This window comes from Molossus molossus, unplaced genomic scaffold (assembly GCF_014108415.1).
Source record: "Molossus molossus isolate mMolMol1 unplaced genomic scaffold, mMolMol1.p scaffold_m16_p_14, whole genome shotgun sequence".
Classification (NCBI taxonomy): domain Eukaryota; kingdom Metazoa; phylum Chordata; class Mammalia; order Chiroptera; family Molossidae; genus Molossus; species Molossus molossus.
Genome location: NW_023425349.1, coordinates 29,174,981 through 29,637,906, shown reverse-complemented (window position 1 = coordinate 29,637,906; position 462,926 = coordinate 29,174,981). Strand labels below are relative to the sequence as shown.

The 462,926-nt window shown below is 39.2% G+C and overlaps 5 protein-coding genes and 3 pseudogenes across 29 annotated transcripts; 4 read left to right on the top strand and 4 right to left on the bottom strand.

The window, feature by feature from the left end:
* The first annotated feature begins 32,215 nt into the window (after positions 1–32,215).
* On the top strand, positions 32,216–105,397 carry STX17 (syntaxin 17). Of its 16 annotated transcripts, XM_036260550.1 has the most exons (12): positions 32,221–32,244; positions 40,609–40,810; positions 42,745–42,824; positions 46,263–46,284; positions 53,295–53,360; positions 73,545–73,770; positions 81,532–81,647; positions 81,725–81,775; positions 95,770–95,856; positions 96,582–96,816; positions 99,643–99,704; positions 105,377–105,397. In XM_036260550.1, the coding sequence occupies exons 2-12, from the start codon at positions 40,688–40,690 to the stop codon at positions 105,380–105,382; spliced, it is 1,074 nt and encodes a 357-aa protein (XP_036116443.1). In that variant the 5' UTR covers positions 32,221–32,244; positions 40,609–40,687; the 3' UTR covers positions 105,383–105,397. The 16 variants fall into 16 exon arrangements, with proteins under 16 accessions (XP_036116445.1, XP_036116443.1, XP_036116444.1 ...); XM_036260553.1 differs by lacking the exon at positions 32,221–32,244 and having other exon boundaries at positions 40,697–40,810; positions 42,767–42,824; XM_036260561.1 differs by lacking the exons at positions 32,221–32,244; positions 42,745–42,824 and adding an exon at positions 48,669–48,789 and having other exon boundaries at positions 40,702–40,810.
* On the bottom strand, positions 77,345–77,638 carry LOC118629431 (annotated as a pseudogene).
* ERP44 (endoplasmic reticulum protein 44) lies at positions 101,497–194,425 on the bottom strand. 8 transcript variants are annotated; one of them, XM_036260542.1, is made up of 14 exons: positions 194,164–194,386; positions 160,456–160,528; positions 158,591–158,630; positions 154,289–154,404; positions 142,394–142,578; positions 141,011–141,126; positions 140,496–140,553; positions 139,059–139,175; positions 135,410–135,521; positions 134,372–134,513; positions 113,902–114,004; positions 111,994–112,061; positions 107,933–108,037; positions 101,497–101,617 (listed from the first exon to the last, which is right to left on the bottom strand). In XM_036260542.1, exons 1-14 carry the CDS (start codon positions 194,218–194,220, stop codon positions 101,512–101,514), a joined length of 1,398 nt encoding a protein of 465 aa, XP_036116435.1. In that variant the 5' UTR covers positions 194,221–194,386; the 3' UTR covers positions 101,497–101,511. The 8 variants fall into 8 exon arrangements, with proteins under 8 accessions (XP_036116435.1, XP_036116436.1, XP_036116437.1 ...); XM_036260545.1 differs by lacking the exons at positions 101,497–101,617; positions 107,933–108,037; positions 194,164–194,386 and adding exons at positions 110,733–110,985; positions 155,532–155,640; positions 163,099–163,254; XM_036260543.1 differs by lacking the exon at positions 107,933–108,037 and having other exon boundaries at positions 194,164–194,384.
* Positions 194,426–194,611: 186 nt separating this feature from the next.
* Positions 194,612–341,752, top strand: INVS (inversin). Its single transcript, XM_036260536.1, has 18 exons — positions 194,612–194,793; positions 197,392–197,521; positions 216,017–216,183; positions 269,519–269,692; positions 273,999–274,166; positions 277,519–277,699; positions 280,437–280,546; positions 282,411–282,582; positions 289,022–289,177; positions 289,558–289,787; positions 292,136–292,242; positions 298,765–298,977; positions 311,623–311,894; positions 319,807–320,509; positions 325,022–325,251; positions 326,182–326,256; positions 329,462–329,596; positions 341,627–341,752. The coding sequence occupies exons 2-18, from the start codon at positions 197,416–197,418 to the stop codon at positions 341,653–341,655; spliced, it is 3,228 nt and encodes a 1,075-aa protein (XP_036116429.1). The 5' UTR covers positions 194,612–194,793; positions 197,392–197,415; the 3' UTR covers positions 341,656–341,752.
* On the top strand, positions 205,427–205,775 carry LOC118629430 (annotated as a pseudogene).
* Positions 331,186–383,009, bottom strand: TEX10 (testis expressed 10). Of its 3 annotated transcripts, XM_036260538.1 has the most exons (16): positions 382,839–382,973; positions 378,970–379,158; positions 376,596–376,835; positions 376,123–376,307; positions 375,491–375,734; positions 368,783–368,895; positions 358,375–358,613; positions 357,545–357,680; positions 355,939–356,114; positions 354,220–354,397; positions 349,518–349,606; positions 347,629–347,762; positions 340,980–341,060; positions 338,859–339,040; positions 332,655–332,865; positions 331,186–331,403 (listed from the first exon to the last, which is right to left on the bottom strand). In XM_036260538.1, the coding sequence occupies exons 2-16, from the start codon at positions 379,147–379,149 to the stop codon at positions 331,263–331,265; spliced, it is 2,529 nt and encodes an 842-aa protein (XP_036116431.1). In that variant the 5' UTR covers positions 379,150–379,158; positions 382,839–382,973; the 3' UTR covers positions 331,186–331,262. The 3 variants fall into 3 exon arrangements, with proteins under 3 accessions (XP_036116431.1, XP_036116430.1, XP_036116433.1); XM_036260537.1 differs by having other exon boundaries at positions 376,123–376,835; positions 382,839–383,009; XM_036260540.1 differs by lacking the exons at positions 331,186–331,403; positions 332,655–332,865 and having other exon boundaries at positions 338,875–338,915; positions 340,991–341,060; positions 376,123–376,835; positions 382,839–382,972.
* A 27,145-nt stretch (positions 383,010–410,154) lies between these two features.
* LOC118629840 lies at positions 410,155–410,768 on the bottom strand (annotated as a pseudogene).
* A 14,065-nt stretch (positions 410,769–424,833) lies between these two features.
* Positions 424,834–441,906, top strand: MSANTD3 (Myb/SANT DNA binding domain containing 3). Its single transcript, XM_036261976.1, has 3 exons — positions 424,834–424,900; positions 432,474–432,924; positions 441,232–441,906. Exons 2-3 carry the CDS (start codon positions 432,507–432,509, stop codon positions 441,639–441,641), a joined length of 828 nt encoding a protein of 275 aa, XP_036117869.1. The 5' UTR covers positions 424,834–424,900; positions 432,474–432,506; the 3' UTR covers positions 441,642–441,906.
* The last annotated feature ends 21,020 nt before the right edge of the window (positions 441,907–462,926 follow it).

Sequence of the window (462,926 nt, the reverse complement as noted above, 5' to 3'; positions counted from 1 at the left end):
AAAGGCTGAAAATCACTGGCCAAGCTAAACTATTGTGAGTCTCAGAACAGGAAGGTACTCATTTATTCTCCATGGTTCTCAAAATTGAATGTTCATCTTTAATGTTCATTGGAATCCTCTGGAAAGCTATTTAAATGGTTTTCTGAGACTCATACCCAGAAATTCTGAGTCAGCAGTCTGGAGTTGGATCTATGAATTTTCATTTCTAACAAGCCTGTGAGTGACACCAATGCTGTTGGGCCAGGGATCACATTTTGAGGACAATTGCCCTAAAGAATAAAAAGAACTCAGGCACATTTCTATGACCCACCAGATCATTACTATGTGAATCATCATTGGCAAAGAGGGAAAGCCCAGGGAACAGACCTCGTCTGCATCAGCCACAGGCTGTATGAATTAATGAAACAGCATGTGATTTAAAAAGTTGTTCATCCAGCAACTGGGTATGGAGGGCCTACTCTCTGCTAGGCACAGTGCAAGGCACTGAGCTAGGCGCTGAGATACACTGCTCAGTAAAACCATGACATAATCCACGTTTCAATAGGTCAACTTGAGCAACTCACTGAAATTTAGATGTCTCATCTGTAATATGGGGATACTGGCACTATGTTAACTTAATGAGATACCAGAGAACCATATTAAGTGCCTAGTTCAGCTCCTTGCACAGTGATTCTCAATAAGGGAACTTAAGAAATAATAATTAGCTCTTATTTTTATGTTAGAATTAGCCACTCTAAACTGCTATCAAGCCCAAGTGTCCATCAATAGATGAGTAGATTTTTTTTAAAAAGCTGTGGTACATATACACAATGGAATACTATGCAGCTATAAGAAAGAAAGATCTCTTATCCCTTGAGACAACATGAAGGGACCTGAAAAATATTATCCTAAGTGAAACAAGCCAAGCAGAGAAGGACAGATATTACATGATCTCACTTATTTGTGGAATACAATGAACAAAACAAGCTGATGAACAAAATAGACTCAAAGACATAGAAGTAGGGTACAGACTGACAAACCTCAGTAGAGGGGATTGTGAGGGGAGGGAAGAGATAAGTCACAGAACTTATGTGCATATATGCATAACCACTGACATAGACAACAACGCTGGGGGTGGGGCAGGGTGGGGCTTGGGAGAAGGGGGTCAATGGGGGAAAAAGAAGAAACATCTGTAACAAAAATAAATTAATAAAAAAATTAAAAATTAAAAAAAACTATCAAATATTAGTTGTCACAAAAAAATATTACTTGTCATTATTTTTAGCACTATTTCATAGACTCCCTCAATGAGCCTGCCCAGGTAGTTGGCTAGGATTGAACAATATGAGAAAAGACCCCAAACAACTGCAGACAGTGAAACTTTCTGGTTGGAGAGCCCAGAGTTTCTTTCTTTAAGATTACTGGTGCTTAAATGTTAATAATAGTTTCCAGATTTCCCCCCAAAAAGACTCTTCCACATTGGCATACTGTTTGAATAACTGTAATTCTTCCAGATAAATTGGAGTTGTTCAGAAGCCAACAGAAACCACAAAATCTGATCGTTCTTACTACATTCTAGGATTTCAGGTGTCACCTTGCCTGAAAGGAAGTGGATATGGAGATAAAAAGAAAATTCCTATTTGTTATTAAAGACTAAATGAGAGCCCTGGCCAGTTTGGCTCAGTGGTTGGAGCGTCGGACTGTGGTCTGGAGAGACCCGGGTTCGGTTCCCGCCAAGGGCACGTACCTTGGTTGCAGTTTGTCCCCGGCCCTAGTTAGGTCATGTGGATGGCAACCACTCGATGTGTCCCTTTCACGTTGATGCTTTTCTCTCTCTCTCTCCCTCCCACTCTATCTGAACAAAAAATAAAAATTGTCCTCATGTGAGGTTAAAAAAAAAAAAAAAAAAGACTAAATGAGGTATAGCCAAACAATGAAATACTACAGATCTTTGGAAGTGATATTGATTTGAATTTATTGATATAGAAAAAATGGCAAAGACTGCAGTACGTGTCATTGTGATTTTTAAAAAGATTATAGGCTTGCCCTGCTTCGGTGGCTCAGTTGGTTGGAGTGTCATCCTGTACAGCAAAAAGGTTGAGGGTTCAATCCCCAGTCAGGGCACATATGGGAGGCAACCAATCGATGTTTCACACTTAGATCTTTCTCTCTCTCTCCCTTCCTCTCTCTAAAATCAATAAACATATCCTCAGGTGAGGATTTAAAAAAAAGATTATAGGCTTATGTGTCTCAACATAGAAAAAAGAAGTCTGGAAAACTATACTCTTATTTCTCTGTGAAATAATCATGATTAACCTACAAAGATACATCTATATTTTCTAGATTGATTCAATGACCATATGTGGTGTAACAAGCATTTAGAAAAGAGAGAAGAGGAGTCCACAGAACCTACACGGAACAAATAAATAAAAATATCTGGAACTAGCCCTGGCCAGTTAGGCTCAGCGGTTAGAGTGTCGGCCTGCGGTCCAGAGGGACCCAGGTTCGGTTCTCGCTAAGGGCACGTACCTCGGTTGCAGTTTGTCCCTGACCCTGGCTGGGTTGTGCTGGTGGTGGCCACTCGATGTGTCCCTTTCATGTTGATGTTTCTCTCTCTCTTTCTTCCTTTCTTTCCCTCCCACTCTATCTGAACAAAAAAAAGGGAAAATTGTCCTCGGATGAGGATTAAAAAATATATATATATCTGGGACTAGAAGCCAGGCTTTAATGGTGTTTGAAGCTCCCAGGTGTTACTAAGAACCACTCACTGTCTCAGGAGACCTTCTACATGTCCTTGCCCTTGTTAGGCCTTGGGTCCCTACAATCAAGCCAGACCCTGAGAGAAACATCAGTGCTCCTTGGCCCCCATATCAGCATGCTTTTATTTACATTTCAGAATAATTTAGAAATGGATCACACATAGAAATTACTTTGGCCACTGGACTGATTTATGGAGAAATGGTGGACCTAGAATATGAGTTAGAACAGCTGGGTTTTGTGATGCCTGTCACCTGATACCTGGGTGACCTTGGAGAAGTTCCTATTCCCTGAGCCTCAGGTTCCTCATAGCTCTTGCCTCTCTGGGTTGTTATTAGAATTAAATTAACTAAAATCCATGAAAAGAGTTTTGTAAAATGTAAAATACTATATAAGTATTGTCATTTTTAGAATTTTGTAACCAATGGTATGAAGAATGTGCTCAGGGAAAGATGATATCTGAGGAAGATCAGGGGAAAGTTGACTCACTCCCCAAGAAGAGAACCAGGCCTCAGAATGGCCAGGGAGACCAAAGTTTAAAAAGAACTATATAAGGGACAAACCCAGGGGCTGATATTAAAAGCAACCTGATAGGCCAAACATGAAACACTTCTTTCTCAGAAATCCAGACAAGAGACTCTAAGAAAAGATCTTCCCTTTTCTTTTCTTATGGCTTCCAGGAATTTATACCAAAGTCGTGATGTCCCAGAATAAATAAGTTTTCTTCTCATAATTAAGCCAGAGGTTCTGGGAATGGGCTGAGCACAAGGCTGAATTCATTACTGAGATTGCTTGCAATTTAATTCAGGTCCCAAAGAGGTGGTCCCTATGTGTCATCGAAAAAAATTTTTTTGTATCTAGACAACAGTCTACATATGTTTCTAGATTGACTTTTTCTTTTTCTCTGCATTTAATTTATTCTCTGAAAATCATGGGCCCTGGAAAGAATTTCAGTGCAATACTGTCTGTGGGAGGAGCTCAGTATCTGATGGGGCCATCTGAGATATCATTCAACACGGGTAGTCACTGAAGAAAGTTGAGAGCCCCTTAAGAACAGGGACCGTGACTTTTATCTTTGTATGAAAAGTCATGTCACTTAATGTTGGACCCAAAAAAGCATACAATGAATCAATGCCTTAGTAGTGCCTCCTGCAGGCACAGCCCTTAGCTCATGGAAGGAAATTAGTAAATATTTGTGGAATGAATATCACTGTAACCAGGTCTAACACACTAAAAATCCCCACTGTTGTGCAAGTGTGTTTCCCTTTGTTCACTTTAGCCCATTATCAGCTGCAACGTCTCACATACCATAGATTTATTGTCCCATATTCTCAGGGTTAATATGGGTCTACACTGAAGATAAACCACAGCATTTTTATTGTGCATCCCAGTTGTATTATTTAACTGAATCTTCACAACTTCAGGAAGTATGACTGTTGCAGTAATCCAGGCAAGAGATAAAGGAAAGCTAAACCAGGAGAGTGGCACTGGGAGGAAGAAAAGTGAGAACCTGCCCTGGCTGGTTTGGCTCAGCGGTTAGAGCGTCAGCCTATGGTCCCGAGAGACCCAGGTTCGGTTCCCGCTAAGGGCACGTACCTCAATTGCAGTTTGTCCCCGGCCCTGGTTGGGTTATGCGGGTGGCATCTACTCGATGTGTCCCTTTCATGTCGATGTTTCTCTCTCTCTCTCTCCCTCCCACTCTATCTGAACAAAATATCAAAAAATGTCCTCAGGTGAGGATAAAAAAAAAAAAGAAAGAAAAGTGAGAACCTTTCCAACCAGGTTTCTGGCTTGGACGCCTAAGTGGAGGATGATGCTATTCACTGAGATATGCAGGAGGTGTAGTTTCGAGGGGAAATACGATGTAGTAGTGAACGTGTCGGGTTGCAGGTGCCTATCTATCATCCAGGTGGCAGTGTTGAGCAGACCATCAGATACACCGGTATGAAACTCAGAGAAGATATCTGGAGAGAGATTCTTGAACACCATCAGCATATAACAGTGATAGAAATCCAGAAAGAATGAGTATCAGGAGAACAGTTTCAGGGAGAAGGATGTGAGAGAAACCAGCAGCAGAAGATGGAGGAGAAGGTGAAAATGGACACAGTGTAAAAGAAGAAAAAGGTAGTATGAAAGGAGGCATGAGGTCCAGTGAGAGATTTTTTTTTTTAAATATTTTTATTGATTTTTTTTTTTTTTTTTAATCCTCACCTGAGGACATTTTTCCATTTTTTGTTCAGGTAGAGGGTGGGGGGGGGGGAGAAAGAGGAACAGAGAGAGAGAGAGAAACATCGATGTGAAAGGGACACATCGAGTGGCTGCCACCCGCACAACCGACCAGGGCCGGGGACAAACTGCAATCGAGGCACATGCCCTTAGCGGGAACCGAACCCGGGTCTCTCAGGACCGCAGGCCGACGCTCTAACCGCTGAGCCAAACCGGCCAGGGCCCAGTGAGAGATTTTTAAAGACAGGAAAGATATGTTTAAATGCTAATAGGAAAGGAAAAGATGAACCTGCTAGGCAGTTTGGTATCTGTCCACAGCCATATCTGGCCATTACTTTTATTTCTGTCTTTCAAATGTAGAAGTTTCTCCCTTGGCCAAGTCTAACTCAGAAACGTACAAAAATGAAATTCTAGTAAATGTAGTTCTCAGTTTATCCAAGTTCACATAACACAATCTAGCACAGTCCACCTCTTGTGAACTTTGTACCTACACACACTTCGTCAGATATATTTAACTTCCAAATAAAAACGCCAACAAGACCATGCTTTTGTATAACAAAATTAAACTATCCATACACTGAAAACACGTAAACTTCTCCTAATATAAGGATATACAAAGGCCAATTCATCCATTTTGAAAGGCAAAATTTTGCCATCCATCTGACACTAAACTGAATCTTCAAAAGGCTATTACATAATCCAATCAGGTCAGCTACTTCCAGGTAATGGGAAGACCAATTATCTGTAAAATGAATTCTCTGGTAAAACAAACAAACAAACAAAACACACACACACACACTGTATGAAATACCATGATGATGAATAAATCATTCTGTAAGTCAACAGATGGGGTTTGTGGGTGTATTTTTAAAGAAACACCATGGGCCCTGGCCGGTTTGGCTCAGCGGTTAGAGCATCGGCCCACAGATCAGAGAGACCCGGGTTTGGTTCCCGCTAAGGGCATGTATCTCGGTTGCAGTTTGTCCCCAGCCCCAGTTGAGGCCATGTGGGTAGCAACCAGTCGATGTGTCTCTCACACGTCGATGTTTCTCTCTCTCTCTTCCTCCTTCTCTCCCTCCCGCTCTATCTGCAGAGAAATGCAAAAAAAAAAAAAAAAAATGTCCTCCGGTAAAGATAAAAATAAATAAAAAATAAAGAAACACCATGGGAAGGAAAGGCAAATCTGTATTCAAAATAAGTATTTATTCTAGTAAGAATAATACACTTTTGCTTTTATGGTGGAAATGGCCCTATATAATCAGTCTGATGCCAGGTGACCTGAAAAGTAGTGTCATATCCCCAGTGGTGTTGGTCTTTCCTGTTAGCAATTGGACACTCAGTGGAAGTAAACAGACTGGTTTTCATAGAGGAAGTCCATGTTGCCAAGATGATCTGTTTTGTGGATATCAGTCAGCTTTTTCTCTAGTCACTCCTGTCCTTGCCCAATCCACTCGTCTATAAAGTGGTCATGGTCATCTCGTCTACCTGATTACTAAGATCATTCTCTGGTAAAATTTTTCTTTGTTGAGCATTCACCTGGGACACAAATATTATCATATTCTGTGCTTATTCAGAGGGATCTATCCTTACATCTCTTCACCATATTTCATTTTCAATTCTCCAATCGCCTTCTTTCCAAGTCCATAACCAATCAACAAAACCATTAGTCATTGCTCATAAATTAATTGGATCCATACATTTGGTAATCTCTTCTTTCAGGTGAATGAACTAACCAGGTGCACTGGTTGCAGTTTGGCCCACTGCAAAGATTTTCCTTTCATGTTGTCATTCATGGCCACACTTGAGTGGGGGTGTAATGCTATAGTATCCAATTTCAGCTCTGCCAACATTTTGGTAGAAATACCTGTAAATCTGACCCATTTTTTCTTCCTTAGTCAAATGATCCTAAAGATTGCTCCATGAGGCCACAGGTGCAGATTGAGAAAAGAGACACAATGTAGCAGAAAAGCATTTATGATCATCTGAACCATATACTAATGAGATTTACTTGTGTCTTCAGGACCTGTTTGAGCCCGATCTCTTACATATCACTCCCACTTGATGTTGAATTGCGGCTGTGCACAACCAAGATTGTTGGGTCAGACATCACTCACTTCGTGATGGCCATCGAGGTTCCATGGTAACTTGGTGGCCCACAGTCAAGTGTTTAGACTCTAATAGGTCCTAGAAACAAGCCAGAAGCTATTTCTCAAAAGAATAGTAATCGGGAAAGGATGATATAATTCTGCTTCAAAATCTCAAAAGGTCTCTGCTATGAGTCACCTACAAAGGCTTGTCCAGTGGTATATAATGCATCTTTGCTGAGACACTCTAAGAACCACTAGATCTGCTGAGTCAGACAACTGCTTCTAGTGGTCTTTACCAATGGGCATTGAGAAAAAAGCATTTGCCATATCAGTAGCTGCCAGAGAATATGTTGTTTTACTTCAGTAAAGAAACCGCATCTGGAACAGTTGGGAAGAAAAGTTATTGGCAAAGTGGAAGAGAACAAGAACAAGCTGGAAATTGCTGGGCACCTCTGCATCTGTGCATCACCACATCTGACAATGATAACCTTCAGAAAATAATGGCTGCTGCTGCACCTCTACCTTCCATTTTGGTGCAAATTCTTCCAACTCTAATTCTAAGTCACAGAGAGAAGGAAATACTGGGAAACGCAGCTCCCTCCTTCACCAAGCTGACCCAGCATAAAGCAGTATACTAGATTTTGTGTATTTTTATTTTTTATTCTTTAATGGGTACATAATACAGTATGTTTATTCTTTTGCATGTATGATTTAGTTCATAATTTAAAAAGAAGATTTTGGATCAGGAGGAGGGTGTCAATGGGGGGAAAAGAGAAACACCTGTAACAAAAATAAATTAATAAAAAAATAAAATAAAAAGATTTTAACACCGATTTAAAAGTTGATGCATGGAAGCTCTTGGAACAGAGATATTTGTAAAAAGGTATCTGTGACTGGGAAAAATTACATTTTCTATATACCATATCGTCCCTCTTCTAAAAAGGGGATTCCTTTTCTGAGTGCTGAGATGGGTCTAGGGATGCAAACTGGAGAGGGAACTATGAGATGGAGGTGCGGTGACAACTTGGGATGAGAGGCTGAAAAGGACTGTGGGTTTGGAGAACAATACTGGAGGGAGAGGTAAGATTTGGGGAGGGGAAAGATTTGTTAAAAGAAAAGGAAGCTGCTGTTCACAGTAAAAAATTGGGGAAAGAACAGAGACATTTAAAGGGGATTTTATTAAGGTTTAAAATATGAGTTTGTGCCTGGCCAGTGTGGCTCAGTGGATTGAGCATCGCCCCATGGACTGAGAGATTCCGGTTCAGGGCACACGCCCAGGTTTCAGGCTCGATCCCCAGTGGGGGGGCATGCAGGAGGCAGCCAAATGATGTTTCTGTCACATAGATGTTTCTATCTCTCTCTCCCTTCCTCTCTCTCAAAAAAAAGTCTATAAAAACATATTTAAAAATAAATATGATTTTGCAATATAAAATCTCTTCCCCTAATCCCATGAAATTCTCAGTAAAATATCCATGTCTCATTCATGCACGAAAGAGGTGAACCTATATTGGGAGTATGTCAAAGTGCTGAGTGCAATATCAATAATAAGCCGGGAGCAAGAAACCTGCTGTATCTGTTATATTGGAGGGGGGGGGGGAAGGCAAAACACTGTTATTAATTTGCTGTGAGCAGTTTCTACCCTGCAAGAAGACACCCTAAGGTAGATTATCTGTTCTTTCAAGGGGATAAAGCCCTGAATTGGCCCTTGAGTTAAACAAACATAAAACAAGCTTCCATCTATTGTTCTCAGGAAGAGCTATATTGTTACCTGAATGCAGACATTTTAGCCTAAAAAATTAAATGACTGTGGTGTAATATATAAATGGTCCCAGCTAGGTTTTAGCTGCCAGAATCATGCATCTATAGACTTTGTTGTTTCTTTGGGAGAAATGTGTATTTTCTTTGTATAAAATGCAGCTGGATATTCTTCACCTAGAATCAATTGCTTATTCCTGTGAAGATGTAAGTGTCCTATGTGCAGAAATAGAAAGCTGTGAGGGAGAGAAAGGAAGGGATACGTAAGCAAGGTCTTCTTCTAGCCTTGGAATAGTCTTTTTAAAAACTGGGCTGGGTTTGATGCATGCCAGCTGTTTCGTGTCCTGTACAAGGGACATGTTGTTAAGAACATGGGCTCTGGAGTTAGACCACCTTCATCTGAATCCCCCTCTCCCTGTTGCCTTGAGAAAATTATAATTTCTCTGTTCTTCATTTTCCTTAGTTTAAAATGGAAGGGATGCTAGTTGTTACTCTCAGGTTGCTAAGAAGCTTGAAAGAGATATCTAGAGAACTTAGCATGAGCTTCGCACATAGTAATATTTCAATAATTTTTAGCCATTGTTATTATCTTAGTGTTAAGGCTGAATAATCTAGAAAAGACTGATATTGGGCCATCAATGATATAACTGTCTTATAGAACCAGCAGGTGAGGCCACACTCTCTTCAAAAGTAGTACAATTCCCACTGCACTCATCTCAAGATGTGGATCCCAGGAGCAGATGATGGAATGAGAATTCAAAGATAGATAATGTGAGAAATGGACCATAGATGAGTGAGACAATTATTTACAATGAAGTCCCAGATCTCCTGGGAGAAATGGAGAACCAGTCTCTGAACTTAATGATGGGGCTCTGGGATGCAGAAATAGACTCTCGAACATGATGAAGGCTATTTAAGCTCTGGTTAAGGGAGATATCTCAGAGTGACAAGCATATGCAGAAGGTAGAGGGGAGTTGGGATCTGCACCCGCCAATTGTGAGGAACACACTGAATAGGATACTGTTTCTGTCAGTATTGCTATGTAAGAAACCACCCCAAAAATTAGGGACATAAAACAACAATTTTATTATACTCATGGTTTCTATGGGTCATGAATTTGAACAGAGCATAGCAAGGATGGCTTGTTTTTGTTCTCTGATGTCTGGGGCCTCAGCTAGGAAGGCTTGAATGTTGGGAGTGACTTGATGGCTGGGGTTTGGAATCATCGGGGGTGTCTTTGCAGTTGTTACTGGCTGTGGAACCTCAGTTGGGCTGACAGCTAGAAAAATACAAGTGACCTTCCCAAGAGCTGTCTCTGCATTACATAGTTTGGGCTTCCTCAGCTTGGTGGCTGGGTTCCAAAAGTGAGCACCCCAAAAGATCTGGTCACTTATAATCTTACCTTGGAAGTCACATACAGCATGGGGCAAAAGTAGGTTTATAGTTGTGAGTATATGAAACACAGAGTTTATTTTTGTATTATTACTTATTATCATATTATTTTGCATATGAACAACTGTAAACATACTTTTTTTTTTTAATCCTCACCGGAGGATATTTTCCCATTGATTTTCAGATAGAGTGGGAGGGAGGGAGACAGAGAAACATCGATGTGAGACAGACACATCTATTGGTTGCCTCCTGCATGACCCTGACCAGGGCCAGGGACCGAACCGCAACCCAGGTATGTGCCCTTGACCGGAATTGAATCCGTGACTCTTTGGGCTGCAGGCTGTCGCTCTAACTGCTGAGTCAAACCAGCCAGGGCTATAAACCTACTTTTGCCCCACCCTCTAGTGTTACTTCTTCTTAAGTCACAAACTCCCCAGCTTCTAGGGAAGGGGACATAGATTCCACTTCTCCATGGGAGGAGTGTCAAAGTCACATTGTAAAGAAGAGCATGTGGGTGGGAATTATTCTTTTGGTCAACTTCGGATTTATGTATTCTGCCACAGAGGACGGCACTGCTCATTGCTCTCTGGCCTGGGTTTTGGGAATCCCTTTTATGTCTCTCCACACCTGGGACTCAAACGCTAAGTGAGTCAAGTATTGCTCTATGTGGGAGTCCAATGGGGCAGCATTCCTTTAAAAGTTGGATTAGGAAAAGTTTGGCTGCATGTATTATCACCTGGACAAAACAGCCTCTTTCAACACAGTGAGTGAAAAAATAGGGACAAAATATAACTGTGGGAAAGTCGGAACAATGAAGGCAGATCCTGCCCGGAGAAGCGATGGTGAGCGGCGGTGGCAGGATAAGCGGTGCGGAGAAAGGCAGACCAGTGAAGACCAGAGGAAAAACCGTTTCTGTGAACTGTATACGTAAACCTGGGGCAAAACTGGCCCCTCCTAACTCATAAGGTTTAGGCAGCAAACTGTTTTGAACTAGCAGGGTCACTAACTGAGGGAAATTATTTGTTGTTAACGTGTATTGTGTCATATTCAGGAGTGAAAGCTCAAATGGGGACCATACTTCTAAGAGATGGTGATAGCTCAGAAGTACATAGGAATTTACTACTATTACTTCATATAAACTTATCACGTTCATTTCTTATTATGTTAAGTCAGTTTTTTTTTTAAATCCTCACCCGAGGATATTTTTCCATTTATCTTCAGGCAGAGTGGGAGGGAGGGAGAGAGAGAGAAACATCAACCTGAGAGGGACACATCGACTGGTTGCTTCTCGCACAACCCTGACCAGGGCCAGGACCAAACCACAACCAAGGCACATGCCCTTGACCAGGATTGAACCCTCAACTCATTGGTCCGCAGGCCGACACTCCTACCGCTGAGCCAAACTGGCCAGGGCTATTAAGTCAGTTTTATTTTTTAATGTTATATCTTTTATTTACTACATTAAGTATCCAGTAAACTAATTGGTGTTATTTCTGCATTTAGGTCATACTTTCTGGAGCTTGTCAAACTATTTAGTCAGCATTACCTGGAACATTTTAGCACCAGGTGGCAGCAAAATCTGAGAGCTGAGATGAAATTCTTGGCAGGAAAGTAAACACCTAATTAAAAATTTACCTCAAGCCTCAGAATGGTTAATAAGGAGTAGCAAATGCATTGCTTCCCCACCCCCCTTGTTTCTATTTAGATATCTCTACCCGTCTCATCTTAGTGCGTGATTATCCGAATTGTGCACATACCCTCTCCCTGGCTCCCATACACTCACATATACTCTAGCAAACACAGAGAATACCCGCCAGCCAGCCAAATGGATTGTGCTGGAACTTAGCTTCGGAAGGGCAACAACTAGCATAGCCCAGAGCATAAAAAGCCAACAGAATAAAACAAATTGGAATCTGTTAGGAAAATCCAGGGTTCAAAAGAACGGAGACAAAGTTCAAACACCAATCCCAAAAGGCCAGAAGCAGAATCAAAGTCAGGTAACTTAATGAGACAAAGTGGAGATGTGAAGCAAGAATAAGTAAGAAACATAACAGTAACTAACCTTTAGAGGTCAGCGAGGGTAGGTTGTTGCTTGGTCATTTTGAGCTAGCCTAAAGAGGCAGAGAAGAAACTCACTCTTCTGAAATATATCTGGCTGTTGACTACATCACCCCTACACAATTCTCCATTCTATATGTGCTGGCTAAAGAACAGAGTTCTGGGATCCTTCTCTGATTTTACCCTGTACTTGCTGGGTGATCCAAACTGGCTGTTTCCAAGCTTGAGGTGACTCCCTCATCAGATGAGAGTTAGTGCTAATCTAGTCTTGTCAGAAGAGATGGTGGTGATTTGGAATAGCAGTTTCAAGGTGCTCTTATTCAAGAAGCACTGCTTTAGTCACTACAGATTTTATCTTGCTAGGGCCTGGTGCTTAAGCTGTCAAACTGGACAGAGATGCATACTTTTTGAACACAAATACAAAATCATTTTAAAGTCCACCGAACAGAGTTTTTAGCTGGAAAGTAACTCAAAATTGCCAAGCAAATTTACTTTCAGATGCTTCCTTCATCATGATATACTTCCAAATAGTATTTTTTCAATAATTATATTTTATAAGCATTTTTTTAAAAATAGGGGTTAGAGCTTTTAAGCACTTTCAATCCTTTTTCCTACTTGTTATAAAGACCCACACTTCAGTCCTTGGAACATGTATCAAATTCTCAAATTAGATACCATCATTTGAAGAATCTCTAAAAGGTTTGAAAGAGGATTTGTTGTAATCTTTCTTTATTCCTGAAGCTTTCCACAAAACTGCATATTTCAATGGATGGCTGTAAAGATGAATGTTCACGCCATATGTCTAAAGAAAAACAACGGTCTTTGTTCCATGGAGCATTTCAGAAGATTCGCAAATGTTAACAGGTGGGAGATTTCCAGCTTTTGCTCTTAGGAAGAAAGAACCTATTGTGGTAACAGAACCTACTGTGCCTACAGTAATTGCCTCTTGAGAAGAAGCAGTGTTTATTTCTGGCCTTGAAAACCAAGAGGTGGACTGTCTTCACAGAGTGGATGTTTATGGACAACTAGCAACAAGATGGAATCAAAATACTCTATGCCAAAGATTTGCTAGGTGCCCAGACAAGCCTCAAAGTATCCTGGTATGATTTCCATGATCCTGAGGCTACACCTCTGGAACCTGATTAAGCAGCATGGTCGGAGCAGATCTCTCTCTCTCTCTCTCTCTCTCTCTCTCTCAGATGGATACCCACTAATATGCTCCGATGCATAAACCAGGGACCTTGTTTATTAACTTATAACTAGGGACTTGGATCCTCTGATAAGTATATTATTTTATAGACAATTCTACATAGAAAGCCTAATTATTATCAAAAGTCTGTTGCACATAAGCACAGACATAGAACAAGGAGAATTAACACATAAGTCCAGTGTTTTTTAAATTGATTTTTTGAGAGAGTGAGAAAGAAACATCAATGGGATAGAAAAACATTGATCTGCCGTCTCCCGCATGTACCACCACTAAGGATTAAACCACAACCTCATTTAATTTGAGCCCAGGAATCAGAGTTGCCACCTTTTGGGGCATGGAACAATGCTCCAACCAACTGAGTCAGGGCTCAAGTCCATATTTAATAACATTAGCTTCAAAATATAGCCCGATACACTTGTCTCCACAAGGAACAAGACAGATTAAATCCCTCACAGTTTCTTTCTTTTTTTTTTTTTTATCCTCACCTGAGGACATTTTTCCATTTTTTGTTCAGGTAGAGTGAGAGAGAGAGTGAGAAACATCGACGTGAAAGGGACACATCGAGTGACTGCCACCTGCACAACCAACCAGGGCCAGGGACAAACTGCAACCGAGGTACGTGCCCTTAGCGGGAACCAAACCCAGGTCTCTCAGGACCGCAGGCCAACGTCCTAACCGCTGAACCAAACTGGCCAGGGCCCTCACAGTTTCTTTATCTGGACTTGATCGAATAGCTTTTCTAGTTTCTGATACTTTATATTCAATTTCAACTTGATTTTCGTTTTCTTCTGGTGCAAATGGAAGCATACTAGGAACTCAAAAGGCCAGACAAACCACAACTGTAGAGAATTGTGGCTCAAGATATATGGGGAGGAAGAAAGAGTACCCTTAATAACTCTGCATAACTTTACATCTCTGGACCCAGATGTATCCTTTCCCATAACATACAAGAAACACAGACACTGCTTATTGTTTTCTGAGGCATTTTGAGACATCACAGAGTTGAGAAGAGGTGCTTGAACTCTATAAAGAAGCCGATTTTCTAAATAGGGAAATAATTTGAGCCTGAAAAAACAACAACAACAACAAAAAAAACCCAGAAAATATAAGTCTAACATAAACGTCTGGAAAAATTTAAGCAGATTGTTGAGCATAAAAAAGAAGTCAGTGATCCCGAGGAAGCAACATGAGTTCACTACAAATGCATCAGCCATTCAACCAGTTCATCATTTACTTCTAGGCTGGGTTATTAGCAGATACAGTTACTTATTGGTTTACCAGGTTTAAGATCAAACCCAAATAAAAAACATAAAATCAACTAGATGGTATTTGATTTTCTTTCTATGTTCCAAATCAGTTAATGCAGCAGCAGTTACTTGTTCTTCAGAAGTCTGGATAAAACTACAGTAAGGCCATCTTGACCATGTGCCTACTCTACCTCCTGCAGTCCCCCTGAAGGCAACTTTTTAGTTCTAATAACATTGCCTTTATTTGGAACATCTCTAAATTCCTCTTTTAGAATTCCCTTCTGAAGTTTACTTTCTGTCTTCACAGGTTGAAAGCCATTGCCCTTTGAAGAATAGATTTAAAATTTTTTTAGAAATAGTCAAGTCTATTAATAACATAAAAAGATAAACTTTGTCCCTGGCTGGTTTGGCTCAGCAGTTAGAGCATCGGCCCACAGACCAATGAGTCAGGGTTCGATTCCAGCCAGGGGCATGTACCTCGGTTGCAGTTCATCCCCAGCCCTAGTCAACTCATGCAGGAGGCAACCATTCAATGTGTCCCTCTCACGTCGATGTTCTTCTCTCTCTCTCTCTCCCTCTCCTCCCTCCCCCCTGTCTCTCTCCCTCTTTCTGAAGATAAATAGAAAAATATACTCGGGTGAGAATTAAGAGGGAAAAAAAAGATAAACTTTGATCACTTAGTCAATTGGATGAGGGGGAGGGGAAGTGAGGAAGGCAAAGATTAAGGGTGTACACATAAACCAAAGAAACAGATTTACTTGGGGGCTCTTATACATTGGCCGTAAGAGCAATCTCTAAACAGGGTGTTTGCTTTGTTTTGTTTTTGTTTTTATCACCATAGCCATGCAAAATCATGCAATAAACATCACAAATCTTTTTTATTGTTGTCTTACAGATGTCTTCATTTTTACCCCATTGACCCCCCTCCTTCCTGTTCCCATCCCCCTCCTGCCTTCCCCAGCCTGGTGTCCATGTAGATTGGTTGTGCATATATGCATATAAGTTCTTTGGTTTATCTCTTTCCACCCCTCCCACCCCTTATCCCTCTGAGGTTTGTTCCCTACTTCCATGATTCTGGATCTCTTTTGGTTGACAGCTTATTTTTTTCATTATAAATGTCACAAGTCTTAAGCAAAAAAATGGGACTGGAGCAAAACATTCAAATACTTTGTCAGTGACACATAAAAATAAATAGAAGCCTAATAAAAACAGTAGTGCAGTTTTATGCATGTTAGGTGATTAAGAAGTTCTTAAATGCTATAATAAATATGGAACTTTATCTTGAAAAAGACCTGAAGTTTGCTTGTGGAAGTGGGTATCAGAAGGGTTTTAGTTTGTGAGTTGTTGTGAAGTACAGGAAGGAGGGTTATCTTTGTGGTGGAGCAGGGTCAGGGAGTCCTTAGGGTGAGGCCCGCAGAGTTTATCAGGCCCAAACAGGCCAAGATTTGGCCATGTGAAGAGAGGGCTATGCGTTGGCTGTTGTGTGCAAGGGAAAAATGGCCCTATCCTAGAGCCACACAACTCAGACTGTCCCAGATTCTGCCCAGACCTCCTGGAGAGCTCGGGCTGGACAGGGTGGGCCGCTGAGAGTTTGAGTCAGGCTAAACAGGGCTTTTTTAATGAAGAAAAATATCCTTAATACTTTTGAATTTTTAAAGATTATTTTGCTTTCAGATGTTTAAAAATGCAAGTTAAAAATGATAAGGGAGATTGAAAATAGAATGACATACAGACTTTTCTATATCTTCCTTTCTTCTGATCTAGCAATGTAATCCAAGCATTACCAATATCTTTTAGTAACAGAACAAGTTTCACTCCATTTCAAGCACAATTTTATATGTATGATTTTTAAAAATTGGGATAACAGACTTCACCTTCTAGTGTTTTGATAGGCTATGAACCTTAGCTCTTTTATTTAAACTTAAATAGAAGTTTTAAAACACATAGGAATAAAGATTTAGGTAGTTTTAAGTTTGAATTTTTTCTTAAATTCTTTTGAAAATAAAATTCAAACTTTAACTCTAAATGCAAAAATATTCAGTTACCAATAGATTTATTTTATGTGTGTGTTTGTTATACCTGACTTTAACCAAATTTTAAAAATTAGAAGATCAGCAATAGTACCAGAAAGAAATAGCATGTAAATGTTACTTTTCCAATATACCTCATCCATGCAAATTTCCCCAGGGGACCCATCAGATACTCTTCACCAGCCATTAATTGAATAAGAAATAATAATAAGAAATAAGAAATGGTGTTTATTTATAAGTTAACCTTATTCCAGAGGATTAAAGATGATTGACAAAACTACATATAATTCAACAAGATATTTTAAAAGCAAGGGAAAGATTAGCAAGAAATTGAATGTGGAAAAAGTAAGCCAGGGCTGAAGTGACTATTCACATTCATATTTTGATGTCCTGTGTACTTGCTAAAATTGACTTAGGCATTCTGACAACCATTGCAGAGAAGGACTCAATCAGTTCCGTGATTCATAACGTTTTAAAAATAAAGCTTATTTAGAGGGGGCAACATTCTAGGTTCTGAAGTCCAAGGATGGAGAAGCTCAATCACCTACTAACCTAAAATATTTCCTGGTGGTAAACTGAGCTGCTTGAAGGTGGAACTATGCATTTGTCAGGAGTACCTGAAGTGCAGTTCAGACCACTTCACTCCTCTGCTCTAAAAAGTTCAGGATCTTTTGCCCTAGCCAGTTTGGCTCAGCAGTCGGAATGTCAGCCTGCAGTCCAGAGGGACCCGGGTTCGGTTCCCGCTAAGGGCATGTACCTCGGTTGCAGTTTGTCCCCGGCCCTGGTTGGTCGTGTGGGTGGCAGCCACTCGATGTGTCCCTTTCACGTCGATGTTTCTCTCTCTCTCTCTGTTCCTCTCTCTCCCTCCCACTCTACCTGAACAAAAAATGGAAAAATGTCCTCGGGTGAGGAAAAAAAAAAAAAAAGTTCAGGATCTTTCTACTGGTTATAAATTAATTGTAAACTTCTTGGTCTCATATTTGAGGCCATCCTTAAAACCAAATCAAGATGAGCTCGTTGAAGGCAGACAGCGTTTCTTATTCAATAACAGCACTGTCACAAGCCTTTGTGACAAAGGTGTCAACTGATGCTCACTGATGCTCAAAGATGTCATATAGAGGAACTCTGGATCAGATAAGAAATTCCATGGAAACCTCTTCAGTCCTCATCTCTCTACCTATAAGGCCTTCCCTTAAAGCTCTACCTGTTGAATGGGGACAAGCATCTTCAAAGTCGATAATAATAGTAATAATATTTCCATCACCAGTAATTGCTATAATAACATCACTTTACATTTGTATAGTGCTCTATCGTTGACATAAACATTTTAATCTGTTCTCAAAACCAGCTTGCTTTGTGCCTCAAGTAGAGATCATGGTTATGCTCTACAATGCAGAAGTCTATTAACTGGTAGATGTCATTTCCTCCTGATGTCCACAGTAGGGTGTGGTATCTTCCTCTCCTTCAACCTGTGTGGCATTTGGTTTATACATTTCTTATGACACTTACTAATAACTCTATACATTTTATATAGTGTGTTACAGTTTATAGAACACTTTCTCATAAGTTCCTATTTCTTTTTCATTCTCACAACTTCTTTTAGAGAAAAAAAAAGTAATCCTCTCTTCACCTCAAGGATGCTGCTGCTCTCTCCACACTCACTAAAAATATAAAAAGTGAAAGCTATTCAGCAGATTACACCACCCACAACCACTACCACAGTCATTTTATCATCCTCCAAAAACAACAGAAACTTAACAGTTTTTTAGATCCCTACTCTCTGCAGGTGCTGAGATAATGTTTTTATAGATAATACTGCTTCAATTTACCTCTTCTTTGCTCTTAGAGTGTTAAACTAGATTCTCCCTCAAAAAAAAAAAAAAAAAAACCCAGCCAAATTCTAGAAATAAAATATGTACTTCCCTTCTCAGTGGATACTTTGCTAATGAAGAAAAAGGTAGTGATACTGAAAAGGAACTAGCACCCTTTCTGAAACTCTGCTGCGGTGACTCCGCTAAAGTTCTGGTGGCGGGCAGCAGGATGGTGTAACGCCCTGGGTGGATCAAGAATGTGTTGATGAGAGCTGTCAGTGGGGGGAATTTCTGATGAAGACCTCACCAGGTAGGAAAAGATACCAGCAGAGGTAGGGCTGGAGAACAGAACCAAGATGGAGGCCCTACCAGGAATCTCCTAGGTCTAAGGACAGGAAAACCCCTGTGCCATGATGTGGCATTGCACAATTCCGGGGGACACTCTTCACATGGAATTCAATGAGCATGGTGCCCTTGGAGTTGACAACATGGAGTCCTCCCCTCAGTGTCTGGCTCTGTCCCTCCATTCCACCGGCTGAGTTCCATAGGGGATATCCATGTTGGAGACCCTCAAGAGAACTGGGAACTCTCAGGCTTTCATAATTCATTGGGTGATTTAGTGCTTGGTGGTTTTTTTTGTTTTTTTTTTTTATCCTCACCCGAGGACATTTTTCCATTTTTTGTATAGATAGAGTGGGAGGGAGAGAGAGGAAGGGAGAGAGAGAGAGAAACATCGACGTGAAGGGACACATCGAGTGGCTGCCACCCGCACGACCAACCAGGGCCGGGGACAAACTGCAACCGAAGTACGTGCCCTTAGCGGGATCTGAACCCGGGTCTCTCTGGACCGCAGGCCGACGCTCTAACCGTTGAGCCAAACTGGCCAGGGCAGTGCTTGGTGTTTTTATTTCAGCTCATTTAATCACTGTCCGTTAAAGATGTCTGTGTAAATGTGGGGCACAATGGGATTCTCTAGACATAGTGAGTGGGAACATGAAGTCCAATACCTCGTCCACTGTGTGATTCCTCCCACTGTATGACTCAGACTGTGGCAGATTCACCCGGGAAAAGGTCAGGTTACCCAGACTGTGTGGCCTCCATCCTTTTAGCTATGTTTTCCTAGGGAAAGTATCACCTTTTGAGAAAAGTGAATTAGAAATTATTCTGGGGCCTGGTGACTATTTCCCACCTGCCCTGTAGGACTGTGGTTCTCAAAACTGACTGCACTTTAGAATTATCTAGAGAACTAGGTAGATAGATAGATAGATAGATCGATAGATAGATAGATAGATAAATAGATAGATGCCTGATTCTGATTTCAGAACAATTAAACCATGATCTCTGAAGGTGGGTCCCAAGCAACTACATTTTCTAAAAGGTCCCCAAGTGGCTTTGTTGTGCCATCAGGTTGTGAATCTACGCCTCAGGTGGTTTTCTTATTCTTCCCCTGATCTCACACTCAGTAACAAACTGAGCTTCAGAAGATTTGCCCAGTTGGAAGCACTCAGTTGTGAAACTGAAAAAGAACCGATGAGTCCACAAAGGCAATGAGATATGTCATTTAGAACAAATATTTAGTCTGGCCGGTGTGGGTCAGTGGTTGAGCGTCAACCCATGCACCAAAAGGTCGCCAGTTTGATTCCCGCCCAGGTTGTGGGCCCGATCCCCAGTGAGGGGCATGCAGGAGGCAGCCAATCGATGTTCTCTCTCATCGATGTTTCTATCTCTCCCTCCCTCTCACTTCCTCTTTCACTAACATCAATAAAGAAAAAAATAAAATAAAATAAAAATAAACAAATATTTATCAAGTGCCACATTCCAGGTCATGCGCTGGGAACACACAATACATGACGCAAGGTGCCTAACCTCAGTAAGTTTCTGCGCTTTTTGGAAAGACAGATATATGAATGACTGTACTGCTGACAAAAACTAAACTGAGGGATAGGGACATTAGGAAAGGCCTGTGGGGAGAGAAGAGATTTACAGTGGATCTTTAGAAGTCAAGTGTCGATCCATGGAAAGGAGACAAAAAGTATTCCAAAGAGAGGAATAGCTTGAGCAAAGGCATAGAAGCAAGGAAGTGGATAGGATTTTAGGAAATTATAGGAACCTGGTAGAACTTCAGAAAATGGTGAGCTATGAGGCTGGACATTTAAATGAAAAGTTGGAAGGCCTCAGAAGCCCCCACAAGGAATCAGTAGGTGTTGTGTGAATCTAAATAACGTGCATCTCCAATGGAGGGGGTCACAGCGAAGGTTTAAAATGAAACAGTGCCATGACCAGATCTGAAACAAATAGGACATGATCAACGTGAACTTTGACAAACCCATCGGAGGTACTTACTCAGCCTGCCCTCTGGCAACCTTCTCTCTGCTTATCCGCCTCCACTACTCCAGGGACCTGAACACACTTCTGTTGCATTCTTTGTGCCTTTTACATAAATTCTCTGTTCAGAATGCTCTTTTCTCCCTTCTTTGATAACTTCTACGTATGGAAGTATCTTCTCTGTGTTTCTTATAGCACTTTTGCAGGGATAGCTAGTAATATTGCTTGTTGATTGTACTCTATTTATTAAAATGTCTGTCTTTCCCTCCAGACTGTGAGTCCCTAGAGGACAGGAATGGGATTAATTTTTACTTTCAATCACCAGGACTCAGCACAGTGGCTGGCATGTTGGTCTTGTAGGCTTACTGACTGAATAAATGGGAAAGCACTTACCAGATGTTGGAAAAATTGAAACTTAGCAATTATGTCCTTTAATGTTTGAGTACAAAGATTCAGAAAACTTTTCCATATTTAAAACCATTTGCTCAGGCTTGAAACCTTTCTATTCTGTAGTGTCCACTTATATAAGCAAAGTTACAGTTGCTGAGTCTATCCATTTATTTCCATATAGCAAGCAATATTTCTTTCTTTAATAAGTAATCTGCAAAAGAAATATTAAAGTTAATGTGTTTTTGACTAGTGGAAATACAAAGTATCACTCAAAAAGCCCCTGCAATATATTGAGGACTACAGAAGAGGAAAAAATCCCGTAGGGGGTGTGACAATGGGATTTTGGGGCTTTGCTGGGCTGAGAAGAGGAAAGGTGGGGCTCTGTGTGAATTTTGTTGATTTCTAATTCTTCAAATGTATTTCACTAGTTGGGGGATTAAAAGGTTTACTGGTGAGAGTGTCAATTGTCAAAGGATTGAGGGTAGATTCTATAATCCTGTAAAAGAGAGCTCCGGCAGCTTTTCCAACAGGAATCTAGAAATATTCGGTATCTTGGAAATCATTCTGCCCTACCGTTTTCCTCTCTTAGTTCTTCCATAACAATCTTGCTGTCCCTGGAAGAAATGGCAACTTTCGTGAACTTGATTTTTGCGCGGTTACTTTCCTATCCCCATTGGCAAAGCACTTTGTTTCTCCTTGAGATTCGATTGGTTTTTGCCACACTTATTTCGATGTTCTGTTGTTAGGCTCATACCCATTAAAAACTGTTATGTCTTCTTGGAGAACTAACCCCTTTATCAACATGTAATGTGCCCCTCTTTATCCCTGATAATTCCTTGTCCTGAAGTCTTCTTTGTCTGAAATTAATACACCTATTCCCATCTTCTCTTGATTAGTATTAGTATGGTATCCCTTTCTCCATCCTTTTACTTTTTTTTTTTTATCCTTACCCGAGGACATTTTCCCATTTTTTGTTCAGATAGAGTGGGAGGGAAAGAGAGGAAGAGAGAGAGAGAGAGAGAGAGAGAGAGAGAGAGAGAGAGAGAAACATCAACGCGAGAGAGACACATCAAGTGGTTGCCACCCACACGACTCCAACTGGGGCCGGGGACAAACTGCAACCGAGGTACATGCCCTTAGCGGGAACTGAACCCGGGTCTTTCAGGACCGCAGGCCAATGCTCTAACTGCTGAGCCAAACAGGCCAGGGCTCCATCCTTTTACTTTTAAGCTTTCTGTTTAAAGGGGGTTCCTTGCAGAAAATATAGTTGGGTCATGTTTTTTGTTTACTCTAACAGTCATGCTGACAAAAAATTGGTGTATTCAGAGTATTCATATTTAAAGTGGCTATTGATATAGTTGGCCTAATATTTACCTTGTTTGTAACTGTTTTCTGTTTTTTGTACTTGTGCTATATTTCTCCTCTGCCCCTTTTTTGCCTTCTCTGGTACATCAATTATACTTCTTTTTAAACTTTTCTTAGTAATTACTCTAGCGTTTATATACAGATTTACAACTAATCTGAATCCATTTTCAAATGACACCATCCCACTTTACAGGTGGTACAAGTACCTTATACCAGAGTGTTCCCATTTCTGCCCTCCTCTTCCTTAAAACATCGCTACTATTTATTTTATCCAGTACACTGTTACTATTACTACATTGAACAATTAACTGTTAGATCAATTAAGAATAAAAAATAAAATATTTTAACTTTATTCCTTCTTGGCTCTTTCTTTTTTTTTTTTTTTTGTTCAGGTAGAGTAGGAGGGGGAGAGAGGAACAGAGAGAGAGAGAAACATCGACGTGAAGGGACACATCGAGTGGCTGCCACCCGCACGACTGACCAGAGCCGGGGACAAACTGCAACCGAGGTACATGCCCTTAGCGGGAACCGAACCCGGGTCTCTCGGGACCGCAGGCCAACGCTCTAACCGCTGAGCCAAACCGGCCAGGGCGGCTCTTTCTTTCTTTACATAAATCTAACTTTATTATCTATATATTTTCCTTCTCTCTGAAAAACTTCTTTTAACATTTCTGGCAAAGCAGGTCTGCTGGAAATAAACTACCTCTTTTTTCTTTCTTTATTGTTTCTTGACTTTTAATGGATAATTTCGCTAGATAGCAGATTTCAAGTTTGTGGGGTTTTTTTCTTGTTTTTTTGTTTATCCTCACTCGAGGACTTTTTTTTCCCCATTTTTGTTCAGATAGAGTGGGAGGGTGAGAGAGGAAGAAAGAGAGAGGGAGAGGGAGAGGGAGCTGGAGAGGGAGAGGGAGGAAGAGAGAGAGAGAGAGAGAGAGAGAGGGAGAGGGAGCTGGAGAGGGAGAGGGAGGAAGAGAGAGAGAGAGAGAGAGAGAGAGAGAAACATCAACATGAAAGGGACACATTGAGTGGCTGCCTCCCGCACAACCCCAAACAGGGCCGGGGACAAATCGCAACCAAGGTATGTGCCCCTGGCTGGAATCAAACACGTGACTCATTGGTCTGCGGGCTGACACTCTAACCACTGAGCCAAACAGGCCAGGGCTTGTTTTGTTTTTTAATTCTTACCCAACAACATGTTTAGAGAGAGAAAGGGATAGAGAGAAAAACATTAATTGGTTGCCTTCTACATGTACCCTGACCAAGGATCAAAAACATCCAGGTGGGGAATCGACAGGCAACCTTTTGGTGCACAGGATGACATTCAACCAACTGAGCCACTCCAGCTGGGTTCAGGTTTGTGTTTGGTTGGCTTTTGTTTTTTCCAACACTTCAAATATTTCACTCCACTCTCTTCTTGTTTACATGGTCTTTGATGAGAATTCTGATGTAATTCTTATTTTTCTTCCTCTATAGATAAGGTGTTTTTTCTCTCTGACCTCTTTCAAGATTTTCTAATTATCTTTGGGTTTTTTAGTTTGAATACAATACACATAGGTGTAGATTTGGAGGCATATATCTTGCTTGGTTTTCTCTGAGCTTCCTGCATCTGTGGTTTGGTGTCTGTCATTAATGTTGGAAAATTCTCAGGCATTATTTTCTTGAAATATTTCTTGTGCTCCTTTCTCTTTCTCCTCTTTTTCTGGTACTCCAATTACATATATGTTACATTTTTTCAAACTGTCCTACACTTCCTATATATTATGGGGTTTTTTTTCTTTGAATTTCAATTTGGGAACTTTCTATTGATATATCTCAAACTCACTGATTCTTTCCTTGGGACCATGTCAAGTCTCCTAACAAGTCCATGAAAGGCATCCTTCATCTTCATTACTGTGTTTTTTGTTCTTGATATTTCCTTTTGACTTAGAACTTCCACCTCTCTGCTTACATTACCCGTTTGTTCTTGTATGTTGTCAACTTTTTCCATTAGACCCCTTGCCATATATATCATAGTGATCTAAAATTCCCTGTCTGATAATTACAAAATCTATTTCATATCCAAGTCTGATTCTAATCCTTGCTTTGTCTCTTTACACTATGCTTTTTCTTGCATGTTAATAGCATTACCAGTGGGGAGCTCTCCATGTCCCTACCTGTTGCTGGTGGAAATGGGTTTCTAGCAATGTCACAAGACAAGGAATTTTCTGAGACTCTCACAGGAGAATGAGTGATATTTATATTTATCTGTGTGGAATTAAATCCCTGAGTTTCCAAGGTCCCTTTTCCGTCCATCCACCATGGAAGAAGTGCACCTGTGTCTTCAGCAGAGCTAAGATTAAAGCCTTTGCCCAGAGTTTCTGTTCCATACTTGCACAGTCCAGTTCAGTCTCAGGCTAGCTTAACTTGTGTTCCCAGCTGTAGTCCATTAAGTGTGGGACCACTTGGCTATGGAAAGAACATGGAAGAATGCAAGGAAACAGGAGCAAAGTCAGAGGAACAAGAGAGAGACAGTCCCTTTGTCTGGGGATTTTAACCTTCTAAGATTTCGTGCATTTGCAGTGGCTCGACCCCCCTCTTGTCAATTACCTTTGTTCCAGGTTAGACTGACAGGCACCTTCTCTACTTCACTCGGACTTTACTGCCCATGCACACATCTTTCCCTTTGTCCAATCCTTTCCTCAGTGATCTTCAGGGAATGGACCAGTGGTTCCCTGGGGAGTATGAAATTGCAGCTTCCTGGTGAAGCTGCCCAAATGGCCATGCTTATAATATCTGGCCTTCTCTTTGCTCCTTCCTATTATTAATAATTAGTTAATTACAACAGTAACAATAGGTCTTGTAATTTTTGGTTAAAAACCAGATATAATATATCTGGTAATGGGACCTGAGGTGAATAGGCTTTTAAGGTCAGGTTTTATGTTAATCTGTTTAGAAACTGGGTTTAATGTTTGACATACTGGTACATATCAGATGCTTCAATTTCCTCCAGAGTCCTTGTTATCTTTGGATTTTCCTTAAAAACTTATATTGAGACTGCAGCTTGCAGCTCTTTCAACTGTAATCCAGTTATATTGCTGGAGCCCCATGGATGTGGTGGTCAGGTGAAGCGGGGGCAGCATTCTATAATCTTATGATTAAGTTTCAGTCTTTAGTAGGCCTGTGACCTTGGGCTGTGAGCTTCATAAGTGTTTCTTATCCTTTTCCCCATTAGGAGAGACAGAAAGGCTAAGAGGAGCTGGAGCTGCATAATGCCTGCCCCCCAACTCTCAGTCTTTTCCCCTGCTGAGTAGGCCTTCCAGATGGAAGAAGACTCTGGGTATATTTCAATAATGGTTTCTTTTCTCCTCCTTTGCCAGAAACATGAAGGTTTTTTCATTGTCTTTTCACTTTGGGGACCTGATGAGGTTTCTGGAGGTAAATCTATGGACGTGTGGGGTCCCCCTAAGACTGCATCCCCTAGGAGTTTCTCACTCACACACTAGTCCACACTCTGCCTCCAATAATTTGTCAACGTTACTGTTTAAATGTCCTTAGCAGCTTAAGGCTCCAGAGGCTCTGTTTCAGGTAGGCTGATCTTCACTTTAATTCTCTGTATTTACCTGCCTCTCAGATTCTGGGGGGCTGTTTGCCCTACAATCTGAATTCTCTGATGAGTTCAGGAAAAGTAATTGATATTCAGTTTGTTCAGCTTTTTTTGTAAGGATATGAGTGACAGCTTTCAAGTTGAGCTGAAACTGGAAGCCCTCAGAACCCTGTAAAACCAAACTTAAATAGCATTTTGTCATTTATTCAATTAGATTTGGCTCTCATACGTATCCATGGGTTCTGCATCTGTGGATTCAACTAACTGCGGAACAAAAATATTCAGAAAAATATGTGTACTATATAGTTAGGCCTATGAAGTTGTATCTTACTAAACATGCACAGACTTTTTTTCTTGTTCTTATTCCCTAACAGTACCATATAATAAATATTTACAAGCATTTACATTGTATTAGATATTATAAGTAATCTAGGGATGATTTAAAGCACATGAAAGAATGTGCATAGGTTATATGCAAATACTATGCCATTTTACATGAGGGACTTAAGCATCCTCAGATTTTGGTATCTGTGGGGGGGGGGAGGGGACGGGGGTTGGTTCTGGAACCAGCCCCTGCCCCACCGATACCAAAGGACAACTTACTCCCCTTCACACCACCTCTGCTCTAACAAAACTGAACTCCTTAGTATTCTTCATCCCGATCTTTTTCCCAGTCCTACCCTGTGCCTTTCACCTGGAATATTCTCCACCAATTGCTCCCCCTTCTCCATAAGTCCAAATCAAACTAATATTTCCATGTCCTCCCCAAACGTGAACTCTCCTACTATTTCTAGAATTTCTACATTAAATGCCTCCCTTCTGCATCTACTTTATAATCTGATCTTTTTTTTTTTTGACACATCACTCTCTACATTTTATTACAGTGATTTGTTATATGTCTTATTGCCACCTCCAGTGCTTTTTAACCTTTTTCCTGTCATGGCATAAATAGAAAATGATATTCATGAAGCAAAACTAAGAGAGAAAGCTGCTCAGATTCTGCCACTGGGAGCTGGGAAAGTTAATGTCTCCACACAACTGTAACACATTCAAGTACAGGGCTGAGAAAGTGTCTTGTATCCATAGACACAGGGGGCCAACTGTAGTGGGAAATAAAGTTTGAAAGCAAAGTAGAGCCCATGTGGAACATCTATCAATTTTCACGTCTGTCTACTGACATGTGATATTTGCATTTGTGATAATAATAACTAAGGTTCTACAAAATTCAAGGTGCCTTATGATTACCAATGGTTAAATAGCATTTAATATGACTGTAATGCTAACTATATTTACTATGTTTTAACTTCAAGCATAGTGCAAAGTAAAGTTGCATCTTTTGAGGGTGATTTGGATGATGAGAGGTGTGGGTATGAAGAATTAAAGTCAATGAATAAAGCAGAAAATATTTTAGTCAAAATTACCCTTAAAAATTGTTTAAACTGCCCATAAGGCCCATTAAGCACAATTTTATAAATACTACCTTACGCAATAATTCTTGGGCACACTAAATTATGAGAATAATTAAGGTAATTAAAAGAACAAAAGGGTCTATAGGCAGGTGTCTGGGCATTTAAGCTATTCTACATGTAAAATTGATATAGTGGGCAGACATGAGCAGAGTTGGAATAGGCCAGGTCACCAGGTGGAAAGCCCCCTCCCCAAAACTAGGAAAACAAGTACTGTAGGGTGGGACCTTGTCCCCAGGGTGACCTTTCCTCCCATGTTTATAATTATGTGGTAGACCCCCTTAGAGGAGGAACAAAGGGGCCTCATTTGACTCCCATACAAGCCCTGGAATGACCACTCCCTTAAGCATTAAGCCTCCAGGACAGTGAGATTCTGGCCAGCATCAAACAATCTTAGGAACAAAGCCTAGGATCTGTTGACAACAGAGACAGAATTTTGGTCAAACTATAGAGATAACATTTAGGCCTCAGTGTGTTTTAGTTCCAGGACCAGAAAAGCAGCAAAGCCAGACAAAGCAATGTCATGGCTGATATCAGGACCTGTTGCAATGACTAATGAACCCCTATCCTAGCACCAACCAGTCAGTAGAAACAGAGACCCTGAAACTACACACCTGAAAAATTGATGAATATTTTGAGATCCTTCCCAGGGACCTCCACTAAAATTCCTGCCTTTGGAAAAAAGATAAAACCCCTTAAGACGAAGGACCTCTCCCTCTTGAGCGTTCCCCCTCTCTACTCCCCCTCTCCCTCTGGAACACACCGGAATCTTCCCCCTTTCTTCCCTAGATTACCTTTGCTTTCTCTCTCCTAAGCTCCAAGGGCCCTTCTTTTGCCTCTGTAGTTTGTTTCTTGAATCCATGAAGCCCAGCTGGCTTACTTCTTCTATGGCTCATTTATGCTATCTTCTTCCTCTGTGACTTTCTAAATAAATGTTCACTTGTATTTCAGTTCTTGGCTTTGAATTCTTTCTTAATCAAACACAAGGACTGAGGTGTAACTTCACAGTAACATTTGGTGCCATTTGCCATTAACAAAATGATTATTAAATACCTAAGTGGTGAATGGTTGATGAGTGGAGAATTCTAGTGTTACTGATTGTCTACAGAGTTTATTCTTTTGGGTTTGATAGAAAGTCTCTATAACCTTATATGAACAGATTGTTTGGTGGTGATGATGATGATGATGATGATGATGATGAGTGTGTGTGTGTGTGTGTGTATGTGTTGGCAGCAGGGGACAGAAAAGCAGAAAGTGGAGAGGATTAAGTACTAAAGTCAGTGAACATATAAAGTTGAAGATATTGTAAGATAGTAGAGTTTTGTCTACAACAGAACTCTCTTAATTGAAAGTGTTAGAAGTTCACCTGGGCTAGTTTAAGCACTATTTTAAAAAGCAGGGTTGAGGCTGGGAAGGTTTTAGAAGGTTTTCAGGTATACCAGACCTGAAGTGTTGGGATGCAGTTAAGCCTCAAGAATGAAATGGAACCAGGGATTTGACTGTGCAGCAAACAATTTCCTTTCTGTGCAACTAATCATTCTCACTTCCCTCCTGTCTCTTTCTGTCTCTTGCATGACTTTTTATTATATTTTCAAAGGGGTGATGGGCTTTAACAAGGGTAAGAATTATTGCTGTGATTTCACTGCTATTTCGGAGAAAGAGGTAATTAAGAGAAATAATATTAAGGAAGTATCTATTCCTTGTTTACTAACATATTTTGTTTTAAGTAAAAAATCGCTAGTTCTTTATTTATGTCCTTTATTGCGGTATTACTTACACAAAGTACACAAATTCTAGGTGTACAGCTTGATTAATTTTCACATGTGAAATTATACCATATCAACATATAAAACATTTCCAGCACACCAGAAAACTACTTCATGCCCTTTCCCAGTTAATCCTAACCCAAAGTTTACCACGATCATCACTTTACTTTAAATCTTTCTTCATCTCAGCTCACAAGATGGTTGGGATAGTAGAATGCACAAAGAAATAGAATGCATTCAGAACTACAGCAGATATTTCTATAATTCACGGCTAGAGAAAGAATCTAGTGAAGGTAGTGGCATTTGAATGTTTTTAAATATGTAGCAATAAACAACTTTTTAAAAAACACCATTACTAGGGCATACATACTTATCTCTCCACGCGTATAAATAGGATGTATGAGCAGCATGGCTTTTTCTGATTCACCAGTCTTGAGTGAAAAGCACAACACCCAAGAGTTCTGTTGGGAGCATCTTTTCCACTCAAGAAACCAGCCAGACTAAAGCTAGAATCCTAGTCCCAACCCACATTCCTGGAAAGGTATCTTATTGTTCCAGCTTGAGTCAGATGTCTGCTCCTGGACCAATTCACTATGGTCTGGAGTGTGGTTCATGCCTGTGCAAAATGGCTGCCAGAAGCTCATTAATTAATAGTATGCAGATCTGGAGGGGGTAAGCAGTTCTCAGAAAATACATTGGCTGGGAAGATAACCTAGGAGATCTATATTAATGTGCCAAATCTGAACTTTATTCTCAGGTTCTCCATATTCTCAGGCTGCTCTATGATACTAGAAAAATTATTTCTTAATTTATATAGTTAATATATATTGTTCTGTTAGTCTGTTCCAAGAACTATGCTAGATTCTAAGTAAATCATAAAATAGGGTGAGACAAAAGTAGGTTTACAGTTGTGAGTATGTGAAGCACAAGAGTTTATTCTTGTATTAGTATTTATTATTGTATTATTTTCCATATGAACAAATTTCCATTTTTAAATTGGCAATTGCTTAGGAAAGTTATTTCTCTAGACACTTTATTGAACTTGTTTCAATTTATTCCCTTGGGTTTTCCAAGTAAGCAATCATAATACCTGAAAAGATTTTTTTCTATATTTACATATATACTTCCTGGTTCAGTTAGGACCTCGGGTAAATGTTGGCTAGTAGCAGCAGATCTACTCCTAACAACTTCAGGGTCCATAGCAAGAGTACAAAAAGATGGCCACACGCCATCTGTTTAAATATTTAAAGATTACAAATCAAGCTAACAAACTGTTAGATTAAAAAGTTCTATCCTATTACCTCAACACACCTCATTTATCGCAAACATACATATAATAACCTGGAAGGTTTAGTTCAAATTTAGAATCCTTGAGTGCCATGCCTTCTATTGTACTTGAGATAGCTTTTTCAGAACTTAACTCGCATGACCTTTACTTCAAAACATCTTGTTTAACTGACCTTTGCTTAAAAAACATTTTCCCATGATATTGCCTAACACTTTAATTTTTCTCCTTAGAATTAAAATTTTATAAACATCTCATTCCTAGAGTAAAACAAATATCAGCATTTATCATACCCACAAAGAAAATCCAAATTGCTTAGATTTTTGTATTTATTTTAGAAATTGGCCCTGGCCGGTTTGGCTCAGCAGTTAGAGCGTCGTCCCACAGACCAGAGAGGCCCCAGTTCAGTTCCCGCTAAGAGCACATATCTGGGTTACAGTTTATCCCCGGCCCTGGTTGGGGTTGTGTGGGTGGCAGCGAGTCGATGTGTCTCTCTTATATAGATGTTTCTTTCTCTCTCTTCCCCCCTTTCTCCCTCCAGCTCTATCTGAAGATAAATGCAAAAATGTCCTCAAGTGAGGATAAAAAAAAATGTTAGAAATTGCCCTTTCTTACAGGCCCTTAATCTTCCTTGGTCCACAATTTCTACCTCTATACCCACTTTATTGGAGGATCCTACCAACTGAGTTTCCTTAGGCTTGAACATCCTTATGGCTTCTGAGGACAATACCATTAGTGGATAGGTTCTAAGTTAGTCATCTGAATACTCACAAACACATATAAAAAAAGGCTGGGTCTGGAAGTTAGGTCATCACTTGTGACCTGAACAGGGCTTCATAGAGCCATCTGCTTGTTCATTGATGGCAGCTGGTATAACAGGAAGAACTTGGAAAGGAAATGAGCAAACTCAATTGGAGTTCAAATTGTCACTAACTGGCTGAACTGGTGTGAGTCACTTAACACTCTTTGTTGAGCCTCAGTGTCATTAACTATAAAATTGGAATAAGGACACTGGCATTAAAGCCTCTACCAATTTTGGGGGGAAATCACAACTTGTCTCTTCTGCGCTTGTTATAATTAAGAAACGTGCCCTCTTCACCTCACAGTTTTAAGGGAGGGGGCGAGAGGGAGAAGGCACAACCTTTCTGAGCTTCAATGTCTAAGAACACACGACCAGCCCGCCAATAAAATTCCTAGAACAGAGAAAAATGAAAAGAAACATTTTGCAAAATGCAGAGGGCTATACGAAATGTGAATTGTCGCATACTTAAAACACAACAAACTGACCAAAAAAATCGTTTATGCGTCTCTTTCCTCCTGGCTCCAGTATTACAACACTGTATAAACTAAGACCACTTTTTAAAAAAATTCTCGCCCGCGTTTGTTGTCACCTGCGCGCTGGCCACACCCCCCGAGGCTGGGACTAACCCGCCCGCCCACTGCGACGCCCCGCCCCGTCGCTCCCGCGCCTGCGCCTTGCGCACCGACCGCCCTCGAGCGCCCCGGCGGGAGGTAAGGGGCTCGCGGGAGGCCGCCTTAGGGGCGTCTGGCCCTGGTCTTCTCCGTGGGCCAGGCGCGCGGGAGAGGGGTCCCACGGAAAGCGGGGCTTCAGGTCGGACATGCGAGCGCCGTGGGGACTCCTCCCGGCTCCAGGCAGTGGCACTTTCGCTTTGGGAAGCACTGTTCGAAGCGGGTATTGGGAGGCGGCTGACGGGACGAGTGTGATGGCTTCCCGAGGTCGCGGGGTGGAAAAGTTCCCGGCGCCTGCCCTGCCCGTGACGCACTGTGGGGCCCACGTCCTCGGGTCCCCGGCGTCTCTGTCCCGAAACCAGCCCGCGCATCGTCGCCGGTGGGGGGCGTGTGGTGTGTGTGGCCCAGGTGCGCCGTGGGTGACACTGCGAGGGGTGACGCGAGGCTCGGGGGTCGTGAGGGGAGGGCCGGGTGCAGGGGGTCGGAGCCCCCGGTCAGCCAGACCAGGGGGTGGTGCACAGGCGGTCCCGCGTCTTACTCCCTCCTTCTGTAAATTCGGAATCTGAGGCTCAGAGAGACCATATGATAGGACCAAGGCCTTGACTTTCCAAATTAATTCCCCCGGCCCCCAGTCAGAAAAGGGGGACGTGCCTGTGCAGTCAGTGCCACCAATGTGGGGGTCTCTAGGCTGATGGAAAGTGTTCGTCATTCTTGGGTGTTCCGGAGATTTTGGATTTTTTCTGAGAAATGGAGCTTTTCAGCTATAAAGAATCTCTTAAGTAATTTAGTTACCCCTCCCCCCAGTACTTTTTTCTTGTGGGAAACACGAGTATTATGGTACCACGCTGATGATAGTTGTAAGTACTAAATGATAAAGTGTGTAGCACCTCGAATCCCCTCCCCTCTAGTGTTAGTGCGGTATATGATTGCAGTTCTTTGACTTCTAAATGTTTGCCCTGTTTATGTAAAACATCACTTTACACATTAAAAAAACAACAACTTTATTTTAAAATAGTTTTACAAATACAGAAAAGCTACAAAAGTACTACAGGGTCCTCTACAGCCTCCTTTAATGTTAACACCTGATATATCTGATACAGTGATCAAAGGTGAGAAACTAACATAGGCTCATTATTATACAAGTTTTCTTCAGAGTTCATCATTTTTTATGCGAATGACCTTTTTCTGTTCCAGGAGCCAGTCTAAGATCCCACATTGCATGTAGTTGGCATCCCTCCTTAGTCTCCTCCAATCTGTGACAGCTCAGTCATTTTCTGTCTTTCATGATTTATTTGCTTTAGAAGAGACCTGGTCAGTTATTTTGTAGAATGCCCCTCAGTTGGGTTTTATCTGAATTTTTCTGCTGATTTGATTAACGTTGTGCATTTTTGTTGATACCACAGAAGCTTGTGTGCCCTTCTCAGTTAATCATTTGAGGAAGTGCATGATATGACATGCTGCGTTTGATACTGCTTTTGATCAGTTTAGTGTCTGCTGGGATTCTCTAATGTAGTTAGTATATTCCCCTTTGGGAGGGAACTTGTAAACTGTGCAAACATCTTGTTTCTCCTCAAACTTTCACTTTCCGATTTTAGCATTCATCGGTGGATCTTGCTTTCAGTAATTATTACTGTAATGTTATGATGGTGACTTTCTGTGTCCCTCATTTCCTTATTTATTAATTTAAGTTCTTCTGTAAGGAAAAGCTACCCTTTCTTCCCGTGTATTTATGTATTCAGTTATTTATATGTACCAATATGGACTCACTTATTTTTCTATTGGTTATTATCCTACACTTCTGTTATTTTAGGCTCAAATTGTTCCAGCTTTGGCCATTGAGAGTTTTGTAGTTGCTTCAGATGCCCTTTTGATAAACCTCTATCCTTTTCTGAGAACTTCCTTACTTTCTGGCTCCATAGATGCTCCAGGTTTATCTTGTGTTTTCCCTGCCCTAGCCCTGGAATCAGCCACTTCTCCAAGGATCCCTGATTTCTTGTTTTGGAGAGTGTTATTTAAACATCAAGATCTAGGCAGTAGGTATGCTCATTGCTACTGGGGCATCATTACTTCCAGTGTGCATGCCACACACACATATACACATATACATATACACACATATAAACACACACACACACATATCCATGCATAGAGAAAGATTTATGTTTATTTTTCATCTATCTATCTATCTATATATAGACATATATCTGTATATATGTCTGTATATATTCTGATCGTTTCTAATTTTTAAAAACCAAAGTTTAGTCCAGCCAGTGTGGTTCAGTAGATTGAGCATCATTCCACAGAGAGGCCTTGGTTTGATTCCTAGTCAGGACATATACCCAGGTTGCAGGCTTGATGCCCATGTTGCAGGCTCTATCTGCATTAAGGGCGTGCAGGAGGCAGCTGATCGATGTTCTCTCTCACATTGATGTTTCTATCTCTTTTCCTCTCTCTCTCTCTCTAAAAAAAAAAAAAAAGTTTATTCTGATTCTGATAACTCTCATTCTAATCTAACACTACAGGTTCATTCTATTCTTGCCCCTTATTTGTCATTTATTTCTTTGACAGCAAGAAATCTGGTTTTCATGTTACACAAAGTATTTTCTTATTTGTTCAATCCTAGTAAAACATAATTCCAGTATTTCTTACCCATATTCCTAGGAGAAACAAATTTACTAACTAGAGTCCAGTATAGTTGTGTATAGTTGTTTTTGTCTTTAACTTTGTAGTATCCAGTTAAAATACTGTTTTGTAAACTTACCTAGATTAGTTATTTTCTTCCTTCACTTCTTTCAGTGGGGTTATGCTCTGCTATTCATTTGTAATAAACAATTAGTTTTGTTCCACATAGTCTGTATTCCATTTGGGCTCCCCCACATACCACAGTCTGTATTCCATTTGGGTTCCCCCACATACTGTTGTTTTTGTTTTTTAATTTATAAAAATTTACTTTGTGGTATACAGTTCAATGAATTTGGACAAATGCATATAATTGTGTATCCATCACCACTGTCATGATACAGAACAATTCTATTACCCCAAATATTCCATTATATATATATATTAAAATGTTAAAAGTAACACAACAACTCTACACAAGTTTGGAAAATTAGGCTTTTTTTTGTGTGTGCGTTTTTTTTCTTGTCTTTTTCATGGGCATATTTTACATAGTTTCATGTTAATGTATTTTTTATTTTTGTGTTTTAATTATATCAGAAATATGTTCCAATTTTCTGACTGAAAAATCTAGAAATGCTGAAAGACACTCTCATTTATTCAATCATACTTTTAAATCACATTAAAAAATTGTTTTTTCTTTTTTTTTAATTGATTTTTAGAGAGAGAGGAAGGGAGAGGGAGAGAGAGATAGAAACATCGATGAGAGAGACCATCGACTGGCTGCCTCCTGCATGCCCCCCACTGGGGATTTGGCCCACAACCTGGGCAGTGCCCTGACCGGGAATCGAACTGGCGATCTCTTGGTACATGGGTTGACACTCAACCACTGAGCCACACCAGCTGGGCTAAATCACATTTTGTATATGGAATTAAGATCTTTCCTTAACAGCTTACAACTATTTGAGCTATTTTATGATTAGAGCCACTGCTGGACAACTTTGTGTTTCAGTAACATCATGATTTATGAAATTGTTTGAATATTAAGTTAGCATTCTATAAAAATAGAAATGGTAGAGAGTAGAAAAAAAAATACTGGCTAGAAGGAGACCTAAGAGTTGGAAAACAAGTTGGGAGGCTCTTGGGGCAATTGTCTTCCCTGAGAGATGGCCCTTATGAAGAGCAGGTTTTCCTTGGTCATGGAAAGCTGAGGAACGGAGTCATGCATAACTCATCTGGAAATATCACTTTGGAACTCAAAAAGGAAAACTATCATCATGGCATAGGACAAATATTCAGTAATTGGAGTTTGTTTAGTACTATAAACTGATTAATGGAAGAGAAGGCAGAATCAAATGATGCATAAAGTTTAGAAGCAGATGGGATGGATTATAAAATAACTTATGTATATATGCATTGCCCATGGACACAGTGAAGGCTTAGGGTAGGGTGGGAATTGGTGGAAGGGGGCAATGGGGGAAAAAGAGGAGGACATCTTTAATACTCAACAATAAAGATAAATAAAAACATTAAACATTTTTTTATAAAGAACAACAAAATAAGAGCTTCTAGACAGGTGGAACACCATTGCAAAGGCCAAAATAGAGATTGGATGATAATAGAAGGGTAGATCTACTTATGAACATTGTCTTTTCTTGTTCAAATGCTAGGGAACTCTTGCAAGCTTTTGTTTAGAGGAGGAGCATGTTGCAGTTGGTGTTTTAGATATATAGTAATTATAATCGGGGGGTGGGGGGCAGAATTGGAGAGGAGAAAGAGTCTAAAGGTAGGCCAAATAAGACACTTGTAGTGTGCTATGCATATTATGCTGTTTGACTGTAGTGATAGGATTAGACATGGTGAACAAGGGGAAGGGAAAGAAATATTTTAGTTTTATCAGCATCTGTTGAGCACCAGATATGTTTATAAACACTTTGATAGGAACGGTGGTAAGTATAAAGATATATTCCTATTGTATATACTCTGCATAGTAGAAGAAAACACAAGAGGCAGTGTGATAAACTGGGAGACATTAATGTTAGACAAAGTTGATAATTTATAAGACTCTATTATGTTAAATGTAATAAGAAAAAAATATTCCTTGTAGTGAAATAGACATTTTGCATGAGATGGCAATTCATGAAAGAAGAAATGCAAATGTCTAATAAATCAATCCCATTAGTAATTTAAGAATTGAAAAATGAAACATTGATGAGGTATCATTTTTGTCACCAGTCAAATGTCTAAGAAGAATGATAATACTAAGTATTGGTTGGAGTATGGATAAATGGACATTTTGATGTGTTGCTAGTGGGAATGTAAATAGGCCCAACCTTTTTTTGGAAATTTGGTGTCAAAAGTCCTAAAAAAATATGTATACCTACTAATTCTATTTCCAGGTATTTAATTTAAAGAAATAGTTATAGATGGTATTTTGGTTTATGTGTAAGGAGGGTAACTAGACTGTGGCATAGTTTATAATGGTGGAAAATTAGAAACAACCTAAATAGCCAACAATAGATGATTAGTTAAATTATGGAACATCTATGCAAAGTAATACTATGTGTTAAAAGATGCACTGTAGCCCTGGCTCGTGTGGCTCAGTTGGTTGGAGCTTCAACCCATACAGTGAAAGGTGGTGGGTTTTATTCCCAGTCAGGGTGCTTTCAGGAGGCAACCATTCCATGTCTGTCTGTCTGTCTACCCTCCCCCCCCAGCTCTGCCCTCTCTCTCCCTCCCTCCTCCCTCTGCCCCTTCCTCCCTCCCTCACTCAATTCAGTTTTTTAAAAAACATATTCTCCAGTGAAGATTAAAAAAATGCATTGTAGAAAAATAATAATTTAAATGGAAACACTTTTATTATACATAATCAGGTTATTCAAAATACATCCTTTTTTTGTTTATTTGTTCACTTATTCACCCAGTAACAGTATACTTTATTACATTGATTACTCTTTGCCATTCCACTTCGTTGGGTTTATTCTCTTTATTGTTAAAGTATGCATTTTAGTAGTTCTTTTAATGATGGGCTTGGTAATAAACTCAGTCTTTGTATGTCTGGTAATTATTATTTTGCCTTCACTTCTAAATAATATTTTCCCTGGGTATATACCAACTCTCTCAGCACTTTGAAGATATTCCTGTCTTTTGATATCTTGCTTTGATGAAAAGTTTGCTGCTTTTATAGGTTTAGTTTATCTGTCTTTTATCTTTGGTTTGCTTTTTAAGATTTTCTCTTTGTCCTTGATGTTCTGCAATTTCTCTTCCACATGTTCAGGTAATTTGTTGTTTTCTGTTTATGCTTCTTGAGGCTTATGTCCATTTTCAATTTGAGGTCCTATATCTTAATTCTCAGCATATTCTTTTTGAATAATGAATGCCTTTTCATCACTTCATTCTTTCCTTATGGGACTCCTATTTGTTATTGAGCATCTCATTTTATCCTTTATGTCCCTAATTTTCTTTTCATATTTTGTACCTCTTTATTCCTCTGTGTTCTGACTAATATCTTCCAAACAATAATTCTCTCTTTAGCTACGGAGTTTACTTTTTAACCCATCTTTTGAGGTTTTTGAGTAAAAATTTTTAAGTAGACTATTTACTTGGTTTAGTTTTAGATTGGCCTGTTACTGTTTCATAAAATTTTCTAATTTTTAAAAAGATTCTATCCTTTTTTTATATCTTTGAATATTTTCCACTTCCTACTGTAGGACTCACTTTTGGTGTCTGGAGATTTTCCTTTTTTTTTTTTTTGCTTTTGAGCTTAGATCAAACATAAAATTCAAATTACAAGTAAATAAGATAGTCTGTATAACCAACACTTCAAAATTTTCAACTGTGAAAGAAAGAGAAACAGAACATTATTTAGAATAATAGTTCTAATGTTTCTGGAGTGATAGATTTCTTTGATAATCTCATGAAAGCTATGGACCCTGTCCTCCAAAATAATTCAAAATACATTCACACTTTTTTATAAAGATAAAGTGATTCCACAAAGTCTTTTTGTGAACTCTAATCTCTATGAACCCTGGTCTAAGTCATAATAACCCACCAGCATTAACATGGTCAATTAAATTTTTTTCTAAATAGGAAGAGATTGTGGCTAATGAGATGGCATGAAACCGTGGTGCACAACAGAGGTTTTCAAGCTTAGTTAAGCAGTGGAACCCTTTATTTATATAAAATCTAATAAACTCAAATTTATGAAATAGATATAAGTAAATTTTCTCCAGTTGAAGCAGGCGTGGGGTCCTAGAGCCTGCTCATTTACCAGTCCCTACTCTCTCCCACCCTGGCCTCAAAGGCATACCTTTGGACTTTCTGGAACATTGGTAGAAGAATACTGGTGAATTAGAAAGGACATTTGATTATACACTAAGGAATCCTGGGTTCTTGTTCCAGCTGTGTCACTAATTATTTGTATTGGTTGTAGACAATGCTAATCACTTTGTAAAAAAGGGAAGAGGCAATTTAAAGGATGTCAATGAGAAGAGTTGCATACTATGTTGTTTAAAGTATATAATTACATAGATACGTTATGATATTAGAAATATTATACAAGCAGAAATGTTAAGAATGAAATTTTTTCTTCCAATTTTACCATTTGACACCTTTTTCAAAAAGGTTATTCAATGTCCAGTATATACTAGGAAATGAAAACTTGGACAGTATACTCCTAGTTTTTTTTAAAAAGTTGCCTGACTGATGTGGCTCAGTGGATTGAGCATCATCCCATGGACTGAGAAGTCCTAGTTCGTGGATTCCCTGGTCAGAGCACATGCTTGGTTTGCTGGTTCGATCCCCAGTAGGGGGTGTGCAGGAGGCAATGCAGCCGATCTATGTTTCTCTCCCTACCTCTCTCAAAAATCTTTTTTTTTTTGTTTGTTTTGTTTTCTTTTTTAAATTTAATTTAATTTTATTTTTCATGTATTTATTTTTTTAATTTTATTTTTGTTACAGATGGTTCTCCTTTTTTACCCCATTGACACCCTCCTCCCCATCCCCCCCGCTCTGTCCCTGACTTTGTTGTCCATATCCATTGGTTATGCATACATGTATATAAGTTCTGTGGTTTATCTCTTCCCTCCCCGCACCACCCCTTCTTTTGAGGGTTGTCAGTCTGTACCCTGCTTCCATGTTTCTGGGTCTGCCCTATTCCTCAGACTTATGTTCATTATATTCCATAAATAAGTGAGATCATGTGGTGTTTGTCTTTTCCTGCTTGGCTTGTTTCACTTAGGATAATACTTTCCAGGTCCCTCCATGTTGTCTCAAAGGATAAGAGATCTTTCTTTCTTACAGCTGCATGGTACTCCATTGTGTATATGTACCACAGCTTTTTTATCCATTCATCTACAGAAAATTCTACCCAGTAAGGCTGTCATTCAAAAATCAATTTTAAAAAACATTTTTAAAAACTTACTTACACACACACTCATATATATGTGTATATCAATATATATATTTAAGACCTTGTAAAGGCATAAATCAAAATGGAAGGAGTAGGGGATGGGAGAAAAAATGGAAAGAATAGTTAACTTTGGGTGAGCAGATGATTGTTGATTTTATTTTATTCTTTTTTTATATTTTCTAAACATTCTAAAGGGAATGTACATTATTTTTGAACAGAGAAAAAGGTTTTAAAATAAAAGGTTTCTTAAACAAGTCACTGAAGTTCAGCATTAAGTTGAATATGTATTTAGAATAAATTATAAAATTGCCTAATCGTTGGTTTGCAAAAATAATAGGAACTCATTTAAAAACAATCTTAAATAAATATTTCCCTTTTAGGTTTTTCTATATGACTAGAGAAGACAGTTGTTGCAAGTAGAAGTGATACAACATTTTTTAGGATACAACATTTTTTAGGATGTCTGAAGATGAAGAAAAAGTGAAATTGCGCCGTCTTGAACCAGCTATCCAGAAATTCATTAAAATAGTAATCCCGACAGACCTGGAGAGGTTAAGAAAGCACCAGATAAATATTGAGAAGGTAAATTTTTTCATTTTCTACCACAAAAAAATGTTACATATTCTGATTTGTATTTGTTGTACATTTTCGCTAAATTCAGAATATTAAATAAGAGGCTTTGCTAAAATATCTAGCTTCTATTCATTTAGGAACATTATTCTTTCATCTGTTTGTTGTTGTTCTGCAAATACATTTCTCATTCCTTTACTAGGAATGGATATAAGAATAGGATCTGCATCTTTTTAGTTGTACATACTGACGTATTAAGCAGTTAATAATTACAATACAAACAGTTTGATAGTGCATTAAAATGTGAAGGTGACAAACCTTGGTTATGGGGCTTACCTTAGTTTCATTCACCCCATGGCAAGTTTTTTGAACTTGAGTGTGTGTCTTTCAGTAACTTCTGATCTCTTCAGGTGCATGTAGATTAAAGAGGCAAATCATTATGTGATATGAGGGAATTTTCTAACTTCACTGCTTTGAGGAAAGCCCCAAATTCAGAAATATTACCTAGAGGCCAGTTTAGGAGATAGGCAGAGGGAAGGACTAGTCTCAGGGACCGGTGGAAGTTGCATAGAACCTGGACCGGCCAGGGTCTGGTAGAAGGATTGTGGCATTTATGGAGAATATCAGGTTTCAGGAGAATTGAGCATTGAATTTTTTTTCTTTTACTCCTCACCTGAGGATATTTTTCTATTTATCTTCAGATAGAGTGGGAGTGAGGGAGAGAGAGGGAAACATTGACATGAGAGGAACACATTGACTGGTTGCCTCCCGCATGACCCTGACCACGGTGGGGAACAAACTGCACCTGAGGTACATGCCCTTGGCCGGAATTGAACCCGAGACTCATTGGTCCATGGGTCAGTGCTCTAACCGCTGAGCCAAACTGGCCATGGCTGAGCATTGATTTTAATAAGTTATATTGTCTTATTTGCTATGGGTTGGGTCAGTGCTAATTGCTCCTTCTAAAGAACCTCCCCCAGTATAAATTTTAAGTTGTGTGTCCCTGGTTGATTTGGGGGGCAGGGGAGTGGAAATGGTCATTTAGCCTTTTTTTATAAACAATATTTATCAACTGACTACCTTATACAAGTTATAAGGGTGTCAACTTTTTCTTCCATAAATATCATCTGTCTTCCTAGTATTTAAGTATTTTTTAAAAGTATAGAAAATAAGTGCCAAGAGTATTATGATGAAAATTTCCATACAAATATGAAGGTATATAATAAGGTGAAGGCCTGGTGGGGTCAGGGGCTGGGTGGAGGGGGGGAAGGGGGAGAACATGGGGGACTTCTGTAATACTGTCAACAATAAAAAAACAAAAAGCAAATATGAAAGTATCTAAAATTCAAGATTAATATTTTGTTATCCCTTAATTTCTTTCTTTTTTATCCATAAGCAATAAGTCCTATGACTTTATAATCTTCACCTGAGGGTATGTTTATTGATTTTAGAGCAAGAGGGAGGGAGGGAGGGGGGAGAGAGAGAGAAACATCAGTGTGAAAGGATAACATCAGTCGGTTGCATTCAGTATGTGTCTCAATCAGGAATCAAACTTGCAACCTAAGTATGTGACCTGACCTGGAATGGAACGCAAACATTCCTGGTGTACAGGACAACACTCCAACCAACAGAGCCACCCAGCTGAGGCAGTACTATGAGTTTTTATTCTGGTCAATCTATGCTTTGATGAATGAGGAAAGCTCATTCTTTTAGTACTATAACAGCAAAGAAATAGAGTTGTTTATTTTGATTGATCATATTGGGTGGGAGATTTGATAAAGTCCTGAGCTCATTTTGAAGTGCTGGGTTACTTGGAAGAATTGATTATGAGAGGCAGAAATAAGTAGACTGTGGTCTAGTAAGACCATTTTTTCTCTTTATTGTCCTATTTTACATTTGAGGTTTGGAATGTTTTATATTTCTTTTTTATATATTCTATTTGAAAGTGCCTATTGTCATTACCCTCAGAACTTAACCCATGTACCATCCAGTCATCAATGGAAAAAGGCAGAACCCTGAGAGCAAGGTGGGTAGTAATAGGAATGGGTCTATTACTGACTTCAGTAGTTGTGCCAGACTTCGTAAGAAAGTTATTCTAGAGTTATATTGATTTTTATTTTCCAGAACAGTTTTCCTTTAGCTTTTGTATAATTTTACTTACTATGAAAATGTTAGACAGTATCAGAGTGATTATAATTTACAAGATAGGTGATGTTATCTGAAGCTAAGCACTTAAACTCATACTGATCTATGCTTTATTCCATATTCTTGATCATTCTTCTGTCTCTAGGATTTCTAGTTTAGTTATGAAAGTGATTTTGTATCTATATAAGATGGAATAGCATATTTTAATAGATAGTTTATGGCAATGTAAAAATATTTAAAAGCAGCAGTGTTCACTGTGGACAAAAGAGTAAAGAACTAATTTTGGACTTCAGGTATCTAATGGTACCTCCCTTTCAAAAAGGCATATTCTTCCTGGGGGGAAGAGTGTAGAAAGATAAAATATTTATTATGTTAGCCATCAGTCATCCAATATGAATTTAAAAGAAGAAAGTCAGACTGAAGGGAAATTGAAGGTAGGCCTTAGTGGAGTGATTCTGCAATAACTGAAAACAATGAGAGCAGTGTGCCATGGACACCTGGGACTACATGTTATTATTATACCTGATAGCCTTGATTAGAATGTACATGTTATTATGATTAGAATGTAGTCCTGAAGTTTGGGTTAGCATTCAGCTTTTTTGGCTAATGTTAGATAGACTTAAGCATAGTTAATAGGAACAAAAAGATAGTAAGCTTTTTTGTTTCATATTGCAGGTGTTTGAGGGGAAACTTACTGTGTAGCATGTACTGAATTAATTAGTGTATGGTTAGAGTGCGAGTGGCAGGAAACTCCAAAATAGTGTGTGAAATAAGACAGAAGTGGTTTTTTGCTTTTATTTTTAATCTCATAGTTATTGAGACAGTCTAGAGCTATAGTGGCAGCTCAAAAGTCATTGAAGACCCAGGCTCTTTTTAACTTGCCGTTGGATCCTCAACTTGTTTCTATCATTTTTTAAAAATATGTTTTCATAGATTTTTTTTAGAGAGAGAGGAAGAGGGCAGAGAGCGAAACATCAATGTGAGAGAAAAACATCGATCAGCTGTCTCCTGCACGCCTCCTATTGGGGATCGGGGGCATATGCCCTGACCAGGGATTGAACCAATCCTCTCAGTCCATGGGACAATGCTCAATTCACTGAGCCACACTGGCCAGGCTATCATTTTTTATTTATTATTATTTTTTTTTTTGTTTGAGAGAGAGAAACATTGATGTGAGAGAAAAACACCAATTGGTTACCTCCTGCATGTGCCCGACCATTGATTGAACACAAAACCTTGGTATGTGCCCTGACCAAGAATCAAACCTGCCAGCCACCCTTTGATGTACTGGACGACACTCCAACCAACTGAGCCACACCAGCCAGGGCAACTTGTTTCTGTCTTGCACGTGAAATGGCAGCTCCAGCTCCAGCTCCAGCTCTCACGTCCATATTCCAGTGAAGATGAAATAACGAGAATCATATTTTTTTCTGTTTTTCTTTTTTCTCTCAATTCCCTCTCTGTTTCTTTTTTCTTTTCTCTCTCTTTTTTTAATTCTCGCCCAAGGATACATTTTTCCATTTATCTTCAGACAGATTGGGAGGAGGGAAGGAGAGAGAAACAGACAGACAGACGTCAATGTGAGAGAGGCACATTGATTAGTTGCCTCCCACATGACCCCGACCAGGGCTCGGGAACAAACTGCAACTGAGGTACGTGCCCTTGAATGGAATCGAGCCCAAGACTCCTTGGTCTGCGGGCTGATGCTCCAACTACTGAGCCAAGATGGCCAGGGCCTCTCTGTTTCTTTTAGAGAGACTCCTCCTGGCCCTGGCCAGTTTGGTTCAGCGGTTAGAGTGTCGGCCTGCAGACCAGAGAGTCCCAGGTTCAGTTCCTGCTAAGGGCATGTAACTCGGTTGCAGTTTGTCCCCAGTCCCGGTTGGGGTCGTGTGGGTGGCAACCAGTCAATGTGTCTCCCTCACATTGATGTTTCTCTCTCTCTCTTCCTCCCTCTCTCCCTCCTGCTCTTTCTGAAGATAAATGCAAAAATGTCCTCAGGTGAGAAAAGGAAGGAAGGAAGGAAGGAAGGAAGGAAGGAAGGAAGGAAGGAAGGAAGGAAGGAAGGAAGGAAGGAAGGACTCCTCCTGTTCTTGTTTTATGAATGCAGTATCATATCATCTCTCTATGGTGGTATTATTATTATTTTTTTAAGTGTTCTTCTGTTTCTTTGTTTTCTGTATTTCCCTTTTTTCATTCTTCCCATTTATTTTACTCTTTTACCCTCCCTCCCTCCCTCTCTTTTCTTTCCCTTTCTTCCTTTTTTTTACTTTTTTTTTGTGTGTGGTAATCTGCAGAATATGGGCTTTCCTTGACTAGCTATTGATATTTAAGAATGCTAATCGAAAGGTGTGTGTAGCAGGGTAGTGGTAGGGGCCTTGTTACCTGGAGGGGTGAACAGGTGAGGATCTATTTTAATGGGGAACCACTAGATACTATTCTGGAGTGTGGTCTTCTGTGGTAATAGGGGCAGTGTAGTTGGTTGCACCTGTGGAGCGGGTCTCTGGTGGACTACCTACCTGTTCCTTGCATAAACTTTCAACCAATTCTTCTGCTTTTAGCTCTACTGTGTACACCATCTGGTTACCTGGTAGGTGGTACCTGTGGTTACTGAGTCTTTCTGGAGTAGTGCTATGCTTGCTGGCTTGTTTCTCACTGCCTCTCTCTGCCACCATCACCCCTTTTGTAGCCTTAAGTTTCAGTTTTCTCTAGTCAGGTAAGTTAGTTGCAACATGTTTTGTTAAAATATGTTGTCAACTGCTATCTTCCATTGTAGTCTCATTATTCTTGTGAATTTATACCTTTGGAAGTTCTTTACTGTCTTTATAGTTGGGTTTTGGAAAAGAGCGGAGATGAGTGTGTTCATTCTGCCAGGTTTAATGAAAAGGGAAATTATTATAGGAAATAAATGTATGTTGACTTTTCATAAGTGTTTATCTGTGTTGTTTTCTTGTATTGTTAGCACTGAAAATGACAAAAAAAATTAGATTTCTAATCCTCAAGAAATTTACAGTCCAATTAAGGAAATAAGATAGGAAATATTTAGAGAATGATAAGAGGCAACATATAATTAGATATGAAAATGAGTGGCATGGACTATCCAGGAAGTATGAAGCTTGAACTGTATAGTACAAAACAGACATAATCAGTCTTACTGATTTGCTTTTATTTATTTGTTTTATAACTTTTGATTACAACAAAAACCTTTTCTATTTTTCTCTTTAGTCTGAGAATGTTTATTTCAGTATTTTATCACATTTCTCCCCCTCTTCCTTTTTTTCTGACAGAATCCTGATTCATTTTGCTTTTCTCTGTGTTTCAGGTTAGGAAAAGACTCAGCACAGGTGATGAATGATAAATGGTCTAAGTGGGGGTAATTTCATTCTTATCAGTATTTGGTGAGCAGTGAACAATAGATGGATCCTGTACTCTGGCTAATGAGACTTGAGGGGAAAAAGCCTATCTGGGATATGGAAATCTCCGAATAAGATTTTTCTACTGTTATAAAGATATATATGGGAGGAAACAGTCCCTGCTTCTACTGGTCTTGTGTCTTCCTGTTGTGTCCAGAACGATAGCCGGTAGAAGACAAGTGTGAAGACAGAACTCTCTGTTGAAGATAGTGAATCAGAAAGAATCTGGATGCTTGATGAATTTCTAAACTTCTGAACTAAACTACCATAGAATTATCATACTACTTCTAGGCTCCTTCTTATGTGAGATAATAAATGTCCTTATTATTAAAACCATTTTTAAATTTTGAGTTTTCCTTTATATGCAGTCAAAAGCATCCTAATGGCTTCAAGTTATAGCACTGATTTAAACCATCTGTAGTGCCTCTGTGCAAATAGACAATACAGAATGACATTTTGTAAAAGCAACGCAGTTTAGAAATGCTTGTCAGTGGTCCCAACTTAACTAAATTTTTAAGGAGTTATTTCTTGTAATTTTTTCATACACATTAAATCATTAAGTTCTTTCTCTTCTCCAAAGATTTAGAATGCTAGCCTTTAATAATGTAACCTAATTTGGGTATAACATTGTTTAGCAAATAGTAAGAAGTCTGAACTATTTTATTCCTTATTTCTCTTAGAATTTTGTTGTTATAAAAGATAAGGTAATGTAGTTCAACCTCCACTGAAGACAATAATCTCTGCTACAGTTGACTTGACAAGTGAGCAAATAATAATAACAAAGATAGTAGCTGTTGTTTTTATTTGTTGATTGTTACATTGGGGTTTTTTATATATATCATATCATTTAATCCTCACAACATCCTTTTAGGTTACCTTATTTTTGTCTTCCCTTTTTAGGTCAGGAAGCAGACTTAGACTAGTTAAATTACGTTTTTGAGATCACTGTGTTGGTAAATGTGTTAAACTTCTAATGTGCTTGAAACATAGTATGTTCCTAATGAAAATGTATTGAATGAATGAATGTATGTATGCATGTATACAGCCTAAGATTACATTAGTTGTTTTAGAAGCCACTTTATATTTCTGGCTTTTTAAAATTGGATTTGTAATCAACTAAATAAAATCCATAGGTCTTTTTTATTTTATTTTTTAAAATATTTTTTCTTTTCTTTTCTTTCTTTCTTTCTTTCTTTCTTTCTTTCTTTCTTTCTTTCTTTCTTTCTTTCTTTCTTTCTTTATTTTTATTCTTTATTGATTTGAGAGAAAGAGAGGAAGGGAGAGGGAGCGAGAGATAGAAACATCGATGAGAGAGAACATTGATTGGCTGCCTCCTGTATCCCCCCCCACTGGGGATTTGGCTCACAACCTGGGCATGTGCCCTGATCACTGATTTCTTGGTGCATGGGTCAGTGGTCAACCAGTGAGGCACAATGGCCAGGGTAGTTTTTTAATCCTTACCTGAGGATATGTTTATTGATTTTAGAGTGAGGCAGGGGGAGATAAACATACAGACAGACATTGATGTGATAGCAAAACATCGACTGGTTGCTTCTCCCATGTGCCCCAACCAGGTACCAAACCCACAACCCAGGTATGTGTCCTGACCAGGAATGAACCTGTGACCTTTCATTGTACCATTCAACACTCCAACCAACTGAGCCACACTGGCCAGGGCCCATAGTACTTTTTTATATGAACTTCAGCTGTTGAACAAGACTGTACCTATTTCTTATAGTTGTACAATTGCCCCTTTTAATTAATTAATTAATTTTTATTTTTTTAAAACTTGATTTTATTGATTTTTAGAGAGAGATGAAAGGTGAGGGAGAGAGAGAGAAACATTGATGTGAGAGCAAAACATTGACCTCCTGCCTCCTGTACACCCTCTACCTGGGATTGAGCCTACAAACCAGGCGTGTCCTTACCAGGAATTGAACCAGCAACCTTTTGGTGCATGGGACAATGCCCAGCCAACTGAACCACTCCAGCCAGGACACCCTTTTTAATTTAAATGCTAGTCTTTAAATTTGTCATTGTTACATTTCTTCTTATGTGGAATTGTAATCTTTCATCTCTGTAATTATTCCTAGTAGTTTATTTTATCTGCAAACTTGGTAATTATACATTCTTTGTTTTCAAGGCACTGATGAAAGATGTTGGACAGGAAAGGGATAGAACCCTGATATACTGTTACCGTTTCTTTAAATTCTTACAAGTCATCTCTCTGATAATCTGGTATAGAATTTTCTCAGAGATTTACAGTCTGCAGTGTTTTATTTTATTTTATTTTTATTTATTTATTTTTTATGTAGGATCAGAATTTTATTGAGGACATCTGTAACATAATTGGACTGAATCCAAAATGGTGTCAACCTACAGCCTGCAGTGTTTTAAAGAAGCTTTCTCTTGAGAAAATTGGGTTAATATTTTCTGGTCTGTAGGAGCGTTTTCAATTCTTTACAGTTCCTCATAGATAAGCAAAAGTGTTTCTGTGATCACATTTGCAAGGTCTTCTTTTGGTTCACTCAGATGTAATTTCTCTGGGCTGTTGATTTGGACTGTAGGTTTGTTCTTACTCATTCTTGGTTTTCATTTTCCTCTTAATCATGTTTATTATAGACTATCTCATTCTGAAGATTATTTTCCTCAATGAAGAAGGAAAATGAAAAAATACAGAGTTGAATAGTTTTGCTTTCCTCCTATGTTTGTTAGCAATACCCACCCCATTTGTCTACCTTTCAAACATTGTTTTCGTTCAAATCCTAACTTAGTTATTTACTGTGGAATATGCCAGTTAGATATAAACACACCATCTTCACACAGCACTGTGTAATGAGTGGACCTTGAGGTTCACAGATTTAATGTTCACCAACTTAATCATTCAGAGAAAAGCTGCAAATGCCCATGATCTTTAGAGAGTTGTAAAGATAAAATTAAAATCTTCTTCATAGGTAGTTATGAGGATTAATACTTGAAAGACTTCTGACTGCAATTGATACTTGGAAATGGGTTACTTAAGTAAATTAGCCTCCCCAGGTACTCAGCATTGGCACTGTACAGTTAATAGTTTCTAATGCATTAGGAGATTCATAATAATTCTTGGATATATCCTTTATGTTTGTTTTGGTTTTTATATTTTTTTATATTTGGTAGGCACTGTTAGGTGAATCCCTTTAACCTACACCATGGGGTAGGTATTAATTTTCAGTACTTGAGTAATCCTCAGCTTATGGCTTGCAATTATTGGGCCATCTGTTAATATTATGCAGCTTTTCTGTTAGAGTGTTTGATATTTTCTATGTAGACAATTATGTCATCTGTAAAGACAAACTTTCCTTCCTTCCTTCTCTTTCCCTCTCTTTCCCCCTTTTTCTCTCCCCTGTTCCTTTCCCTTACCTTATTGCACTGGCTAGGACCTCCAATGTGATGTTTAATAGGAGTGGTGAGATCAGACATCCTTACCTTGTTCCTAAGACTAGGGAATGGTCTTTTACCACTAAGCATGATGTCAACTATAGGATTTTCATTGCTGCCTCTATCATGTTGAGGATGTTAACTTCTACTTTTAGTTTGCTGAGAATGTTTATAGTGAATAGACATGTGTCAAATGGTTGTCTTTAAATCTACCATTTTCATGTTTTTGTCTATTTGTCCCATCTATTCTTTGTCCCCCTTTTCATCTTTTACTCCCTTCTTTTGGATTGATTGCATATTTTTTTTAGAATTCATTTTTTTTCTCTTTTGCTGGCTTATTAGTTTTACCTCTTTGTTTTTTTATTCTTTTTTGTTGCTCTACAATTCAGAGCATTCATCTTATACTTACCATACTACACCATCCAGTAATGTTTTATATATAACTTCGTGTATATTATAAGATCCTTATAACAGAATACTCTTTTTCCTCTTTCTTGGAGTCTTTGTAGTGTTATTTTCATATATTTTACTTCTATGTATGTTATTAACCCCACAAGACCCTGTTGTTATTTTTGTTTTAAACAGTGTTATCTCTCAAAGAGATTTTAAAAATAAGAAAAAACACACTTTATATTTACCTGTGTCTTTACCATTTTTAGTGCTCCTTTCATTCCTCTATGTAGAATAAGTTTCTATCTGGTATCATTTTTTTCTATCAGCCTGAAGGACTTCCGTTAACACTTCTGCTAGTGATAAATTCTGTGAGTTTTTTTATGTTTACAAAAAAATATTTGCCATTAAAATTTTTTCTTTTGGTGTTGAATTCTAGGTTGAGTTTTAGATTTGTTTTTTTTAGTACTTTCAACATGTTGCTCCACTGACTTCTGGTTTGCATTGTTTTTCATGAGAAGTTCTCTGTCATTCTTGTTTTGTTCCTCTGTACTTCATGTGTCTTTCTTTCCTCTGGCTGCTTTTAAGATTTTTCTCTCCATCACTTATTTTAAGTAATGTTATGATGATGTGCATTAATATAGTATTCTTCATTTTTCTCTTTTATGGTATTTCTTGAATTTCTTGGATCTGTGGGTTTATCGTTTTGTTTTGTTTTTTTAAATCAGATTTGGAAAAGCTTTGGCCATTAACTTTTCAAATATTTTTTCTGTCCTCTTTTCTTCAGGGATTCCAATTACATATTTATTATGTTGCTTTCAGTTGGCCCATGACTGAGCAACAGCAAGATTCTCTTTTCATTTATTGTCCATCTTTTTTCTCTGTGTGTTTCATTTTGGATTATTTCTATTGCTGTGACTTTAATCTTTTCTTTCATGTCTCGATATGCTCATGTTTTATTCTACTTTCTTGACTACATGGAATGCATCATAATAACTTTTAACATCCTTGTCTTTTAATTCCATATTTCTATCATATCTAAGTCTATTTTTGTTGATTGTTTTTTCTCATTTCAGATGATATTTTCCTGTGGTTTTATTTTTTTTCCATGCATGGTAATTGTTTATTGGATGACAAACATTGTGTACTTTATCTCGATGGATACTGAATATTTTTAAATACCCTTTGTATTTTCGAGTTTTATTCTGAGATACATTTAAGTTCTTTGGGAACAGTTTGATGTTTTTGAGGTTTTCTTTTAAACTTTCTTTTATAGGATCAGAACAGCCTTTATTATTGGGCTAATTTTTCACCATAAAGGGCAATACTTTGGAATATTCTGCCTGATGTCCAGTGTACTGCAAAGTTTTTCTATTCTGAGTTATAGTCACATGAACTTTTTCTGGCCTTGTGTGATCTTTGGGGATGAATTCACCTATTCCTTCTCAGTGGTTCTTTTTCTGACCTCAGGTAGTTTCCTTGTGTGTGGGTGCTGATCTGTACTCTGCTGGGACTTGAAAGGAAACCATACAGATGTCTAGAGTGCTCTCTCAGCATAGTCCTCTCCTCTCATTGCAGCTAACTCCTCACATGCAGCCCTCTCCTCTCTGATGTCTGCGTCGTGAATTCTAGCAGCTCTGGCCTCCCTGAATTCTCAACTGTTTCCTTAAACTAATTTTTCTTAAAATATTATGACAGATTAGTATTAATACATTTAAAAGTGGTTTATTTTTAAACATGTATCTTTGGCTTCCATTCTCATCTTTTCATTAATATCATAACATTATTTAATAGATAATTATCTGCTGATAATTTAATTTTTCTTGTAAAGTAGTTTGAACCCTGGCCAGGTGGCTCAGTTGGTTGGATTGTAGTATTGTGCACCAAAAGTTTGTGGGTTTGATTCCTGGTCAGATCACATAACTAGGTTGTGGGTTCCATCCCCAGCAGGGTGTGTATGGGAGGGAGGCAACTGATGGATATTTTCTCTCACATCAATCAATGTCTGTCTGTCTGTCTCTTTCTCTTTCTCTCCATCAAGCTCAATTAAAAATTTTTTGAGTAAGGATTTAAAAAAATTAATTGAAGTAGTTTGATAGTGGTTTTAAATTTATGTTTTGTAAGTATATATTCAATATAGTTAAATTATTTTTAAGCTTAATGGTTACTTTTTGTTATTAAGTGATGTAAAAAAAATTGGAAGTATCAATAAGATGGTTTCTTTTTGCTGCATCATTCATTACCAAATTTAAAGAATATGTAGATTAAGGAATATAAAAATTCCATAGAAATTTTTTAGAGCTCTGTTATGCCTTTCATTCGTATATGGTGCATTTTCATGTTTCTGTTCTTTCTAATATTTCTAGTTTATTTTATTTTTGTGTGTGTTGTATACCAAAAATGTACTTAATGTTATTATTCACATCTGCTGACATGTTAATTATTTGGATTTTTTATGTCAACCAAAAATAGTATGTGATGTTTGGTATTCATATTTCTATTCTGTATAGTATTCTGCTGTACTGTTATCTATCACATTTTGCTATAGTTCCTGTCAAATGAAACATTTTTCATTATCATGCTCATAAAGTTTTTTGGATGAACTTCTGAAAGGTAAACATTGCCTTAGTAAGAACTGAAACATATGTATTAAATGTTCACTCTCATTTTTATATGCTTTCTATTTGTAGTATCAATGTTACTTTTTTTCAAAATCAGATTTTAATTTTCAATACTTGACACTATCATTGACAAAATTTTCACATGAAGTAAGAGTATCTGATGAATGCTATTAATCTTATTTTTTACATTCTTCTGCATTCTCATTCTTTATATTGCAAACTCTGGAGTTTTAAAAAAAATAGACAAAGTTTATATTCTCTTTCACTAAAATAAATAGTACATAGTGATTTTTGTTTGTTTTACTGTTTACCATCTGCCAGAATTTTGTATGTAATGTTTTTGAAAACTTCCTACTTGTTTGGTTTTGGACAGTTAATTGCCATTACTAAGTCAATAATATTTTTATCTGGTATGTTTAAGTTTGGGTAGGTGACGGGATTTTTGTGGTAACTAGAAACAATCATTTTAGTGATAAAAAAAACATAAGTACTTTTGCCCTCTCTTTTCTGTAGTATCAGAGATGCAGACTCTGGGACAAGTTGCATGAAGAGCATATCAACGCGGGACGTACAGTTCAGGTGAGGCTCTGTGTCTAGTAAATCAGCGTGAATAAGACAGACTTGAGAAAATTTTGCTAAAATGAATACCCCTGTAGCTGAATCCTTTTATACATATTTATAACTATTTCCTTAAGGATATATTTTTACCAGGAATTACTGAATGAAATATCATACCTATTTTTAAGATTTTGGTTCATAGTACCAAAATTTTCTCCAGAAATGACATATCAGCTTACATTCTCACAATCATGGCATTTTCCAAAACCTTTACCAACATTAATATTACCCATTTCTCAAATTTTTGACTCCTTGGATGGTAATGTTTCTTTTGTAAATTGCATATATTATATTATGTTGTCTTTTTAAGAATTTCTTATAATTTGAGGATATTGATCTTCTCTCTGTAATATTGTTGAATTAATATAGCTTTGTAATTATTCTTTGCTAGTTATTGGCTTTTTAATAAATTTAATTATTTTAAATTACTTTTATAAAACAATATATTTATATAGTTAAAAGTCAAATAAAATTAAAAGGCTTATAAAATCCTACCTTTATCCATCTCCAAGTCCCACTTGGAAGAAACCACTTTTAATTCTTTGAGTCATTTTCCCTGTTTTTTTTAACTATTCCTAAATACCATGTGTAGGCTAGTATTTCTTAATCAGGTTTAGAAATGATCTCTTCTTGCCATAATAGGTGGAGATCTAGCTTTCCACCTTGTTCTTTACTTCCCTTCCCCTTATATAATTACATATAACTTTTGGTTAAATTAGTTATTGGTATCTCATTATTTGATTATAAAGATATAATTTTTTGCTAAGCCAAATTAGTAAAATATAATACAGCCTTTTTTATTCTTTTGAAGTTAATAATTGCCTCATTTTTTTTAATTGCTTCGCTTTCTGTATTTTTGTTGTTTTTTTCTAAATGCTGCACATCTCTGCCACATGCTATCAGTAATATTTTTCATTTGTTCAAATACATCACTTCTGTTCTTTATCCTAAAGACTCTCTTCTGAAGTCCTTCTTCCCCCAGTTTCAATCTGGAGTCACTTTCTAGGCTTATTGGAACTTTCCGAGCTGCTCCTCTGTGTTAGGTCCCTGTTTTCCTTGATATCATGTCTTCTTCATTTTTTATTTACTCCAGTGTTTTGTTGGAGTGCGTCTTTTATTATGTGACTGAAAATACCTTTATTCTCCCCTCATATGTAATTGCTAATTTCAATAGATATAGAATTCTAGTTGGCATTCTCTTTCAATTATGAAAGCGTTCTAGGCTTTCTAGTTTAATGTTGCTTTATAAAATGTTTATATAAAAATATTTATATTACCAGGCTGTAGTAATCAAAACAGTATGGTACTGGCATGAAAACAGATATATAAATCAAAGGAACAGAATAGAGAGCCCAGAAATAAACCCACACCTATATGGTCAATATTTGACAAATGGGGCAAAGACATTCTTTTCAATTAGTGGTGTTGGGAAAATTTGACAAATTGCATACAAAAAAATTAAACTAGACAACCTTCTTACATTATATAAAAAAATAAACTCAAAATAGATTAAAGACTGAAATGTAAGACTCAAAACCATGGAACTTCTAGAAGCAAGCACAGGCAGTAAAACCTCTGGCATTACTCGTAGCAATATTTTTTCTGATGTATCTCCTAGGACAAAGGAAACAAAAGAAAAAATAAACAAATGGAACTATATCAAACTGAAAAGTTTTTGCACAGCAAAGAAAACAAAAAGACAACCTGCTGAATGGGAGAAGATATTTGCCAGTGATACATCTGATAAGGAGTTAATATCGAAAATTTATAAAGAACTCATACAACTCAACACCAAAAAACACAGTCCAATTAAAAATGGGCAGAGGACCTGAATAGATACTTTTCCAAAGAGGACATACAGATGGCCAATAGACATGAAAAGATGCTCAGCATCACTAATCATCAGAGAAGTGCAATTTAAAAGCACAATGGCATATAATCTCTACCTGTCAGAATGGCCATCATCAATAAATCAATAAACAAGTGTTGGCAAGGATGTGGAGAAAAAGGAACCCTCATGCACTGTTGGTGGGAATGCAGATTGGTGCTGCCACTATGGAAACCAGTATGGAGGGTCCTCAAAAAATTAAAAATGGTATTGCCTCATGACCCAGTGATTTCACTTTTTGGAATAGACCCAAAACACTAATTCAAAAGAATATATGCACCCCTACATTCACTGCAGCATTATTTACAATAGCTAAAATATGGAAGCAGGTGCCCATCAATAAACAAGTGGATAAAAAAGAAGTGGTACATATATACAATGGAATATTGCTTGGTCATAAAAAAGAATGAAATCTTACCATTTGTGATAGTGTGGATAGACCGAGAGGGTATTATACTAAGAAAATGTCAGTCAGAGAAAGACAAATACCATGTGATTTTACTTAATGTGGAATCTAAAAAACAAAATAAATGAACAAACAAAACTGAAACAGAATTTATACAGAGGGAAAGGGGGCTGGGGGTTAGAAGAGGATAAAGGAAATAAATGGTGATGGAAGGAGACTTACTTGGGTTAGTGAACACACAGTACAATGTATGGATGATGTATTACAGAACTGTACACCTGAAACATATTTTATTAACCAATGTCACCCCAATGAATTAAAATTTAAAAAAAAGGAAGAAACAGACATACATATAGAGAACAGATTGATGATTGCCAGAAGAGAGGGGGGTTGGGGGACTGGGTGAAAAAGGTAAAGGAATTAAGAAGTACAGATTGGTAGTTACAAAATAGTCACGGGGATGTAAAGTACAGCATAGGGAATATAGTCATTAATATTGAAATAACAATGTATGCTGCCAGGTGGGTACTGGAAATACTGGGGAAACACTTTATAAAGTATATGATTGTGGTGTTTTTTTAAAGTATATGATTGTTGATTGTTTAACCACTATGTGGTATACCCGAAACTAATACAAAATAATATTGAATGTAAACTGTAATTGAAAAATAAAATTTTTAAAAATGTTGATATCATCTGATTTCCCCAGTCTTTGTTTAGGATCCACCCCCTGACCCCCACCCCAGTCTGTTTATCCCTGATATTTGAAATTGGATGATTATGTTCTTTTTGTGTTGGACCCTTTCACTCTAAAAACTCATGTTGTTTAGTTCTGGGAAATTTTCTTAAGATATTTATTTGATAGTTTATTCCTCTGTGTTTTCTCTTTGCTCACAGGCCAGATCTGGCCTTCTATCTGCCCCATTTGTTTACACGTTACCTTTGGCTGCTTTCACACCAGCAGAGTTGAGTGGTTGTAACAGAGACCGTATGCCCTGCAAAGCCTAAACTATTTACCCTCTGGCCCTTTGCTGCAAAAGTTTGCTGAGTCCCGTTCTATTTTACATTGGGACTCTTGGATTGAATGTTTAATCTTCTTCTACTTTCTGGGAGATTTCCTCAACTTTATCTTAAATTCTTTCTACCGAATTCTCTATTTCTGCTATTCAATTTCCAAGAGCTTTTTCTTGTTTTCTTATTTTTTTGTTTTTTGTTTTTTTTCATAGCATTTTGTCTTTGGATATAATAACTTCTGCTTTTCTTAGACATTAAAGAGCCAACTGCTTGTCTGCTGGTGGTTTTTACTTAAAGGTGCTTTGGCAGGTTGGCATTTTCCTTGGAGGAACTTCCAAATATCAGTATCCGGAGGTGGTTCTAGTTTAGTTTTCTAAAGAAGAATCCTCATTATCCCAGTAAGGCAAGTAAGTACTTCTTTTTCAGTTATAGAGGCAGGTTAGGTAAAGGTTGCTGGGCTTCATTGTTCATTACAGGCTTACACGTAAATCCCTATGCCTGGTGTTTCTAAATCTAGAGTCTTTTTCTCCAAAGAATTCATCTCTGGTCCTCTTGCATTTCAGAAGGTTTCTGTAGCTGCAGTATAGTGAATAGATTGGCATAGAATTAGGTAAATGCAAGAGATCATTTAGGAGGGGTTACAGAGATGGTGAAGGTGGAGAAAAACAGGTTGATTTGAGATCTAGATAGAAATTTGACTTCTCTCTTTATAGATATCTGTATTTTACTGCTTGCTAACTAGTTTATAGGCCTAAAGATCAAAGACTATGTCTTCACTATTTGTGTATTCCACAGTACCTGGTGCTCTGCAAGATTCAGTGTTTATTGAATGGTCCTAAGCACATTAATGTCAATGAAATTATTATCACTTGTATTTCTTACCATTTTCACAGTTTAATGTGTCATTAAAAATCACATGATTTTCTTAAGATAATTGTTATTGTCAAAGTGTTTGTTTACTGATTTAAAAAATATATTTACATTATTTATCTCCATCTGGCACAAAAGATTTATGTATGTCATTAAAATAGTGTGATTGAAACTGCTGTTAGATGTGGGTATTTGCTTAGTTTTTATTCATATCTGCCCTGAATTTTGTGTATAGGTTCTTTGCTGGTTTATATAAAACTTATTTTTAGACAATTTATTGAACGGTTATTATAGATTTCCTAGATTTATCATTATTAAATTTATAAAGCAAGAGCTATCTTTTGTTTCTCCTCACTCAAGGATATTTTTCCATTTTGTTCCGATAGAGTGGGAGGGAGAGAGAGGGAGAGAGGAAGAGAGAGAGACACAACAGCATGAGAGGGACACATCCACTGGTTGCATCCCACACAACGCCTACCCAGGGCCAGGGATGAACCACAACCCAGGTACGTGCCCTTGACCGGAGTCCAATCTGCGACTCATTGATCCGCGGGCTGACGCTCTAACCACTGAGTAAAACTGGCCAAGGCAGTAAGAGCTGTCTTTTCACTTTCATTATAGTGTCTCCATTGGAAAGGAGTTCTTAATTTTAACATAGTCTAATTTATCAATCTTTTTCTTATGGTTCATGCTCTTGTTCAAGGAATGTTCTCTATCCTAAGATCAAGAAAATATTTTCCTGTATTTTCTATTGAATGTTTTAAATATTTTGCTCTTAACATTTAAATCTTTAATCCATCAAGAATTAATGGTATTAGGTAGGTATAAATAAAGTTTTGTTTTATTCCATTTGTTTTTATCCTCCTGAGGACATTTTTCTATTTATCTTTAGACAGATTAGGAGTAAGAGAGGGAAAAATATCGATGCAACAGAGACACATCGACTGGTTGCCTCCCGCGTGACCCCAACCAGGGCTGGGGACAAACTGCAACCGAGGTACATACCCTTGGCCAGAATAGAACCTGGGTCTCATTGGTCCATGGGCCGACGCTCTAGCCACTGAGCAAAACTGTCCAGGGCCATTTTATTCCATTTGGAAAACCAGTTGTCTTTCACTATTAACTGATTTCTGGAATGCTTATTCCATATGTGTGGGTCTGTTTCTAGTACTTCCATATAGGCATGAGTCTTTCTCTGATATTTCTGTTCCCTTCCATTGGACAATTTGTCTATTTCTCCATCAAGTTCCACACTATGTTAAGATAGTCTTATGATAAGGCTTGATATCTTATAAGACAATACTTCCATATTACTCTTCAGGAGTGTTTTGACTATATTTGGCTCTTTAGTCTTCCATATAAAATTTCGAATCTGCTTTTCAAAGTCCATATACAATCTTATTGGAAATTTGGGAATTGCATTGGATTTATTCATCTATTTAGAGAAAATGGACACAATTACCATGTCTAGTTTTCCTACCTGTGAATATGGGATATTCTTGCACTTGTCTATGTCTTCTTTAACATTTGTATATCTTTATAGTTTTCTGCATACAAGTTGTGGTAAATTGTACTTTTTTTATCCTCACCCAAGGACATTTTTGCATTTATCTTCAGATAGAGCGGGAGGGGGAGAGGGAGGAACAGAGAGAGAGAAACATCGATCTGAGAGAGACACATCGACTGGTTGCCACCCACACGACCCCAACCGAGGCCGGGGACAAATCGTAGCTGAGGCACGTGCCCTTAGCGGGAACCAAATCCGGGTCTCTCCACTCTACAGGCCAATGCTCTAACTGCTGGGCCAAACCGGCCAGGGCAGATTGTACTTTTTTAGAAATATATGTAACATGTCTTCCATCCTACATGGTCTTCTACAGTATGACTTTCCTATTCCTCCACCAACAGGTGGAATCTAATTCCCCTCCCTCTGAAACTGGGCTGAGGCCAAAGTAATACCACTTGACTTCTGAGATTAGGTCAGAAAAGACCAGATAGCTTCCACAGGTTCTCTCAGGATGCTTGCTCTGGGGGAACTTAGCCATCATGTGAAATGTTCAAGTATCCAGAGGCCCCTATGTGGGAGATAACCACAGCTGAGCTCTTAGGAATTTCCAGCCTCAAGTGCCAGCTACTTGAGTGAGCCATCTTGAACATCCATTGCAGTTGAGCATTCAGATGATGGTAGCATGAGAAACCCCAAGTGGGAACTGCTTAGCTGAGGACTTCCTAAATGTCTGGTCTGCAAAATCAGAGGGTGGTTTTCGGCCCTTATGTTTTAGAGGAACTCATTATGCTGCAACAGATGACTAGACTACATACAGGGTTTACATTTATTTTGTTTATCTATTTCAATTTATTTCATTAATCTGTTTAAATATTTACAATTTTAGGGGGGGTGCGTGTTTGGGGGAGATGTTAAATGATCTTTTAAATTATGCTTTCTAACTTTTGCTATATAGAAATATAATTAATTTTCATGTATAGAGCTTATGACCAATTATCTTTAAACTTTATTATTTCTAATTGGTCTAAATCACATTGGACTTTCTATTTATAGTTGTTTTTGGAGTAGTATTTTTCTTCTCTTGTAATATCACCCATTTTTCCTGATTTCTTTCTTGTTTTGATTCCTCGTGGGGTTTGTTTGTTTTTACAATCTAGTTCACTGCTTATTAGGAGAAAAAGTTGATTAGTTATAAACAAGATTGTTCAAATTTATCTTTTTAAAAAAGACCTTAAAATGACAATAGCTCCCTCTGCAAAATAATTCTTAATACTAATTGTCCATGTTTTTTTTCTGAAAGTAAAATCTCATTCTACTGTATTCCAGGATAATTGTAAGGATTTTTGATCATGTGTGCAAAATGCCTACACAGCTTCTCTCTTACAGTAGGTATTTAGTAAATGAGAGGAATTGCCAATAAGTTTGATTTGATACTCCCACTTTTAACTGCTAGATCTAGCTTTAAAAAAATTAGTTTAGTTTAAAACACATGTAATTACATCACTTTACCCCATTTTGGTTGGCTTGTTATACAAAAGTATTAAATGTATATTTTAAAAAGCTTAGTCTTCCTTATCCACTGCCCCAAATACTTAACATATAGTAATAATGCTGGCTGATAAGAGGATTCTGAAAAAATATAACACATTTTTTGCTTTGAAGGAATTTAGCTAAGAATTCACAAAAAGTTAAACAATGCATTTAAATAATAGTTTAAAGCTTTAGTAAAAGAGTTAATATAAGTTAGTATATGATTGTTTAATATATTATAGAGGCCATAAGTGATAGAGTGCCAGCTATCTGAATGCTGGATAAAGGTGTATTATCCTCATTTTTTTCAGACGAAGGCCGAAAAACAGAGAAATTTAGTGTTTATTTAAAGTAACTATTTTCAACTGGTGTACCACAGATTTTTTTAAAAACATGTAATACCTGGCCCTGGCTAAGTAGTTCAGTTGGTTAGAGCATCATCCCGATACACCAAAGTTGTGGATTCAATCCCTGTCAGGGCACATACAAGAATCAACCAATGAATATATGAATAAGTGGAAAAACAAATCAATCTCTCCCCTCCCCCCCCAAAGAAACAAAAACAAACAAAGAAAAAACATGCAATACCTGACTATTTAGTTAGGGGCACTGACCTCTTTTCCCTTAGATTGTCAAATAAAAAAAAAAATGACAACAGCCAACACATCAATAGCCATCTGGTGTGAATAAATCAAAATGATACCTTTTTTGGTCAGGTCAGCAAAAAATATTTTTTTTGGTGTGTTGCAGAATTTTAGTAATTAGTTTGTATGCCTTGAGATGAAAAATGTTGAAACTCGGACTTCCGGTCAAGATGGCGGGTAGGTAAACACGGTATCGCGTCCTCCCACAACCACATCAAAGTTACAACTAAACTTCAGAAAAACCATCATTCAAATCCAGCTGAATGGAAGTCCTACAACTATGAAATTAAAGCAGCAGCCACATCCAGACTGGTAGGACGGGTGGAGGCGCATCGGGCTGGTCCCACACCCATGTGTGGCGGATAAAAATCAGGAGGACACCTCGGCTGGGAAGGTCCTTCCTGAGGACTGAGGGGTCCCTGTCCCACACCAGGTGCCCCGCTCAGGGTTCCAGTGCCAGGAAGAGAATCCCCATAACTTCTGGCTGGAAAAACCAGCGGGAACTGAGGCTCAGGGAAGCTGAAGCGGCTGGAGCCCCAGGCAGCTCCTTAAAGGGCCCACACACGGACTTATCGGACTCTCTCCCTCTAAGCTTGGAGGGGAGGCAGCTTGAGGGGCACCAGAGACATACAGGGAAGAACTGAGCTGTTTGGCACTGGAGCGAGGGCTGGAGAGGGGGCTTTCTCCGGGACAAACGTGCTGTCAGAGGCCTTTGTTCCTTTGGTGAGCCCTTCCCTAGGGCGGCACACAGCCACCATATCTGGGACTCCAGCAACCTGGCTCACATTGGTTGCCCTGCCCTGGTGACTCCCTGAGGCCCCGCCCCACCCAACTTTCAGGCCCACCCAAACTGTTGCCAGTTGCTTAACCATAGGATTGGCCTGTCTTGGATCCAGCTTCAGGTTTTCCTAAATTCTTTCAAACAAGCAGCATCTGGTCTCAGCTAGCCCCGTACCGCTCTTTAAGTAATACACAGAAACAAACACAGGGAGGCAGCCAAAATGAGGAGACAAAGAAACAGGTCCCAAATGAAAGAATAGAACAAAACCCCAGGAAAAAAACTAAGCGAAATGGAGATAAGCAACCTAACAGATGCTGAGTTCAAAATACTGCTTATAAGGATGCTCAATGAACTTAGTGAGAACCTCAGTGAACTTAGTGAGGGCCTCAAGAGCATAAAAAAGGACCAGTCAGAAATGAAGGAGGCATTAACTGAAATAAAGAATAATTTACACAGATTCAATAGTAGAGTACATATATTCAAGAAGCAAATCATCGATGTGGAATATAAGGAAGCAAAAAATGCCCAATCAGAACAGCAAAAAGAAAAAAGAATCCAAAAAAATGAGGATAGTGTAAGGAGCCTCTGGGACAACTTCAAGCGTGCCAACATTCGCATTTTGGGGGTGCCAGAAGGAGAAGAGCGAGAACAAGAAATTGAAAACCTGTTTTAAACAATAATGGCAGAAAACTTTCCTAACTTGGTGAAGGAAACAGACAAGTCCAGGAAGCACAGAGAGTCCCAAATAAGATGAACCTCAAGAGGCCCACACCAAGACACATCATCATCAAAATGCAAAAGGTTCAAGATAAAGAGAGAATCTTAAAAGCAGCAAGAGAAAGGCAGCTAGTTACCTACAAGGGAGTTCCCATAAGGCTGTCAGGTGATTTCTCAAAAGAAACTTTGTAGGCCAGAAGGGAGTGGCAAGAAATATTCAGAGTGTTGAAAAGCAAGAACCTGCAACCAAGATTACTCTATCCTGCAAAGCTGTCATTTGGAATCGATGGCCATATAAAGACTTTCCCAGACAAGAAGAAGCTAAAGGAGTTCATCACCACCAAATCATTATTATATGAAATGATGAAGGGGCTTTTTGAAGAAAAAGATAAAATATATGAACAAACAAAATGGCAATGAATACATATCTATCGACAATGGAATCTACAAACAAAATGAACAGGTAAAACAGAAACATTCTCATAGATACATAGAACATTTTGTTGGTTGCCAGATGGGAGGGGGGTGGGAGGAATGGGTGAAAAAGGTGAAGGGATTAAGAAGTACAAATTCATTGCTAGACTGACAAACGTCAAAGGGAAAGGGGTTGGGGGTGGGAAGAAATAAACCAAAGAACTTATATGCATAACCAATGGACACAGACAATAGTGTGGGAAAAGGCGGGAACGGGGCAGGAGTGGGGAAGAAGGGGTCAATGGGGGAAAAATGTGGAACATCTGTAATATATCCTACATTCAACAATAAAGATTTTTTTTAAAAATGTTGAAACTCGCTTGTCTAAAGGACAAGGCCGTAATAAGTGTTAGTGCAGGAATCCAATCTGGAATTATTATGATTATTATTTTTTTAATCCTCACCCGAGGATATTTTTCCATTTATCTTCAGATTGGGGGGGGGGGGGGAGAGAAAGAGAGAAACATCAGTGTGAGAGAGACACATCGATTGGTTGCATCCCGCACGACCCTGACCAGATCCAGGGACTGAACCACAACCCAGGTACATGCCCTTGACTTGACTCAAACCCGTGACTCTTTGGTCCATGAGCCGATGCTCTAACCACTGTGCGAAACTGGCCAGGACTGGAATTATTAACTCAGGTGGATAGAAAGTGGAGTACTGAACTTAATATCTATATAAGTAGGTCCTCATTAGATATTTGTTCAGTAAATGAATGGAGGCCCTTTTCTCCTTTGATTTTTACTCCTTTTTGTGGCTGAGTTATTATTTTTAAAGATATATATATTCTTGTAGTTGCCTTTTAATGTTGAAATAAGACTGAAATCATTACACTGCTGTCATTACACTACTACCTCTTTAGGGGAGTAGTTAGGTAGTACAAGAATAGTCCAGATTTATTTTAATTAAATAGTATGACTCTAGAGTGCTTAATAAATTATATGACATCTAGAATGTGTTTAAATTGTTTAAACGTTTACCAGTGGATTTGTATTCTGTGTTTGTAAAGAAATCAGATTAATTGTTAGGCTACCAGATGTTTTTTGCTATATACACTTTGCGCTCAAAATTACATGTTGTAAAAACATGTTAGGGGACTTTAAATCAGTATTTAACAAAGGCAAATATATGCATAGCCACTCTTTTTTAATTATTAAATACATAATTAGCCATTTTTCAGAATTTTAATTAACTCAGAAGAATTTTTTTAAACTATTAGTATAGATAAGTATATATTTAAATATATCTTTTAATCTTTAGATAGAAAGTTCAGGATATTTCTGAAAGAAGGGGGGGGGAAGCCATAACTAGTTATTAAACTTAATTATAAAACTGAAAAGAGAGAGAGAGAGATGTCACCTTTATTTTACTGAAAGTTTGGTCATAGTTGCAGTTTACTATTTGCTTACTGCAGCAAAGCTTGTTAATTACTGAGTTGGTATGCTCTCTTTTTTAAAAAATGTACTTCATTGATTATAGATCCATTTGTCTAACTTGTGACTATTTCCAAATATTCAGAACTTGGCATACTACCTGCCTTTCTGACCTTATTAGAAGCGCAGAAACATTTGAACATTTACTATGTTCTAGATACTATGCTAGACAGTGGGCATATAGCTGTGAGAAAAACAGAAAATAATTCTTGTTCTCATTGAACTTATATTCTGGGCTGGTAAGTGGAGAAAGAAAAGACAGATAATTTTTTTTTTTTTATCCTCATCCAAGGACATTTTTGCATTCATCATCAGATAGAGCGGGAGAGAGAGAGGAGGGAAGAGAGAAAGAGAAACATCAACATGAGAGGGACACATCGACTGGTTGCCCACCCACAAAGACCCCAACTGGGGCCGAGGACAAACTGCAACCAAGGTACATGCGGGAACCGACCCTGGGACTCTCTGGCCCGCAGGCTGATGCTCTAACCACTGAATCAAACCAGCCAGGGTGAGACAGATAATTTTTTAAGTAAATAAATATATATTTAGATGGTTATAATTGCCATAAAGTAACAGTAGAGCAGATTAATGGGAACAAAGAATCATGGAAGGTGATGACTGTGTTTTGTTTTGTTTTTTTAGAGAAAGAGTGGTTATGGAAGGTTTCTGAAGGAAGTGAAGGCATCAGCATTGAGGAATAGACTTTTCTAGGCAGAGGGGAAATCACTCTGAAGTGAGAAGGATGCATGACATATTCAGGGAGCAGTAAGGAGGTCACTGTGGCTGGTGTGAGCAAGGACAGTATAGGAGATGAGTCAGAGAGATCAGCTGGGTCTGATTATGGAAGGTATTGCAGGATGTGGTAACTTGAAGTTGGGTAGAAAGTCTTTGGAAGGTTCTGAGCAGAAGATGACCTGATATGGCTTTATAAAATCACCTTGACTCTTATGAAATGGGTAGATTCTAAGAAGGCAAGGATGAAAGCAAGAATACCAGTTCGGCCCTGGCCAGTTTGGCTCAGTGGTTAGAGCGTCAGCCTGCGGTCCAGAGTGACCCGGGTTCGGTTCCTGCTAAGGGTACTTAACCTCGGTTGCAGTTTGTCCCCAGCCCTGGTTGGGTCGTGCGTGCAGGAGACAGCCACTCAATGTGTCCCTTTCACATCGATGTTTCTCTCTGTCTCTCTTCCTCTCTTTCCCTCCCACTCTATCTAAACAAAAAATCGAAAAATGTCCTTGGGTGAGGATAAAAAAAAAAAAAGAATACCCGTTCGGTGTCTAATTAATCAGCATACTATGTATAGAAAAATACACAGATACACACATGCACAGACAATTTTGTGTAGAATGTAATGGGGCTAATATGTTATATTTTTAACTACTCTCCTTGTAGCCATGGTAAACAATGAACTCTCACAAGTTTGACAAAGGAATAGGGAACTATTCTGACATCAACCTTAATGCTGAAATACCTTTTTGAAAAATCACATACACACGCACTTCAAACATACAAAAATGTAGAAAATAATATAACACTTAAGTACTCATTACCCAAATTTGTCAAATCTTAACATTTTGCCACAATTCTTTAGTTTTGAGAAACATTTTAGAAACACCATTGAAGTCCCTTGTGTTCCCTTCCTTGATTTCATTACCTTGTTTTTATCTTTGTTTGAAGGAAGTCTTTTTCCTTGATTTAAGTAGTATTCATCATTTCTCTGTATGTATGTAATTATATATAAATAATATGTGATACTATTTTGCATTTTTCTTTCTGTTTTTTCCCAAACAGCTTTCTTGAGGTGTAACTGATATACAATAAAGTGTCACTGTTTTCAAAGGTAGCATAAAAACAAAAAAATAAAATCAGCCATGGAACTTTAGAAGTAAAATATGACATTCATGATTTTACTACGAGAAATATAGAATACTTAAACTATCTAATTTTTAATTAATAAAAAACAGTTTAAAAAGGAAAATTAGCCTGGCCAGTGTGGCTCAGTGGTTGAGTGTTGACCCGTGCACCAAGAGGTCGCCAGTTCGATTCCCGGTCAGGGCACATGTCCAGGTTGTGGGCCCAGTCCCCAGTGGGGAGCATGCAGGAGGCGGCCAGTCAATGTTCTCTCTCATCGATGTTTCTCTCTCTCTCCCTCTACCTTCCTCTCTCTTTCAAATCAATAATGAAAAAAATTAAAAATAAAAAGACACATTGATGTGACATCCCTTTAAAAAAACAAAAAGGAGAAGCAGTACAAAAGAGAGGGAATGAGGAAGGAAGAAAGAAGGAGAAGAGAGGACAGTAGACAGGAGAAAAGAAAAGGTTAGAGAGAAGCAAGCCCAGGTAGAGAATGAAAGAGTAAATTCCAAAATGAATGCCATTAGAAGGTAACTTGTTTTAAGTTATTATAAGCTTCAGAAAAATTTAAAGTTCAGTTGTCTTTAAATATTCATGAGCTGATTAATTAGGTCTTAGGATCCTTGACCTTTACTCTGTGACTATAGAACCTTAGGTAGGAAATAAAATCTAAGGTATCATCAATGATAAGATTTCTTATCATTGATTTCTTAGAGTACCTCTAAGAAAGAAAAAGTGATATCAGAATGACACAGTGCTTTTTTACCATCTATTTTAAGATACATTCCAATTTCAGAGATGTTAAAATGTAGAAAAGATATTGTGTCTTCAAATTGATTTCTAGATACTATTTCTAAATAATAGTATTTAGAAAGCTTCTACCCTTCTACTTCACTTCTGTCTTTTCCCAATCTGTTCTATTTAGTATGTTCTGTTTTCCCAATATTATTCTTCAGGAACAGCTCTGATCTTACCTCCTTCATGAAGCCTGTGAAGATACAGTAAGATGTTTCAAGTGTCCTTTGAGCATGTTTCCTATGCCCCTTTCAATTTTGAACATTTCTCCTTAATAGAGAATCAAAAGCAAAATAGTAGTTAAGTAGTTCTGCTTTCTCTGCATCATCTGTTAACATTATACCATCTGCCCCAAGCAGTAGGCCTAAATCTTCTTTCCTGTTCTTCTTGCTCTACATGTATTTTTTAAATCCTTTTTATTGTTCTTAACATTTTTCACCAGCCTCCGCTCATTCTGGGTTCTTACTTTACTTACACAATTCTCCTCATTTCACACCACTCTTTTGTATTCATCCTTGTTCACGTGCCTTTCTTTTCATTCCTTTTTTAAAAAGAAGTCACTTAAAATTCTGAACTTATAGCATGCCTTACACAACTACATTGGATTCCTAAGATGCCACTTTCTTTTCTTTCTTATCAGATTAACTTTTTTTTTGTAGTGTCAGAATTTCACTTAAAAAAAAAACCTCTCTTAGAAAAGATCCTATCACAATATAATTTCTGCTATAGCCTAATACAACTATTTTCTCTCAACTTGATTCACTCCCCTAAAGTATCCCTATTTCCAATATTCCTTTTTGTAACTTATGAATTCCAAGATGCGTGATTGCTTCTTCTCATTGGTTTCATTCCCGCTTCACCATTTTATGCTTGTATGTCAGAATTAATTCCAAAAAAGTAATTTCTTTTTTTAAACTAATGTTAGGTGAATTGTTTCATATGCTAGGGACTTACATTATGCTTTCCTAGGGAAGAATTCTAGCTAGTTTCTTGATAGTTGGAGATCTCTGTTGTTGGACCACTGCTTTACCACTTTGTGGAAAATAATAAGAAAACATTCAACATTAATTGAATCGAACTGTATATCAGGGATCAAACACAGCCTTGAGGATACAATGGTGAAGATAATAGGCATAGTCCCTATACCTACAAACTTTACAGTCTAATTGAATGAATGAATTAATATATTTTGTCCAGCAAGGTGTCACCTAATATACTTCCACAATGAGATTGCTACTCAATTTATTCCTACCCAAATGCTTTCAAACTTAGATTAATCGACCATACAAGTTAGTATAACACTGTTTTCTAAAAATATTATTAAAATGTTTTACTGTGAACTGTAACATGTCTATAAAATGCATAAAACATAAATATACACCTAAACAAATGATACTGTGAACTCTCATGTAACCACTACTCAGATCAAGAAATAGACAATTACCAGCATTCTAAAAGTCCCTTTTAGCCTCTGATAGTGATTTTCTTTTTGTACTTTGAATATATCATTCTACTGGTTTCTGGCTTTCATTGCTTTAAGAAATCATATAAGATAGTGCTGGTATTTTTGTCTGGTCTTTATTTTGGTCTTGGGGTTGCACTACCTTTTCTTTTTACTGTTCAAGGTTTATTTGGGGGTTTTCAGTATAACATTTAAATAGTTGGTTGCATTATTGTTGCTGCTGTTCCTTTATGTTGTTTAAAAGTAGGTTTACAGTTGTGAGTACATGAAACAATTTATTCTTGTATTATTATTTATTAATTCTTTTATTACTTTCCATACAAAAAACTGTAAACCTATTTTTGCCCCACCACTTTATATGTCCTCATGTACTGAATTATCTTGGATTAGTGGATATAATGCTTGAGAAATTATTTATAGAAATTATTTGAAACTAGGGATAATAGCTTCCTTCAGAGATGATTTTCATTTGTTTCTTCTAAGCCCCTGGGATGCTAACTTTCCAAAATTATCTTTATACAATTTCAGGGGTTAAGATTTTTATGAGGTACACAAAAAAACTGGAAGCCCAACTGAAGTTTACATGAGGACTGATTTATTTCAGGATCACCTGTGTTCCTAGTATGCCGCTCTTTATAATTCCAGCCCAAAGCGCCATAGTTCTTATACTTAGCAGGCCCTAATATCGAATGTTTTACCCTGAGATTTTTGAGGCTGTCAAACACTCTGGTAAGCAAATACCCCTAAGCAAATGTGGCCCTGAGTTCAGGACTCACCTCTTTGGATTTCCATGTTTGCCCAATTCTTGATACAAATTTCTTACTATCATATCTTTTTGATGCTTTTGAATTTTTTTGTTTGTTTTGTGATTTGATTTGCTTTCAGCTTTTTAAGTAGTCATTAGTTTGAATTATCTAGTCTGCTATACTCAGAAGTAGAAACCCCTACTTTATAGTCTTCACTTATAGTTTTACCATCTTGTTCCGTTTATTTGGCCTTAAAGAGACTCGATAGTTGTGCCATCCAATATGGTAGCCACATATAATTGTTGATCACTTAAATTGAGGCTAGTTTGAATCAAAATGTGCTGTGAATATAAAATATATGCCAGATTTCTAATTCTATGAATAAAAAAATGTAAAATATTTTATTAATAATTTTTATATTATTTACATGTTGAAATGATAATATTTTTGATGTATTGGGTTAAATAAAACATATTATTAAAATTAATCTTATCTGTATTTTCTTTTTACCTTTTTTTTCCTCCTTTTTTTTTTTTTTTTTTTTTTTATTATCCTCATCCGAGGACATTTTTCCATTTTTTGTTCAGGTAGAGTAGGAGGGGGAGAGAGAGGAACAGAGAGAGAGAGAAACATCGATGTGAAAGGAACACATCGAGTGGCTGCCACCCGCACGACTGACCAGAGCCGGGGACAAACTGCAACCGAGGTACATGCCCTTAGCGGGAACCGAACCCGGGTCTCTCAGGACCGCAGGCCAACGCTCTAACCGCTGAGCCAAACCGGCCAGGGCTCTTTTTACCTTTTTAATATGACTATTAGAAAATTTAAAATTACATACATGGTTTACATTTGAGGTTTTCTTTTTCTTTTTTTCTGTTGGGTAGTGTACCTGTATAGTAAAGTTGTTGAGAACAGATGTTCTGTAGCCTGTATTTGATTCTTGGCTTTCCTTTTTACTAGAAATGTAACTATGGGCTATTTCCTTAAATTTTTGCTTTAATTTTCTTTTTTGTAAAATGAGAATAATAGTAATATCTACTTCAAAAATAAATTGTGAGGGTAAAATATAACAAAAAAAGATAAAGCACTTAGTACAATATACAGCTTACAGTAAGTACTGATAAAAATTTAGCCATTCTTGTGTTTTTGTTAGTATAGTATCAGATTTTATAGTTTAGTGGGTACTTTCTTTCTCTCCATTAACATTTTCCCCTTTATCCATAGTAATAAAGTTTTTCACTGGACACTATAATTTAACTAGGGACATAACGTGTAAAAATTTTATAAGAAAGGAAGAATAGCCCTGGCCAGTTTGACTCAGTGGTTGGAGCATTGGCCTGTGGACCAGAGAGTCCCGGGTTCGGTTCCCGCTAGGGGCACGTATCAAAAAAAAAAAGAAAGGAAGAATATGTCACAGGCAAATGCTCATTAGCTACAGAGATTTTTTAATGCTTCTCCAAGACAGGGTTGCCTATAATATCTCTCTGGATTATGTGGGAACTATATAACCAAACTTTACAACTGTACTCCTGAATGGAATCACACAGCCAAGATACAGTGGTGTGTTGGAAATAGTATTGTTTCAGGGTTTGAGAACTGGGCTGTAGTTCTAATTCTGCCACTAGGTTCATCTGGACTCCAGTTTCCTTATTGTAAAATATGGAATTGGATTAGGTGAGCACATAGGCTTCTTAAGGTTCTATGATTTTTACATATTAATGCTTGCATTAGTCTACAGTCCGGTTATCTTTAGATTTTCCAGCTCACATTGGAATAGTATGAGTGGGCATAAGGTTAAAGGAAGTAAACAGTATACTAATATATACTGTTATAGTATATTAGAATTTATATTCAAGAATATTTGTTTCATAGTTTGTAGTAACTAAAAACTGGAAACAACATGAAGGACAGTTGATCACTGGAGTGTTTGAATAAATTATATTCCATCCATATTATGGAATATGTTACAACCATTGACCAGGATAGAGGCACAAGTTTTTTTCTTATCTTTATTGTTGAATGTATTATAGGCACAAGTTTTTGATTCACCCAGAAAATCTTGCAAGATGCTTTAGGTTATAGATAAACTATTATTTCTAGAATTAGTTTTAATTTTACTAGAATAAAATGGAGATTTTAGATTGTATTAAGGTACCATATAGATAGGGATTATGTTTATAGTTTAATAGAAAGATGGCTGGATTTATAAGAATAATTGGATTTTAATCCCAGCTTTGCATCACATAATTAAGTAAATTCTGAACTACTTTAAAATTTTTCTCTATATGTAATAATGTGGAATGTAATAATATGGAATGTAACACCTCACTCAGAGTATGTACTTGAGAAATTAAAGAAATTAACACTTTTTTTTCTGTCTACTATATAGAATTTGCATTAGTATCTTTGAAAATGCATTAGGGGAAAATAATTTAAAATATTATATGAATAGAGATCTATAGTTTTTAAATCATCATACTGAGATCATTCTTGCAAGTTAATTCTATTTATCAAAGAATAGTTGGTTTTTATGTTTTTCAAAGTATAGACCATTGAAAAAAATGGAAAGCTCCCCATTTTATGAAGTTAGCACACCTTAAACCTGTTAAAGTGAGTTGAAACCTAGTAAAGATACTATAGACAGACACTGTTCACATGTGCATATGTATATATACATTTACTAAAATTTCAAATAAAAGATTAGCAAATTGAATTTAACAGTGTATTAAAAGAGTACACACACCCACACACATACACACACACACACACATACACACGAGGACGCATTTATTTCAGAAATATAAAGATGGCTCTATTCATAAAACTTGCTCATAATTCATTATATTAGCACATTAGAGGAAAATTTATGATTATACCGATATATGTTTTTTAAAAGAAGGGAAAATGATGTGGAAAAAAAATCCAGGAACTTCACTCAGTGAGAAATGCAAAGTGAAAAAACAATGAGATGATGTAGTGCTGTCATATGTGGGAAAATGGGTACTCATATTTTGGTGGTGGTATGAATTGTTACAGCTGTTTGGGGGAAAAGTTGATAATAGCTATTGACATAAAAATGCACATTATCCCTTGAGTGGTACTCTCACTTTTGGGAATAATTTCTATAAAATATAGTATAATATTACTTACTATAATACTAATATATACTGTTATAGTATATTAGGATTTATATTCAATAATATTTTTTCATAGTTTGTAATAACTAAAAACTGGAAACAACATGAAGGACAGTTGATCACTGGAGTGTTTGAATAAATTATATTCCACCCATATTATGGAATATGGTACAACCATTGACCAGGAGGGATATCCGTGATGATATTTAGTTGAGGTGGGGAATGACAAAGTATAGATTATTGTGTATAATGTAATCAATTTTTTGTTTAAAAAATGGCCGTGTATGTCAGTGTTTGCTTGAGCAATGAGAAATAGGGAAACCAATAAATTTTCCTTGATATGTTTCTGCCGTATTTGATATATTATAAAGAACATTTGTTACCTTTGTAACAATCATATTTAATGAAGGAAAAATGCTAAATAAATTTAAAGTATGAGGATGTTAATTTCTAAAGAAGCTGGTTTTAGCCAGAGACAAGAAACATAGAAAAATAGAAAAGTATTATGCATACCTTCTGTTGTAATAATCTTCATTCATAGCACTGCTGAAGAGAATGATAGATCCTGTTAAAGAAGAAGCATCAGCACACATTACCTCTGAAAATAAAGATATTTTATACTGAGATATATGGTGGTTTTAATGATTTTTTTTTCTTTATTGATTTTTAGAGAGGAAGGGAGAAGGAGAGAGAGAGAGAGAGAAACATCGATGAAAGAGAACATCAGTTTGCCGCCTCCTGCATGCCCCCCACTTGGGATTGAGCCCACAATTTGGGCATGTGCCTTGACCAGGAATCGAACCAGTGACCTCTTGGTGCATGGGTTGATGCTCAACCACCGAGCCACACTGGCTGGGCTTTAATGATTTTTTTTTCTTTTATAGCAACTCCGCTCCAATATTCGAGAAATGGAGAAGCTTTGTTTGAAAGTCCAGAAGAGTGACCTAGCACTGCTGAAGAGAATGATAGATCCTGTTAAAGAAGCAGCATCAGCAGCAACAGCAGAATTTCTTCAACTCCATCTGAAATCTGTAGAAGAACTTGAGAAACAATTTAATGATGAAGAAACTTTATTACATCCTTCTTTGACCAGATCTATGACTGTTGGTGGTAATGTATAGTCTTATTCTTGATCATAGTATTGCAGTTAATTAAACTTCACCATATGTCTTCAGGGATTGCCTCCTATTGCAGTATATTGAGTGTGCCTGGAAATGCATATCCGAGAAGTTTTGCAGGATAAAAATTTTGAGGCTATGTGCATAAAGTGGAATTTCAGGGCTTTAAGTACCTATTTGTCTACATGTTGAAAATTAATTTTACAGTATTTCCTACAAACAGTCTCATTTTTGTCTACAGAGTACTCTTCCCTCATCACCAACTGCAAGGGTGGCCTAGTCAGTCATGTTTCTTTCTTAGGCATTCTGATTTTCACAGGGGATGTTAGAGCTATCTCCAAGCTCAGTTTTCTGAATTTAACTGACAGCATAAAAAAAAAAATCTGCATTGGAGGTTATGCTATCAACTTCTATGAAGTGAGACTTCAAGAAACAACCCAGTGAAACTTCTCATTATATCTCTATTAAGGATGTAATTGATAATTATTGATTGTATTTTAGTAATGTCTTTATAAAGAATCCTGAAAAAAATTCATAGTAGTATTTCAAAGCAAATGGTCTTTTTTTTTTTCTTTTTTGGTTATTAAATGGCAACATTGATAAAGTTTCTCTACTAAAAGCCAATTTTTTAAACTATCCTGGTTTTATTTTATAATTGCTGCCCTCTTTTTGTGTTTGAGTTTCTTTTTAATTTTTAATTTAAGCCATCTTGTTACATTTTATGTATGTTCTAAGCTGCCCTAAATCTTTATGGAAAAAGAGGGGTATACATAAATTACAAGAGATACTACCCTGCCCAGTTTTCCTCTTTTCATTTATGTAGGAGACTCCTAATTATTTTTAGCCTTTTATTTTCAGTGCTAATGATCTAGTAATTTACAGAGAAATAGGAACATTTAGTTCATCATCCTGAGCTTCTGGGTAATCTTGCTTTTATTGTATCCTTAGTACCTAACACATAGTAAGTATATAGCACATAGTACATAGTGCTTGGCACATAGTAGACCATTAATAAATGTTTTATAAATATGAATGAGTAAGTATCTTTTTAGAGACAGTTTTATAATTTCATATATGCTATAATCATGTCACTCAGTGTATAACCAGTATCTAAAAGTATTGTTTTGCAGAGAAGGGTATTTGGGAAGAATGCTTTTTGATAGTTGGTGGTTACTGTTTGCATTATTCTGTTCATATATCATTATCAATACCATATTGATAGGGCTTTATGCTATTCCTATCATTTATTATGAACTGATACTTTATGTGCATGTGTAGAGAAACTGGGCTTTATAGTTCTGTGTGATTAAGGGGCCATCTTATTCACCCAGACATTTTGACAGGTGTGATGGCAGTAATAACAGTGAAAATATGCTGGTTTTTCTGGAAAGCATTGCTGGCATCAATCTCTTTTGCTGTTTAGCTTTAAATTGCCCATCACCAGCACCCAAAATATTTCAATTCTATCTGAGAGTTTTCTTACAATACAATACAATACTATTCTAATATTTGCTTTTATTTTTACTTTATTGCATTATTTGTGTCTCTAATAGTAGGGCTGTTTGGACTCAACAAGCGTGGGTTTATATATCATCAGAGGAATGGGGTGATTATTAGAAGGCAGTTTACCCTGTTTGTTAGCAATAAACTTTCTCTGGAGGAAGCTGACTAGTATAAAAAGAAATGTTGGCAAAATTTGAGAATCGTGTATACAGAGGAAGTAAAAAAGACTGGCGCAGAACCAGAGGATGAGGGAGAAGAAATAACAGATACAATTTATTTTCCAACTCTATTGATTCTCAAACTTCTCCGTTCATGAAACACTAAATCGTCCTAAGATGTAATCACTTTAACACTGGGAGAAACTACAGAATTAAATCAACACAATCAATTCTGGTTTGAATAAGATAATCTATTCCATTTATAACATCAAATGTCTAAGTTATACCTTAAACAATGTTAGAATTTCAGATTCTTAATGGTCTGCAAGTCATATTGCACTTTGAATCCATTGCCATCATTAAACAGTGCAAAGTAACTGTCTCACCAAGTATCAGAGTTTCTTCTAGGTTGCCTTAAATCCAGAAATATTAGTATTATTGTTTTTATTTATTTATTTAGTTAGTTAGTTAGTTAGTCCTCACCAGAGGATTTTTTTCCATTGCTCTTTGGAGTGGAAAGGAGAGAGAGAGAGAAACAAACATCCATGTGAGAGAGACACATCAATTGGTTGCCTCCCGCATGACCCTGAACAGGGCCAGGGATCAAACCTGCAACCCAGGCACATGCCCTTGACTGAAATTGAACCCAGACCCTTAGGTCTGTGGGCCAGTGCTGTAACTGCTGAACCAAACCGGCCAGGGCCAGAAATATTATTTAAAAAATAATTGAGAATGGGAGAAGAATATGAAAATAAAACACTAATTTATGTAAAACGCTAGTAGTGGGTTAGGAATTGGATTTGTTCCATATGTGGTCTTCTCTAACTGTAGAATCTTTTCTGTCATTCTACATGTTTTTATCCAGTGTTCTTTGGTTTTTCTTTATTTTTACTGTAGATACTCATTACAGTAGTGACAGGCTATACAGAAAAAAATGTGTTTGATTTGCATAGAAGTTAAGTGCCTTAAAATACATTTTCCTTTAAAAGTTCAATCTGATTCTAAGTAAATTGGCTGGAAACATCAGCAGAGATTCAGGAGCAATGTTGCCACATTTCCATGAGTGAGATCAAAATACAAAAATAGTTTTTCATTTACAGATAGAAATAACAAGTAAAATAGGGCATTTTATGTTCTCTGGAGAATGAAAGAAGCTTATTAAGTTTAGGGAAAATGTGTGAAGATTTTTCTGTTCTTTTGTCCAGCTTCTGAGAATTCCTAAAGCAAATCTCTGCCAGTCTTACTTGATTTGAGAAACTCCCTTCTGTCTCACTTGTGTGTCTAGTTTCATTTTTAGCATATTGCTCCCACCAAGAGAAGTGATGAGCCTACAGATTTGAATTGTATTTAGAAAGGTGTACCAAGTTCTACAGAGTGAATCATCATTTCTCTCCATCTTTGTCTTTCTTACTCCCATCCAGCACACAACGTCACCAGCACAATAGGGACAGAATCTTAATACATTTTAAACAAATATTCACAAAAGAGAAGAATTCAATCTTAAAATTTGTGGGAAATTCAGACCAGCATATTGAATTTGATGAAATATTAGATTTTATCACAGGTATATGCATGCACTGCTTAACCATTTTGTAAAACATGTAAATGGTATTTGTATATTATTCAGAAGATGTGTTTTTGATTGGTTTTAATTTTTTTTAAATCCTTCTTTGCAGCTAAGTTAATCCATGACTTAGAAGTCATTTTATTTTGATAGATAGGTTTATGTAAGATGATCAGTAAATTAATTTCACAATTTTTAAGCTGTCAGAACATGAAAAAATTCAGGAAATGTTTTTCAATTAATTTAGATTCATAATGACACTTTTTCTAATATAGTAAAGTTCAGTGGAAAAAAAATTTTTTTAACCAGAACATTTATTACATAACTAATCATTGGATTTCTTAAGATGAACTGACTGCTGCAGCAGCTGCCTGCTTAGGTTTCGGGGTTGTTCCTTCATGGAATCCATGCCTGAATCTGGGGTATACACTTTTAGGTTGTCTCATGTGACCCATTCTGCTGGTGGTGTTTGGTCGTTTAGCCAGGTCACTTCCAGTTATACTTCCTCTTCCGCTTGGCAGGGTATCTGCACTTGTTCCAGGTGGACTTGTGAAGGGAGGAGGCAGTTCGAACCACAGCGTGGCACAGCGTGTGCATCTTGTGCACTTGCTGAATGATGACATTCCCTTCCTCATCTCGCTTCTGTGACTGAGACCAAAGAGCTAGCGGAAACTTTTATATATTGTTTTATAATTCTTAGAGTCACTGTCCTTCATGAAGCATGAAGAAAGAAAGAAGAGGAGCATTGTGGGGAGAAGGGGAGAATGAATATGAATAAATTAGTGAATGAATGGGTGTATAGACAGAGAGAGAGAAGGGAAAAGCCTTATGTCTATGTTATTAAGCTCACTTCTCACTTCAACGAAGTATGTCTTAATGTTTATTTGAGTTTATAGTCAATAATAAGATTTAAAACTGGAGCTTGAAAAACAGTTGGTGAGTGATATATTTTATGCCCTTTACACTTGTCTGTGCATGTAAATAGAACTAGCTGAGATTATTATATCACATAAAGCAATAGCAATTTTGACTTCTATGGACAGAATAAGAGTTCTTTAGCCTTCTTTCCTGCAGTTAGAATCTGTCTCCTTGTTTTGCTTCCTCATATCTATAGCAATTTGTAAAAGTTCAAAGTCAGCAGGTGACCAGTGAGGTATAGATTTTTAATACAAGCTAGAATAAATGAGTTATGGAAGTTGTAGAAATTAAAGGGTTTCCTTTCTTAATTATTAGTCATGCCTTTTATTGATTAGTGATGTTCAGCTTTGTAAGTTTACAGCAGGAAGAGAACAGATTTCTTTGTTCTAAGACTTCATTTTAACTAAGATGCATATATACTTTGGTTTCAAGTGAGATGTAAAAGATTTAAACATTTCTTAAATTTTAGTGAGGGACATCTTTAATATTTGTCTAAAATGTCCACCATTTCCCATCCCTTCATTTTTAGATCAAGAATTTACGTATGATAATTTCTCCTTATTTCATAATTTATTTGAATCCTCTCTAATAATATAAAGATTATGCCTTAAAAATATTTAGAATGCGTGTTGTGTTTATGAAGTTATGTTTTACATTTGGTTTGTTAATAATAAAGTTATCATTATTCATCAACTAAAGAAGTTGGAGTTCTTACAATAGGAATATTAAGTGGAAGAAAGGTCTTAAAGTGTTTTATTTATCTTGATTGAAGTTAACATGAAAGTGTCTCTGTGTGATGTTAGGTCATGGGATAAATAACTCTTAAGCATTTGTAAAGATCATAGAGAGCTTTTAAAATATTGGATACTTGCCATAATGTTGTAATATAAAATTTACTCTGTATCTCATGTTTTTGCTCTTCCTTTAAGATAAGGAAATATATTCAAATAAGATTCATAATTAAAAGAACATAGTTCTGATAAACCTACAAATTACTTTTTAGTTGACTGACTACACCTTTCCTAAACAATTTGAACAGGTTTATTTTTCTTGAGAGGTAAAACATTCATAAATTATGAAAGTAAACTAGTAGTGAGTGCAGTTTTATAAAATGCCATTGTTATAGGCTAGTATGGAAAGGAAATTGAGAGAGAAGTTGGACTTAGTGTTATAATGACTTACTTTTAGAATTAGATCAGGTGTCACATGTCACTGTCATTTCCCTGCTTAAAACCCTTCTGTAGCTCTCCACTGTCTACCAATTAAAGTCCAAAGTCTTTAACTAGACTGCAAGGCCCCTTCTGACCATCTATAATGTCTTATACTTGTAACTTTATGGCTTTTACATTATGCTTTGGCAAGACCAAACTGCTGGTTTTATGTTAAGCTATATTCTGTCTTCATTGAGGGCCTTTTTCTTGCTGGTCTCGCTACCTAGATTTCTATTATCTTCTTTGCCTAGTACGATCATCTTTTTTAGGAAGCTGTCCCATAAACTGCATACCACATCAAGCTGGGTCAGATGCCACCCCAGCTTGGAATGCCCACAAAGTACTATGTGTATCTGTATTTATTTACTTAGATATTAATGAACTCTCTTACTGTTTCAGGATTGTTTCTTTGTATGTCTAAGTCTTCTAGAATATATGTTTCTTGAGAGCAACTACTTTGTATTACTTTTTCATCCCGGGTACCCAAAACAATACTTAATGAATATTCAGAAAATATTGAAGTGATAGAGGTTGTTTTAAGCTTGAAATAAGGTGGACCAAAGGAAAGTAGACCTTCAGATGTCTTCTTTACATTTCCACTGCCACTATTCTAGAGCAGATCATCATCATTTTGCACCGGACATATTCAAAAGACTTCCAACTGGTATTTTACTTCTAATTTTTTATACCTTTTGACTCCATCTTTAGTCTATTCTTCGCACCACAGCTATGGTTTCCTTTATAAATTTGAAATCTGGTATGGTACCCTCCAACATTTCAATAGTCTCCTATTCCTTTTCATAGTTTCCTATTGATCTTATGAGAATGACAAAAGTCTTGAACATAGTTTACAATGCACAAATAATGTTACCCTTGATTTCCAACCTCAACCTTTGCTTTATTTATTTATTTGTTTTATCCTCACCCGAGGACATTTTTCCATTTTTTGTTCAGATAGAGTGGGAGGGAGAGAGAGGAAGAGAGAGAGAGAGAAACATCGACATGAAAGGGACACATCAAGTGGCTGTCACCCACGAGACCAACCAGGGCTGGGATAAACTGCAACCGAGGCTCTCCCCGCTAGCGGGAACCGAACCTGGGTCTCTCTGGACCGCAGGCCAATACTCTAACCGCTGAGCCAAACCGGCCAGGGCACCTTTTGCTTTTTTTAGCGTATACTTGAGCTATACTGACTCCTTTCTGTTCCCAAACCTATGCACATACTATTCTCCCTGACCTGATTACCTTCTACGTCTCTCTTCACTCTTGTCCCATTTCAATTATGTAATTTCTGTTCACCCTCAGGCTTTAGCTTCAGAACTTTCTCGGACCACTCTCTCCTCCACAAATCTAGGTTAACTATCTCTCTTCTCTGCTCACATAGCATTCTATACTTACCTATATCACAGTTATTATCAGGCTATACTGAACTTGCCTGTTAACATGTCTGTATCACATATTATATGGTAAGCTCCATTAGGGGACATCTGTAATACTCTCAACAATAAAGACAAAATAATAATAATAATAATAATAATAATAGCAGCAATGGCAGTAGTAGTAACTATTAACCACTTATACTTGATATATAAGTCAGGCACAGTGCAAAGTATCATTTTATAAATGAGGAAAATAAGTCAGAGAATGAAATATCTTCCCCAAGTAAAAGAGCTAGTAAATAGCCAAACTAGGATTCTTATCCAGGTCTTTTTGACAAAACCCATACTCTTTTTTTTTTTCTTTATTGATTTTAGAGAGAGAGGAAGGAAGAAAGAGGGAGAGATAGAAACATTGATGAGAGAGAACAATAGTTGGCCACCTTCTGCATGCCTCACACTAGGGATTTGGCCCACGACCTGGGCATGTGCCCGGCCCGGGAGTCAAACCAGCGACCTCTTGGGGCATTGGTCGACACTCAACCACTGAGCCATACCAGCTGGGTGATGATGACACATTTGTTACCAAAAATGACTGATTTTCATTGTTAAAATCCTATCACTTTCCTACTTTTAACAGCTTCAGAATCTGATATTTATTACTAGAATAGCCAAAGAAAAAAGTTAATGATTTAGCAAGGAAAAGTGTAAACCTGGGTACTTCTTCATGGAGCATTGACCAAATAGAATAGTTTTTCTTTGGTGTGTCTTCCACATCTACCCCTACTCATTCAGAGTGGGTAGATAGTATTTGTAGCCTTTTTTTCTTGACTTTGTAAAATAATTAAAAAAATATAAGGGAACAATCTACCTATAGATAAATCTGTTTTTATAATCAATTTACTTTCAGCCTGAATTTAATTAGTAAACATTTTACATGACAGTTGTTTTATGGAGTTGCTTCATGCTATCACCGTTCTAACAAGGCAGATAAACTCTAAACATGAGACTTTGTTCATCCAGGAGCATTTCATCCTACTGAAGATGAAGCTGTTCCTCAGAGTATGACTCAGATATATGCATTGCCTGAAATTCCTCAAGATCAAGATGCTGCAGAATCATGGGAAATCTTAGAAGCGGTATGTTAATTTTATTCCTTTTGGTAACTGTGAGGCATAAAAATAAGTAACTTCCTCTTTCTCTCTCTCTTTTTAAGGACTTAATTCAACTTAGCCAACTGGTCACAGAATTCTCTCTCCTAGTGAATGTAAGTATTCATCTGTTTTTGGTTCAGATATGTTAGATTAATAGCTAAAAGGCTTTTATCAATCACTAGACTTTTTTTTAGAATTTTAATAGAAGTTATAATTTTTAAGACTGCTGTTTGGTCATGGATAGAAGTCTAACTGTTCTCAAATTCCAGATCAGCTCAATGAACATTTATTAAGCACTTGTTGTATAAAAGGTACTGTATTAGATCCTTGGCATTGGGGTCTGACAAGGTTGATATAGAAATAAATGAAGCCTGCTCTCTGCCGTCAAGGATTTGCAAAGGGTAGAGATAAACTTCCCCCAAAACTGAAATTTCAAGCATAACTGTTAAATGCAAAAATAAGGTATGCTAAGAATTACTATAAGCTCCAAGAATGGTAAGTTCCAAGAAGAAGTATTTAATTCTAGGGGAGAGAGGCAGGAGTTAAGAGGTAGAAGCATTTAGGATAGTGTCACAAAATAGGTAGCATTTGCTTGAGCCTTGAAAAATTGAGTAAAGTGTCCACAGGTGGAGTGAGGGGGTGCATTTGAAAACAGTTGAACAAAGACATAGAGTACATTACATTTCAGGAAAGAAAAGTCCTTCAGTGTAATCAAAGCATAAGGTACCATGGACAAACAAAGCAAGGAGGGTTAGGGTGAGATTCAGATAGCATTGAAGGCCATACCAAAGAATTTGAACTTTACTTTGTAGGAGCCAATACAGATTTTTTTTAGCATATCAGAGTGGTATGATTCATCCAGTCTGTGCTTCAGAAAGATCACTGTTAGCAGTGTGAATAATGGCCTTGGAGAGGGGGTGATTATAGGCAGAATGACTAGTTAGGAATCAGTTGCAAGAGTTTCACCAAGAGCAATGGCAATACAAGTATAGTAGTCCCTGTCTGCAGTTTGGCTTTCCACACTTTTGCTTTCTACGTGCATAGTCTGAAAATATGAAATGGAAAATTCCAGAAATAATTCTTAACTTTTAAGTTGCACATCATTCTGTAGCATGGTGAAATCTGACACTGGCCTGCTCTGTCTAGCCCAAGACATGAATCATCCCTTTGACCATATAGCATCCATGCTGTAAACGCTCCTGCCCTTAGTCACTAAACATCCATCTTAGTTTATCAGATAGAATGTCACAGTACTGCAATGCTTATGTTCAAGTAACCCTTATTTTACTTAATAATGGCCACAAAGTGCAAGAGTAGTGATTCTGGCAGTTCGAATATGCCAAAGGAAAGCTGTAAAGTGTGTGCATGTATAGGAAAAAACACAGTATATATAGGGTTCAGTACTATCTGCACTTTCATATATCCACCGGGGGTCTTGCAACATATTTGCCATGGACAAGGGAGGACTACTGTATAAAAGTAAATGACAATTAAGAGGTATTTCTGGGGCCAGAGGTAGAAATTGGAGGAAGATGGAAAAGTCAAAGAAGAAACATTAAGGCTTTATTCTGTATAATCAGGTAGCCAGTGATAGTAATAACATAGATTAGGGAATGTAAAGTAAAATTGGATGGAAAAGATAGGATAGATTTTCTATTACTATTTTTCCAACTTATTTTTCCCCAGGAATTATGGGAAGGTTGGATGTAAGAGTGGGGTGTGTGTGTGTGTGTGTGTTGTATATGCAGGAGCAATCCTGTTTCTGCTTATGGTTCGGCTAGGGTTGGTCCTTTGTTCTTTATCAAACTATAATTTGGGGGTTGTACATTTTTGAATTATGGTTTCCTTGACACCTGGCTTTAAATTATAAGAGGTTCCTAGATCACAGAATCTCAGAATTGGAACTGAAAAAGACTTAAGAGGTCAACTAATCTCCTCTTGCCCCAACTTCTCAAATAGATGATCTTTGCTTCTTTTCGAACAATTACAGTGCAGGGATGCTTCATACTTCAACCATGGCATTTGGGGCTCTAATTCTTAGAAGTTCTTCCTCATGTAAAGTAAATTCTGCCCTCTAATAATTTCATTCTGATACTTGTGCTCCCTGGAGCCATTTGCTAAACAAGTTGTATCTCTTTTCCATGTAAAAGTTTTTCAGCCTTTGAGACCAACTTATCCTTCCTCACTCTACCCACTTCACCATATTTTCTTCTCATAAAATTCCTTGATTCTCTAATGTATTCCTAGAATATGATTTCTAGGCTTTTCATTTCTAGACCCTTACTCTACTTGTTTTCTAGCTTGTAGATTTTTCTTGAAATGTAATGCTTAAAATTGAATATAGTAAACTGTTTAAAGTATTTTCCATTTTTGATGCCTCTAAGTCAGAAGAAGCAAAATATTTTAAGTTTCTGAATTGGGTATCTGTACAGTCTATTGATATATTTGTATATAAAAGAGAATGATATAAGAATCCCAAAACACATGTTGTTTTTAGAATCAAGATTTATTTAATTGTAACACATAATCTCTGATCTAATGCAGCTTGTAAAATCTGTACATGTCTGATTATACAGATACATATATTTGTCAAAAGTCACTGGTATGTACACACGAAATGTGTGAGGTATAATGTATGTAAATTATACTCAAAGTTGATTTCATAAACAAGCAACACATGTAAAAAGTTCTCATTCAAGACAAACACATTTCCCTTCTAATGAGATGGCACACGAAAGGAAAATTAAGGGTTTGTGGCCATTTTACAGTTATATATACTATTAGGTTATATAAGCAGTTTCTAACCCCTAATCTAAGGAAGATTTGTGCAGAAAGAGTTTTGCTATAGTCATAGCTATATACAAATGTCCTATTTATAATAATCTATATAAGGACAGATTGTTATTAGGCAATAGCTCAAAAGAGAACCCCTGATTACTATTCCCAGGGTGACTGAGTTCTCATGACCACATGGTCAAGGACTCACAGAAGCTCCATTTAGGTACCAAATGACTTGGGAACATAACCAGAGAGACCACATCCTCTCATTATCGTCACATGGACATGATAGTATCTAGGCAAGTTAACCATGTATTTATGGAGCTTTTTCTATGTGCATAGTACTGAGCTAAGCTCAACGAAGGTTGGAGAATAGTATAAAAAAGAACCTATGTGATAGTCACAATAGTTGCACAACATTGGGAATGTACTTAATGCCACTGAATTGTATACTTAAAAATGGTCAAAATTGTAAATTTTATGTTATGTTAATTTTGACCACAATAAAAAGAGAACCTATAAAGCCATTGAGAGATCCAGGGTGGTCCAATAGATATTAATAAATTAATATGTACTGGGCACCATTTTCATTTTTCTTCAGCCTTTTTTGCTCAAGTGCCCTCTCTCCTGTAATTGTGGAACCAACCCTATTTCTAGTCAAGGGGAATTTAAAGAATGCTGAGCCAGTTGCTCAACAGCAGGTTACTTTGGCTGCAGGTCCAGTTTTGTCTCTACACTTTGCTTTATTCCCTATGGCTTTTTAGGAAAAAACACAGTATATACAGGGTTCTAATTTTAAAGCTAATTTTACTCTGGATGCATAAAATCTGGGTTGTAATGAATTAGATCATATTCCTCCATTTATTACCTATGTGACCTTCAGAATATTATTTGATAACAATGAGCTTTGTAAAATTGCAGGGAGGACTAAATGAAATGTCTGTTACTTCTCACCCCCTTCCCTTTTATTGCCCCAACTACACTCCTGCTTTTGTTTCTCCCTTATTTGATTCCCTTAAGCTCCTTGCTTAGAATTCTACTTTTGCTACCAACATTACCTTTAGACATTTTACTATAGTTTTTAGAGTCCTTTTCCTGTTGTTAAATCCCCTGATGTCAATGTCCTACTCACCTACTTTATTGTCTGTTCTAGGTGAATATAATTCTGTATTCTGCCTGTTTATCATAGCATTTGTATGCTTGTTTCTGAGCTTTTCTGTGTATGTGATTGCATATGAATCAGAATAGAGATTACATACCTTTGGAGTTCAGAACCAGAATAGCTCAATCTTATTTGGATTGGTCAAGATCTAAGAGTAGAGCTGGCCTTGAGAGCTGGCTGAAATTTGGAGTTATTAATAAAGAAAAATATCTGGAGTTTTGGCATTAACTTCTTAAAGAAACTCATAGCTTTTCAAACACAATAATAAAACTGCACACCTATTAGCAAGACTATTCAAGGAAGAGCATTTTTATTGATATAAATGGAGTTTGGAATGGATGTTTTGAATGTAGTACTATTATTTGATATAGAGGATGATGGGCTTATAACGGTCCAAAAGTACATTCAAGAGAAAAACAAGTCCCCCTGGCCAGTGTGGCTCAGTTGGGTGTTGTCCTGTGCACCTAAAGGTTGCTGGTTCAATTCCTGGTCAGGGCACATGATCAGGTTGTGGGCAGTGGATCAGTGTTTTACTCTCATATTGATGTTTCTCTCTCTCTAAAAATCAATTTTAAAAAATCATTTTTTAAAAGAGAAAAACAATTCTTCATGAGTTTTGAAGTTTTACTTCAAATGCATAAATTGCATTCTTCGTGACAAATATTAACTTAATAAGTCACATTTCTTCACTGCTAATTATGATTTAGTTGTCTTTTTAGGCAGATATGGGACCTAATTCATTATTTCTTAACACAAAATCCATAGACATATTCTTGGTCTTCTGAAAAAGTTTTTCCTTTAAAAAGGGAAAAGTCCACCTGGCCAGTTTGGCTTAGGGGTTAGAGCGTCGGCCCGTGGTCCAGAGAGTCCCAGCTAAGGGCACATACCTCAGTTGCAGTTTGTTCTCGGCCCCACCAGGGCCATGTGGGTGGCAACCAGTCGATATGTCTCATATCGATGTGTCTCTCTCTTCCCCCTTCTCCCTCCTGCTCTATCTGAAGATAAATGTAAAAATGTCCTCGAATGAGGATTACAAAAAAAAAAAGGGAAAAGTCCATACATTACTCTAGCTTGAGAAACACTGCAGTGACCCTCATAAGTGATTTGATTCATTGTTAAAGAGATACTGAAAACATATATGAATTGCCAAAGTATACAATATCAGGAAGAGAGTTTGAAGATTGTCAGATGTGGCCAGTACAGGCAGATGAAAGCAAACATAAGCAAATCAGAAGCAAAAAGGGGAGAGGTTAGTAGATGGAGGTGAGGAGGCTCCTGAGCCACTGTTGTTGCTGGAGCTTGGTTTCCTATACTGAGATAAGGTTGTATAAATGTGGTTTGGCCCAACATAAAGAGCCAAGGGCACAGTGGACAAGTGGTGACCAGATTTGGCTCTGAATGGAGTCTGGCTGGTCATTCTGTGGACAGTGATCAACAACTCTGACACTAGCTGCCTAACTCTAATTGTTCTGTCAGTTGAGTCTTTGTTACTCAAGAAGCAGAAATTAAAGATATGGGCAAAGTTTTGGGATTCAAACCAAGCAAAATAGGGGAAGAAGGAGGCAGATCTGTACAACTAAGGGATGACGATTGATCCCAGGATAGGGATCTGCCCTCTGCCTCATTTCCATGCTTCCTTATGTCAGTGAATAAGTACTTAGAGGTGTAAGCTCCTCCTCAGGGTGAGACAGGCCTCATTAAGTCCTGGTGATTGTAGTGATGGGGAGCATTACAGTTCAAATAATCACTAATCTCAATCTTTATTTTGTCTTGTGGTTCCTTCTCCAATGATTCCAAAATATTTTTGTGAAAAAATATTAAAATAAAATTATTTTAGAATTCTATTTTATTAAAAACAAGTCATATCCAACCTTTTAGAAAGAAGCATTAAAAGATAATTTTCTAATCCTTTTACAGTGGAGGGATTTTTTTTTTTCATTCAGTTGAGGGCTACCAATTGAGGCTCATCAAGTAACTGAGACTAATAGCCTCCAGGCAAAAAGCTAGAGGATAACTGAACCTTTCCTTGGTTTGCAAATCTACCCAGGAAAGGAAGATGTGACAGTGGTGTTTAATGTGGGTCCTCCCACACTCATCCAAACCCAGTAGAGGGAGCCACAACCAGTGGAACACCAACAACCACAGGGAATATTTGGCAGGCTCCAAAACCCACTGAGACAGCCAAAATAGTGAAACAAAGAAACAAATTCCAAATGAAATAATAAGTAATTTAGTAGGAGAAGAAATAAATGACATAGAATTAAGCAAGATATCAGAGGGAGAGTTCAGAATAATAATCATGAGGAAGCTCAACAGCATGAATAAAGATATAGAAACATTGAAAACCAACCAATTGGAAATGAAGAATGACATAGCAGAAATAAGGAACACATTGGAAGGAATAACCAGCAGAGTAGAGGAAGCCGAAGACCAGATCAGTGAATTGGAAGACAGTGTAGAAAAAAATCACCCAATCAGAAAATCAAAAAGAAAAAACAGTTAAAAAGCAGGAAGACAGCCTGAGAACTGTGGGACAATATGAAACGTAACAACATCCACATCATAGGAGTGCCAGAAGAAGAAGAAAATGAGCAAGGGTTAGATAATATATTTGAAGAAATACTGAGAGAAAACTTCCCTAGCTTGGTAAAGGAAAAAAGCATACAAGTTCAAGAAGCACAGAGAGCCCCAAGTAAGAAGAAACCAAAGAGGCCCACACTAAGACACATAATAATTAAAATGCCCAAAATTAAAGACAAAGAATCCTAAAGGCAGCAAGAGATAAGGAACAGGTTACTTACAGAGGAATACCATAAAGCTATCAGCTGACTTCTCAATAGAAACACTACAGGCTAGAAAGGGAATGGCATGAAGTAATCAAGATCATGAAAAACAGGGATCTGAATCCAAAACTACTCTATCTAACAAAGCTATCTTTCAAAATAGAAGGTGAAATGAAGAGCTTCTCAGACAAAAAGAAGGGGGGCGGGACTAAGGGAATATATTAGCACTAAACAAGCACTTCAAGAAATGTTAAAAGGACTGCTATAATAAGCAGAAGAAATAGGAAAAGAAACATAACCATAATGAATAAAAATAGCAATAAATAAGTACATATCAATAAAAATATAATTATTAATAATTAAATATTATTTAATTATTAATAATTAATAACAATTATTATTTAATAATTAATGAATAATATAATTAATAATAATTAAACATGAATGGGTTAAACGATCCGATCAAAAGATACAGAGTAGTTGAATGGATAAGAAAGCATGACCCATATATATATTGTTTACAAGAGACCCGCATCACAGCAAAAAAAAAAAGTGAAGGGATGGAAAAAAATTTTCCAAGGAAACGGAAAGGCAAAAACTGGGGTAGCAATACTTACATCTGATAATAATAGACTTCAGAATGAAGGCCATAACTAGAGACAAAGAAGGTCACTACATAATATTGAAAGGATCTATCCAACAGGAGGATACAACCTTCGTAAACATATATACATGCAACATAGGAACACCAAAATACATTTAAAATCTTCTGGAGGACTTCAAAGGAGAACTCAACAACAGTACAATCATATCAGGGTACTTCAACACCCCACTGACATCGCTGGATAGATCCTCTAGACAAAAAATTAACAAGGAAACAGAGACTCTAAATTAGTGGTTCTCAACCTTCCTAATGCTGCGACCCTTGAATACAGTTTCTCATGTTGTGGTGACCCTGAGCCATAAAATTATTTTTGTTGCTACTTCATAACTGTAATTTTGCTACTGTTATGTCTTAGGTGACCCCTGTGAAAGGGTCATTTGACCCCCAAAGGGGTCACAACCCACAGGTGGAAAACCACTGCTCTAAATGATGCACTAGATCAAGTGGATTTAATAGATATCTACAGAGAATTACATCCCCAAACTGCAGAATTCACATTCTTAAGTTCACATGGGACAATCTCAAAGATAGATCACATGTTAAGATGCAAACTAAGTCTCTGCAATTCAAGGAGGTTGAAATCATACCAAGCACTTTCTCAGATCATAATGGCATAAAACTAGAAATCAATTACAACAAAAACATTCAAACACATGAGGCTAAATAGCATGTTATTAAACAGTGAATGGGTTTCCAAGGAGATCAAGGGAGAAATTAAAAACTTCCTGGAAACCAATGAAAATGAACACACAACAACACAAAATCTGTGGGACGCAGTGAAAGCAGTACTGAGAGCGAAGTTCATAGCACTACAAGCCTACCTCAAGAAACAAGAAAAAGTTCTAATGGACTTTCTAACCCTTAACTTAAAGAGCTAGAAAGGAAACAAAAAGAAAAACCCAGAGCAAGTAGAAAGAAAGAAATAGTAAGGATCAGAGCAGAAATAAATGACATAGAAACTAAAAAAAAAAATTCAAAAGATCAATGAAGCAAAGAGCTAGTTCTTTGAAAAGATAAACAAGATTGATGGACCCTTAGCCAGATTCACCAAAAAACAAAAAGAGAGGACCCAAATAAAATCAGAAATGAAAGGGAGAAGTAACAACTGACACCACAGAAGTGCAAAGGATCATCAAAACATACTATGAACAATTATATGCCAACAAATTGGACAATCTAGGTGAATTGGACAAGTTTCTAGAAACACAGTTTCCCAAAACTAAACCGGGAAGAGAGAGAAAACTTGAATAGGCCAATAACAACTAAGGAAATTGAAGATGTAATCAAGAAACTCCCAGCAAACAAAAGCCCAGGCCTGGACGACTTCACAGGGGAGTTTTACTGAACATTCAAAGAAGATCTGACACCCATTCTCCTCAAACTATTCAAAAAAATTAAAAAAAAAACGAAAGAGTTCCAAACTCATTTTATGAGGCCAGCATAATTCTAAGTCCAAAACCATATAAAGACACTACAAAGAGAGGAAACTACAGACCAATATTCCTGATGAACATAGAAGCCAAAATCCTTAACACAATATTAGCAAATCAGATCCAGCAATACATCAAAAAAAATTATTCACCATGACCAAGAGGGAGACATTCCAGGGATGTAAGGCTGGTACAATACTCGCAAATCAATAAATATGATAGACCACATAAACAAAAGAAAAGATAAAAACCATATAATCATATCAATAGATGCTGAAAAAGCATTTGACAAAATTCATCACCCATTTCTGATAAAAATGCTCAGCAATGTGAGAATAGAGAGATCATATCTCAACATAATAAAGGTCATATATGAAAAACCTACAGCCAACATCATACTCAGTGGGCAAAAACTAAAAGCATTTCCCTTAAGAACAGAAACAAGACAAGGATGTGCACTTTCTCCACTCTTATTTAACATAGAACTGGAAGTCTTACCCACTGCAATTAGACAAGAAGTAAAAATAAAAGGAGGATCCAAATTGAAAAGGAGGAAGTGAAACTGTCATTGTTTGCAGATGACATGATATTGTACACAGAAAACTCTAAAGGCTCCATCAAAAATCTACTAGAGCTAATAAATGAATTTGGCAAAATAGCAGGATACAAAATTAACACCAAGAAATCAACGGCATTCTTGTACACCAATAATGAACTCAGAGAAAGAGAAACTAAAAAAAAAAATCCCATTTACCATTGCAGCAAAAAAACTAAGATACCTAGGAGTAAACTTAACCAAAGAAGTAAAGGACCTGTTCTCAGAAAACTACAGGTTATTGAAAAAAGAAATAGAGGAAGATATGAAAAAGTAGAAGCATATACCTTGTTCATGGATTGGAAGAATTAACATAATTAAAATGTCCATACTACCCAAAGCAATCTATAGATTCAATACAATCACCATTAAAATATCAACAACATATTTCATGGGACTAGAACAAATACTCCAAAAGTTTATATGGAACCAAAAAAGACCCCAAATAGCCACAGCAATCTTGAACAAGAACAAAGGAGAGGGATCACAATACCAGATATCAGGTTATACTACAAAGTGATAATAATTAAAACAACCTAATACTGGCACAAGAACAGGCATTTAGATCAATGGAACAGAACAGAGAACCCAGAAATTGACACAAGACACTATGCTCAATTAATATTTGACAGAAGTGGCAAGAACATACAGTGGAATAAAGACAGCCTCTTTAATAAATGGAGTTGGGAAAATTGGACGCTAGATGCAAAAAAATGACACTAGACCACCAACTTACACCGTACACAAGAATAAACTCAAAATGGATAAAAGTCTTAAGTGTGACTCATGAATCCATAAAAATCCTAGAAGAAAATGTAGGCAACAAAATTTCAGACATCACAGGAAGCAGAATTTTCACTGATACAATGCCTAAGGCAACAGAACAAAGGAAAAAATGAACACATGGGACTACATCAAACTAAAAAGCTTCTGCACAGCAAAAGAACAATCATCAAAATGGAAAGGGAACCCACTATATGGGAGAGCATAATTGCCAATGATACATCAGATAAGGGGTTGATTTCCAAAATATGTAGAGTACTCATACAACTCAACAAAAGGAAGACAAATAATCCAATTAAAAAATGAGCAGAGATGCGTCAGCCCACGGACCAGAGAGACCCAAGTTTGGTTCCCACTAAGGGCACGTACCTTGATTGCAGTTTTTCCCTGGCCCTGGTTAGGGTCATGTGGGTGGCAACCAGTCAATGTGTCTCTCTCACATCGATGTTTCTCTCTCTTTCTCCCCCTCTCCCTCCTGCTCTATCTGAAGATAAATGAAAAAAAAAAAAAAAGTTTTTGGGTGAGGATAAAAAAACTTAAAAAATAGGCAGAGTACCTAAATAGACACCTCTCCAAACAGGACATACGAATAGCCAAGAGACATATGAAGAAATGCTCAGCATCACTAATAATCAGAGAGATGGAAATTAAAACGATTATGAAGTATTACCTTATACCTGCCAGAATGGCTGCCATCAACAAATCATCAAGCAACAAGTGCTGATGACGGTGTGGAGAAAAGGGGACTCTACTACACTGCTGGTGGGAATGCAGACTGGTGCAGCCAATATGGAAAATAATACAGTGCTTCCTCAAAAAATTAAAAATGGAACTGCTATTTGACCCAGTGATCCCACTTTTAGGAATATATCCTAAGAAGCCTGAAACACCCTATGTTCAAACAGCACTATTTATAATCACTAAGATCTGAAAACAGCTCAAGTGTCCATCAATAGATGAGTGGATAAAAAAGCTGTGGTACATATACTCAATGGAATACTCTGGTGCTATAAGAAGGAAAGATCTCTTATTCTTTGAGACAACACAGAGGGTCCTGGAGAGTATAATGCTAAGGGGAATGAGCCAATCAGAAAAAGACAAATATCACATGATCTCACTTATTTGTGGAGTGTAATGAACAATACAGGCTGATGAACAAGATAGACCCAGAGACATGGAGGTGGGGTACAAACTGACAGACCTCAGAGGAGGGGATTGGGAGGGAGGAAAGAGATGAACGACAGACCTTATATGCATGTGTGAGTAATCAATGGACATAGACAACAATTTGGGGTGAGGGTGGATAGGGAGGAGGGTGTCAGTGGGGGGAAAAAGAGAAACGTGTAGCAAAAATAAATAAATGAAAATGTATTTCCCTGAGGTCTTGAGATCACACTTGGGGTTTTAGAAATGATGATAATTCTGGTAGACTTCATCATCTTGATGTAATTCTTTTGGGACTGATAGAAAGGAGACATTGGCTATTTGCCTTTATCCTTCAGCTCATCAAGATATGGAGGTTGACAATAGAGTTTTACACCTATGATTTATCTTGTGGCGCAGACTTTCAAGCAAGAATGGAAAGTGTTGACAATATCCCAAAGAGAAACAATAATAGGGTGTCAGAAATCCAGACAAGTGCTGGCACTTATGCTCCTATGGGTTGGGGGGGGTGGGGAAGCTATCATTAAAGAAGTTTTATTGTCTGAGGAAAATAAACATTGAATGAATGAATGCTAGGAGCAATCTAATATTAGTGCTGTAGAATTTTCAAGCATCATGGGGAAAAGTTTAATATATTTTTTGATAGAAAAGAAAGATGGGAGTTGAGCCTTCTTGGAAAGATCAGGGTGACTTTCTGTTTTTCCCCTTCATAATCTACAGTTACTATCTCATTTTATCCTCACTTCAACTCTATGAGAATTAAGTATCATTATCCTCACTTGACAGATGATATACTGACACTTAGAGCTCTTGAGTAATTTATCCACAGGTACACAATGATAGTTGTAGGATTTGAACAGAAGATGATGGGCCAAAGGTTGTGCCCTTAATTCTATCATGAATGTACACTAGTGGTTTTTTAGTGCATGCAAATCATGGATTCGTCACGCAGCATTAGCATCACCTGGGAACTCATTGGAAATGCAAGTCCTCAGCCTACCAAATCAGAAATTCTGGGGGTGGGACCCAGCAATCTGCACTTTGAGAAGTCCTCCTGGTGATTCTGGTGTACACTGCAGAGTGAGGAGCACTATTGTATTTGTCTCTGACTGAGATGTTAGAAGGGAAACTGTTAAAGGATGTTTTTAGGGATTGTGTAAGAAATGTCAAGATGGTGGTGGAGAATAGAAGGATAAAGGGATATCATGAAAGGTCTAACAGTGAAAATTACATACTTGTTGTATGAGAGAGAGAGGAGTCAGTATTGCTGATAGGAAGCAATTGTGTATGGAGGGGATTAGTTGTTTGGGTTTCATGTTCTCAAATGAAATGACTACAATTGGAAGAGTATTGTATCTGTTTCAGGGTAAGTGAAGAAGTCAGGTACATAGGGGCAATCAAATACTTCAGGATTAAAGTTGAATGATTTCACAGTCATTGTAGAAGTTGGCATTTAGCTGGGATCAAAAAGGGATTCTCTTCTTTTTTTCTGTGAATAAAAAAAAACACTAAATAGTCTATATATTGATGTGATGGTTGTTACATGGGTTTGTACATTTATCAGAACTCACATTATACCCTTAAAATGGGTGCATATATGTAAGTTCTGTGTAAATGAAATTGATTTAAAAATGGGAATGTGTTGTGGTGGCATGTAATGAGTTCCTGTCACGGGACGTATATGAGCAGAGGTTCAGTAACCACCTGTAAGACATGTTGTAGTGGAGCGTCACACCTGTGAAGAGAAACTCACTCAGTGACCTAAACATTCCTCTCCCCAGAGCTTCCATGAGTCTCAATTTCTGTTGTGTCAGTGCAGGTGTTGTTACTTTATATAGAATGATTTATTAATATATTTGATCAGAAACATTTTAACTTGTCATGATTTTTTTTTTTTTTTTATCCTCACCCGAGGACATTTTTCCATTTTTTGTTCAGATAGAGCAGGAGGGAGAGAGAGGAAGAGAGAGAGAGAGAAATATCGATGTGAAGGGACACATCGAGTGGCTGCCACCCGCAAGACCAACCAGGGCCAGGGACAAACTGCAACCGAGGTACGTGCCCTTAGCGGGAATTGAACCCAGGTCTCTCTGTACCGCAGGCTGACGCTCTAACCGCTGAGCCAAACCGGCCAGGGCTTGTCATGATTTTTTAATGTATTGTACAGGTGTGAAACACAGGACAGTAAATTCATTCTCTGCTCCTTCTTGCATATCGGAAGTAGAACAATCGATTTCATGGCAGATCAAACCATGTCATATTCTTATTTCTAAAACATAATAATTTGTATTTATTGGATCAAGAGTGTTTTATTCCTAAGTCAAATTTGCCTGTTTTAAACGGATTCTTCAAAGAGATAAATTAGGGAGGTTTTTTTGTTTGATTTTGTTTTTGTTTTTTTCCCCCATCAAACCCAACATTACATGCAAATACTTATTTGGATTTCTTTTCTCCTGGAAAATAGATTCATTTGAAGAATATTTGTATGTTTGAATGAATTTTAGTGTGAAATGCTTTTTCCTATAAAGGTGTCACTCTTTTATTACCTAATAATTAAGTCACCCTCTTTTTTTTTTATACAAGTAAATTTGTACTTTGGATATAGTTTATCAGATGCTATTAATGAACCACTATTAAGACTACAAGGATGCAGTACACAGGGTCCTGATTACAGGAATTAAAATAGTGTGTATTGGCTCTCTGCTGCTCCCCAGCAGGAATGCTCACTCATAATTCCTTTGCATCTAGTCTCAGCAGGAGAAGATTGACAGCATTGAAGACCATGTCAACAGTGCTGCTGTGAATGTTGAAGAGGGAACCAAATACTTGGGGAAGGTAAGATTCTGCTCCTGCTGACAAATCAATGTTACTCTGGCTCCCAGGAATTTGTAGTATTAACCCAATTGATCTGCTCTCTTTAATCTTGAGGGAACCAGCAATTAAGGAAATAAGGAAGAAATGACACATAGGTAGTGCAAGAAATCAATGGCTGTAGTAATATTCTACTCTAAGATTCATTCTGTAGGGAGAGAAATTTTTTCAGAGAGAATAAACTGCAGCCCCATCACAATAAGGCATTTGGTGTTAGAAGGGAATATTGCAGAAGTTCAAGGGAGGAGAAAGGCTTGCCAGAACCCAGTAGGGGCAAAAATCTAAGGATGTGGCAGCATGTGTGAAGTGGGCCCATCTGTTTTCTATAGACTATTGCTTTTAACCCCAGGTACAGAGCAGGGAATAATCTGTGCAACATAAAAGCTTTGGGGGCGTCAGTGACTGCTAAAACTTAAACCAGCTAGGTAGTTAGTGGTTTGATTGTTTTGCAAGTAAAATTTATTTGTAGCAGTCCATTTTTTTGTAGCCCATTTCTCTAAATTCTGAAATCTGGAGCAATTGTAGTACCTGTGGAATCCTTTCTCTGCCCCCTCCCCACAGTGCATTCTCTAAGGTTAATTATGTACCAGGAGTTAAAGAGGCATTGCCAGGAGTAATGAGAGGAAAATGCACATCACCACAGGCAGATACTCTCAACTCAGTTTCTAAATTGAATTTTTTTTTTACAGGCTGCAAAATACAAGCTGGCAGTTCTGCCTGTGGCAGGTGCACTCATCGGAGGAGCGGTGGGGGGTCCGATTGGCCTCCTTGCAGGCTTCAAAGTGGCAGGAATTGCAGCTGCACTTGGTGGTGGGGTGTTGGGCTTCACAGGTGGAAAATTGATACAAAGAAGGAAACAGAAAATGATGGAGAAGCTCACTTCCAGCTGTCCAGATCTTCACAGCCAAACTGACAAAAAATGCAGTTAAGAACCAAACTTCAGTATTATTGGTGCCAACATGTCTATCCTAATGGACCTTTGCTGCTGTTGGACACTCAGCTTTTGAAACCTGATTATATCAAGATAGTGGCTGTAGATGCTCAAGTGGGATTGAGCTCAGATTAGTGGGTGTGTTTCTGTTTGCTGGGATGTTAGTGGAGTGAAGGGGTCTGGGCTGAGGGTGTATAATGCTTGTCAGGTAAAATGTGAAGACTGCCAGGGAGCAGATTCTCTTCCTGGAGATGTAAGAACTGAACCCATAACTCTGATAAGGACACGCGATGTGTGGACATGTTGGGTTTTTTCATAACCCTGATTTAGACCCTAAGGCTAAGCATATTATAAATATGCTTTTTATCTTCTAAACATAGGAGATTATTTAGGCCTGTTAGTAAAGAAACGGATGGGCATGCAGGAGCTTTTCTTTTCAAATAGCAAACTCTGGGTCTGGCAAGGGCACAGGGGCAGTACACGGCAGAGTCCACTGGGTGAGCATATTGCAGTTTGGTCCAGCTATATTTTCTGATGAAGGAAACTAATCGTGAAAGAAAGGCCCAGCTTCTCTTTCAAATATCTTAATTTGTGACATGCTCCTTTGAACTCTTCCCTCTGCCTCTTTTTAAATAAAGACGAAATCTCAAGTGGCAGGAGACAGTATTAATTACTAAGCCAGCACTAAGCTTGCTTTGTCAGCTTGTCCCTTCACCTGAGAGCTAGTGCCCTCTGCCTGCCTTCCCTGTACTCTTCAGAACTTCTTTAACTTGTGGGGTGAATTCTACCCATTGTAATGAGGGCTTTTCTCATAATCTGCTTTTTTATTGTCTGCCATCTGTATTCATCCTTTCCTATAATCTCTAGGTAAGAGGGAGAGGGAAAAAGAGAGAGGTCTCCAAATATTTCCAACATTGTTAGAGTTTGAGCTAAAAAATAAGCAGGCGGGGAATATGCCACATCACTTCTTAGGGCATCATCCGATTTCAAGGGGCTGACGTCCCTGCCACACAGGGAGTTTCTAATACTAGGTCTTCCCAGCCAGCCCTTGGTGACGCAAGGAACCAGCTTTCTACCTCACATCTTACTACCACCCTTTCCCCAGGCTTTGCTCTCTCTGTGCTTTACTTCACTTTTCACAGCTGCCATTTCTTCACAAGAATGGCATCCTGCTTGCCTTTTCTCACATCCAAGGTGATGCTGGACAGAGCCTGGTGCCAACATTCAGTCCTGATGAAGGATTTGTGGTGCTAATCTCAACACTTGGCATTGACTGCAAGCATGGCCCAGCCCAACCCAGTGTCTGTATCAAAAAGCAAAAAGCTTTCAAATTTAGAAAGAAAGAATTGAAGATTATAGGCAGCCTCATCATTTGAAATAAGAAAGAACCACCTTTTGCCTTATTCTTTACTCGTCTCTGAGGACAGAGGAATGGGTACCAACACCACAAGATGGGAGCTTTCTCTGCTCAGAAGCCAGAGTCATCAGGCAGTTGAATGGTTTATCACTTCTCTCCTACTGGGCTTACTCTTAATAACTTTTATTGATTGCTACCTTTTATTTCTTTGTCTAATCTAAAGAGACCTTTCTCCTTCATACTTTCTGACTCTCACCAATAAATTCCAAAGACAGAAAGCACCATTTCTTATTGTCATTAAATAACTAGAAAATATCAAGTACTGTATTGTTACCTGTTGACTTGTATCTTTAATATAATACCAAGAAGAAAGTACTTTGAATAAGTGTCAGATTCTGATCCAGTATTTAATATCTATACCTGTAAGGCTGGGATAATTACTTTTGAACTCCACCTTTTAAAATTTTCTGATCCTTGTTGCTTTAACAGAGGGTGTTCAAACCAGAACAAGGATCAGAATTACTTGGACAAAATCAGAATATTAAGACAAAAGTCTTAAACTTTAATCCCACAGGTGATTCTAAATTAGGTCAATCTGGCCTGGGCAGCTAAAATTATAAATTTAAGATATAGTTACATCAAAATTTAACTGTATCATTGAATTCTGTAATTTCTAATATTCTGCCCTTCAACATTGCCCAATCTTCATCACTGCATATTATTCCCATTCTGCCAACCCAAAATTGTCTATGCTTTTAAGGACAGCTAGGGACTCATTATACTGTCAGGCTGATTTTATATCAGGACCCAAAGGAGAGAGGAGGCCCATAATTGGAGCTCACATTTTGTTTTGGGCTCTCTGATTTTCACCGAGCCGGTGTGAGGCAGCATTGTGTGTGCTCACAAAGGCCTCTGAGTTTTACTGCTCATCAGGATTGCAATATTACTCTAGCACACTTCATGATTAGGCAACTTACGATCCTTTTATTATTATTAATCCTCACCAGAGGATATTTTTCTATTGATTTTTTTTTTTTTTAAGAGAGAGTGGAAGGGAGGGAGGGGTAGAGAGAGAGAGAGAAACATTGATGTGAGAGAGACACATCAATTGGCTGCCTCCTGCACAACCCTGACCAGAGCTGGGGATTGAACCTGCAACCCAGGTACATGCCCTTTACCAGGGAACTGAACCCAAGACCCTTTGGTCTATGGGCTGACACTCCAGTCACTGAGCCAAACCGGCCAAGGCAGTTACAATCCTTTTTAAAAGTTTTATTTAAAATTATTTAGAAATTGGATCCAATTTTCCCATAGTAGAACCTAAGGGTCAACTTTTTGTAGAAATTTCTAGAAATGTTTAATCAACTATAAATGATATACATATAAAGTGTAGTGTTTAGAAGTATGTATTAGTCAATACAACACAGAAACTAATCTTAAAATTGAATTTAATACCCAACAGTATCAGATCAAATTCATCTTCTCTGTGATTCATGTCTTATTTTTACTACAATAAGTAAAAAGGTAAGTAACATTTTAAGCACTGATTAAGTTCTTCAAATTTATAGAGGCTTATTTGGATAAAGGCAGCACTCCTAAAGACTTTTTTCATAAAATAATCTGATAATTTCTTTGCAGAGCAGAGACCAAAAATTTTTGGTCGTAACCCATAGTAAAAAATACACTTATATCAAAACTTAGCATATGTATATTGGAACAATTCTTACCATTATGTGTAGTGCACTCTGATTTTTTTTATTGTTTCAGTTTCTAAAATATGCTGGTTGCAACATACTCAAGTAATTTCATAATCTACCAATTGGTTGAGACCCTTAGTTTGAAAAACAAACAAACAAAAATCCATCATGGCCCTAGCCAGTTTGGCTCAGCGGTTAGAGCGTCGGCCTGCGGTCTGGAGAGACCCGGGTTCGGTTCCCGCTAAGGGCACGTACTTCGGTTGCAGTTTGTCCCCGGCCCTGGTTGGTCGTGCGGGTGGCGGCCACGCGATGTGTCCCTTCACGTCAATGTTTCTGTCTCTCTCTCCCTTCCTCTCTCTCCCTCCCACTCTATCTGTACAAAAAATGGAAAAATATCCTCGGGTGAGGATAAAAAAAAAATCCACCATGCTTACAGGGGAGCTAATATTCATTGAATATCTTCTCTTTGCCAGGCATTTCACTAGGCATTTTACAGGTAGGGAAACTGAGTCTCAGAGAAGTTAAATAATTTGCAGAGGGTAATTCAACTACAAGTGGGAGAAGCCAGGATGTTAACTAGGTCTGTTGGACTACAAAAACTATTAATCTCATACTGTGCTACTTATATAAAAATTGAGTTGGGTCCTTCATTCTGATTCACCCAAACTCACATCTATTCTGTAAGTCAAGCTTACTTTGAAATTACATGTGCCATTCATTTGCACTTTTAAAAAAATCTTCTTTCCTCAAAGCAGCCTCAAAGTTTTTAACATTGGCCAACACAGAAGTACATAGTGCTGAGTTTGGTCCTCAGACTCTAATATTAAAAGTGTAGCCCTGGCCAGTTTTGCTCAGTGGTTAGAGCATCAGCCCACAGACCGAAGGGTCGTGGGTTCGATTTCTGGTCAAGGGCACATACCTGGGTTGCAGGTTTGATCCCCAACCCTGGTTTGGGTCATGTGGAAGGCAACCAATCGATGTGCCTCTCTCACATGGATATTTGTTTCTCTCTCCCCATCTCTCCCCTCCACTCTATCTAAAAAAAAAAAAAAAATTAATGGAAAAATATCCTCGGGTGAGAATTAACAAAAACACAACCAAAGATTAAGTGTTTCTAGCCCACCCACACATATTTGTGGGTTATAACCATCACTTAAGCAATGATTTTTTATATCTAATTTAAAAATTAATGGTTTTAAGACAAATCTATCATAACTCTTAGAATCAAATGATTATGCTTTATTTTTTTAATTTTTTATTTATTAATTTTTTGATGAATATGCTTTAAAATGGTACCCTTAGGAAGCCATGCACTCTGTCGTGACACTAGTATTAAAATATTTTTGAAATTGTTCTTTTGTAATTGCCTCCAAAGACATTTTGCAAATCACACGAAAAAGCCATCTCAGTCTTTATTAGTCACAGACCATAATCCCTTGTCCTATGACCTCTCCTGTCTTCCTTCCTTAATTTTGATCATTTTCTGCCAGCTTAGCTCTCCTACCCACCTGTGCTGGAGCCAGTAACCTAAGGATGCCCAGAAAGGCGATGTGCTGGCCAAAGCTGCTGGAGCAAGGGGTTCGTTTTAGGTTATACTGAAACTGAGTACTGTAAAGGGAGAGAACCACAGGTCCCTAAACCCTCCTCTGGGCTGTCTGCCTGCTCGTAAGTGCTGTAAGTAGTTGGCACAGGAGTAAGAACTGCAGACTGGTATCATCGATCACGAGACGTTGAAGAGGCCTGGAAAACAAATACATAATATACAGCTCTTTCCTCCAGTGAAAGTATAGAAACCAAACCACACCATACTTCTTAAAACCCCTTTGCCCTTCATTGCTGCCATATGAAATCTTTGAGAGGAAGGATGAAGACAAGCTTGGGAAAAGGGCTGCCCTGCAAAACAGCACGTTTCCTTCTCACAATAAAGTACAGTGTGGCCGTGGCCCTCGGGTACTTAGGAAGGTTAGACAATGTTCTTGAGTAGTTAGAGGCCAAGTAAAGGCAGGGATGCTTCCCTGCTGGCCTAAGTTAATGCACACAGTTCAGGTTCTGTTGGTGCTTTTTTTTTTTTTTTTTTAATCCTCACCCGAAAATATTTTTCTATATATGTTTAGATAGAGTGGGAGGGAGGGAGAGAGGAAAAGAGAGAGAAATACTGATGTGAGGGAGACACATTGACTGGTTGCCTCCTGCACCACCCCAACCAGGGCTGGGGATGAACTACAACCAAGGTATGTGCCCTTGACCAGAATCGAACCCGCAACTCATTGGTCTGTAGGCCGATGCTCTAACCACTGAGCAAAAACTGGCCCAGGCTGTTTGTGCTTTTTAATAAACTTTATTTTGTTTCTAACGTGGTTCTCACTATTCGTTAATTTGACACTATTTTACAGAGAGACTTCTTGGGTATTATAAACACTCAATGGTAAAAGATCCATATATTATTATCCACATCGCTGCCCTCAAAGAAATCATTTACTGTAGGAGACAAGAAATACATCTGTGCAATATTAACAAAGGAAATAAATTGAAGGAAAAGTATAAAAGGTATCAAAGGCAAATGATTTGCCTGAGATCAAAGCTGGTTAGCATAGAAACTAGAATTATAACAGTGGTCTGAGAAAAAAAATTCAAAGTAATTTAACTGAATTTTTGCTATGCCATATCAGGTTGACTGCTGAGGCTTGTGGTCTTTCAAATCCATTTTAATGTTCTAAATCAAGCAATGGGAGAGGAGAAAGAGCACTGGATGGGAGTCGGGAGGTCAGAGTTCTGGTTTTGGCTTTGTCTCCTGCAGTAAGCCTTTTCCCAGGTGGCTGCCTTCTCCTCTAGCCGGGGTTCCCCAACCGTACATTTTAGTGCTTGCCAGCGCAACACCTCCATTCTTTTTTTAATCCTCATCTAAGGATATTTTTCCATTTATCTTCAGATAAAGTGGGAGGAAGGGGAGGGAGGGAGGCAAGATAGAAAGAGAGAGAGAAAGAAAAACATTGATGTGAGTGAGGTACATTGGCTGCCTCCTGCAGGCCCTGGGGATTGAACTGCCCTTGACCGGAATCGAACCCACTACTCTTTGGTCCACAGGTGACGCTCTAACCACTGAGCCAAACCAGCCAGAGCGACCCTCTATATATCTAGCCTCTCACTGGGCTGTTAGTTGCATCAACTTCTAAATATATCCATGGCCATCCTCTAGTAAAAGACTGTTCCTCACACTCTACCTCATCTCCCCCCGTGAAGCCTTCTCACATCACCGCCACAAGGACGAGAGCCAGGTCTGCCTTTCGTTTTCCTACTGAAATACTTTCAGTGGCTTCCACTGAAGACCTGACAAAGAGGAAGTCCCTTAGGTCGGCATTCATAGCCTTCATATTCTGGCCCCAGCTCTCTTCAGACTCACTACTCGTCATCTGATGCCACTGAAGGTCAGACATTCCTCAGGGACGTTTTAAGGTTTCTCTGTGGTCAAGGACAAGCTGTTAATGTGCTGTGTTTACGTTTTTCCAGATTCAAATGACTTCTGTAAATGATATTTTATCAAAAAAAGTCAGCTGAGATTTGTTTGAGCTCCGAACAAGTCTAAAAGTTGTTTCCTAAGGAAAAGAAACCTTTTGTTCCCCCTCCAAAAGAAATTACATTCAATTTCTTCCACAACAGTGTTAGTCCTGCCATCTGTGCGTCTGGTAGCAAAGCGGACCCTTCCTCAGCAGCACAGACCCCAGCCTCGAGTGCACCGTGTCCAGCTCCCGTGAGAAACTGGACTGGAAAATATTTGACAAAAACAGCGAAGAGTACATGTTATTCATGTATTTCTCAAGTACTTGAGATTTTATGTGTTAAGGCCAATCACTGAAAAGATGTTTTTACCCGGGGTCCATTAATTAAACCCCCTAAAGGTATTTTCCATTTGATTGTTAAACTCTTGGTATTAGCAAGGCTCAGCACAAGAAAAGCCCCACTGGTGGGAATTTCTACAAATTCTGTAAAGTTTACTGAATTTATTTTGTTGAGAGGTGCTTATAAGGAAACATGCAATAAATTCACTCATTCAACAAACATTTAACCGAGTGCCTTTTGTGTATTGAATGCCAGGGCCACACAGAAAAATATTAAACCTATAGAATCTACCCTTGTAAAACCATTCAGGCAAATGTCTTCAGATGCCTAAAAGCAAGTAAATCACAATAAAACATGTTGGGTACCCTAAAAGAGGAATGAACAGAGTAATGTGAGCGCGCAGAATGGTGACTAGCTCTGCCTGGAAGAGTGGGGAGGGTTTCCGTGACATGTGGTATAGGAGCAGCGCCCTGGAGAAGGATATGCCTGCCTCAAGCCGGGCGTGGACTTCCACGTAGCAAAGGGATTGCATGTACAAAGGGCTAAAAACATGAAGGAGCATAGTGTGTGTGAGCATAGTGAGGAACTGAATGTTGTGAGTGACGAAGCTGGTCAGGGTAGCTGTTTTTTTTTTTTTTTCCTTTGGTTAAAGGAATTAATGTATTGCTTTGTATCAGATAAAACTGTTATAACACTCGAGTTCTTTGTTTTGCTTTTTAGTTTTTATTAATTTTTGTTACACATTTCTTTTTTCCCCCATTGACATCCTCCTCTGCTCCTGTCCCCCCCATTCACAGTATTGTTGTCTATGACCATTGGTTATACATATATGCATATAAGTTCTTTGGTTTATCTCTTCCTGCAACCCCCCCCCCCCCTCCCCGCAGGTGTGTCAATCCGATCCCTACTTCAATGTCTCTGGGTCTGTTTTGTTCATCAGCTTATTTTGTTAATTATTTTCCACAAATGAGTGAGATCATGTGATATTTGTCTTTCTCTGATTGGCTTATTTCACTTAGTATAATACTCTCCAGGTCCCTCCATGTCGTCTCAAGGGGTAAGAGATCTTTCTTACAGCTGCATAGTATTCCACTGTGTAAATAAACTACAGCTTTTTTAGCCACTCACTGTGTTTTGTGTTCATTGCCAGGGAAGTTAGTAATAGCCTCACATTTGCTGGGATTCTTGGTATATTCGGCATCTTTGCTTTCCTTTCCCCACATGTAAGAAATGATTTGTGTTGTCTCGTCTCTGTGAGATCAATCCCCTGCTTAATATTTAATGCCTGCTTTTGTCCCATCCTGCTATTTATTCCATAAACATTTATTGAAAACCCACTGAGAAAAGTCATGAAAGTTATCTTCGAGCCCAAGCTCCTCATAGTCCAGTTTTCCACCTCTACATGAATATTTGCTGACCACTGCAACTCGGTGGCTCCCATTTCACTTGTGGCCAATTCTGAAATGATTTACAACTTCATAGGCATAAAGTTCTTTCATTTGTGGTGGTGTGGTTTCCCCAACTAGATGTGGCAAGGACCATATCATCTGCTTTTTGGAGTATTTCATGGTATGAAGTACAGTGATGAGAAGAGGAAAAGACACTACACTCCCGTGAGTGACTCGCAGATGAGGTCACAGGATGTGTGTTCTGCTGTTTCAGGGATAGGTATTGCAATGGGGGAAAGCTTTCTAAGACATGTCCAGCCTTGGCTCAGTACTCAACTTTTGTATGTTAACATTGGAGTAAATGATGCAACAGAAGACATCGGGAAAACATCTCTAGGACTTGGAAGTCGTGTGAAAATTTCAGATTTGGAGGTAAAGATATTTCTCTCTTTCTGATTATAAGTCATGACTTGAAAGAGGATACAGGAACTGAATCACTGAAGAAGCGAATGGTGTGGAAGAATTGAGTTTACCTCCTGTCTTACCATAAGATCGGCGTGGTCAGAATAGGGATCCAAGAAGGATTTATAATCTGAGGATGGTATTGCGACAGTAGCAGCAGGAATTTATTTAATTGCTGTTAGGCAAGCAGAGATTGGACATAGACATTTGACAGGATTTGAACCCATACTCAGGTTCAGTGACTTGACAGGAATGAAAAGGAATAAAGTGTGTGGCACTTACTGCTTCTCCACAGATGTTAGTTCCCTTCGGGCCCCCTCTAGGTTTTATTGTTCATAATGGATTGCTGCCTCTTATCTGGGATAAGGTGGGGGTCAACAACTCAGGACTTCCTTAGCCTTCCCTTCTTGCACCCCCGCCCCAATACCTTGCCTATCTTACAGGGTGGTCGAGAAGATTAAAAGAATTAATACATGTTAAGTGCCTAGAATGGAGCCTTGCTTATAGTAACTGCATACACGCCGGTTGCTACTGTTATTGTATCATGTACCTACAAGAAGAGTGTTAGGGAGACACCTAAAATGAGTGGAGACTTGATAAAAATATCAAGGATTCTTAAAATGACTTTTAAAAAGGGCTCAGTTATTAAGGTGGGTATAATGATGACCAATGCTTGGTAGAAAATAAATCTTTTTAATCTCTATTAATAATTTTCAAACATGAAGATGTGTAAGATCTGGCTTAGGAATAGGATGATCATACATCTCAATTTGTCTGGAAAAGTTCTGATTTTTATCTGTTGTCCTGGTGATATTATTACTAATGTTCCCTTTCACTTTTTTTGTTTTTGTTTTTAATTGATTTAAGAGAGAGAGAGAGAAAGAGAAATGGTTGATGCTTATTTGGGGATCAAACCCACAACCTTGGCATATCAGGATGATGCTCTAACCAACTGAGCTACCAGGTCAGGGCCCTTTTCACTCTTAAATGTCCTGGTCTGAATGAAAAATTACATGGTTACCCTAGTTATAAGGATAATGAAAATAAGTGAGGGGTTACCCCCCCACCCCCACCCCCCGCCTTGAAAAAAGCATTTGTCCTTTTAAAGAATTTATTTGTAGGCTCAGATTTAAAGACATTCTAGGGTTAGTGAGACCTTGTCGGTGTGATGGTAAAGTACCACCAGTATCTCCAAGGGACCAGCAAACAGCAAAGGTGCCAGAACACCGAGCTTGGGCACAACTCTGAAGAGGTGGAGTTGGATTCCAGAAGCCACAGACCACAGAATTTACCTTCTAAGCCTAGAAAATTTCTGAAATGGACTTTTCATGTTTTAAATCAGAAAGCCATGCTCATTATGAAGATATGGATAATTGTGAATTATGAAGAATTGGTAAGTTAGACTAGACGCCCTGTTCGACTTCGCCCACTGTGTGCACAGGGATGCCCCGCCCTGTTCCCCTCCTGGCCAGTGGGTGGGCAAGAAAATAATTGTAGGATCAGGCTTCCACCATCCATCTGACCCTACCGAGGCAAGTTTACACCAGGCACCGGAGCGCATACCGCTTCCTCCGTGGCGCCCACCCCAATCAGTAAAACACACGGGAAACAGCAGACAGGCAAGCATGTGACCTTTCACCCAATGGCCCAGAACAATACCTAACAATACTCTGCTGTAACACTACTTCCTAGAGAACAGTGACGGCTTTTTTTACTATAATTCTTCCGGGGTGGGGAGAGGAGGAGGCTGATATATTTCTGTTCCTGGACAAGAAACCACTTCCTGTAGGAAGAGGCTCCCCTAAATCCCAAGGCTGTGCACACACTCCATGCTCCTGTGGTTGTCACAGCACAGCACCTACAATGTTGTTAGAGTCCCCTTTTTACCCGTTTGTTTTGCTCCTTCACTCAGCTTTGAGCCCTATGATGCTAGGGGCAATCTCACTCACTGTTGTATTCTTACCCTGGCAACAGATATTTGCGGAATGGTATGTTTTATGTACCATACAATGTACTCTGTCAGCTCACCATAGTCTGTCCTTGCCTAAAGCTGTGTGACTAAGCAAGGGGTTAGATCTACCTCCCAGAAAATGTGTTCATGAGAGTGTCCAGCATCTCTGCAGGGCACTGAAGTGTCATTCTGATAGTGGAAGATTTTAATCGATTCTAGGCTAACATGCAGGAATCCATAGCCAACGTAGGATATAGGATTAAAGGTGACCAGACAGCAGGTAATTGTGAATCACAGATGAGCCAGCAGAGTCGACTGCAGTTATGGTGATGCCTTCTTGTCCTTTTTTCACTCATTTGTTTGTATAATATGAAATTTGGCTTTTTTATTTTTTCACCAGATTTTCTGATCACTTACAGTGCTCTAGGTTGCTGAGAATACAGAGTTCTGCTTCCAGGGCATTCGCATGGTGGTAAGGAAAAGGGATACATGTACTTCCAACTCTGCATCGGTCTGGATACTCTGCAACATAAATAAAGGGCTGTGGGACCACAGGGCTGATCACTGTCCTAGGCACTGAAGGATGGATAGAAGGAATTCACTAGGCAAGGAAGGCGAGGGGAGAGGAAAAGGGACATTTTAGAAAAGCAATTTGTAAGCTGCAGTTTTCCTCTCCTCGTGACACCGAAACCTACTACTGGCAGGCAAGAGGGAGCTTTGGCGCTTCAACTAAAGGCAGGTTTGACTCACCAGCACATGGATTCATACAGCTTCCCCTTTGGATTCAATTACTCTAAAATCTTTAAACTGGAAAAGCTTGTGATTCTGGTTGATCTGTATTCTGAGTAAAATGTTCACAAAATGATATTTATTTATGACAAATTGAATTAGTAAAGTCTCAAATGATAGAAATATTTTATAAATATAATTTTATTACTTGGAAGTACATACAAAAATTCAAACACAGCTTTAAAAAACCAGTTGCTAAGCAGAGGTCCTATCCAACCTGTTTTAATGAACACATAAAACAGTTACAATCAGCATGAAACAATTTAAGTCCTGAAACAACTTACTGTCCTCAGGGCCTTTATATATTGGGATAAAAATGGACTTTTTGTTTTATTATTTACACCCATTTAAATATTCTCCCTAAATATAGACTACTAACATTTCAGTTTGGTTCATGAGATTTTCATTTAAAAAAATAGATAAAACCATTTACTGTAATTATTTTGAAAACTGAAATACTGTACGTCCATTTCTAGCCTTCTGCCGCCTTACACCCTCCACGGTTTCTCAGACCCCAGGAGCTGCTGACAGAGGAAAGCACGCGCAAGTCCCAGCAGCTCTCAGAACGCGTATGTTTGGGCCAAGAGCCCTGAAATTATTAAGGGGGCAAAATTTTTCTTTACTCCTCTCTCCCTTTTTGTTTTGTCATTTTATTTGTGGCCAGCCAGACTATATCTTTGTCAGAGAAAAAATACAAATTCAGTTATTCTGCTTTTCCTGATTGTTAATCCATTACACACTGCTTTATCCATTCTTCTTGCTTTTTTCCCCCCATGCCTGCTTGGCAACTTTGGCACTTTCTACAAATTTAAGTTAATTCGAGATTTAGCATTTCAGTTATACATTTTACTCTCCTTTTTAGTCTTTATCATGCATTTTTCCTCCTTTCGGGCATGATTTTTGACAACTTCATCAGAGAGCTCTCTCTGAGATGCTTTAGATAGATGCCCAATCTCTAAATGTTCAAAACATTTCTTTAGATGGCTAAAGAAAGTTTTCATCCTTTTATGGCCCCCCCACGACTGGAACTCTTTTTGAAAACCTGGAAAAGGGCCTGCCTCTAGATCTGGTTTTGCATGCAGCTGTGGTGTTCTTCAGTCTAGTCTTTCATCCCCTTTTCACAGCCGAGCCGCCTGCGGCTCATGGTAGACTGGACAAAATGAGAAGACTTCCACCTGCAACATTCCGATTCATGGTTCAGATAGGAAGAAGTCTAAATTGGGAGTTCTAGATTTCTGGAAGTTCTCTTTATACATCCAGCCAGTGACAAATCCCTGTGGAACTACATCTCCGCCATCCCTTGTATCTGTTCCTCTCCATCTCTGCTGTCACCGAGTTCTGGCCATTACCTCTCCCCTCTGCTGGACTCATTTTATTATACCTAGACCAGCTGTCATAGTATTTTCTCAAAGTTAAATATGAACCTACTTCTCTGCTTAAAACCTGTTGACGGGTCTCTATTGCCTGTAACACACAGTACAAACCCTTAATTTGGCATACGAGGCCCTGCAGGATCAGCGATCGTTTCCCTGGCCAAAGGCCTCCTCCCCACCCACCACGCACCAGCTCTGTGACAATAACTTATTTTTTGTAATGTGTTTTGCTGTTTCACATTTAAGCTTGTTAGTGAGTTTCTGTAAAACTGTCACAAATTCCTGATGGGTGCGGAGTCCTTCAGGGGTAAAGAAAGTACCCAAGGTCATTTTGCATCCCATTCATTCAGTAAACATTTTGATGAGGACTACTAAGTGTCTAGAAGTGCTAGATATTAGAGATATGGACATAAAATTCAGTATCCTTGCCTTCGGTAGCTTCAGTCTAGAAAAGACAATGGTAGTGGCACTAAGTCCCAATATGTGTGAATGCTAAATAATGTAGTCTCAAATCCAGTCACTTTTTAAATAGCCACTCAATTATCTTAGACCACACTGAACGTGCTCCTGGAGGCCTTTCTCATATTAAATACTTTCAAGCCAGGGCTCTGCAAACCAATACTTGAGTGTTATCTTTTGTTTATTTTTAGAGACAATTCTGGAATTACAAATTATTCATTACTTGCACGTGCTAGTTATGATTTTGTGTACTAGCTTGTTAAATATTTGTGAATTTTCATTCTAACCACCTCAGATTTGGTCCATCCTCTGACCTGAAGACTACAACTCTGATTTCAGCATCACTGATTAAAAATAATGAAACATCCAACCTTTAGGAAGCTCTGTCCTGCTATTCTGGTTAATCTGGTAAAATATACTAAACATGCCCCTTATCACCTTATTAATATTTATTATTCTGACTGAATGATGGATAAGTCATGCATAACTAAGACTTCTAGGCTGATTTTTTAAAAAATAACAATCATTAAATATCCATTATAAATATTCACTTTATTTTGAAAGAACTGGAAGATGTTACACATAGTACATACTACATATAATGGCACATGTCAGCCTTTTAAGCTTAAAAATAATCTCTCCCCAAACTGGGATTGACTTGGACTCCAAATATAAAATGACTCTTGGCCTATAGCACCAACCCAGGCCCAGAGGAAAGCCAATTTCGAACCTGTCTGTCCTCTGGCATTGGGCTTCCTGATATGATGCTGAGGGTCCTCTCCCTCTGGTTTTGTTCCCTGGCAGCATTGAGGCCTGGCACAGGGACCCATCTGACTGTACACTGCAGGCCTGGGGAAGCAAGAGAATCTAGAGGGGGCAGGGTCCTCTAACAATTTCACAATGGGAAAAAATTAAAAACGTATGTGCCCATTGTCTTTGTTTTTTATCTATACAATAACAAGACTACAAGATAGAAGGAAGTTAGAATTATTGAAACACAATTTGTCTGCTGGTTTTTCTCTTTGGAAATCAAAGTGTCATGATAGGAGGAGCCTTAAAAGTCATGCAGGTCAGTACTGGTAACCTGCTTCCACTAGCCTTTCCTTCCCCAGCTTTAGGTATAATTAAGTTTTAAATGCCATCCATATGCCACTTCGTTAGACAAAAACAGACATTTACAACACCTTTCATTTTCTTTTCCTAATTCATAAGGAGAATTCCTGCCAAATGTTCTGGCTTATGGCTCTCCTACTCTCCATTGTATGTTTAAGTTACACATTAAGAATCCAAAATATACCCCTATGGAATTTTCATAAGCAATATCCAACCAACCAGGAAAACACAGTACACAGTGTGGAAATTTTCATTTATTCCCCTCCCAAGTATCCAGAATATGTACCCCCTCAGCTATGAGAAACATGATCATGGAAATACCAACAGAACTGAGCATCCGTAGAGAGAAGGGAAAGCACACAGCACACAGAAGACACCCTACGTCCTCCCTGACCGAGCGGTGCGAGTTAATGGCATATTACTGGCAATGTCACCTTTCACTTGATTTATAAAAACTTTACAGGACACATTTAAAGCAGACAGGCCTCTGATTCTTGTTTTTGTTTTGTTTAACCCTAAAAGATTTTTTAGAGGCTATATTAAGTGACAATGCATTCTGAGTCGGGGGAGAAAAAAATTAAAAACCCAAAACTTCTTTCAGTTTATTCAAAATAAAAATACACATAGAATTATGAAAATATAGGTTTACTATTTCCACCACGTAAGTTGATGCTGCTGTTTGAAAGGCTTTCAAATTGTTTTTCAAGTTTTTAAAGCTCATCTCGATCCCTCAATAAAGTATACCTATATTCGCTGGGTGCTAGTTTCTGGAAGGAGCTCTCAGGGGGACTACTTCCTACATCTTGGACTTCCTACAAGAGAAAGAACACAACATTTTTATGTCAATATATTTGATGAAGTTACATTATTTCAATAAGAGTACTAGATGAATGGTAGTTGCCCTATAAGTATTTGCTTAATAATCAACAAAAGATAGCTACTGTGTGCCAAAGACAAGAGTTAAGTTTGAAATCTTGCTTTCCCCATTTCATATGCCCTTTCTCAGATTCTCCAGGGCAGGGCTGCCACAAACCATTACATGTGTCCCTGTTGACAGTTCCTGTGGTGCAGTGGAAGGAAACAAAATACCTGACACCTGGCACTTTCCTAGACTATTCTAGAGAACCAGCACAACTCTTAACTAAGTTGGCCCGAACCCTTCCCTCTTACAAATGATTGCTAAAAAAATTAAAGGCACCTATTCTGTAGCTGGAATTACAATAACCTGGATGCCAGAAATGATCAAAACTAAATTAACATATGGAGGAAACCAGCACTTCAGCACTGCAAGAAAATTAATTCCTGAATTATTTTACTTGTGCACAAACAGCAGATAAAACTACACAGTGGAACCGTAAGAGTGACTTCCAATCATTTCTTTAAAAAGGCACTATAGTCTATACTTGATTTCCAGACTGTAAGCACTTCAAGAGCAAACATGGTTATCATTCTTTTAATACCCCCTGTAGTTAACATAGGGACACAGTCCATCTACCACATCCTGTATCTAATGGCACATTCCCATTATGATGGTAAGCAATGCGCCTACAAACTTCCCATATAACTTTGTCATGTTCTACTTCCCCAATATATGTTTTATTTACTTTTTGTTGAGATGTATGTTTAGTTTAATTTAGCTGAAATTATATTACAATAAACAAACACGTATTTGGTGCCATTAGTACACTAAGATGAATAAAATAAAATACAAGGAGTTCAACTGTCTAATGGAGAAGTCAAAACACATCAGGACAATACCATAATGATAAATTACATCCTTAATCTGATAAAATACTAAGCAGGCCTACTTTTCTGATGAAAATAATCACCTTTGGGTTATTGCCAACATTTTGCCTGCTTCTATAATTGCTTAATTTTTCCGAGAAAAATCTGACCTCAGATTTCAAGTAAAAAGCATATCATCAAACTCCTAAAAGGAAGTCTTGACTCTCATTTTGACTCAAAGTAAAGAAAAATTCACTTAGTCTTTATTTTTCCTTTATAATGTGGAGGTTCTTTGGGCAAAATAATGGATTGACGTTTTGGACATATGAAATAGTTTGGTATATATCATCTTCCTCCTTGGTATAGGGGAATATAAATGGATAAGAAAATGCAAATTTAGGGGTGTTTAACAAAGCAGGAACATAGAAATAGTAAAATTCTCAGGTTAAAAAAATATATGTATTATGTGTGTGGGTGTGCGTTTATCAAATACAAACGTTGAGCATTCTAAATCTCAAATGGAAGGCTGCATTAAACCATAAGTTTTAAGCATTCTGAATACTGTACTGGTGAGAGGGGCTTGTAAGATGGTTTTGCAAGACTACCAACTCATTATTTTCTCCGTAGTGCGGTCGATCTCCCAGCGACAGAGGACAGCCTGGACAAGTCATGGAGTCCACTGATTTGTGACACACCTGTTTCCATTGCCCATCTTCAACTGCTTTTTGAATCCAACTGTCTTTAACCCTTTCACAGCTATATTCCACAAAAGGCATACTCAAACTAAAAAAGCTATACTGTAACATTCTTGAAACTTTCTGAAGGTCTAAAATTTTTTAAATTAATTTTAAAAGGAACATAGTTTGTATATTATCTAGAGTCTGTTGAATAAGGAAAAAATTTCCCTCTGAAAAACAAGAGTCCTACCTGTCCTTGGGCTGTATCTGTTGGGTCAGGACCATGATGGAATTCTCTGTGAAGTTTTCCAGAATGTAAGTCAAATACAAACTGCTTGAGTCTTCCAGGAATTCTAAAACCGAAGTGAAATAAAAATTTAGCTTAATCTGTTAAAATGGACTTACCTCTATTTTACCAAATTTATCTATAATCCCACCATCCTACCATAACTATGACAGGCCAGGCATACATCGGACATTTTTATCCAGGAGAAATCTTCTTTATTTTATTATTTTTTAAATTATTTTTATTAGTTATTTTGTTTGTTTATTTATTTTTTACCCTCACTCGAGGACATTTTTGCATTTATCTTCAGATAGAGTGGGAGGGCGAGAAGGAGGAAGAGAGAGAGAGAGAAACACTGAGTGGTCACCACCCACACGACCCCAACTGGGGCCGGGAATAAACTGCAACCGAGGTACGTGCCCTTAGCAAGAACCGAACCTGGGACTCTCTGGCCCGGAGGCTGATGCTCTAACCACTGAGCCAAACCGGCCAGGGCTATTAGTTTTGTTACAGATGTTTCTCCGTTTTCCCCCATTGACACCCTCCTCCCCACCCCACCCCTGCCCTGTCCCCAGCTTTGCTGTCCATGTCCATTGGTTATGTGTACATGCATATAAGTTCTGTGGTTTATTTCTTCCCTCCACCCTCACCCCCTCTTCTGAGGTTTGTCGGTCTGTACCCTACTTCTATGTCTCTGGGTGTATTTTGTTCAGTTTGTTTTGTTCATTATATTCCACAAATAAGTGAGATCATGTGATATTTGTCTTTCTCTGCTTGGCTTGTTTCGCTTAGGATAATACTTTCCAGGTCCCTGCATGACGTCTCAAAAGATAAGAGATCTTTCTTTTCCACTCATCTACTGATGGACATTTGGGCTGTTTCCAGATCTTAGCTATTGTAAATAGTGCTGCTATGAACATAGGGGCACATATATTCTTTCTGATTGGTGTTTCTGGCTTCTTAGGATATATTCCTAGAAGTGGGATCACTGGGTCAAATGGCAGTTCAATTTTTAATTTTTTGAGGAAACACCGTATTGTTTTCCATAGTGGCTGCGCCAGTCTGCATTCCCACCAGCAGTGTACTAGAGTCCCCTTTTCTCCACACCCTCGCCAACACTTGTTGTTTAATGATTTGTTGATGGCGGCCATTCTGACAGGTGTGAGGTGATATGTCATTGTTGTTTTAACTGAAATCTTCTTTAGATACTCAGTTCTGTGTTCTAATTCCTGCAATTGTTAACAGGCATTTTTCTATGTTTATCGTTTCCATAGATGCATCCGTCTATCAAGATGTTGTCCTAAACTTACTTAACCATCCCTTCTTGTTGGGCACTTTCCTGAATTAATGTAACTAAAAACACTTATGTTCTGCAAAATCACACTGATAATATAACAGGGCTCAAGGAAAAAATAGCATTAACCACTTAAAATAATGTAGGTTTATAATCAGAGGCCTATTCAAAGCCTACAACAGAAATATCAGCACAGTTCAGCCTCCACCAGCATGCGGGCCTGTGTCAGCCGGACGATCCTTCCCCTGCCACTTGTAAGTCCTCTTGTGAGAGGCAGGTCCTTGAGAGCATTCATGGTCAGTAGAACCAATTTTATCAAATAATCCAAGGCAAGGTGTAACTTTTTCATGTTTTCCTTTTTCCCTTAAACATGGGGGAATTTCTTCACAGTTTCTTTACCACACGAGCAGCTTCACTGGGTGGCTAACATTGTGAAAAGCAAAAGCACTTCTCAAGGCCATGAAACTGGCTTTTTAAAAAAAAGGTTTTCATACACTAAGGTTTTCTCATTAATGATGAAAAAGCTTTCTTTGGTGGCTTCAAAATATTCTGAGGAAAATAACATGAACCAACACACTCATTGTACATTAACATCATTCGCCTAATTATTAATCAGGGTATAAGCAAACTGGCAGCACAGACCCATATACTGTCGTAAAACAGACCATAATAAAGCTAAGCAGATATAGACAGCAGGTCCTCAAATAATAATGTTTCATTATAACGTTAAAGAGAAAAAGGAAAATCGATTCCCAGCTGGGGCCACTGCCCAGATGTGTGGAGCTGGAACGTTCTCCCACGTCTGCGCGGGTTCTCCCCCAAGGACCCGGTTCCCTCCGAAAGCGATGTGCAGGGGAGGTGCATGGGAGCATCTACACTGTCCTGGAGAGTGTGGACGTGTGTGTGCACCGTGATGGAAGAGCAGCGTGTCCAGGGCTGGGCCCCGCCTTGCACCCTGAGTTGCCAGGATAGGCTCTGGCCACCCACCACCCCGAACTGGAATAAGCGGGTTGGGAAATCGATTTCTGTTTTTATTAATCTTCCCTAAATGTATGTATACCTCACATTTATTTCTGTGTTTAATATTATTAGTATTTTGGGTCTTCATTTAGACATTTGGTGATGTTTTGATGACCAGAAATATGCCATAAGAACTTAACTCTTACTTATTATCAATTAGCCTGCAGTAAAATTGGTTTTGTTATATGTCATTCTTGCTTTAAGTTAGTTTTCAAGAACCTACTAATGATGTTAAATGAGGACTTACATATCTGCCCCCCCCCCCCTTTTGGTAATTATCTCCTTGAGTTGCAACCAATAAAGTAGGAGTATTGGGTTAAAGAATAAGAACTTTTGCCCTGGCTGGTTTGCTCAGTGGTTAGAGCCTCAGCCCTTGGATCAATGAGTCATGGGTTCGATTCCAGTCAAGGGCACATACCTCAATTGCGGTTTATCACCAGCCATGATCAGGTCGTGCGGAAGGCAATCAGTCAATGTGGCTCTATCGTATAGATGTTTTTCTCTGTCTCTCTCTCCTCTCCCTCCCTCCTACTCTGATGATAAATGGAAAAAATGTCCTCGGAAGAGGAATTAAAAAAAAAAAAAAAGAATAGGAACTTTTGACAGTGTGGGAAAATTATATATATAAAACATCAGTCTATTTTTGCTACTATTTGTCTACCTGTTTATTATTTGAAATCTTGACAACACCTTTGTCTTCTTTTAATTAAAATTTGCTTTGCTAATTTGATAAGTAAAAGACACCTACATTTTAATACCCACTTCTTCAGAAATTATGCATTTTTCCCATTGTTTTAATTTCTATTTTTGCTCACATGAATTGCCTTCTATTGAGATTGTAGTATTTCAAAAATTCATTATATATATATATATATATATATTTAAATAGAAACCCTTTGTTTTTCATATCTGTTACAAGAATTAAAATACAGGTTGACAATTCCTTCAGTAGAATTGACTGACTTTTTAAATCATTTTTTGGTAGCAAAGAATAGCTGGCTGGTGTTAATATTACCAGTTTCTTTTTCTTTTTATCCTTCCCTGAGGTCCTACAAGTGCCGTTTCTTCCCTTCAATAACTCCCACAGAGATGTACCAACCAATAACTTCATTGTGCACCCATTTTGGCTTCCCACTAGCTCCAATGCAGCAGAGAACAGCAGGTGCCAAATGCACAGTTTACAAATACGAATGACTGTCAGGTAGCTGTATTGACAGAATGCCTGAAAGGTTCGCTGGTGCTGAAGAAACTGCACATGCACCCTGGATAAACACTGAGAGGAGGTCGATTTAAATTCAATCTGACATCATCTACTGTCACCCTCAGCAAAGTACTAAAATACAACCATTCAATTCAAAGAATTGCAAATGGTCCACAATGTTTAAGATAAAGCCCTTGTTAATTTGTTATATTATAAGGTCCAAAGGTGATCACAACCAATACAGTGTGAATTGCTTCTGCTAGTCAAGAATGATTTATAATTAAATCTTTAATGTAACCAATTCCTAGAGAACACTCAAAACACATTTTTCCCTAATTTGATTTTTTCCCCTTATCAACAGATGAGAAGAGAGAAAGAACTGTGAGCAAAACGCAAAGACAAGGGAAATAGGATGTATCTGAACTGATGTGGTACAGAAACAGATTACAAAAGAGTTCTTCTCTAGCTTGTGGCCAGAAACTATCCATCATTATTAAGTAATAATCAGTGAATCAACAATATATTGTCAAGAAAACAGACAATATGGTTATCTGCTAAAAAGGAAAATACTAAATTCAATTGTATTTTCACACTTTAGGGTGAATTTTTCTAATTAGAACATCTAGTGTTTCCCATCCTCCAAACACTTTTTTGTTTACAATCTTTATTTTTAGGTGATGAAAAATTTAGACAGTGAAATGCACAAATGTTAAATGTTATCTATCATTAAATAAGCTTTAATAAATGCATGGAAGGTGAGAAGTATTTTTACTATTTAAAAAAAGTTATAGTAGAATTCAGTTTTTTAGGCTTACAGTTCTGTGAATTTTAATACATGCATATAAGCATCTTACTACCACCTCCACAAACAAGATACAGAATAATTCCTATAGCCTTTTTCAGTCAGACCCTCCACTTCCCCCTAACTCCTTCCAACCACTGATCTGTTCTGTGTCCCTATAATTTGCCTTCTGCAGAATGCCATGTACATGAACTCATAGAGTATGTAATCACGAGACTGGCTTCTTTTATTTAGCATACTGCATTTCAGATTCATCCCATTTTGCTGCATGTACAAAAATGTTTGTTCCTTTATTTATTGCTGAATGGTATTCCATTGAGTGTATATACACAATTAGTTTATCCATACACCCACTAAAGGACATTTGTGTTCTTTCGAGGTTTTTGTGATTTTGAACAATGCTACTACAAACTCTTGTGCACAGGTTATGTGTGAACATAGTTTACTTCCCTAGAAAAAATACTGGGTTATATGAGAGGTATGTTTAACTTTTTAAGAAACCGTTAAATTGTTTTCCAGAGTGGTTGTATCATTTTGTAATCCCACCAGCAATGTATAGAGGTCTCAGCTGGCCCAGCCAGTGTGGCTCAATGGATTGAGTGTCGTCCCATGGACTGAGAGGTCCCAGTTCGATTCCTGGTCAGGGCACATGCCCAGGTTGCAGGCTCAATCCCCAGTGGGGGGGGTCACATCAATGCTTCTATCTTTCTCCCTTCCTTTGTCTCTAAAAACATCAATAAAAACTTTTTTTTTAATAGTCTCAGCTGCCGGATATCCTCAAGAACACCTGGTATTATCAATATTTTAACTTAGCCATTCTAAAAGATGAAGATTGGATCTTGTGGTTTGAATTTGCATTTGAACTAATGATGTTGAACACCTTTTCATGTTATTTGCCATTCATATATCTTCCTTACATTCTAACAGTGTCTTTTACAGAGCAAACGTTTTTAATTTGATGAAGGCCAATTTATTAATTTTTTTTTAATGGATGGATGGTGCTTTTGGTTTTCTTTCTAAGAACTCTTTGTCTTACCCCTTTGATTCTTAATGATAGCTTTCTAGGCAGAGTAATCTTTGTTGTAGGTCCTTGCTTTTTATCACTTTGAATATTTCTTGCCACTCCCTTCTGGCCTGCAAAGTTTCTGTTGAGAAATCAGCTAGCAGTCTTATGGGAGCTCCCTTGTAGATAACTGCTTTTCTCTTGTTGCTTTTAAGATTCTTTGTCTGTACTCTTTGGCAAATCTTGGGTTCACCTTGTATGGGACTTTGAGTTTCCTGAACTCATGTGTCTACTTTCTTCACTATGTTAAGAAAGTTTTCCATCATTATTATTTTACATAGGTTTTCAATTCCTTTCTCTCTCTCTTCTCCTGGCACCCTCATGATGCGAATGTTGGCATGCTTGTAGTTGTCCCAGAAGCTCCTTGTACTATTCTCATTTTTTTTGGATTCTTTTTTCTTTTTGCTGTTCTGATTGGATGTTTTCTGCTTCTTTATCTTCCAAATTTCTGAAGTGATCCTCTGCTTCATCTACTCCACTGCTGATTCTATGTAATGTATTCTTCATCTCAGTGAGTGTATTCTTCATTTCTAACTGGTTCTTTTTTGCTTTCTATATCCGTTTTTATGTTTCCTATCTCTTTGTTAAAGTTCTCACTGAGTTCATCTATTCCTCCCCTAAATTCATTGAGCACCCGTATAACCAGTGTTTTGAACTCTGCATCTAGTAAATTGCCTGTGTTCATTTTGTTTAGTCCTTTCTCTGGAGTTTTGTTCTGTTCTTTCATTTGGGACATGTTTCTTTGTATTCTCATTTTGGCCACCTCCCTGTGTTTGTTTTTGTGTATTAGATAGAGCTGCTATATCTTCTGGGCTCAGGACAGTGGCTTTATGTAGTAGGTGTCCTACAGTGTCCAGTGACACAGCCTTCCGGTTCACCCAAGCTGGGCACTCCCCTGTGTGGGCCGTGTACACCCTCCTGTTGTAGTTGAGCTTTCATTGCTATTGGCATGTTAATAGGAGGGATTTACTCCCAGGCCAATCAACTGTGAGAATTGGCTACAACAACCCTACAGGATCCACTGTGCAGGGGCCTACCCTACAGAGCAGGACTTTAGCGGAGCCCTGGTGCCCACTGAGTCTGCTCCTTGAGTACGCTGCTTGTGGAAGAGGTTGGATGGTGCTTCGATGTGGTCTGAAGCTATCCACCAGGTAAGTTGGCTCTGGGGCCTCCTGGGAGATGTAGGCCAAGTCAGCCTCCATCTCTGTTCTGTCTGGGGCTACTCAGCATGAGCTACAGAATGATCTGCAGATGGCTGCTACTTGTGCTGGGCTTGGAGGTACCCAGGCAAGGCCAGCTGCCACTAGTGCTGGGCCTGGGGTCAGGGGCCACTTAGTGTGAGGTATGAGGCATGACAAGGCCAAATGCTGCCTGTTTGATTTTTAGGAAAGCCTGCACCATGAGCCAAGACAGGCTGTTTGTATGGAAAAGCCACTGGAAACAGTTTGGGTAGGCCTGGAAATTGGGCAGGGTAGGGTCTCAGGGAATCACCAGAGCAGGATGAATGGTGTGAGCCAAGTTGATGGAGTCTCAGATATGGTGCCACCTGCTGGCTCTGTGTGGGGAGGGCTCAGAAGAGGAACAATGGCTTCTGCCCCCAATTGTCTGGGAGAAGGCTGTCCCTCCGGCCCTCACCCTGATACCAGACAATTCCATTCTTCCCCTATGTCCCTGGACACCTTTGAGCTGCTACCCCAGTGCTAGAGCTCAGAGTGAGTCTGAGGAAGTCTGTGAGCAGAATATCCAGCAGCCACAATCTCTGCTAGTCTTTACAGCCAGAAGTTATAGGGACTTTTCTGGAACCCTGGGCTGGGGGGGCCTGGGATCCTTCACTCCTCAGGGGGCACCTCCACAGCCCAGATATTCCTCCCAACTGTTACCTGCCACACATGGGTGTGGGACCAGGCCATTCTCATCTCTGCCCCCCATCAGTCTCAAAGTGGCTTCTTTATATCCTTAGTCATAGGACTTCTGTTCAGCTAGATTTCAGGCAGTTCTGACTGATAGTTGTCCTGTAGTTTAGTTACAATTTTGATGTGATTGTGGAAGAATTCAAGTTCCATGTTTACCTATGTTGCCATCTTGACCAGAACTAGATGCAGGCTCAGGCCTTGCTTTCCCCTTGATCGTCCAGTGATGGCTCTGCTGCATTGCGCTCTCCTCATAGGCTCTTGAACATTTTTTACTTATACTCATAGGACTTCACTATCATACTAAATAGAACTGATGATCCTGGACATCTTTATAGAAAACACTAACATACTTAGGAATAAGTTTAGCCAAGAAGGTAAAATATCTGTACACTGAAAAGTATAAAACACTGATGAAAAAGACACAGATAAATGAAAAGATATCCTGTACTCATGGATTAGAAGAATTAATATTGTTAAAATGTTCATACTACCTAAAGCAAGCTACAGATTCAATGCAGTCTCCATCAAAATTCCAATGACATTATTTTACAGAAATAGAAAAACAAACCTGAAATTCATATGGAATCACAAAAGACATCAGAAGCCAAAGCAATCTTGGGCAGGAAGAAAAAAGATGGAAGCACCATAGTGCCTGGTTTCAAAATATATGACAAAGCTATTGTATTCAAAACAGTTTGGTACTGGTATAAAAAAAAGACATGTAGACCAATGTAACAAAATAGACTGCCCAGGAATAAATCCACACATTCGCAGTCAACTAATCTTTGACAAAGGTGCCAAGAAGACACAAAGGGGGAAAGGACAGTCTTTCAAATAAATGCTACCATAAAAACTGGATATTCACACACAAAATAAAATTGGATCCTTATCTCATACCACATACAAAAGCAACTAAAATGGATTAAACACTTAAATGTGACACCTGAAACTCTAAAACTCCTAGAAGAAAAAAGAGGGGAAAAGCTTCTTGACATTGATCTGGGCAATGATTTTTTTTTTTTTTTTAGATATAACCCTAAAAAGCATAGGCAACAAAAACAAATGCAATTGTATCAAACTAAAAACCTTCTGCAACAGCAAAGAAAACAATAGAGTGAAGAAACAGCCTACAGAATGGAACAAAAATATTTGCAAACCATATATCTGATAAGGGATTAATATCAAAACATATAAGGAACTAAAATAACTCAATAGCAAAAAAAACAACCTGACTTTAACATAGACAAAGGGCCTAAATAGACATTTCTCTAAAGAAGACATATAAATGGCTAGCAGTTACATGAAAAGGTGCTCAACATCACTAAGCATCTGGGAGCTATCACCTAACACCTGTTAGAATGGCAATTATCAAAAGGACAAAAGATAACAAGTCTTGACAAGGACGTGGAAAAAAAGGAACCCTTGAACACTGTTCCTGAGAATGCAAACTGGTATTACCATATGAAAATCAGTATGGAGATTCCTCAAAAATTAAAAACACAACTACCATATGACCCAGCAATTCCACTTCTGGGTACAGACCAAAGGAAATGAAAACAGTATCTTGAAGAGATCTCTGCACTTCCATTTCACTGCAGCATTATTCACAATAGTCAAGATAGAGAAACAATCCAAGTGTTCATCAATAGATGAATATACACACATACACACAGTTATTCAGCCTTAACAAAGAAGGAAATCCTGTCAGTTGTGACAAAACAGATAAACCTTGAGGACATTATGCTAAGTGAAATAAACCAGGCACAGAAAGACAAATACTGCATGGTCTCATAGAAACACAGGGTAGACTGGTGGTTACCAGAGACTGGGGGGTGGGAAAAATGTACAGCATAGTGACTATAGTTATTCATACTGTATTGTGTACTTGAAATTTACTAAGAGAATAGACTTAATTGTTCTCAACAAAAAACGGAGGGGTAGGGGTTAACTATGTGAGGTAACGGCTATATTATTTAGCTTGACTGTGGTAATTATTTTACCATGTAGATATACATCAAAATATCATGTTGTATACCTTAAATATATGCAATTTTTGTCTATACCTAAATAAAGCTGGAAAAAAGGGGGGACATATAACGTGGGGTTGAGAGAGAACCAATCTATGTGGATTGACCCCATCAGATAATTGAAGAATTTGGACTAAGAGATAAAAGGAACATAGATGATTTTATTAAGTTATAAAATCAGGAGAGAGAAGCTGCCCTAACAATCTCCAGGGTACAGCCCAGATGAACCTCATGCAATTCTGCTCCTTATCATTTTCCTATAGGACTTTAGCACAAACCTTTGTTTTTGAGCTCCATGGACTGAGTTTCTGTCCCTTGCAATAGAACTGTCCAACAGGACTTTCTGTACAGATGGAAAATGGTGTGTATCTGTGCTGTCAAATACAGTAGCCACTGCCCACGTGAGGTCACTGGGCACTTGAAATGGGTTAGAGTGCCTAAGAAACTGTTAAATTTTATATCATTTCAATTAATTGAAACTTAAGAATTCATATATGGTTAGTAGCTATCCCGTTGGACAGCACAGCACTATGATTATTATTTATACAAGGGATCAAAGACAAAAAGCACAATCAATGAAAGACAATGAAAGAGCTAAAAAAAGAGAAAGAAAGAAAACCATAATGGTGTTATGGAATTCAAGCACATGTGTTCTATAGCACCAAACACTATGAGAATTTTAAGGAGGGTGAGTCTGGTAAAGTCCCATTAGTAGCAGTGTTATTTTTTCATGGGAAAAACCTGGATTCAAATAACAGGGGTTAAATAAATTATCAAACAATCCACTCAAAGGCAAACTAGCTAGCCATTAAAAATAATAAGAAAAATATTAATAGCATGTTTAATGCTATAATGAAGATGATTATAATGTGTGGAAAAGTTAAAAAGGAAATTCATAAAATAGCATGGCCTCAATTTTATCATACATACATATATGTGCAGCTCTCCAGTTTTTGGATTTATAGGTGATTTTTAATTTATACTTTGGTACTTTATTAATGTTCAGAATTACCTACAAAGAACATAAATTTCTTTTTTTTATTTATTAATTTGTTTTTGTTACAGATGTTCCTCATTTTCCCCCCATTGACACCTTCCTCCTCTCCCCCACTACCCCATCCCCATTGTTGTTCATGTTCATTGGTCATGCATACATGCATGTAAGTTCTGTGGTTTATCTCTCCCCCCATTAATTCCCCCTCTTCTGAGGCTTGTCAGTCTGTACCCCACCTCTATGTCTCTGGGTTAATTTTGTTCAGCAGTTTGTTTAGTTTATTATATTCCACAAATAAGTGAGATCATGTGATATTTGTCTTTCTCTGCTTGGCTTGTTTGCTTAGCATAATACTCTCCAGGTCCTTCCACGCCATCTAAAAGGATAAGAGATCTTTCTTTCTTAGTTACATAGTACTCCATTGTGTACATGAACTACAGCATTTTTTTTTTTATATCCTCACCCGAGGATATTTTTTTTTTTTTTTTTTCAGATAGAGTGGGAGGGAGAGAGAGGAAGAGAGAGAGAGAGACAGAGAGAGAGAGAGAGAAACATTGACGTAAAAGGGAGGATACATTGAGTGGCTGCCACCCACACAACCCAACCAGTGCCAGGGACAAACTGCAACCGAGGTACATGCCCTTAGCGGGAACCGAACCTGGGTCTCTCTGGAACGCAGGCTGACGCTCTAACCCATGAGCCAAATTGGCCAGGGCTACTACAGCTTTTTAATCCACTCATCTACTGATGGGCACTTGGGTTGTTTTCAGATCTTAGCTATTGTAAATAGTGCTGCTATGAACATAGGAGCACATATATTCTTTCTGATTGGTGTTTCAGGTTTCTTAGGGTATATTCCTAGAAGTGGGATCACTGGGTCAAATGGCAGTTCAATTTTTAACTTTTTGAGGTAACACCATAATGTTTTCCACAGTGGCTGCACCAGTCTGCATTCCCACCAGCAGTGTACTACAGTCCCCTTTTCTCCACACCCTTGCCAACACTCGTTTGATGATTTGTTGATGGCAGCCATTATGACAGATGTGAGGTGATACCTCATTGTTGTTTTAATTTGCATCTCTCTGATGATTGGTGATGCTGAACATTTCTTCATATGTCTCGTGGCCATCTGTGTATCCTGTTTGGAGAGGTGTCTCTTTAGGTCCTCTGCCCATTTTTCAATTGGGTTCTTTGTCTTCCTTTTGTTGAGTTGTATGAGCAATCTATATATTTTGGAAATTAACACCTTATCTGATGCATCATTGGTGATTATTATGGTCTCCCATATAGTGAGATCCCTTTCCGTTTTGATGGTTGTTTACTTTGCTGAGCAGAAGCTTTTTAGTTTGATGTAGTTCCATATGTTCATTTTTTCCTTTGTTTCTGTTGCCTTAGGTGTTGTATCAGTGAAAATTCTGCTGCGTATGATGTCTGAGATTTTGTTGCCTACATTTTCTTCTAGAATTTTTATGGATTTACGAGTTACAGTTAAGTCTTTTATCCATTTTGAGTTTATTCTTGTGTATTGTGTACGCTCTATTCCCACATTGCTGAGCGTTTTTATAAAAAATGGGTGCTGGATTTTGCTGAATGCTTTTTCAGCATCTATTGTTATGATCATATGGTTTTTATCTTTCCTTTTGTTTATGTGGTGTATCACATTTATTGATTTGTGAATATTGTACCATCCTTGCATGCCTGGAATGAAACCCACCTGGTCATGATGAATAATTTTTTTGATGTATTGCTGGATTCCAATTTGCTAATATTTTATTAAGGATTTTGGCATCTGTGTTCATCAAGGATATTGGCCTGTAGTTTTCTTTCTTTGTAGTGTCGCTATCTGGTTTTTGAATTAGGATTATGCTGGCCTCATAAAATGAGTTTGGAAGTCTTCCATCTTCTTGGACGTTTTGGAATAGTTTGAGGAGAATGGGTATTAGATCTTCTTTGAATGTTCAGTAAAACTCCCCCGTGAAGCCGTCTGGGCCTGGGCTTTTGTTTGCTGGGAGTTTCTTGATTACATCTTCAATTTCCTTTGTTGTTATTGGTCTGTTCAAGTTTTCTATTTCTTCCTGGTTCAGTTTTGGGAGGCTGTGTGTTTCTAGAAATTTGTCCATTTCTCCTAGATTGTCCAATTTGTTGGCATATAATTGTTCATAGTATGTTTCGATGATCTTTTGTATTTCTGTGGTGTCAGCTGTTACTTCTCCTCTTTCATTTCTGATTTTGTTTATTTGGTTTCTCTTTTTGTTTCTTGGTGAGTCTGGCTAAAGGTCCTTCGATCTTGTTTATCTTTTCAAAGAACCAGCTTTTTGATTCATTGATCTTTTGAATTGTTTTTTTAGTCTCTGTCATTTATTTCTGCTCTGACCTTTACTATTTCCTTCCTCCTACTAGCTCTGGGTTTTTCTTTTTGCTTACTTTTCTAGTTCTTTAAGTGTAGGGTTAGAAAGTCAATTAGGAATTTTTCTTGTTTTATTGAGTTCATAGTGCTATGAACTTTCCTCTCAGGACTGCTTTTGCTGTGTCCCATAGATTTTGTGTTGTTGTGTGTTCGTTTTCATTGGTTTCCAGGAAGTTTTTAATTTCTTCCTTGATGTTGTTAGTAACCCATTCGTTGTTTAATAACATGCTTTTTAGTCTCCAAGTGTTTGAATGTTTTTGTGTTTTTATTGTAATTGAGTTCTAGTTTCATGCCACTGTGATCTGAGAAGATGCTTGATATGATTTCAATTTTCTTGAATTCGTAGAGACTTGCTTTGTGTCCTAACATGTGGTCTATCTTTGAAAATGACCCATGTGCACTTGAGAAGAATGTATATTCTGCAGCTTTGGAGTGAAATGTTCTGTAAATATCAATTAAGTCCAACTGATCTAGTTTGTCTTGTAAAGACTCTATGTCCTGCCCTGGCCAGTTTGGCTCAGCGGGTAGAGCGTTGGCCTGCAGTCCAGAGAGACCTGGGTTTGGTTGCCGCTAAGGGCTTGTACCTCAGTTGCAGTTTGTCCCCAGCCCTGGTTGGGTTATGCGGAAGGCAGCCACTCGATGTGTCCTTTTCACATCGATGTTTCTCTCTCTGTCTCTCTCTTCCTTTTCTGCCTCCCACTCTATCTGAACAAAAAGTGATCAGGTGGGTATAAAAATAAGTTAAATAAATAAATAAATAAATAAATAAATAAATAAAGACTCTATGTCCTTGTTAATTTTTTGTCTAGAAGATCTATCCAGTGGTGTCAGTGGCATGTTAAAGTCACCCACTATGATTGTGTTGCTATTGATCTTTCCCTTGAAGTCCTCCAGAAGTTTTTAATATATTTTGGTGCTCCTGTATTTGGTGCATATATGTTTACCAGGGTAAGAACATAAATTTCTTATAATCAGAGAGATAAAAGAACAAATGATATGCAACACACACACACGGTAGACCTAATCTTTGCCTGGTTCCTGATCTTAAGGGGAAAGTATTGTAAATAAATATGATATTAGCTCTAAGTTCTTTATAAATATTCTTCATCAGATTGAGGAAGCATCCATATATTCCTAGTTCCTAGTTTGTTATACATTTTTGTCATGAATGGATGTAGAATTTTGTCAAATGTTTCTGCATGTATTAAAGTAACCAGTAGTTTTTCTGCTTATTCACTAATAAAATGCTAAATTATATTGATTACTTTTTGAATGTTGAACCAGCCTTGCATGCTTGGGATAAGCCCACTTGGTTGTAATATATTATTCTTTTATTATATATTTCTGGATTCAATTTCCTAATGTATACTACATTTAACTCAAGTTATACAATAATGTAGTACAAATTGATTTCATGTATTATGGTGTAAAAACATGGTTTTTGCCATTTAATTTACTTAACCTCTTGGAGCTTCAGTTTTCTATTATGTAAAATAAGAACTGCTTTATTTGACTTAATTATATTATTTTTATATAGACTTTGATTTGTATCCAAATATATTATTGCATATAACCATAGCTAGCCTTATAATAGCACTTACCATGTATCAGACACTGTTCTAAGAATTAGACACTATTGTGATTCCTATTTTACAGATGAGGGAAATGAGGCATAGGAATGGTAAGAAACTGTTCAGGGTAATAAAACTAGTAGGTAACAGAACGGGATTCAAATCTAAGCAGTCTGAATTTAGAGTCTGAGCACCTAAACGCTAAGTTCTATTGCCTTTAGTGACTTCTTGGAACTTAACTCTTTTATGGTAAAAGTGGAAGTAATACCTATTTTATAAGGTTTACATTAACTGAGAACACATATAAAGTGCAAAGTAGGACTGGTACAGTTCCTGGCTCTGTCAACGCTTGATGTCTTTTGTTGGAAGGACCAAATAAGGTAAAATATACTAGTATGATTTGTAAAATATATAGTACTTTTAAGTAGGTAATCAGTGTCAGTTGTATGTAAGTACATTACTTGAGAATAAAAATGGTGTTTAAGGACTCAGATCACTATATTGTGTAGTAGCTAAGAAGAAAGACATTCAGAAAATCAAAACTGTAGAGATGGATTGGACAGGTGGGGAACAACAGGGCATATGTATGGTTGGTAAATATTAGGATACTTTCCAGATGGGCCATTCAAAGTAGTCAAACACTTAAACTTATAATAAGAAGATTAAACTAAAAGCAAATTAATCGAAGCATTTACTGAACATCTAATGCTATCACAAAGCAGTTGGTAATAGCAAGAGGTAACAAAAACTAATTAAATAAAATTTGCCTTTTAAGAAGTTTTCTCAGTATGCGATTTTTTTCCCACTGAAGAAAAGCCTCATTTGGGTAAAAAATAAAGGATCCCCTATAATGAGGAACAAAACCAGACTCTCAGAGTTAAAAGGGACCTTAATGAAGATCTGATTAAAAATTATTTTCTACTTCTCCCTCCAAGTTCTTTATCATTCCATGCAATTCCTGGTTTGCTCCCTCCAAGATCAAGGAGGCAGACTAATTAACGAGAAACCTGCCTCCTAGCCCTCTGTTTGCCCTGCCCTACTCATCTCCGCACTGCAACCACCCCCCAACCTGCCACTAATGCAGCCAGTTAACTGCTGCCAACTTTCCCAAACTGAGCAGTTTCAGGAATTATGATCAAATTCTCAGTGATTCAATGATTTGGAATAAATCGCTTCGAGTCCAGAGTTAGAGCTCTCATTAGCTTTAGCCTGTGACATTTCCCAGGAGGAACTTGAAGCCTGTCCTGCTTGCTGCTGTTCCCCCATCACAGGTCCAGGGCAGCTGAGAACTCTTGGGCAAAGGTGCAGATGGTAGGTATTCAAGGCCACAGTTTCTTAGAAGGTAAGTTTCTCTTCAAAGTCCTTCAACAGTCTTAGCCCTACCCTATCATTTACTCTCTTCCCTTGAGCTGTGGAGCATTTCCTAGACCTGTCCCTAGGTGCTCTCAGGTTCTGAAATTACCCTCCATTCTTTTCCCATCTCCACACACAATCTATTCCTTCACATTTGGCAAGAAACCAATCTGTGACTTAGCTTCAGGTACTAGTAAGTTCTGTCTCTTCAAACATCTTTCACATTCATACCTATACTGCTTTTTATATGCACTGAAAATGTAACTGCTTTGGGATTAACTGTCATGAGTTTGGGACTCAGGGGTTCAATATTCGCTTGACATGAATCCTAGCCCTGGCACTAATCAGTCATATGGTTCAGTTTCTCCAGAAAGAAAGAGGCAAAAAGAATACTGGTAGTAACTACCCCTCCTCCACCCCCACTGCCAATGCCTACCTCTGACATGGGAGGAGACTGCACCATAAATCTGCGTTCTCTCTCCTTACCACAACTGTACTTCCTCCATATGACCCCAGAGATGCTGAGGTACTAAGTAAAAGTAATAGTAATTATAGTAATTTATGGAAACTGCTTATCATTTAAGCCTTAATTACCATGTAGCACAGTAACAATTATAAAAGCCATTAGATGTGTCAGATTCACTTTGCTGCATGTTTTATTTGATTTTTAACACTAACGTCTATTCACATAGGCTCAGTTTGTAGTTCACACAGCATGTGCCTTCCTCCAATTAAAAAAATATTAGTGGGAACAGTGCCTAGAAGGGGCAATCAGACACCTAAGGGAGAAATTAAAGAAGTAATTTGTTTCAAAGAGCTTCAAATATAGTCACTTCTCTTATCTCCCTCCCTACTGATAGGACTAATTATTTGCAGGAAGGGAGAGGAACATTTCTGACTTCCAGATTTCTTTGGAGAATCTTACTGGCTCAGTTCATTTTTGCACCATGACATGTGTAATGCTGCCCACCAATGAATGAGCTTGTCCTGGTCCAGTGAACTATGGCTGGAGAGGAGGGAGACTTGGTCATGTGATCAAAAATACAGATACCGAAATGAAATTAGAAATACTAAAGTATTTTAAATCTGACTTCAGAACTGGAGGAGAAAACTTAAGATAGCCAAGCTGGAACTCCTCACAGGTTTCTCTGGATGTTTAACACAACATTCCTGGGAATAAAAGCCAAAGTTTGGCATACAGTAGTTGGGTTACTGATCAGTAAATCTAACCTCTTTCAGTCAATATCCTGTCGACTTCCAGTGACTTGAGACTTTACAAGTAGGGCTGTAAGTTTCCAGTGAAAGGGAAGAGGTATGTAGACAACTCAACATTTATCCACTATTGGAAGTAGGGAAGTGTGCTGATAAAACTTCATATAAATGACCTTGAGTGAGGCAGCACTGTAATGCCAAGCAGTCACTCTACCTGGAGGCTCCTGCAGTGAACCCAGCCACTGAACTACCCTCTCTCCCAAATATCTCGTTCTCTCAGCATGAGGTTGTGACTTCAAGAAGCAAGCGCAGAAGTGAGAGGAAGAGGACACCCACCCAGCTAACACATTTCCATCTGGCCCAGTAGTCAATGTCCACACACTTACTAAGGGGATTATATGGGTTCCAATGTTTAAATAAATGCTGGGATGTTAGGATCTTTAGAATGGATTTCTGGGTTCAGCTACTCTTCCTTTTAAGATCCAGCATAATCCTGCCCCTGTATTTATCCCCCACCTCCCCACTCACAGCAAATGATCTGGCTTCCTTAGCCACAGTTACAAACAAGAATCAAAACAGAACCTCAGCAGTCTCCTGCTGCTGTCACTACCACCACATTCCCGCAACAACCCCTTCCTGTCCTCTCTTTCCCACGGGAAAGGAACGAGGTTACTTCCTTCCCTTTGCTTCTCGTTTCACCTGTGCTCCTCTGGCTTTATCAGTCAGCCCCCTAGCTCTTCAACAATGTCTTGCTCCATTTGATCCCATCCCACAAAAATTTAATCATAATTAATTTCTTGCACCCTAAGTGGGGGAAAAAAGAAAAGCTAAAACTTTATTTCATCCTATGTGTCTCTCAAACTATCCCCTTATTTTTCTTTCCCTTTGCAGTGGTTCTCAACCTTCCTAATGCCGCGACCCTTTAATACAGTTCCTCGTGTTGTGGTGACCCCCAACCATAAAATTATTTTCATTGCTACTTCACATAACTATAATTTTGCTACTGTTACATCTTAGGCAACCCCTGTGAAAGGGTCGTTTGACTCCCAAAGAGGTCGCGACCCACAGGTTGAGAACCGCTGCTTAGAGGCTAGCTTCTTGCAAGAATTATTTCAAATCTTCATTTCCTCACCAAATACTCTGCAATTCTTTGCAGTACAGTGGGTTTTTTGGTCAGTGTTATTGGTTTTTTGTCAAATCTAACAGATGTTTCATCTTTTTCTTCTGGTTGCCCATTCCTTCTGTTAGAAGTTCTCTTCCCTCAATTACCATATAACTCTTTTCTAAGTTTTCTTTCCCTTCTTTGATTCCTCTTCCTCCTTAGTCTTCCACTCATGCTCCTTCTGTTATCCTCCCTTTAAATGTTGGTATCATTCAGGGTTCCTGAATTCTCAGCTCTGTTCTAGGTCATCTAGTGTTTCTATAACTTCGGCTATATCCTCATGTTTCAAGATCCAGTCTTTATCTCAACTCCCTGATGAATCCCAGAGCCAGTAAATTCCCTACTGGACATTCTTTGTAGCCCACAGGCACCTCAAATTCAATATACCAAGAAAGGGAACTTATTATCTTTTCCACAAGGTGCTCCTTCACTGAGTTTCCAAGCTCAGTTAATGGCAACACAATCCAGTTAGCTGTCCAAGTAAGATTCCTAGCCATCAGGGCTGGCCTCCTCTCCCCCAATTACAACATAACAATTCTTTCTATTCTACCTAGAAAATGTCTCAAATATCCTGCTTCTCTCTAGCTTTAATGATACTGCCAGAATTTATTTAGGTAATTCATTTGTTCAAGAATCATCTACTGGTTATCTATCATTAGTAATCCTAGATTACTGACTGAACAGTCTCCTAGATTCTACTTTGACCCCCCCTCTAATCTATTATTCTCCAGTTTGCATCCTGAATGATCTTTAAAAAACAATCTCTTCATCAAAACCCTTCATTGGCTCTGCAAAGACAATGCCAAACTCCTATAATACACCATACAAGGACTTTCATGAGCCAGCTCCTGCTTGCTTCCCTTGACCACTCCCCCCAATCCATTCATCTGCTTCTGCCAATGTGCCCTTTCTCCAAGCCCTGATTCCTTCTCACCTCCATGTTAAACTTCTTCACAGAACTTTAGGAGCTACCTTAGGCATTAACATCTCCAGAACTCTTGGATCAGGTACCTCTCTGCTGAACTCTATCAGAGCACGTATCACATCATAAAACAACTGCCTGTTGCCCTACTTGTCTCCTTTCTCGGCTTCCTTGGGAGTTCTTTAAGGGCAGGGATCTAGTTTTAGTCAACTTTAAACCTGGATAAATATTTAATGAGCTACTAGGCTAAATGGTATTTTTTTGTGTAGGTCAAGTAAAAACAACTGTTTGTTAGTACTTTATGGGTTAGAACACACTGGGTAGGCTGCACCATCAACCACATATATATATTTTTTATCCTCACCCGAGGACATTTTTCCATTTTTTGTTCAGATAGAGTGGAAGGGAGGGAGGGAGAGAGGGGGGGAGAGAGAGAGAGAGAGACATCGATATGAAAGAGACACATCAAGTGGTTGCCACCCGCACAACCCAACCAAGGCCAGGGACAAACTGCAACCGAGGTACACGCCCTTAGCGGAAACCGAACCCGGGTCTTTCTGGACCACAGGCCGACACTCTAACCACTGAGCAATCCGGCCAGGGCACCATCAACCATATTTTAAGTGCAAAGAAACAAGAATGGAAAACTTAATTGACTTGCCCAAGGCAGGACTCTGTTCTCAGCCTCCTATATGTTAGGACTGAGAATATTCTATCAAACAACCATATCTCTATTGAAATATTTAGAAATGAGAAAGATAATTTATTCTGCAATAGGACTGTAAATCGTCCTCTAAATGTGCATTTTAATCTTTGGACATAAAAAAGGGTAAATGATTTTTTAAAAGAAAGTATCTAATTTGAATTAATACCACAGTATTGCTTAAATCTTTCATATATGAAGAAACATCTCCACTTTTACCACTGTATTTCAATCTCGGAAATTGATAAAAATTTAGTATCTGTGGAAGTTACAAGGTTTATGTTTATTAATATAACGAATAACTGAGAATAGTCAGAAAACTTATCTGTCCCTTCAAAGGTTCATAGCTTTATGCCCTTAGAAATGCCTAGTCATAGCCATCTTCTGGGTCTTAAATACCACTAATATACTTGTTAGATAGTCACACATAAGCAGCAATATTACCAATTTCTTTTAACCTGACCTAGGATTATATTCTACTTACCTTGATGTGCTGACAAAGACCAAATTCAATTTAGAACTAATTTCTCAAAGGCCCCAAATTTTCTTTCAGACATTAATTTCCAAGCATTAGGATCACCTATTGCTGGCATTTCAACAGGGATATATCATAATTCTCAGAATCAATTATACCACACTTTAGAGTAAAAAAAGCAAAAACAAAAATACCATTTTCCATCCAACTAATAAAATATTACTGTTTTATAAGATTATTTAAATTTGTCAAACAATTGTTTTTCAGTTCATTTTTAAGACATATATCAGTAATTTAAAAAAAATTAATACTTACAATATATCTTTGAAGTCTTCAAATACATACATATGCCTAAAGCTGTCAATAGCTATCACAGGGCAATCTGCTGGGGTTTTCTGTATGTGCAGAAGAGGGTGTCTAAATTTGTCACAGTCCGCATGTAAAAAGTTTATTGCACCTTTAAAAGAAAAAGAATTGGGAGAGGTAGATTAGGATTTTCTTGATTGTATTCTCATAAGATTTCAAGTTCATAAAAAAAAAACCCAAAATGCTTTAGAGTAATACAGATCACAAAATCTAAAACCTAAAATATTAGAACACTGAGGAGAGGTAAGATTTTAGTTCTTAGGGCAGAGTTTAATTTTTTAGAAATTATATGAACTCAACCCTGAATTCAAATGCTGTAGTGAATTTTTCATTTTTCTCACATGGGTACTCCTCCACTCTGCAGATTACCCAGGGCTGGGGAGCAAGTTCCTGAAACTGACATATAAACTGTTCTCCTGGGACCATTTTCATTTCCTCAAGGATGCCATCCCAGTACCTACTGGTTGATTTTTAATCTAAGTCAACCCCCAACATATTTACTAACTCACTAATATGGGTATGGCTCTACATAATACTTTCAGTTTATTATGTCTGCCATTCTTCTCTAACTACAAAGGGAAAATTGGTGATACCTCAAATTGTTTTTTTGATGTCTTGGAAGTCCACAGAATTCTCTTTCATTTAGAAATGTTAATCAGAATCTGTAAGTTCTCTCAGCAATATGTCTGGGGCTGTCTATTAGAAAGAGACCAGGCAAGTATCAATGTGCTACAAGAAAGTGCCTAACATTCTGTCCACCCATGACCCCACTGTTCACGCTATTGGATTTTAGGGATTACTTGACTATAGGGAGCTAAAACAGTCATGGTTGGAAAAAAAAAAAAAGCCACTGCTTCATATTATCTCTCTAGTAATGCCTCCCACCCCCATGTTACATGTAAATTCTGGGGCTGTAATGAGGGAAAGGGATAGGGAGAAAGAAAGAAAACAGAGAAAGGAAAAAAATAAACACCTTAATCTGTCTACCTTTTTCACTTATTAATTGTCGGGCTACTTCATTCTGGAATATTTCTAAACTTTCGGTATCTTCTTTCATGTGGAAGAGTATCAGAAATGGCAGTCCTTCTTCTGTCAACTCCTGTATAGAGAAGGATTCAATGAGAATTATCAGGTCTCTCCATTCATGGCTATTTTCTAGGAAGAAACAATTTCGCATCACAACAGTTGCAACATCCCAGGAAAAACAGAGTCCAGCGATATAAAGAAACATTAGCCTTAATGGAAGAAGGAACTCATTCCCTCCCCGTGAAGTGCCAGGGCACTCAGAGGACCCACATGTCCTGCTCTCCTGCAGGAACTAACCTTAAAGCAACCTCTGGGCTGGGCTGTCAGCTAGTACTGGATGAAACCATGATGTGATAAATGAGTCAACCAAAGGAGAAACTATGCTGGTTCTTTATCAAGACATTGATTTTAGGGTGGGGGTAAACATGTATTCCCCCACAGACTTTAAGGTGGGGTAAACTGTCCTCACAGATAACACTGAAAAACTGAGTGTACCAGAAGTAAATAAATCTGATTTGCAAACTTATGTTCATTTTAAGGCATATGCAAAAACTAACATGAGACCTACCCAAAGATGAAAAGTGTTTGATTCAGAGCAAATAAAGATTCCCATAACATGGCCAGTTTTCAACCAGCACACAATTTTCAACATTAATAAATACCCACCACTATATATGCTGTGTGTTTGTATACCTTGTATATATACATACGCAAAAACACTTTGAAAATGTATAAAGTTTTTAAAAAATTTATTATTGTTATTGGAAAATAATATAAGAGAAACGTGATACACTAGTAGACAGATTTAATCATTTATTCTTTCTGACAAATGCTAAGTTCTGACTCATAAGGAGAAGTCCAGAAAGGGTCTAATAAAATTATTTCCATCAACTATCCTTTTGCATGTCTCTCTGTAATTTAGAAACTGCCTCAGTAGAAAGCTCAAGTCCTGTACCCTAAAAAAACTGAAACTGGAACCCATCGTATAGGAGAAGAGTTTTCTCTTGGTTCCTAGCTTCAGGTTTAAGCCCACTAGATTCATATACAGAATAAATTATAAAGCTTCTTATCATTTTTACCTTTTTACAACTGACATATAATTCACATATCACAAAATGCACCATTTCAATGTGTTCAATTCAATGGGTTTTATTATATGTTACAAGGTCTGTAACCATCAACACTTCCTAATTCCACATCATTTTCATCACTTCAAAAAGAAGCCCCAGCCCAGCCAGTGTGGCTCAGTGATTGAGCGTCAACTCCTGCACCAAGAGGTTGCTGGCTGGATTCCCAGTCAGGGCACATGCCCAGGTGGTAGGCCCAATCCCCAGTAGGGGGCATGCAGGAGGCAGCCATCAATGTTCTCTCTCATCGATGTTTCTCTTTCTCTCTCCCTCTCCTTCCTCTCTCTCTAAATATCAATAAAGGAAAAAAACACATCCTGTCTTTAAAAAAAAAAAAGAAAGAACCCCATACTCTTTAGCAGTCACTCCCCATCTTTCCTCTCCCTAGCCCCTGGCATTACACATTGATCATCTGCAAACTGATTTCAAGTTTTCTCTTCCCCACTCTTTATCTCTTGGGCTCACAGTTTCTTTCCCTCATACATTGTTACTACACCCCCATGGTTCTGCCTTTGAACTTCTCTGCTCTAGCCTGGTAACTTCAACCAGGCCAACAATCTCAATCAGCACTTCTAACTGGTCCTTTATCTCTATGTCTACATGCCCAGCTCCAGTTTAGAATCCAAGTCTAGATTTCCAACTTCCTGCTTAATATTTCCATTTCAAAGTTTAACCAACCTTCAACACTCAGTATTAATGTAGCCTCCTCCTCTTACTCCCCTATTTTCATTAGAACTATTTCTCTTTTAGCCCTTTTATTTCAGAACTGAAGCTTCTTCTAGAAAACCATCCCTGATTCTGCTCCACTTCTGCCAAAGGGTGAAACGAATTCTCTCCTCTGAATTCCCAGAACATTTTCCCAGTGCCCTCTGTGGCATGGGCATGTCTTAATATTACATTACCTGTCCACGTGAACTACTGGACTGGTAACCCTTGATAACAGAGAATCTTATTTTACTTCTCTTTTGCTCACGGATTTTTATACCAAATAATGTGCAATCAGCCTATGATGAAATAAATGAGGACACAAATGTTTCTGAGTAAATACTAATTGAGAAAAGAGACTCAGGAATCACCTTTTAGAAAACTTAAGAGCTAGGAAGTTAAAAGTAAAAACAAATATAACATATAACTTTATTAGACCCAACAAAAGGTGGGTCTAATCAACTAACAACTATTAAGAGAAAGTAATAAGCAGATTAGAAGTTAGAAAAAAACTCTATTTGCTAAACTAATTCACACACATGAACACAGCAGTTGGTAGTTCATGCTGCTTGGGCCTCTAAGTTTCTCATGTCCAAATCAACACATTCTCTGTGGAGCAGGCATTAAAAGATTCAAGGGAAGGACATCAACACAACCAGGTTCAGAAGTTTCCCAGCGTTTAAATGATGGAGGCGTAGCTGGAACTTGTTTTATTGTTTAAGATTTTTTCAGTCTATACCTTTAAACTCTGTTTTTGAAACTATTCCTGCAAGAACTGCCAAAGCAGGTGAATAATTGAGACAAGTTACTAAATCTTTCTGAGCCTCTGAGGACTAAATGAGCAAATATAATAAAAATGTAAGTAATTCAGCCAAGCATACCTGAAGCCCTGAGAACTAAGAAACATATCAAGGATGTTCATTTGATAAATAAACAAAGAAGGAACACAAGCCAGCAAGCTTCCCTGGAACAAAACCATACTTACTTATGTATTGTCTAAGGCTGCCTTTGTGCCACAATTGCAATGCTGAGCTGTTTCAACAGAGACTACACAAACTGCAAAGCCTAAAATATTTATGATCTGATTCCTTTACAGAATTGCCAACTTCTGACTAGATGATAATTATATGGGTATGTTTACTATGTGATAATGTTTTCTAAATATTGCATTCTTAGATTGGGTATCTTAAACGCAGAGTGAAATGAAAAGATATAGTTCGAATGCAGTAAAGAAAAGAGAGGGTATCTCACAGACATAGCCCTTTGTGCTTGCTCCTTGACCTCTGAATTTTGTATTTTGTTTTGTGGGAGTTGTAAGTTTGCTTTATCTCAGGCACACTGGATCACTAAGGTCAGTTACATGACAACCTACAACTGCTTTCATAACTTCATTCTTTTAGGAGAGACAAATCAGAAAAACCTTTTTATGGCAAAGGATATTCACGCTATATTATTGTTAACTAAAATCTGCAGAGCATTGCTTCTAAAGGACATCCGCTAAACAAGGATCTTCAACAAAGGGTGGTTATCAGAATCATCTGAGGCATTTTCAAAACTGTAATGAACTACTGATGTTGCAGGAAATGCAAGAGGCGTCCTGGGACAACATGGGCGAGAATCACTGGCCTGTGTCACAGAAACAGCTTTGATGTCGTTATGTTCAACTGTACAATTTTTACTACAGATAAGTATGTGGTAAAATTGTAACATGAGTAGACAAAGTTTGCTTTTTCAGAAACCTGAATTAAAAATAACAACCCATATTAGAAAGCCCATACCTCTCCATTTTCAAATGTTATTTCTCGAACAAGAGGAACACATTTATCTTGAATCCAATTGTAAATCCCATCAAAATTTGTCATAGATCCCAAGTATACCATATCTGGAGCAGAATGCTGTTGTAAAAACAGAGAAAAAATACTGTATTAAACAAATCTAACCTGTGCTCCAAAAATGCATGCTTAAAGCCGTCTATATGAGCCCAGAAACCTACAGGGGACACAAAAGAAGCAAAGGACAGGGAACTTCTGAGAAAGGGCTGTAAAATGATAAGAAGCTAATAATTTTGTGATTATCAAGCACCCAATTCCTTGGATTTGGGTCAATTAACTGTTTATCAGTATCTTCACCAATGGCAGGCAGGCATTGTAAAAAAGAATTATCAAAAAAATTTAAGTTAGCTATCCCTTAGAGTTAAAGATATCAGAAGACAATTTGGAGACTTCCAGTGAAAAAGCCTTGAAAAATACAAGATACATAAATTTAATGGATGGCTATCTCTAATATTAATTACCTACAGTATTAATTACCTACAGTATCTACTTCTACATTGACTCAAAATCAATATTTATGAAGTACCTAAAATGATGATAAAAATAACAGCTAACATTAATTGAGTAAATTTGCTATGTCCAGGCACTGTTGCTAGTACCTTATATATGTTGACTCATTTAACCTTGAACATCCCCAAAGCAGGATCATATTATCATGGCTACTTTTACTAATGGACAAACTGAAGCAGAGAGGAGGTAAGCAACTTTCCCAGAGTTGTACACCTAGGAAAGTGGCAGACTTGACATTAAACTTGGTCTCATTCCAGAGTGCATGCTCTTAACAACCAAACTACATTGTGAGACACTACACTGGATTCTGATGATCCAGAGAAGCTCACACTTGTAAACTACTAAAGACATGCACGTGCAGAAAAATACTGGCAAATACTCATCTGAACTCAGAAAAGGAAATGAACTTTCTAAACAAAAATCTCATTCATATGACTCCATAAACATTAAAAACTTCAGTGTGGCCCTGGCTGGTATAGCTTTGTGGTTAGAGTGTCAGTCAGTGGACTGAATGGTTGCAGGTTCGATTCCCAGTCAAGGGCATGTACCTGGGTTGCAGGTTTGATCCTCAGCCCTGGTAGGGGTTGTGTGGGAGACAATCAACTGATGTGTGTATGTCTCTCTCTCCCTGCCTCCCTTCAACTCTACCTAGAAATCAAAAGAAAAATATCCTCGAGTGAGGATTAACAAAAAAATAAGTAAATAAATAAAACTTCAGTGTGTCAAAACACTACAAACAACATTAAAATGAAAATTATGATCTGGAAAAATATAGATTCTATTTTTGTGTGTGAAAAATTGCAATGACAAACTTATTAGTTAATTCATGTATTTATTATTTAAAATTATACACACTACAAAATAGCAACTTACCCCTGGTGGTTTGTAGATTATGTTATCTCCACTATATCTTTCTGGTTTTGAAACAGCCCTAACAGAGAGAGAGAAGTAGTACTAATACGTTTTAAGAAAAATAATAACAGTAATATACCTGAATGAAGCAGAATTGGCTGTTTTGCAATGTATGAATTATCTATTTTAAATATATATTTGTCCTACATATAAGACTATGCAATACCAACTAAAGCATATATTTTTGTTAATTTATTGAACAAAAATTTAATACAAGGCAGAATTTTTTAAAGGGAAATTTTAGTTACCTGCTTTTGTGACTCGGTATTTTATAAGTTTGGTTTGGCTGTTTTAGCACTAAAAAGCTATTTTTAAATCCAGACTGTTACCACTAACTGGGGATCAAGGTCATTAATATGGTCACATAGACCAATCAAAAAAACACATAATTTGCTTGTAAGTCAGACTCATCCATGAATTCCCTACTTTTTACTTTTAACATCTCAGCCAAACTGACTCTCAAATAAGACACTTACCCAAATGCAGAAAAGAAGGCACAATCATCGTGCAAAATATTCGCTACTCTTTGAAAAACTCTATAGTGTTCTGAATCCTTCTGCTCAAAATATCCAATAATATTTCTTTTGCTGCGCTGTAAAATAATATAATTATTTTAAAAACTTATATAGTTCTATAAACATGTTATTTCATTTACCCAGCTTGTTCAATCCAAATTAAGTATGTCTATAAATACACATTTGGCTTTTAATACTTGGTCCAAAACTATTAAAGATTGATTACATTAGCTTGAAAGCAATCTTAACTATAGTCAAATGTAATTATAAACATTTCTTTCTAGCATTTTATGTTACAATTTCAATAAATAGATTACTATTTAATCAATGACAATCTTTTCCTAAATCAGGTGACTAATTCTAAAATATTTTAAAGTAGTACATCAATTCATAACATGTGACTGACTATAGGTAGAGACTCCTCCCTGGGTCTCTCACACTGCTACACATGTAGTTCTACACAAACTGTGAAACCTTGACCACTCTTTACCGAGACCATTTCTCAAGGGTATGTCTGCAGCCAGCCACACTGAGGAATGAGGTAATGTCTCCCTCCAGGACAGAAAGCAGGCTTACTACCAGCACTGACACAGGAGTTCCCAGAGCCCAGAGTTCTCCTGTAACACAGCCCACTGCATACGCAGGCATCCACTGGGCTCTCTGTGTCACTTCCATAAGAGTTGGAGGTCCAAGAAGCAAATGCAAATATATTCACACTGATGGCTGTAATGTGAGCAATAAAGTCCTTTGTCACTGACCCATAAGCCTTATGTCTTTTGACAGCATCCATGAAACTACAACTGGTTAACGTATTAGCTTGCAAGGAGGGTAAAAATAGAATCTCAAACCTGACAATGACAATCTAAAGCACAAATGCAATTGTTTTTGTTTTTTTAAACACCACTTAGCATACAAAGAAAAGGGTTTGTTAAGCTTATTATTAAGTGGGGCTATTTTAGGGGGCACTAAAACATATACTGAAGAGCTGATATAGAAGTAATCGGAGTAGACACTTGGAGGGTCTCCACTAAGGAAAATATGGAAATTTTGGTTGTGTAGGTCTGCCGATAACATCTATTCATAATTCAGGTTACACTTTGATCCTAATTAATTCAAATCAGTACAACTTTACTGTATGCTGTACATTTTACCCAAAGGTTCAGTAAAACATTAGCATTTCCCTTGAAAATAATTGAAGAAAAATTCAACTTGCTAAGTATGTGTATGTCAAATCCATCGCAATGAACTATAAGAAAATGCACAGATTTCTTGATTGCATAATAACTTGTTTATATTAATTAAACAGGCAATGTTAATTTAATCCAGCAAAAGTTCACAACTTACATCAAGAGTGGTGATTTCTACTAAATCATGAAGTTCTTGAATGGGGTCACTTTTTTGTTGCCTGATGTAATCTGCAAGTGCTTTCACTGATCGCTGACCCCTGTACTCTCTCTTCATCATCATCCCATTACGAAACAATTTGAGGGTTGGGTATTTGCTTATCCTATATCTCTGGGCTATTTCAGCTAAAAGAATGAAAAAAAAAAAATTAACTTCACCTTTGTACTTGATCTGGGTAAGCCCGTTAGCCGAACAGTTCAAAATCTTACAATTACTTAGTGAGAACATTTTGGTTCAATCATTCTTTTTCAGTTGGAGGAAAAAAATTAATCATGATGAGTTTTTACTGGTTAAGAAGGCAAGCTTTGGACATATATTACCTGGTTTAAATCACAAATTTGCTATTTACTGGCTGTGTGAACTTGTAACTTGCATCAACTATCTATGCCTTATCTGTTAAGTAAGGATAATAATTTCTGCCACATAAGATTGTTTTAAGGACGAAATGAGATAATACAAATGCATGACACAGTAAACTCTAAATAAATGTTAGTTAACATTATTATAGATATATTCCAGAAAATAATCAGAATGCGTAAAATTCCGATTTTGAAAATAGTCGTTCAAATCTCTCTATACTATGAGGTTCTCTTACAGCATTTAATAAAAGAAAATTAAATTTAAATCACTCTCAAGGGCTATAGATTATTAGGTTCTTTCCTAGAAGAATAATTTATAATCCCAAATATGCACATTTTGTGCAAATATAATAAAACCCAAAACTCAGCAGCATACACTAAAAAGTAAATAATCCCTTTATTATGACCTATGGGTATAACCTCAGGCAGTAAAGATTCTTTTTTTTTTTTTTTTTTTAAGAGAGAGAAAGGAAGGGAGAGAGAGAAACATTGATCAGCTGCCCCTCCACATACCCCACCTAGGAATGGAGCTCGCAACCCGGGCACGTGTCCCAACCAGGAATTGAACCGGGACCTCTCAGTTCACTGGACAATACTCAATTCACCGAGCCACTCCAGCCAGGCAAGATTTTTTTGAATCATTAAAATTTGTGCTTATCATCTCAAAATAAGACCCAAAATCAAAATGTATGCTGATCTCATTTTTTAAGAATACAGTTACTAAGATGCCTATGTCATATCTGAAAATGATAAAAGACGCACTGAGTTTTTAGAATAACGGTGACCTGAGAGAACAATGAAGTGGTCTAAAACAGGTGAAACTGTTTTTCTTAACTAAGCAAAATATGATGGTAGAATTCTAAAATGGTGGCACAAAAAGCCATGAAAATTGTCTAACCCTGCCTCCATTTCTTGTAGTTGTAAAACAGAAACAAAACACAACAAACAGAATGGCAAAAAGCCTCTGTTGATCAGCTTAATTTTCTAGATTTAATAGTAGAGACAACTAGTCTAAAGGGAGACTAGTAAGGAAGCTTCTGCAATAGTCCTGGCAGAAATAACAAGATGTCTACTAACTTAAACACTGCAACCTTTAGGTTGCCTTAAAATTCTACTCATGGATAGAAAAGGATTAAGTAATACTTGGGCACTACGGGGGAGCAGAGGCTTGCTTAATCCTCAAACCCCATCACGCACGCAGTAGGTGTGCTGCACAATGAGGTGCCTCTTAATTATTAAAAAGCAAAAACCTTAAAATTACATTGATCAATTCTCTCAGACATAAAGGTGACTTTTTACAAGCTTTGACCTAAAATGATTTTAAGACAATTACAATGTGACATCTTGACAATATAACAATGAATTAAGGGATATAGTAATTTTTTAATCAACTGGATGGATCAAATGTTAAAATAGATGTCAAAGGAATTAAAATTACGGGTTAATAGCTCACTGATTGGAAAATTAGCATGTACTTTTGCTTCCGTGGTCACTGACTTCTTTCTTCTTGCCGGTTCTGCTGCCTACTCAGTAATGCCCAGCAGGGGTCCAGTGGGCGACTGCCTCGCGCTCTTGTCTCAGTAGTGCCCACCCTGCTACGGTTATTCATGGCAGACAGTACAAAAAGGCAAATGATTTCAACAGATAGGTCTTATGGTTCTTGTGGTAAGGACCGCTGCTGCCAATGTACTTTTTCATTCCCAAACCATGCCTTCCTCTCAATGAGGAAATAACAAAAACACAACAAAATCAGACCTTAAATGGAAATACTACAGAGAAAGCCTGGATGCTTACTCAGACTCAGGTTAAGCCTGTACATCCAAGTTCTGTTTATGCACAAGAATTCTTTCTGTATATTTTTCTTTAAACTCGTGTTATTGAAATATATTTGGCATTTAACACTGTGTAAGTTTAAGGCGTACAATATGTTAGTTTGATACATTAACATATTGCAGTATTGCAATACTGTCATTGTAGGATTAGCATCTCTATCACTTCACATAATGGACATTTCTTTTTTGTATTGGAAATAATTAAAATCCAGCAAGTTTGATGTTTTTTAATACGATACTGTTGTCTACAATTATTTTATTTTTCTTAATGCCTCATTTATGTATAGCTTTTATAAAATTTCTCAATTTACAATGTGGAAGGTTAGAGTTAGCACTGGAAAGAAGACAGGCAGGAGTAACTCTGGTATTTGGGAGCATGTACTTGCCTAATTCAAAGACAATTACAAAGTACTTTCCTAAAAAAGCTAGGAGTTCTGCACTGACCAGCAAATCTTATACGAATATCGCCCTGGCCAGTTTGGCTCAGTGGTTAGAGCTTTGGCCTGCGGTCTGGAGAGACCCGGGTTCGGTTCCCGCTAAGGGCACGTACTTCGGTTGCAGTTTGTCCCCGGCCCTGGTTGGTCGTGCGGGTGGCAGCCACTCGATGTGTCCCTTCACGTTGATGTTCCTCTCTCTCTCTTCTTCCTCTCTCTCCCTCCCACTCTATCTGTACAAAAAATGGAAAAATAAATATCCTCGGGTGAGGATAAAAAAAAAAAATCTTATACGAATATCTACTGCCATACAGCCCATAGCCACTGGAGGTCAGCAGAGAACCCAGTCACACCAGGGGCAGATGATGGGACTTTGTACACCTAAGGCAGCATGACTACCACCACAAGGTAGAGTGATGAATTCTCCCAAATTCCCCAAATGAGAAGCTAGCAGAAGATGAGATAAAGTGAGATCATGATCCACAGCTGAAACAAGGGTAAGCTTTAATTGTGTACATATGTAGAAATTTTAGAAAACAAAGAAAATTACAAAGAAAAAAACAAGAATTTGTAATCCAACCACCACAGGGGAAAATGACTATTAATGTTTTGGTTATATTTTGCTAATTTTGAATAAAATTTGCTTAATTAGTACTGACGTTTCAATTGAGAAAAAAACAAAAAAAACAAACTGAGGTTAGTCAAATAGTAAAATGCCAGCATCAGTACTTGCAGAATGGGTATCAGCAGCTTGGAAGAAAATCCTAGAAAGAGTATAGCAACATTATTCAATCAAGAGCATTACCAATACTCTTAATGGCACAGAAGTTGATATTGTGTGGAAAAAAACACAAAAATCAGCTCAAAATTGCAAAGTGATACATAAAATTCAGATCTAGAATGTGAAATTCTTTCAGGATTACTTGAATAAATTCATTTTCCTTTTTAACTATACATAATAATATGACAAAAAATATATTTAAGTAAGTCTAAAATAGTTATTACAATAGATATAAAAGTACTAAGTGATAAGAAAGCAATGTGTTGCAGTTCAATTTTTCTGGATTTTTTCCCACTTATACATGTAAGTGTGACCTATAATCAGTGACAATTTAGATTTAACAAAATAATGCAGAAAATACTTCATTGTACTGTTGGGAGGTAATGAAATAAACTACTTAAAGTACTTCAAATAGTATCTATAAAATTAACAGTTCGTAAATACTGGCTACTACTTATTATTATTCATTTATCCACCCATTTATTCAACAACTATTATTGAGCAACTACTTTGTGCTAGGCACATTCCAGTGCTAGGGATAGGGGGGTAAAAAGACAAGGTCCACCCTGGCCGGTATGGCTCAGCACCTGGAACGCTGGCCTGCAGACCAGAGAGTCCCAGGTTCAGTTCCCTCTAGGGGCACGTACCAAAAAAACAAAAACAAAAAACAAACCAAAAAAAACAAGGTCCCTGCTCTTACAGAGTTTACACTTTATCATCATGATTTTCATTAATATCACTGCTGCTGCTGCTGCTGCTACTTCTAATTGTTTACAGAAACTAGACTCTCAAATGAAATTCTCAAAACTCTTAATATATAAGTACAGAAAAGATGTACCAGTCTGGATTCCATTATGCACAATATAAGAAAAGCCTTTATAATAAGTTAATAATAAATAATTCTTCACCAGAGATGTGGAGATTGCTTTTATGGGCCTGCCAGATGGGAGAAGCTAACAGGGCAGTTGTCAGATCTGTGACAAATATGAACCCGGCACCCCAGTCCTCTGCAGGATGTGTGGCCAGACCTGCTCTGCTGCCATCACAGGACATAAATGACCTCTGGGCAGGGGGAAGAGGTTGTTTCTCAACATTCTCTCTCTTGATTCTGTCTCTTTAATTGCCCTGATTTCCATTTCCTTTTTTTCTTCCTTCCACTTCTCTCTTACTTTGTTCCCTGCATTAGATACAATAAATGGAGAATTTAGGGGCTTAGGAAGTGAACTAAATTTTACCACTAGGAGAGGGTTATTCAAGCTACAAGCTCTACACTGGGATTTCAAAATATATACCTAAGCTTACATTGTTGGAAGCTTCCTGGTGACACTCCAGCATTGGTCTGAGTTCAAAATTCTCTTTCTACAGTTCCCAGCTGTTTTGTGTGTGTGTGTGTGTGCAGGCCTTTTTCATAGTAAAAATAAAGAGAAATTACAATTAACAATATCACAGTACACCTGTACAGTACAGATTCGAAGCTTCTTCCACAGACATCTTAAAAGCTCTAAAGCAACAAGGTCCTCCTTCTGGCTCTTTTCTTAACCAAAGACAAATTACAAATTCAATGACTTTTTCTACCAATTTTCTATTTTGCAAATATTCAAACTTACAGAAAAGATGAAGAAGTAATATCCTCACCTACATTTAATACCCTCACCCAGCCCAGCTGGTGTGGCTCAGTGGATTGAGCATCATTCCGTGGACTGAGAGGTCCTGGTTTGATTCCCAGTCATGGCACATGCCTGGGTTGCAGGTTCGTTCCCCAGTGGAGAGCATGCAGGAGGCAGCTGATGGATGTTTCGCTCTCACATCGATGTCTCTCTCTCTCTCTCTCTTCCCCCCTGCCTCTCTCTCTAAAAAACCAATAAAAACATATTTTTTAAAAATACTCTCACCTTGATTTGACATTTTCCATTTGGTTACATTTCTCTTTCTTCACACACACACACACACACACACACACACACACACACTTTTTATGGCGAGTTTTAAAACAAATTGAGTGGTTTTTTTTTTAAGTATCTTACCCGACTGTATATGACAATAAGTAATGAGCTTCTGGTTCTAGAACAAAGGATTCTACCTTAGTAGTGGGCTAGGCCATACAGTATAGAAACAAGAATAATAGACAATACCACATACAAGAGAATTATATTTGTGTTTATATATTATCCCATTAGATCATTTAAACAGACATAATTCAGAACATTTTTAAATATAGCAATTGGGTAAATTCTCAGTTTCTATGAGAAATTCAATTTAAATTACTTTATTTTAACCTTCAAAATAGTAGTTACCTGGTAAAAGCTGTATATTCCTAGGTTACAGTCTAGCACCCTCCATTTACTATGTAACCTTGGTAAATTATGCAGCTTCTCTAAGTGTTTCAGTGCCTTAATCTATAAAATGATAATATACTCCAGCTCTCTGAAAGTCCAATGTTCATTCCTACCTCAGAGACTTCATACCTTCTCTCCCTTCTGTCTAAAACACTTTTCTTCTCCTTAAAAATTCCTACTCTTCCTTCAGGTCTTGTATCACTGTCTGAGACAGGACTTCCCTATCCCCCCAGACTATGTTAGACTCATTATCTCATAGCACACAAAGCCTCCCCTTTAGAGCAGTTATCAGAATGAGCCATTGTGCACATTGCTCTTACCTTTCTGGGTGTTTGGTCCATTGCTCTATCTCTAGAACCTATCACACTGCAGTGCCACTGACTAGTTCCCCCACCTCCAAAAAATAACAATGACTCAGAAGGAAGGTAGACAGACTAAAGTATCAAAGGGCAGGACACAGTAGGCTGCCACCATGACAGAGAGGTGATTGATAAGAATAAGATATCTGTGGGCAGGATGGCATCTTGATTCTCAGGTCAACTTCTGACTTTGCTAGGAAGCTTCATACAGATTTTCTGACTGACAGAAACTAATCCTGAAGCAGCAACTAGGCACACTTAGCTGGAAAGAATGATGTAAGGAAATACAGACCACAGAAGTAAAACTTTTTTATTTGCATACAAATAACTAAGTACAAAATCTTATAGAATCTACATAAAATTTATTAGATCCAATAAGTACCAATATACAAGATCAATATACAAAAATCAACTGTATTTTTATATAGTGGCAACAAACAACCAGAAATGATAATTTAAAAAAAAATCAATGCCATTTATAATAGCATCAAAACATAAAAAATACTTAGGAATAGATCTCACAAAAGATGTGTGAGACCTTAAAAAAATAAGATTAATACAAAATGAGGGACATTGTACAAAATACCTGACCAATATCGCTCAAAACTGACAAGGCTGTTTCTAAAAAGGGAAAGAATGAGATGGACAGATCAGAAGTAGCTAAATAGACCTGACGACTAAATACAATATCTAACCGAAAAGGACTTGAGTGAAACAACTGATAAAAACTGAATAAAGTCTACAGTTGATCCATAATAATGTACCAGTGTTAATCTCTTTGTTTTGACAAATGTACCATGTAATATGAGATCTCAGCATTAGGGTATACTGGGTAAGAAGTATAAGGGAACTCTCTGTATTCTCTTTGCAACTTTTCTATATCATTACAATAAAAATAGTTTATTTTTAAAATATCACTTACAATAGCATCAAAAAATACCAAGGGATAAATCTTACAAGATGTGAAAGACATGAAGACTGAAAAACTGCTAAAACTGCAAAGCACTGCTGAGAGAACTTGTGAAGACCTAAATAAATGGGAAGGTATACAATGTTCATGGATTGCAAAATTCAATATTGTTAAAATGACAGTTCTCCACAAACTGGTCTAGAGATTCAAAGTAAGACAATTAAAATCCCAGCAGTCCTACCCCCAACTCCTTGGTTAGAAATTAACAAACTGATTCTAAAAGTTATACAGAAATCCAAAGCAACTAAAATGGCCAAACCACTTTGAAAAAAGTACAAAGTCCATAGATTTACACTACTGACTTCAAACTTTTATAAAGCTAAAGTAATCTAGAAGAGTGTGTGATGCTGTGAACATAGACAAATAGATCATCAGTACATAACTGAGAGATTAGAAATAGATTCACACATATGATCAGTTGATTCTGACACAGATGCAAAGTCATTTAGTAAAGAAAGGACAGTCTTTTCAATAAATAATCTCAGAACAGTCTGATAATTATATGCAAAAAATGAACTCCAACCCATACATTGTGCCACATATAAAAACTCACTCCAAATAGATCACAGAACTACATGTAAAACTTCATGATATAAAAATTATGAAGGAAAATAGCAGAAAATCTTTGTGCTCTTGTGTGAGGCAAAGATTTCTTAGATACGGCATCAAATCGTAACCCATTTTTAAAAAGGATAAATTAGACCTCAAAAATAAAAAAAATAGAATTACCATGTGATCCACTAACTCAACTTCTGTATATATATACAAAAGTATTTAAAGCAGGGTCTTAAAGAGATATTTGTATGTACCCATATTTATAGTGGTATTATTCACAATAGCCAAGAAGTGAATATAACCCAAGCATCTACAGACAGATGAATGGATAAACAAAATGTAGTATACAGATAGAACGGAATATTATTCAGTCTTAAAATGAAAGAAAATTCTGATATATGCTACAGCATGGATAAACCTCAAAGACATTATGTGAACTGAAATAAGGCAGGCACTAAAAGATAAATACTGTATGATTTTATTTCTTGAAGTATCTAGAGTAGTAAAATTTATAGAAATAGAAAATAGAATGGTGGCTGCCAAGGATGAGGGAGGAGGAAATAGGAAGTTGTTGTTTAATGAGCATAGCATTTCAGTTTTACAAGATGAATTTCGGAGACTGGATGTACAAAAATGTGAATAAACTTAATGTTACTGAACTGCACATTTTAAAATGGTAAAAATGTTAAATTCTATGTTCTGTGTATTTTACCATAATTGAAGATACTCTTAGACTAGAATAGAAGAAAATATTAGCAAATTACACATTTGAAAAAGAATTTGTATTCATAACATATAGAGAGCTCTCAAAACCTAGTAAGAAAATATTATAATTACACCTGTTAATTATACTTGTTAATAATCTAACAGACATGTTAAATTAAATATAATGACCAAACCAAATATTTTAAGAATATGGAACAACTGGAATGCTCAGACACTGATAGTAGAAATAGTACAAATATTTGGAAAACAGTTTGGCAGTTTCTTAAAGTTAAACATATACCTACAATATTACCCAAGTATTTCACACTTAGGTTTATGCTCAGGATAAATGAAAGCATATGTAGAGCTGTACCTGAATGTTCATAGCAACTTATTTGCAATAGCCTGAAACTAGAAACAACCCAAATATCTGTCAGTAGGTGAGCAGTTCAACAAATTGTGGTATATACAATGGAATGCTACTCAATGAATAAAAATGGATGACACATGCCAATAATCTCAAAATAACCATGCTGAGTCAAAAAAAAATAAAATACACACACACACACAAAGAACACATAATGTATGATTCCACTTCAATAAAATCCCAGAAAACACAAAGTGATCTAGGTTAACAGAAAGCAGTCCCATGGTCCCCTGAGGACTGATGGAGGGAGAGAGGGACCACAAAGGAACACAAGGAAAATCTGGGGGATGAGAAATATGTTGATTATCTTGATTGTGGTGATGGTTTTATGGGTGTATACATGCGTCAAAACATTAAATTGTATAATTTAAACTTGACAATATCTTTTCAAAACAAATAAAACCCTACCAAAGAACAATCGGCCTAAGAGGATTCTTCTCCAGACCACAGGACTCTTACGGTCCTCCCAGTTCAAAATCTCTATAATCCAATTGGCACATAAGGGGTTATCCAAAGTACAGCTTGTTTTACAATCTCTAAAATGTGAGTAAATCATCAATAAGGATTTCATAATGTCACTTTTAAAAATGTGAATACTGCCCTGGCCAGTTTGGCTCAGCAGTTAGAGCGTCGGCCTGCGGTCCTGAGAGACCTGGGTTCGGTTTCCGCTAAGGGCACGTATTTCGGTTGCAGTTTGTCCCCCCCTGGTTGGTCGTGCGGGTGGCAGCCACTCGATGTGAAGGGACACATCGATGTTTCTCTCTCTCTCTCTCTCCCTTCCTCTCTCCCTCCCACTCTATCTGTACAAAAAATGGAGAAATATCCTCGGGTGAGGATAAAAAAAAAAAAAATGTGAATACTTATACAGAAGGTAATAAACATTCAGAGAAAACACAATATCTGAGATATAACTTTCATTCATAAGAAACTAATCTTGTACATCTCTTTGGTGGATTAAAAAGATCTGAACTATGGCTATTTATTCCCATTAAAAGAGAACCTGATTACTAGCAATGATGTCAGATTTATCTGAAAAGTAAATTGATCTTTTTAAAAGACAGAATAAACAATATTTAGGGTACAACAATAGTTAATTTTTCTTCCCAATGACTATAAGCGTGAAAGCATAATTTCAGATTTTATGATCCAAATTCAGAGTTGTCTGCACTATAATGTCTAATTAAATATATAAAAAAATAAAAAAATCTGAAATGAGTGCCCATATCAAAAACATCATTTTCTGTCAGTGAAAGGTGGGAGGAAAGATCCAGAAAGCAGAGTAGAAATGCAGTCCATGTTTGTATTAACAACCTTTTATTGTTCCCTTCATCCCATCTAGTTATGAATCTCAGCAGACAGAAATGTGGGTATGGCTTGTAAGATTTTGAAATGCTTTGCTGTTAGCCATTTCTATGTAACACAGGACTTTACCAGTAAATTCCCAAGATGTTTGTTGAAGTAAACAGAAAAGAAGCAAATACAGCAGGTCCTTGAATAATGTCATTTTGTTCGCTGTCTTGCTATAAATGTTGATGTCAGGCCTTAGGAACTTAACTCTTGTTCTATCAACTAGACTATGATAAGTAAAATTGGTTTCTTTATACTTTATACTTTTACTTAAAGTTGCTGAACCTACCAATGACATTAAGTAAGAACTTACTGTAGGTCTTTGAAGGCATTTGGTCATATCTGGATTCTAAATCAGATTTGATTATACATTAAGCCATATGATATTGGTTAAGCACCCTTATTTCTCTTTCTCATCAGTAAAATGAAGTTAGTGCACGCACACACACTTTAAAAAAAAAATCCTCCCTAAGGATATGTTTTCATTCATTTTAGAAAGAGTGAAAGGGAGAGAAGAAGAGAAGGAGGAAGGGGGTGGGGAGAGAGAGACACACACATCAATGTGAGAGAGAGAAACAGATCGGCCGCCTCCCACATGCACCCTGACTGGGAATGGAACCTGCAACCTGGGCAAGTGTACTGATTGGGAATCAAACCCTCAACCTTGTGGTTCATAGGACGATGCTCCAACCAAGTGAGCCACACTGCCCAGGCACACACACAAATTCTTATAGTCAAGTGTAAAGGACAGGAAATTTGCAGAATGGGAGAGTTCTATATTCAGTCCAATTACCAACTATCCAATGCAACAAACTTTCAATGAGTGGTCTCTGTCGCGGAAAAACTGTCGGATGCTTTAGATCAGAGATTAATGAGTAAGTAGTTTGGTCTCCACTTAAAAGGAATTAAAACAAAAACACTAAAAACAGAAAAAAAGTTCCTGCCTTTGAAGAACTGACATTGCAACTGGTGAAACAACTACAACACAATTAACAAAAACTACAAATTGGGATTAGTTTGGTTCTATGAGATGCAACTGTAATGGGGAACTCAGGAGGAAACACCACTGCAAGCTCACTAGCTCGAGTTGGAGAACTCTGTCATGTATACTGAAAACCAAGAGGATATTACAGAGAACGCTCTACTAGGCAGGCGAAATCCAAGAGGCTGGAGTTTAAGTGAGTCTAACCTAGTCTTCTCAACACTCAATAATTATAAATAATAACTATAGCTATTTATACCTCAAAGATAGTCTAAGTCAATCACAATAGAGTCTTTTAAATGACAGAAACACATAAAATTTTGAGATTATTTTATTTGGCATTATTACAAATAGTATTTTTGCATGATTCTAAAAGTAACAGAAATCCATTTTTTCCCCTAAAACTATATTTCAGTTTTATTTGATTTTGATATTAGCTTTGGTAGAAAACATTGCTAGTTATGATTTACTACCTATATGCTTGCCCTACTATATTTTAATGAAAAAATAAAATAAACCTTTTAAACCCTTCACACAGGCAAAATGAAAAATAGTGCTGTTAAGTACAAAAACATATTAACATTTTTAGCAAGGTCACTAATACTTTTTTTATTTGTTCTCCATTTGAAGCAGAGCATTTCTGAAAAAGAAACGTGTGTGTGTGTGTGTGTGTGTGTGTGTGTGTGTGTGTACGTAGGCAAGATGGGGATGGGACCATTTCTTCCAGACTTCCTATTGAGGTACTTACAGTGCTGATCACAATCAACTCTGGCAAACACTACTTGATTTTCACTTGGATATTCTTCCTTAATTACATTGGAAGCTTCCTCAAAAATTGGATGCAACATCTGGCTGAAACGACACCTATGCACAGAGAAGGATACCAATTAAAACTGAAAAGCAAACTCAATAAAATCTTATTTCAGTTATCCATTGATATTTAGCATATATACAATAAACAGCTTTTCAGACAATTACAGTTAATTTAGTGCTCAATCCTGATGTCATTCATTGGAGAAGAAGACAATTTTGACTTCAAAGACTGTACAAATAAATAAAATATTTGCGATTTTTTTTTAAATATATTGAAAAAAAAATCCATTAATATTATGGAACACACAGCTAAGTCTCTCTCACAAAGGCTATGAAACAAGCCTAAAATAAGCCCTCTAAGATGTATCTACTTGGACTTGCAACTATTCAGACTTAGCCATTTATAAAAGAAATTAGCTTTCTCGAAATAATGAACATATTTTTATGTTTAGACTACTGTTCAAAATCTTTAAAATGGTAAGTTTATTGCAAATATTAGATCAATTCACCTGACCAATCATATTTCATAGGCAAGTTAGCATACTAAATAAATTGTATGAAAAGGATATATAGTATATGTTGTATGAAAAGTATATATAGTATATAATAAACTGCTTCCCCTCAAAATTTGCCCCTGGTTAAAATGGGCTTTTGTATTTATAAACATTAAATATACTAAATCCAGGAGAAAAAATTTAAATTCCTAAACAAGATTTCCTGTCCATATTTCCTTTGCCATTTTTGTTTTATTTTTACTTTTAAAAAGGGGCATAAATCCCACAATATTCCAGAAACTCGACACTTCTAATTCTGACTGCCCCATAATCAGGCCAACCACTTCACAAATACATGCTGTGGGTCACTAAAGGGACCTGATAAAGGGAAAACAAAAATCAGAATCAGCACACAACCAGCTGGGTTAGAATGGTCATTCTCATATGAAAAAGGTATTGAGAATTTGTTAATAAAAAACAAACTATAATTGCTACTGTTGCTTCCAGAGCCCTTTCTATTGAGAAATTTACTTAAATGAAGCCTGTGAACTCTTTAATTCATATGTGACTAGGTTGTACATATTAACCACAATTCAATAAAAATATTACAAAGCCAGTGAAAGGATGTAAAGTTTATACTCCCTCCCTATTTCTTTTTGTATATATCTCTTCTAGCCCACTCACCTGACTTCCTAAGGAGACACAGTCAGTATCTTCAATCTCTTGTTTTCAAGTGGCTTTTTCCTCTTTTAGCATTCTTAAATCTCTCCCATCTGGGATAAGTGGGTGGGGTCTGTGGACATCAGGGACCGTGTCTTATTTGACTACATATTCTAGTAAGCATTTCAATAGATGTCTATTAAATGAATAAACTGACAGAATGGAAGAACTAGAGAGGCTAGGACCCAGGTTTATGGGTTCTTATAGTTTGCTAAAAATAAGGTGCTGGAGGACAAGGAAGACAATGGGTATGAACTGATTAACAGTTTCTTGAAGAAGTAGGATACTGCCCAGTAAAGATTCCATAGATAGGCTCCTGGCTTAAGGGCAAGGTAAAGACCCACATTAAGAACTCCTTTTTTCTGGACTATCCAGTCTGCTACCCAGTAAGCATTTAAGCACAGGTTTTTGTTTAAAGTAGGATGTTTTAATAACAAAGGTAGAAGGGGAAGATGAAATAAAAGTCCAGTTGCAATATTACTGAACCTTCATACACACATTCCCATACAAAGTTACATTTATAAAAGTAACATAACAAAAGCAATAGATCTGTTCAAAGGACCTTAAGAATCATCTGAATCCAACGTAATGCTTAAATCAACCTTTTACAAATCAACCAAATGAGTAAAAGTCTTTTTGCAGGGACAATTTGGAAACCCTTACTAGTATGACCTAGTGAAGAAAAATAATAAACTTTGAAGTAAGACATACCTGAGTTTAATATCCCAGTTCTACCACTTACTGAACCTTGATTTCCTCAACCTAAAATGTAAATCATGATACCTACCTGCAGGGTAGTTCTGAGCACTGAAAATAATGTGTGTAAAGAGCCTGGCAAATAACAGCATTATTAAGTACATCCTATGGTTTATTACCTTCTGAGGCATATCAGTTTTCTTAGGCAGCTCTGTTAGAGTTCTTCCTTAAACTGTGTCACATTCATATCTTCCCGAGGGAACTCAGAATCTAGCCTTTGAGGCTACACAGTGTATGTCTATGTCCTACAGCCAATGACCTAAGCTTTTCTCAGTTGAAAGCGAGTGTACGAATTCATAAACAACTCAAGGTATTTTGGGGGGTGATATGGTTTCCCAAATAACTGCAATTAGCCCACATTTCCAACTCAGTTTTTGCAACAAGGTCAGTGACACATTCTAGTTCTCTTTCCTACGACACATCAAATCCCTTAATCAAGAGAACTGAGTTCTAGTTTTAACTCTGCCACAATCTAGTCAGGTAACCTTGGGAAAATATTCCTCTGGATCTCAATTTTATTAAAGAACTGGACTAAATAAGCTTCTACCTAATTTAACTTGAAAATGCTACCTTTATTATACATTTTATAAGTGGTGTTTTCTCTGTATATCTTAAACATTCATTCATTAAATACCTATACATCATTCATTCAGTAAATATTAATTATATACTTATCTGCCAAGTATCATGCAAAGTGCTTGGGGATTAATGCTGAAAGAAGACATGTGGTAACTTTTCACAAAGCTAACAACAGTAGGGAGCTCCCAACTAGACAATAGCACATGAGTGTTGTGGTTGGGTACATACAGGGTATTATGGGAAGATAGAAAAAGGGTTCCTAACCTGCCTTGAGAGGAGAAAGAATGACCTGGAGAAAGTGACATCTAATCTAAAGTTTGAAAGATTATTAAAATTTAACTAGGTAAATAAGTAGATAAGAAAAGAGTGAGCCATTCAGGCACAGAAAACACCATGACCAAAGGTGATAAAAGGCTATAGAATATTACTCAAATGGAAAAACAGTCAATATAACTAGTACAGCCTGCCTGGGCCAGTTTGGCTCAGCAGTTAGAGCGTCGGCCCATTGACCAGAGAGTCCCGCGTTCGGTTCCGCTAAGGGCACATACCTCAGTTGCAGTTTGTTCCCGGCCCCGTTGGGATCATGTGGGTGGCAACTACTCAATGTGCCTCTCTCACATCGATGTCTCTCTCTCTCTTCTTCCCTCTCTATCTGAAGATAAATGCAAAAATGTCCCCGCGTGAGGATAAATATATATATATAACTAGTACAGAATGTAGAAGTAGAGAAAGGCAAAAGATATAGATGTGGAGGCGGGAAAGGACCCGGTCATCAAGTAAGAAGAGACTTACCTAAAGTCTACCTAAGGAAAACCATTTAGGGTTTTAAGATGAAGGGTAAACTGATCCCATCTGCACTTTAGGAAAGACAACTCTGGCTTACTTTGTAGAGAATAGAATGAAGACACAGAAGACTAGAGGCAGAGAAAATAAATTAGGAGGCTGTTCCAGGAATCTAGCTAAATTGCAGGACTATGGCCTGAAACAGGGTAGTGCTAACTAGTAGGTGGTTAACCTAAGAGGACCAAATAAGATACAGATTGTTTAGGAATGAGGATTATGTGAGTGTTTCAAACTTCTCCCTAGCTGAAACTCCCTCCTTCCTGTCCCATCTACTACTTATTATGCTCTTGTTCTAGATGCTGGGAATACTGAGTAAGACATTAGGACACAAACAAAGATAACAGACAGAAAAATGTAGTAAAGGAAAAGAAAGTGGTAGACAGGGTACTACAGGAATACAGAAGACAGAATCTGATTCAAACAGGGAGGGAGGCTTCCTAGAAGTAGTAATAGATGGTATGTGTTTTAAAATGTCAATATTATTTTTCCTTCTAAACTTGCCACACTGACATGCTCATCTCCAAACACTGCCCTACTTCCTCAATCAGGAAAAATATAGAATTGCGATATGTACTCGTGTGTGTGTGATATGGGGGGGGGGGGGGTTGCTAAGTCTTTATGTTATCTGTTTTCATTTTAAGATGTGGGATAATGGAATCGAGTATTTCTCTCTTAAAACAAAAGTGCTCACCAAATTAAGCTTCTTCATTTGTGAATGAACCTTAATTGATTTTGTGTATAGACTATTGTCTCACAAAGTAAAAAAGCTTCCCCACTCACCCCTTTCTAGAAAAGAAAAATTCACCTTTAGCAAGTTAAATCACAGAAATAAGGTTATTACTTACCAGTCAGCATAAAAATTTACTAAAGCAACATCAGCATTTCCTGAAATTGAAAAACAAAACCAAACAACCTAAGTTATTTGTGTCGACATAATTTTGACATAATTAAAGATGTGGTTTTCATCATGGTCTGTTTCCATTGTAAAGGTCCACTAAAAATACAATGACAAGTTATCTCTTGTTCAGAAACCCATACATATATAGTCATGGACAATTTATATTATTTGTAGCAGTCCCTGCTCCTTCTCTCTATATCCTCCCTCTTTAAACCTTCACAGAATGAATGTAAAACAAAAGGGAATCAGACCCAGATCAGGCAAGTAGGCTAGTAAATAAACAAACTACTCTCATAAAAAGTGAAGTGGAATGATCTGGATTTTAATAATCTATTTTTTACCTTCCATATTTATGAATAACTGAGAATTAGCTCTGTAAGTAAAAACCTATTTCACAGAACAGACCTGAATAACTAAGCTCAGATGCCCTACCTACTTGCAACAGATTCAGTTAATACTATCAGGTAAAATGTACTCTTTCTGTTTCCTATCCACTTAACAGTTATTCTCTGTTGAAAAAATAACAGTATTATCTGCATATCCAGATATGAAGACATGAGAAAGATTTGTTCCTCTCTCCTACACCTAATACAGACAGAAACTCCTCAAGTACTCACAAAAATAAAACACAAAGATATTCTAGAATTTGGAAGGGTAAAGGTGTGAGAATATGTGAGTTTCAATTTTCTTCTTCCATTTTTACCTTCTGCTTATTCACTCTACAACAGTGACTCACAAACTGTGGTCCCTGGACTAAGAAGCACCAGCATCACATAGGAACTTACAGAAATACAAATTCTTAGGTGGAGCTCAGCAGTTTCTATCAGAAACTGGGGGCTAGGCCTACAGTACAGACAGTAGTAAGTCCTCCAGGTGATTCTGATATATGCTGAAGTTTATAGAACCATTGCTCTAAAGAGATCCCATAAAGTGGGAGAAGACTTTTAGCATTTAAAACCAATTCCAAGAATATAAAACAGTGTATGATGTTCAATGAATAAACCCCTTTACCTCTATTATTTTTGGTTTTGTTCTGCTCAAATTAGTGGGTTGAAATGGAGTACTTAAAAATCATTTATGCCCATTGTAGATTTTCTTAAATCTCCTAAATTGTGATTTTCTGTCAACCACATCTCCACCCTCCCTCTATTACTTTTTTATGAAACATGTTTTTATTGGTTGCAGAGAAAGGATGGGAAAGGGAGAGAGAGATAGAAACATTGATTGGCTGCCTCCTGCACGCAGCTTGCTGGGGATCAAGCCGACAACTAAGACATGTGCCTTGACTGGGATTTGAACCAGCAACCTCCTGTTGTATGGGACAATGCTCAACCAACTGAGCCCCACTGGCCGGGCTTCCCTCTACTACGTTTTAGAAGAAGAAATGTTTTCCCCAAAGTTAATTGTATCCACAAGTACACTGTCAGAAAACAAAGCATTCAGTAAAACATGTAGTAAACTTAATTGGACCTATGACAATAAAAGAGATCAGAATAGGTGATTCAGTTAAAAGTTTAAACAGACAGAAAATTCTGTGTCCTAGAGTCATTAACATATACAAGAATTTTTAGGAGTGGTATTTATACAGACAAGGCAAAGAAATAAAACAGGACTAAAAGTTTACTTTACTTGTAACATACTTCATGAAATTTTACTAAAAATTAAAACCGAAAGTGCTTTGTTAATTCAGTAAACCATGAAATTAATCAGAATTCCAGCTCCTCATTTGTTCTAGTTTATACTCAAAAACAAAATAAAATCTCAACTCTTTATGGAGAAGAAAGTATACTTAAAAAGTATCAAAGTACTTACTTAAAATGTCATCTATATTCTCTGTATCAAGACTTGTTATTTCAGTTGTTACAGGAGTAAAAACCCAAGTTACCTGGAAATTTCAAAAAAGTTGAAATTAATAAATGTTTCCACAAAAGGCAAATAATGAAGAAAGTCTAAAAAGAAAGTTTAGGAATAAAATTGGTTCCATTTAGTAGTTACAAAATCATCCCTCAATTGGTTTTAATCTTTCTTATCTACTCTAATCCTTCACAAGATCAATGAAATTGGAGAAGGGCAATTTTCCTATACTTTCAAATATATATAAGAGATTATTTCCAAATAATTAAGTAAATTGAGAATTTACTCTTTTAAACACTTTCAACAACTTTATCTACAGCACTACAAGGAAAAAAAAAAGTGCCAGGTGATCCTCAGTTTTGAAAAAATACAAAACCAAAGCTAAGTTTGCTGATTCTATCGTACCACATTTCTAAGACAAAAAATAAAGAAAAGAATTCAAAAACACTTCAAATTGTGATTTAAAAGCCCTACTTATCTCATCTTCACTTACTGGTGGTAACAATGTTAAGTGGGAGGCTATTAAAAAGAGAGTAAAGCCCTGGTAGGTTTGGCTCAGCGGTTAGAGTGTTGGCCTGCAGACCAAAGAGTAGTGGGTTCAATTCTGGCCAAGGGTATGTACCTTGGTTAGGATTCGATCACCGGCTCTGGTCAGGGTCATGCGGAAGGCAACCAATCGATGTGTCTCGTTCACATCAATGTTTCTTTCTCTTTCTCACCCACCCCTCCGACTCTATCTGAAGATAAATGGAAAAATATCCTCAGGTGAGGTTAAAAAAGAGAAAGAGAGAAAGAATGTTTTGCTTCCACTTTAACATGTCTGAAACATCAAGTTCAAGTTTATTAAAGAAAATTTCAGCTTGCTATCTACCAAAACAAGGAAAAATGCAATCATAAACTAACCTAGCAGCTGTTCACGTATTTTAAAAAGTATTATTTAGCCCTGGCCAGTTTGGCTCAGCGGTTAGAGCGTCGGCCTGCAGTCTGGAGAGACCCGGGTTCGGTTCCCGCTAAGGGCACGTACTTCGGTTGCAGTTTGTCCCCGGCCCTGGTTGGTCGTGCGGGTGGCAGCCACTCGATGTGTCGCTTCACGTCGATGTTTCTCTCTCTCTCTCCCACGTCGATGTTTCTCTCTCTCTCTCCCTTCCTCTCTCTCCCTCCCACTCTATCTGTACAAAAAATGGAAAAATATCCTCGGGTGAGGATTAAAAAAATAAATAAATAAATAAAAAGTATTATTTAGTGTATTTTATCTTTAGGTTCCTTTTTTAATATACTATGTGTTTTGATGCCTGGACAGTTTTTTGTTCAAACCAGAGCTTGTGTATGGAAATTCATTCACTGAACCATTGCTCTTTACTGAACAACTAATGTTAGGCACACTAATCAAGGTACAAAAGACTACTCCTTTACCCACCCATTTCATGGACACGTCAGTACTCACAATGGTTACAACTTAAACATTTTATAATTCACCTATAATTCAATTGCTAAATGGTACAATGAGATGTGTTGATGCTGGTTTGTAAATAATCCCAGCTAATTATTTAAAATTTTCTATAAATTTATTCATTTCTTAGGAAAAAAAACTAAAAATAACACGTCTATTTTCAAGCTACCACAATAGTGTAACCAACAGCTAACTAGTATTTCTGCTAGCAACCCACAATTATACTATCCTAAAAGTAAGCTAGATCATTTAAAATCCCAGAATATTTGACCCGTATAACTAATTTCATTATTTTTAACACCTCAAATACTGTCAAGGTCAGACTTCCCTCACTAGTCATTACTCACTCAATTAACAGGTCCTTCCCTTATCAGTGTGAGACCAGCTCTAGATAACAATGTAACTTTTTTATTATTTTTATGTTTTTATTGATTTTTTAGAGGAAGGGAGAGAGAGATAGAAACATCAGTGTGAGAGAGAAACACCAAGTGGCTGCCATCTGCACGCTCCCAACTGAGGATAGAGTCCGCAACCCAGGCTTATGCCCTGACCAGGAATCGCACTAGGACTTCTCAGTCCATGGGATGACATTCAACCGGTCGGGCAACTATGTAACTTTTAAAAGATAACCTGAGCCCTGGCCAGTTTGGCTCAGCGGTTAGAGCGTCAGCCTGCGGTCCAGAGAGACCAGGGTTCAGTTCCCGCTAAGGGCATGTACCTTGGTTGCAGTTTGTCCCCGGCCCTGGTTGGTCGTGCGGGTGGCAGCCACTCGATGTGTCCCTTCACGTCGATGTTTCTCTCTCTCTCTCCCTCCCACTCTGTCTGAACAAAAAATGGAAAAATGTCCTCGGGTGAGGATGAAAATAAATAAATAAATAAATACATAAATAAAGATAACCTGAGGCATATTAAAAATTTTAAAGTTTAAAAATTAAAAAGTTTATTTGAGCAAATACCGACTCAAATCAGGCAGCATCCAATCTAGCAGATAAAAAAGAACTCTAAGGAGCTGTACAAAAATGAAAAACTTTTATAGGCAGTAGGGGTGGGAACAAGGAAGTTATACTAGGTAAAATAATGAGTTGGTTATTGCCAATTTACTTTCTTTAAAGGGTAGCAGATAGCAGGGATCTATCTATCAGGCAGATTACCTAAATGTGCTCCTCAGGCAATTCCGGATTGACTGGTTTAAGTTTCCATTGCAGAGAACTGAAACTGTAATTCTCAGTTTGCTGATGTAGGGCTTGGCATAAGTGACTCCACTTTAGGTCTGGTGCTCTTGTTTTAAACAAACCCAATTATATTGGTCAACAAGCCTATGTACTGGAAAATTATTCAAGAATCTGATGCAAAAATATCATAAAGCAACAAGTTGGTCATTACCAAAGTCAAGTCATTAGATAACACAAACGTCATTTATAGAGTGCTCTCAGTACCTAGTAGAGGTATAGGTATACTCTATCTCAAGCAGTGCTCGAACTAGTGATGGTGTAATTAGGGGAGAAAAATGTAGAAAAGATGTAATAAAAGATCTTAGTTGTACAATCCAAGGAAGCTCGTTTTTGAATAGTTATTACCTATCAAAATACATGTTTACAGAGAACTATAGTCTAAATTTAATTGCTTTTAGATGCTAGTTAACAACAAATATGAGACAACCAAGAATCAATTTGGCTGTATTAAATGGGTAACAATTACTTAAGAAACACTGTGTTAATGAACATGCAACAGATAAGACTATTCAGCTAACTATTGTGGTTAAGAGGGTCCAAAGCAAAAAAGCTGTCTCTGACCCAATAATCTCTAGTCAGTCACCGTAAGGTATAAAGGAGGTGCTTATCATGAACATTTCTATTAATATGCAGCATTAAGGAAAAGACAAGCTGTTTACTTGAATTGTTAGCAAGCTCCACTAGTCTGACAAATTGCTTCTTTTCATGTCAGCCCTGGGCAGAAGAAACAAGATTCTCCTGGGGAAACATCTTTATGTGTCAAATGCTATAGCTGCTTAAGCAAAATAAAGACAAGTAGCTCTAAACCAGGAAGGGATGAGGGTAGTCATTAATTTAATTTTTAAAATACTTCATGATTATATATTTACGTATGTTGTCTAAATATATAATCATAAAGTATTTTAAAAACTAGTCATTCTCTTCAGTTAGCTCATTTGCTTGCAAAAAATAAAAATAAAAGAGAGGCATCTCTAATCATCTTCCATAATTCATTAGGTAATTCCTTCCACATGCATTTATTGTACCAAATATTAAAATTCCAGTCGAAAAAATGTGTCTAGTGATATCTTATATAAAAGACATATCAGTGAAATGGTAAATATTGCACCAAATTCATTTTAAAATGACAGGCTTGCTTTAAATAGGAGCTTCTTCAGCAAGTAAATAATATTTTCTTCCATTACATGGATTTTAAACATTGAGGTATCTTTGGGAACTAAAACGCTTTCCTTTCCTTAAATTTCCCTGTACCTTCCATGCCCCCTAACTGGTTAGTGATGCCAGCACACTGGGTGTATTTCCACAGCATTTTCGAAGCCACCTACCAGCTAGTTGCTTTCCCCAAAACATGCCTAGAATTTTTCTGCTTCCATCTCTCTGCGTACATGGTTCCCTCTACCTAGAGTGTCCTCTTCTCCACTACTCAATAATCAGTCCTTCAGTCATAGATTCCCTCTTCCATTAAACTTTGTGTTTTTTCCAGGTAGAAATGCCTTTTCTTTCTCAAAAGCCTGATCTACTCCACAGGGATAGAAAAAGGGAAAATGTAGGCTAGGAAAATAGAAGTTACTGTGAAATTAAAATTCTCTCTAGATTAGTCATCAAGTTGAAACAAGATACAATGAAAATCTGATTACATGATAACAGTACTTTAGAAATAAATTTTGGAAAGATTTTGATTAAGCACTTTCTCTCAATGTGAGTCAGACTCTGTTCCAGTATTACCAGCACTAGCATGCATAGAATGCTCTGGCACTCTCTGCCAAGCCCCAGTGCTATTCCTTTAGAAAAAACATTAACTGAATAATCATTAACTCAACAGGATCTTCTTCAGAAGAATGAACTAACATCAATAACACATATTGAGAGTGAATTATTAAAGCTTCTCTGTTCATAATTTTATAAATAAAATTTTCCTAGTACCATTTAGGATCATTCACAAACTAGCTTTCCTAAGTCATATCCTACTGCTCCCCATCCATAACCTATACTCCAACAAACATAAACTATAGTTAGAGTAACCAATCTAGTTGGCCATATACTCTAGCTTGAGACAAACCCAGTTTATGCCTGTTGTCTTGGAATATTATTAACAGCACCACCCCCTTTCAAAAGGGTCCCAGTTTGGGCAATAAGTTGTATGGCCACCCTATTTGTAGCAGTCCCTTGGCAACTGAGAGGAATTTTAACAAGCTCTTCACTAATCCTAAATTATTAATAAACATATAATGCCCTCCCATATAACTTACAGTAAAATGAAAAATGGAATGGAAAATAAATAGGAGCTAAGATATAATGCTAAAACAATCACTAGGCTCACTCACTGACTTGAAACACCAGGTTCTTAGCAAGGGTATAAAATCAATAACTCAGAAAAGTTACTACATGACCCTTTGTATCTCGCAAATGGTCCAAATCTGGTAAGTTACAAATCCAAGCATGCAAGGCATCTACAGTACTTGCACTTCCTAAACTGTGTCGTCTTATTCTCTTGCCTTCATACTTGGCTAGTATGGTTTCCTCTCTGCTTGAACAGCTAGGAAAGTCTGTCTAGTTTCCAACACCTAATTCAAAAGCTATCTTTTCTAAGGCTTTCCTGATGGTCCCAGACAACAGTGATTCATTTCTCTCTCCTCTGACCCCTTAGAGCACTTTCTGTAGGGTGTTAATATTACTTTTCACACCAGTTATTTGTGCTACCTTACCTCCTGTAGGCGACTCTGAGTACCTTGAAAGTAGAGACTGTACCACCTTATTCAATTTCATATCCCAGAAATCACTTACTACAGTACCCTATTTGTGTATAATAAGCACTCAAATATGTGCCAAGTGAATGAATGAGTAGATTATGTTGATACACTAAGAACTAGGGGGTGGGGAGGGTTGGAGTTGAGAAAAGAGGGAAAGTTATTCAGAAATAGGATAGCAAATAAATATCTGTAATGTATTTGAAGACAAGGTTATCATATAGGAATGAAGTCTATATTAAAATGCGTAGTGGCAATAAAGCACACTAGGTGATGATTCATAGGCTCAGATTCAGAGGGGATCTCAGAAGTGATCTTCCCACCCACTGCTGAAATCCCTGTACCTCACTGTTTAAGAGTTGTCATGAACCTCTAGTAATGCCTGAGCTGTTCTCTGGCATGATTTTTAGATACTTCAGCACACAGAACACCCACATTTCAGAATAGCTATGTTACATTAGTGGATAAAACTCCAATACATTTTGTACTGCCCTATTTTAAGGTTGTTAATTCAGTCATGAAAATAAATGTCTTGGGACTTTCAGGATCAGAAGCGAATCAAATACCAGGCAGAAGAGGTCATTAAATATTATTTCTGCTAGCAAAATTTATAGTCATAAAAGCATCTGCTAGGTTTTGTTTTAAGTGTTTTATTAGAAAATCTCAGTAAATCAGTTTGGATAACAAGGAAATATTTCCAGTGAGTGAGTCTGTTTGTTTTAAAGCTCACTACCTTAAAATCTTGCTATTCAAATAGTGGTGTCTGAACCAGCAACTTTGGCATCACTTGAGAGCTTGTGAAAAATGCAGACTATCAGGCCCCACCCCAGACCTACTGAATCACAATCTCCATTTGATAAGATTCCCTAAGTGATTCCTATGCACATTAAAGTTTAAGAAGCACCACTTTAGAGAACAAAGCTTTTGACTCTACAAGCAAGCATGTAGTAAATTAATTTTAAATGCTGGACAATGATTTTGGTCCTCAAATATGAACATAAGAACAAGTAAGACTCATTTGTGAGAATTCTGCATTGACATGCAAATTAGTGAGATTTTTAGAAAAATGTGGAACCTATAATATCATCAAAAATTTACATAGATGTTAATTTTTAAAACCATACTGCCTTTTGCTTAGATAGCTATTTCTGCCTCAAAATTATTGGCATAAAATAGAAGCTTCAATAGAGAATGTTTCCTTCCCTGTGGCATTACTGTCCTCAGTTGGCATTACATCTGCTGGGCATTTTGCAGTAACAGCTTAGTGTACTTTTGTGACATCTTTCAATTACCCACTTTCTGTTGGGAGCTTTTCAAAGCCCTTTACAAACAATGTCTTTCCTGTAGCAAGAAATAAGTAATGTACCAGGCACCAGCTCCCTTCCATTTCTAATCCAGATTGACAAAGCAGCCTCCCACCAATGCCATGGGACCTAGACCGTTTGTCCTCCCTGGGGCCACTTCTCTCATTCTGAGTTTTGTATGAAGCTGGCAGGCAGTAAAAGCCTAGAGGTTTGCAGCTGGCTGCAAGGAGCTAAGAGATATGAAAGGTCCCAGGAGAAAAGAAGCTGAGGCTGACAAGCACTGTAAGAGCCTTGAAGCTGAGTATCAAGCAGGGCACATCTCACTGTTAGTATTCCCAGAAGCATTATAATGAACTAGAAGTTCAAAGAGAGGGGAAAAATAAGACTAAGTATAGAATAACACTGGGAAGTTTCTTTAACCCTTAAATTGCTCAGTGATAACAACCAAGGTTCCTACATTATCAGTGCAACCCATTTGAACAAGTCAGAACCAATCTGCTTTTATAAAGAAACATTAGAACAGTTACATTTTTTTTCTTTATTGATTTTTAGAGAGAGAGGAAGGGAGAAGAGAGAGTTAGAAACATTGATGAGAGAGAACATCGACTGGCAGCCTCCTGCATGCCCCCCACTGGGGATTGGGCCCACACCCCGGGCATGTGCCCTGACCGGGAATCAAGCTGGTGACCTCCTGGTGCATGGGTAGATGCTCAACCAGTGAGCCACACTGGCCAAGCACGACATTCTTCTTTAAATAACTTAAAATATGATGGGCACAGTGATGTTTGTAAAAACAAATTCTATGCAAAAGAAAAACCAAATATAGATAATATAACCCCTAAAACTCAAATTCCGCCAGTAAGAAAAATTAGAAAATAAAAATAAAAATTGTTGCAATTCATACTTTTTCCTGCTTATTAGTTATTTGATTGTGCATGGATTTCAATTAAAAACTAATGTCTCCTTGGCCAGTTTGGTTCAGTGGTTAGAGCATCAGCCCAAAGACCAAAGGGTCACAGGTTCGTGTGGCAGGCAGCCAATCAATGTGTCTCTCTCACATCGATGTTTCTCTCTCTCTCTCCCTCCCTCCCTCCCTCCCTCTCTCCCTCCCTCCCTTCTTTCCACTCTATCTAAAAATCAATGGAAAAATATCCTCAGATGAGGATTAACAACAACAACAAAAATCTAAAGTCACCTGTGTTTTGTCCTTCACTGTATTCTAAAAATGGGATGAACTAATAGAACTATTCCATTTACCTGGAATAGACAATGTACTTCCCTGACCCTCAGAGAATGCTCTTTTTATAAAAAGCATTTCAGAACCACGAATGAGCTTCTCAATGTATGGACAGGATTTTTGCCTTATATTTACTACATACTGTCCCCCTGAAACCCAAACTTCTAGCAATGGTGGTACTAACAAAGCATGAAAACTGAGAAAAAATTCAAGATGAAAACTGTTTACTTCTTTTTTCCATACATACTCTAGAACCCAGGGGAGGGGGAGGGTGTGTATGTTTATGTAATATTGTTCCTTTATCACTGTCTCCCAATTAGTACCTTGCACTGGATCTTGTAATAACAGTGCAGAACAAATATATGCAAATAGATGCTAAGAGAAAAAAAAAAAATGACTGCTTTTTGTGCTATACTGTAATTGTTTCCCAGGATGTCTGATGAAAAAAAGTTCCCTTAAGAAAGCCTACATACATGTTGGTACATATATTTTTCATTTGTTACTCATTCATTCAACAAGTATTTCAGAGTCACCTATGATGTTCTAGCCACTGGGGATAGCAGTATAAATAACATTATATAGATGTTTATATTACATCTACCAAGATCATCAAACTTAAGTCCACGTTCAGATTAAAGCAGAGAGAGAGAGAAGATTCTCTCTCAAGTATTTGAATTTAAAAGTCATCCAGAATTCCAGCAAAGTCATTATCTATTTGTGAAAGAAGATAACCGCTGGACACTGAACACTGAGAATTAAATAGTATGTCATACTCTCTTTTTGCCTAAGCTTTCAGGAAGTTTTGAGTTAATCTTAAAGCAGAACTGCATCAACACTTTTATTGAACAATCTTAACTACTAAAAATAGGACAACAATATTAATGCTTCTTGATATGATCAATAGGAAACACTAAAGTATTCTTAACCCTGCAAAAAACGGAACCTCACCTCAGTCTAATCAAACCCAAGAGCTAGTGCATAGGAAACAATCGATATAAAGGACCATGTAAAATGACATCATTGATAGCAGTCATGTCAAAATACAGAAAAGTTTATAGAAAAAATAGTAGCCTTTCTTTATTTGGGTTCCCCCAGAAGTAGATCCTAAGACACACAGTCAAATACAGTTAGTTTATTTGGGAGAAAAAGGAAGTAGCCATAGAGAAATGGAAAGTACAATAGGGAAGAAAGCCAATATACAATACAATATAGTGAAATAAATACCAATGTTTTCACTTAACTTTAAAAAAAAGTTTTCAAGGTTTATACCAAATAGCTGTAGTATCTTCCAAATTATATTATTTAAATTCTTTAACTCTCTTATTACCAGTTTGTACTGATAGTATATGCATTTCTACATTGCTGAATGTGAAGAAAATATCTCCTACATATGTCAAAGAATGCCCTTTTTCATTACCAAACAAGTTTCCCTGATTTTTGGTGAGTCAACAGCCTTCAATGAAAAACTGTTCTTCAGTGAAACCTTTGGTTTCTCATCTTACACATTCACTTAGTACTAGAATAACATTCAGACTCTCTAGTTTCTTATTCCTGAGTACTATGTTCTAGTGAAAGGAAATTTTTATTACCAAATCCAAGAATGACTATTATTGTATATGACTAATGTATTAATCCATGCTTACTTTAAAAATTGGTATCTTCATAATTGCACTGTTACTTCTAACCAAACCAATTCTAAATGTCAATCAGAAGTAGTCCATGAAAGGCCATATACTTGCTAATGATCCTAATTAAATGATCATTAGAAGAATCTTTTAATACTGCCCTATATGTCACATAATTTTTAAGTTGACTTTGTAAAGCAAATGGTTCTGTCTTTTCCTCATTTGGTCCCCCCACCCCAGGTTTGCAGCAGCTGGGTGATAAAGGTGAAGGGCTTAAGGGGGAAAAAACCCTCATAGACACAAACAACAGTATGGTGATTACCTGAGGGAAAGGGGGTTAGGGGCAGGTGGAAGATGGTATAGAAGGTTTAAATGGTGATAGAAGGAGACTTGACTGGGTGGTGAACACTCAAGACAATATACAGACGATATATTATAGAAATGCACACTTGAAACCTATATAATTTTATTAACCAATGTCACCCTAATAAATTAAAAACTTAAAACAAAACAAACAAATGCCTTAAAAACCAAAATTACCCACCCCCTCCCATGATAGTCTCCAAGCTTTCAAATACAGAGTGTCCCCAAAAAATATATAAACATTTTAACAGCTGATAACTCACTTAATTCTCACTCCTCTTCAGGTGTAACTGATCTGAAATAATAAGTGAAGCCAGACTAAGCTTTGAACAAAGAAAATTTATCCACCAGACTTTTTTATGGGGATATATAAAAGATAAAGTTTACAGTACAAAACCAGCAACAGTTGAAGAATTGAGGGCAGCTATTGAAAGAGAATGTGCACAAATACCAAAGGAAATGATTCTTGATGTTCACTATTCCACTGTTTTGTGTTATCAGCAATGCCTTGATTAGAACAGACATCAGTTTGAAAACAGGCATTGACAAAACAATTAAACAATGTCTTAGATTCTGTTACATTTTGAAAGTAAGATATATTTTAATAAACACTGGCTTTATAATTATTCAAAGTATATACATTTTTTGGGGACACCCTATATATTAAGGGTCATTACCTGTTGACCTCCATTATGCCACCATGTAGTATTTTAGCTTTCTAAGTACTCTACCAAAAAAAGTAATCAGGGAATGACCATGGTTTGTTACAAGGAAATCTGAATTTAGGAATAATTTGCCCTTGCACACTTTTGTCTTAGTTGCTATGAGGTAAAGAAAAATAAAGAAGTAACAAACATTGGCACAATTAGGAATTAATATCAGAAATGAAAGAAGGGACATCACTACAGATTCAATGGACAGTAAAAGGATAATCAAGGAATACTATGGACAACTCTATGCTCACAAATTTGATAACCTTGATGAAATAAACCAATTCCTTGAATAACACGATCTGCCAAAATTCACACAAGAAGAAAGAGAGTACTAAACAGGCCTGTATCTATTACAGAAATTGAATCAATAATTAATAATCTTCCAAAACAGAAAGCACCAGGCTCAGATGGAATCACTGTTGAATTCTACCAAACATTTAAGGAAGGAATTACACTAATTCTCTATAATTTCTTTCAGAAGACAGAAGCAAACTCAATCTATGAAGCCACTGTTACTCTAATCTCCAAACCAAAGACATTATAAGAAAAGTACAAACCAATATCTCTCATGAACACAGATGCAAAAATCCTCAAAAATATGTTAGCAAACTGAATAGAAAGAACTATATACCGTGACCGAGTGGGGTTTACCCCAAGTATTCAAAGCCAGTTCAGCATTTGAAAATCATTTCATGTAATCCATCACATCAACAGGCCAAATAAGAAAAATTATATAGTCATACCAATATATGCAGAAAAGGCATTTAACAAAATCCAACACCCATTCACAATAAAATTTCTCAGTAAACCAGAACAGACAGGAACTCCCACAACTTATTAATAAACATCTAACAGAAAAGAAAAACCCTACAAGTAACTTCATACTTAATGGTGAGAAACATGAAGCATTCCCACCCACTAAGATCAGGTAGAAGGCAAGAAGGTCTTCTCGCACCACTGTTTTTCAAGATCATACTGAATATCCTAGTTAATATAATAAGACAAGAAAAGGAAATAAAAGATGTATGGAGTGGAATGGAAGAAACAAAACTGTCATTGTTTGCAGATGACATGATATTCTACATGAAAAATCCAAAAGAAATTCCCGGAATTAATAAACAATTTTGGCAAGGTTGCAAAAGACAACATTAATATACAAAAGCCAATTGCTTTCCTATATATCAGCAATAAACAAGTAAAATTTGAAATTCAAAACACAGTACCATTTAAATTGACCCCCCAATGAAATATCTAGTATAAATCTAACAAAATATGTACAAGATCTATATGAGGAAAATTACAAAATTCTGATGAAGGAAATAAAAGAACTAAATACATGGATAGTTATTCCATGTTCATGAACAGGAAAACTCAAAATTGTCAGGAGGTTACCTCTGTCCAATTTGATCTATAGATCAATGAAAACCCAATAAAAAAAAAATCCAGCAAGTAATGTTGTTGCTACTGAGAAACTGACTAAAGATTATGTGGAAAAGCAAAAGACCTGGAAGAGCCAACACAATATTGAAGGACAAGAACAAAATTGAAGACTGACACTACCCAACTTCAAGACTCACTATAAAGCTAGGAAATGAAGACAGTGTGTTACTAGCAAAAGAATACACAAATAGATCAATGGGAAAAAAAAGAGAACCACATAAATAGAAACAGAAATAGACCCACACAAATAGAAACAACTGATCTTTGACAGAAGCAAAGGCAATACAATGGAGAAAGACAGCTTTTCAACAATGGCACTGTAACAACTCAACATCCACATGCAAAAAAAAAAAAAAAAGAATCTAGATATAGACCTTACACCTTCACAAAAATGAACAGACTCAGATGTAAAAACACAAAACAATAAAACTCTTAGAAGGAAACAAAGGAGAAAATCTAGATGAACTTGGGTTTGGTGATTACTTTTTAGATACAATACCAAAGGCATGATCCACAAAAAAATGAATTGATAAACTGGACTTCATTAAAATTTTAAAATTCTGCTCTGCAAAAGGTATCATCAAGAAAATAAAATGACAAGCCAATCACCACTGGGAGAAAATATTTACAAATGACATATCTAATAAAGGACTATTATCTAAAACAAAGAACTCTTAAAACTCCACAAAAAGAAAACAAACAACCTGATTAAAAAATGGGCCAAAGACCTTAACACCTCACCAAAGACATACAGATGGCAAATAAGCATATGAAAAGATGCTCCACATCACATGTCATCAGGGAAAGGCAAATTAAAATGAGATATCACTACATACCTATTAGAATGACCAAAATCTGGAATACTGACAACACCAAATGCTGATCAAGTTATGGAGCAACGGAAACTCTCATTCATTGCTGGTAGGAATGCAAAATGATGCAGTCACTTTAGAAGACAATTTGGCTTTTTCTTAAAAAACTAAACATACGCCTACCATACAATCCAGTAATAGTGCTCCTTGGTATCTATTCAAAGGAACTGAAAACTTAGAGCCACACAAAAACCTGCACCTGGATGTTTATAGAAGCTTTATTCACAATTGCCAAAACTAGGAAGTAACCAAGATGTCCTTCAATGGACAAATAGGTAAACTGTGGTACATCCATACAATGAAATATTATTCAGGACTAAAAAGAAATAAACTATTGCCTGGCCAGTGCGGCTCAGTGGTTGAACACTGACACATGCACCAAGAGGTCACCAGTTCGATCCCCAGTCAGGGCACATGCCCAGGTTGTGGGCCAAATCCCCAGTGTGGGGCATGCAAGAGACGGCCAGTTGATGTTCTCTCTCATCAATGTTTCTATCTCTCTCCCTGTCTCTCTAAAATCAATAAAGAAAAAAATAAATAAATAAATAAGCTATTAAGCCATGAAAAGATACAGAGGAAACTGAAATGCTTATTACTAAGTGAAAGAAGTCAATCTGTAAAGGCTACAAACTGTTGTTTCCTACTGTATAACATTATATGAGAACAAGGCAAAAAAGGGGGGGAGGTACAGGGCAAAATTATGAAGATAGTAAAAGATCAGTGACCAGAATTTAGAAAAGAAAGATGGATGATGGATCAGTAGAGCACAGAGGATTTTTTAAAATTATTTTTTGTTGATTTTGAGAGAGAAAAGGAAGAAGGAGAGAGAGATAGAAACATCGATGAGAGAGAACATCAACTGACTGCCTCCTGCATGCCCCTGACTGGAAATTTGGCCCACAACCCGGGTATGTGCCCTGACTGGGAAACAAGCTGGCGACCTCTTGGTGCATGGGTCAATGCTCAACCACTGAGCCACACTGGCCGGGCCAGAGGATTTTTAGGCCAGTAAAACTACTATGTATGATATTATAATAGTAAAGACAAGTCAATATATATTTGTCCAAACCCATAGAATGTACACCAAGAATGAATTTTAATGTAAAATATGGACTATAGGTGATAATGATATGTCAATGTAGGCTCATCAACAGTAACAAATGCACCACTCTGGTAAGGGGATGTTGATAATAGGGAGGCTATGCATGTGTAGTGGCAGAGAATACAGTATAGAAAATCTCTGAACCTTGTACTCAATACTGCTGTGGTCCTAAAATTGTTCTAAAAAACAAAGTGTAATGTTTTAAAGTATTATTCCTTATTTCACTATCAATGCAAATAAAGTTATATTCCTAAATACCATTATGCAACAGAAGTATTTAACTCACTACTTTTATTGTTTTCTAAGTTTAAGGAATAACATTTGAGATGTACACATGTGCACACAAATAGCTTATTTCTTTCTGCCTACAGTTCTACGTAAATATAGATTTGAGGTAAAAAAAAAAAAGAAGCATATAGCTTGTAGTGGGTTGAATAGGATCCACCCCCAAAATTCATGTCAGCCAGAATTTCAGAAGGTAACCTTATTTGGAAATAGGGTTCTTGCAGATGTAATCAGTTCATGATCTCAAGATGAAACCATCCTGGATTTAGGGTAGGTCCTAAATCCACTGATTGGTGCCCCTATAAGCAGAGGAGAGGATACAGAGACACACAGGGGAGATGAAGATGTACACATAAAGGCAGAAATTGAAATGATGTGTCTATAAGCCAAGAAATGCCATGAGCCGCGAGAAGCTGGAAGAGGCAAATAAGGATTCTGCCCCAGAGCCTTCAGAGGTACAGTGGCCCTGCCAGCAACTTGATTTCAGAATTTTGGTTTCCAGAACTGAGAGAGAATAAATTTCTTTTAAGTCATCAAATTTGTGTTGTAACCCTAGGAAACTAATACAGAGAGGCAAAAATCACATTGGTTCACATTTAAGAACAAAGTACATATACAAGAGAAATCATGACCATTTGTGTAATGTATCTGCCAAAGCAAATATGTCACTGGCAAGAAATCTTGACCATTATAGCCTTTTTGTGTGATAATGACCTTGTGTCTAAAAAACCTAAGACTGCTATAAATTAATAAAAAGTTATTTCTCGGTGGGAATGTCTTTCTTTTTGCTTTATTTTATTTTACTTTTTTCAAGGAGGTATAGGTTTTATATCGTTTTATTCATTTGTTTCCTTAGTACCCAGTATGGTGCTTGACATATGGTAGAAACTTCACAATGTTTGCTAAATGAATAAATGGATTGAACCAAATAACCTTCAGTTTCTTCCATTTTTAGACATGTTACAATTCCGAGATCACAAAAGAGGTCCACCTATTTAAAACTTGGAGAGGACATGAGTGACATTTCTTTTGCAGTTAGAATAGGAGGCATTTTCTAAAATCTTTGCTTGGGGACTAGAACTCAAATTATGACATTAAAAGGGACCACTTTTAAACAGAAAAAACACATTAATTCATCATACAGAAAAAATTCTAGAGGCCTCCCATCCCACCAAGAAACTTTAAGAAAACTATTTGCCCTGCCTTAGGATAAACTAGCAAGTAAAAAAGTAACACATCAACTCACAATCAAATTAAGTGAGTGAATACAAAAAATACACCATTGGTTTCTATTTAAAAAGGGAGGAAAAAAAGCAAGTCTCAATCAACTAAAGTTCACACACTCTAATGTTGTGGGATGAACATGATTTTCCTATTTATCAGTAAGTGAAATGAATGCAGCAGTTCCAATGAACATTTTGCTTTTACTAACTCAAAACAATAAAGTTTTCAGATAAAGAATCTAAGTAGGCTAGACAGTCTCCTAAATGCAACTCACTCAGTAGTCAAATAAATGATCAAATGTGAAGGCCAGCCCTGGCCGGTTTGGTTCAGCGGTTAGAGCGTCGGCCTGCGGTCCTGAGGGATCCGGGTTCAGTTCCTGCTAAGGGCGCGTACCTCGGTTGCAGTTTGTCCCCGGCCCTGGTCGGTTGTGCGGGTGGCAGCCACTCGATGTGTTCCTTTGACGTCGATGTTTCTCTCTCTCTCTGTTCCTCTCTCTCCCTCCCACTCTACCTGAACAAAAAAATGGAAAAACGTCCTCAGGTGAGGATTAAAAAAAAAAAAAAAATGTGAAGGCCACATAAATATATTTTATAAATTCAAATTTTGTTTTCAACATCATAAAAGCTATAAAGAGAGCATGAAATATTGGACCATAAACTATAAAGATTATTCATGAGCTATAAATTATCAGTATCAATGTTTAACTTATTACTCTACTCAATCCTTCAGTTTCTATCAACCTCTCTGGCCTCTACTTTATTAGGTCAAAATAGTAATTTAGAATTACAAAACTGAAGGGGCTCTAATTTATCTAATTATGTAACAGTTCCCTCCCACCTCATGAAGGACTCTTCTTGACAGCATCTCTGGCAGAATGGCCATTGAGCCTCTAATGAACACTTGCTATGATAGAAAGCTTACAGGACAAACCAATCCACTGTAAAAGTGGTAAGGCTAGATAAAGTTTTACCTTACCAGGCTGAGCATCTGCTCACTTTTCCATTCCACACATTCATCACAATTCTATTATGTACAAGAACATGTCCTCCTACTCCTCCACAAGCTTATGGCCGTACCTGGATGAAAACATTTGAGGATGGAAGCACTGAACCAGGTATGGCCTGCAGGGAGTCCAAAGGCACATTCTGTCCTTCAAAAGCTTCAGATTAAGTTGGAGCCAGATTGTTAATGAAAAAACCAAAGTGTTAGAAGACTGAGTATAATACTCTTAAAAGCCAGATAGAAGGGTTGATAGCTACTGTAGCAGAAAATAATAAGGGAGGCGCAAAATGATTTCAAAACTTAAGAAAGATTTGTGCTCCATACTCTATTACAAAGACTGAGAGAGTACAACGGTAACAAGGAAGAAAAACAAAGGCCTGGACTGGGATGGAGGAGATTTAGGGAAGCGTTTAAACGACAAACAAGTCATCGTGACAAACTAAAGGGTTGAAAAGTTCAACAAGCCAAACTTATAAACCTAGGTGACTGGTGGAACACAAAGGGGAGTAAAACTATTTTGAAGAAACAATTTCTTTGTAATCACTGATCTACTGCAATTTCACTATTTAGATGCTTTGCCCACTCAATGAGAAAACAGCTGACAGAAACGAGGTGCTTTCTACAAACTAGCATGAAGAATTTGGAAATTGTATCTGACTACTTTCCATATACCCAGAACTAACACCAAGAAAGTAACTGAGCCCAAGGCACTAACCAAAGCACTGTCTTCCAAGCTACTCCAATCTTCAGAGAAGCAACAGTTCAAGTTGTGAGTTCAAGTGACTGGGTGACAAAATGTGATGAAGAGAAAAGAAGTTCTTAGTATATTAGAGTATATCAATTTACCTCCTTACTGTCTTCTGTCTCTTAGATGTAGGACTTTTCCCTTTCCTCAATCAATGAGGAATGGAGAAAGAAATAGAGTGAAAAATAGAATGAACTACGGGGGCATAAAAGCAGCAGGAAGAACAGCAATTTCAAGAAGAAACAGGGTAGGTAACAGAAATGCTATAAAGGTTATAAGCAGAAGACTTACCAAATTGTAGTATAATTCACAAGTAGGAAGCTACTATTACCCGGGGAACACATGACAGTCATCATTTTTTAAAAGCTCAATCATGTTGGTAGCTTCCAATAAGGCAGACACCAACTTCTTTAATTACAAACTTTCAATCTACAAACTTAAAAGTTTCCATGCATGCAAATCAAACAAAACAACAGTTCTGTCAACAGGAGATGAAATTAGCCATCCCATGTACGATGTGTCTCTCTGGACTTAAGAACTAGAACATGAGCAAGCACTATTTCAAAACCTAAACATAAAGAAAATGCTTCTTTATATTTCTGAATGATTTCGGGGGGGGGGGGGGTGTTAGACTCACTTATCTATTTGGCTTGTATGAATAGTACTGGCTTTAAATACCATTAAAAAATTTACTGATATGAATTACCGTACTCCTGACAATAGGTTAATAAACTTTGATAATACAAGTGTCCTATATGTCTCTTAGAAGAATATGTGCCCTGAAGACACCCTTGGTCCCCGCCTGAAACTTAAAAACCATTTAAACAACCCAAATAAAAGCAAATTTTAAGCCATTATGAAAATATCTTCTATCCCATCTTCACAATATTCAGGGATATTTATTAACTTAATATACTAAGTCCTCACTTAATGTTGTAGATAGGTTTTGTGATTTTTAAAGGAAAAAACATATAACAAAACCATAAGCTAATTGATATAAACAAGAGTTAAATTCCTACAGCATCTCATCAACTTTATAACAAAACAACATTGAACAAAATGACATTATTCAAGGGCTTGTTGTACTTCAAAATACTGCAGTATTCCGAAATAAGTGACAGACTCTTCAAAAAGCATGTCATGTGGGAATGCAGACAAGCTCTTTGCTAATTTCCTAATATCACAATCCATTTTGCATTAGAAGTAATAGCTATAGATGATCAAGAGAAGTTAGTTCTACAGTACAAAGCAGTATTCCCCAAATACAGTAAGCTAAAAAAAGACTACTAAGGTATCAAACACATAGCCTATGTACAGTTAACTATTTCAGTCATGTCTAGACAGGTGATTTCTCTTGCCTCATGGTTCAAATGAGAGAGAGAAGACTGAAAATCTGATTATTTTGTTCCAGAATATTAGATACTTTTCAGATTTAAAAGCTATTTCTTGAGGGTTCATCTAATATACCTAAATCACTCTTTCGTTCAAGTGTTTATCAAGGAAGCCTTTGTAACTTAGCATTTTGGACTGGTAAACACAATTTACCCTCCTTTTCTAACCAAGTACCCATCTTCCCAATGGAAGGGATTTGTAAATGTATTCATGAGATTAGAAAAGCAAGACCACATAATAGCCTTTTCTTGATCCAAGTTGAAAAACTCATCATGAACTATCTAATATGCCAATAGGTTCCTACCAAATACCTTCATCACAGAATCTAAATTCAAAAAGACTTGTCATACCTCAGTTTTCATCAAATCTATAAACAGATTTAGCTTAATTGCCAAATCTTACTAAAGCAGTAGATATACATACTATGTGTAAATAACTTTACACTCCACTGGAACCAATATCTAAGGGATAATTATGGTATATGTAAGTTAGGGTTATAGGGACAAATGAACATGTATAACCAGTAATTTGAAATCTTCCACACTTACAGAAATAGGATTTTTATTTTTGCATCTTTTCACTGACCAAAAATCTGCTGTAATAATCTTCTCTTCCCTTACACTAAATTCAACTACAGAAAGATTATATATTTCTAAAAACTGTCATCATTTTTCAAATCTTGTCAATTACAAGATATATTTTTTTGAATGATTCTGAGTGTACAAAGTAATAGAAATGACGCTTTTCTATGTGGAGGAAATGATACCTTTCAAACAGCAGAGCATAAAGCATGTTTCACCATGCTTTCATTTATACCACTTACAGGAATTTATTTGCTTTTGTATTAAAAGCAGACATGCATATCAAGTTAGTTATTTCTATCAATCATAGTTACTTTTGTCACTATTTTAGTAAGACTATGTCATAACTTCCAAGGGAAAGAGACAAGTTAATAAGTACTTTAAGAAACCACTAATATTTACAATCAGACTTTTAAAATAAAAACCCTTATCCATTTACTGATTTCAGGTCAGAAAGATAGTAAGAGCATAGAAAAATGGTCAGTACAAGCGCTATCCTCCTCCAAAGTACTTTCTCCATGATGACTTAATCTGTTTGACAGGGTTTCCTTCTCTATTTATTCATTACCTTACAAAACAGAATATGTCCTATATGCCAGGCGATGCAAGGTATTTTACACACACACACACACACACACACACGTGTGTGTGTGTGTGTGTGTGTTTTAACCTTACAACCTTGCAGAATTATCCCCAGTTTAAAATAGAAAATTTGCCAGCCGGTGTGGCTCAGTGGTTGAGCATGGACCAAGAAGTTGCCTGTTGGACTCTCGGTCAGGGTACACACCCAGGCTGTGCGCCCAATCCCCAGTGGGGGGCATGCAGGAGGCAGCCAATTGATGTTCTCTCTCATCGATGTTTCAATCTCTCTCTCCCTCTCTTTTCCTCTCTCTCTAAAATCAATAAAGAATAGAAAATAAAATTTGAGGGTCAGAAAGATAAGGAAATTTGCTTAATATAATTTAGCTACAAAGAAGTAGAGCCAGGAATAAACTAGGCCTTTCCAGCTTTGAAGTCACTCTACCTTCTAGTATTGTCGGTTATCCTGGAAATCCAGACTCTAGAACTATTTCATAATGCACCAACTTTCCCTGAAAGGAATGTACATGCATACCTAGGCTTACAGTGAAAGAACCCAAGTTAACACACATTATTGAAGTACACAACAATATTCCAATGTAGTTTACATACACATATACTATCTTTTATATTATCATAGCAATGCTGAAGCTGAAGTAGGAATAATCCCTATTTTATAAATAAGGAAAATGAACCGTTGTAATAGTAAGTGCAAATACCTGTTAAATTGAAGAGTAAAATAGGCTAAGTGACCTGTCCAAACAAGTGGCTAAACAGGGTTCATCATTATATAAGTATAAAACTAAGTACAGTTATAAAACAGAACTAGGCAGATAACTTATTCACGTAAAGTCACAATGTTAGGCTGTTTTTATGACAGTGTAATTATCAGCACTGGAAGACAACAGGGGCTGGAAGCTAGTCATGCCAGCTCATTACTTCAGTGCACATAATTTTACTACCACTGAATGGACACTTTGAAAATTGCAAAAAAGGGAAATGATTCATTCATTATTCACTGACTGTCTGTCATCTAAACAACATTTGTTGAGATTCTAATATGTGGCAGAAGCCAGAAAAGTTTAAGTGCCTACAAGGTACCATGGGCAGATACACAAAGAATCTCATTTTGTCTTCCCAGAACTCTGAAGAGGTCTTTATCCCCATTTGATAGGTGAGAAAATGGAAGCTCAGAAAAGTTAAATAACATTTTTAAGTTAAGTGTCAAGCTACGTGTCATTTCCAAGTTATATGGGTACAAGTACATGTACACTGGGTATCTTTTCCTTCTATAATCCAGGTCACCACTGGTCTACCACTCTATACCAAGATCAAACCAGAGAAAGAGCTCAAAATGTACATGTTACTGTTAAAAGTCCTTTCAAATACACACAGAAAAAAAAGTAAAGATATACAGTTGACCTTTGAACAACATGGGTTTAAAGTGCACGGGTACACTTTTACATGGTTTGTTTTTTTTCTTCCATAAATACATATAATCCTATAAATGAATTTTCAAACTACAACTCCCCTATGTTTTCCTGATCCTCCATACCCTAGCTCTACCTTTTCCCCCCAAACACTTTACAAAATTATTGAGGACTTAACCTGTATAAGGTATTGTACAAGTGACTAAGATATAAGAATAAGAAATTATAATACATTTGTACCACTTTTTATTCCACAAAATCATAGATGCATGCAAATAACCCCTCCTGTAATTCAGATATAATATCTATATTATTCCTCAGAAGTTAACAGGCAAAATAACAAAGGTGAAAAACAACAGATCCAAGATTTGAGCCCAAATCTCTGATTCCTAAACTATTCTCCTGAAAGTCTTCTTTTTAGTTGATATACTTTCCAGACATCATTAAGAAAAATACTTCACATTACGTCTGGAAGGTATTTCTAAGAACACAGTACAGATACAATTAAATAATAAATAAACTGGACAATTATTGAAATAAATAAATAAAATGTGCTTTTAAAAATCTCTTAAAATCAATAAAAATCTATTTTAAACAATAATAAAATACAGCAGTTTTTGTCATAATTTGTATATGACATGATACTCTATAAAGAGAATCCTAAAGATTTCACCAAAAATAACCTACTAGAACTGATAAATGAATTCAGTAAAGTAGTAGGATTCAAAATAAATATTCAGAGGTTGGTTGCATTTTTATATACCAATAATGAACTATCAGAAAGACAAGCTAAGAAAAAAATCCCATATACAATTGCATCTAAAAAACAACCTAGGATTAAAATTAACCAGGAGGTAAAAGACCTGTACTTGGAATTTTATAAGATACTGATAAAAGGATTTCAAAAAGATACTAATAAATGGAAGCATATACCATGCTCATTTATAGGGAGAATTAACATCGTAAAATGTCCATACGACCCAAAGCTACAGATGGATTCAACACAATTCCTATCAAAGTACCAATGGCGTTTTTCACAGAACTAGAACAAATACTCCAAAAATTTGTATGAAAACACACAAAAAAACAAATAGCAACAGCAATCTTGAAAAAGAAGAACAAAGTTGGAGGTATCACACTACCTGGTATCAAACTATACTAAAAGGCTACAAGGCTACAGTAAACAAAACAGCATGGTGCAAGCATAAAAACAGATACACATCAATAGATCCGAACACAGAGCCCCAAAATAAACTCACAGCTACACGGTCAATTAATCTATAAAAAGGAAAGCAAGAACATACGGAGTTAAGACAGTCTATTCAATAAATGGTGTTGAGAAAATTGGACAGACACTTGCAAAAAAAAAAGAAACTAAACTACCTTCTTATACCATATACAAGAATAAACTCAAAATGGACTGACCTAAAAGCAAACATAGGCAGTAAAATCTCTGACCTCTCTCAGCAATATTTCTTCTGACATATCTCCTTGGGCAAGGAAAATAAAAGAAAAAATAAACAAATGGGACTACATCAAATTAAAATTTTTGCACAGCAAGGAAACCATCAACAAAATGAAGAAAACTACTGAATAGAAGAAGATATTCACCAATAATACATCCAGTAAGGGCTTAATATCCAAAATGTATAAAGAACTCAGACAATTCAACACAAAGAACCCAATTAAAAAGTGGGCAGAAGACCTGAACAAACACTTCTTCAAAGAGAATATACAGATGACCAAAAGACTTATGAAATGTTGTTCAACATCACTAATCATCAGAAAAATCAAAACCACAATGATATATCACCTCACACCTGTCAGAAAAGTAATCATTAATAAATCAACAAACAAGTGTTGGTGAGGATGTAGAGAAAAGGGAACTGTAATGCACTGTTGGTGGGAATGCAGACTGGTGCAGCTACTGTGGAAAACAGTGTGGAGGTTTGTCAAAAAATTAAAAATGGGACTGACTGCCTTATGACCCAGCAATTCCACTTCTGGGTATACATCCAAAGAGACCCAAAACACTAATACAAAAGAATATATGATCCCCCATGTTCATTGCAACATTATTTATAATAGCTAAGCTATGGAAGCAACCTAAGTGTCCATCAATAGATGAGGAGATAAGAAAGTGATGGTACATATATATAACAAAATATTACTCAGCCATAAAAAGGAATAAAATTTTGCCATTGTGACAAAATTGATAGACCTAGAGGGTATTAAGCTAAGTGAAATAAGTGGGTCAGAGAAGACAAGTATCATATGACATAATGTATATGTGGAATCTAAAAGAAATACAATAAACAAACAAACAAAAGAGAAACAGACTTACTGATACAGAGACAAACTGATGGAGGCCAGAGGGAAGGGGTGTTAGGGGCCAGAGTAAAAAAGGGTGATGGGATTAAGAAGTACTAATTGATAGTTACAAAATAGGTATGGGGATGAAAGGTAAAACATAGGGAATATAGTTAACGATACTGTAATAACTATCTGTGGTGCCAGGTGGGCATCTGAATTATTGGAGGGAATCTAAATGTCTATCTGCTAGCTGTAAGTACTCGTGTTAGTAATACAAAAAAAGTATTGAATGCAAACTGTAATCCAAAAAATAATATAAAATTTAAAATTCTATCAGGAAAAAAAATGTGGCATAGTTTTATAGCTCTAAAGCAAAATAAGGTCTCTGAAACTGTTCAATTAAAGATTAAGCAAAGAACCAAGTATTTTGTATTACTTTTCATTGTAATCAGATCACAAGACTTCCTAAGAAAATTAGTATCCACTCTCGTAGTAAAAACTGGTACTATCTAGAATATTTGAGGAATGAGTCGATTTAAGTAAATGTTTTCTAAGAAATTACTTTGACTACCAAAAAAAAAGTAGCAGCTCTTCTTTATTCTTTCTTAGCTCTTTCAGAATGTGAAGTCATTACAGAAGTGTGAGCCTGTCTCCAGCTAGCAGAGGCTTTACTGCATTTGGGTCAGAACCATAGTAATAAAAGTCAAAGGAATTGAACATGTCTAAATTTCTTCACTCAGGATAATTCCAAATCACATTTTACTTGAAACTGTCTTTCCACAAAGAGATAGACTTCACTGCTGTGTCAGTAACTTTTTAAAAGCTGAATTCTCCAAAACTTCAAATACATAAGAATAGCAAAATAGTGGGCATGTAACTATGAGAGTATCTTGTCCAAAGAACCAAGAAATTTTAACTCTGTTTAAGATTTATTCATGAGCTCTATTCCATCACTAAATGATATTTTCTTTACATTTTAGTTGGCTCAAATTTCTTAACAAGCTGCTTTAAATATTAAATATTAGCCTGTCTTCATGAGCTCATATAACTTCTAGCCATTTTAAAGTAGGCAGTAAAAGATGTACATTCATTTATGGGTTTATCAAATTAGAAGATTAGCTCCTGGCAAGGGTATCCTTCTTATACCTGAGGCAAACAATACATATCAACAGGTCATCTTTTAATGTAATTTCCCCACTAAAACGTAGTTATGTTCTTATTCAATAAAATTTCCTCTAAGATTCATCCCAGGGATGCAAGGCTGGTACAATATTCGCAAATCAATAAATGAGATATGCCACATAAATAAAATGAAGAATAAAAACCACATAATCATATCAATAAATGCTGAAAAAGCATTCGACAAAATCCAGCATCCATTTCTGATAAAAACGCTCAGCAATGTGGGAATAGAGAGATCATATCTCAACATAATAAAGGCCATATATGAAAGACCTACAGCCAACATCATACTCAATGGGCAGAAACTAAAAGCATTTCCCTTAAGAACAGGAACAAGACAAGGATGCCCACTTTTGCCACTCTTATTTAACATAGTACTGGAAGTCTTAGCAATCAGACATGAAAAAATAAAAGGGATCCAAATTGGAAAGGAGGAAGTGAAACTGTCATTATTTGCAGATGACATGATATTATACATAGAAAACCCTAAAGACTCCATCAAAAATCTACTAGACTTAATAAATGAATTTGGCAAAGTAGCAGGATACAAAATTAATGTCAAGAAATCGACGCCATTCTTATACACCAATGATGAACTCACAGAAAGAGAAACTAAAAAAACAATCCCGTTTACCATCACGGCAAAAAATTTAAGATACCTAGGAATAAACTTAACCAAAGAAGTAAAGGACCTATTTGCAGAAAACTACAGGACATTGAAAAAAGAAATAGAGGAAGATATAAAAAAGTGGAAGCAAATACCTTGTTCATGGATTGGAAGAATTAACATCATTAAAATGTCCATATTACCCAAAACAATCTATAGATTCAATGCAATCCCAATAAAAATACCAACAACATATTTCACAGAACTAGAACAAATACTTCAAAAGTTCATATGGAACCAAAAAAGACCCCGAATAGCCATAGCAATCTTGAAAAAGAGGGACAAGGTAGGTGGGACCACAATACAAGATATCAGGTTATACTACCAAGCTACTATAATCAAAACAGCCTAGTACTGGCACAAGAACAGGCACATAGACCAGTGGAACAAAACAGAGAACCTAGAAATGGACCCAAGACTTTATGCTCAATTAATATTCGACAAAGGTGGCAAGAGCATACAGTGGAGTAAAGACAGCCTCTTTAATAAATGGTGTTGGGAAAATTGGACAGCTACATGCAAAAAAATGAAACTAGACGATCAACTTACATCATACACAAAAATAAACTCAAATGTATAAAAGACTTAAATGTAACCCGTGAATCCATAATAATTCTAGAAGAAAATGTAGCAACAAAATTTCAGACATCATATGCAACAGAATTGTCTCTAATACATCACCTAAGGCAACAGAAACAAAGAAAAAAATGAACACATGGGACTACATCAAACTAAAAAGCTTCTGCACAGCAAAAGAAACAACCATTAAAATGGAAAGGCAACCCAATGTATGGGAGAGCATCATTGCCAATGATACATCAGATAAGGGGTTAATTTCCAAAATATATAGAGTACTCATACAACTCAACAAAAGGAAGACAAAGAACCCAATTTAAAAATGGGCAGAGGAGCTGAATAGACACCTCTCCTAACAGGACGCAAATGGCCAAGAGACATATGAAGAAATGCTCAACATCACTAATCATCAGAGAGATGCAAATTAAAACAACAATGAGGTATCACCTCACACCTGTCAGAATGGCCGCCATCAACAAATCATCAAAGTGTTGGCAAGGGTGTGGAGAAAAGGGGACTCTAGTACACTGCTGGAAAAGGATCTCTTATCCTTTGAGACGACATGGAGGGACCTGGAAAGTATTATCCTAAGCAAAACAGGCCAAGCAGAAAAAGACGAATACCACATGATCTCACTTATTTGTGGAATATAATGAAAATAACAGTCTGAGGAATGGGTAGACCCAAAGATGTGAAAGTAGGGTACAGACTGACAACCCTCAGAAGAGGGGGTGGTGGGAGGAGGGAAGAGATAAACCACTGAACTTATATGCATGCACGCATAACCAATGGACAACAAAGGCGGGGACGGGGTGGGGGAGTTGGGGAGGAGGGTGTCAATCGGGTAAAAAAGGAGAAACATCTGAACAAAAATAAAATTTAAAAATAAATAAATAAAATCAAAAATTTCCTCTAAAGCAGCGATTTTCAACCTTTTTCATCTCCTGGTACACATAAACTAATTACTAAAATTCTGCTGCACACCAAAAAAAAAAAATGTATTTTTTGCTGATCTGACAAAAAAAATAGGTATAATTTTGATTCATTCATATTAGATGGCTATTGTTGTGTTGGCTGTTGTCATTTTTTTTTTTTTAATTTTAGTCTTAGGGTGGGGAACCTTTTATCTGCCAAGGGCCATTTGGATATTTATAACAGCATTCGCAGGCTATACAAAATTATCAACTTAAAAAGTACCCCGCTATATTTGATCAGGCTAATTTGGTGAGGCGTGTGATACTGATTTCTCAGGCCTCATACAAACTTCGGGCCAGACATTCACCCATCAGTCAGCGCGTCTGACGAAACAGTCAGGTATTGGATGTTTTAAAAATTCTTGTCCTGGCCACCCTGGCCAGTTTGGCTCAGCGGTTAGAGCGTCGGCATGCGGTCCAGAGAGATCCAGGTTCGGTTCCCACTATGGGAAGAATGTACCTCGGTTGCAATTTGTCCCCGGCCCCGATTGGGGTTGTGCAGGAAGCAGCCACTCGATTTCACATCGATGTTTCTTCCTCTCCCCCCCCCCCTTTCCTCCTCCCTCCCACTCTATCTGAACAAAAATTGAAAAATGTCCTCGGGTGAGGAAAAAAAAAAATTCTTGCCCTGGCCAGTTTGGTTCAGTGGTTAGAGAGTCAGTCTGCAGACCAATGACTCGGGTTCGATTCCAGTCAAGGGCACGTACCTCAGTTGCGGTTTGCCCCCAGCCCTAGTTGGGATCACGCAGGAGGCAACCAGTTGATATGTCCCTCTCATGTTGATGTTTCTTTTTCTCTCCCTCCCTCCCGCCCATTCTATCTGAAGTTAAACAGAAAAATATCCTCCGGTGAGGATAAAAACAAAATTCTTGTGGCATGCCCTGGCCAGATGGCTCAGTTTGTTGGAGCACTGTCCAATATATCCCAAGGTTACGGGTTTGATTCCCATACCCAGCACATACCCAGGCTGTGGGTTTGATCCCCGGGTCGGGGCTAGTACAGGAGCCAACTGATTGATGTTTCTCTCTGACATAGATGTTTCTCTCTCTTTCTCAAAAAAAAAAAAAAAAAAATCAATGGAAAATATCCTCCAGTGAGAATTAAAAAAAAAAAATTTCTTGCAGCACCTTGGTTTAAAATCACTGCTCTAAAGTATCATTTCTAAAGATGTCACCCTCAAAAGGGATTTTACCAGGGACAAATTGCAGGCTCTCAAATCACAAAGCCTCAGTCATATTCCATCTGAATGTCCTACACTCCCCAAACTGTCTATTCACTCTCACTCAAGTTTTAGATGAAGAACAAAGGTCTCAAGAAAGAAAGTGACTTGCCCTTTTAGAAGAACCAATATTAACACTCAAACTTTTATTTTCTAATTTTAACTAGTATTCTCTGGTGCTTCCCTAAATTTGCTATCAGGTAACCAGAAGCCAAATCTGTGCTCACAGGTTATTGCTCTTGGACAGATGATATATGTTCAAGTTTTGAAACACTACTTAAGGCATTTTCCTCATTGTTTACCTCAGCTTATCTTCTTCTCTGAGACAGAGCCAGAGTGATTCTCTAGACCAGCACTTTCTGCAATGACAGAAATGTTCCATAACCTGTGTTGTTCAATACAGCACTAGCCACATGTGACTACTGAGCACTTGAAATGTGGTTACTGTAACTGAGGAATAGAATTTAATATTTTATTTAATTTTAATAAATTTAAATTTACAGCATAACTCTGGAGAACTATGTAACTTCACTCACAAGTGCATGGTTTTATATCCCTTCCCACCTACTGAACTGAGCAAGACACTGACGGTAGAGTGCCGAGAAAATAAAAAGGGCCCCGATTCCTTTTCACTAGGCTCAAAAATTCTCATTCCTAAAGTCCTTTTTCTAAGTCTCTTAAATCCATTAATCAAAGGACCCACTACTAGACTCTGATAATCTTAAGGAAAAAAATGGAAAAAGAACTGGCACTTTGCTATTCACCCAACAGTTTTCCTTAATTCAAATATCAGTAGAATATTTTTCTGAAATGATTTCTTCCTTCTTTTCATTGCTTTTATCTATTATATTAATAAAGTTCATGTCTACGAACTCAGGTGACTAAAAATTAGATGCACTAAAATATAATGCTCAAGGTTCTGCATAATGAGAAAATCACAGGGCTGGAAAAATCAGAGATCTTGACCACAATACTACCAAGGGAATCAACGCAGTTAGAATTTGTTTGCAATCTTCTCAAGGACAGAACCAAGACCTGAGATCTTCAGCATTACACAAGAGACTTCTGCAAAGTGGCATTTTTCCCTCCTCTCCTGAATGGAGTAATCGGAATGCTGTGAGAATCCACTAAAGACCATGATCTTTATTTTGGCTAGGGTAATAATGAGCTGTCCTCATGGAAATTGGCCAAAGGGTTTGCTAGCTTCGTTAGGGCCAATTCTGACATCTGGCATGTCAGCAAACCAGATGGCAAGACTTCTTAAAAAAGCAAAACCGAACAAAAGAAAAAAAAAAAAAAAGTATTCATGTTAAAGATTTATTAAGTTATTGACCCTTTTTAAATTTATTCCATTCAGGGCTTAAAAACCTATCAATTTAACCTTTTAAGGCCCTACTCTCATCTTTTTTCAATAAGACATTCTGATTCTCCCATTGAATACACAATGCCTATTTCAAACACCCATAACTGTCCTTCTCATAAATGGGTACATATGGATCAGTTGGGTATGTTGTTAAAGTGCAGATTCTGAATCAGTGGGCCTGATGTAAGGATGCTAGAAGCAGCTTCCAGGTGATGCAGATGCTTAGGTTCACAGCCACACTTCTGTGTAACAAGATCTATAATTCACATAGATAAATATCTTAGGGCATCTATCACTTTCCTTTTGGAATTCTAATTATTCACATACACATCTTCTCTCCCCTACCAAATTATAAATTTCTTGGAAGCATGATATGAATTTCAAATACTATCTTTTTCTCTTTCATAGCAAATAGCAAACAGGCATTCAAATGACAGGAGACAAGGAAAGAATAACACCAAGAAATAAAGTTCCTACAGCCTGGATCACAGACAGCTCCTCTCTATGGAATGAAAGGTAGGCTAACAATCAATAAACACTGTGAAAAGTCCAACTATTTTTAATCACTTACTTGGTTAGATGAAATAGCACAGCAAGTGTCAATGTCAGGAGAGCTGTGACCAAAACATGCTATTCTTTACACTGGATAACAGGGTGAGGGGGCACAGACCTGAAACTTGTTGAAAAGCTAGAAGTTTTTTGAGGAAATACCCAATCAAATAATAAGTCTATTAATTAGGAGATTTAGAAAAATATCCTTTTGGTAAAAAAAAGACAGACTACACAAAGAATCACTGAATCATCAAATCCAAAGTGCTTACAAAAAATTCAGTTAAGTGATTTATCCTAGGTTATAGTGTTAAGTATATAGAAGACTTGTAACTTGTGCGTAGATGATCTAACATCTAGTCCAGTATTCTTGGCACTATTCTACCTCTTGAACGAACAGTAAGTGAATAAAGTAATAATACTTCCCAGTGCTCTTAAATTGTATCTTGTGAATTATTCTGAATTACTGGAGGAAGTAAAAGTAAACTTTCGTATCTTGTGAATTATTCTGAATTACTGGAGGAAGTAAAAGTAAACTTTTGTATCTTGTGGATTATTCTGAATTACTGGAGGAAGTAAAAGTAAACTTTTTTTAGAAAGGGAAATAACATAAATGTTTACATTATATACATACAGAAATATAAATGGTTAATAAATATGAAAAATATTCAAGTTTGGTTGCAATCAAATAAATGTACATTAAATCAGATACCATTTTTGGTCTACTAAACTGGCGCATATTACAAAATACCCACTGATTGATTAGAGTGTGAGGAAGTAAGAATACACATACACTGTTGGTAGGAATACACATTGGTACAACTTTTCAGTAGAGCAATTTGGTACAATGTATCAGAAATTCTAAATAACAGACATACCATGGGATCCAAGAAATATAACTCTAGAAATGTTACCTAAGGATATATTTGGAGAGTTTCAATAAATATCACTGCATGTGTATCTTTTATACATTTTTTATAATTCTGTATTTATGCCCAGGGAAAAAATGATTACAATGAGCGTTTTAGGCATAGAGTGATATTCCAAAATGCCTTTGCTATCAGGGAAAACTACTTGCCCACAGGCATTTAGGATTATATGTTTCAGCTGTTACCTTATGAACACCACCAAGTCTGGAGAGATGTAGTTATTTAGGGCTGAGGTAGAGTTTGCCTGAAAAAAAAATTCTTGGAGTAAGAGAATATATGTATTTTTAGAACAGGCCATTTAAGAAAAAAATGATTACCTCAGCTAGGTAGAAACTTAAATATTCAATGGCTGCACATGGGAGGGAATAAACAAGTCTGAGGGGGACAGTGAGGGAAGAGGAAGAAAGTACTTTGAGGAAGATAAAGGACATATTTTCAGACAGGTAAGATATTAAGTAAGCAAGTTCCATCACTAAGACAGAATTTCCAATTAGATAAATAACTCAAATTATTATTAGACAGATGTTTTATAAATATTTGCTAACTGATATATATTACTAAAACTACTTTGGTAAACACTGTGTTCAAACTGAATCTAGCTTGTCTTGTAATTCTGGTTTATTAAACCTTTTCTGGGGCTTTATTTTCCAGCCCATTAATCTTTACAGATATTCACTAAAATGATTTCTAAGTTCCTTTTCCTCTACATTTACTTAGGTAAATACGCAAAATGTTAACTAGATTTTAGAATTACCAGAAAAAAATTCCCTTTTTAATCTTTAACTGGATTTTCAGGTTTTCTGTAAAAAGTATGAGTTATCTGAAAATAAATTCTTTCTCCTAACTTAGCTCTGCAATCAAACATACCATTCAAAAAAAGTGTATCAGATGTAGTTTTCTTATTCAGTGTCAATTTTTCTTTCCACTGTTTTAAGATTCATTTCCCTTTGTGTTTTGTTTGTTTGTTTTGTGGGTTTGTTTGTTTTTTTTTGTTTTGCTTTGTTTTGTAACCTAAAAGTAATTTCTGGCAGACTATTCATATTTCAGGCCACTTTATGGATAAGGAAAAGAATATTATCTAGTGTCCTTAAAGAGAGAGTAGTCTCTAATAATAATGAGTATTATTCCAGTACTTCTAGAAGGAAAAGAGAACCACAGTGTATAATGAAATGACCAAAAACCAACTCTATACAGACTATTTTCCTATATACAGGCGCCATTTATTGCTGTATAATTATAAGTGGCAATACAATACCTGATCATTTAATATTACCAGGTTTACATACAATTTTTAGTTCTCAAAAATACTATGACATCCCCTTTAGGTTTTTTAATAGTGCTTTTCCCCTGAAAAGGTTCAAGTATTGAATACTGTTTCTTCTAATGTGGCTTGCAAATCACAGATGAAAGAGAAAAAGGAGAAGGGGAGTTTGAGGGGAACGGTGGAAGAGAGTAGGGTGAGAAGAGGAAGAAAGAGAGAGAGAATCTATTTTAAACACAAATATTAAAATTTTAATCTATGGTGAAAAAAGCACTGTAAGTCTAGAGACCTGACTCAAGTCCCAGTTTCTGTTGCTAACCAGCTATGTGACTTCCTGAGTCAATCGCGTTTTTACATCGTAAAGAAAGTGATTTTGACTTAATATCCATCTTCAACTTTTAAAAAATCTACAATTAAAGTTTTTTTAAGTAGTGTATGACAGCTCAATTGAAGGTATGTCATTTTTTTCCATATGGAGTTAGTTCTTCACTTTTGTCTCTATCTGACCTACAGCCTAGATTACTTAGGTTGCACACTCAAGATGTACTTCGGAGGAAAGGGGGCTGAGGAAAGATTCCTTTATAAGATGGGATGGAGCTGAGCAGGTGAGGGAGTCAAGGAATGAGTGCATATGTCTGCAAAAAATGTGATCATTCTCAAATCAGGAGCACAGCAGAACTCTGTTTAAATTTGGAGGAGGGGGCTGTAACAAAAATTTGAGGGAGTCCTTGGACCGAGGATTTCAAGTAGTAACAGCCTCCACCTTCATTCCCCAGTGGACACCAAACCAATCTCCAGTTCCGGGTTCCCAACCAATCATATCAAGCCACAACAGAGGGCTTTGCCAACCCGGGCACCGTTTCGGGACTCGAGAGAGATTCACACGACCCCAGCACCTGTCGGCCTCACACCCTTTCCAGCAGGAGGTGATGAGAGGGAATAGTACAGGTCTATCCCCGTCCTTTTCGATTCAGGCTACTAGCAGGTCCAGGAGCCCTGGAGACCGAAACAACCTCTGTATCCAGGGACAGGGGAGCGCCTCGCTGTGACTTTCCCCACGTATCCTTTCCCCAGGGCTAATTCTCCAGTTTACAGGTCCCAAGCCGCGACCGCGGTTTCTCAGGCCTCGGGGACCCGAGGCCTGGAAAGTGGACAGACAGATGCCGGGAGTGAAGGCAGCGGGGGAAGGTGTGCTCCTCGCCACCGGAGAAAAAGATAAGAAAGCAGGGGTAGGGACAGTGTGCTCCCCTTTGGCGACGGCGGCAGGCCGTCCCCGCGACTGTCGAAGGGTCTGTCATTCCTTCACTCACCAGGAGCAGCAGGGAGCATCTCAGGTCGGGTAAGGATAGGAAGACGGCAGGATTCATGGTAACGCTGGAATCCGCGGCAGAGGCAGGCGTTGGCCGCTGGGACTGGGTAGGTTTGGGTCGGGTTGGGCTAGGAAAGGGCTGGGCTCCGGGAGACGGCGGCAGCGGAGGATTCTCCCGGCAGCGACACCCCGTCCTCTCGACCCGGAGCTCCAGCGGCGAACACCCGGGACAACTTCCAGAGAGGCCTCTCAACCCTCACTTCCGGGTCCTGCCCACCTCGGAGCACGTCGGGAAATGTAGTCCTGCACAACTTTCACTAAGCGCGTCATCGGGCATCCAGAACTCCTTTCCCATCGGGCTCTCAGCCCAGGTCTACCGAGTTCTCTGCGCGCGAGGCTCTGTGGGATAAAAAGGGCGGAGAGCGGGTGTTTCGCGGGGGATGAGAACTACAATTCCCAGAAGGCTGGGCGGTCCAGAGTCCGCCGGCCTTCGGTGTGGCTCAGTTAGTTTCAGCGCCGCGGGGATTTGCCCCAGCCGGATGTAGTGTACAGTCCTGGAGGGAGGGGCGGCCCAGTGAGGGTCGTGCCTCCTGGAGCCGCCCCCGGGACGTGAGTCCTGGAGGAGGCGAGGGTGAGTAGTATGGTGCCTGACTGGGGAAGCTCCAATCGATCTGCATTGCCTTGGCCCCTGCCTGAGACTCCTGGCCCTCCTGGCCTGGGCAGTGGCCTGAGCCTCCATCACTGGCCTCCCCGCCTGCTGCCTCTTCTTTCTACGCTAATTCCTGCATTACAAAGTCGGAGCCACTTCTCAGGGCCTCAGTTAAATAAGTAAATGGCTTTATCTCTAATTGTCTCTGTGGGCTCGTATAAGAAATAGATATGGGATAGCATGGGAAAGCACGTTGTAAACCAAAAAGCTAAAGTGGGAGAGTGATTGCTGCTAATGCATGATCGCTCCCCACAAGACAATTAAGAAATTCATTAGCCAAGCAGTTGAGGATCTTAACCTGGTCCCAGTTAGCTGTCCAGCCTCATATACAAACACCCAGCTGGGTCACGTGCCCCGAATAGTAGCCAAACAATCACTTCTAAGGATCCTGGAGGAATTCTGCTTTTTTTGTGGTTCTCCCTATGCCTTGCCTTTGCTCCAGCTTTCCTGCTGCCTGGAATGGCCTTAACCCCATCTCTATCTGGAATTTCATCTTAAATGTTGGTTCCAGAACTTCCCAAGCAACCAATTCTTGAGTCCTAATCAGAATTACTCCTCCTTGCTTATGACTATGGCACCGCTAGTTTTATACAGTTGTAATTATTAAACCATTTATTATACAGGCTTGTTTTATAATTAGTTATGATGACAATACCTTTGCATTTTATAGCATTATATAATTAACGAAGTGGTTTTGATTTCATCTATAAATATTACAAGAAGACAATAGCACTTAAAAAAATACATTTGAGCCAAAAAAAAAAAAAAGACCCTAGACAGTCACTTTCCTAGGGAGACAAAATTAGATAGTGGCAGAACCAAAACTTTTAGTTAGGTTTCCTGTCTGCTAGTCCAGTGCTCTCTCCTGTATACCACTCTTCTACCTCTCTGACAGAGGAGCTAGAAATGGATAATTTAAAAAGAGCAGATACTCATCACCATGAACTCATTACTCCAAGAAACTTTGATCCTGCTTACTCTAGATTTAGCACCTAGACTGACTTCACTCAACTAACATTTACTGAACATCAGCTACGTGTCTGTTGGTGAAATATATATAAATGAGATTACTTTTTAGTGTATTTTCAAAGAGTATGAAGAATTTGGGGTTTGTGTGTTTTTCATTTTGATGGGCCTAAAACTATGATCACTTAGAATCTAAAATGACATGTATTAGAGTTCAGAACAATACTTAGCACATAGTTGGTACTTAACTTGTTGAATGAGTCAACATGGTCTACCTTGTCCATTTTCATATTTTACAGAAAGTCAGAGAGCTGAGGTAACCAAAGGGCACACTGCTTGTTATTAATAGAACAGGGCCTACAGCCCCAGTGCAGTTATTCCTCTACTGTGTTTCTACCCCCCCCGCCCCCCCCACCCCCCCGTTTTGTAGCTTCTTTCAAGTTACTTTAATATAATCCTGCATATGGCAGTGGTTTTTCTGACACGACAGGTGTGTCTCACAACGCCCATGTAAAATAAAGACATGAAAAGGTGACCTTTACCGAAATTAAGAAAACACTTTCATTCTAAGGCCGAATTTGAACCAAAAACCCTTGTCAAAGACGACAACACAAGTACTAGCTCATCAGTAATGATAAATTTATCTTACAATGAACTTAAACTTCCTTCCTAAACATAAGCTGTTGAATCAAAGTTGAATGCCTATAAGAAGCAGCCTCTGCTTAAACACTCATGATAGAGAACTCACTATTTTGCTATGCCTATAATGCATTCCTAGACAGTTCTAGCAACCATATCATACCACCAGTCAGAACAAAATTTTTCTTAATGAAATATGGTTAATTCTAATGATGTGGTGTTCCAAGTAAGATCCTAAGGTCAGAATATCGAGCTAGGTATATTTATCTGGTGAACACAAGGAGACACCAAATTAAAATTCCACCTTTTATTTGCATGAAAGAAAGAACTAGGTACTTTTTAACTTAGCACTTAAATCTAGTTAATTCTGACCTAACAATTAAGTTCACATCATACTTATTTTGTGGCTTGGTCATTACCTTCATTCCCAATATCAATTCTAATGTTTAATATTATGTGGAATCAAATTAATAGTATTAGCTTAGAAATCAATGTGGTTTGGGGGCCCTGTGCCTAATGTTAAATATCAAGCTTCCCCCCATTTTTTTTCCTCAGCCTCTAAGAAGGGTCTTAGGAGCATTTAACCCTTTATTTTAAAGATGAGCAACTTGTGGACAACAAACTGGGGAAAGGGCGGGGGGGGGGAGGGGGGAATCAGTGGAGGAAAAAGGAGAAACATCTGTAACAAAAATTAATTAATAAAAAATAATTAAAAAAAAAAAAAAGATGAGCAACTTGTACAAAGGATCACCTAATTTGCTACATTATGGCAATTCTAGGACTAGGGCTACAGATTTTTTTTAATCCTAGTCACCTATTCTAGTAAACTATATTTATAATATGCCATTTACAACTGATGAGACAGCTTTCAGAAATGTTTCCTGCATATGCTCATGGCTTAAATCATTGTTTCAGGTTGCTACAATTGTTGAGAAGACTATGAATAGGACAGAGAACTTGTTCTTTACTGGTTCCTCATTAGCATCCCAAGTTCATGCTGCTGCTATTAATGGAGACAAGGGTGCTCTTCACAGGCTCATCATAGGTAAGTCCCTGTAAATACAGAAACTTTAAAAATAACTTTGTCCTAAGGAAGTTTGCTAATCTTAGTTTTAATTTGCAGTGTACTTACACATTTTAATGGAAATGCATTATTATTTACATTTTGTTCCAGGACTCAAACAAGAAATTAACTAAGTCCTGAAACTTAAAAATATGGATTAGAATTAGGTGAAAAGTACTTGAGAAATATCTGTGTATTTGGTGTTGAATCTGAATATGTATGCTAAGGTGCTAAGATAATACATCTTTGTAATAACAGGTATCTAGAATGAGATAGTAAACAATGACCTTTTAACATTTAATATATACTGAAAGTACTAACATTTACAATAATTTATATTACAATGATTTAAAATTGATTCAGTGGTCCCCTTATCATTGATTTGATTGATTTACATTGATTCAGTGTCCTACCTAGAATATGTATAGAGATAGGTCCAATATAGAAGTTCTAGAAAGAGAACAAAGTCAGTAGGAGAGAGATACAAAGGACAAAATGGGTATAAATTTTTCAAAGTCATAAAACCCAGAGATTTACCTGTTCATAAGTCATTAGCCCTAAAGATAATGAATAAACTAAATATGTATATTATTTGTGATCATTTTACACACCAGTGTCGTGTCTGATGATATCATGATTGACAACTTGGGCTTTTAAAATAAAATCCACACTACTTGAACTTTCATACCTATTTTTCAAAATTTATTTTTCTCCTACCTTTCCAGTTTCTCCAAGAACTTCTACCCATGTACCCTAATTTCTGGCTAGGCTTTCTATTCCCCAATATACCATGAATTTTGTCTTACTTTTCCTATACATCTGTTCCCTCTCCTCTTTAATACCTTCTCTCCCCTTACCTTCTTCTCTACTAAATAAGCTCCTACTTATCTTTAAAGACAAAATTCTTATACCACATACTATGAAGATTTCTCTTCTCTGTTAAGGATGTTATCACCTGATACCTCAGCTTCACCTCAGCTTCCTATATTCACAGTTACTCTCTGGAACTTGACATCTTTTCTGTCTCCAAATTATTCATTCAAACATTCCACCATTCATCTAAAACTCCTTTCCTTTCAACTCACCTACTAATGAGAACAATAGTTTTTTAATATCACTGAGACTTCCGCAATCTATATTATCTTTTTCAGTTTCGATTTTCAGTCTCCTGTCTTTATGTTCCCCCATATTTGGCCCTGATTCCATGGTCTATTATTAAAATCCTTCTCTTGGAAAATTACCTTTTCTCCTCACCTTCAGTTCCACCTGGCTGTTGCAATCCCAGCTCTGGATGGACCTAATCCACCTACTTCTGCCAACCCCTGAACAATTTAACCTGTCTGGGAGATTGGTAACACCCTAAATTCATGATTACCCACTTCAAATAGTAACTCAACACTTTCTGCGCATAATACCACATTTCTCCATAATAAAGGTTTCTTACCTTCTCACTACCAACCCTTGACTGCCAGTTCTCCCTCCCTCCATGCTCACCTATGCTTCCGGCAGAAAATGAATACCTTAAATAGGAGCTCTCTCATATTTCAGCAACATATTTACTAATCAGCCTATCTCTGCACCCATCTTCCCTTCTCCTTCTGCTAAAACAGAGCAAATATTCCTTTCTGTCAAAAGTCAGTTCTTCCACACATGCTCTGTCTCTTCCTATCTTCTCAGGGACCTTGCTCCATTTTTTTTAAAACTCTCAGATTACTACATCTTCAACCTTTTCTTCTACTCTAATTCTTCCCATCAATATTTAAACATGTTTTATTGTCTCCATTAGTTAGAAATCCCTTCCATGTTCTTTCATCCCCACCTAGGTATTGCCATAGATCTCAACTTTCCCTCATAACTGTTTCAGTGCAAAGACTAAACTGCTATAACAGTGACTTAAATAAAATAACAAGTATAGTACAAAGGTAATTGGGCAGACTAGGGTAGATAGGCATTTCTGCTTCACAAAATCATCCAGGGATGCTGTTAGGGCTTGGCTCAGCCATTCTCAACATGTGGCTTCCCTCTCTGGGTCGAAGGCAGATACATTGTAGTCGTAGCCCAGCCAGCAGGAAACCAATTTCTCATGCAGAAGGTAGACTGCACTTAGACATAGAGCCACACCTAGAACAAAAGAGGCTAAAAAAATAGCTCTCCCTGGATGGTGTCACACCCAGTTTAAACTCAGGATGCTCAGTTCATGAAAATAAAAACCAGACAGTGGATATGGAGGCAATTATCTATCATTCCCTCACCAAACCAGGCTTCTTGAGCTGTTTGTAGTCGTCTCCACTGCTCTACTACTCTGATTAAAGGAAAACAAAACATATTTTCTTATTTTGAAATATACTTGTAGAGCAATACATAAGACTTGTACAGTTTAACAAAAAAATACAAAGCAAACATCCATGTAACCACTCAAGAAACAGACATCGGTCCCCCAGAAGATCCTAATACATTCTTTCCTCCTCCTTGGAGTAATTTGCTATCTTGACTTTTACCACCTAGATATAGATCTTAAACACTATAGTTTCATTCCATGTTGTTGTTGTTGTTTGCTAAACTTTCCATGTCTACTTATACTGAAAATTGTGAGTATAGTTTTGTTGTTTTCCTGCTCAAAAACTCTTTAATTGCTTCCCATTGTATTTAAAATAAAATTTTGAAGTGTACCTATACCTTTTCCTCTCTCCATCTTTACCCTTCGCCACTCTCATACTAGAAAAACTTGCTTTCTTTCAGTTTCTCAATCCTGCCAAGCCCGTTTCCTCTCAGGACTTTTGCCTGAAATACTGTCCTCCCATTCTCTGACTAACTCTTAGTCATCTTTCAGATCTCAGCATTCAAGCTGCTTCTTTAAAGAGGCCTACTTTAACCATCCAATCTCAGTGAATTTGTTCTTTGTGTTCTCTCTTGGAACTGTAGTTTTCTTTCATAGACCTTGTCTCAGATTGTAACTGTATAACTATGTTTCTCCTCTATAAACTAGTACCCTCCATGAGTATTGACAGTGTCTGTTTAATTCTCACTATATCCACAAAGTTCAGCACAGTACTTGTCAACATGGTAGGCACAATAGAAATGTTTGTTAAAAGAGTGAATATATATTATAATCATTCTCTTATATATCTTACCTTCTAAGAAGTCTATAATCATGTTAAGGGCCAGGATTAAATGTGCATTGAGTTGAATTGAATTGAGTTGTATTGAGAGGACATGTTAGGACTAAATTCCAAAGGGAAAAAAATTTAAGTCAGAATACCTAAGAGGAAATACCTTATAAAAAGAATTTTTATTATATTAATGAAAAGTATAATTTTGAGCCCTGGCCGGTTTTGCTCAATGGTTAGAGCTTCGGCCCATGGATCAATGAGTTGCGGGTTCGATTTGTACCTCGGTTGCAGTTCATCCCTGGCCCTGGTCGGGGTCATGCAGGCAGCAACCAGTCAATGTGTCTCTCTCATGTCAATATTTCTCTCTCTCTCCCTCCCTCCCACTCTATCTGAAAATAAATAGAAAAATATCTTCAGGTGGGGATTAAAAAAAAGGTATAATTTTGAAAAGAAACAGAACATGCAGTATGTTGTAAATTAAGAACACATATACAGGTTCAGTCATACAAAATAACTAATGTGTTACATAATAAAATTTGAAATATTTCTGTAACTTTATACCCCCAAAGAAAAAATCCTTAAAAACAAACAAAATGATGATGTGAAACCATTATAAAGCTTATAAATTTATTTATAAATTGGTTCCCTGTGTTTTCTATCACCTTGTCTCATTAATGACTTTGAGCTGTAACACTGCTCATGTCTAAGAATTCTGCCATTATATCTTCTGTGCAAAAACAGCAATACCTTTGCTCTGTGTTATTTCCCAACATTTGTATATTCCTACTAAAATAACAACTTTCATCTTAAATTTCAATGTATTGTGTATTTTAGGTAGCACTAGTAACATAGTACTACAGATGAATTATGTTTTTCTTGAATCTTTGCTCACCAACTGTTCAGTGAATTCATTCACTGTAGCATTTTCTACTTTCCCTTCTCTGTTTCCATGGAGAAGTATGTCAGTGATGTGTTTGCCTCCATGGAAACAGATGAGCATCTCTTTCTACATACACAACTAATTAAATCGAACACTTTCTGTGCTGCCCAGTATCCCGGAGGAGAATTGAAGTGGCTTCCCCTGAGTGAGACATCATTTTAGTAGGAATTTTTAGTGTTTAACCTAATACAGTGGATTAATGTTTTAACTTAACTCATTACATCCTAGATTCAGATGAATTAGAGCTCTATACTGAGCCCTAAAAGCATAAGCATACATAGTAAAAGCCTTATATGCTAAGGTTATCATTTATAGTTATGTAGCTTTTTCTCTTAACATCAAACTCAAATACTTTGAATGACTATCAGAAATGTAGTTGATAATAGAATTTAGTAGATTCATTTTAATACTGTACAATGTAGTGCAATAGAAAGGTAATGGATTTTTGGGTCAGATAAACCTGAGTTTTGAGCTCTGGCTTTGTCATTTATTAGCTGTATTACCTTGGCTAAGCCACTTAAATCTTTTTGAGCTTAAGTTTCCTCATCTATAAACTATAGATTATAATACTCTGCTTATATGAGAATTAAATGGCATAATGACTGTAAAACATCTACGGTGACTTGTTAACATTACTGTGTTATATATTTGAAAGTTTCTAGGCGATTAGATCTTAAAGGTTCTCATCACAAGAAAAAAAATTGTGACTATGTGTGATGTTGCAACAAAGAATAATACTGTTTTTCTTTGTGAAAACCAAACTAAAGTATTTGTAACTATGCACAATGTGTCAAGGTTGATATCGTCATTGTTGCTAATAGTGTTTGGAGTGGTTGGCAGTGGTTAAGTGACCAGGCAGCACCATTCTGATTGTACCACAGTTTTTTTCCCCTGTCCATATTCTGAGCAAGTGTGCATCTCTCTGAATCATTTTCTCTCTTTGTTTATGACATCTCCCAACACAGTAGTTAGGTATGGCAAGGAGGCTCATAAGTGGTCAAATAGTGACATTATTTCAGGATACTTCTTTCTTTACCTCAACACTGACCTTAAATGTTAGGGGTCACTAAATGTTTTATAAATACTTCCTTAATACATATGTGTATATCAGTATACTAGTATGGGTGCATGTACATGTAAGTATATTGATACTAATTTTATTACTATTATTTGTATGAATGCATATACATGTAAGTGTATTACAAATGTATGTTATATGTGCCAGGCATATTACTCATTTAATAGCGAAGCACTACAAAGAGTTTTGGGTACTATGATTATCCTCATTTTATATGTGAAGAAACTGAGGCATAGAGAGATTAAGTAACTTCTCTAATAAGTAGCAGAACTAAGATTGAAGCTTGGAAGTTTAATTCCAAAATGCATGCTTTTAAATACTAAACTATGGGGCTATTCCTGCAGACACATGCACATTCATATGTATGAATGCATAGAGAATGAGAGAGACAAGAAAGAAAACCGATTAGGTCTATACCTGATTGATGAACTTAGTGGTTATTTAGATTGGATTTTTCTTAACTATGTTTTCTTGTGCTACAGGCCCTATTGGCAATCTGGTAAAGCTTATGGGACTTCTCAGAACTGTTTTTAAGATCTTAAATATAATATATAGCAATCCAAAGAAAATCAGTTATAGTGAAATACAGTTATCAAAATATTTTTAAATTATGATATAGCAATATACCTATAACCACTTTTTATAACACATTAAATAGCAAGATCTAGTTGCAGATCTAACAACTATGACAATATCAAAATAGTAAGTAAATGATATATTACAATGCCACAATGAGGTAATATACAAAAATATTTTATAAAATATCAAGCGTCCTCAAAATATATGTTATTCTTGTTTTATATGTTAGGGCACTGAAATTTAGGAGTTAAGAAATTTAGTTGCAGAACTAATAACTGTAACGTTGAGAGTCAAACTCAATCTTTTGATTATGAATCCTGTCTTCTTTCCTCTGGTCCTACGTTGCCTTTATAACAATAAGCAGATTTTTTTTCCTGTTAATCCTCACCCGAGGATATTCGTCCACTGATTTATATTTTATTTTAGTAGAGTGCAAGGGAGGGAGGAGGAGAGAGAGAAAGAGAAACATTGATGTGAGACAGACACATCGATTGGTTGCCTCCTGCATGACCCCGAATGGGGCCGGGGAGCGAACCTGCAACCTAGGTGCATGCCCTTGACTGGGAATTAAACCTTTTACCTTTTGGTCTCTGGGCTATTGCTCTAATCGCTGAGCTAAACCAGCCAGGGCAATAAGCAAATATTTTTTAAATGACCACAAATGCCTTTGCAAGGCTGTGACAGTACAAAGGATGTGATGTAGGAAATGGATGAAAGCAGATAAAGTGTGTCTCTGATGCCACACAAAGGTAACATTTCAGAACAAGCAAATAAGATGCCAGTAGAGAATGCTGGATTTACTTGTGTTTGGAGAGTATGGCAGCATAGCTATTGTGTAGACGGGAACAACTGTCATGAGTGACAGTCGTTTCCTCTAACTGCTAAAGCTGGAGCTCTGGTGTCTGCACATAAGAGTCCATTAACCATCCAGACTCTTCTGCTCCAACTAGCCTTAAAATAACTGCATGCAATAGAGCAGTGGCTTTCCAGTGAGGGTTCCAGCTCAGTTTTCAGGCTGAGCACATGCAGAATGCCAACCCCAGTCAAGCAAGTACCAATTGGCCATGGAGTGGAGGCCATCTCTACAGTTGCCAGAATAATTAACACAGCACACTAGCCAGCTGCTTTCTGTATTAGCTGTCCCTGACAGGAATGCAAATATAAGTGCCTGTCATTTAGTGCATATTCGTTTACATCAGAGGCCCTATATTTGCACAACATGTTGTAGTTAGCAAACACTTGCAAACAATAAGTCATTTCACTCATACATCAAAGTAAGCTATTGTGGCCCTGGCCAGTTTGGCTCAGCGGTTAGAGCGTCAACCTGCGGTCCAGAGAGACCCGGGTTCAGTTCCCGCTAAGGGCACGTACCTCGGTTGCAGTTTGTCTCCAGCCCTGGATGGTCGTGCGGGTGGCAGCCATTCGATGTGTCCCTTTCACGTCGATGTTTCTCTCTCTCTCTCCCTCCCACTCTATCTGAACAAAAAATGGAAAAATGTTCTCGGGTGAGGATAAAAAAAAAAGCTATTGTGTATGCTGGGCAGGTATTGGCTGGATCTTATAATTTAGGAAACTAAGGAAGTTGGCAGGGTAGGTATGTAAAGGCACAGGCCTCTCTCAGTTAGCTGGGAAGCTCAGAACCTGATGGGACCCTTGTTACTCAGAAGCTAGCCATAAAGACACTATCCTTCTAAAGCAACTCAAAACAGGACTAACGTGAGGCTGAATGCTACTTTTTCTTTTTCTTTCTTTCTTTGGTGTAACATGTTTTTATTGAGGTTTTAGAGAGAGAGGAAGGGATAGAGAGAAACATCAATTGGCTGCCTCCTGTATGTCCTTACTGGGGATCGAGCCTGCAACCCTGGCATGTGCCCTGACCAGGAATTGAATTGGGACCTCTCAGTCTATAGGATGACGTTCAATCCACAGAGCCACACTGGCCAGGCCGAATGCTGCTTTTTCTAAGCATGAGTAGGGTAATATGTAAACTGCCTTCTGTTTCCTCAAATACATAAATTTTGCCTTATAGGCATGACATATTGAATGGGCGACGTAACCTAATTAAATCTTCTCTGTTGGGAAGTATAAATAACCAGTTATGCAAAAACAAAGTATGCCGGGCATTAAAGAGAAAGTTGGGGATTTAGGCCACTCGCCTGAGCTTTGGAGTCATCGCCGCCATGGCCAGTCAGTCACAGGGCATCCAGCAGCTGCTGCAGGCCGAGAAGCAGGCCACCAAGAGGTGTCCGAGGCCCGCAAGCGAAAGAACCGCAGGCTGATGCAGGCCAAAGAGGTTCAGGCTGAAATTGAACAGTACCGCCTGCAGAGGCAGAAGGAGTTCAAGGCCAAAGAAGCCGCAGCTCTGGGACCTCATGGCAGTTGCAGCACTGAAGTGGAGAAGGAAACCCAGGAGAAGGTGAGCATCCTCCAGACCTACTTCCGGCAGAACAGGGATGAAGTCCTGCGCAACCTTCTGGACTTTGTGACATCCGGCCAGAAATCATTGAAAACTACCACATAAGTGGATAGGGGAAGAAGAAAGAAGCGCCTGTTCCCTGAATTGGCATTTCAGATGCCTCCATGGAATATGAAGCTTTTGCAAAGCTTGAGTTATGGTCTTTTAAGAAGGCATTAAATTATTTCTGTATATTATATAGTGGGTCCTTTTACTGTTTGGAGAACAGCAAATTTAGTTTCTTGATATAAACTTAGAGCTTATCCAACAATTTCATCTTTTTACCTCATATTCTTAGAAATGTAATGGGTATACAATATTTTTTTCTATGCCTTTTAACTCAAGCAATATATATACATATATATAAAACAGTACTGACTTTTTCTTCTTAGAAAAAACACTTTTCTTTTTTTTTTTTAAGAAAGAAGGGATTAAAAAATATATATTCTCCCTAAAGCTTTCTTGAAGGTCAGGAGCTTTATCTATGAGAAAGTAGTAAATAGTTGTTTGTAACTTGTGTAAAACAGCAGCCAGCCTTAACATAGTCCTTTCTGGGTAAGGGTTAGAACAATAAATATAGTATAATTGTTTCAGCTGCTTTTAGTATCTCTTAATCAAAATTACTAGATGATAGAATTCAAGAACTTGTTATATGTTTTTACTTGGTGTACTGATAATCATTTAAAAGTTAAGACTCTTTGTCATGCAAAAAGAGAGAGAGAAAGAGAAAGAAAGAAAGAAAGAAAGAAAGAAAGAAAGAAAGAAAGAAAGAAAGAAAGAAAGAAAGAAAGAAAAGAAAGAAAATTGAAGTTTCCCTGTTACAGCAGACTTGGGAAGAGCATAGCATTTGGCCTAAAGTTCTATGTCCTGGTGGTAGAGTTACCTATTAACCCCATGGTGCTGATTTCACTTTGGCCCTGAGAAGTTTAATTAGTTAGGATTATCCCAGTATGTGATGATTGCCTCCATTTCTCAACCTTTGTACATGTGATCACAGTTCCTGAATCCTCTCCCTCACTAAAGCCTCCGAGGAGAAATCACACTCTAGGGAAAATGATAACATGAATTGCCACCATCTTGCTGATACTAGGTGCTACTCTCTGTTTAACATTAACAAGTAAGATGCTGGTAGAGAGAGTTGTTTTTATGAAAGACAACTAGAGACTAGCCTTATTCCCACATATTCTCTATAAGTATTATTTTTACTCCAGAGGGGCTCAAACAATTAAAGGAACATGCTCTACCTATAATTTTAGTTTTGTGAATGAGTTTGGGTATAAATGAGTTTTTATCTATAAAGGCAATGATAGACAATCTGGAATCTTCTGGATTAGATATTGGAGGCCCTTATGAACAAAATAATACCTTGCACAGTTTTATCACTCACAAGACTTGTGCACAGGGGCTTCTATGATCACATATGTTGAATCAAAAGCATGGTTTTGAAAAAGAACAGCTGCTTCCTCATGGAGGCATTCTGAATATATTTATAAGGTTCTTTTAAATTCAAGAGCCGTGACCTTTCGTGCTTTATTGCCAGTATACGTGGAAACATGGATTAGCAAAGTGAGTTGTCTGAAAGCTATAAAGTACTTCTGGGTCCCAATATATCCAGGATTTAAATATATATAAAAATATTTAGAACCAAGACAGGAACTTAGTTACAGGCACAAAATGATTCAGACAGAACTGCGACACCTTTTCTTTCTTCATCTAACATTTATACTTCCCCAGTGAAAACATTTCATTTGGTCAGTTTTCTCCCCCCATTAGCAGAGTTCATACCCAAATATGTTAAAAGTAACTGGCTTTTCTCCATATTCTCACCAGCTCTTGTTTCTTGATTTATTGATGATAGCCATTCTGACAGGAATGAGATGATATCTCATTGTGGTTTTGATTTGCATCTCTCTGATGATTAGTGATGTTGAGCAACTTTTTATATGTCTGTTGGCCATCTTTGGAGAAATGTCCGTTCAGGTCTTCTGCCCACTTTTTTTTTTTTTAATCCTCACCCGAGGACATTTTTTTCATTTTTTTGTTCAGATAGAGAGGGAGGGAGAGAGAGGAAGAGAGAGAAACATCGACGTGAAAGGTACACATTGAGTGGCTGCCACCCACACAACCCAACCAGGGCCAGGGACAAACTGCAATGGAGATACGTGCCCTTAGAGGGAACCAAACTCCGGTCTCTCTGGACCGCAGGCCGTCGCTCTAACCGCTGAGCCAAACCAGCCAGGACTTCTGCCCACTTTTTAATTGGATTGTTTGTTTTTCTGGTGTTGAGTTGTCTGAGTTCTTTATAAATTTTGGATATTAATCCCTTATCAGATGTATCATGAGCAAATAGCTTCTTCCATTCAGTAGGTTGTTTTTTGTTATGTTGATGGTTTCCCTTGATGTGCAAAAGCTTTCTGTAAAGTACATGATTTTGTAAAGTGTACCAGTCTGCTGTACATCTGAAACTAATACAGAATACTGTAATTGAAAAATAAAATAAAATAAAGGTAACATTTCTCAGTTCAAAGCAACTTTGTCTGAAAAAAAAAAAAAGTAACTGGATTTCCTTATTCTCAACTCTTATGAGATTGCCCTCAGCTAGTTATAAATACCTGATCATTATCTGTGATGAAAGTAGCAAAAGTTTTTCACTTAAAGTGCATGGCAGGAGCCATGGTATCTTTTGTTGTTGTTCTTGTCAAGTAAAGTTTATTGAGGTGTAATGCAGTGAATATTGTAAATTTTACCCTTGTAATGTACAATTATTTAATTTTAACAAATATATAGTTATGTAATCACTACCATCATCAAGATATAGAACAGTTCCGTCACACCCCCAAATTCCCGTGTGTCTTTTTATAATCAATACCTCCCCACATTTCATCCCCTGGTAACCAACCACTGCTCTGTTTTCTGTCCCCATAGTTTTACATATTTCAGAATGCTATGTAAGTGAATCATACAATGTGTCTCTTTTGAGACTGAGTTTTTCACTTAATGCATTTGAGATTTTTTTCCCCATGTTGTTCAGTGGCTCAGTGTCGTTCATTTGTTTTTATTGTTGAGCAGTATCCCATTGTGTGGGAATGAACTACAGTTTCTTTTGTCATTCTTCAGTTCAGGGAAAATTGAGATGTTTCTAGTTTTTAGCAAGTATCAGTGGAGCTTCCATAAACATCCACATACAGGTTTTGTTTTTAATTAATTAGTTTATTTTAGTTACAGATGTTTCTCCTTTTTCCCCCAGACACCCTTTTCCCTAGCCCACCTCCCGCCGTGCAAGCATTGTTGTCTGTGTCAACTGGTTATGCATATATGCATATAAGTTTTTTGGTTTATCTCATCCATCCTTCCTACCCCCCTCCTCTGAGGTTTGTCAGTCTGAACCGTACTCCTTTCTGTGTCTCTAGGTCTATTTTGTTCATCAGCTTTTTTTTATTCATTATATTCCACAAATAAGTGAGATCATGTGGTATTTGTCTTTCTCTGATTGGCTTATTTTGCTTATGTATTTCTTTTTTAATTGATTTTCAGAGAGGAAGGGAGAGAGAGAGAGAGAAACATCGATGTCAGAGAGGAACATCCATCGGCTGCCTCCTGCACGCCCCCTACTGGGGATCGAGCCAGCAACCTAGGCACGTACGCCAACCAGGAATCAAACTAGGACCTCTCAGTTCATGGGGGACAACTTCAATCCACTGAGCCACACCCACCAGGCACATTTCCCTATGTATTAATGACATTGAACTTTGTTTCATATGCCTATTTGGTGAAATGTCTATCCAAACATTTTACCCGTCTTTAATTACATTATCTGTCTTCTTATTCACTTGTAAGAATTCTTTATTCTTGATAGAAGGCTTTCAGATATATGTTTTGCAAGTATCTTCTTCCTATTTGTGACTTTTCTTTTTGTTTTCTTAATAGTGTCTTTCAAAGTTTTTAATTTAGATGAAATCTAATTTATCATTTTTTTATTTGATTGTTTTTTGGTATCATATCTAAGTAATACTTGCTTAAGACAAGGTCACAGATATTTTCACCTTCGTTTGATTCTGAAACTTTTATGTACTCTTTTTTTTTTTCTTTTATCCTCACCTGAGGACATTTTTCCATTTTTTGCTCAGATAGAGTGGGAGGGGGAGAAAAAGAGAGAGAGAAACATCAACGTGAAAGGGACACATCGAGTGGTTGCCACCCACACGACCCAACCAGGGCCGGGGACAAACTACAACCGAGGTTACATGCCCTTAGCAGGAACCGAACCCGGGTCTCTCTGGACCGCAGGCCGACGCTCTAACTGCTGAGCCAAACCAGCCAGGGCAAACTTTAAATTTATGATTGATTTTGATTTTTGTACATGGTGAAAATTATAGGTTAAGAATTGTTCTGTGTTTGTTTCTTTTTTGCATATGGATGTCCAATTTTTCCAGCACCATTTATTTAAAAGACTGTCCATTGGAATGTCTTTGCACCTTTGTAAAAAATCAGTTGACCATATCTATTTCTATACTTTCGAGTCTATCTTATTGATCTGTGTGTCAGGTTTTGTTTTGTTTTTTTGCCATTTCATTTACATTGTGATTTTGTTTATTATTTATAATATTGCTTTATTTTCCTTTAATATCTGCAGGCTCCTTAGTGATGTCCCCACTTTCATTCTTTGTTGTTGTTAATCCTCACCCAAGGATATCCTTTCCATTGATGTTTAGAGAGCGTAGAAGGGCCCGGAGGAGAGAGAGAGGAACATTGATGTGAGAGAAACACATCGATTAGTTGCCTCCTACAACTCAGATACATGCCCTTAACCAGGAATTGAACTCTCAACCCTTCAGTATGCTGGCTGACACTCTAACCACTGAGCCCACCAGCCAGGGCCCCACTTTCATTTTTGATATCAGAAATTTCTGTATGCTCTGCTTTTAATAATCAATTTGATCAGAGATTTATTAATTTTATTGATATTTCCTAAGAAACAACTTTTAGCCTCATTAGATTTTCTCTAGTATTTTTCTGATTTTAATTTTATTGATCTCTGCTCTTTATCTTTATTTTGCACTTCCTCTGCTTTTTGGGGTTAAGTTTGCTCTTCTTTGTGTGTGTGTGTGTGTATGTGTTAAGGTAGAAGCATAGGTCACTGATGTGAAACCATTCCTCTATTTTAATACAAGTGTTCACTGTAGTATATTTCCTTCTAATTTACCTGTAGGTATAGGGTAGGAACCTTATAACAATATTTTTATTTTCATTCATTTAATTATTTTTAATTGCCCTTGAGAGTTTTATTTTTAACCTATGACTATTTTAATTCCCAAATATTCAATGACTTACCATTATCTTTCTGTTACTGATTTCTAGTTTAATTATATTATTGTCAGAGAACATACTGTGTATGGCTTCACCTCTTTAATAAATCTATTAACATCTGCTTTATGACCCAATATATGGTCTATTTTGGTGAATGTCCTATGGGTGTTTTGAAAAACTTTATATCTGGCTGTTGTTGGGTGACATGTTCAATAAATATCAGTTATATCCTGCTGCTTTATGTAGTGTTCAGTTCTTCTTTATCCTTGCTGATTTTCATGCTAGTGGCTCAAGAAATTATTAAGAGAGGAGTGTTGAAGTTACCAACTATACTTATGAGCTTTTCAAGTATTTCTTTAAATTCTATCTGTTTTTGCTGCCTAATATTTTGCAATTCTTTGGTTTGATACATACACATTAAGGATTGTTATATATTCTTGATGAATTGACCCTTTTATTATTATATAATGTTTTTATCGGTTCCTTGTAATTGTCTTTGTTCTGAAGTCTACTTTATCAGATATTAATATAATCATCCCAGCTTTCCTTTGGTTAGTGTTTACATGGTATATCTGTGCTCATTCTTTTACTTACAACCTACTTATATAATTATACATCAAGTGAGTTTATTCTGAACAGCATATACTTGGGTCCTCTTTTTGAAATCTATATCTTTTTATTATTGTGTTCACACCATTTACCTTTAATGTAATTATTGATGTTAGGATTTAAGATTTCAAATTTATTATGTGTTTACTGTTGGTTCCCTCTGTTTTTTATTCCTCTTTTTTGCCCCTTTCCTGTCTTTCCTTGCAATTCTTAAATGTTATAGTATTCTGTCTTAATTTATATGTAGTAGAGCTTTTTACAACAGCTTTATTGAGAATCACCATATATATACCATATAATTTACCAGTTTAAAGTGTACAATTCAGTGGTTTTTGTATATTCACAGAGTTTCTTAAACATCACCACAATTGATATTAGAATAATTTCATTATCTCCAAAAGAAACCCTACACTATACCCTGTAACTATGACCCCTCAACACCCACCCCACTCCTGCCAGCCCTAGGCAAGCACTGGATATAGAATTCTGGGTTGACAGCTCTTTCTCCTCCCCCAACCCCCACACTTGAAAAATATTGGGTCATTACCTTCTGGCTCTGTAGTTTCTCCTGAGAAATACACTGTAATTTGAATTGTTGTTCCTCTATAGGTAATGTGTTGTTTCTCTCTGGCTGCTTTCATGACTTTTTTCTTTATCTTTAGTTTTCAGAATTGACTATCACTGACTTAGCATGGATTTCTTTAGGTTTATTCTGTTTGAGCTTTGCTCAGATTCTTACATCTCTAGGTTTGTATGTTTCACCAAGTGTGGGCCACTTCCAGCCATTATTCCTTCAAATATGTTTTCAGCTCTTTATTCTTTTTCTTCTTTTTCTGTGGTGATATGAATGGTAGATACTTTGTTATTGTCCCACAGAACCCTGAAATTGTTGATTCTTTTTGTTTCTATCTTTTCTACCAGTTGTTCAGATTGGTTTATAACAAGTTTGGCCATTCGTTTCTCTGTCATCTCTATTCTGCTATTGATCCTATTCAATGGAGTCTTTTTTATTTTTTATCCTCACCCGAGGACATTTTTCCATTTTTTGTTCAGACAGGGCGGGAGGGGGAGAGAGGAAGAGAGAAAGAGAGAGAAACATCAATATGAAAGGGACACATTGAGTGGCTACCACCCACACGACCCAACCAGGGCCGGGGACAAACTGCAACCGAGGTACGTGTCCTTAGCGGGAACCGAACCCGGGTCTCTCTGGACCACAGGCCAACGCTCTAACTGCTGAGCCAAACTGGCCAGGGCTCAATGAAGTTTTTATTTTTTTATTTGGTTATTTACTTATTTAATCAATATTTACTATCCTAAAATTTTTGGTTTCTCTTTTTATTTTCTTTCTTTGCTGAGACTTGGTGTGTTTTTGTTTCAAGAGTGTCCATAGTTGCTTGTCAGATCATTTTTATCATAGTTGCCTTAAAATCCTTGTCAGATAATTCTAATATCTGTATCACCACAGTGTTGGTGCCTGTTGATTATCTTTTCTTATTTAAGTAAATATTTTCCTGGCTCTTGTTTTATCTAGTAATTTGGGATATCTTGGACATTTCGTGTATTATGTTATAAGACTCTGGATCCTACTTAAATCTGCTATTTTGGTAGACTGAAAATCTACCAAAATCTACCAGATTTTGAATGAACATTTTGTTCCAATTTTGTGGACTGTGATTCAAATTTCATGTTATTTTTCTGAGCTCAGCAAGACTCTGCTGGTATGCCCCATTTCTGTGCTACCCTGGCCAATTTAGAACCTGGGCAGTTTTTCACCCAGAGTTCAAGTCTCAAAGGTTTTTCTAGTTTGATTCTGGTTGGTTTCACACATGAGCTACCCAGAGCTTATCCATAACTTCATGCATCTATTTAAAAAATTGCTTTCTTGCCCTGGCTGGTTTGGCTCAGCAGTTAGAGCATCAACCCTTGGACCAAAGGGTCAAGGGTTCAATTCCCAGTCAAGGGCACGTACCTGGGTTACAGGTTCAATCCCGGCCCCAGTTAGGGTTGTGTGGAAGGCAACCAATTGATGTGTCTCTCTTGCATCAATGTTTATCTCTTTCTCTCCCTTCCTTCCATTCTATCTAAAAAAATCAATAGAAAAAGAGTGAGGATTAATGAAAAAAAAAAAGAGTTGTTTTCTTCAGCTTCGTCCTCTCTATAATACTCCCCACTCTCGTTGGGAAAGGATAAGATACCACCTCATTGTCATCCTTTGCTTAATTTGGGGCACAGTGTTTCGTAGGGCTCCTCCCCACAGTCTCTGTAGTACTCAGCAGGGAGGAAAGGGGTTGCGGTTTCTTTTGTTGTCTGTGCTTTGAGTGGAACAGGTACAGTCAAGAGTTCACTCTTGCAGGGCTACCCACTTCCCAGTCTTCTGACTGGAGAGAGTAGGCATGTTGCGGAATTTTGTGTCTGTGCTCATTAGTGTTTCTGGTGGGCTACTTTAGCAGCCAGGCTGGCTATATATTGGAGGCAAAAAAAAAAAAAAGAAAGGCTCATGGACACGGACAACAGTATGGTGATTGCTAGAGGCAAGGGGGAGGAAGAAGAGGGTAAAGGAGGATAAATGGTGATGGAAGGAGACTTGCCTTAGGATGGTAAACACACAATACAATATACAGATGATATATTATAGAATTGTACACGTGAAACCTATATAATTTTTTAATATATATATATTTTTATTTTATTTATTAATTTGTTTTTGTTACAGATGTTTCTCATTTTTCCCCAATTGATACCCTCCTCCCCTTCCCCCCCACCCCATCCCCAGCTTTGTTGTCTATGTTCATTGGTCATGCATACATGCATGTAAGTTCTGTGGTTAATCACTTTCCCCCCAACCCCCCTTCCTCTGAGGCTTGTCAGTCTGTACTCCACCCCTATGGCTCTGGGTTAATTTTGTTCATCAGTTTGTTTAGTTCCACAAATTATATTCCACAAATAAGTGAGATCATGTGATAGTTGTCTTTCTCTGCTTGGCTTGTTTAGCTTAGCATAATACTCTCCAGGTCCTTCCATGCCATCTCAAAGGATAAGAGATCTTTCTTTCTTACAGCTGCATAGGATTCCATTGTGTACATGTACCATAGCTTTTTTATCCACTCATCCACTGATAGACACTTGGGTTGTTTCCAGATCTTAGCTATTGTAAATAGTGCTGCTATGAACATGGGGGTAAATATATTCTTTCTGATTGATGTTTCAGGTTTCTTAGGGTATATTCCTAGAAGTGGGATCACTGGGTCAAATAGCAGTTCAATTTTTAATTTTTTGAGGTAACACCATATTGTTTTCCACAGTGGCTGCACCAGTCTGCATTCCCACCAGCAGTGCACTAGAGTCCCCTTTTCTCCACACCCTCGCCAACACTTGTTTGATGATTTGTTGATGGCGGCCATTCTGACAGGTGTGAGGTGATACCTCATAGTTGTTTTAATGAAACCTACATAATTTTATTAACCAATGTCACCCCAAGAAATTCTAAATAAATAAATAAATAAATAAATAAATAAATAAATAAATAAAAATTAAATAATAAACAAAAAACAACAAGAACCTTCGGGAACTTCCTATCAGGTTGTTCCTGGAGTTTCATAGTTCTCTAACCAGCTGTCTTCTTTTCTGCACCTTTTGTATATTTTTCTTGGGGTGTTTAGTTGTAAATAGCAGGAGGATCAGGGTAGAATGCACTTGCTTCATACTGTCTAAAACGGAAAGCCAACCACAATTCATTTTTGTATCTTTCAAAAACACCACATTGCCTAGCGTGTGGTGTATCTATACTAAGTAAGCATTTGTTGACAAAATAAAGGAGTGAGAGGGGAAAATAAGTAGCTTCATATCTCAAAATGTTAATTAAGCATAACATAGTAGTTAAGAATATGGCCTTTAGCTCAGCTGCTGTGGCTCGGTGGTTGAACGTTGACCTAAGCACCAAGAGGTCACCAGTGTGATTCCTGGTCAGGGCACATTCCCAGGTTGTGGACCCAATCCCCAGTGGGGGGCATGAAGGAGGTGACCAATCGATGTTCTGTCTCATTAATGTTTCTTTCTCTCTCTCCCGACCTCTCTCTCCAAAAATCAATAAAGAAAAAAAAAAATTTTAATGTTTAAAAAAAAAAAAGAATATGGCCTTTAGAGCCAACAGTCATTTTAAATTTCAGCTTTACCACCTACTTTCAGTGTAATCTAAACAAGTAACTTTACTTCTCTGAGTCTCAGTTTCCTATAATATAGGGATGGTAATATCTGTCTCATAGGGTCAGTAAAAATGAAATAATGTATTTAATGCATTTAGCACAGTGCTTGGCAAACACTTAGTAAATATAGTTCCTAGCAATATTAGTAAAAACAACGATTGTCAAATATCACCATCTGTTTCTTATACTCATAGGAAATGCTGCCCTGAAAGACAAAGAAGATCAGTTTGGGAGAACACCCCTTATGTACTGTGTGTTGGCCGACAGGCTGGACTGCGCAGATGCTCTCCTAAAGGCAGGTGCAGATGTTAATAAAACTGACCATAGCCGCAGAACAGCCCTCCATCTTGCAGCTCAAAAGGTGAGACATAAAATTACTTCGAAGTATAAACCTTTTGTGTGGTGGTTGGTACTTGATTCATGGAACTGTGCAAATGGACAGATGATAAAGAATCGCAAATATATGGCTCATAGTTTCATATGTTTTCTCTACAAATAGTCTTAAAACTGTGGATAGTGGCTACTTTCACTCATCTTGAACATTAGAATTCATTTTACGATCTAACGTTAAGTCGGGGGAAAGGAATCAAAATTATATGTACACAATATGATTAAACTATATTACAAATCAATTTATGCATAGGAAAAAGCAAAGACCAAAATCAAACAAATAAAAAAACCCACCCCACTATGATGTTAATGATGGTTGGGTTTAAATATTGGGAATATTAGTTTCTTTTTTTTTTTCCCCCTCACCCGAGGATATTTTTCCATTTATCATCAGATAGAGTGGGAGGGAGGGAGAGAAAGAGACAGAGAGAAACATCGATGTCATAGAGACACATCAACTGGTTGCCTCCCGCACTACCTGACCAGAGCCGGGTATAAACCGCAACCGAGGTAGGTGCCCTTGACAAGAATCGAACCCGTGACTCACTGGTCTGCAGGCCCACACTCTAACCGCTGAGCCAAACCAGCCAGGGCAATATTGGGAATCTTAGGAAATTTTTGTACTTTTCACTGTTTAAAGTTTTTTCCTTAATGAGTATTACTTTTACAATAAAAATCTGTAGTCTCCCTTAAAGTAATTGGCATTTAGGAGTCATAAAAGATATTTATTTTCTGAATATATTTTCAACTTTTAAAAAATCTAAAAACTATATTGCCAGTTTAAATGATTTCAAGTTTTTATAGACATTGTAAGTGCTCAGATTTTTAGAATTAAACATATCAAAAAATAAAATGGGAAGTTTTTAATTTATTTAAAGAGTTATTTACCTGAAAACAATTTTCCCACCATAATAAAGTTTTGGTCTATAAAATATATTTCTAGTGCCTGGAATTTTTCTTTTTATTATCTTAGACTTGTGTATTTTTTTGTGTATAAAAAGCAAATGAAAATTGTTTAGATCCAGCAGAAACTATTAGAGTTATTTCCCATTAAAAATGTGAACCAGATATAACATATTAATTGAGGGGTTAGAAAAATGCCTTTTCATTAGTTGAATACATAAAAAGAGACTGACATTAAGATATACTACTGAATATACTAGTTATATGTTAGGTCTGTCAGGTTATTTCCAAAGTTGTTGCTCTTGAATTTGCTCTTCATTATAGTAATTTTTAAAAATCTCATTTTTAATCTCACTTTTAACTATTGCTTAGGTACTTATAACCTTTCACCTAGGCTTGTTAGCTGTTAAAATTATTCATCCATTTTTCTTGTTTTTATAAAGTAACCATTTCAGATTGGGAATAGCCCCAATATTAAAAATTTGATAGTTTTTTGTTGTGATTTTTTTAGGTTTATTTTTTATTTTATTTTATTTTTTTATCCTCACCCGAGGACATTTTTTTCTATTTTTTGTTCAGATAGAGTGTGGGAGGGAGAGAGAGAGAGAGAGAGAGAGAGAAACATTGACGTGAAAGGGACACGTCGAGTGGCTGCCACCCACACGACCCAAATAGGGCCGGGGACAAACCGTAACCGAGGTACGTGCCCTTAGCGGGAACCGAACCCGGGTCTCTCAGGACCGCAGGCCGACGCTCTAACCGCTGAGCCAAACTGGCCAGGGCTGATTTTTTTAGGTTTAAAAGTCAACTTCAAAATTGTAGACTGGAGGAACCCAACTTAATATCAGTAGATCATATGGTAAAATGAGGATTTAAGTTGGTGCTCCAACAGTAAGACATCTTTGTAGAGATATAATACAAAAAACATTGAGAGAAGGGGGCGTACAACCCGACATGCTAGCTGAGCAGTAAGTCTCTTCACAAGATGCAGTGCATTGTTTTCTTTTGCTTTTAGTTTCTCCTTTATTTTTTGTGCATATGATTTTTTTTATATGTTTTTCCTTTATTGATTTTTTTTTTAAAGAGAGAGGAAGTGAGAGGGAAAGAGAGATAGCATCATCGATGAAAGAGAACGTCAGTTGGCCGCCTCCTGCATGCCCTCACTGGGGATCAGGCCCACAACCTGGGCTTGTGTCCTACTGGGAATCAAACCGGCGATCTCTTGGTGCATAGGTAGATGCTCAACCAATGAGCCGCACCGGCTGGACTATGTGTATGATTTTTTAATGTCTAGGAATAAATAGAACTATGGTGTACATGTCACAATTTACATAGCTGACTTCATAAATAACAAGTTTCGTGGTTTTCCAGCTATTTCATAATTATGCATTTCCCCATCTTTGTGTTGCAGTTTGTTTTTCCATGTTTACCAAAAGCAATAATATATCATTAGGCTATACTAGCGTTAGTAGAATTTTCAGAATACGAGTGATAATAATTCTTTAGTACTCTGTCTGTCCAGATCAAAACTGAGTATTGTGTTTGATTTTGTGCTTCATACAAAAACACCATTATTAAAAAATCAAAGTTTCTATTGATCAGGCAGGAATAAGATGGTGAAGGGTCCAGAAATAATTTTCAAAGAATAGTTTTGATGATATATGTTCCAGGTCTGTAGCACACCTTGCCTCTGAGCAGACACAAGTACAAATTCTCTTTAGAGAAAACATCTTCACCTTAAACTTCCAGGGTTCCCTCATCTTAAAATAGATCAAACATGATCTCATGGTGAACACATGGGGAAGTAATCTACCATGAATGAGAGCAAAAACGATAAGCAGATTTTTCCATCAAAAACATTAGCTATTGCCATTATTAAAAACACAATATAAAATAATCATCGATGCTTATTTTAAAAGAAGATACAAAGATATCAGAAAGGAAGAAATCAGAAAAATGACCAACCATTAAGAAACTTTCATAACTAGGCATAAGTTCTGACCAGGACCAGTTATTTTAGAATAAGCCATCTGCCAAAAATATCTCTAAAAACTGAACAAAATATATACAGTACATAGTTGAAGGCATTGAGTATAATCAGCATATGCAGGATCTAAGAAACCGTGATTATTCACAGAAGGGGAGCATGTGAAATCAGCTCCACATTCATCTTGCCTTTTTCCTTTAAGGCATTTTCCAAATTGGAATGCAAAAGAAGACACCCTAGCAGGAAGCTGTGATCTTAGTAGGCTGAGAAACCCAGAGTTTGAAGTTAGCAGTGGCTGGAACTTGAAGGGCAAATCCTGGAGAGAAGGGAACTGCCGAGAAGGGACCCAAAAATCGGTACAAATCCCTCACAAATCATTAACAGATCCATAAGCTGTGCTTTTATAGTGTGAGGCTCTCAAAACCCAGCAGTAAACAACAGTTAGGGGGGGAAAAAAAAAACAACAACGAGGAGATTAAAGACTAAGCAGAGACTGTTTTAAATTTTTTCTATATTTTCTTTCCTATTCAAGTGTTTTATTATGAAACAAATAGATTTTTGTGTAGGGATCCAACCATTCTCATTTTAAAACATATGAATAATTTTCTCAGGACAACCTAGCTCATTAATTTTCAGCCATGTAGTATCTGATGTGGGCCTGTGCCAGGCTTTTATACTATGTACTTCCTATGCTTTTTTGTTTTAATTATATTTTTTAAATGAAAGGTCCGGACTACTAGAGAGCCACTTAGGAAGAAGAGAGTGGAGGTACATAGAAACTATGTAGATGAGGAGTTGGATCCAAGAGATATATTTGTGGAGGAAGAACTGTTCATTCAGTAAGTAGTTACCACATGTCTACTATGTAGTCATAACTATAGACCTAGAGAGATTATAAAAAAAATGAATCACAGCCCTGGCCAGTTTGGCTCAGTAGTTAGAGCATTGGCCTGCAGACCAAAGAGTTTCAAGTTCGATTCCAGCTGAGGGCATGTACCTCAGTTGCAGTTCATCCCCGGCCCCAGATGGGGTCATGTGGGTGGCAACCAATCAATGTGTCTCTCTCACATCGATGTTTCTCTCTCTCTCTCTCCCCTTCCCACTCTGTCTGAAGATAAATGTAAAACTGTCCTCAGGTGAAGATTAAAAAAAAAAAAATGAATCACACATGTCTGCTATAACTAATATTGTCAGTACCAATCCCTATTAAACTTCATTTCCCTTTGTTTAGTAGATCCTCTCTGATATATCAGATATCAAATATTCTTTTCAAGTTTTGCCTATCCACTTAATTCTGTTAACTATGAACTCATTACCATTTATGTAATCATCAATATTCCTGTGTATTCAGTATTCCTGCATTCATTCATTCAACATGGTAAAACTGTTATTATGTAACAGGCACTGTGCTAGGTAGGCCTTGGAATACAGAGGTGAAAGACATGATTCTTGATCTTAAGTTGTTTACAAAGATCTTGGATAAAGATATTAAGTGATAGCCCGGCCGGTGTGGCTCAGTGGTTGAGTGTCAACCCATGCACCAAGAGGGGCCAACATACAGGGGGTGGGGGGCATGCAGGAGGCAGCCAGTCGATGTTCTCTCTCATTTTTCTCTCTCTCTCCCTTCTTCTCTCTCTCTAAAATCAAAGAAAAAAAATTTTTTTAAGATATTAAGTGATAATTAAAGCCGGCCTATCTACCTTATAATAATACCTAAGTGTTTTATAAAATATCAACAGCCATAACATGTAAATAGTCATTATTATTATTGACCTGAAGAGCAACCATTCTTGTATGTTATTTTTTATATTTTTTCTTTTTTGTGATGGTGAACTATATTATGTTATCTTTCTTGAGGCTGGTTAGTAGGAAGAACTCAGGTTCCCATAGCGTTTTCTTCATGTCTCTATTAGAGCCCTATTTCTTATACTGTAATTATTGCTTACTTGTCTCTTTCCCACTAGACTAGAGCTCCAGGCAAGAACCTTGTTTTATTTCTTTTTGAATCCCCCAGAATCTAACACAGTGTCAGATATGTCTTGGTTGAATGAATGAATATATCTTATGTTACTTATATAGAAAGTCATTATTAATACAAATGCTAGACATTTTGCTTATTAGAAACATTTATCCTCTTTCAAAATACATATATGGGAAAAACTTATTGAACTGTGGTGATTGGCTTAGTTATTTTGACACATATTCACTTCTCTGGAAGCAAATTGCTGTTAGTCCAAGCAGCTAAGGAAATTTTACCCATGAGAGTAAAATTAATCTCAATATACTGAACATCTGTACCTAATTTGTTTTTCATTTAGTCCCCTCAGTTTAATCCAAGGAAGCAATCAGTCATAACCTTTTCTGGGTTTCTCAAAAAAAAAATATGATTGTTAGAAATGTTTTGCTCCAGGGAAGCTACTATTTCTCTGACTTCCACAGATAAATTTGCTTATTAATAAAGGTAAAAAAACTTTAGCAGTTTACTAAATGTTCATAGTTATGCATTTTTAATCTTTCAGGAGGTTATTAATTTGGCCTCAAGAAGATTAAGGCTACCCACTTTGAAAAATTATATCATGTTAAACACAAAAATTAAAGAAGCCTCAGGTTATGGTTGTGTTGTGTGTGTGTTTTTTAAATCACAAACAGAATTCTCTGTTCATCAATGAAAACTGAGTATTAATTTTCAGTTTTAAAAATATGTTGTTTCCATGTTAATGATTTATAAAAGTAAAGGAAAAGAGTAGAATGCCCCTAAATTTTTCAGGAAAAATTAATACAGTATTACGTTTCCTTTTTTACACACACTAACACTTACCCACACACACCGTAGACAATCCACTCCCCAGACCCCTTCAACTCTATATTCCTATATTCCTCCTCAGTACATATACGCCTCTACCACAACCACTTACCTACCACCATTAATCATAGATTTCATTTATCTATATTTCACTCCCACTAATGCTATCTATTTGAGGGAAGAGGCCATGTCTATTTGATTTTATAGTTCCAGTCTGAGCACAGCTCCTGCCATTTAATACTCAGTTAATGTTTATTTAATGAATACATGAATGAAGGGATGAATCAATCGGTCAATAAATGTGAACATCAGATACATTTATCATGAATGGTATGGTCTTTAAAACTGTTGAAGTTTAAACAAATAGTTATATTTCTTCCTTTCCATTGTCTACCCCACCGTCTTACAATTTTGTAAGTAGGATTTTTACAAGACTCTGTGAGCTTGATTGCTCAACAAATGTCACTCTTGTATGACTCAATTTCTTCACCTATAAAATGGGATAATAGCCCTGGCTGGTTTGGCTCAGCGGTTAGAGCATTGGCCCACGGACCAGACACACCCGGATTCGGTTCCCTCTAAGGGCACGTACCTCAGTTGCAGTTTGTCCCCAGCCCCGGTTGGGATCATGTGGGTGACAACCAGTCAATGTGTCTCTCTCACATTGATGTTTCTCTCTCTCTTCCTCCCTGTCTCCCTCCCGCTCTATCTGAAGATAAATGCAAAAATATCCTTGGGTGAGGATAAAAAAAAATGTGATAATACTTTTTCCTATCTGCCATATAGGAAAAATGAGTCCTTAGATATAAAGCTTTTTGCTTAGTGGAGAAATATGCTCTCTAAGAGTATAAGTGATCAATATTATTGCTACTAATCATACTGCAACAGGTGTAAACATCACAATACTCTTTAGGAATCAGTAGATACCAGAGATAGAAAGGTCCTTCCGGATCTTCCAGTTCAAGGCATCATTGGCTGAGGAGATTGAGTCCTTTCTCCTTTCAGTTCTCATCTCTTAAAGAGTATTCGTTGTTCTTTTTACGTATGCCTGAATGTACTCTGTTCTGTTTTTTAAATATTTTTTAAATTGATATTTTAGAGAGAGAGGAAGGCAGAGAGAGGAATATTGATGTGAGAAACATTGATCAGCTGCCTCCTGCACACCCCCTACTGGGGATCGAGCACACAACCTGGGCATGTGCCTGACTGGGAATCGAACTGGGTCCTCTCAGTCCATGGGACGATGCTCAATCCACACCAGCTGGGCTGTTCTGTTTTTTAAATTAATTATGGTAAACTTATAGATAAGAATAGAAAATAACTTTTTTTTTTTCTTCAGAAAATAACATTAAAAAAACACTGAGATACCTAAATCTCAGAAGAGATAAAACTGAATTTTTAAAATTTCTGTTTCTGATTTTTATAAATGAAATAAAACAAACTTCTAAAATCCTGTTTCCCTCTTTTTCTCTCTCTTCAGCATATCTTAATTTTTGTGGTTTCAATTCCCACCTATATTTTTCTACATATATGTATACCCATAAAAGTTACATTATTTTACATGCTTAAAATCTTTATATAAATGGTAATATACTGTGTCACTCCCCAAGTTGCTTTTTTTTTTTTTTACTTATCATGTTTTTTGAGATTTATTCATGTTGAAACATATAGGCCTAGTTCACAAAAAAAGTTATATACAGATGCCTAAAAGACACATGAAAAGTGTTCAACAGCATTATCAGGGAAATACAAATTAAAGCCACAATGAGATACCCAGCCACTTGAATGTATAAAATGAAAAATTCTGACAGTACCAGTTGATGGTGAGGATATGTAACAACAGGAAGTTTTAAATATTTTTGGTGGGAATGTAAATTGGTGTATCCATTCTAGAAAACTGAGTATATCTACATAAGCTACACACACACACACACACACACACACACACTATATCACTGCAGTTTATACTCCAACCCCAGTAATACCTAAGAGAATAAGTGTTGCTTTCACCAAAACACATGTATGCGTATGTACATGATAACTTTATAATAGCAAACATTTTTATTAGCACAGAAAACCCAATACCTATCAACAGGAAAATGGGTCAAGTGTGGTATATTCATTCCTACACAATAAAAAAGAATGAACTACTGATATGTCCAACCACATGAATGAATTTCCTAGACATCATGTTGAGTGAAAGAAGTCAAACACATATGCGATTTATATGAATTTCATAAACAGGCAAAACTATGTGGTGATTCAAATCAGATCCCTGGTTACTCTGGGATAGGTGTTGACTGAGAGGGGCATGAGGAAGCATTCAGGGGTGCTGGAAGTGTTCTGTACCTTCATCTGCATGTTGATTACATAAAAATTTCTTACTCTCTATACTTGAGAATTATGTGCTATATTGTATATATGTTATACCTCAATAAAAAATTATAAAGAATGGTAAGCTGACCATGATTTGTAGGTAGGTAAGGGAGAATGGAATCAAGAATGGTTTCTGGCCTAAGCTCTTAAGCACTCAGGTCCTATTTCCCCAGCCTTTGCCTCAGGAGCTGTGTGAAAGCATGTGTCTGTGCTCTAATCCAGTGGTTCCCAAACTTGAGCATGCATCAAAATCACCTGGAGGTGGTTAGTGGGCACTTCAGGCTTCTCTGTGGCTGTATTCACTCAGTGCATTATAAGTACACACTCTACCACAAACTGTGTAGCCAGTGGGTATCTGAAGGTTTAGCTGTTGGTGTGCTTCTAAAAGAAAGCACCAAAAGACATTTGCAATGCCATTTACTTAGAAATATAGGAAAGTCTGAGTGTGTGAAACGCTTATGCTCAGGAATCTTAATGTTCTCTCAAGAAACCTCTGGACTGAGGTGGTCGATGTTAGTTAGACAGCCTTTCAGCTTAGCCCTTTGACTTCAGCCCAAGCTAGGCTGCCTTTTCCAGGTAGGCTGAGTCCTAGTCTACAGAATCTTTGCTTCATTACCTTCCAAATTCTGAGGTTTCCAAATTGGCATCGTTTGTCCCCTTCTGAGTATTTAGAAGCTGTCTCTAAACCTGTCCTCTGGTTTTCCAATTTAGAAACTGGTTTCAAATATTTAGGATTTTACATTCAATTGAGTGTTCCAACCCAAACTGGAGTTGGTCTGTTTCTAAACAAATCTAAGACTCAAAATCAAATCCTGTCTGTCCTTTAATACTGTGATTATACTTAATGTACTTCTACTTACAGTCACATGGAACAATATAACAAATCTTGATTGAAATCACCTCTTTGAATTTTTCTAACATAGTTCTAGTGAGGAAAAAAATATTTATTTTCATAGTCACTTCATAGCAATTAGAATAGTTGAATTACCCATTTTTTCTATAAGTAAACTGAGGTGTAGTTTGAGTTATTCAAGGCCACTTTGTCACTTGTAGAGTCAGGAATCATCTTGACTTTCTGATTCCCAGCTCAGAGCTCCTGACGAAGCATCACTGAAAGACATGCTCTTCCGAGGTTTACTTTCTCAGACTTCTGCTCTCTGTCCTGGAGTAGTTCCCAAATCCAGTCAAAACCCCAAAGAAGTACCAAAGGGTATTTTTCTCCTGGGCCAGATTTAGAATTTGAGCTGAGAGCTTCTGCCGTTAGGTTCGGTGTTTTTTCTTTATGCTACAGTACCTCTCAAACACGGGACAGCAGCCTTACAGGTTGTGTTTTCGTATCTACGTGGCTTGCAGAATTTTGTTTTGAACATGATCATATTTCTTGCAACCATATTCATTTTCTAATCATCTTTATCTCTTCACTGACCCCCACTTTTACCAAGTCATGAAAATGCAAGCATCTGCTTTCCATGAATAGGTTAGAGATCCCCACAAGCCTAGATTCCCATGGAAACCAGTCAAAAGCTAAAAGGAAAAGAAAGAGTACATATTGAATTTCTCTGAGACCTACAGCTTGTTTTTCATTAGAGTCATGCTGATTTCTTTTAAACTCTGGGCACAGGCCAGCGAATATTTTTACAGTTAATAAAAAGGGACTTCAGATCCATTTACTTTCATTTGAACGTTTAAAAATTAATTTTGTATATAACATTGTGGGGGAGGAACAAAATTCTCTCTACCCTTCTAGGTTCTTCTGCCTGGTCTAATAATTAAATCTACATGAGACAGATTAACAGGAGAAAATAACCAAATTTAATTACATATGTATGGGAACCCCACACACGTGAGAGGTTCAGAGACAAAAAGTTAAATAAAGTGTGTGTGGCATTCTGAGCTAAGGATGAGCTAAGGCACCATGGGCTTCAGAGGGAGGAAGGTCAAAGCAGGATTAAAGCAGATGTTCAGTAATCAGAAGTTTGCCCTGACATGTAGACAAATCATAAAAAGTTCTTTCTGGTTATAACTCTTATTATGGGCAACGCCCAAAATTTACATTCTTTAAGGGAAAGGTAAACATTTCTCTTGAGCTCACAGGGTCTTGATTACCTTTAGCTCAAAATAATTCACGTGCTGAAGGGGCACATGTTGGGGAGGCCTGTTCTGAACCCCATAAACATCAATTCCAAAGGAAATTTGAGCATTAATTTGCCGATTACCTTCTTATGTCATAAGACCATATTTGTTCATGTAGTTTACTCTTTTTTTCCTATTCATATTTTACTGTTGAAAGAGAAGGAGAGGGAATCGGGGTCTACTAGTCCGATTATGTGAATTATGTCAGCCCCCAGGTACTTTTTCCCTGTGGCCAGTCATAAGGTCCTTTATACTGCCTTTGACTGCTAAGCTTTTACAAAGCTTAACTGTAACCCAAATAATAATTTACTAATATAAAACAGAAATAGAACCAAAATGCCAAAGTAAGGGAATCGAGAACGCCGAGGAAGAGGCGACTGGGGAGAGCAGGTTGTAAATTTGAGTAAGGCAATCAAAATCTTCTTCATTGACATATTGACATTTGAAGCAAGACTTGAAGGAGATGAGGAAGATAGCTATGTGAAAGGCCGAGGGAAGAACTTCCTTTTGTTCCTGGCAGAAGAAAGAGTCAGAACAAACACCTCAGCGGGAGCATGCCTGGAATGTTTGGGGAGTAACAAGGAGGCTAACGTGGTTATAATGAGTGGACAAGGTTACAGTGAGTGAGTTGGTGATGAGGACATGAAAGGAATGGTCATAGATCCTGTGGGGCCCTTTGGCCATTGTCAAGAATGTGTTTTTACTCTGAATGTGATGAGGCATTGGAAGGTTCTGAGCAAAGGAGTGGCATGATCTGATGCATATCTTAATAAAATAATTGTTCTGGCCAAGTGAAGGAATTTTTCTTGTTTTGCTCTTATCTATTCCTCCTTCATATAATCCCTTTCAAGTCTCCGTCCCATCCTTTACCATGTATGCACACAGTTGCCTAAATTCCCCTGAAATAAGACACCTGGAGTAGAATACAATGTCGGTCTGATGACCATTTACATTTTGGCAAACAAATACAGTTGATTCATGTTTAGGGTTTTTCAAATAAAATCTCCAAGTTTTCTTCATACTTAATACTATTTAAACTAATCCTGTATTTATGTAGTTATGGTTTTGGACCCAGGTGTAGCATCTTATTGTATCCATATTCAATCGTTTCTTTGAACTTCTCAGACTTCCTTAGGTAGAGTTTATCATTCCCTCCTTTGCCCCTCTAGTCTAGCACCTATGTACTCAAACACTGTTATATCACCTGTTACACTGAAAAATATTTATTTGTTTACACATTTGACTTCCTTGCAGACAATGAGCATCGTTTCGTTTTTTAAAGTTTTTATTTATTGATTGATTAATTTTTAGAGAGCAAGGAACAGGGGGTGGAGAGAGAGAGAAAGAGAAAGAAACATCGATTTGTTGTTCCAGTTATTTATGTGCTCACTGGTTGATTCTTGTATGTGCCCTGACAAGGGACCAAACCTGAAATCTTAGACAATGAACATCTTAATATTAGGAAGAATGTCTTAATCATCTTTTTATTTCCAGTGCCTAGTACTTAACAAATATTCACTTAATGCTTGGTGAATTGAATTGGGTGCATTATGCAAGCTGTCAAGGTCCCCTTGATTCTTGAGTCTGTCATTCAGTATAGCTGTCATTTCTCCCACAAACAAGTCACCAGAATTTTCATCCTCATCTTTGTTATCAAAATACATCCTGTCTGCAGAAAAGCTTAATTATTGAAATATCTACTAAAATTAGCTTCACCAATTTAAAATTCTGTTTTATTCTTTCTTTATACTTGTATAAACAATGTCATCAGTGGTAACTAAGCCTCTTGAAAATTTTATCAGAGTCCACTCTTTCACCATTCTGATTCTGACGAGTATGAAATTCATTTCTTTATTTGTTCAATAAATACATTTTTAGTATTTTTTAATAAATTTTTTTTTCTTTATTGATTTTAGAAAGAGAGACGAAGGTAGAGGGAGAAAGAGATAGAAACATCGATGAGAGAGAACATCAATTAGCCACCTCCTGCACGCCCCCACAGGGGATTTGGCCCACAACCTGGGCATATGCCATGACGGGGAATCAAACCGGCGACCTCTTGGTGCATGGGTCAACGCTCAACCAATAAGCCACACCAGCCAGGCTGTCTTGAAGTATTAAATTCAACTTGTGTCTAAATATTTGAAGTCTATCAGATTCTGAATTATCATGAAATTAATATTTCACCAGTAAAACTAGTCATTTTCAAGAAATATATTAAGTATATTCAGTTTATCTCAAACAATTTTAGATTTCAGAAGACATGATTAATATCCTTTAAAAACTTTTTTTACATTCTTTCTATATCATTGTGATTTATCAGAATAACTCTGAAAACCATTTGATAAGAATTTGAGCTAAAATATCAGACTATGCTTATAAACTTCTAACCATGTGTGTAACTGTTTGGTCATTTCAGTGTTGTGCAGATTGTAAGCTAATACAATCTGTGTGTGTGTGTGTGTGTCTCTGTGTGTACATGTGCACACAGGAGCATGCTTTAAATTGTTATGTAATTGAATGGTAATGTGCATACATATCAAATGTTAAATATACCATGAAGGTTCATAGTACATAATCTGGAAGTGGGGAAAACCTATCTGTGACTCAAAACATAGAAGCGATAGGAAAAAGATGAATAAATATGGTTACATAGAAATAAGGAAGATTTTTCCCTCCCAGAACATCATCAGCAAAGAAAAACAAACTGGGAAACAGTATTTGCAAATTATATCATTAACAAAGGGTTAATATACCTAATATATAAATGGAGAAGAAAAAGACCAATGACTCTATAAAAGGAGCAAGAAATAAGAACAGATACAGAAAAAATGCAGGGGCCCTTGCATATGTGAAAATATGCTCAACATTGTTTGTTATAAGGGAAATGCAAGTAAAAATTACAGTGAGATAATATGTTTTTCATCTCTCAGGTTGGCAAAAATCAAGAAGTTTGACGGTGTTCTGATGGCAAAACTGTTGCTTAGAGGGAATGAAAAGTATACCATCCGTATGGAGGGAAACTTAGCAATATCCAGCAAAATTAGCTAGAATATGCACCTACCTTTTACTCAGTATTTTCTCTACTAGGAAATCTATCCCAAACATATACTAGTAGAAAATAAGTGGTGTATGCAAAAGGCTATTTAATTGCAGCATTACTTGTAATAGAAAAAGCATGAAGGGAAATGTCCTATTAGAGAACTAATTAAACAAGAGTATTCCACACAGTGGAAGGTAGCTGTAGAGCTATGTAGCTATAAAAAGTAATGAGAGTCTGGCCGGTGTTGCTCAATGGTTGAGCGTTGACCCATGCACCAGGAGGTCACTGGTTCAGTTCCCGGTTGGGACACATGCCCAGGTTGTGGGCCCGGTCCCCAGGTTGCGGGGCATGCAGGAGGCGGCCAGTCAGTATTCTCTCTTATCATTGTTTCTGCCTCTCTCTCCCTCTCCTTTCCTCTCTCTAAAACCAATAAAGGAAGAAAAAAAAATTTTTTTAAAGGTAATGAGAAATATTTTTATATCTCCTGGAGTGAATAAAAAAGTGTGGAATGTGCCCTGGCCGGTTTGAGCGTTGGCCTGCGGTTAGAGCGTTGGCCTGCGGTCCAGAGAGACCCGGGTTTGGTTCCCGCTAAGGGCACGTACCTCGGTTGCAGTTTGTCCCTGGCCCTGGTCGGTCGTGCGGGTGGCAGCCACTCGATGTGTTCCTTTCACGTCGATGTTTCTCTCTCTCTCTCTCTGTTCCTCTCTCTCCCTCCTACTCTATCTGAACAAAAAATGGAAAAATGTCCTCGGGTGAGGATAAAAAAAAAAAAGTGTGGAATGTTATGTATGGTCTATCAGAAGAGGAACTTGACAATTCAATTGACAATGGACAGGTTAGATTTGGAGTGCCCGGGACTGATGCCATCACTGGGGTGGGCAGAATATGTGGGAAAGTTCAGCCAGAAATAATGGATGGTATTCCAGCAAGTGGAGCTAAAGGCATCCTAGAGTACAAAACATGCTGGGATGTGGAGCTGAGAAAAGTAGGTCAACTGTCAGCAAGACCTCAGCCACCGAGTTGAAAGAGCAGATGAGGCATGACAGGACACCATTCCCTAGGAAAACTCACAAAGGACAAGGGTTGAAGAAATATGCATAGTAGGCAAGTTTTTAAGTTAGTATATAAAGAATGTAGTTGAATACCTAATACCTCAGACCATAATCCTGTTGAGTGGATGATGAATGGATAGGCATCTATTTGCCAGACCTTGAGGTACAAGATTAGGACTAGAATTCAGGAGCAAGACAGAAAATTGGGTCACACTATCTAGATCATAACATTAAGGTACTCAAGCTCACTTGACTCGCTGATCTCACCAATGAGCTAGACTTAAATTTTTCCTTAATTAGGGTCAAGATAATTCCAAAGTTGAGGTAAGAATAGAATGCAGACCACTATATCTAGAAGCAGAAAAATTCAATGTCCATATCTTGTTCACCTTTTGAACAGCAAGGAAAGCCTTCCCAGATCAGTGTGGCCGACTTTCCTTCCATCTCTCTGGCCCCCAGACCTAATCCATTCTCTTGGCAAGGGGGATGAAACTGCCGTGATTGTTTATACCAACCAAAGCCACTACGTGGCCCAACCCCTGTAGCTCAATGGATTGAGCGATGTCCCATAGACTGAGAGGTCCCAGTTCGATTCCCAGTCAGGGCACATACCTGGGGTTGCGGGCTTGATCCCCAGTAGGGGGTGTGCAGGAGGCAGCTGATTGGTGTTTTTCACATCGATGTTTCTCTCTAAAAAAAAAATCAATAAAAACATATTTTTTAAAAGCACTCTATAATTTGATGAGGGCCCAGCCTCCTCTGAAGGACATAACCATTTAAAGGAGGATCAACAATAATCAGAGTTCTCTAGCCTGGGAGATAATGGGCATAGATGTTAGGCAGGCATGCTGTAGAGTTGGTCACAGTTCCTGTGGTCACTTTCAGAGCTTTGTGGACCTAACTACTATCTAAAGCAGCCATTTTCAACCTTTTTCATCTCTTGGCACACAGAAACTAATTACTAAAATTCTTCGAGAAATCAAAAAAATATTTTTTGCCAATCTGAAAAAAAAAGGTATTATTTTGATTCATTCACACCGACAGCTATTGTTGTTGGTTGTTGTCATATTTTAATTTGACCATCTATGGGAAAAGAGGTCATTGCCCCTGACTAATCAGGTGTTGCATGTTTTAAAAATTCTTGAGTCACACCAGTGTGCCACCTTGCTGATCTAAAGCAATGAATATAGGCCACCTTTGTGGAATTCTGCCGTGTGGCTCTGTCGTTCAGCTCTAGGCTACAAAAACAGAGCTATACCAACTCTGTCTACAATGGGAGTGGCTTAACACTTACCCTACCTTGATATCCTTCCTGGTTTCTTTTTTTTTCAGCAAATGTGGATATCTGAATATTCCTGAATAAGAGACTAGTCAAATCTCTTAGCTTTGCCAGCAACAAGTATGGGCACCACTGAGCATGTTCTCCCACTCTTCAACCCACGAGTCTGAGAAGTACTTGTAAAGAGCACTGGTCTGAAATGCAAAGGATTCATTTAGTTATCAGATAGTTATTATTGAGCACCTACTACTGATCATAAGGTCCTGTTTTATATGTTTGGGATACAGCAGTGAACAAAACAAAACAAGTGTCCGCCTTCAAGGAACTTACATTTTGTCGATAGAAAATAAATAAGTGAATAAGTATTATAAAATATAAGCTGGGGTACATGCTGTGGAAAAAAATAAGACAGATATATGGCAAGGAGCCTGGGGGTTGCAAATATATAACCCTGACTTAGGAAAGTAACGTTAAGCAAACATTTAACATTGAAGCGACTTGAAGGTGATGTGAGAACATACCTTGCAGGGAGAGAGAATGCCAAGTGCAAAGACCCCAAGGAACAGTCCGTAAGAAGGCCACTGTGGCTCTGGTGGAGTGGGGATGAGTAGGCCTGTAGGACATTTAAGGATTCAGCTTTTACTCTGCATGAGAGGGGAAGTTTATTGAAGGGTTCGAACACAGAAAATATGATCTAACATATTTTGAAAGGCTAATTCTAACTGCTTTGCTGAAGCTAAACTGTCAAAAGATGAGGGCAGAAAAAGGGAGACCAGTTTGGAAGCTGAGAAATGATGTTGGCTTGGACCAGAGTGGTAATGGTAGAGGTGATAGGAAGTGGTCCAATTTTTTTTTTTTTTTTATCCTCACCTGAGGACATTTTTCCATTTTTTGTTCAGATAGAGTGTGAGGGAGAGAGAGGAAGAAAGAGAGAGAGAGAAACATTGACGTGAAGGGACACATCGAGTGGCTGCCACCCGCACAACCGACCAGGGCCGGGGACAAACTGCAACCGAGGTACGTGCCCTTAGCGGGAACCGAACCCGGGTCTCTCTGTACCGCAGGCCGACGCTCCAACCGCTGAGCCAAACCGGCCAGGGCGGAAGTGGTCCAATTTTAAATCTATTTTGAGCCATAGCCGGTTTGCTCACCGGTTAGAGTGTTGGTCCGTGGACCAAAGAGTAGCGGGTTTGATTCTGGCCAAGGTCATGTACCTCGGTTGCAGTTCGTCCCTGTCGCTGGTCGAGGTTGTGTGGGAGGCAACCAGTCGATGTACCCCTTTCATATGGATGTTTCTCATTCTCTCTCCCCCTCCCACTCTATCTGAAGATATTTGAGAAAAAGTATCCTTGGGTGAGGATTAAAAATAATAATAATAAATATATTTTGAGTTTACTGATGGATTATTGATACAAGAGGAGGAGTCAGTGAATTTGACATTAAGGTTTTTTTAAGCCTCATAACTTTTTTTTTGACAAAAAAATGTTTTATTGATTTTTGAGAGAGAGAGAGAAACATCAATGTGAGAGAGAAACATCAGTCAGCTGCTTCCTGCACGCCCCCTACTGGGGATCGAGCCCACAACCCAGACATGTGCCCTGACTGGGAATCGAACCAGGACCTATCATTCCATGGGATGACGCTCAGTCCACTGAGCCACACTGGCTGGGCAAGCCTCATATCTTTTTAAACATTTTATTAAGGAGAATGTCTCCCCTTCTTACGTTAAAGCAAATCCCAGATATTACATGAATATTTATTTTTAAAATTAAACAACTCTTTAAATACAACCATTGCAATACTAAAAATTTAACAAGAATTATTTAATATCACAAAACAGCTCATCAATGTTCAAATTCTAAATTGTCTCATAAATGTTTGTATGTTTATTTACATTTGTTTGAATCTGGATCCTAATAAAGACTATATACTGTGATTGTCTTTTAAGTATTTTAATTTATAGATTTCTCCTCCATCTCTCTTTCTTTTTTCCTTAAACTTTCTGTAATTGTGGCTTAACTCCTAACCTAACTTGATGTCTCAATATAGACTGTCTCAGTCTAGATTATGTTGATTCCCTCTCTGGGTATAGTTAACTTGCTCCTCTGACCTTAGTACTTCCTGTAAATTAGTTATTGGACCTATAGGCTTGATCTGATTCAGATTTAATTTTATTTGGCTAAACTACTTCATTGTTATGCTTCCTTTCTTATCAGGAGACACATGATGTTTCATTATCTCTGTTTGTAATATTAACAGTTACTGATGCGTTCAGTACCTAAAGCCAATTGTTTATTAGAAATTGCAAAGTGATGATATTCTATATCTGTTCCTTCTACAATTATTAGCTGGAATAATTCATTAAAGAGAAAACTTCATGTAGAAAAAGAATAAATTCTTTTTTTTTTTTTTTCATTTACCAGTTTTCAAAAAAATGAGTTGCTTTCCTGTGTCCTTCCATGATGACCAATTAATTTTTTTCTTTTTTCCTGCTTAGTATCATTATATACAGGACATAGGATTTTTTTAGTACCATTCTAACATTTTTGCTTGGTCAATCCATTGATGTTATTATCCTTACTTGATATTCAAATTATTTCATCTTTGGCTGTGAGAGGTCCTTTAAGTTGGTTCCTGGATTGTTTTGATGTGATCCTATTATTTGACAGTTTCCTTGCTATCTGCTATAACCAAATATTCCAGCTTTATTTCCATATTTTTTATTCCAGACCAGGAATCACCCATTTCTCCTAGGAAATATGGTTCCTTATAGCAGAAAAAAGTATTTGGAGACCACAGTCTGGAGTCTAGGGTTGCTTATTGTTACTGTGTTGGTGATTGTTTCTAAGCCTTTACAGTGGATACTGCTTGGAAATATTTTTTTAATAAAAATATGATTTAGTCACTTCTTTTTCTAATTCAGGACTGAGATATATATTTTTTTGGTCTTTAATTTTTATTTATTTTTTTGTTACAGATTTTCTCCTTTTTTACTCCATTGGCACCCCCCTCCCCACCCCACCCCCGCCCCATCCCCGCCCCATCCCCGGCTTAGTTGTCCATGTCCATTGGTCATACATACATGCATATAAGTTCTATGGTTTATCTCTTCCCCCCCCACCACCCCCTCTTCTGAGGGCTGTCAGTCTGTGCCCTACTTCCATGTTTCTGGGTCTACCGTATTCCTCAGACTGTTATGTTCATTATATTCCGTATATAAGTGAGATCATATGGTATTTGTCTTTTTCTGCTTGGCTTATTTCACTTAGGATAATACTTTCCAGGTCCCTCCATGTCGTCTCAAAGGATAAGAGATCTTTCTTTCTTACCGCTGCATAGTACTCCATTATGTATATGTACCACAGCTTTTTTATCCATTCGTCTACTGATGGACACGTGGGCTGTTTCCAGATCTTAGCTATTGTAAATAGTGCTGCTATGAACATGGGGGTATGTATATTCTTCCTGATTGGTGTTTCAGGCTTCTTAGGGTATATTCCTAGAAGCGGGATCACTGGGTCAAATGGAAGTTCAATTTTTAATTTTTTGAGGTAACACCATATTGTTTTCCATAGTGGCTGCACCAGTCTGTATTCCCACCAGCAGTGTATTAGAGTCCCCTTTTCTCGACACCCTCACCAACACTTGTTGTTTGATGATTTGTTGATGGCTGAGGTGTATATTTTTAACTTAACCTCTCTATCTTACATCTCTATTCTGTTTTCTCATCCAAGTGAGAATGATAGAATAACCTGTAGTATAGATAAAGAAACGGAGACTCACCCTGGCTGGGTTCGCTCAGTGGTTAGAGCATTGGCCACAGACCAATGAGTTGAGGGTTCGATTCCAGTCAAGGGAACGAACCTCTGTTGTGGTTCATCCCTGGCCCTGGTCAGGTCGTAGGAGGCAACCAGTCGATGTCTCTCTCACGTCGATGTTTCTCTTTCTTTTTCTCCCCCTCTCTCCCTCCCACTCTATCTGAACAAAAATAGAAAAATATCCTCGGGTGAGGATTAAAGAAAAAAAAGAAAAGAAATGGAGACTTGAAGAGCTTGAGTAATTTTTCATTAGATATGATTCCAAAGTCCTTGCTTAGATTTGTCCTTTAAAAATTTGGCTTGATGGCCAAGAGACATATGAAGAAATGCTCATCATCACTAATCATCAGAGAGATGCAAATTAAAACAACAATAAGGTATCACCTCACACCTGTCAGACTGGCCGCCATCAACAAATCATCGAACAAGTGTTGGCGAGTGTGTGGAGAAAAGGGGACTCTAGTACACTGCTGGTGGGAATGCAGACTGGGGCAGCCACTATGGAAAACAATGTGGTGTTATCTCAAAAAATTAAAAATTGAACTTCCATTTGACCCAGTGATCCTGCTTCTAGAAATATACCCTAAGAAGCCGGAAACACCAATCAGAAAGAATATATGTACCCCCATGTTTGTAGCAGCACTATTTACAATAGCTAAGATCTGGAAACAGCCCTCGTGTCCATCAGTAGATGAATGGATAAAAAAGCAGTGGTACATATACACAATAGAGTACTGTGTAGCTGTAAGAAAGAAAGATCTCTTATCCTTTGAGACGACATGGAGGGACCTGGAAAGTATTATCCTAAGCGAAACAAACCAAGCCGAGAAAGACAAATATCACATGATCTCACTTATTTGTGGAATATAATGAACATAACAGTCTGAGGAATAGGGTAGACCCAGAGAAGTGGAAGTAGGGTACAGACTGACAACCCTCAGAAGAGGGGGTGGTGGTGGGGGGGAGAGATAAACCACAGAACTTATATGCATGTACGCATAACCAATGGACATGGACAACAAAGCTGGGGACGGGGAGGGGGGAATGGGGAAGAGGGAGGAAATGGGGTAAAAAAGGAGAAACATCTGTAACTAAAATAAAATAAAATAAATAATATGATAAAAACAAAACAAAACAAAACAAAAATTTGGCTTGAGCTCTGGCTGGTTTTGCTCAGCGATTAGAGCGTCGGCCTGTGAACCAACGAGTCGTGGATTCGATTCCGGTCAAGGGCACGTACCTCTGTTGGTCTTCGTCTCCAACCCTGGTCAGGGTCGTGTGGGAGACAACCAATTGATGTGTCTCTCTCATGTTGATGTTTCTCTCTCTCTCCTCTCTCTTTTTCTCTCCCTACTCTGTCTGAAAATAGATGGAAAAATATCTTCAGGTGAGGATTTTTTTTAATTGGCCTGACACAGCCCCTTGCTTCAAAGCACAGCATTTTTCATAGAACTGCCAGGCAGAGAATTCAATTCAACTAACATGTACTGAGCCCCATTTTTATGCAAAATCCTGTTCTCTTATGTAAGACTGATGTCCATCAGCAAATCTTGTCAGCTGTACACTCTAAGAATCATCGAAAATTCGATCACTTCTCAGCACCCCTTTGCCACGACCTTGGTCGTAAGGACCAGCCTCTTGGATTGGATTACTGTGGTAGCCTTGCCTGGGTTACTGTAGTGGCCTCCTAACTGGCCTCTGACTTCTGCTCTTCTCCTGCAGTCTGTGCCTGTCACATCAGCCAGAGTGACCTTTAGAACCCAAGTCAAATTGTCTTACTCCTCTGCTCCAGACCCTCCAAGGGTTTGCTTGTCAGAGTTAAAGCCTGAGTACTTCCTATGATTTATAACGCCCTAAGTGTTTTGAATCCTCTGTTATCTATATGACCGTTTTCTCTGCATAAGTTGCTCTGGCCTCAGTGCAGTTCCTCCAGAAGCAAAGACTGCTCTCCTTGCACACAGGCTTTGCATTTGCTCTTCCCTCTGATAGGAAAGCTGTCCCAATGGGTATCTTGTTTAGCTCTCTCACTTTCATTAGTTCTTTACTCAGAAGTCACTGTTTTAATGAAGCCTTCCCTGGCTATCCTATGTAATTATAGCCCCTCACTACACACAGTTTATTCTCTCAGCTTTATTTCTTTTCCCCTAGCACTTACCACTACCTAAAATACTATATATATATTTTTTACCTATTTACCTTGTTTAGTGTCTTTTACCCCATTAGACTGTAACCTCCATGAAGTCAGGGATGTTTTGGGTCTGATTCTTTCACTGCTTTCTCCCCATTGCCTAGAACAATATCTTGTACATGATTGGTGGTCTAACAATAACCGTTAAATGAATTACTATACTTCTCAAGTTAGAGCTTTATTAATTTTCCCAGGTGGTCCAGCATTTCTTTCATTGTGCATGAATTCTCAACTAATAATATATGATGATATTCCAGTTGTGTAGTATTAGAATATTTTTTAGGAGGAAGAAACCTCTGCTTTGCGCTCTCTCTTTTTCGGATACAACCCTCTGCACTCAGCCCAATGACTCCTGCTTGTTCTTCATAGAGTACTTCCTCTCTGGGGACTGTATATTTCTTTTTCTTTTTTTTTTCTTTTTCTGTCCTGGTTAAATAGCCACACACTGTCCATTGGAAAGTGAGCCAGTGCAGCCTAGTGGAGAACGGTGGCCTGAGCATTTGCATCTCCAGAATGTTTGTATTGACAAATGGCAGTCAGTTATTGACATTTATGTCCCTTGGTGATACTTCAATTGGCTTATCTTTGCTGGTCAAATGCCTTAATTGTTCTGGCCTTTAATTCAGTCAAAGTTGGAGCTGGAGCAGAGGGGAAGGAGAAGGAGCAAGTCTAACAGAACATCAAACTTGAGCTAGGAGGCTGCTGGCAACGATCAGCTTGTCATAATGTTATGATTTGTTCATTTTTATACCATTTATTAGCCTTTACTTGTTGTGCCATTTGGCCTCCAGGGCAGATAAAATGCTGTCTAATTTGGTAGGTTTGCTTCTGTCAGAGCAGCCTCGACAGGGAAGGTGTTAGCCGCAGTGACAAATAATCAATAGCTGTCGTTGTCATGAGGAACGTGAGCAGTTGGGCCTTTCATCTGGAGGATTAGAGGTCTAATTGGATTGAGAATAGGGAGGGTGGGCTGTTGGGTAACCCTGTCAGCCTTGTGAAGCTGTCAAATGTCGGCCTTATTCATGGTGAAGGGAATGAGGAGCCATGTGTTTTCGGAATTGAGGAGGAAGGCATGTGGAAGCCCTTTGTACAAAGGAACGGAACCTGAAGTCGACTCAGCTCACACATGCTCCCTGTTTCATTTCGTTAGCTATCCCTTTGGATAATAAATCTATGTGACTTTAAATGCTGTCTTCAAGCCTGGGTGTGCAAAACACACTTCACACACACAATACAAGTCCAGCTGCATTCTGCAGTTGTTGGGTAGAGTGTTCTATAAAATATCAGTGAGGCAGATGTGGTTGATAGCGGTGTTCAAATCTTTTATGTACAAATTGATATTATTTTAAAATGTTTAGAAATATGTCACGCTTACAGAAAAATTGCAAGTACAGTACAACAAGCATTTTTTCCACCTGAACCATCTGAGAGTGAATGGCTGGCCTAACGCCTCACCACTTCCAAATGTTTTAGTGTGTATTTTCTGGAAACAAGGACACTCCTCACCCTTACCACAATATGACCATCAAAACCAAATAATTAACATTGATACAGAACTACTATCTAGTCTTCAGGCTACATTATTATCCCAATAATATTCTTAAGGATTAAGTTCAAAATCACACATTGCATTTAATTTTCAGGTATCTTTAGTCTCCTTCAACCTGGAAAAATTTCTGTTCCTTCCTCAATTGATGGTGTTGACACGTTTGAAGATGACAGGCTAGATAAAAATCCCTCGATTTGGGTTTGTTAGATATGTTCTCATAATTAGATTTATGTTATTCATATTGGCAGAGATATAGAAGCAATTCTGTGTCCTCTTCATTGAATCCTCTCAGGTGTCACAGAATTTCAATTTTCCCCATTCCTGAGGTGCACTTGTTCACTTGATTAAGGTAGTGTTTGCTTTTCTCTCCTGTAGAGGTACTCTTTCATCTTTGCAATTAATAAATATTTTGTGGAGAGGTACTTCGTAAATATCTTATTGTCTACTTTATCAGATACTAATGTAGCTGCTCCCGCTTTCTTATGAGTATTGTTTAAAGCATAAGTTTTTTCATCCTATTAATTTCAACTTATCTGTGTCTTTATAAAGTACCCCTCTTATAGACAACATGGAGTTGAGTATTGTTCTCATTTTACCTAGTCTGCCAATATCTGCATTTCAGTTGGACTGTTAGCACATTTCCATTTAATGAATTATTGATATGGTTGAGTTTCAGTCTTCCATTTTATTTTATTTTCTGTTTGAGCCATCTCTTTTTGTTCCTCTCAACCTATCTTCCTGCTCTTTTTTGGATTAATCAAATACTTTTAAATATTTTATTTTAGTACTCTAAAATTTTTAGCTATACCTATATATTATTTTTAAGAGGTTGCTTTAGGGTTGACAATATGCATCTTTTACTTATCACATTGGAATATTGTACTATTTCTCATAAATATAAGGTAAATAGTCCTGGCCGGCTTGGCTCAGCAGTTAAGAGCATCAGCCCGCGGACCAGAGAGACCCAGGTTCGGTTCCCGCTAAGGGCGCATACCTTAGTTGCAGTTTGTCCCCGGCCAGTTGGGGTCATGTGGGTGGTGACCACTCGATGTGTCTCTCTCACATCGATGTTTCTCTCTCTCTTTCTTCCTCCCTCTCTCCCTCCCACTCTGTCTGAAGATAAATGCAAAAATGTCCTTGAGTGATGATTTAAAAATATATAAATTAAATATGTCATTCCATTGTCTTCCGGCCCCCATTGTTTCAGATACACTACCATTTCTATTCTTCCCATGTGTGTAATGGTGGTTGTTGTTCATTTGTTTGTTTTTCCAGTTTCTTTTCATATTTTCTTTTCTAGCTTTGGTTTTCAGCAGTAAAACCAAAAGTAAGAAGTCCATGAAGTGATTTTTTACATTTTAGACACTGTACTTTTCAGTTCTAGAATTCTAGTTGATTCTTTTTATAGTTTTGTTTTCTTCGTGACCATTTTTTCTCTTATAGCTGCTCTTTAGAGTCCTGTGTGGTAATTTCTCTTAACACTGAGTCCTATTTTTCTGTTTCTTTGCATTTTTAGTAATGGTTTATTGTATACTCAGAATTTTGGAGAATACATTGTAGCGGGTTTTCATTCTCTTATCCTCTAAAGAGTATTGAGTTTTTGTTTGTTTGTTTGTTTTATCTGGCATTAAAAATGACTATTCACACTGAACCTGTTGAGTGTTTCCATTTTTTATCGTCTTTAGTTGAATCTCTTAGACCTGTCCATAGTCCACAAAATAGAATCTATACTTTTAAGGCTGGCTTTTCTGATATTTCAGTGAAAAACCTGAGATGTATACCAAGCCCTCTAACCAGGCGGGACTCAAACTCCAAACTCTATCTCCTTTGTGTTGGATAATAGCTGAAATCTCTGATAGCTTTTTCAACCTTCCTTTTGTTGATTTCTGCAGACACCCTGCCTTTGAAATCCAGGGATCAGTCAAAGATTCTTGAGGAGTCTATATGCATTTGAGGTTTCCCTCTTTTAGGCCCATTTTCCCATTTCTGTTATTCCATCATTCTAATCCAGTCTATCATCATCTGTTGTCTAACTGAAGTAGTCTGTTAATATTCCTGACTCAAGTCTGTTTCCTCTTTAAACCATTCTCCATGCAACAGCCAGATTTCATTCACTCATTTGCCCATTTACTCATTTGTCAAATAGTTGTTGATCACTCACCCAAAAGACAATACTGTCAAGCAGCCAAGCGTTTGTAGCTGTTAGGTTGGCTTGCCACATAGATTCAGCTGGTAAAGAGACCACAAAACAAAATTTTCTTAGATAGTACATTACTCATGGTACAGCAGACATCATGAGCTTTGTGTTGGCATTGGTCCTCCTTGCCCCCAAGTACTGCAGGGGTGATGTAGAGGCAGGTTCAGGTAGATAGATGCTGCTCAGGCAGTGAGTCTGTATCACACCTGAGGAAAACTGAGCTTCGAAAACTCCCAATTTTACATTAGGACTTTGAGCCAACAGGCCCAGCCTTTGTCCCCAAGTGAGACATTATTTTTATTATTCTAGTCAGCAAACAAATCTATCCTCTGACCTGCAGAGAGATACTATATCTAGCTTTCAAGACCACTTACTATGCAGATATCCTTGAAAAGTTATCCAGTTAACTAGACATGTAGAAACATTATGGAGAATGCGTCCCAAGAAATAAAAGGATCAAAGTATAAAGCTTTGGTGAAGCTTTGAGAGTGAGAGAAAACAAGAATGTGTCCATCTGTTCCCCAAGTCTTTTTATCCATTCCCTTTCTATCTGCAAAGGAAATCTCAACTGCATACTAATTATAGGATTCAATTTTTACCTAGATTTTAAATCTTGTATTCCACAAGATAAAAGGCTGAAAATCAGAATTAGCTTGAAAGTCTTGGACTCCTTTACACTGAACTGGAAAAGTGTGGTCTACAAAGGTATTATCTGTTTATAGTTAGCCATTTATTAATACTTTGAGCAACTAACCAAAGGAATTGAGTTAGTTTTGATCAGAAGAGGGAGAGACTAGAGGTATAACCATGATTCTAGCTGCAAGGATGTTATACTCAAGATAAGGAGAATGGGCCTATACTTGAAGAGTAATCTTACAAGATAGTGTTGGTGTGCTATGTCCATTATAAGAAAGTGAGACTATAAGTGCTTCTTAGGTGGGAGCAATCATCGAAGGAAGCTTTTTTTTAAAAAATATATTTTATTTATTTATTTATTTATTTATTTATTTATTTATTTATTTATTTATTTATTTTTATCCTCACCCAAGGACATTTCTCCATTTTTTTGTTCAGATAGAGTGAGAGGGAGGGGGGGAGAGAGAGAGAGAGAGAAAGAGAGAGAGAGAGAGAGAGAGAGAGAGAGAGAGAAACATCGATGTGAAAGGGACACCTCGAGTGGCTGCCACCTGCACGACCAACCAGGGCCGGGGACAAACCGCAACTGAGGTACGTGCCCTTAGCGGGAACCGAACCCGGGTCTCTCTGGACCTCAGGCTGACACTCTAACCTCTGAGCCAAAGTGGCCAGGGCTTATTTATTTTTTTAGGGACAGAGAGATAGAAACATTGATGTGAGAGAGAAACATCAATCGGCTGCCTCCTGCACACCCCCTTTTGGGGATCAAGCCCACAACCTGGGCATTTGCCCTGAACAGAATCGATCCGGACCTCTCAGTCCATGGGACAACATTTAATCCACTGGCCCACACTGGGCTTGAGGGAAGCTTGTATGGAGCATTTGGTTTCTATTATTCTTCCTCCTATGTGTTGAGAAGCAGTTATTACATCAGTTTTTTTATTCTGACTTACTGGTGCTGCCACAAATATGCACAGAACCAGTCACAGTGGGCCTTTGCGTTGTTCAAGAAGCCATTCCTCAAAGCCTAGCTAGCTAGAGTTCTTCCAGTTATCTTACAGGACATAACTCCCGGTGCCTAATCTTCCTGCCTAAGATACCTAAAATAGCTGCTGTTTTTTGTACTGAACCTATGTAATACCTGATAGAATTGAAATTTCAGGTGGGCCTTACTGAAATGGTCAAACTTAGACAAGGAAAGGGAACTGGGGATGGTTTCAGGCAGAGGGAATAAGTGAACAAAGACGGAAAGGCAGAAATGGCTATGGCAGTTTTTAGAAACATTAAGGAATTTGATTACAAAAGAGAATGAGAGATGGATTAGGGTTTTTTATCATACAGATTTCTTTCCTATCTAATTCTGTTTGTTTTCCTTTCTCTTTTACTATTTCACACTTTCTTTCTCTTTCTTCCCCGTTCTTCCTTTCTCCATATCCCTGTCTATAGCTTACACCTTCCAGTTTCACAGTAGAATCTATAGATTGCTTATTCATTTCGGTGGCCTTTAGAATTAAAGAAGTTGCTACATCTTCCAAGTTTTGTCCTTTCCATTGAATATTCTACTATTGGGTCAGCAGAGTCATTCTTGAACTTGGCTCTATTACTGAGCAGACTCATAAATCTAGTCTCCTTGGACTAACTAGATTTATTGTGGCCTCCCAGAAATCCTCCTCAGATGTGCATGACTGCTCTTGGAAGCTCTGAGCTTTACAGCCCTGTTTACTGCCACCTCATTCCAACCGGAGCAATATCTGTTATCCATTGGCAGAGGAGAGTTAAGGATGTGAGTGGGGGTTTGAGCATAAAAGTAATGTGATGGGATTGAGGAGAGTGAATGCAAGGCATGTTAGAGGTAATAAGATAGGTACTTCACCATAGCTGTAGGCAAATTAAATCTCCTAATGTACAGCTATGCATTTGCAAGGAAGAAAGATCTCTTCTCCTTTGAGAGGACATGGAAGGACCTCGAGAGTATTATACTGAGCGAAATAAGCCAGTCAGAGAAAGACAAATATCACATGATCTCACTTATTTGTGAAATGAACAAAATAAGCTGATGAACAGAATAGACCCAGAGACATAGAAGTAGGGATCAGACTTACAAACCTTGCGGGGAGAGGGGTAGCGGGGGTGATAAACCAAAGAACTTATACACATAATCAATGGACATAAACAACAATACTATGAAGGGGGGGCAGATGGGAGCAGGGGCATGTCATTGGGGGGAAAAGGAGAAATGTCTGTAACAAAAATTAATTAATAAAAGGTAAATCTCCTAAGTTATAAAACATAAAGTTAATATATATTTGATGTTTAGCACCTATAGCTTTTGGTGAGTCACTGAAAATTACCTATTAGTTACTTTTGATAAAGTAGGTTGAAAGGAGGCCTGACTGGAGAGAATCCCTGCTTCAGGTATCTTTGTTTATTTTTAAAATTTTTTGTAGTTTTGTCCTGCCATATTTTCTGGCATTTATTCTCTATGTTTTACCCTGTAGTTGGACTTGTTAATTGTAGTCTCAAGTAACTTTCTCCTTGGCTTTCTGAGAAATTTTTTCTTTCAATCAGTTTCCCAAGTTTATTTCATCCAAGAAAAATAAGGTTAGGTATTATGCAGCTCTGTGTTTCTTTCTTTTTTTTTTAACTTATCTTTATTGTTGAATGTATTATAGATGTCCCTTTTTTTTCCCCCTTAACCCCTTCCTCCCAACTCTCACGCCCCTCCTGCCTTCCCCATACTATTGTCTGTGTCTATTGGTTATGCATATATTTATATAAGTTCTTTGGTTTCTCTTCCCACCCCACCTTCCCACTTCCCTTTGAGGTTAGTCAGTCTAACAGCCAGTTTGTACATCTTAATCCATTCATCTTTTTCACCCAACCCCCCTCCCATCTGGCAACCAACTAAAAGTTCTCTGTATCTATAAGTCTGCTTCTGTCCTGCTTGCTCATTTTGTTTGTAGATTCAGTTGTTAATAGATATGTATTTATTGCCATTTTATTGTTCATATTTTTTTATCTTCTTCTTCAAGAAGACCCCTCAACATTTCATATAATACTGGTTTGGTGGTGGTGAACTCCTTTCGCTTTTTCTTGTCTGAGAAACTTTTTAGATGGCCATTGATTCTAAGTGATAGCTTTGCAAGATAGAGGAATCTTGGTTGTGGGTCATTGCTTTTCATCACTTTAAATATTTCTTGCCACTCCCTTCTGACCTGCAAAGTTTCTTTTGAGAAATTGACTGACAGCCTTATGGGAGTTCCGTTTTAGGTAAAACTCTTTTTCTCTTGCTAATTTTAAGATTCTCTCTTTGTCTTTAACATTTTGCATTTAGACGATGATGTGTGTTGGTGTGGACCTCTTTGGGTTCATCTTGTTTGGGACACTCTGTGCTTCCTGGACTTGTATGTCTGTTTTCATCAACAAATTAGGGAAGTTTTCTGTCATTATTTTTTCAAATATGTTTTCAATTTTTTGCTCTCTCTTCTCCTTCTGGCACTCCCATGATGCAAATGTTGGTATGCTTGAAGTTGTCCTACAGGCTCCTTATACTCTCTTTTTTTTTTTTGGAGTCTTTTTTTTTTTTTTTTTCTGTTCTGATTGTGTGTTCTTTGCTTCCTTATATTCCAAATCAATTGCTTGCTTGTTGGCTTCACATACTCTACTATTGATTCCCTGTAAATTATTCTTTATTTTAGTTAGTGCATCCTTCATGTCTGACTGGTCCTTTATTATGCTTGTGAGGTCTTCACTAAATTCCTTGATGTTCTCATGAAGTTCCTTGAAATTTTCACTAAGTTTATTGAGAGTCCTTATAAGCAGTGTTTTGAACTCTGCATCTGTTAGATTGCTTATCTCCATTTCATTTAATTCTTTTCCTGGAGTTTTGTTCTGTTCTTTCATTTGGGACATGTTTCTTTGTCTCGTCATTTTGGCTGCCTCCTTGTGAGTGTTTCTATGTATTAGGTAGAGTTGCTATGTCTCTAGTCTTCCAAGGGTGGCCTATTGTTGTAGATGTCCTAAAGGATCCAGTGGTACAGTGTCCCTGGTTACCCAGCTGGACCCTCAAGGTGCACCCCTTGTGTAGACTTTACACCCTTCTTGTATAATTGAGTTCTTTTTGTTTTTATCTTCACCCGAGGACATTTTTTTTTTCCATTTATCTTCTGACAGAGCAGGAGGGAGAGTGGAAGTGAGAGAGAAACATCGATGCAAGAGAGACACACCGAGCGGCCACCTACCACACAACTCCAGCTGGGGCCGGAGACAAACTGCAACCGAGGCATGTGCCCCTGTGGGAACCACACCTAGGACTCCCCAGGCTGCAGGCCAACACTCCAACCGCTGAGCCAAACCGGCCAGGGCTGTAATTGAGTCTTGCTTGCTATTGGCACGTCAATGGGAGGGTTTTACTCAGACTGATAAGCTGCAAGGACTGGCTGTGCCCACTAACCACCGACCTCTGACTTCCTTGGAGGACCAGCTGTGCAAGGGCCCACAACACAGAGCAACTTACTTCAGCAGGGCCCTGGTACCCACTGAGTTCATTCCTTGAGTGTGTCACTTGTGGAGGTGATTGGATGGTGGTGCTTCAATGTGGTCTGAAGCTGTCCAGTGGGTGTGCTGGCTCCGGGGCCAAGTCAGCCACTACCTGCGTTCTACCCCGGGCCACCAGGCATAAGCCACAAAGTCATCTGCAGATGGCTGCTTCTTGTGCTGGGCTTGGCAGTGCCCAGGCAAAGCCAAGCTGTGAACCAAGACTGGCTGCTTCTAGTGCCAGGCCTGGGGCCACTTAGCAAGAGATGTGGGGCTCACTGAGACCAGATGCTGCTTATTTGAGAGAATTTAGGAAAATCTGAAGCAGGAGCTAAAACAGGCCAATCCTATGGTAAAGCCACTGGAAACAGCTTGGGTGAGCCTGAAAGTTGGGTGGGGCAGGGCAAACAGTGTGATCCAGGTTGCTGGAATCCTAGATATGGCACCGTCTGCCGTGCTCATGGGGGAAGGGCTCACCAAAGGAACAATGGCATCTGCCCGCACGTCTCTCCAGGAGAAAGCTGCCCCTCCTGCCCTCGCCCAGATTCCAACCAACTTTGTTCCTACCCGTATGTCTCTGGAGCCTTTCGAGCTGCCTCCCCTCCACGCTGAAGCTCAGAGAGAGCGGGTCCAAGTAAGTCCGTGAGCGGGCCCTTTAAGAGGAGCGGCCTGGGGCTCCTGCAACCTCCCTCAACCTCAGTTCCCGCTGGTTTTTCCAGCAGGATGTTCTGGGGCTTCTCTTCCTGGCACTGGAACCCTGAGTTGGTGGCCTGATGTGGGACAGGGACCCCTCACTTTTCAGGGAGGACCTTCCCAGTCGAGGTGTCCCTCCTGATTTTTATCTGCCGCACATGGGTGTGGGACCAGTCCATCCACCCCCATCCCTCCTGCCAGTCTCGGTGTGGCTGCTGCTTTAATTCTGTAGTTGTAGGACTTCCATTCAGCTCGATGTCAGGCGGTTCTGAAGGATGGTTGTTCTGTAGTTTAGTTGTCATTTTGATGTGGTTGTGGGAGGAGGTGAGACCGTGTTTACCTACGCTGCCATCTTGACTGGAAGTAGCTCTGGGTTTCTTATTAAAAACAATACAAATTATAAAAAGCTTAAAAGGACCTTAAAAATCATTCTGTGCAGCATTTCCCAAAGCTTCCTAGAACAATATTCTCATGAAATGTGTGAAAAATGGGTCTTGTGGTCAAACAAGTTTGGGAAATACTGCATGTTCCTTCTTGAAAGGTTATAGTGCCTGTTAGTAATGTAAAGGCTCGGAAAAGTCATACAGTAAAGAAACCTGTTTATATTCTTTATCCAGGATTTTCCATAATCATTTGATCTTACTACTTCTTTTTAGCATAAGCTAATAGCATCTTAGGAAATGGTGATTTATAAAACCCTTTGCTAAATACTAGTTTATAACTTAATTGAATTCTTTTATTTCACAGTTGAGAAAACTGTGGCCCAGAAAGTTGTCCTACTCATCACATCTAAAAACAGTGCCTTATATTGCACAAAGTAGATGCTCAGTAAAGATATGCTCATGTTTAGGTAACAAGTTAGAGCCAAGACCAAAACTTAGTACTTGTATCTACCATGTTTAGTGATAATACAGTTAAATTGGTGATAAATAAAAAGATTGTATTATTGCTGTAAAAAGTGTTATGTGCTGACAAAAAGTTAGTTGTATAGTTTTCTTATATTTTAAATAGTTTTAGCTGCAGCTCTCTGTTTGGTCTTATAATAGTGTCCAATGTCAGGCCTTTGAAATTGGTTAGAGCACTGTGAGTTTTGCAAAACTTGTTCCTGTCTAAAGCCATCTGAAAGGGGAATTTTCTGAAGCTTTTTCTTTTCCCATGATTCTCACAAAATTCTTCAATTCATTCTACTCTAGAAAGTAATAGATATTCCTTAAAGAAATATTCATCCCATGGTGATCACAAGAAACAGGTTTCCCCACATCTGATCAGGTTTCTTCCTTTGTTTTGCTAAAAATTTTTAGCATGCTTCATATTTTATCCTCAAAATGTTTCTTTTTCTCACAAAATATTATAACATACATAGGAAATATTCTTGGAATTTTTACTTTCAGGACTCTACTTTGGCATCATAATTTTTAGTCATTACTCTACTTAGCTAAGTCATATTTATTTTACTATCACTAAAGAAGGTATCTTAGAATTAAGTTATTGAATTGTGCTTGACTTTTCTGGTTGGCAGTCATTTAAATTAGATAGTACCACCCTTGCTGGTTTGACTCAGTGGTTAGAGCATCAGCCAGTGGACCAGAGAGACCCGAGTTCAGTTCCCGCTAAGGACACGTACCTCGGTTGCAGTTTGTCCCCGGCCCCAGTTTGGGTCATGTGGGTGGCAACCAGTCGAGGTGTCTCTCTCATGTCGATGTTTTTCTCTGTCTCTCTTCCTCCTTCTCTTCTTCTTGCTCTATCTGAAGATAAATGCAAAAAAATGTCCTCGGGTAAGGATAAAAAATAAATAAATTAGATAGTATCTCCCATTGTCTTAAAATACCTGTCATCTGTTAGAAATGCTACCATTGCCAAGAAGGAAAGGGATGTGGAATGAAGAAAAACCCCTGTATCTCTATTTTATCATCAAAAACCTGTGCATAGTTTTTATTGCTGAAAATAAACATGAATCATGATTGGTGTAAGGGAGGCTCACAAAAGTATCAGAAGTTTTTATGGGCACTCTGCTGGTTACTTGATACAACCCTGTATCTTGTGCTGTGTTTTCTCAACTGCCTTTGTAAACACCGTAGCCTTAATAGATCATTTTGAAAGAAGCTACCATCCTGCTGAATATGTTGGTAGCCTCCTTTCAGGTTTCTGACATATCCTTAATCTGATGCTCAGCCTTGTCATTTGGATCAATAGTAAACCAGATAAGATGTCTTCTACTTGTAAGGCTATGGCTATAAAAGGTATTTGAAAAATAAATTCACTTTTTATGTCCATGCCACAAACCTGGGGAGTACTAATTTGTCATTTGTCTCTCCATCTGTCTGTAAACAGTCAGTTAAATTGGTTATTGATGAGAATAAGGTGAATTATGCTTGAAGCAAGAGTAATATAGAAATAAACTTTATAATAAATTTCCTAGATTCCTATAAAAAGGTGACATCTCTTTTTTTTTTCAAAAAGGTGGCATATGAACTTTATTCTCTGTTTTAGAATGAGCAATTAGTTTTATATTTTCTGTTCTAAATCATCAGTAATAACAATTAATTATAATTATAAAATATGCTATACAAACTACTTTTACATATATTATTTAATCTTCATAACTTCTATAACATAACTCTCTATTTAATAATTCATAATACATTTGTTATTCATTCAAAAAATATTTATGTAGCGCCTGCTATATATAAGGCACTACAGATTCTGTATACAAAAATAAATGTTGGTGATACTAGAAGAGGTTAGAATTCTAGCATTTTAGTGTTAGAAGGACTCCCAGAATGTCATCTTCAAACTTACCATTTCACGAAACCTAAACTGCAGCCAGTTTGTGAATCATGGTCAGCCAGCTGTTTAGTGGCAGCATTTTTTTTCTGTTATATGATATCATCTGATAAATTTTTAAAATTCATATTTCCTCATCTGTGACCTGACAGTAATTCTGGCTTTCACATAATATTTTGAATATGAATGAAGGTGTTATTATGGGGCATTTCACGATGTAAGTGCAATCTGAGGATAAGAAACATTCCTTGAAGATAAGAGGCAGAAAGAGTGTATCACATGTAAACCCCTGGTTACTTCAGCTTTGTGAGATGCAGGCTGGTCACTGTTTTCTTCTGTATATTTCTCTTTATTTTTTAAATGTCTCTAATAAGTAATAAATATTTTAAACCATATGGAGGAAGTTACAGATGTGATACTCCTTTGCCCCTAAATTTTTTATGCCTATTTTCTAAAAACAAGAACTTTCTCTTATATGACTACAGTTCAATTATCAAACCAGGCAATTAACATAATGAACCTAATTTAGATTTTGCCAATTTTCCTAGTAATGTCCTCTATGTAAAAGAAAATCCAGGAGAAGGCATTTCATTCAATTGTTATATCTTTTTAGTCTTCATTAATCTGCACTAGTTTCTCAGTGGTGCGCGCGCGCGTGCACACACATGCTGCATGCACACTTTATGACAGTGACATTTTCTAAGAGTATAGGCCAATTATATTGTATTTCATTTTGGATTTATCTGATGTTTCCTCATATTTTATTCAGGTTTTGCACTTTTGGTAAGAATATCACAGAAACTATGTTATGTTGTGTTCTTCTCAGTTACCACATCAGAAAGCACATGGTGATGTTAACTTTGATCACTTGGTACTGTGCTATAACATTTTTTCCTTTGGAATTAATAAGCATTTTGTGACTAGCTAATTAGAAACTGTGAAAATATCCTGTTACTCCTTAAACTTTTGCCCACTAGTTTAGCATCCATTGACCACTTCCACCTGTATCAGTTATTATTATGATGGTTGCCAAATGGAAACGGTAAAAATAACCTCTCACATTAAACAAAACAGCTTTAAGAAGGAACGTAAAAGATTGAACCAAAATGCTAACAGAGCTTAAAAGTTAGACTTAGATAATGGAATAGTAGATGATCTTCCTTCTTACTTTATTTTCCCAATTTTCAATAATTTTCCAAATTTTTGAATACATATCAAATATATAACTCATAATATTTAATGGCTTTCTAAAATATATGTTTGTTTAGTTCCAGTTGGTCTATAAAGAGCTTGCAGTAGATACTAGAATGTTGACTTAACAATTGTGATGTACTTGAACTTAGAACACCTGCTAGAGTAGAATTAAAACACAGCTGTAGCAAACAGGACACCTACACTGGGGATAAGTTACAAAACTGCACAACTAAAATAGCCTTTGATTTGCACATCTTTCTTCCCCACTCCAACCACTAAACCTTAGCATTATTTTTTTACCAACTCAGTTTCCTCTCTGGTTCAAAGAGAAAGGGAGTAGAGTGGTGGCAGTATAGAGTTCAGGGGTTGATTTTTAGACTGAGGTAGGTTATGATATGATATTGAAAAGATGGCTAGATTTGAGACAGAAGATAGAAGATTCAGGTTTGACTCAAGTATTTCCACTGTGAGGACCTTGGCTACCATTTTGAAAATGGGTAACAGTTATTAAGTCAAATTACTAGTTAGTGCTTAGCATCCAATTAAAACCTTTAATGTATAGCCTAATTGTGGCTCGATAAGAATTTTTGAGTTTAATTAAATATATTAATACATTTATCTGTGCATTTATCTTTTCCACTGTCCACGAAACCCCATCCACAGTGTGGAACTGAAATAGAAAAGGCAGCAGAAGGATTCAATCAGTTGTTCGGAACAGCACCCCCAAAGGCATATATCTTAGCCCAGTAGATGAATTGATTTTTTTAAACTGCATGTTAGTATCAATAAAGCTAAAAGCTAAAGATGGGCCTACCACAAGACTTGGGGTGATTCAAAGGAACCAGGTGGTAAACAGCATTTGTTGCATTTAGCTTCTGAATTTAATATTAAAACATGCTTTTTAGAATAACTACTTGCAGGGTAACTCAGAGGCTGGTCAGCATCAGTGAGGAGAACAGGCCAGGCAGATTTTAACAGACAGTAAACAATGAGAACAATTAAGAGCAAATTCTCTCTTATTTTCGGTACCTAATACAAACAAATGTGGTCAAATAAAAAAAGCTTTGTTTACAAAGACTACTTTTATGATGAGAGGAGAACCATAATGGTATTGGAGAAAGAAGCCAATATTTATTGAGCCCTTTCTGTGAACCAGCCACTGTGGTGCACTTCATAATGCTAGGAAAATTAATTTTTTGTATCAGGAAAAAGGAAATAGATTCAAAAGCTGTTACCCTGTGGTTAAGAAAAGTAAAAATTATTAGAAATTAAGTTATTCTTGAGGCAGCTAGAATAAAAAACATTTAGTTTTGAGGTAGCTATAAAGAGCAGGTCTCCCACTTCTTAGAATCAGAGTCAAAGGACATTGAGCTGGACCAGTCTTGAGATCGTAATCCAATGTCCTCATTGTTCGTGGGCGGACACAGGCTAGGGGGAATTCAGTGGGTGAGGGTGACCCGGCGGAGACCACTCTGGTGTCACTGCCTCATTTAAATCCGCAGAACTGCCTCAGAAACCTCAGGGAAGAAGTCTAGACTCCTTTCATCTACTCCTTGCTTACTCTTTGCCTTCAGCTTCCTGTGCCCCCTTTCTGCTCTGTCCTCAGGCATGCTGACTATTTAAAGCTTTTATTCTAGCTGTCTCTTCCTCCCCCTCATTCTCCACACACACAGCTGCTGCACATTCGGCTTCCTTCCCTGAAGCTGGCTTGACTGTGTACACTTGAAGGAGCAGCACACGCACTGTTTTCTCCAAGCCTGTATTGGCCCCTTGAGTCTGGGTTTGGTGCCCCATCTCCAGAGTTCTTATCACCGTCTGTGCTTACATAGGACTGATCTCATTCATTGTAATGCAGTAGCGAATACTGTTTGCAAATGGCTTTACTACCTGTTATGACCAAAGTGAGGGACAGTGTGGGAATTATTGCACTATGTAATAAGTGTATACAAAAGACTTGACATACACAACTGAGCTAATGTTGGCTTTAGAATTTCTGTATTGGAGGAGCTTGTGTGGGGACAAGTTAATTGGAAGTGGTGGGAATATGACCCAAAGCTATCTTTATTTAGCACTTTACATAAAATTCAGAAAATATCTATTGTCCGTTTCAAAGAAATGGAGACCCAAACAAGATGGAGTCAGGGAGGGGTGTTAAAGTATTGGTGATCCCAAATCAAGATCGACCCAGCTCAACCTCCATCATTTTCATGGATTCTTTTCTGATCTAACCTTTCCCCCTCACTACAAAAGGCTGAAAGTACAGTCTTTATCATAACTGCCTGTCTCAAGGGTCTGTTTTTGCATTTTTATGCTCTCATCACCCCCCAATTGCTCATATTATATATTATTTTGTATATGAGTGTACATCTGTATTCTAATTATTTTTGCAAAGCTTCCAAAACTCTTAGCATATTGTCTGATTCAGAGTAATTACATAGTAAATAACTGGTGAATGTTGAGTGAATGATTGAATTAGGTTCATACTGCTCAATCTTGATAACCATTTTTTAATCACGTACAGAGCATTAAGGAAATATTAATTCCAAAGTCTCAGAAATTCTGATTTTATTGATCTAGGATAGAACATGCATTCTTTTTTTGGTGGTTTGTTGTTGTAGTTGTTACTGTTTTTTTAAGCTCTTCAGGGTTGAGAACTCTGACATTAGATTCTTTTTATAAACAATGATTCTCTAAGTATGGACTCCTGGACCCAGCAGCACCAGCATGTCCCAGAAACTTGTTTGAAATGTAAATTGTTGGAGCCCACACCAGCATTAGTGAATGAAAAACTCTGAGGGAAGGCCCCAGCAATCTGTGTTTTCCAGCCCTCCGATGAACCTGAAGCATGCTGGAGTTGGAGAACTACTGACTTAAGATAATAGAAATGTTTTCCTATAAATGAAATATCAACTATGAAAAACAAAATGCATCTTATAATTATCCCCCAAAGGTTGTGACAGTTTAAAGGACCAGTCTAAATAAACGAGGATGCCCCATAAGCACAATCATCACAGTATTTTATAATTTTTAAAAAACATTTACTTTTTGTATTAAATGCTCTCCATCAAAGGGACTAATTTTCATAATAATCTAAATAAAATAGGCTATATTAGACATGAAAAGTCTGGCATTGGGTAAGGAAGCTTCAGAGTCAAGGATACCTTTCCAAAGTTTCTTAGAGAAAGCCTGTCTACCTGTTTTTGGGCAGTAACATCTTCTTTTTCTGTTGTTATTTGACTCCGCGCCACTTGATAGCTCTGTCTATTCCTATGGAAACCAAGTTAGTGGGTAGAGCCAAGGCTTGGAGGAGGCGTTGGGGAGAAATATTAGAAGAGTTCAGCCACAGAGCAACTGACGATGTTGCCTTTCCGTCAGTCAAATCCTCTTTGAGAGCCAGAGTCTGTTTTAAGCCAGAAAGATGTTCTTGGCTGATGTATTGTCTAGCTGCTCTGCCAGATGGATGAACATCTTAAACTTGGAAAATAACAAATAAAGCTCCTTTTCTGTCTTTGAAGTGCCATTCTTAGCCTTTCCTTAGAGAATTATAAAATAACTTTTTTAAAGTTTTTAAAGGTGTGCTTAAAATGGCAGGTTAGTAATGTGATTACTGTCATAGTTGTTGAATAATTGGACATTTTATCTGTAAACACAGTATTAAGGCTTGACAATCAGAAATTTAAGGAAAGAGGGAAAATGTCTGTGACTGGGAAAAGCAGTGCAGATTCTATTTCATTTATAGCTCAGTGAATTCATTGTCATCCCAAAACTTGGTTTTTGTAACTATTTGCTTTTCTGTAAAGATTTATATTAAGTCCGACTAGGGTGGCTCAATCGTTGAGTGTCAGCCCATGCACCAAGAGGTCGCTGGTTTGATTCCCGGTCAGGACACATGCCCAGGTTGTGGGCCTGATCCCCAGTGGGGAGCATGCAGGAGGCAGCCAATTGATGTTCTTTCTCATCGATGTTTCTATCTCTCTCTTCCTCTCTCTCTAAAATCAATAAAGGAAAAGAAAAAAAAATGATTTATGTTAAATAAAAGTCCAAGAAACCAGAGTACAACCAGGCACCTAAACCAATTCAGACAAGAAATGGCCTAAGTAGATAAGAATCATGTAAAAAGGCCCTTCTCCTTTCCAATCCATTTATACTCTATTTGATATGGTAGTGATATCTCATGGTCTACATATTGTTGACTCATAACCCTGTATCTTGAATCTAGCCATTTCTTCCAGTCTTCAGATCCATATATATACTTTCTTCTGCTAGACATCCTCATATAGATTTCCCTCACGTGCCCCAAACTCCACAAGTTAAAAACAGAACTCATAAATCTGCATCCTCTTCCCCATTTCCTTCCTGTACAGTTTTGGGCACCATTTTCCATCGTGCACTCATTCAGGAGTCCTCTTATATATTCTCTAATCTGTCTCCTTATTTTAACCAGGTCTCGACACTTCTATTCTGGATTGCTGTAGTAACCCCTAACTAGTCTCCCAGCCTAAAGATTTGTCCCACTTAAACCAGTGCTTCACGTAGCCTCTGAAAACACAAATCCCCTCATGTCATTTTCTTCTTAAACGCTTCATTGGCTCCCCGTTACCCACAGAATAAATTTTAGACTCTTTACCATGCTGTTTTAGACTCTCCGTTTTCTAGCTCCTCTAGTCATATTTTTCACTTCCTCTTACATTGCATTTTATAGTACAATAATACAGAATTATTTTCAGGGCCTAAGGCTTGATTTTACCCTACAAAGTAAGAAGTCAATCTGTTTCTGTTTCATGGGTACTGACAATAAACATGAGACTCTAGAGTCAGAGACTACTACTCACAGCAGTAGTCTCCATTTTTTACTACTTTTTTACTCTCCTTTTCACTACTTAGCAAAAAGCAGAAACTTGTTTGTTTACTTTGGTTTCCCTCGCCTCCAAGAACATGGGGGAGTTTCAGAGGCCCAGATGGATGCTGTACACACAGTGGGTTCATCACAGCTGAGGAACATTGAACTTCAGGAGTCTTCTGCTTTAATAGTAAGCAGTATGTCCAGAAGACAACATGACCTCACCCCTCAAGGTGATTGCTGCAGACACAACCCTGAGATGTTTTCTAGGTAAAGAGTGGTCAAGACTTTGCGTTCTTGGCATAAGAACATACAGGGATGGTCAGGACCCATGAGAAATTGCCTTTTCCAACAATTTGTCCCTTATCCCTACATGTTCTTGACATGAGCATGCCATCCCATCAGCTACTCTGATTAATCTGACCAAAAGAGGCTGGGAACAGATCTGTTTCATGTGTCTCATAGGACATTTACTTGATAGGACTCCAAGCAGCAGGATGAGAACATCCTGCAGTATTGACTTCAACTGCCCCCCTTAGTATCCTGGACAAAGTCAACTGTGAATAAGCACCAAAAGAGATAGTATATCTTATTTTACATAACTAGGTTATTCTCTAAGACTAGTCTATCATCTATTATGACTCATGGAAGGGAGTTTGACTGGCTTGCTGATCTTTGGTGTTACTGCCAATAATTACAGAAGACACTAGATGGACTAAAAAGCAAAACAGACCCAATGAAGGAATATTTCATGGCCCTCCATCCACCACATACAAACATATAACTTTAGTTTAGGATTTGTTGTTGTACTTGGATCACCATTACACTGGTTTGGCAAAGCCATGTGGGCAGTATCACCAAGTAGTGCAGCTTCAGTTGTCATGCATGGCACAACCCAAAGCTTCTCACACATGAGGAGAAGCATATGAATCTGTATATATCAGATTAAAATAAGGTTGTGTCAGTGCCTGTGTTTCTGCGTGTACAGGGGGGTCCACATTTCAGGAGCTGCCATTGATAGCATCAAGCACAGCAGAAGAGTTCGGGACCATCACTTGCACATTACTTTTTCTGTTTCATAGCACATGGATGGGGATGACAGACACAGAGGCAAATCAGGTTGCCAGCCGCAGCTGCTCTTTGATCCAGGCAGCAGACAATGTATATTTAACCCCAGGACGAAGATGGCTCTAGAGGACAAGAGGGCATTTATTCTCGTCTAACTCGCTGTGCCTCCCAATGTCTGAGACAGCGATTTCCGGCCAGTGTGCCCCGGCATCCTGGTGGGCTGCAAGAATTTTTAAGACATGAAATACTTGACTATTTAGTCGGTGGCACTGACCTATTTCCCTTAGGTTGTCAAATAAAAAATGACAACAGCCAACACAACAATAGCCATGCAGTGTGAATGAATCAGAATCATACCTATCTTTATGTCATACCTATCATATTGGCTAAAAATTTAATATATTTTTTGATGTGCCACAGAATTTTAGTAATTATGTGTGCCATGAGATGAAAAATATTGAAAATCACTGGTCTAAGGGGTACCTTTCTCAGATGCTGAAGTTATTGCTTTCTCTCCTTGGCCACAAAATCAGTGTGTGTCCAATCATCCTCTACTTGTACCCATGTCTTTCATCTACAAGGGTAGGTCAGGTGGGTCAAGTTTACAGAGACCCATGATATCCCCCACCTCAGCCCACATGGGCACTATGGGAGAACTTGGTGAGCACTGTACTCAATCAGGTGGTCATTACGGACCATATTAGTTGAAAAAACAAATCCAGGTAGCTGAACCAGAATTAAGTTTGATCTCTAAGCTCTCTTTTGGCCAGACTACCACCCAGAGGGGTGTGCCAACCAAGCCAGCTGGGATTGCCCTTAGGGAAAAGAAAGAAACATCATAACTAGGAATGGGCAGGGCAGAATCCCAAATTTTCAAAATAGGTATGTATAATACCCCATCCTGGGAAATAATCAGGGGTTATTTTAGGCTACCACAAGGAGATGAACTTGTTCTGGGGGTGGCCATCTTTAGTAACCAAGCTGCTTCACTTAGGTGTGTGGACCAAGAGGAGGTAACTGAGATAGAGTCAACATCTTTTTCAGTTTATATTCAGGGAAGCCATGCCAGGTCTTGACAATTTCAGCTGCCTGAGCATGGTAGGATACAAAGAGTGTCCATCAAAAAGCTTAACTAGCGGGCTCCCTGTTGGATGGTCTTTGTGACAAAGGACATCATAGTCAGATATAACAGCCAGATGGTATGAAACCTCCAAAACATGAAACAGTTTAGTTCCCAGGGCCTCAGTCCTGTGAGTGGTACTGGGTAATGAGACTGCAATAGCAACACTGCAGCCTGGAAAATGTCTGCAATGATGAGGCAGGAGGTGTCCCCAAGAGGGAGTGGTCAGAAGTCCCTGCAGAAAAAGGCAGGGCAGTGCCCTGTATAATGTGGCCTCCTTCACTGCAAGAAAAATAGGCCAACTTAGAAGAATACACAAGTCTTGTATGTGCTTGGTATCTAAATATATATCTAAATGATTATTTTCAAATATTAAATACTATAAATTTATATTTTAATTAACATTTACATTTTATATTTAGTATAAAGTTAGTCTATATTAAAATTATTAAATTTGTGAGTTTAATAAATAAATATAAAATTATTGTATTAAATATTAAATATTTATATTATATAAATTATTATATTATATTAAATATTAATAAAATTATTATATTATATTAAATATTAATAAAATATTTCATATTAAAATTGTACTTAATATTAAATAGAAATTATTATTAATTTATGTTAAAAACACATACCTTTTGCTTTGTGCCCAGTCTATGATGATGTATTCATTGCCATGATCTGTGCAGTGATGGATCCAGGTGGCAGATGGCCAACGACCTGGACATTGCAGGTGTGTTTAGCAACCTGATTCTAGTCAGTCTTATCAGAAAATAGACCCTTACTGTGGGCATCTACACGAGTGACCCAGGCTGTTCAATTTGCAGCTACAATTGTTTCCCCCAAACATGTGTGTCTTTAATCTACCAACTATAGTCTTTCAAGTGACAGACCAGATGACTAGAGCATTGGGAACAGCCCAAGAGTTGGTAAAAATAGGCCCTGTCCATAGGAGCAGAGCTGAAGGTAAGGAAGATGGCTTTTGTTTCAGGCCACTGGGCTGACTTGCCTTGACCACAGGTACTTTAACAGAGTTGGACTGCCTCCCAGTTGAGGTTGGACACCCTCCCAGTGGACACCACCAGGTTTTATCTTCGCCAAATCATCAGTTAACCTGGCTGAGGATTTCCATGGAGCCTCCATGCACCAAGGGCACCATTAACCCAGCAGCCTTGCTTTAGACAGTGGCCCCCGCTACACCCTGAGCTTTTCCTCCCTGGCGGATGGGTCAGGCTGCAGCAGGGCTCAGGTACCTGGTGCCACTGGCTCTGCTCTGAGCTTTGCATTCACTCTCACTTTTGAGCAGCTACTGGCTCATGTCTCAAACAAATGAACATGTAATGATTTTTGTTCCCTCAGCGCTGTATTGAAGAGCAAGGTCCTCATTGCTCTCACCATTTCTTCCTCCCCTGGAGATGCCTTGGCTCAGCAGCACCACTGCATTACCTCTCAGCTTGCTGCCACGTTGTCATGCTAACCTCCCTTCCTCTGCCTGCCCAGAGACACCACTCCTGCTCCTCACCACTCAGAGTCATGAACTGATAGGACAGTGGGTGCCTTACTGCCCCAACATTGCCCACCACTTGAACCTGACCTCAGGCAGTCTTCTCATCCCCGAACTTGACCTGCAGGGCCCATGCCCTTACTCCTGGAGAAAACTTTGTCTCTCTTAGCTTCCCATCCTCATTGTCTGTACTGTCAGGTCTTGGATTTAATTTTACCCTACATTTTTCTTTTGTATGTACTAACTTATTACAAGGTAATAAATTGGCCTGGGTACTGGTAGAAGATAGAAGACTACGATCAGAGAGAAAATGAGAGTTTTCTTACTGATGGCACAGCAAGTAGCCAAGCATTTGCATGTTTGCATCAGTTTCCCTTGTCTCCAAGAACAGTGAGGGCGATGCAGAGGACACAGAGGGACACCAAGCAAACACAGGCTTGCATGACATCTGAGGGATGCTGAATTTTGGGGAATCTCTTCCAGGCCTTAGTAAGTAATAAGCAAGCTTGCTCTTGTCTAAGGCCCAGGAGGGTGACACTACCTTACTCCTCAAGATTGCTCACTGCAAGTCCGACTCTGAGAAATGGCCCAGGTAAAGAGGAATCGGGACTTGGCACTCCTGGGATACCCTACAAGTACGTGCAGGAACACTCAGGCCTCATGGCAGATTGCTTCTCCTGACGCCATTGTGGTATTTCCAAGACTCACTTGTGTCTGTAGCCATTACAGAAATCTTTGATGTACTGAGATTATGACATTTGTGGCCTATGTGCTTCCTAGGAATAGTGATTCTTTTAAAAAAAAATAATATAGTAGCCCTGGCCAGTTTGGCTCAGCAGGTAGAGCACTGGCCTGAGGACCAGAGGGTCACAACTTTGATTCCTGTCAAGGGCACATACCTTGGTTGCGGTTCCTCCCAGGCCCTGGTCAGGGACATGCGGGAGGCAACCAATCCATGTGTCTCTCTCACGTCAATGTTTGTCTCTCTCTCCCTCCCTTCTGCTCTATCTGAAGATAAATGGACAAATATCCTCGCATGAGGACTAAAAAATAAAATAAAAAATTAATATGGTAAATGGCTTGAGAGTTTATAAATATGTAATTATATAGATGTCATTAGAATTAATAATAACATCATGCTTCTATTATTTCCACTTTAGTTTTAAATAATGTATCTTTTGGTACCTAATATGATTAGGATTCAGAATGAAATATGGCAGAATGCTTACCTTACATTCATGTGTGCTATTATATACATAGTTATAATATCTCTAGGGCAAAATTGCACACAAACCTATAAATGAACAAAAAATGCAGTGCACATTTGTATATATAGTGAACAATTATTTTTTCCCCAACTACAATGAGAGTAAATACATGTGCTGAAGACACAGAGCAAATGCAAAGATATTAATCACAAAACATGGTGTTCTAGTGGGGACAGGGGCTGCTGTAGGCAGAGTTGGCCAAGTCTCGAGCATTGGAGTCTGTTAAAGTAATTGTTTGAACTGAAGAGGAAGCAAATAGCCACGGCTTCTAGGAGTCAGATATAGAAACTGTGGTAGCCATTGGGGAAAAATGTAGAAGTGGGATCCAGAAAGTTTTGACAGTCGGCTGCCAGCTGTCTGGAAGTTAATGATTAAGCCACTTACCAGGAACAGACAGCAGTTTTGTAGAATATGATTTCAGGCACTGCTGGTTCAGAAAGACATCCCTCTTTTTCCACTCAGTGAGCAAAAGTGGCCGTATCCATACAAAAGCCAAGAAAATACTTAGAAGTTGGGGTTATTCTTTGCCTTAATACTAGGCCATAGCTTTAGGGGAAGCAGCTCTGTCTAGAGAAGTGGCAGGAGCAGGACAAAGACCCAGAGTCAGGACCAGGAAGCTACCACCAGCTCAGTGACGATGACTGTGCTGTCCCTCCTATCACCAGACATAGGGCTGCAAAAGTTCTTATAAGAACAGATTCTTATAATGGACTAGGAGCTGGGTGTTAGCAGCTATAAGGGTGAGCAAAGGGGAAAAAAGGAAAACTAGCAGCAAACAATCTCTATTAAAGACCCTGCAACAAAAACTCGAAAATATATGAAGAAATCTAATGCTAAGGAAGCTAACAGTCTCATTATGCAGATCATGAATTCAATCCTAGTGGAAGAGCACAAACAAGGCAAAAGGACAAGCCGCACAAAGAAGGAAGAATTAGTATCCAGAATATGTAAATACCTGCTACAGACCAGTAAGGAAGACAGATAGCTAAGATGGAAAATGAGTAAACAACACAAAAAGGCTATTCACAGAAGGAAGAAACAAATAGCTAACAAATACAGAAAAACATTTCACCCCAGTCAGGGAAAGGAAAATTAAATCCGTGTTAAAACACAGTTTTATTTACAAAAGTTAGCAAGTCTGGCAATACCAAATGTGGCAAGGATGTGGAATAATAAGAATTCTCATACAGCCCAGCCGGTGTGGATCAGTGGATTGAGCATCGTCCCATGGACTAAGAGGTCCTGGTTCGAGTCCCAGTCAGGACACATGCCTGGGTAGCAGGCTCCATCCCCAGTGGGTGGGCGTGGAGGAGGCAGCCAATCAGTGTTTCTCACATCAATGTTTCTCTCTCTCCCACTTCCTCTCTCCCTCCTGCTCTATCTGAAGATAAATGCAAAAATGTCCTCAGGTAAGGATAAAAAAATAAAAGAAAAAGAAAAATCTAAAGTAAAATACGAAGGTAATTCACTTAGAATATCTATATTATTAATATTAAGATTTAATGACTATGTTTTTTTTTTTTCTTAAAAAGGAGTTTATCTTAGAGAACTGGACAGAAAATAATACTGTGTAAAGTTAAAAATGGCATTTTGGGTTGATTTATTTCCCAGACTCATTTCCAGTTCTGTTCTCTAGGTCAGAGAACTTTTCATCCTCTTTAACCCTTTTAGATACTATGCTCCTTCTCATGCATTTGGAGGAAAACCAAATGTTATAATCATTTACATTACAAACAAAAGAAGCTCTTGGTGTTAATAATTATGGCAAAATAAGATGAGGATTATGACTACCTAACAAAAACAAAACATTTCATGTTTCAGAGATATTAGGAAAGATTTTCACGTTTCAGTGGCATAGTAGACCTGGTTGTATCCGAGTTAATGTCCTGTTAGGGACTAAATCAGGACTTCTCTGTGACTTCAGCTCTCTCACTGCTGTCTTAACGTGAAAGTTTTCTTAAGACTGTACATTCTTTTGATCTGGTATCCCCTTCACTCATATTGTTTCCTACTCAGTTAAAAATTATAAAAGCAGATCCTAAAACAGTCTACACCTCAGGATAAGGGGCTTCCATGTGATCCTAAGAGATGATACTAAATGATTAACTTCCAAATCCTCCCCAAAGCATTTGTGTTATAAGAATAAACCTGACACCCTGGCTGGTTTGGCTCAGCGGTTAGAGCGTCAGCCTGTGGTTCATAGAGACCCAGGTTCGGTTCCCGCTAAGGGCATGTACCTCGGTTGCAGTTTGTCCCCGGCCCTGGTTGGGTTGTGTGGGTGGCAGACACTCGATGTGTCCCTTTCACATCGATGTTTCTCTCTCTCTCCCTCCCACTCTATCTGAACCAAAAATGGAAAAATGTCCTTGGGTAAGGATAAAAAAAAAAAAAAAAAAAAAAAAAGAATAAACCTGACAATTTAAGAAGTCCCAATTTCAAGCAGTGGTGAGGAAATGTGCAGTCATTTTGTTTGTTTCCTTTTGTATTGAGGGGGCTTTACAGGATGCAAAGTAGCTTATACCGTGGATCCCAGAATCACACAACCTCCAGAGAGTTACAAAATTAGCTTGTTGCCTTGAACTGTATCTTCCCCTTTTCCACTCACACTGGAAATAGTCTGGTTTGGGCTCTATCCCCCATGCTCATTCTTAGATTTGAGTTTGCATACATGGGCATTTAATAAATGCCTGTTCATGAAACCAACAAAGTTGACCTTGGTCCAACTAGATTATACTGTTTCTAGTCCCAGCATTCTGATGTGTCTCTGTCCTTTCAAATAGGAAAAGCTGGCCTGATCCTATAGCTGACCCCTCCTGTCCTGTGGCACCAGCTAAATTCCTATTGGTATGCCCTTGTTGGTCCTATATCATCATCTGTAGGTAGAGTATAGACAGCCTTCTCAGTGTAAAAAAAAAAAAAAATGAGAAAAAAATTTATAATATTTCAACTATTGTACTCTTACCCATCCTTAACCTTGGTTTTCTCCTGAATTGCCAGCTGAAGTATGTGTACCATGTATAGTTTTATCTCCCTGTCCACATGCCCTCTATCCTGGGCCACGCATGGTTTACTTGGCCTCCATGTTTTGTTGCCTCCTCCACACTGGAAAACTTCATAATAAAACTAGCAAACATTTGCTGAGCATTTGCTTTGTGCACTGTTCTAAGTACTTTACAGATATTATCTTTATCATTTCATATGCATAATAATCTCAGGGACTATTATTCTTATTTTACAGGGAAGAAATAGTCACAGGAAGATAATTTATTTAATCTGTAAAAATTTTCCACGATACTTTTGTGAGGAGCGAAGAGATCTGTCAAAGATGTTTGTAGTGAAGTGCAAACATTGACTGTTGCCTGCTTCAGAAAAGGGCTCAATAACTGTTGAATGAGTGGGTAAATCAGTTACCACTGAGATGTACCACGTAGGTAGAATCCCCAGAATAGTGTAAAATGTAAATATGCGAGGCACTGTGTCTGTAAATTAGTAGTCACCCTTTCAACGTATTCTAGCTTCCTTTTCCTTCCCCTTTCCTCTGAATTTCAGAATCAAAATGATTGTCTGATTGAATATCTTTAAAAGGTCATGATGAATTATTCTGTAATATTTGAAATGTTATGCTTAGAAAGATCAACCTTTATTTTTTGGTGTGAAGCACCACATAGATTTGTTTTTCCTGGACACTTTTACTTTTTTTCAAAATACAAATGGCCGAGATTTAGAGCAGGGTGCCCTCTTGAGGAAATTCTAGCACCTTCCTTTTCAAAAGTTGACACTAGATGAAATGAGAATTCCTGATAAATGATGCCCACTATGAATGAGGCTAAGATACATGAAACATTAAAAAGTAACAAAATGTAAGATATCTGAGAATTAAGATTTTTAACTGTTATGTTCTACTGTAGCAACTGTAAGAATTTTTAAATAAAAACAAAACCTCTAGAAGACATTTCACTTCCTCATTCCCTCAAGTAATATTTATTTAATTTTTAATCTTTTTCTTTATTGATTTTTAGAGAGAGAGGAAGGGAGAGGGAGAGAGAGCTAGAAATATCGATGAGGACTGGGCCTACAACCTGGGCATGTGCCCTGACTGGTAATTGAACCGGCGACCTCCTGATGCACTGAGCCCTTAACCAGCCAGGCTCAAGTAATATTTATTAAATACCTATTTAATGCCAGGAACTGTGCCAAACACAGTGGTCACTGAAACATAGTTTCTGTAGCTTATAGATTGTGAGGGAAATCACAGTGCAGGAAGACAAACAAATATATATATCATTATAAATTGAGAAAAGGAATATGAATGATATGAAAGGGTGCAAGAATAAAGAACAAAATTAGGGTGGTCTCCTTAGGCCACGTGGTCAAGGACAAGCCTCTCTGAGAGGAAGTAACTGAGCGGAGTCAGTTCACTTTTCAGTCTATTCAAGTCTGCCCATCTGCTATAGACCGTCTTAAAGACCCCTTTTCCATGTGCCCATCTGCTGTAGACAGTCCTGTGGACCCCTTTTCTGTGTGCCCATCTGCTATAGACAGTCCTGTGGACCCCTTTTCCGTGTGCCCATCTGCTGTAGACAGTCCTGTGGACCCCTTTTCCGTGTGCCCATCTGCTGTAGACAGTCCTGTGGACCCCTTTTCCGTGTGCCCATCTGCTGTAGACAGTCCTGTGGACCCCTTTTCCGTGTGCCCATCTGCTGTAGACAGTCCTGTGGACCCCTTTTCCGTGTGCCCATCTGCTGTAGACAGTCCTGTGGACCCCTTTTCCTGTCGTGTTCTTTCTTATCTCTGCCCCGGTTCTTCAGCTGGGTTGAACCCTGTCTGTGCCCCTGAGGACAAGCTGGCAGCTCTCTTCCTCCTGCTGCACCTCATTGTTGCTCTAACTGGTCCCCTCTGCCTTAGAGCCTCACAGTCTTCACCCTGGGTGAGGAGGCCTGCTTAATTAACAGGTGTCTTCCTTGCCCTGACCAGTTTGGTTCAGCAGTTAGAGTGTCAGCCCGCAGACCAAAGAGTTGCAGGTTCAATTCCAGCCAAGGGCCACGTACCTCGGTTGCAGTTTGGCCCCAGCCCTGGTCGGGGTCGTGGGGGAGGCAACTAGTCAATGTGTCCCTTTCACATTGATCTCTCTCTCTCTCTGTCTCTCCATCTCTATCTCTGTCTCTCTCTCTCCCTCCCTCCCACTATATCTGAAGATAAATGGAAAAATATCCTCAGGTGAGTATTAAAAAAAAGTCTTTCCTTTCTTATACTGACTGTCCCTCATAGTAGAACGTCAGTGCATTATAATCCTAAATGGCCAAATTTCCAATAAGATTAAGGATGGAGAGGATCTCAGAAGATGAAAAGGACAGATAGCCCTGCTCACCTTGCTTTGAATAGGGAGAGATAAATAGGCATGAAGTAGGCAGAGAACTTGACCATGCAGTACAGTTCGGTCATGTTGACTTTGAAATATCTGCAGTACTAAGCATCTTCAGAAAGACCTCAAAAGAACTATGTACTGTTATGTGAATATGGTTCCTCTCTCTCTCTCTCTGATAACCAAGATAGTTACTAAATGACTAACCAGCGGTAGGGTTTGCAGCATGGATACACTAGACAAAGGGATGATTCTTTTTTTTTTCCTCTCTCCAATTTTTATTAATTTATTTTTGTTACACGTTTCTTCTTTTCCCCCCTAGACCCCCTCCTCCCCATCCCAACCACCCCTACCGCCCTAGCATTGTTGTCTATGTCCATTGGTTATATATACACGCATATAAGTTCTTTGGCTCAGTTCATTCATTGCCCACACCCCCATACTCTGAGGTTTGTAAGTCTGAACCATACTCCTTTCTATGTCTCTGGGTCTATTTTGTTCATCAGCCCACCTAGTTAATGATATTCCACAAATAAGTGAGATCATGTGGTATTTGTCTTTCTCTGATTGGCTTATTTCACTTAGCATAATACTCTCCAGGTCCCTTCATGTTGTCTCAAAGGATAAGAGATCTTTCTTTCTTACAGCTGCATAGTAATCCATTGTGTATATGTACCACTGCTTTTTTATCCATTCGTCTACTGATGGACTTTTGGGCTGTTTCCAGAAATTAACTATTGTAAATAGTGCTGCTATGAATATGGGGGTACATATATTCTTTCTGATTGGTGTTTCAGGCTTCTTAGGGTATATTCCTAGAAGCAGGATCACTGGGTCAAATGGAAGTTCAATTTTTAATTTTTTGAGGTAACACCATATTGTTTTCCATAGTGGTTGCACCAGTCTGCATTCCCACCAGCAGTGCACTAGAGTCCCCTTTTCTCCACACCCTCACCAACACTTGTTTGATGATTTGTTGATGGTGGCCATTCTGACAGGTGTGAGGTGATACCTCATTGTTGTTTTAATTTGCATCTCTCTGATGATTAGTGATGTTGAGCATTTCTGCATATGTCTCTTGGCCATTTGTGTGTCTTGTTTGGAGAGGTGTTTATTCAGCTCCTCTGCTCATTTTTTAATTGGGTTCTTTGTCTTCCTTTTGTTGAGTTGTATGAGTACTCTATATATTTTGGAAATTAACCCCTTATCTGATCCATCATTGGCAATGATGTTCTCCCATACAGTGGGTAGCCTTTCCATTTTGATGGTTGTTTCTTTTGCTGTGCAGCAGCTTTTTAGTTTGATGTAGTCCCATGTGTTCATTTTTTCCTTTGTTTCTGTTGCCTTAGGTGATGTATCAGTGAAAATTCTGTATATGATGTCCAAAATTTTGTTGCCTACATTTTCCTCTAGAATTTTTATGGATTCACGGGTCACATTTAAATATTTTATCCACTTTGAGTTTATTTTTGTGTATGGTGTAAGTTGATGATCTAGTTTCATTTTTTTGCATGTAGCTGTCCAATTTTCCCAACACCATTTATTAAAGAGGCTGTCTTTACTCCACTGTATGCTCTTGCCACCTTTGTCAAATATTAATTAAGCATAGTGTTTTGGGTCAATTTCTGGGTTCTCTGTTTTATTCCATTGATCTATATGCCTGTTCTTGTGCCAGTACCCTTCTTTTTTCAAAGGGATAATTCTTGACACACCAGACAAAGGGATGATTCTCATCCAAGGCAGGACAGAGTTGGATGGCACAATATTTCATCACACTACTCAAAACTACACTTAATTTAAAACTTAAGAATAGTTTATCTCTGCCCGGCTGGTGTGGCTCAGTGGTTGAGCGTAGACCCATGCACCGAGAGGTCACTAGTTCAATTCCCAGTCAGGACATATGCTCAGGTTGTGGGCCTGATCCCCAGTGGAGGACATGCAGGAGGCAGCCAATCGATGTTCTCTCATCGATGTTTCTCCTTCTTCCTCTCTCTCTCTAATATCAATAAAGAAAAAAAGAATTATTCTATAGTTTTCCATTTAAGATTTTCAGACTACAGTTTACCACTGGTCATGAAAACCGCAGTAAGTGAAGCCTCAGATAAGGGGAGACTGCTCTGTGGTTGACCAGGACCCCCGTGGTGCATTGCTCTCGCCCTTGCAGATGTTTCTTTTTCCAGAGGAGTTGCTTCTACCAGATCGGAGGATTTGGAGGGCATTGCCTGCAATTGGATGGCCTATAGTGACTTCTGGGTTGGTGATTAGGTGACATATGTCTCAGGGACCCAAAGTTTGAACAAGGTGCTTCTATTTTAGTTGTACCTGTAAATAGCTGTCTTCAAAAAAACTAACCAACTCCTCCTTATTAGCCAGATGATTGTGAACAAAACATTGAACACCTTTGAATCTCACTTTCCTCACCTGTAAATTGGGGTTTAAAATCTCTGCTTATTTCACAAGTTGTTATACTTTCATATAAATAATATGTGCTCTATTGGTCAGAATATGCTAAAACTAATATACTTGTTGTTGCGACTAGATAGCAATTTGGAGAACACACAGGTACACATAAAATGTACAAACTCCTTTGGTTCCTGATAATTTATTCTTATGAAAAAAGTTTAAGAAAAAACTGTGAAAAAAGGTATACATTATAGCAGTTTCTATAAAGAAAATACTGGAAGTAATATTAAAATGGTTAAATAAAGTATGTTGCTTTTACACAATGAGATATTGAACAGGAACTATGTAAACTACATGCTTGTAGAAAGGGGTTGGAAGGAAACATGAGAAAGTTAAATAATTGATTGAGTAGTAGAACTATAAGTATTTGTCCTTTTATTAATTATTCTGAATGTTATTACTATAGCAGAATAATTAAAATACTTGAAACACATTAAAATTTAAAAAATATGTTTGGCCCCCAACTACATTCCTTGTTACCATCTCTTGCTTTTTATTTAGGGAAATTACCGTTTCATGAAACTCTTACTCACACGTAGAGCAAATTGGATGCAGAAGGATCTGGAAGAGATGACTCCTTTGCACTTGACCACCCGGCACAAGAGCCCCAAGTGTTTAGCACTTCTGCTGAAGTTTATGGCACCAGGAGAAGTGGATACACAGGATAAAAACAAGGTAACGGACCACCAAAATCAAAGACACGTTAGAGCAGAAAGCAGATGCTTCCTTTTATCATTTGCAACCTCAAGGCTAAATGACCACTAAGACGCCTGGTAGAGCAGTTCCAAGTCTCCATATGCCCTAGTAAAGAATTTCACCTGCAGTCTGTCATTTTATCCTCCTAGCAACCATGTGTGGTGGGTGGTATTACCTCCTTTTCATGGATGGGGAAATAGAAACTCGAGAAGATTAAAATTCTGTCCAAGATCCAAGTGGCAGGACTAGAATTCAGAAGGAAACTCGTTATTTAACAGGTGGTTGTGACAGTGACCGTGGTGGTTAGATTTGTGATGGCCGATGCCCAGGGCAGTGTTCTAAGTGCATAGTTGTTGAATGGCCTGGGCCTTGACATCAAACTTCTTGGATTTCAGTCTAGAAGTTGCCACTTATTTGTTCTGTGTCCTTGAGCAAATTACTTCTCTGCCTCAATTTTTTCACATGTAGAAAGGGAGAAGAGGGTGTTGAAGAGAAAGTAAGATCATATGTATATATATATATATATAGTGTTTAGCACAATGCCCAGTGCAGAGTATACACTCAATAGATATTAACTTTGAAATAGTATTCATTTCATTTAGGTTCTAATACCCACTCTGTCCTTCGTTGCTGGGATCCACTGTCTTCCCTGCTCTTGAATTTTAACATATTGTACACATTGGTCATTGTTTTGATTGACTAGTTATTGCTCTGATCATTTTTTTTTTTATCCTCACTCGAGGACATTTTTCCATTTTTGTTCAGATAAAGTGGGGGGTGGGGGAGAGAGAGAGAGAAACATCAACGTGAAAGGGACACATCGAGTGGCTGCCTCCCGCACAACCCCAACCAGGGCCGGGGACAAACTACAACCAAGGTACATGCCCTTAGCGGGAACCAAACCCGGGTCTCTCTGGGCTGACACTCTAACCGCTGAGCCAAACTGGCCAGGGCGCTCTGATCATTTTTTTCAGGGAAAAATGTGGTCTTTATTTAGACAAGTGCAATAATGCTCTTCATTTTCACCAGGCACTTAATTATAGAGTCTTGCTAACTCTACACTCCCAAGTAATTAAAACTTATGATTAAGTCCACAATGTTTATATTCAATAATCCTTTCGCTCTCCTAGTGTTCTTTATGTAGTTTTCGGATTTTGTTTAGTAGTCACTCACATAACCCAGAGTTCTATAATCAACTTTGTTTTACAGCATACTATAAACCATAGCATTTCCACAGTGCTCATATTTTACTGAAAAAAGCGCCCTGACTGAAAAAAGCACTTCGGTAAATCCACAAAGACCATTAATCACTTAAGAAGCTACGAATGCCTTTGGGTTTATAATGTCTTCCCCAAACGTTCTGGAAACTTCCTGCTGTCTTCCAGTATCTGTATATTTTTCTGTACTGAACAGGGATGGAGGGTTATCCAGTCCAAGCAGGCACAGAGAAGAGAGTAAGTCAGACGCCCAGAGCAGTGATTCTCAAAGAATCTGAGGGGAAGGATTAGTTTGTTTCTTTAATTTCGATCTGTCTCAGACCAGTAATTTTATTACATACATTAGAAATGAACAACAACAAAAGAACAACCCAATTAAAAAGGGGCCAAGAACTTGAATAGACATTTCTCCAAAGAAGATATACAAATGGCCAATAAGCACATGAATAGATGCTCAACATTACTAATCATTAAAGAAAAGCAAATCAAAACCACAGTGAGATAGTACCTCACATCCTTTAGGATGCTATTATTATATATAGACACATAGAAATAACACATGTTAGTGAGGATATAAAGAAACTTGAACCCTTGTGCAATGCAGGTAGGAATGTAAATTGGTACAGCCACTGTGGAAAACAGTATGGCAGTTCATAAAAAGTTAAACATAGAATTACTATATGACCCAGTAATACTCGTTCTGGATATGCACCCAAAAGAATTGAAATCAGGAATTAGGACAGATATTTGTACGTTCACATTCAGAGTAGCCAAAAATGGAAACAACCCAAATGTCCATGGATGACTGATGTCTAGATAAACAAAATGTAGTGTATACATACTATGGGATATTGTTCAGACTTAAAAAGGAATTACGTTTTGATACATGCTACAACATTGAAAAACTTTGACATTAGGCTAAGTGAAATGTCAGACACAAAGGACAAATAGTGTATGACTCCATTTATGAGGTATGCAGAATAGTCGAATTCATAGAGACAGGAAGTAGAACAGTGGTTGCTAGGGGCTGGGAAGAGATGGGAACTGGAAATTACTGTTAAATGGGTATGAGTTTCAGTTTGGGAAGTTGAAAAATATTGTGGATGAGTGGTCTGATGGTTGTGTAACAATTTGAATGTACTTAATGCCTATGAATTGTACACTTAAAAACTGTTATAATCGTAAATGTTGTTATGTATATAGCTTTACCACTGTAAAAAAAAAAAAAAAAAGAATTACTAGAAAAATTAAAAAAAATATATAAAAAATACAACCTCAAACTTTTTACTCTTAGATTCAATGGACATAATATTACAGCTCAATAAATATATTCAGAACAAATATACCATGAGAAAAGAAAAGAATTATAAAAACTACATGTTGTATATTGAAAATTTAGCTATAGGCAATTAATTACAGTGATACCTCAGTTCTCGAACGCCTCGGATTTCGACCAAATCGGTATTCGACCAGGAGATTCGAGAAACTTTTGTCTTGGAATCCGAACAAATATTTGGAACTCGAACTTCCGAGATGAGCCGAGTTGAGCCGAATGGCGTTCATTCGGCCCAGCGCGCCTTGCTTGTGTCATCAGTGTGAGTGCAGAGAGAGAGTCACGCTTTGTGGAGAGAGTCACGCTTTACACTGAATTTAACCCTTAGACATACTGTACACTTTTATTTCTTGTTGAGACTTATGTTTTTCTACATATTATATACAAATTAGGCCAGTAAATAGGCATTTTCTGGGGCTTGGAACGAATTAATCCAGTTTCCATTATTTCCTATTGGGTTTCATTGCTTCGGTTCTCGAACAATTTGGTTCTCGACCGTCCTCCTGGAACGAATTATGTTCGAGAACCGAGGTATCACTGTACTATGGTACTTGTGATTTTTTTGTTCTGTAGTTATTACTAAATAAAAGGTAGTAAGTTAAATAGTGACTATATTAAATGCCTACAGGAACACTTTGAATGAATACCTCATATTTATATAGTGTTTATTGTGACAAATGAGTTTGATTCCTGCTGTTAAACGATCTAATTATAGACTGGCTGATGACAATGCTACTTGAAAGTGATAATGTATAGCTAAACAGTTTCTATGTGTCTCCTTAATAATCTCTTGGTAGAGAAAGTAGTCTTACTATGGTATGTTGTTGATGAGAATGCAAAAAAGAGTTTAAAGCAATGTCAACACACTCAGGATTTTCATTTTAACTTTTATCGGAAATAAAGCAAATCTTGCTGTATTTTAAAGATGTATCTTTCATCAGTAACTAGGTCTAACAATTTAACATGTAATCCTATAGGTAAATGAATTATTTGACATAAGAAAAGCATTCCAGATCTATGATTTCCTATGCATGGATCTTCTTTTTGATAGATAATAAAATTCAAAACATTGTATCAAATTCTTTTTTTTTTTTATCCTCACCAGAGGACATTTTTCCATTTTTTGTTCAGATAGAGTGGGAGGGAAAGAGAGGGGGAGAGAGAGAGAAACATTGACATGAAAGGGACACATCGAGTGGCTGCCACCCGCACAACCCAACCAGGGCCGAGGTACGTGCCCTTAGCAGGAACCGAACACGGGTCTCTCCGGACCGCAGGCCAACGCTCTACCCACTGAGCCAAACCGGCCAGGGCTCAAATTCTTAAGGTGCTTAGTGCAGTATCAAGATCATCACTTAATTTATTGATAATTATTCATAAATTATTGAGCTACCTTTCCCTTGCTCAGTAGTAGTATCATTTCTTAGTACCTATCACCTAAATGCCTGCCATGATGAAGAAGACAGATTTGGAGGCAGAATGCCTGGGTTAAAATCTCAATTTGGCCACTTACTATTTTATGTCCTTGAGCAGATTACTTATCCTTCTTGTGCTCAGTTTCCTTATCAATCATGTGCAAATTCAAGGGTACTTTCTCCCAGAATTGTCATGATGACTACATGATATAAAATATATGAAACTCTTACAAAAGTGCCTGCTACACAGTAAAAGCCTGGGGAAAATTTGTCATGCTGTTATTGTTACTGTTGTTATTCTGAGAATCTCAATTTTGCAGCAAACAGCTCTGCACTGGAGTGCCTACTACAACAACCCTGAGCACGTGAAGCTGCTTATCAAGCATGATTCCAACATCGGGATTCCCGATGTCGAAGGCAAGATCCCACTTCACTGGGCAGCCAACCACAAGGACCCAAGCGCTGTTCAGACAGTGCGATGCCTTCTGGTGAGTACAGTGCTCCTGCTAGACCTGGGTGCCCCCCCCCCCCCGCCAATTTTATTTTTATGAAATATACACAAAAGCATATTCAATATATGACACACAAGCAAATTATGAAGCAAAAGAATATGACAAACGTGAACACATCACCCAAGAAATAGAACATTTTAATACCACTATTTAAGACCACATAGAAGTTTTCTATGTGCCAATTTCCAAATGTATTCTCTCCCTATTCCATGCTCATTCCCGTCCCCCATCAACTACTTTTTAAAATTTATATTGATCCTTCCCTGACTTCGTTTTATACTTCTTTTTATTAAATAGTGAATAGATATAAGTGAATATTTGTAAAATAGATGTAAGATATAAAGAATAAGGAGACAACAAATACTCATGTACTCATCACTAAGTTTAAGAAAAAGTACATTACCATTACCTTTCAAGTCCCCTGGCTACCTCCCAGTACCATTCTTTTCTCTCCTTTCCCAGAGGCAGCCACTAGCTTCAGTCTTGGGTTTATCATTCCCCCTGTTTTCATTAGTTTCCCCACATATGTTTGTATCCCTGAACAGTGTTAATTTGTAATGTTGTTGAATTTTATATACATGAAATCATATTGTATGTATTCTTTTGCAACATGACTTTTTGCTCAACATTATGCTGATGATTTTATCTATATTGCTGTGTGTAGCTGTAATATATTAATTTTAACTGCTACATAGTATCCCATTTTATGAATAAACCACACATTATTCATTTTGTTATTGACAGACATTTAGAACTAGTTCTAGTTTTTTGCTATTTACAAAAAAAATATATGCTTTGTCCTGGCCGGTTTGGCTCAGCAGTTAGAACGTCAGCCTGCGGTCCAGAGAGACCCGGGTTTAGTTCTCACTAAGGGCATGTACCTCGGTTGCAGTTTGTCCCTGGCCCTGGTTGGGTCGTGCAGGTGGCAGCCACTTGATGTGTCCCTTTCACGACGATGTTTCTCTCTCTCTCTCTCTTCCTCTCTCTCCCTCTCGCTCTGTCTGAACAAAAAATGAAAAAATGTCCTTGGGTGAGGATTAAGAAATATATATATATGCTTTGAAATTTTTTTAGCATGTCTATGTGTATATATTTAACTGGTTGTTGCACATATATGGAAATGCAATTGATATTTTAGTTTATTAATTATATATCTAACCAACTTGCTATACTTATTAATTTTGAGTGTTTAGCAGTAGACTGTTTTTGAGGTTTTCTAATCACTCCTCACCAAATTTCAATTTACATCGTACTATTTTCATGCAACACACAAATTAGACTTGAAAAGATTATTTTGTGTATGCAATGATTATTTCTATTTGCATGTTGACTAATTTATTTGCTCTGCCTTTCTTCTTGAATATATTTCCTTCTAGAGTTATCTTCCTGAAATATATATATATATATACATATTTTTAATCCTCACCCAAGGACATTTTTCCATTTATCTTCTGATAGATGGGAATGGGGGGGGCGGGGATTGATCTGAGAGGGACACATCGACTGGTTGCTTCCTGCACGACCCCGACCAGGGACATGGACAAACCTCAACCGACGTACATGCCCTTGACCAGAATCGAACTTGCGACTCTTTGGTCCACGGGCCAGCGCTCTAACCGGTGAGCCAAACTGGCCAGGGACTGAAATATAATTCTTAATATTTCTTTTAGTGTAGATCTGTTGGTGGTAAACTTCATTTATAATTGTTAAGAATGTCTGCATCTCCATGTTGCTCTTGAATATGTAGTTTTCCTGTATACACAAGTCTAGATAGTTACTTTCCTCTACTCAGTCTATTATTCTGATGCTTTTTGTCTTTTGTAGTTCCTCTTCAAGAGTCTGTTGTTGGTCTAATTGTCATTCCTTTATAGAGGAATTATCTTTCTTCTCAGGCTGCTTTTAAATTCTTCTCCATATGGCATTCTGCAGTTGTGCTACGGTGTGTCTAGGTGTGACTTTTTTTTTTTTTCTCCCTGTTGGTATACATTCTGATTATGGCATCTCAGTTCTGGAAAATATGCAGCCATTATCTCTTTAAATGTTGCCTCTTTTTCATTCTCTTTACTCTTGCCTTCCAGTGGTTCTCAACCTTCCTAATGCCGCTGGTAGCAGCACCAGCAGCTGGGGAAATAAGTTCTTTAGTCTTGAAGGGAACCTAAGCAATGCCTCGTAATATCTGCTACAAAGATCCAGTAGAAAAATGAATAAATGTTATGAACTGTCAATTGACAGAGAAATGAAACCAAATTGCCAATAAACCTATGATTGAAAATCTCAACCTCATTTATAAAAGAAATATAAATTAAAACACAAGTGAAATGCCTTTTATACCTATAAGGGGGAGAATGTAGTAAGCTTGACAATACCAGATGGTTAATTTGTGCTAACATTTGAGGAGAAAAGAACTTGTACACATTCTCATGGATGTATTCATTGATACAACCATTGGGAGAACAGCTTAACAGTGACTAGTTGAAGATACAGATATCCTTCAGTCCACTAATTCCCCTTCTCAGTTTCTGGTCTAGAGAAAAAGCTCACATATGTGCTGCAAGAGGACATGTAAAGGAAATATGTTCATTGTCACATTATTGTTAATGGGAAAATATAAATAACCTAAGTATCCCTCAGTAGGAAAATGGGTAACTACATTGTGGTTTAACAAATAAACTAGTATCAACATAGATAGCCCAAAGTATAGTGTTGAAAGAAACAATTGCCAAAGGACATATGGAGTATAATGCATAAGTGTAAATATTAAAAACACATACAATTTATGAATTGTTTATGGATGTATATGTAGGTAGCAAAAGAACAGAACATACAGCTTTAGCTCAATCCATAACAGAAAAAAAGCACAAAATATTGATACCTATCCAATCCGGATAGTCAGTCTATGGTGTTTATTGTATCTTTTCTGTACTTAAAAAAGTTTTTTTTCTTTATTGATTTTAGAGAGAGGAAGGGAGAAGGAGAGAGAAATAGAAACATCAATGAGAGAGAACATCGATTGGCCACCTCCTATATGCCCCCCACTGGGGATCAGGCCCACAACCTGGGCATGCGCCCTGACCAGGAATTCAACTGGCGACCTCTTGGTGCATGGGTCGACACTCAACCACTGAGCCACACCAACCAGGCTCTTTTCTGTACTTTTTATGATTAAATAAAATTCAAAGATACAGACAGCATTTTTTCTGAATGTTATCACTTTACTGTGCTGATAGAGAACACAGAAGTTTTGAAAACTACTCAGTTAATATTTATGTCAGGTGTGTTTTACTGAGGATTCTATGTGTGTCTGAAGTCTCTGGTTCCTTAAAAATAGGATGCTGCTCCAACGGAGTCTTTACTGAACTGGCAAGACTATGAGGGCCGAACGCCTCTTCACTTTGCGGTCGCTGACGGGAACGTGACAGTGGTTGATGTCTTGACCTCATATGAAAGCTGCAATATAACATCTTATGATAACTTATTTCGAACCCCACTTCACTGGGCAGCTTTATTGGGTAAGTTGGATGTGAATCAAAAGATCAGCAATACAAGAAACTGCGTTGAGTATAGGAAACTTTCTATGCCTTCTCTTTCCCTAACTCCCATCTTTTATTTAATTACCTTAATTTTTAATTAGGTGGCTTATTTTACACCTGAATCCCCCTATTTATGCTTCAGTTTTAGTAATATAAATGTGTTCTCTGTCATATATTAGTTTTCATTTTAATATCATGTCTTTTGATTTTTATCATAAAAGTAATGCACATTTATTGACAAATAGAGATGTGAAATAATCCTCTTTTCATAGTTAGTGCCTTTAATTTGGGGGAGAAGGGCTTTAATTTTATGTTTGTGCTAATACAGTTATATTTGATTTTTTTTTTTAATATATTTTCCGAATTTGCCTCTGACTTAACTTTTCTGGGAATCACTTTTTAAGCGAGAGAGTGCATGTGTGTGTCCGGCTTAGGGGCCATCTGATTGTCTTTCTCTTTCGGAGCAGGTGCACCCGTTAACAGTCATTTTCATAAGATTCATAATTTCTTCTTTTTTCTGTTGTTCTGCTCTTTGAGTATTATTGGTGGTGGTGTTTTTTAATTTGCTTTTGTTTTTTTGTTTCCTTTGTTTTCTGCCTTTTGGTGTACGGGTTAGATTTGTTATTTGGTTTTGAATTGCCTACTGTTTCAGGGGGTTATTTAAGTTTTATTTAGTAATTACCATTAAGTTGATCAAAAAATTTTTAAACCTCAGTCATATTCAAGAGCAAAACTGCATCTGTTGATTACTACCTATTTAAAATGAGGAATTTAGCACACTTTTATTTATCACTCTTTTAGTATTTGTTAATATAACCCAAGGTTTTTTCCCAAATACTATAATGCTCTTAGTTAAAATAATTTTTTTTCTTTATTGATATTAGAGAGAGAGGAGGGGAGTGGGAGAGAGATAGAAACATTGATGAGAGAGAACATTCATTGGCCACCTCCTGCATGCCCTCCACTGGGGATTTGGCCCACAACCTGGGCATGTGCCCTGACCTGGAATCGAACCGGCGACCTCTTGGTGCAGGGGTCAATGTTTAACCACTGAGCCACACCAACCGGGCTAATGGTCTTAGTTTTTAAATTATACACTGTCTCTCTTTTTTTTTTATCCTCACCCAAGGACATTTTTTTGTTTTTTATTCTGATAGAGTGGGAGGAAGAGAGAGGAAGAGACAGAGAGAGAAACATGGATGTGAAAGGGACACATTGAATGGTTGCCACCCACATGACCCAACCAGGGCCGGGGACAAACTGCAACCGGGGTACGTGCCCTTAGTGGGAACCAAACCCGGGTCTCTCCAGACCGCAGGTCAACACTCTAACCGCTGAGCCAAACCAGCCAGGGCTGTACTGTCTCTTTTTAAAATGAATTTTTACATTTGTATTCAGTTTTATAATCAGATGTATTATTGTTATTTAGAGTTTATTTCAATGTGCAGTTTCATCCTTTTTATCTGTGTTATGGGAGGACTTCACAAATCTGTCTCCAGATCACTAAATTAACTTTTGTTCTGTAAGTTCTGCCTTTTTTCTGCCTCTTACAGGTTGTATTTGGATTTCCTTCTCTCATCCATATTTCCTTTTATCTCTGTCTGTTTCCGTTTTTACCTCCTTCCATTACCTTTTTATTTCAGTCTGTTTTCTTCTTAGGATATTCTGTTTCGTTTCCTAGAGGCCAGCTCTTTGTACTTAGTCGAAGATGCCAGTTTCCTGAAATTTTCCTCTGGATCCTTCTCTAGATCCCTTTCCGAGGTATGCTCTTCATCTTTTTGATGGTGTTTTAGCCTTCAAACAAGATAAGATGTGTTTCTACTGACCATGGCGCATAGATTGCCTTTGATCCTGCTTTGTGTGTGCTCTGGAGACGTCCATCTCAAACTGTAGCTGGAGAGCAGGTCGGTGGGCACAACTCTCGCTCAAGTCCTTTCTGCCTGGCATTCCTGCGGCACATCCTTGCCCCGCTAACGTGGCATATTCTTCGCTGCCTAGTTCTTCAGTATGCCGAAGCAAGAGAATTTATGAAATTCAGGTTTCCTAAGTGCAGTACTACCAGGTTGTTCATTCTTTGATCCTTTCTACAGTTCTTCACCCATGGAGACCATATCCTCCAGAATGCGTTGCAGAATTTTTTTCCCCACCACCACCTCATCATTTCCACCCCTTGTTTTCTGGGATTTGAAATCCTTGCTGACATGTTAAAAGACTGGGGCAGGGAGGTTAGAGGCTTACGGATAGGAGGGCTCAGAGATTACAGGAGATTGTACTACAGTCTGTCCTCCTGAACAGTAGAAGAGAACAGCCGTGCAATTTGGATGGTTGCTCAGTGGAACCCGGAGACTAGGGGCATCGATGGCCGCGTGGGGCGGGCTTCTCGGGCACCTTCCACCTCTACTAGGGGCAGTTTCATAAGGTGAAAATGCAATAATCTGATCCCTAATACTCTCTCTTCTCAATCTGGCAATAGTAATTAATGTCATTTCCTTCCTGATTGAAGATTTAAGTTTTTAGAGCTGTAGTTTTGCCTTTGTTCTACATTATCTAGTATTTTAATCAGAGGTTAGAAGAGGCTGCACTGAGGGCCGCTACTCAAAAACCATTTTCAATGTTGTATTATGTGCTCGTGATTTTTCTTACCCCTTTCCTTTAAATAAATTATAAATTAATTAATGTTCTTTGTATGTGAGAGCTACCTTGTGTCTGCTTTCAGGCCACGCAGAGATTGTCCATCTCCTTTTAGAAAGAAATAAGTCTGGAACCATCCCATCCGACAGCCAAGGAGCCACCCCCTTGCACTATGCAGCTCAGAGTAACTTTGCTGTAAGTAAAACGTGACAGTTGTCTTTTTTCTTAATTAAATTTTAATGTTGACATGATTGTAAATTCATATGCAGTTGTGAGAAATGAAACAGTGAGATTCCATGTTCCTTTCGCCCCATCTGCCTCTATGGTAACATCTTGCAAAAATATAATACAATCTCATAAACAGGAAATTGACATTGATACAGTCCACTGGCCTTATTCAAATTTCACCATTTTTACATGTGCTTACTTGTGGGTGTTTGTACAGCAGTTGTCTTTCAACAGTTATTCATACTGTTACCTCGGTAATGCAAGTGGTAGTCTGAGCTTTTATAAAATTGTTCCTCACGTGTGAAGTTATATACCATTCTTAAGTGTTCCGTGTAATGTTTGCTGTCCTGTAAGTGTCCTTCGGCTTTTTGTTATTTTTATCGCTCTAAGGACAACTTAGTGTTCAGTAGTCTACCGTTGTCCTGGAGGCAGTGTGGCAAAGCTCCGGAACTAGATGAACCGTGGCTGCATCCCTGACCATGCTATCCGCTAGCCGTGCGACCTCTCACAGTGTCTTAACCTCTTGGAGTTTTCGTTTCTTCGTATGTAAAATGATGACGATTGTACCTTTTCTTTCAGGATTGTTGTAAGGATTCGAGAAAATTTATAACAAGTGCCTACTGTAGTCTTGGCATTGAGCACATACTCAAGAAATAGAATGCATTCTTATTATTACTAGTACTAGTAATTATGTACATTATATATCTGAGAAAGCAATCACCTGAATTATTGATATTTCCAAAGATATTGAGTAATATTAACAGTTCTTCGCTCACCACCCGTTATAATTTACAGAGCACTTTCTCGTCCATTCTGTAGCTCAGTCCAGCCAGGGCATGACAGTGTCGAGGCTGCTTCAGCTTCCTGAGTGGCCACCAAGGACCAGAGACTCGTCCCGAGAGGCACACGTTAGAGCAGTCACAGTTGATTCTGATGTCTTCTGCATGGCGTGCATAGTGAAGCCCTTGGTTTCATTAAATTATAAGAACACTGTCATCAGCATGGTATAATTCTATCTTTCTGACCTCCCCAAATGCACCATCGAATGCACTGAATACTCAGATTGCTAAAATATCTTATTTCCATCCCTCTTTCTCTGTGGTATTCACAGAACTATAGCTACAGTCCTTTCTTCCTGGCATTCCTAAACATTTATTTATCACCTACAGTTTTAGCAAACTATTATCTTCTGTTATCTTCCAAGATCTCAGAAAAATACAAAGTAGATTTCGAAGAGGATCTCTTTCTTATTACAAATAGATAAGAAAATTAGTTGGCCCACTCTAGTCAGTCTGTGAAAGCCAGAACTCAGTCCATGATTCAACAAGACTGTAAGACAACATGTTATGAGATAGGTCATGTTATCCCTATTAACAGATAAAGAAGCCAGGGTTCCAAGAGATTAAATTACTTGCCCGAGATCTGGACCTCAAATCTTAGAGTCCAAATCTAACATATGCACTGATATCAGTAATTAAGTAGCAGTGTTAATGGGACTAAGAAAGAATGGTAGAACATTACGGATGTTCTTGTTTTATACTTGTTTTGGATAATCTGCCAATCCCAGAGATGATTTTTTAAATAATTATGTAGAATTCTAAGCTCAAGTTCAAGCCCCTTGATTTTTTTGGACTTCATTAATTTATAAGAGGTTTTGGTTTTCTTTTTGAAAAACAGTAACACAAACCAAAAAACCTACAATAATTTCATTTGATTCAAAAGTGGGGAAAAATACTTTGCTTCTTAGTGAAAGTCACATATAACAGTGGCTTTGTTACCATAAAAAATACCACTCTCTTGTCTCAAATTTTTAAATGAAGTCTTCTTACAGGAAACAGTCAAAGTCTTTTTAAAACATCCTTCAGTGAAAGATGATTCAGACCTGGAAGGAAGAACATCCTTTATGTGGGCCGCCGGGAAAGGCAGTGATGATGTCCTCAGGACTATGCTGAGTTTAAAATCTGACATTGATATCAACATGGCAGATAAGTACGGAGGGACAGGTAAGAACTGGGACATAATTGATTTGCTTTCATTCAGGCTCCAAAGTGTAGCTGATGCTATAAAACGTGTACAATAGCACCTTTAAAGCACTGTTACCGATCTAATGTGGTTTGACTTTCATCCTCGCTGTTTCAGTTCAGGTTGCCAGGATATCACTCAAAGGCCTTGTTTCCCCCAAGCATTATGGCTAAAATTAGCCTGTGTTTCTGCCAGGCGAATGGTGGCATTTGGTTTAAAACCTTGGTTGCTCCTTAGACATGATTATGGGAACTCTTCTGATTACCTTAGTGTAAAAAAAGCATAAGCCTGTACTTTAAAACTATGCATATTTAGTAGTTACTAATTGTATTTTCAAAAAGTTAAAGTTATGTAAAGGAATGCACACATCAAAGTATACTCTCACTGTGTCCTCACACATACAAGAATGTTCTCACCACTCGTTTAATAGGCTCTTTTCTCAGGTTTGAACAGCACTACCTCATCCTTCCGTTTGAGATAACCTCCCATGACTCCAGAAGCTACAATGCTTCAAGTCAGCTTTGCACCAAAAGCTCTTACTAAATGCTTCTTTCAATCTCTTCTCTACTAAGAGAGTCCTTTAACTATGGGTTGGTTAATAAGAGAAGTACAAGTGTTTTAGCATTCATTGTCAGCTGGGAGTCTCTTTCTTGTGTACTATATTCTAAATGCAGGTCAAAAAAAAGAAAAATCACACAACAGCACAATAACAATAACAAACAGCACAATAGAATAAACACTCAGCTAAGGACTTTTCAATGTTATATTTTCTTATTTGTAGGAACATACGTACCAGAGCCATTTACATCTGCTTGTTATCCTGGATAAGATCTTTTGTCACCAAAACCACTGATCAGCACTGAGGGGAAGCGTGGAGAGGGAAGTGGCTACACCTAATAATCTCTTTCCCTAACCCCAGCCACCACACCTCACAATTATTTTTTAAAGAGTTTTTAGGGCCCTGACCAGTTTTTGCTCAGTGGGTAGAGTGTCAGCCCTCAGACCAGAGTCGCAGGTTCAATCCGGTCATGTGGAAGGCAACCAATCAATGTGTCTCTCTCACATCAATGTTTCTCTCTCTCTCTCTCTCTCTCTCTCCCCCCCCCCTTTTCTCACCGCCCTCTTTTCTCCCCCCCTTCCTTTCCTCCCTCTCCTTCCCTCCCTCCCACTCTGTCTGAAGATCAATGGGAAAAAAGTATCCTCAGGTGCAGATTCAATTAAAAAAAATGATTTGTTAACAAAGCCTCACTCACGGTAGAGCTTAAGCTTCTTAAGAGGTATAGAGCAGTCCTGCTGGTGTGGCTCAGTGGTTGAGCATCAACCCATGCATTAAGAGGTCACCGGTTCGATTCCCGGTCAGGACACATGCCCAGGTTGTGGGCCAAATCCCCAGTGGGGGGCATGCAGGAGGCGTCCAGTCAATATTCTCTCTCATCTCTCTCTCCCTCTCACTTCCTCTCTCTCTAAAATCAATAAAGGGAAAAAAACTTTTTTTAAAAAGAGGTATAGAGCAGATACGTAGGACATGCAGTTTAAGTTTCTGTCTGACTTCCACTAGTATGCAGACTTTCATTTGATCACTAGCCTCACTTTTAGTCTAACTTTTTATGTATTTTAATAAAGTATAGGTGAGAATACTTGCATCCTTTTGTCCAAAGGTGACTTTCTTATGTGCACCATGGTTGGAGTTCAGACATAAATTCTCAGATTAATTAATTCCCTGGGCTCTTTCTCCTAAGGGTTTTATTATATGTCAGAGATGCTTCCTGAAATTTCTTGTCTGTGAAAGTGAGTTCCTCTTTATCATCCCTCTACAGGGTTGTTTTATCCTCCCCGTTGAGAAAAAGAGCTCTAACCTATAATTAAAAAGTAAAATAATAATAATAATAATCAGTAGATTCAAATTTGAAAGAAAAAAAAAGTTCTTGCCCTGGCTGGTTTGGCTCAGCAGTTAGAGCGTCGGCCTGCGGTCCCAAGAGACCCTGGTTCGGTTCCCGCTAAGGGCACGCGTACCTCAGTTGCAGTTTGTCCCCGGCCCTGGTTGGGTCGTGTGGGTGGCAGCCACTTGATGTATCCCTTTCACGTCAATGTTTCTCTCTCTCTCTTCCTCTCTCTCCCTCCCGCTCTATCTGAACAAAAAATGAAAAAATGTCCTCGGGTGAGGATAAAAAATAACATAATATAACATAACATAACATAATATAACATAACATAACATAACATAACATATAAGAAAAGAGTTCTTATCAACCACAGTATATAGACATTGTTTGGATCTTGATTCAAATAAACTATAAAAATTATAAAGCTATCAAGATAATATGAATACTACCTGGATATTTGATATTAGAGAATTTTTGTTAATATTTTTAGGTATGATAATGGGACTACCTTTCTTTGGAATGCTGGGGCTGGGGCTCTGCAAAACACATTTCCCCTTTGCCAGCAGGTGCCCTGTTAGAATCAGCCCATAGGGGGCAGTAGAGGGAGACTGGAAAGCTGGTTAAGCAACCAGGGATTACATCTTCCTATTTGCTTGCTATTGTTTTTGTGTCCTGTTGCTGTGGACATCACTGTAGTAAGTCTTCATCAACAGAGCAGTGATACTTGGTTCCAGTGGCAACATGAAGTTCACTCTGCAGTTTTCCATCACTCACAGTGCCAGCCACAGAGTACCCTCAGCACGCTCCTCAGACTCCAGCCCCAGCCAGCCACGCAGAGCCTCTCCTCAGACGTCTGTGTCGGTTCTGCAGGGCTCCTCCTCTAAGCTTTCTAAGTTTTAATAATTCAATCCTCCTGTTCTTGTTCCCCCAATCATAGAATCTGTAGCTGGTTTCTGCATTTACTACCTCTGTAATACCTTAGTCTTCCCTTTGGGCTTTTGCAGTTCTGCAGTACATAGCCGATAATTCTTTATACCGCATTTTCTCTGTTAAAGTGTCTAGCATGGTTTCTGTTCCCTAAATGGACCCTGACTAATATACTGGTTGTGTTTCTTTAAAAAGACAAACAAAAAAAACCCCACATCTTTTCGATATACCTACTAAAATATTTACAAATGGAAGGTTATGACTCTAGAATTTTAATAACAAACAATCAGAAGTGAAGGGGATCGATGGCAGAGGGAGCGAGATTAGCTGTGTGCTGATAGTTGCCGAAGCTGGGTGGTGGCTATATTAAGTTACTGGACTACTGTCTTTACTTTTGAATATGTTTAAAATTTTCAACAACAAAAATTTAAATTTTTAAAAATAGCACTTTTATGTAAACTTGTGGCACTTTTTCAGAGAGGAAGCAACAATAGTGAAGGCTAAGGTTATTTTCAAATAAAGTAAATCCAGATACTCAGAAATGGGGAATTTCCTTTAATAAGGCATTGTTCTGTCTTTTACTTAATTGACATCGTATCTGTTCTTTTATTTGACACTGATGTTTATCTGAAGAGTATTTTTTGCAACCTGATGCCGTATCATAGAATTATAGGATTTCAGAATTAGAACGTACCTTAAAATCAGATCCAGTCCAGGGTTTTCCAACCATGTTCTTCAGAACAACAGGTTTCTATAGAGGTACCAGAAGGGAGCTGAGGTTGTGGATGGATAACCCTCTACCCCTGTTTTAGCAGAACAAGTGTAATCCGTTTTATATGTTGAGTGTTTTCTAACATTTCATTTGGAAGAAAAATATTCTTATGCTCTTAAAATGTGAAAATAACTGAAATATCAAGGTATGTCATGCTCTCATCTGCATTATATCATTCTTCAGTAGTGGTCTTTCAGCCTCTGTTTGAACAGCTCCAACATAGGGAACCCACTGCTGCCCTCTTAACCTAACTCGTCTAGAATGTTCTCCTACACTGAGCCAAAATTTGTCAACCTAAATATTCCACTCTGTGCTATTGTCCACATGACAGCACTTTGGATATGTGAAATTTCTCACGCTAGTCTGAATCTTGTCTAGGCCACACCAACATTTATACATTTTAGGTCAAAGTTCTCAAACTCAAGTATGTATAGTAATTAGTAGGGCTGTTTGTCAAAGTGCAGGTTTCCAGACTATAGGGACAGAGATCCTATTTCAAATCCTGTCAACAAGTCCTGTTGACTCCACTTCCTAACTATATTCAAATCTTTTACTTCTCGTCTCCACTCCTGCCACCCCAGTAAAGCCATTTCAACTGGTCTTCCTGCTTATATTCTAATCCACCACAGTGCATTTTCTTCAGAACAGCTAGTGTTCTGTTTAAACCATAAATGAGACAATATCACTCACCTATTCAAAGCCCTGCAGTGTCTTCTAACACCCTGACCTGCATGGCCATTTATGGTCAGGCCTCTTCTACCTGTTGTGCTGCAGCTTCCTTGCCTTCCCCAAACACATCATTCCTGTCCTGTCCTGACCGTCCCCTCTGCCCAAGCTGCTGTCTCTCCAGATTGCACATTTCTCTCTTCCATAATTCAGGTCTCATCTGAAATGCCAGCGCCTTAGCAAGGCTTTCCCTAACCACAAATCAAAAGTACTCCCCCAATCTCTTTAAATCAAAATGCCTTTTATACTTATTACTTTAATTATACCGTTCATCTGTATCTAATACTTTTTGATTATATATTTGGGGATGGGTTGTTTGTTTGTTTGTTTTACTTCCCCTATTAGCATGTTCCCTGATGAATGTCCATCATTTTATTAATACCCAGCCCATAGTAGGTTTTTCAACAAATCTCCAGGAATCTACAATTTTATAGGCATCCTAGGTTCTGATTCATGGGTCACACTTCATGAAAAAAACATTGTTGTAGGTACTGTAGAGCCATAATACTTAGAAAGAATTGGCCCAGGCCTCTAGATAGTTATCCAGACAAATTCAGCAGCATTTAAAAAGTGACTTGAAATAGAATTTAAAGAGTAACCTGAAGCATGGTGGCATGAGACAAGCACTAGAGTACAGTAACCATAGGCGGGGGTCAGTGCAACATGAAACACGTGGTCACGGTCAGTCTTCCAGACCCCTTCCAAAAGCACCAGAGAAGAGACCACATCCCAGCTCAGTGTTTACTCCGATGTGGAAATGAATTGCTGCTTCATAAATGGGGCCCTGCGGAAATTGCTGATGTGCCTCTGGAGCCATGTTGTGTGAAAAATGCTCTCAATGTAGTAAGATGTGCAGTGTCTCGGTAGCACATGGGAACACAGACCAACACAGGACTAGCTCGTGTAACCCACTGAAGGAGCAATTGATGTCTCCTGTCACACCATCCCTCGGGCATATGTTTATTGAGTGCGTTGGTGGGAAGTATTGTCTGCACCATTTATTTTATTTTTATATTTTATTTATTTATTTATTTATTTATTTATTTAATCCTCACCCGAGGACATTTTCCCATTTTTTGTTCAGATAGAGTGAGAGGGAGGGAGGGAAGGGGGGGGGGGAGAGAGAGAGAGAGAGAGAGAGAGAGAGAGACATCGATGTGACAGGGACACATCAAGTGGCTGCCTCCTGCATGACCCAACCAGGGCCGGGGACAAACTGCAACCGAGGTACGTGCCCTTAGCAGGAACCGAACCTGGGTCTGTCTGGATCACAGGCTGACGCTCCAACCGCTGAGCCAAACCAGCCAGGGCTATTTTATTTTTTACAGCTTTTTTTGTTTTATTTTATTTTGTTTTGTTTTGTTTTGCATTTATCTTCAGATAGCAGGAGGGAGAGAGGGGGGAAGAGAGAGAGAAACATTGATGTGAGAGAGACATATCAACTGGTTGCCACCCACACGACCCCAACCAGGGCCAAGATACGTGCCCTTAGCATGAACCAAACCCGGAATTCTCTGGTCTGGGGCTGATGCTCTAACCGCTGAGCCAAACTGGCCAGGGCTTCATTTTATTTTTTAGAGAGACAGGAAGGGAGAGAGAGGTAGAAACGTCGATGAAAGAGAACATCGATTGGCTGCCTCCTGCATGCCCCCCACTGAGGATTTGGCCCACAACCTGGGCATGTGCCCTGACCGGGAATCGAACCGGCAACCTCTTGGTGCATGGGTCCAACGCTCAACCACTGAGCCACACCGGCCGGGCATTGCCTGCACCATTTAATTGTCTTTGTTGTTGTTCTCTTGCTCTCTCAGAAAGAGGAAAAGATAGTAAACTAGCAACTGAGAAGAGGGGACCATTCCAGACCAACAGGATGGAAAGGAGGAAAATAATGAGAAGGGAAAGGCAGAAGGAAAAGGGGAAAGTGTGAGTAATACATGTTAATAGAAAGGAAGATAGAAATCTACAAAAGTGAAAAATAGGGAATTCTTAAGATCAGATTGCATTTAGACAAAATGATGAGGAAATCAAAAGAGGGAAAGATACATAGTTAGAATAATAAAGGGGTAAAGTTGTCATTAAAGACTTCACCACTTTCTCTTGCTCCCTTTTCAGCTTTACATGCTGCTGCCCTCTCTGGCCATGTCAGCACCGTGAAGTTATTACTGGAAAATAATGCTCAAGTAGATGCTACTGATGTCATGAAACATACTCCACTTTTCCGAGCCTGTGAGATGGGACACAAAGATGTGATTCAGACACTTATTAAAGGTTGGTTATTAAGAGTGCTCCTAATAAGTCACTCTCAAAAGGTAGGAAATCTTGCCTTCACCATTTGAAATACAGCCTCACACAGCAGAGCAACCTGGGTACAGGGACGGAGGTCAAGAGTGCCCGCGGGGCATTAGGAAACGCAAGGGCCTAGCTCCACCTGTTGGTGGTTGTGTGATTTAGGCAAAGTCACCACCTGCCTGATCCTGGTTTGTCTTTTTCTGTGAAAGGGAAATGATGCCTACCCTGACCAACGTACAGGCTTATTATAAAAGTCTGGAGTAGATAATGCACTTGGAAGCGTTCTTGTTAAGCGTAAAGCATTTAAGGGACTGTTTCTCTCTATACTAGTCATTTTCATTATATTCTTGCTTTTCCAGGTGGAGCAAGGGTAGATCTAGTTGACCAAGATGGACATTCTCTTCTCCATTGGGCAGCGCTGGGAGGAAATGCTGATGTTTGCCAGATATTGATAGAAAATAAGATCAATCCAAATGTGCAAGATTACGCAGGAAGAACCCCTTTGCAGTGTGCTGCATATGGGGGGTACATCAACTGCATGGCAGTGCTCATGGAAAACAATGCAGACCCTAACATTCAAGACAAAGAGGTAGAAGTTCCGGGTCTTCTTTATAGAGCTTGCTCCACGTGCTTAGAGTATTTTTTCTTTGTTCACTGAAATTAAAATCTGCCAAATGAACAGATCCCCTAGAAATCTGTTCATTAAAAATGATTTTTAATTTATCCATGTTCTCTTCAAGTCCTTGCCTATGTATCTATATAGTTTAACAAAGTCAAAATATAAAATGGGAATAATTTTATAACTTTTGTAAAATATATGTGCATGGCATATGAATATGTATATATAAATATATATGATGTGATTTTATAAACCACATTTTGTTTTGTTCACTTAAAATTATCACCAATATGTCCGGCCGGTGTGGCTTAGTGGTTGAGCATTGACCCATGCACTAAGAGGTCGCCGGTTCCATTCCCGGTCAGGGCACATGCCCAGGTTGTGGGCCCGATCCGCAGTGGGGGGCGTGCAGGAGGCAGCCAACAGATGTTTCTTTCTTTCTCTCCCTCTCACTTCCTCTCTCTCTAAAATCAATAAAGGGAAAAAATATGTTTAAAAAAAATTATCACCAATATTTTCTCATTTGGTTTATAATCTTTTTCATAATCATGGATGTTTAATATTCCAGAGTTCTGAGAGCTTTATGTTTAACAACTCTCTCAGTTCTCATAACAACTCTATAAAGTAGTCACAATTATAGTCCTCATTTCACAGATGAAGAAACTGAAGCTCGTAGCACTTAAATAATTACCCTAAGGTGACAACAATGGCAGGTTGGAGGGAGTCAGGGTCCAAACTATGCCTGTCATCCAAATTTTAGAGTTAAATAAGTAACTTTCTGTTGCTAGTCACATTCTCTTTATTACAGATCATGTTACATTAATCATCTTTGTGTATGTAACATTTTTTATTTTAGATTATTCCCTTGGAATAATTTTCCCTAAGTGATATTATTGAATCAAAGAAGGAATGGTATATGAATGTGATTATGCTCTGATATATACTGTTGAAGTGATTTTTAAAACATGTGGGTTAATTTATGCTTCCCCAGCTGTGTAGTAATATATTACTTTCTCTCAATTTAGCCAATATTGACTTTTTGCTACTTTAATTACTTTAACTCCTTAAAAATCCTAGCATATTATGTTTTCCAAGTCAGAAAGTCTATTTCCTGTTACTTCTTTCAATAAATATTTATCAAGATTGTTGCTATATAAAATTAAATTAATGAAAATATATAAATATGGTCCTTGCACCTATGTTTTTAGAAATATATCTTTTATAATTTGCTATAACTTTTACTTTTTTTTTTTTACAAGTTTCCAGTTTCTTACATCAGTACTATATTAATCTACTTTCCAGTTCTGTTTTTATGTGTATTGTTTTGGATTATCTACGTAAACAATCATACTGTCTGTGAATAATAACATTTCTCTCTCTTCCTTTCCGGTCCTTACACTTTCATTTGTCTCACCGTACTGAGCCAGCCAGGACCTCCAGTACAGTGCTGACTAGAATTGGTGACAGTTGACATTATTAACTCACTCTGGCTTCTCAAGGAGAAAGCTTTAAATATTTTACCATTGAATATGATATTTGCTTTGGTTCCCTTATATTTCTAGTTGTAAAGAGTTTTTTAAAATCACAGTTAGCTGTTTAATTTTTGTCATGCTATTTCAGCATCTATCAACATGATCATATTATTTTTCTCTTCTTTGCTGTTAATATGGTGAATTATATCGATTGCACTGTTTTTTCAGATGTTAGACTATCCTTTCATTTCTGGAGTAAACCCCACTAGGATCTAATTTTAATATATATATATATATATCAGCTATTGTAAAACATAGGTTAAAAATCTCCCACTGTGATTATGGATTTAATATCTCCCCTTTTAATTTTGTCGATTTCAGCCGATATATTTAGAAGCTATGTTATTAGGTACATACGTGTTTAGGACTGTGATATCTTCTTTGACTGCTTTAACACTGTGAAATGCCCCTCCTTATCTCTAGCAATGCTTCAGGACTTCTTTATCTGTTATAACATTGAAATATTTTGAGATTGCAGGCCATTTATTTTATTTCACTCAGTTTGGGTTTACTTATGATTCCTCAAAATTAGATTCAAGTTTTACACTTTGGGTTGGGAAATTATGTAAGTGATATTGAATCCTTCTCAGGGTATCACCTCTGGATGCACATAATGCCCTTGACAGAGTGCTAATTTGGTTACTTGGTTGAGATAACTTCTTTTTCTCCACTGTGTATTTAATATTTTCCTGGGGAGAGAATTGTTTATTTTTTGAGTAATCATAAATAACTATGTGTCCAAAAATACCTACTCCAGCTGTCCTTGATTTTTGCTCCTGCTTGTAGGGAAGAACAGCTTTGCACTGGTCTTGTAACAACGGATACCTTGATGCCATTAAATTGCTGCTAGACTTTGCTGCTTTTCCTAATCAGATGGAAAACAATGAAGAGAGGTGAGTAAGCTGTTGGCAAAAAGAATGCATTGTTGTTCTTATCTCATCCTTTCTTCCAGACTAAAAAAATCTCAAGTTTAGATACTGGTTCAGAAATAATAAGTTTACTCATAAGAAAACGCTACATTAAGAAATTCTGAACCAGAAAAAAAATAGAAAGAAAGAAAGAAAAAGTTCCATGCAATATCAGCTTAGAATCTTGAGATTTTAAAGTTATTCGGAACATTAGCTCTTACCTAGGGTAAGCTCACATTTTATAGATGAAGAAACTCATATGCCTTCTTCTGGCTTGTGGCTAGCATAAAGTCAGGAGGTCCTGACTGACCAGGACTAGGAATTCAGTTAGGCCAGTGGCATGTGTTATAAATTCAAGAAGTTCCCTTGATGGAAGGATGTTATCAGTGGACAAGGTGCCACCATGCAGCATGAAAAAATGAGAAGCTAATCTGAAAGTTCAGGATTTTAGTCTCAATACAGATTTCCTGAATGAGACGAGATCCACAGAGTTAGGCTGGGGTTGTTCCCCAAGGACCCAGGCCTAAATAAAAGGACCAGACACAGCGTGAAGTCTAAGCAGAGAGATTCTTGATGGTGTTGGATCTAGGAAGGGTCTCGGAATCTGTAGGTAACAACTAAGTTTGTAATCTGCCTTCCATACCTGAACTTCCCCCAGCTGAGGTCTGTGCTTTAGATTCATTGTTTGTGGGTGCTGTCAGTGAAGTGGCCCATGCTATGACATCGTCCCCACCCTCCTAGCCACACCACCAGTTCTTTCTTTCTGTCACGGAAGCTTTGAGGAGAAGGAAGGACTTTCTCTGGGGCAACTGTCTCAGCAGAAACATGCTCCTCCTCTCTGAGCCCACCCCTTCATTGTCTCCACCTCTTCCAGAACCTTTCCCCATTAGTTGTATCCTCCATTCATCATTTTCCATCTCTTTGTTCTGAAGTGCGTCTTCTCTGCCTCTAACGTCTTCCTTCTCTCAGACGGTCTTCACTGCCTCCATTCCTTCATCCTCACCACTTGTGCCTTTGCAGGCTGGCTTCCCTCCTCACGTCTACTGACACCTGTGTCTGAACGGTCACTGACAAATTGCTGGTTGAGAAATCATATGTTGTCTTCTCTGTCCACTCTCATTGGCCTTTCTGCATCCTGGTTCTGTTGCCTCCTCTTCTTTACCTTATTGAGATTCTGTCTTCCCTAAGCCTCTGTGACTGTATTTTCCTGATTTCCTTCTGATCATGTCTGGTGCCTTCTCCATTTCTTCTTGGCCCCTCTTCTGTTTTTTATTTTTTAAATATAAACATTCTGCAAGGACCGGATCTCTTCTCTCAGCCTGTCTCCTTTGGCGATCTGACCTACCGCTGAGGCTTCAGCAGTCACCCGGGTCCGGTGAATTCTAAAGCTGTTTCAGGCTCAGTATCTCCTTGCTTCACACTGTCATCTTCTCTTCATCACCCGCAGCACTGCCTAATCACGCTCTCTCTGACTCTTTCTGGGACTAGCACAATGTTTCCTTGCTGTTTTCCCTCCCTTGATCTCTTCCTAATTTAATGCACCTACTTCCAAAGTAGCCTTGCGAAATCATATCTCTAATGTAACTGTTAATCGTGTCATTCCTCTGTTCAAATGCCGTCTCATCTAAGGAGATTGTTCAGACCCCACAGTCATGCATCTCAAACTTCGTCTTCCCCTACTGTGTACTTGTACAGCACTTGGCACATTCCACTTTATATTGTAATTTGAGGTAATCTGGCTTCCCTGTTAGCAGAGAACTCCTGAAGATCACGGTCATCTCTGTATTGCTTGCAGTGCTTTTGATGAAGTGGGTGCTCAGTAAATTGCTGCTGCATTGTCCATCAGTGTTGCCAGGCTCTTAGAACTTCTGGAATTCTTCGAGCACCCACAGAATTAGGTAAAGCAGACTAATATGTCTTACTTTAGGAGCAATTATATAAAGAACTCTATTATAGTCATATGACAACTGCAAAACAGAAAAGATTTGAAGATTTAGGGGGCTGGACATTTAAGGAAGCTGGAAAGCCAGCTTGAGTGGAATCCTCAAGGCCGAGCTTGCGACATGAAAGCAGCTCTGAGGGAGCTGAAACCCTAAAAACGGGGGGGGCAGGGGAGGTTAAGAATCCTAAGAATTAGTAATGATTTATTTCTATAAAGCATTTATTCTAGTACAGTGTTTACCACATGACTATTATATTTCAGGAAAAAGTAAAAAAATATTTTGTTTGCAATTCAGTTCCCATTCATATGTGAAGCATTGAATTTTAGACCTCAGGAAACCTGTGAATTAAGGTGCTTCCTGCCTCCTGGAGAAAACGTATGTTAACTACAGACCAAAAGACCCAAGGAAAAATCCGCCTAACTGTACTTGCCAATCTATAGATGAAAAGGGACAGTAGCATTATTCCAGGCCCCTTTAATGTTTCATCAGCGATACACCTTGATGTACAAATGTCAAGACTTGGCACTGCCTTTTATGTTTATTGGCATTCCAGTTTAGGCATTCTGCTCATCCCATCAGACCATTCCCACTTGGCAGGTCCAATTGTATCTTGTCTCTTGTCTTTATCTACATTGTTTCTTGACTGGTTACCATCAATGTACCGCTGATTTTCACTTCTCATGCGTTGACACTAACCCCTTGATGTGCATTGCATAGACAGAATTTTTGCCAGCTCCTGCTGGCTTTCAGTCAATAAGTATCTGACAGCCACACTCTGACATCGATGGGAATATTCACAGCACATGAATGCTTCTAAATTGAATTGGGGGTGAAGAAAGATTCAATAGTAATAATCACAATATGGTCAGTTGCTTGAACTCTAGGTATAGACTTCAATCTTAAAACCTTGCTAGATATTTGGATTGTGTTTCTTTGATCAAAAATTGACGGAGAATCCTAAATAAACCAGTTGGGGGATAAAAAGACATTTTTGAGAAAATTGGGGGGAATTTGAATTTGGAGTGGGCACTTGTATCTTACTGAAAAGTTCCTGCTTATTTTGTTAGTACAATCACGACATTGCGGTTACGTTTATGTTATTTATAGATGAATACTGAAATGCTGGGAGATGAAATGATAGGGTTTGCTTTAAAATACTTTAGCAAAAGTAAAAAGGAAGGGCTTGCATGAAGCAAATGTGGCAAAGAGCTTGCTAATTGTTACATTTGGATGATGAGTGTGTAAAACATTATGGTGTTATACTCTCTATTTTTGTTTATGTTTGAAATCTCTCCTAATGAAATACAATTTTTTCATAATAAAAATATTAAAGACATTTAAAATGCAATTTCCATTCATAAACAGCCAGAGAGATCTAGTTATTCTTCCCACCTTCCTTTCACCTTTTACAAATGAGAAGAAAGCTCAGAGAAGTGAAGAGAATACCCAGGGTCCCACAGGCCTGCTGACGCCCAGTTCAGCCAGCGTTCTTCAGGGTATATTATGTACCTCTCGTTTCCTTTTGTCGTATTTGTAAGTAAAGACACAGATCAGGCCTTACTTTCATAAACCAGATTTTTATATTCCTGCTTGTATACTATGTGAAAGGCACTACATTTTAACTATAGAAGAAATTGTCAAGCTTACTATTGCACGTTGATTTTAGAAGTTTCAATCTATAAGACACTTATGCTCAATCAGTGATAGGTGTGTTGTAGAAATATTATTGACTAGGGAGTCACTTGATCTTAGTTCCCGTCTAGATTCTGCAGGTAACTAGTTATCTAACTTTCAGCAAGTTGCTTAATTTTTCTGGGTTTGTTTATTCATTTTATTACACTAAATGTCCTCTAAAATTTAATTGAACTCTACTTGTGTGATAATCTTTTCCAATGAATATGTAGTTAATTTTTTAAGTTCTTCTGAATTTAAAAAATGCTAACTACTTATGAATAATGTTCTAAAGTTTGTATAGGCACCTCTACTTATGGCCTTCAGGTCCCTGAACAGTAGCAGCAAACTGAACTGTCCTTAAATGAAGGTTCCTTGATTTTAGCATTTGGGGCTTCCGTCTGAGTTCAGAGTTTTTTACTGAAGTAACCAAATAACTCTTTGCTTACACTGAAAGCCTCGTCTTGTTATGGCTTACTGTATCTGTTAGGTGAATTTTGAAGGGAGATCATTTTTTTCCCTATAATCATTGGATGATTTTCTGTGTCTAAATTGTATCCATATAATCATCATTTATTCCACCTCAGAAATCAGCTGATTATTTCCTCCTAACATCTCTTACTGCATTGAATTAGTAACAGTCACTCAGGGAGGAATTGGATTAGTGGCAGCCGTTAGGTGGTTGTAAATACTAGTTTATAAATACCAGTTTAGGTCCAATGGAAATAATATTTCTGGTAAGTGACTGTGGCATCACAAACCATACTGCAGCGTGTGTCCTGTAATAAAAACAGCGATGGCCAACACGTGTGAACTCCTTCCTCGTGGCAGGTACAACGCCAGTCTTTGCATGTATTCCCTTTCCCCCGTGCCTTGTCCGTGATGGGGAAGGCCGGGGCTTGGAAGCATCGAGTGAGTTGTGCAAGCAGTGACAGTTAGCACATTGCTGGATGGTGGAATTGGGGGTTGGGGTTTTGACTTTTTTTTTTTACTTTTTGCATTGTTTGAATTCTTAAATGTCATTTTTAAGAAGTAATATTTTTCTTTAAAAAAGGAAAACCTGTATGCCAGGATATTAGCAATGTTTAATTGTGAGGGTGGTAATATAGATTATTTCTTTTCTTCTGTGTACTTATATGATTTATTTTATATTTCAAAAAAAATGGACAGTATGTTTTTTAAAAGGAATTTGCCTAAAATCACACAATTAGAAAGAGCCAGTTGAAATTTAAACATATTAACTACATGACAGTGATATCTATCCTTTCTAAATAATACATTTCTCAAAAAGGGGCTCTACATCCACTGTACACATTTTAAAAGGCAGCAAAGGACATTGAGTGGAAACTAAATGTCCCTCCTCGCCTTGCCTCTGAGACATGTCACCAGTGTTGGGAAACTTCCGGAAATACATTGAATATAGGTGAACGAACAAGGATATATTCTTTTTGGTACACAGGGAGCATACCATAATACTCTTCTGCTTCTTGCTTTTTTCTTTTGCTTCATTTAACAAGACATCCTGGAGATTGTTCCTTTAACTGTGCCTTATTCGTATACTGCAGTAATGGCTGCGATTTACTGATGACTTCATTGCATGGGCAGCCTGTGCTTTCTTTAACCAGTCCGCTGTTGATGGACTTGGAGGTTTCCAGGCTGCTGCTCTTTGAAGGGGTACTTACAGCATTTCGCAAATGGGAGCAGGTCTGTAGGATAAATGCCTGTAAGTGACGTGGCTATATTGAAAGGCAGATGCATGAATAATTTTTATAGATGTGCCGAATGTTTCTCGCTCAAGATGAAGGTGGCATGTGAGAGAAGAGAGGCGTCTCCCTGCATCCTGGCCTGCACTCTATGTTCTTAAACTCTCTGATCTTTGCGAATCTAATTATTAAAGTGCTCTTTCATATGGATCTTAATTTGTATTTCTCTTAAATTCATGCAATTGGATATATGTTTAGGAGGCATTTATATTTCCTGTTACGGGAACCCTTTCACCTTTGTCTTTGCCCTGCAAAGTTTTTTTTATTTTTTTTTTTTTTTTTTTTTTATCCTCACCCAAGGATATTTTTCCATTTTTTGTACAGACAGAGTGGGAGGGAGAGAGAGGAAGAGAGAGAGAGGGAAACATCGATGTGAAAGGGACACATCGAGTGGCCGCCACCCGCACGACCAACCAGGGCCGGGGATAAACTGCAACCGAAGTACGTGCCCTTAGCGGGAACCGAACCCGGGTCTCTCCGGACCGCAGGCCGACGCTCTAACCGCTGAACCAAACAGGCCAGGGCTGCAAAGTCTTTTTTTAATCTTCCATGATTTCTTCTAGTACATTCATGATTTCTTTTAAATATGTATATATTTAGCTCTTTGCTTCATTCAGAATTTATTTTGGAGTAAAATGTGACATAAGAGTATTTTTTTTTCCCAGATGTCTACCCAGTTGTTCCAGCACTATTTAATAATTCATCCTTTCTCCAGCTAACAGGCCATCCTTATCATATACTAAATGTCTCCATTTGGAGGTATATTTTTTATTTCATAAACATTAACTCTCAGTTATTGTGAATCTCACAGAATATTTTGCAGTACTTTTTCAGATAGGAGCAAGGAATTATTTGGAACATGGGAAAGGGGAAAAGTGATCATGTTCTCACAGTCCCCAGTCTGTGAGCCAATGAGCAGAACCCAGGAACTGACCCAGCACAGAGCCCCTGACCCCAGTGTCTCCCTTGCTTTGTGCCCCCGGAGAGGAGAAGCAGCGGCCCTGTGCGGGAGATAGCTTTGCCCGAGGAACGCCCCGCATCTGAGCCTGACCTCGCCTTCTCCTGCGTGTACGGCCAGTGTAGCTGTGCATGAGTTGCTTCCCACGCGTCGCAAACTCTCCCTGCTCCAGGTACACCCCCCTGGATTATGCGCTGCTGGGCGAGCGCCACGAGGTGATCCAGTTCATGCTGGAGCGCGGCGCCCTGTCCATCGCCGCCATCCAGGACATCGCGGCCTTCACCATCCAGGCCGTCTACAAGGGCTACAAGGTCAGGAAAGCTTTCCGGGACCGGAAGAATCTCCTCATGAAGCACGAGCAGCTGAGAAAAGATGCTGCTGCCAAGTAAGTTGGAGCCCTTAGAGGTGGGTGCTCACAGCACATCATCAGGGTTGAAGGGCGGAGTGGTGGGAGAGGGCGGAGAGGGAGTCAGGAGAGAATCTGAAACGACTTTCATCCCTGTACCCGTGCCACCTTCCTCCCGCTCACCAGTCCTTCAGAGGGCCGAGGCTGAAATGGATGAAGGCCTAACCTCTGCGTGGTGCCTGGTCCTCTCTGTTACCGTGGGGAGGAGCTGGAGGGTGGCATTGCCACCCAGTGAGCTGCGAGAGAACGCTGGCCATCTTTCCTGCCTGTCCAGAATGAACTGCCACCAGTATCTAGCCTACGTCCACTGGACCAGGGGTTCTCAACCTGCGGGTCGCAACCCCTTTGGGGGTCGAACCACACTTTCACAGGGGTCGCCTAAGACCATCGGAAAACACATATTTCCGATGGTCTTAGGAGCCGAGACACGTCTCCTCTATCCTCTCCAGATGGGTCCGCCCACATGTAGGTATGCCCACAGACAACATGAGGAACTGTATTAAAGGGTCGCTGCATTAGGAAGGGTGAGAACCATTGCACTAGACTAATCTAGTTTTGATTTGATTAAAGCAACTATCTTGTATAAATAACTTCCTCTCCTTCACCTATTCCTTAACAAATTTATACTAAACCATGTAATTTATTCAAGAAACAGTGATTGAATTCTTACTAAACATACAAAACCCTTGGCTAGAGCCTACAGAGGAAATAGTAACTACAAGGAAAATAGTTGTTCCAAGGACCTCACACCTTTTTGGATAATGGCACAAACTGTACAAAACAGTCATAGGTGCATATTATACATTGTGATTATTTTACTGTAAACGATTGGTTTTCAATTATGCTTTGGTTTGCCTTTTCTTTGATGCCTGTGTTGGGTATTTTGGATAGCAGCAGAGTATCCCACTAGCAGGTATAGAGACTAAAACTTCTGATGACAAAGATGCGGACAGCAGGCATATTTCTGAGAGATAACTTCCTGGCTGTATCCAATGTTTCCAAACCTTGGATCACTACAACTCTCAATTCTTTCCATATCTTGCCCACAAGACGGAAGCATAAGAGTAATAAATAGTGATTAAAAATAATAACAAAAGGCAAGATAAACCAAGAAGTGAAATACTTCTTGCCGTACAGAGAGACCCGGGTTCAGTTCCCACTAAGGGCACATGCCTTGGTTGCAGTTTGTCCCTGACCCTGGTTGGGTTGTGCGGGTGGCAGCCACTCGATGTGTCCCTTTCACATCGATGTTTCTCTCTCTCCCTCCCACTCTATCTGCAAAAAATAAAAAGTAAAAAAAAAAAAAAGTGAAATACCACTGTGAACTGGAATACTAACCATAAGGTCAGCCTTTTCTAGACAAGACTGACAGAAACACATTATTTTCTGTGACTCTGAAGCTCCAACATAGGTGGCATCCTAGGAAACACTATTTTGCATTGTTCTCTTAATGAGGCCCTCTCTTCTTCACTTTTGCCAGAGAATCCAGTGGGTTTTTTTTTTTGGTTTTTTTTAATCCTCACCCGAGGACATTTTTGCATTTTTTGTTCAGACAGAGCGGGAGGGAGAGAGAGGAAGAGAGAGAGAGAGAAACATCCACGTGAAGGGACACATCGAGTGGTTGCCACCCGCACGACCAACCAGGGCCGGGGACAAACTGCAACCGAGGTACGTGCCCTTAGCAGGAACCGAACCCGGGTCTCTCTGTACCGCAGGCTAACGCTCTAACTGCTGAGCCAAACCAGCCAGGGCGAGAATCCAGTGTTAACCTAAAGCCTCTACATGCCTCTTCCCAGCCTTCTTATCAAAGATCTCTGTGTATGAGTGACAACTGTAATTAGGAAATACATGTGACAAATTATCCTGAGTCTAAAGTAAACATTCTGTGCAAGGGCTGGAATATTGTATTGCCTCCCACTGGGGCTTTTATAAACTCAGTTTAATGTGTGAGAATCTGGTCTTGGAATTTGAAGTCACATCTATCTGGATGTGAGGTGCGACTCTATAGAGGCAATGTGATTGTGTGTCCCCCTAAAAGGAGTATATTAATCCAAACACAATTCACTTTGTTTTTGGAGAGAGGGGACCCTGGAGGCCTCCTTCCCCCAAACACCCTTTCCAGCGCAGTAGAAGGGTTATGATAGAGTGGAAATCCCGTCTCTGACGTTTATGTGCGATGAATTGAACACAGCATTCTCTCTCTGGGCCTCCGCCTCTTCGTCTGTGAAACAGGACAGGTCAAGCAGTTGATTTCCAGGCACTGTCCAGGTCTGTGGAGAGCCCCAGGGCCCACAGTCAGGGATGCAGCCTCCTCCCCCTCTCCCTTGCCTGTGGTGCTATACGGAGGCCAGTTACCTGGGCCAAGAGTTTGGATTCAGTGTCGAGCTGAGAACTACGAATACACTTGTCAGATCTTCTGTACAAAGGTAGGGGTTCAAATAATGACTCTTAAATCAAGTACATAATGGTTTACCAGATTTTGCAACTCACAGCCCAGAGGGCTTGAATGACAGGGAGATTTAGGGAACATCTCGTTCTCCACCCCCCACCTTTTACCCTTTTACTTGTTATCCTAATTTAGTTTCACTTTGGGGGAAGATAAGTCCTCTTTGTTCTTACTTCCTTGTTTCTGAAATTCATTCTTTAAAACCCTTTTAAATGGGAACTGTACCTACTGTGATTAATATTTGAAATTGCCAAAACTGAGAAATTAAGATCTTCTCCTTTCCTTCATTCTCCATCACAGCCTTTCCTTTATTAGGTGCCATTATTGGAAGTAAACAAGTTTTTTACACTTTGACCATCACCTCCTACAGTCATCCTGGCATAGATCTCCAAGAGAAATTTTAAATGGAAAAGAAATGGATTTAATTTTATTTCTCAAGAGTTATTTCTTAAAGTCCGAATCACTGTTTAATTTTGTGTTTCATCTTTGTTTAAGGAGCAGAAATCAGAGTGTTAAATTCAGTCTGTGCTGCCGCTGCCTCCTAGACTAAGGTGGCCCGGCACTCCCTGGAACCTGGGCCCAGCCCCGCAGGCCAGCGCTGCCTGCGGGTCACCTTCCGCAAAGGGCGCCTGTGAAAGGAACTTTTTTAACTTACAGTGATTTCTAGTTTATTAATAAAGAAACTGGGAGAGAAGTTTTAGTCATATTTTCTAAGCCATGTTTGTTAGAAAGTACTATTTAAGGAATACGTGTAATCCATTTAAAGCACTTTGTAACGCACACTGCACCACCTCTGCTATTGCCCAAGTGGGCATCGCTGTAATTTACCTGCCAGAGCACACGGTTGAATGCACACTAATTTAGAGCGTATTTACGTGGCTCGCTCTTCCCTGGAGCTTCCTTTGCCAGGTTTTTATTGTACTGTCTCGTCACAGATCGCCACTAACTCCCACTTGTCAATACCACCACCTCCACCTGAGGCCAGCCCTGCAGGCTACCGCCTTACACTTCTCCTGCTACACTTTCCTTTAGGGAAAGTGTATCTACTTTTAAAAGTTAAATGATTTTATCTCTGTAGGTAACACCTTTTTTTTTTTTTTTTTTTATCTATCCTCACCTGAGGACACTTTTTCATTCTTTGTTCAAATAGAGCAGGAGGGAGAGAGAGAGAGAGAGAGAAACATCAATGTGAAAGGGACACATCGAGTGGCTACCACCTGCACGACCAACCAGGGCCGGGGACAAACTGCAACCAAGGTACATGCCCTTAGCGGGAACCGAACCCGGGTCTCTCTGGACCACAGGCCGACGCTCTAACCGCTGAGCCAAACAGGCCAGGGCTTTTTTTTTTTTTTTTTTTTATTAAAATTTTTATTCCCTTTATTCTTTTCAACTAATCAACATGACCACCAGTGACACAACACTGTTATTGACATACAGCACTCAAACATGGGGCCTCTCTTCACTCCAGAGGTTATTGACTTTCTTTTTTTTTTTTATCCTCACCCGAGGATATTTTTCCATTTTTTTGTACAGATAGAGCGGGAGGGAGAGAGAGGAAGGAGAGAGAGAGAGAAACATCGACGTGAAGGGACACATCGAGTGGCTGCCACCCACACGACCAACCAGGGCCGGGGACAAACTGCAACCGAGGTACATGCCCCTAGCGGGAACCGAACCCGGGTCTCTCTGGAGCGCAGGCTGACGCTCTAACCGCTGAGCCAAACTGGCCAGGGCGGTAACCCCTTAATCTGTCTCACATCCCGACCTCCTTTTGTCACCACCACCGCACTCCCCGCGAAACTGGCCTCTTGACCACGGCCTGTCCCTCTCCTTGCCGCCTGGTTTCCCTGCTGGGGCTGCCACCCCTGATTCTGTTCGTTCCTCTTGCTGTTCCCTGTCCCATCCCTCTGTACAAGCCGTTGTTCTTGAGGACCAGCCACGATGCCGTGTAAGACCCTTCGACGTTTTACTTCCACTGACATGGCCAAGTCTCACTCGTCCCCACTACTCCCACCCCCACCCCCTCACACGGGAGGTCTCAGCGCCCTGAGCTTTCTTCCCCTCCTCTCCTTCCACCTTCCTTACGGAGCACGCCCCCCGGGAGACGCGCGCCTCTTTCCGACTAGTGTACAAGACCCGCGTGCCTCTCAGAGTGACGCACTCAGGTCCAGTGGGGTCACCTGTTCAGACTCTTGTGATGCCGACTCTCCTTCTACAGGAGGCTGTTCTGTGTCCTCCAAAAGTCAAATGACTGCCCTGGCCGGTTTGGCTCAGAGGTTAGAGCATCAGCCTGCGGACCCATGAGTCGCGGGTTTGATTCTGGTCAAGAGCATGTGCCTTGGTTGCGGTTCGTCCCCAGTTCTGGTTGGGGTCGTGCGGGAGGCAGCCAGTCGATGTGTCTTTCTCATGTCGATGTTTCTCTCTCATGTCGATGTTTCTCTCTCTCTTCCTCCTTCTCTCCCACTCTTTCTGAAGAGAAATAGAAAAATATCCTCAGGTGAGGCTTATGAAAACAAAGAAGAGTCAAATGACAGGGCAGTCTGTGCCTCAACGCAGCACATTTCATTAGTGACAGTTCTATCTGGCAGAAGTTCTTTTGGTTTTGAGCTAACGAGAAAAGTCTAAATTCTCTCCCTACACCAGCTTTCAGAGCATTCAAGTGCTCATGACACCCCCACTGTGACCCCAGGTCTCCGTTTGGCCTCGGAGGGGCCCTGTCGGAGCCTGCTCCTCGGACGTCTTCATCTTGTCTGTGCCTTTCTTCAGGGCTGACCCATCGGTCTGACTGCTCGGCCCACACTGTGGTCTGACCCACGGGAGTCCCTGCCATGACTCTCCTTCCTGCCGTCCACTCCTCCACCTCCTTTCCCGTCAGTGAAGTGAAAGGTTTCTTAAAGCAGCACAGTCGTGGGGCTCCGCGATGCCCTGACACTGCACGCAGCATTTCGTGTGTCGTGAGCACGTGTGGATTCTGAGGGGAGGATCTAGACATTGATCACACTCTCTAAGAGGGTCCTCAGTCACAGAGAGATTTTTAAAAATTGGACTCAGTCATATGTGAGGTCCCTCCAAGTGCTAACATTCTGTAAGTCAAAGGTTCTAAAACACATGACATTTCTTCTCTGAAAGGAAGTCAAAGACCAAGTATGACTGGGCCTGTTACTCGGCAACAGAGAGGAGCCTCTGACAGATCCCTCCGAGCAGTGAGCAGTGCAGGGCCAACAAAACCTCCGTCTCTGAGGCAGCCAGCTTCCCCTCCAGGGCATGTCCCAGCAGAAAGGGGATCATCAGCTTTGCAGGATACTACACAAGGAATTTTTAAAATTACAGAGAGAGCTGGTCTCTAAGGTCTCTCTTGAGTCCGAGATCCTGTGGGGTAGCTGCACGTCTCAGCTCATGCTCTTCCTTCTGCTGAAACAGCCTTCTCTCACGTCCCTCCGTTCTCAGTTTGACATTCTCTGCAGCATCTTTCCCCTCTTCCAGGTTAATTCGTCCCACACCCTCCCACAGCTCTGTGTGGATACCTCTCTTAGCACTTGTCACGCCCCAAACTCTCTCTGCAGAAGTGCACAGGTCTGATTCCCAACGTGAGAGCAGGGGCTGTGTCATCTATCTCCGTGTCTCCAGGGCTGAGAGTACTTGATATATTAGAAGCATTTAAGCCCTGGCCTGGTGCTCAGTGGTTAGAGCGTCGACTCCGAACCAGAGTCACGGGTTTGATTCCAGTCAAGGGCATGTACCTTGGTTGCGGTTCGTCCCCAGCCTTGGTCTGGGTTGTGTGAGAGGCAGCCGGTCGATGTGTCCCTCTCACATCAATGTTTCTCTCCCCCTCTCCCCCACCCCCCGATCTGAACATAAATGGAAAGAATATCCTCAAGTGAGGATTTAAAAAAAAAGCATTTCATAATAAATGTTCAATAACTGCCCCAGCCTGGGTCTAAGACCTTATGTAATTTATTCATCATTCTAGGCCTGAGTTTCCCCTCTGCCGATGCTGGCTCCGGGCTCCCTCAGTTCTAGTGCAGTGACCCTAAGTGGACTGCTGTCACTTGTCTGTTTCCTCAGGCTGCAGTCACATCCATGTACCATGACCTCATGATGCACGCTAGGCTTGTGTACTGCTGCATTTCGTTTTCCAGCTCTCCGTGTGTCACGAGCAGGTGGCCATTTGACAGGTTTATGATTTCAAAAAGAAACTTCAGAGCAAAGGGGTTACTACTGCACCTTCTTGGACATTAGACCCCACTATGTGGCTTCCACAGAGAGTTGTATTTGCCCAGGTTTGACAAGAAGAAATACTCTGTCAGGTACTACGTTCCACGGATATTCAAGACCCCACTGCTATGAGTGTGGGACCTGAGCAAGGCTCAGAGATGTGATTACAGTAGCTTCGTGGACCAGGGGTTACTGTGGTCTCAACAAGGAGCACTTTTTGAAAATATCGTCCTGCCCAGCCTTGTAGCTCTTAGACTGCAGGGCCCTCAGGCCACGCCCAGCTTTAACTTCTCACCAGGTCATCATAGGGAAGCTATCTGAACAGCTTTACCTCTACATAAAAGTAGTAATGATGACTTACATTTATGTATTTATTTACAGCTTACAGAGTTCGTATACATTCATTCACTGAATCTGCATACAATAGCTCAGTAGAGCAGACGAGGCATTTCACAGGTGGGAAAACAACAGAGGTTAACTTGCCTGAAACCCCACAGTTAGGAAGGGAGAGATGGCGCTTGGATCTCAGTTCTACCCAGAGCCAGGGCTCCTACCACTGTGTGGTTCAGGGGAGTCACCTGCCAGCCATGCCTCTGCCTGAGGCTGTCCCCAGGTCCTGGCACCGATGTGACAGGCCAGCATGGAGAAGCTGTGGCTGCTGCTGGCAGAACCAGCCCCGAGTCAGCCAGTCTCCTGGCCCTGTCTGCTCCAGCTGTGCCAGTGCCGTTCGCAGTGCCGAAGAGAGCGGTGCCCAGTCACCCTCATCGATCCTGCAGCACACTTCAGTGAAAGCGGCCCTGCAGCTCTCGGCTCGCACGGCAGAGCACGCCAGCCTCCCCCGAAATCCTTCAGAACGTTGAGAAAATCAGTCGGCCCCAAGCCTGCACCAGGACTGTGAACAAGAAGGGCATTAGGGCAGAGCTGGGTCAAATCAGCCCGACAACAGGACGCACTGACTGCATCTCCCTGATCTGTGGAAACCATTTTAATCTCATCTCTCAAACTTTGCTCAGGTCCTGTGTTCATGGAAACTTCAATACTCATTGAATGAGGAAAAGCCTGCCTATTTCTGCAGTGTCTGATATAATTAATTTCTTCTGTCAAAACTGGGCGAACACAGTACTCTGTGGGAAGCCTTACAGTGGGGTGGAGGAAAATGTCAGCTTCTGGGAGGCAGGTCTGTGCATACTGTGCAGTTGCTGAGATGCTGACGCCATTGGACATTCAAGTCATTTAAGTTACTGCCCTTGATCTGGTTCTCTGCACATCAAGCAATTAAAAATTTTTTTTTCTTTATTGTTTAGAGAGAGAGGAATGGAGAGGCAGAGGGAGATAGAAACATGGATGAGAGAAAACATCGATTGGCTGCCTCCTGCACGCCCCCCACTGGGGATTTGGCCCACAACCTGGGCACGTGCCCTGACCGGAAATTGAACCGGCGACCTCCTGGTACATAGGTCGATGCTCAACCACTGGGCCACACCAGCCAGGCTCAAGCAATCTTTTGATTCCATAGTTTCTTATTGGCCCTTTTTTTTTTTTTTTGCATTTGTCAGTTAGGCTACTACTTGTAGAAATCCCCATTCTTCCTCTGTAAATTTTCATATAAACTACGAGTAACATTGGCCTTTTTTCTGGTATTCGTTTCCTAAACCTGACAAAAATAGGTCAACTTTATAGTATAGCCCATCGTGAAGATTGTAGATCGTTGGTACTCTACAATAAATTATTTGGAGGAAAAAAACACTTAAATTTCAAGACAATTATCGAACCTAAGAATTTAAGACTAATAGCCACACTGGAAGCTAGTTTGAAATGCTGTTAATGGTTACTTTTATGGGTGGTACTACCAGTTTCTTCATATGACCCAGTTTATTTTTATTTTTTTAATTTATTGATTTGAGAGAGAGAGATGAAGGGGGGGGGGGGGGGAGAGAAACACCAGTTTGTTGTTCCGCTTATTGATGCATTCATTGGTTGCTTCTTGCACGTGCCCTGACCAGGGATCAAACCCACAACCTTGGTGTATCGGGATGACGCTCTAACCAACTGAGCCAATTCATTTTTTAGATGATGGAAGAAGATTCTGAGTGAAATTTAAAACAAAACAATTTTGTCACAATTTTACAGGGAGAAGTAAAGCAGCTTAGTCTGTCTCGGCTCTGTGTATGGTTTATGATGTAGCCTTGGGAGTCACTTGTCTCTCTGCCTCAGTTTCCTTCTCTACCAAATAAGAGTGTTGCCATCAGTAAGCCAAGGGTCCTTCACACTCTCCAACTATGAGCAGTGGTTCTGGACCTTTTTCCCAGACGGACACATACATGTGGGATCATGTTCCCCTCTCAGGAGCTGTCTGGTGTGCGGGTGTGCGTGCGTGCGTGCGTGCGTGCATGCGTGTGTTGCTTTGTTTTCAGGTAGCGGTATAGGTAAAATAGGATGTAAGTTATGCATAACCCCCAGCTTTGATCCCAGCCCCGTCACCCCAGTGACCACCGCTCCCACATCAGGAACCACCACTTTGGGGGACTGTGCGACTACAGGCTGTGTGCCACCTGGAAGACTCTGAACATTTTAAATGCATCAATTTTGAAAGATATTAATATACTTCTATACATATGCTGGGGAGTCCAATTATATATTCTGACAGTTCTTTCCCCCAGATCTGCTTATGTAGTTCTATCGAGATGTAAAGGCAGCGCCTTACAAACCTCCCCCTTCAAGACATCCTCAGAAAGCAGAGCCCCCTTGCTTTCTGGACATCCTGGTCACTGGAAAGCTGGGCCCCTGCTGCTCTGTGGAGCTTTTGCTGCAGTGACCAGGTCTGCCCAGGGGCTGGTCGTGCAGTGACTTCTTGGAACTGAAAAGGAAAGCTGTTTGGTTTCCTAAAAGAAAGAGAAATGGCTGCTCATATAACAAAGTCTAATTTATCACCTCAAAGCCCCTCTTCACGGCAGTGGGATCCATGTAGATGCCCCGCCAGACGACCGCCGCCTGGCTCTGTCTGTGGAACCAACATCTCTTAGAGCAGTTCTCTCCCTCCGTGCACGTGGAGTGAGCAGCACGCCCTTCTGAAGAGCAGCCTTCCCCGGACACGTCGCACTGAAGTGGCACCTGCTAGCATCACGTGAACTGCCGGCCCGACGACGATGATGGCAGGTCCGGCTCCCCTGTCAGCCGCAGTGCAGCGCGCCCAAGTGTCCGCAGGTGGCAGAGCATGGGACACGGCCAGGCCACACACACGCACGAGGGCTGCCCAGCACCACCCGTCTGGCCACCTTCTCCGGACAGGGACTCTGCAAACCAGGCCTGGACCCCAGATCAGGGGCCTCACCACGGGAACAAAGACCTTCAGAAGGGCAAGTTCACTTGACAAGACTTTATGTCAAAGACCCAGATAGCTGTCATCTGGGTCTTCCCTGTCCCTTGAGGTCTGAGTACACTTGGCTTCAGATTCCAGTTTTAGAAATCTGAATTCTCTGACTTCTTAGGGGCTGAGGGTCTCTGCCTCAGCTCTTGCTTCTGTGTCTGGTCTCAGCTCAGCAGTTTATCAGGTTGCTTATGAAAAAGCAGGTGTGAGCATGGTAGACCTCACGAAAGGTGGGTGCCATTGAGGAGAATCACATTTCCTATTGTAATGGTCTCGTTAGCAGACATGCAAGGCTTTCCTGTTCCCTTAGCCTTATGCTCAAGGTGTGGTCAGAGGACCAGCAGCAGCGGCAGAGCCTGGGTGCTTGTTAGAACTGCACAGCTTGCACCACCCCAGGCTTGCTGACTCAATCCCGAGTTCGCGGGCTGTCGGGAGAGTCCATTCATTGCAGCGTGACGAGCACGGATCTAAAGGCATCTCTGTCTCCTCGCCACGGGCAGAGTCCGTGCCCCGGCCCGTGCTCTGGCGTACCAGCCTCTCATCTCCTCCCCACTGGCAGGAGCTCCGAATGCTTTGTGTGCGACAGAGCAGGCCAGTCGCCACGCAGGCCCCGGGGCTCACTTTCACCAGCCCTGATCCTGACCCCAGCCTAACAGCATTTGTCTAAACAAGGTCCCCTTCTGGGAGGGACTCTGGCACCAGCTACTTCGATAAAAGAAATATCTCCATCTCATTACAGAAGATAATCCTGGATTTTATACAGGTATCTGGTTTCCAAACAGACCCCTAAATCAATTCGGGATGACAGGGCATCATGTAAGTGTTAGACCGGGGGGAGCTGAGTCTTCAACAGGAAAACGACCCACTCAAGGTCACTTTGCAGTTATTGGCAGAGGCAGGGAAGGTCTTCTGCTTCCCAGGGCAGGTTCTCTCCACTGCACCCCTGATCATTCTGCTTTTAACTGACCCTTTCAGTGGCTACCAGACTCTCTCCTGAGCAGAACCGGAATCATCTGGGCAGGTATATGTCGGATGCCTGCTGCGAATCGCGAGCGCTGTTCAAAGGTCAGAGGAAGCAAGTGCGCCCAGTTTTTCCCAAGTGCTTGCCTTTGCTCCAGCCGCTCCCTCAGACGAACGTCCTCGTTCCTTCCCCCCCGTCTGCCGGCAGGCTCCTGCTCGGCTCCGCGTCAGCAGCTGGGACCTCCTCTGTGCATTTCCCCTGTGGCACTTCTTCCGTCAGTGTTGTCTGTTCTCCCAGCTGGTCCCCTCTGAGTAGAAGTGTCCTCCAGGCAGGGCTGGACCCACGCTCGTTACTGTACCGTCGGTGCCCTGCACAGGACGCGCTCAAGAGTGTCAGGTTCCTTCCCCTTTTTTCCCCCTTGGAAATGCCTACAAATGAACGGTGTTGGTCCAACAAGTCCTGTTCCAACTCAGCCCCTTTGTCTTCAAGCACCTCGCCTTTCAAGCCATCCGCCTCACTGCTGCTCGTTTCTAGCCTGGACCCCTGGCCAGCCCTCCCGGCTCACTACTACCCACAGGTTCCGGATCATCTATCCAAATCGTCTACGAGTAGATGATTTTTTGGACGCTATTCTATTTCTTTTTATTATGGTTATTAAACTTGTTGAGGTCACACTGGCTGTTAACATTACATACATTTCAGTTGTTCATCGTAACCCGGCGTCTGTCGGCTCCACTGCATGCTCACACCCCCAGTCCGTGTCCTCCGTGTGCTCGACCCCCGTTATCACAGAAGAGAACAGGGATACTTCAGAGTGAACATACGTACAAGAAATTGTTACGCTTTTGGACAGTGGTCCCAGAGGTGGTTTTGTGAATTTGCCTCCAAAGACTTTCTGAGAATCATCCTACCTTCTGGACCTCATTTGCAAAAAGAGTAGGTTTGACTCATTAGCTAGAGCTCGCAATGGCAGGGTTGTAAATCACAAGTGTGTTATAATCAGTTGTGAGATACTTCGAAATTTTTTTGTATAATCATTAAGGTCTAGCCCAGCTGGTGTGTCTCAGTGGTTGAGCATTGACCCAGGCACCAAAAGGTCGCCAGTTCGATTCCCGGTCAGGGCACATGCCCAGGCTGTGGGCCCGATCCCCAGTGGAGGGCATGCAGGAGGCAGCCAGTTGATGTTCTCTCTCATCGATGTTTCTATCTCTCTCCCTCTCTTTTCCTCTCTCTCTAAAAAAACCCAATAAAGAAAAAAAAAAACATTAAAAAAATCATTAAGGTCTGCCAGCGGTCATTTTAATAAAGAAAATTATTTATCCTTATGACTGTCACTCTTAGTTGTGTTCTGATGTGCTTTCTGGAACAGGAGAAGAGGCTGGGGACACACAAGGACTGTTCCCTGGTTGTCTGTCATGTGCGACTCAACAGGCTAACCTATCGGATTCTTTCCAGCTCCATCATCTTAGGAGCCATAAAGCTCAGAGAGCAGACTGCTCTCAAAAATGTGAATTTCCAAATCCCTCCAGTGATACAGCAGCTCCTCAGAATTTAAATCCCACTCGGGAACACTTAAGTGAGTAACAAGCACCCTTTTAAATTTTTCCCTCTTCCTCCTTGGCTGTGCTTCAGGAAGCGAGAGGAAGAAAACAAGCGAAGAGAGGCTGAACAGCAGAAGGGAAGGCTGAGTCCGGATTCCTGCAGGCCCCAAGCCGCTCCCTGTCTGCCTGGCACCCACGCCGAGCCCCATGGGCAGAATGGGGGCCCCAGCAAACAGCCTCCCCCCAGCAGCGCGGCCCAGAGCACGGAGCAGAAAACCTGCAGAGGGTCTCCAAGCAGAGCCCCCCAGAAGGAGCAGCGTCTTCCCCCAGACTTGCAGGGAACAGAACCCAGAAAGCCAAACGGTAGGTGTATTGCCTTTGTTATCCAATACCAACCATGGACTGTGGCCCTTTTGATTAGTGTATTTAGGCCATTTACATTTTAGGTCATTATGTCAGCACTGAAGTCTGCCCTTTTATTTATTTTCTGTTTATTTCCTCTGGTTCTTATTCCTGTTTCTCTTTTCTTCCTTCCTGTGGGTTACTCAGACATCCTTTAGGATTGTATCTTGATTGATTTGTAGTGTTTTTGAGTAGATCTCTAGTTTCTACGGTGGTTGCTCTGAGTATCACAATATACATACGTAAGTGACTTACAATAATCTGTTGGTATCAGCATCTTACCACCTTGAGTGACACGTGGAACCCTCACTTCCATTTAGGTTCTTGTACCTTCCCCTCCTTTAAATATCTTTGCTTGGTGTCAGATGGTTCTATCATTTTTTGTTTCAATCATCAAATATAATTTATAAAACTCAATGAGAAAAAGGATAGTCTAGTTTATGTACCAATATGTTTTTCTGTTGTTTTGTTTTTCTTCCTGGTGCTCCAAATTCCTTCTCTCGTCATCTGTTTGAAGAACTTTCTTAGCCAATCAAAGGTGGGTCTGTTAGCAACAAATTCTTTGCATTTGCCTTTGTCCGGGAACGTTTTTCTTTCATTCCTGATGAATTGCTAAACCAGACCCGGACTTCACGGTGGGCACCTGCTCCAGTACTCGGCTGGGCCCCTGCTCTGCCTCCGTGGCTTCCCATGGGGGACTCACTGTCGTTCGAGTCGGTGTTCCTCGGGGATGTTCCTGGAAACTTTATCTGTAGTTTTCAAGAGTTTCTGTGATGTGCCTCGGCATGGATTTGGGGAGTCCACCCTGTTTGGAGTTTGTTTAGTGTGTTGGGTGTGCGAGACCACCCCTCGGTTCAGGAATTGGCTGGGAGGACTCACAAGATTCAGCAAGCAGTTGTGCTCCTTGCTGTGATTTATCCTAACAAGAGGGTACAAAGCACAACCAGCCAAGCGAAGTCTGGAGGAGACAGGTGCAGACCTCCAGGGGTCCCCTGGAGAAGTCACACGGCACTCAGCGACCTCCTCCAGCAGTGAGCATCCGACACCCAGGACTCCAAGCCCTTTATCAGGGTCAGTCATGTGGGCCCCTCTGCTTACCATGTGGCAGAGCTGCCGACGCCCAGGAGGAGAGCAGGTGTTCCGCATGAACTGAGTTATTCTCACAAAGCAATTCAAGCACATCGAGCCTTCTTACAGTTAGGGAATGGTGAGAAGCCTCCAGAAATCTAAGTGCAAATGCCAGCAAAGTGGAAAAGACACGGTTTTAGTGTTACATGAAAATAGTCTTGACCTGGTGGACCCCAGATAGGGCCTCTGGAATCTCGTGGTCACCTGAATCTCTTTCTCTAAACTTCAGTTTTCTTAGCTTATTATAAATGGGGTGTACTCTCCACCCTACAGGGCAGTTATGAATAGAAATAAAACATGTAGCCCTGGCCGATTGGCTCAGCGGTTAGAGCGTCGGCCTGCGGACCAGAGTCCTGGGTTTGGTTCCCGCTAGGGGCACGTACCTCGGTTGCAGTTTGTCCCCAGCCCCGGTTGGGGTCGTGTGGGTGGCAGCCAGTCAATGTGTCTCTCTCACATCGATGTTTCTCTCTCTCTTCCTCCCTCTCTCCTTCATGCTCTATCTGAAGATAAATGCAGAAATGCCCTCGGGTGAGGATAAAAAAGAAAAAAGTAAAAACATGTAGAGTCCTTGTTATAAACCATGACCCATGACAGTAACTACTGTTATTAAACCACACTGCTGATCTAGCCAGGAACAATCACATCAAAGTACACATGAACGACCACAAGCATTTCAGCCTGTAATTCCATAACCCACTTGACAGTGATGCAAAGCTGACGGATGGTGTGATGCTTTGTTACGTGTTCATGCATTTATTCCTTCAGTCATTTACTCAGCGCCCACGATGTGACAGTCCTATGGAATTTCCTCAGGTTTTTTCTTAGCTTGGGGGCCTTTGCATATAACATATAAAGGTGGTATCCTGTGTCAAAAAACTGCACCTTTTTAGATTAGTATTTAAATTTACATTAAAATAATTTTTAGTAAATTACATTTGAACTGAAATTCTGTTCTCCATCCTTATGGATTAAAAGTTCCAAGGATCCTGCCCCTGAAGAACACGACTCGCTGTTCTCCAGGCTTTGGCAGAAGCTTCTGCTCTGCTCTCCCAGCCTGCACTAAGGGACCCTCCACTGCCTTCTCGGGTCTGCCCGCCAGCCCCAGAGCCGGTGCCCTGGGTCTTACTTAAGTTTCTGTTTCGCCAGCCTCTCTCATTCTTTTTTGTTCTTTCTTCCTTTCTCCCTTTCTTCCCTTTCTCTCTCTCTCTCTTTCTCTCTCCTCACCTGAGGACATTCTTGCCTTTAGCAGAGAAACATCAATGTGAGAGACACACATTGACTGGTTGCCATCCACACGACCCCAACCAGGGCCGGGGACAAACTGCAACCAAGGTACGTGCCCTTAGCGGGCCGACGCTCTAACCGCTGAGCCAAACCGGCCAGGGCCAGCCTCTCTCATTTTTAGGCATCAGTTTCTGTGTTGGTTATCTCCTGTGACATTACTAACCACCCTCAAAAACAAGTGACTTAAAACAACAGTGTATTATTTCTCACAGTTGTGTGTGGGGGCCGGGTGGTTTCTGCTGGATCACCTGTTCTCCTCATGGCTGCCAGAGGTTGGCCGGGCTGGGAAGTCCGTGTGTGGGTCCAATACCAAAATAACTCAACAAACAAAATAGACACAGAAGCATAGATAACGTAGAACAGACTGACAACTGTCAGAGGAGAGGGGTTTTGGGGGTTGGGTAAAAAAGGTGAAGGGATTAAGAAAAAAAATATATATATACACACATATATTCCACATATATAAACATGGGTGGGCAAAGGGGGGAGAATGGAGGTGGGAAGAGACTCTGCTTGGGGTGGTGGATGCACAGTAGAGTGGGCAGATGATGAGTTGAGCTGTACACTTGAAACCTGCATGGTTTTGTTAACCAATGTCACCTCAATAAATTTTTTTAATGTTTTAAACAGAAAAAGAGAACAAATAAGAAAATTAAAATTCTCCATAATCTTAAGATAAACAACTATTATCACTTCTACTAGACTTTTTTTTTTTAATTCAGAAAATTGTAAACATCCTATTCTGAGATATTTTTACATCATCTCTTTGTTTTCAACAAAAATGTTAGTAAATGCTTAGTATTATATGAGATTACGAATACAGTATGATTTGTTTAATGTTATAGCCTTTCATATGCATTTTTGTGTATATTGCTAATGTTTTTTGTATTTGTTTTGTTTTTTATTTTTTTGGTACGTGCCCCTAGTGGGAACCGAACCTGGAACACTCTGGTCCGCAGGCCAATGCTCTAACCACTGAGCAATTCGGCCAGGGCTACATCTCTAATTTTTATGGCTCTTTAAACATGCTGCCAAATTTTATTCCAGGAAGGTTACAGAAGGTGGTCTCACCCTTTCAAAAGCAGAACTCAAAAAAAAAAAAAAATTCTCTCCAGACATTTAAGCAAATTACAGTTTTACCGAATCCTAGTTAGCAGGATGAACTTTGTCACATTTTTATTGGGTCTGTCTGTGTATTTATTTTCTGGATTGTTCACTGATGTCCTCTATTTTTTTTAATTGATTTTTTTTTTTTTTTTTTGGAGAGAGAGAGAGAGAGGAAGGAGAGGAGAGAAAGAGGGAGAAACATCAGTGTGAGAAACCTCAACTGGTTGCCTCACACATGCAACCCAACTGGGGATCGAACCCACAACCATTTTGTGCACAGGATGATGCTCCAACCAACTGAGCCACACCGGCCATGGCTCCTCTATTTTTATATTGGTTCTAAATTTTCCTAATATTTCTAAATGCTCTTTATCTAAGAAAGATAGAAACCTTTGTCTGTTCTATATTATGAATGTCTTTCTTTAGTTTGCCTTTTAATTCTGTTTACTTTTTTTTTTTGAGATTCTTCTCTTGGTGGTTTTATACCAAGAAAAGTATTTTTTCCACTTTAAGATCCAATAAACACATATATTTTCTGGTTTTTACTGTATCCTATGTATCACCATATTATATGGTGAGATTGGAATGCAATGATTTCTTTTTAGACAGTTAGCCGTGCTGGCCATACATATACAAGGAATAGCCCAGAGCTGGGAACAGTGGCAGCTGGAGGGGGACAGCACCCCCTCTGGGTTCCTACCAGGGCCTCTGAGCAGCTCCTCTCCTCACCACAGGTTCTAATGCTCCCTTTATCTGGTTTATATATGGGTGTATTTTTAGCTTTCTGTCCTTTCCCACTGACTTATCTATCTATTCTGTCATCTAATGACATAAATAATGTGATTTGGGTCACATTATTTATATCCTTATTAGTGAATGGTATCTAGTAATATCTACCCATCTCATTCTTTTTCTTTTTCTTTTTTCTTTTTCCCTTTTAATATGGTTTACTTTTTAGAGCAGTTTTAGGCTCGAAACAAAAATGAGTGGAGTTGCCCTGGCCGGTTTGGCTCAGCAGTTAGAGCATCGGCCTGTGGTCCAGAGAGACCCGGGTTTGGTTCCCACTAAGGGCACGTACCTCGGTTGCAGTTTGTCCCCGGCCCTGGTTGGTCGTGTGGGTGGCAGCCACTCGATGTGTCCCTTTCATGTCGATGTTTCTCTCTCTCTCTCTTCCACTCTCTCCCTCCCACTCTATCTGAACAAAAAATGGAAAAATGTCCTCCGGTGAGGATTAAAAAAAAAATGAGCGGAGTTCCCGGCCCACGCACACATCCTGCCCAGCTAATGGCACCCTGCACCAGAGCAGTGCATTTGTGACATAGATGGGCTGAGACCATGCAGAGCTGGGCTTCAGTCCCTCCAAGGGCCAGTTAACTCCAGTTCAGTTTTCCTCCTAAGACATACCTTGCATGGTTCCTCCACGGAGGGTATGTCAGAGAGGGCTTCTCTCCCGGCCTCGGGGGCTGATGCCTCTGGGGAGAGGTACCTCCAAGTGCCTTACTCATCTCTGTTGGTGTCCTGATTCTCCTGATCTTGGCTTCATTGTTTTCTGCCTTGTTAGCTCTCCGATGCCTTCAAACAGGTGGTTTGTAAGTGTTGGTGAGGATGTGGAGAAAAGGGAACCCTCGTGCACTATTAGTGGGATTGTAAATTAGTGCAGCCACTGTGGAAAACAGGGTGGAGGTTCCTAAAAAAATTAAAACTAGAACTACCATATGACCCAGCAATTCCACTTCTGGGTATTTATCCAAAGAAACCCAGAACACTAATTCAAAAAGAAATATGTACCCCTGTGTTCACTGTAGCGTTATTTACAGTAGCCAAAATATGGAAGTAACATAAGTGTCCAAAGATAGACAAATGGATACAGAAGATGTGGTACATATATACAATGGAATATTACTCAACCATAAAAAAGAATAAACTCTTGTCATTGTGACAGCATGGATGGACCTAGAGGGAATTGTGCTAAATCAAATAAGTTAAACATAGAAAGACAAATATCATATGATTTCACTTAAATGTAGAAATTAAAAAACATAATAAACAAACAAAACAGAAACAAATTCATAGATACAGAGAACATCTTAATGGTTGCCAGATAGCAGGGAGTTAGAGGTGTGGGTGAAAAAGGGAAAAGGATTAAGAAGTATAAATTCTCAGTTATAAAAATCGCGGGGATGTAAAGTACAGCATAGGAACATAGTCAGTAGTATTAACAACTGTATGTGGTGTCAGATGGGTACTAGACATGTCGGGGTGATCACGTCATAAGTGATATAAATAACTAATCACTTTGTTTTACACCTGGAACTAATATAATATTGTATGTCAACTATAATTGAAAATTTAAAAAAAATTTTTAAAAACAAGGTGGTTTGACCCTGGCTGGTTTAGCTCAGCGGTTAGATCGTCGTCCTGCGGTCCGGAGAGACCTGGGTTCGGTTCCCGCTAAGGGCATGTACCTCGGTTGCAGTTTGTCCCCGGCCCTGGTTGGGTTGTGTGGGTGGCAGCCACTCGATGTGTCCCTTTCACGTCAATGTTTCTCTCTCTCCCTCTCTCTCTCTCTTTCTCCCCCTCTCTCTCCCTCCCACTCTGTCTGAACCAAAAGTGGAAAAATGTCCTTGGATGAGGATAAAAAAAAAAACAAGGTGGCTTGTACTATTTTGTTTGACTTTTCCGTTGTCCTCAGTGGTGAGTTTGCCTCAGTCCTGCCAACCCAGAAGCAGAAGTCCCTTCATTACTTTTTACATTAACATTGAGTTTTTCATTTTAGGTGTCCTGTTTAGTTCTTTTAGTACATCTTTTCTCAAATTTTAAATTTCTTTTGTTTAATCGTCGTGTGTGTGCACACACACACAGTGTCCTGTTAACTTTAGTTCTTACTGACCCAAGTGGCTGTTGTGTCTGTTACCATCTCATGGCGGAGGGTGTCCTCATGCATCCTCTGGACCGTGGAGGTATTTTCAGCTGGAGTTGCGGGCATGCACACTAAAGCAACACTGTGCTTGCTTCTGTGAATCATTTGCTTCCATGATACCACCATCCTGAGACCAGGTTTTATATTCGTTTTTTTCTATGGGTTGAAAATAAGTGAACACCAAACCCATGTGAGGTCCAGGGCTTTGGTGTCAGATCCTCATGGAGACTTTACCCATCCAGAACCTAGTCTGAGGCCAGCTTCCCTGGCACCTCCCCGTGCTGGCGAGCAGATGTTCTCTCCGGACTGTTACTTCCCAATGGGATACCACCTCGCGGACCCCAGCTTCATGCGGGGTCTCAGTTTTAGTTAACTTTCTGCCTACAAGTCCTCATTTTCTGTTCTTATCTGGATGTTAAAACATAACTAGATATTTAATAAGACCAGCCAAGCCCTGGCCGGTTTGGCTCAGCAAGCGGACCAGAGAGTCCTGGGTTTGGTTCCCGCTAGGGGCAGGTACAAAAAAATAAAAAAGACCAGCCGTTGCCCACTGCACTCCTACAACCTGCCTAGATCAGCTCACACACCTACCACTCTGAGTTTCCATTTTCTCTTTGTTTTTGGCCCCCAGAGAGTACCTTAATTTTCTCAAAGGCACTATGGTGCTTTTAAAAGGATGTTTACCACCCTGGCAGGTTTGCTAAGTGGTTAGAGCATCAGCCCACAGACGGAAGGGTCATGGGTTCAATTCTGGTCAAGAGCACGTGCCTGGGTTGCAGGTTCGATCCCTGGCCCTGGTTGGGGTCTTGCGGAAGGCAACCAATCATGTGTCTCACATAGATGTTTCTCTCTCTCTCTCTCTCTCCTTCCCTCCTACTCTCTCTAAAAATCAATGGAAGAGTATCCTCAGGTAAGGATCAACAAAAAATAAAAATTAAAGGATGTTACTATATTTTTAATCAGCATTTATAGGTACTTGGAGTGGAAAGGCTTTTAGGTTACCAGACCTACCCTTGCTAGAAATAGAAGTTAAGGTGTTTTCCTAATTATTTTTTTTATCCTCACCCAAGGATTTTTTTCGATTTTTGTTCAGATAGAGTGGGAGGGAGAGAGCAACAGAGAAACAGCGATGTGAAAGGGGCACATCAAGTGGCTGCCTCCCGCACGATCCCAACCAGGGCCGGGGACGAATTGCAACCGAATTGTGCCCTTGACCAGAATCGAACCCACAACTCACTGGTCCACAGGCCGATGCTCTAACCATTGAGCAAAACTGGCCAGGGCAATTTTTTCCTAATTATAATCGCCACTATCATGGCAGTGCTATTGGACGGGTCTGAATATTTTATGTATGTAAATGGGTGGACTTGCCCTACTTACTATACAAGTTTTGAGCCATAAATATTCTTTCCCTTTTCCCTTGTTTCCCCCAAGAAACATCCAGAGAACATTCGAAAGGCCGGTCTGCCTGTGTCCACTTCAGCCCCAAGGAAGGCAATGATGGAAACAGGTGTCCGGGAGTCTCCTCTGTTGAGAAGTTCAGAGGTGAGACCGTTGGCGAGCAGCGGTGCGACAAGGGGAAAGTCTTGAAGCAGCCCTCCTGCGGCAGGGTGGCTGGGCCTGATGAGAAAGGAGAGGACCCCAGCTGGGCAGCTGCCAGCCTCCCACAGCAGGACGGCCATCGGAAGCCCAGCAGGAGGCACAGCGCAGCACCCAAGGCCAAGGGTGCCTCCCAGAAGAGGCGTATTCAAGAGCTCAGAGGAGGAAGGTGCTCCCCAGCTGGCTCTAGCCGCCCTGGCAGTGCCAAGGGGGAGGTGGTCCATGCTGGGCACCATCGGACACCAAGAAACAAAGTGACACAGGACAAGCTCGAAGGAGAGAGCTATTCAGACCTGCCACAGGGGACAGAGGTGTTGAGGGCAGGAGTCAGGAAGCTGGGGACATCCACCCTGTCTGAGGATGCTCAGCTCTCTAAGGAGACCGATCCAGCTCCTGGGCCCCTCTTAGGGCAGAGTGTGAACATCGACCTTCTCCCTGTAGAGCTGCGGCTGCAGATCATCCAGAGAGAAAGAAGCAGGAAAGAGCTGTTTCGCAGAAAGAACCAGGCGGCAGCAGTCATCCAGCGGGCCTGGAGGAGGTGAGGAGATGGGGCCGCAGCACCGACTGTGCGGTTCTCCCCACGCCCAGCGTGACACCCGGTGCTCTCCCATGATTCCTAGTGAATTCCGTGTGCTGCCATAACAAGGCCAGTGTAATTGAGCCTACCCACGAAATTCACCTGTCGAGCCTCGTAATTTACACTGGATAAGCTATTCCAAAGGGGTTTTTGCCAAGATAGGGAAGCAGCCAGGGTTGCCTGGTGTACAGAAAAGAGCCCTGGGGGGAAGCTCTAACAGGGTATCTGACCTTGGGCAGGTCACTTGGCCTCCTCGACCCTCAGTTTCCTCATCTGGAAAACGGAATTTAACAATGCTGCACTCGTCCTGTTTATATGACAGGTTGTAGGCTGATACGGTGCTTCATAAATTCTAAAGCCCCACACACACAAGCGTATTTTATTTTTCTTCTTTTTATGTCTTCACTGTCCAGGAATTAGTCATATCCTGAGTACCTAAACCAGAGCTTGGATATAGTGGGTTGAGTGACTGAAACATTACAGAAACCTGTGTAAGCATCTCTGGAGCTCAGAATGTGGGGTGGGTGTGGGCAGTGGGGATGGACGCTCCCTAAAATGCTGAGCGGAATACCCACTGGGAGTCCTTTGCTGCAGGGTTCTAGTGCCTCGTACTGTCCTTCACCCTGCAGGCCCAGTGGGGTCTAAATCAGATTAGGGCTCACAGTGCTGGCCAGCGCCCAGGGCAGGGCGGAACGTCTCCCACAGGTGGGAGTCACGTGGCCTCCATCTCCAGAGGGGGGAAGGTTGATGGGGGAACAAAGCAAGCGAATCACCTTGAGCACAGGTGTGCACATATCAACGCGCCTGTCAGGAGATTAAAGGGCTGAGACCTAAATCGGAGGGGGTGGGGGCCGCGATCCCCGTTGAGTCCAGGGGGGGGGGGGGGCGCCAGGGTCTAGTGACCGAGGACGGCCTAGCCCAGAGCCCCTGCTTTGCGACAGCGCGGCCTGAGGGTCGGCCAGCCGCGCCTGGAAGCCGTCGTGATAGGGAGGAGTGCCCCATTTCCAGGGAGGAGTGCCCCATTTCCAGGGAGGAGTGCCCCATTTCCAGGGGAGCACGTGGCTCGGAGGGGACGGGAAGCGGTGTCTGGCTCAGCCCTAGGGCCTTTCCCGTACCTTCTCAGTCAGGGTGGTGGTCGCCGCGGTCAAGATGACAAGGCGGAGGCAGGCCCGAGCTGGCACCTCGCTGTGACGGCGGTGGTGGCAGTGCTGCTGCGGATCCTCTGGTTGGCGATGACCGGGCACTGTGCCAACGCTGAGCTAAGTAACTTGACGTGTAGTGTTAAGTCAGCCTTCACAGTCAGCCCGAGAGGGGTCCGGCTTCACAGCCCCGGTCCACAGATGAGGACACAGCAAGCGCGGTGAGCGCCCCCCAGGCCACAGGGCCTGCTCCCCGCCTCGGGCCTGCTCCCCGCCACTGGCTGCCGTCCCGGAGGAACTGTTTACTAGGCACTTCAGCCGAAACCTGGGGTCTAAACAAGCCAGCGAGTTGTCCCACGTCAAGCCCACAGCTGTTCCCCTGCTGAAATGCCTCCCGTCAGACTGGTCTTTGACTCCTTTGAAGAATCAGAAGCTGACAGGTCCTGTCAGTAAGTGTCCATAGCAGCAAATGAGCTTTCAGTCCCTGCCCCAAGAACAGTGGGCTCACAGTCTGTGCGCCCACCTGGGCAGGAGTTACACAGCCCCCACTGGCTACACCACTGTGCAGCTGAGACCTGGGGCATGAGCTCCCAAAGGGCTTCTGGGAAGCTGCACATTGTGGGAAGCCACATGTCTGGTGACAGTAGAAATACTTTTATCGATTCTGTTATAGCCTTATCCACCTCCCCTATAAAGGACGGGAGGAGCCCAGTGCTGCCCTGGGACGGTGCATGGTGACACCTGACCTGAGGAGCGCTGCGGGTGGGCTAGGAGCAGGGCTGGCACCAGGGCCCGGCAGCGTGGGCTGCCGTCACAGGAGACGTGTGAGGAGGGAGAGGGGCAGACGGGGGTGCCAGGATGGGGTGAGCAGGTGAGGCTTGGGGCCCGAGGGAATAAAGCTCAGTCTGTAAGTGTGAGCCTCATTGCCAGTCAGGACTTGAGTGTTTTAAAAACTGAAACCAGATACTGCACAGCTAGACTGGGCTGGCCAGTTGCTGTGGCTAACAGCAGATGCGGTGAAACCCTTCCTTGACCTCGGCAAGTGTAAGCCCTTCCTGTGGGCTCTGCTTAAGGATGAGCTGGACCGTGGAAGCCCGAGGGTTCAAAGGACGCATGTTATTTAGGTTTCCCGACCACCAGGAGTGCAAGTTCTTGACAATGGGGGACCACTAGAGCCACCAGCCCTCTGCCTGGAGAGCAGAGGGTGTGGTGGACACTTGGCATCTCAGACAGAAGGAACTGGATGAACTGTGCAGCGGTGCTGCCCACAACTCTGGCTGCTCTCTACAGTGGCTTTTTGGAAGTGTGGTACATCTAGTAGAGAGACGGCATGGTTTGTCACTCCAGGTAAAGAAAGAAGAATCCTATAGTTGGACTAAAATCAGCCTTTTAGGGCAGGAGGGAGGGGCTGCCCACGCAGAAAGGTTATTTCCCGGTCGGTGTGTGGTAAACTCAGGCGTGGGGCCTGCTGCCCTCTGCAGCACCCTGCAGGCCCCCCTCCAGCACCCTGCAGGCCCCCCTCCGCAGCACCCTGCAGGCCCCCCTCCGCAGCACCCTGCAGGCTCCCCTCCGCAGCACCCTGCAGGCCCCCCTGTGCAGCACCCTGCAGGCCCCCCTCCGCAGCACCCTGCAGGCCCCCCTCCGCAGCACCCTGCAGGCTCCCCTCCGCAGCACCCTGCAGGCCCCCCTGTGCAGCACCCTGCAGGCTCCCCTCCGCAGCACCCTGCAGGCCCCCCTGTGCAGCACCCTGCAGGCTCCCCTCCGCAGCACCCTGCAGGCCCCCCTCCGCAGCACCCTGCAGGATCCCCTGTGCAGCACCCTGCAGGCTCCCCTCCAGCAGAATGATCTTAGTAAAATTCAGCCCTTACTTGTGCCACTACTCTTTAAGAACTGGTGTGGGTCCCCGCCAAGAACAGAGTACAGACCGGAGTCCTTCGCCATATTTGCCTGGGCAAGGTGGGGCTAGACTCCAGGGCCAGCAACACTCTTCCTTTAAGGACCTGAATCATACAGACCTGCATGCTGCCGAGTTCCTGGTCAGACTGTGCCACCATGTTGGCTCTGCAGATGAGCAAAGCCACTGGTTGGGACCACTATTGGATGCTGCCGGTAGGAACTCAGTCTGCAGAGATCCATGTGCTGATGGGTGCCAGTCCCTCCCCCCTTGTGTGTCACACATTCCCCTGCACTCCTCATGGGAGAGAAGCAGCGCACATGCTGGGGAGCTGGGTGTCCCCCTGGGGTCTCTTCCTAGTGGAGGAGCTGTAGGCTCAAGGCAGACCTCGCAGTGGTGCTGTGCTGACCCTGGGGAGGGCCATGCTGTCATCCTCTAGCCACTCCTCTCACCTTTCATTTTTTGTTGATTCTCACCTGAGGATATTTTTTTCCATTGATTTTTAGAGTAGAAGAGAGAGGATGGGAGGGAGGGGGAGAGAGAAACATCAATGTGAGAGACACATTGGTTGGTTGCCTCCCCCATGTGCCCTGACTGGGGCCGGGGATCGAACCTGCAACCCAGGTGCATGCCCTTGACCAAGCATCCAACCTGAGACCCTTCAGTGAGCCACACTGGCCGGGGCTCCTCTTACCCTTGTAATGTAGTCTGTCTTGGTCTCTGTGGTGCCGGCAGTTCTTCAGCCTCCAGATCCTAGAAATGCCGTATTCTAGGATTTTCTCAGTGGTGTCTTTTGATGAGAAAGTGAAGTCAGGAATGACCTATATCACCATCTTGGTGCTTTCCCCTCAACTCAGCCTTTGTCAGACTTAATCATAGGGAAAGGGCCTGGTGTACAGCATGTCGTAAACAAATGCTGCCTTCTTCCAGGGTAGCCCAGCCTTCCGACCACCTTACCTCACTAAGCACACAGTGCTTCATACACATCTCATTACTGATGTGCCTGTGCAAATGCCCACCCCTCTCTGCTCCTGCCAGTTCTGCCTAGAATGCCCTTCTCTGACTGGCTAAGCTCCTACTCATCCTTTAAAACCCAGCACAAATACCAGCCTTGTAGTCTTACCAAACCACTACAAATTGTCAGTCCTGCCTCTGTCTCACGCCATCTAGCTCCTTGCTCTCAGCACTTCTTATACTGTATTTGTGTACACACTGGCCTGTTCTATGTTGAGGGCAAGGACTCATCTTGACTCCTAATTCAGAAACTGTTTGATGGAAAAAGAATTCAGGATTCAACATACTGCTACTGAACTGAGGAATGGGCGCTTGAAAGAATCTCCCAAGTTCAACAAGTACAATTCCTAAAGCTTCTAGGAACCTTAAGGACATTTAGTTTCTCAGTGCTGTGATCTTACGGCCTTTCCACTCTGGTCCCAACAGCTACCAGCTCAGGAAGCACCTGTCCCACCTTCTGCACATGAAGCAGCGTGGAGCCAGAGATATGGACAGCTGGAACCGAGAGTGTGTGGCACTGCTCCTCCAGGTCTGGAGGAAGGAACGGGGACTAAAACCCCCGAAGACCGTCACAGTGCACAGGACCACCAAGAACCCTTCCAGGAGCAGCTCCGGCACGAAGTCCACCCGGCAGTCGGTGCTCAAGCAAATCTATGGTAACTGTCCTTCTCTTCTAGGCACTTTGTGGTTTACAGAAACCTCAATTCAGGTAGGAATTTGATTACACTTTCAGTCACCAAGAGAATCTCAGCACATTTAGTGCCTTCCTTCCAGAAATTCTGGGTCAGAGCTGGTTTGAGATGAGATTCTAGTATCTCAACCCAGAAAGCCTTCTAGCCGAGATTCCCGCTGGCTTCACTCCTAACTGAAAGTCTCACCACTGCGACCTCCAGGCCACTCGCTGGGTCTTCCCCTTACACTACCAATTTGAAGGACTCCGAGCACAGGCCAACCCTGGAACTAAAGGCCACTCTGCTGACATAGTACAGGGTTGCCTATCTGTGGGAATGCCCCAACCCAAGGACTACAATAAGTACTTACTTAGCAGATGAACTGCTGCAAATACTACCTTCATTTTCAGCTCTGGAAAAGCTGATCAAAATAAACTTAGAGCCCTGGCTGGTTTGGCTCAGCAGTTAGATCATCGGCCTGCGGTCCAGAGAGACCCGGGTTCGGTTCCCGCTAAGGGCATGTACCTCGGTTGCAGTTTGTCCCCAGCCCTGGTTGGGTCGTGTGGGTGGCAGCCACTCGATGTGTCCCTTTCACGTCGATGTTTCTCTCTCTCCCTCCCACTCTATCTGAACAAAATATTGAAAAATGTCCTCGGGTGAGGATTAAAAAATAAACTTGGAGAACAAGCCTGACTAGCTCTCCACCAGAAAGGCACTGAGCCACAGCACCTTTAAGAGATCTTTGGCCCACGCAGCAAAATCTCAGAACTCACCCCTCAGCCTAAATGGTATTTCCATACCATACCTAATTAGGCCGACACTTACTTGCAAGCTTAAGCCTTCAAAGAACTGAGCACTTGGGTCAGGCTGCAGCGGTCATGTCAAAGATAGATGATCATTGTCGGTTGATTTCAGGTTGTTCTCAAGAAGGGAGAGTACATCCTTCCCCAAGATCTTCAAAAGCCCATTCTGTGCTGCGTCTCAACTCAGGTAAGGCAGCCATTGCGCTGGCCAAGTACATTGGGAAGATGGTGTGGGGAAGCCCTTTCCCGTTTTGTTTCATCCCCAAAGACAAGAGTAACTGCCAGGCATTTCCATTGGTCAGTGGTTTCAGTATGTGTTTTTCATCCCCCTTTCATGGAATTAGTACAGCAGTCAGCATCTATCTCCCTGTAAGAGTCATTTTTATAGCCAAAGCTATTATTGTTTAAAAAAATTACAAGTAAAAACAATAAATGGTAGCTTTCCTTACTTGTTCACATAAAGGGGGAACTGAAAAGACTGTTGTTCTTCAAAGTCATACCTTGGGAGTTCTTGTTCCATTTTGGTTCCACATTAAGATCCTCCACCTCCTTCCAAAAGATGGGAAGAGGCCCTTAACCACAAATTCTGGCTTTTGCCTTTTAGGGCCTCCAAAGGGAGTATTTAATAGCATATCCAGCTCAGGCTCAAATGTGCACTTCCACTCATACAAGAGCAGCTCAGGGAACTTTCAGCTGCAGAAGGGTGTTTTACTCAGGGCCCTTCCTTCACACCAGCATTAAGTCTGGGTGATAAGTTCAGTGCTGTCAGCAGTAATGCCAGGCCCAGTGTTTCTTGTGGGTGGCCGTGACAACATGCTGCCCCATCCTCCCCGATCCAGCCAGCCTGCAGGACAGAGTGCAGCTGGGAAGGTGAACAATGACTGTCAGCATGAACTTTAACATTCATTTAGTTTTTGATGGGGGGAAAACTCGGAGGTAGGGGGAGAGTAATTACTGCCAAATCTTTAATAAGAGTCAGGCAACTCGTAACGTGGGCAGGCTGATCAGGGAATGGTGGGTAGGGTAGTTGGAAACTTTCAAAGGAATTAAGGCCCATAGTTCTATGTAAAAAACTTGTTATACTTCAGTGAATTAACGATAGTTTCCAAAACAGAACTGTCAGATTTAACTACCAGAGAAGTAGCATTTAGATAAACATTACAAATTAATCAGAGCACTTTGTCTCAAGAGAAAAATCCAGTACTATCAGAAATCTTGAAAATGAAGGTGTTTAGCAGTATTAAAGTTTTTAAAGGACTCACAGTTAAAGAATAGAACAAATTCAAATGTGTAACAATTGTAGTTCATATGAACAGCTGGTTTGCCCTGCACATATAATTCTGGCTGGCTTAAACATGGACAGGGTCTGAAGAGAATCTTTTCCTAAGCCTAAACTTGGGGCAACACAAGGTTTTATTAGGCTCACTCACGCCATCAACCATTAACCAGTGAGTAAGGTGATGGTCAGACAGAGCTACTAGTTAGTTTAGCTGAAGCCTGGAATTTATTCAGAAAATGTGTAATTTCCATGACATGGGCATGACTTGAACATACATGTAAGTTTCTGCAATGTGGAATCACAGATGCTGTATTTAACTAAAAAGAAATCATTAATTTTGGTCTTCAAACCTTGACTACAAATGTTAGTCCATTTTTTACTTTGAGAATTCCACAGGGTTAAATATCTTCTGGTTTTGCTCACTGTTCTGTTTAGCTTTAGGAAACTGTTTGGCACACTGTGGGTATTCAGATATATGAGTGAAGGCTGTTGCTCCCAACTGCCAATGTGGAGAGGCTTTGGTGATGCCTTTACCTCCTATAAAGGAGCAAAAAGTGAGCTAGAGAGAGCAAAAGTAACAGCATCATGGGCTGTTTCTCTACACATATTCAGGAGATAGTTGAACAATCTCTGTTCTCTCATCTTCCACACCCACCCCTGCAAACCACCCATAGTAGTGATCAGAGTGTGTGTGTGTGTGTGTGTGTGTGTGTACACAAACAGGCTCTCCTAAATTTTGGGATCCCGCTCTTTAAAAATAAAGAAATCCCTTTAAAAAAATATCCATTCCAATTAATAGAATACCTGTGGCTTAAGTCATTACTAGTAATAGTACCCCATGTACAAATGCAGAATATTCCTGCCCATCCACAGCAGGGTATGTAGATGAAATCTCAACTTGAAATAGTAAAGGCAGCCAAAAACATGCCAGAGTTCCAACACAGTAGTTCACTTTAAAATAATTTTATTGAAGTAACAGTAATCAAAACAGGAGAAAAAAAAGACATATGTATAACTTTTTAAAACTACTCACCTTTCATGTTTGCTTCTTTGCTCCAGAACATAGCACTGTGGCCTCAATGAGGTCTCTTAACTGTCTGGGGCTTCAATATCCTCATTTGTTAAATGAAAGGATTGAGTACACCACTAATTTTTCCATCTGTGATATCCTATAATTTTATAATTTCAAAGTCATATAAAGGCCTAAAAATCCATTTCAAGTTTGATATGCCTATCAGCCATTCATCTGAATAGTTTTCAAACAAATCTATTTTCTAGAATGGACTATAGCCCAGCCGGTGTGGCTCAGTGGTTGAGCATCGACCCATGTACCAAGAGGTCACGGGTTCAATTCCTGGTCAGGGCACATGCCCAGGTTGTGGGCCCAATCCCCAGTGGGGGTATGCAGGAGGTGGCTAACCAACATTTTCTCTCATCAGTGTTTCTCTCTCCCTCTAAAGTCAATAAAGAAAAAATAGTACAAAAAATAATAATAATAAAATGGACTATATTCAAGTGTGTGGCACATGGAGTTATAAGATATATATGTGCACATGTAAAGTTGTATTGTTATATTTGAGGGATGCACAGAGAGGATATACCCATTATTCCAACTGAAAGCCTAGGTCCACACCTGCCCCTCCCACTAAAAACCTAAGTTCGCAACTGACTCTCCCACTCAAGATTCTTCCTTGAGAGATGTCCTGTATCTCTGAGATGATGGAAAATGTAAGGCTGATGTCCAGCCAGTGTGTCTGCGTGGACTGAGCATCATCCCAGGGACTGAGAGATCCTGGTTCGATTCCCAGTCAGAGCACATGACCGGGTTATGTGCTCGATCTCCAGTAGGGGGCGTGCAGGAGGCAGCAGATAGATGTTTCTCTCATGTCAATATTTCTCTCACCCTTCCCCTCTTTCTAAAAAAAATCAAAACATATATTTTTTAAAAATGCAAGGCAGATAAATCATCCTGTCTCTACGATATGCTGGCCATAACCTTTTTTAACGTCATGTATAATCCAAAACTAAACCCTTTTCCTTACCACCAGTGAAGGCTTACCTTCAGCAGTAAAATTAATAACCTGAATATCTATCTGGTATTTGTTTTTAACAGTGAGCAACCTGCAGTGTATACACCTTCTTGAGAACAGTGGAAGATCAAAGAATTTTTCTTATAACCTGCAATCAGCTACTCAATCAAAATACAAAACAAAGCCCCGACAGCCTGTGGAGGAAGACTGTGTCCGTGGTAACTGGAATGGCTAGTATAGAGTTCTCATTCTCTGCTGGTTGTCTTTCACATCTTAGGGAAACTTTAATACCCACACCTGGAGACTTATTAGCCTGCACATGTGGTAACAACGGAAAGAAAATGTCACAATTTCTTTCTTTCTGCTCTTACACAGAATTGTTTAGACGTTATCCTCACCTGTGCTGGAAGGACCAGGATAGACTATGCCTGTGCAGGGCTGCCTAGCTGTCTGCCTTCACAGGTCAGTATGGCTAGAAAGAATGGGTAACACACAGTCAAGTCTGAGTACAACTAAGAACATGAGAGCTGCAGGGTTGGGATTTCTGCCAGCCAGCTGGCGCGGACTGCTCTTTTGGCTTCAGTGAAGAACCTAAATGAGATGGAGAGAAACCTGTCCTCCAGCAGCCACCTCCATTTCACTGTACTTCTGGAATCTAGTGCAACAAACTGCATTACAGATGCCACATCCTCTTATTCCAGCATTATCAGTTTTAAGTTTTAGACCAGGATCATGATCCAGCATTTGCTTTTAGAAATTATCTGTAAGACCACAGTGCTCTATTCCTCTGCTGATTCCTTTCATTTAACAGTTCACATTAATCCCCTGAAGGCCACAGGCTGCTGCCATGTCCTCTGTGAACGGAAATACTGGTATCACAAGACACCAAAGAAACCAGTGGGGCAGGTGTACAGACCATACCATTTATGCACAAGGTACCAATTCAGGCCTTAACATTGCACTTGTATTTTCTGCCTGACCTGCAGAGGTGAGCAATTATATCAAAATGCCATTCCTACTGACAGAGGAAACTGCTAACTATACCCATTCTAGTTCTCTAAGAACACCTGGTTTAAATAAAATCTAGTGATTGGGAGCTTTTTCACATTTTTAAGGACAAAGCTAATGTAGGACTGCAGACAGGCATAAACAGTGACATTGTGGGCTTACAGATACTTCTAGGACTCCTTCCATTTTCTTGTCACTTTTGTCCTGACCATAAGAGACAGGAAGCAATAACGTGTTAATTTAATCCTCTTGATTTTTTCAGTTTGCTAAGTTATTTCATGATTAGCAAAATGCATATATCATAGAAATCACTATATATAGCTGGTAATTTTTGAAGGACTATATTGGGGTAGAAAGTCATCAATAGAAAATCACTTTGGAAGTAGTTATCTCAGACTGACCACCATTTAGGTATAGGAAAATCCAAAACAACTGCAGCACTGTCTTGAAATCTTGCCCCTGCATCGAGGGCTACAAAACCTCTGGGAATAACTCCATAGTGAGAAGCTCAATGTCATCACAGAAAAGAGTAACCACCCCCAAACAAAACAAAAACTGGTTCCTGTTGCTATCTGACTGGACTGGAGCTGAGAACATAATGAGGTTTGCCTAGACGGGACCCTAAAGATTTAGCTAATTTCTTGATAAATAGTAGATGGTACCATGCTACTCACTCTGTATTTTGTAAATATTTAGTTCCTTTGAAATGTAACATATACTACCACATATCAAGTGCTAGTCCAGGAAGCTAGCCTGCATTCTTTTCCTACCTTAGTGCAAAAGAAGGTTCATAAACAACTTATTTAAAAGTTTAGTTTTAATGTCAAACATTTATTACATCAGCCTCTCTTCAAAATTAGATGTGAATAAACAATTTTAAACAGGAAGTGCCATGGTGCCTCTTTCATATACTGTGTTCAACACGCTGGGCCCCTGAGGATGCCCAGTGACATACACGTTAAAGCAATAATGTAAGTCTGTGAGCCACTGCTCCTGAACACCTCCACTCTTCAATGTCTGCAGAGAAAAACAAGAGTAATTTGAGAATTCTACTAAAATTGCTCTGCTCTCTGAAGTGTTTTTCACATCCAAACAACATCTCGGAGCCATAACCACATCATCTTCATCTGCAAATCACCAGAGGAAACTTACTGGAAAGGGGAACCTATTAATGAGGCATTACTACAGGCAGTGAAAATTTCTAGTTACACCCTCAAGTACAAGTGATAACTGATTTCTCATTTGGTTTGTTCCCTTCCACATATGCTAGGGACTAAAGAAATTTCACCGCCCACCATCCCCACTCTCCAGACTTCTTCCCTTTGGCATTCTGGAGTCTCTTGATCTTTGTACAGGGCCGACTAACAGTTTCTGTCATTCTCTTCCTTATGGAGGTGGGTTGATTATACAACCTCAGAATGACCCACATTCTTGACTATCCTACCTTATACTATTTCTGAATTAGTATTGCATATACCAGTTAATAATCCTCCAATCAAATATATATATACAAAAAAACTTCCCGAATTCTTCCAAATTAAAAACACCGAAGGAATCAGATAACAGAACTGCCCCCCGACCACCACCACCACCACCACAAAAAAAAAAAAAAAAAAACCCACACAACTGAACACAGAGAACCAACCATTAGACAATGCTGAAGCCTTCCACTTCCTTTCTCCAACATCTCACTCTCCAGGAAACTAACTAGAAATTAGTCTGAACTAACTAGAAATTTATTCCTGCTAAATAATTTCCTAATACAGTTAACCTTTGTTGAGCAATGAATAAATATCAGCTACACTAAAAACTTTACTTGGCTGATCTCATTAGTGGTTCCCAAAATCTAACAAAGTTACTATTAATCCCATTTCTACACCTAGGAAAACGAGCTTGGCTAGGTTTTTAAAAAAACACAAACTTGCCAAACTATCAGTCAATCAACAGAGTCTCTATTAGAATCCAGGTAGCAGTGACTCTGAGGCCTGTACCTTTCCCAACTAAGTTGCCTGTCACCTTAATTCAGTTGAGTATTTTAAGTTTTTTTACAGATGATTCTGAGATCTAAGAAATCCCGCAGATTAAGTGATAGTCAGGGACTAGACTACAGGAGAAACCCTGGGAAATCACACTGGGCTTAATTTCAGCAGTTTGGTCAATGCACAGAAACCCTGTGCACCACCCCTGCCCTACCCCACCCCGCCCCATGCCTTGCCCGTGAATACTTTCTAGTACTAATAGTACAAAGTGCTGACCCATGCTTCTTACCGTGATGTTCTTGATGATCTGCTGCACCAAGATGGCATTAGTCAACATATGAGTCCTAAGGGGTGCATGCTGAAGCAGCAGGCGAAGCAGCTGGCCCACAACAGGCAGCTCCTCAGGAGCAGCTCTGTTCACCCGCAGGTTCTGCAGCATCAATCTGAGGACTCGAGGCAGGAGAGCCAGGATGGAGACGCAGACTCCCCACAACTTGTCCCTACAACGACAGAGACAAAAATGAGCCAGTGAGCCAACACATACAGGAAAAGTACCCTTTCTATTTCCCCAAACTAAAAAAGTCCTTGTAAGAAACATGGTAGTTTCTCTTTCTTACACCCTACAAGAATAAACTCAAAATGGATTAAAGACTTCAATGTAAGACTCAAAACCATATAAGAAAACACAGGCAGTAAAATCTCTGACATTTCTCTTGCCAATATTTTTTTCTGATACATATCCTTGGGCAAGGGAAACAAGAAAAAGTAGGACTACATCAAACTAAAAAGTTTTTGCACAGCAAAGAAAACTATCAACAAAATGAAAAGACAACCTACCCAATGGGAAAAGATATTCGCCAATGATACATCTGATAAGGGGTTAATGTCCAAAATCTATAAACAACTCATATAACTCAACACCAAAAAAAACAATCCAGTTAAAAAATGGGCAGAGGACCTGAACACACACGTCTCCAAAGAGGACATACAGATGTCCAATAGACATGAAAAGATGTTCAACATCACCAATCGTATTACCTCACACCTGTCAGAAAAGCTATCAATAAATCAACAAACACGTGCTGGTGAGGATGTGGAGAAAAGGGAACCCTTGTGCACTGCTGGTGGGAATGCGGACTGGGTGGGAGTACAGCCACTATGGAAAACAATATAGAGCTTCCTCAAAAAAGTAAAAATGAAGCTGCCTTATGATCAGTAATTCTACTTCTGTGTATATACCTAAAGAAATCCAAAACATTAATTTGAAAGAATATATGCACCCCTATGTTCACTGCAGCGTTTACAATAGTCAAGGTACGGAAGCCCAAGTGCTCACCAATAATTCAGTGGACAAGAAAGTTATGGCACATATACAGAATGGATTATTACCTGTCCATAAAAAACGAAGTCTTATTATTTGTGACAGCATGGATGGACCTAGAAGGTATTACGCTTAGTGAAATAAGTCAGAAAAAGACAAATACCATATGATTTCACTTTCATGTGGAATCAAAGGACAAAATCAACAAAACAGAAACAGACTCATACACAGAAAACAGAGTGATGGTTACCAGAGGGAAGGGGGTTGGGGGACTTTATTCAACTTTTGATTCATGCACAGCCAAGCTAGGAGAAAAGAAAAAGCCAGTCTGTAGACATAGCTAATAATGAGGCAAAGGCATAGAGATAAAGACTACACAATCTAGAAGAAAAAAAGAGAAAACTACTTTGCTTCCTGCTGGGTTTCAAAGTCCTACTTCCACAATTCCTAGGTCTTGGGTTTTTTAAGTTACTCCTGAAATGTTCCAATATATCCATTTTCTTCAAAAATCAACACTGTGCTAAAAGGACTTATGGATTCTACATCAAATATAAGTATACTGAATAGATGAGTAAAGTTTAGAATTCTACCTTCACACACAACTACAGAAACTGTCAAGCCAAAAAGAAATACCAGAGCTCTGAGTACTATAGTGATTGAAGAAATACCATATAAACTGCCATTTGGGGGTTTTCAACAAGTTGTCATGCACAAAAATAATCTTACTTATTCTATCAAGTGTTTAAAATATAGACCGGGACCAATGAAATGGAGACTTCAGTTCAACATAAAGCAATGCTTCTAAACCACTCTAAAGAATGGTGATATTTCAGTATTTTGTATACAATTTTCAGGAGTTCACCAAACTCCACAAATAACTGATATACTCTGGTCAGAAAATACCAATTTCCCCTTCTCCAAATACAGAGAAACACAGATAACACACACAGAGATACAGCTAAGCTCAAAAGCCAGAATGACAAGAACTATGACAAAATTTATATAAAGATGCTCAAAGGGGGTACAGAACTGGATGTGGGCTTTTAGGGCTGGTTTTTCAAAAGCTGAAGCTTCAGGCACTGGGTGTGGGAGGCAGGGAACTAGAATTGGGCTTCCTGTGTATACCTGCAAGTGGGGAAATGCAATGTGAAACTCCCAGATAGAGTTCGCCACAACCTCCACAGAACTCATAAAAGATGTAGTCAAAAAAAAGGAATACAACTCAAAACATGAGTCTGTTCAACCCCATCAAAGACAATCTCCAGAGCCCTACCTGCACCCAAAATAAGGGAGAATTCCTGCACCAGAGAAAATAGGACCTATCAGAACAAACTGACAAGAACTTTAAAGGAATACAAATGAATCAAGAACAAGCAAGAATGATGAAGAGCCAAGAAAAAACCCAAATTAGATAAAAGAAAACAAAATAGCTGATGAAATAAAAATTCAATAGGAGGGTTAAATAAAAGATTTAGCAAAGTAGATGTTCAGAGACAGGACAAAATGGGAAGCTCCTTATGTTTGAAAGAAATTTTTAGAAGAAAACAATGGGGGAGATAACAGTCAGAAATGACAGTGGCTCTTAGACCTGAAGAAAAAAACACTGAGTCTTCAGATTGAAGGAGCACACTAAGTCTTAAACCTACATGGGACATCCTGATCTGCAACACCACAGATAAAGAGCAAAGAGTGAAACCTCAGAAAATAACAGACTACTAGCTACAAATCAAGAGGGCTCTGTTGCACAGATTTTTTTCATTACTAACAAGACTGGCAGATAACTAGTTTCTTCAAAGTAGCCATAGTCTTGAACAACTCAAATTGGTAAAGCATGATTTTTGGGGGGCGGGGGGGGGGGCACTCATGAAATCAAAAGTGACCTTCACTTATGATCTGTAATCTTGAAATGAAATTTAAATACAGGTACACCCCACTTCTTGAAAATTCACGTTATGCCACTTCGTTACAAAAGACCTACATTAGTGCCTGTTTTCGCTAACCAAAAGATATTCAAAGAGAATTTTCACGTTTACAAAAAGGCAAAAAGTGAAACCGTGTTCAGTGTTCGTTTGCAGTAATGTGCACCTGAGCAGCAAGAGGGGGGCCACCACGCTCCTTCTCAGGCTGCTATCCTCAGCATCAAGCCACCATAGCTTTGAACTGTGTCTGTGAGCATCTGTGCTTTACCTCAGTTTATTTTGTACGTCCACTAGAAGATGTGTCCTAAGGTATCAGAAAAGCCTAAGAGAGCTCTTTAGGTATCATGCTTAGTTATAAAACTGGACGAAATTAAGCATTTTGATAGTAGTTTGGGCATGTGTTGAATTTTATGTCTCAGAACAGTAAAACATTTTTCCGTATACATGAATGTTAATTGCTTCTTAGCTTTGCACCATTCTGGTTTACAAAAGTTTTCATAGGAACACTTTACTTTTGCACATCAGGAGAAACCTGTACCTAAGAATTGTGGGTGCCAACATTTCCTTGTGACCAAGTAATGTCATCCCAAGAGATACATACAGTCCTGGTAATATCAACCTTTCCAATACCCAGTATAAAACACTTTTAAAGCTAAGCATTTTAAACAGGCAAAAGTATTACATACACTGAATTTTGTTCAGTCCAGCGACATAAAGTCAAAGCATGCTTTTTCCCTAAAGAAATTACAGAAGACCTTTGAAACTTCTTATCAAAGTGTTTAAGAAAGCAGTTATATGTCAAGTGACAGGAAATGACAAAAAGCAATATACACATTTCATAAAAGGGGATGGTTATTATAAAAATTTTAGAACCCCGAGAAATCCCTTGCTATTTATAAAGACTTTTATTGACCTATCAAACCTAAAGTTTGATGATACATAAGAAAAATACCATCAAATCTAAATTTATGTGTAAGTTGTACAGTTTATTTACAGTGAAATTTACAGTTTTAAAGACACACACACACACACACACTTACTCAGCTGAAAAAAATTCAAATGTCCACTGACAGTAAAATAAGTTATGGTACATTCATATAACAGAATACCACAGAGCACGGGTACTGGGCCACAGCCAATCCAATAGGTGTGGCTGTATTTCACCCACACATATTAATTTACATATTACTTGTTGATTTCACACTACCAAAGGGTTGAGAAGTTCTGACAAGAGATTTTTATAGCCCAGAAAACCTAGAATATTTACTATCTGACTCTTTACAGAAAGAAATTTGCTGACCCCTGGTATAGAGAAGCAAAAATGAATGAAACACATTTCTGAATCAACATGAAAGACTCACAAACAATAAGAATCAAATCACAAAAATATCCTTATATAATTCTTAAAATATGAATGTTCTTGTTTACAAATAAATGCATATAAAATTTGTAAATAAAAAGGCCAGGTAGTGATTACCCCAAAAGTGATCTCTGGGGTTGCAGAAGAGAAATGTAACTGTGGAGATTACATAGAAAGCGTGTGTGCTGACGATGTTCTATTTCTGAACCTGAAGGCTGGTTAAATGGATGTTCAATTTAAGCTTACTCTTTCAACTATATGGAGGTTTTACACATAATCATGTATGATGTATTTTTATGACATGTAAAAGTTCAAAACAGACTACAAAGGCAAACATCGAAATGTTAACAACAGGTGAAGAGAATAATTTTCTTCTACTTGCTCATCTGTTATAGATGTTTTAAAAACCACCTGCAATGGCCTTGGCCAGTTTGGCTCAGCAGTTAGGGCGTCGGCCTGCAGTCCAGAGAGACCGGGGTTCATTCCCCGCTAAGGGCATGTACCTCGGTTGCAGTTTGTCCCCGGCCCTGGATGGGTTGTGTGGGTGGCAGCCACTCGATGTGTCCCTTTCACGTCGCTGTTTATCGCTCTCTCTCTCCCCCTCCCACTCTATCTGAACAAAAAATGAAAAAATGTCCTTGGGTGAGGATGAAAAAAACAAACACAAAAACAAAAAACCACCCACAATGAATTTTAATAGGCATGCCAATAAGAACATAAGCATGAGAACATTTTTTTTTTATCTTCACCTGAGGATTTTTTTTGCATTTATCTTCAGATAGAGCAGAAGGGAGAGAGTGAGAAAGAGAGAGAGAAACATCAATGTGAGAGCGACACATCGACTGGTTGCTACCCACACAACCCCAACTGGGGCCAGGGACGAACTGTAACCAAGGTACGTGCCCTTAGCACAGTGGTTCTCAACTTTCCTAATGCTAGGACCCTTTAATACAGTTCCTCATGTTGTCTGTGGGCGTATCTGCGTGTGGGCCGACCTGCCTGGAGACCGATAGAGGAGCGATGTCTCGGCTCCTAAGACCATCAGTAGTATGTGTTTTCCAATGGTCTTAGGCAACCCCTGTGAAAGGGTCGTTCGACCCCCAAAAGGGTCACGACCCACAGGTTGAGAACTACTACCTTAGCGGGAATCGAACCCGGTACTCTCTGGTCCGCAGTCCAACACTCTAACTGCTGAGCCAAACCGGCCAGGGCAAGAACACTTTTTAAAAATTAAAGTGAAATATTCCAGACTATCCTAGAAGCTTTAGTCTGAATTTCACATAGGAATAAAAGCACTGAATTAAAACATTAGCATCTTAGAACAATTTCCTTAAGTCCACTCTGGCTATAGTTCTAATGAAGCCTAAAACAAAATACAAAGGCTTATATTAATAAACTTATCTTTCTAAAGGTAGAATGTCTTTTCTTACTAGACCTATAGTAATGTTGATAAGGAAAGCTCTCAAAAAACTTTAAAATGCCATCTAACTTCAAATTTGTTGCTTAAACAAACAAATAAAAATGAAAAATTTTCACAGCACAAAGGGGATTCATGAAAAAACAAAAAGTTCTGGTGATGAAAGGAGACTGGAGTTCGGGTGGGGAATACACAATACAACATACAGATGATGTAATATAGAATTGTACCTCTGAAACCTATAATTTTATTAACCAATTTGCCCCCTATAAATTCAATAAAAAAGAAAAAGAAAAAAAGAAAGAAAAGGTTAGCTACATTTATACAAACCCTGAAAGAGAATTTAGGATATTTCTAAACTCTAATTCTCTTTCGCTCTTAATTTTTTTTAATTGATTGATTGATTGATTGATTGATGGGGAGGGAATAGAACAGGTAGGAAAAAAATTAAAGGTGAAAAATACAAAAATGATTACCTCTTTCTTAGATGTTCTGCTTCTCCTTTTTCTAAAGTGAGCAGAAAATACAGAAGACTGTAGCAACAAGAAGCCAGAAATGGCAGCAGAGTCTCATTAAGTACACATGTATGATCCAGGAGCCTACAGATGACACCCAGAATACAGCCAGCTGTGCTGTCAGGAATTACAGTAAACCCAACCTAGGCGGACAAAAATGAGATTAATGACATCTACACAACAGTCCCCTTCCCCTCTCCAGGAGAAAACCAAATCCCATTAACTGGAGGATTAACCTTACAACACCTACTGAAAACCAGTTTATACATCATACATGTCACCTGCCACACCTTGAGGTCCCATTTTCCTTTGAGAATTTAATGTCTACATGTAATGGCTTTGAAAACATGTAAAGTCAAGAAATACTATTAACCCAGTCCACTGCTTCCCATGACAGTCTTCTAAAACTTTCTCTAGATATTACAATTTCTATTAATGGTTAGAAATATCATTATTTAAAAGGATTATTCTATGCATCCAAAGAAAATCTTCATACCAACAATCACACTTACACGAAAAACTCTAATATGTGGCACCACCCCCATCCCAGGTAATTAAGTATGCAAAACAGACTCATTGTACAATTAGCCTTCCCCTGTCCTTTGGATTTAGCTAGTCATTCAGACACAACTAAGTACTGGAGTCAAGAAACTATAAACACTTGATTGTTTCACTGCCCAACACCCAGATAAGGGACATCATGAAATCCAGATTCTGTTGTACAAATTCTAACTTGTAAATGTATGTGCAGGGTGAGGCAAAAGTAGATTTACAGTTGAGAGTACACGAAAAAAGTTTATTCTTGTATTAATTATTATATTATTTTCCATATGAACAACTGTGAACCTATTTTTGCCCCACCCTGTATACATGGCTTAAATCTCCTAGAAACTAATGTTGAATAGTCATAAAAAAATCTAGACTCTGAGGTCTTAACCTTCCCATCTGGCTGTCTATAAAAATAATGGCCCAGACCAGTGGTTCTCAACCTTCCTAATGCCACAACCCTTTAATACAGTTCCTCATGTTGTCTGTGGGTGTATCTGCATCTGGGCAGACCCCCATTGAGATGGATAGAGGAGTGGTGTCTCAGTTCCTAACACCATCGGAAATATGTTTACCGATGATCTTAGGCGACTCCTGTGAAAGGGTCGTTCAACCCCTAAAGGGGTCATAACCCACAGGTTGAGAACCGCTGACCTAGACTAACTGGCATGTTGAGCTTTTACAAGGATAATGAATGTAGTCAAAAGAGGGCATATGTTTCTGGACTGGAGGTGGGAAAAAAAAAAGGTGGAGATCTTTGGAGACAAAAGGAATAGGATTAGAAGTCTGATAGCTGAATAGCAGGGAGAAAAAAAGTAATGGGAATTCAAAGCAGTATTCTTCCAATTCAAGGGAGATAACATTTTAAAGGAAGAACAGAGGTGTGGATGTGCCTAAAAATTATACAAAGGAAAGTCCCTGGAAGATAAAATTTTGGATCTCTCCTTTGCAATATAATACATGAGAATAATAAAAAGCCAAAGGTCAAAGTGTAAGTGTTGGAGGAAATTAAAAACAAACCCCAGGCATACCTAATGTAAATTTAATACCAATGGGAACAAGAGACACTAACTGGCCAGAAGACAAATCATCTCATGGCTGAGAGCTCAATGCCTCCAGTGACCAGGACTTCAGCCAGTTAGATGACGTCCCTATACTTTAGACCCCAAATCTTCTGGGTGGAAATTAGACCCCAGTCTGGATGGTGAATTCCCAATACACTAACACCAGGCACATGTTAATTAAAGCATTACAAGTCAGAAGGACCTGAGGCATAATTTTAAGGTCTTTCACTGCACACATGTAGAAAGTCAGGTCCTGGCATAAGAGGGCATTTTCCCAAGCTCAAACGTTAATTAGCAACAGCCAGGAAAAACACCAGGATTTCTCAGTTCTCGCCATAGCATCATGCTGTGAGTGGTTATTAAGCTCAGGATTCTGGATTCTCATTCTCTCTTAGGCTACAACAAACCTAATCTAAACCAATAAATCTATATGCTTTTTTGTGTAACAGAAAAAAAGTTTAAGTATATTTACCAAATGCTTACTGATGGCACTTTGCAGGACGTCAAAGCTCTGGCTTCGGGCCGGGATAACCAATAAACTGTGACAAACTGTCTGTCAGAAAAAGAGAAAAGCAGTAACCAATCAGGACATTTTAGGTCAGAAACAAGTTCAACAGATTTTTTTTTTTTTTAAACTTACTTGCTCTACATATTAATAGGAAAGTTAACAATAATGACTCTGAAGACACAGATGTCAAAAGGTCAAACAATCAAGCCTCATATATAGGTTATTTTTCCAAGTAAGTCATTTATTAAACATTTGCTGAGTGCTGAGCTAGTCCCATTAGGTGCCATGCACAAGAATGAAAGAATGAGAAACTTTTTTCTCACAGCCCTGAAGTAGCTCATAATTTACCAAGGCAGAGGCTATATTTCTATTAAGTGCTACAACTAAAAGGTTTGAGTGATGTTAACAAAGGGCTAACAAAAGCCTTTTTCCATCTGGTGGAAAACATCATACAAACAAACTTATGATCCAGGTATCAATACCCTGTTCAAATTAATTGTAACACTGCCTCCTATTCCCCAAAGGTAAAAAGAAAATAGTTACTAGGAAAAGAAAAATATGAGGGAAGTGAGAGTCAAATCTCTAATATTTTTATTTTCTAAATTTTAAAGAAAATGAGAAGAGGGGAAGACAGCACTGAGTTCTCAGAGACACTGTAACAAAACTCCAGAAGCTGATGGAGTGCAGTACCAAAAATGAAAGATGCAGAAAAATCGTAAGGAGAGGCAAAGATAAGAGTGTTGGAAAGAAGAACATGACTCTAGGAAGAGGATAATCAAGTTATATTCAAGACAACTGTCAATCACCCTTAAAAATCAACAGCTCTATGCATTATTTCTTCTGGTAGATTGATACCACTCAGTCTTCAAGTGGTAATTTTTCTTATCTTTTATACCTGTAAGTAAAAATGTAAACAACACATTTCCAATTCCATCTTTCTAATTCAGAATGAGTACAGGAGTATTTTCATTATCAAAAGGTAAATCATGTTGCAAAGACCATTCAATAGTAAATAACGACTTAATCTGTCCTATTCTGCCTTTCCCTTCCTGAACAATTCAGTTCTACCGCCCAGTTAGGTAACCATCAGCACTGGAGTGGGTGAAGAACTGCAGTGGCCCAGACAGAGCAGGCTATCCATGAATCAATAGAGGCAGACTGTCCCAGAGAGCTGGAGTTCAAATGGAGTGAGAAAGATGCCTGCATGAGAGACGGGTGGCACCAAAAGGAGATTAATTATAAACAGAAGAGTTGAAAATTTATGTCCACACAAAAACCTACACATTGATGTTCACAGTAGCTTTATTCATAATTGCCAAAATCTGGAAGCAATCAAAATGTCCTACAGTAGGTGAATGGATAAAAATCTGGTACACTGCCCTCAGTTTCGCTCAGTGGTTAGAGCGTCGGCCCATGGACCAGAGACCAGTGTTCAGTTCCTGCTAAGGGCACGTGCCTTGGTGGCAGTTTGTCCATGGCCTCAGTTGGGGTCATGTGGGTGGCAACCAGTCGATGTATGCCTCTCACATCGATGTTTCTCTCTCTCTCTCTCTCTTCCAACCCCCCCCCCTTCCCGTTCTATCTGAAGATAAATACAAAAAAGTCCTTGGGTGAGGATAATTAAAAAAAAAAAAATCTGGTACATCCAGGCTCTGGCCAAGTAGCACAACTGGTTAGTGTTGTCCCCCTACCCCAAGGTTATGGGTTTGATCCCCAGGCAGTTCACACACAAGAAAGCAACCGATGAATGCATAAATAAGTGGAACAAATTAATGTTTCTGTTTTTCTCTTCCTCTCTCTCTCAAATCAATAAATAAAAATTAAAAAACAAAAGTCTGGTACATCCAGACAACGGAATGTTACTCAGTACAACAAAGAAATGAGTTACATGAAGCCAAGAAAAACATGGAGGAACTTTAAATGAATATTCCTACATGAAAGAACACCATCTGAAAAGGCTACATATTATATGGTTCCAAATATATGACATTCTGGAATAAGCAAAATACAGAGATAATAAAAAGATCTTTGGTTGCCAGAGATTGGGGGAAGAACAGGCAGAGCACAGAGGATTAAAGGGCAGTGAAAATACTCTGTATTATACCATAATGATGGATACAGTATATTAATATACATTTGTCCATACCCATAGAATGTACAACACCAACAGTGAACCGTAATGTCAACTATGGACTTTGGGTGATTATATCAATGTAAATTCATTAATTGTAACAAATGTACCACTCTGGTAGGGGGCTGTGCATGTGTATGAGGAAGGGGTATATAGGAAATATATTCCTTTCCTTCAATTTTGCTATGAACCTAAAACTGCTATAAAAAAGAAGCTTAATTTTTTTTTAATTATTTGGTTGCATTTGAGAAGATTAGATACCATAGGAAAATAAAATCAGTGAACTTAAAGACATAGCATACTTTCTGAAACAGACAGAAAAGAAGGTTAAAAGAAACAATCTCAAAGGCCTGCAGAATAATATCAAGTCATCTAAGGTACATGTAAATTGGAGCCCAGAAGAGGATGAAAACAGTTTTTGAAGAAATAATGGCTGATATTTTTTCCTAACACAGTAAACTACAAACCTAACAAAACACTCAGCAAACACCAAGCTAAAAAAACGCAAAAATAGCACCACAGCACAAACTGCTGAAAAATGTGATTAAAGGAAAATCTTTAAAATATGTAAAGATTACATATAGAAAAACAGAAAAGAATGACATCAGATATGGTATGAAGTGTATAGTATAATTTGAAGGTAGGCTGTGTTAGTAAGCAAACACTTAAAACACAAAATAGGCATAGGTATTATGCCAAAAGTAAAGATAAAATGGAATGCTAATAATTCTCAAACTAGGGAAAAAGTGAATCAGTCATGATTTCTTACTACAATAGAATACTACACAGCAATGAAAAGCAATGAACTACTGCTTACAAATTAATATAGATGTCTTAATATACTGAATGAATAAAAAGCAAATTACTGAAAAATATTTCCCCTTTGAAAAGTTCAATAACATAAAATGAAACAACATAGTTTGGAGTTACATACTAATATGGTAAAACTATGAAGAAGCAAGAAGCATGATAAAATTTAAGATAGTGTTACTCTAAAGGGAGATAGGAAAGGCACATGGGGTTTCAAAACTAATGAAAAATGTTCCATTTCTTAAACTGGATTTATGTTTTAGTATTATCCTTCAGAGCTTATGCATGTTAAAAATATTCTTTTACAACCATTCAATATTTTATAAATGACAATTATTAACCTTAAAATCTTTCATTGGCTCTGGAATAGAAATCTCCATTTGGGAAAGGTATCTCTGTCCAGAGATTCCTTTTCCCTTTGTGATCTTTCCCTGTTAATTACTGTTTCCATCATTAACGGCAAGGTCCAGACCAGTGTATAGAGTATATTATTTCTATAAAAGGAGAAAAACATAAGAATATATATAGTCATTTGTGAAGACAGAAGATATCTAAAAGAATACATTTAGAAACTGGGGAGGGAAAATGGGTGACTGAGAGATAGGGAATGGAAGAAGACTTTTTATTACTATCCTTCTATTCTTCTGAATTATACTTGGTGAATACCTACTCAAAAAAAGTCTGATGTTTAAAAAATCACTTTGGCCTAGGCAGATAAAACTACAACTAAGAAATCCCGCTCTACCAACTAATAACTTGTTTAAATGATGTAATTAGAAAAATAAGTTTTGCCTGGGTGGTGTGGCTCAGTGGACTGAGCATTGTCCCACTGACTGAGAGGTCCCAGTTCGATTCCCAGTCAAGGTACATGCCTGGGTTGTGGGCTCGATCCCCGGTGGGAGGCGTGCAGGAGGCAGCCAATTGATGTCTCTCTCTCTCTCACACCAATGTTTCTATCTCTCTCTCCCTTCCTCTCTAAAAAAACAAACAAAATCAATAAAAAAATTTTTTAAAAAATCTGAAGAGGATTTAAAAAAAAAAAAAAAGTTTTGCCCTGGCCGGTTTGGCTCAGCGGTTGGAGCGTCGGCCTGCGGTCCTGAGAGACCCGGGTTCGGTTCCCGCTAAGGGCACGTACCTCGGTTGCAGTTTGTCCCCGGCCCTGGTCGGTTGTGCGGGTGGCAGCCACTTGATGTGTTTCTTTCACGTCGATGTTTCTCTCTCTCTCTCTGTTCCTCTCTCTCCCTCCCACTCTACCTGAACAAAGAATGGAAAAATGTCCTCGGGTGAGGATAAAAAAAAATAAAAATAAAAAAATAAAGTTTAAAAAAAAATAAAATAAAATAAAGTTTAAAAAAAAAGTTTTTACAGTAAGGGTGTCAAAAACTGTGTGTATTTCTAATACATACTTTCACATGAAAAGGCTAAATTAAATAAAACAAAGTTTATTAAAAACAAAAAACACTGAAATTTTTGCTTAAGAACTTCAAAACCAAAAGTGAGACTTTCTGATTTTTCCTAATTTATGTCTTAACATTTCAGAGACAGCAACCTTGAAGTTTAATACGTGTCCTTGCCAAATGTTCACTTCAGAAATATAACTGATCACATTTTCATGACAACTGTGTCTTGGCTTTACACAAATGATGTGTTTATAAAAAATTTAAATTATCAGATAAAGGTTATATGAGTTGTCCAAGTTACCAAGCTAGACACTGGCAAATCTACGACTGGAATGTGGGCTCACTAATGGCTATACAATGTCTTCTCCAACACATCATGATAGTTTTAAATACATTAGAAATAGTGTGTCCCTTAAAACAACTATTCTTACTACTGATGGCAAACCCAAATGCCCCAATCTAATATTCAAGGCCTTAACTTCAGTCTACCTTCATAGCTGTCTTCATTTACCATGGAATAAAATTTTAAATATTAAATAATTAGGTTGGCTACCCAATTCTTTATTTCTTCTCACTTTTCAAAATCCAGTATTTTTGGAGAAACTAGATATAAATACAGTACCAGGCACTAGGGTAATAAAGAGAAGATAAATGTCATTGGCATGACCTAAGTATTTTGATCAGATTCAAAGCCATGAGAGAAATGCTTTAAGTATCTACAAAAGGCATAGCCCTAACATAAGGGAAGAACATGAAAAGTATACAGAATAGAATGAAAGAAGTAAATAGATCAACTGAATAAAATCAGTTTGTATAGCAACAAAACAGAAGCAGGTTATTGAACAGTAACAAAGAGGTTTAAAAAAACAAACTTGGCCTCACAAAAAGGAGTTACAAGGAAAGAATATAATCAGTGTCCTGGCCAGAAACCTCCTGAATCATTAAAATAAATTTTGCCAGCAGAGAATATAACCTCAGAATTTGCAAGAAAGTTTGAAACCAAAATTATTTGGGGAAGATATAACTGCATTCTTACTGAGCAAGTATCTTTCAATGCAAGGAAAAAAACTGAAGAAATAAAAGAAACTAATTAATAGAGAAATGTTTTATAGAATCAAATCCTTAGTATTAATGTTTATGATGTTTTAGTATATAATTTACGTATCTGTAACATAGAAGATAATTCTGCCCATTAGAGTAAAAGATCAGCCTTATAATTCCAATTTAAAACATGTTGGTAATTAATTTAAAGTAGTGATTTTAATTTGAATCTCACTATCAATAGTACCAAAACTTAAAGTATTTAAATTTAGCACATTTAAGTTTAATTTGATATTTAAGATTTATTTTAACATCTGTGTGAAGATTTATCAGAAAACTATATACCTGATGCATAGTGACTATATTGAAAATTATTTAAACAGTTTAAAACATTAACTGTTAGAGAAATAAAATATAATCAAAGTCTCCTTTTAAAATAACTGATTAAGTCTACTATATATTTATCTAAAAAGTAAGATCTGTAAGTTGAACCTTAAAGCTTGAGGAAGAATTAGGGTTTTAAATTAAACTTTAATAAGCTACATATTAACTGAAAACTAAAGGAACTGCTCAATAATTCTTTGTTTAAAAAAAGCAACCTTCGCCATGGCCAGTTTGGTTCAGCAGTTAGAGCGTCGGCCTACGGACCGAAGTCCCGGGTTCAGTTCCTGCAAAGGGCATGTACCTCAGTTGCAGTTTGTCCCTGGCTCTGGTTGGGGTCGTGTGGGTGTCAACCACTCAGTGCGTCTCTCTCGCACTGATGCCCCAACCCCCCCATTCTATCTGAAGATAAATGCAAAAAAGTCCTCGGGTGAGGATAGGGGGGAAAAAAAGCCACCTTCAAGGATACCAAATCCTACTCAAGTCTTACTCATCCTTTAATATCTAAATTCTTCCTTTTCCATGAAGCCTTTCCTCTTTCCATAGATGTTATCTATCCTATTTATCTATCCTATCAGTCCTGTGCTAGATAAAAGAAAATAAATTTGTATCATCCTAATTGCTAATTTATTTTATTCTAGTGGCATAACTTAGAAAAAAACACACTTCTCTTTTAGAAACACGTATCTCCTAGCCAAGATCATAAACACTTTCAAAATATGGATCATGTCTTATATTACTTTGTAACTCTAAGAATATCTCATATAAGGCCATCCTAATATATACTAACCATTGGTGGTTGATGAACTGAATTTTAATAGCTAGAAATGTCTTTTAAATGCACTATTACCTCTGTTACATCCCAATGATGTAAAAATTGATCCAAGTCTGTAAGATAAAGCAGCACAGGGGAAAGCTGCGTCTGGATGACATGAGGAACTCCTCGAAGGCTCTGAAGCCAAGTCAACTCCTCCTTTGAAAACCCTAATTTGGGTACAAAGAAAGACAAATTTAAAAAAACAAAGCCAGTGACATTCTTCATATTTAAAAAAAAAAATAGAGATGACTGCCCTGGCCAGTTAGGCTCAGCAGTTAGAGCATTGGCCACGGACTGAAGGGTCTCAGGTTCAATTAATTCCCAGTCAAGGGCATGTACCTGGGTTGCAGGTTTGATCCCTGCCCCAGTTGGGGTTGTGCAGGAAGCAACCAATCAATGTGTCTCTCTCACATAGATATTTCTCTCTCTCTCTCTCTCTCCCCCCTTCCCTCCTCCTTCCCTCTTTCCTCCTCCTCCCTCCTTTCCACTCAAAATCAATGGAAAAATACCAAATGAGGATTTAAAAAAAAAATAGAGATAACATTTACCTTTAAGTTAAATTCTTCTATAAGCTACCCTGTTCCTCTGAATTTCTGCGTTACATGTAGTATTTTAAAAAATGAATAGCTAGTAATAGAGGCAGTAAACTTCTTATAATTATGTACACAAATGTGTGCTCTGACACAATCTACAATACAGCAAGAAACAGGTTTTACCTCTTATATAAAGGGCTTTACAACTTTTACCTAAAAAAAAGTAAAAGGCATAACCTTTCCAAATGGTAGGTTTAAAAAGCAAATTAACAAGTAAAATAATATACTCCATACATATACCAAACTCTATACTCGTACATAATAGCCCTTTCAAACTATTACCTGATTCTCTTACCATCCCTATTACACTTGGCCTGACCTATATAGACAACTTGCCAAAGTCCCTCCTGAAAGAAAGCTCTCACAATAGTCAGAATACCACAATGTAGTCAGTCTGACCCTAGCTTTCAGCTTTGATGTTCAGATCACTTTATTTTCATGAACATGGCTAAAACGACAACACCTAGTTTGATAGCCACATCCCATTACTGACTCATAATGGGCTTTCTAAAACCACTAAACCTTTTGTCAGGTACTACTACTAAAACATAAAGCCCCCACCTCCATCTCAAATATGTACACCCAAAACTATCAAGTAAACATGTAGAAGTCTACATTTATCTTTTATATAAAATTTATCTTGCTGGATTCAGCTCATTATCAGAACCTGTCAACGCCTGTGAATTCTGATTTAACATTTTAATTCTCCTAATTTCAAGTCTTCAAAAAATTTCAAGAAATCTCATCTTCAACATCCAAGTATAAAACTGAAATGCTGAACGAGTACAATCATTTAACTTACAACATTTCCATGTTCATTTTACTAATTTTGCTTTGAGGGCAAATGGAATGTAGAAAACGCTAAACAAAGTCTGATGTTCTTCTCATCAAGTTGAACATTTTAAACATGTTTAAAATGGTATTCTGTTAATCAATTTTTGAAAGTATGTAATGGGGCTTTCTCTGGCTATCTGAATAAGAGTCAGGTATGTTCAATTCACTGTAAACAAAGATAAGAATGAAGTTCAGAAACAAGCCTAAGACGAAAGTGAAAACACAATCATGACATTCAAGTAATCTCCAGCTTTTTGGTACTTGTACTATGAGAAATTTAAAGATGAATCATGCATCTCCCTGCCTCAAGAGCTTGACAATGTAGGGTACAAATATTCCTTCAAAGATTTCCAATTATTAATCAATAAAAATCATTCTAAGATAGTTTATCTATCATCCTCAAAACTTAGAACCAGGCATATAAGACAATAATTTTAGGATAATCTTCATACTATGTGTTTTCCTTTCCTTAACTTGGCAGGTGAATGTGGTTACCTGTAAGTGTTGAAAATAAGAAGCTGAAATAATCCACATCACTCATCAAACAGTCTTTAACTGAACATTTCCATCCAGAAAATGATGATCTATAATAAACAATGGGAGAACTATTACCAGAAGTGACCAACTTGAAGACTCAAAAATAATTAACACAGTACATAACCATTTTTCTTTATTGAAAACAAGTCTGATTTAGTAGGTTAAACAAAACCCACAGTACATATTAACTTTATATATAAGGGCTCAACTACCATGCTATGGAAATTTTAACTTCTAACATATCTGTATTTATGTGGAGTTTCATTACAAAGCATAATTGGGCCCTGGCCAGTTTGGTTCAGCGGTTTGAGCATCAGCCCATGGACTGATGCATCACGGTTTGATTTCAGTCAAGGTCACGTACCTTGATTGCGATTCATCCCTGGCCCTGGTTGGGGTCATGTGGAAGACAACCAATAGATGTGTCCCTCTCAAATCGATGTTTCTCTCTCCTTCTCTTTCCCTCCCCCCTACCCCATTTGAAGATAAATAGAAAAATATCCCTGGGTGAGGATTAAAAAATAATAATAATAATTGGTCCACATAGTATATGGTATAACTTAGAAAATTTCCACACCATTTGAAAATCATACTCTAAGAAGCCAAGATTAAGTTTTGCTTTTCAGTAGTTTCAGCTGCTATGAATTTACAGCTTTATTTTTATGAAGTCTTACCTTGCTTACTTTAAACAAGCTCCAGATTCCTACCTAAGCCAAAGTATATTAATCAGGCAAAAAATACTTCCATTTAAAGCCACTCTAAAATAACTACATGTTCCTAACTTTGCCAAGCCATCACTAGGTCTACTTAACAGTGCAGCTAAAGTACTGGAAGGGGACTCAAGGGAATGGCTAAATGTAAAGCAGCTTCTCATTAAATGAGGATTATCTGGTTCCTGTTATGGGTTCAGTTTCCAGTGACTTCTTTAAAAATTCTCTTCAAGATAAAGATAAGAAAGAAGAGAGTAAATGTCAACCAGAAATATAGCAAAAGGCTGAGAATGATCAGATCCAATAAGCTAAGAATAAAAATTTTATCACAGATATCTGAATAAATGTCAGACAAAATTAGGAGTTTCTAATTCAACTAGAAGCACTTTTTTTTTTTTTACTGTTAATTGTATTTAATCCCGTGAAAATAGGAATCAACTGTGCCATCCAGTGGCTTAAAAGGGCTATATATCCATTTGGGAATCTATTTTGGACAAATAACAATAGATCACACTGTCCTTAAAACTACGATGCCCATATATACTGTCCAAGCCAGAACACTTCTGAGAGTAAAAGGGACGGTATTGCTGATTATACTGGAACAAAAGAAGTAAACTGGAACTATTCCTCGAAGACCAGATCATATATTCAACCTACTTAAAACCAAGCCAATTTTCTTAGTCCAAGAATTTCTCCCTAATCTTAGATTTTTTATCTAACATTTATATATTATGCTCCCCAATCCAGCTGTAAATAAACTAGGAGCAGAGAGGATATGACTAGTCAAAGGCCAGTGGAACAACACAAGTGTAATGGTATGAGGGAAAAGTCAAACTCTAAAAAACTCTAAATGGGAGGGAAAAGAGAAAGGGGAAGCAACTCCAAGTATACTTTTTAATGTAACACACAAAAATCAGAAATGATTAAAGGAATATTTTAGGAAAATTAATTTGGCAACAGTGCACAAAATAGATGGGACTGAGAAGCAAGGCTAGTACAGGTGACAGATAAGGAGAAAGTTGGCTCGTTTACAGTCATGGTCAAGAAGAGAGGGGATATTTTGAAGAGAAAAACCAAAGACATGAAATCACCCCAGTGTATGCTGAAAGTAACTAAACATCATTCTTAAATTCTAAATCTATGAAAAGTGATACAATGATAATGTCATTGTCCTGAAAAGGTTGAGAAGTCCTAATTTTGTATTATTTTTTAAAAGAGAGATTCGGCCCTGGGCAGTGTGGCTCAGTTGATAGGGCACCATCCAGACTGCCAAAAAAGATTGCTGGTTCAATTCCCCGGTCAGAGCACATGCCCAGGTTTCAGGCTTGATTCTGAGTGGGGGGCATGCAGGAGGCTCTCACACTGATGTTTTCTCTCTCTCTCCTTCTCCCTTACTCTCTCTCTAAAAAAAAAAAAAGAAGAAGAAGAAGAAAAATATTTAGGGAAAAAAAGAGATTTGTTTGGGAACAACACATCTACAAAGAGAGAAGTGTACCAATAAACTGTGCAAATACTAAAAGGCAAAAATGAACTTGGTGGACTTTTAACTACAAAGACAATCAACTTTAAATTTAGTTATTATTAACCACTATTAGCATTACATATAAATTAACATATTTTCTCAACAGTCACCACAAACTGGAAGACTTCTGAAAACATCCTTGACAAAATTTAAGCATAAGCATAATTGATGTTTATAAAGATATATTCCTTCCTGAGAGAATTTCAAAGAGAAGTGTTCAAAACATGATTTTAACTGACTCTTCAAACAGACCCTCCATTAGTTATATCAAAGGAACAGAGTGCCATCTACTGGAAGTTAATAAACACAAAATCATTTAAATAAAAATATAACATTTAGCCCTGGCCAGTTTGACTCAGGGGTTAGAGTGTCGGCCTGCAGACTGAAGACTCACATGTTCGATTCCCAGTTAAGGGTATATACTGGGTTGCAGGTTCAATCCCCAACCCCAGTAGGGGTTGTGCAGGAGGCAGCCAATTGAGTCTCTCACATCGATGTTTCTCTTCCCCTTCCCTCCCTTCTACTCTATCTAAAAATCAATGGAAAAGTATCCTCGAGTGAGGATTAACAACAACAAAAAACATATATATATAATTTATTATATATAAACATTTAATTTTTTTGAAAGACTAGCATTAAATAATTGCTTACACTAGACAAAGAACAGGATTTTTCAAATTTCTAATAAAGAAAAACATGAGAAACTAAATGTTTAAAATAAGAACAAGTCTCTCTCTAATGCACAAGTACACAGAAGAAAGCTTGAATTTTCACATATAAACAGCATGTTGCAAATTTAGCTCTCTTCTGTTAAAAGGAAAGGTTATCATCAGTTATGCAGCAAACTTTGCGTGACTGGATTCAAATATGTCCTAAACTGGTAAGCAAAAACTGGCAAACAAAGATAAAGAGAATCTACTAATAAAGTGAGCTACTCCTATTTACTGGGATAGGGGCTCTGTAGAAGAAGCCACAAAGGAGCCAATCTTTCAACTTTATAGCTACAGCCTAAATATCAACTTCTGCCTAAAACCATATCAGACCCTGACCATGAGCTAAAATCAGTAATAAATATTGCTGAATACTACAATACTATGGCTGATGATATAAACATGAGCCATTTAAGGATTCTTTGAACATGTGCAATATGAAAAATTAGTTACAAAACATTTGAGAAAAATAGTAAAGCCACTGTGGAAAACAGCATGTTTCTTAAAAAAAAAAACAATTACCATATGACCCAGCAACTCTACCTCCAAAAGAATTAAAAGCAAGGACTAAAACAGATAATCTATGCACCAATGTTTATAGCAGCTCTATTCACAATAGCCAAAAGGTGGAAACAACAAATGTCCACCAACAGATGAAGAAATAAACAAAATGTAGTGTAATACACACAATGGATACATTCAGCCTTAAAAAGGAAGTTCTGATATATGCTACAATATGGATGAACCCTGAAAACTTTTGCTGCGTGAAATATGCAAGACACAAAAGGACAATTACTGTTTAACTCCACTTATATGAGGTACCCAGAATAATCAAAATCATCAAGATAGAATACTGGTTAACAGTGACAGGGAGGGACAGGGTGAATGAGAAGTTATTATAAAATGAGTACAGAGTTTCAGTTTAGGATGATGAAAAAGTTCTGGAGACAGATGGTGGTGGTTACACAACAATCTAAATGTATTTAATGCCACTGTACAGCTTTAACTGTATACTTAAAACTGGAAAAAAGGCCCTGGCCTGTCTGGCTCAGTGGTTAGAGCGTCGGCCTGTGGTCCCGAGAGACCCAGGTTCAGTTCCCGCTAAGGGCACGTACCTCGGTTGCAGTATGTTCCTGCCCTGGTTGGGTCATGTGGGTGGCAACCACTCAATGTATCCCTTTCACGTCCATGTTTCTCTCTCTCTCTCTCCCTCCCACTCTATCTGAACAAAAAATGGAAAAAATGTCCTCGGATGAGGACAAAAAACAAACAAAAAAACTGGTAAAAAGGTTAAGTTTTATGTTGCATATATATTTTAACACACACGAGATTTCAAGTGATTCCTTGTCTGAGTCTACAAACTTACTTATCTCACCAGCTACATTAAATTCTGAGCTCCCTGAAAGGAAGGTTTGTATTGCAATTCCATAACACCAAAGGTTTTAAGCATAGTACTCTCACCTGCCATTGAACCCTTACTGTATGTTTTGATAACTTCAACCCGTATTCCAATCTACAGAAATCACTAAATAACTGAAAAATTTTTCCTTTAGTACACTTTCTCTAGCAATAATATAGTTTTAATTGCTACATTAAGAGCAAATGAAGGTAGTAGCAATGTGTGATTTTAAAAACCCACTGTGCTTCATGAATTGCAAGTAGAAGGGATAGAGAAAAAAGATTATACACTTAAAATACAGCTCACTTGAGCATGCTACCTCATGTGCAGTATCCCAATAAGCATGGCAGCCAAACTTGAACTGAGTCTTCCCATAATACAGCAACGACTTAACCGAGAAAGCAAATCAGCAGGTAGACTGGGTAGAAAATATATAAGCTGGACCAAACACTGCTGAGACTCTGCTGGGAGAACCACCACAGTACCTTCTTGTGGATCTAGTGGGGTAGAAGGACACATTAAATTCAACTATAAAAGGCATACAAAGCAGATATTAGCAGGTTGATTATTCACTTTATGCTGAATTCCAAGATATCAATTACATGAAAAAGGTTTATCATAAAGCATATAATGATGACTTAAGCTATTTTGTAAAGTAAAACACTGAACATAACCATTATTTATTAAAGATGCATTTCTTTAACATTAATAATTTCCTAACATCCAAGTTGTATTGTTTGAAATAAGAACTTTCATGGGGGTAAAGGGATCAGACACAAAGCAAAACAGTAAAAAACAAGCACTTTTGCTTAACAGTGACAATTACAGTATCAATCTAATCCACACTCCCACATATAAGCAATACTAAAAACAGATTCTAAAATATACCCACAAAAGGTGGAAACAAACCAAATGTCCATCACTTAATGAATGGATAAATATAAGTGGTATATCTATTAAATTAAATACTACTTGGCAATAAAGAAATAAAATAATGGTATGTGCTTCAACATGGATGAATCCTGAAAACACTCTAAGTGAAAGAAGCCAGACTCAAAAGGCCCCATATTGTACAATTCCATTTATAAGAAATGTCCAGCCCTGGCCAGTGTGGTTCAGCGGCTAGAGGGTCGGCCCGCGGACCAGAGAGTCCCGGGTTCGGTTCCTGCTAAGGGCACGTACCTCGGTTGCAGTTTGTTCCCGACCCCGTTTAGGGTTGTATGGGTGGCAACCACTCGATGTGTCTCTCTCACATCAATGTTTCTCTCTCTCTCTTCCTCCCTCTCTCCCTCCTGCTCTATCTATACATAAATGCAAAAATGTCCTCGGGTGAGGTTAAAAAAAAAAATGTCCAGAACAGGCAAAATCAGAGACGGAAATACAGATTAGTGGTTGACAGGAGCTGGAAAAAGTGAGAATGGTAAGGGTCTACCAATGGGTAGTTTCTTCTAGGGGGTGATAAAAATATTCTGGAAATAGTGATGATGCTTGCATAGCCATGGGAATGTGTTTTTAAAAAAATCTCTGAATTGTACATTGTAAAGTGGCAAATTTTATGGTCTGTGAATTATATCTCAATAATAAGTGTAAATTCTACATGTATATATTCTAGACTACTTTTAATTGATATTTTTGTTTAAATAAGAAATAGTTCTAGGGATGAGTAAGACATTATCAACATATGGAACTCATACAAGATATCCACTATGATTAAATAGTAATCTCCTACCAAAGCTTCAAAGGAATTTTAAAAAATACCTTATTGGTTTTGAGTTTGTGACTAGCAGGTGGTTTAAACGACAAGTGCAAGAAGCACCTACAATTATTAACCTTCTAAAACTATTCTAATAAAGAATACTTACTTTTGAAAATGAATTTACTATTTGATGGTTGATTTTGTTTTGGTAGTTTAATCATGGTATAATTAATTTATAATAATGTAAAAGGAAAGGCAAACCTAAAGAGCTTCCCTTAGAAACTTCTTTTCTATATCACAGTATACCAATGATCACCTATATACAGTTATGCAAACTCTTACCATAGATTCGGAGAGCAGTAGCTTGTAAACTTTTTAGTAATTCTTTATTTGCTCGTGCTGCAGCAGTTTGGATGATATCAATAAGCTGTGTTGAGAGTTCAGGGTTTCGGGAACCAAGATGAGCAAGTTGCAATGGTAAACCAGCCAACCAACGAGATAACACTTTACTACGATATCTAAGAAAGGCCAAGAAAGAAAAAAATAAAGTATAATTTGAAAGGCAAGGAATATAAATTTAAACCAAAAAAAAAAAGTCAATTTAAATACACCATAAAGTGACTCATCATCTACAACAACACATTTACTCATTTAAACATTTGAGAGCCTATGAAATTGTTTATTCAGTGGTAGCATTTTCTAGGCTTTATCCACTATGTTTAGAGCACTAAATTATATTATCTTAAAAGACAGAGACACCGCTCCAAATAAACATCAAACTCCCCATCATATCAAAACATCGCCCTGGCCGGTTTGGCTCAGCGGTTAGAGCATCGGCCTGCGGTCCGAAGAGACCCGGGTTCGGTTCCCGCTAAGGGCACGTACTTCGGTTGCAGTTTGTCCCCGGCCCTGGTCGGTCGTGCGGGTGGCAGCCACTCGATGTGTCCCTTTCACGTCGATGTTTCTCTCTCTCTCTCTCTCCCCCTCCCACTCTATATGTACAAAAAAAAAAAAAAAACATCAATTACTTAGTTTTACTCTTTATGTTGTCTGCGTCACCTGATAGCACCAAACTAAGCCAGAAACTCTCTCATCTCTATTGCCCTCGTTCTCATACCATATGCCCCAATATGTCAGGAAACACTAGTGGTTCAATCTCCGAAATTTTTATGGGAAGCAAAAAGAAAAGGCTGAGGCTGCTGTAGGTTGTTCCAACTATCCTTTAGTTATAAGTAGACAAGTGAAAATATACGCTCAAAGAGGCTTTTAGGCCTGGCCGGTGTGGCTCAGTGATTCAGTGCTGACCCGTGACCAAGAGGTCACTGGTTCAATTCCCGGTCAGGGCACGTGCCCAGATTATGGGCCTGATCCCCAGTGGGGGACAAGCAGAAGGCGGCTAATCCATGTACTCGCTCGATGTTTCTCTCTCTCTCTCCTTCATTCTTTCTCTCTCTAAAAAGTAATAAAGAGCCCTGGCCGTTTTTGCTCAGTGGTTAGAGTATCGGCCTGCCAACCAGAGTCCTGGGTTCGGTTCCCACTAAGGGTACGTACCTCAGTTGCAATTGGGGTCGTATGGGTAGCAACCAGCCAATGTGTCTCTCTCACATTGATGTTTCTCTTTCTCTCTTCACCCCCCCCCGCCCCCACTCTATCTGAAGATAAATGCAAAAATGTCCTCAGGTGAGGATAAAAAAAAAAAATTAAAAAATAATAAAGAAAATATATTTTTATTTAAAAAAGGGGCTTTTATCTGTTCAGTTATGTGAATAAAGTTTACTGACACTATTATAAATGCTTCTTCATAACATTTTGTGTATTTTCTTAAATATAACAATCTAGGATAAAAAGAGTGAACTTCTCCAAAGATTTAATCACCCTATCATCTTACTTAAATAGACTACAAAATAACTCGGCATGAAAAAGAAATGCAAAATAAATGAAACTTTACCTGAATCTATAAGATCTCAGTTCTTCTTTTTGATAAATTTTACTGAAAAACTTCAGTAACAAAGTCCGAACTGGAAGGATAAGGCCTCTCTGCTGATACAATGTATAAACTGCCTTGATGAGAGACTCTGTAGCCTCTAAAAACATAGAAAAAACAACTACATATGAATCAAAAATATTTTGTCACCAGCCCCCAAATTCCTCTAAAAGCACAGAGGTAGTTTTCATTGTTCCTATAACAAAGCAGATCTTAGCTACAAACTAATGACTATCATCAAAGTCCTATAGTAATGACCTAATATAAAAGTCAAACCAACCACAGATTACAGTATAGTTTCCTAAGAGATAACAAAAACCAGGATATTAGAAAAGTGACTAAGATGAAAACTAAACAGGAAAGCGTTATTTTTTTGTGAGAAAATTAGTAAGTCACACTAAAAACTGACAATGTGATGTAACTTCAAGCCATAAGAAATGTACAGACAGGCAGGACTCACTCTTATAAGGATAAAAGGAAAAAGCTCTCAAATGTTAGTTAAACTAGATCAGAAGAGGGTATTTCTTCATTATTCGGCTCGATGGCATTTCCTCTTAATATCTACCTTCTTTTACACCAATTCTGTATCTACTAGAAATCTTATCCATTTGTTTCAGAAAGGGACCTATTCATTGAGAAAGGGATGCTCTGAGCCATAAACAATTTCAGTGTTCAAGTAGCTAGTCCTTTATAATTATGCTAGCTACCTTTTATAGCGTTTATAACTTGCTAAACCCTAAAATAGCACACATAAAAGCTCCTCTCTTAAATAAAGATAAAGCAGGACGACCTACCTCTGTTTGGCTGTATCTGCATTAACCGCCACGATACGCCAAGCAATCTGTTCAGCTGCTTACTATTTAGCTTAGAGCCATCTTCAAGCGTCTCTGTCACAAATTTTCTTATCATTTCTATCCAGTTGGAATCCTTCTGCAAAGTTGAGGCATTTGCCAAGGAGACCATGATATCAGACAGTGTTAAATTCAGTAAGAGATGGTCTACATTATTGGAGAGAATCGTACAATGCTTGATGCTAAAAAACAAAGACACACATATCTACTAAGTTTAGTATCTACCATGCCTACCTTCACTTAGAATATTTAAAATAATCTATCAATTAGTCAAAAAATATTTTAGTCTAGAATAAATTGTCAAGAAGACAGGTATAAAGGCAAAATGTAGGATATTATTTTGTAAATAAACCATTCATTATGGAATGAAGGTTGTTAAGAAGTCATGAATTAGACTGTATACTATATTCAGTTTATTGCCAATTTGTTATTCACACGAAGGCCCCTGAAGCACTCCTTGGTAATTTTAGAAGTATTTAGAGATAAGACTTGAAAACTGCAATACATGAAGGATTTTTTAAAACAGATACTTATATTTAGTGGAGATCATGGTAGAACTTGACTCTGCCTCTAACTAATCATGACTTAAGAGAATCACTTATTTCTCCTGGCCATAATTTCCTTATATGTGAACTGAGAAGACTGGTCCAGACAAGCACTGTTCTGAAATGACTTGATTTTATATTTCACATATTAAAGTCAGTGTGTTCTAGCCAAATAAAACACATTTCCTTCTAAATTGAAAGACATTCATAAACCCTCAAATAGAATACCTTAATAAAAAAACAAAATGTACGCCCTGGCCAGTATGGCTCAGCGGTTAGAATGTCAGCCCACAGACCAGAGTCCCGGGTTCGGTTCCCACTAACGGCATGTACCTCAATTGCAGTTTGGCCCCAGCCCCGTTTGGGGTCGTGTGGGTGGCAACCACTCGATGTGTATCTCTCATGTTGATGTTTCTCTCTCTCCCTCCTGCTCTATCTGAAGATAAATGCAAAAATGTCCTCAGGTGAGGATTAAAAATATATATATATTTAGCCCTGGCCGGTTTGGCTCAGCGGTTAGAGCGTCGGCCTGCGGTCCTGAGAGACCTGGGTTCGGTTCCCACTAAGGGCGCGTACCTCAGTTGCAGTTTGTCCCCGGCCCTGGTCGGTTGTGCGGGTGGCAGCCACTCGATGTGTTCCTTTCACATCGATGTTTCTCTCTCTCTCTCTGTTCCTCTCTCCCTCCCACTCTACCTGAACAAAAAATGGAAAAATGTCCTCGGGTGAGGAAAAAAAAAAAAAAAATATATATATATATATATATATATATATTTACAACTTAGACTACAAATACTCATTTCCGGCTATGGTATATTCAACAGCAGAGACTGTTTCATGTTTTAAAAAAAAATGAAGCTAATTAGAATTTTAAAATTTTCACACCAATTATTTTATTTTTTATTGTTAAAAGTATTACAGATCTCTTCATTTGCCCTCCCTTTGCCCCCCACCATCCAGCCACCGCCCATTCCAGGCTTTCACCACATGACTGTCTGTGTCCAGGCTATGTATATATGCATATATGGTCTATGGCTAATTTCTTCCTCTTCCTGTCCCCCCACCAGCCTCCCCTCCGAGATCTGTCAGTCTGTTCCATGAATCCATGCCTCTGGACCTATTTTGTTCATCAGTTTATTCTGTCATTAGATTCCACATGTAAGTGAGATCATGCGATATTTGTTGTTCACAGGCAGGCTTAATTTCAGTTAGCACAATAATCTCTAGGTCCATCCATGCTGTCACAAAAGGGAAGAGATCCTTCATTATACAGCCATATAGTATTCCATTGTGTATATGTACCACAGCTTTTTTTATCCATTCATCTACTAATGGGAATTTGGGCTGTTTCCAGATCTTAGCTATTATAAATAACACTGCTCTGAAACGGGACTACATCAAACTAAAAAGCTTCTGCACAGCAAAAGACCTCCATCAAAATGGAAAAAGAACCTACTGCGTGGAAAAACAATTCGTCAATGATACAACTGATAAGGGGTTAATTTCCAAAATATATAAAGAACTCACACCACTCAACAAAAGAAAGACAAAAAATCCAATTTTAAAATGGGCAAAGAACCCGAATAGACACTTCTCCAAAACGAACATACAGATGGCCAACAACATGAAAAAATGCTCAAGATCACAAATCATCAGAGACATGCAAATTAAAACTAAAACAAAGAGCCCTGGCCAGTATGGCTCAGCAGTTAGAACATCAGCCTGCAGTCCAGAGACCCAGGTTTGGTTCCCGCTAAGGCAGTGGTTCTCAACCTTCCTAATGCCACGACACTTTAATACAGTTCTTCATGTTGTGGTAACCCCAACCATAAAATTATTTTCGTTGCTACTTCATAACTGTAATTTTGCTATTGTTATGAATTGCCATCGGAAATATGTTTTTTCCGACGGTCTTAGGTGATACCTGTAAAAAGGGTCATTCAACCCCCAAAGGCGTCGCGACCCACAGGTTGAGAACTGCTGCACTTAAGGGCACATATCTCGGTTGCAGTTTGTCCCCAATGCTGGTTGGGGTCATGCGGGAGGCAGTCACTCGATGTGTCCCTTTCACATAGATGTTTCTCTCTCTCTCTCTCTCTCTCTCCCTCCCACTCTATCTGAAGAAAAAATGTCCTCCGATGAGGATAAAAAACAACAATGAAGTACCACCTCACACGTACCAGAATGGCTACCATCAATAAATCAACAAACAGCAAGTGCGGGCAAGGATGTGGAAAAAGGGAGCCCTAGTACACTGCTGGTGAGAATGCAGACTGGTGCAGCCCCTGTGGAAAACAGTATGGAGTTTCCTCAAAAAATTAAAAATGGGCCCTGGCCAGTTTGGCTAAGTGGTTAGAGCGTTGACCTGCAGACCGATGAGTCTCAGGTTCGATTCCAGTCAAGGGCACGTACCTCAGCTGCAGTTCATCCCCGGCCCTGGTCAGGTCATAAGGGAAGCAACCAGTCAATGTGTCTCTCTCACGTTCATGTTTCTCTCTCCCTCCCTCCCTCCCACTCTATCTGAAGATAAATAGAAAAATATCCTCGGGTGAGGAATAAAAAATAAATACATTTTAAAAATTAAAAATGGAACTGTCATTTGACCCAGTAATCCCACTTCTGGGATTATATCCTAAGAACCCCGAAACATCAAACTATCCATTTATTTATTTTTCTTCTTTTTAATCCTCACCGGAGGATATTTTTCCATTTATCTTCAGATAGAGAGAGGGGGAGAGGGAGAGAAATGAAGAAAGGGAGAGAGGGGAAAAAGAGAGAGAGAGAAACATCGATTGGTTGCCTCTGCACAACCCCGGGCAGGGACCAAACTGCAACCGAAGTACATGCCCTTGACCCAAATGGAATCTGCGACTCTGGTGTGTGGGCTGACGCTCTAACCACCGAGTCAAACCGGCCAGGGCAAATCAATTTTAAAGGAAAACATTAATCCTGGGTTAAGCATGAGGAAGGAAGAACACAGTACTGAGGAACCACAAATACGTGGGAAGGAAAATAAAAAAAATTTGGTGCTATCAGAGCATCAAATGTAGGGCTAGGAATGACAAATGAGCATGGAAAGGTAAAATGGGATCAGATTACAAATAGTTGGAAGCTAAGGACACTAAAATGAATTCTATAGGCACAGGAGTAAAATGGTTGAAAACGTCTTTCAGATGGATGATTCTGTGGATGGAAAGGGAAAATAAGAGTTGTAAGACTATAAATAAAGAATCAGCTATATGGCTATTATAGTTAATCCAGGTAAGACGACAGGTGTAAGAACCAAGGTCAAAGGCTGACATGGACTAGAAAAAGAGAAGACATTTAGGAAGAATAAAAATTAGCTGGGTTGCAGTTCAGTCCCTGGCCCTGGTCAGGGTCACGTGGGAGGCAACCAACGATGGGTCTCTCTCAAATCAAATCGATTTTTCTCTCTTTCTCTCCCCCTCCCTCCCACTCTATCTGAAGATAAAAGGAAAAATATCCTCAGGTGAGAATTTAAAAAAAAAAAATTAGCTGGATTTGGCCCTGGCCGGTTTGAGTTTGGCTCAGCAGTTAAGAGCATCAACCCGTGGACCGAGAGGCGTGAGTTCAATTCCAGTCAAGGGCATGTACTTCAGTTGCAGTTTGGTTCCCAAACCTGACTGGGGTCGTGTGGGAGGCAGCCAATCGATGTGTCTCTCTCCTGTCAATGTTTCTCTCTCTGTCTCTCCCTTCCTCTCCATCCCCCTTCCCACCCTCCCTCCCACTCTAGCTGAAGATAAATGGAAAGTATCCTTGGGTGAGGATATAAAAAAAATTAGCTGGATTTGAAGTTTGCTTACATGTATGTATATATGTGAATTTTGGGATGGTGGGGATCAGAGAAATTAAGGGTTCTATCTACACTAGTGACTGGGTAAATGGATATGATACAGCAGAGAGAGGAGGAGCAGAAATCCAGAAAAACAATTCTACTTTTGGTAAGTTAAGCTTAACATGTCTCTGGTATAAAATCCAGACAGAGATGGCCATCAAACAACTCAATATACAAGTCTGATACTGGAGGGAAAAGTCTGAGGTATTTCATAGAAATTACCCACGTGACCACTCCTAACTGCAAAAGAAACTGCGAAATCTCTTTTCTATTTTGTGTCATCATATGCCCAGATAAAAAGTGGGAATTTTACTATTAAGAAATGAAGAGCAGCCCTGGCTGGTTTGGCTCAGCGGTTAGAGCGTTGGCCTGCGGTCCGGAGAGACCTGGGTTCAGTTCCCGCTAAGGGCACGTGCCTTGGTTGCAGTTTGTCCCCGGCCCTGGTTGGGTCGTGTGGGTGGCAGCTACTTGATGTGTCCCTTTCATGTCGATGTTTCTCTCTCTCTTCCTCCCACTCTATCTGAACAAAATATCGAACAATGTCCTTGGGTGAGGATTAAAAAAAGAAAAAAATGAAGAGCAAAAAGGGAGGAAATACATGAATAGGACTCAGGTGGTGGATATAAGTTCTCCAAAATATTAATTTTTGCTTTGAGCATTCAAATTTTATCACTGGCACAAATATTGTCAGCTGTTTTCCTGGAACTGATAGGCTCACTTTGTTCATTTCTGAGAAACTATCTGTCAAACACTCAAGTCTGAATAACCATAGTTTGTCTGTTATTCATTCTTTCAAGTTAAAATTGTATCCATAATAGGAAAATACAAGTAGAATAATCACACCCATGTATTTCTTTGAGACAACCAACATTCTTTGGCATGCTGCTAAAATACTTCATGCTCACTTCCCATTTTATCACATAAAATATTAAAAAATGTGTTCTCACCCTAGCTAGTTTGGCTCAGGTTGGCGCATCAGCTCAAGGACCAGAGTCTGGGGTACAAGGGCATACCACCTTGGTTGTAGGTTCAATCCCCAGCCCAATGGGGCTCATGCAGAAGGCAACCGATCGATGTCTCTCTCTCACATAGATGTTTATCTCTCCCCCTGCGCTTCCACTCTTGATCAAAATCAAGGGGAAAATATCCTCCAGTGAGAATTAACAAAAAATAAAAATAAAAATGTGTTCTCAAGGATCATGACTTAATAAAATTAGTAATTTTTACAGCTTTATTAAGGACATTTAAAAGTGAACTGGGCGTGTTCTTTTAAACTGTGAGTGCATGGTGGTGAAGAATACAATATCTACTAGTACTGTTTGGTGCCACTGCCTTAATTCATGCTAAGATAGCAGCAGTTCTACCCACCACGGTCCCTGTACTATCATTGCAAATATCAGGACAATAAAAAAGGCAAATAGCCCTGGCCGGTTTGGTTCAGCGGTTAGAGCATCGGCCCGTGGACCAGAGACCTGGGTTTGGTTCCCGCTAGGGCATGTACTTCAGTTGCCGTTCGTCCCCGACCCCAGTTGGGGCTGTGCAGGTGGCAATCAATCAATGTGTCTCTCTCACGTCGATGTTTCTCTCTCTCTCTTCCTCTCACTCTATCTGAAGATAAATGCAAAAATGTCCTCAAGTGAAGATTAAAAAAAAAAAAAAGCAAATACTGTCTTAATATAACTGAAAACACAAAAATAAATTACTGTGAAGGGAGGAACAGGAGTGGGGAGGAGGGTGTCAATGGGGTGAAAAGGAGAACAAAACTAAAATGTGAAAATAGTTCTGATCTTGTAGTCTGGGAGTGGTCATATACTACACTTTGAAAACTGTTGTCTTAGATAAATGATGAAGAGTAAAGCTAACTATAGTAAACTGTATGACAGTATCATACAGGATAGTTTTAGGACAGTGAAACTATCCTGTATGACACTATCATGGTGGGTACATAATATTACATACATGTCAAAACTCACAGAATGCACACCAAGAGTAAACCCTAATGTAAACTATGGACTCTGGGTGACAAAGATGTGTCAATGTAACAAATGTATAACTCTGACATGATTTGCTGACAGTGAGGAAGGCTGTACATTTGTGGGAGCAGGAGTATATGGGAACTCTGTTCGATATGACTATGACTCTAAAACTGCTCTTAAAAATAGTCTATTAAAAAAAGAAATATTGGTATATAGTACAACATGGAAGAACACTGAAGACATTATGCTACGTGAAACTAAGCCAGACAAAAAGGACAAATATTGTATGATTCTCCTTATGTGAGGTACCTAGAATAGTTAAATTAATAGATACAGAAAGTAGAACAGTGGTTCCCAGGGACTGGGGGGTTCTTGTTTAATGAGCATAGAGTTTCACAGTTTTGGAAGATGCAAAAGTTCTGGAAATGGATGGTAGTGATGGCTGTGCAACAATGTATTGAATATCACTGAACTGTACACTTAAAAATGGGCCCAGCTGGTGTGGCTCAGTGGTCGAGCATCAACCGATGTACCAAGACATCGATTCCCAGTCAGGGCACATGCCCAGGCTGTAGGCCAAATCCCCAGTGGAGGGCACGCAGGAGGTGGCCAATCGATGTTCTCTCTCATCGATGTTTCCACTTCTCTCCCTCTCCCTTCCCCTCTCTCTAAAATAATAATAATAAAAAAAATTTAGACATTAATTAGGTCAAAATGTCAAAAATTAACTGGGTGAACATAGTGTGAAGACCACGGGCCTAGACCATTATTGGCTTCCCTACCTTTGACTTGTGTTGCCCTCCACAGGATATCTGCTAAGTATTTAATGTACTTCCTTATGAAGTAAAAGAACAGCCTATAGTCCCTAAAATGATTCACATAGGAACCTGATGAAGAGTAAGTTAGTTATACTGCCAATCCATTTTCACTAAAAATTCCACAATTTCACCATTTCAGCATCTTCATTAACTCGCTTTTCCCCTTTTGTATCTTGACACAAATCATTTCATCAGGGCAGCCTTCCCTAGAACTCTACTCCCCTCATGAATATCAGGACCAGCTCCTTATTATATACTCACTGATTATAGAATCACAGAAATAAATGTTTCCGTCATTAGATTGCACTCCATGAGAACTGGTACTCTATCTATCTCCTTTACTACTAAATGCTCAGCACAAAGTTTATTAAGTGCCTTGCACATATTAAGTGTCCAATAAATTTGCTGAATAATAACAGCACACTCATATACTCTTGGATAATTTACTTATATTTAATAGTGTACTAAATTCCAAACATCTTAACCATGATGTAATTTCATTGATGAAATTTTTTTTTAAATCCTCAACCGAGAATATTCTTTCCATTTATCTTTAAATAGATGGGGGAGGACATCAATGTGAGAGAGAGACATCAATTGGTTACCTCCCGCCATTTTGATGAAAATTACATATGAAACCTCTTATCAAAAACAAAAAACCGCCATGGCCGGTTTGGCTCAGTGGTTGGAGCGTCAGCCTGCGGTCCAGAGAGACCTGGGTTCAGTTCCCACTAAGGGTGCATACCTCGGTTGCAGTTTGTCCCCAGCCCTGGTTGGTCGTGTGGGTGGCAGCCATTCAATGTGTCCCTTTCACGTCGATGTTTTTCTCTCTCTCTCTCTTTCCCTCCCACTCTATCTGATCAAAAAAATAGAAAAATGTCCTCGGGTGAAGATAAAAACAAAACAAAAAACCTACATACTATTCTATTCAAGAGTTCAAAACTTTATCCATGGACCGGATTAAAATTTTTTGCTACAGTATGAAAACTATATGAGGGGAACCTAACATCTTGCTTAATAAATTATCTTCCTATTTGACTCTCTGTTCGCTACAACTCAAGAATTTTTAAAACATGCAATACCTGAATATTTAGTTAGGGGCACTGATTTCATCTCCCTTAGATTGTTAAATAAAAAAATGACAATAGCCAACACAATAGTTATCTGGTGTGACTGAATCAAAATTATACTTCTTTTTGCCAGACTGGCCATGGAATTTTGAAATGAAAAAGGTTGAAAATCGATACTCTAAATTAATCTTCCTAAAACATAGTTTTTGACCCAACCAAAGTTCTTCAATGCCAAACGGATCAAGGCTGAAAGATCAATGAACTCCAGAGACAAGAAATGACTTTCAGCATCAAGGCTGGTGAATAGCAGAAACCAGATTTGACAAGAGATCTGTCCCATACTCTCCCCTACTAAACCTACATAGCTTTCGTGTATGCTATCACCTCCAGGTAGTATAATCTCTCATCCCTTGCTCCATTTCTGCCTGCTAAAATCATATTCATGCCCAAATATTACTCTTCAATATAACTATAGTTCCAATGACACTTATGTTAGTTACATATGTAAATTCACTTTTCCTCCTGCCAGTTTTTGAGCTATTGTTTTTCAGCTTCAAACCTATCCTTCTATAATCCACTTTGTGATCCTGGGGCTGGGACCTTCAGAGCCTTATTTTTTTCCTTTACAGCTGGTTTCTTGTTAGGCTCTGCCAATAAAGGGGTATTAGAAAAAGATTTTAAAGCAATGGAGGAAGAAGGAATAGTGTCTTTTCTATCTGCTTCCTAGTCTTGTTTTTGCTTCCTTTTGCTGCCCGTGCAACCCAACAACTCAGCAGCAGTTCATTCTAATAGCCACAGTTGATTCCAGTTGGCAAGTTTTTTGACACAGAACCAGTATCATTATGCCCCTAAGAAACACCAGCACCAGCAGCCAGCACCGCCTTTGCAGAGTTCTGGAGCCCAGCCCTATAAGGGCCCCTCTTCTGAGCTCAAAGACACTAGCACTAGCTGAGCACCAACCCCTTCCCAGAGGTCTGAGTTTTGGCTCCATATAGCCTTTCCTCCAAGCTTCTTCCCCTCTTTTGTTCTCCCAGTCCTTGAGATAATAGCTGCCTCCTGCAGTTGCTATCTTCATAATATCTTACTGTTCCCTTTTGTCTTTTCAGTTCTTTAATACTTAGTCAAGAATTTTTATATTAAATTCTGTTAAAATCACTGGTGTGGTTTCTGTCTCCTGACTAGACACTGATACACTCTTTGACCAATTTTATGAAATCACTTAGGGAACAAGGAGCACACCACAAGACATCCGATTAACTCTATTATGATACTTTGTTTATAGTAAGCAACCAAAATAAATACTTGGTGAACAATCGAAAAGCTCATCTGCCTGCAATAGGCTTATCACTTCTGAGCATATCCTTTGAACCCTGCTCATAGAGCCTCACAGATTCTCCAGGTAGTTTCTTCCCATTGATAAATTTAGGAAGTTTTTGACAGACTTCAAGATCCCTTCAAGTGTTTGCTCATTTGAGGGAACTGCACTTTTCGTGTTCTAGCTTGTCAAATTTTACTAACTTGTTTATACATTTATCTGCTCTCACTTGAAGTAAACATTTTAAACAGTTTTGAGACTTACATTTTTTTAAGCTCCATCTTCTCATCTATAACACTTTCTGTTTATTTCAGGGAAAAACAATTTTTCTCCAATTATCACTCTTCCATCAGGCTACTATTACTGACAACATACTAATACTAATATTAGTTTCATTAGAAGTTTCCTCATGTATAAATGAGAGAACTTCATGACCTTTAAGGTACTCTCTTGCTTAGAGACAATTACATTGTGCCTCTCCCAAATAAACCACCCACCTCAGCTAATTTTATTAAATTCATATTTACATCATTTGATACTTAACCTTGGTTAGCACAAAACATTCACTTCACAGATTTAAAAAATAAAAATAAAAAAAACTTGGGTGCTAAGACTTAAATCAAAGGTCAGCCAAACTACTGTTATTTTTATTTCATAAAATCTAGATACAAACAACTCACAGTGTAGAAATTTCACATTTAAGGCTAATTATTTTCTAATGATTTCAGGTTAAACAACTTTTCAAGTCTGTACAGGGGCAAAGAATCACAATACCTTTTATTTGTCTCTTTCCTTCTGTGCTTGGTTATTTCTTTTAAGGCATATGGAAAATGGCTCATAAAATGATGTTTGAAATCTGTAAGATAATTCTTTCGAAGCCACGACTCCTATTAAAATAAACAAAGATTAGAAAACCTACTAGAAACAATAATTTAAAATAACCAATAAAATTGTAAGCAGAAACTTGACAACTTGTCAACATTTAACTATAAATTTACCATTATAATACCCCTCTGTTCATGATATAATATGTAAATAAATTTAAAAATCAGAATAAACTGTTAGGGTGACCAAACTTCACCCACAGATCTTTTTGGTGCTTAATAGTTATTTTCACTTGCATTTTATCTACTGTTTAAGAGGAGAAAAATGGAGAGTTTAAAAACTGAAGAAAACCCTAAACTTGAACCACTAATACAAAATATACAACCTAGTGTTCTATTTATACTATAACACTATTCCCCAGCCATTTCATTATTTCCCATTAAAGGTATTCAACACTTTCATACAGCAATGCATTCCTCTAAAATTCTTCAACAGTATTTATGAATGTATCATTCTCTCCCACTTGAAACACTGTCCAATTCCAGATTACTACACTCTTTTTTTTTTTTTTTATCCTCACCCGAGGACATTTTTCCATTTTTTGTTCAGGTAGAGTGGGAGGGAGAGAGAGGAACAGAGAGAGAGAGAAACATCGATGTGAAGGGACACATCGAGTGGCTGCCACCCGCACAACCGACCAGGGCCGGGGACAAACTGCAACCGAGGTCCGTGCCCTTAGCGGGAACCGAACCCGGGTCTCTCAGGACCGCAGGCCGACGCTCTAACCGCTGAGCCAAACCGGCCAGGGCCAGATTACTACACTCTTATTTCCTCCTATCCAGAGGATCAATCATACCATTTTGCCAGACTGAGAGGTTTCTTGGGTGAGACTTGAGGTGCCAAAATAGCTCCTTAGTATCCTTTACTAGATTCTTCTCCTCTTCCTGACCTATAAATGTAGTCTCAACATCTCCTCTTGGACTTCTAAAAGGCATCTTAAATTTAACATGAATAAACTGAAGTCTTCCCCTGCTCTCTAGTAGCCACACCATCATTTGAACCATAATACATGCATCATCCTTGGTCTTCTTTCCACTATGCACACCAGCAGTTCTGCTGGCTTTACCAGAATCCCGTTACTTCTCATCACTTCAAGCACTAGGTACCATGCTATTCCAAGACACTTACCTAGATTACAAGATCTCTTACCTAGATTACTACAATAGCATCCTAATTCTCCCTGCATTTCTTGTTTAGTTCCATGTAAGTCAATTCTCTACAAAGTAGCCAGGGTGATCTTATAAAACATAAATCACTCTCTAAAATAGTAATACAGAAAGGGGATAGGTGTGTAGATAGAGCCAGGACTGTTCATCCATGGGACGGATGGTCTGAGTTTGGGCTCCATAATTTTGCTAGAGCTGGATGGTGAGCACATGTGAGTTCATTAGTGTTCTATGTGTAAATTCAACATATTAAACAAACATAATTCAGATCATACCACTCCTCCACTCAAAACCCTCCAATGTCTTTTCACCACTCAGGTTAAAATACAAACTCCGTGGAACACAGGGCCCCACAGGATCTAGCCATTGTTACTTTTTCTCCCTCATCTTCTACCACTCTCCCAGTACCTCACATGCACAGCCCTTCCTGCCATTCCTCAAATATGTCAAACATGTTCTTACTTCAGGGCCTTTATACTTGCTGTTCCATATGCTTAGAAGGTTTTTCCCACAGGCCTTCGCCAGACTTGCTCCTTTACTTCATTCAGTGGCATCAAATGTCATGATAGCATTTCCTGACTCCCTATTCTAAATAGCTACCCCTCGCCCTGGCCGGTTTGGTTCAGCGGTTAGAGCATTGGCCTGCGGTCCTGAGAGACCTGGGTTCGGTTCCCGCTAAGGGCGAGTACCTCGGTTGCAGTTTGTCCCCGGCCCTGGTCGGTTGTGCGGGTGGCAGCCATTCGATGTGTTCCTTTCACATCGATGTTTCTCTCTCTCTCTCTCTGTTCCTCTCTCTCCCTCCCACTCTATCTGAACAAAAAATGGAAAAATGTCCTCAGGTGAGGATAAAAAAAAACCCAAAAACAATAAATAGCTGCCCCTCACTGTTCTAGCACAGTCTCTCCCCTGCTTTACTTTCATCTTTCTTCCTAGTACTGGTATTATATATCTGTTTACCACCCATCAACCCCACCAAAAGGTAAGAACTGTGAAAGCAAGCACCTTGCCAGACATGTTTATCTCTGTACTCTCAGAGTCCAGACTAGCACACTGTAGAGCAGTGCTATTCAACAGACCTTTCTGCAATGATGGAATTGTTCTTATCTATGTTGTCAATATAGTAGCCACTGGCCACATGTAACTACTGAACACATGAAATGTGATTAGTGTGATTGAGGACTTGAATTTTAATTAATTTAAACAGCCACATTTATAGCAACTCAATAAATCTTTGATAAATGACTGCACCTGACTATTCTTCACAAATTCTAATCCTCATGGGAAAAAGACAATAGCAATGAGAAAGAGAGACAAAAAGTAGTAAGCATTAAAATACAAAACTAAGATACAACAAAATTTCTATAGTATGTAATTATAATACATACCCTAAGGCTATTAATACAGGACACCAAAAACCAAAGTAAATTAAAAATTACTTAAATTGTATTTCATTTTTCAAACAAGCTATACTTCAAAGACGCACATAGTGTATTAGAAATAAACCACCTCGGAAGGATCTGAGTACTCAGCCAATGCAAATAAGATTTAATGTACCTTGAGATTTCTTTTCAAAGCAAAAATCACAGATTTCAAATTTCTAAAAAGGTTTTTAAAAAATTCTACTTGGATAAAAATGAAACTTCTCAATTGTGCAGCAAATACTAACAACTACTAAATGCATTTAGCAAACCCCAAAAGTAAGGAGGCAGTGATTATATTATTGCACCTTGCATTAGGATTCCAATTTATCAACAGAAAACCTTTACATTTTCTGAGGAAAAAGCCACAATTCAGCCTGTGGTACATGATTTGAGTTCAAGGCCAAGGAATGCCATTTCATTCTTCCTCAAGTTTCAGCAGTTACAGGTCACCCAGTATCTTTTTTTTTTTTAAATCTTCACCCGAGGATACTTTTCTATCTTCAGATAAAGAGGGAAGGAGAGAAAAAGAGAGAGAGAGAGAGGGAGGAACATCAATGTGAGAGGGACACATCGACTGGTTGCCTCCCACATGACCCCATCCAGGGCTGAGGATGAACCACAACTGAGGTACGTGCCCTTGACCAGAATCAAACCCACGACTCACTGGTCCTCGGGACAAGGCTCTAACCGCTGAGCCAAACCAACCAGGGCAGGTCACCCAGTATCTTAACTAGTAAGCTATAACTGAAGGTAAATGAGAGAGGGGAACTAACAGTAGGAAAAGTAACAAAAAATAAACTAAAATGCATTTTAATGTCTCCTTATACAAGTACCATAGGTGTTTATCCTTTTGTCTCTAAGATAATGGATCTAATTATTAAAAAGTAAACATAAAAATTTGCCAAAGTAAATTAGAGTATTCTACCAGTGGATGCTTTTAAATACCACTCCTATTTAAATTAATCCCTCCTCATTTATTTCAATTTTATATAGAGAGTATTCCAATTTACTATGGAAAACAGTCTTCTGAATTTAGAATCCTGTGTTAATGAACTGCTAATAAGTAGTCATGTTATAATAGCACAGGATAGTTCGTAAGCATACTTTAAATATCCATAAAATTGCCCTGGCCGGTTTGGTTGAGTGTCAGCCTGTGGACCGAAAGGTCTGGGTTTGATCCCTAGTCAAGGGCACATACATGGGTTGCAGGTTTGATACCCAGCCCCAGTGGGAGTACTAAGGGAAGTAACCAATCCATGTGTCTCTTCCACACTGATATTTCTCTCTCTCTCTGTCTCTCCCTCCCTCCCTCCCTCTTTATCTAAAAAAAATCAGTGGAAAAATATCCTCAGGTGAGGGTTAACAACAACAAAAATCCATAAAATTAAGGCAGTGTTTAGATCCTCTGTCAGTGTTATCTGAATGATAGATAATACAAAACTAGCATAATTAATGAATTTGCATTTGGTCCTACAAGACTGTCTGATTAAAAATACTATTATTAAACAACAACAAAAGTTAATCAGTGCCCATATTTAACCAAACACCAAAATGTCTGGAATTTTTATTTCTCAGCTTTCTAAAAATGAAGGAAAGACTAGGTCCAGTTGAATATCATAACTTTTTATTTTTATCTTAGCCTTTCAGATGAAAACAGATCCGTTCAACACTGTAATGTATACTTTTCTAAGAAGCTATATGCATTATTATTGTCACTAGCCTACATCACAGATTGACTACCATAAAGGACAGCAAGGTTTGCTTTCATAAAATCATACTTTCATAAAATCATACACTATACCCTAATCATGATCTATTTCTTGCCAATGTATACAAGGAATCATATGGCAGGCTCAAAACTATAATCAAAATGCCATCCTATTTGAAAAAGCAATTCTTCAAATCTCTACAGATGACGGGGTAATTGAGCAAGCTCTTAAAAGAAATACACACTGCAGTATACTTATATAATGTTTATCAAGATTATCAAATACTATTTTAAATCTATCCTTAGTCTTATTTTATGTGGCATACTAACTCATTTTAAACTACAGCTTGAAATAAAAAGAATTAAACAAAAACAAAAAATTGCATTGTCAGCTTTATATGTACATAGGCAACTTCAAGGTTTCACACCTAGTCAAAAGTCCTTGCAGTAATTCTATAAGCCAATGGTTCAAACTTTCAAGTATTGTTCTTGCAGCTGCCCTTTTAAAGTGTGCTACCATATTAATTTATCCACCAATACATCTCAGGGCTTGTTCTGCCGTACTTGCACCATGCAGTATATATTGCATTCACCAGAACATACTTTCAGAAAGCTTCCATAATTCAATTCTCCTAAACAGTAGGTTAAAATTTTACTCATTAAGAAACATCTTTAGCTTTCTAGTAAGAAACTGCTACCTAACTTGGAATTCACTTAGGTTAACTTAACTCACACTACACCTACAAGTACAGTAAAGGTAACTTTTAGAAATGTTTTCTGATCTTACATCCTTTATCAAGATAAAAAGAGCATTCACTCAGCCAAGTTCATGTGTAACTTCCTCTCTAAACCATAGTAGTATAAAAAAACAACTCAGGCCCTAGCTTATTTGGGCTTCGTGTTACCCAGCAGACCAAGGAGTCAAGATGGACCTCAGCTGCAGGTTCAATTCTGCCTCCCATCGGGCCATGTGTGAGGCAATCAATCAAAGTGCGTCTCTCACATAGATGTTTCTCTCTCTTTCTCTCTCTCTCTCCCCCCACCCTCCTTCCTCCTTCCCACTCTATCTAAAAATCAACTGAAAAATATCCTTGGGTGAGGATTTAAAAAAAAAAAACCAGTAACTCAGGATTGGTTATGAGATCTTCAGTTTAGTCCACTTCTACTAAACTTGGCAATGTGGCATAAACCAGAAGAGACCACTTAAGAGACAACTTTTTTTAATCCTAAAAGTGGCCTCCACATACTATAATGTTCCTAATCAATCTGCCATAAATAGTAAACTGTAATCCTACCGTGAATTATAGTTAATAAAGTCAAATGAAAATAAGCACATTAAAAGTTACGCATTTCCCCTTGCCCTCTTACAGAAAAAAATAAAACACAAAAAAGTATGCATTTCACTGCCTGGCCAGTGTGGCTCAGTGGACTGAGTGTCATCCCATAGACTAAGAGGTCCTGGTTCGATTCCCAGACAGAGCACAGGCCTGGGTTGCAGGCTTGATCCCCAGTAGAGGGCACGTGAGAGGCAGCTGATAGATGTTTCTCACATATTGATGTTTCCATCTCTCTCTCCCCCACCTCTCTCTCTAAAAAAATCAATAAAAACATATTCTTAAAAAAAAAGTTATGCATTTCACTTAAAAATTTTTTAGTATTCAGATAATACTTAAACAAAACTATTTTAGTTTGTAGTTTGGGGCAAAAGTAAGAAACAAGCTTACAATTAAACCCTGAGAATTTTTTGGAAATGCCTAACTGCCTTGGCTCAGTTAGTTGAAGCATTGGTCCACACACCAAAAAGCTGTAGGTTCAATTCCTGGTCAGGACACATACCTAGGTTGTAGATTTGATTCCCCGGTCAGGATCAGGGTGCGTATGGGAAGCAACCAATCGACGTTTCTCTTTCTCTTTCTCTCTCTCTTCCCCTCCCCCTGTCCCCCTTTTCTCTCTAAAATCAATAAACATACCCTCAGGTGAGGATTAAAAAAGAAAAAAGAATTGCCAGTCTGGTGTGACTCAGTGGTTGAGTGTCAACCCATGCACCAAGAGGTCACCAGTTCGATTTCCAGTCAGGGCACATGCTCAGATTGTGGGCCAAATCCCAAGTGGCGGGCATGCAGGAGGCACCCAATCGATGTTCTCTCTCTCTCCCCCCCCCTCCCTTCTTCTCTCTCTAAAATCAATAAAGAAAAAAAAGGAAGAAAATGAATAACCAATTAGTGGTAATATACTAATATCTAATCTGCCCATTTATGATAAAAGGTATTACTAAGAAAATAAAGAACCCATTCATTCTCACCAATTTGTGGTTTTCATCATGTTGTTTAGAAAGTTTCCACAGAAGGGAAATAATATTAAGAACTTGCTGCATAACCTGCAGTGGTTCTCGTTCTACACCATTTCCAACAGAAGTAGCTAGTTGTGGAGGCACAGCTTCAATCCAGCACTCGATTAGCAATGGAATTATTATCTCAATAAATCCTTTTAAGTTTTCAGTAGATGACAAGCCTTCATCCACACTGCCTAGTCCTCCAACCAGGTTCCTAATAAAGGGTAAGAATGAAAAAACAATTTAAAAACAATTAAAAAATATTATTTCTTGCTTAATGTAAATCTTACATACAAAGTGCCAGTAAAATGAAGAACTATGAATTGATAATTACATTGATCAAGACTAGTAAGAAAAATAAAATTCTAAGATGACAAAGCCAAGAAGCTATCAAGTTTTACTTCTCATTAGGCTTTGCTAGAAATGAATAAATTAATACTTTCAAATGACTCCTCCCATCAGTAAATAAAACCAAGTCATGAATAACTATATGGAAACTATGAAAGACAACTGCATGTCTTCCCACCATTAGCCATCAATGGTCAGCAGTTATAATTCAATATAGGAAAACTGAGGTTGGACATAACTGAAATCCTTCTTACCGTAGCCTGAACTGTGAACTGACATTTGGCTGTGAACCCCCATTTTCATAAACCTGGATGTGTTGCTGGTCGTTGGCATGTTCCTTCCAGTTGATAAAAATGGAGTTGCTAGTGGCATGGGGATTTTCTTTTTGTTCCTGAAGTCCTTCACTTTCTCTCAACCTACTGGATCCATCTGCCAAGGCCTGAAGGAATTTACTGAGTCTCACTAAGACTTTCAGCCTCCACTGCTGAGAAGTGAGTCTCCGATTAGGGTTTACAGAAAGTATCCAGGACTGGGGTCTGTCTCTATTTACCAATCCTTTGGACAGCTGCTGATGAGAAATAAGTTCTACAAAATTCTTAAGCAATATACTGCTACGGCCAGTAATTAGAGCTGGGTACTCTTCCAGCAGAATGTCCAAAACTTTTAAAGAGTCCTCCTGAATTCCTTCAGTAATGTGAGTCATGGCACTAGAGAGATGGGCACTTACCAAAGGAAAAAATGGAGAAATTTGTTCAGCTCGTATTTTGGGGGCCAGGAATTGAAGAAGTTGAACTGCTGCTAATCGTACATTAGCATCTTTATCTGTAAACACAGCAGTCACTTCACTTAATATGTTTGAAAGGTGTGCATCAATTATAAATGGGTATTGAGACAAAAGGTCTTTAAGTCCAAGAAGAGCACTTTGTTTAACCCCAGCATTGTAGTGATGCATCTGTGAGAGCAAATCCTATAAACAGAAATAAAAATAGAGGTTTTAGGTATACTATACACATATACTATACACGCATTACATCATTTTCACATAAACATGTTAACTAAAACTATACCAATACACTGACATTTCTTGGGGAAACTGCTTTAACAAGTATTTATAAATAACGCTTAGCTTTTATTAAGATCAGAAACATATTTTTATCTTTTTTTTTAATCCTCACCCAAGGACATTTTTCTATTTATCTTCAGACAGAGTGGGAGGAAGGGAGTGAGAAAGAAACATTGATGTGAAAAAGACACATCGACTGGTTGCCTCTCGCATGACCCCGACCAGGGCCAGGGACAAACCGCAACCAAGGTACATGTCCTTGACTGAAATCAAACCCACGACTCTTTGGTCCGCAGGCCAACACTCTAACCACTGAACCAAACTGGCCAGGGCACATAGTTTTATCTTTAAAATAGTTTTAGTTTAATAAAAATATTACATAATTTTTGGTTAGAATTTTCCTTTTGAAAATAACCTGCATGCAGGCTTAGGCACACTATCATTTAAAGTGATTTAAAGTGGCAGCGATCATCACCACTATTTAAAGACCTACTATGTACTACACATATGGTGTGGGCATTTATATACTCTTAAATTAACAGGCCCTTTCTATCTATTGTAAATGGTTTTTTGTATATGTATGTTACTCTGAGTTTAACATTTGACAATTTTCTTTGTGGGATAATTTACATAATCTGTAAAAAAAACACACACGACTTCAAACATCTTTTTGGTATTATTTAACCTTTGGAGCTTAAAAGTAAAACTAGAAAACATATATCCTCACAAAGACTTGTTCACAAATATTCGTAACAGCATTATTCATAAGACTAAAAAATGGGAGCCATCAAATGTCCATCAACCATAAAATAGTAAGAAGACCAGTAACGAGAGACCTGGTATTGTATGATTCCATTTCTATAAAACATCCAGAAGCAGCAAATTTATGCAAATAGAAAGTAGGTAAGTGGTTGCCTAGGATTGGGATGAAGGAATCAAGAGTGACTTCATAGCATTTTTCCCTGAAGTGATAAAAAATGTTCTAAAATCAGATTATAGTGATAGCCTAACTGTAAATATTTTATTTTATTATTATCTTTTTAAAATATTTTTTCTTTTTTTTTTTAACCTCACTAGAGGACACTTTTGCATTCATCTTCAGATAGAGCGAGAGAGAAACATCGATGTGAGAGAGACACATCAAGTGGCTGGCACCCACTCCCAACTGGAGCCAGGGACAAACAGCAACTGAGGTACATGCCCTTAGTGGGAACCGAACCCGGGACTCTCTGATCCACAGGCCGACGCTCTAACGTCTGAGCCAAACTGGCCAGGGCTAAAATATTTTTTTCTTTACTGATTCCATAAAGAGAGGAAGGGAGAGGGAGAAAGAGAGAGATGGAAACATAGATGAGAAAGAACATAGACTGGCAGCCTCCTGCATGCCCCTAATTGGGGATCAGGCCCATAACTTGGGTATGTGCCCTGACCGGGAGGCACATGTGTTAAACTGGTGACCTCTTGGTGCCTGGGTTGGTGCTCAACCAGTGAGCCACACCAGCCAGGCTAACTGTAAATATTTTAAAAACCACTGAACTGTCCACTTTAAATGTGTGAACTATATTATGTGTAAATTACATTTCAATAAAGCTGTTAAATTTTTAAGCAAAACTATTGCTCAAACTTCAATTAACTTCACACATTTACTATGAACCTATAAGCTATGTGCTATAAGAGTTCAAAAACGAACAAGACAGGATTTTATCTCAATATGCTATAAAAAGTTTGAATATTGAAACATCAAAAACTTGACACATCAAACACATCAAAAAGTTAATCACAAAATAGTTCCAGATGACATATTAATCAACTAAGTATACAAGGGAGAAATCCATGCGGATTTTGTTGAGCAAGTCTTTCCGGAGGAGGTGAGTGAGAAAACTGCAGTGGCAGTATCCAACTTGGGTAACAAATGAACTCCAAACTTCAGCCATTAATAAACCCCAAGAGTTAAAACAACTTTTCACAAAAAACACAATATTCTAGAAGATTTTTTAAAAATCCAATTTTATCAAAATAACATTTATGTAAGGTTTACCTTTATGTTAAGTTTTCTATTGTTTGTTGGAAGTGTTCCATCCTCTTTGAGTTGCTCAGGCAGATGTATTGTCTTTGTTTTAAAGTTTGTAACAGTAGCGTTTTGTAACTTGGGCTTCTTTTTACCAACTTTTAGTTTTACTTTTTGAAAATCATCTTGGCGTTTTCTTTTTTTGGTCATTCTTGAGTGCTATAATGAAAAGAATTAATTTACAAACAACGAATAAAGACAAAATAAGTTATAAAAGAATAAAGAAGGTATTTTTCAAAATTTACATTACCATTTATTACAAAGATAATCAAGGTCAACAGTGATTATATCAAAGGATCAAGATATTAAATGGAAAATATCTTTACAAAGTACCAAAAAAAAAAAAAAAATCAATTTAGCCAGGAGATTTGTAAAAAGAAGTCATTAACAAGAAGGCAACAGGCTCGCTACTGATTTGTCATGGTTTTTTAGCCATGGAACCTTTTGTCAAGCAATGTGCTAAATGGAAACCTTTGGAAAAAAAATTTGGGAAAGGGGGGTGGTGAGGGCTGAGAGGGTGGATTGGAAAACAGCACACAGTTCCCATAGTTCCTAAGATACATTTTGTATCTACTGGGAACCTCTGGCAAAACAAAGCTAAGTTTGGAAACCAATGTTATTATTTAATGAAGCTTGTAATAGGAAAAGTTTCATGAACCTAAGTTCGATGCTTGATAAATGGGTAAGATACAAATATGCAGCAAGGAGAGTTAACAAGCATTTCATAAGCATGGAAACCAGTATAGATCAGGAGGAGGGGATAGCCCAGTAAAGGCAAAAAATGAAGATACCAGCACTTTGAACACCAGGGAAAGTTCAGACTAGACATAAATAAATAGTATCCAAAAAACAGGATGAAAAGCAGTATAAAAGAAAATAAAGTGTAACAGAGGGATAAGGAACAAGACCAATTAAACCACTATTATAATAATTAACTCAGGCATAACCATGTCATCCTGCACTTCCCCCTCTTCACCACATTCTTTCAACTTATATCCAAATCTTACTACTCACACACAAAATCTTTGATGTGAGCCTCCTACCCATTCCCCTGCCACTTCTTAAGTTCTATATCTACCCTAGACTGTTCAACAGTTTTCACACAGGTATTCTTGCCTTATCTCTACCGTCTATTCCTTAGTCCATTTGCTAGAGAGTCACCATAATGTTGTTTCTAAACACATCTGACATCTGATCAAGGCTCAGGAGCTTTCAGGGGCTCCTTTACTCCCTTTACAGTGAACTCCTTAGCTAGATATATCAGGTCCTTCCTAACTTCCTCTCCAGCTTTATCTTCCTAAAGGTAACTTCCATCTAAAAAATAGTCTTCTGTACCTAGAACCAGTTCAGCTCTTCTTGAAGCCTTTTCCACACACTGCAAAAATCAATTCTATCTCCCACTGTATACCCCACAGGAACAGTACCCCTGAAATGAATAAAACTTCTTCTGGTCTATCATAATTATCCTATGCCCAGCTATTTTTTTAAAAAAAAATGTTAATGCTACACACCCAAGTCCAAAAAATTTGAGTAAAATGAAGGTTTGCATCACTGAGAGAGTAATAAAATGGCTGGTACACATCCAGGCAGCTCAAGTTCCAGGAATCCAGAAACCTATCACCTATAACCCATGGGCTAGGATTTAGCTACATAGGTTAAGGACAGATTTTAGAGCCAGATTGATTAGGTTCTTATAAAGACTGCCACTTTCTGGCTGTAGTTAACCACTGTGCCTCAGTTTTTATCTACAAAATAGGGATAACAATAATACAAACTTCACCCTGGCCGGTTTGGTTCAGTGGTTAAAGCGTCGGCCCACGGACCAAGGAGTCGCGGGTTCGATTCCAGTCAAGGGCACGTTGTACCTCGGTTGCAATTCACCCTGGCACCACTGGTTCGGGTAGTGCAGGAGACAGCCACTGGATGTGCCCCTTTCACGTTGATGTTTCTCTTTCTCTCTCTCTCTCTCCGTCCCACTCTACATGAACAAAAGTGGGGGGAAAAAATGTCCGCAGGTGAGGATAAAAAAATAATAATAATAATACAAACTTCATCATACAGTTGTTATGAGGTAGGATGAATAAAGAGCAAATGAGCTCATTATCTGTAAAACACTCATAACTGTGCCTGGCACAATGATAAACATATAAGCTGTAAGTACAAATATATGTAATTTCTTAAAGTGTCAGGACTAGCACATACCAAGCACAGTATTAAATGCATTATGAAACCAAGTGAGGGAAAGTGGAATTAAACCTGTTTTAAAGATGTGGCTCAGAAAGGTTCGTCAGTCCTTTATTAAGTTGAAGGGGGAATCGTACACAAGACAGCTCTGCATAATCAGCTTTGTATTATATATACTGGAATTAAGGTGAACATTGGAAAACTGATGAGCAAAATTGCTCACCTTATTTCACTTATCCCATTCCCAAGTTTTCAACCCACCCACACCTCTAGTTGTTCTAGTCTAAAAAAAGTGGGCAAAACCTTTTTTTTTAAAAAAGGCCCTAATACTTACCTGGCCTCTTTTAAAAGTAAAAATGGTTTTTCTTAATTAAGCAAGTACACTTTGTGAGCGTTCCCTACAATTTATTAACTAGTACCAAAGATAAAAATCAATGGCACAAGGCATCCAGAAAATTCGAATGAATTAACTAACCCTCCACCTCCCAATCCTCTAATCCTCTGCTATCTTTAGCCACTAAATACCTCATAGGTAACCAACACCGTCTGCTGTCAAGTTTATGCCATATTATCCATCACTTTGTAGTTGTCACACTACTATTTTTCCTCAGTTAGGAAAATTAAAGAGGGCTGAACGCCTTTTCTTGACTTTTTTAAGGCTAGGAAGATTATGTTTATAGTACACGGGGAACACTTTCAGACTGGGAACTCTTGAAGTTCTACGACTAATTTCAGTCATTTTCACTGAAAATAAAAATTTTCATTGCACAGCAAATCGAACAGTCTTGACTAAGCCAATATTACATTAGTAAGTACGGAATAGAAGGCAGGTACTCCAGCCTCGGGCTGAACGCTCCCATCACCGGAGCTCTCACGTAGGTGAGCCCCAAAAGTTTTCCAACTTAATATACTCCGACTGCAGGTCTTCCAAATGCAACAAAAGGGAGATCCTGGCGTATGAGGGTTCCTACCAAACCGAACTCCAGCTAATCTGTCTGCCACTTCATTACCCTCCCTATTTCCAAATTATTTCCCCCCAATATATTAAAGAAAAGGCACACTGCGCTCGGCCTCCGAAATGTTCCCCCCAAACCACTTTTACGCTCACGAGTTACCCCAAACTCTACTGAGGGGTCCAACCGGAGATGCCAGACTTCCCTTAAAGCAAATTACCCACACGGGCAACTCGACAGAACTGGTGGCCCGGTTCTGCTCGTTACATAGCGCTGAACCCTCCACACCTGGGCGGTGAGGGTCGGTTCGGAGACGACTGCTCTTCCCCACCCCACGTCTTCGGTCCCGCATCCCAGGAGAGAAGACCCCACGGGTTTTGAGAAACGATCGGGGGCCGCAGTCAGGACCACGGCCGGGGGTGGGGCCCAAGCAACGCACACCGGCCTGAAAGTCTCCCAGACCCAAACCGCGCGAACCCGCCCAGTCACTTGAAGCGCTTCAAATGCCCGTAGGCACCCGCCTCCGCACAGTTCGGCTCCACACCCAGGCAAGCTCCGCAGGGGCGCCACAGCCCGGCCTCCGGGGGGCGCAGACCGGCCTCAGCCGGCCCTGCCCGCCTGGGCCGCCGACCGGGGGGCTAGGGCCCCGCGCGCCGTCCCGCGCCCCGGGAGGGCCTGGCCCGATGGGCGCCAGCCATTCACCTGAGGGTCCTGCGGGGACCGGGGCGCAGAGGCAGAGAGAAAGACCGTCTGAGCAGAAGCCCACGGAGCGACAGCGCGTGCCGCCGGCCTCAGCCTCTCGTTCCCGGAGCGTGTTTTCAAATCCCCAAGTCCTCACGCGGCCGCGTCTCCTTCCGCCGCCCGGAAATCAGGGCCCCTCCCCCGCCGCGCCGCGCTCACGTGACTGCGACCCGCAGCCGCGCGCAGCCGGGGAGGCGGGAGCGGGAGCTGTTGGCCCCGCCCCCAGGAGGAGGGGGCCCGCGCCGGAAGCCCCCTGCGCTCCGGGACGCAGGGGAAGGAGAGCGCAGCACCGGTGACTGAGCTGGGTCCTAGATCCGGCCCATAACTTGGACCTGCGTGGGTATGTTGTCCAGGTTACGGCTGGTTGACGGCTGCCTTTTCTCCGCAGGCTAGACCACGGTTTTTCAGACCTACAGGCACATTCGGAGAAGAATATAAATTGAATTGAACTGAGAAGGAGAAGTTTTGGACTGCAAGGGCCATACAGTCCCTAGGGACTTGAACCTGGATGGAGCAATTAAGAATTACTTGACAGAGGGCAAAATGCACCTAGTAGCTGGAGTCTTTCTTGGTCAAGGATTTTCCCTAATATTTTAGTTTCACAGCACTAAGATTCCTGCTAATAAATATTAGGTGGGCCAGGGAAATTAAGGGAGAGATTAAAATGCCTAGGAAGGGCATGAGAAAACAAAGAGAATGGGTCTTTAAAAGATACCCTTGCCAAAGATTGGTAGGTGGTGTGGAGGAAAGAGCCCCAGGTATGAATTTTAGACTTTGATTCAAATTTGTCTTTACAGCTTACCAAATAGAAGACTTAGAAAAGTTGAGAACGGTATGAGCCTCAGTTTACCGGGTGGGGAGTCAGAGCAGTGATGTCTGAGATAGCTGGAAACCCCAGCACTGGAACTAAGACCATGCCTATGATCAGAGATAAAATGACAAGACCAAGATACTCACCTCTCTCTTTCCTAGCAACACAGCCATACAACCATAATCTGCTTGAATCCACCATCAACATTTGGAAGTCATCAGTATTATATGGTATTAAAAGTTATGAGACTAAATCAGAAGATGAAAGGTTTATTGCCATCCAGACATGTTCCCTGAACTCCAGACTTGTATCTAGCAGTCTATTCAACATTTCCTTTGGATATGTCTCAAGGTCAACATGTTCAAAATGGAACTCCTGATTTTCCCTCTGAAATCTACTCTTCCTCTAGCTTCTTTTTTGTTTATTTGTTTGTTTGTTTGTTAATCCTCACCTGAGGATATTTTGCCATTGATTTTTAGATCGAGTGGAAGGAAGGGAAGGAGAGACAGAGAGAGAAACTTCAATGTGAGAGAGACACATCGACTGGTGACCTACCACAGGGCCCTGACCAGGGCCTGGGATCAAACCTGCAACCCAGGCACGTGCCCTTTACCGGGAATGAAACTCTCCACCCTTTGGTCCTCAAGCTGATGCTCTAACCGCTGAGCCAAATCCACCAGGACTTCCTCCAGCTTCTTCATCTCAAATAGCAACTCCATCCGTCCAGTCACTCAAGCAAAAACCTTTAGGTTTTTTTGGCTTGGCTTCTTTCTTTCACTTCTCATATTTAATCCATCAGGATATTCTGTTGACTTCACCTTCAAACACATCCTGATTTACCCCACTTAACACCACCTCCCTGGCTGATCCAAGCTATCTTATGATCCCTGTAAAAAGCTTCTGAACATGTCTCCCAGTTTCCATCATTTCAACCTAGAGTCTGCCTAAAATCTAATACCAGTGGAATGGCTGTGTGATGATTTAAAAATCTAAGTCAGGTCAAGTCACTCTTTGGCTCAAAGCCCCTGAATAGCTCTCTGTGTCATTTGCAGTAAAAGCTGGTCCTGACCTGGCCGGTTTGGCTCAGCGGTTAGAGTGTCAGTCTGTGGTCCAGAGAGACCTGGGTTCGGTTCCCGCTAAGGGCACGTACCTCGGCTGCAGTTTGTCCCCGGCCCTAGTTGGTCCTGCGGGTGGCAGCCACTCAATGTGTCCCTTTCACGTCGATGTTTCCCTCTCTCTCCCTCTCTTCCTTTCTCTCCCTCCCGCTCTATCTGAACAAAAAATGGAAAAATGTCCTCAGGTGAGGACAAAAAAAAAAGCTGGTCCTTATGATGGCCTCAAGGTCTGCCATATTCTGACATGCCCCTTAACCTCTGAGCACTCCTCCTAGCACTATCTCCTTTTTCACTCTGCTCCAGCGACCCTGGCTTCTTTGCCTGTAAGAAGATGGGCCTAGTGGTGATGTAGCTGACAGAGTAATGATGACCTGGCTAAAGGAGCAGCTGGTCCTCAGCAACAGCCAACTGTTGTCATAAGGGAATGCAAATCACATTTTCAAGTTAAAAAAAAAAACAGAAACCCAACAATGTTTATAAAAAATCTGATTTAAAAAAAAAATTGATAAACGGCCCTGGCCGGTTTGGCTCAGCAGTTAGAACGTTAGCCTGAGGTTAAGAGATCCGGGTTCAGTTCCCGCTAAGGGCGCGTACCTTGATTGCATTTGGTCCCCGGCCCTGGTTGGGTCGTGCGGGTGGCAGCCACTTGATGTGTTTCTTTCACTCAATGTTTCTTTCTCTCTCCCTCCTGCACTATCTGAATAAAAAATGAAAAGGTGTCCTTGAGTGAGGATAAAAAAATAAAAATTGATAAACAAATACCTTTGTGTCCTATTTTAAAACACTGTATGAACCAAACAAAATACTTAAGAGCAGATTGCCAGTTTACAACCTCTGTTTTAAGACATGAAAAGTATGTACATAAAGATAGTCCTTTTTCCAACTCTAAGTAATGAACTCAATAATTACAAGGATTGCCCTGGCCAGTTTGGCTCAGTGGTTAAAGCGTTGGCCCACAGACCAGAGAGTCCTGGGTTCGGTTCCCACTAAGGGCACGTACCTTGGTTGCAGTTTCTCCCCAGCCCCTGTTGAGATCGTGTAGGTGGCAATCAGTCTATATGTCTTTCTTGCATCGATGTTTTTCTCTCTCTCTCTCTCTTCCTCTCTCTCTCCCTCCCGCTCTATCTCAAGATAAATGCAAAAATGTCCTCGGGTGAGGATTGAAAAAAAAAAAATCACAAGGATGGTCTTCTTAGCTGAGCCAGAATAGACCTTTGATAAATAACAAGCATATAACTAACTAATCAAGGTCCTTGACCCATGCCAGAAAAACATGTACAGTGAACGTGCATTCTAGAACCAGTAAGATATTCCATCTCCAAAATCTGTTCAATTGGCTATACAACCACTATGTTAGTTTCCTGGGGCTACGGTAACAAAGCACCACAAACTAGGTGCCTTAAACAACAGAAGAAATCTATTGGCTCTCAGTTCTGGAAGCTGAAATCAAGGTGTCTGCAGGGTTGGTTCCTTATGAGACCTCTGAGGGAGAATATGTTCCATGCCTCTGTCCCAGCTCCTGGTAATCTTAGACATTCCTTGGCTTGTAGATGACCTTCTCTGTGTCTTCACGCCTCTTCTTCAAGTATGTGTCCAAACTTCCTCTTTTTATTGAGGACATCAGTAATATTAGGGCCCACCCTATTGACTTCAATTTTACTTGAATACCTCTATAAAGACCTTATTTCAAAATAAGGTCACTTTCTGAGGTATTAGGTGTTAGGACTTAAACCTGTTTTTTGAGAGGAACACAGTTCAACCCATAACAGCTATCAAGATCTGTGACAAGAAATACCGATATTTCACCATCTGAACATTCTCTTCCTTTTGTCTATGCTCAGAAGAAGCAAGATTCTAAGTTAAGAAGCTTACTATCACACTGTCTACCTAACCTTTACAACTTCTCTGTTTTTATACTAGGCTTCCAGTTAACATTTTATTTAAAAATAGGGCATCACTGCTAAAACAACAACAGCAGCAAACAAACAAACAAACACCCAATACCCTGTTAATCAATAAACTTGATTTTATAATGTCGAGGCAAATAATAAAAGTATCAACATATTAAACTGGCTCTTATGTTTCAGAGCTATTACTAACACAAAAAAGCAAAGACACTTTAAAGAAAACTGAAAAGTCCTGCCAGAGTGGCTCAGTGGTTGACTATTGACCCATGCACCAAGGGGTCGCTGGTTCAATTCCCGGTCAGGATACATGGCCAGGTTGTGGGCCCAATCCCCAGTGGGGGACATGCAGGAGGCTGCCAACTGATGTTTTCTCTCATCGATGTTTCTATTTCTCTCTCTCACAAAAATCAATAAAGGAAAAAAAAAAGAAGAAAGCTGAAAAGGATGTGTTCAAATTTGGTACTATAACTAGGGACAAATTTCATATGATTTATGCAAATTACTTGGCACACTGACTTAAACACCATTAAGCCCTCAATAAATGATAACAGATATGACTATTGATATTATATCATTGGACCCTATTTGTACAAAATTAAACTTTAAAAAAATTTTTTTTTCTTTATTGATAGTAGAGAGAGAGAAGAAGAGGGAGAGAGAGATAGAAACATCAATGAGAGAGAATATTGATTGGTTGCCTCCTGCATGCCACCCACTGGGGATCAGGCCCACAACCCGGGCATGTGCCCTGACCCGGAATCGAACCTTTTGGTGCATGGGTCGATGCTCAACCACTGAGCCACACCGGCTGGGCCAAAATGAAACTTTTAGTTAGGTTTCTTAGATAAAGTAACAGAAAACCAGTTCTGCCTTTAAATTAAAAGGAATTTATCAAGATAATATTGATTGAAATGGATGGCCAGAGAGGCTGCCTATCCAGGCCTGGAAAAGACAAGAAGAGAGACCAGCCAAGAGCCATGAACACAACCACCATTACACCACAAAATCAGTCAAAGATAAAAAACTGGATATGAGGAAATAAAGTTATCTTCATTTTCATGTATAATTGTATACCTGAAATAATATCAACTGAAAAGCTATTACAAACAATAGGAGAATTCAGAAAGGTTAAGGCAATGTGAAATTAACATTCAGAAATCAAAGAACTTCACATACACAAACAATAACCAGTTAGACTATAAGATGGAAAAGGAGGCCCCAATTACAAGAGAGAAAATTCCTATAACTGAATAAGAAATTGGATCGAAGTACTCAACATCCTAAAGATGTCAATTCTTCCTAAATTAATTGGTAAATTGAATGGGGTCCAAATAAATATGTCAATGGGTTGTTTTTAGACCTACATAAGCTAATTAAAATTTGTATATAAATAGTTAAAGAAGCAATAATAACCAAGACAATTTTGCAAAAGAAAAGGAATGGGAGGGGGAAACCAGCCCTATTAGATATGAAAATATAATATAAAACTTTAATAATTCAAAATGTGGTTTTGCCATATGAATAGACAAAACAATGAAACAAAGCAAAAAGTCTAGAAATAGAACCAAAGAAATATAAGAATTTAGTATATTACAAAGAACATTTCATATCAATGGTATGAAGATCAATGGTTTGCACAAATAGGGAGCCATTTGGAAAAAGATAAAGTTGGGTCCATACGTTACATATTACATTAAAAGACACATTTTTTAAAAAATCCATACATGTCCCAGAAAACAAAATAGGTGACTTATTTTATGACTTCGTACTTCTACTAGAACTTAAGATTTAAATGCCATAAAAAATGTTTTAAAAATTTGATTACAGGCTTTTCCCAACACTTTTAGAAGTCTTTTGCAAAAAAAAAAAAGTAAGGTTGAAAGACAAAACAAACTTATAGCACAGGTAAATGATTAATTTTGCTAATATATAAAGAACCATAAACAAAGAAAAAAAGATCAAGTACTTGATAGACTAATATTTATTTCCAGATAGGTTGCAGAAAAAGAAATACAAATCACCCTTATATAAAAGATATTCAACCTGACTCACAAAAAGAGAAATGCAAATTAAAAGTAAGATCATTTATAATCAGAAATTTACTTTTTAAAAATATTACTTCAGCTCTGGCCAGTTTTGTCAATGGTTAGAGTGTCAGCCTGTGGTCCAGAGAGACCCAGGTTCCTTTCCCGCTAAGGGCATGTACCTCGGTTGCAGTTTGTCCCCGGCCCTGGTTGGGTCAGGGCTGTGCGGGAGGTGGCCACTCTATGTGTCCCTTTCACGTTGATGTTCTCTCTCTCTCTTTTCCTTTCTCTCCCTCCCACTGTATCTGAACAAAAAATGGAAAAATGTCCTCTGGTGAGGATAAAAAAAAAAAAAAAATACTTCAAAAATAAATTACACACACACACAAGCTACTCTATAATTATCCTTAGTTCCTGAAAACAATAGGTGAATAAACATGAGGCCCACCAAGTAGTTCAATAGTTCTCCACAGTTTTGAAATGCTAAGATTAATTCTTAATTTTCTCACGTGCGAACAACTGTTTTGTCTTACTTGTATGCATTCTATAAAATAAAATGATGTGCCTTGAATTTTCTTACTGTGTTTATAGTAGATGCATTCCTAATTTAGTTGTTACAATTTATATTAAATCTAAAACATGGAATGCAAACACAGTGTGTGAGAATGGTGAGGATATATAAAGAAACAGGCACTCTCTGCCCTGGCCAGTTCGGCTCAGCGGTTAGAGCGTCGGCCTGCGGTCTGGAGAGACCCGGGTTCGGTTCCCGCTAAGGGCACGTACTTCGGTTGCAGTTTGTCCCTGGCCCTGGTTGGTCGTGCGGATGGGAGCCACTCGATGTGTCCCTTCACGTCGATGTTTCTGTCTGTCTCTCCCTCCCACTCTATCTGTCTGTACCGCATGCCAGACGCTCCAACCGCTGAGCCAAACCGGCCAGGGCCCTCCCACTCTATCTGTACAAAAAATGGAAAAATATCCTTGGGTGAGGATAAAAAAACAAAACAAAACAAAACAAAAAACAGGCACTCTCACTGGGGAGGGTTTAAACTGGTGTTTTTCAGAAAGACCCTTTTTAATATGGAGTAAGAATCTACAAAACTGTTTATGCCTTGGACTTCCACTGCTAGGAATCTATCCTAAAGAAATAACCAGATATGTAAACAAGATTTATGTATAAAAAATGTACAAGAATATTGATCCAATCAATTTTTATACAGTGAAAAATCAGAAATAGTCTAAATGTCCAGCAGTTAAGGAATGCGTATGTCAAGTATAGCAAATTCTTAAGAAAAAATATGCTAAAACTTTTAAAAACAGTATTTGTAAAGAATGCTTAAGGTTATGGGGAGACATTCAGTGGAAAAACTGGACCAAAAACATTGATCAGAGGAATCTTTGATTTGTAAAAATATACCACCTAATAAATGAAAAAGGAACAATAGAATTACAATTTTACCATTTTTCAACTTTTAGTAAGCAAATGGATCTAGGCAATGATTATCAATAGCTGCTAAGTCACAGGCCATGAAACTACATTATTTACCTTGTTATTAAAGTACACAATACTACCTTTTAAAAAGATCTTGCCAAGCCCTGGCCGGTCTTGCTCAGCGGTTAGAGCGTCGGCCTGCAGTCTAGAGAGACCCAGGTTCGGTTCCCGCTAAGGACGCATACCTCAGTTGCAGTTTGTCCCCAGCCCTGGTTGGGTTGTGTGGGTGGCAACCACTCAATGTGTCCCTTTCACATCGATGTTTCTCTCTCTCTCTCTCTCTCCCTCCCTCCCACTCTATCTGAACAAAATATCGAAAAATGTCCTTGGGTGAGGATAAAAAAAAAAGTCTTGCCAAAAAATTCATATCAAGCGTAGACCTAACTACCAATTTATGGAAATTAAGGGCAGAGGAATATATTAACTACACCATAGCAATGCAGTCAGCCCAATCTGGATATAGGGAACTCAACAAGACAACTTGGTTTCTTAAAAAAAAAATCATTTTGAAGGAATAAAAAGAGACTGAGTAGGAAGCTAGATTAAAAGAATCTTAAATCATATGTCAATCAATTGTAATATATAGACTTTCCAAGGATCCTGATTCAAACAAGAAAACTGTAAATTATATACAGGGTTTGGCAAACGTAGGTTTACAGTTATCCGTACGTAAAACATGTTTATTCTTGTATTATTATTTATTAACTATTGTATTATTTATTTGTATTACAACTGTAAAGCTACTTTATACAGCAATCAGGGAAATATGAACACTAGATATTTAATAATATTAAGGAGTCATGGACAATGATAAAGGAATTGTAATTATATTTTTAAAAAGTTTCTATCTTTTATTTTACTTTTTAAAATTATCTTTATTGTTGAGAATATTACAGATGCTCCCCTTTTTTTTCTCCACTGTCCCCCTCCACCTGCTCCTGCCCCAGTCCTTCACCATCCTACTGTCTGTGTCCAAGGGCAATGCATATAAGTTATTTAGTTAATCTCTTCCCTCTCCCTCTTCCCTCTGAGATTCATCAGTCTGTTCCATGTTTCCTCTGGTTCTATTAGATTCCACATATAAGTGAGATCATGTGACATTTGTCTTTCTCTGACTGGCTTATTTTGCTTAGCATAATAATCTCCAGGTCCATCCATGCTGTCTCAAAGGGTAATGATCCTTCTTTTTTACAGCTACATAGTATTCCATTGTGTAAATGTATCACAGCTTTTTTATCCACTCATCTACTGATGGATACTTGGGTTGTTTCCAGATCTTAGCTATTGTAAATAACACTGCTATGAACATAGGGGTGCATATATTCTTTCTGGTTGGTGTTTCAGAATTTTTAGAATATATTCCTAGAAGTGGGATCACGGGGTCAAATGGTAGTTCCATTTTTAATTTTTTGAGGAAACTCCACACTGTTTTTCATAGTGGCTGCAACAGTCTGCATTCCCACCAGCAGTTGTATGTGAAACACAAAGCTTACTCTTGTATTATTATTAACTATTGTATTATTTATTTGTACTACAACTATAAGCCTACTTTATATGTCAAGCAGGAAAATATGAACACTAGATATTTGATTATATTAAGGAATCATGGACAATAGTAAAGAAATTGTAACTATATTTAAACAAAGTTTCTATCTTTTATAAAAACATACTGAATCATTTATTAATAAAATGGTGATATAGAATTCCCTGTTCTACCACTTTTGGGCATTGTAACTCTGGAAACCTTACTTTAACCTCTTTGGTCCTAGGTGTCTCATCTGTGAATAAGAACTATTGGAAAGACCAAGTTTCTAAGACACAAAGGGAGCGTTCATTTTAAATGTTAGTTAACATATTATTTATTTCATTTTACCTGATATTACCATTGAACTTTCAAGAAAGATTCTGACAAATGTCTTTTTTCCTAATGAATAAATCTATGGTAGGGTCTCACACAGAGTATGATTTATTATACAAGTCTCAGATTTTGATATTATTCTTAGAGATATTTATAATATATATTTTTAAATTAAATTTTCTACATAGCAAAAATAGTTTGATTTTACTCTTTCTCATCTGTTCATTTCAAAACATTTCGTTTTTGAAACTTGCTTCTCAATTGATTTTGTTGTAGGTTTTTAAAATAATAATTTTCAAGAGTTAGAATATTTCAATTTTACCTTTATCCAATTTTTTGAGCCATTTTAGTTATATGGTTTTCCTTTTCATCAGTAGAGGTCATTGCATCTGCAAGATAGAACATTATGTGTTGCTATTAATTTGATTCTGTAAATTAACATATTATGATTTTTTTTTTCTTTTCTAGGAGAGAAAAACTTTCTATAAATATTATTTCATGATACCTTAATGGATTCTTGAAATGATGTTTTGAAAGAAAACTGTGCTCAATGATGTAGAGATCTTTTGGAGAAAAATGGTGGTAATTTGTGCCATTACTTGATAACTTTACTAAAGTGGCTGTAGGGTCTGCCTCCTACCCTCTGAAGGCTTATTAAAGGTTAGCTTAGACAGGCTTAGAGTAAGCTCACATTAACCAAGCTCAAAGAGGCTAGTGCATAAAGGCTGAGTGTTAATGTTTGCATTTATAATAAGAATACACCCGTTACACAGGCCAGATTACTCAAGTTAACAAGCCTAGTATATTCTCTCTCAGTGGGCATACCTCCAAGAGAAAAAAACAAAAAAATTATGAACACAAGGTTGAATTGTGGGCATGGAAATGGAACAAAGGGACTAAGTCAAATAACGAATGATTAGTTGAAAGAGACCTGATACACCTGCTTTCAAAATAGGGTTAGATTTGCCACTGGGAACATGATTTCTGAAGGTTTCCAAGTTTCTTCTCCTGAGCAGTGTTGAATAAGTACAGCCAAAATTTCTTCAGGGATTTTCCTTTTTCTTTGTTTAAAAGGCCTATCCCTTTCTCTTCTGATGCATACATTTTTTTGTGTGTGTTGAAAGTATTACAGATGTCTCTCCTTTTTTCCCCATGATAGATACATTCTTTAGCTATAAAAATAAATTCAATTTAGCTTCTGCTTACAGTCCTAGAAACCTGTCTTTCTTTTTAAGTGACATATCCCTACTTGAAACTAGTATAAATTGCTTTTGTACTTTAACTCTAAAAAATAGAATTTTATTTCCCTCATTTATAATTTCTATTTGGGCCACCCCATCACTGCCACCTTCCACACACACATAACTCTGTCCCTATAATATGATCATCAACATTACTTATACAGTTATACAAAACCAGAATTGGGGATGAAAGGTTTCTTTTTGAATACTCAGGCAAAAAAAAAAAAAAAAGATTTTATTGTGAGATAGAAGATTGTCTCACAACTTGTGAGGCCTTGTGGGAACATCATCTTTATAATTTCTAAATCTCAAGAGATTTTTATTTTACTATCACTAAATCTAAATTCTAAATTTTGATTCTGTTTTCAGCTTGGCCTCAGAAAATAGAAAACACAAATGGTCCCATTTGTTTTCACAGAGTATAGGAAATGACAAAGAAAATCTTTGCGCAAAATATATTTTTGAGTTAATAAACACTTACCTTCACACACTCACAAGTATTTGCCCATTTATATTTATATCAGTTATAAGCTAAAACCAGAAAATAATATTTCAAATTCATGTTTTTCTTTTCCTGCACCACTTACTTATTCTTTTTGTAGAAATATAATTATGTATTTGTTTACATTACATGATTACATACATAATTACAAGAAACTAGTAAATTACAAATTAAGAAAACTACCTGTCTGTTGCAAATGGTTCACAGATAGTTCCTGTTTATACAGCAACTACTTTCTTTGTGAAACAGTAAATCAGATATTTGGAACCGAGAGACCTAAGAATATTGTCACTCTGCCCTAACATGATAGCTCTTCTTCAGTTCTCTTTCCTCCTTTGGACTCATCTCCATGACCCAGGGTGGAAAATTACACCTCAGCACCCAAAGCTTTGAAAAATGACTAGCAAGTTTAGGAAAAGCAAAGTGCATAAGTACCAGATTTATAAGATCACCTATTCAGGACAATTATTTTTATTTGGACATAAAAGTAAAGTAACTAGATTACATAAAATATATATCAAATAGAATACAAAATATGGGAACAGTATGCACATTATAGCTCTGTTTATATAAGAGATACCTGGCAGTGTGTAATGAGTGAAGGCAGGTTACCAGTAAAATTCCCTGTACCATAAGTGAAAGTTGTGTGACGTTGGGAGAACTATTTCATATTCCTGTGTTTCGGTTTCCTCATCTATAAAATTTGGGTGATATTAGTACCTATTTTATCAGGTCATTGTGAGGATGAAATGTGAGTGTGTATGTGTATATGTGTATGTATATACACACACACATATATATATATACACATGTAATTTGTATTTGGGCCTCCCCATTACTGCAGTGTGTGTGTGTGTGTGTGCGTGTGTGTGTGTACACACAAACACAAATCATGTTAATTGGAGTTCACTGTTACATGTACTTTACATTTTTTTTTAAATTTTTGACATAATTTAAGACTTCTGGTCTACAGAACCATGAGATAATAACTGGGTGTTTTTTTAGCCATTACATTTATGGTAATTTGTTACAGCAGTAATAAAAACATATTACAGATGTCTTGTTCTTTAAACTGGGCACGGACACTATGAAAGCACTTTGGATAAAGGATGTTATGGTTACCCCCAAACATCCAGTACCATGCAGTACCCACATTAGATGTTGAATACACTCTTCAAATATTAAAATAGACCTGGCTGGTTTGGCTCAGCAGTTAGAGTGTCGGCCTGCAGACCAATGAGTTGCGGGTTTGATTCCAGCCAAGTGACACTTGCCTCAGTTGCAGTTCATCCCCTGCCCTGGTCAGGGTTGTTTGGGAGGCAACCAGTCAATGTGTCCCTCTCAAATCGATATCTCTCTCTCCCTCCCTCCCACTCTATCTGAAGATAAATAGAAAAATATCCTCCTGTGAGGATTAAAAATATTTTTTTTAACTAAAGGATCTTTTGGTGGCTAGGAACAGAGCCATTCAAGCAACTCCAATTAAAGGGAGTTTGTTGTAAGAACAGACGGGGAAAGCTCATGGACCACAAGCGTAGATGAAGAACCTAGTCACTCCACAAAGGAAGTGGGATCTGATAGCATCCTTGGAAAAGTTCCCTCACACCTTCAAGCAGGAGCCGATCAAGAATAGACATAAATGTAGATAACGTCAACAAATTAGCTAAAATTAGATGCTTCATTTCCCTCCACACTGCACATTCATGGCTCATTTGATAAAGTCCTCTAAATCTGGTTCTGTATAAGGTATGTATATGTAACTGGGGATTTCTAAGAATATCTAGAACAGTGACACTGGTGAGAAACAGAGGATGAGGGGTGCAGACTGCTACTCTGGATGGAGGTGGAATTCACAGGTGTTCGTGATGGACTGGGTGTAGTGGTGAGAGAGAAGGATAAGCCACATATGAGTCTCAGGATTTTAGCTCCTCTGTAAGACCCAGGAGGACTTTTTTCTTTTCTTTTTAATCCTCATCTGAGGATATTTTTCCATTTATCTTTAGATGGAGTGGAAAGAGGAGAGAGAGAGAGAGAGAGAGAGAGAGAGAGAGAGAGAGAGAGAGAGAGAAATATCAGTGTGAGAGAGATACATCAACTGGTTGCCTCCCGAATGACCCAACCAGGGCTGGGGATGAATTGCAGCTGAGGTACATGCTCTTGGCCGGAATCGAACCCGCAACTCTTTGATCAGTCAACGCTTCCAGCCACTAAGCCAAACTGGCCAGGGCCAAACACAGAATTTTTATTTATCTTATTATGTCTACAATGTTCAGCACACAGAAGGTACTCAATAAAAATATTTATTGTAGCTAAGATCTGGAAACAGCCCAAGTGTTCATCAGTAGATGAGTGGATTAAAAGGCTGTGTTACATATACACAATGGAATACTATGCAGCTGTAAGAAAGAAAGATCTCTTATCCTTTGAGATAGCATGGAAGGACCTGGAGAGTATTATGCTAAGTGAAACAAGTCAAGCAGAGAAAGACAAATATCAAATGATCTCACTTATTTGTGGAATATAATGAACTAAACAAACTGATGAACAAAATTAACCCAGAGACATAGAGGTGGGGTACAGGCTGACAAGCCTCGGGGGAAGGGGGTTTTGGGGGAAGAGATAAACCACAGAACTTACATGCGTGTATGCATGACCAATGAATATAGACAACAAAACTGGGGATAGGGTGGGGGGGGGAGGGAAGGAGGGAGTCAATGGGGGAAAATGAGAAACATCTATAACAAAAACAAATAAATAAATAAAAATATTAATTGTATGCCCGGCTAGTGTGGCTCAGTGGTTGAGCGTTGATCCACGCAATAAGAGGTCGCTGGTTCAATTCCCGGTCAGGACACATGCCCAGAATGTGGGCCCGATCCCCAGTGGGGGTCATGCAGGAGGTAGCCAGTTGACATTCTCTCTCATCGATGTTTCTCTCTCTCTCCCTCTCCCTTCCCCTCTCTCTAAACATCAATAAAGAAAAAAAAAATTGCTGTCAATGATGGAAAACCACTGCACATGTTTCTTTAGCAGGGGAATGACATGATCAGATTTGGAATTCAGATAGCGTTGACAACAGTGTGGAGCATGAACAAGGCTGAGAGGGTGGGGCAGACTGAGAGCTGTCTATCAAAACCCAGTCTCCTTTTCTTCCTGAGCATACAGGTAAACTACATTTCCCAGCCTCTCCAAAGGTTAATATGGCTATGTCCATGTGTGTATGCTCTACACAAAGGAATGAGAGACAGAAGGATGTGCACCACTCCCACACCAGCACCTTCAGACCAGGCTGAACCTTTTTCTATTTTCTCTTTCCATCAGCTGAAATACAAACATAGTGACCCTGCCTCAACTGTACAAATAAGGAAAATGTCCTAGCAGCTGGCAGAGACAAAAGAAAGGAGTTTGTATTCCTAAATTACTATATAAAGGAGAGTCACTTGCTGACTTGAAAGCCTACTCTGGAAAAAGATGAGAAATAAATGTATTGTTCTTCTAGCCACTGAATTTTGGAGGTCTATTCTTTTCTATCACCATAACCACCCTTATTAATGCAGAATGAGAGTGAGAGTGGCACTAGAAACACGTTATTTTTTTTTTTTATATCCTCACCTGAGGACATTTTTGCATTTATCTTCAGATAGAGCAGGAAGCGGGGGGTGGGGGGGGGGGAGGACATCAATGCAAAAGTGACACATCGACTGGTCACCACTCACACGACCCCAACCAGGGCAGGGACAAACTGCAACCGAGGTACGTGCCCTTAGCAGGAACCAAACCCGGGACTCTTCTGTTCACAGGCCGACGCCTTAACTGCTGAGCCAAACTGGCCAGGGTGAAACAGGCTATTTTAATAATCAGGTAAGAGATGAATGCCTGTGATGAATCAGGGGCAGGGGGAGTAAAGAAAATATATGGTGATATTTATAAAATACACTAAACATGATTGCTTCACCTTCAAATTTCTTTTTTTTATACTTCTTTTTTATTTTTTAATTCTTTTTATTTTTATTTATTTTTTATTTAATTAATTAATTTATTTTTGTTACAGATGTTTCTCCTTTTTCCTTCACAGATTCCCCCCTCCTCCCCTTCCCCGCCCTCTCCCCAGCTTTGCTGTCCATGTCTGTTGTTCATGCATACATGCATATAAGTTCTGTGGTTTATCTCTCCCCCACCACCCGCTCTTCTGGGGATAGTCAGTCTGTACCCCACTTCCACATCTCTGGGGCTACCCCACTCCTCAGACTGTTATGTTCATTATATCCCACAAATAAGTGAGATCATATGATACTTGTCTTTCTCTATTTGGCTCGTTTCGCTTAGGATGACACTTTCCGGTCCCTACATGTCGTCTCAAAGGATAAGAGATCTTTCTTACAGCTGCATAGTACTCCATTGTGTATATGTACTACTGCTTTTTTATTTATTTTTTTATTTTTATCCTCACCCGAGGATATTTTTCCATTTTTTGTACAGATAGAGTGGGAGGGAGAGAGAGGAAGGGGGAGAGAGAGAGAAACATCGATGTGAAGGGACACATCGAGGGGCTGCCACCCGCACGACCAACCAGGGCCGGGGACAAACTGCAAACGAAGTACGTGCCCTTAGCGGGAACCGAACCCAGGTCTCTCCAGACCGCAGGCCGACGCTCTAACCACTGAGCCAAACTGGCCAGGGCTGTACCACTGCTTTTTTATCCATTCGTCTACTGATGGACATTTGGGCTGTTTCCAGATCTTAGCTATTGTAAATAGTGCTGCTACAAACATGGGGGTACATATATTCTTTCTGACTGGTGTTTCAGGCTTCTTAGGGTATATTCCTAGAAATGGGATCACTGGATCAAATGGAAGTTCAATTTTTAATTTTTTGAGGTAACACCATATTGTTTTCCATAGTGGCTGCACCAGTCTGCATTCCCACCAGCAGTGTATTAGAGTACCCTTTTCTCCACACCCTCACCAACACTTGTTGTTTGATGATTTGTTGATGGCGGCCATTCTGACAGGTGTGAGGTGATACCTCATTGTTGTTTTAATTTGCATCTCTCTGATGATTAGTGATGTTGAGCATTTCTTCATATATCTCTTAGCCATTTGTAAGTCCTGTATGGAGAGGTGTCTATTTAGTTCCTCTGCCCATTTTTAATTGGGTTCCTTGTCTTCCTTTTGCTGAGTTGTATGAGCTCTCTCTCTCTCTCTCTCTCTCTCTCTCTCTCTCTCTATATATATATATATATATATATATATATATACCAGAAATTAACCCCTTATCTGATATATCATTGGCAATAATGCTCTCCCATATAGTGGGTAGCCTTTCCATTTACATGATTGTATCTTTTGCTGTGCAGAAGCCTTTGAGTTTGATGTAGTCCCATGTGTTCATTTTCTCCTTTGTTTCTGTTGCCTTAGGTGATGTGTCAGTGAAAATTCTGCTGTGTATGATGTCTGAAATTTTGTTGCCTACAGTTTCTTCTAGGATTTTTATGGATTCATGAGTCACATTTAAGTCTTTTATCCAGTTTGAGTTTATTCTTGTGTATGGTGTAAGTTGATGGTCTAGTTTCATTTTTTTGCATGTAGCTGTCCAATTTTCCCAACACCATTTATTAAAGAGGCTGTCTTTACTCCACTGTATGCTCTTGCCACCTTTGTCAAATATTAATTGAGCACATTGCCTTGGGTCCATTTCTGAGTTCTCGGTTCTGTTCCACTGGTCTATATGCCTGCTCTTGTGCCAGTACCAGGCTGCTTTGATTACAGTGGCTTTGTAGTATAACCTGAAATTTGGTACTGTGATATCTCCAACTTTGTTCTTTTTTTTCAAGATTTCTCTGGCTATTCAAGGTCTTTTTTTGGTTCCATATGAACTTTTGAAGTATTTGTTCTAGATCTGTGAAGTATGTCGTTGGTATTTTCATGGGGATTGCATTGAATCTATAGATTGTTTTGGGTAGTATGGACATTTTAATGATGTTAATTCTTCCAATCCATAAACAGGGTATGTGCTTCCACTTTTTTATATCTTCCTCTATTTCTTTTTTCAATGACCTGTAGTTTTCTTTGAATAGGTCCTTTATTTCTTTGGTTAAGTTTATTCCTAGGTATCTTAATTTTTTTTGCCACAATGGTAAATGGGATTGTTTTTTTAGTTTCTCTTTTTGTGAGTTCATCATTGGTGTATAAGAATGCCATCGATTTCTTGACATTAATTTTGTATCCTGCTACTTTGCCAAATTCATTTATTAAGTCTAGTAAATTTTTGATGGAGTCTTTGGGGTTTTCTACATATAGTATCATATCATTTGCGAATAATGACAGTTTCACTTCCTCCTTTCCAATTTGGATCCCTTTTATTTTTTCTTCCTGTCTGATTGCTGTGGTTAAGACTTCTAGACTATGTTAAGTAAGAGTGGTGAAAGTGGGCATCCCTGTCTTGTTCCTATTCTTAAGGGAAATGTTTTTAGTTTCTGCCCATTGAGTATGATGTTGGCTGTAGGCCTTTCATATAGCCTTTATTATGTCCAGATATAATCCCTCTATTTCCACACTGCTGAGCATTTTTATCAGAAATGGATTCTGGATTTTGGCAAAGGCTTTTTTGGCATCTATTGATATGATCATGTGGCTTTTATTCTTCATTTTGTTTATGTGGTGTATCACATTTATTGATTTGTGAATATTGTACCAGCCTTGCATCCCTGGGATGAATCCCACTTGGTCATGGTGAATAATTTTTCTAATGTGTTGCTGGATCCGATTTCCTAGTATTTTGTTCAGGATTTTGGCGTCTATGTTCATCAGGGATATTGGCCTGTAGTTTTCTTTCTTTGTAATGTCTTTTCCTGGTTTTGGAATTAGAATTATGCTGACCTCATAAAACGAGTTTGGAAGTCTTTTTTCTTCTTGAATTTTTTGAAATAGTTTGAGGAGAATGGGTGTTAGTTCTTTTTTGAAAGTTTGGTAAAACTCCCCCGTGAAGCCATCCAGGCCTGGGCTTTTGTTTGCTGGGAGCGTCTTGATTACATCTTCAATTTCTTCTGTTGTTATTGGTCTGTTCAAGTTTTCTATCTCTTCCCGGTCCAGTTTTGGGAGACTGTATTTCTAGGAATTTGTCCATTTCGCTTAGATTGTCGAATTTGTTGCCATATAATTTTTCATAGTAGTTGTTGACAGTCTTCTGTATTTCTGTATCAGTTGTTAAGTCTCCTCTTTCATTTCTGATTTTCTGTATTTGGGTTCTCTCTCTTTGTTTCTTGGTGAGTCTAGCTAAGGGTCCATCGATCTTGTTTATCTTTTCGAAAAACCAGCTCTTTGATTCATTGATCCTTTGAATTGTTTTTTTGGTCTCTATGTCGTTTATTTCTGCTCTGGTCTTTACTATTTCCTTCCTTCTGCTTGCTCTAGGGTTCTTTAAGTTGTGAGGTTGGATAGTCTATTAGAGATTTTTCTTGCTTCTCGAGGTAGGCCTGTAGTGTTATAAACTTCCCTCTCAGAACTGCTTTCGCTGTATCCCATAGGTTTTGTGTTGTTGTGTGTTCATTTTCATTGGATTCCAGGAAGTTTTTAATTTCTTCCTTGATCTCCTCATTGACCCATTCTTTGTTTAATAACATGCTATTTAGCTTCCATGTGTTGAAATGTCTTTGCATGTTCTTGTTGCAATTGATTTCTAGTTTCATGCCATCATGATCTGAGAAGATGCTTGATATGATTTCAATCTTCTTGAATTTGCAGAGACTTAGTTTGTGTCCTAACATGTGGTCTATCTTTGAGAATGTTCCATGTGCACTTGAGAAGAATGTGAATTCTGTAGTTTTGGGGTGTAATTCTCTGTAGATATCTATTAAATCCATTTGGTCTAGTGCTTCATTTAGAGTCTATGTTTCCTTGCTAATTTTTTGTCTAGAGGATCTATCCAGTGATGTCAGCGGGGTGTTGATGTCCCCTGCTATGATTATATTACTATCGATTTCTCCTTTGAAGTCTTCCAGAAGATTTTTAATATATTTTGGTGCTCCTGTATTGGGTGCATATATGTTTATCAAGGTTATATCTTCCTGTTGGATAGATCCTTTCAATATTATGTAGTGGCCTTCTTTGTCTCTAGTTATGGTCTTCATTTTGAAATCTATTTTATCAGATATGAGTATTGCTACCCCAGCTTTTTTTTCCTTTCCGTTTGCTTGGAAGATCTTTTTCCATCCCTTCACTTTCAACCTATGTGAGTCTTTTGTTGTGAAGTGGGTCTCTGGTAAACAACATATAGATGAGTCATGCTTTCTTATCCAATCAGCTACTCTGTGTCATTTTATCAGAGCATTCAATCCATTTACATTTAAGGTGATTATTGATATGTATTTATTTATTGCCATTTTTGTTTAGTGTGGTTTTATTTTTCTTCCTATTTCTCCTGCTAATTACAGCAGTCCTTTTAGCATATCTTGCAGTGCTGGTTTGGTGCTAATATATTCCTTTAGCCTATTTTTGTCTGGGAAGCTCTTTATTTGACCTTCTATTTTGAATGATAGCCTTGCTGGGTAGAGTAGTCTTGGATTCAAATCCTTGTTTTTCATGACCTTTATTACCTCATGCCATTCCCTTCTGGCCTGTAGTGTTTCTGTTGAGAAGTCAGCTGAGAGCCTTATGGGGTTTCCTTTGTAGGTAACCTGTTGCTTATCTCTTGCTGCCTTTAGGATTCTCACTTTGTCTTTAATTTTTGGCTTTTTAATTACTATGTGTCTTGGTGTGGGCCTGTTTGGGTTCTTCTTACTTGGGGCTCTCTGTGCTTCTTGTACTTGAATGCCTTCTTCCCTCACCAAATTAGGGAAGTTTTCTGTCACTATTTCTTCAAATATATTCTCTAACCGTTGCTCATTTTTTTCCTCTTTGGGGACTCCTATGATGTGAATATTATTACGTTTCTAGTTGTCCCACAGTTCTCTTAAACTGTCTTGTTTTTTAATTATTTTTTCCTTTTGATTTTCTAATTGGTTGATTTTTTCTACCCTATCTTCTAATTCACTGATCCAGTCCTCAGCTTCCTTTACTCTGCTATTTAGACCTTCCAGTGTTTTCTTTATTTCTGATATGTCATTCTTCATTTCTTCTTGGTGGTTTTTAATTTCCAACTGGTTGATTTCAACATTTCTATGTCTTTACTCATGGTGCTCATGTCCTTACACATGCTGTTGAGCTCCCTCAAGATCATGGCTCTGAATTCTAGTTCTGTTAACTTGCTTAACTGCACCTCATTTATCTCATCTTGTTCTCTTGTAGAGGTCTCTTGTTCTTTCATCTGGCTTTTATTTCTGTGTTTCACCATTTTGGCTATCACAGTGGGCTTTGGAGCCTGCCAATATTTCCTTGTGGGTGTTGGTATTCTGTTGTTTTTGGTTCCCTCTCCTGGGTTTGGATGAGCCAGGGTGAACACACTTTACACACCACTGTCAGTCTTACTTTCCTGGTTAAAGTTGCTAGCCCAGGGAATGGTACAGTTATCCTCTAGCTCTTTGCCTGGAGGCTATCAGTAGTGGTTACCTGAAGAACCTTGGCTTCTCAGTTGAATGAAAAACTCCCTCAGGTGCTCAGAGTAAGAGGAATTCCTGAAGGTGGGGCAGGTGCTGGTTGTTAAGGGGCCTCCATTAGGATTTCAATGGCCACAGGGTTGTGTTGAATCTCTGAGGGAGGGGCCGCCACCTCTCCCCAGAGCCCTGGGAAGGAGTAAGATGACCACAGTCTTGCGTGACTGCAACTCAGCAAAAGCTCTGAGCACTCTCCAAATCCCAAGTGTCCCCACACAGTTCCAGTCCAGTCTGCCCTCCCTCTGCCAGAGCCCAAGTTAAGTGGCTGCTGGTATTTTAGCCTCTGTCCTGGCTCTGCGCTGTGGAGCCACTTGGGAGTTTATCCTGAGGGTGCCGCTCACAGCCAAGGCCGCTGCTCCCAGCTAAGGCCTCCGCTCACAGCCAAGGCCTCCGTTCACAGCTAAGGCCTCCGCTCACAGCTAAGGACTCAGCTCACAGCTAAGGCTGCTGCTCCCAGCTAAGGCCTCCGCTCACAGCTAAGGCCTCCTCTCACAGCTAAGGCCTCCGCTCCCAGGAAGGCCGCTGCTCCCAGCTAAGGCCGCTGCTCCCAGCTAAGGACTCAGCTCACAGCCAAGGCCGCCGCTCACAGCTAAGGCCGCTGCGGATCGTGGGCTCCCAGCCCCCCTCTTGCATCTCTGCAAGCCTACCAGGATTGAGTCAGTGTCCCTGGTTATATGGTCCTCCAAAGCTGCTTTTCTGATGCTTTTTCCTGACGATTTGTCTTTATTTTCGTTGTAATTCCCGTTTGGTCCTGGGAGATAGTCTGTGTAGCTTCCACTCACTCCACCGCCATTTTTCTTCCCTCAAATTTCTTAAAATGCTAACACTTCTTTAGCCTACTACTGGGCTTCCAGCAAGGACACTTTATTCCCACCAGTTAACTAAAACTGTTCTTAAAAAATTATTAGAGATAACTATACACATTTAACTTCTAGGGGAGAAAAAAGATATAGGAATCCAAATCTAGAGACTCATAATACTCAAACATATAAGAGAAATTAGTGACAAGGAATAGACCCAATTGTTGGAACAATATAATAAAGGACAGAAGAATGCAATACTATGCAATAATTTAAAATGGAGCAAGAAGTGGAAGTCTCTTAACATTGCGTGGATTAAAGATTATTCCCTGCTCCTCCCTTACCCCAAATAATAAAGAACTATGGGCTATTTATAATGCCCCAAATTTAAAAACAACCTAATTGCTCAACAATAGGGGTTTGGTTAAATTGATTACAGTAAATTCAAACAAGAAAACATTCTGTAGTCATTTTAAATTATCATATACATAATACTTATTAAATAAAAAGTTAGGAGTGATATTAAGTTTTTTTAAGATTAAAACTCAGTGGGTATAGTATGTTCTCATTCATTTTTATGAATATGTAGAAAATAGCCTGAATAAAATCTCACCAAAATGTTAGAGGTAGTTTTCTTTTTTCTTTTTTTTTTTTTATCCTCACCCGAGGACATTTTTCCATTTTTTGTTCAGATAGAGCAGGAGGGAGAGAGAGGAAGAGAGACAGAGAGAAACATCGATGTGAAGGGACACATCGAGTGGCTGCCACCCGCACGACCAACCAGGGCCGGGGACAAACTGCAACCAAGGTACGTGCCCTTAGCGGGAACCGAACCCGGGTCTCTCTGTACCGCAGGCCCACGCTCCAACCGCTGAGCCAAACCGGCCAGGGCTAGAGGTAGTTTTCTATGCTTGTATGATTAAAGGTGATTTTCTTTTCCTCATTTTTACTTAGATAGAAATTTTCTACTTTTCTAACTTAACATGTATTGATTGAGTAATTAAAATTGAAAAATAAAAAGGTGCTTAATATCATTAATCTTTAGGGAAAAGCAAACCAAAAGCACAATGAGATACCATTTCACACTGATAGGATGGGTACTATTAAAAAAATATATACAAAAATAATAAGTGTTGATAAAGATGTAGAGAAATTGGAATGGAACATAAAATAGCATAGCCACTACAAAAACCAATATGGTAGTTCCTCAAAAAGTTACAAATACAACTCCCATATGGTTCAGCAATTCTACTTCTGGGTAAATACCCCAAAGAATTGAAAGCAGGATCTCAAAGAGATGTTCGTACACCCATGTTCATAGCAGTATTAATTATTCATAATGCCAAAGGTAGAAGCAACCCAAGTGTCTATGAATGGATGAATGATTAAACCAAATGAGATATATACATAGAATGTAATATTATTTAGCTTTAAAATGGGAGGAAATTCTGACACATGCTACAACATGGATGAACCTTAAGGATGTTATGTTACTTGGAATAAGACAGCCACAAAAAAACAAATATCATATGACTCCATTTATATGAGGTAACTAGAGTAGTCAAATTCATAAAGACAGAAGTAGAATGGTGGTTGCCAGGAGTGGGGAGGAGGAATGAAGTTGTTTAATGGGTATAGAGTTTCAGTTTTGCAAGGTGAAATCATTCTCAAGATTGGTTGCATAGCAATGTGGATGTACTTAACACTACAGAACTGAACAAGTAAAAGTGGTTAAATGGTAAAGTTTATGTTATGTATGTTTTACTAAATTTAAAAAATATTATAATGGAAAATAAACACAAAGGAGGCAGAGCGCTCTACTTTCTTACATTTCCTGTATATCTTAGGTCTAATAACTCTAGGATTACAGATAATCCTCAGGACTAGTAGGAGAATTAATGGTCTTATCTTTTATAGGCCTATCCCTGATAATTTCATGCTCCTTTCCTCAATTTACTATTATGGGAAATCTGTCTTCCACTCTCACTAAAATGCAAACTCCAAGAAAGTAGGACTAAAGTCTCAGTCATCTTTATATGCTACACATTACACAACACTTTGCTCACTGGATATGATCGCTTCTTAAATTTTTATGGAGATGGGTATTATTCTTTGCCAGAAACTGGATGAGAGCTAAGATTTTAATTATGGGCAAGACCCAGTGTCTGCTCTCAAAGAGCCTGCAGTCTAATGGGGATTACTGACAACCAAACTGACAAGTACAAAACACTGTGAGAGCTGACGGTTTTAGTACAGAATGCTGTTGAGCATGGTGGAGGAAATCTAAGATTTGTGGAAGCTTTCAGGATGGAGAACATATGGAGATTCAGGGAGAGGGGCTTGCTCAGAGAGCATGGAAACTCATCACCCCTTCCCCCTTCCCGTGCCCTGTGTGTCTCGTCCATCTGACTGTTTCTGATCTATATCCTTTTATAGCAAACCAGTAATCTAATATTGAAGCAGAAAAACATAATAAAAAGCAAAAAGAAAGAAACGTCACCAGACAAGTATCAGTGAATGAAATTAAACAACTTTTAAAACTTATATTAGGACAAAGACAATTGAATCAAGTAATCAGTAAAAGAAAATAGCGTAGGAAAACAGAAGAATTAATGTAAATTAAGAATAAAGAGAAAGAAGGTGAAGGGATTAGCCAAAAAACATATATTCATAACCCACAGACATAGACAACAGTGTGGTGATAGCCTGAGGGAAGAGAGGGTGGGGGCTTGGTGGACGTGGGCAAAATGGAGGAGAATGGGGACATGTGTAATAGTGTCAACAATAAAAATAAAGTAAAAAAAGAATAAAAGAAATTCAAAATAAAGATATCTCTCAAAAAAAAAAATATATATATATATATTTGTGGACTCAAATGACATTGCTTAGAGCCTGCCCTGAATGCCATTTCCCCAGCATTTGCATATTTGGACCCTGACCTACACCCTCTCATTTTGTAATTCCCCTTCCCCACCTCCCATCCTCACTCTGACCCCTATTCAAGTTTTGCTGTTTCTGTACTCATTGAAGTGCATTGCAATGTCTGTCCCTTCTATACCTACAGACAGGGAGACACAGGGAATGCAACCCTCTTGCCTGGTGGGAGCCTGCATATTGTAGACACTAATACATACTCTAGATTCTAGATTCTAGAATGATCACGTGAAAGGAAATATTTGGAACTGATACTTTATGCCATTCCTTCAACACAGAAACTGGTCCTCACCATTCACAAGCCCAAAGCCACTCTGTAGTCCCAACCAGACCCTGCCCATTTCCTGGTGTGCTACTTCTAACACTTGTGGGCATGGAAGCGTTTTTAAACTGGATTGTGGTGACGATTGGAAAGCAGTATAAAGTTACTAAAACTCATTGAACTATACACTTACAATGGATGGATCGCATGCTATGTACGTTATATCTCAAGCTGTTAGAAGTTAAAGAGAAGAGAATAACTCTGGGAGCCAATCTATAGTGTCTGGCATAGAAACATTTTTTTTATATGTGGAATTATATTTTATGTATTTTTTGCAAATTGATATTTTTATTTAATATGTACTAGAAGAGATCTCACTGCATAACACACATATTTCATAAATTTTAAACGTACTAATTTTCACTTTTTCTGTTGCTGTTGTTAATCCTCACCTGAGGATATTTTTTTCCATTGATTTTTAGACAGTGGAAGGGAGGGAGGGGAAGAGAGAGAAATATTGATGTGAGAGACACACATCGATTGGTTACCTCCTGCACACACCCCAACTGAGCAGGGATTTTTTTTTTTTTTTATTCCTCACTCGAGAACATTTCTGCATTTATCTTCAGACATAGTGGAAGGGAGAGAAGAGGGAAGACAGAAAGAGAAACATTGACGTGAGAGAGACACATCGAGTGGTTGCCACCCACACACCCTAACCGGGGCCAGGGACAAACTGCAACCAAGGCATGCGCTCTTAGCGAAAACCGAACCTGGGACTCTTCAGTCTGCAGGCCGACATTCTAACCACTGAGCCAAATCGACCAGGGCATGGGTACGGATTTCACCTGCAACCCAGGTACATGCCCTTGACCAGGAATCAAACCCTTCTGTGCAATATTTGACTCAACCCTCTAACGACTGAGCAATGCCAGCCAGGGCTAAACTTGTTCATTTAAAAAAAATTTTTTTTCTTTATTGATTTTTAGATACAGAGGAAGGGAGAGGGAGAAAGAGACAGAAACATCGATGGGAGAAAACATTGATTGGCTGCCTCCTACATGCCCCCCACTGGGTATCAGGCCCACAACCTGGGCATGTGCCCTGACCGGGATTGAGCCAGCGATCTCTTGGTGCATGGGTCAACGCTCAACCACTGAGCCACACCAGCTGGGCTAAACTTGTTCATTTTTAATACATAAATTATAACTCACTAAAGTATTGTTGGGATAAAAAGTTGAGAAAGGTAACATTGGACATTTATGTGATTTATGAAGGGGAGTACAAGACATGATAATGGGCTCAAGGAATTGATCGCATTAATCCTTTATGAAATTTAATTTTACTATGAAACTTTTGGAGTTCTTTTCACTGTGTTCTATCAGTAGTACTCATTTCACCTGATTAGTTCCATTTACAGAATCAAAGTAGAACTGAGACAATGAGAGAGAGAAAAAATCGTATGTAATGTGCTATGAAAAAGATGAAATAGAGTTAATAGTGAAAAAGCCTGTAATAGGATTAACTGCTAAGATTACACAAATTGTAGGTAGTGACAAATACAGGAAAAGAGGTATTTCTCCAGAGGGAAGTAAGGATACTTTGGAGGAAGTCTTTAGAGAGAAAAGGTGAGCTGAGAGCACTAATTAGCTATATATGACATTGGGGAAGTCATTTAATCTCTTTGGGGATGATTCCATTTTAGAGATTTTCTTGTGTGTTAAATAATAGTGTTATCTAAGCAAAGAGGGTCAGCCCACTCGACACACAGCAGAGCCAATCAGTGAACACTGAGTTCTGCAGTGGAGAAATTAAGGTACTTTATTGGCAGGGCACCAAGCTGGGAGAACTGGGAGCCAGTGCTCAAATCTGAACTCCTTGATGGTTTTTAATCAAGGGTTTTTTAAGGCAAAGATTGGGGCCCTGCCAGTGTTGCTCAATAGATTGAGCATGGACTGAGAGGTCCCTGTTCAATTCCTGGTCAGGGCATGTGCCCAGGTTACAGGCTTGATCCCCAGTAGGGGGTGGGCGGGAGGCAACCTATCGATGTTTCTCTCTCACATTGATGTTTCTATCTCTCTCTCTTCCTTTCTCTCTAAAAAAAAATCAATGAAAACGTATATTTAAAAATAAATAAAGGCAAAGATTCAGGATTAGGGGTTAGGAGCCATGGGAGAAGCTGATGGTTAGTTTTGTTGTTTTTTTTAAATTAATTAATTATTTTATCCTCACCTGAGGACATTTTTTTGCTATTTTGTTCAGATAGAGTGGCAAGGAGAGAGAGAGAAACATTGACGTGAAAGGGACACATCAAGTTGTTGCCACTCACATGACCCAACCGAGGCCAAGGACAAACTACAACCGAGGTACATGCCCCTAGCGGAAACCAAACCTGGGTCTCTCCGGACTGCAGGCCGACGCTCTAACCACTGAGCAACCGGCCAGGGCAGATTTTTTTTTTATCTTTCACAGAATTTATTTTACACCTATTATACCAAACAGCATTTTAAACACTGATGTAGAAACTCCCTAATAAGATAAAGCAAAGACAAAAGCATTTATCTTATGAGAAATGAGATACTCCATCACTTATAGTCTTCAAATCGTATTGTACTTTAACTTTCATAATTTGACAATGCATTCATGAAACAATCTTCAGATAACTAGTTTTAACAAATTAAAGAACACTTTTAGGCAGTGTTCTAAATTATTTATTAGGTCAGAATTTTACAAACATTGCTTATATTAGCGGCAAGGGTGGAGCTGGAGAGTATTGTGCCTTCTCCAAGCTGCACTGCAAGAACCAATAGTATGGTAGAACTTGTGGGTTCTTTCCAAGGCCAGGGTTCTTGGGGCCTGCAAATGTCAGCCCTCTCATCTCCCTGTGCTTGTGGACTGGTTCGGTGATCCACTGGGTGTCAGGATTCCTTCTGATAGCCTTATGGAATGAATCAATGAGGATAACCTCAAAGAGTCTATGTGTGGAATCTTCACCAACCCAGTAAGTATCCAGGACTCTCAGAGTCCCACAGTGGTGTCCAGCTCGCTTCTCAGCAACAGAATGAAGACTTGAAGCAAACCTGAGCTGGTTACCACCATGATGAGCAGGCTTGCTGTACATCGCACCCTTACGAACTGGGCATTTGTGGCTACCATGGGGCACTGGAATCCTATATATGACATAACTTTGGCTTGGCCTTGTATCCCAGCCTGGCATGCTTTATCAGGTGGGTGGGGGTGGGTCAGTGGGGGGTACCCCTGTAGAGCGCAGAGAGCTGGTGGTACTTTCTGAGAAGGAAGTGCATTATATCTGACTGCTTCTTTCGTCACAGCTCCTGGATGTACTTGTAAGCGCCCATCTTGGCTTACCTGATGGCTGCAGCAACTGACTGAAAAGTGGAGATTAGTTCTTGAGCAAGCTCGGCAGCTTTCCTTATTCTGATTAATGCGGTTCCTGATGTCATCTTTTCTGGTGCATTAATCACTATGGTTGAGTGATCTAACTGGGTTGAAGAACCAAGATTTTGCAAAAGCAATTTGAAATTGTACTTCAGTGATGTTATCTTCAAAGCAAAAAGCAGAAGCTAAATATCTTGTGACCTTTGGTATTGTTTAAGCTCTCATTGTTTTAACTAACTATATTTTTCTATTATCTGAAGCAAAATGTACCTTTAAACATTTTTTCCCCCTGGAACTTGCTTTTCAGGCAGGCCTCCAGGACATGACTAATATGTTTTCTTGTTGTTGTTGTTGTTAATTCTCATCTTAGGAAACTCTTCCCTTGATTCCCTAGATAGAAATTCGAGAGAGACACTGACTGGTTGCTTCCGGAAGGACCCCTAATGGAGCCAGGGATCAAACCTGCAACACAGGAACATATTTTCTTAATCTTTGAATCTAAAATACATGACAACCAAAGCAACTGAAACATTTAGTTAAAGCCTATACCTGTCTATATCTCAAGGTTCTAAAATTTAATACATAAACATGTTTACTGTTAACTGCTGGCTTCAAAAGAATTGAACTAATTGAGTTCAGAGCATCATGCTATTAAAGTACAATGTAATAGCCCTGGCCAGTTTGGCTCAGCGGTTAGAGTGTTGGCCTGCGGTCCAGAGAGACCCAGGTTCAGTTTCCGCTAAGGGCGCGTACCTATCTCCGTTGCAGTTTGTCCCCAGCCCTGGTTGGGTCATGTGGGTGGCAACCATTCGATGTGTCCCTTTCACATCAATGTTTCTCTCTCTCTTCCTTTCTCTCCCTCCCACTCTATCTGAACCAAAAATGGAAAAATGTCCTCGGGTGAGGATAAAAATAAACAAATAAATAAATAAAGTACAATGTAATAACTGATATTCCCATCATCCAGAAAAGGCTAATTTCTGTTCTCTGTATTTTGTTTCATAAGGTAAAGAAGTATGTTGTAGGAAAAGAACAATTTTCTTCTATTCTCACAGTTCTTTTGGCTGGTCTAATAATTAAATAGACATGAGACAGATTAGCAAGAGAAATAACCACCTTTAATACATACATATGTATGGGAACCCCACATACAGGAGAGAGAGTCAGAGACCCCACATACAGGAGATAGAAAGGTGAATTAAGGTATATAAGACATCCTGAGCTAGAGATGAAGTGCATCTGGGAGCTTCAAAGAGTCAGTGCAAGATGATGATAAGAACCGATCTTGCCCTGCTGGTGTGGCTCAGTGGATTGAGTGATGTCCCATGTATCAAGAGGTCATTGGTTCAATTCCCAGTCAGGGCACATACCAGGGTTGGAGGCTCAATCCTCAGTAGGAAGTGTGCAGGAGGCAGTCAATTAATGTTTCTCTCTCACATTGATGTTTCTAGCTCCCCCTCCCTCTCCCTTCCCCTCTCTAAAAAAAATAAATAAATAACATTAAGAAAAGAAGAACTGACCTTTAGTAAACTGAAGTTTTCCCTGCCTTATACATAGGTCAAAAGAAGTTATCTCGCCCTGGTTGGTTTGGCTCAGCAGTTAGAGCATCAGCCCTCAGGACCCAAGAGTCTCTGGTTCAATTCCTGTCGAGGGCACATACCTGGGTTGCAAGTTGGATCCTGGGTCCCAGTCCAGGTTCGTGCAGGAGACAACGAATCTGTATGTCTCCCTAAAAATTGATGGAAAAATATCTTTGGGTGAGGATTAATAACAACAACAACAGGAAAAAAGGTTATCTCTGTTAATCTTTATGGACAATGCCCCTAATTGAAATTCTTCTAGGTAGTTAAAGGGAGGGACAGAAATTTCTCTTGAGCCTGTGGCTAAAGATGTCTTTAGCTCAAAGTAATCTGCAAACCACTAAGACACATCTTGGAGTGGCTCATTCTGAACCCCCATAGTAGCAAACATAGATTTGTGAACAATAAATTATTATTACACATTGAATGATGACTCAGTGCCAAGTATACTTTCTTTGTCTTATTTAACTTATTTTTTTTTTTTTTTTTTTTTTTTTTTTTTTTTTTTATCCTCACCCGAGGATATTTTTTCATTTTTTGTACAGATAGAGTGGGAGGGAGAGAGAGGAAGGGAGAGAGAGAGAAACATCGACGTGAAGGGACACATCGAGTGGCTGCCACCCGCACGACCAACCAGGGCCGGGGACAAACTGCAACCGAAGTACGTGCCCTTAGCGGGAACCGAACCTGGGTCTCTGCGGACCGCAGGCCGACGCTCTAACCGCTGAGCCAAACTGGCCAGGGCTATTTAACTTATATTTTAATTATGATTTTTATAATATGTATAATTGGAGCAAATAAAATGTTTTAAAATAGCATTATATAAGTATATTTTTCATTATAATAACAATGTAGTATTACTGCAGAAAACTAGGAAAACATAGAAAATCATAAAGAAAAAATACTTCTGTTACTTTGAGAGTGACTATTACCATGTTGGAGCATTATCTGTTCAATTTTTTTTAATCTTCACCCAAGGACATTTTTTTCATTTTTTTTGTTCAGATAGAGTGGGAGGGAGAGAGAGAAAGAGAGAGAAACATTGATGTGAAAGGGACACATCCAGTGGTTGCCACCTGTACTACCCAACCAGGGCCGGGGACAAACTGCAACCGAGGTACGTGCCCTTAGTGGGAACTGAACCTGGGTCTCTCTGGACCACAGGCCGATGCTCCAACCACTGAGCAAAACTGGCCAGGGCCTGTTCAATTTTTTTTATGTGCACACACACACACATTGGTTTTATTTTATGAAACTGAGATAAAATTCAACATAGTCTTTGTATTCTGTTTCTATTTCTTAAAAATATGATTTTTCAATAATCAAATAGCATTAAATTTTGTAAATATAGAGAACTTAAAAATTCCTTATGTTGGCCATAAGGAAAAGTTTTGGCACCAGTGATGTAAATTTTAGTTACAGGAAAAATTCCCTGGGGCGATCTCTCACTCAGGGTCCCTTGGGGAGACAGATGGCACACTTTAAGAGAGTAATTTGAGGATTGTTTAACACAGGAATCTATTTACAGAGATCCTTTAGTGGGCAAGGATTAGGGAAACCACAAGTAATAATGTAGTATGTGACCCACTGCATTGTTGATGGCACCCATTAGCCTGTGACCACATTGCTGAGGGCACCTATTATTAGCCTAAGGGCAGGAAGAAGGAGGCAGGGGCAGTAACTTAAATCTGGAAACAAAGAAAATTCCGTGGAAACCCCTGCCTGATAGAAGCTCTAGCAGACACTTGGTTAAGGGGCAGCCAGCCAAAATAGAACTACCATATCATCCAGCAGTCCCAATTCTGGATCAGGAAAAAAACAAAAATCAGTACCTCAAAGAGATTCATGCACACCCATGTTCGTTGCAGCATTATTCATTATAGCCAAGATATGGAAGCAACCTAAATGATATCTGTTGATGGGTGAATGGATAATGTGCTGTATGTATATAATAAAATGTTATTCAGTCACAAAAAGAAGGAAATCCTTTCATCTGCAACAAAATGGATGAAACTGGAGGGCATTGTGCTAAGTAAAATAAGACAGACAGAGTAAGATGAGTACTGTGTGGTATTACTCATATGTGGAATCTAAAAAAAAATGCTGATTTCATAGAATCAGATGATAAAATGTCAGTTGCCCGGGTCTGGGGGGGAGAGGGAAATGGGGAGATATAGGTCAAGGGGTACAAACTTTCAGTTATATGTTCTGAGGATCAGATGTACAGCATGATGACTATAGTTGAAAATACTGTATTGTGTACTTGAAAGTTGCACTGAGAGTAGATCTTAAGCATTCTCACCACACACACACACACACACACACACACACACACACACACAGAGTTAACCCTGTGACAGGTGTGTTGATTATCTTGATCTTAGTCATCATTCCACAATGTTTATGTCTATCAAACCATCATTTTATTTTACTTTTGTTAATCCTTACCCAAGGAGAATAGCTTGGCAGGGAGGCAAAAATGAAACAGAGGTGGGTGTAGCAGTAATCAAGGTGAGAGCTTGGACTGAGGGGGTGGATGGGGATGGTGAGACAAAGAAAAGTTTGAGAAGTTTTGGGGACATAAAACTGATAAGACTTGGTATATATCAGATATGGGGGTGTGGGAGTGGGAACAGTGTCCAAGAATCTACTAGACTGCTTGCAAGACTGGATGGATGGAGAGTTTTTTGGAACTGGGAAATTATAAAATAGTCAATAAAGTTAAGAAGAAAAAAGGAGGAGGAGGAGAAGGAGGGGGAGGGGGAAGTGGAGTGAGGGGGAGTATTGGCTGTTTTTCAATGAGTTAAAGACTATATATTCCAGAGATAAAGGAAGTAGTTTTGAAGCAAACAATGGGAGCAGAAACCCATTCTACAATTTAGGATTTGTTAAATAATTATTAGAAGGTGATAGGCATGGGGAGAAAGAACTGGGAGGGAGGCAGAAGAGTGACATAAGTAGACATTAAGAAAAGAGGAATTTATACAAAAATGGTCCAGGTTGCTTCAGATTTGAGAAACTATTCAACTTTGCAGAAAATAGAATTGCAATAAAAATAATTTGTCACAAAAACATAAATTAGCAAGCAAAACAAAAGAATTACTTTTCTATTTATTATTTATTTTGCGTTCTCCTAGGTAATAGCACAACCTATTGTTTTATTATTTAATTTAAAAAATCGTGAGGTTTCTGAAGGACAGCCTTCATTTCCTCGAGTATGCTGAATATGTTGGGTTTGTCAATACCTAGTCACTTTGAACTAGTGATAATCCTGGGGACCAACATGAGGCTTAATTGGCTGCAATCTACAGACCCATCTGGAGCTATTTACCTCTGTTGAGTGCCCATTTCCTCATCTTACATTGTGGTGGAATGATCTAACCCCTCCAGAGTGAAACCTTCTAGAAAGTAGGACTGACCTGACCCTGACATAAATGCAAATTGGGTAAGTACATGTGTCCTGGAGAATAGAAGGGAATGGGATGACAAACCTAGAGACAACTTGGGTGCCATTTCCCTGGTAGGTGCAGGCATGATTTACTCCTCCTCTGTATTACATATTCTAGTGTATGGATATAAGGAGGGCGGGGTTTCAAGGAACATTCTCACATTTCTGTCCCTTAATCTCGCATGTTCTGTTGTATCTATCAAGCGAGGACCCAAGGGAAGACAGTTTTCATGCCAGGTGGGTCCCCAAACGTAGTAGTCACTAACACATATTTCTGGAATAAATGGAAGGGTGACAAAACACTTGTGCAATGGAAACGTCTTGCCACTTCTGCCTGCCAAAAGTCTAGTCCCTGCTATTCATCCCACAAGCCCAAAGCCCACACCGCTTCTCCACCGATAGATGTTTTTATTTTTCAGATAATGCTTCAGTAAAATTCATGCCTTTTTTTCCATTTGTGCAGGTAGCATTTCTCTAGATACCTAGAATTGCAGATTCAAAAATGCTAATAGCTACTGCACGTCCCAGAATCCAAATGCCCAGTCGAATATTGAGAAGAACTGAGGGGTATTCTATGAAATACCTGACTAATATTTCTCAAGGTCACTGAACTAAAGTGAACGACAATCCCCCCACACACACCCCGTTTCTCCTATTGCTAAACTCTTATATTAGTATGGAACCTTTGTCACAAGTAATGAACAAATACTGATATATTATTATTTTGCAAATATTTGATTTATTATTATTATCATCATTATTATTTTACCCAATTTGTTGTCCATCCTGCAGTCGGCCTTTCTTTCCCTCCCCTTTCTCCCCTTTCCAGCTGGGAAGAAGAACAGTGATGCATTATTATTCACTAAAGCTCACACTGTATTCAGATTTCCTTAGGTTTGGAGTCCCTGCCCTAGGGAGCTCATAGTCTAGGGGGAGACACATCCCGCAAATTAAAAAACAAAACAAAACTCCATGATGAACCCAGCATGGGGAGCTCCCTTGCCTGTTCCAATCAGAGTCCCAGAAGAAAAGGGGGCTATTTCAGACAGGGGCTTGGACTGAGCGAACTCGTGCTCGTGGTCGCCAAATCCCTTGTGACAAATGTATTCTTTTGTTGTTCATGGAAATGAACCAGTTTTTCAGGCCCTTCGCAAAGGTGGGGAAGGCACTCAATGGGCACGAGGATGTCAGCACAGAGGAAGCGGGTGGGTTGGGTGGGGGACACCCCCGCCCCGCCCTGAGCCTCCGGAGAGGCCGGCGGCCGCAGCTCCGGGAGGTGGCGACTGCGCCTGGCTGCGCTCCCGCCCTTCTCGGCGCGGACGGACCCGCAGCGGCCGGCGGCCCGCGAGGGGGCGGCGGCTCCTGGGCTTTGTGGCCGCAACGCGCGCGGCTGGGCGTGGCCGGCAGGGGGCGCGCCGTAGCTGCCTGGCGCTCCGGAGCCCGAGCCCGCGGCCCAGCCTGCCAGAGGAGCAGAGGCCGCCTGCGCTCTCGTGCCTCGCCGGCCCCTCCCCGGCCGCCCCGGCCGCCGCGCCGCCGCTGCAGGTAGGAGGCTACCCCGCCGGCCGGGCCGCAACGGGGCGGGGGCGCGGGTGCGGGGCGCGAGCCGGGCGTGCGGGGACTGCAGGCAGGCATGGCGGGCTTCGGGGCCGAGCCGCCGCGACCCCTGCCCCGCAGGCCGGGCGGCTGCCTCCGCGCGCCGCGCTGGGACTAGGTGAGTGGGGTCGGCCCGCGGCGTACAAAGGCCCGGGGCGTGGACCTCGGGGAGGTGCGGTGGCGCCCCCGGGGTCGGGAACTCTGGACCCCCGGGCCTAGGGAGCCGCTTGGGAGGAATCCGTGTGATCCTCAGTGCCTCGATCTTACCTATCCCGGGGTCCCCACTATATGCTGGGCACTGCTCGCTTTTCTGTACTTGTCTCCTTTAAGACCCCTTGTGTCCCATCTAAGGGTGTAATGGGAGGGGTCCCTCATTCCGAAGCCGAGGGCCGAGCATCACACCGGTGCCAGCCTGACCTTGGGAAAGCTCCCTGACTCGGAGCCTTGGCTCTGCTTTTGTAAATGGGGGTGCGGTGGGGTGGGGGTGGAGTGCATGCTGTAATAACTACCCCCAGGTGCTATTATGGGAGAGAATGTACGTCAATAATGTACGTAAATGATAATAGCTACATTTGAGCACTTTCTATGAACCAGGCCCTAGGTACTAAACAGTTGGTATGAGTTATCTAATTAAATTATCACACTGGCTCTATGATGTAGCTACAGTAAATTGCATGAATAATCTTTATTTAGGAGTAGGAAACAGTGAAGAATTTAGTCTCCCTATTCTGATTCAGAAGGTTGGGTGTTTCTTAGGTGTGGTAACATTAAGATTACAGATGTTCCTGCAGTATCAGGAGAGTGGTTATGGGATGTAGGAATATATTTGTCACACATTAAAAATCGGAGGTAGGATAATATCAGGGCCAGGGATGTGCATTTCTGCGTGTCTGAAAAGTCGGTGATGTGAAAGGAAATTGTTGAATAGTAATTCAAAAACATAGTTCCTGAGTTAGGACTGAGGGCTGCTATGGGAGTTTGGGGCCAGAAAGAGACAAGGGGTGGATTGTGGGCAGAGGGAAGTGTTCTGAAGCTCTTGAAGAGGATGTGGACAAAGGGACCAGGGTCCACCACCCCAGTAGCATTCTGGACCAGGATTCCATCCTGTCCTTAAGAGACTAGGCATCCTGCTTAGGGGGAGGGGAGGCTAGGCACGGGGAGGGATGCTGGGGTGAGAACACAAGTTGTCTCTTTTTACTCCCAGGCTACCCCAAAAGTATTCAGATGGGTTGAGAGCAAGTGATTGGACCTCCTAAAATGTCATTGTTCCTTCTTGTGTGACTCCTGACATTCTTTTAATGTGTTTGAGGAGTTTGGGAGGCTCACAAATAGGACACGCTTAAATCACAGAGGCCTAATTGATGTAATGAATGAGTGTATTTTGAACACAGCCCACCTGGTTAGAGAAGAGTGGGCCTGAGGAGATTTTTGTGGGTTCAGTTTGGAATGGGGAAAACCTGAAGCAGCAGAAGAAAGGCTGGAAGGCCCAGGTACTGAAGGCCTAGGTACTGCACCCCAGGAAAGGGAGTAGAAGGAGGAGCTGAGGACTTCACAACACTGTCTGCAGAATGCCTAAGCAGCCTGCTCAGTTCTCGGCTCCCAGGGAGGCACCCTTTCCTCTCCTGATTTGTGATAATTTCTTGCTTGAGTGTTGTGGAAGGTCAGAGTTGGACTTAGACTCACCTTTCTCCTGAGTGAGCAAGAAGGCTTCTTGGAGAAGGGTGGATTTATTTATTTATTTATTTATTTTTATTTTTAATCCTCACCCTAGGATATTTTTATATTTATTTTCAGACACGGGGGGGGGGGGAGAGCAAGAGAGAGAAACATCGATGTGTGAGAGACACATCGACTGGTTGCCACCCACACGACCCCGGGGGACTAACCGCAACTGAGGTACATGCCCTTGGCCAGAATGAAACCCAGGACTCTTTGGTCAGGCTGACACTCTAACCGCTGAGCCAAACTGTCCAGGGCTTATTTTTATAATTTATTTATTTTATTAACTTTTGAGAGAGAAACTTCAATCAATTGCCTCCCATATGCACCCTCACTGCACCCTGACCAGGGACGGAACCTCCCCCCCCCCCCACCTGGGTATGTGCCCAGACAGGGAATCAAACTCATCACCTTTTGGTGCATGGGACGATGCTCCAACCAACTGAGCCACACGAGCCACATGTGGGCTGGAGAAGGGTGGTTTTAAAACCAGGCTTGAAGGAGGGGGTAGTTGGACACGTGGTGATAGTAAAGGTAGGGAGCAGCATGCATAGTGGAAAGAGCAGTTGCTTTGGAGAGAGACAGTTGGGAGTTTGAATCCAGCTCTGCCACTTCCTAGCCATGTAAATTTTTTGTGAGGGTAAAAACAATGTTTTTTCACATGTCTGCGAGGGAATTCAACAGGCACTAGTACTCTTCCCTGTCCAAGGTGACATTCATTCAATAAATGTCTGCCGAGTACCAGTCGTGTGCTGAGTCATATGCTTCACACCAGGGACACAAAGATGAGTCAGAAATTATGTATTCTCTTGGGAATGTTCCAGTCCAATGAGAAATGGACACAAAGAGCAAATTACCAAATATATGGGGAGTGCTCCTGTACAGTTGTATATAATTGGCAGGGAGCTCACGGAGTGGTAACGAACTCATTCTGGACAGAAAACTCAGGGCTAATCTATCTCCAACAAGATGAGCTGAGACCTTATGATAGAGGTTTTGATCGCTACACCACCTCCTCACTTCTGTCTTTGTTTTTACCCTTGTTTTGTCTTTGCCTTGATAGTCTCTCTCAAAAAAATTTAGTTGTAGTGTTGGCATAGTTTGTAAGCTGCCTCAAACTCACTTGACAAGGAAGCTGTTATAAATATAATAAACATAACAGCTTGAGCATTAGTTGAGGAAGGTTTCACAGGAATTACACAGGGGTTGGACCTTGAGGGATGACAGTGAGCCCTTGGTGGACCTTGGACTGAAGGATTCTAGCCAGAGGAAGCTCAAGTTTGAAGGCAGGAAAACATAGCACGTTCAAGGGCATGAAGGTGAGTTGGGTCTGGCTGGATTGAGATATATGGAGAGGGTGAGTGGGGTGGAGTGAAGAGGGTACTGTACTCAGGGCCAGATCTAGAAAGGCTTTAAGTGTCATGTGAGGAGTTTGGACTTTATCACCGAGCCAGTGCGGGAGAAGTCAGAGGGGTACACCCTGGACTGTGGCATGATTAACGTGCTTTAGGAAGATCTCTTTGGTAGCTGTGTGGAAGGGGGGCTGGAAGTTTGGGAGGTCATTTTGGGAAACTAGGGCCTGACCTCAGACATGGGTGGTGAGGATGGGAGAGGAAAGAAAGATATTGAGGTAAAACAGTAGATCCTGATAATTGGTTATGTATGAGTGAAGAGCACATTATGGTTTCTGCTTGGAGAAGCTAAGTTGATGTGGCTGAAATCAGAAATCAGGATGTGTGGGGGTAGGGTAATAATTAATGTTCTTTTAGCTATGGAGAATTGGAGCTTGCTGGGGTACCCATAATGGATAGTTAGATTGAAGTGGCTGGTAGACAATGGGAAATGTGTGTAGTGCTGAAGAGAGAGGATGGGGCTGACACCCCTCCTTTCTCTGAACCAACACTGAGGATCTACTGTGTGCAAAAGAAACAAATGCGATGGAGTTCAACCCTCAGAAACTCCCCGTCAGAGTATGGTTAGGTTGCGGTGCAGAGGGGTTCTGAGTGCTGCAGTAGGAGGTAAGCTCTTGGGGCTCTTGTCCCGGAGATTGGAGAGCTGGCGGCTGTTGAAGTGGTGGGAGTAGCAGAGCGTCCTCAGGGACTAGACGCAGGCTGGAGTGGAACACCTACACAGGGGACTTTCTGTGTTTTAATAGAACTTTCTGGGGAGGATACGTCAATAATGATTCCAAGGGAATATCAGAGAAGGTGGGGTGGAGGTGGGGAGATGGTTTAGGATGGAGCTGTTGGGGAGGGCAAGGGCAGGGTCAGAACTTTCAAGAACCAGCATCTGGACTTATAGAGGGAACTGTGGGGGTGGAAGGACCGGAGGTGGGAGCTCTTGCCTTAAACACAGGCTGGTTCTGCTCACAGTCACACTCAGACACAGATGGTAAAAATAAACACTTCCAAGTTGCAGGACCGCCTGGAGTGGGTGGTGAAGGGGAAGAGAAGGCAGCGCATTAGAGGAAGTCAGTTCTGTGCGAGGTTTCAGGCTGGAGAGCCCTCTGAAGGAAAGAGAGAAGACAGGACACAGGTGAGTGACCGTCCTGGGTAGCCAGGTCTGAACATCTGAGCGCAGGCATGGGCAGGTGTGTGCACAGGTGCAGTCATGTCTGATTGCTCTTACCTCAGGACTCAATGAGATCATGAAGGCGTTAGAGTCGTGGTAGGGCTTTTGAAAACTTGGCATACAATACAGTAGTATTTACAAAAAGTTAGGAATTGATTTTTGTTATGATGACTCCTTTATAAAAGGAGAAATTTAAGATAGTAGAACATCTAGTAAAAAATGCAAATGGGCCCTGGCCGGTTTGGCTCAGCGGTTAGAACATCAGCCTACGGACCAGAGTCCCAGGTTTGGTTCCCTCTAAGGGCATGTACCTCAGTTGTAGTTTGTCCCCGGCCCCAGTTGGGGTCATGTGGGTGGCAACCACTCTATGTGTCTCTCTCACATCGATGTTTCTCTCTCTCTCTTCCTCCGTCTCTCCCTCTCGCTCTATCCGAAGATGAATGCAAAAGTGTCCTTGGGTGAGGATTAAAAAACAAAAATGCAGATGGCAGGCAGGTTAGTTTTAACGTATACTCCACAGATATTTACCGAGTGCCTGCTGTGTACCAGGCACCCTTCAAGGAGCTGGGGTGACGGTAGTGAACAGGAGATCTGATCGCTTGCTTTAGACATTTCACCTGGAACTACTTACCCTGCAGAGGTAAACCGGGGCATGGGCCTTAAATCGTCTGAAGTGCTGAGATCACTTTGTTCTGTTGCAGTGTTCATTTTCCTTGGCTAGTAGCTCCACTGGGATCAAAATAATGAGAAAATACCATCTATGCGTGTTTGGCATAGCTGTGGAAATTAGGTGACCGAAAGACTGATGCTGCGGCAGTGCTAACATGGACGGCCAGCCGTGGATGGGACTTCAGAGGACACTTCCTTTAACTTTACAATTTACAGATGAGACATTGACAGGGAGGACAGGGGATTTGCCTGATGTCACAAAATGAGTTTTGGGAGTTGAGAGCAGTGCCTCTGAGTTTTCGGATGGGATGGTGGGGGAAGGCGTGAGGGTACCTAGCAAAAGGGCATCTTGGTAGTGAGAGGCTTCCAAAGAGGAGATATGGGGCAGGGGTTAAAATAAAGGATGAGGTTTCACTTTTAGGCCCTCCTTTGTTACGAGGGCCCTGGGAAGCCCCCTGTTTTGCTCTGAGCCTTAGTTTCCCCATCTGTAAAGTGAGAGGATTGGGTTGAGGTTCCTTTTTAGTTTTAACATCTTAGGATCTATGTTGCTCCCCAAAAAGATTGTTTGAGGGGATGCTGAGTAAGGAGTCAGAGTCAGCAGACCGGGATAGGAAATAGCCCTTCACCTCTTTAGAGCAAACTGATCACTGATTACCTGTTGCCAGGCTTCCGCTCAGGGAATGGTTGCCACATTTCCTGCCGCTCACCCGCTGGTTTTGTATACTTTTCCTTCTTTCAGTCTTTTCCCAGATTGAGGCCCTGTTCTGTGCTAGTGCTAATTCTAATACCAGTCTATTCTGGTAGGAATTAAGGCTCTTATTCTAGATCCCCCCAATCCTGGAGCAGTGTCCCTGGACACGCCTTTGTCGTTGTGCTTACCACACTGCCTTCTCACCAGCCCATCCACAGTCCACTGTGTTGTGTCTTCACTGGACTAAGATCCTCAGTCCAGTCCTCTCTCCGGTGCTTGCACATTAGGTGCTCGGTCCATCCTCGTGTGTCCTCTTTGCCTCTGCTTTCGCTTGATCCCACACCCTGGTGTGGACACACATGTCCCGGTCATTTCATGCTTTGAAACAGTCTCTGGTGTGCCCCTCCTCCTTTCCACGAACATCATCACCACTCAGAGTCCAGGCCCTTTCTTATCAATTATTTATCTTGATGATCTCCTTCAACTCTCTCTGTTCATATACATTATTTAAAAAAAAAAAATGTTTTTATTGATTTTTTTTTTAGAGAGAGAGAGATTGATCGACTGCCTCCTGCACCCCCCGCTTCAACCCCCTGGGTATCGAGTCTGCAACCTGGGCATGTGCCCTGACTGGGAATCGAACTGGGACCTCTCAGTCCATGGGACGACGATCACTCCACTGAGCCACACTGGTCAGGCCATATCCTATAATTCTTCAAGACCTAGCTCAAATGTCCTCTTGTTCATGAGGAATGCAAATAACTTCTTTCCTCCTCTGCTTTGTCCTCTATTATGATGTCTATTTCAGCATACCTGCCATTTTAGTTATTGGTTTCTGCATGCCAGCGTACCTTCCAGGCTATCGGGTTCAGCTTGTATCTGTATTTCCAAATATTTTGGGAAGGTCCTGAATCTCTGGCAGGAGTTCATTACATACTTGTTGAATTGTGTGTCTATGAAATAAAAGAATCGATGAGTATTTGAGTAAACAGATGGTCCCCGGCTTATAATGGTTCAACTTATGGTTTTGTTTTTTTTCCCTCACACGAGGACATTTTTTGCATTTATCTTCAGATAGATTGGGAGGGAGAGAGGGAGGAAGAGAGAGAAGAAGAGAGAGAGAGAAACATTGATGTAAGAGAGACACATCGACTGGCTGCCACCCACACAACCCCAACCGGGGCCGAGGACAAATTGCAACCTAGGTGCGTGCCCTTAGTGGGAACCGCACCTGGGTCTCTCTGGTCCGCGGGCCAGCGCTCTAACTGCTGGAGCTAAACCAGCCAGGGCTCGACTTACGGTAATTTTGACTTTATGATGGTGTGAAAGCCATGTTGACTTGGTAGAAAACATACTTGGGATTTTGAATTTTGATCTTTTCTCAAGCTAGTGATCTGCGATATGTTACTCTCCCGTGATGCTGGACAGCAGCAGACAGCCACGGCCCCTGTCAGCCATGCAATCACCATGGTAAACAACCAATACTCTACTGCGTATGTGTTGCCAGTGTTTTTTGGATTTTGTTATTTTGTGTTTTGACACCCCATCCTGTCTACAACAATGCCCATCTGTGTCTGCTGCTTCTGGTGAGGAGAAGAGGAAGGCAGTTACTCTTCCGATGAAACTCAAGATAATTGTCCAACTGTAGGCAGTTTAATATGGATGGGAGGGGTGGAAAGAACTAAATTTTTTGAAGCTCTAGTCTTTGCTTGTTCTTTACTTCCATTGCAGGACATCTGTGCAGAGGGAATAAGGCAGAGCAGGGGGTATTCATTCCATTTTGCAGATGAGAAATTGACTTGCCCAGAGTAACACAGCTAGGTGAGTGCTGAAGTCGGGACTTGAGCCCAGGTTTTCTGTATCCAGTTCTTTGGTTCATCTCACTTCACTTTAATAGCAATAGTTCATTAGTGTCCTGACATCTTTCCACACATCATTCTTGGTTCCCATTCTGAGTGTTGACTTCAGAAGACTCCCTTTTCCAGGAAGGGAAGTAGAAGTAAAATCTGCACAAGTTTCTCTAGTCGTTGCTCAAATTTTGAGACTTAGATTGACCCTTCATGGGTTAAAATATCATTAGATGGTGTGTTAGTCAGCTCAGGCTGCCATAACAAAATACTACAGACTAGGTGGCTTAACCAACAGAAATGTATTCCTCACATTTCTGGAGGCTAAAAACTCCCTGATCAAGGTGCCTACAAGGTAGACGTCATTCTGAGGCCTCTTCTCTTGGCTAGGAGGTGGCTGCCATCTCTCTGGGTGCTCACATGGCCTCTTTCTGAGCCCTGGGAGGATAGGGGGTAGAGCAAGCTCTCTGGTGTCTCTTCTTACAAGAGCGTTAAACTCCAACCAGCCTTAAGACCTCAGTTAACCTTAAATACTTCCTTAGAGGCCCAATCTCCAAATACAGCCACCATGGGTGGGGGTGAGGGCTTCAATATCTGAATTGGGGGGGGGGAGGTTTACAAACGTTTGATGGATTTTTGTATTAGGTGGATATTAAATGTACTTATTGCAATATTCTGGTGGTTTAGTCAATGTTAGTGTTTTGGGAATTGCGCTGATTTTTTACTTTTTGTTCTTTTATTGTATTGGAATTGTGCTCTATTATTTAGCCCTGTCTATGGGTCTTTGCCTAGTCCAAGGGGGAGCTTCCATTGCATTTGGATTCTGCTATTTTATTTGACCAGTTTTACTTTAATGCAGTTTTTACTGTACTGTTTTATCATCCACGGTACTCATTTTGTGCCTAGTAGGCTGTTTTATGCCTCTATTAGAATGTAGTCATTCATTAAAAGTTTGCCGAAGGCCCACTGTATGAGGGTCACTGAGCTGCTTGTTGGACTACAGCCATGCGTGGGAATGGCTAGCAGAACTGCAGACAGAACAGATGACCTGAACTGAGCAGGGCTGTGGGGCAGGTAAGGCCAGTCTCTCTCATAAAAGCTGATACAGCAGGGAAGGCTTGTTATATTGTCATCTATAACCAATTACGGACATTGCTGAGTAGTTTTAAGCTAGAATGTGCTTTCTAGCCTTCAGTTTTCTATTATTAACTTCTCCTGGAGATCTCTTTGGGAAGTGTGTGTTTACTTAGGACTGTCCATCAGGTGATCAAGCAGAATGTCAGCGTTCCCTTGAGAGGTGGACCATTTTAAAGCTCCATATTATCTCTACAGTTACTTTCAAACATACATTCTTACCAGATCAACAGCGGAAATTATTTCAGAGCTCAGGTTGGAGTGAGAGAGGTACGCCTGGGTGAGGGTGGGAAGTGAGGCACTAAGGGCCTTAGGTTTGAGATTTAAAGGGAGGAGCTGATGGGGAGGGGAGGAGAGAGGAAGAGCCACCAAATGGAGCCAGACAGCAGCAGGCACAGCTCCCCCTTAGCTGCTCTGCCCTGGGACCTTTACCTGATGACAATTAGATTGCTCTGTAATTTGACATGTAATTTGAGCAAAGGCACTAGAGGCTGTCACTAGGTCTGAAAGGAAAACGCTAAGCAGAGCAGAGGGCAGTAAGGGCATTGGAGGAAGACCTGGGTTGGAATCCTGGTTCTTCCACTTACTATTTGTGTGACCACTGGCAAGTCACTGAGGGTCACTTTTCTGATCTGGCAAATAGGAATAATAATTGGTTAATGGGGATAGACAGCCTACTTCTGAGGTTGCTGGGAATCCATAGGAGCCTTTGAGGTACCAGAATCCCTTTATAGCCCTGTATAGTGCAACCACATGGCCCAGGGACACCCGCTGTTCTACAAAATTAAGCAAAGTAAATTGGTAACTCTGGATTTACTTAGCTAGTGATTAAATAACAGTTTAGTTAATAGGCTATTAATGGTCCCCAGGTGTTGGTAATTCTGAGTATTTGCTTTTGAGAACAGTTGTATAATTTCTTCTGCTACTTTAATAAAGTTTTTTTTTAACAGAAAATATTGTAGTGTAACAAATGATGCTCTCAGGAGCTGTTTTGGGGAGGATTAAATGATATACTGCATATTAGACACTTAGTGTAGGGTCTAACCTACCGTGTAAGGTTCAATAAAAGTTATCTGCTATTATTATTGCAGTTATTAGAGACTCAACTGGCCACACCTAGGGGAAGATCTTTTGTGAATTTAGACTCCCTGTGAGCCCACCACCACCTGGTGGCAGCTAGTGGTACTGCGCACATTGTGATGAATTATTAAATTGCAGGTAGTTTGAATTCCAAGTATAACCAGGACTTGGTTCAGTCACAGTGTGGCTTATTTGCTGGAATTCATGTATCACTAAACAACAAAGTGGCATTTTCACCTCCGCAGTTGACACAGATTTTTTACAAATGTTAACAGCAAGAGTAAATGAAGTGTAGAAACAGCCATGCTCATGTGCTATTAGTGGGAATGTAAATTGGTACACCATTTCTGGAGGACAGATGGTGATGTAACAAAAGTCCTAAGTGTTTGCATCTTTTGTGGCAACCATTACTCCTCTAGGAATTTATCTTGAAGAAATAATTAAAGATGTGGGGTGAGCCAGGCCAGTGTGGCTCAATGGTTGAGCACCAAGAGTTCGCCGGTTCGATTCCTGGTCAGAGCACATACCCAGGTTATGGGCCAAATTCCCAGTGAAGGGCATGCAGGAAGCAGCCAGTCAATGTTCTCTCTCAGCTATGTTTCTATTTCTCTCCCTCTCCTTTCCTCTCTCTCTAAAATCAATAAAGAAAAAAAAAAAAAAGATGTGGGGTGGGAGTGGGGAAGAAGGGGTCAATGGGGGAAAAAGGGAGGAACATCTAATACTTTCAACAATAAAAAATGAAGCAGGTAACAAGAATAAAAAAGTAATAGCCCTGGCCGGTTTGGCTCAGCGGTTAGAGCGTCCACCTGCGGTCCGGAGAGACCAGGGTTCGGTTCCCGCTAGGGGCATGTACCTCGGTTGCAGTTTGTCCCCGGCCCTGGTTGGTCGTGTGGGTGGCGACCACTCGATGTGTCCCTTTCACATCGATGTTTCCCTCTCTCTCTCTTCCTCTCTCTCCCTCCCACTCTGTCTGTACAAAAAATGGAAAAATGTCCTCGGATGAGGATTAAAAAAAAAAGAAAGAAAGAAATAAAGAGAAAATTATATATAATATAAATATTTATAAATATATATTATGTACTTATAAAAATATAAAATGGCGTTACATATACTAGAACAAAACAGGAAACAGTTCCTTTTTCACTTGTGAACCAGATTCTCAACCCTTAAAAAGAGTGGTGGCATGAGGAAAGGTAGGCATATTGCCATGTCCTGGGACAGAGGAGTTGGGATGAGGGATCAGATCAGAATCTGCTCTGGGAGCTGGTAGTTTAAGAATATTCAGTATACCTATTGATTTCATAATAAAAACTATAGAAAGTAAAGTTAGTCATAAACATCTTGGTGGAGAGAGAGAATACAGAAGAGATAATATTGTAGGGGATGTGTGTTAACAAATTTCAGTTTGGGGAACACTGATTTACAGGAAACAGGAGTATTGATGAAGGCAAAAAATTAATTTTGGATCTTTTGGATACTTCCTTTGGGGCCTGGATTAGGTCATTGTAGAAACAGTAGAGCAATATGATTGAAGGCCTGGGAATTTAGGGATACAGGGACACATCTCCAAAGATAATTTTTCATTCATTTAGTTTTTTTTTTTTTTTTTTTTTCTTTTTTTTTATCCTCACCCGAGGACATTTTTTCATTTTTTGTTCAGACAGAGCGGGAGGGAGAGAGAGGAACAGAGAGAGAGAGAGAAACATCGATGTGAAAGGAACACATCGAGTGGCTGCCACCCGCACAACCAACCAGGGCCGGGGACAAACTGCAACCGAGGTACGCGCCCCTTAGCGGGAACCGAACCCGGGTCTCTCTGGACCGCAGGCCGACGCTCTAACCGCTGAACCAAACCGGCCAGGGCTCATTCATTTAGTTTTGCCCAAGACCAGAGGGCCAAACTACAGTTGACATGTATCTAAATCTCTCAATTTCTGATACTGGATCTGCCTACAATGAATGTGAGACAGGATACCTGGTATGTGGAGACACTTATCCCAATAGTACTTCACCTCCCCTTAACTTCTGGGAGGAGTTGGTGCCGAGTGGGAGACCCTGGTCAGCTTCCATTGCCCTCATGTAAAGCCCACACTCCTTGGTCTCAATCTCAAGGCTCTCTGCTCTGGCCTAGTTCCCTCCAGCCTCAGGTCTAACAGATTTCAGCTATTGACATAATAGTAACCCCTCCCCAGGCATAGTATGTGAATAGCTGCTTGTAAAGGTGTGATTTTATTTTATTTTTTTAAAACTTATCTTTATTGTTGAATGTATTACAGATGCTTCTCCCCCCCCCACTCCCTCCTCCCTACTCTCACCCAAAGGTGTGATTTTAAATTGAGGTGTACCATAAATTTAAAGACCACAGCCTCCCCCCTCCCCCCACCTAACTTTTTATTATGGAACTTTTCTAACATGCACAAAGATCCAGAGAATAATTTAATGTATCTTTGTTTTTGTTTTTTAATCCTCAACCAAGGGTATTTTCTATTTATCTTCAGATAGAGTGCGAGGGAGGGAGGGAGGAAGGAAGAGAAGGAGAGAGAGAAAGAGAGAGAAATATATCCATATGAGAAAGACACATTCATGCACGATCCCAACCAGGGCTGGGGACCAAATCGCAACTGAGGTATGTGTCCTTGACCGGAATCAAACCCATGACTCTTCCGTCCATGGGTGGGTGCTCTAACAGCTGAGCCAAACCAGCCAGGGTTAATGTATCTCTTGAACTCATCACCATTGTTGATGTTCAGGTGTCCTGTGTTTGGCCAATGGAACTCCTTTCAAGTTAGTTTCTAAGTCTTTTGATATGGGTTGGTCAGTTTTATTTATTTATTATAATTTTTTTTCTTTATTGATTTTTAGAGAGAGAGAAAGGGAGAGGGAGAGAGAGATAACATCGATGAGGGAAAACATGGTTGGCTGCCTCCTGCATGCCCCCCACTGGGGATTGGGCCCACAACCTGGGCATGTGCCCTGACCATAAATTGAACTGGCAACCTCTTGGTGCGTGGGTTGATGCTCAATCACTGAGCTACACCGTCTGGGCTATATGTGGAATATTACACACACACACACACACACAAATTCATAGATACAGAGAACAGATTGGTGGTTGCCAGAGACAGGAGGTGGAGTGTGGGCAAAATGGGTGAAGATGGTCAAAAAGCACAAACTTCTGGTAATAAAATAGTTAAGTCCTAGGCATGTAATGTACAGCATGGTGACTGTAGTTAGTAATGTATTGGTTATTTGAAAGTTGCTAAGAGAATAGATCTTAAAAGTTCTCATTACAAGAAAAAATTGTTGCTATGTAGTTTGATGGATGTTAACTAGAGTTATTGTGATTTGGCTATATATATACATATGTATGTATATATATATGTCAAATCATTATGTTGTACATCTGAAACTGTTATAATGTTGTATATCAATTATATCTTAATAAAAATTCATTAATGGATAAATGGAATGTGCTACATCCATAAAATGGATTATCATTTGGCAACAAAAAGTAACGAAGTATTAATACATGATACTGGGTAGATATACCTTGAGTACATGATGCTGTCAGCAATTTTCAACTACTATGCCACAGCAGGCACAATGGTGGGCTGCAAGAATTTTTAAAACATGCAATGTCTAACTATTTAGTCAGAATCACTGACCTCTTTTCCCTTAGACTGTCAAATAAAAAAGTGACAACAGCCAACACAACATTAGCTGTCCAGATCAGCAAAAAATATAACATTTTTTGGTGTGCCGCAGAATGTTAGTAATTAGTTTATGTGTTCCATGAGATGAAAAAGCTTGAAAATCACTGTGCTAAGTGAATGAAGCCAGTCATAGTACACCTCATATTATATGATTCCATTTGTATGAAATGTCCAGAAAGAAATGACAGAAAAAAGAGGTGTTGGAATCAATCTCTAAATGCCCAGGCCCTTTCAGCTCTGAAATTATATATTTACATAGGTTTGTACACTTTTATTTTTTATTTTTTTAAATCCTCACCCAAGGTTATTTCTCCATTTATCTTCAGATAGAATGTGAAGGAGGGAGAGAGAGAGAGAGAAACACCGATGTGGGAGAGACACCGTGATTGGTTGTCTCCTGCATGAGCTCAACCAGGGCTAGGTGCTGAACCGCAACTGAAGTACATGCCCTCGACTAGAACCGAACCTGTGACTCTCTGGTTTGTGGGCTGACACTCTAACCACTGAGCAAACTGGCCAGGGCGGATTGTACACTTTTTTTTTTTAATCCTCACCCAAGGACATTTTTTGATATTTTGTTCAGATAGAGTGGGAGGGAGAGAAGAGAGAGAAACATCGACGAGAAAGGGACACATCAAAAGGGACACATCGAGTGTTTGCCACCTGCACAACCCAACCAGGGCCGGGGACAAACCGCAACTGAGGTACGTGCCCTTAGTGGGAATTGAACCCGGGTCTCTCTGGATTGCAGGCCGAGGTTCTAACTGCTGAGCCAAACCGGCCAGGGCGACTTTTTTTTTTTTAATGTTTTTTTTCTTTATTGATTTTAGAGAGAAAGGAAGGGAGAGGCAGAGAGAGATGGAAACATTGGTGAGAGAGAACATCGATTGGCTGTCTCCTGCATGCCCCTCACTGGTGATTTGGCCCACAACCTGGGCATGTGCCCTGACTGGGAATCGAACTGGCAACCGCTTGGTGCATGAGTCGATCCTCAACCACTGAGTCACACCAGCCGGGCGGATTGTACACTTAAAAGTGGCATTTAGACCTTAAGGATCAAAGACTCCAAGCACTCATTTTAAAGATGAAGAAACTGAAGAGCTTCCTCTAGGAGCATGGACGTATCCAAGGTCACAGGCATAGTGATGGAAATGTCAGGTGTTTTGGTTGATTTTGAAATCTCAACAGTGTTTATATTGTCTGTTATATTTGGTTATACTGTGGCTTCTCGGTCTTCAGTGTGACAAAATTTTGGGAAAGCTGTTTAGTGTAAAAGCTGCCTAACATTCTGAATTTGGGGAAAATCAGTTTCCTAACATGAAGCAGAAATTAATAAATTAACAAATTAGAGTTCCACATTGAAGTTCCACCAAAGATGTTCAACTGTTCTTTTTCTGCCGATATTCTCAGAATGGCCGGGACCTACTCAAACATCTAGGAAGTAAAAGCCCATTCCTAGTAATCTGAATGTTCTCCTGACACTACCACAAGTCAACAATAACAGAAAAGAACACGCTGCTGTTTCAGACAAGGGAATCAAGTCAGGGAATAAGTCGAAGTGATTTGCTGACATTTTTGTTCCTGGAGTTCCTAATGCTTGTTTCCAATTTACTTTTACAGGATAACTAACGGCCAGGAGAAACAGAGTGGAAAATGCAAAACAACGAAATTATAAAACCTGCCAAATACTTCTCAGAATTGGAAAAGAGCATCTTGCTTGCTTTAGTCGAGAAGTACAAGTATGTGCTGGAATGTAAGAAGAGCGATGCGCGGACTATTGCCCTCAAGCAGCGCACCTGGCAGGCGCTCGCCCACGAGTACAACTCTCAGCCGAGCGTGTCGCTGCGGGACTTCAAACAGCTGAAGAAGTGCTGGGAGAACATCAAGGCCCGGACCAAAAAAATTATGGCCCATGAGAGGAGAGAGAAAGTGAAACGGAGTGTCAGCCCGCTTCTGAGCACCCACGTGCTGGGGAAGGAGAAGCTCGCCGGCATGCTGCCCGAGCAGCTCTACTTCCTGCAGAGCCCTCCCGAGGAGGAGCCCGAGTACCACCCTGAGGCCGCAGCCCAAGGTATGGGCGTCGGAGCCCGGCTTGCATGTTCTCACTGGGCACCTGTTCCATGTTTGAATTTCGAAATCCTTAATTCGAAGGGACTTGATAAGAAAGAATCTCTCATCTCAGACTTGAGTTTCCCAATTCAAAGCCTCTGGTTTACGTAGGACATTCAGGTCACCTAGTACATAAAGACAAAAACACTTGTTTATATCCTTGTGTTATCTCTTTCTCTCTATTATTACTGAAGAATAAGGAGAACTGAGGGGCTACATGAATATAGTTTTCAATAATGAAGTACCTTAGTTGCTTATACCTTAGTTACTTAACCTATCTCAAATATATTGAAGTGGATTTGTTTGAGGATTTATTTCATTCAATCTTTTTTTTCCCCCTTCAAAAAAGTGTTTTTTGAGGACCTATAATGTGCAGCACACTGCATTAAGTCATGCCAAAGGCCACATAAAAAACTGAACTATTTCAGACTTAAGAAAAGCTGTGAGACTAACAGAGCAAACACCCAGATTAAAAACCAGCATTTCCACCCACTGTCATCTGTGAGCTACAGTTTTGGTTTGTGGCACTCCAGGAAACTTGAGAAATTCTGGGAAAAATTTTTTTTTTAGTTTTAATTAACTTTCACTGAAAAGAGAAAAATGTGTTATATAGAATTCTTAGGGAAGGAAAAGACTATCTTAATCAAGGAAGTAATGATACTATGTCAGCTTTAAAAGGTTGGAATTAAGGGGCTGTTGAAATGTCTCTAGGCAAGAGGAGGGTGAAAGAATGCATATAGATAAATTGCCAATAATTCCTGCTTCTTTTAACCACTGAGCCACTCCGGCCAGGGCCTGTCCTGCTTCTTTTAAGAAAGAGGGCCAGTTTATAGAAAGACTCATTGTAGTTTGCAGAAGATACACCTAACAATTCCTGGGAAGGCCAGAAGGCTGCTCATAAGGTGCTCTAAGGACCTAGCAATAGGAAAATCTGATTTGTGGCTTGCAGGCTGAGAAATTCACTTACTAGCATCCCCAGAGTAGATTGAGCTCTGAGGGACTGGTTAATTAAATGTCACAGAAGGTTATCTGTGTAGAGTGAAAAAGATAATAACCAAGTGAACTGAATATACGTTTTGATTAGTACATTTTTTTCCCTCTGTAAGCAGCTTATCCTGGGAATCTAAATTATAATCAAAAGTTTTCTTGCTGATCATTTGACCAAGGTTAAGTCCAGGGAGCCAGTTGGGCAACCATAATGGTTAATGTTGAACATCATGCATTATTTTCCAGTGTAGGAGCCCCATGTCTGAATTTTGATTCTAGAGTCCCAAGCATAGTACCTTCCAGCAAACAGTGTCAGCTCTCTTTCTTGCCCCTTCTCATTGTAGCTTTTGTGGGGATGGGGCCTACTACTAATAGACAGTGTCCTTGTTTTGGAGATGTTTGTAACTTCAGCCAGCTACTTTCCATCTTGCTGGCCTTGGATCCATTCATTTCCTGTGAGGCAGTGAAATGAATGGAATGTGAAATGAATGGGAGGGAGGGGAATCAGCAGGGCTGCTTTTCAACTTGCTTATGTTCCCTGGGAGATAGATGTTGCTCAGGAAGGTGCTGGTATGGACTGCTGTTAGTTCACTTTGCAAATCTTTGATCTGTATGATTGCGTATTGATTTCATAGGGTTATTCTAAGAGAACAGTCTCATTTCCTCATTTTCAGATTCTAGGGTAGGATCTAGAAAGTTCATCCCATAAGGGTTTTTCTCTTTCTTTTTGGAGGAAGTGATATAATTCATGCATTCATAAACACAATTTATAAATTTCCAGCAAGAAGGAATAAATATGGATTCTCAGTGTTCTTCCTGTAGTGACATTTGCTAGACACTAACTTGTAAAGGAGATTGATATTAAATTTGATGTTTGTACATATATGACACATGAGACTTCTCTTTTTGCTAGTGATTATTAAAGCATAGCCAAATGCTACCTGTTCGTGTCTCCAGGCCAAATCTGGAGGGTGATGGAGAACCATGGTGCATTGTTAGGGAGTGTGTCCAAAGTAATCTGTTAACACAAGTAGCTAAGGTGCTGGAGCACTTTCTATACATTGAAACAGCTTTGAGGCTACCCAACTCATTTTGTATGTATGTATTTTTGTTAATCCTCACCTGAGGATATTTTTCCATTGATTTTTAGAGAGAGAGGGAGGGAGGGAGAGAGAGAGAGAGAGAGAGACCTCGATGTGAGAGAGACACATTGACTGGTTGCCTCTCACTCAACCCCAACTGGGGCCAGGGATCGAATCTGCAACCCAGGTACATGCTCTTGACTGGAATTGAACCCGAGACCCTTTGGTCCACAGACCAATGCTCTAACCACTGAGTCAAACTGGCCAGGGCTCATTTTATATTTAATTTATTTTTAGGAAGTAAAAAGAAAGCTGGAATTGTCAATCATTCCTTCTGGGTCCTAGTGGGGGAAAGGTTGAAAATATGCAGTAGAGTTATGGCTTTCATTACATCAAGTGTATTTTGACACATGGAGTCTGTGTGTGTGTGTGTGTGTGTGTGTGTGTTACTTTAGTTAGTATCTCTAGCACTGTGCTGTCTAATACAGTAACTACAAACCAGATCAGGCTAGAAAGTCCCTGAAATGGGGGTAGACTGAATTGAGACATGCTATAAATATACATACTATATCTTGAAGACTTAGTACCAAAAAAAGAATGTAAAATCTCTTACTAATAAGTTTTGTATCAATTACATGTTGAGATAATATTTTACAAATATAAGATTTAAAAATATTTTACTACAATTAGTTTCACCTCTTTTTATTTCTTTAATGTGGCATACGAAAATTCAAAATCACACATGTAGCTTGTATTAGGTTTCTATAGGACGGCACTGTTCTCTCACCTTGCAGAGTACCTGTTGCAGAATTAAGTACTCAGAGATTGTTGGAATTGTTAACCAGGATGGAGCCTTGCAGTACTCCACTAGAGGCCTCTCTCCAACAATTTGAGTGTGTGTGAGTGATTTCACTTTTGTCATCTTGATCACTGTACCAGGGGTACGATCAGCTTTGCCAACAACTTTCTTGAAATGTACATCTGTATTTGAACATAGTAGTTTTAAGATGTAAGTTTAATACTTAGGAGTGTATTTATAAAAAAACAACAACAAAACACCCATATTTCCCCCTTAAATATATTAAAACACTTCATATTCTGCAGATTTATGATATGTGATAATTTGGCTTTGACACTTTTCAATATTAAGATAAGTGAGATTATCTTTAGGGAACATATTTGTAGAACAAACTAAAGGACACCACAAAACTTGCTGGAAGTGGTCAGGTGGGTAGGATGACTAATGTCAAATATATTTAAGCAAACTAAGCTTTCAGGTAGCATTCAGATATCTTAAGAGAACTTATATTTAATTTCATATGCTGCTATTTACTATAAAGCTTTATTTGAATAATGCAAATATGGGTACTCAAAGCTATAATTAAATAACACAAACATTCCTTAATAAATTCCACTACTATCACTATTTAATCCAACTCTATTCTTTTGGGGTGAGAACTCAAGTACAGAGGAGTGGGTTATATTGCCAGTCATGTCACACTAGCATCACCCCTTTTAGTTACTGATATATTTATTTCCTTTTTTTTTTAATCCTCACCCAAGGACATTTTTGCATTTATCTTCAGATAAAGAGGGAGGGAGAGAGGGAGGAAGAGAGAGAGAGAAACTTTGATGTGAGAGAGATACATCGAGTGTCTGCCACCCACACGACCTCAACTGGGGCCAGGGATAAACTGTAACCAAGGTACGTGCCCTTAGCGGGAACCGAACCTGGGACTCTCCAGTCCACGTGCCGACGCTCTAACCGCTGAGCCAAATTGGCCAGGGCTTTATTCCCTTTTTTTTTTTTTATCACCATTTTGCACTTTCTCTTCTCCCTTCCTGTAATCATTCTAATGTGGTTGTGTATTCTCGTACATGTTCTTGAAAGTATACATTGTTGTTTTGTGTGCATATATTTTTAATTTAAGTAGAATAAAAATTGTGCTATAGATATCCTTTTCTTACCTTTTTTTTTTTACTTAGAATAATGTTTTAAGGATCTATTCCCATTACAGTGTGTAAATCTATTTTGTTTCTTTTAGTTGATGCATAATATTCTACATTGTGCATCTACTTTATTCATTCATTCTCCCAGTCAGTTCTATTTCCTTTGTTCTGTTGAGAAGAGCTGGGGTTTGGCCTGAACACAGTTTCCTTCCCATTCTTTTACTGCCATAGTAGGTTTTCCCTGCTGATATTTAAGTTACTCGGATTGCCCAACTGAAAGAACACTCCCTTGACTGTGTTCTCCCGTCCCAGAAAGCCCTTGGGCCTTCCTTCATATCCATTTTTCACAAGATTGAGTTGTTTTCTGCTTCGGGGGGCTTTGTTTTACCTGGGAGAGAGATTACATTGTGTGTGTTTGCAGCAGGTTGTCATTCCCAGGGTAGTCTTTTTCCAATTAAGAGAAGATTCTTCCCATATGAACACTAGCTTCCATTCATTGGAGCTAATATTTGTGTGAAAGTTAATTAACTATCTCATTGGGCTTCTCTAGTTTTAAGCCCCAGCTTCTGCTAGAGTCTTCTCAAGAGGCCTGGCTTTTATTTTTCTTTAAAATATGTATGTTAGCACATATTTAAACTAAAAAAGAATTGTTTCAAGGTACAGTCATTTCTGTGCTCCCAGACATGAACATACTATCTTCATGTTCATAGCTCTAGAGAGAAATTTGGAGATCAAAATTTGGAATATACATCTATATTAATAATAGATAGTCTTATTAGTGGATACAACTTGGAGGCTGCATTTTGAGATACATAAGTAATCAGCTGAGCAAATGAAATATTGAGAGGCTAGGTGTTGTAATAGTTAAGCTTGGGTTTTGAAATGATAAAGACCTGGATTGGAATCCTGGTTCTTTCAACTAGCTAAATGGCTTTGGATGTTGTGTTTGGTTTTCTATTATAATATCTCTTCAGAGGGTTGTTGTAAGGGTTAAATGAGGCAGTGCCTGTGAAGCACTAGTCTAGTGCCTGGTTAGCACCCCAGAAAATAATAGCTGCTGTCGTCATTGTCATCATCATCTTCATCATCTTCTTCTTCATCATCAGGTCCCTATAACCTGGAATTGTTGAGATGGAAATGAGCATGTATCAGGGGTGGGGAACCTTTTTGCTCCCAGTGACCATTTGGATATTTATAACATTATTTGTGGGCCATACAAAATTATCAACTTAAAAATTAGCCTGCTATATTTGGTCAGGCTACTTTGGTGAGGTGTGTGATGTTCGCTGGAATTTATTTCGAGGGCTTTATCCATATAAGGCCCGCAAGTCGGATGTTCCCCACCACTGATTTAGATATTGGGATTGAGGAGCAAGTGTGAGGGCATGAACTCAGGAGTATCTTCTAATGAAATAAAAGAGGAAAGAGGCTAAAGGTACCAACAAAGATCTGTGTCCAGTCTTCAAAGAAGGCACTTTCAGATCTAAGACTAGAAAGGAAACAGATGAGATAATCCTCTTTACAGCTGATGCTCACATCTGAGGAACCCTATCTTAGTGTTAAGCATTTCCATCGCTTTGCCCTGAGCCCCGGCTGTCCACTTGGAACACTGCGCTTTCCGCCTAGCTGTGCTGTGTTGGGAGGAATGTGACCTACTGCAGCCAGGTCATCACCCTCACGTTTCGCACAGGCCCAGCAGTGTACCAGGCCCTGTGCTGGCTTCTTTGAGGATGAATCAAAGCTAGTCACTGTCTTCAAAGTATTCAAAGACCTGAAGGGGAGGCAGTTAAATCACCAGCTTTAACAAGTGCTGTGCCAGACGTAGGCTCAGGAGGCAGTGCATGAAGGAGGGACATCTAGTAGAGGCCAGAGCCACTGGCGTTGGTTGAGAAAGATTCCCAGTGAGACATTTTTATTGTCTCTGATGACACAGAAGTACTCTGTTCAACCTTCTCTTTCAAAAGTAAAATTTTTACTTTTTCTTTCTTTTTTTTTTTTTTTTATCCTCACCCAAGGACATTTTTCCATTTTTTGTTCAGATAGAGGGGGAGGGAGAGAGAGAAACATTGTCGTGAAAGGGATATATCGAGTGGTTTTCATCCACACGACCAACCAGGGCCGGGGACAAACTGCAACTGAGGTACGTGCCCTTAGCGGGAACCGAACCTGGGTCTCTCTGGACCACAGGCCGACGCACTAACCGCTGAGCCAAACCAGCAAGGGCTTTACTTTTTCTTTATTCGTGGTTAGGGACTAGTTATGCTTGTTACCTTGGAGTGAAATAACCTTAAACAGTAGCCATTTTCATTTTATTAACAGAGTATTATGAGTTAGGTTTCCTCCAGTAGCCATTAACATGCCCAGCATCCTGTTTTCTGGAATAATGGAGTGGACATATAATGTAATCAACTCTTGTGAATAAATTGATAATATTTTACTCCAGGGAGACGATTCTCATTATTAGGAGTGTAAAGCTTCCCAAGAAAGCCTTGGAATCACAGCTAGGAGACTCCATGGGTTAGTGGAATTAGTAATTTCCTCATTGAAACTCCCTCACTGATAGTCATGTCACTGCCCTATGAAAACAGTGGTGTAAACGTGGCACCACCCAAAATGGCATCATTTCGGGTTTTTTCTTTATTGATTTTAGAAAGAGAAGAAGGGAGAGGGGAGAGAGATAAAAACATCAATGAGAGAGAACATTGATTGTCCACCTCCTGCATTCCCCCCATTGGGGATCAGGCCCACAACCTGGGCATGTGCCCTGACCGGGAATCAAACCAGTGACCTCTTGGTGCATGGGTCGATGGTCAACCACTGAGCCACACCAGGCAGGCAATGGCATTATTTGTATCATATGCTCTTTCCCCCTTTTGTTCAAGGCTTCAGACAATAAATATTTACCAGATGTCCACTGTGTACCAGGCAAAGTCATTGGTCCCAAGGATAAAAGAAACGGAAATGAATAAGGCACGGTCCCAAAATAATACTAGTATAGATAGTGTGGGACAGAAGTAGGTTTGCAGTTGTGAGTACATGAAACAGAGTTTATTCTTAGTCTTTATTCTTTATTATTATATTTTCCATATGAACCACCGTAAACCTGCGTTTGCCCGCCCTGTCTGTGCTAGTGCTGTAACAGAAGAGGGCGTATGGAAGAAGGACAGAGCTGAGGTTTCCAGAGCAGCGGCATGGATCCTGAGTGAGAAGGGATTAGGGGGGAGGTTGGAGTGAGTGTGAGTGACTTGCGGGGACAGATAGTAAGCCCAACTTCAGGCTGAAGGGACAGTGAGTTAGAATTCTAAAAAGAAACAAAACATGGCCTTTAAGAATGGGAGTAGTTTGTGGTAATTGAAGGGTGCACAGGGTATTTTGAAGACAAAGGCGAGAAAGATAAAGGAAGGTTAGAACCAGATTATGAGGGTTACTTAGGACAGATTGAAAACAGCCAAAGAGAAGAACCTCAGGGGAGTATTAAAGGTGGAGCAAGAGTCTGAGTCCTGAAAGGAGACTGGAGAAGAAGCAATTGGAGAGGAAGCCGCAGAAAATTTAGGAAAAGGCACTAGAAGAAAAGAAAATTCAAAAAGTATTGTCAAGTGCTACAGAGAGGTGACCTAAGAGGGACATTGAAAAATGTCTTTGGATGTGCATATTTACCCCCAGGTGGCACTGCCGGCTGTAGGGGATTGAAGAGAAATGGCTTGCTGAGGAAGTTAAATCAGGGAGTGTAGGCTCATTTTTCAAGGAGGAACGTTTATGAGATAACTATCGAGGAGAAGGGTAGTGACCAGGAAACGGAGCGGGGCACCCCATGGATGTGGAGCTTGTGTTTGTGGCAGAATGAGAAAGTGAGCAAGGGAGATCAGACTGATGGAGAACGTAATGTAAAAACCCACTGTTGGCCTGGTGCTGTGGTCATCTCTTTTGGAACTCTGCACACTTCAGTTTAGAACTTGTATCAATGTAACAAAGTCACCGATTCTTGATAAGCAGTCTCTGGACGCTGTTCCCATAGTCCACAGTTCTAGCAATGACTTGATGAAACACTGTATCATTCCTTCTCAAGGGAAAAGGGCTTTGGATTTATGGGTTTTTAAAAAGTCAGGTGTGGCAAAGGTACCTGGATATGAAGGCCAAAGCAGATGCTACTTCAGATCCATCTGTAATGGGGGACCCTGTCTTTGACATAGGATGGTTTACTCTCTGACTGTAAAATCTTTGAACGTATGTTTTCTGCTACTGTTTTTCAGAATCATTTGCTGTTTCAAATAGAGAACTGTGCGATGATGAGAAAGAGTTCATACATTTTCCAGTATGTGAGGGGACCTCTCAACCTGAACCCTCGTGTTCAGCTGTCAGAATAACAGCCAATAAAAACTACAGGAGCAAAACCTCTCAGGAAGGTGCTTTAAAAAAGATGCGTGAGGAAGAACACCATGAACAAATGTCCGTCTTACAGCTGCAGCTGATACAGATGAATGAGGTGCATGTGGCCAAAATCCAGCAGATAGAGCGCGAGTGTGAGATGGCAGAGGAGGAACACAGGATAAAAATGGAAGTTCTCAATAAAAAGAAGATGTATTGGGAAAGAAAACTACAAACTTTTACCAAGGAGTGGCCTGTTTCCTCATTTAACCGGCCCTTTCCCAATTCACCCTAAGACGGTGAGGGTGGCTCGCTTGTGGTTGATTTGTGTTGGCCAAGAAAGTCTGGACCGTGAACTTGTGGTGGGTAACCGGTAACAGCTTCAACTAGGAAACTTAGAGTGGTAGCAGTCACTTGTTTAAGAATACGTTCAGGCAAACAGCAGCACCCTCTGTACTACCCCTTACGTGGCAAAGAAGCTATTATAGTCTTCTGAAAATTATCACTATGTGTGCTATCATTCTGAATGTAACGTCTTCTAATTAGAATTCATACAAGAATCATGTGTGAGTGTTGAATTTTTTTTTAATCCATTGCAAGTGTGACTGTAAAGGAGTGTGGCTGATTTTTTTGTTTTTAAATAGACAGCAGAACTTTTCTGTCCAAATGAATGCCCTCCCATGAACATGGCTGTCCTGGGAGGCTCGCATTTCTCCAGGGAAGCTGTCGTCCAACACTCGCTAGAGGTCCTTAGGGGACCTCCATGAGACCTGCAGCACCTTGTCCATTTTTTCAGTGATGCCCTCTGAGTGTGGATGTTCTGGTTTTACACAGCCAAACCTGTGAAAAGATATTTCTGGTGTGGCTCCTACACCACCTTCTAAGGTCTTTCCCCAAAGAAGAGTTCAAATAATATCTCCAACAAAGGGAGCGCTGTTGGAACGAAGGATGTAGCTACTTTGAGGGAGAAATGTTCATTTAGATTTCTACATTCTGTCATGTTTGTTTCATTAAAAGAAATGACGTGCAATTTTATAGTCACACTGTGTATGTTCTTTAAAGGTGCTGCCTCCCCCACTGTGCTCCAGTTTTGGCCTTCCCTCTGTAGTTTCCTCCCTGCTTTGTACTGAGTTAGCAGTTGCCCTTGGTTTTAATCTTTAGCCACCTAGGGATCCTTCCCTCACCATGCTCCTGGTGCTTCGCTAATAGTAATGCTGCGTAGTTTACATTACGCAGTTAGCATTGGGCTTTTTAAAGAATCCATTACCAGCGTATTTGGAAATATGGATTGATAAGTGGATAATTTTGTTTATCTGTGATATGGCTTCTCCTGTAGCCTAACACAGCCCTGGGAGTTGGGCACAGCAGTAGCTGGCAGGAGCAAAGTGACAGGCTTTAAGTGCCAAGGCCAGCAATGTCTGAGAAAGGAATTTCAAGGCCATGTGGTGGGGAAGGAGGAATAGGTAGGCAGAAGCTATGTAGGGAGTGCAGCACTAGGAGTCAGGTCTGAATTCGGAGCTTGGTTCTGCCTCGAGTGCTCTGTGATCTTGGGTAGCGCCTTTTAATCCTTAGCAGTGGTCTTTCCTCTCCATAAAACAAGGGAGTTGGTCCAGATAATTTCAGAATTTGCTACAACAGCCCTGGCCGGTTTGGCTCAGCGGTTAAAGTGTCGGCCTGCGGTCCGGAGAGACCGGGTTCGGTTCCCGCTAAGGGCACGTACCTTGGTTGCAGTTTGTCCCCGGCCCTGGTTGGGTCGTGTGGGTGGCAACCACTCGATGTGTCGCTTTCACGTCGATGTTTCTCTCTCTCTCTCTCCCTCCCACTCTATCTGAACAAAATATCGAAAAATATCCTCGGGTGAGGATAAAAAAAAAAAGAATTTGCTACAACTCCTTGACTATAGTGTGGTCTGCATAGTCTTGGGTGGATACTACTAACATCATAATTGTCCAAGGAAATGGGTCAGTAGTTCACTGCATTAGCTAAGCTTCCCTCCTTCATAATTTTGGAATTTGGGTCTTAGGGACTGTAAGTTCAGTAAGGTACATATATACTCTTTTTATGCACTGCATAAAACAAGTGGGAATCGATTTATTTTGTACATTATCATATTTCAACTCTCTTAGATGAACTGTTATTTAAAGGAACCCTGTGAAGACTAGACTAGAAAGTAAGGATCCTTTTGTAAGAATCTGTGTTTTTAACTTAGTAGTTACCAAATGGACCTTTTAGTGAACAAATACCTGGATAAAGTCACAAACTTGAATGTTTTATGGGAGACAGAACTTGACTTTCCATGCCCACCCACTCCCTCAGGAACACAGGTGTGGTCTGAGAAAAATTTGTCTTTGTTTCACTTATGAATCCATCTGGAAATTTTGTTAGTATGCAGATTCTGGGGCTGGACCTGAGAATTTGCATTTCTTACAAGCACCCAGGTTATTCCAGTTCTGCTTGTCTGGTCACCACACTTCTGGGCAGCAAGGTCTTAGAGGACCCTGAGATGTTTTGACTTATTCTCGAAAAGAAGGCGGTTAGGTACATTTTTGTGTACAGCAGTGTGCAGGGTATTATTAGCTCAGAATTGACCACTTAAGCACACAAACAACAATGTAGAACATGAAAAATGCTCACACACGTAATGGAACTATAAAAGCATCAAACTAATTCCTAGCTGAACAAATCAAGGATAATTAAGCCAGCAGCCTAAAGCACCTTGTTCTACCGTTAGTGATATTTATGAGTTTCTAACAGTAGTTTCTAACCTTAGCTATGCATTAGAAACAGTATTTTATAAATAATTAATCCCACTGGGTCCTGCTAGCAGAGGATTCTGATTCAGTTGACCTGGGCTGGGGCCTGGTCCGCTATAGTTTTTGGCAGCTTTTTAGGGGATTATGATACATAATTGGGATTGAGAACCACTGGAGTAGAGTTCACAAATGTGTCTCATTTGATCCTTCATCCTGTGAGGTCATGCAGAAATGAGGAAATCATGCTCAGAGAAGAACCACCTGGCACCAGGCCCATAGCTAGTTTAGCTAGTTAAATGGCAAAGCAGAACCTCAGTCCCAGATCTCTTGACTCAAAAAAAAAAAAAAAGTAGTCCCACCTGCCTGCCCCTGCCCCATCCCTTGAGCTACATCATGGATTTGGTATATCCTGAGAGCCAGATCATGTTACAGGGTACTTGTAGTGTTTCTATTCAAGAACAGTTCCATTCCCATTCATTTCACTTTTAAACAGTTACTAACCTGAGATGGAAATGCAATAACCATTTCTTGGCAGGTGTTCTAGAAAGTTGACAGATAAGTGTTGACACACTTCACCATCCTCTGCCCTGCCAAGGCATGGACACAGCCCAGGAGGAGAGGGAAGGCTTGTCCACAACTGTCAGGTACTTGATCAGTGCATGTCTTCAAGTGCATTTGTAGCTCAGAGCAAGGAGCTAAGAAACTTGAAGGAAGGCCTCCGGGAAGAAGTGGCATTGAGCTAACTCTTTAGAGTTGGCATTTTGGCAGGTGGAGATTTGGAAAGGAGAGGAACTTCACGAGATACAAGGTCCCATAGAAGATTCGAGATGATGAGACACATAACTGGGAGAGAATGAGAACATGGAGGATTTCCATATTGGGCAGTAATGTGATCAAAACTGTGCTCCAGGAGGAAGATTAGAAGACAGACTGAGTTTAGAGGAGACTGGGGTCCAGGAGATGAGGTAAGAAGGTTAGGCCCTGGTTAGGATGAGATGGATAGGAGGACCCAGAGGAGGCTGTAGTGAAAACAAGGGAGACCAATGTGAAGGGCACTGCAGAAGGGGAATCAGCCTTGACAGTTGATTGCTTCTGTTGGAGAGGAGGGGGTAAAGTTTAAAGCTAAGTGCCTGAGAGAAAGATGCTGCCTCTTGAAATAAAGGAAGAGCCCTGGCCGGTTTGGCTCAGCAGTTAGAGCGTCGGCCTGCAGTCTGGAGAGACCCGAGTTCGGTTCCCGCCAAGGGCGCAAATCTCAGTTGCTTTTTGTCCCCCGCCCTGGGCCCTGGTTGGGTCGTGTGGGTGGCGACCACTTGATGTGTCCCTTATCACGTCGATGTTTCTCTCTCTCTCCCCCTCCCACTCTATCTGAACAAAATATCGAAAAATGTCCTTGGGTGAGGATAAAAAAAGAAAGGAAGAAAGGATGCATTTCTGGCTCTGACCTGTCTTAAGGGAGACCTACACACAAACTAGTGCATTGCTTTCCACTCAGCTTCAAACACCGGCACCTCCTCTCATCTCTTTGGCTGTAACCTCTTTGCTCTGACTTCTGCCTTTTCCACCTGCTCATCTGATACTTCAGCCCCTCCCTGCTGGGTCCTGTCGCCCCACTCATTAGGTGCTGCCTCTGCCATCGTCACCTCCATCGCAGCTGGTGGTGCATCAGTCACCATCTCCTACAATGACTTTGTTCTGGAAAGATCAGAAAAGATTATTTCTTTACCTTGAACTTCAGTTATTTGCTAGACAGTTGGCATCCACAAATTTCATTTATTAAAAAAAATGTTCCGTGATGCCCGGCCGGTGTGGCTCAGTGGTTGAGCAGTGACCCATGAACCAAGAGGTTGCTGGTTCAATTCCCAGTCAGGACACATGCCCAGGTTGTGGGTCAAATCCCCAGTGTGGGGCATGCAGGAGGCAGCCAATCGACGTTCTTTCATTGATGTTTCTATCTTTCCCTCTCTCAAAAATCAATAAAGAAAATAAAAATAAAAAAATAAAAAGTCCCGTGTTGTATAAAGGAGCACTGGCTGAGGGGCTGTTGATCCCTGTGTATGCCAGTTGCAGCCTCTTTACAAAAATCAAACATCGAATTCTACCCTATTATGCATCAACAATACATACTTTAGGAATTTTTCAGGCAGGCAGAATCTTAAAATGCATTGGCTTTTTTTTTTTTAAGAAGAGAACAGGAAGAGAGGTGGCATGGTGGCATGGTGGCATGGTGAGAGAGTGCATTTGAGTTGTCAGCAGCCTCCGCGGTGTCAGATCAATCCCATCAGCACTTGTTCTGGACCGGGGAAAGGAATGGCTCTGCCTCCTGGGAATGTCAGAAGGACCTGATAATTATATTTGGCAAAGCCAGGAAGAGTGGCTCTGTAATGTCATTGCTAAGAATTACCCCTCTAATAGCATTTCTGGACGTCTGAGCTTTTCAAATGGAACGATACTCCTTTTCTGCTGTGGCTTTCCTTTCTGTTGGGCTGCTTCCCAGCTGGTCCTCCTGTTCTTTCTTGCTCTCACTTTGACATCAGTTTGTTCGTTCTTCTGTCTTCCTCTTTCCCAGCCCTGTTTCTCCAACCCCTCTGTATACCTACAATGATCCCTCTCTTCCCTGCTTTATTTTATTTTATTTTTTCTTCCCTGTTTTAGACATGTAGTCGTGTGAGAACGTGTGTGAGGGAAATACTTTCTAAATGACAGCAAATTCTGCATCTGGTATCAGCGAGGTGAAGTGCAGCCTTCCTTAGACTGGCCACACCATGGATGACTTGCTTCCATGCTGCATCCGCTACTTCTAGGATGGTGGGATTCAGAAGTTATGGGAAAGGTCGCCAGTGATCCGTGACTACAACACATTCTTTTCCTAACTGTGCCATATATTATGCCCTTCAACACAATTTACTAATCTCTGCCTCAGTCTCTCCATCTGTAAAAGTGGTGTAATACTTATCTACCTCCCTTGAATGTTGTGAAGATTAGTCTGTTAGCCAAGCACTTTTGAAATAAAGAGTGATGTAAAGCATTTTAACATTATTGTTGTCATTGTGATATGGATGCCCTCCTGCAGAGATGCTGCCCTGTGGGGGAAGTTCCCAGGTATACCATGTTTTAGGAACACACGCTATAGAAAAATTCCATAACAGATACGGGAGTGTGATTATTTGTGAAAAATTTCAACATGGCATTTCCTTAAATAGCCTTTTGGTGCATTTAGCATGAAATTCAATTTATAGAAGGGTGATTTACATAAGAGTTTAAAAGAATACATCTATTGAACTTGTATTACCCTATATAATTGTTGAATTTGCAATCTGAGTATTAACCTAACAGTACAGTTTATCATCATTAGATGGGAAACTTCTATTTTTACATTATCCAGATCCTCAGACTGTGTGCGAAGGTTCTCTTATCGTTGCCACTGATTGGAAGGGGTTTGTTGGGAGAGGGAAATTCCAAATCCTGTTGTTTAAAAAATTGGTTAGTTTTAACCAAAGGGATACTTGTTATAGTGGAAATACTGTAAGTAGCAGTAGAAGGTAAGACTCCAGTTCCTTTTCTCTTCCATCATCTCGTTCAGCTCCCAGAGTAACCAAGAAGAAAACTGAGAGGCTGGTGCTGTGCTGGTGAGGTGCCTATGGATCTAGATCCTTATCCTTGAGTCTCAAAGCGTCTTTAGATGGGCTGGTATTATACTTCCCACAGGCCTGGAAGGTGGTCACTCTGGTCACTCAGCCACTGGGAGATCTGCTGGGTAGCTGGGACAGATCTCCTGTCCTGTGGCCGCTCTGAGCCCCATGCTAAAGGGGCAGAAGCTATTCTGGGGAAGCTCTTCTCACTGTGAGAACAGAAGTACAAGAGGGAAGCCCAGCTGTGCAAGTACATTTCAAGTTTCACTGTAGAATCTGCTAATATCTCTTTGGCCAAGGCAAGTCTCATGGCTGAGCCCAAAGTCAAGGGGAGAGAAGTAGGTTCCTCCTAAGAAGGTGAGATGAGGAGGTGAATATTTTTGCACAGTAATCGAATCTACTACAGTATCACAAGTGGGAAGGGAGCTAGTGGGATACCAAGGAGTTGAGACTATATTATAATCAAGGAACAGGGAATCTGGGGGAGGGTGTTCATTCTTCAGAGACACATACCCTTCCTTCCTTTTTTCCTTTCTGGTTTTTTTTTGGGGTAGCTTTAAAATAATGACAATAGAATATATGTCATAGGGATGTTGGATTAAATGAGTAATATGTATCTCGTTCTATGGATTTATAACAGACCCTGGCATATAAACATTATATATTTTAGCCATTATTTTTTCCTCTCAAGGTCACATGGCTTCTAAATGGGGCCAGAGAGATTTGAACCCAAAACACCTGGCTCCAGATTTAAAATTCATGTTTTTAAAAACCAGACTACACAGCTTTTCCCCAAGTTCAAAATCTTTGCTTTGCAAAGAATGTGACCTGAACATTAGACCATCATCTGTAAAATACCTACTTCCCGAGATTGCTCTAGTGACTATGCGAGAATACAAATATGGAAGAGCCATATAAACGATAAAATCAACTCCCGCCCCCCCAAAATTCCTAAACATCTCTTCTGGTATTCTATTACAAGGGAGAGTCCAAGACTCTCTTCCCCATCACAAACCTTCACCTTAAAGTCTCCTTCCAGCCTCCCCACTCTGTGACGCTCGCGGAACACACTCGCCAGTCTCTGGGTTTCAGAGCCAGGCTCTGTGCAATTCTGTTGATTCCTCTACCTGAGTGCTCTCAGTTTCTCTACAATCCCTTCTCATCACCTAGGCTGCTGAAGTGTCACCGTGCTTCAACGTCATGTGACACCAGGACACACTCCTGGAACCTGGGCTCTGGTCTCAGCTTTGCCAGCAACTCACCATGTGATCGAGGACAACTTACTACATCTCTCTGGATGTAAACTTAATGTCCTTGTTTGTAAAATAACAGTGTTGAAGGAGAGGACCTTTAAATTCCCTTCCTCTGTTCTAAAAAGTCTAATTCTGAAGCTACTCTAATCTTTTCAATTTACCTCATGTAACCCCAGTTTTCAATTTCGCATTCTCCTTAAAAGATAATGTGTATATAAGTGGAATTCGAATGCTCCATCCAAATGGCCCAGCCCCAAGGCTGAAGGCTCCATTTGTGAAAGTGATTGATATAAGCATAATGATGTTTATAAAATAACCTAAATATAGTCAGTGCAAGAATTTCTATATAATGGGCACAAAGGCTTGTTGTTTTCTCAAATACAGTTTTTCTAACAAAATGTAATTAGCTGCTATTTACTTTAGTTGTTTCAAATTGCCTGATTCTGTAGAATATAGAATACTTCTACTTTATAAATTGCTCTGTTCTAAGGCATTAATGTGCCCAGAATATGCAGATTTTTGTATATGCTTTTAAAATTCTTATCAGTTGATTTCAGGAGATATTTGTTATAAACATCCAGGGCTGTCTACAAACTACTTCAAATGTAAGGAAGGAAGGAGGTTAGCATTTATTGAACATCGTCTGTGGATCCTAGGCACATTTGTATATTATTTTAATTCTTAAAATGCTCTGCAGGAGTAGGTAATATTATCCATATATTAAAGATAATGAGCCCAGCTGATGTGGCTTAGTGGTTGAGTGTCGACCCATGCACCAAGAGGTTGCTGGTTTGATTCCTGATCAGGGCACATGCCCAGGTTGTGGGCCCGATCCCCAGTAGGGGGCACGCAGGAGGTGGCCAATCGATGTTCTTTCTCATCGATCTTTCTCATCGATGTTTCTATCTCTCCCTCTCCCTTCCTCTCTAAAATCAATAAAGAGAAAATATTTAAGAAAAAAAAAGATAATAAAATGAAGCTTGGAGAGATTAAGTGACTTATTCAAAATCACACGCCAAAAGTTCTGGAGATGATTGCACAGCAATGTGAATGTATTTAATGTACTGAACTGTACACTTAAAAATGGGTTAAATGGGCCCAGCCGGTGTGGCTCAGTGATTGAATGTCAACCCATGCACCAAGAGGTCACTGGTTCGATTCCTGGTCAGGGCACATGCCCAGGTTGTGGGCCCAATCCCCAGTAGCGGGCATGCAGGAGGTGGCCAATTTATGTTCTCTCTCATTGATGTTTCTATCTCTCTCTCTTCTTTCCTCTAAAATCAATAAAGAAAAAAAAATTTTTTAAAAAATGGGTTAAGTGGTAAATTTTATGTTATTTCACACACACACACACACACACACACACACACAATCACATACTTATCTTAGCTAGATTTAGATCCCGAGACAGTATGCTTTGGTTAGCTTGTTAATGGCATGGGAGAAAATCAGCACTTTGATTGCCTGATTATGTTTATCAAGATCTGTTAGCACTATAGAGCCAGAAACATAGAAAAGCAGAGAGCACAGCTAAGTGAGGTTAAAGGTGTCAGCAATGGCAAAGGTGGTACCCCAATTCTGTATGAGAGGAGGCAGAGATTCAGTGACCAAGGCAAAAAAGAGAGGGCACCAATTAGTCTTGTCATTTAGATGAGTGTTTCTTAAATATTCTAAAAGTGCAAAGGAATCACCTGGACATCTTTTTACAAATGCAGATTCTGATTCAGTATGTCTGGGGTGGGGCGAGATTTTGAATTTAACAAGCATGGGCCACATATTGAGTAGGGAGGATTTTAGATCACAATAACCTCCAGGGCAGCTCTCTAGGTGTGGTTTCATATCCCTTGCACCAGAGAATGGGGGTGGGGATGCTGTCTCAAAGCAAATTTTGAGTCCCGACCCAGATCTATTGTATCAGAATCTTTGAGGACAGGACGGGAATTTATGCTTTACCAAGCTTCCTAGTTGCTTGTTAGGTATAACAATGTTTGAGAATTACTGCTAATAGGACATCATCGTGACCTGATAATAAAAAAATCACTTCACTTGCATCCTCGTTTCCAGTTTATAAAGCCTTTCACACCCTGTTTCTCCTGAACCTGCACAGGAGGCTAATGAAGGGGTTACCATTAGCCCCACGTTGCAGACGAGGAAACCGACATCTCCACTGGCTAAGTGCTGGATGCAAAGATTTTCTGACTTCCAGGAAAGTTCCTTTTATTATTTCATGGCTTTCTCTACCACTTTACCCTATCTTCACTTAAACTTCTACACAAACTAGATGTTCTTTTATGTTAAAAAGCTTTGCAGAGTGATTTTCTTGCTATGATGCTTTTAAAGTTTTCAATCTAATTTAGTACATTAAGAAGCCCAGTTTATGCTTGTAAGCATAAAGTGATCCAAGGTCATGACAAAAAAAAAAAAAAAGTTTGAAGTAACGAAGAAATAGACTGCATCGAGTTCTTTTTAAATCTTTTTTATTCACCTGGATATACCAATTGTTAAATGTTTTTCTCTCTTTCAACCACTTGAAAGAAAGTTGCAGACGTTATGATACTTCACCTCTAAATTCTTCAGCATGCATGCACTAAGAAGAAGAACATTCTCCTATGTTACCACTATCCCATTATCACACCTAGAATATTAATATTAACAATAATGTCATCTATATGTAGTCTACATTCATATTTCTTCAGTTGTCTTAAGAATGCCTTTATTGCTTGTTTACTTGGATCTAATCCAGGTTTATTGTATTTGCTTGTTTTGTCCCTTTAGTTTAATTTAATCTAAAACAAGCCTCTCATTTTTTTGTTTTTGTTTTTCATGACATTAAATTTATTTTAGTCCAGGCATTGTCAATGTGCCCTACATTCTGGACTTATTTGATTACTTCCTTGTGATTAGATTCAGGTTAAACTCCTTTGGCAAGACTGTCATGTAGATAATGTCACCTACCTCTCATTACATAATTTCAGGAATCACATGAGCAAAAGCTTCCCCACCATTGGTGAGGCTAAATTTGATATCTGTTAGATCTTTCCATTATAAAGTTGTTTTCTTTCACTCATAGTTAATAGGTTGGGGAGTGGCACTTTAAGACTGTGAATATATCCTTGTCTCCAACAACCTTTCATACAATGGTTTTAGCATCCATTGATCATTCATTATTCAGTTATTTCATGGGGATTGCAAAATAATTAGGTCAGTCTTTGCCATTTGCTAGGATTCCTGTGGAAAAAGGTGTGCTGGATTTGAGAAAATCTGAATTCAAGTCACCTCAAGTCCTGCTGGCCACTCAGAAAGCAAAGGCTCTATCTACTTTGCCCCAACTTCCTTAAGGGACCATCTCCTTTAGAATTCCTTTGCTGGAGGTGAGTAGTAGGAAGGGTAGTTTTTTCTCCAATGCAGATAAACGCCCACCTGAGAAAAAAGCTCCTAACGTTGTCCTCAGCACGCCTGCTCCAGGTTCCTTCTCTGTGTAGTGTCTGTCTCTGGTGCTGTGCATCTCTTCTGAGCTCTGCTGGGGGAAACCACCCGCTTTCGCTCCCCTTATCATCAATGACCACTTCAATTTTTTTTTTACTCTTCTCAAATCTGATCCAAAATTTCTGTGTAATAGGGACTTAGGACAGTAATCTGGTTGAAAGTGGTATCTGTTATATACATTGCATGTTATAAATCAGTTTTTAAAAAGTAACTTTTAAAAATATATTTTTATTGATTTTAGAGAGAGGAAGGGAGAGAGAGAGAGGGAGAGAGAAATTCGATGTGAGAGAGAAACAGATTGGTTGCTTCCCATATGACCCCCGGCTGGGGACCGAACACATAATCCTTTGGTACACAGGATGACACTCAACCAACTGAACCACACTGGCCAGGGCAAAAAGTAACTTTTTATAGAAGAATGAAAAAGCAATAGCCCACATCAAAGATGATGATGAAGACTGGGTTGGAAAGGCTAAGAGAGAGCTGATAGCAATTATAGTGGCATCAAAGCTACTCTAAGCTAACTTTGATGCGGCCACTCCCCCTACCCACTGTCCCCACTCCACCCTACCTTCCTTTGGAACACAGAAGCCAGGATCCAGGAGTTTCCTCGGTATCTCACCACCATGTCCGCAAAACCACCTGCATCAGCTTTCATTCTACCTTTCCTCTTGTTACAAAGAAGAAAGTGTCTTCTCTCAAAAATCAGTCACTCCACCTGTGCTTTGACTTTTACCCCTTCTTGTCTTCTCAAGAATCTTCTACTACTGATTATTATTATTTTTTCCTACATTGTGTATTCAACTCCCCTGCCCCACTGGATCTTTATCATCAGCTTTTAAATATTTTACAGTCTCATCTAAAAAAGGATCTCCTCCATCCATAGCCACCTCTAGCTTTGTTTATCTTCTCTTCACAGCCAAGCTGTCTAAATGTTCTTTCTCCAATTCCTACTTCTCACTTATGTCTCAGTAACCTCTAATCTGGATTCTGCCTTTACCCCTTCACCAAATGGCTCTTGCTAAGATCACCAATGACTTCAAGTGCCTGTATGCACTGGACACTATTCAGTAATTATCTTGCTTGACCTCTCAGCAGCATTTGACCAGTTGACCACGTCCTGCTTTCGGAAACACTTTTTTTTTTTTTTTATCCTCACCGGAGGACATTTTTCCATTTCTTTTTGTTCAGACAGAGTGGGAGGGAGAGAGAGGAAGAGAGAGAGAGAAAGAAACATCGACGTAAAAGGGACACATCGAGTGGCTGCTACTCGCATGACCAACCAGGGCCAGGGACAAACTGCAACCGAGGTACATGCCCTTAGCGGGAACCGAACCCTGGCCTCTCTGGACCACAGGCCGACGCTCTAACCGCTGAGCCAAACCAGCCAGGGCGGGAAACACTTTTTGTTCCTTGGTTTCCCTCCTATTTTCTGGTAGTTTTTTTCATGGGTTTCCTCCACTGGAGTCCCTGAGGGCTTTGGCTTAGGCCCACTTCTCTTCTAATTTTATAGTATCTCATTAAGTCATCACACCCACTTCTACGACTTCATTTGATTTGTCCTCTAATGCCTCCCACACTTGTAGGTCCACCAGACTTAAAATCCAACTGCTACTGGACGGATTGGTACAAATGTCTCCCTGGCCCCTCAAATTCAATGTGCCTACAACTGAATTCATCATCCTGTCTCCAAACCTGCTTCTTCTCCACAGATGGATATTTTAGTAAATGCCGCTGAACCTGGGCATAGCCCTGGCTGGACACTTTCTCTCCCTCACCTCCCACATCTAGTCAATCGCCACATTCTATTGATTTTACCTTCTTAATCTAATTTATTTACTTGTCCCCATCTTCCCTAGTCAGAGCCGTGATCATCACTCACCTGGACCACGGCCATAGCTCGCCTGTGGTTTTCTTGGGCATGTTTTGCCTTTTCAGTCCATTCTGTACACTGCAGCCCAAGTGATTTTTTTTTTAACAGCTTCAGTGAGGTATAATTAACATACCTTATAGTTCACACATTTAACCAAGTGATCTTTTAACAACACAATTCTGAGCAGGTAATTCCCTGTTTATAATCTTAGGCTCAAGTCTGAATCTGTATTCCAGCTTAAAAGACCCCATATGATGGGCCCTTGCTTCCGGGCATCTCCAGCTTTTTTTCTTTGTGTGATTCACCTCCTCACTTGCCGGGGTTAAGGCACAGCTGCCTTTTCTCTGTTTCTTGCCATATTCTTTATTTCATTTTTATATGTGGAACTTTCTTTGTAGAATACTGCTCCACCTTTACCCCTTCTAATTCTTCACCAGCCTTTCAGCCTTGGCTTAAATACCACTTCTTTGGGGAAGTTTCCTTAATACCTTCAGCCCCTGGTACCTTAGGGGGTCCCTGCCTGATGCTTTCACACATCCTTCATGAAACCCTTCACAACTGTAAGTGATTGTTTCAAGTCTGACTTCCATTGGGCTGAAGGACAGGGACTGTCTGTACTGTTCACCTCTCCATCCGCAGTGCCTAACACAGTTGCTAGCATGCAACATAAATACTCTTCGAGGAATGATGGATGAATGGTGGTGCCATCGTCACCACTCTCCATGCCCTGCCCTGACCCCTGCTCCCACTGTTGTTGAAACCACCACTGCTAGAGCTGCCCTAAATCTTACCACTATTGTTCTGTGTTGAGAGGAACAGCTTCAGAATATGGTCTTCATGTTTCGCCTTTACAACTTATTTAATTAGGAACCCAGACTAAGTGCCGAGTCTAACCATATTAACCCTAATGTTGAATCCTGAGGCCATCAGACTGTAGGGAATACTTTTCATCTGGGAGCCAACAGAGAAGAGTTAGAAAACAGCTGTCACAATTCAAGTTCATATGTACTGTACAGATGAGTTGCTATATACAGTAATGTGTGTGTGGATACACACATGTAAGGGTGCATGTACAAACACAGGGCCCAGCTGTCACACTCAAATATGCATACATACACATTCTCATGGAGGTAACATGATATATACTCACTCATTACATATGTACACAGTATAAAATGACATATTCTTGGCACTTATGCATATGTACAGAGGCAAGCTGATATACTCACTGCATATGTACACACACAGGCAAGTGACATATGTTCGAGTCATATGTATACATGCAGAGGCAAGCTGACATACGTAAATACATGCAGTGGTAAAATATAATTACTCAGCTCCATTTGATTCAATCTAATTCCTCCACGTACTTAGCTCCTTGCTTTATCTCTCTTTCATAATTCTTAGCTCAATGGATGCCATGCTCAAGTTTCCAGGCTCTTGGCTGTAACCTTGTGTACTTCTCTTTGACCCACATGGCTATTTGTCACAACTTTTCTTCCCAGTAGTTTGGTTGTCCCTGCCAGCACCAGGCTGCCCTCCTGCAGGCATCTCTAGTAGCCAGACAGCTCGATGAGCTCTTTTGACTGCTGACTTTTACTCCTTAGGTTTTGTTTTGGACCATAGGCCTTGGAGTCAGAGAGACCTCAATTTGAGTCCCAATCCTGCTACCCACTTGCTGTGTAACCTCTGGCAAATTACTTAACCTTCCCCAATCTCAGTTTTCTCATCTATGGATTGAAGACAATAACAGCACCTTCCCTATTAAGTTTTTGGGAACATGAATTAGATAATCTACGTGCAGCTCTTAGCCTAGTATATATTATGCAGTTAATGGCTACTGCTACTAATACTAGTTAACACTTATTATGTGCTTACTATGCCACTATTATTTCTAGCCAATTATTTATTGAGTACTTACAATGTACTAAACATGGGTCTAAGCACTTTAACTATACAAACCCATTTTATCTTATAACAACCTATGAAGTACATAAAAATTTTATCTCTAATATTACAGATTATGAAGCCAAGGCATAGAGAAAAGTTAAGTCACTTGCCCAAGGTCATAGAGCTAATGAGTGGCAGGGTTTAGATGCACAACCAGATGGTTCAGTTCCAGAGCTCACACTACTATGCTATACCTCTTACTATTAAGATGTGATTGTCTTTGTCAGAGAAACTGTTTTTTTGGTACAATCCTTTATGAGTTAAACCCTTGGAGAAATTTTCAAATTGCAGCTGAAAATTTCCATTTGCTGAAAGATGGAGAAATATCTTCATTCTGTATTCAGAGCAACACTGAACAATCAAGTGACAAGACCTGCAGGAAAAACTCAGACATGCCTCCTCGGTCTCTCTACCCACTCACAGAGACTGTTTGGGTGAGAACTCTTTCAAATTGACAGAATGATAGTGGTGAAGCCTATTCTCCTCCAGGCAGGGTGAGGCTACCTCTCTGGATTCCCACAGCACTTTTTGTTCAGATATCGGTGATCCTTGGCTCCTTGGCTTCTGCACATCTATGTAATTGAGGACCATTAAGGGGATGTGAGTAGCAATAATAGTGCCTTCAACTGGAGTTGTAATTACAAGCAATGTAATCACAATAATCCCTGGGTGCAATCACCAGAAACCTCTACAAAAGTCTCCTGTTTTGCCTTGGCCAGTTTGGCTCAGCAGTAGAGCGTCGGCCCTTGGATCATTGAGTCTCGGGTTTGATTCTGACCAAGGGCACATACCTCAGTTGTGGTTCGTCCCAGGCTCTGGTCAGGGTCGTGCAAGAGGGCAACCAGTCAATTTGTCCCTCTCACATCGATGTTTTTCTCTCCCTTCCTCACCCTCTCTATCCCTCCCACTCTATCTGAAGATAAAGAGAAAAATATCCTCGGGTGAGGATTAAAAAAAAGAAAGAAAAGTCTCCTGTTATGTTGGCACGGGGCTCAGGATGGCTCACGCACACTCCTTGGTGGCTGCAGTCTTAGTGGTGCCAGACTTTGCTCCATCCTGTATCAAGTGATGATGCTTCTCCACCTGTTCATGCTAGTGATGTGGTGGGGAGTTGGAGTCAGATGGAGCTAGGTAACTCCAACCTTCCAGCTTTGTGGTTTAGGTCACTTAACTTTACGAGTCTCAGTTTCCTCATTTATAAAACAGAAATAACACCTACCAACAGGATGGGTGGGAAGATTAGTGACAAGAAATTTGAAGTGCCTGGCAATACCTGGGATATAGCAGGTCTTCAGTAAATTATAGCTACTATTGTTATGGCTCGACCCAACAATTATTCTGTCTCCCCAATATCATTATTATGGCATCTCCCTACTAGACTACAAGTTCTATGAGAAGCAGGGACTTTGTTTTGTTCACTGCTATTTTTCTGCATCTAGAACAGTGCTCAGGTCATAGTGGGTGCTCAGTAAGTATTTGTTGAATCAATGAATGAAGTTTAAAACAAGTTGACCTTGTTCTGTGTCCTTACTACACTGGCCTGCACTCAGACCCTTATACTCACAGGCCCTTTGTTTATGATGTTCCCTCTGCCTGGAACACTTCCTCTTTACTTGGTGAACTTCTACTCACCCTTCTGATCTTAGCACAGATGTCACTCTAACAGGTAAGCCCTCTGGCCTTCCCCTTCATAGCATTTATCAACATTGGTGCAGTTTTATTTTTATTTGTATAACTGTTTGATTAATATTTGACTATAAACTTCATAAGGACCACGGAGCAAGTCTGTTATACTTGTCATTGTATTTTCTGGCACTAGGAATAGGCTTTCAGTAAAAAAATTACTGAACAAATTATTTATTTATTTATTTATTTATTTATTTTTTTATTTTTTTTTTTTTTTTTTTTTTTAATCCTCACCTGAGGACATTTCTCCATTTTTTGTACAGATAGAGTGGGAGGGAGAGAGAGGAAGAGAGAGAGAGAGAGAAACATCGATGTGAAGGGATACATCGAGTGGCTGCCACCCGCACGACCAACCAGGGCCGGGGACAAACTGCAACCAAAGTACGTGCCCTTAGCGGGAACCGAACCCGGGTCTCTCCGGACTGCAGGCTGACGCTCTAACCGCTGAGCCAAACCGGCCAGGGCTTTTTTTTTTTTTTTTTTAGAGAGGAAAGGAGAGAGCGATAGAAACATTGATGTGAGAGAGATACATCGATCGGCTGCCTCCTGCATACCCACTCCTGGGGATCAAGCCTGCAACCCAGGCATGTGCCCTGAGCGGGAGTTGAACTGGGACCTCCCTGTCCATGGGAGGACTCTCAGTCCACTGAGCCACACTGGCCAGGCTGAGTGAATTTTTAAAAAGACCTCTTTCTCTAGGAAGTGGGGTCCAACATCTCGTGTTGGGCCAGAGGTCAGTCCCAGGCTTGCACAGTGCTGGACCACAAATCATTCCAGTGTTCCTGGACTGAACTCAAGTGCTGTGACTCTCTCCTACCAGGGCCAATTTGTCAGTCCCAAATTGTCTAATTACTGTGCATCAAGGCTCTGTTATGCAACTAGACTCTCAGCAGGGGGTCCAGAAAAGGCAGACTTTTGTCTGGGCTGGAGTGTAGTATAGGATTTGCCATTTACTCCTCCCTCCTACCCCCAAAACACACACATACACACACACACACACACACACACACACACACAGGCACGCACACACTCACACACACACACTCCATTTCGATTTAGTGTTTATCACACTTAGTTGTAGCTGTTAATTTTTAGATGTCCCTTTCCCCCCAGACATTGAGGTAGGACTATCTCTTGCCCCCAGAGGCTACTGTAGTGCCTAGCATACCGTGGGTCCTCACAAAGATTTCTTGAAGGAATGCAATGTTTTCCATGAGCAGAGCTTTACTGAGGATGAAAACCAACTCATACAACAGGGCATTACCTTTGGCTTTTAAACAAAGCTCTTGTTGTTTCATTTGGTTTGGGTTTTTGGTTATTTGAAACTTGAAACCATTCTGCAGGGCTAAATAATGCTGTTCAATTATAGTATTTCTTTCTGATAGTTTGTTGTTCAAAAATATTCTGTGTATTCACTCTCACTCACCTCCTTAAGAAGAATAGACTTTCTACCCCTTGTCGTTGAGCTCAACTATTTTTTTTTTTTTTTTTTATCCTCACCCGAGGACATTTTTAGATATTTTGTTCAGATAAAGTGGGAGGGAGAGAAAGAGAGAGAAACATCGACACAAAAGGGACACATGGAGTGGTTGCCACCCACATGACCCAACCAGGGCTGGGGACAAACTGCAACTGAGGTACATGCCCCCAGCGAGAACTGAACCTGGGTCTCTCTGGACTGCAGGCCGACGCTCTAACCGCTGAGCCAAACTGGCCAGGGCTTGAGCTCTGCTATGAGCCTTGCATTAGCCAGTGGGATGTTAGCAGACATGTACAAGCAGGGGTGTGGGAAGTATTTGTACAGCTGGGTATGTCCCCTTGGACCAGTGCCATCTCCATAAGAAGATTTTCCCTTGATGGACCTACAGGGTAAGTACTATGCTAAGTGAAATTAATTAGACAGAGAAAGACAAATACATGATTTCACTTATATATGGAATCTAAAGAACAAAATAAGCATGCAAACAAAATAGAAACAGACTTATAGATGCAGAGAATAGACTGATGATTGCCAGAGAGTGGGTTGAGGGGTTGGGTGAACAAGGTGAATGGATTAAGAAATACAGATTGGCAGTTACAAAATAGTCATAAGGGTATAAAAACACAGCATAGGGAATATCATCAATAATATTGTAACAACTATGTATGATGCCAGGTAGGTGCTTGAAATATTGGGGGGATCACTTAGTAAGGCATAATATTGTCTAACCATCATGCTGTCCACCTGAAATTAATACAGAGTAATACTGAATGTCAATTGGAATATAAAAAAATGAACAAACATGAATTCCCTGTGGATAGTTGCTGCCTCTTCAGCCAGGCCCCAAAATGAATTATGCTAGAGCAAATTGGAGCTTAACCCACACACAGAAGTCAAGGCCAGCTTGAAGCAGAGCCATTCAGCCAAGCCTAGCCTAGATTAGTCAACACCCAGACCTATAAAAAATGAATGTTGTGGTGGCATGAGGCTGACATTTTGTGGTTGTTAAGGAACAATAACCGACTGACCAAGGTTAGGCCAGGGGTTTCCACACTGGCAGTGCATCTGAGTTATAGAACTTTAATATAAATAAAGAGACTTGACTTTCCCCCAGAATGTCTGAGCTGTGTTCAGAAATCTACACTCTTTAAAACACTCTGGGAGGTTTTATGTAGCAAGTCGCACACTCTTTGCTGACATTTTGGGGTTACCAATATTAAAGCATATGAGGGGGGTTGTAGTAGATGACCACCAAGATTTCTTCCCCCTCTGGGATTGGGTGATTGAAGTCAAGAGAAATCCTGTTTCAATTTGAAAACTTTTGAATCTGTGCTGAATTTTTCTTACCTATTTTGGAGGAAGACGCACATGTGAATTTGTGATTTATGGCCACAAAGATTTTGCTTTTTATTTAAGAATCATCTCCTCGCCCTGGCCAGTTTGGCTCAGTGGTTAGAGCATTGGCCTGCGGTCCAGAGAGACCCGGGTTCGATTTCCACTAAGGGCATGTACCTCGGTTGCAGTTTGTCCCCGGCCTTGGTTGGGTGGTGTGGGTGGCAGCCACTTGATGTGTCCCTTTCACATCGATGTTTCTCTCTTTCTTCCTCTCCCTTCTGCTCTATCTGAACAAAAAATGGAAAAATGTCCTCGGGCGAGGATTAAAAAAAATTAATTAAAAAAAAGAATCATCTCCTCTTAGTATCTCTGCCTGGGCTATGGTTAGCAGTCAGATGAAAGAAGCAGACTGCTGAGGCTGGGAGAGCTAAGACAGGGCAGAAAGAAGCACAGGAAAGGTCAAGCTTACCAGAAAAGCTGCTGAAGGAGGGGTCTGAGGAGGAGCCCTCAGCTGTGGCTGAGCAGTCAGGAACCTAGATTGTACCTGATTCAAAAGCCAAAAGTTGAATTTTAGTTGTAACAACTGCCATGACAATGCTTATAGGTTAGAGGTTTGGCACAAATCTTAATAAAATGTTAAAAATGTGAATATATATAAAAAGGCATCATGAAAGTATAATTTAAAAGGTAAGGGCTTTTAAAAATAGAATAAAAACTTTCATTGAAAAGAATTCAGACAAAACAGCAAAAGATAAAGAACAAATAATCACTGTTAATATATTGCTATATATTCTTTTTGACTTTTTTTTCCCCTATGGATGTGTACACACACATGGATATTTCAGAAAAAATAGGATTTTTTTTAATACCTATCATTAATACCCTGCTTTTCTCCATGTTCATAAACACTAACCTAATTACCTTTGTTAAAGCTGCATAATATTACTCCAATGTACAGAGAGGCATCATCTTTTATTTCCCCTTGATGGACATTTAGAATATATTTACAATATAAAAAGGCTGTGACGAACATTCATATATACATTTTGTGTGCTTGTCCAATTATTTTTTAGGATAAATTCCAATATGTGGAATTGCTAGATTAAAGGGTAAACATATTTTAAAGGTTTTTCATACATGGTTGAATTGCCCTCCTAAAATGTAAAAATTAATAGTGCTAGGTTTTGTCAATTCTTTTAACTATTGTTAATTGTCTACAGAAAGGAAAAAAAAAACTTGTGGCTTTAACTTGCTTTTTATTACTAAAGGGTTTAAATATCTTTTAATATATTTATTGTCTGTATTTTATGTGATAAGGCTTATGCCTTACAGCTTCCCAGTTTTTTTTTGTTATGTCAATGTTTTCTTCTTGATTTGTATTAGTTTTTTATATTAAGTATATTGTCTTTTATTTACACTGAAAATATTTTCCCTAATGTGGCTTTGCTTGTGGTGGCTTTTCACGGTAAAATTTTTTTTTGAGTAAAATTTATCAGTTTTTCAATGAGATTTAAAAATTCCTTCTAAAGTAGGAGACAGCATAATAGAATGAAAAAAGCAGAGGTCTTTTTAAACAATTCAGCCCATAATCTCCCTGCCTATGCTGGGTCTTCCTTATCAATCACCATGTGATGGGAAGAGTACTGGACTGGGAGTCAGATCACTTTACCTCTCTGGTCCCAACTTCATTTGTCCGGGTCTTGTATATAACAAATCTTCTCACTATATTAGCTATTATTAGTGAGAGAGGGCAATATAGAATCTTTTGTTGACAGAGCATAAATGAAATCAGGAGGCTTTGGCTAGAAATAAGTTATAAAGATTTATTCAAGGGTCTTAGGGTTTGCAAACTGTAAACACAACTAGGCAATACCAGAGTGTTCCAAAGAAGAAAGAAAAGCTGGGAGTTCTTAGAGTAAAAAGTACATTCTCGTGCCCTGGCCAGTTTGGCTCAGCAGTCAGAGCGTCGCTGAGGAATGGAGAGACCTGGTTTGGTTCCCGCTAAGGGCATGTACCTTGGTTGCAGTTTCTCCGGGCGGATTAGGGTTGTGTGGGTGGCAACCAGTCCATGTGTCTCTCACTTGGATGTTTCTCTCTCTCTATCCCTCCCGTTCTATCTGAGGATAAATGCAAAT

What these genes read in the sequence shown, in the direction of transcription:
- STX17 (XM_036260550.1), top strand. Translation starts at nt 40,688, where the DNA reads ATGTCTGAAGATGAAGAAAAAGTGAAATTGCGCCGTCTTGAACCAGCT. An exon ending in ACCAGATAAATATTGAGAAG is followed by an intron (nt 40,811 to 42,744) that starts GTAAATTTTTTC and finishes TCTATTTGAAAG; the next exon opens with TGCCTATTGTCATTACCCTC. An exon ending in GGCAGAACCCTGAGAGCAAG is followed by an intron (nt 42,825 to 46,262) that starts GTGGGTAGTAAT and finishes TCTGTGTTTCAG; the next exon opens with GTTAGGAAAAGACTCAGCAC.
- ERP44 (XM_036260541.1), bottom strand. Translation starts at nt 194,220, where the DNA reads ATGAATCCTGCCGTCTTCCTATCCTTACCCGACCTGAGATGCTCCCTG. An exon ending in TAGAAATCACCACTCTTGAT is followed by an intron (nt 141,127 to 142,393) that starts GTAAGTTGTGAA and finishes ATTATTTTACAG; the next exon opens with CGCAGCAAAAGAAATATTAT. An exon ending in GCCTTCTTTTCTGCATTTGG is followed by an intron (nt 140,554 to 141,010) that starts GTAAGTGTCTTA and finishes TCTCTCTGTTAG; the next exon opens with GGCTGTTTCAAAACCAGAAA.
- INVS (XM_036260536.1), top strand. Translation starts at nt 197,416, where the DNA reads ATGAATAGGACAGAGAACTTGTTCTTTACTGGTTCCTCATTAGCATCC. An exon ending in TCACTGGGCAGCTTTATTGG is followed by an intron (nt 277,700 to 280,436) that starts GTAAGTTGGATG and finishes GTCTGCTTTCAG; the next exon opens with GCCACGCAGAGATTGTCCAT. An exon ending in AGAACCCAGAAAGCCAAACG is followed by an intron (nt 311,895 to 319,806) that starts GTAGGTGTATTG and finishes GTTTCCCCCAAG; the next exon opens with AAACATCCAGAGAACATTCG.
- TEX10 (XM_036260537.1), bottom strand. Translation starts at nt 379,149, where the DNA reads ATGACCAAAAAAAGAAAACGCCAAGATGATTTTCAAAAAGTAAAACTA. An exon ending in ATAGAAAACTTAACATAAAG is followed by an intron (nt 376,836 to 378,969) that starts GTAAACCTTACA and finishes TTCTGTTTATAG; the next exon opens with GATTTGCTCTCACAGATGCA. An exon ending in TACTGCTCTCCGAATCTATG is followed by an intron (nt 354,398 to 355,938) that starts GTAAGAGTTTGC and finishes CTACCCCACTAG; the next exon opens with ATCCACAAGAAGGTACTGTG.
- MSANTD3 (XM_036261976.1), top strand. Translation starts at nt 432,507, where the DNA reads ATGCAAAACAACGAAATTATAAAACCTGCCAAATACTTCTCAGAATTG. An exon ending in CCCTGAGGCCGCAGCCCAAG is followed by an intron (nt 432,925 to 441,231) that starts GTATGGGCGTCG and finishes ACTGTTTTTCAG; the next exon opens with AATCATTTGCTGTTTCAAAT.